The sequence below is a fragment of the Lynx rufus genome, unplaced genomic scaffold, assembly GCF_022079265.1.
Source record: "Lynx rufus isolate CCGP_SWC_20201006 ecotype Redwood Valley unplaced genomic scaffold, mLynRuf1.p SCAF_6, whole genome shotgun sequence".
Lineage (NCBI taxonomy): Eukaryota > Metazoa > Chordata > Mammalia > Carnivora > Felidae > Lynx > Lynx rufus.
This window is the reverse complement of record NW_025814878.1, coordinates 4,411,979-4,988,694: the sequence shown is the minus strand read 5'-3', so window position 1 is coordinate 4,988,694 and position 576,716 is coordinate 4,411,979. Positions and strand designations below refer to the sequence as shown.

The 576,716-nt window shown below is 43.0% G+C and overlaps 2 protein-coding genes, 1 non-coding gene and 1 pseudogene across 11 annotated transcripts; 3 read left to right on the top strand and 1 right to left on the bottom strand.

Moving 5' to 3' along the window:
* Positions 1-103,418: 103,418 nt before the first annotated feature.
* On the top strand, positions 103,419-554,216 carry ARID1B (AT-rich interaction domain 1B). Of its 9 annotated transcripts, none has more exons than XM_047102154.1 (22): positions 103,419-105,260; positions 154,929-155,123; positions 238,332-238,481; positions 269,197-269,307; positions 373,081-373,122; positions 425,024-425,267; positions 459,363-459,452; positions 478,927-479,106; positions 493,172-493,499; positions 495,263-495,391; positions 510,400-510,545; positions 518,050-518,141; positions 518,873-519,031; positions 524,638-524,847; positions 527,606-527,810; positions 533,310-533,448; positions 533,699-533,871; positions 540,059-540,206; positions 542,643-542,739; positions 544,196-544,979; positions 547,227-547,357; positions 549,515-554,216. In XM_047102154.1, the coding sequence occupies exons 1-22, from the start codon at positions 103,434-103,436 to the stop codon at positions 551,249-551,251; spliced, it is 7,317 nt and encodes a 2,438-aa protein (XP_046958110.1). In that variant the 5' UTR covers positions 103,419-103,433; the 3' UTR covers positions 551,252-554,216. The 9 variants fall into 9 exon arrangements, with proteins under 9 accessions (XP_046958110.1, XP_046958109.1, XP_046958113.1 ...); XM_047102153.1 differs by having other exon boundaries at positions 518,032-518,141; XM_047102157.1 differs by lacking the exon at positions 269,197-269,307 and having other exon boundaries at positions 518,032-518,141.
* TRNAK-CUU (transfer RNA lysine (anticodon CUU)) lies at positions 139,556-139,628 on the top strand. Its single transcript has one exon. It is a non-coding gene; the product is annotated as a tRNA-Lys (tRNA).
* On the bottom strand, positions 191,223-191,741 carry LOC124528522 (60S ribosomal protein L21-like; annotated as a pseudogene).
* Positions 419,452-420,708, top strand: LOC124528523 (MICOS complex subunit MIC10-like). The gene has a single exon (XM_047102163.1). The coding sequence runs from the start codon at positions 420,207-420,209 to the stop codon at positions 420,477-420,479; it is 273 nt and encodes a 90-aa protein (XP_046958119.1). The 5' UTR covers positions 419,452-420,206; the 3' UTR covers positions 420,480-420,708.
* Positions 554,217-576,716: the final 22,500 nt, after the last annotated feature.

Genomic DNA, 576,716 nt, shown 5'->3' with positions numbered 1-576,716 from the left:
GTCGTCAACCCCCATGCCCTCACTGCAAAGGGAACAGGCCCCCTTCCACCTGCCTTTACTCATTCTCTCCCCGATCTCTCATGCATTCATTCGTCCAACACACAATTCCGGTGATTCACACAGGCACTGTTGTAGGCCCCGGGGATGCAGTACTGAACAGAAGCGGACCAAAAAAAAAAAAAAAAAGGGCAGGAGAACTGGGTAGGGACGATGGGACAAGCTGGGAGAAGCAGCCAGGGTTAAGCTAAAGTAACAGAAAGGCCTCACTGATGAGGCGCGACCTGAGCGGTGCCATTATTTCGCGTGAGGGAAAAAAAAAAAAAAATCTTCGAGATGGAGGAAAAAGGCAGAAATAAGGCTACGGGGCTAGAGGAAGTGGCGTTACCTGTAATACAACGCATGCCCCTGGGCAGCACCCGCCAGGGCCCCCCCACCCCCACCCCTCATGACTACTTAAAGCCCATGCCAGTCATGCCCCCGACGCGCTGTGCTCCCCACACCGGCAGCGCTCCCTCCCAACTCCCTTCGCCTCCAGAAATGTGGCCAAATCCACTTATAGAGCAGAGTTTTCCAAGGTGCAGTGTTTTTCTGTAGTGAACCTGCCTGCCCCTTGGCTTCTCTCTCAAAGAAGACAGAGACAGCAACCATCCCTTCAAATGAGCAGTGACTTTAGCATGAAACTGAAATCTACCACTGTCTTTCGAAGCTCTGTTAAGCCACGCCCTCTCGGATAAGCACAAAATCACTCACTCCTTCGGTGGGCATCAGAGCTACAGAGTAAACGACAAACCGCGACTCAATAGAAAATGGGAATTTTTTTAAGTGCCCTTCTCTCTTGAAAGATTCTTTGACTTCAACACCACGTAAGGTTCATATCAGCGCCGAGTCTGACTGCCTACTTCCGGCCTAGCTTGTTTGGGAAGAAATAGTCTGATTTTTTTTTTTTGTTTTTCATTTTCCAAGTAAAAAGTACCATGATATTGACAGTGCTTTTCCAAAACGACACAGGGTCCTATATGAGGTGTTACCAGGAGAAGGCAAAGCTGTATTTTAAACTATGATGACCTAAGAGCTAAACGATGCCAAAAACACAGCAGTTTCTGGAATGAGCGCACAGCTTGGAACCAGGCACCATGTTTTTTAATTCAGGTAATAGGGACCGCTTTGCCAAGCCTGCGTGATTTGACTCTACAATCACGAGCTCTGAAGCCTCAACCTAATTCTCAAGATTAGTGAGATCTTAGGGCTCGTCCTCAGTACCATCGGGGACCAGAGTGGAAGGCAGATGAATGGAAACCAAGTACATGCGTGGAGCCTTAAAAGAGAAAAGGTTTATGTGTCTGCAGTCTCCAGAGGTTTATATTGGAGCCTCAGTAATAGCCTGGCTGGGAAAGAGGCAGGGGCCTGTCGCTTCCTCCCCCGGAGGCAGAAATCATGACAGTGTCGACTAGTGGGAAAAATTAAAAATTGAAAATGTTACCAACAAGAATGTTGGACTGAATGGCAGACTGCGTTATACTCTGTTGTCCTTTGGATTCAACGATAATATGCCTGACGGTGATTGTTCTCTGAGCCTTAGCGTGTGGCTTAAATACCGACGGGGAAACTCCAGTCTTTTCCACGCTCTCGAAATTGTTCCATGATTTGCTGCAGCCTTGTCACTATTTGTTGCTCTGCCGCTTAGAGTCACGGTGAACCTGAAGCCTTTACTCCGAGGGGAAGGAGTTCATGCTTTCCTGCCCACAGCGAGGTGATCGGCTCATGGCTGTGTTTTAAAAGAAGTCGATGCTACAAAGGATAGCTGAGGAGCCATCTTGCTGTAGGGGGGACATTCCTTCCCCCAAAAACCTAGGGAACAGGGAAGCATGCAATGGCGGTCAGAGACATTGACTAGAGAACACAGACCAAGCCTCCAGTCTCACGGCTTCAGAGAAGAGAGTCACGTCAACCACAGTTGCCATTTACCAAGCACCTATACCAGGGCTTTCCATTCCCTACTTGATTTAACCTTCACACCAACCATGCCACAAAAGGATTATAATCTTCATTTCCAGATGAGGACACTGATGTCCAGAAGAATCAAGTTATATCAAGTTATTTGTCAAGGGTCAAAAAGTTAATAGAGAGGACCTCTGGTTTCCCGTCCAGCATAGAAGGAGCTGAAAGGAGTCGTTCTGTCCTAATAAGTAACAAGCTGAAAAAAAACTGAAAAATCGACAATTCTTCTCGGGTCCATCAAAGAAGTGCCCCCAAACTACTGCCCCCAAAATTGGAGAGACGGATGAGCAGATGCGGGGAAACACAACGTGCCACACCAGACCCCAAAGAGCAGAAGCCAACACAGAAACCAGAGCCAGGGCAGAAGAACCTGAATGATAATGACAAATTGCTAGAGCCTGGGTGTGGGCAAATCTCAAAGTTAAAAACGCCAGGGGGACCCGACCATAAGGGGGAACCCACACTTTTGTGAGTCTCACCTCCAAGAGCTCAGCTGGATCCTCATAGTAAGTACCAGAGAAAAACCCCCCCATGCTTCTGGCAGGAAGAGGGGAAAGGAACCATTTGGAAATAGGTCACAGCATTCTATTCTTTTTAACAAGGCCTGCCCTCAGGACAACCTATTGTATCAGAGCATAACCCCCTTAGGGGAAGGAGATGGCCAAGTCTAGCCTTCTCCAGCCATCCTATCCCGCTTAAGGGGGGAGAAAACGGAAACACACCGGTGAAGTTCACAGTCCAGGGGACCAGGCTCACCAAAAACCTGAGACCTAATCATAGGACTACAGAATGCTTCCCCTCCCCCCACGCCTTCCCACCACATTACTAAAGCCCTACTTCCTGTTCCTTTCACCCAGTACATCACGCCCACCTTTCAATAAAAAATTACAAGGCATACTAAAAGGCAAAAAACAAAAACAAAACAAAACAAAACAAAAACCCACAGATTGAAGAGCCTGAACAAGCATCAGAACTAGTCAGGTATTATAGAAATGCTGCAATTATCAGACCAGGAGTTTTCGAAACTGTGATTAATATGCTAAGGGATTTGACAGAAAATGTAGACAACATGATAGGATGGATGGATAGTATAAACAGGAAAAAAAAACGGTAATTCTAAGAAAGAATTGAAAAGAAATGATAGAGGGACTCCTGCGTGGCCCAGTCAGCTAAGTGTCTGACTCTTGATTTCAACTCAGGTCATGATCCCAGAGTCACGGGATGGAGTACCCAGTGCAAGCCCACTTAAGATTCTCTCTCTCCCTCTCCCTCTCCTCCGCTTGTGCCCTTGTGTATGCATGTATGTGCTCTCTCTCTCTCTCTCAAAACAAAAGAAAAAAGAAATGTACACTATTCAGGGAAAAAAGCCAGTGTGAAAAGGCTACACACTATATGATTCCAACTACATGACATTCTGGAAAATGCAAAACTATGGGGTCAGTAAAAAGAAACTAGCGGTTGCCAAAGGAGGGGTTGGGGTGGGGGAAGGATAAATAGGCAGAGCACAAAGGATTTTTAGGGCAGCAAAACTATAATATAACGTACCTGTACCACACTGTAATGGTGGACATATGTCATTATACATTTGTCAAAACCCATAGAATGTGCAACCCCAAGAGCAAATCTTAATATAAACTACAGGCTTTGGGTGATCACGTGTGTCAAAAGTAGGTTTATCGATGGTAACAAAGGTACCACTGTGTTGCCGAGTGGGGATGGTGGGGGAGCCTGTGCGTGTGTGGGGTTAGGGAGCGTATGGGAAATCTCAGTACTTTACGCTAAAACCTAAAAATGCTCTAACAAATAAAGTCTATTAATTAAAAAAACAATAAGTTTTAGAGCTCAGATTTGACCTCGGGTAAATTTAACTGTAAAACCTTTGCTTAACTTGGCAATGCAACAACATCGTAAGATTAAAGCAGCAGTTCCCAAGCCACTGAGTTGGGCCCTGTAGCACTCTCTGTTTCTTTGGCCCCTTCTCTTAAGGCTTCCCAATTCTACCTTCCAACAGCCAAGCGGATCATAGCGTCACCCAAGCCACGCAGTGAGGAGCTGTATGACCATAGGCAGGCAAAATCATTAAGGAAACACTTCAGTCTCATCAATCAGCACTAAATTCTACTTTATCAGTTACATATTGCTAACAAACAAACCACCGCCAAACCTAGGGGCTCAAAACAAGTTTTCTATTTCCCATGATACCATGCGTTAGCCAGGCAGGTCCTCTGCTGCTGTCACTTCAGCCAACTCATACAAGCATGTTCAGTGGTAAACCAGCTGGGGCCTGTGCTCAGCTCAGATGGCTGAGATAGCTGAGTCTCTCTCTCTGTCTCTCTGTCTCTCTGTCTCTCTCTCTGTCTTTTGTGCTGGGCTTTTTCACAGCTTGGTCATCTCAGATGTTCAAGACAACCAAAGCAGAGGCTCTAAGCCCTCTTTAGCCCTAGCCTCCAAAGTTGTACCTTGTTGTTTCAAGCTATTTCCATTGGTCAGAGCCCGTTACAAGACCAGCCCTTATTCACAGAGTGAGGAAACAGACCCACCTCCTGATGGGAGAAGCAGGAAAGTCACATTGCAAAGAAGCACAGACACAAGAAGGCGCGATTCACTGGGGGCCATTATTTTACATATTATTGTACCACAGTCTTCCCTTTGGCCTTGGTGATTGACATGCAAAATTCCCAAGGTCTCATCCAATTCCAGCATCAGACTCAGAGCCCATGAGCTCATGTAGGTCAAGTCCAAATAGAAAGAAAGGAATAAGATAACTGCAATAGACGCTTCCATTTAAAAAGGAGAAAGAGAGGGGCGCCTGGGTGGCGCAGTCGGTTAAGCGTCCGACTTCAGCCAGGTCACGATCTCGCGGTCCGTGAGTTCGAGCCCCGCGTCGGGCTCTGGGCTGATGGCTCAGAGCCTGGAGCCTGTTTCCGATTCTGTGTCTCCCTCTCTCTCTGCCCCTCCCCCGTTCATGCTCTGTCTCTCTCTGTCCCAAAAATAAATAAATGTTGAAAAAAAAAAAATTTAAAAAAAAAAAAAAAAAGGAGAAAGAGAGGCACAGAACTGTTACTGGTCCATAACAATTCTGAAATCTGGCCGGGTGCATGTTTCAAGCTTCCTCTCTAGAGAATGGGGAATGTTCCTTTATTGGGAACCAGTTGTGTTACTAGGAGTGGACCCCTCAACTACTCGTCTCCCCAGCTTTGTCCTCTGCCCCAGACTCGTGGCTTTACCTTCTGAGACACCTGCCTTTATCACAAAAAAATGGCCCCAAGTTTGTAGCTAAGCTTTCTTAGTCATTTTCCTGTCCATGGAAAGTTGGGAGCCCAGAGACCTTGTTTTCATTTTGAAGTGTCCCTTTCAGTCCAAGCTGGCAGTGTTCTCTTACATACAATACTCTCAAAACTTCTGTGGGTTTCCCGTGAATTGTATAGTGTTTGCCTCCGTGTCCCAAAGATGCACATCCATCATTCCTTTTAAGACATCCCTGTCTCAATGTTAGACATGTCGAATTGCTGTGAGATATGCCCTTAGAGTTCTTAGAAAACAATGTGTCTGGCTGAGAGGGTCACTTAGGCACCTCCTTAAATTTTTCAGAAGTCTGAACAAAGATCCTACGGCCACACCCTTGATTCAATGTTTACCTTGAGTCCGTTTCTTATTTTGAGAATCTTTTGCTGACTGGAGACACTAGAAATGTAAAATCTGTTTATTTTCTAAACAAAAATGTCCTGGCTTGTCTATATTTCTGGTAAATTCTAATTTCAAACTAATATTTCCTTCTTCAGTTCATTTCTCTCTTCCCAAGTTAAAAAAAAAAAAAAAAAAAACAACCAACAGACACTTTCAACATTTTGCCTTGGCCAAGTGCACAAGGTCACCGAGCACATTTTCCACACCCCTCATCCCCGTGGCATCGGCTTGCTCACGACACAACGTGGGTCACTCCCTTCCAGCCTCCAGCAGCATTTCTCTCACTGCCCCTCCAGCCTCTGCTGTAAAACCCCATGCTATCCTTTGAGCCTCCACTGACTCAGTCCCAAAGCCAAGGCCACAAGTCTTGGGGTTTTGCTTCAATTACACCCACTGCCAGATACCAATTTCTGTATCTGTTACTTATTATTGTACAACAAAACACTCCAAAATTTAGTGGTTTCAAACAACCACAGTGTATTCCATCTCATTATTCTGTGGACTGGCTGGGGAGTTCTTCTGCTGGTCTTTTCCTGGGCTGCAATCAACTGGCAGGTTGGGTTCACCTGGGCCTTGCTCTCCAGCAAGCCTTCCAGGCTGAGCCTATAAACACACAAGCATGGTAGTCTTGGGACTATGAGAAAGCAAAGCCTCTAGAATCCAAAGCCTCTAGCTTAGCCTCAGAGGTCACCCGGTGTCACTTTCGCCTTATCCTGTTGGTCAGATCAAGTCACCAGGCCAGCCCATAGTCAAAGGATGGAAAGACATACTCCACATCCTGACTGAAGGGACAGCAAAAGACGTGCATTACAGGGAAATGTAATTCATTAGGGGCTAGTATTATAATAACCTACCACATGATATATATTTTTATGTGTAGAAATATGTGAAAAAATCTGCACAACATGATAGTGTTACATCTGAGTTTGGAATGAAGATATTTGCTTTACTGGTTTATTTAGATAAATATAGTTGAGTCATAATACTTTACGATAGTCAGCTAGTGAATGGCCCGTAGTATATTTGGCAAAAGTAATGAATTCTTAGTGATTTGAGATTTTCCGAGGGCTCCTGGCTATAAAATGTTTCCTGTGAAGTAAAATGATATTGCTGAGGAATTTGGGTGGAAATTATAGGGTTTATGGATTAGCAAAGTGAGAATTAATGAGGTTCCTCTGTCTTTACTGCCACCTAAGAACTGAAATTCCTATAAAGAAATTAGTTCTAAGAGTGAAGGCCTTTTTCAAATCATTCTGGCAAAAATGGCATCATATTGAAAGCAAAAAGCTGTAAAAGCCTAAATTTTGCCATTATAGACATCATTTTTATTGCAATGCATAATTTTCATTAATTAAATTTTCACATGGATAACTTAGCAATAAAGTTATTTTTTTAGCAATGAAATCATTTATAATCTAAGTGTACGTCTATAATCTTACCCTGTAATATATTTTTCACAAAGGCTTAGGACAATATAAGCTGTGTTTCCTATCTTTATTTCTCAGAGTCGCTTTTACTATTTAAATCAAGAAACTTTTATCCATTAAAGTATAACGTCTTATTTCTCAGATATTTGTGAGTGAAATAAAGTGTTGTTTTTACTATCTTCAGAAATGTGTAAAATGAGCGATTATAAAAATACGCCACAATAGCATTCATCGTCTTTCATACGTTAAGGGAGCTAACAACAAAGTTGTGCTAAGGAATGTTTAATAAAATTGTTTTCGCTGGAAGACACTCTACATATGGAGGGAAGATCCAATCAAATGAAATGAGATAGGATCTCATGACTTAATTTATAGTATTATTAGGCCATCCTAATTGTGCAAATAGTCTTTATCAGGCTAAAAGTTTTGACCCCATGGAGAGTAACTTGAAACACGTTGATACGGCCAGCTTCAGAAGAAATTACATATTCACGGAAAATTAAAAATCTGTGTGCAGAACACTTAAATGTATTAAAATTTTCAGTAATTCATCTTGTAAAATCTTTCTCCAGCTCCCCTTCGAGTCTGACAGCCATTCCGCCAAAAAGCTTAAAATGTAAAATGATTCCATGAGGTACCTAGAGGAGTCAAATCCATGACAAAAGAGAATGGGAGTTTCCTGAGCATGGAAGAAGGGAAGGAGGGGGAGTTCTTAGGGGCGGATGGTGGTGATCATTGCATAACAAATATGAATGCACTTGATGCCACTGAACTACACTCTTAAAAGTGGTTAAAATGGTAAATTTTATTTAAATACATATTTCCCCGCAATTTTAAAAATGTAAAATGCAATCAAAATACCGTAACTACGAAATAAGTGCAAATCAGAACGGTTGTGGGCCCAAAAGAAAACATCTGAGGCTATGGAACAGAATCAACATCGACAAGGACACGAGGGCATAACAGTCAAAAAGTAGAAGAAGAAAACTGCTTTCTCAAAATGGCAGCGCCTACCCACTAATTCCGATGAAACCCTGTTTAAAAGGGTGAGTCACCTACAGGAGAAGCCTTCACTGTGAGGGCGTCCGTGAAAGTGGGCACATTCAGGTCTGAAAAACAGCTCATAGGCTAGGTGACCGAATGATGATGTCTTACATTGGTCACTGTTTACATTTTCTTTAATATCAGGGCTCGCTTAAGCATCTGTCTGTTGGGAGGGAAGCCATGATGAGCCACCATGGAGACACGGCAAAACCAGCCCAAGACAGCAGCAAGGGGTGGGATGCAATTTCGGCCAGTACTTTATAAGAAGGCATTGCGCTTTGCCACTGGCGCATGCCAGAAAGCAATTTCTGTTCCAGCAGGTTACTGTTAACTATCTCATTCAGAATACAATTCTTGAAGAATCTGTGAAGGGCTGTGAAGAGGGAGAGCTGACCCATTTGCTCCTGGCAAAAAAAAAGTGTTTTCAACCAAGCTCATTACGTGCATATGTACACAAATATGTCAACCAGATCAAAAAAAGCTTATTTTTAAAAATCTGTCTAAATATTTTATGGTAAATGTAAGAAATAACACAAACACATTGTAAGTACAAATTAAGCTGTACTTTACTCATTTGGGAGCCTCAGTTGATTTCCTGCCCATGCCTCCCAGTCCCTCTTACCCTGCTTGGGTAGAGCTACTCGTGATGGAAGAGATGTCTGGTGACCTCCGTAGCCCTGGGAAATGAAGCACCTGGTAGATGGAGCAGGTTTCAGAGGAAAGAGGGTCATGCCCAACTATTCCTTCTACATACAAACCACTGTTTACTCTCGACCAAAGACGAAGGGGCACTGACCATATTACACACAGGAGGTATATATTCCCAAGATGATCACTCGTTATTATAAATGCTAGAATGAAGAAAAGAAGATACTAGATCTGCCCTTTTTGGTGGCTCCCAAACTGGTGGAAGTGTGTCCTCCTAACGTCTCACATTTCGAAAATCCCAGGAAAGGTAGGACTACATCAGAAAGAAGCAGAAGGAAAGAAATTCCTATGAGCAAAGGCCAGCTCAAACCCTGGAGAGCCTCCCCCCCACCCCAACACACAAGCACATGTTATAGAAAATAAACAATATTTTCACTTAACAACAGATGGTTCAACACTCATTGCTATGCCAGGACCTAGCAGTGAATAAATGGCTTCTCTTTCTTGGAATAAGCATTTTCTCTTCCCAGTTGGACTCTAAGCCTGGGAGGAAAGGGTTTACAAAATTCTGTGTCTCGTGTTGCCAGCATCCAGCCTAATAGCCTTCAGGAATAAAGGCTACCGTGGTATTGGGGGTGGTGAACGATAACCCAGGGACGGGATGAAAGGGGCAAGTAAGATACCACCAAGCAACTAGGGTATTTTATTTATGTTTATTCAACAAACCGGTGTAGTACGTACTGTAAAATTAAGGTATTGGTGAAATCTAGCATTCGCTCATTTTATATAGTCATCATTTATTATTCCTCACGGTTCTACGAGTTAATTGAGCTCAGCTGGGCACTTCTTGCTTGGGGTCTTTCACGCAATTACAGGTAGACAGCAGCTGGGGCTGGAGTCATCGGAAGGTTCAATGGAACTGCACGTCCAAGATGGCAAACTCACTGGTGGGCAGTTGATGTTAATCTGTCGGCTGGGAATGCATTGCTGGGAGTAACTGCATGCTATCAAGCTGCACACGACAGGCAACCTGGCCTCCACATGCTTCTTGAGGAATGCAGCTGGGTCCTGAGAGGGAGTGTCCCAAGAAGGAACATTCAAAGAGACCCAGGGTAGAGAGGCAGCGAGATTCTTTAGGATCTATCCTTGAAAGTCATAGAGTGTCACTTGAGCTGCAGCCCAGATTCAAGGGGCTACACAGGAGTGTGAATAAAGGAGGCATGGCTCCTGGGTGGGAGCAACTTTGGAGAAGGGGGAAAAAAACTGTATGTATATTTCCAGACATTACACAATGTGCTTTACATACATTATTTCATTCACAAAAGACCTAGTAGGTAGGTAGAAGCACCCCTAATCTTACAGATGAGGAACCTGAAGCTAAGAGAAGCCAAGTTACTCGTCTGATGCCACATAGCAAGAATTCTCCTCTGTGAATGGATTCAGGGTGTGGTCAATGTGTGATCACTATTAACCTGAAATACCCTTCCTTATCCAGAGCTCTCTAGAGTGCAAGGCTTTGTTCTCAGGAGCACCGTTGGAAATAGGAAGGAGAAAGGAGTGAAATCCCCTTCTCCCAAATATTTTATAACACAGGGGAGCTCGAAAATATTGAATTTATCCTTGCTGCTGAACAAGGAAATCTCAATTTTGACAGATCCTGCTCTATCCAAACTACCGAAGTGAAATCAGGGGAATATCCGAGGGAAATTGCCCTGAAAACTCTCCTTGCTCCTTGTTGTGTTCTTCAGAGAGAAATAAGGGGAGAATAAGGAAAATGGGCTAATGGGCAAGCCCCGAGAATGCAGGAACCCACAGAGGCACCAAGAGACTATCCACCATTGCTAGCTGGATTCCCTCAAAACAAGGAAGGAATTCTGTTAAATGCGTCAACATTTAAATGCTATTGATTCCTCTCCAAGAGGCCATGCAGACAGGGTGTATACTTGGGTTTTTGTGGTAAAGAGTGGGTTTAAAAGGCTTTTTTCCCTTTCCCACTCTACTAGGTAAATAGCCAGATAACCCTCAACCGTTTTTATCACCCGACTGATTACTTTCTCCACCTACAGGACAACAATTTTCCACTCTGCAACCCAGTCAATAGGCTTTCACCTCCCCACCCTACCTACCCTTCTCCTCACACACAGATATCAGAGTTTCTTTAATATGTTACAACTTTTTTTTTAAAGTTTCAGAGTGAAGGCTGTGACATCTTTCAAAGCTATTAGTTTAGTTTTTGATGAGGAAACACACACACACACACACACACACAAGCAAGTGCATACGTTCTTGCTCTCAACTGTTAAAAGCCTGAGAGTTTAGTTTTAAGAACTTGAGTCACAGTACACCTTATTTGTCCCCTTGTGTCTCTCTACTGCAGCCCTAGGTGTTTTGTATAATGCATGAGTGAACCCCGCTTAGAAATAGAAATGCATTTTCAATAAGTATTTATTATGTTGTTCTGAGCATACAGCTTTAAATTTGCCCGCTGTAGCTTGAAGCATTACACAAACTGTTGGTCTGCTGACTGCCTCTCTGGCAGCAACACACACAGAAAATAGATTGCTAAGGGGTTTTTCCCCCCCTCCTCCCCCTCTCCTCTCTCTCTCTCTCCTGTTTCTTTCTTTCTTTCCTTTTTTTTTTTTTTTTAAACCAGTCGTGAACATTTTTTAATCTTGTGGCATTTTTAATCAACACGTATTTCCTTCCAGGACCTATGATCCTCTATTGATTCCCATTAAAATGCTTTTCTTTTCTTTGCCCCCTCTGCTGATCGAATTTCAGATCAGCCACAGGATATGCAACTAACCTTCCGGCACTACTGAACCCAACCGAGCGAGGGTGATCAAAAGGCTTGATGCATTCATTAAACATTCCCATCGCCCGGGCTGGAGCTCTAATGGAAGCTATCTCTTTGCATTGCAATTTTTTTTTCCTTTTTGTCTTTTCCCCCCACCTCCAAAAAAATGTTTTTTCGCCTTTGATCGCAAGGGGGGAGGTGGGGGAAGAACACGAGAACAAAAGAGACCTATCTTTTTCCCCGGGGCTGACGTCAGTTTGATTTTACTGACAACTATTCGAGCGTGTGTAGCAGTTGGAAGCTGCCCCTAGCCCGCCCCCCGCCCCCCACACCTTCCACTTTGGGGAGAAAACAAGACTTTTAGCGGCTCCGGAGACGCGCCCTGAAAATGGCCCGCTCGGGCCCTGCGCTCGATGCCCTCCCACCCGCTCGGCAAAGGGCATGCCGGGCTTATTTGTGTGGCACGATCTTTACTGGGGCGGAAAACACGCGGCGGGGGAGGAGCGGGGACAGGCGCTGGCCGGGCGGGGAGAGCCCGGAATGTTCCTCCCCGCCGCGGGGAGAGGACGCGGGCGGGGAAAGTAGTCCCAGCCGGCGCGGGCCGCGAGGGGTCCGGGGCCGAGGCGGCTCCGGGCGGCTGCGGGCGGGGCGGCGGCGCGAGGGTTCCGGGAGCGCGGGGCCCGGGCGCGGGGACCCGTCGCCCCCGCGGGCGCGCGTGCGCGGCGCGGCCCCCCACGCCCCGGCCGCGGCGGCCTCGGCGGCGCCAGCTCCCTGCTCGGCGAGCGCGGCGGCGGGCGGGCCGCAAAACCCGGGCCGGAGCCGGCGCGGACGGGGTCGGGGCGGCGCGGCGGGCCCGGGGAGTCGGGGAGGCGGCGCGGCGGCCGCGAGCCGAGCCGGAGAAGCCCCGCCGGCCCCGAGGGCGCGCGCCGCGCCGAGCGGACCCCCTCCGCGAGCCCGCACCGGGTGTGGGGCCCGCGAGGCCCGCGCCAAGTCCCCGTCGGGCCTCGGGGAGATGCGTCCCCTCGGGGCGCAGCCCGTCTCCAGTCGCCGGGAGCCCGAAGATCTATAACCGACCGAAACCATTTCTGGAAAAGTCCTACTTTCCAGGCTTTCGTGAAACAGTCATTACTTCTAGTCTAAATCCGGCGGGAGACGCGCATCCATTTCAGGGCAGAGAGAAACATGTGAAAAGTAGACCGATTCTGGGAAACGTGGGTAATGGGGTTGGACCTGTGCCTGCCGTCCACCCGCCGGTCCCTTCCCCCCAGCACACCTGAGCCGGCCGTCCTTTAAGATCAAGAAGCGCGGTGGGTGCCTGCTGTCGACTAAGTACTGCGGCACATTCGGCCGGGACCAAGAGGTGGATTTGAAAATGGATCCCACCCCTCAGGATCTTGAATAATTTTATTAAGGAAAACATGCCTCAAATAAAAGTGACCCACTGTTGGCTGGGGCCCTGCTATTCCGGTGGCGCGTGGCCCCTACCTGCCTTTCACTACCTACCCGCCTGGATGGAAATTATGTGTTCACTTACCTGTCTCCCCAGAGGCTGAAGATTCCCAGAGAGGGGGTAGCAAGCCTGGTTCTTTGCATCTGTCCCCACACTTCGGAGCACCCCATTATTAGTGCTTGAGTACATGTTTTTCTAAACAAGTGCGTACTGGAGGTGATAGGAAAATGCTGCGAAGCACAGAGGCAAGAACGCTTAATTTCGGTTAAGGCGAGGGGTCAGAGAAGGCTTCCTAGAGGAGCAGACATTTGGGCGGCACTCTGAAGACCAGCCATTGATGGCAGGCCATTCCAGATTGAGACCACGTGAGTGAAAGAGAGAGTGCGCAGTGGATGCAAATGCGGCGGATGTGAGCAGGGGGGAGGTGGGGGCATAGAAAAAGGAGCCAGAAGAGCGCCTGGGTGGCTCCGTCGGGTGAGGTCCGACTCCTGATTTGGGCTCAGGTCACGATCCCAGGGTTGTGGGATGGAGTCCTGTGTTAGGCTCCGCACTGAGCGTGAAGCCTACTTAAGATTCTCTTGCTCTCGCTCTCGCTCTCTCTCTCGGCCTCCCCGTCTGCCCCTTTTCCCCTCTTCCCTGCTCACTCTCTCTCTAAGATAAAAACAAAGAAAATACAAAAGGAAGCAAGAAGGCTGGAGCTGAAGGCAGTGAATGCCTTGCCATAGTGGCAACAGCCAGGAAACTCACAAAAGATCTCGTTTAACGATTCTAGAAGATGGACATGCAAATATGAAATATAAAAAAGAGGATGGATATATTTTTTGAAAAAGAAGAAAAGAAAGAGAAAAGTCAAAAGAAGAAAAAAAAGAACATTTTAGGGGGGAATTTCAGAAAAATTATATGAAACCAAAAAGAAATGCCTAGGAAAATCCCTCACTTGGGCCTCTGAGAAACAAAACAATAGCATTTGGGGGGGAGGGGTCTGCATGGAAGAGGGAGAGAAGAAAGGTAACATTACATAGTCTCTTATTGATGAAGGCATGTATTGTTTAAAAAAAAAAAAAGAAGATATTAGACATCACTATTAAGAAGGAAATGGAACTCGAAACAAGAGAACAGCAATACATTGAAACAAGATAAATGTCCATCATTAAGGAATTCTAACGAAATTGTGGCACAGTCAATAGACTATTATGCAGCCATTAAAAATGAAGTGTATTTTGGGGCACCTGGGTGGGTCAGTGGGTTAAGTGTCCGACTTCGGCTCAGGTCGTGATCTCAGGGTTAGTGAGTTAGAGCCCTGTGTGGGGCTCTGTGCTGACAGCTCAGAGCCTGGAGCCTGCTTGGGATTCTGTGCCTCCTTCTCTCTCTGCCCCACCCCTGCTCACACCCTCTGTCTCTCTCTCAAAAATAAAAACATTGGGGGCGCCTGGGTGGCGCATTCGGTTAAGCGTCCGACTTCAGCCAGGTCACGATCTCGCGGTCCATGAGTTCGAGCCCCGCGTCGGGCTCTGGGCTGATGGCTCAGAGCCTGGAGCCTGTTTCCGATTCTGTGTCTCCCTCTCTCTCTGCCCCTCCCCCGTTCATGCTCTGTCTCTCTCTGTCCCAAAAATAAATAAACGTTGAAAAAAAATTTTTGAAAAATAAAAAAATAAAAAAAAAATAAAAACATTAAAAAAATTTTTAAATGAAGTGTATTTATTGGAGAAATATTCACAATATATTGTTATGTAAAGAAGCAACGTTACAAGTCAGAATGTCTGGAAGGACATAACTAAAATGTTAGCAATGGTTCTCTCTAAATGTTACGATTATTAGTCATTTTTCACTTTCTCCTTCAAACCTGTATTGTCTGAATTTTAACACTGAGCAGTTATTACCTTTTGATTAGAAAACAAACACATGGGGCGCCTGGGTGGCTCTGTTGGTTGGGCATCTGACTCTTGGTTTCGGCTCAGGACGCGATATCCTGGTTCGCGCCCTGCGCTCAGCTCCATGCAGAGCCTGTTTGGGATTCTCTCTCCCTCTCTGTCTGCCTCTCCCCTGCCATGTGCTCTCTTGCTCTCGCTCTCTCTCTCTCTCTCTCTCAAAATAAATAATCATTAAGAAAATTTTAATACGAGAAAAAGAAAACAAACACATGATTAAATAAAGTTTTAGTTTTTTTCAACTGTAGTTCTTATGAAACCCAAGTGATGTTAGTGACATTGGAAATCCCTGTCAAGTGGAAAGAAGACGACTATGGAGGCAGGTTGACCTGAGAGCTGCACAGGATGCCATTTTTTTTACTCCCTGTGCCGTTTGGCTCAAGATACTTCAAGACCTGTCTGGATGCAATAACTTTGCCTGTAAAATGAAGATAGTAATAGTGCCTGCCTAACAGGGTTGTTGTGAACACTGGCTATAATATCTGTAAAAGGCTTTGCACCGTGTGCGCCTGGCTCCTGAGAGGTGGTCTGTGAGCGGAAGCTTTCATGGAGGAGAAAGAGCACAGGCTTTAGAAAACACCTGTCTTAGCGGATTACCCCCTCTGCTGCCGTGGTAGCCATTAGAGCCGCCTATAAATATTCCCTCTCTACCCCTCAGACGGTGAGATTGTACTTCCTCACCTATTTGACGTTAGGAGTGGCCACGTGACAGGCCCTCGCCAACACAACGAACGGAAGGAACATGTGTTACCAGTTAGCGTTTTGCCATGTTCTCTTTATCCATCTGCGTGACAACCAGCCATTTCCAGGCAGTGGCTGCTCTGTCTGCCCAAATCCAGATTGAGGAGAAGCAGAAACCAGTGCCTCTCCAAAACATGTAGCCCGAGTGAGGAGTAAACCTTTGTTGTTGGAAGCAACTACGGCTTGGGGGCTGTTTGTCACAAAGCCCAATGTAACTCATGCTGACTGACACTTCCTCGTTCTGTGACCTTGGCAAAGCTACTTAACCTCTCCAAGTTTCCACTTCCTCCCCGGTGAAATGTAGATGTTGATATTCCCATTCCATAGGTGGGTGGGAAAAACAAATTAATGTCTAAAGTGCTCAGCCCTGTACCTGGCGCCTGGTGGGTACCTGTGAAACAATAGGGATTATGACCTCACCATAGGGGCTCTTCCCCATCTGTCAAATGGGAAGGGGCGTCTAGACTGAGGGGATCCAATGATGCTTGCCACCTGTCTTTCTACCATAGCAACCATATAAAGATACTTACACATGAATAAGAGATGGTCAACGTAGGTAAGAAAAGTCACTCAAATATTATTGATCATCTCCTTTTTGTCCTTGAAGAAAGGCCTCACGACTAGTAGAGTTAGCAGTCACATAGCCAGTAGGTCACATCTCTACCATGACAGCCAAGGTAGGGTGAGGGGGTTGGAACACAGGAAGGTCCTAGTGATCCTCAGAGTCATGGATAGAGTCATTCATGTGAGTGTGATTGAGAGAGTTGGCTAGAAGGACACTGACCACCAATTTCTTCTAGTACAAAACCATCTTCTGTCATCTCAGAGTCTTAACAAACACAGTGGTCTATAACATAAGAGAGAGAAAGAGTTGTGTTTCTGGGTTGTTCCGATGTTCTGTGTGCTTCACTGTGTAGACTGTGGAGTGAAGAGATCACGTGGCCATAAAAAAATCTGATTTTCAGGGCATAGAAAGGCTTTGTTTCTGTTGCTACATAATCAGGAAGTCTCGCGGTTCTGACAGAAAATGAACAGTCCTCTGAGGATGTTTGGGCACGAGGCCAGACACCTCAAAGAATCCAGAAGGAGTGGGAAAAGTGGCTCTTCTCCCCAGTGGGGCTCGGCAGGGGGTATCACAACACCTTCCCAATTTGAGAAGGGAGGCGAACCCGACAAAATTCTCAGGCGACACACAATGGAGCCTCTATTACCTGGATTTCAGTTACGCAAGGCTAATGTTAAATGAGGCACTCAGAAAACCTCTTCACGAGCTCTAAGAAAGAGTCGCACGCAACAATAAGAGTAATGAGCAATGAATAGTCATATCTTTACATTCTCAGGGTACTTTACAGTTAACCAAGAGTTTTCCCATACATTTAGTCCTTTCATCCTTACGGTGAAAGGATCAGCCAAGCTACAGAGAGATGTTGCTTCTACTGTGCCTCTACTTGACTGACTGAAAAGCATAGTCGTTCAAGACTAAGTATTCCACCAATACGGAAGGCAGCAGCAGAAGTGGAGGAAAGGCAGAAAGTTGGCTCTGGGACTTGACAGCCCATCTGAAATAAATATCATCAAGCAGTTGTCCCACAAGTTAACCATAATACAGGCAAGCGATTTCTATTTCCATCACAGGCAACAAGAGGCCACCTCTCCGTTTCCAAAACCACTCCACCGAGCCACTCATTAATGACCACATCCTCGGATGGCTTCCTACCTCCTGCTTCTGCACATGCCCTCCCATCTTCCGTGCTGATGCCCGACTAAGCATCACTTTCACGTCACTTGCTCACGTAAAAATCTCTGGTGCCTACGTACAAGTTCCTAGGCCCATGGTGCAGGTCCCCTGTGGGCTCGCTGGTCTACCACCTCTTAGTCAGACGTCCATTCCCAAGTTGTTTCCACCCTGGCTGGAAGGCCCCTCCTTCCCCTTGCCACAAATCAAAATTCTACATACAAGGCCAAGAGATGTCATAGACTCCATGAAGATGTCACGACACCTCCAGCTGACAAAAGCTTTGCCACATCCCCGGATTACAGTAGGTTTTCTACCTTTTAGAACAATCATCTTCAAAGCAGATACACCTATTCCTCTAGGGATTGCTAAGGCTTTCCAGAAGGGTACACTGTCAAGGATATTTGGAGGGAAAGCAACATGCAGATCTTCAAATTCAATACCTGCCTTTTATCGCACACCCCTTGCCCCCCTTTCCCGACAGCTCTCCCCTCACTTTACAAAAGAAAGGTGTCCCCCTCTCTCATATTCCCAAGCCTACTGGAGTGGGTTGCTCTGGGGTTTAAAAAACCCACCCGGGCGCCAAGTCAAGGAAAAACGGAAAATATTGGTGTAGGTGGTGGGGAGGTGAATGGCTGTGAGGACTGTGTATTAGTTTGCTAAGGCCGCAGTAACTAAGTACCATGAACAAATAGCTTCAAAAAAGAGGTTTATTGCTTCACAGTTCTAGAGGCTAGAACTCCAAGGTCAAAGTAGGGACAGAGTTGGTTCCTTCTCAGAGCTAAGAGGAAAGGATCTGTTCCGGGCTCCTTGGCTGGTAGATGGCCGTCTCCTCCCTGTGTCTTCACATCCTCTTCTCTCTGTGCATGTCTGTCTGTGTGTCCAAATTTTCCCTTTTTATGAAGTCGCCAGTCATAGTGGCCTAGAGCCCACCCTAATGGCCTCATCTTAACTAATTATATCTGCAACATCTTCAAATAAGATCATATTTTGAGGCATTGGGAGGTGGGACTTCAACATATAAATTTGGGAGGGACACAGCTGGACCCATCACAGACTGGGTATAACAAACCCTTTGCAAGCCAGGTGGTTTTCAATATCCTGCTTTCAACAAAATGGAAGGAGAAAATAGTGAAATTGTCAGCTGACAGATCAGTGACACTAATATTTGATAATGGGTTACCCTTTGATTGGGACAAGTAAGTCAGAAGGCATTCCAAACATTTAAGGATGTTTTTCTAAAAACAAAATTCTTTCAATTCCCATTCCCTTATTTATAAGAACAAGGGTTTTTCATCTCTAAAAAATGAAAACTAGACATAGAATGAATGCTAAACACAGTCATTCTAGCAATAAAGTAAGACGTATCCATAACATCTATAATGTTTAAAAAAGGACGGTATCATCTATCTTATTAAGAAATGCAAACTTCCAATAAAACTTTACTTTCAGTGTTAACATTTATCAAAATTTTCTACTCATTTAGGCTGTTTTGATCGATTGTGTAATACTAATAATTATAATGGTAACTTAATCCAGAAAATACTTACAGCCTATGGTCACCGGAATTTAGAAGTGTATAAATTTCAATTTTTATGCAAATGTTTGATAGATAACAATATGATGGAGACTCAGTGAAAGATGTACAATCATAAATATATTAGCATAAAATTCTGAAGGGGAAGTAAAACGTAAATAAAATTTCAAAGAGAAAACAGCACAATATGCAATTTTTGCTTGCTAAAGATGAGCTTGTTTGTGTATTTCTTAAATGGATGATGGCAAGTAAACTGTAATGAGATGGGGATTCCACGGGGATGCATTTAAAACAGTGATGTAACTGTGTCATTTAAAAATGTCAATATTTATGATATTCCAGAAATGATACTCTTTGCAACAATTTAAATTTAAAATAAAATTATGAATATCAATTAAAAAAATTTTAAGTGTTTATTTTTGAGAGAGAGAGAGAGAGAGAGAGAGAGACAGAGTGCAAGCAAGGGAGGGGCAGAGAGAGAGGCGACACAGAATCTGAAGCAGACTCGAGGCTCTGAGCTGTCAGCACAGAGCCCGACACGGGACTCGAACTCACCGACCACGAGATCATGACCTAAGCCGAAGTCGGACACTTAACCAACTGAGCCACCAGGCACCCCATAAATATCAATTTTTAAATGTGCGAAGAAAAGCATAGTTTTCTAAACAATTTTAGGGTCTTTGAGCAAAGCCTTTAAAGATTGATTCCATATACAGCACCAAATTTTGAATTGTCTTGTAGGTGTCTGAGTGTCTTAGGGAATATACAGAATATGGTTTTTGATAGCTCATTGTCAATCCAAAGAGACTAACTGAATTTAGGTCTTGACCTGGGGTTGTCATAATTTCTGCCCACAGATGGAATGGTGGAATCGGATACATGCGGCAATCTTTGATCCCTTTCTGAAAGACAGCATGGCGGCATGAAAAGTGCGTGGTCTTAAACCACAATGAGATACCACATCACATCCATTAGGATGCCTATTATCAGGAAAAGAAGAAGGAAGGAAAAAGAGAAGAGGAGGAAGGGGGCAGGAGAAAAGAAAGAAAGTGTTGGTGAGGATGTGGAACCTTCGAGCACTGCTGGTGGGAATGTAGATTGGTGCAGACACTGGAAAACAGGATGGTGTTCCTCAAAAAATTAAAGATAGAATTACCGTGTGATCCAACAATTCCACTTCTGGGTATATACGCAAAAGAACTGAGAGCAGGGATTCAAGCAGATATTTGTACACCAGTGTTCATAGCATTATTCACAAGAGCCAAAGGGGAGAAGCAAGCCATACGCCCATCAACAGAAGAACAGACAAAACATGGTACGTACACAAAATGGACCATTATTCAGCCTTTAAAAAGAAGGTAACTCTGACACCTGCTGCAACATGGATGAACCCGGAGGCCATTATGCTAAGTGAAATAAGTCGGGCACAAAAGGACATTATTGTATGATTCCACTTACATAAGGTACCCAGAGCTGTCAAATTCATAGAGACAAAGTAGAAGGATGGTTTCCAGGGGCTGGAGGGAGAAAGGGATGGGGAGTTGTGTTTAATATCAATGTTATTGTTATGTTATCGTTTAATGGGTACAGAGATTCAGTTCTGCAAGATCAAAGAAGCTCTTAGAGATGGACGGTGGCGATGGCTGATCAACAGTGTGAATGTACTTGTTGCTGAGCTGTTCACTTAAAGATAGCGAAAATGATGAGTTGTGCGGTGTGCGTCTTTTACCAGTTTTTTTTTTTAAGTACCTGGTCTTTGGACTCAGACCTAAGTTCATATCCAACGTCTGGTAGGTATGTGACCTTCAACAGGTTGCTCTCTCAGTCTCCAAGACGAAATAAGAATGCTTAAGTTGGGGGCGCCTGGGTGGCTCAGTCAGTTGGGCATCCAACTTCGGCTCAGGTCATGATCTCACGGTTCGAGGATTCGAGCCCCGCGTCGGGCTCTGTGCTGATGGCTCAGAGCCTGGGGCCCGCTTCGGATTCTGTGTCTCCCTCTCTCGCTGCCCCTCCCCTGCTCTCTTCTCTCTCTCTCAAAAATAAATAAACATTAAAAAAAAATGCTTAGCTTGGAGGGGTGTTGAGAGAATTAAAACATTAAAACATGAAGGGATCTATAGAGGGTGCTGGGGATGTGCCACCCAGGTATGCTTTTGGGGACTGCGGTGTCACGGCCCCAGTGGCTGAGGTGTTGGCGGCCAGTGGCCCAGAGTGGCAAACCTCTCAGGTGTCAGCCCTGAAGGGGGCTGCCTTGCCCGGATTTGAAACCCCTGTCAGGAGACATTAATTGGTTGAGGCCAGCTTACAAGGTCCAGCCCTTTGCCGCAATCTGGGAAAACTCTGAAGGGTCATTCCAACCTTAGAGCCTCCGGCGGGTCAGCTGAGATTTTGTGATCTCCCCTGTCCTGCTTCTCTCACGTGCTCACAACCAGGAGAGAACTGCTCCTGTGGGTGGATCTGCAGCTCAGAGTCCCTTTCCAGAGAACTCTCCCCAGCTCCTGATTTCCGGAGAGCTTCCCATTGTCCTCAGAATGAAATCTGAAAAGCTGATCTTTTCCCTTCAAGGCCCTACATGGTTCACACCGGCCTGTCTCTCTTGCCGTTCTCTCTGCCTGGGAGCACTCCTCCTCTGGTAGTTGCGTACCTCGTGGGTCCCCTCTCCATCCTTCTGGAGAGGCCTGCCCTAAAATGTCCCCTACAGGGGCCCCTGGCCGGCTCAGTGGTAGGCACGTGACTCTTGAGCTTGGTCTTACGAGTTTGCGACCCACATTCAGTGTAGAGACTATCTAGAAATACAATTTTAAAGAGGAGCCGGGGTGGTTCAGTTGGTTAAGCGTCTGACTGCGGCGCAGGTCATGATCTCACGGGTCGTGAATTCCAGCCCCGCGTCGGGCTCTCTGCTGTCAGCGCAGAGCCTGCTTGAGATCCTCTGTCTCCTCTCTCTCTCTGCCCCTCCCCCACTCACGTTCTCTTGCTCTCTCCCTCTCTCTCTCAAAAATAAATAAACCTTTTTTTTAACTATTAAAAAATTAAATAAAATGCCCCCCCCCACACACACCAGAATCCTGCTTTGTGTCTTTACCCTGCTCTACTGTTCCTCATAACACTTACCATCACCCGAAATGATACTATATACTCACTTGCTTGTAACCACAAGAATGTGGTTCCCCAAAGGCAGAGACTTCCTCTTCCCGGTGACCTGTGGTATTCCCAGCAACTAGAAAGCCTGGCACATAAGGCACTCAAGAAACATTTGTGGAAAGGAGTCATGAATTAGAGATAACGTACCCTGAGCATGTAACTCAATGCATGGCACAAGTCAGGGGCTCAACAGATGGTAACTATTATTTTTTTTAGCATGTTTCATACCTGTCCAATTCAGATGGCGAACGTCATATGCCTTTTTATAGTGCGAGGCTCCAAATCCCTCAAGAAAGAAATACTTTCCAACTGGACTTGATTCGTTCTAAAGCCAGCGGTGAGGGAGAACTGAGATGATTTTCGTCCAAGCTGGCCAGCTGGCTCTGCTTCATTTGAATGGCCAAGATTCTATCGCATCACGATAGGTCTCTATTAAAATTAATTATGATCAGACCCCATCCATCGCTTCCCCGGGAGAGAAGACAGAGGCTTCCGGCAAAAAGTCGTCCTGGCCACTCTCAGAGACAGAGGGCTTCTCGGAGGTCCTACGTGACATTTCTTCACTGTAATCACCAAATACAGCTAATATTATTCAATAATCTTCTAGAAACTATAAAAAGGGAGGTAATAGATGTGAACTCTGCCCCCAAATCATTTAAAATCCAAACTTGTCAGAGCAGAAGAGAGAAGAGAGTTCCCATTATTTTTCTCCTGTTCCCTCCACCCCCAGCAAATTCCCCTTTCTCCTGAGCTCTGTTCCCTCCAGGTCTGACAGGAGCGTACAGCCTGGCATTGCTATCTGTTTGACATCCCACGTTCTTGGCTGCAAAGTGACAGTGCATTTTATGAATTCTATGGCACACAGTATTTCCTGCTTTGCCATATTCGGGGAGCGGCGAATACAAATGTGCGATTTAAATGCTGTTCCCTACTCTACAGTCACCATGAAACCAGCCTTTAGATTGCGGTGTGGAACTTGCTGATAATTCTTAGCTCTCCTCCTCTTCTTTTGCAGATCCAAGAAAACCTAAGAGAGGGAAGCCCTGTCCTCACCACAAGGAGCACACACTAAGGAAGGGGCAGGTGGCAACAGCCAGGAGACAGGTACCGTGCTTGGGAAATTCACCTGCATTTTGTAATTTCATCCACACCACAGCACTTTGAGGTAGGTATTATTATTGTCAATTTACAGATGAGGTAAGAGGTTAGAAAGATTAAGTAATATACGTTGGGTCACCCAGGTGGCAAGTAATAAATTGAGATCTGAATTAAGCTTTCTCTGATCCCAAAGACTCTTCTAAGACTTTGCTACGTTGCCATGCACTCCTTAGGCTGATTCCTTACTTCATTGGGCCCAAACGTGGGTTTCCTCCTTTAGAGTGCCCACTCTAGAAGTGCCTGGGTGGCTCAGTCAGTTAAGCGTTGGACTCTTGGCTTTGGCTCAGGTCATGATCTCATAGTTCATGGGTTCAAGCCCTGCATCAGCACAGAGCCTGCTTGGGATCCTCTCTCTCCTTCTCTCTGCCCCACCCCTCCTCTCTCTCCCTGTCTCTCTCTCAAAATAAATAAATGAATAAACTATAAAAAAAAAAAAACTCCCACTCTACACTGGATCCTATTTGAAAAACCAACAAACCCATAAAAAAAAGTTGCACTACCATATTAAAAATATTGGAAAGCCATGATAATTAAAACAGAATGGCAATTGGGGTGCCTGGGTGGCTTGGTCGGTTAAGCGTCCGACTTCGGGACTTTGGATCAGGTCATGATCTCACGGTCCGTGAGTTCGAGCCCCGCGTCGGGCTCTGTGCTGACCGCTCAGAGCCTGCAGCCTGTTTCAGATTCTGTGTCTCCCTCTGTCTCTGCCCCTCCCCTGTTCATGCTCTGTCTCTCTCTGTCTCAAAAATAAACGTTGAAAAAAAAATTTTTTTTTAATAAACAAACAAATAAATAAATAAATAAAAAACAGAATGGCAAGCAGTATAACAGTAGAGTTCAGAAATAAACTCAGGTATATGATAAAGGGAGCATTTCAAATCATTTCAAAAGGAAGAAAAAATGAATTATTCTAAAATGGTCCTGGGAAATTGGTTAGTAAAACAATCATTAGGTGCCCAAAAAGCATCGGTAATAACCAATGTACCTGGTACAATTAGATGAGATGACGTGTGCCGTCCAGCCCTCTCGGGGACTGCTGAGAAAAGAGATTCAGAATACCTTTTTGAGTTCTGGGCTTTTTAAATCTCTGGTCTATATAGCACTCTGTTCTTAGTTCCTCACACAATCTCCAACGATACTTTGAATTTACAAAGTGTTTTCACTACCCTGTTAGTACAGAACAGGTGTTATTATTCCCACTGTCTATATAAGGACACTGAGGCTCAGAGAGGCCAAGTTCACAGCGGGCAGGTGTGTAAAACTTCAGCACCCGGCTTCCTGATTCCCGTGTCGCGGGCGGACTATCCCCCTCTATACAAGTCTCTCCCCACCCTGCCCTCATTTTCACACGCACACGATTTAAACAGTGGAAAACAAATATCCCCACATCAACGTTCACACGAGAACTATGTTAACTTCTCAGTATTCCTGTTCAGCCTTTGTCCAGAGCACACATATTTTTTTTTAATTTTTTTTTCAACGTTTATTTATTTTTGGGACAGAGAGAGACCGAGCATGAACGGGCGAGGGGCAGAGAGAGAGGGAGACACAGAATCGGAAACAGGCTCCAGGCTCTGAGCCATCAGCCCAGAGCCCGACGCGGGGCTCGAACTCACGCACCACGAGATCGTGACCTGGCTGAAGTCGGACGCTTAACCGACTGCGCCACCCAGGCGCCCCAGAGCACACATATTTTTACCTAATTGCAATCCTAGTTTAATCATAATTTAGTGGCCCCTCTTTCCCCTTAACATCGTACCCGAAGTCCCCAGTGCTGTTTACGGTTTTGTAGCAAATGACTGATGTTCACCTTCACTGTCTCTTACATGCTCCTCTCCTTTAAAGTCGTCCACGTAAATCTCCATCTCTAATCCAATTGCTCTTAAATGAATTTCTTTCACATGACGAGTGCTGGCCATTGTGTTCCTCTTTTCAGGCATCCATTTGTCTCCTTTCCCTCAATGAGGACTCCTGTTTCTTTTCCCAAGCTATGGGTAACTTCACATAGTGTGCTTGGAAGCCTCCGCTTTCAGAATCTCTCTCCCGTGGGTGTACATCCCAGAGCTCTTGCCCGGGTGGGGCGGGGGGGAAGCGGCAGAAGGGGGCGTCTGTTGCCTGCTGGGAGTTTATGACCGCTGCATTCCTGTTAAGGATTCACTCCCCACTCCTTTTTTAACCTGTGGCTTCTCAATTTAGCTTGCTTAGGACAGTCATCACTAAAAGTATGATTCACCCCCATGGTTTCCTCCCTGGCCAGGGAGAAATTTCAAACTGAACATTTTCATCACCGTTATGTGTACAGTATGATTCATGGAGAACAGACTCTGCTTAGAGTATTAAATAAGTCATTGTTTTCAATCATCTCCACCGTGTGTTAAAAAAGAGAGACAGTTTGCATATGTAATGTTCTATTTCCCTCCATTTCAGCAGATAAAAATGGCCTCATGGAAACATACCCTGACTTGACTGGTCTCTGTTTGGAAACAAGCAGATATAGGCAGGACATGGAAATACAAGGAGAGACATGGAAAAGATACATTTTTGGTCAGTGTCTGTCCTAAGTGCTCCATAAGGTCAAGTTCAATCTACTTAAAATAAAAGTGTTATGAGACCTTAAGAAGGCAGTGCCCTTGTTGGGATGAGTACCGAGTGTTGTATGTAAGCCAATTTGACAATAAATTTTATTAAAAAAAAAAAAGAAGAAGAAGAAGAAGAAGGCAGCGCCCAAGAAGGTTGTCAATAAACACCTACCCGGGGCACCTGGGTGGCTCTGTTGATTAAGCATCTGATTCTCGGTTTCAGCTCAGGTTTGATCTCACAGTTCATGAGTTCGAGCCCCAAGTTGGGCTCCATACTGACAGTGCAAAGCCTGCTTGGGATTCTCTCTCTCCCTCTCTCTCTGCCCCACCCCTGGTTGTGCTCTCAGTCTGTCTGTCTGTCTCTCTCTCTCTTTCTCTGTCTCTCTCTCCCCCTGTCTCTCTCTTAAAATAAACAAACTTTTTTAAAAAATTTAAAAATAAAAAAAGTAAACAAACACCTTCTGAATGTCTACACACAACTCTATTGGCTCTCGCAAGGAAGTTCACTGTCCCCGCTCTGAAGAAATTGGTTCTCTACACTGAGTTGTCTGGCTGACAAACACACTGGGAAACTGCCGAAAGAGGGTGATATAATAAGAGGGCTGTAAAGTTTTTGCAAAAGGCTGGTTTTGATCAGGCTTCTAACCGTGAAGTGCTTTTACTTAATTAAAATGGAGATAATAAAGCTACAGAATAATAGCAACGGCAATAATAATAACAGAGAGATGCTATTATAACTCGGTTTTGCTTTCAGAAAATGTTTTGCTTGCAAAACAGTTGTGCAAGAGGAAGAATAAGAATGAGTTTGTTTCTAAGAACAAATGCAACTATTTTCTCTGCTGGCCGTTAAGGAAACTTTCCTGGGGAAGGAAAAGTCCTAATTCCATTTTGGGACGAAATTAGGGGAATTTATGATTTAGTACGTCCCAGATTGATTGTAACTTTTCATGACCGGGCTAAGATGGGCTCGGAATGGCCAAACACGTTTGGATGTTACGTTTCAGTGAGGCCCGGACATTGCCAACAGTTGATAGTTACGGTAGCTGTGATTCAGTTGGGGGAACAGCAGCCTCGACCTGAGAAAAATGTAGTGCTATAGTAACAAGTCAAATTGTTGGCATTGTCAGTAGCTGTGATTTCACTTTATTGATTGTCTCCTGTGAAACATGAGGCTCTTTATTTGGATCATTTGTATAGGTGTCATATTGGGTTAATTGCAAAGCAATTGGATTTAATAATAATATAACGGTGTATCCATGTACATCGATTGCTAGAATTGTGAGATGTGAATTGCACTTGATCGTGAGGTTGTGCTTCCAGTGCTATGATGAGCAAGTCCCAGGCTAATCGTGTAAATGTAAGCTGCCCAGGGTGAGCTGTAACATATATGCCAGTCGAGCTTGTAATTGCAAATACTTTACAGGGCTGGAACATGATTGGATGCCCTTGAACTTGAATTGTTTTAAAAAGCACAGCTTTATGTTGAGTTAACAGCGAGCCGTTAAGATCAGTACCAATGTAAACACAGAAAATGAAGGCTTTCTGTTGGCCACGCTTTCCTGCAGATTTTCATAGTTGCTGAAATTATTTTGCTCTTAGCTAAGCTGTTTTGTCTTTGTTGGTCCTTTCAGTAAGGAATGCAAGAAAGATGGTTCTCAAAGTGAACAGAAATTCCCAAAAAAAGCAAGGACACATACAGAATAAAGCAACAACCAAGTCCATTATTTCACAACAACTAAGGAAACAACACAGTCATATATTTGCATAATTATTTTCACATTTAAAACTCGTGGATATTTTTCAGTTCTCCAGTTGAAGAATGTTCCTTTCCAAGAGGGAGGAAGCAGGGGAAAAAATAGACTTTCTGGGAAATTTTCACATCCATATGATGAAGAAAAACTAAAGAAAAAATTCAAGTCAAATCTGAGTAGGAAAATTTCAGAGGTGTCAGAGAAAGAAGAAAAAGGAGGATGAGGAGGTGTTATCAAATGAGAAGGTTAACTCAGTACATATAGTCTGGTATGCTATAGACACTCAATAAACGTCTCTGAATCAATAACTCGATTAACCAAGCTTAAAAAAAGTTGTGAAGTTGGTAATGCATCAAAACATATTGCCCGGATTGCAGTCTATCATGCAGCTAAAAAGGAATAACAAACGTTCTTTATTAGGCCTTTATGAGGCCATTCTTTATTAGGCTATGTGAATTCACCTTAACATGTCTTCATGTTAGATTTACGTCGTCCACCATTTTCTCCAGCATCATTGCTATAACATCTTCTTAGTATCATTTGACTCCCTGGTCAAATTGGAGAGGTCACTGGGAGAATCACTGCCTTCTAGAATTCAACCAAACCCAGCAAGTAAAATCATCCACCTACCCGCAAATTCTTCCCGTTTCCCAACCATCTGGAGAAGCTGACTGTCTCGCCAATTCGAAGACAACTTTGGAGGGTACTAAATCCAAAACAAAACTAGATACATTGAATGAGCGTATTTATCTATTAACACATTAGCTATGTTTATTAGTCCCCTACAGGGTGATCTCTTTATGAACACAGAGCCATGCTACAAGCTGGTTTTTAACTGTCTTCCAGAAACGTCCGAACGAACGCGCTAAAGACTGAGCTGCAGGTGCTGTCTACACGCTAATGAGTTCCATGACCACGTGCTCCGAGTAATGCGTCTATGACCACGTGCTCCGAGCTGCTCTGGGGCACAGATGACAGCTGAATCAACTGAAAGGAACTGCGGTAAAAGGGGACAAGAAAGGAAGCTACCTTTATCTTGCATGGATCTTTATTCTAATTGAGTGTGGATGTAGTGATAATCTTGCAGACTTAGAAGGAATGCAGGAACCTAGGAAATTGTAAATGGGAGGCCTAAGTGAGATGAGACACTAGCAAGGGGAAAACTTTATTTATTTATTTATTTTGTTTAACGTTTATTTTTATTTTTGAGAGACAGCACGAGCCGAGGAGGTCCAGAGAGACCAGGGGACAGAGGATCTGGCGGGCTCCAGGCTGACAGCAGAGACCCCGATGCGGGGCTCCAATTCATGAACTGTGAGAGCGTGACCTGAGCCGAAGTCGGATGCTCAACCGACCGAGCCACCCAGGCGCCCCCAAAACTTCATATTTCTGACAAAAGGTGAGTGCACGGCATTTCCCAGTGTGATGAGGTAACAGGAAGCAGAACCTCTGCTGTGCTTACAGTCCTGTCTCCTGGGCCTTTTGATTTCACCACATAGATGCCAGACACTGGATTTTCTTAATTACGACAAGACTCCTATTAAGTAAAAAGAAAAGAGTAAGAATCAGCCAAAGAAGGAAAACAACATGAAAACAACGAATCTTGGGGCTCCTGAGTGGCTCAGTCAGTTGAGAATCCGACTTCAGCTCAGGTCATGATCTCGCGGTTTGTGAGTTCGAGCCCCACGTCGGGCTCTGTGCTGACGGCTCAGAGCCTGGACCCTGCTTTGGATTCTGTGTCTCCTTCTTTCTCTGCTCCTCCCCCACTACACCTCTGTCTCTCTCTCTCTCTCTCTGTCAAAAATAAACATTTAAAAAAAATTTTTGACTAAAGAATGAATCTTGCCTGACTATTCAATTTTTTATGGAGTTGCTCATGAAGACTCCTGTTGTATAAAAAGTACAGCAATTTTTTTAAAAATGTTGTTTAATGTTTACTTATTGTTGAGAGAGAGAGAGAGAGAGAGGCAGACCATGGGCAGGGGAGGGGCAGAGAGAGAGAGAGACTCGGAATCCGAAGCAGGCTCCAGGCCCTGAGCTGTCAGCACAGAGCCTGACGTGGGGATCAAACCCACGAACCGTGAGATCATGACCTGAGCCGAAGTCAGACGCTTAAATGACAGAGCCACCCAGGCACCCCAAAAGTATAGCAATTTTTAACTGTTAGGATGACCCTTGGACCCAAGACCCAAGAAAAGTAAAAACCATGAAGTGCTTTTCTTATCCTAGGAGATTCTTCCTCTGAATGAACTAATGTTAGTTACATTTTACATATTCTATGGGCACTTTTTTCTTTGTTCATAAGCGTTTTATTCATAGCCTGGAAAACACAAAAATTAAAAATCCTATTTGCTTTTGGCTCTATCTACTCTTGAGTCCTATCCTCCCTTTTCTACCTTATTTCTAAGGCCTCTCCATTGTAACAGCAAAGAAAACCCAGAAGCCTACGGTGTCTGAGCAAAATCTCACCAAAACGCTCCACCCTCCAACACCTGTGCCCTGTGCCCCACGGGCAAATACCTACTAAAAAATGGGGCTGGGAAGGGAGACCAGAGAGGGGGGAGGAGAAGGAGGAGGGACAACTGGGTTGAAAAATGTAACCTGGTAGCATACTGTGGGAAACCTGTGCTCACGATCTATTTCTCTTCAGCTTGAGTTTCTACCTTATGAAAGATTTGCAGTCTTTATCCTGTCACGGAACAAATAGAACCATGACTATTGTTTCACAATCTATGAGGCCAATTGCACGGACTGATTGCATGTTTCTTCTTCTATCACATTTCCAACAGTTGCAAATATTTCTCCCGCTGGGAAGTCAGGATGTCACCTTGGTTTACTATGGGAGGCGGGCATTCGAACTGGAAAGACGGCCAGTGATTGGCTCTTGGGGGCGGAGCACAGTTGGTGATCCACCCACCCCCATCCTGTGCTCCGATTACGCACTGATCACTGGACTCATTGCTTCACCAACACCTATTTCGTTTCCAGGCACTTGTTCATGTCCACACCGACCATATTACAGTCCCCAAAGCAGGGCCCCTGCTCTAGCATTTATGGCCATACTTGCCGGACTATCATTATATTTGAAATCAAACTGTCTCAGAAGATGGAGAATACGAGGTGGTCATATTCACTGTATTTTTTCCTGTCCGTTCATCTATTACAATCTATCCCATTTTTTTAGGAACTTCTCTAAACGCTCCCCCTTCAAGAAAACTCTTAACTATTCCACTGTATGACTCTCTTTCTGAACTAATAGTTTGAAAAATGTTGTCTTATATTAATTATGTTGATTTACATCTACTGAACGTATTATTACAATGTTATATTATAATCTCATCCATGCTATTGTTTTTTACCATGTGAAATAAACCCTGCCTCTGTTACTTTCATAAAAATGTAGGGGTGCCTGGGTGGCTCAGTCAGTTAAGTGTCTGACTTCATCTCAGGTCATGATCTCATGGTTCATGAGTTCGAGCCCTGCATCAGACTCTGAGCTGTCAGTCTGCTTCAGATACCGTGTCTCCCTCTCTCTCTCTGCCCCTCTCCCGCTCATGCTCTTTCTCTCTCTCTCAAAAATAAATAAACGTTAAATTTTTTTTTAATTTTTTTTTAACGTTTATTCATTTTTGAGACAGAGACAGAGCATGAACGGGGGAGGGGCAGGGAGAGAGGGAGACACAGAATCGGAAGCAGGCTCCAGGCTCCGAGCCATCAGCCCAGAGCCTGACGCGGGGCTCGAACTCACGGACTGCGAGATCGTGACCTGAGCCGAAGTCGGACGCTCAACCGACTGAGCCACCCAGGCGCCCCATAAATTTTTAAAAAAAAAATGCAGAAGAGGGGAGTTTCTTCTTGTCAAGTATACTACGTGTATGACACATATATATTGGAGTTTATTCACTACATATATATGTTGGGAGTTTTTAGCTTCCTAAGGCTGTTTGTGTTTAAAAACTACTTTGCCTGCACCCTCGGCCCTCTAAAAGAGACACATATATAATCAATTTATTTAAGCAATTATAGATGAAGGCACACACTGGGGATCATCTAACCAAAGATCCTTCGTGACAAGCCTTAAAAATCTCATGCCAAGATAGGAAGAGCAGTAGGGAACCTATTCCTATGGGCTGTGCCAGTCTAGAGACACAATGACATCACCTCATAATTATGCCTTGTATTTTCTTGTTTCCTTATTTACTGTCTCTGAGTTTTTAAATAAAATGTTAGAACTATTGGAGTCTGAAGGGCTCAGATATATGCCTCTCTCCCACCACCAATACTACTTAGAATGTCCACTGACATTTTCTATACCTGGTCATCCGCTCTTTGCTTGAACAAACGCAGCGGACATAACATTTCTAATATTGACGTTCACCTTATCAGGAAGCTCATTCTTATAGTGACCTGAAATTTGATTCATTACCTCTAACTTCTAAACTTTGGTCCCAGATACGCTCTCTGAAGGAATAAAGATCAATCTACCCACTTTTCCTAGGAAGCCCTCTTTTTGCGTGCAATGTTTCAGCTTGTTCCGCGTGAGTGTTCTCTTCTCCAAATCAAGTCTACTCCATTCTTCCCGTGGTCCTTCTGGGCGTCTCAGCTTCCTTCTGCTTCATTCACTGATTCGCTTTTACTGAAGATCTACTAAGTTTAAAGTGTTGTGCTGCCTACGGTCTGTATAATGATGGGCAAAAGCGGACATTGTTCTGGTTCTCCTGGAACTCAGAGTCAAGGCAGAGAAGACAGACATTCGTCATCCAGTCACACTAATGGGCTGATAATTAAAAGCTCAGCTAAGTGCTCTGAGAGGAAAGAGTGGCATTCCGTACAAGCAGATGACGGCAGAACCTGATCTGGTCAGGGATCCAGGGAAGGTTTCTCCAAGAAAGTGGTGATTGAGCTGAGGCTTCAACAAACAGTGGAACAAAGGGTGAAGAGAAGGACAGACAAAAGAAGAGACAGAGGGATCGGCATGTTCGGGGATCCCGAAAGAGAGAGCACAGGGTCAAAGAAGGAAAGAATAGTATGGTGGAGTACAGAGAATGAGGGATAAAGAGGTAACTGTTAAAACTGGGGAGTCCAGGACAGAGAACATCACCAGGAGTCTTGCAGGCCTGGTAAAGGTTTGGGATTTCATCCTCAAAACAATAGGAAGCCACTGAAGGGTGTGGTGGATTGTGGCAAGTTCCCGGTCGCCAAATATTCTGGCTTTACTTCCTCCCGTGTTCCGTCCTGTGGGAAGACCGTGCATCCCTCCCTACTGAACTCAGGGGAGACTTTGTGTCCTGCTTTGGCCAATGAAATGTGGGCAGAAGTGGTGTGTGTCCCTTCTAGGCAGAAGCTTTAAGAGCCAGCATGTGGATCACACTTTCTCTTCAGTCATGTCATTGCTGGCCTTTCTGTCCAATTCCTCTTGATAAGAGTAAGTTTGTCCCCAGATGTTAAATTTTGGAGCTTCTAACCATTTAATCTTAGGGGTACCTGGGCGACTCAGTCAGTTAAGCATCTGACTCTTGATCTCAATGTCTGACTCTTTTAAAATTTTTTTTTTCAATGGTTTTTATTTATTTTTGGGACAGAGAGAGACAGAGCATGAACGGGGGAGGGGCAGAGAGAGAGGGAGACACAGAATCGGAAACAGGCTCCAGGCTCCGAGCCATCAGCCCAGAGCCCGACGCGGGGCTCGAACTCACGGACCGCGAGATCGTGACCTGGCTGAAGTCGGACGCTTAACCGACTGCGCCACCCAGGCGCCCCTCAATGTCTGACTCTTGATCTCAATGGTCATTGCAGTCATGACCAGCAATGTTCCATACAGAGGCTGCTCCATCAGTGTGAATTCCAAAGTGAAATTTTCATGGAGCAAAGCCACAGACGTGCTGTGAATGAGCAGTAACCTGCTGTTGGTGAAAGCTAATGAGATTCCTGGGGCTGTTTGTTACGACAGTATGCCCTAACTCATTCTGACAGATACAAAGGATTTTACAGGGCATGACCAAATTTGTGTTTTGAAAAGATGAGTAACTACTGTTAAGAAACCAGACTAGAAGGAAACCAAAGTAGATTCTGGAAAACAAGTTAAGTCATTATTACATTGATCCAAGTAAAGGATGATAATAAAGTGGACATTGGTGAACACAGAAATACAAAGATGTAGGTATAGCCAAAGCTATTTAGGAGATAAAATTTTCAGAGCTTAGTGATAGATTTGGATCCTTGGTGGGAGAGGGGGATGGAGAAACAGAGGTATCAGAGATGATGTCTCAATTTCTGGCTAGGTTTCAGATCGACACGGATGGCTCATAAAGAAACGGGTAAAAGAAGAGGAGAACAATACTTAAAAGATCATGAGGTTAGTTTAGAACACACTGAACCTGAGGCGCCTGGGTGGCTCAGTGGGTTAAGCGTCCAACTCCGGCTCAGGTCACGATCTCGCGGTTCGTGAGTTCGAGCCCCGTGTCAGGCTCCGTGCTGACAGCTCAGAGCCTGGAGCCTGCTTTGGATTCTATGTCTCCCTCTCTCTCTGCTCCTCCCCTGCTGGCACTCTGTCTCTCACATTGTCTCAGAAATAAATAAACATTAAAACACACACACACACTGAACCTGAAGTACCTTTGAGGCAGACAAGTGTTCAGTGGGCTACTGGCCACAGGTCTAGAACCCAAAGGTCAGGTTAAAGAGACAAACTTAGGAATCACTGTATATGGATGGTAACCATGAGCAGCAGTGAGTTTGCTAGGTACAGAGTAAATAGTAAAAAAGATTTAGATAGATAGATAGATAGATAGATGATAGATAGATAGATAGACTGATTTTAGGATTAAAGGTTTGACTTTTTTTTAAGTTTATTTATTTATTTTGAGAGAGACAGAAAGTAGGGAAAGGGCAGAGATAGAGGGAGATAGAGAATCCCAAGCAGGCTCTGCACTGTCAGCACAGAGCCTGAATCGGAGCTCGATCCCACAAACCATGAGATCATGACCTGAGCCGAAATCAAGACTCGGACGCTTAACCAACTGAGCCACCCAGATGTCCCTAACTTCATTTTATTATCATTATTATTTTAAGTAGCCTCCACACCCAGCATGGAGCCCAATGTGGGTTGAATTCATGACACTGAGATCAAGAGTCAGATGCTTAACTGACTGAGTCGCCCAGGTACCCCTAAGATTAAATGGTTAGAAGCTCCAAAATTTAACATCTGGGGACAAACTTACTCTTATCAAGAAGAATTGGCCAGAAAGGAGGAAGGAGAATCAGGAGAATATGATGTCTCCAAAGCCATAAGAAAAGACTTTTTCAAAAAAGATGAAGTGATTAAGTGTCCAGGCTGCTCAGAACTCCAGAAAACCACCATTGGATTGGGACTCCTGGGTGGCTCGCTGGGTTAAGCCACTGACTTCAGCTCAGGTCATGATCTCATAGTTTATGGGTTCGAGCCCCACATCAGGCTCTGTGCTGACAGCTCAGAGCCTGGAGCCTGCTTTGGGTTCTGTGTCTCCCTCTCTCCCTCTGTCCCTCCCCTGCTCACACTCTCTATCTCTCTCTCTCTCTCTCAAAAATAAATAAACATCAAAACAAATCAAAAAGAAAAGAAAAGAAAATCACCATTGGGTTTAGCAACATGAAGGTCACCAGAGGCCTTTGCCAAAGCTAGTTATTACCAGAACGATGAGGCGGAAGTCTGGCTGGTGTGGGGCCACACACAGCTCTCCGTGTCCCTGCTGGCTATAGCACAAGGACAAGAGTGAAGCAAAGTCTGGGTGCTGCCGGAAGACATGTGCACAAGAGGATCGAGCTCTTATTTGCGAGTCCTTCTGCCAGGAGCTCACCGACAACCACGAACACGCTCCCTGCGTACACACGGTAACACGTCCTGCCCACTTTCTCCACCCTCTGCAGAAGTTACACAAAAAATTATAGCTCTGAACCATGATAAAACCATTATTTAACATCACTTTGTGGGTATTTAGGAAAACAGAATTAACTACAGATGCCTCAATATTCAGTTATAAAACTAAACAGACTCTCAAAAACTTTAGGCACATTAATTTAATCTAATTAAGAGAAAGTACCAAAAGCCACAGTCAAAATGCACGCACGTGCGCGCACGCACACACACACACACACACACAAACACACACCTTTCTATTGATAGTGTATATATCTATATTTATGTATATTCTTACTTTTAAATTAGAGTGGGTTTTGGGGGGTTAGGGGAAGGTAGGAATGAAGAAAATTCTCCCTTATTTTTCTTCATTTCTGGTTCCAACTGCTCTTACAAATACTTTGACCATGTATCTCTAGCTTATTCACTTATAAAATAATCTGATTCTTCTGCCTTTTCACAAAATTCTTTGTTGTATGAATCCCTCTTTTGAATTGTTCCAGACCTGGCCTTTTCTTACCCACCCACTTCTTTGCCCCTCTCCAATCTATTTTGCATGAGCACCTGCCTGACAGAATCCTATTTCTAAAATCCTAGTTTAATTATTTCCTTGCCCTTTCAAGAACTTACAATGGCTCCCTATTTCCCATCACATGAAATGCAGAGTTGTCTACTTAGAACACAAGACTCGCCACAATCTCTCCCTATTTGACTCATTCCAGTGTTCTAACTACTGCCCGAAGTACGACTGCTGCTCGCCTTAAGGCCACGTCAGAACTGGCTCCCACACTCCTATTTGCCCTTCCTCTATGCTTTGGTACCCACCTCTCTGACACGCCCTCTGCTACTCTCTTCACATAACCAAATCTCACCCATCTTTCAACGCCCTGTAGGAAAAATCTACATGCAGAAATTACTTACCTTCTATAAGAAATTTGCCAATAAAAAAACCAATTCTCTGGGGTGCTAGGGAGGTTTAATCAGTTGAGCATCGGACTCTTGACTTTGGCTCAGGTCATGATCCCAGGGTCATGGGATGGAGCCCTGTGTCAGGCTCCACTCTGAGAGTGGAACCTGCTTGAGATTCTCTCTCTCTCTCTCTCTCTGCCCCTATCCCCTGCTCGAGTGCACTCTTTCTGTTAAAAAAAAAAAAATACTAATTCTCTGGAGATTTTACTATGCCACTCTCTTTTTTTTTTAACTAAAAAAAATTTTTTTTAAGTTTATTTATTTATTTTGGGAGAGACAGAGACAGCACAAGCGGGGGAGGGGCAGAGGGAGAGGGAGACAGAGGATCCCAAGCAGGCTCCGCACCATCAGCACAGAGGAGCCTGATGGGGGGACTCGAACGGAGGGAACCACGAGATCGTGACCTGAGCTGAAACCAGGAGTCTGACGCTTAACCGACTGAGCCACCAGGTACTCCTATGCCACACTCTTTACATGAATCATCTCATCGAATGCTCAGCGTAGCCCTCGGAGGTAGGCAATAGCTTGAAGATGATCCAAGGAAGGATTAAGTCTTCCTATGGAAAGGACCCAGCACAGTGCCTACCCATAATAAGGATTCGATAAACGCCGACGGTCATTATGCCAGCTACAGAGATGTTGTAACCCTCCCAGGTCACACGGCAGCCAAGTGGAAAGAGCGAAAATTCAACCTCCTGCTTCGGAGCCCACCCTCTTACCTCGCGAAGAGCCCAATGCTCTGTCACGTCGCCAAGCTTCTCAGCTATGACAGTCAGCTATGATTTCTGCTCTCTGACTTCCTTAGCAGCTGGAGTGTCTGTACTCCTCTGCTTTACACTTGATGGCTATCTTAGTCAGACTCACTTTTTCTTCAGTGTCTGTCTCATCTCAAGCTGCCCAAGAGTGAAGACTACGGGTGTGCTGATAAATGGCTAACAACCGGCTCTCAAGGAGGAGAGGGAGCTGGTTCATAGTGTCCATCCACAGTGTTTGCTGCCTTCAGCGGTATAAACACTCCTACGATGATCTCTTTCGAGATACCAAAGCAAAGTCAACCAACCTGTAAAATTCCTAAAATTTTAACAATCCGTCTTGCGAGTCGGTGCAAGCTGGCTACAGTACAGGCCTGGTACAAAGAACTAGATGTTACGCTGGATTCTCTTGTCTTTGCTAGTGCCAAGCTTATTACCGAGCAAATAGGATACATGACCACATATCGGGAACTTCTGGTTCAAGGTTGCAAGTTACACGTAAACATTTACTTAGCCTACTTCCCCAAATCCCATTGAAATGATGATACACAAAAACTAATGCTCCCATAATAATGCTTAAACAAGAAAGGGTGCCAACAGCCAATTAGAAAACTTTACAAATTCATTAAAGACAAGAAAGCAGATGGGCTCCTATTGATGGATAAGCCAAAGGAAACCACAGATTGAAACCGGCACCAGTGACGGCCGCCGTGGAAATGGCAGCCGTTCCTCCCAGAGAGACCCTCAGCAGGTATGGAGAGCTTACACGGACAGTGGAGCGAATAATCAGGGTAATTAATTAAAGGCTAAAAATTAGCTGGGCCAGTTTGTGCCCTCCCTCTCCTATGTGTTTTGAGCATTGTGTCCCCGGCTACAGGTCTCAGAATTGCTTTCCAAACCAAGGGCAACAGTTCTCTGGGAAGGAACCCCGGTGTGGATATTGGAGGCTGGAGAAAGAGAGAAGAGACTGTACTCTCTGGACTTCCAACTGGACCCAGAGGGGGAAAGTGGGTATAACTCCGGCAGCCCCACTAAAGTCAAATCTGTCCCCCACCTCAGGTACTCAGTATCTGTTCAGTGGATGAATGAACGAATCCTATAGCTTGTAGACAGACGAGGGACTCCTTAGGCAACCCAACAGCCTAAGTAAATGCATACAAATTCTGGATTTAAAACCAATAAAAACGGGTTTTAGCAGCCACGTTGAAGAAGAGGGGGAACCTCCAAGGAACACAAATGAAGAGAAACATGGAAGGCAAGTGTCCTGCATACACCGCACAGCCTACCTCCCACGCGGCTCTGGGTGACCACGTGATACAGTTCTAGCCAACAGGATGTAAGCAGGCGCAGGCAAGGGATTTCTGGGAAAGCTTGTTTTTCCTGATCTACAGATCATCCCTTCCTCCTTGTTTCTTCTCCCTTTCCCCCCCAGGACCATGGGTGTGAGGCGGGAAATGGAGAAGCCCACTTGCCACCAAGAGATAAGCAGAAGCATAAAAGCCACTCCTTGAGGGTGGAGGGACCCGAAGACACAGGGCGCTTGAGGGCGAAGAGCCGGCTGAAAGTATTTCTTCCCTTCTCTATTTCCAGCCTTCCTGCTCTGTTAGAAAAACAAAACTCTCCCCACTTAGGCTGCTGTAGCAGGGTTTGGTTGCATCCATAAATGACATATTGTATGTCTGGAAACTTGAATGGAAGAAAAACACCCGTGAAAAATGGAAATTCTAGGCCTGAGATAAGTGTGTACAGGGGGTCTGAATGTATACTCCTTGCTTGACCCAGGAATCCTAAACTGAGAAATTAAGTTAAGTAAAAAATTAAATTAGGGTGGGGCACTTGGGTGGCTCAGTTAAGGCTCGAACTTCGGCTCAGGTCACGATCTCACAGTTTGAAGGTTCGAACCCCACATCAGGCTCTGTGCTGACAGCTCGGAGCCCGGAGCCTGCTTCAGATTCTGTGTCTCCATCTCTCTCTGCTCCTCCCTCACTCGCACTCTGTCTCTCTCCCTCTCTCTCTCTCAAAAATGAGTAAACAGTAAAAAAAAAAAAAAAAAAAGGAAGACAGATTTGAGGAAATTTCTCAGAATGTAGGACAGAGAGACTATGAAGTTATAGCTAAGAGCCACTGAAAACAGATCAAGAGGTTTCATATATATCAAATAGAAATGCCAGACAGAACAAAGGGCAGAAGAAGGGGAGAAGAGTTGATATTTAAGAAAATAACACCCGAGAATTTGCCAGAACTCAGTAAAACATAAATGAGTCTTCAAATTTCAGAAACATACAAGCACCTTACCACTGCAATTTTTTAAATTCACAATTTAATACACATGGTGAAATTTCAGAATGTCAATGATAAGAAAAAAAAATCATTAAAAAGCAAACGCTCTCATTATTCGATTAGAACGTCATGCAATTTGTCATCAGCCACCGTAGATCTCTGTGGGAACAGAACTGCATCCTGCCGCTGCACAGGGACAATAACTCTCATCCTAAAATTCTATACCCAGCTAAACTTTTATTCCAGGCTGACAGTGAAATAGACATTTCAAACCAACAAAGTTTGAGACTTTATCTCACAATCACCATAAAAGAAATACTTTTTTTAAAAAGATCTACTATAGGGTTTACTTCAGTAACAAAAACAATTGAATCCGGAAGGAAGAAGTCAAGGACCAAACTTAAGGGTGAATTAAAAAACTGGTAAACATATTGTCAAAATTAAATAATGATTCACTCTAAATAAAAAATACTGAGGATCAGTTTGAGAGAACTTTAAAAATAAAGTAACACTGGTGGGGCGCCTGGGTGGCTCAGTCGATTAAGCATCCGATGCTTGGTTTCAGTTCAGATCATCATTTCACAGTCTGTGAGATCGAGCCCCATGCTGGGGTCTACACTGTCAGTGTGGAGCCTGCTTGGCATTCTCTCTGTGTGTCCCTTTTCTGCTCGCACACGTGAGCACTCTCTCTCTGTCAAAATAGATAAGTAAACATTAAAATAAAAAAAAGAACTTGATGATTCAATAAAAAGCAGGAAAGGAGGGAGGGGATGGGGGTGAAAAAAACCCAGAAATACAAATTTAAATAAATTCTAAACAGAAAATCGAAAAACATAACGTTGAGTAAACATACATACATTATATAAGTGTAAATAGATATTTTAAAACAAAAACATGGATCAATATAAAATATTGTTAATGGGCAGATATATGCACAAAAATATAACAACAAGGATAGGAAAGATGGTCACCAATTTCAGAATAATGGCTACCTCCAGAGGGGATGGAGATTGGAACTGAAAACAAGTATAAAGGGGCTTCAATATATCTTCCTGTGGTTTTTTTTTTTTCTGTACTGTGAAAGAAACCAAAAATAAAAAAAAGAAAGAAAGAAAAAAGGGAAGGGAAGGAGAGAAGGAAGAAAAAGGAAGAAAAGGAAGGAAGGAGCTATTCAATGCAAGAGTAATTCTACATAAGCAGTACAAGAAAGTGTCCCCTTGGGGAGCTTGGCTGGCTAAGTCAGAAGAGCATGTAACTCTTGATATCAGGGTCTTGAGTTCGAGCCCCACACTGGGTGTAGAGATTACTTAAATAAATATAAAACTTTAAAGAAAAATATTGCCCCCTCAACAAATTAAGAAGTACAGAGAAACAGATATGGCACGAATGAGCAGGAAATAAGACCTGTGAAGGATGATTTGATAATAGTGTGTCCTCAGTTACTACTATCGTTGTTAACATTCTAACTGCAGAAATCTGCTGGGAGACAAAATGGGTTTAACTTGTGCGGGGAAAAGACTGATAGGAGGTGAAGGAAGGGTCACATGACTCTAAGAATTTTTTTAAATATTTGATAGAGGTGAGTAGGCATATTTTGGAAGATCCTGTTTCCTCACAATATTTACAAATAAGGATAATCTGACCAATAAAATCTCTTTCCGAAGGCAAAACGGTCCACCATGCGACTAGTTCTCCAACGTGCTGGTATGCAAACATCCGGGTGAAAACCTGCAAGGAGTAAAAAGCCCCTTGGGACGTTTCCAATTCAAAAAGTCTCAAGTTCAGAAGGCTCCTCCACTCATTGCCCTTTGCCTTAACTCGGGGTGGGGGGCTCAGAGAAAGGAGGAGAAGGGGGATATGAGGTATAAACCTGCGTAAACCCCCCATTTACTTTACCCACACGTTCCGTTTCTCGGGAAGGCGAAGAATCGGTTGCAAAAAAAGCTGGAATCAATTTCAGCTTTCTACCTTTCCTCTCCCCACAATTTTCCAGAGAGTTGGCCACCCTCGCCTAGGCCAGACAACAAGGGAAAGTGGGATATAATTCTCTCTCTCTCTCAATGCAGGCCGGCCACGGGGACAGTATCAGCAGGAAAAGTTGCTCACAGGCTGTGTTGTTAGTTAGGTTTGTGGCGACTAAAATACAGCCCCTGCTCTCCTGTCCCTTTCCAGAGATGACAAAGATTTTCACCCAGACACCAAGACCACCGGACATGACATCTTGGGGCAGTCCAGCGCCGACCCTGGGAGGGTCCCATGAATCCTTCGAGACCACCAGACATCACGACCTCTGCCACTCCGGTCAAAAGAGGGATTCTGAAATGTCACTTCCCCCCAGTTCTCTTTTTTTGTTGAGGTGTATTTTACATATTACAAAACATGCATGTTTTGCATATACAATTCTAAATGTACAATTATAATTATACAAACATAAATATACAATTTTAGATATACAAAATACACAAATCATGTTGGTGGAACGATACATCCATCCCAGTCGTGGTTCAATATAAAGTGGCCCTTTAAGGAAATTTATTATCTGAATAGATCCAATGGCAGTGAAACATGATAGCTTTTATTTCCAAATATCTTGCATTTGCAATCTTAGAACTAGCATCCGAGACGTGAAGATAATGAGATACAGGGTAGTAAATAGTATATTTTACCCCATCTATAAGAATAGTTCCACTTTCCATAGTCATTTAGATAAGAAACAGAAAATGCTATAAATCACTGTAAAGTGATTTGTACTTTAAAGCACAAATCTTAACAATTTGTATGCTGAAAAGTGATTAATCATACTTTATTTTCTTTTCAAATTTTCTTATACTGCCTCATGAATAAGCCAATACACCTTATCTTCTGTCCGATCTGAAAAATCTGGATGAACAGCCTAGGCCGAATTCCATTGTAGCAACAGGGGTACAGAGCTACAAATAATTCTCTTGAAGTCAAAGGAAAATAACAACAAATACAGGAACACCTTCCTCTGAAGTTCCTTTATTTTGGTTTAAACCTCTCTTAACAGGCTCTTTTCAAGTCTTTGGAGCATTATTAAACGATCCTACTATTGATTTTCCGCGCTCAGTACTGGTGAAATGGAGTGATTTGAGGACTAATGACTGAAGTCCACTCACTGTCTAAAGGACAGGTACAAAGGCAGACGTACTTGGAACTCATTCCTCCAACCATCCTCGTAACTTAGACTTCGGCGCCTGGAAATAGGACAGGTGGGAAATAGGACACGGAACTCAACTCATCTCTCTTACTTAAATATAGCACTGCTTCTATTTCTGTGACTTATCTTGGGAAATTTCATAAGTATTGGTATATTTTGCTATTCAGCATGGAGCCGTATGCTTCATTTCTACCTCTGAAATCCAAATTTCCAAGCAATCGCTTTTAGGAGAGCATTCCTCTATTTTCAGCTTCATTCTCCATGGGCCATTTATTTGTGATGCTGAGCCATTGAGTAACTAGAGGTTACAGAAAGAATTTGTCATGCCAGATTCCATTTTAAAAAGAAAAGCTTTTAAGACAAACAAACCAATTTTTTAAATGAGTAAAAGAAATGAGTAGGCATTTCACGTAAGGGGGAGGGGAAGAATGGTCTCTTAAGTTCAACCTCATAAATAATCAGGAAAATGCGCATTAAAACCACAATAAGACACCATTTCACACCCCATCAGATTAGCAAAAATTTGTAGTCTTACAATACCAAGTGTTGATGAGAATGTAGAAGTACAGAAATGCTCATACAAATTGGTAAGGGGGGGAGGTGTCTTTAGGGGTGGTATGTCAGGATGTCTACAACTTTAAAATGGTTCAGCAAAAAAAAAAAATGGGAAGGAGAAAAGAAAAAGCAAATATGATAAGATGTGTTTTCGAAAGTAGGGGGCAGGCTCTATCTAGGGGCAGAGGCTGCAAATTTGAATCATAGTTCTGATACTCATTAATGGTAATCTGGCTAATTTATTTAAGCTCTCTTTATGTCAGTTTCACTATCTGTGAAATGGTGTACTTGACAGAACTGTGATAAATGCGGTAATTTACATCAAGTACTTAAAGTAGCCTCTGCCTCATCACAAGCCTTCAATAAATGTTAGTTATTACCTCAATTGGCTCCATTTTGCAGATGATGTAAGTTGAGACTCGGAAGGGTGACGTAACTTGTCCGGTCACATCGCTGGTTATTGGTGGCTGAGGCTAGAGAAGCTGGGGCTGCAGGCAAGCTCTCCCACTAATCAGCAGAGACAGCCACACAGCAGCCCCAGAACAGCAAACACCGGAAACAACACAAATGCCCATCCGTTGTAGAACGGACCACTGAATATTGTTACATTTCCATACCAGGATGCTATACAGCCAGGGAAAGGAACAAGACAGATTCACATGCAGAGCATCCAAAAAACTTAAAATGCATGGAAGGCTTTTATTTTATCCTTTAAGGACGTTAGCCGGTGCAACAACAAGAAGACTGACTGAGCCACTAAAACTACCATAAAAGAAGAATTAAAAAATATGTTGGTTTACAATCACTTGGTATTTCATCACAGCACTTTTTGTTAAGAGCAAGAAAGTACAGATCAAGTCCCACATCGGGCTCTGCACTGACAGTGCGGAGCCTGCTTGGCTTTCCCTGTCTCCCTCTGTCTCTCCGCCCCTTCCCACCCTCAAAAGAAATAAATAAACCAAAAAAAATAAATAAATAAACATTTAACAGGTAAACAGTACAAAACCAAAGAATTCCTCCTACAATGAACTAATTTACAGCTACTAAAATCATGTTTTTACATGAATATTTAGCGACATAGTGAAATGCTCACTATATAAACTTTAAAAATATAGGATTCCCAAACTTTAAATATATACAAACATATATATTTGCATGCATACATGTATATGTATATACATATATGTATATATGATACAAGATATTTGTGTATATACATATATTATATTTAAATAATATACATGACAGAATAAACCTGAAAGTTATACATCAAAAAAAAAACTTTAAATTTTTTTTAAAAAAATTTTTTAACATTTATTTACTTTTGAAAGAGAGAGAGAGAGAGAGACAGAGCATGAGCGGGGGAGGAGCAGAGAGAGAGGGAGACACAGAATCCGAAGCAGGCTCCAGGCTCTGAGCCATCAGCACAGAGCCCGACGAGGGGCTCGAACTCACGAACCGCGAGATCATGACCTGAGCCAAAGTCGGACGCTCAACGAACTGAGCCACCCAGGCACCCCAAAACTTTTTCTTTTTTAAAGGTTTTATTTTATTTTTTTTAAGTAGGCTCCACACCCAAAGTGGGGACCAAACTCACAACCCTGAGGATCAGGAATCACATGCTCTACCAACTGAACCAGCCAGGTGCCCCTTGAAGGTATTATTTTAAAGTAATGAATACACCCAACGTGGGGTTTGAATTCACAGCCCCAAGATCAAGAGTCGCGTGCTCCACCCATTGAGCCAGTCAGGTGCCCCTAAAAAAACCTTTTTTTAAAACTTAAAAGTGGTTTTCTTTGAATGGAGAGATGGAAAATGATTTTCCCTTTTTTTCCTTATCTCTAATCTAGATTTCCCACAGTGAAAATGTAAAACTGGTGACTCTGGAGAGCAATGAGGCAGCCTCTAATAAAGGTGTGGACTGCACACTTACAATCTGGAAACATTTCCACTCCTGGGTGAAAGTCCTCACCTGTGCTCAAGGAGACGTGTACCAGAAAGTTCAGAGCAACACTGTCATGATAGAGAAAAAGCAGAAACAACCTACATCCACCTATGCTTCTATCCAGAAGTATAGATATTAGACGGATATCTAGGCAGCAATTAAAAGGAAGGAAACAGAGGCACCACAAGCAAGGTGGGCATATCACAAAAAAATATAATGTGGAGTGATATATATCTGAAAAGGGCAGAAATGTAGGTGGACTATGCTACTGTTTATACAAAGATTAAAAACAAGCAAAATAAAACTATATGTGTATCTGTATTGTTTATGTATATATGCATATGTAGGAAAAGTATTTTTAGTACACGGGAATGATAAACACCAAATGCAAGGCAAAGGTTATCTGTGGAATGTGAGGAAGGGAATAGAGATGGGGGGGAGAGGAATGGAACACATGGATGGGGGTGTGGGGGGCAGGCAGGGACTGCCAGGATACCTGTAACGCTTGATCTCTTGGACTAGTAGTAGAGTACAGGTGTTTGTTGTTATATAATTCTCTGTGGGGGGTGTGTGTGTGTGTGTGTGTGTGTGTGTGCGCGTGTCTGAAATGTCTCACAATAAAATAGTACTCATATAATGAAAGAAAAATTTTAAATTAAGTTTACCTCTAGCCATGGAATTAATGGGGGGGGGGGGGCTGGATGGCCTCGTCAGATGTTAAGCATATGACTCGTGATTTTGGCTCAGCTCATGATCTCACGGTTGGTGAGATGGAGCCCCGGTCTGGGGCTGTCAGCACAGAGCCTACTAGCCGTTATCTCCCTCTCTCTCTGCCCCTCCCCTGCTCTCTCTCTCTCAAAAATGAATAAACATTAAGAAAAAAGAAATGTAATTCATCGGAGGTGCAATCATGGACATTTGGACTGATTACGTGTGGGGGGGCACTGATTGGGGTGAGGGGTGGGGAATCCAACTGGACTAATTTTTAAAACTATTTTTACATCTTTATTTTGGCAAAACAAGATTTCCAAACCAGAACATTTTAATTCCTGCAGAAACAGAAACGATTTTCAATGAGAATATCTGATTATAATTATTATCCAATTTTGTTTAAAACCCAAATTATCTCTATTGGGAGAAAAATTAAAACCTATGCACCCCCCCCCTCCCTAAAACATCCACATTTAAAGAAGGGGGTGAAGAAAGGCTGAATCTGTAAAGAGTTATAGGCATTTTATTCTCTCAGCATATTCTGGATTCAGGGGAAATTCTGTGGCTCAGAGCAGGCCCTGGATGACTAAACCCCGCTTCCAGCCTTGCCGAGGCCGATCATCCAAGCCCTGGCCGACTTTGTCACAGGGCAGAATGACACATTTGCACATGGTTAAACAGTTTCGTCAGTGAAATAGATTTCAACTCGCTTTAAAAGAAGGACAAGGAAACATTCGGCGCATTCCACATTTTCCCTTAAGTATACCGTACCTTCCAGTTATGCTGCATTCTCTGTGCCTCAGAGCTCCGAAGCACTATGTAAATTGTGCACATAAATCATTTCATCCCCGGTGAAATATAGTCGTCTCCTCGCGGAGAAGGAAGTGGTCACCTGTCCCAAGTGGCTACACCCTGGGGTGAGGACCCGCCTCGGCCACAATCAAAAGGCAGGTAAATCGAACGGACCCACATTCCGTCTTGGAGGCTCAAAGTCTGGAGAAGTTCTCATCTTTTCACCCACAACCTTTGGGTTAAAGGCTCTCGTTTTTAAAACTGGGAAATTCTACCTCCTGCCCACAGGATCTCAGCAGTTCCAGCGGGTGGGAAATGTTGGGTTACGAGAGCGGAAAGGATCATCAAAAAAGAAGGCTGAAGAAAGAAACTCAGGGAGAAGCTGGAAAAGGTTACACAACCCAGACATTAACAGATAGAAGTGGGGGTGGGTAAGCGCGTTCCCAGCAAAGACTTTCCTTCCACCAAAGACTCCACCGTGAGGTTCCTGTAACTCGCAGACGCGGCTTGACTGACAACAATTTTGTTTACACACCACACACCCTTGGGGAGAGCAGTCCTGCGTTCGCAAGCCACTGCCCGCGTTCTAGACGCTTCCCCGGGAAGGGAGCCGGCCTGCGAGGGGGCGGGGCTGCCGGGCGCGGGGAGGCCCCGCCCACGGCTGCACCTCAGCCCCGCCCACCCCGTCACGGGGCTCTCCCGGCCCGAGCGGGTGCAGGGGAGGAGTGAAACCGGTTCTCGGGTCAGCCCACCCCGGGATCTGGCAGAGGAGGGCAGGCCGATACTCGGGTGAGCCTGTGAAAACAGCCGGCATCTGCCCGGCGCGTCCGAGGGCCTCCAAATATGTGCACTCTGTCTGCATTGCTAATCAGGACCTCTGAGGAACCTAGGTAATTTCCAAACTCAAACCCAAACCCTGCCCCCCCAACACACACACACACACACACACACTCGCACCCCGGGTCTGTAGGAATTGCGCACACACACTCTCGCACCCCGGCTTTGTAGGAATAACACACGCTCTCACACCCTGGATTTGTAAGAATTGCACGCGCACACACACACACTCGCACCCCGGTTCTGTTGGAATTGCACACACACACACACACACACACACACACACACTTTCGCACCCCAGGTCTGTAGAAATTGTACACACACACATACTCTTGCACCCTGGGTTTGTAAGAATTGTGCACACACACATACACACACACTCACACTCCGGATCGGTAGGGATTGTGGACACACACACACACTCTCTCACCCCGGATTTGTAGGAATAATACACTCTCTCGCACCCTGGGTTTGTAAGAATTGCGCGCGCTCACACACACAAACACACGCACCCCGGTTCTGTTGGAATTTCACACACACACACACACACACACACACACACACACACACACACACTGGCACCCTGGGTCTGTTGGAATTGCTAATAGGTGCCCCTCCTGTCTGAGGACGTGCTCAGCAGCTGAATTCAGCAGAAAGGATGATCTGAAGGCAGTCTGTGCTCCAGGCCTCCCCCAGGGAGACGAGAGAGAGAGGTCAGCCTCTAGAACTGCCTGGAAGCTTAGACTTTCTTTTGGCAAAGGAGAGAAGTCCACCTCACCTGAGGCTAGGCCAAAAATCACTCTTTCCTGAGGGCCTGGCTTTCCCTGTAACTCAAAGGGCTACCTCTAGCGTAATATTTTTCTCAGTTTCACTAAATTGCTTTCTGTTGAATGATGGTGGGATCTTCGTTTCACAATTAAATCCATCTCCTACCATGACAGCGCCCCAGACTGGGCACGTCCACAAAGATTAGCTCCTGTGTCCTCACACAGCCCAACTGGGGCTGCTATTAACATCTGCTGGGGGAGGAAGGCGACAGAAAGGCCTTCCTAGGCTGTGCTGTTGATGTGAAGTCACACAGACTCGTTCCTTGCTGGGCCAGCTATTTAAACTCCCAGCTTGCTATACTAGGTCAATGGAAACGACTTCACCCTTGACTTCGTTTTCTCTGCAACCACTTCTCAGAAGCTATTTTCATTTCCTTCTTTCCCTATTTCTCTCCCTCTTCCTTTCTCTCCCTTCTCCGCAGGGTCACTTCTTTCTAGACTCTGGGAAGTCTGGAGAGGAGGGAGGATTAAAGAGAAATGAAGGGGAGGGAGATGCTATCCATCAGGAAAGGACAAGGGCAGAGCTGGGACTTAATGCTCCTCCTGCCAAATTAATATGGTCAGAGAACCAGCTGGGTCGGGTCTGGACACGCTTTTCTGTTCTGCAGCTCGAAGGTTTTGTGTCTCTTCAGCTTCGGTGATCTTTGGTGCCCCTGAAGGCAAGTGGTACACCTGAATCATAAAGCTTCAGATGAGTTGAGTTCAAAGTTTTATTTTCTACTTTTAAAGCCCACAATAAATTAGGGCAAAGGTAGTTGGAATCCGGCCTCCTGCCCCAGCGTTCCTCGGAGATGATTAAGGTTGGCTTAAGCAATATGCTCTTGAGAAATCAGGTGTAATGAGACCTGGGTGGAGGGAACCGGGGGTTGTTTGTGGAACTTCTTCTTCTCCTCTGAGGCATGTGCCAGTCTTTCTGGAGCAGTCCCGCAACTTTGCCACTAGAGCCACGTGGTGTCAACCTGCCTTCGCTCCGAAAGTCGAGGAACACAAGGCTTCCCAGCTGAGTACCGGGCTGGCCCGTGAATAAGGAGGAAAGTGGTCACTGTGAAGTGTGGGCCGCAGGCTTAGGACACCTCTTCACTCCCTCCACCGCTCTACCTCCACCCCCAGCATCTTCAGAAGCCTCGCTAGCTAATGTTCAGAGAGAAGTAATGCTTCAGAGCTCTGTCACCAATCGGAATGGAGTCTTTAGGATTAACGTGACAGGATACAGTCAAAACAAACATTCTGCACAGATCTAAGTTGATCCTAAAGAAAGCAATTAATTCTCACTGTTCTGTTGCCCTTATCTTTATGGGGAATCATATTTTGTCCCAACTCTCTAATGTTTTCACATTTCCAGAAGAATAGTCGTTTCTTTCTAAGACTCATAAAAATTACGGTGTTGGGGACAGTCAGCAGCTCCTGGTTTTTTTCCTCCGAGCCTGTCGATTTGCAGATCTCTGGCCGCTGTAGCAAATAACATGCCTTGGAAACCTGGCCGCAGAGGTGCCGTTGGTATGATTTTCCAGGTTGTGCCGGACTGTTTTCCCAGGGCCAACTCAGAGCCCCCAGGCCTCAGATGTATGTAGAGACAGGATGGGGAGTCAGAGCAACAGAAGGATGGGGACTTAAGGTGGCTTCGTTCCAAAGCCCCGGGATGGCCCCCCAGTCACACCAAATCCTGTCCTGGAAAATCTGTCTGCCCTCTCAAATCAGGCTCCCATAATAACAAAGACAAAGCTGGAAGTATCAGCTCCCTGTAGCATGAGCTTGTTGGTGTTTATTAATGCCTGCCTGGTGAATAGACGGGGACCTAGAAAGACCAGGAAGAGAACAAAAGGAGATAAGCGAACCACCTTTCAAAGATAAAGGAAATCTTTCCCACTCCGCTTTGTACGGCGATCTAGACCCACGGGAAGTCCAAGGCACCTGGGTGGCTCAGTCGGTTAAGCGTCCGACTTCAGCTCAGGCCATGATCGCATGGTTGGTGAGTTCTAGCCCCGCGTCGGGCTCTGTGCCGACAGCTCAGAGCCTGGAGCTCGCTTTGGATTCTGTGTCTCCCTCCCTCTCTGCCCCTCCCCCACTCACACTTAACTCTCTCTCTCTCAAAAGTAAAGAAACATTAAAAGAAAATTCAAATGTACTGGAAGTCAGACCCCGAAGACACACAAGCCCAAATTGATGCGCACATCATGCTGTCAGCTCCATGGGGTTTGCAAACAGCTGAGAAATGACTCCGTCCCTCGCAATTCTCCAAGACATTGTCCAGTGGACTTCGTGGACACCAGCTGCCTCTAACCCCCCCTGTTATTTACTGGAGGGTGCTCTGTAAAGAGGAAAGCACCTTGTTTTTTACTTTATTCCACAATTGTGGTCATTTTTATATCACAGTGGTTCCCAAAGCACTTTACAGAGGAATCTGAATTCATCTATTATTATGGGAAAAATACAGAATTTCAGGGAACCGAAATGAGAAAATCCTTTGGCTGAAATTATTTATTTTTTATAAAGTCTCTCAGTAACAAAGAACCTATCTGGGTGGTAAGTAGATTCAAAACCATGGGGAAATGACCCAAAGATTGCATTTTGTTTTTACTCTTTTGTTAATGCTCTCTGGGTCAGTTAGACAAATGAGAAAAGTCAATCATATTCAGAGTGGGGTAGTCTTTTACTTAGGGCTTGGACAACTATTTTGCTGGAAATATAAAAACATTAGAGAATTGAGACAAAATGTGATTCCACATAAAGATAAGGGAAACAGAGAACAGTAAGAATTCATTGCCCTCTTTAGAATCAGCTTAGATTTGTGCCGAATGTTGGTTTTGACTTTATTGCTTTAATCCTAAGGGCACCCTTACAAATCAACATTGACATGTGTCCTTAAAAAATAATGGGTACCCAACTCTTAATTACTTAAATCATAGTGCAGAAAGAATTTTCTAGAACCAGCAGACCAAGGGACCATTCATAGAAGGAGAGCAGGATGAACTGGACCTAGGGGGTGGGGAGGAAGCTATCTAAGTTCCTGATTGTTCCTTTTCTCAAAATTCTTTCTGGCAAAGATTTAATTGCACCAAATATCTATCAATTTTATGATGGTAAGACTATCAAACTTGTTTCATTAAACATTCTCTCTTCTCCTACAACTCTCTAAACAGGATTTTCCCATTTAGCACCCTATCAATCCAGAGTTCTGGTTGTACCATAACTTCAAAGATCCCTTGTATCAAATATTAATATTTGTATAGTTGTTAAAGTATTTAATGATGTGTACAGGGACTCTAAAATTAAATATAGCATGTCATTTATAGTCTTTTATAAAACTATAAATGAAAAATTATTTTCTCGCCTTCAGTTTTTGCTAGTAACTTATATTTTAAGTGGTATGTATAATTGTGAAACACTTTAAATTTTTTTTTAATTTTTTAAATTTAATTTTTTTATTGTTTGAGAGAGAGACAGAGTGTGAGTGGGGGAGGGGCAGAGAGAGAGAGAGGGAAATACAGAATCTGAAGCAGGCTCCAAGCTCTGAGTTGTCAGCACAGAGCGCGACGCAGGGCCCGAACCCACAGACGGTGGGATTATGACCTGAGCCGAAGTCAGATGCTTAACCGGCTGAGCCACCCAGGAGCCCCAACAATTTTTTTTCTTAAAGAGAGAGCACAAGCAGGAGAGAGGGACTGAGAGCGAGAAACATAAAATCTTAAGCAGGCTCCACGTTCAACTTGGAGCCTGACATGGGGCTTGATCCCATGACCCTGGGATCATGACCTGAGCCGAAACTAAGAGTCAGATGCCGAACTGACTGAGCCACCAAGGTGCCCCATGAAACACTTTTTAAAAAGTACGGCACTTAGGCAAAATCTTTTACATCATATAGTGTGGTGGTTTTCAAATGACGTTTTTCTAAATACTCTTTTCCAAACAAAATATTAAGAAGACAAATAAATAAAACAGAAAAACAGAGGTGTTGAGGGGGCAATGGAGGAACAGGTTTTAGGCCTTTCAGCCCTCGTAAGGGCCACAAAAGCACCTTTGAGAAACATTAGGGCATGAGGGAGTGTGAAAGCCAGGGTAGTGTTGTAAGACTCGTCAAAAAGAAAATAAATAAAAGCCCTGTTAGATGACACAGCTCTTCCTTGCACCTGTATGTAAGTATGTATATTTTGTGTGCAGGTGTGTGTGTGAATTGTCATTCAACTGATACGTAGTTCGTGTCTTTATCATTCTTACTCCCAAACTGCAACTTTGGCGGCATTTTATGATGGTGCAAATGGTTCTGTGTCTGTAAGTTTCACATTCTGAGTTTTTTCATCCTGGCAGCTCAGAAAAGGCCAGAAGGCATGTTGGGCCACAATACGTGTGCCCTCGATGAAGTTGTTTAGATACATAGCTCTATTTTGTAAGATAACAGAGGCATCACAAGAAACGATTGTCAGGTTATGATTAGAACTTTAGAGGCTGTTTCATCCCATAATGGTGATCTGTCTTCAGTTGAGAATACTGAGGTCCTGGAAGTTGAGGGAGATCACCAAGGTTATAGGGGTGCATTCCAGGCCCCAGCACAAGTCTCTGGACCCCAAGTCACATGCTTTTTTTCCACTACCGTGGGTCATGCACTGTATAAACTAATACGAAATTTTTGCACCTTGAAAATAACAAAATGTAACTATTGACAGAAATCCATTATCTGTGCATTTGTTTAGACTAATCCAGTCCGGTTCACGATTTAAGTCATAGTCAAGACGCACAGCTTGTGTTTGATCGCAGATCGTGGAAACATCCTTAAGCAACACGTGTCACGGGGAAAGGATTTCAGGAGGTCACAAGGGAAGACAAAGAACACCACGGTTCCCAAGCACTCATGCGTTCTTTGGAAAGTGGGGGTTTGCACAACACACACTGAAATTGCAAATGTGAGGCGGAGATGGGAAAGCTGAAACTTTGGTGTAAATGAGCCTGATGCTTTTCCACACTGAGAGGTCCTTTCACACTTAACTCCTTGAGTAGCAAGTGGGGAGAGGCCATCCCAGAGGCTGACGCTCTCCGACAGCTTTAATGTTTCTCTGGATGCAAAGGACGACTCCTTTGGCCTGTGTTGCATACGGATCGCCCAAATAAGAGAGCTTCATGTGGGTTTTAACTTGTCAAGCATATTTGTGCAAACGCCACATACATCTTCAAATTACATAATTGGACGTTTTATTTATAAGGCGCATTTCTTAAACATGCTATTCTCTGCTTCAGGCGAAGTTGGATTTGTTTGTTTTCGTTCTCTCAGAGCTTTTAAGAGAAATACTAAAGAAGGATTTGCTGTGAACCAAATCAATGCGCTAGTTTCCATTTGTGATTTTTTTGGCAGCTTCTGCTACTGCCGGGGAATATTAGCTCCTGTAATGTTAGTCGTTGTGTGCCTAATTGTATATACAATTAGGTTACATGCATTTCAATATTTGTAGATGCAAATGCTTCAGCGGGAACAAACACAGCAGGCTTCCGGGAGGTGGCTGGACGAGGGGGCGGGGCAAGTCTGTCCACAGCCCGTGATGAGTCTCCAGGCGGAGGCTTCGCTGTTGTTCCATGTAGTTTGGCAAATGGAAGATACTTGTCTTTGTAAAAGCATCTGGGGGTCCTTGGGACAACGATCATGGCGGTTATCTGGTTTATTCAGACTATGTTATGTTCAGGATGGCCTTGATTTGTAAATGATATCTAATTGATACAGTATTTGAGGTTTCCTCAGAACAAAACTAAAAGGAAAAAGAGAAGTGCTTATTGTAGATCGGATAATACTTGCTCACCGCGCCTCGCAGGATTGGTGTGAATAAATAAATTTGAAAATTGTAAGGGACATTGCAAACCGTGAGGAACTCTTCCCGTTCGTTCGTACAGATATGTATTTGTGTTACATTTCAGCGTGGAAGCAGAGATGAACAATTCAGGTGACCGTTTCTATCCACTCCACACGAAAACACGGGACGCTTACGGGTTTTTTTCTTTGATAGCTGTACTGAAGTACAATTTACATGCCATAAAATCCAATCATTGTAAGTACACAGAGATTATTTTTTAGTAAACACATATAGTCCTGCAGCCATCACTAGAACCCAGTTTTAGAGCATTTCCATGACCCCGGGAAGTTCCCGTATGCCCATTTGCAGTTAATTCCTTTTCCCACCCCAGCCCCACAAAATCACTGATGTGCTTACTGTCTCCATAAATTTCCCTTTTCTGGACATTTCATAGAAGTGGAGTCTTATGAACCTGGTGTCTTTCATTTAGCTTATGTTTTTGAAATTCATCTGTGTTGTAAGATACGTCAGTACTCGGTTCCTTGTTATTGCTGAATAGTATTCCATTGTGTGGGTATGCCACATTTTGTCCATCAGCTGAAAGACATTGGAGTTGTTTCGAGTGTCCGGCTATTATGAAAAATCCTGCCATGAACATTCACATATGTGTCTTTGTTTGGACATTTTTTTTTTTTTTTCATTTCTCTTGGGTAGATTCCTAGGAGTGAATTGTTGGGTTTTATGGAAAGTTTATGTTTACTGTTTTAAGGAACTGCCAATCTGTTATCCAAAGTGGCTCTGTCCTTTTATATTTCCATCAGCAGTGTGTGGGGGTTCCAATTTCTCCATATCCTTGCCAACACTTGACATTGTCTCTTTGATGATAGCCAGGCTGGTGGGTGTGTGGTGATAATGGCAATTTGGATTTGCGTTTCCCTAATGACTAATCGCATTGAGCGTCTTTTCGTGTGCTTATTTGTCATTCATATATCTTAGTTTTTAAATCTCTAGTCAAATGTGCCTATTTTTAAAAACTGGGTTGATTGCTTGTCACTGAGCTAGACCCTGCTTGTCTTTTGCCATTAATTACCACTTCCCCCTCCACTGACATGCGGTCTCTCCTCTTCTGCTACCTTCCAACGTTACTATACTTCGGTACCGCTCTTTGATTTTTCAGTACGAACACATTTTTTTCCTCCAAACTTGATTTTTAAACTTCCTCAAGAAGAAAAGCACTTTCACCTTATTTAGTTTTTTATAAGCCAGACCTGAATAGTAAAAATATTCTGAAAATAGTATATCCCCAATGAATATTTGTCACATAAATGATAGAAACTCATCATCTGTATGTAAATATCATCAGCACGCCTGGTATCATAATTTAGTAAGTCGCATTTAATTTTCTTGCATTATTACTCATTTTGTGTTGAAACCAGTTTTTTTTCTTTTTTTTTAAATGTGTTTATTTATTTTTGAGAGAGACAGAGACACAGCGCGAGTGGGGCAGGTGCAGAGAGCGAAGAAAACACAGAATCCAAAGCAGGCTCCAGGCTCTGAGCTGTCAGCACAGAGCCCGACACGGGGCTCAAACTCACCAACCGTGAGATCATGACCTGAGCCGAAGTCAGACGCTTAACCGACTGAGCCACCCAGGTGCCCCTGAAAACCGTTTTTGAAAGGAAGGAGTGCTTCAGACAGTAAACCTAAATTTAATTATCAGAGAAAGATTAAAAAGAGGTTCTGAGGAAACATTAATATTTTGTGGTAGTTAACATGTTAAAATAAATTCAAATTTTTAGGGACTATTTTTTTTTCTGCAAATGTCTCTGAGTGTCTTAACAAAAATAGCACGAGACGTAATTATCAACATAGGCAACTCGCTCAAGTGTGCTCATGAGAAAGTTGAAAGCAAAGCAGGTGCTTCACCCACCACCCGCACTCTGGATCCCAAAGAAAAGACTTCTAATTATAAATATAAACTTACTTATGTATATGCCTGAATATAAAACAAAAACAACTTTCCCCATAACTAGTAAATAACAGGGGAAAAAAAAAAAAACTTTTGAGTCTTGCCTGGAAGGATGCCAAAGATACACACTTGAGAATATTTTAAGGTAATTAGCATTTTTGTCTCTGTGTCAGTAAAAATAGGCTTTTGCCTGCTACTAATTTTCTTTGGGTTAGTGAGACCATTGTATGAGTGAAGGGCTGTTAAAGGCCATTTATATTGTACAAACAGAGGCACAAATTAGAGAGGGCATGTTAATAAGGAGAGGGGGCTTATGAGTGCTCAATTATGAGCCCAGAACCTGCTTCTATTTTAGGGGGATAGAAAACACATCAATCTTGCTTTTAGAATATTTTCAATTAAAATGAACAGCACATGGCACACTAAACCAGCAAAGGCTGCGGCCATGTGGATTTTGAATAATTCTTACGTACCATCTTAGTATAAAAACTGATATACGTATAATGGGCTGAAATATAATTTGAGATCCCAGAAGACCTAGGTCCCTGAGCTGCATAAGAAATTCTAAAGGAGAAGAAATATAAAACTGGACCATCTGTTTCACTTTTCAGCATGCAACCTTTCGAGTCGACTATTGGGAGGAGGATGCTGTTTAAACCTGAATAGGGATGAAATATAGTACATAAACTCACAACATATCATTAACTTCCTCTCTCCTAAGCACAATCAATAGCGTCTGCAAGCCCAGTTCTGCATGTTAAAGACAAAGCACAATGTTAGCTGCGCGGAGCATTCACTTCTCCCCACACTGAAACAATAGTGAGCAGATTACTCTCCGGCCCTAGGCAGTGCCTCCTGCCTAATTGGGGTGAGCAAATGCAGGCACCCACTCTGCACGGGCAAGTGTTTGGGGAATTTAATTATAGTTTGCATATGCAACCATATGCATATAAGCCCAGTGTGCACTTTCTTTAGCCACTACTCTCCGTGGCTTCCTAGCATGTTTTTTTATATGTATTTAGGAAAACCTTTCAAGATATCGTCCCCCAAGTTACCTTTCCCCTTATGCAGAGTATCTATTTTAGAATTATAGCTAACCAGGCAGTCACTGTTCACATAATGCTCAGAGAGTGGAAACAGCAGTAAATAAAGCACTGAAGGGTGGCAAGAATGAACGCCTTTGGTCTCAAGGTACCCCCCAACGCTCCTCAAGAAGCCCGATGCCCAACTCCTGCAAACCACAATTGCACTGGATTTTTTGGCCTTTCTTTTTCAGGTGGTGCCAGTCCTCTCTCTTGAAACCTTTGCAACTATTAAGGCTGAAGTGCCATTTAAGGAAAAAGGAAGGCAAAGAAATGAGCTATAGGAAGTCGTGGTGAGTCATTTGTCAATGAATCCTTTCTTGAGCTCATTGGGAAAGCTGGTTTCAGGGTGATGGGATCATAGGCTTTACTTTGAATTTGTCCGTTATAACCTTAAAGCTTTCTTCAAGGGAGATACATAGGGTTCATGTCTGATACACAATGTCTGTTGCTATGGAAAGGTTTGTACTTAACCATATTACAGTGTTCTGTTAGGAGCAGGAAGACCGGAATATCAGTTCATCCCTTTTTTAAACTGTGTTTTATGGCCTAAAACAAAACAAAACCGTACAGCACATACTTGTGACATTAGAAAACATTTTAAAGGCCTTTCTTCCATTGTATGTGTCAAGAAACTGTTATGCATTTAAAGATGCACGGTAGCCTCTTACTATGGAATTTGGTAATAACGTTATAGATGTCAATGACGGTTGATTACCTAAGCTCCTCTGATATGTATACCTCTAAATTCATCTCCGTGTTGCATTTCTGAATTCTGCCTGAATGTCTACTGTTGGTGCCACAAGAGAGCTATCATTTTGGCATGTTACCTGGTACCGTGTTCTTGGTGAACAGGTTCAACACAAGGTAGTGCTATGAACACTGCTGTTCGTGAGTCTTCGGTTCAAAATGGAAAGGCAAAGCCCCCCACTAACATTCAAAGTTTGGCTTTCCTGGGACGCGTGAGTGGTTCAGTCGGTCAAGCGTCTGACTCTTGATTTCAGCTCATTCAGGATCCTAGGGTCGTGGGATCAAGCCCTGCACTGTGTAGAGCCTGTTTAAGATTCAGTTGCTCAAACACAGTCTATACACGTTCAGCTTTCACATTTTTCTTTGTGTCAATTATTGCAAAGTATTGTTTGTTTCATCTTAAAAGAGTAATGTAGGCGTGCCTGGCTAGCTCAGTTTGAAGAGCGTGCAACTCTTGGTCTTAAGGTCGCGAGTTTGAGCCCCGCATGGGGTGTGGAGATTACTTAAATATTTAAAGTAAAAGCAGTGTGTATTGTACGGAGCTAACTCCTGCATTTGTTGGAAAATGTGTCGATTCCCAGCATGGACCCTAGAGTCAGGCTACCAGAGTGGGAGTCCCAATATGCATTTGTAGCCTGTGTAAACTTGGGCGAGCTTCTTAGCCTCTGTGTGTCTGTTTCAACATCTGTAAGACTGGAATAATAATAGCATCTATTTCTTAGAGCTGAAGAGGGGATTAAGGAGATAGTTCTGATGAAGCACTGTAAACAGTGCCTGGCACATAGTAGGTATGCACTAAGTGTTGGTTTACTACATCGTTGCATGTTTTTATCATCCTACAATGTTTAACCTTGCCTTTTTGTATGAATATGGAGCCATTTCCCTTTACTCAGAAGCATTTAAAACGGTAGAATTTGGGGCATCGTGGTGGGATGTTTGAAAAATATGTGGGATTGGGGGACTTTCCTGTGTCCCACAAATACTACTAAGAACATAATTGACAGTTTCCCTGTGACTGTAGGGAAATTTTGGCCTTTAGATCTATAGTAAGTAGGATTCCCTCTTTGCCCATTGTCCTGCTGAAAGCTCTTTTTTTGGTTTTAGGTAATGCAGATGTAAAAGCAGTTTATGTAGATGTATATGTGTTACATAGGTCCTTCAATTGTTTACATCGATGCTTTATTAATAATCCTGATAATATTCTTAAATGTAGAAAGAGGTTTAAAATAATTTTGATGATTCACTCCACTAGGCAAAGCTTTGCCAGTGTCCCAAGTATAGTAAATGGAGAAAAAGAGAGACCTTATTTTGCACATATCCAAACTGATGCCTGAAGTTTCAGCCCAGACCTAGAATTGATTGTTATAGTTGACATTTATTCACAAGCAGTAGAACCACTATCGGTAGGCCTGTTTTCTGTACTCAGAATATAATTTGGTATTGTGAAGTTAATCTGGCTATAATTGAATGGAATTTTTTGTTCTTTAAAGGTTTTTTTTTTTCCTTCACATTTCATTCATGTACTATCTCTAGTGAGGTCAAATTCCCCTGTAAATATTATCTGATTTATTCTCACAACATCTCTAAGAGATAGGGTGCATTTGTCTATATTATTAACATCTGGTGTTAGAAGATCCACATTTACTTTGTTGGGAGTCACTGAGAATAAATCTCATGCAGACACTAATGGAAAATATAATAGGAGATAAATACAGGTATGCCTGCAAATGAAGATATTTTCCCACCTTTGAAATCTGTTGACTAAAAAGATAAAAAGTAGAACAACTTATGATGATTGAATAGTAATAAAAAGCAGCATTTAATCTAAATCTCTCCTTCCTGTGATTACAGCATGCTAAATATTACTCAATACCAGCGAGGCTGCTGATGAGCTATGTAAATGTTTTCCAATAAAATTAAATAGATTAGATTTGGAAAGAGAATGTTAATGTTTCTAAGGCTTTTAAAGAGTCTTCTTTATTTTTTTTGGAAGAGCCTTCTCTACAAACTTTTCTGAAAAAGACAGTTTCAGACCACGTCACGGTGTCCTGAGTCGTAGCTGACTGAGCGCCCTTATTTCCACGTGGCCAGAACGGACGGAGGCAACCGTCGTGGGTGAGAAGTTCTTGTCATTTGTGATCCTTTATTGTTAATTCTCTTCGTGTATTTGGCCTGCCGCTTTGTTTTGGTTGTCAGAGTTTGTTACTGAGACAAGAGTCCGATCAGCCTGTTTCGACAGCCGCAGATTGAGTTGGCATGAAACACCATGAGGTGAGTCTAATTGCTGTTAATATTGGGAGGATGAATAATCCTATTAAAAAGGAGAACAGTTATAACAAAATAAATAAGTGGAGGCAAGTCTACATTACATGAAAGAAGGACAGCTTGATGAGGGGAAACCCATTAACCCGAAAGGAAACAGTTCTTTGCCTCCAATTTAGCAGTGGTGAGCAAGACCACATTCATACTGAATCAAAATGGAAATGATTTTTCTGAGTCATTTATAGACTTAAATATTAGGTTTTCTTATATATGGAAAGAGAGACCCTACTGTGATTCCTAATTGTTAATAGAATATCAAAATGCCATGTTAGGTAGGTTTCTAGGGGATCTTTCATTCTGTTCCGTAGGTATTATTAACGAGTCAAAAAAGGGAACTTTATGTTAGGTGGAGAGAACGATACTCTAAACCAGTGCTCCGCAAACTCAAGTGTCCATATCCATCCTCCTGGGATCTGGATAAATTGTGGATCCTGATTCAGTAGCTCCTAGGTGGGGCCTGAGTTGCTGCATTGGAGAAGCCCCCAGGAGATGCCCAGGCTGCTGATTCAGGACCCCTCTTGGAGAAGGCAGGCTGCAGGGAACTACTTTACAAAGAAATCCACACAATTATGGTGTAACTTGCTTTGTCGCCATTTCTGGGAGTTGAGTGGCATTGGGATAACAAAACCAAACCTCTTGCTTTGCAAATGGAAGTGGAGAAAATGAGTCCATTTAAAGCTTCAAGGACTCCTTTACGTTTTTTTTTAATTTTTTTAATGTTTGTTATTTATTTTTTGAGAGAGAGAGAGAGACCACAGCAGGGGAGGGGCAGCGAGAGAGGGAGACACAGAATCTGAAGCAGGCTCCAGGCTCTCAGCTGTCAGCACAGAGCCCTACGTGGGGCTCGAACTCACGAACCACGAGATCATGACCTGGGCCGAAGTCAGACGCTTAACTGACTGAGCCCCCCAGGCGCCCTCCCTTTATGACTTTTTAAAAGTAATCTCCATACCCAGTGTGGGGCTCGAACTTATGACCCTGAGATCAAAAGCTGCATGCTCTACCAACTGAGCCAGCCAGGCGCCCCAAAGACACCTTGAAGGACAACTGGGATTACTGTTAAGGGGGAAGCTGTCATGGAACAGGCAGACAGGAAGAAAGTCTCCTGGTTCCTTCTGGAGCTTCATGCATAGCCTCCTTCAATACCTCTCTTCCTGTGGTCATAGTTATCAGATGGCTACAGGAAACATGGACACATTCTGTTCACACGATAGACTCCACGACCCGATTTCATGATGCCTGAGTAAGAGAGAGCACTGTGCTTCTCCTTCATCGTCCCACAAACTAAGTTGTGAAGAGAACGCTTAACGCTGCAAGCACCTCGCAGCATGTACGTTTCACCCGTTCGGCCTCTGCCCAGCACATGCTGTTTATTGGTGGCTGCATAGTGGTAAGATCATCCGACAGCCCTCAGCATAAAGTCTGGTGTTGTGGGCTCTCGAATGCATTAATCTTAATCAAACCGCGGATAGCTGAATAAGAGGGAGAACTTTGAATGATTACGGAGGCATTGGAGTCAGAAGAGCTTTAAATGGGGGAAATGGGTTTTGGACCCTTGAGTGCATGTTAAATATTCTGAATTTGGGGTAATCACAGACTCTCATTTATTACTTATCAGGTTAGTATGTAGGGACAGCATAAGGAGATGGTAGGAAAGGGCATTCCAACTTTATGGACAGTATGTGGGTGCATTAGTCTGCTCTGGTTGCCATAACATAACACCGTGGCCTTGGTGGCTTAAACGACAGACATTGATTTCTCAGTTCTGGAGGCTGGGAACTCCAAGACCCAGGTGCCAGCTGATTCAGTTCCTGGTAAGGAAGGGCCCCTTCCCTGGTTTGCAGGCAGGCTTCCCCTTGTGCCTTCGAGTGGCTGAGAGAGAGAGAGAGAGAGAGAGCCATCTCTCTGTCTTCCTCTTCTTATAAAGCTACTGATTTCATTCTGAGGGTCTTAACCTCATGATGCCCTACCTCATCTAGCCCTAAGCATCTTCCTAATGCCCCATCTCCAAATACCATCACATCGGGATAGGGCTTCAACATGTGAATTTGGGGGGGCCACCATTCAGTTAATAGCAGTGCAATAAAGGCTGATGAGACGGTGGTGACTTTGTAATTATAATACAAGCACAAAGATGAATACTGTTTTCTTGCTTGTCACCTTATTATATGCTTTTTATATTTGTTGTCTCTAAAACCACAAGTATAAGTGTATACATCATACTGATGTCAAGTCTGGAAATAAGGTCCCTGATGTTAGAGTCATCACATTATTGAAGGCTGCTCGTTCTAAAATTAATTTATTCCCCTACCCACAGTATAACCTTTTAAAAAATTGTTATCATGTATTTATTGGCTAACTCCCATAATCTTAACTCTACAAAGACAAATTTAGTCCTACTTCACAAAGACAAATTTACATGTTAGAAAAAATATCTACACTTTCTAGTACACACTAGAAAGCCAACATAGCAGACAAATGTGACGTAGAAAGATTCGCTTGCTGGGGAGCCTGGGTGGCTCAGTAGGTTGAATGTCCGGCTCTTGGTTTCGGCTCAGGCCATGATCTCAGGGTTTCGTGAGTTCTAGCCCCATGTCGGGCTCTGCACTGGCAGCGTGGAGCCTGCTTGAGATTCTCTCTCTCCCTCTCTCTCTGCCCCTCCCCCACTCACACTGTCTCTATCTCTCTCAAAATAAATAAACTTAAAAGATTTTTAAAAAAAGAAAGACTCACTTACTGGTACAAGTTCATGGAAGTGATGGAGAAAATGGAACAACAAACTGCCCAGATGTCATGAAGCAAGAAACCAAAGTTAAAGCAAAAAGCACAAGACCTCTGGGGGTTTTGGCCCTGGGTAAAGGCCGTTGGGGATGAGGAGGGACTGGGGAGGAGGAAGAGCTAGGGACAGGAGATGAGGCCTTAGACTCATTGGGCAGGGAGGCTGAAGCCAGTCTCCTGCAGAAAACCTGGAGACTGAGCAGAGCTAGTAGAACTCCACTCATCGGTCAATGGAAGGAGCCAGAGGTTTGCTGTTATTGAGGCTGAGAGTGGGCACAGGCCAGGGAAGGGACATCATCTGAGAGAAACTGATACCAGCCCTGGGCCTCTTCCTAAGAGGCCTGAATTTATACTGTTTGCTTAGAAAGCTAACTGTAAGTCCATTTCCTTAGAATGCACTCTCTCAGCCAATCAATTAACATAAAAATACACCCAGAGCCTTGAGACCCCTAGGAATCTGACAGAAGCAGAGCATTCTATGAGATCACTTTCACAACCTGTGGGTCAGAAGCTGGTTAGTCCGCTAGGGCTATCCTAACAAAGTGCCACAGACTGGGTCGCTTAAGCAACAGAATTTCCTCCCATTCGTGGAGGCTGGAAGTCCAAGATGAAGACTTTAGCGGGTTTGCTTTCTCCTGAGGCCTCTCTGCTTCGCTTGCCTTCCTGCTGTGTCTTCACGTGGCCTTTCCTGTGTGTGCACGCATCCGTGGCGTCTCTTCCACTTCTCAAAAGGCCATCATTGGTCATCTCGGATTACCCTTATGACCTTGTTTAATGTTAATCACTTCTTTAAAGGTCATATGTCTAAATACAGCCACGTGGGGGTTTAGGGCTACAATGTATGAGTTTAGGTGGGAAACACAGTTTAGTTCCTAACAGAAGCCTCTCAGAAAAGCAACTGAACCCGCTGAAGATGAATTCACAACCGTCACAACAAAATGTTACAACGTACACAAGGAGTGCCACCTTATAGGAGAGTCATCAGAGAGTTATCAAGAGACTCAGCACCAAAACAACTGCAGATGGCAGAACAAAAATCAGACACTCTGAAACACATAGAATGAGCAAGCAAAAAGTTCTTAAAAAAGAGTCGAAAACATAACGACACAACAGGATGCCTAAAGGGTAGGCAAATTTGGAAAGAAACAAATGGAATGTCTAGCAATGGAAATTACACTCATTACAATCTCATCGGATCAGGTAAATTAGCGTATTAGACACATCTAAAGAGAAAATTAGCCAATTGGAAGATATATTTGAGGAAACCACCTTGAGTGAAAGAGGAGATGACGGAGTGATGGTAGATGTGCAAGACGGAATGAGAAGGTCCAACATACACCTACTATGTCTCAGGGAGACACAGGGAGAGAGGAGAAAATGGGAGGCAAACAATAGTCAAACAGAAAGTTAATGAAAATGTTCTATAGTGAAATATTAGAATCTAAAAATTGAAGAAACATACTGATTCCCAAGTAGGAAAAACAAGTGTACATCTAGTTTGAGAAAAATCCAACAATTCCAACATTTCCCACAAAAGACATCTCAATAAATAGCAAAAAATTGGTTTCCTATAAAACATATCCTTTGATCATAAGGCCGTGAAATAAGAAATTAATAACCAACAATAGCTGCTAGGAAAATGAAAAATGACCATCATGTCAATAAAAAGGGTCTGAATGGCACAAACCGTATCAACAGATGCGTTGAATCTTTTAAAGTTATATCAATATATACAAGAAAGTGCATCTTTACGGTATGTGGTACCTCATTATTTATAATTCCGGTTTCGTAAATACATCCTTTTCCTTTGCCTCAAGGCTGTTTCTGAGACTGTTTTGTTAGCTGTGTCTGGCTGTGATACTAGAGAACCATATTTTGTTGGTACTTTACAAAGAGCTTTCACATACATTCTGTCATCGTCTAATTTCTCCCTCTTGGTGATATAAATCGGAGAGGCATTTGCGACATCCTTGACTAGCGTGCAAATCTCTTACCAATATGTGCAAGATAAGTACTGCTGGAGTCAGAAATTTCTTGCCAACCAATTTTGCTTTCTTCCACAGCATATAGAGACTTCCTCTGTGCTTTCCCAGTGAGCACAGCCTTACAGAGGAAAGTTACTGACCTTAAGGACTGAGGAGCTTGAGGACGGTATTCTCTCACCAGTATTAAGTGTTAGATACATGTATTAATGGATTCATCGTTAAAATGATTAGAAGAGAATGGCCTGAAATATGTGATGATGGGGCAGAGACTGCATCGATAGAAAACTTATTTTTCCCTTAAAATCTGACTATGAAAATTAAATAGACTTTTAAGAATTTATAATGTGTTTTGCAAAAGAAAAAAAATGTCTCGATTGACTTTAAAAAACATGATAACGTTGCCTTTGGGCTCCCTTAAGACTTAAAATTCTGTTGAGGATTACGTGCATGTAAATTCTTTAATAAACCACCCATAGAGGTCTGCTTTGGAAAGATTTAATCCCTGAATGTGTTTCTAGAGAATTCTGGTTGCTATTCCAAATAGGGCCAAATAGGGGCAGGCAGGCCAATGTGCCTTGGGGAGTGTTGCATGGGCCCAGTAGCAACTCCAGGCACAACCAAGTGGCAAAGCATTTGACATATAATTCTCCCTTTTTTTATTTTTAGTTTTTGGTATATGTCACTGAGGTGTCTCCTCTCCTTTTCATTTCTATTTCTTTGTTTTTACCTGGAGCCAATCTTGACATCAACTCTCTATATTCACTGGCTTCTACAAGAAACACAGTCAGTCCAGGGACCCTTGGGTGGCTCAATCAGTTGAGCGTCCAGCTCTTGATTCCGGCTCAGGTCATGATCTCTCGGTTCGTAGGATCGAGCCCTGAGTTGGGGTCTGTGCTGACAGCACAGAGCCTGCTTGAATTCTCTCTCTCCCTCTCTCTCGGCCCCTCCTCTCGTTCTCTGTAAGTAAATAAACATTGAAAAAAAAGAAAGAAATACAATCAATCCAAAATCCTTAACGAAGACTTGTGGTGGCATCCTAAAAGGCTGTGTCCCACACTTTGCAAAGTTCCACCCCACAATCCCATTCAACATCTCTTACATCACCCTTGCTCCCCAGTTCCCAGCTATCAGGAGTCACCTATAAGGATGCCCTCTGTAACACAGCCTCAGCTGGAGACTCCGTTGATACACCTTCCCCCAGGATGTTCCCTAAAGTAATCCTGTTTGCCACCCACCTTGCCTATCGCGCAGGGTAATTCAGTCACCAAGCCCAAGTTCCCTAGCTTATGCCAGCACCCTGTAAACTGGTAGCTCTCCAGCTGCAAGAATTTATCCTCAGAGAGCAAAGCGGGTTACAATCAATAATAATTCTCTTACGTATAAAAGTAAATGCTTTATTAAACTAGCAGTACTGATATTTTTCCCCCAAAACCACCTTTGTCTTATGAATAAATTAAAATGTCAGGGCGCCTGGGTGGCTCAGTCAGTTGAGTGTCCAATTCTTGATTTCAGCTCAGGTTACCACCTGACAGTTTCTGAATTTGAGCCCCAAGTTGGGCTCTGTGCTAACAGTGCTGAGCTTGCTTGGGATTCTCTCTCTCCCTTTCTGTCTCTGCCCCTCCCCTGCTCGTACGCCCTCTGCCTCTCAAAAAAAAATTAATAAACGTTTAAAAATTTTTTTAAAAAAGTTAGCCTCCAGCATATTGTTTTCTCTACCTCCCTTTAATTTTATCGGATTTTAATTTAGTCACTTCATTACAATGGTTGCAATTGAACAGACTGTTTTGTCCAAGGAATCATTTATTTCTTAAAGTTAGTCAATTGACTGAAAAACAAACAACTGAGCGCCAAAAAGTATTTGGAACTTTGTGGTTTGTACACATAGGTAAATAGTTATCTCCGTATAAAATCCTAGAATCATTAGTTTGTAGAAATTAGGGGTTCAATCAGAGAGTGATATGATTCTCAGAAATTGAGAAAAATTAGAGAATTTCATTTTACATAAATTAGCCTTTAGTGTTTAGACTGCTTCATCCAGCATCATTATACCAAAATTTCTAGAGATAATGCTTTGATGAGAGTTAGTTAAGTCAAGTAAGGTGAAAACACTGCTGCTGATAAACTGCATGGCTGGTTATCCACGTCTTGGAAATGACCTTCCTGTAAAATTGTGTATGGAATCTAACAGTGATTACATGTATGTGTGTGTGTGTGTGTGTGTATATATATATATATAATTTTTATATATAGTATGTATATATTTTATTTATATATTACATGTATGTAATACATTACATTTAGTATGTATATATTACATGTATATATATTATTTTTTATATATAGTATGTATATATTTTATTTATATATATATATTTTTAAGTTTATTTATTTTGAGAAAGAGCACATGTGCACACGTGTGCAAGCAGGGGAGGGGCAGAAAGATATATATATATATAAATGTTTATTAAAAGAGAGACGGGAGGGGAGGGGCAGAAAGAGAGGGGGACAGAGGATCCAAAGCAAGTTCTGTGCTGACACCAGAGAGCTGGATGTGGGGATAGAACTCACGAACTGTGAGATCATGACCTGAGCCTAAGTCAGATGCTCAACTGACTGAGCCACCCAGGCACCCCCTAACAGTGATTAACTTTTAAGTCAGGCCTTATTTCCCTCAAAAAATATAACATTCCTGAGGATATGTGTGACAATTTGGAAAGAGAGGAGGCACAGATAAAGAGCAATTCTGGAATACATCTTCCAAACAGAATTGCAATAGAATGATACGGAAAAACTTTGGCAAAGTAAGTAAGGACAGGGTTCCCAGCAAGGCCTGAAATCCTTATGAATGTTCTATGCCTTATATTCTTTTTGTTTTTTAAATGTTTTATTCATTTTTGAGAGAGTGCAGTGAGGGGAGGGGCAGAGAAAGCAGAGCAGAGGATCTGAAGCAGGCTCTCCGCCTACAGCAGTGAGCCCTGTGTGGGGCTTGAACTCACAAACCAGGAGATCATGACCGGAGCCAAGGTCAGATACTCAACCGCCCGAGCCACCCAGATGCCCCTATGCCTTATGTTCCTAATTTCCTTTATCTAAAGATTTCATGAGACATGAAGATGATCGTCTTTATTCTTTGACTTTCCATTGTTCTTTCCTAATTTTTGCTTCTTTCTGAAACATAAATCTATCTTTGAGGTAATGGCTACGTATTAGAGTTACATTGGACAACTATTTTAAGATTAAATCAAATAGGAGAATGCACTTTGGAAAAATTGATTAAATCCAGGTTCCCTAGTGGGAGAGTAAAACAGAAATAATGTTAAATCACCTTCTCCCTGGATAAGGGATCTGCTTGTAAAACCTGGAATATCCTTTTAAAGTAGAATGTTTATAGGGCACCTGGGTGGCTCAGTCAGTTAAGCGTCTGAGTTCGGCTCAGGTCATGATCTCACAGTTCATGGGTTTGAGCCCCACGTCAGGCTTTGTGCTGACAGCTCGGAGCCTGGAGCCTGCTTCGGGTTCTATGTCTCCCTCTCTGTCTGCCCCTCCCCGCTCTCTCTCTCTCTCTCTCTCTCTCAAAACATAAATAATTTTAAAAAGTTTAAAGTAGAATGTTTATTACATAGTCTGGGAAAAACATTTTAGTACATTTGACAAGGTGTTAATTGCCCTAATGTTCAATGTTCTTACATATCAATACAAAGGTAAATAAGTCAATTTAATAAAAAAAAAAAGTTTATTTGCAGTGAAAAAACTGATTGAGAAATATATACAAAGTTCAAGCTCAATTATAATTGAAGAAATAAAAACTTCTAAAACTGAGAAGTGAATTTTTTTCTTTCTTATTGCCAAAGATGAAAATATTTGTTTTGGGCGTGGGAAATTTGTTCTCCCAGGTACCATCAGTAGGAATGTAAATTGATACAGCCTTTTTCGAGAGTGATTTGTCAGGATGTATTAAATTTTAACGTGTAAATTTTAACCTTTTTTGAATGTTAATTTATTTATTTTGAGAGAGAGAGAGAAAGAATCCCAGACTCGATCGATCGATGCGGGACTTGATCCCACCACTGCGCGATCACGACCTGAGCCCATATCAAGAGTCAGAGGCTCAACTGAATGAGCCCCGCCGGGCATCCTTGTAAGTTTCACTTTTTTTTTAATGTAAATAACACACCTTTTGATTTTCCAACTCCATTTAGACATTTATAGTGTTTTACATGTGAAACAGAATAAACATTGCCATATTATTTGTAAATAGCCAAAAACCCGCTGAAGAGCCATCTATAAGAATCTGGTTCTTTTATATGTTAGGGCACAATTTGTGCCCACATGCAAATGTTCATAGGAAGGAAACAGCTATATATGCTACTGGAAAAAAATCCAAGATAAACTGTTTTGTGCAAGAAAAAAAGCAAGTTAGAGAACATCTATGTCATAATCCCATTTGTCTAAAATAAATAAATATTTTATGTGTATGCTTTGGAAAAACCACAGGGAAGTGGCAAAGTAGAAGTACTTTTTATTGGTACATTATTCTGTCCCGTACCATTTCTTGGCTTTTCTTTCTCTTTGGTTTTGGTTTTGCTCAGTTTTGTTTATTTTTTTGTTTGTTTGGTTGTTGCCATGAGCATTTATTGTTTATATAAAAATATGTAGCTAATGGTGAAAATAATTTTTTAGGGTTTTTTTAAAATTTATTTTTGAGAGAGAGAGAGCGCAAGCCGGGAGGGGCAGAGAGAGGGAGACACAGAATCCGAAGCAGGCTGCAGGCTGTGAGGAGTCAGCACAGAGCCCGATGCGGGGCTCAAACCCACAAGCTGTGAGATCATGACCTGAGCCGAAGTCGGACGCTTAACCGACTGAGCCACCTAGGCTCCCCAAGGTGAAAATAATTTTTACTTTCATTAAATATTTTGTTTCAATGTTCCTAAATCTTCTGGGAACCACAGCAGATGGGCTCTTTCCAAGAACAGGAACACCATTAGGACTATCATCAGTCCCTTTTTCTCTCTTCTCCCCCATGGCATTCCTAGTACCGAGATTCTTCTTTAGTCGTGGACTAGAGAGACACAGGTGCTCTGAGGTCAGAAGAAGATGGTCAGGGACATGGGCACACCCAGTCTGAGGGGTAAGTGGGCCTTAAAAACAAAAGTTAACTGTGTTTTCATGAAAACACCCTATACTTCCATGCAGCACTTTTTCATCTTTTCTCATACCGTCTTGCTTAGCTGCTGTTAATTAAGATTTAAGTGGACAGGAATGGAAGGCACGAGATGAAGCAAATATTCTGAAGCTCTCTGGTAGGATGGATCCGATTCCAGATAACTTTTCCAGTTGTAAAGAGCAGTGACAACAAGAACCAGAAGTATTGTGCTTCGCATCATGTAGATGTCAGTTACATGATGAGAAAAAAATTAAATATTCATGCTACGGGAAAGTGGCTTTTGCAGACTGGAGAGCAACTGGGATGCACTCAGAAAGGCTTATTTCAGGGAGATTTTCTGCTGTTGGACTCAAAGCACTGAAAGAAAAAACAAAACAGAAGAGAAATAGGTTGTCCTGAAAGCTGTTTTATTTAGTCCTCTTACATTCCTATCAAATTTTCTTGCAAACTCCCTTGGAGGTTAAAGTTTATTTTAGGAGGCAGTACCTTGGTTGAAGCTGCTTTTCAATAAGGAGGAGGCTGAAGTCAACTGCCCCCACCCTAATTGCTTTGTGAAGCTTTCTCTTCTCCCTAATCTCACTGTAGTTTCTTAAGAAATGAGGCACTTACATATCCCAAGGGGTTAAATGGAGATTTCTGCTGCAGCGGGGAAAGTAGGGAGTTTGCTGCATTAATCATTGAATAACATCAATCACACATCCACTTGGGCAGTTAAATTTCTGTTGAACAGAGTACAGAAATACCTGGGGAATGTCTCCCTCTTCGTTTGTGGTGGTATTAGACATCTGTCATGAAGACCTTGTAAAAATAGATGTTGGGATGCAAACAAAGTCATTTTAATGCTAACGCAATGCTAGGCACATAATGAGTAAGACTCTATAAAAATTGTTGAGTATATAAATGAAATTCCCAAATAAATTATTGCACCAATTCCCTTAACAGTCTATTAATCGCCACCTTACTGCACACTCGTGTGTTCATTGCAGCAAGCATGATCTTTCTTAGGCACCATTTTGATTTTTCAGCCTCATTTTCAGGAACTATAATAAGTCAAAAATTTTGCTCCTTGGGTTCCTGGGTGGCTCAGTCTAAGCGTCTGATATCAGCTCAGGTCATGATCTCACCGTTCATGAGTTCGAGCCCCGCATCAGGCTCTGTCAGCTCAGAGCCTGGAGCCTGCTTCAGATTGTTTCCTTTTCCCATTCACGCTCTGTCTCTCTCTCTCAAAAATAAACATTAAACATTTTTTTTTATTTTTTTTCCCTCCTGTAAAATCCATATTGCTGATCCATGTTGAAAGGTTTTCTAACAATTGGTCCCTTCTCCCTAATTTCCCTCTTTAAATTTTTTTTTTCAACGTTTATTTATTTTTGGGACAGAGAGAGAGACTGAGCATGAACGGGGGAGGGCCAGAGAGAGAGGGAGACACAGAATGGGAAACAGGCTCCAGGCTCTGAGCCATCAGCCCAGAGCCTGACGCGGGGCTCGAACTCACGGACTGCGAGATCGTGACCTGGCTGAAGTCGGACGCTTAACCGACTGCGCCACCCAGGCGCCCCCCTAATTTCCCTCTTTAAAAGTTATTGCACATTCGTATTATCTTTGCTCCCCTAGAACACATGGGAATCTGCCTCATAATCTGCCTTGCCCAGTCCAAATGGGACTTTTGCCACCTGCAATGCTTTCACCCTCTGCTTTCCTACCATTCCAGATCAGTCTCACTCTGCTCTTCATCTCATTTGTTATTCTAGCCAGCCTTGCGGGGTAGAAGGACGGAGCAGTGTACTTATAATAATAAAGTTATGGAGAGTTTTAGTTCTGTTTTACATGACTTCATGTCAATTCAATGCAAGCTTAATGATCTTTAGTGGAATATTAGCACATTGGAGGTAAAGGCTACTTTTACAATTTTCTTACTCTCACCAAAATGTTGACTACATACAGGAACCTTCGTGACCTAGTTAATTTCAAGGGCCTGGTAACCTCTCAGAAAAAAGATCAACGTGACTTCCTTTGAAAATTAAAAAAACATCATATGGTTTGGTCCTATCAATATCATATTGACGAGTCAATAGTGAAAAAGGGTCAAATATTTGTAAGTCAATCTAAAACTGTAATGATATTCAAATATAAGTCCCAATTTTAGTGTTTGTTTTTTGTTGTTTCGCTGGAACATTAAAAAAAGCGTAGGGATGCGTGGCTGGCTTAGTCTTAGAGTATGCGACTCTTGATCTCGAGTTGTGAGTTCAAGCCCCACGTTGGGTGTAGAGATTAATTTTTTAAAAATTTTAAGGAGTAAAAATCACTTTGAGAATTTTTTAAAAATATATTAAGGAGGATATACCATACCAATTATTAGACAAATACTTAAAAGCTAGAATAATTAAAGTATGGCACTGGTAAAGAAATAGATATACAGATTAATAGAACATAACTGAAAGCTCAAAACTGATCCTTGTACGTAAGGAGAATTGAGTTGTTCCCAGAAATGGCATTTTGTATCAGGGGATAAAGTAGGACTTATTGAACAAAGGTTGAAATCTTTGGTTGATCACTTGGGAAAATTAAAATTTGGATACCTACAATATAACAACATAAATACCACATAGATTAACAATTCCTAAGTAAGTCAAATAAAAACAAAACAATACATAAAAGTGTTAGTGGATATCATAATTAAGTATTCCTATAGTCTGTAAGAAGAGAGAACTTTCTAAAAATGATACCAAAGGGGCGCCTGGGTGGCTCAGTCGGTTAGGCGTCGGACTTCGGCTCAGGTCATGATCTCACGGTCCGTGGGTTCGAGCCCCGCGTCGGGCTCTGTGCTGACAGCTCAGAGCCTGGAGCCTGCTTCAGATTCTGTGTCTCCCTCTCTCTCTGCCCCTCCCCTGTTCATGCTCTGTCTCTCTCTGTCTCAAAAATAAATAAATGTTAAAAAAAATTTTTTAAATAAAATAAAATAAAATAAAAAATAAAAATGATACCAAAGACAGAAATTAAAAAGGAAGGCAAGTCCTGATAAACCTTAAAAGTTCTACATAAAAAAATCATAACCAATGTTTAATAACAATGAACTGACTGAAAAAAATATTTATAGTATATAAGACAAAGGGTTAAATAATCTATAGTCTTCTAAAATCAGTCAGAAAAAGAATGTCTTGATAGAAAAATGAGCAAGAAACTTAAAAAAGTGACATATAAAAGAATAAACACAAACGGCAAATAATTTTGTAAAAATGTTCAACGATCCTAGTAATCCAAAAAGTGCAATCAGATTGTGACCCATCTGATCGGCAGAGTGCAAATGAGAGAAATTTGGCAACCCCTCCTAAAAGACTTTAAAAGGATCTATCCCATGACTTCTACCTTCCATTAGTAGAAGTAGGGAAACATATGCATAAAGAAATGCTTATAGCCACTGATCATTACAGCAAAATATTTGGGAAAAGGTGGGATGGTATTCAGGCAAATCCCAAAAGCTTAAATAAGTTAGAAATGTACTTTCTGGCCATGTAAATGAAATCTTGAGATAAGCAATCCATAGTTGATATTGCAACTCCATGATTAACAGTGACGCAGGTTTATTCTGTCTTGTGCCTACAATCCCATTAACATGAGGATTCTACCTCGTGGTCCAAGATAGCTACTCGATCTCCAGACATCTCATCCATTTACACAGGAAGTAGTGTATGAAGATACGTTGGGAAGATACAAAGTTAGAAAGGCACAGGTCTTCTCTTTAAAGATACGTCCTGGGAGATGAACATATGGCCACACCTAACTGCAAGGCAAACTGGGAAATAAGCCTTAATTCCAGACAGCACCTGGCAGCTAAAAACTGGAGTCATGTTACTAAGGAAGAAGAGAAGATGGGGCATTAGGGGACAATCTATAGTCTCTGCCACATAACCAAAATGTTGGCTCATAAATGGTTCAACAACAGATAAGCTCTGGTTCATTCAGACAGTGAAATACTATGTTATTGTTAAAATGATGTTAAGGATCTATTGTTATTAACATGGAAAGAGATGCCCAATGTATTATTAAATGACAAAAGCAGTTCATGAAAGTTTTTTTTAAGTTTATTTATATTTTGAGAGAGGGAGAGAGAGCTCGAGCTGACTGGGGGCGGGGCAGAAAGGGGGGGGAGAGAGAGAGAGAGAAAGAGAGAGAGAGAGAGAGAGAGAGAGAGAGAGAGAATCCCAAGTAGGCTCCATGCCATCAGCATGGAGCCTGACACAGGACTTGAACCCACCAAATGTGACATCATGACCTGAGCCAAAACTCAAAAGTCAGATGCTCAACCAACTGAGCCACCCAGGCGCCCCATCAAACTGTTTTGATGGTATAGTTTTTAGAGTATCATTTCTTATCTAGTTGCCTTTTCCTCTATTTTGTCTATTGATTGATCAATCTATCTTAAAGTGCTTTTTAGTTTTTAAAATGATAGAATTTCTAAACCACTTTGTTGGGTTTTAAATTTCTGACTATACTGCATTGTGATATGAAATGTGCTATGTATGAAATGAATACTTTGGTATTTGTTGTGACTGGATTGTGTCACTCTCTAGTAATTATCTGTTTTCCCTAATTATTGGGGGCAGGATTCTGTATACATTCATTAGAGCAAGCTTATTAATTGTGTTGTTCAAGACACTTTATATTTCCTAATTATTTGTAAGGCTTTCTATATCAGTTTCTGAGAGATGTGTGGTAAAAATACCTACCATGATGAAGGCATTTAATCATTTCTTTAATATATATACCATTATTTACCTTTAAAAAAAGTTTTTTAACATTTTTATTCATTTTTTGAGAGACAGAGAAAGACAGCATGAGTGGGGGAGGGGCAGAGAGAGAGGGAGACACAGAATCTGAAACAGGTTCCAGGCTCTGAGCCATCAGCACAGAGCCTGACTTGGGGCTTGAACTCGCAGACCGTGAGATCATGACCTGAGCTGAAATCGGCCGCTTAACCGAATGAGCCACCCAGGCACCCCTCATTATTTACCTTTATATATATTTTAAGGCTATATTTTTGGGTGCATGCAAGTTCAGGATTATTATAGGGTTTTTTGGTAATTGTTTCTATTGCTGTTAAATGATAGCCCCCCCCCTTTTTCTTTTAAGTAGGCTCCATTCCCAACAGGGGGCTTGAACTCACAACCCTGAGATCAAGAGTTGTATGCTCTCCTGACTGACTGAGCCAGCCAGGGCCCCTATTGCCTTAAATTCTATTTTATCTGGTTAATACTGCTTTTCTACCTCCATTTGTTTAATATTTACATGGCATGTTTTTTCCATAATTTTACTTCAAATTTTGTTGTCTTTTATGCTTGCAAAAGGCATACAGATAGAATTTGTGTCTCAATTCAGCTAATTTCTGCTTCTTAACAGGTGAATTTAATGTTTGTATTTATTAGGATTGCTGATAGTTGGATTTATATCAACCATCTTATGTGTTTACCATTTTTTTCTTAGTATTTGGTGTTTTTTTTTTTCTGATTCCTATTGGATTGATTTTATTCCCTTTTTCCTTCTTCAATGTTTTGGAAGATCTATATTCTATTTCTTTTAGAGGTTTCCCTTAAATTCTGAATATACGGCCATCGACTTAAGAAAGCCAACATTTAAACAATTGTTCTGTTCTCTCTTCTCTGGTGTTATTGTTGTCTAGTTTGTTAGTTTCACCTGTTTTTAAAAGTGTCCCTAAATTAACCTTTACTATTAGGGTTGTAGGGTATGCTATGCATAGCACTTCTCTTCCTCTCTGAAATTCAGAACCAATATGGAGAAAGAAGAGGGGGACAAAGGCAGGAATTAGAGGTGGAGAATCAAAATACAATATTAGCTTTATTTCAGGTAAAGCTGATGGGAGAAAGTGATTTTAGATCTGTGGCCAGATGGGCCTGCTGATACTTTATTCCTGAATTACATGGACTTAGCCCCCGATGGCACAGTGAGACAACAGCAGGTCTCCCTAATAAGGCTGGTTATTCACCACCTGGACCCAGGCAGACCAGAATGTTCCTTCTGTGGAGGCAGGCGGATCGGGAGGAGAGAGAATAGCAGGGCCGAGCCAAGCATGTTGAGGTGTTCCTCCTAAACATTCCCATTCTCCTGCCTTTGGGTGGGATGGTTAAGGATGCAGAACAAAGCTATGAGTGTTTTTATATTATCATTTGCATGGGTTCGTAGAACTTCTCTCCTTTCGATGGATATAGGAGTGGGAAGCAATTGTTCCTCTGACGATTATTACTATCATTGCTGTTCTTGGTAGTATTATTTTCTGTAGCTCCTGCTACATGCTGATTTACCGTGGAGCTGAGATTTTAGCTTCAGCATCCTCAACTTGACGGACCCTCCCCAGACTCTGAAACCAGGAGGAAGCAGCACCCTACGATAGTTGGGGGAATGGAGTCCTGCTGGCCCGGAGGTCATTTTTCTCACCCTGGTGGTGGCCTTGGAGCTTCAGGACAGGGGGTGGGCACTGGGCAACAGTCCCCTGCACCCCATGGATTCCATGGAGCGTCAGCATCTTCCTCAAAGAGAAGAATCTGACTGAGACACTGCTCCGCTCTTAGCTCAAGGGCCATGTGACTTGGCACGCCCCACTGCTGAGAACTGCCCTGGCAAGGTAGGGGTGCGAGGGATACTACTCCTACGAGGTGTGGTGAAATCCAGCAGACCAGAACAGGTTGCTGGCACAGTGAGATCAAAGGGCTGGAGTCATCTGAAGCCTCCCTCCACTACCAGTGGTGAACGTAAAGCTACAATAAATTTTTCTAAACAATGAATGGTTCATTTTCAACTGTATGCCCAAATTTTGACCCACTGTGTGAGAGGACTGATGCATCATTCTACTTCTTTTATAGGACAATATTTGGAAGTCGTCATCACATTAAGAGATGAGCAAAGAGTATGCACTCAGAAAATGTAGGGACTAAAAATGTATTCTAGAGGAGGTGAGGTTATAAAAATAATTAAAGATTGTATTACATTCTGAGATTTTGTAGCATTTAGCTGCAATTTATTATTTAGTTAGTTTCAAGTTTTTATTTAAATTCCAGTTCGTTAATATACAGTGTAATGTTTTGGGCATAGAATTTAGTGATTCATCACTTACATTGACACCCAGTGCTCATCACAAGTGCCCTCCTTCACACCCATCCCCCCCCCCACCTCCTCTCCAGCAAGCCTCAGTTTGTTCTCTATAGTCAAGAGTCTGTTTTATGGTTTGCCTCTCTTGTTTTTCGCCTATGTTCTGCTATTTAAACTTTTATTTGTTGTGATTTCTGTTCTCATTCTAAGTAAATGTAAACTTGTAAAAAAAAATACTTTATCTTAAGTAAACTGTACGCCCAAAGTGGGGCTGGAACTCAGAATCCTGAGATGAAGTGTCTGTCACATGATCTACTCACGGAGCCAGCGAGGCGTCCAGAAATCTAAACTTTTGTACCTAATTTTCTATTAATACTTTAGCATATTATTTTTTTAAGTTATCTATTTATTTTGAGAGAGAGAGAGAGAGGGAGGGAGGGGGGCGAGAGAATCCCAAGCAGGCTCCATGCTGTTGGCACAGAGCCTGACTCAGGGACTGATCCCACGAACCGTGAGATCATGAACCGAGCCAAAATCAAGAGCCAGACGGTTAACTGACTGGGCCACCCAAGTGTCTCTATTTATACTGTCTAATAAGAGCTGATCTCAGTTTCTCAAAATACACCCCAGAGGGAAGTCTTTGGGGATGGAGGTGGAAATTCCATCAGTTGACTCCTATGAAGGGAGTCTCTCAATATGCTGTTACCGCCTCCTGGCTGGCTGGCCAAAAAAGATGTTGCCTGGTGGACTGGGGAGACCCGGGCCCAGACGCCTCCACCCAGCCCATTCTAAAGATGTCCCTGGAGACTCTTGGTCTCATTGCAAGAAAGAATTCAAGACACGATGGATGAGCAGTGGAAGCAGGGAAATGTATTAAAGTGAAAGTACGCTCTGGAGATGTGAGAGCGGCCTGCTCAAGAGAGAGTGGCCGCAGCTCGTATTTTTTTCTTAAAATGGGATCCCCCTGGGGGGCCTGGGTGGCGCAGTCGGTTAAGCGTCCGACTTCAGCCAGGTCATGATCTCGCGGTCCGTGAGTTCGAGCCCCGCGTCGGGCTCTGGGCTGACGGCTCAGAGCCTGGAGCCTGTTTCCGATTCTGTGTCTCCCTCTCTCTCTGCCCCTCCCCCGTTCATGCTCTGTCTCTCTCTGTCCCAAAAATAAATAAACGTTGAAAATGGGGTCCCCAAATTATGCAGGCTCTAGGCCCCACAAAACACAGATCCACCTCTGTTTGTTTTGGGTTTGTTTAGCTTTACAAAAAGGTTGGCCAGTTTCTCTGCTTACCTCTCTTCCTCGTTTCTCACATCTTGTCCAAGTCCATCTTTTAGTTATTCTTCTGGTGGAGATCTGTCGCTGACCCTACTTACTTTCTCTCCCTTTAGAGGCCACTATTATCCTACCTTGACTATGTATTATTTCTTTGTAGCTTAACAAGAAAAAATGTGTTGTTACACATGTCTTAAATTTTTTATATCAGCGGACTAACGGTGTATATGTTTGTCAACCTGTTTTTTCCACTCAAAATTATGTTCCTGAGGTGCCTGGATGGCTCAGTCGGTTGAGTGTCCAACTCTTGATTTTGGCTCAGATCATGATCCCAGGGTTGTGGGAGCGAGCTCCAAGTCGGGCTCTGCAATGAGCATGGAGCCTGCATGAGATTCTCTCTCTCTGCCCCCCACCCCTGCCGGCACCCTCTGTCTTTCTCTCTCAAATTAGAAAAAAAAAAATTATGTTCCTGAGAGTCTACTGTGTTGTTGAGTACAGCTGTAACTTATTCCTAATCACTACCGTATCGGATTCCATCACCCATGTTTTATCCATTTTACTGTAAATCGACATTGGCTTATTTCTAGTTTTTTACCAGTAGTAGGTATAGTGCTACTTTAAGCCTTTTCATAAATGCCTCCTGGAAATGGATGGTTTCCCTAGAGTTTATACTTAGGAGTGGGATTTCTAGGTCAAAGAGTACGGACATCTTCATAAAGCAAAACTGGTTCCCAAAATCATTGTTCTAATTTACATTCCCACCAGTACCATATGACAAATTGCCTTGCTCTCCACATTGCTGCCAATGCCTGGTAGTTTTAGGCTTGAATATTTGCCAATTTTGTGGATATGTAATGGTTCTTCATTATAGAATTAATTTTGTATTTTTCTGATTGGTAATGAAACCAAGGGACATATTATATGTTTATTGGCCATTTATATTTTTTATAAAATACTTCTGTAAACCTTTGGGCCTTATTAAAGAAATTGATTTATCTTTTTCTTATTGATTTATAAGAATTCTTTACATATTCAGGACACTAATCCCTTGACAATTACATATTTAGCAAGTATATATTACATATAAAAATATATTCAGTAAATCTCCTTCCAGTCTGGCCAATCACTTCATTCTCATGATAGCTTTTGATAAAATGGATATTGTTATTTTTAATTTAGCCTTGTCAATTTTTCTCTGTGGTTTTCAGTTTTAGTTTCTTGTTTGAAAAAATGTGTCCCTGAGATCATAAAAGTATTCTCCCATATTGACTTCTAAATTTTTAAAAATATTATATTTTATATATAGTCCATTAATTCATCTAGAGTTGATTTTTGTATATGATATGATGAAGGGGATATATTGTGGGAAACAGGAAAATGGTACTCTGAGAAAATACTTAAAGATTGAAAACTAAGCAGCTATGTTTCCAAGTTTGAAACTTAAAGAAAGAATAACAGAAAAAAACAAAACCCACAAAGGAAGTAGAATAAAAAACACTATTCTACTAAGAGCAGAAACCAATTAAATAATCATCATATAAATGATAGATCAATTAAACAGTAATTGTATTAAATAATAGGCTCAAGGAAGCCAAAATTTTGTTCTTTAAAAAGATTAACAAAATAGATAAACTCTGGTGTGACTACTCAAGAAAAAAGGGAAAAGGCACAGATAAACATCATTAAATTGATAAAGGTGTCATAAGTTTAGGTGCAACAGAGGTAACAAAAAGATAAGCAGATACTTTTAATTAACTTTATGCTGATTAAATTGAAATGTACAGGGCGCCTGGGTGGCTCAGTCGGTTGAGCGTCCGACTTCGGCTCAGGTCATGATCTCACGGCTTGTGAGTTCGAGCCCCGCGTCGGACTCTGTGCTGACAGCTCGGAGCCTGGAGCCTGCTTCAGATTCTGTGCCTCCCTCTCTCTCTGCCCCAACCCACTGACAATCTGTCTCTGTCTCTCTCAAAAATAAATAAACATTAAAAAAATTTATATAAAAAATTGAAATGTAAAAGAAAACATGCAAATATCCAGAAAAATTTGTATTGATTTTGCATTTATATTGCTAAACTCTCTCCTCAATGCTAATAATTTCTGTGTGGATAATTTTGGGTTCTCTACATAAAAAAAAAAAAACATACAACATGCAGATTGTAACAGTATTTTTCTTCTGCCATTATCTTTTTGAATGTCTCTACAAATTTCTTTCTGGAATGTGGCTTAGAAGTATGAGAACTTGTTAGGAAATGACAGATGTTGGTGAGGATGTGGAGAAAGGGGAACCCTCTTACACCGTTGGTGGGAATGCAAACTGGTGCAGCCACTCTGGAAAACAGTATGGAGATTCCTCAAAAATTTAAAAATAGAACTACCCTGTGACTCTGCAATTGTACTCCTGGGTATTTAACCAAAGAACACAAAAATAGGGATTTGAAGGGGTACATGCATCCCAATGTTTATGGCAGCAGCATCAACAATAGCCAAACTATGGAAAGAGCCCAAATGTCCACTGACTGATAAATAGATAAAGAAGATGGGGTGTGTGTGTGACACAGATACAAATACTCACACGATGGAATATTACTCAGCCATCAAGAAGAATGAAATCTTGCCATTTGCAATGACATGGATGGAGCTAGAGTGTATTATGCTAAGCCAAATAAGTCAGTCAGAGAAAGACAAATACCATATGATTTCACTCATATGGGGAATTTAAGAAACAAAACAGATGAACATAAGGGAAAGGGGGAAAAAAGAGAGAGGGGAAACAAACCACAAGAGACTCTTTAACGTTAGAGAACAAACTGAGGGTTGATGGAGGGATGTGGGTGGGGGACAGGCTAGATGGGTGATGGGTATTAAGGAGGGCACTTGTTGGGATGAGCATTGGGTGTTATATGTAAGTGACGAATCACTAAACGCTCCTCCTGAAATGTCACACTATATGTTAATTAACTAGAATTTAAATAACATTTTGACAAAAAAAGAAGTATATATTAGTACTTCTCATTCTGTCTTCCACATCTCATAAATTCTCTTTTATATTTTCATCTCATTATCTCTGTGCTGCATTACAGGTGGTTTGTTCAGATCTGTTTTTCAGTTGACCATTTTACGTGATGATTTATTCACTGAGTTTTTAATGTGAAGAAATAAATCTTTCATTTCCAGGGGTACACTTTGGTCCTGGTTCAAATCTGCTGATTCTCTGTTCATATTGTCCTTTTGTTCCATTACTTCAATTCCTTCTTTTACCTCTTTAATCATTTTACCTTTTAAAAAATGTTTGTTTATTTATTTTGAGAGAGAGCATGAGCAGGGGAGAGACAGAAAGAGAAGGAGAGGGAAAGAATCCAAAGCAGGCTCCACACTGTTAATGCAGAGTCCGACTCTGGGGCTTGAACTCAGGAATCGTGAGCTCATGACCTGAACTGAAATCGAGTCGGAGGTTCAACCAACTGAACCACCCAGGTGCCCCACCTCTTTAATCATTTTAAACATAGTAATGTTTATAGTCCCTTTCAGAGTGTTCAATTATCTATAGTTCTATGAGTACTAATTTTGTGGATTATTGAGCCTTTTTTTTTTTTTTTTTAGAGAGAGAGAGAGTGAGAGGGAGTGCGTACACCTGCAGGGAAAGGGCAGAGGGAGAGAGACAGAGAGAGAATGCAGAGCCTGACTCAGGGCTCAATCCCATGACCCTGAGATCATGATCTGAGCCAAAATCAAGAGTTGATGCTTAATAGACTTAGCCAGGTGCCCTGATTGTTGAGTCTTTTGATTCATTTTCATTTCCTCACATGGTTTGTAATTTTTTATTGTGAGCTCATCTTAAGCAGTGATGGTCTTTTCTGTGGGAGTCCTGGGTACCCTAGATTAAGGATTTGCCCCCATGATATGGATTTATTTTTGATTATGCAAGAATCCCAGAGTTTTCACAGGCCTTGAGCAAATTTTTTTTCTTGCCCAACATTTTGTTAGCATGTCAGTTGAGAATTCTTGTTCTATAAAACTAGTACAAAATTCAATCCTATTTAAAAAAAAAAAAAAAAGGTGGGGATGCATGGGTGGCTCAGTCGGTTAAGTGTCCAACTTCGGCTCAGGTCATGATCTCACACGATCTTGAGTTCGAGCCCCGCATCGGGCTCTCTGCTGTCAGCACAGAGCACACTTTGGATCCTTGGTCCCTCCTCTCTCTCTCTCTGCCTCTCTCTCTCTCAAAAATAAATAAATGTTAAAAAAAATTCGATCCTACACTCAGGCTTGGTTTAATTTCTTGGAAGAGATGTTTCTTTTTCCTTCACACCCAATGCCTTGAGGATTACAAGATGCTGTGCTCTTTTTCTTGTTGGAGATCTTGTTAGTGCCATTTTTGTGGACTAAGCAACTTTGCAGGAGCTTTTCCTTAATTCGATATCTTAATTCCAGATATTCATCTGGAGTGGACCCAAGGCCATGCATTTTGTCTCCATGTGAGGTTTGCTCCACAACCCCCATTCTCTAGGTGCTGGTTCTTCCTGCCCAACCTTATAACTCCAGCTACCAGAAGATTTCCCTTTCTTCCCTGTTGGCTCAGTTATCTACTTTTATTACAGTTTTTCTCATGTTTATTTTTGAGAGAGAGGGAGAGGGAGAGAGTCAGCGTGAGTAGGGGGAGGGGCAGAGATACAGAGACACAGAATCCGAAGCAGGCTCCAGGTTCTGAGTCATCAGCATGCAGCCCGATGCGGGGCTCGAACTCACGAACCGTGAGATCATGACCTGAACCAAAGTTGGACGCTTAACTGACTGAGCCACCCCTCAGTTATCTGCTTTTAAAAACACACAAATTATTTGTGTGGCAGTAATTTATTGTGTTTGTTATATTTTATCCAAAATACCTATGTGTTTATTGCAAGAGAGTGTCACATCAGCCCTTCATGTTGCCAGAACCAGAAGTAGTAGAAGTTGTGATCTACCCAAGTTTACATCCACATTTAAATAAATACTCTCCATGGAGTGGGATTACGGGTGATTTTGATTTTCTAGTAAAGCCTTACTTTTTTTTGCCTAGACCTCATTCAATGACTATGCAATACATTTAATATCTGAAAATATTATAAAATATATTTTTTTATTTTTTTTGTATTCATTTTTGAGAGAGAGAGAGACAGAGTATGAGCTGGAGAGGGGCAGAGAGAGGGGGAGACACAGAACCCAAAGAAGGCTTCAGGCTCTGAGCTGTCAGCACAGAGCCTGACGCGGGGCTCGAACTCACGAACTGTGAGATCGTGACCTGAGCCGAAGTCAGACACTTAACCCACTGAGCCACCCAGGCGCCCCTACTATAAAATAATGTTAATTTTGAAATGAAAAGTAGGTTGTGGTATCATATTACCATACAGTTCAAAAATAATTTTACTCTTAACTATCTATGTTAACCAGGTGGAGAGGTCACACAAAGCTCTAAAATTATTTTAGGGGTGCCTGAGTGGCTCAGTTGATTGGGCATCCAACTTTGGCTTGGGTCATGATCTCACCATTCATGGGTTTGAGCCCTGCATCAGGCTCTGTGCTGACAGCTCAGAGCCTGGAGCCTGCTTTAGATTCTGTCTCCCTCTCTCTCTGCCCCTCTCCTGCCCGTGCTCTTTCTCTGTCTGTCAAAAATGAATAAATGTTAAAAAAAAATTTAATTATTTTACATTTGACTTTAGCATGCATTACAATAAAACATCACCAATTCAGATTAAATGAGGAAAATGAATCTAAATTAGTCTAAAGCTTGCATATTTTTAAAATGATTTCATTTGTGGGGCGCCTGGGTGGCGCAGTCGGTTGAGCGTCCGACTTCAGCCAGGTCACGATCTCGCGGTCTGTGAGTTCGAGCCCCGCGTCAGGCTCTGGGCTGATGGCTCAGAGCCTGGAGCCTGTTTCCGATTCTGTGTCTCCCTCTCTCTCTGCCCCTCCCCCGTTCATGCTCTGTCTCTCTCTGTCCCAAAAATAAATAAAAAAAAAACGTTGAGAAAAAAAAAAAAAAAAAAAACTTAAAATGATTTCATTTGTAACTAAACTCTACATTCAGCATGGGGCTTGAACTCACAACCCCGAGATCAAGAGTCACGTGTTCTCCTGACTGAGTCAGCCAGGTGCCCCTAACGCTAGAATATTTTTAATGCTGTTTTATTTCTTCAAGTAAATGCAATAAATGGAACAACAGATGGTGTCAGGAAAGGTCCTGTGTTCTATAATAAATAAATACTAGTTATTTTATGCTTCTGAATAGGAAGATATTTCCCACTCCTGTCTCTACTCCTCAATCCTTGTATTTAATAGTTACTGTTAAGTTCAGGTATCCTTGAGATTGTTGGACTGATAATTTTTTAAATGTCTACGGTTTCAATTTCCTAATGATATTTATGTATGTCTGTTTCTGGGTATAACTGGGGGTGTGGGATGTGTCTTGGGGCGTGAGGGTGCGTATGTGTATTTGAGGGACACTGGTGGGGGCGTGATGTGTCTGTGTCTGATGCTTTTTGGTTCTTTTTCACTCTTTTACTGAATACATTTACTTTTAATCTCGTTCCTATTCAAATGATAATTAATTTTAAATTATTGAGGCTTAAATAATGTTTTTCTCTAAATGATTTGCCAATACTAATGTACTGAAATCTTTTTAATTTGAGGGTTTTTAAAAATCTAAATTATTCTCCACAAATGTCACATAAAAAATCACCCAGTATATTATCTGAACATTTTCCTCATGGCCCCTTCTTTCTTCAGAAAGCCTTTCCAGTAAATTTTATTGAAGCAAATTCTGGGGATGCCTGGCCGGCTCAGTTGGTAGAGCATACGACTCTTGATCTCGGGGTTGTGGGTTCGAGCCCCACGTTGGGTGTAGAGATTACTTAACAATAAAACCTTTTATTAAACAATAAAAATAAAAATAAAAATAAATAAAAATAATTCTGCATAGAAGATTGCCAGTGGAACAAAACGTGTAAGACAATTTCTCCAAATGGACTTTCAATGGAATATAAACATCTTTTATTTATTTATTATTATTTTTTAATTTTTTTTCAACGTTTTTTTTATTTATTTTTGGGACAGAGAGAGACAGAGCATGAACGGGGGAGGGGCAGAGAGAGAGGGAGACACAGAATCGGAAACAGGCTCCAGGCTCTGAGCCGTCAGCCCAGAGCCTGACGCGGGGCTCGAACTCACGGACCGCGAGATCCTGACCTGGCTGAAGTCGGACGCTTAACCGACTGCACCACCCAGGCGCCGCATAAACATCTTTTATAAATGTTACAACTTTCCAAAGACGTTAGAAATGTTTTTTAAAGGGCTCCTGGGTGGCTCAGCTGATTAAGCGTCTGACTCTAGATTTCAGCTCAGCTCATGATCTCACAATCTGTGCTGACAGTGCAGAGCCTCCTTGGAATCCTCACTCTCAACACCCCCTCCCCCCCGCCCCTACCCCTCTTGTACTCTCTCTCTCTCAAAATAAATAACTTAAAAAAATTATTTTTAAAAAGAGAAATGTTTTTAAAGTTTTACTTATAAAATGAAAGAAGAACAAAAGAAGAACGAAAGAAATGGAGAAAAAAAAAAAGAACCTAATAAAGTCTAACCAAATACAAATAATGTTGTTTTTTTTTTGTTTTTTTTTTTATAAGCCTGGCATTTCCCCTTCCAAATTATTGGTAGTCCTGTGCTGGGAGAAGGAAGGAAATGGCTCCGTCGTTATGGCTTAGGTATGCATGGAAGGGCTAACTGCAGCGAACTAGAACAGCCCGGCCGTGTCCAGCCCTGGAATTTGACCCATCTGTTGAGTTGGGCAGAAGCTACAGAACCCAATTCAGCCTGGGAAACCAGGAGAGGTGCGGCACATCTGGTTCCACACAGGCTCTGGAGAGCATGGCCACCGGTCACGGGCCTTCCCTCACACGTGGACCAGCTAGAGACTTTGGATTTTTACAGTCACTCTACTACTGCTGGTGGGTGCGAGGTGCTAGGTGTCGGGGGTGTTCAGTAAGAAGGGAGCTCACATTTGGCAACCCGAACAGGCAGGCAACATCAAATACCAGTGGATACCAAGGCCAGAGCAGTCAGCCAAGAGTTGTGGGACCAGACCCCAGGGCCAAGCGAGGGTGAAGGATAAAACTGAGCACATCGGAGCCCCCAACTCAGAAGGATAGAATAATAGGCGGGATTCAGCGGCCGAGACCCAATCCCAGGAAAACAAGATGAGCATGTGGTGGGCAAAATGCCGACTGATCTCAGCTCCAAGGCCCAACATCGACCTGGAGGACCAGCAGCAAGGGGGAATTGATGGCCAGTCTAAAGCACCGGGCTGTAGCTCTTCGAGTCTACCGTACCCACCGACCCCACCCCCGTGAGCTGATGACTGGTCCTTGAGCCAGAGGGAGCCATGCCCGATGAGGAAGAGTAATGCAATTTTTTCAGCTTTAGCTTTACTTATTTTTCTTTAGGTTGTTTTTGTTTTTGTTTTTCATGACAGAGAGTGACAGAGGAAGCATGTGTGAGCAGGGGAGGGGCAGAGAGAAGGAGAGAGAGAATCCCAAACAGGCTCCTTGCTGTCAGCGCAGAGCCCAACACGGGGCTCCATCGCACAAACCATGAGATCGTGACCTGAGCCAATATCAAGAGTCAGACACTTAATAAGTAGGAGCCACCCAAATGCCCCTACTTATTTTTGGAAGTACATTTTTGATTCAAAAATCAAAACCATATGGACAGGTATACACAGGAATTCTTGTTTCCACATCATCTCCGTTCTTCTTCTTCTGCCCCCTACAGATGACCACCCCTTACAGACAGGTATCCTTTCAGTGTTTGTTTTCACAAATAGAAACAACTATGTATACATATTCTTACTTGGTTGCTCTAACCCTGCTTGTTATACAGAAGAAAGCACACAAAAGAAAGTATACACACACCCATATATAGTTTTCTTAACTTCACAATATGTCTTGTAGATTTCTCTACCCCAAAAGATGGAAATCATTGCCCTTTTTTTAAAAAGTTTTTTTAAAAATCTTTATTTTTGAGAGACAGAGAGAGACAGAGAGCAGGGGAGGAACAGAGAGAGAGGGAGACACAGAATCCGAAGCAGGCTCCAGGCTCCCAGCTGTCAGCACAGAGCCCAACGTGGGGCTCGAACCCACGAACCGTGAGATCATGACCTGAGCTGAAGTTGGATGCTTAACCGAATGAGCCACCCAGGCACCCCTCGTTGTCCTCTTTTATGGCCGCATGGTACTCTGCTGTGTGGATGCACCGAGTTACTTTGAACAAAGGCCCTATTAGTGCTGAACATTCGGGTTGTTTCTAATCGTTTGCTCTTGGAAACTATGTCACAAGGCCTGATCCTGGACAGATGTGGCCTGTACTTTTACAAGGCATCGATAGCATAGACGCTGAGGAGTGCGGTGGCTGGTCAAAGGGTAAGTTCACTGATGATTTTGTTCATTATCGTCAAATCTTTCCAAAAAAACTTCCATTTTTTGCGAACACTAGCGAATATCTGAGAATTCCTGTTCCCCCTCAGCCTCACCAGCAGAGCATGTTGTCAGACTTTTCGATTGTTATCAAGCTGGCAGGGAGGTTATAATTTTGAAGTCGAACGAAAGGTGAATTGTACGTGGTAATGCTTTATTATCTGGAATGTTCCTTCTTCCTTCCTTCTTTTTTCCGTTAAACACCATAGGTCCAAATGTTTCATGTTTAGTTATATAGGCTTATATATATATATATATATATAAGTTATGGATTCCAAAACCTTAGTTTTGGATTCCAAAACCTGGATCATTCTGGATATAATGGATCCCACCGGCCAGGGTAGGTAAGATGAAGAATTTGGAATCCTGACATCCAGTCTCCAGAGCCCCCTCCAGATTCTGCACACCAACGTGTGCCGGTCTCCGCCTGACATCAGGTTGACCTCCTGGCCTTGACTCAACATCTCCCTGCCCACTCCCTGCCCTCCATTATTACCTGAGGCACGTGGGATGCCACGGAAAGAACTTGAAGGACTTGCATGAAGTACAGCCAATGGACTAAGAAAAGGAGTAGCCGTGACGCTGTTACCCAGAGGCCCCAGCCAGAGTGCCTCAGGTCGGTGGGAGCGGCTCAGTTGTTTTCAGTAAGTTTTGTTTTCATTAAGTGTTGATAGAGAGGGACACATCTTTTTCATGGGTACTCGGGTCATGAAAAATGGCTTTGAGTAAGCCACTGGAGAAGCGTGAAGTGTTTCTGTGAACACAGAGGACATTCTTGGTGCTCACGACTGTAAGAGATGACAGCACTGTCCTGGGTGCCCGGGCCTCCCGTCTCTGTGCTGGAGAGAGTGTTCCTCTTCCCTGCAAGGTTCCTGCTGCTCAACTTTTAGCTGCTTTCACTGTAGAATTTTCAAATGGAGGTTGCCAGAAGCCAAAGGGACACATTTCTGAGAAGATGAAATGCATCTATTCCAAAATTTTTAACTTTAAAACTTTTCAAAACAAAGACATTAAATTAGATGCTGACAGAATCATACAAGAGTATTACCGCGCACCACGTAATAGCAACTTATTCTTGAGTGAAAAAAATTGAGAGGTTAAAGCAAAGTATCTGGAAAATACATCTCAACTCAGCTATGGTTAGCCTAGTTTTGTGTCAGTCATGCTAATTTTTTTGTTTGTAGTACAAAGGAATAGTGAGTAACTGTATCTTAATAATCTCAAGTTCTTTGAAAGTATATAGTAAGAAAGATTTTGCAACAGTATATTAAAAAAATTTTTTTAATGTTTATTCATTTTTGAGAGACAGAGACAGAGCACAAGTGGGGGAGGGGCAGAGAGAGGGAAACCCAGAATCCGAAGCAGGCTCCAGGCTCCCAGCTGTCAGCACAGAGCCCGACGCGGGGCTCAAACCCACGAACCGCGAGATCATGACCTGAGCCGAAGTCGGACGCTCAACCGACTGAGCCACCCAGGCGCCCCTAGCCTTATGATCTTTTTAAAGATGCTATAACAAAAATATACTGTTGAGCGTATCAGTCGGTTAAGCATCCAACTTAGGCTCAGGTCATGATCTCGCGGTTCGTGAGTTTGAGCCCCATGTCGGGCTCTGTGCTGACAGCTGGGAGCCTGGAGCCTGCTTCGGATTCTGGGTCTCCCTTTCTCTTTGCCCCTCCCCTGCTTGAGCTCTGTCTCTCAAAAATAAATAAATATTGAAAAAAAAATTAAAAAATCCGAAGTCTATAGGATGGCCACAAAATCTTTTTTCATGCTAGTTTACAATCATATGTATATTCCTCTCCAAAAAAATAATATTTTCCCCCATGCCATTCCAGACATCCCAACACCGATAGCTGAAAATCACTGAAGCATCCATGATGGCTGTTGCCAAGTCTCTGAGTCTTGTTATCGGAGCGGAGAACTTTTGTAACATCTGGAGACAAAATTCCCCATTTGTTAAGTAGGGACCCTGAGGAGGTCATGCTGAGGGGATGGTGTCTTGGCGCCAAGAGCAGCACGTTGATGCTCTGTCTCGTTACAGGAGGGAGGCTGTCTCACTTCCTCATTTCTGTACGAACCATCACGAAGGGCATTCAGATGAGCAGAGTGGCTCATCTCAGTGGTTCTCTCAGGCGACCTTCCGAAATTGCTGCCTGTGTCCTACCATGAGAAGGATTCTGCTTGATTTCCTCGGAATACTAAGGATACTTCCTTGATTACTCATGCACAGGGACCGTGTGGCAGTTCAGGGAGCGTCAGCAAAGCTCGAATGTATCAGTCTTCTTGGGGAAGGGGACGTTGCCCTATTGTCACTCTGACTGGTGGCAGAGGTCATTCATTCATTCGAGGAACGCTAATTCAGGACCAGGTCTTATGTCATGCCCTGGATATACGAAACCGTGGGGTGCCCTCCTGGAGCACTCAGTCTAGGTGTGCAGACGTGAACGTTCACAAATATTTACAACCTGACAAGGGCTGAAGACGTGAGGTCCACGAGTCGATTTCATAGCCCAGAGGTGACTATTCCAGGGTGTATTCCAGTACCAAAACTCGGGTCAGGAAGGCTTCGCAAAGGGAGTGACATCGAGCTGCAGTTTGAAAGACCGTAGCTTTTGACGAAGTAGCGGGGGAAAAGCACAGAAAGTAGCAAATGCAAAGGCAGAGAGGAAGGAGACAGCCTGGTGGGGCGGGGAATTAGAAATGGAGGGCCAGACGCTGGAGGAAATGGCTCAGCATTGAAGGAATGGTCACACAAAGGCACAGCGCGGGGGACCAGCGAAAGTGGGTCAGGGCAGAGAGGACACCATTGTGACCAGGCAGGCTGTCCCTAGGGTCACCATGATGAGCTGGCTGGCCACAAGAAGTGGGCCCTGAAAACGAGCAGGACCATCCTGGGTGGAGGGTGGGGGGTGGCTGTTGGTGAGGAGGGAGAAAAACTGGTGAAGGAAAAAGAACATGGAAGAGCTTTGGGCTAGGATGGTCTTAGGGCAGAGGAAGAGAGAGCTCATTTCGAGACCTGAAGAGCCATCAGAGTAGCCACCAACTAAGTGGTTCACTTGTCTCCTTTTGTAGAGAAGGAAGTTGAAGTCTCTGCCCGCATGTGCTGCTTGGGGGGTCAAAGACTCTGTCATGTGTCCGTGAAACTCCCATCCCGCCCCACACCCCTGAGGGCCTTTCATTCCTGCTTGGTACTCAGAAGAGTTTAGATGATCTACATAGGCCTCTCACCCTGGCTTTAATAAATAGGCGTAGAATGAAAATCACAGAACACCATGCTTCAGATTTCTTGGTGAAATTATTTCCAAAAGACTGAAGCAGAGGAAAGCCAAGAAAAAAAACTCATGGGTTTTCCTAGAAGAAAAAAGGTCATCAGAGATCATAGGTGAACTTTTCCAGTGGCCAGGTGACATTAGAAATCAGAATATAGGGGCGCCTGGGTGGCTCGGTCGGTGAAGCGTCCGACTTCGGCTCAGGTCATGATCTCATGGTTTGTGAGTTCCAGCCCCATGTCGGGCTCCGTGCTGACAGCTTGGAGCCTGCTTCGGATTCTGTGTCTTCCCCTCTCTCTGCCCCTCCCCAAGTCGTGCAATGTCTCTCTCTCAAAAATAAAATAAATGTTTTTAAAAAATTAAAAAAAAAAGAAATGAGAATATGGCAGGAATTATGAAATACAGTGGAGGCAGGTGGATCAAGTGTCCAGGGGGTTTGTCCATAGAAAGTCAGCGAGGAAGACTGTTCTCAAGTGTTAACCTTGAACCTAAAATTTTTATGAATCTTCCTTCCATGAATTATCTCATGTTAGTAAGATGGTCTAGCCTAGTTAATGATAAATGTGTCAGAGGATGAATTATAATTTGCAACATTGTTTTTTCCAGACCCAGTGAGGTTTCTAGTAACAGTGTGTCTGGCTGTCTCTAGAAGTTTCCCTACTGTTCTCATCCCTCTTTCCCTTCTGCCACAGTTTCTTTCTTCTTTGTCTTCTCCTCCCCTGCAACCACCCTGGATGGTTGGTTCTCTACCCTGCCTATCCCCCATTCCTTGTTGTTGCAACCAAAGGTTCCCATGGGCCCCACATGCAGGGGGTGCTGGAGGCCAGCAGCCCCCTTCACTTCTCCCCTCCCTCCAGCCTTAGTACCAACATTCTTCTTAGCTGGTGGAGAGGTTCGCTGTGCTTCCTTATCACCTCCAAAGTAAAAATGCTTCGCGCCATCCACTGCCCTATCTGGCCACAGAATCATGGAATGACTGGGCTGAAAAAGCACCCCCAGCCTGCATGCCCCTCCCCCTCCCCCTCCCAGTCCCCGTCTAGCTTCATCTACTAAAGATCAACTGTAACAGGTTAGCAATGGCAAATCCCGGGGTTCCAGCATTTAGGAAGCGGGTTGAGGACCCACAGGCCTGAACGGTCAGGATAGAAAGACAACCTCTTCAACGTGTAGGTGTGTTTTCCTTTCCACACTTTCAGCTGGGGAATAGGTGGGGCTGTTTATGAGTGCAGTGAACAGAATTTATCCCCAGCATCGCAGTGCCCCTATCCACTGCACTCCGTCGGGCTTCATTGCATCCTCTCTGGTCCTGCAGCCTCTTTCTCCTCTTCTGCATCCAAGCAGGCCTTCAGGAATGGATCCGACATATATTCATAATAAGGTGTGAGTGACTGATAAAAGCTTAAGGTATTACTCAGTAGAAGCACGTTGGTATTTTGATAGGGCTCAGAGCCTTTAAAGAAAGGAACAAATCCATCTGTCTTTAATGGAGAAATTTTAATTAGGTAGCAGGAGAAATGTTTGGGATTGAGTGGAGTATACCTGGTTTTCCTGAAATCACATGACAGATGTTTATTCTACTTAGAAATTAAATGCACACCCGTGCACACCCCCGCCTACACCCTACTTATCTATTTAATTCCAGGCAATATGTTAAATACTTTACATATATATGTTTTTCATTTAATTTTTACTCCAACCACCCCTTCCCCCCCAAAAAAATAGGCAAGGTATTCAGTGTTTCATGTACATTCTGCTACGCAAAAAGTTAAGTAAATTGCCCAAACTTGCACAGCCCATAAATGTGGAACTAGGATGTGAATCCAACTTCTTTCTACAGATCGGGAAGCCGCCAGAGGTAACACTCTTCATGTGGTGGGAAGCAGTTTTCTTGCTTGCCTCCTGGGCTGCTTAGTTAAGGAACATACAGAGCTTTAAAAACCTCTTAAGTCATCTTAAAAAGTCCTCTTAATTGTCTGTGTTTTTTCTCTGAACTTCCCAGTTTGTGTATGTCATTCTCGTAACGATGTGCCCCAAATGAAGCATACTGGCCTGGTCTATTTTCATTTTTCAGCCTATGCAGGATATAAAAAATGAACAGCATATGGTGAAAAGTTAATGAGATTAAAAAAGAAGTTCCCTTAAAATAATCCATGGGCTTTTCTACATGTGTTCTTGGTCTCGTTTCAAACACCACAGGAGTTAAGGGGCACCCGGGTGGCTCAGGCGGTTAAGCGTGCCATTCTTGGTTTCGGCTCAGGTTATGTCTCAATTTCAGGAGTTCAAGCCCCACGTCTGGCTCTGTGCTGACAGCATGGAGCCTCCTTGGGATTCTCTCTCTCTGACTCTTTCCTGCTCACGTGCGGTCTCTGTCTCTCTCGATATAAATAAATAAACTTAAAAAAACACAGAACTTTTACTATGCTTTAAAAATGGGGGGAATATTTGCCTTGTTTCTTTTTTAAAATTTTTTAAATGTTTATTTTGTGTGTGTGTGTGTGTGTGTGTGTGACAGAGAGAGAGAGAGAGAGAGAGAGCGCGTGCGCGCGCGTGAGTGGGGGAGGGGTAGAGAAAGAGGGAGACACAGAATCTGAAGCAGGCTCCAGGATGCGGGGCTCGAACACACTAAACGTGAGATCATGACCTGAGCCGAAGTCGGACGCTTAACCAACTGAGCCAGCCGAGGGCCCCTATTTGCACTGTTTCTGTTGAGGTCAGTGGGCAACCAATCTCATAGAATCAGCACGAATAATCACGTTGTTTATAAACAAGTGCCATGCTAACCTAGTACAGACTGAGACTTAACTGCGATGGGGTTGAGCATTAAACGTATTCAAAGCCACCCTCTCCAGTTACAGATCTCATGCTCACACGACACTCCTTTAGCCTGCGAAGATAATGAGATCTTACCTGGAGAGGAGGGTGGGAAATCAGTTTCTCAGAGTGGTAGTTCTCTGAATAGAGGTAACAACCTACAGCAACATAGGAGGTTGAGCTGACCTTTTAAGAAAAATTTCTTACACCTTTGAAGCAAATAAAAAACAAGTTAGGAGTCCTGTCGTTATTGTATCTATTTATATTAAAGTTTATTTATTTATTTTGAGAGAGACAGTGAGGAGGGGATGGCGGTGGGGGGGGGGTGGCGTTGGTGGCAGAGAGAATCCCAAGAGGCCACACGATGTCGGCACAGAGCCCCACGCAGGTGGAGAGACATAAGGGGCTTAATAAAATAAAGAGTAACGTCACACCCTTCCCTTGTGCCAGGCGCTGTGCTCAGGGCTTTGCAGGGATTATTTGATTTAACCCTCAGAAGCCCAGTGAAGTAGATACTATTGGTTTCTCTGTTTTCTTGGACAAAATCAAGGCTCCTGTGGTTTACTGACCTCTGGAAGTGTTGTGAGAATGATATGAGAAATCATGTGCACTATATCAGCTTTAGATTTTGTTTCTTACTAACAAACAAAGAAGAAGAAGAAGAGGAAAAACCCAAACCAAGCAAAAAATATCAGTTTTTTGAACAAGATAGAAGTTTGTTTTTTCCCACTCATAAACCAGGTCTGCAGGCAGGTAGTAACTGAGCCAGGGCCTTGGCGCCCCTTAAGCACATCGACACGCTTATCTCCAAGGGATCTGGGAAATGTAGACTCTTTTTTTTTTTTTTTTTAAATAGGTGGTCATGTGCCCAGTTAAAAATTGGGGCTTCAACTATTAAGGGGAACCAGAACCAACGTTGGGTTAGGTAACTTGCTTCTCTGCCATATATATGTGAAGTTTGGGGCACAGGATAGACCCAATAAATGTTCAGTAATAATAGCTATAAAACTCAAAGCAGCCTAGGGACACCTGCGTGGCTCAGTTGGCTAAGCATCTGACCAGTTCACATCACGATCTTGCGGTGAGTTCGAGCCCCCCATTGGGCTCTGCATTGGTGGTGGTAAGCCTGATTGGGACTCTCTATCTCCCTTTCTCTCTCTCTCTGCCTCTTCCCCACTTGCATTTTCTCTCTCTCTCCCTCCCTCAAAATAAATAAACTTAAAAAAAAAAACCCCTCAAAGCAACCTAGAAATGGCCTGGTTTGTTGATTTAAATACAACTATTTCTGCCTGAAGTTTTCCCTTTTCTAGATCGACGCCCTGTCTCTAGACAGGGGTGTGAGTGAGCAGGGAAGGCATACTAGGTGTTCCAAACGCTGCCCTGACCCCAGGGCTTGCCTCTCCTTTCCTCCTCCGGATATGCGAGGTGGTTTGCCCCAAGGTTGGCAGCTGTCGAAAGGTGGCAGAAAGCCAAATCACAAAACAAGGATGGTGCCTGGGCCATGGCATTTCCTAAATTAGGATTCTCCTTTCTTCCTATGTCCCCTTTCAGAGACTACAAATGCCAGCCCTGGCCTTTGGCAGATGGGGAGGGATCAGGAGAGCCACACTGCATAATTCCAGGGGACAGGCAGTCATACTGCAGAGAGGCATCCTTTAAATCAATGACACCGAGCGTGGTACCCCCCTGATGCTGTGCAAACAGGGGGCCTGGGGAAGCGGGGCTGATGTCTTGACTCACTTCGTTCATTTGTTTCAAAGAGTTTTCCATGGATCATCTCGATCTCACAAATTCCTAGATATGAGAGAAGGCTCTGAGGTCACAAAATGTTTGCCCAGGATGGATCTGAGGAGCTTCTTAAAACCTCTCAGCTGTCTTTAGGTCTGAGAGTCTATGACGAGCAAAGTAGTAGGGGGCCAGGGAACCAGTATAGACAAAGCTTGGTAGGATAGATGGACAGGTGGGGTGGACTGGATGGTGGGGATTCGAGCTGGAGTTTCCAGCTGCTTCATACATTGGGCCAGGAAGGGGTGGGGGAGGAAAAATAAGCGAGAGGTAAGGCCTGATCATCCATTGCTTCATGTGCGTATATCTCGTCCATTACCAAGTCTTCTCGTGCCATCTTCTCACCATCTGCCCCATGGAGGGCCCCTGCAAGCATGCACTAGGCTTCGTGTAAATTGGAAAAAGACATGCATCCTCCAGTGGACTCAGTCCCGTGCCAGGGCTCAATGAGCGGTAAGTAAGGCTCTGGCTGGATGGCAGCCCCCACTCATCTCCCTGGCTGGTTGCCCTTGAGCAGTGAACAATCCACACATTCTTAAGTGCGGGACTCTTCGGGGTCAGTTCACTTATCTCCATCCCCATGATGCCTCTTGCCCCCATCCAACTTTACCAACTCTCCTCACTTGGATGATGCTTCATCATAACAGGTAATCCAGGGAGCCATTTACAGTCTCTGACTTAGCCTCTAGTGTCGTCAGCAAGTAAGGGTATGCATTTGGTCCCAGAGATACAGTGACTAGATGAAAAGATTTTCAGCATATTGTTTTTTTTTTTTTTTTCAACGTTTTTTTATTTATTTTTGGGACAGAGAGAGACAGAGCATGAACCGGGGAGGGGCAGAGAGAGAGGGAGACACAGAATCGGAAACAGGCTCCAGGCTCTGAGCCATCAGCCCAGAGCCCGACTCGGGGCTCGAACTCCCGGACCGCGAGATCGTGACCTGGCTGAAGTCGGACGCTTAACCGACTGCGCCACCCAGGCGCCCCAAGCATATTGTTTTTAAACTTGTGATCTATTACAGACCACACATCTGTAGGGCACTATGAATTAATTAAAAAGAAGTCCTAGACTTCTTCTAAGTGTGAAAAGCACACCTAGATTGCATCGTATTTTTGAGGCTGAACATATTACATTAAAAAAAAAAAAAAAGTAAGCATTGAGGCACCTGGGTGACTCAGTCTGTTAGGCATCCAACTTTGGCTCAGGTCACGATCTCACGGTTCGGACACTCGAGCCCTGTATCAGGCTCTCTGTTGTCGGCACAGAGTCTGCTTCGGATCCTCTGCCCCACCCCCCACCCCCATCTGTCCTTCCCCCACTCGTTCTCTCTCCAAAAAAATAAACTTAAAAAAAAAGGTAAGCATTAATATAAACTAAGTTTTAATGGTCCTCTTAGTATTTCTTGGTACCATAATTCAGTGGGAGCCTCCATAACTGAAGGTGGTCAGGTCTCCCTGGCCTGTGAGATGAGCCTGGACCCCAGGGACAGTCCCCCGTTCTACCTCCCATCTGCTCTGGCTCCAGCTCTATCCCAGCAGCCAGTGGGCTGTGTGACAGACAACCCAGATGCGATCGTGTCAGCCCCCTGCTTACAAGCTGCAGCTAGGTAGCATTGCTCTTGGAGTATAAGCCCTGATCGAATTGGGCTCCTGGAACCAGCCTGGAGGCTCCCACCTCTGCTCCCACCCCTGGCAGGCCTGCCCCACTCTCCCCTCCACCCCCCTGGCCTCCTGCTGTCTGGGAGGCCCTTTCCCTTCTCTGGGTGATTTATCCCACTTCGCAGCTCTCAGCCCAAGCCACCCTCCCCTGCCGATGTCAGTTTCTTCATTTATTGCCCTCCCAGAACCCTGTATTCTTCCTTCAGAGCATGTTGTCTCTGCACAATTATACGTTCATTAGTGTGATCATCGGATTGTCTGGCAGGTGCACTCCCAGTGGTAAATCCCGCCTCCTGTCCCCGCGCCCTACCCCATTACCACGGCTGCAGAGTCTAGCACTGGGCCCGTGCAGAGTAGTCGGTCAGCGGTTATTTGCTGAAGGAATGGGGCTGAGCCAAGAGGCCACCTTCCCAGCTGCTCCTTGTGGGCTATGCTTTGGGAGGGAAAACTTTTAACACACACACACGGTCCTTGAGAAAGCAGGTCACCAGCGCCAGAGAGAAGGGGCAGCTTGAGAAGAGACATCTGAGGGTCAGAGAAGATGCCAGGGTTAGCCCACTGCGTTTTAAGGCCTATATAGTGACATACCACAATGTGGAAATTTCCTTAAAGTTAGGTAGAGGGGGGGAAAAGAAAAGATTTATGTTTAACAACTTGGATGCTTTTAGAGGGATGCATTGACAAGCAAATTTGTCAACGAAATTTTCATTTTGTGTAAAAAAGTAGATCACCGAATCCTGTCACTTACCAGAACAATCAGGCAACTGTCAATAATTTACCTTTAAAGGTGCCCACCCAGTCTCTTGACGGATTAGGGACAAAGCGATTGAATTTAAGCAGGGCGAAATAGAAATCACACATGCACTACAGTAATGCACATGAGTTGTTTGGAATTTATTGTACGTGAGGAGTAGTTTCATTTTAGAAGTTTATGTGTACTTTGAAGTAATTAATCACATACAAAGAAGACCCAGAAGGCCCTCAGATAAGTCACTAAAATCTTTCCAGAAAATTGAAGTGATTACCCCTCCAAATGAGTTACCTTTGTATTCTTGATTATTATACATGACCTCAAGTATGTTTACTTCCCAGTTTTTACTTAGGAGGAACTAGAGTGGTGTTATTGTAGTGCCTTTATCCACACAGCAGATTATCAGTGATAGAAGTCATATAGATGATTATATGCCATGATATAATCATAGAAGGAGAGAATATTGAAATGCGCTGGTAAGTGCCCAATAAGATTTTGATGACAGCAACATGAATGAGGACAATACTGGGCATAAAAATGAAAGAAATGCCACCAAACACACATTTGTCTAAAGAAAAGTTACAGAAAATTTCTAAAGTAGGCTGCAGTGAAAAATGTTTGTGACACACCATTCAAAATGTGGATAATCAAGTAAAAGATAAAAAGTACAATGTTCTACAATGTAATCAGGTGTTTCTTCCTAGATTTCAGTGATGTTACTATGTTTCTAGGGACCTGGGCGGGGGGTGGGGGGGGGGGAGGGAATCGTAGGCGCCCAAAGGTAAATTTGACTTAAGGTTCTGGAAGTCTAGCCCCAACAGTGGCGGGTTCCCAGCGTCAGGTCCAAGCTGTGCCTGATTGACGATTAGGGTGAGGGGCTTTGGCTGATGGCCGCCAGCAAGCACAGCTGCAGGGAAGGCTGTTGGGTGGGGAAGTCTGAGCTTGCTTCCTTATTGGCCGAATCCTGTATGACGTTTCAGGGCATGTTTTAAGGTAATTGTTTATCTCCCCTATTGAGGACAGAACCAAGATAATGTTTCTCTTTTTAGTCTCAAAGCAAGCTTGAGATACATTTGTTGGATAAATAAGTGTAGTTTATCCCCACCCGGGTTTATTATCCATGCGATAATATTCTTACTAAGTACAATACTGCTCCTGTTTGTCAGAGTCCCCAGATTTCTTTAAATTATTTTTGCCTAGACTTTTTCAAATCCTACCTAGTCGGTTGCCTCCTAAACTTACGGACCACTGTTAATTTGCATAGTTGTTTCAAATGCTATATCCCGTATCTTGCATTTACTCAAGTTATTCATTGCTAACGTCTAAATCAGAGAAGTGAAAAGGACAATTGTTTAGTGCTTTTTAAAGTCCCTGCCCAAGATCAGTAGGGAAATCCCATTAGCTCCATTCATCGCATTTCTCATAAATCTAAAAGGAAAGCAAGTATCCAAAGCCTTATTCTTTAATAGTTCTTATTTGTAAAACCTTGACAGGGCTTTATTCTAAATTGCTTCCAAATTACATAAAGAATGCTGAGAAATATGATGGTTAGTGAATCGTGATAGTTTCAGTTATTGAATAAATAACCAGAATGGTAAAAGGGGACTAATCTGAAAGCAAACAGAATGATGGGCTGCGATGAGGCAAAAAGAACAGAGCTGTGGCATTCTTCAACTACCATCTGGCTCAATCCTCTTTAAGTGGGCAAATTGAAGAGTCTTTTATTCAGCGCCTAAAACTTATTCAAAAGGAGCAATATTTTCATATAGTAAAAACAAAAACAAAAAAACCACCCCACCCCCAACAACAACAACAAAAAACCCCAAACTTTTTTGTAGCGCAAAAGGAATGTTTAAAAAAAACGATGGGTAATCTTCTGGCTCAACAGGAGGGCACAGGGCGACCTGTGGGTGGGAAGTTCATTGCAGGTACACTGTGGCCACCCGGCAGCTTTCGGGCCGTCACCCCCGGAGCCTTCTGTGGTTCGAGTAACTTATTAAAGTTGTCACTATTGTTTGAAATTGGGCAAGAGGTGTACAAAAATCAGGACTTCATTAGGAAAAATGTACCTGGTGATTTCTAGTACCTTTTTTTCACCAAAAGGAAACAATAATGTGGGGGTGCCATACGGGGTGATTGAGGCAAGTGGTATGATGGGTTACCATCTATAGTTCCAACTGTGCGTTTGTGAAATGTGAACCTGTTTCATCGCTTCCTTACAGACCCCTGACAATTGCTGTTTTATCTCTTAAGTCATGGATTTTTAAATGAAACTCTAAGAGGCTTTTGTTTTGTTTTCTTGACAAGGTGGGTTTCAAAACTAGAAGTTGAATGGATTAGGAGCCCACCATCATCTTCAGCAAGAATGCTTTAAAAAGGTATTTTAGCATTCTCTGTGGTTTAAAAGACAAAACCAAGTCCTGCTGGCTTTGTGTTGTGCTTCTCTTACAGACTGCAGTGCCTTCTGTCTGCTTCAGGGTGTGGCATCTGCCGTCGGGGAGGAGAAACTGGCATGTGTCGCCTTTTATAGCAGGCTGATTTCATTGTGCTCTATTTCATAGCCTCTTGGTTGCAATCTTCTAGTTGGCTTGCTGAAACAAATAGAATTAAAAGAGATCTTGAATTACATACCATACATTATTATTATTTTTTTTAGTTCCGTGATTTTTCTATATGAAAAAATATTTTAGGAAAAGGGCCAGAGCTGAACTTGGTGACTCATTTTCCCTTTTAGGATTAGTTGTGAAAATAAGCCACAAAACATAGTTACGCTTGTTGACATGGACTTTGACATATTTTATCAGTTTGAAAAATGCACTTTTATGATTACATGTATGTATTTAGTTTGAGTCTCAATGTCTAAGAGCATAAATATGTACTTGATTGTAGAATATATGTATATATGCACACAAAACAGACATACTATTTATATTTGTATATGAAAAACTTTAAAAATTCAGCTTTTGTGGTGTATTGTGTATATTTAGTATGTATTTGAATATATAAAGGGAGAAAATCCAGGAGAAAATGTCAAAAAGGCCCACTAACAAAGATGTAGTATTCTCTTGGCAAAAACTGATGAATGATTTGGCATGAATTCATCTTACAGTTCTGTTATTCTCTCTTACACACAATGATACAACCCCTGTTTTCCAGTTGTTTGCATAGAATTGCAATTTGTTGTTTGTACACTCTATAATGACCTTGGGTGTGCACCTGATTCCCCCCCCCCCATTAGTCACCAGTTTTTCCCACCTATCCTTTTCTACTTAGTCATTAACATATTTGCACTTGCTCAAGCAAATAAAATAACTACTGCAGTTGAAATAAACTAAAATAATCTTTGTAAAAAGCTGAAGAATGAAATGATTTTAGAAAACTATGTTCTACCAAAATCATATACACTATTGCAGCTAGTGTGACCTCTTCAAAGTTCCACTCTCAAATGCTTTCTCTCCATGAAAACGAGGTCCACACTAGTATAAGGGAGGCATGGCTTCAGTTAAGAAGAACTGCCTGAAGATATTCAAAAGGTTACTAAGTGATAAATTAACAAAAATGAAAACATTTAAAACATCATAAAGGGATAAGAGTATTTTAAAAAAAATGAAGTCTGAAACACTTCTGTTCTAGGATTAGGTCTGGCCAACTCATATTTATTAAATATATGTTAATTAATTAAATATATGATCTTATATTTATTAAATATAATATGCATTTATTTCAGTTTTGTTTCACATTGCTTAGAAATATATTGAAGGTTAACTGTGCACCTTAACCTCTGAAATATGATGAGAGGCGTCATATAGATTTATGAAGATACGAGCTAAACTTGAGCTGTCACTATTATGGCACCAATAGTTAAATTTCCATGTGCACGTTGGAGCATAACACACCAGTGTACCTATTTGAAGACTTTCCCTTTAGAGAGAGGACAGCCAAGTGCATTACAAGAAAAATGCCCCTTTGGGAATACTTTGAGTTTTCACTGATAAGCCTACATGCATATATATATATATGTATATATATATATATGTGTGTGTGTGTGTGTGCATATATATATATATATACACACATACATATATATATGTCTGTATGTATATATACATATAGTGCCTTAAAAAATAGTTATATAAACATTATCTTCGGGGCAGGTGCAGTCAGTCTCAGCACTTATTGAGTACTTGCTGTGTACAGGGCACAGCGCTCCTTGAATGCGGCCAACCTTCCCTTAAACTCTTCCCTAATTTCGCAGCTTGAAGAAGTTGGTGGGAATTACGCTGATGGCCCCAAATCAAGGCAGCGAGGCTAACGTTCTGAAAAATTACATAACTCCTGGGAGAGGCAGTGCTTTTGCACAGATTGCACAAGTATTTTCTTGCTCCGTCGGCTCCTCCAAACCTTGGAGGCCAACAGACAACTTTGTTCCCCAGCCCTTCTCCCTCTTTTGTCTGCTCGTCAGACTCGTTTTCCACCTTTGTATCGTTCCTTTTAGACGTGAAAACAAACACGCGAACGGCCGGTTGGCAAGGAGACGAGGCACGAGGGGAAAGTGCAGCCTCGCGTCGCCCCACGCCGCCGCGCTCCGGGCGCCTGCGGAGCCGGCCCGAGCCCCGGGCCCGGGGCCGCCGGGTGCCCGCGAGGCTGCGCCCCGGCGGGCGGGCGAGCAGCGGCGGCGGCGGGCGCAGGGACCGGCGGGCGGCGGCGGCCCGCGCAGAGTCCAGTCCGCGTTTTGCGAGTGCACACGAGTAATCAGAGAGAAGTGGATAATAGTTGCTCGGGCTCGCTCGGCTCCCTCTCATGCCATGCTGGGCCCGATAGGCTCAGTCAGTCGTGTATTTACCCATATCCGGGTTAGAGAGGAAAAGAGAAAAGTTTCATTTAAACCTGAACTAAAAACTTTCACCATGAAATCACACAGCGGGAACAGGCCCAGACCGTAAGGCGTGACTCCCGGTTCGGCTCCGGCGGGGCCTGTGGAGGGGGAGGGGGCTCGCTCGATTCCCGTCGGGGCGTGTGGATGCGCACAGGAGGGGCCGCTGACTAAAAAGTGGGTTTTATTGTCTCCCCCCGCCCCCCGCCCGGCCTCGCCACGCCGCGGCGATCATGGCCGCGCGGGCAGCAGCGGCGGCGGCGGCGGCGGCGCGGGCGCGGGCGGGCAGCGGCGAGCGGCGGGCGCCCCCCGGGCCGCGGCCGGCGCCCGGGGCCCGGGACCTGGAGGCGGGGGCGCGCGGCGCGGCGGCGGCGGCACCGGGACCCATGCTGGGGGGCGGCGGCGACGGCGGCGGCCTGAATAATGTGCACCACCACCCCCTGCACCCCCGTCACGAACTGAACATGGCCCATAACGCGAGCACGGCGGCCGCCGCCGCCAGCACTAACAGCGCCAAGAGCGGCGGCTCCGAGGCGGCTCTCAAGGAGGGTGGAAGCGCCGCCGCGCTGTCCTCCTCCTCCTCCGCGGCGGCGGCGGCGGCGGCGGCGTCCTCCTCTTCCTCCTCGTCGGGCCCGGGCTCGGCCATGGAGACGGGGCTGCTCCCCAACCACAAACTGAAAACCGTTGGCGAAGCCCCCGCCGCACCGCCCCACCAGCAGCACCACCACCACCACCATGCCCACCACCACCACCACCATGCCCACCACCTCCACCACCACCACCACGCACTACAGCAGCAGCTAAACCAGTTCCAGCAGCAGCAGCAGCAGCAGCAGCAACAGCAACAGCAGCAGCAGCAGCAGCAGCAACATCCCATTTCCAACAACAGCCTCGGCGGCGCGGGCGGCGGCGCCGCTCAGCCCGGTCCCGACATGGAGCAGCCGCAACATGGAGGCGCCAAGGACAGTGCCGCGGGCAGCCAGGCCGACCCCCCGGGCCAGCCTCTGCTGAGCAAGCCGGGCGACGAGGACGACGCACCGCCCAAGATGGGGGAGCCGGCGGGCGGCCGGTTCGAGCACCCTGGCCTGGGCGCCCTGGGCGCGCAGCAGCCGCCGGTCGCCGTGCCCGGGGGCGGCGGCGGCGGTGGCGGCGGCGGCGGCCCGGCGGCCGTCTCGGAGTTTAATAATTACTATGGCAGCGCTGCCCCTGCTAGCGGCGGCCCCGGCGGCCGCACTGGGCCTTGCTTTGATCAACATGGCGGACAACAAAGCCCCGGGATGGGGATGATGCACTCCGCCTCAGCCGCCGCCGGAGCCCCCAACAGCATGGACCCCCTGCAGAACTCCCACGAAGGGTACCCCAACAGCCAGTACAACCATTATCCGGGCTACAGCCGGCCCAGCGCGGGCGGCGGCGGCGGCGGCGGCGGCGGTGGAGGAGGAGGAGGAGGAGGAGGAGGAGGAGGAGGAGGAGGCGGCGGCAGCGGAGGAGGAGGAGGAGGAGGAGGAGCAGGAGCGGGAGCTGTGGCGGCGGCGGCCGCGGCGGCGGCGGCAGCAGCAGGAGGCGGCGGCGGCGGCTATGGGGGCTCGTCCTCGGGGTACGGGGTGCTGAGCTCCCCCCGGCAGCAGGGCGGCGGCATGATGATGGGCCCCGGGGGCGGCGGGGCCGCGAGCCTCAGCAAGGCGGCCGCCGGCGCGGCGGCGGGGGGCTTCCAGCGCTTCGCCGGGCAGAACCAGCACCCGTCGGGGGCCACCCCGACCCTCAACCAGCTGCTCACCTCGCCCAGCCCCATGATGAGGAGCTACGGCGGCAGCTACCCCGACTACAGCAGCCCCAGCGCGCCGCCGCCGCCGCCGCCGTCGCAGCCCCAGTCCCAGGCGGCGGCGGCGGCGGCGGCGGGGGCGGCGGCGGGCGGCCAGCAGGCGGCCGCGGGCATGGGCTTGGGCAAGGACATGGGCGCCCAGTACGCCGCTGCCAGCCCGGCCTGGGCGGCCGCGCAACAAAGGAGCCACCCGGCGATGAGCCCCGGCACCCCCGGCCCGACCATGGGCAGATCCCAGGTAACCCCCGCGCCGGCCGGGCCTGCTTCCGCCGCGGCGGCCTCGCCGCGCGCCTCGAGCCCTAGTTTCTTTCTCTCCGCGTACTTTTTCTGCGTCTTCTGCCGGGGGGGAGGCGGGGGCGAGGCGCCCAAAGCCATTTTAACTCGCGGCTGCCTCCCTCGGAGGCTGGGGAGCGCGCGGCGCCCGACTGCGCGGCCCGGGCCCCGGGGGCCTGGGGGAAGAGGGTCTCGCCGAGGGCCGGGACGCGCGCTGCGATGGCCGGCCGCCGAGCACCCCCGCCTCGCCACCCCACCCCGGGCGCGGAGCCGCGCGTCCGGAGCCGGGGACCGCGCGGCGAGGCAGCGGCGTGGGCGCCGGGGACGGCTCGGGCGGCTTTTGTAACAAAATAGGCGCTCCCGGTCGGTACGGTGCGGGGAGGAATATTGACCCCGTCTTCTCGGTTAGCGCCAACAATAAGCTTTAACTGGGAAAAGAATGAGGAACTTTGTCCTACCTCCAGCCACACCGCGTTCCCTCTTAGCCTGCAAGGTGAAGGCAGGAAAAATAGGTTAGCTTTGTGGCAAACCCAGTGTGTTTTTCGTAGTTCTGCCCGGCCATTCAGAGATACTCGATGCGAGCTTTGAGTTTGGATGTTTCGTAGCAAAAAGAATGCCCCAATTTACAACGACGTGGAGGTAAAATATTCTAAAATAAATCGATTCCTTCCTGAGAATAGCCAGGAAATCCATTATTTGGCTTATAGGCTGCTGGAAAGGAGTCACCTTCAACAGATAGGCTACGTTAAAGGGACACATCCCGGTTAAGTTGAACTTATTTTGATCATGGAACAGGCATACATTTTATTCAGCAAGTCCAGGAAAATAGCAGGCCAGTGAAAATTGATCCTTTTGGATCAGATTTATTTGGATTTTCTTTAATTTGCTGTCCCCCAAGTCCTACGGCGTTATTAGGAAGTGTCCTGCACTCTTGCTGTTTCTTGCTCGTAGGCTGAGCCTAAAGACTGACTTGATCTCCTTTGCAAGGTTTGGAATTTGAATTGTGGAGGTAAACTGGCTGTAATAGTCTCCAGACAGCTGCCTCTGAGTTGACATCTAATCTGCCATCTGATTGGCTCCCCTCTCACCATTGGGCATTTAGCACTGCTGATGTAAATAGAAGTGCTGAGCAGTACAGTCACAAAAATTCTTGCCACAAATAATAACTGAGCTCTATTACAAGCAGATGTAAGGTTGAATATTATTTAAAGCTTAAGTTATTATGAATCATAGTTATTAATAAGAGGATTAAATCCTGAAAACATTATGCTGGTGTCCAGTATTGGGCATTTACAAAAATCAGATCTTTGACAGTCTTAATGTGGACACTGCATATATCACGGACTTGAATTGTAGTATGAAGATGTGGCAATTGAAATGTAATGAAGCCAAAAATTTTAGCAATTTCTGGATTTGCAAAGCGTTTATTGAAGTGCCCTTTCCAGATTAAACTGTGGGGGAAAAAATGTGAATTGTCAGCACACGTAGTTTAGTGTAAAATTAAAAATGATAACATTTCAAGATCCTGATATGCAGCGGTCTCTTTTAGGGATATTGAATTAGCTTTATAACAAGATTAAAGCTGTATTTCTAGTAATTTATGTTGTAACGGTGCTGATCATTTAAAATGTGGATAAGGAGTTTCAATTGAATTGACATAAGCATGAAGTGAGGAAACTATAATTTTGTACACAAGAATTAATCAAAGGGGAAACATGGATAATCTTGTGAAATACTGAAAATTATTTCATTATTTTCTTCTTGATTATTTTGTTGGGTTCGGTGGTGTGACCCTTATTTGAAGTGCTTACACATGTATTAGGGAAACTATCTCATGCAAGCTGTTCTGGGTGTGTTTCTTCCAAATAATCTTTCTTTTGTAGACATCTTAAATGCTGTGAAAGTTTTTAAAATCCTCATTTGTTAGGAAGGAATAACAGCGGTTGTAATCTACTTAGCTTATTTATTTTAGGAAGGCGTATTTTAATAACAGTCATATCTTAGGGGAGAGACTCGTCAGAGTGAACACAGGACTGAATTTAACAGATAATCCTGTGAATCCCTGGCCGAGGACATTAGTGTCCACTGGCTTTCAAATCTTTGGTTACTGGAGTTTAACTTTTAATGAGAATGTATTTTCCTGCTCTTGATAGAAAATTTGTGATTATCAATTTTCATTTTTGATGCACACAAGTGAAAACACAGAGGAGGCTCGTGTAACTAAACCCACGTAATTAATTTTAAAAAGATTTGCTTTGTCAGCTTGCTTTTAAAGGGATAGTTTAAAATTCCCATCTTGGTGAACTAGAACGGAGAGATGATAGAGGCAGATGTAGGTCCTTGTTACTTTAAAGTATTATTTCTTAATGGTACCAATCATTTTAAGTATTTTGTTTTCTTGGAATGAGAGTGAATCCATTATGTCCTCGGTGTGACCCTTGGGAATAGCTTTTTTATTTTTGAGGGGCAAGGAAACTGCTGGGCATATGACCTAGATTCACAGATTTCTCTTAGGTACTTTGCCGTATAATGTGTGGAATGTGTCTTTTTTATGTATTTTCTTTTTGGGAAGCTAGTATTTATTTAGTATTTGTTGTGATCATTATATTAAGGCATAGTTATTTGTCCAAAATATTGAATCACTATGCCACTATAGGCCATAAAGTACTATTAAATCACGTTGTTAAGTGATGAAATTTTCTTGTGGCTTTAGCACATTTAGTTTCATTTTTGATTTTAGGAATTGTTTATATTGGGCAGCAAATGTTTTTATAATTGGGAACAAAATATGTCTGTATATTGTATTGGGAAGGTCTTTTTAAAAAGTGAAATAAGCCATTTTATGATACAGTTTGTTGCTGGGTTTTTTTGTGAGATAGAGCAGTTCAAAAGGAGTACTGAGGTCTGCTCCTGTAAGTAATATTGTATAATGTCCACATCTGTGCCAAATTCCATTAATGCTATTTTCACTTCAGTTTAACAGAATATAACACAACGTAATAAAAAGAGCCTTATTTATCATTCAAAGAAGTGACTAGCTGGCTTACAAAGCAGGAAGTTACAGACTGGTTCCTGATGACCTTAAAATTTGTATAAGATACATTATAGCATAACATCATTCCCCGCTTCCCCTCCCAGTGATGTTTTACCCTATCTGATGTTTTAAACCTTGTAAAGAAATTGTTGTGCCCTGAATTAATATATTTGCTGAGATATGGCTGGCTGGCTGGCTGCTGTGTCGTCAGAGAATGTGGAATTGGCAGCTGTGGTTCATAGAAAAGGCCTAGCATTTAAAAAACCGCAACAAAATACATAGAAAATATTTACAGTTTTCTGTTTTCCTAGGTTACCTGGGAGGAAAGGGTGTGTGGTTTAAAATTGTTTTCTTTGGGTATCCTGATTTCTGTGTGCTTAGTTTTGACCATTTTATTTTGATGATAACTACTCTTTAAGGCAGCTGTCACTTAAATTTACGTTTATATTAACATAAAATTGATAAGTGTGTTCTAGGGAGCATCGTATTCTTGTCTTGGCTCTATAATGAGAAGCCTCAACTCCCTTTTTTACTTTGGTTGTGCTTTTTATCTGTATTTCGGAATCAATCTTTGGCAGGGCTTTTTCTGCTTGTTCCATTTTCCCCGGCATCATATTGTATCAGAATATCACAAGCGTGTTGTAGAGATGGAAATAATCCACGTCACTCTCAGACACTTAAACTAATGTACCTTCCCTCTAAATATCATGTGATTCCATTAGAATTGAGAGAATAACATCTTCATGCTGGTATAAAAATAGTATTAATTCTGGTTTGAGGACCAATTTTGAAAATGTAAGACAGTGTAGAGGAAGGCTCATAAATTCATTTGGTAGTTTTATTAGACACACGTTTTAAAGAAAACAGGTGTAAGAGAATGAGGTTGAGTTTTCAGTTCTATTTCTTATTAATGGACTTTGTTACTTTATATTTTGGGGCAGAGTACATCTAAAAAAAAAAAATGGCTTCTCATGTAATAGGAACTTACTGACTTCCATAGGATAAATACCTATATGACAGGCAAACTGAAAAGATGATCATTTCACTTATTTAACTCTTGTTCTCTCCTAGGATGAGAGTGGTTCGATTTAAAATTTGTTGGGGTCTCTGAAATTTTGCTACTTATTTTGAAGACTGATTTGGACATGTAAATTTTGGATGTATTGCACTGGGGACTGACTATATTAGCTTTTTGCCCAGCGTCCTAAATTTAGAGGTTTTTCTCACTATGCTAGACTGACACTGCTCAGTTAATGGATCTGTGTACTTTGATCCATCATTGAGGAAAAGGAACTAATAACTCACTTGTGTCACTTTCATTTTGGCCTGTGTGTAGTTTTGGAAGTTTGAAGCTTATATTTACATTTGAAAGAACTGTCATGTATCACTTAAACCAACAGATTTATGGAGGCTCAAAAGGAATGTTAATAAAACTCAAATTCCTTTAATTTTTTCCTTGCAATAATTAGATTTTCAAAGTGGGTGTTACAAAATTTTTATGACATTTTATAATGCTGTTTATGCTTACGGGCCACTTGCACATCCTAGGCCTTTTTAGAATCGGATACTTGTTGGTCACAGGGTTTTCCTGAGGTGCCCTTTCTTCATCAGGATATTTGTGCAGATTCTCTGTGGATATGTGAAGGAGCACACCTGGCTGTGTATGTGTGTGGGAGGCTGAGGGTTCTCTATTTGACTTCTCCGTGTGTGTGTGTGTGTGTGTGTGTGTGTGTGTGTGTGTGTGTATAGGGAGGGGGAGAAGTACCGGGCACAACTGCTTACCCACTGAGGATGCGCATATATCACAGATGTACAACTATGAAACGATACTGCTTTTACAGTTCGGAGGCTATTTATACAAGATTAAGTGGCTCTTTTTGGTTTAATTGGATGATTGAATGATAACTTTGATCTAAAAACTTGGTATACGTTGGTGACTTTTTCCCCTGAGAATTTTGGTGAAAAGAAAATGATAGAGGTATCGGTACCCAGGTGTCATTAAGTACACGCTTATTTTCCCTTACGCTAACACTGGAATGAAGGGAGTTGTTGCTACATGCATACTGTGGTTTTAACTTAACAATTCACACTAATTGAGTGAGCGAGTGGATTTATCAAACTAAAATGTGTGTCTCCGCAGTAAGTTTTCAGCAAACATGTTCTATTTTCAAAGGCTTTAACTTGGAATAATTCTGAGAAAACTATTTCCTTAGATTTACGTATTTGAATAGGATCCAATAGACAGTTTTCAAAAGCCCACTTCTGAATGGATCAGTGCCAAGAATACTAGAAGGCCACTGAGTTTGACAGATGAACTAATGATGAAATTAATTTGTTTCTTGGATGATGCTTATTGGTAGGAAAGAGACCAGAGCTCTAAGATCTTCAGCATATCCGGTTTACCAATGGACACTCTTATTTTAGGTAGGTGGCAGTAGAATCTGGAACAGATCTGTCATAGCAAGACCGACCTTTTGAATTGAAGTAGATTTGGCCTCTGCTCACCATCTTTTGTAGGATGCACTTCTCAGGGTCTCATTTGGGCCTTGATGAAAGATGAAACTTGAGACTCAGACAAGTCGTTACTTATTAGGTGACTCTGGAAGGGAAGCCATATTTGATGAAAACCGGAAGAAAATCCTGGACCACGCTTTGAAAACTATGGGTTGCTAAAAAAATTATATCTATGTATTTTTTTATTGCGGTAAAATAACACAGAACATAAAATTTACCGTTTCACTCATTTTTAGGTGTGCAGTTCAGTGACATTAAGTATGTTCACATTGTTGTGGACCACCATCTGATTTCCAGAACTTTTCGTCTTCCCAAACAGAAATAAAAAAGTACATTTTTTCCTTCCCTTCCTTCATGTCAGACTTTCAAATGGTTAGTTATAATGTGTATTATAAGGAAAATAATCTTTTCATGGCCATTAATCTTGCTGCTTTGTAGTTGATTAGTAAATCCTTCCTCACATGTTCCCTAGCAGTGCTCATGGGGTGTGTGTGTGTGTGTGTGTGTGTGTGTGTGTGTGTGTATGTATGTGTGTGTTCGTTCCACTACTACTGCCCAGCTCTGACTTTGGGGTGATCTTCCCAGGTTTTGTCTGTTCCGAAGTGTGTAAGTGTGTCCTATGTGGGTTCGTTGTTTCATTGTCAGGTCATTAAAAGTTTAAAAGCAGCTTTTTGAAGCCTTTCTGTTGAAAGGTTTGGGATACTTTGTTGAGAGAAGCCTCGTACTTGGTTAGATGATAGGATGTGGAAACGAACTGTTAGCATGATCATTTTTCCCTTTACTTCTCTTATCTTTTGCATGTTTAGCTTTTTTTTAAAAATTACTTGTTATATCCTTCTATCGGTGAAAGTCATTTACAATGGTCATTTTTTTTTCCAGTTGTGTTTTAGGTTTTGGGCCATCCCAGTCCCCCCTGCCCCTAGCCTGAGCAAACAGCCAGTCCGTGTGATGCTGGGTCTTTTTTCATAGTGTTCTGTGCCCCCAAGTTTGTGCTTCCCCCCTTATGTTTTTAATTTGTAGTCCTTTGTAAAGCTGCAGAAATTCTTTGTATGTGGAAAAATTCCTAAATTAAGATGATTGGTCTTTTAATTAAATTTAGAGGCAGCTGCAAAGGGTTGCTTCTTGAATCCTGGTTAGTCTTCAGAAGAGGCTTTTTTGTGTGTAAAATTTGGAATTGTATTTTCGCTGCCATTGATGCTGATATGTAGTCGCATCTTTAGCCGATCAGTTGTGTATATTAACCATGGATTCCACAGAGGACATAGAGAGTGAACTGTGATTTAAGAGTGTGTGCTTGGAAGCAACAATGATTTTTTAAGGTGTAAACACTTAGCATTTGTGCATGCTGTGACGTGTGTGGTGGACAAGTATCTACTCCAGATGATCGGTTGGCAAATATTTATTAAGCACCCATTTTCCTAATCAGCCCAGTGCCGGACGGTAGCTAGGGTCTGGGGATGGCTGTTGCTTCTGTGTGCAGTTCAGAGAGACAGCGTGCCAAGCCTCTCCCCACTGAACCTGGGCATGGCATTTTTGGCATCGTTGACTTAGAACTGGCTCATTTAAACAGAATGCAAATAGCAACCATGTGGGTCAGCAGTCTGTTGGCCAGCTTTTTTTGGGTGGGGGAGTGGATTTTGGCAAAACAAATAATTGTAGATTGTTGTGATATAGTTGATGTGAGCTAGTGACTCTTTTCCATTTCTACCAATCAATTACTGGCTTTGTGCCGGAACAAAATAAAGATCCCGCTACAAAGAATAATAACTAAGAGAAGGAAAATATAATCAGTTCAAAATTTATATAGAATGGTCCTTTTTCTTTTTCTCAGTTTTCTACATTACATAGGCTCTTGGAAAAAAGTTAAAACAGTCTGCTCAGATTTAGGAAGATACTTGGATTGCTGGAGTATTTTTGGTAACTGTTTAGATAATGTATGCTGGCTGAGGAGTAAATTCAGCTACTGCTTCTGGGTCCTGAAATAAACCTTTCAGAAAGCGAGGCATTGATGATTAGTGGAGGCTGTTCCAGAATTCTTAGTATCTCCTGTTTCTTTTTGTGATGAGCATCTTAGAAGTTAAACCACTCACCGCGCTTCGTAACCTTATTTTGAAATGACTGGTAATTTTAAAATTTGTCTAGAGTTTGGCATCTAATTTATGAAAACTTAAGAAGCAAATTTGAAGTTTCCGTGACCATATATTTATATATATCAAGCTGTAACCCCATTCTAATATCCTTTAAATTTTCTGCTTTCAGCTCATATTTTTTTATAATAAATTCACTTTACCCAATGAATTATAAATGACCTTGGAAATAGAAACGTAAAACATTGCTACTGCTGAGCAAGAGTCTGTCTGAAGAAGCAGACATATTTCTAAGGGAACTGGTATGTTTGTTGTATATTAGTTTATTTCTGTCATTATGAGGATTTATGAGAGAATGCGAATATATTACGAGGCATCCTGATGTAATGGAAAGATCTTGGGCTTGGAGTTGGTCAGACTTTGATTCATTTGTAGGCTTGAGTGCCCATTTTCTCTGAGATATGGCAGAGGCTCAGTTTCCTGATCTGGAATGTTGGCTGCTGGGCGGGGCCGCCGCTGAGGTCATCTCTGTAAATCGGTGGCATTGTTCCGTGGTGTCTCTTTTCTTCCCACCTGCCTTCCCACTGTGTAGTGAGCCCTGAGTTCTTGTTCTCTGCCTGGCCCTGATGCGGTTCAGGGGTGTGGTCGCAGATAAGCCCCTGCCTCCATCAATTAGGTGACCCCAGTCCCTCCCAGCTGCAAAATTCTGTGCTGCTCTGAATTTTAAAAAATATGGTGCCTAATCAGCAATGCACCACTGAACATCTTATTAAACTATACTGGGTCCCAGACATGTTCAGTGAATATAAACTGAGGTCTATGCAAATATACAGATTTTGTGAATACCACGGCAATTTCCCTCACAAAATGTAGTTTTGTACTGATTGGGACTCTTGTGAACAATTGGATGAATTGGTTTTGGTTGATCAATAGAACTGTGATGGATTGGCGTCATTGGATCTCAGGTGCTGCCTCACGGTATTCCGTCGTTAATGTTAATTAGTAGATTCTGAGAATTATTCCTATCTTCTAGGTCTTTGTCCTTTCCGCTTTCATGATCTATGAAATTGACTAGCTTTTTTAGGGGAAGTGCTTTCTGCAAAGGAACAAAGTTTCAAAAAATTAAAACTAGGCTTTTTTGCAATTCTGAATGGTGGACTTTGGTCTCTGATTCATGCTTAAGTAACTTACTTCTGTATCTGTTTCAATTTTACTGACTCTGTGGTTCACATTTGGTCCTTAGCAAGATTATCATTTACTCTGCGTATCACCAAGGGTGGTGCTGCTCTCAAATAGTCAAAGTAGGGAATGTCAAAGCTGAGAATGAATGCCAAGGGCCTGCCTCGGATATGTAGAGAGGAATGGTTTCTTTCTTTCTTTCTTTCTTTCTTTCTTTCTTTCTTTCTTTCTTTCTTTCTTTCTTTCTTTCTTTCTCTTTCTTTTCTTTCTTTCTTTCTTTCTCTTTCTTTCTTTCTTTCTTTCTTTCTTTCTTTCTTTCTGTTAATGCTGAGATTTATAAAAGTATCAGGGACAAACTTTAATTCTATTATGAACAAATCTTACTGAGCACCACTTGGTGCTTAAGATACAAAGAGTAAATATAACGTATAAGCCATAATTTTCCCTGGTGAATTGTCATGGACTCCTGGTGTTTTACAAAGTGGAAATTAAAATGAATGGCTACATTATTCTTCTGCAGAACGACTATATCCCTCAAAGTGCATCATCTAAGAACTATTTGAATAGTTGATAATGTATCCAAACTGAAAATTTCCTGATGCGTGTATTATACATTTCCAACATCCGTTGCAAGAAAATCTGTTCAGTTACCACTTCAAGGTTTTATGTGGAGGGTCAGTATACTTGGAGTTTGTTCTTAGGTGCTGTGATAATTGATGAGAAAGCGATCTTAATTTGGGTTTTTGTTTGGGCATCATAAGGTGAATTTTCAGCTAAAGAGATGACTTTATAGTGTCATTAGCATGAAGGATTTAGAATTCAGTTCATTTACCTTCACCGTATTGAACAATCTCCTGTGTGTCGTCAGGGCTTTGGGACTAGAGATTTGTGTCATCATAGCAAGAGCCAGGGTATCGGGCAGATGTTTGTGGACGACCTAGTATGTGTGCCTGTACTGTACTGGATGGTGGACCTTGGTAAAATGACAACGCAGGGCCTAAGGACCAGTAACCGTGCTACACAATACAGTGTAAATAGTTTGGTGGGAGAAGTCTTGATGTTAGTGTCTCATCTCACACAGACTGGACTGGGGTCGGGGTAGGGGTAAGAAGGCGCTGCGCTAAATAAAGTCTAATAAGCTCAGAGCTGGTCAGCGAGAAGTTACATTAGTGAAGAGGCTTGGGAATGGAAGCAGGAGGGGCGAGGGCAAGAGCCAAAGGTGTGCAGGTTAGAGAACCTGCAAGATTGGACATTGACCACCTGCGTGACCTTGGGCTAGCCTCTTTACTCCCTGGCATTTGAAGTTCCCTCTGGTCTAAGGAGATGGGAAGGAAGACTTAACCCATGGAATTGTTTTAAGAAGGACACTTGATAAAGTTCTGGTACACTGCCTGGCAAGCAAGGGGATGCTTTCAAAAAGTAACAAAGGATTGTATTTTCTCATGGATAAGGAATTAAAATGAGTTAGCTGTGGTTCGGTATTAGTTAATTTGACAAGTTAATTTAACAGCCTGTTAGTCTTTCCTCTCGGAACAAGTAGGTTAGCATTTGAAGCCTATTTCTAATCCAGACAGTTCGTTTTTTATTGCCTCATGTGTCTGTCCCTTGCCATGTGTTTGGGAAGAGTGAGTGCTGGGGCAGTCGATCACATTTCCAAAATGTCTGCTGTAGTTTTCCAGTCTTTTCTTACAGTCCTGGTTTTTGAACTGGTAAGGAAAAATAAATTCAGAAGATCGATAATTGGAGCATTTAATTTCACCATCATCAACAAATATTTAGTGGCCTTGGCGTCGGGACACTGTACCAGATGAAAAGATATCCGGGGAATATTGAAAAATTGTTAAACATCGTGGTGTTCGTTGGTTAGCGTAGAAGAACATGCGTAGGATATCCTTAGGTTATAAAGTGAATATTGGTGATTAAAATAAAGAAGACGGTTTGTGGAATGTTTTCATCTTACTTCCTATCCCATGTAATTAGAATATGGATTGAATAACTCAGGCCTCGTAAGCAGTGTAAATTTTGAATGGAAGGAAATTGGTGGTAGGCAGACAGCTTGCAGATTGGTGAGATGGATCTTTTGCTTTTAATTAATTTTCTCCATGTGCTAAAGAAACAGTTTATTATTGTTAACTGTTGAAAAGTTTAAAAAATTATAGTTCCATTTGTTATGATTTTGCTGGGTTTGAAAGTCTTCCCTTTCCCGACTGTTGGTGCCAGCTCCCTTTCAGTTTCATTTGGCTGAGTAGAGAGAACACTCCAGAAGGTGCCATGCTACAGCAGGCAGAGGCGTGCCTTGTGAAGGTCTTGGTTTCTCCCCTGCTGTCCATTATGTGGGGCGAGACTTTGTTTTTCCTCCTCCATTGAGACGTTTGTCAGAAGTATGAACACTTTAAAACAGTAATGGTTTACTTTTATTCAGCAATTAATTAGTGAAGATAGGACGTGAAAAGCAATTTTGTGTTTTGTCTTTTATTGTGCATTAAGTTCCTGTAGTTTTCCATATTGCTGTATTATTAATGAGGAGGGAGAGAAGAATGGAGGGAGAAGGTGAATTTTATTTAAGACAGTTATATTCGGGTAACTCAAAGGAATGTGCTTTTTTAGTCTAACTACCCTTTCCTGGTGTTTCATGGTTCTTTGAAAAACTAATGTAAAGAAGTTGTAATCGGCTCTTAAGATTATTTGCGCCAACTGGTTGTTAATATGTGGACGTTTTATTCTTGGTGCGTCTAGAAACTTCATATGAATGTATTTTATGAAGAGGAAGGTGTACTAGCATGGCTAAACTGGGGAGGCGGAAATCTGGGTTTGATTTGCACGCGTGGTATTTTTTAGGGACGCGCAAAGTTTCACACATGAAATAAACTAGGTAGTGTGTGCGGCATCACATGATCAAAATATTTTTCCCCTTACCGCTGCCAGAAGCTATCTATTGCTTTTCAACAATCTTACTTGTTGGGCATCATGCCAAGATGTTTAAGACAACCCCTTACGTGAGCTGTTCCATTCTTAACCTCTTTGACTGAAGTGCCGTGACCTTCACATATGTAGATTAGCCATGTGCTCTGTGAATTGAAACTTGCTGCCTCAGGAAGAAAGGGTTTTTCTTTTTATTCCACTGGGAATTTGACAGCCATTCATCCCTGACCTGGGCAGAGGTAATGCAAGGAAATTGGATTCAAATGGAACGCGGACAGATAACACAGGGAGGCAGACAAGCTTTCTACCTTGTCAAGGATGAAAATATCCCGCGGTATAGATAATGTGCTGATGCGAAGGATCTGAAAAGCAACAGATACAGAGGGAGATAGATAAATGTAGGCACTTTGGAACAATGGCCTTTAAAAAGGAAATTGCCATTATGGGCCTTTCTAATTAGTTTTGACTCTACTCTTTCTCTTCCTTTCTAACCTAAGTTTTTGAAGTCTTTTTCGAATTTGTAAAAATTTCTAAACCCTACTTGAGAATTAAATAATACTAATATCGGGGGCGAGCGTGGGCTTAAATATGTTGAAGCTAGATGAGTCTTTCAAAAGTGGAAGTCGTTAGAAAGTTGGAGAGATGAATGTGTCACCTGTATCTAGAAGAATCGGCCTGTTTCTTTGTCTCTACGCTCTAAAATTTTGAAATGATACTTAAAGAGATAGTTTTACTCACGTGAGAGTTCTTACTGAGTTTCGTCATGATTAATAAAAATAATGAACAAAAATAACTAAAGAATTTTTGTATTTTTATTAGACAACCAGTTTTAAAGAATGTTCACCTTTGCTTTGTTAGTAAACATACTTGAAATTAAAGTAAAATTCAGTATCAATAATAGTCATGACACTTGATTAGGTTGATATGACAGAGGATTGCGAAGGAAAGTTCTCATTATAAGAATAATGGGTCTGAAGTGGTACTCCAACTGGTTTCTTAGCAAAAGGAGGGGATGATTAGGGCAGTCTGAAATTTATGAGTGCTTTGGTATGGCTTTCAGAGCCGAGCCTTCCCTGGGTACGTTAGGGCTTGTGAAATATTATGGGTCAGAGGCTCGCTTGCTGGCTCTGGGGGAGGTGTTGTTGATATCCAGCCCGTTCTATGGGGTGCAGAAAAGGACGTCTGTATGGGTAATGTGCTTACTGGATACAGTGGACGAAGAGGAACACACAGTTATCCCTTGACCTGAAGAAGACTGGTTTCTTTCCATACGAGGACTATTGAGAAAAATAGGGACACGTATCTGGTCGTGATCCTTTAGAGCACGGGGTCTTCCGTGGACTTCTGCTAACATGCAGGCACGAGAGCGATGGTCCACAGATGGCAGGACTCGGGGCTTAACCAGCTTGTTTCTGTGCAGCTGCGAAGATGGTGCAGCGGGGACGATGAATGCCAGGATGGGGTCGTGGGGGGGGGGCGGGGGGCCCCACTGAGAACACAGAAACCGTGGGGACAGGTGCCGAGTGACCCTCCCAGGAGAGCGGGCGCCTGGGTGTGGATGGGACGAGCAGAAAAGATGGTAGTGAGTCAGCAGCCACTCCTTGAGGGGTTTTTCTTGTTTCCTTGTAAACAGTGGCCTGTATGAGACTTTTAGGTGGGGACACGGGAAATCTGTCTCTCCTTCTAGTCAGGTGTCATTGGTAAAACTATTACAAACACACTGCTTTCTGTTCTTCTCAAAGAAATGCAGGTTCAGAGAAAAAGTTTTAGAAGAGCCCTGAGTAATAGTGATACAAGAAAGCGGCAACAGTAATAATAGCTCCTGTTACTGAATACTTACCTGTGTAAGTATACTTACACACATTGCACATGTTGATTGTAGACTTTTCAACAGTCTTGCAAGGCAGTCTCCCCATTTGTGAACAAGTAAACTCGTAGAATTAAGAAATTTGTTCAGTCTCCAGGGATGTCCGGTGCTACAGCCTGTATATTCTCTCCACTAAAGGAGTGGTTCTGAAACCTGGCTGTGCATCCGAATCCCCCAGGGAGGCAGACAGGCGTCTAAGTTCTTCCTCCAGCAGTTCTGGTGTTCTCGGGTTGTGGAATGGCCCGCATGCCCACCCTTCTCTTCCCGCAGAGGTTATGGATGGAATTTATTTATTGGTAGAATTTAAGTAGGCTTTTTTTTTTTATTGTTGTTAAGACTTGTGGCATTACATTCTTATAATTGAGCTTTGAATGTATTTTGGCCCCGTAGTCCTACCGGGCAAAGAGAAGAAAGAATGTGTGCTTCAAGGCTGTGAAGGTGGCTATTGGATTTTTTTCTGATAATATTACTGGACATTAATGTACATCCAACTGTGAGAAGAAACTCTATGCTAGGATCTGGGTCATTGCTATGAGTTATCAAGGGAGGCTATGATATAGTCTGTTGATGTTTAAAGAGGAGCACAGGTTCTGTTGTGAGTTATTTACACGTGGCTGTGACTGAAGTTTCTGGGGTGGGGAGGCCATGGACCAGCCTCTAGAACAGTTTTGGATGGGAGAATGGATGAATGGGCTGGACAGCGTCTCAGGGTCACAAGTTAGGCGTGTTTATGAGGCCAGAGATCTTAAATCCAAGAATGTATGAAGGGAGAATGACTATGGGAATGACCATGGAGGGCAGGTGACAGTCAGGGACCAGAAGATTGGAGAGAAGGGAGAATACAGGCAGCTGGAAAAGAGAATTTTAGAGTGAAAAACCAACACACAAATTTAATGCCCTGAGTGAACTACTTAGTGGTGAAATTTGCAGGACCCCCCCCCCCAACAAATTGGCGATCTTAAAATAATCAAGACGCTGATGCATAGTTACAAGAACAAATATAAGGCAGAAAAATCCTCCCAGTTCTTTGGTGAGGTCATTTCATGCCATGCAGTCCTGAGTATTTATGTCTTTGCTGTTGCCACATGGCCATTCTGGAACCAGAGTCCGTGATATTGGGAGAATAGTAAAAGCACTCCATCAATGGACCCAGTCGAATCCCTGTTTCCTTTGTTACTTACTGGCGAACTTCTAGGCTGGCCAGGCCAAAGGGTATTGAGATGTGTCCTGAGACTCTTTCAGTCTTTCTCTCCCTAATTATGTCTAATAGGATGATATAATAGTGGGAAGTTTCCCCTGTACGTCCCCAACTATTCCTCTCTTTTGAAACTTGTCAAAAAAAATTAAATCTCACAGCTTTAAAGAAAATGAGTTTGGCCCATAACCTTGTCTTAGACAGCGGTGGAAGTGACATTCCATTTAACCAGTACTCTGCTCAAACATCTGTGCAGCGGGAGAGACCGCGGGACTGGCTGTGTTCAGGTTTCCTGGGTCTTCAGCTCGTGTTTTCCTCACCTCCCGATTGCTGCTCAATTTGAGGTTGAGAATATTCTTGAATGACGTGCCTCCAAAGTGCTCTTTTTAGCTTAAAATGAAATGAAGGCTTTCCTGTCTCTTGTTCCCTATTTTCTAATAACGTGATTTTGTTTCATTATTTGCGGTAATATATGGCTACTAGAGTAATCATGGATGCATAGTGTCTGAAGTTAATGCTGAGGACACCTAAGCCATCTCAAGCAAATGAATTAACAGTCTGTCTTTAAGAACCCGCAGGAAGAAAGCAACCCAAACAAACTGGTAACCTGTGTTTTATTTAGGCCGTTGCTGTTTGTCACTGGCATGTCCTTTTCTCGGAGACCGGACCTTTCATTTTGTTTGTCTCTTCCAGCTTATGCAGGGAATGAGCATCTTCAGTGTGTTAGTCACGTTTCAGTCTCATTTGTTACGATGAGAGATACCTGTCTTTTGCCTAGAAAGCGAACACGTGTCTGCCTGCGTTCGAACTTTCGGGACATGCCTGTAGTGATGTATCATGCGTCCAGTGCTGTGGTTTCCATCAGTGCAATCTTAGCGTTCTGAAACAGCTGAGACAGCCCTAAGAAAATAGCTGTCACAAGGCTCCCGAACCCGACTCCACCAGACAAGAATAAAGCCATTCCCTCCCTCCCTCTTCAGGCATAGATGATAGTTATTTGGTTCTCCATGGTGACTTCCTTTTTTGCCACATTATCAGTACAGAGTGGAGGAGTTAGGTGAGCAGCTGTGGGCAGCAGGTTAGAAGTGGGGGGCACGTGGAAGCAGGCGCAGGAGATGTGGCAAGTTCTGCCGACCGCAGGGAGGAAACCAGCCGTGCTAGCTTGTGCCTCGTGACCTTCCCAGGGAATCAGGTGAGAAGCAGGGCAAGCCTCACACACCTGGCTGTCTTTGAGAGCCTTGGACACCCGTCCGGTAGGGAAAACACTGAGTGAAAAACCATTTGGGGGGGGGGAGGCATTTTGAGGGATATCTTCCATACCCCAAAAAACCTTGGGAAAGCAGAACGGGGAGCCGGGGTTGAGGGTCGGTGGGAGACTTCTGAGTCGACGGCCAGATACTGTGCTACTTCGTGTGCATTCTTGACTCACTCAAGAAATAGCTCTTGGGGTCTAGTCTGTTCACCTGCTGTGTGGCAGGTCGTGCTCTAGGTGCTGGGGCCACGGCAGTGAATGAAACGCAGGCCCTGCTTTCATAAGGCTCACCTTCCGGTGAAATGTAATCCTAGAGATTGCAGAAGCACCTGTCCGCATGCGGGTGGCGGCCTTGAGAGTGGGAACGAATAGCAGCACAGGGGGATTCAAGAGAATTGAACACTTTCAAAAACTGCTTATTGATTAATGAGGCAATATAGGAATATGTCACAAAAACCAACTCGCGAAGGAACTGTCAGGGTTCTCTTTCCGTAGTCCCAGAGATGCTCAGCGCGCACCTCTCGTGTCAGAGGACAGCGAGGAAACGTAGCATTTTTACTGGCAGTGGTTGAAATGGCAGACGGCAGCCCAGCACCACCTTCGTTTTCTCCAGGCCGGGGCAGGAGTGGTGTAAACACAGAGCGCTCGATCTGACTCCCTAGAGAGAAATCAGATGGTATTGTAACTCATTGAAGGCGTCCACTTCAGAATCATCCTGTGTTTAGTGAGCAGGTGCGGTTTTGGACATGTTGGGTTTGAGATGTGTTCCAAAGAGCTGACTGGACATGCCCCTAGACAGACAGTGCGGGAGGGTGACTTGGGCCCAGTATATCCATGTGGGCTTTTAGCGCGGTGTGCTGCTGAAATGGGGTTCACCGGATTGCCCAGGGGAGTGTGGGTGCGGAGAAGAGAGGGGTGCTGAAGGGGTTTAGGGAGCGCTGACATTGAAGGAATGGAAAGGGAGGCAGCCAGAGAGCCAGAAAAGGAGACGGAAAGCATGGGGAGAGCTCCACAGAAGCCATGGAGGAACGAGGGTTTTGGAGAGAAGACACGCAAAGCTGTGGCGGGCTCTGAGGAATGGTCGGGTAAGAGTAGGTAGCCAACATCTTGCCATTGGGTCACGGAAGACCTTTGGGAGAATAGTCAGGAGGAGCTGAGCTGCAACAGGCTGCACGGCGAATAGGAAATGAGAAAGAAGCTTCCAGACAGCAGGAGGAGGAGTGGGGTGTTTCTTTGTTTTTGTTTTTAAATTTTTTTTTTTTTTTAATGTTTAGAGAGAGAGGGAGAGACAGAGTGTGAGCAGGGGAGGGGCAGAGAGAGAGGGAGACACAGAATCCGAAGCAGGCTCCAGGCTCTGAGCTGTCAGCACAGAGCCCCATGCGGGGCTTGAACCCACAAACTGTGAGATCATGACCTGAGTCGAAGTCGGATGCTTAAGCCACTGAGCCACCCACGTGCGCCTAGAGTCACATTTTATAAAGCTTGTTTAGAAATGTTTCCAGAAAATAAAAATAAGTTTTGTAATATATCAATATGTTTTGGGTGCTTTCGATACCTTTAGTCAACTGGATTGTAAACATGAAGTAGTGAGTCGGCTGGTCTCATAAAGACATCTGTGCGTGTCTGGAGAGACTTCTTGAAGCAGAGATGATTGCATTCGGGGAATTACCTTTGGTTATTGCCACTTCTGTGCCAGTAATCTTAGGCTAAGCTAGTGGTCAGTAGGAGTACAAGTTGTTGTTACACATTTTTGCATTATCCTCTCTGAAAACTTCGGTTTGGGAGCTGGTATTCAGAATTAGCCACTAAAAGTTCTGAAACTGTTTGCTCTGTGTGTAAGGTATTCTTTGGTGGTAAACTTGTTAGACATGTATGTATGAAACCCTTTTTTCTTTTTAAAAATTTTTTCATTTTTCATTTTTTTAAATTTAAATCCAAGTTAGTTAACATGTAGTGTAATAATGATTTCAGGAATAGAATTTAGTGATTCATCACTTACATACAACACCCAGGGCTCATCCCACCAAGTGCCTTCCTTAATACCCATCACGCATTTAGCCCATCCCCCCATCCAACACCCCACCAGCAACCCTCAGTTTGTTTTCTGTGTTTAAGAGTCTCTTATGGTTTGTCTCCCTCTCTGTTTTTATATTTTTGTTTCTGTTCCCTTATGTTCATCTGTTTTGTATCTTAAATTCCACAGATGAGTGAAATCATAGATTTGTCTCTCTGACTTATTTTGCTGAGCATAATACATTCTAGTTCTATCCACGTTGTTGCATATGGCAAGATTTCATTCTTTTTTGATCTCCAAGTAATATTCCATCCATTTTGTGTGTGTGTGTGTGTGTGTGTGTGTGCGTGTGTGTGCGTGTGTCCATTTATCTGTCGATGGATACTTGGGCTCTTTCCATACCTTGGCTATTGTCGGTAGCACTTCTGTAAACATTGGGGTGCATGTGCCCCTTTGAATCAGTGCTCTTGTATCCTTTGGATAAATACCTGGTAGTGCAATTGCTGGGTCACAGGGTAGTTCTCTTTGTAATTTTTTAAGGAACCTCCATACTGTTTTCCAGAGTGACTGCACCAGTTTGCATTCCCACCAACAGTGCAAAAGGGTTCCTCCTTCTCCGCTTCCTCGCCAAAATCTGTTGTTGCCCGAGTTGTTCATGTTAGCCATTCTGACAGGTGTGAGGTGGTATCTCACTGTGGTTTTGATTTGTATTTCCCTGATGAGGAGGGATGTGGAGCATTTTTTCCTGTGTCATGAAACCATTCTTTAATGACAGCTTGCTACATGTACCTCGAAGGAAAATCACCTGTTTTTCCACTGTACTGAAATACTAAGTTTTTAGTAATGAGAAGTTTTGAATAATTTATTGAACAGTTACTAGGTGTCAAGCAGTGCTAAGAACCATATAACATTACCTATGAAGTAGGTACTGTGATTATACCCATTTTACAGATGAGTGAATGAAGGCACAGCCTCGATAAGCCCGAGCGACAGAGCTAGGAAGTGGCATAGACTGTGTGTGCACCCAGGCGTTCTGACTCCCCTGCCGTCTCCGATATTACGCTGTATTTCCTCTCAACAGTGCCCGGTGTGAGCGGAGTTAGATGAGTGGTCTGCCTTTCCTTTGTGGAAGCTGTCATTGTAATAATGTTGTGTTTTGTTTTTTCTTGCTTGCTTCCATTCACATCATTTGATGTTCTGTGAGGACCTTGGAAACGTTGCTGAAGAAAGATGTCCCCTTCCCGTGGCCGGGTTATCATTTGGTTAGACACGGAAGATAGAATCTTCCAAGAAGCCACACACTGTGTGTACACCCGTCAGCCTCAGGTGAGCGGGAGGAAGCGTCCTTTCCTTCTCCTGTCTGTCCTAGGAGATGTGGCCCTAAGGCGAGCACCGGGACTCCCCTTCTCCTCAGGACGCACGTCTGTTACACGTGTCCCTTCTGCCCCACCTGTTAGGAAGCCGATTTGAATGAGATGCGTTTCTTTTTCGATGGGAACGTGAAGGGGATCTTTTTAGTACTTTCGGTTTACTTTTTATTACTGTTCCACTTTCCTAAAGGGGAAGCTCAGCATCCTGATACATAACGTGACCGAAGAATGTTTTCCCAGCAGAAAGCTTTTTTAGCGTTAAATGACCCTCCGCCCCCGCTCTAGCCAGTGTGGTAGCCGTTCGCCACATGTGGCTAGTTAAGATGAATTACAGTTAGATAAAATGAAAGACGCACTCGGGCCGTGTACTGGCCACATGTTAAGTGCCCGAAAGCACACATGCGGCCCAGGATGGAACGTTCCACGGCTGCGGAAAGCGTTAGTGGGCAGCGCTGCTCTCGGCACTGGGCGCATCGTGTGGTGTTTAGCACGACTGAGACACAGGATTACTGGGCGCTGCCCTCAGCGAGCGCACGGCGGGAGCTGCTCGCGAGTTCGGGTGGCCGCACACAGGACACGACCTCGATCTGGAAAGTAGTCCGCGTTAGCCGCAGGACAGAGGTGTGCCGTACCGATCCCAGATGAAAAATGCACGGCCAAAGCCAGTAACGGCCTGTCGCGAGAAAGGATTTCTTTCTCCGTTTTGGAGTGTTCTGTCCAGGCTCTTCTGCCGTTGTCACCTGAGGATTGTAGGAGCGGAGGGGGCAGCCGTGTGGCCGGCTGGTTTTCGTAGGCGGGAACCGAGCATGTGGAAGGCTGTCTTCCTTGCTTTTGTCTCATGTCCACCGGAAACGATCGCCTGACTGGGTAGTGGGGGCTTTTTTGTTTTTGTTTTTGTTTGTCCTTCTGAAACGTTTGAAGGCAAGTCCTGGATTGCTATCTGTGCCACAGTTTGAACTTTAACCAGTGGCTTGGTAGCTGGAATAGGTTATGCATTTTGCCGTGGAAAAAAATCGAACTGCTTTCTGAAGGTTGACTAAAATGTTTTAACTCTTCCTAGCAAATGAGGCGTGAAAGAAATTGTCAAAAGGATGGAGACAAAATTATTGCAGCACTGAATGTTTAACTGGCTGGTGATGTTCTACCGAAGGTGTGAGCCGAGCAGATAAATGTGTAAACGGCACCTTTCTCCTTTTCTCCTACCCGATTTTTCACAGCTTGTCTTCACCGGAGGACCTAAATCCATGTCAGAAAAATCGCAGCCCTTCTGAAAGTGTTAGATTATAGTGTCGCTATGAGGAATAATTAAGAAGTACTATAGGCAATGGATTAGGAGAAATAAACTTCCTGTTTGCAAACATCTTACTGCACATCATCATTAGATGAAGCAAAAATAAATTTTTAGTGTTTCTGGAAGCTTGATTATGTGTAAAGTATGTCAGTGGTTCTTTATGCCCACACACTTCTCTGTTCATTTGCTGTGCATCGTTCTACTCAGAGTAATAACCTTTTTAGGATTTAGGATTTCAGGGTTTAGTTGTTTGAATGATAATGGCTTGAACTGAAAGATAATGAAGTGTTTAAATCATGGGCTTTTTACTTCTGAAATAGCAAATGTTAATTGAAGGACCAGCTAGAGATGTACGAGGTGGCACTTTATATTTTGGGCGACTCCTCCTTCACTTTCATTTTGAGGCTTCTCTTTAGGTTCTTAGCATTTAAGATACAGCAAATAGAAGGTTATAGCTCTCCCAGCCCACTGGGGCTTTTAATTTCAAGCATAGATCATAGAATGGGCAAAAAAGATGTTCCGTAGAGAATGTGAGGGGAGAAGTATTGAATAAATAAAGAGAAGGATGATGCATGGGCCTTGGTTTTCTGTGGCTAAGTAGAAGTTATTTTTTACATTTGTGAGTATTTTTAGCATCTTATAAGCGAAGGGGTATATGAATACATGTGTATGTGTGTTTATGAGTATGTGTCTCCTGTATATGTGTGTGTACGTATTTAATACAAGGGCAAGTATGGAAAACAGAGAGAAGCATCATCCTGGCCCACTGATACAGCTGGTAGTACCTTTGCATCTCTCTTTCTCCTTGTTACTTCCAATGGGTATGTATGTGATTAGGACCACTTCTTTCATCCTTATTTTACTTACTACTGTAGTGATAGGTGTATGCACGTAGTACAATAAATTGATTATACAGCTTCCAAGCAACCATGTATTTTATTGGACTGACTCCAGTATGCAGAGATGATTGAGGGTGTGTGTGTGTGTGAGGTTTTTGTACATTTATTTAAGCCTTTCAATGAAGATTTAAGAGCCAGCATTTTATTTATGGAATGCAGACTACATTTGTAAATTTATGCAATAGAAATGCATGTATATTTCCTGTGAGTTTTCACATATAGAGAGGTAATGGGTCTTGCAAAGATTGTAGTAGATGCCACTTGCCTTTTTAAGAGGGAACCTAAGTATTTTCCTTTCCCCTTCTTTCGATTGGCTCTGATCTTAGAGCCATCTGTCCTGTGTCTGTCTTCCAGCATCTGTTATCTTCATTCCTCTGTGTGCATCTCTGACTCAGACTTACCTAGACTTTGCTTTTGTTTTTGCATTTCTTCATGATTCCCCGCCCCCCCCCCCCTCAAATGAATTCTCCTTTTGTTTTCATGGTGTAGTTTTTGCTTCCTTTTGTCTTTTTATTCCTTTTCTTTTTCTTGATCCAGTTCTTTCTGTCCCTCCTCAGCTGCTCACATACAGCGGATCAGTTTAAGCTTCAGCCTCCACATCCTGCCCTTCGTGGGCCATTCAGACAAATTTTTTCTTGCGTGTCTTCATTACCTTTTGCCAGTATGTTTCAAAAATTTGGCCTTCATGTCCTGTTTTTTTCTCTTCCTAGAACTGTAAATTTTAAAGATGAGGCAGGATTACTAATTGCCGGTGTTTGTAAAGAGACACGAAATTAGAGCAGGAGTTTAACAAATGCAAACATCTTGCTAAAGTTCTGTCCTTTCCTCACTGACCTTTGCCTGTTTCACTAATACTTGCTGATCATAAGTATGTATTTGTTTGCTTATATTGCTTAGGCTGGAAGAAACCTCCCGCAGCTTACCCTGAGTCTAGATGCTTATTCTGGAGTCTGGTCTTGGCTCCTTGGATTTGAATTGTAAGGCAAATTTAGCATAAACACTTAACTTTCACCTGCCTCTTGCTGGGCAGTATGCTAAGTGAGGGAAAGAGTAGACAGAATAATCCAGTGAGTAAGCTAGTCCGTTTGAATCCCCACCTCTGCCACTTACTATTTGTGAGGTGGCGATAATTAAAGTAACGAAGTGCCAGGTTGTTTTGGGGATTAAATGAGAGAGTACACGTAAAGCCCATAGAAAGTGTTTTCTAAGTGTTGACTGCTCTATTACCATTACCGTTATTGAGGAGACAAGGTTTCCACTTTATTCAAACACAGGTAGGTGTTGGTTTGCCTAGAGGAATACTCTGCTCTTCGAGCTCCTACTAGAAAAAAAATGGTTTTTTCATTCAGAGACCAACTTCGCTTTTATTTTCTTCCTTTTCCGCATGTGGATGGAAGAAAAAAGTAGGAAGAGTTACGTACAAACTTTGAGACCTTGTGATGTGCTTGTTTTCCAGTGAGAAGGCTCATTTCTAATTTATATTATGGTCACTTTGCCTCTGCAACGTTCTCTAAATTAGGTTTAATGCTGGGCCCGAATATCTTAACCACAAACCTTGTTGAGTTTCTACGTCCTTACCAGTAGAATGGGGATTAAGTGGACTGTCATGAGGATATACTGCCTAGGTCTTCAATAAATGTTAAACTTACGTACAGTGCAGCTAAACAGGCCTTGAAAGCATTAAAAAAAAAAAAAAGGGCATATTGTTTTCAAAAAGTGCTTTTAGTTTCTGAAGTTGGGACCCTGTGCCTTAATGTATCAGTCAGCCAGTTGAAGAACGGGTTCTGGCTTTGACTTTCATAATGTCATCTGCGCTGGCTTGTGGGTGTCCCTGCTCTCTGTTCTTCTAAGAGCACATTTTACAGAAAAATACATTTCACAGGCTTTTTTGCAACCAGAGTTTAAATGTGGATCATTTGATTTTACTTAGTAATAATAACTTTGCAGATCATTTCATAATTTCCGAAGTGCCTTTCTTACCTGGTTCTCTCCATCTTGCGAGATTTGGTTAATGTCCTGGTTTCGTACCTGCAGAAGCTGAAGCATGGTTCCTCGGTGAAGGGCGCAGCTTGAAATCAAACTGGGTTTTGTTCTCCAAGTCTGAGCGTTTGCACGGCACACCGTCTCTCCGGTGTGTTACGGTAATTCTTCAATTTACAGGCATTTTAATTTAAGCATTTAGCTCAGGGATTGGCAGAGTTTTCCTATGAAGGGCCAGGTAGTGTTTTCTGCTTCATGGCCATTGTCTTAGTTTCAGGATCTGGACGCTGCTGGTGTGGCATGATAGGAGCCATGGGTGGTGCGTGAAGAAAGGGGGAGGCGGTGTGTGCCCAGAACACCACGGATGTCAACATTTGAATTTCATGTAATTTTTGTATGTTGTGAAATACCTTCTTCTTTTGATTTTTGCCCTTGACTGTTTAAAAATGTAAAGAGCATTCTTAGCACACTGGTCCTCCAGAAACAGGTGGTGGACTGGATTTGGCCTGTAGGCCGTAGTGGGCCTCCCTCCGGTGTAGATCTTGGTACGGGCGGCGCGGACCTTTCTCGTTTCAGGTTCTATCCACATCGTCCACTGTCCCCCCAGTTGGCCGTCTTTATTTACACAGCTCTGTCCTCTGGGATCTTGGTCAAGCAGCAGCCCTTAGCACGGAGCTGGGAGGATTTCGGCCTTTTAAACGAGACTGGGGTCCTCATCCCTTGGGGGTGAATGGATCGCCCAAGGTTGGCAACCCCATTAGCAAGAGCATGCGCGCGTGAAAGCAGGCCTCTGATTCTCTGGTCAGTAGTCTATCTTGTTTGAACTGTTTCTGGCTATGATTTCATTGCGTTTTTTCATGTTCCGGGCAATCTATTTAATTTCCTTATTCCCCTCCCCCCCCAGTTTTGAGTTTTATTCTGAAAAAAATTTTTTTAAATTACAGAAGTGTAGTACATGAATATGTTCTATAAAAAAATGCAAACACTGGCCAAAACATGTATATTGAATATTTAAATTTCTCTTACTGCTTCCACTTCCCAAAAGTATATACTCTTATGTTAAATGTATTTTTTCTAACCTACTTTTCCTTTATTTATTTATTTTTTAACTTTTTTTTTTTAACATTTATTTATTTTTGAGACGGAGAGAGACAGAGCATGAACGGGGGACGGTCAGAGAGAGAGAGGCAGACACTGAATCCAAAGCAGGCTCCAGGCTTTGAGCTGTCAGCACAGAGCCCGTCATGGGGCTCGAACTCATGAACTGTGACATCATGACCCGAGCCAAAGTTGGAGGCTCAACCGACTGAGCCACCCAGGCGCCCCATAACCTACCTTTCCTTTAAAAATAGTGCATATGGCGCGCCTGGGTGGCTTAGTCGGTTAAGCATCCAACTTCAGCTCAGGTCATGATCTCGTGGTCTGTGAGTTCGAGCCCTGCGTCAGGCTCTATGCTGACAGCTCAGAACCTGGAGCCTGCTTTGGGTTCTGTCTCCCTCTCTCTCTACCTCTCTCCTGCTCTCTCTCTCTCTCTCAAAAATAAGCAAAAAAATTTAAAAAAATACACTGCATACGAACACATAAAACTACATAAACGTAAATAATCCATGTATAAGATCATATTATATACATTCAATTGGCCCTTTTACCCCACTGAAGCCTCTTTTGGACATACCCCATTGGTCCTGCTTTTTAACTTGGGGTAATTTTGTGTATGTGGTGGCAGAGACATTCTCTTATTATTGTCTAAGGAGTCACTGAACAATTGAAAAAACCTCACATTGTCATTTCTACGGTGCTCTGCTGAATCGTTTTTGGAATGTCATTGTCTTCTGAGGCAGTTGGCCAAGAGAGTTTGCCTGGAAGGATCATGAGCCCTGCATCACCCCTTTTTCTGACCCCAACAGATACAGTCCTTTGCCTTTTGTGTCCTTGTTTACCTGTGTGCTGTTCATAAAGTTTCTTAAAAGGAGTGTGATATAAAAAGGCTGCCTCTTTGCCAAGATGTGTTACCTTCGAAGCTTTAACCCTGTTGTATCCCAAAGCTGAAGCAGAGGGAGACATTTCAAAGTAATTGAATTCAGTAATTGAAATTTCAGAAGTAACTGAGAGAAGATGAGAGCATTTCTTATTTGGAAGGCATCTGCTGGATTTTTTCCCTTAAGTTATTTCCATTGTATGTAGTTAGTGTCAGAAATAAGAATGAAGAGAACAGAAAGGAGAACACGCAGTGGGATAATGTAGATTTTTAAATACTTCAGAATTCTCTGGGGTGCCTGGGTGGCTTAGTCGGTTAAGCGTCCGACTTCGGCTCAGGTCACGATCTCGCGGTTCGTGGGTTTGAGCCCCGCATCGGGCTCTGTGCTGACAGCTCGGAGCCTGGAGCTTGCTTCTGATTCTGTGTCTCGCTCTCTATCTCTCGCAGTCTGTCTCTCTCTCTCTCTCAAAAATAAATAAAGAATAAAAAAAAAATTAAATACTTCAGAATTCTCATTTCTTTTTAGGTATATTACTAAATAGATATCCTTGTCAGAGGGAGGCCATAACTTTGTAATTAAAATCTCTGAGAAAAATGGAACCTTCATCGTGTCTTTTGGCAATCTGTCATGTGGTGGTCTTGTGAGTGTGGACTCTAGCCAAAATTGACCTTGAACCAGAATGGCCCTGGTGCTGAAGTCAATCATTGTAGTTCTCTTATAGTCCCCATGGTGCAGATTTTCTTAGAGTCATTACCTTTTTCCCTTTCATTCTCTTTTATACTTATGTTTCTTTTTCAGTTCAGCCAAAAATTAAAAAAAAAAAAACAACTGCTTTAGGTACATGAAGTCTTCATAAACAACTTTTTCTAATCTCTGCAAATATGGAAATTGACAATAAAAACATCTGTATTGTTTGTAAGAAGGCTTTATTCATTAGTTGGACAAATTCTTTATTTGCTGATCTGGTTTTAAAATATAAATGATTATCCTGCCCTCTTTTGCTCCTGTTTTTGTTTGATGAAAGGAAAGAAACTTAAAAAAAACCCACACATTTAGAGACACAGAAGTCTTTGATTAAAAACAGTTAAGTCGGTGCCTGGGTGGCTCAGTCGGTTAAGCCTCTGACTTCGACTCAGGTGATGATCTCGTGGTGAGTGAGTTGGAGCGCCCCCCCCCCCCCCCCCGCCCCCCCCATTAGGCTCTGCCCGGTCAGTGCTTGGGATTCTCTCTCTCCCTCTCTCTCTGCCCCTCCCCTGCTTGAGTGCTCTCTCCCTCCCCCCCCCCCTCTCTCTCTCAAAATAAATAAACTTCAAAAAAATGTTTTGAAAAAAAGGGGTTAAGGATTTTTGTTTCATCGACTTTGGAGAGAAATCTCTCAGAGTTGTACATAGGAGTTTTGTTTCATCTGTGTGACTCTAAAATTAATCAGAGTCACATGGCTGAGCAAATCTCTGAAATATTACTTTCTGGAGATTTTTATTGATTGTGTCTGATTTATTCAAGTGATATGCTGTTACTCTATTAAAAGTAAAACACCAGTAACCTAATCTAGTAAAGCGTTAACTGTCTTATTTTTGGCCTCCTTTACACCTCTTATTCTGCGTATCAAGTTTGCCCCTTAAAGGCTCAGTGTGTTTTGGCTGTGGACTGAACAGTGTCATGCTATGCGTGACCTCCTGATGTAAAGAAATGAGCACATGAGACCCACTGTGAGCCTCTGGTCTTTCTTTGCTTTATGTGCTTTGTGAAGGACGTGGTTGTTTTACACCCAGGGTGTTATGGTGGGGTATTGACGTTTTAGCGATCCAGAAAAAAACCTGTGTAAATTCGGCTGCCTCTCTTTTTCAAAAGAAACGTTATAGTTTTAATTTTGAAATCTAGATGAAACGTAATCCCTGGAGTGCCCTTGCACTGTTGCAGTATAATCTTTTCATACGCTACCTGATTTAGTTGGAAACAAATTAGTAACTATGCATGCTTAAAGGAAGCAATTTAATAAACAGGATTTTAGAGAAACCTAATCAGAATTGTAAAATGATACTAGCGAATCAATTGCATTATACAGAATTACTAGGTTAGATGTAGCCTCTAGATAAGTGTGAACAAATCTGAGGCTTCTGCGCCACCATTGCGAAGAGCATTTACAAATTTGCTTTTCTCACTAAAAAAAAATGGGGAAGGAAACTCCCTTCTCCCTGAAGTTCACTGGCTCATTCACCAGTGATTAGAAAACAGCCCTTTCCCAGCGCTTGGGCCGAAGCCAACCGGAGGAGAGCTGGCTGCAGCTGGGGACGTGGTCTCTCAACTGAGGTTCGGCTCGCTGGGCAAGGCCAGCTGTTTGGCGACGGGCATGTGGTCGGGTGGCATGAAAAAGGCGACGAGACGCAGCCCCACACTTGGGGGCTTAAGTGGTCTTCTGGGAGCCCCGTGTGGCTGGCAGCTGAGGAATGGGACTCAGGAGCGCGCCGAGGACCCCGTGTGACCCTGGCCCCATCTCCCAGGCCTCTGGCTGCCCTTCACGTGTGAGGCAGAGGCCCTGGGAAGTCAACAGCTTTCATTGTAAATGACTTTTATCCCACATGAGTGTACATGCGCTGTTAAACAGTGGCCATGAGTTTTAGTCACTGATTTCACTTCACAATTTTGTACACGTTTTCTTATATTGGTACCATTACTAGTAACTTTTTTCCTTTTTTTTGAGCCCAACTTTAGGTTGGCCTTATGAGCTGACGTTCACTGCCGTATTTATTCAGGGCACATGTATTGTGCGGAAGATGCTTGCCCGCTAGCAAGCAGCATACCGTCTTACGGGGAGGGAATCGAGGCCTAGGGAAGTCGAGAAGTCGCCTCATTTCAGGTCCTCTGGCTGGCGGACTACAGTTGGGACTCCTACTCCTGTTCTGTGTGTGCGATGACGCGAGGGGTGTTTTCTTTTATCTGTGTGCACTATCTTGTCGTTTAACTTGGCCTTTGCCTTTGAGGAGACAAACAGAAAATTGCTACCAGACTGCCTAAATAATATAATAAGAGTTTTCTTCAAAGGTCTCCGAGGCCACAGAAGAGACGGGTTTTATTCTGCCTGGGCTTTTCAAGACCAACTTGACAGGGAAGGTGATCCTTGAAGGATTAGGGGTGCCTAGGTGGCTCAGTTGGTTAAGCATCCGACTTCGGCTCGGGTCATGATTTCACAGTTCGTGAGTTTGAGCCCCGCATCGGGCTCTGTGCTGATGGCTCAGAGCCTGGAGCCTGCTTCGGATTCTGTGTCTCCCCCTCTTTCTGCCCCTCCCCCACTCGTGCTCTCTGTCTCTCTGTCTTAAAAATAAACAAACACTTTTTTAAAAACAATGAAGGATAAGTAGGACTTTGGTCAGAGGTGGGAAAAATAAGAGCTCCCAGTAACTTCTGGGACCGTACGTTGTAAGGTTTCCTGTCAGGGAAGATAGCAGAGCGCCAACACCAGTGTTTTTGAGCCGTAGCGGCTCCTGTGGGCGTGAGGAGGAGCCATGTGGGAAGTATTTTTCCTAAGCTGTGAAATAGTTTTTGTTTGTTTGCTCTTGCTGCATAACAACTTGAGTGGCTTATAAACCACACACATTATCTCAAGAGTTTCTGTGGGTCAGGAGTCCACGCATGACTTGCTGGATGCTTTCTGTTCAGGGCATCAGGAGGCTGTGACTAAGGAATCGGCAGGCTGCATTCTCAGCTGGAGGCTTGACCGGGGAAGGTGCCCTCAGACTGTTGGCAGAATTCACTTCCGTGTGGCTGTAGCTTCATCGCGGCTTGCTTCTTCAGTGCCACCAACAGAGAGAGAGTCTCTGCTGTTGGGAGTCTCTAACTTCTAGAGAGGCTGGACTCAAGAGCCCACATAATTATGTCAGGCCCATCTGGGATATTCTGTTTTCATGAACTCAAAGTCAACTGACTCGGAATCTCAATTACATTTGTAAAATCCCCTCACCTTCGCTATATTTTCTGGGTCGGGTGCAAGTCACTGTTCTTGCCCAGACGCGTGAGGGGATTGCACAAAGGTGTGGACACCAGGAGGCAGGACTCCAGGGAGCCCTCTTAGAACTCAGGTTGCATGTTATAAATCAGTAAAAATAAAAGTGGTGCATCTTAGTCTGCTCAGGATGTTGTAATAAAATACTGTAGACTGGGGTGGCTTTAACAACAGAAACATATTTCTTGCAATTCTGGAGTTCTGACAGGGTTCCAGCAAGGTAGGTTTCATTCTGAGGTCTCTTCCCTTGGCTTGCACACCTTGCTGTGTGCTCACATGACCTCTTCTTGTGTGTGTGTTGGCGGGGGTGGGGGGGGGGTGGGGGGGGAAGAATGTGAATGCCCTGGTTACTCATCTTATTATAAGGACATCAGTCTTGTGAGATGAGGGCCCTTACCCTATGACCTCATTTAACCTTTATTACCTGCGTATGGGTCCTGTCTCCAAATACACTCATGCTGGGGATTAGGGCTTCAACATACAGATTTTGGGGGGACACAGTTCAGGTTTACAGTTTGTTCATATCACCGGTTATTTATTTACTTTTAATTTTTTTAAGTTTATTTATTTTCAGAGAGACAGAGATAGCATGAGCAGGGGAGGAGCAGAGAGAGAGGGAGAAAGTGAGAACACCAAGAAGGCTCCTTACTGCCAGCACAGAGCCTGATGTGGGGCTTGAACTCATGAACCGTGAGATCATGACCTGAGCCGAAATCAAAAATCGGACTCTTAACCGACTGAGCCACCCAGGCACCCTCCATATCATGGGTTATTATTATTCTTTTAATGTATGTTTATTTTTGAGAGAGAGAGAGAGGGAGAGAGAGAGAATGAGCGTGGGAGGGGCATACAGAGAAGGAGACACAGAATCTGAAGCAGGCTCCAGGCACTGAGCTGCCAGCACAGAGCCCAACATGGGGCTCGAATTCATGAACCGCGAGATCACGACCTGAGCCGAAGTCGGTCGCTTAACTGACTGAGCCACCCAGGTACCCCCATATCACGGGTTATTAATTGGAGTGGCTTGGAGCAGGGCCTAATGGCTGTTAGAGACTTCTCCAAAGAGCACCAGCCAGACTTGGGGAAATCCTGATTCCATTCTGTTGTAGTGTGACTTTGGGCAGGTTCCCTAAACCTAGGAGATGATTTCCTTCAACTAAAAATAGTGGTGTGTAATATTAAGTACTTTGCAGCATTTTTGTTAGAATTCATCTCATGCCATTTGTAAAGCACCTAGCATAGGGCTTGGCTCGCAGTAGGCACTCATTAAATGGTGGCTGTTATTATATTTGTGTCTTGATATTTCTGTATATCTTCTTCATCTCTTAGTTTACCCCTTAAATGACATAAATTCCTCATTAATCCTTGCGTTTCTTGCAGCTAGAAGTTATTACCCACCCTTAGCTGAGCACTCATGGGACTTTATTTTCTCTGTCCTGTGGTGTTTACAAGCTTATTTATACCTTGTATTATTTACATACATCTCTTATTTTCTCTGTTATAGTGTACATTCCTTAAAATCAAGGGCCATCTTATACATTTAGTATCTTTCATGGTGCTTTGCACCTTGATATTTGTTCAGTTTATTATTAAAAATATTTTAAAAATTAAAAATTTTTTTTAGATATTTATTTTTTAGAGAGAGAGAGAGAGAGAGACAGAGACAGAACACAAGCAGAGAAGGGGCAGAGAGAGAGAGAGGGAGACACAGAATCCGAAGCAGGCTCCAGGCTCTGAGCTGTCAGCACTGAGCTTGATATGGTGGCTCGAACCCAGAAACCACGAGATCATGACCTGAGCCGAAGTCAGATGCTTAACCGACTGAGCCACCCAAACGTCCTTGAATCTTTGTTTCTTAACCTTTTCTAATTCATCCCTCCTTTTGATAAACATAAATTTTTTCATACGTCTTCCCCAGCTTTCAGATATATTATCCCAAAAGACTAAGTCCCTACTTCCTCACCTCCCTTGAGATGACAGAAGCTAGATTTTGTCTTTAAAACCTCAACAATTGATATTATTTTATCAAGCTGTTTTTAACATGGTATGTTGTAAAAATGATACTTCCTTCCCCCTTTTCCCCAAATAGAAAATTATAACCCAGAATATACATTTTCAACTGCACCGTCATGCCTGCCCCCATTCCTGTTTCTATAGCATTCATCCATTTTCACCTCTTAGAATCCAGATGCTCTGAGCCGTTTCTGCCATAGTGTAGAATCCTGTCCTAGGTGGTGGTGATGCAGGCATTCAGTGTTCATGTAAAATCTTCACTCCCTTTGCACCTGGAGAAGAGATTTCTCTGCCTTCCTTTTTTCGGCTCTTTTGTAATGAAAGGTGTTAAATTGATATGCATTTGAATTAGTGAACTCTCTTTGCTGAAACAATTGTGTGTGTAGCTTAAGAAGTGGTCCTAAGCATCTATTATGCTTTTATAAAGCCTTTTTCCACCCCCCAGAACTTAAAGCACTTTGCAGACATTACCTTATCAACACTTAGCACATCCCTGTGAGCCAAGTGAAAATTAGAGACCATTGCTCTTACTCTGCAGGGGAGTAAAATGTAGTTGAGAGGTCCAGGAGGGGGCTTGCCCTTGTAAGCCGCAGGTGTTTGGGCTGGGGAGACTTGGCCTTTCTGTTCTCTAACCGTAAATTTGTCATGTTAGCCTGCATCGTGGGAGCGGAGGAGTGGGTACAATGTCCCAGTTAGCTCTCTTTACCAAGCCAGCAAACAAACACCTTTGGTCACAGAATAACAGAGCAAATTTATGAAGTGATCTTTCTTTTTAAAGGAAATTTGTGGCTGAACCTATGAATCAAAATTCACTGTACTGAAAAGAAGGTGAATTACGTCTGGTCTCCCGAGGAGGACTCTTTTAAATTCAAAGTGACCCCTTTAAAGAGGCCTTATTTGGAATTGGGTTGCATTGCACGGGGATTGTTTTAAATGAGCCCCCTCTGTACTATGAAAGTGATTTTGCACATTTGAAAGTATCTGAAAACAACTTGGCTTTGTGCAGTCTACCTTGCCTTTTTGGTATGTTGAGATGGTGGAAATGCAACTGGGGGCTGGGAGGAGGCAAGATTTTAGGGGCTTTTGTAGAATTGGGTGTCCTTTCTGAAAAGGCAAATTCATGGTAAAGAGAAATTGAATCTTTGGCTGGCTTGATGCTTTTGCAGGTTAGTTTGAAAATACGATATTGGTAATGCGATCTTACTTTTAATGATATTCAATAACTTTAAAAAAGTTCCCTCTTTCCTCCCCGTTCTGTACTCGTCTTACCCTTTTCTTTTCCATGAAAAGTAATTTTTAGTCTAATTTTTATTAATTGATTGTGGTGACCGATTTTCAGGTGAAGACCCATCAGTTACCAATAGACTGGTAAATAGTGAGCGATAAACTATAAAAAGTGTGTGTATCTAACAGTAATAGACATCGATGTTTCGGGAAGCCTGAGTGAGTGTGCGCTTCTCTGTGATTTGGACTTCCTTAAAATGGATGGATATTTGTCGTAAGCTAAGATTTCTGGTCAAGCTTTTTATTTTTATTTATTTATTTATTTTTTTATTAGAAAGTGTAGGAAAGGCAGAGTGTTTGTATACCAAGATATGTATTTTGTAACACAGGTTAGAATTTACCTCTGGTGCTTTTACATTCTAGTTGTTATTTTCCGGTATAAAAATCTTCTATGCCTCAAACCCTAGATTTGTACAGTAGTTAATTTAGCAGATAGGTATTGGTAGAGAGCGTAATTACCATGAAACACTTTCAGGTTTCTCCCAGGCTGAAGGGGGTAATGTGACTTCTTTGGTTTTCTTCCTTTATCCCTTTCTCCCCTCCCCCATTTTTAAAATAGCAGTGCTTTTCATAGTCAGAATTTCATGTTGTGACACCCTACTCAGAAGTTATGACAGCAGGGTAATGACAGCAACTGCCTCCAGAGAATCAATCAGGCAATTAATTTTGTAAATGAAATGCTGATTATACAAAGCTTCACATGAGAGGCCCAGTGATTAAAATCAATTTAACAAATTGTTTCAGGTGGGACTTGATTAATAATTTGCCATAAATGCTGAGGATGTATGACCAGCATACCTTGTTGTTACTCCTGCTATCCAGCTATATATAAAAATACCTTGTTGTCACTCTTACTACCCAGCTCTCTGTAAAAATCCACAGGTAAGCTAAGCACTTTGTCATCCTGCGACACTAACGGGGATAGAAGCCATGTGCACACACACACACACACACACACACACACACACTAACTCACATATTTACTCTTTGTGTGTTTGTCTACCTAGATAGACCTAGCTAACAATGAAAATGGAATGCATTATTGCCATTCTGGTTTATGTTTTTCTGTGTTCTACTTAAAAACCAAAAACTTGCCCAGACAGGTTTGAGTACGACCAAGTTTAACAGGTCTTTTTTTCTATGTAGGATGTTTTAGACTTTTATTATGCTAACATATATTCTGAATCTTAAAGAGTGGCATCTGCTTTATAGACATTTTCCATTCTTTTTTTTATAATAGTCATGAAACTTTATGCTCCTAACAACATAGCTTCAAAGTATATAAAGCAAAACTGATTTAAAAAAAAATAGGAAAAAATAGCAAACCCACAATCAAAGTAGATTTTATATACCTCTATCAGGAATGAACAGAATAGGGGCGCCTGGCTGGCTCAGTTGGTAGAGCGTGCGACTCTTGATCTCGGGGTTCTGAGTTTGAGCCCCAGGCTGGGCATAGAGACTACTTTGTCCCCACGAGGCTGCTGTGTCCCTGGAGGTGTAGGGTCCTGGGTCAGACCCATCTCTGATTCCCCATTCTTAATTACAGGAACAGCTATATAAACATAGTTTGGGAAATGGTGTTGTAAGAATATTAGAAATAGTAACATTGGAGGCTGGAAATAAAAAATGCCAATACGTGGGGCATTATAATCTGAATCCTGGAGAAGTCATACTTGGAATAGGAGACACAGCTGGATGTCCTTCTCATGTTCATACACTAAGCATTCGTTAAGTGCCTGTTAGAAGCCAGACTTGAGATCCGGTGTCATAGTGTTCATTATTTAGAGCTGACGCGTCTAGAAGGCGGTCCAGTATTATTTAGGAGAAGGTGGCCCAGGGAGGGAAGGGTTAAGGTGCACTTGAGTTTCTTTAGTTTTGATTTTTTATTAATGAAGTAACAGGAACAGTGATTGTTCACTGTGTATGAGAAGGTGGGGGCTATGAGGAGAGTTAGGATGAGGAAGACCCCATTTCTGCCCCTAAGGTGCTTGCTGACGAGAGGCTTGCTGACGAGAGAGCATAGTTACAAGTGGTTGTGATAGCCGTTTAGTATCTGTTAAATGAGATAGTGGCAGCATATGGTGGGAGCCCTGAGAATGCAGAATACCTTATCTGGTAGTACTTTTTGGGGTTAGAAAGGGTTTCTAAAGTTTACAGCTGCCAAAGGCGTGTGGGGTGCAAGGGCATTCTAGAAAAGGGTGTGCCTTAGTGCATTGGCACAGAGGTGTGTAGAGGGGCTTCATTGTCGAATGAAGGTTCATTGAAGGTTCAGTGTAGGTTCGTTGTTGAAGACTTGGCAGACGGCAGGTGTGGCACCCTAAGGTGAGCCTTGATTGTTTGGGTGTTGAACTTCTGGGTTTTGAGTTCTTTAGACCTCTTTATAGCCCTTTCCCTGCCTTTTTGACTTGTAGAGCAGTTTATTGATAAGATTTCTAGTCAGTGAATGAGGCAGAAAGGAGAAATATGTCTAACTGTCCACATTCCTTTTGATTCTCACCATGACAGTTGGAAGTTCTGGCAGGGAGGAGGGATGATTCTAGGATTACAGAATGCTAGAATGGAAGGGGCTGTAAGGGCTCATCTTGCAATCCCTCACTTCACGTGAGGAGTTGTAAGGCTCACAGGGGTGGAATTGCCCAGGAGTAACAAGCTCTCACGCTTAATTGAGTAGTTAGTATGCGCCAGGCACTGTGTTTGGGTCTGCTGTGTTCTTTCATACTTACAAGCGTACTACGAGGTGGCTGTATTATGCTCACTTTTCAGAGGAGGAAGCTTAAGTGCAGAGAATTTGGACAATTTGCCTGAGATCACACAGTAAATGGGGACCTGCCATGCAGGCCAGGCAGCCTTAGTTCCAGACTCTGTATTTGACCCCACTCTGCTGTACCAAAGAAGGCCTGATGGCTGGAGAGCTACAGAGTTAGGCTCCACCTAGCACAGCACGCACTTCAACCGTTAATTAGGTGGCGGTCTCTGAACCCTCTCCTTCCTCCAACGGAAGCTTTGTCAACCACAGTTTGGGGATAGTTCACTTTTTGTATTTGTACTGAGATTTAAAAAACTGGCAATGTTTTCATTTGGATAGTTGCTTTCCTTATTTTAAAGGAGACAATTTGATGGGGAGGGGGGTGGCCCTGCCCCGCCCCGCCCCGCCCTGCCCTGCCCTAGGAGGCACTGCTAGAGGACCAGGTCTGTTTACATCCTTTGAGCGGGGAGCAGGGTCCCATGGGGAAGGTGGGGTCTTATGAAAGCACATTTTGAAAGTTACGGAAACAAATAAGGGAGGTTTTCTGGTTAAAGATGGTACATTTACATCTTTAAAGCTGGTTGGAGATCTTTTAAAAAGCATAGTAAGAAACCTGAGGAAGGAGAAAAGCCTTTATTACATCTTGAAGGTTGAGGCTGCTAACTTGGAAATGTAATTTGTGGGGAAGGGTCTCTAGCAGAGCAGGGTTTTAACCTGGAAGGTCTTTCTTTCTTTCTTTCTTTTTTTTTTTAATTAATTGTGTGTGTGTGTGTGTGTGTGTGTGTGTGTGTGTGTGTGTGTGTGTAAGCTTCCTAGGATCATTTTTTTTTTTTTTAAACCTCCCTTTTTAAGGGGCGCCTGGGCGGCTCAGTTGGTTAAGCCTCCGACTTCAGCTCGGGTCATGATCTCACAGTCTGTGAGTTCGAGCCCCGCGTCGGGCTCTGTGCTGATAGCTCAGAGCCTGGAGCCCGCTTCGGATTCTGTGTGTCCCTCTCTCTCTGACCCTCCCCTGTTCATGCTCTGTATCTCTGTCTCAAAAATAAATAAACATTAAAAAATTAAAAAAAAAATAAAAACCTCCTTTTAAAAAAAAACTTTATTATTATTATTTTTTTAGTAATCACTGCACCCCACGTGGGGCTTGAACGTAACTACCGCAAGATCAAGAGGTGAGTGCTTTTCCGACTGAGCCAGCCAGGCGCTCCTTCCTAGGATTATTTTTTAACAAGTATTTAAAATATATAGTCAGGGGGCTCAGTTGGTTAAGCATTTGACTCTTGATCTCAGCTCAGGTTTTGATCTTGGGGTTGTGAGTTTGGCCCTGTGTTGCTGTCTGTGCTGGGCATGAAGCCTACTTAAAAAAAAGTTAAAATATTATGTGTTTTGCCAGTTTTAGTACATTTAGGGAAAGTACTGCAGCCCCATACTCCTCCCCAGTTATATCTCACCACGTACCCTTCTTTTATTCTGTGTGCACGCTTCTGGTGTTTTGACTCTTTTGGTTCTCTATGTTTCTTTTCCCCAACTTTCCTCCTCACAGGGCCCCCTCCCCAGTGGTGCCAGAGGCCCCAGTGACACCGTGTGGTCATTGAGGGCCCTACTTGTAGATAAAAGATACAGTGATTATTCTGGTTTTTCAGTTTCTTTTTGCTCCCTTCTTTTAGCTTTATTCTGAAATAATTTCAAATTTACAGGACAGTCTCAAGAATAGTGCAGAGAGGTCCCGTATACTTTTTACTTTGATACATCAGTTTTGAACATTTTGCTACATTTACTTTTACCCACCCACCGATCTACCTACAATGCATTTTCTCAGGAGCTTTTGAGAATAGGTTGCATGTGTCTGCCCCTTTACTCCTTAATAGTGCCAGTGATTTTCCTGGAGTGCATTTCCTGGGACGAGGTGGTTCTTTTACATACCCCACGGCCGTTAGCACCGTTGGGATATTTAACTTGGGTGCAGTACTTGAACTACCGTCCCTATTCTGATTTTGTCCGCTGTCCAAATAGCATCTCTATAGCAATCTTCTTTCCTTCAGTGTGGGATCCTGCCTAGGAATTATTATATATGCATTTAATTGCCCTTTTTCAGTGTATACTAAACAAGGGTCATTTATGTGTGGATTTTTTTTTTTTTTGATAAATCCAGTACGGTACTGTAAATGTATTTTTTCCTTATGGTTTTTCTTAAGTTTATTTATTTTGAGAGAGAAAGAAAGCATCAGCGTGAGTGGGGATGGGGCAGAAGGAGAGGGAAAGAAGGAATCCCAAGCAGGAGCTGGAATTGGGGCCCGATCCCACAAACCATGAGATCATGACCTGAGCTGAAATCAAGAGTCGGATGCTCGACTGACTGACCCTTCCCCAGGTGCCCTTCCTTATGATTTTCTTCAAAACATTTTCTTTGGTTTACTTTATTGTAAGAATACAGCGTATATATGTAGAGCATACAATACATATACGAATACATGTTAATAGACTAAGATATTGGCAAGGCCTCTGGTCCACGGTAGGCTAATAGTAGTTAAGTTTTTGGAGAGTCCAGAGTTACATGTGGATTTTTGACTCTGTGTGGGGTCAGTGCCCAAACTCCGATGATGTACAGGGGTCAACTGTGTATTAGTCATATTAACTTTTTTTTTCTTTGAACAGTCGCATTACACTACAACCAGTATATGCTTTCACTTAATCATGGCTCTGATAAAGTGGGTCTTTTGTGGGGTCGTGCCTCCGGAAAGCATGTTTACACGGGGGGCTGGCGGTCTGTGTAGGCAGGCACTCTTTGTCTAGAGATTGGTAAGTCAGTTGTTAACCTTCAAATATTTCTGCTGGTATTTTCTTTAATGCAATTTTGAAGTCGTTAATTTTAAAACGTTAATGAAATCGTTTCAAAGAGGCAAGATGGCAACCACGGCGATTGCTGGGGAAGCCAGGAACTTCTCGGTCTGTCTTTAGGTGCTGCTCTGGCATGTCTTTGGAATTATTTGTGGATGCAAATCACACGCCAGACATCTTTAGAACGGGAGGTATTATCTTCACTCGAAAGATGGGAAAACTGTGGCGCAGAGCACTGGAAGCATTTACCCGACATTTCGTGGCCAGTCGGCAGCAGGAGAGGATTATGAACCCAGGTCTACCCAATGTCAAACGTTATGCTTTTCCCGTTGCGGTAGACACAGCATGTTAGTTTCTGCTTGTTTGCAGAATCTGATAATTGGTAGTGGCTCCCTGCAGCTGTGCAGGGTGGAAGATTCTGAGGCTCACTGGACTTCGGGAGAATGAATGCTAGGATTGATTAGCAGCGTTTCTCTCGCCTGCACATTAGTGGAGGGGTGGAGGGTATCCGTGCCTCTTGGTGATTATTCTGACGTTACACTTCCACCTAATAATGATGATAATAAAATCTATCCCTATTAAAAGCCTGTTTTGTGCCAAGGACTTAACTATAGGATCTCCAGTTCTGTAACTCTACAGTGAGAGTGGCAGTGTTCTTGGTGTTTAGATGTGTTAACTGAGATGCAGAGAGGTGAAGTGTGACTTTCTTCAGCATTACACAGCTAAAAGTGATGAAGTCGAAATTTAACATTCTCTTACAAAAGCTTCCTTTCTTGATTTAAATCTATATTTATATGGGAAATATACTATATGATTTTTCTTTCTTAAATAAGCCTGCTACTAAGTTGTCAGTTGTGACACAATGAATATGAATGATAGTGCATACTTAGAGATGTAAATTTTAGAAATTGTCAAAGCCATGGTAATAGCTGTACAGTTTTTTTTTTTTTTTGGGTGCTGAGAATAACAAATCTGCAGGAAAATAGAAATATATACCGTTACTATTTTGATATTCCCTTTAGATCTAATCTAATTTTGAAATAAAAAATACATATATATATGTGTGTGTGTGTATGTATGTATAGATACACATATATATTTATACACACACACATATACATACATACTTGGGTTCATACAATTATTACATTTGCTAAATTAAATTTAAAAGTATGGTGCAGACAGTAATTTACTCACTGAATTGACTTAAGAAGTTGCTGAGCTTGGGGGATTAGGCAAATAATAGGTTTTCCCAGGTTATAAAAATCTGCCCCAAAGTGGGGAACGAAAGCAGTCTTATTTTCTGGACTTGATTCTGTGGAATCTAGATGATCGCTCTAAATGGGTTTAATATTTTTCTTCTCACTTCATCATTCCTGTTCCTGTGGGACAGTCTAGCTGGGGAGACAGACATGTATCAAATAGTCACTCAAATAGATGTTCTTGCAGGCTTTCCTGAGGGCCATGAAGGAAAAGCACAGTGTTTTCTGAGGGGAGTCCTGCCTCACTCTGGTGTTCAGGGAGGGTTTCTCTGAGGACAGGACAGTAGGGCCGAGTTCTCCAGGAGCATAGAGCTCCTTCGTGGAGGGGACAGTACAGTCAAAGGCCCAGTGGTGGGAAAGTAGGTGGTTTTTTAGAGCCCCATGGAGGCCATTCTGGTCGGGGGGGGCGATTCTCTTTGGCAGCAGTGATGGGTCCAGCTGTGGTGGGACTTGGTGAGGGATGTCTATGGTGGGACAGGAAGGAGTCAGGATGCATCCTGGGATCCTAACCAGTACATCTGAATGGGGAGTGTCTTTCCCTGAGATCAGAAACGGGTGGGGAGGGTACTAGGCATCCGGGCAGGAATGTTGGGTGGCAGTTGGGTGTAGAGCTCTGGGGCTCAGGGAATCAGCCAAGGGAGACACGTTTGGGGGACACAGACATGAGGAAGTAATGGAAGCTGTGGCTTTATCTGAACTTGTGAAAAGTGAAGCTTTGTGTGCAATGATGCTTGATTCTTTACCTCTTGTACTATTGACCGTCAAGAAGCCTTCACTCCAGTTAGAGTCCTATTTAACTGGCGATGCGGTGTTGAGAAAGTCATTGCTTCTGTTCAACACATGTTAACTATGCCAGGCATTGTGCTCAGTGCTAGGTATACAAAGATGAATAAAACAAAATTTTTCCCTTTAATTAACAGTGTGCTGGGAGACAAAAAAATAAATAAATTACTGAGTGATTTCACTCTGACTTCCATTTGCTAATTTGTTAAGAGGAAGAGAAAGAAGATTTAGGAAGCTATTGCTATGTGATAAATCCTGTGGTACTTCATTTAATCCCCCAGCAACACAAGAGGTGAACATGACCTACTGTTAGACGGGAACCTAAGTTACACAGCTAGTAAGTTGTATAGGTAGGACTCACACACCAGGTCTGTCGGACTCTAAACTCCCTGCCATTCCCTTATACCTTTTTTGTCTAGAATTCTAAGGGTTTTTTTTTTTTTTAAACCATGGACTGTTTATTTTATATGAAAAAGATGGAGGGATTTGAAACAGGGAAGAGGTGGTCACTCAAGGCAGGTGTTTGTGCTTGCATAGTAAGCACTGTAAGTGAATCAGCAGAGTTCTGTGCATCATTGCAAAGGATTTTCCTAAGGTTTATAATGAGGACCTTCCTCCAAGAATGCTGATGCCTGGCTTTATGTCAGTCTTTAAAAATGGCACTGGTGGTTAGCTGAAGGCTCTGTCTGCTTCCTTGACCTCTTCAATAATTTTGTCAGTGACAGTGGCAAAGACATGGAAATGGCATGCTGATTTAATTGGTGGTTGATGTCAAGATAGGAAATACAGTTAATATGTTAGACGTCAGGCTGGAATGGTGACCAGAAATAAGCAAAATGAAAATAAGCAGAGATACAGACAAACTTGTACCACTAGAGTCAACTAACCAACTTTATAATAGAAGAAGGGAGAAGTGAGGTTTCATTACATCTGATGGGATGGATCATGAGTGTGATGGGGGAGCCCTCCGGGTGGCTCAGTCGGTTAAACATCGGACTCTTGATTTCAATCAGGTCACGATCTTGCATTCATGAGATCGAGCCCCAAGTTGGGTTCCATGCTGGAATTGGAGCCTGCTTAAGATTCTCTCTCTCCCTCTCTCTTTCTGTCCCTCCCCCCTGCCCCCACCCCCCGTCTCTCAAAAAAATTTAAAAAAAATTAAAAAAAAAAAAAAAAGGTGTGATGGGGCCGCCAAACAAGCACAGAGATCCAAGCCCACATTAGTACCAGGATAGGCTCTGGGAAAAAGGAGCAAGTCCCTTTTGTATTAAGGGGACCAAGGTTTGGCATATTTTGCTCAGAAAAAGGAAATAGATATAGCTGTCTTCAAATATTCTGCAAAAGGATCTAAGTAAAACCAATGGATGTAAATCACAAGGAACAGATTTTTGTTATAGAGAAGAAAGGAATTAATAACATTCATGGTTTTAGACACTTAGGGGGTTCATACATACATCACCTATGAACCAATGAGGTTCTTTTCTGTTCTCAGATGCTTTGTTTCATTGCTGAATCCTTTATCCAGAGTATCTTAAGAATTGTGATCAAGTGATGAATGTGTATTAAAGTACTTTGTAAGTGCATGGTAGATGTTGGTCATTATTTGATAATGGAGGTCAGGAGGATCTTTGGATAGGTTTTTCGAGGATATTTCATTGACCTCTGACATTATAGGCTATATTTGGGATAGACATACATCATAGATGCATTTTTTTAAAGTATCCCTAAGTTAAGATTCAGCTTCTTCTGCATGGTACTTTTTTTTGAATGTTACTTTTTATTGGTAGTTTATGGAGTTACTTTATATATATGTAATAGCATATTAATATTTTATGGCTAATCTTAATTCTGGAAAGTGAAAATCCAGTGGTATTTTAAATGTAGGATATAATTAGGAAAAAATATTGTGTCTTCTGCTCCTGTCCTGTGTAATGATAATGTATATGTGACAAACTTCTTTATTTAAAATTACACATCAAAACATGTTTCTTTCAGATAAAAACTGCACAAATAAAAATTTCCTACAGTCCTATTTTTACATTTTTTTCCCTTCATCCCCTTACCCTCTCTCTTCTTTCAAGTTTCACTCTGTGGTTCCACACATATGTATGTTCTATGTAACTTGCCTGAAGGAAACTCAAACCAAAAATACTGACCGTGGTTGTCTCTCCAAGTCCGTATATGACTATTTTGGTGTGTCCCTGCCCCTCTTCCCACATTACAGATGGCATCATGGTTAGAGGGCACCATGATTCTTGGAGCCAACAACAAAACAGCCTCTTCTTTTTCTTTTTTTGAGTCTATTTACTTATTTTGAGAGAGACAGATAGAATGAGTGACCAGGAGAGGGGCAGAGAGGGAGGGAGAGAGAGAATCCCAAGCAGGTTCCACACTGTCAGCACAGAGCCTGATGCGGGACTTGAACCCTTGAACTGTGGGATCATGACCTGAGCCAAAATCAAATTAGATGCCTAACTGCCGGAGCCAACCAGGCACCCCACAACAGCCTTTTCTGCCATGACTAATGTCTTAGAATTCCACTTCTTGGTCCTTCCCTTACCATTGTAGAACATAGCAAACATTCCTGTATCGACAAGGAGAACTTCCAGTGTGTCGATACTCAGATTCGAAGTTCCAGGTTTTGATTCAGGTCCTCATACACGTTATTGTCTTGTCATTATTAGTATAAGTAAAAGCACAATGGTGTTAGATGCTGGGTGCATTTTTCCCTGCTTCAGTCTCATGGCTTGTGTGGATGCATGCTGCAGGGGAGGGGACTGTGGGCCTGAGTCAGGACGCTTCTCTCCTGGTCTCCGCTCTGCACGAGTTCCACAGCCCCGGGCAGGTCCCCACAACTTCCGGCCCCCATGATGTCATCTGGGATGGAGAGTTTTCTGGGCAGTGGGATCCTGTGGTGGTGGTGGCAGTGGAAACTGAGGGTCTTGGGGTTTTCTGACCTGAGGAGGAATATGTACATAAATAGGTACATTTATGAGATGAAGGAAAGTCTTTAGTGCCTGGCTCCTCTGTGTTTGATTTAAACTGATGTTAATGCCATTAGAAGAGCTTGAGCAAGAATGTTGCACTGTAAATCATCATTGGCTTCTTACATGTCTTCTGCTTATGTGTACAGAATCAAGGTAGAAATTGGCCAGGGAGTTTGTTGCACTTTATTTTCGAGAACGTTTTACTTTATGCCATCAGCCTTCATTCCGTGGAGCTCCTGAGTCAGCACAATCTAGGTCATTTGTGCGGTGTGCTAAGTGAGACACACATACAGAGCTGCGGAGCATGGGCATTGCCATTCTAGACTACTTGGGAGGTAAGAAGGAACACCTGAGAAATGAAAAACTCGTACACGAGTTCCATAACAACACGAGGCAACTCAGAAGTCTGTTACCAGCGGCGTAGGAGAGATTTCGGGGTCCGTCCCATAGACAGTGTTTCTGGGGTGTGGTGAAGGGGGACGCTCTGCTGTCCTGAACCAGGACTTGAGTGAGCCTGGGGCTACACAGAGAGGAGAGCAGGGGCACCCCCCAAATGAGGACCAGCAGCCGTTCCCTGCTGGTGAGTGCCGTGAATGGGAGTGTGGGTGCCGGGACGGGGGAGGGCGAATGCGGATCAGCTGTGTCTCCCACCCACCCCCGCCCTGTGGCAAACCATAGTCATGTTTGCAGCACGCCTGGGGGGGGAAAAAAGCATTTTAGAGTTATATTTAGACATTATCACAGAAAAGTAAACATAGATTGCTTCATGATATGACAGCCACTACTTACAGGTCACTGTGGCTGGCTCTGATCCTTATCAGCCGAGTTTTCACATGGCTGTAATTCATGCACATCGCTCTTAAACACTTGACATTGTTTCATATGTCCTTTTCCGTGTCTCTGTTCCACGGTGCTCATTTGTTGTGGCTCGTTCCCACATCCTAGGATCGTCGTTCGAGTTTTCTTCTTCGGACAGTTGGTGTAAGTGGTTCTGAGAACTGTTACTGGTCTTTCACGTTAATTGTGAGCTTGGTTTTATTTCTTCCATTTAGTGAGTAGAAGACCAAGCAATAAGCAACATATATATTCAGGGTTCTACAGTGGTGGTAATTGGGGGGGGGATAAGGGTGAGGGTCTGCTTGGCAGCTAAGCCCACCCTCTCTTCCCTGGACCGTGCCGTGTCCCGTCAGTATGAGGAATCTTGTCTCTGGGACGGATTTGGATAAGTAGCACCCCGCCCCACTTGAGAGAGAGTATTAGAGTTGGAGCAAGACACAGTGTTGAAAGCTCTTGGTTAAAGCTTATTGTCATATGATCTCTCAGAAAGAGTAGTGGTAACAAACCTGTTAGTGGGTACGAAACCTACCAGTACAAACACTCATTTACTCCAATTGGGTTTCATTTTATAAGTAATGGAATGTTACTTCGAAGTTTTCTTAAGTTGCTGGTAATTTAGAACATTTTCCCAAATAATGGTTGAAACGGGAAGAGTTTCTTTCTCTAAGCTGTTACTTAATCCAGATACATAGATACAATTGTAGATCAAAAAAATGCGGATAGTTCTTTTGGTGGGTTTTGCCGTGCCTTTCTTCAATTTGTGAAATATTATATTCAGAAAGAAACTACTAATAAACCATCTCCTTAACTGGATATCCAGTAGTAAACAAATTACATAGATATCTTTATTGTAAATATATATGTAGGAGTACTCTGGAAGGGGGTAATGAAGGAGTAAGAGTAAAAAGCACCAAGTGTATCTAAAGTATCCCAAAGGTATAGAAGTGAGTTGTTCTTTAACTTGGGTAATCTTTAAAAGGGTAGTTGGATTCTCAGGACGGCCTCTGCAAACCTCTCTAACCTAGAATACAGCCTAACCATGCCACCTGGATTGTCTAGAATTTATATCAACTATATATTTAAAAAATATACACTGTACTCTTGTGTCGTCGTCCTAGGAATGGAGAACCTTCTGAGGATTTTGGAGGGTGTAGGTAGTTGTGACGGCTTCCCAGAAGATTTAGGAGAGTGTGTGCACGTGTGTGCATGTATGGTAAATAACTCATACATACGTATATTTACAAAAACTTATTTGAACAAAGGAGGGGTTATGAGAAAGTCTTATCAAGAAACAAAATTGCATGAGATGTTGAGTTACCAAACCTACACTAGTTGTGTTGAGCTCTTTGAAAGTGGGCAGTACTTACCATAGGCTTCAAAGCTCTTGTCTTAATTTACAGAATCGAAGTTCAGGAACCAGCAGTTGTGGAATGGTATCTGGAGAGGGAAAACCCGTTTGGAGTAACATATTTAGAAAAGTATTTGAGGACTTTTTAAATGTGGATGATGTCTCTGTTACAGCAGATGTCTTATATGAGAAATGAAAATACTGATACTCAGGAATAGATCATCTCAAGTGTAGATGATAAAAATGTAAAATTGTTTTGGGTTAGAACTGAATATGAGAAGTGACCTGGCCTTTATGTTTTTTTGGAAAAGACTTAGATTTGATTTGGTCTTTGGTTTCTTTAAGGAGATAGTAGTAAAAAGCAGGGGTTGAAATATCCCGTTATTTATTTAATGTTAAAAATAGCAAGAATACACAGCAGGATGAATTTGGGGTGTGGATGTGTACTTAACACAAGGCCATAAGGCGAGAAGGTTAAAATTAAATAATTTGCACTGTATAAGTATCTGTTTTCATATCTGAAGTCTCACTGAAAGGTATTAGATGCATTTTGAGAGGTACAGATAATGTGTGTATTTCATGCTTTAGATTTTCAGAAATCTCAGGGTTAAGCTAACATTTTTGACATGGGTGCAAATTAGCTGAATTTTAAGTAGGACTGTGAGAGTTTATGGCAGTGATGAGATAGATATTACGAAACAGTTTTAGTCACTGATAAGATGAATTTCCTGCACTGTTATCTGTAGCATTAAAATATAGACATTCCAATCATTTTTCCATTTTAAATTTCTGCTTTAATTAAGCCAGTTTGGGTCGTGCACTATTTAAAGTGAAATAAGTAGACCTTTCCTCTGCCCTGGCTAATCCAGATTGAATGTGGAGATAGGGCTGCCTCAGGGCCCCGTATTAGAAATTTAGCCTGAAATCTGATTTACTCAGCCTCTCTGTTGGCCATTCATTTGCTGTGCGGATTCTGAAATCACCAGCTCAGCCTTGATTTTCACACTTCCATAGAAAGTTTTATTTTATCTTTTCAAAGAAAGTGTGGGAAAGAATTACATTTTGCTTTTTTTAGGCACCCATTTTAATTTATATGATTCTGGGAAAACTTAATTCTCAACACTCAATTTTAGTTTTGTTACAGTGTGCCAACATACATGTTTGTGTGTTGAATTGTGAAGTCAGCACAGGTGGTGTAACATCAGTGTATTGTTTGAGAAACTTCTGTCATCGTAAGTACAAAATTTCCTTGACGGGTGAGAGTAACACATTTACAAGCCCATGAAATTGTGAATTTCGAGCCGAGCTGTTTGGCCTCCCCACGTTTTCGTTCAGGTGAGATCAGTTCCTGGCAGAGTCCTACGAATCCCTCAGACCTGAGCTTCCCTACAGGAAGGCTTTGTGACAGCCCATCACAGACCCGCTGAGGATCCGCTGCACGGTCCGCTTAGGGCGTCCACTGGGGGCATTGCAGTCTCTATTCAGCCCGTCTGCTTCAGTGGATCGCTCATTTCCCCAGGACAGCTCCTGATGCGTGTGCATTTTCTCCAGGGCCTGGCCCGCTGCACACAGCAGACGTGCAGGAAGGAGGGGAAAGATTGCTTGCGGCCTTGGGCTGGGGTGCGGGTGGGAGGGAAGACCGGCTGTCACGGAGCTTCCCCAGCTTGGGTTTTGGGTCTATGCTCCCGGCTCACCTCTCTCACCTCCCGTTCCTGGCTTAGTTCCTTGTCTTTTGGTTACTGCCCTCACCTCTGTGATGAGGCTGCCCTGGCCAGACTCGGCAGTTACCTTCGAGTCGTCGGGTACAGAGCAGGGTTTTGCCCTCACCTGTTGGACACCTGGGCTGCATCTGGCATGCCTGTCGTGTTTCGAGGCACGACTCCCTTCTTTTCCATGACACCGTACTCTAGAGCCTGTATTTTCCGACTGTTCTTTTGGCCTCTTTGTGGGCTCCTTCTTTCCCTTAAATGGTGATATTCTCTAGAGTTTTGTCCTCTATGCATTGTTCTTTTGTTCATCTACTCTTCCTAGATAAAGTTCTTGAGGTTTTATATGCTTCCTGTTGATTAACTCATCCAGTAGTCACTGAACATTTTGCTGTGTGCCAGGTGTACTGTTTGACTTACGTCCTGGAGATACAGTGGTGAGTAAAACAGAAAAATCACCACCTTTCCAGGAGCATATATCCTCTATATGCTGGCTTTCCCCCATTTGTTATTGTAGCTCAGCCCTTACTCCCCAAGCTACAAATGTATTGTGTCCCTTCCTTCTGGATGTTTTCCACTGATTTCCTGTAGGAAGCTCAGATTTCATACGTAGCATACTGAAGGCTCCCTCTGGCATGGGGGAGACGGTTGATCTGCCCGTGCCTCCGCACGTTCCATCTCAGTTGGTGTCTTATCGATTAAGCCACCCTGGACTCCTGTCTTCTCCCGTCACTCACTCAGTCTCCAAGTGGTGCCGCATCCCCATCCTGTCACTGGAATCCGGGCTCGCTTTCTCCCACCACTGCTAGCTACCAGTTTAGGACCTCAGCTCGCCTGCCCGCTGCGGCAGCCCACCCTGGTTCCAGCCAGTTGCCTGAGAGCAGTCCTTCCGAAAGCTGGATCCGATTATCATTCTCTCTGTTGAAAGCACCCGGTGGTTCATCCCCCGGATGCAGTCCGAAGCTGACTTGTAAGGCTCACCCTCGTACTGGCTTCCACCTGCTTCAGCTTCTTTGCAAATTCCTGCTTCATCTGGATCTGAACTGCTTATGTTTCCTTGTCCACACCAGGAAGCTCGGCTCCGTTGAGCCTGTGGTTTCTGCTGCGGCTTCTGCCTTATGGCACTCTACGCCCTGTCCCTCCCCACCTTGAGCCTGGCACTTCTTCATTCATTTATTCTGCTAATCTTTGAGCCTTCTGGAGAGTTTTCATATATATTACAGAGTCTGGCATGCAGTAGGAATCAATACATGGTTTTGGAAGGAAGGAAGGAAGGAAGGAAGGAAGGAAGGAAGGAAGGAAGGAAGGAAGGCAGGCAGGCAGGCAGGAAGGCCGGCGGCAGGCGAGAAGGATGGTTGGATGAATGCTGCAGGCCTTTTTAGCCCCTTGGGGAGGGACTTCCCCCACCACTGCATTGCTCCTTTGAAGCACCCAGGGCAAGAAAGCCCCAGCTGAGGCTCTAGTTCTGGCTCTGCTGAATGGCCTTGGTCCTGAGGCTCATGGGCTGACTCACTAAACCAAAAATAAAACTTAGAGTCTAGTTTTGAACTAGTTATGTTTGGTTAAGATACTGACATAGGGAAGGTGGCTTGTGACTCATAGTCTGGGAGCCTATTCATGCACACTAGTAGTCTTTGAAACTTTTTACCCTAGACATTCTGTATTATCTAAAATCTACCCTTTCACTTTCTCATGAGCACTCAGATGCATTAATGTTTGATCAGGAGTTCCAGACTCAGCTCCAAAACAAAGTCGTTGTTCTAAGAATACTTTGAAGTCAGAAAGCCTTGCGAACCACTCACTATACTTAAAGCTAACAGGAGTTGGGTGAGATTAACTGATCATGCTCATTCCTATATGTATAGCAGGATTTTAGATGCAAATGTTTTCTTTCTGCAGACTCTTTCCTTCTCTGGTTTACACCAGATCCCTCTTAATTGTTAAAATCTCCCTAAAAGTAAAAAAAAAAAAAAATGTCTTGTAGCCATCTAGGTATTTTTCTTAAATGTTCTTCTGGCTTTTTATTTGCCAGGTTATTATTACTTTTTTTTAATGCAATAATTGACCTACAGCATATTCATCTCAGGTGTTACATACAACATAATGATATGATACTTGTGTGTATTGTATGTTTTTAATATTTTCAAAAGTAAGGATAGTTGTGTTTTTAACATATATGTGAGTGTAACACAGTTTCTGCCTTTGTAATAAATCATGACTTAAATCTGTGTCTGTTTCTTTCTTCACAGGGCAGCCCAATGGATCCTATGGTGATGAAGAGGCCGCAGTTATACGGGATGGGCAGTAACCCTCATTCTCAGCCTCAGCAGAGCAGCCCTTACCCCGGAGGCTCCTACGGTCCCCCAGGGCCACAGCGCTATCCAATCAGCATCCAGGGTCGGACCCCAGGGGCCATGGGAGGAATGCAGTACCCACAGCAGCAGGTTTGTGCTGGTTTTTACCCCACCCCTCTCCGAATGGGTGATCCTCTGGTCTTTGTCTTTTACCGACTACCTAAGATTGGTACTGAGAGAGTTAGGGGGCATTTCACTGATTTTCTGCTCTCTTTTAATTATCATCATTTCTTCAAGTAATCATGGGTGCAGTTTCCTTTTTTTTTTTCTTTTCAAGAAGGAAAAGTGAGGTGCTTAGAACAAAGTGGACAGAACATCTGTTTGGTAGAGGGCTGTTACTGTGTTACTGGCTGTATTGGAAAGATAGGCAGTGTCATCATTTTGCAGCAAATTATATAGATCTACCCCCTGTCGTGAACTTGGCTTTCTAACATTTCTGATGGCAGACTGGCAGATTCTGAACTGTGAATAGATTTTTAAAGGTGACATTTTAACTTAAAGAATAAATAACCATGAAAATGGCATCATCTTTGAGAAAAGTTTTGGATTCTCCCAAAAAGTTATTTTGCATTTATTCAATAACATATGAATTTCATATAAGAGGATTTGGTATATATCTGTTTTCTTAGCCTTTGATGGGTTTTGTGTTTTTGCTTAAAACAAAAAAGACTTCCTTCCTTTTATCGACTCAGTATTTTTCTCTAGAATCAAATAGTTTGGAGTTACCTTAAATACCCATCTACTTTCCAGCAGTAGTAAACCTATAGTCTCTTGGATACTGAGAGTGTATCCTTGTAATGTTGGCCTGAGGAAGCATGATATTAGGAAAAGACTAAATTCAGACTCGTTAGGGTGTTTAATTACTAGAAACCCCAGAGAGCCTTATTTATAAATTCCCACACCATGTCTTTAATGGGGGGGGGTGTTGGGGTGGGGGGGGTGCATTAGGAGGATCCATGTGCGTTTTACTGAATTCCCACACCGTGCCTTTAATCGGGGACGGGGCGGGGGGGAGGTGCATTGGGTGAACCCGTGTGCATTTTACCGCCTCCAGGTAGGTGACTCCACAGTGTTGCCAGTAGCCTCTTCCAGGGTTTCATACACTTCCTCTCTGCAGATCCTTCCCTGTGTTTAACCAAAAATGATCTGTGGGGGAAAAAAATTGGCTCAGACTTCTGCTCTCTGTAAAGTGGATGTGGAGAACGATACACTTTTACGTGCTCCAGAGCTGTGTCCGTTAAGTTGCATGTGAGCCTTTTCCTTTATAGACTGAATATTGTTTTTCCTTTTCATCTTTGCCCCTCCTTCAGTGATATTTTTATTTTACAGTGGTTAGAGGGCAGCTTAGAAGTAGCTCAGCCTTTGAGTCCTAGCTGTTGGTTCCTTAAACAGCCTTTGTTACTGTCACTAGTTCGTACTGTCCTTTATTAAATTGGCTGCCCGGAATTCTCTCCGTCACTTGCACACTTAATTGCTCTGTTAATTTTTTTCAACATGACTTCTTTTTCCAGCAATATTTTGCTGCCTAGAGTAAAACATCTTTAGCTGAGGTCGCTAATGGTAAGGGGGAAATAATTTGTACATGATTGAAAAGTAAGATGTGATTTTCTCTTCCTTCTTCGAATTTTAACCTAGTTTGCCTTTAGTTGAAGGCAAGAAGGCCCAGGCAGCTAGCTGCCAAAAATCCTAATTCTCCTTCGTAGATGACTTCACGTGGGGGCTGATAGTTCTGTAGGAAAACTCTGGCCACGGGCAAGAGTAGAGGCAGAAGGGAAGAAGTGACCGACCTGGCGAGAAGAAGTGGATACTAACCACTCCTTGTTTTTCTGCATTCTCTTTTTTTAAAAAAAAATTTAAGTTCATTTATTCTCTCTGAGAGAGAGAGCGCAAGTTGGGGAGGGGCAGAGAGAGAGAGAGGGAGAATCCCAAGCAGGCTCTGCACATCAGCACAAAGCCCGATGTGGGGCTTGAACTCACCAACCATGGGATCATGACCAGACCTTAACCGACTGAGCCACCCAGGCTCTTCTTTCTACCGTATTTTCCTCACGTCAGATTGGAAAGTCATTTCGAAAGGCGGTGTTCATGGCAAGCTCCTGGATGTTCCTTTATCTTTTTCTCTGAGTGAGTTCAAGTCTTATCACAGGCTTTCGACATTGGCACGGTGTGCAGTCCCAAAGTGGAAATCCCAACAAATGGAAAGGGTGTGTAAAGAACGATTACCTACGATTTTTTTTTTCATTATTTTCTAACCCCACATGTGTAAGGCTACAAGTAGAGGACATATGCTAATACATACAGTAACTTTACTTTTGTCAGCTTTTTGGGGTTTTTTAAATCCCTGTGGCTTTTACGTAGATTTGAAATACAGGAACTCTTGGGTTTATTTGAAGGGACAAGTTGATGAAGATAACTCACCGAGTATTTCAGCAAATTTTTAATTAAGATTTTAGATTAGGTATTTTTACTGCAGACCAGAAGAAACATCTAATTCTGATTAAGGACAGATCTTCCTGATAATGAAAGGAAAGTAGTGTATCTGGTAGGAAACTGACTGCCCTGCTGTAGAATGTCAAACTTCCATACTGAGTTCATCATCATCAAAGGTTCTAAGAAATCTGTACTGTTTTTTCACCCTTTCGTTTAGTGATAATATAGCCTTGAAATATAGTATCTTGTTTTGATAACTGGAAGGCTAAAAATAGCTATGAATGCATTTTTGAATGTGTGTAACATTTTCAAGGAGACACAGCTTTTTAATACCAAGTTTAAGCGATCAGGTGTAGGCTAATTAATAGCTTTGAAGTGGAAAAAAAGAGTTAAGGTATTGGCTAAAGGTTATTAGAGCACATTTATTTTGTTAGGTTTAGCCTGTGTTCTTTGGTGAGGAATTCTCATTGAGTTGCATTGTTTGTGAATTTTGGATAATTACAATTTGTCCATGGACAAGGTCCTGGCACAGTGATTGGCTGCTGGTGCTGTTTTCTCCTAGTATTAATGTAACTGGCTCAGCGTTTTTGTAGTCATGGCTGCTCATGTTTTTCAGGGAAAAAGTTGAAAGATAATGATGACATTGAGTTTTTATTGAGTGGACATCACCACCTAGGCATGACTTTGCTTTGGAGAGCCTCCAAAGCTTTCTGTGTTTGGTTTGTGAACCTCTAATGAGCTGAATCCAGTTCATTTAATATTGCTCGTATATTTCTGCAAAGGATTAAAATGCAGGAATTCAAGTTTGTAAATTGAGTTGCCCACTTACCAGCTGAGTGGTAAGTTGTCTTTGGCTCAGGGGTCACAGTATGATTCCTGGCTAGCATTCCACTCTTGTGATAGGAATTTTAAATGAGAATTCTGTTAGAAAGAACGGCCATGCTTGTATGAAACTGAACATGGGTGGTATCAGTGCTTGCTTTTTGTTTCTGAGATTAAGGAGGTACTGGCCACTGAGTGTTTGATTTTAGTGTTAACCTGCTGATTCGATATGATAATAGTACATCATTTTGGTATTTATTAACTGGAACTAGATTTGTGGTCTTTCACGTGCTGATTCTCCCACATCATCAGGCAAATACATAGCTAAACAGATTAGTTTTGCACAGTGCCCTAAAAACTAGTCTGTTTGAGTTTTTATTGAGCTGAGAGGGGAAATGAATTTTCTATGCCTCTGTGGAGAATGTTCTGCCTCTAGGCTCCTGGAATTCAAACCTGGAGATGGTTAACAGAAGTATACCGGTTGATTTCATCTAACGCAGAGGAAGTATAATCTTTAAGGTTACTAGAATCTGATGCTGAGTTTTTCAGATGTTGTAAAAAACTTAGATACCAAGGTACCCTTTGCTGGATCAGGGATGTGGGTGAGCAAATGTTTTGTTTTACTTCTCTTGTCCTTTGTGATCATAAATGTATACATAGGTCTGTGCCAACTTGCTTTAAAAAAGATTTTCATATAAAAGAAATAGCACCCAGGAAAAATAGGCCACAGAAGTGCGGGTATATTTATTTACGTCAAGCACATTTCACTTACGGCATGTAGTCTGAGATTTTTCCTGAGTTATCAAAGGTTAGTGGGTTGATATTTTAACTCTCCTTATCTTGTTGCAGAAGTTTGTATAATCTAATGCCGGTTGGCATTATAAAACCAGGAAAAGGGAAAGAGGGCAAAGTGAGAGATTTATGTTTATGAGCGCTTTTATAATGGAAAACGACAACTTTTTTAGTTTTAAAAACACATCTGTGTTGCGAAAACCTTTACAACAATAAGAACATGGAATTGTTTTGAAAGATATTCTGGCAAAATTAAATAGAGATTAGTGATCCATCTGATCTTATCACTTTAAATCTAAATAAAAACCTAATTAAAATTGAGTTTCTTTTGAAAAAGGTGTTAGAAATCAATAGGCATTCTCATTTGTGTCTTCAGTTTATCTTCTGCAGTCCTTGGATGTCTATTTTGCTGTGTGTTTTTTGAGTAAAATATTTATTTCAGAACATAAGCATTTTATTTGGTACCATCTTAACAGCCAAAAACACTTCTTCCAATGCAAATGTTTATTTTGGCAGCAGATGTTTCTAAAAGGAGACAAACATTACAATTGTTTGGCTAAAATAAATGTTTTCTTTGGGGTTATTGAGGCAGCCAAGCAAGTTCTAGGATTCCCACCTGTGTTACTTTGTATTGTCGGTATCTTCTGGTAAAAAAGATTTACTTTCAAAAATACAGTTAAAATTATGTTTTGAGGGGCGCTTGGGTGGCTCAGTCCGTTGAGCATCTGACTCTTGATTTCAGCTCAGGTCATGGTCTTGTGGTTTGTGAGTTTGAGCCCCCCATTGGGCTCTGCGCTGACTGCGTGGAGCCTGCTTGAGACTCTCTCTTCGTCTCTCTCTGCCTCTACCCTGCTTAGGTACGCATTCCTCACCCCCCACCTCCTTTCTCTTTCTATCAATAAATAAACTTAAAAAAATTTTTTTTAAATTATGTTTGGTTCCGGTTTGAACAATGTCTCTAAAAAGTTGGGATTAATGGGGTGGGGAGGCTTGGTTAAAGACGTAACAATTCTGGAGTTTTTTTGACATGAAATGTTTGCTTGGACTCAGTCTCTGAATCCTAAATGTGAATCCAGTGACCAGGGCTTAATTTTGGGTTTGCCTAAAAAGAGCTGAGAGTTCCTATTTTTTATTTTTTTATTTTTTTTATTTTTATTTTTTTAATTTTTTTTTTTTCAACGCTTATTTATTTTTGGGACAGAGAGAGACAGAGCATGAACGGGGGAGGGGCAGAGAGAGAGGGAGACACAGAATCGGAAACAGGCTCCAGGCTCTGAGCCATCAGCCCAGAGCCTGACGCGGGGCTCGAACTCACGGACCGTGAGATCATGACCTGGCTGAAGTCGGACGCTTAACCGACTGCGCCACCCAGGCGCCCTGAGAGTTCCTATTTTTAAGGAGCATAATGGGGTGTGATAGGATAAGAAAGGAAGGCTTGACTTAACATAATGGAGAAGAATGGGTCCTAGTGGCTGTTTTACCCTTAATTTTTTGATAGTTTGCACTCACTCAAAGACACCCCCACCTGCACCTGTGTGTGCACGGGCTTGCTTGCACACACATAGAACAGAACGTCTGTGTGACAGTGGGATCTCAGTGCAACGAAATGTATCTGTGTATGCATATTCAGTATATTAAACATGTATTTTATGTGCACACAGATATACGTACGTATATGAGCAAACAGGTGCGTAAAGTGAAGGTAAACGTTTTGGCCAGTAAAACAGTGAATGCAGAGAGATCCCTTTCACAGTGCTGTTTGCAGCATTTGTGAATAGCGTGTTCTGTGCTAAAAGACTTGGAGCCTAGCTGCACCTGCTCGTACGCCTGAAACGTGTGGAGTCCTTTCAGCAGCTTGCAGATTTGTATCAATAATGGCCTTTTGTTGGCCACATTCTGTCTTGATTTCCTCAGTTCTTCATCAGTGAACATGAAGGTATTTAAGGTTTACCGACAAAATACATTTACACCTCCTATTTCTGCTTCCAAGTAGATAGCAGATGCTACTATCTTTGATGCCAAAGTTCCCTGTAGATGGATGTTTGTACCAAGAGGATATTTTTGAAAAGATTTGTAGGTACGGTAATTTTTATTTGCTCCTTAAAATGTAAATGTCTGGAATACGTAACTGGTTCTATTTACTTTTTATATTGTCCTTGAATTTAAGCATATTTTGAAGCATTCAGTGTGACATTCTTAGAGGAGGAGGATTAGAAGAGATCACATTTCAAGTTAAATCGAAATTTTAGGATTCTTAGCCTTTTTCCCTAAAAATGAGCAAAGACCAGCTTTTATACTTGAATGTGTGATGAAAAAATGAGATGATTTATTTTAGTTAGGATAGCTACTTTTATATTAGAAAGTCTATGCTGATATATTTTTTTTATCTGAACATTCACATCGTTCTAGATATTCTAAAGATTATATGTGGTGTATTGTGCCTGTTCTCTGCTTGTAGCTTATACTGTTTTCTCACATCTGAATTCTAGGTATTTTACATTCATGGACTTGCAACTAAAATATCTCTTAAGCTTCTCTGTTACGTTTTCATTTTTGAGATGTGAATTTTAAGCATATGTTTAGGTAACATTAGAATTGCTCGAGTATTTTTAAATAAATTTGGTTTATTTGTTTTTTACCAAAGAAACATTGAATGTGATATTTATGTTAAAATTGTCTTTTAAGTTTTATGTATTTAAGTAATCTCCACACCTGACTTGGGGCTCGAACTTCTGACTCTGAGGTCAAGAGTCACCTGCTCCTTCGACTGAGCCAGCCAGGCGCCCTGATATTTATGTTAAAATTTAAACAATTCAAATAAAGTTAACGGTTGATACCAGTAAAATCAACCAATCACATTACTTCAGTGCTCCTTGAGACACAAGCAGCCACGGAAGTCGCTAATTACAATGACTAAGTGGCATAAGTGGCATATTTTAGGCCAGTAGTTCTCAAGCTTTGCTGAATGTTAGAGTCTTGGAGGGTCCTTTAAATTTTTTTTTTTCAACGTTTATTTATTTTTGTGACAGAGAGAGACAGAGCATGAACGGGGGAGGGGCAGAGAGAGAGGGAGACACAGAATCGGAAACAGGCTCCAGGCTCTGAGCCATCAGCCCAGAGCCTGACGCGGGGCTCGAACTCCCGGACCGCGAGATCGTGACCTGGCTGAAGTCGGACACTTAACCGACTGCGCCACCCAGGCGCCCCTCAGAGGGTCCTTTAAAAACAGCAGGTTTGGGGGCCCCTAGGTGGCTCAGTTTGGCATCTGACTCTTGATTTTGCCTCAAGTCATGATCTCACAGTTTATGGGATTGAGCCCCACGTCGGGCGCCTTGCTGAGCATGGAACCTACTTAGGATTCTCCCTCTGTGTCTGCCCCTTCCCTGCTTGTGCACACACACACACTCACTCACAATACGTAAATGTTTAAAAAACAAAACAACTCCAGGCTTGGAAGCTTATATCAAAGACTTCCAAGTGTTAAGGCCTCCCTCTTTTTTGAGTGTGCCACACGTGCTCCCTTGTGTGGCTGGCATTAACAGGTGTCAGAGATAGACTAGTAAGTAAGGGCCCCAGAGCAGGTTTGGGGCCAGTGGCATTGCCCCGCTTTGGGCGCTTGTTCTCGGGCCCTGCCCAGTGAGTCGGGAGTTGACCACTACCATAAAGGGATGAAATGTGCCCAGATTCAGGAGTTGGGACAGTGTAGTCCTTTCTGATTAATGCTTAATCTGTGTGTGGTATCGGGAAAACTGACCTGACTGTGCCCATCCACCAAATGAGGGAGTTTGACCGCAAGATTTCCCAGCTTGGATATTCCTTTTAAAATAATAGTAGATTAATGTCTTTTCATTTTAGTTTTGGATTTTAGGGTCTTGTCATTTCCAGTACAGTCTTCTGAAATATATGGGTTGATGCTTGATGGGTTGTATTAATATAACTACTAACCCTCTTTAAAATTCTTTCTAAAGAGGAAAGAGCTGTTTCTTCCTCAGAGGTTAGCAGATTGTTGCAATCAGTGCAATAAGGTATTTTCTTTAAATTTTCTTTGCAAAGTGAAAATTTTCTCTGATAACTTCTCCCTCCTGGATACTAGTTGTGTACTAGGTATGTAGAATGTTGTCTGTCCTGTGTAATGTAGAAAATCATAAGATTGAGTTGCTAACTTTATTTGGGCTCACAAAAGGAAGCAGAGAGAGACCCAGTAATTACTCATTTAATACATTATTACTTTCTAAGTAGTTCTGAAAATAAGCATATACTGGACACAATTAGGATAAACTGTGTACAGTGAATTCAGAATAGAAATAAGAACTTTTCACATATTCTGTTCTGTTGCTTTCACCCTTGTCTAAATCCCATGAAGAGCGATTAGGTGTCTATATTTTTCTACCTTAAAAAGTGTTTTTTCCACAGTAAAAGAAGTTTTTTCTTTCATGTTAGCTAAAAGTTCAATTTTTAAAATTAAAAAAAAATTTTTTTTAAATGTACATTTATTTTTGAGAAAGAGAGAGAGAGACTGAGGGTGAGCAGGGCAGGGGAGGGCAGGCTCCAGGCTCTGAGCTGTCAGCACAGAGCTTGATGCAGGGCTCGAACTCAAAAGCTGTGAGATCATGACCTGAGCCAAAGTTGGATGCTTAACTGACTGAGCCACCCAGGCACCCCTAAATTTTTTTAACGTTTATTTATTTTTGAGAGAGAGAGACAGAGCGTGAGTGTGGGAGGGGTAGAGAGGGGTAGACACAGAATCTAAAACAAAGCAGGCCCCAAGCTCTGAGCTGTCAGCACAGAGCCCGACTTGGGGCTGGAACTCATGAACTGCGAGATCACGATCTGAGCCGAAGTCTGACGCTCAACAGACTGAGCCACCCAGGTGCACCTATATGTTCATATCTTTATGGTAAAAAGTTTTTTATGACAGTCTGGTTTTTTTTGTATGCAGTAAATTTATGAAGATCATTTGCCCATTTCATTTTGGAAAATAACTTTGAAACTTAAGTCTGTAGTTGTGAATGAAATCGCTTCTCTCAGAGTGGCTGTGCGGATGCCTCCCAATGCTGGGGAGCTGACTCGGTCCAGGTTTCGCAGGCTCAGGAGGGACTCCCCATGTGGGATCAGGTGTTAGAAATTTCCTGGAAATTCTGGAGCTGAGACCTGCGTGTGGTCAGAGTGTATGTATAAGGCGAATATCCCTGCCCTGCTAACATAGCCCCAGACCAAAACTTAGCAACTGTCTGTGACAGCAGGAGTTATGCAGCTTCCCATTTCCTGTGAAGAAGTGTGTTTAACTGAGAAAATGGACTGTATTCCAAAGAAGTCACCAAATTAGTCTCTCTTTATTGGTATTGAATCGTTAAGAGCATACTTTTTTTTTTTTTTCCCTTTTTAATAACTACCAAACACACCAGTGGAATTGGCCCTTCAGGGTTAGTCAAAGGCAAGGATCCAGGTCAATTTCTATAAAACATCAAACACTCAGGAACAAAGAGTGGGCCTAATATATATAGCAAAAACTGAAAGTATTGAATTAAGATGCAAAAAGACCATTGCTGAGATCATTAAATTTCACTTGTGGATTTCACTTCGTGGATTCCACTTGGTGGACTGAGATTTCACTTCACTTCTCCAGACTGAGAAAAACCAGCTTTCCCAGGTAGTTGTAGATGGGCCCACAGAGGGCTAGGAAGAAATGTCTGATGGGAAGGGAACTCCAATCTGAGATGAACCACAGAAAAGACAGCCAAGCGGGGACAGTTTCCTAATATGGCACATAAGGATTATGTGTCCCTTTATAATTGATGTCATCGTTATCATTATTTGCAGGGAAAGTTGGGGAAGAGGAAAGTGTCAGAATAATTGTTGGCCGATGGGCCGTATGACCTCAGAATACTTCTTTAAAAAAGTCAGCCAAAAAAGGAGACTTCCTTTCATTTAACTAGTCTATTACCTTGAAATTTCTAAGATTTTTGTGAGAGCCCAATAATCTAGATATTTTATGCATTTTACGTCCTCGCAGGTTTTCCTCAGTGTTTTGGGCTTCTGGAGAAGGAAAATCTTCTCTGCTTCCTACTTGTGGGTCCTATGTCCTTAATCAGAGGTCTTGGAGATGAGAAGATTTTATTCCCAGGTAGTTGGCCAAAGTTTGATACCTGGGAGGGGGGAAAGTTCCTTTCAAGCCCACTGGGCTGCCAGGGAGAGCCCTCTTCCTTCTTCGTTGGGTTTCTCTGGCTGAGTTCTTCCCTATTCTTCCTTGGTAGTTTCAAAACTAAAGGGTAGAAAGAGTGATAACCTGGTGATATCATTGGCCCTAAGTCTTCATGTGTCAAGGCAAGCTTGGAGCAATCCCCCGGAGGGCAGTTCGGCGATTTACCACATGCACGCGCGAAGTCATGAGAGCCGTAAAGTACGGAACAGAGAGTGAGGCACAGGGTTCCGGGAAGGACTCCAGTTCTCACCAGAAATTGGCATTAAGCAACATGCCGTGTGCTGACTTCGACACCAGAGTCAGCTGTGGTTGGTGTGCCTGAAAGAATTTAAGTCATCTGACTGCATGGGAAGCTACGAACTTGAGTTCTGAATTCTCAGTTGGGGGAGGCAGAGTGTTTTGGATACGCAGTCTTTGTAGAGAACGCAGTTACTCCTGAAGGAGTTTGTCTTGGGTAAAAATTTCCCTCCTCAGTCCTCCTGCTCCAGTAAATGGCAGCTCCATCCTTCCGCTTGCCCAGGTCAGCACCTCCTCTTTCTCACAACCTTTCAGTCTGCTCAAGAGTCCCGTTGCTTCTTCCTTTACAATATATCGGAAACAGCATACTTCTCACCACCTCAGTGGCTACCACCCTGGGCTTAAGCCTCACCATCTCCCACGTGAACTCCTGGCTTCTGCTGCCCCACAGTCCGTTCTTAGCAGAGCAACCAGAATGATCCTTTTATTTTTTTTATTTTTATTATTATTAGTTTTTAAGTAGAGAGAGAGAGGGAGACACAGAAATCTGAAGCAGGCTCCAGCCTGCTCCAGACGGTCCAGAGCCCAATGCAGGGCTCGAACTCGCGAACTGTGAGGTCACGACCCAAACTGGAGTTGGACGCTTAACCGACTGAGCCCCCCGGGCGCCCCCAGGATGGTGTGAGGCAAGCTGTGACACTGCTCCTGTGACTCCTCACTTCCCTCAGAGTCCCCGAGGCTCCCCCTAGGCCTACCCCTTCCTCTGTGCCTTTGTATTTCCTCTTCCTTCTGCCTGGAAGGCTCTTGGCCAGGTCTTTGTAGGGCTTGCCTTCTTACTTCTCTTAAGTTTCTGCTCAAATGTTTATTTGACTTGCTCAGACTTACTTGAGTAAAATTGCACACTCCTCCTGTCCCTTGCCCCGTCTTACTTCCTTCGTGTCACTTACCACCTGAGGCGCGTTGTTGGCGTGCTACGGTTCCAGTTAGGACATAAGCTGTAGACAGCAGGGACTTGGTTTAGGCCTGCCGTGGCCCCTCGTCTGCAGCAGTCCACGGCACCGCACAGCAAGCGAAGGCAAGAATTTGCAGACCTGTAGACTCCAGCCAGGGAAAGCCGGGAGGCCCGACACTGAAAGGTCTCCTCCATGGCTTGCTTTGTTTCCGGCTGAACTCTTAGTGCTCAGTTCCGTGCTGACAGTACTGGGCCGTGCTTGTGGCCCTGCCGTTACATCGCGAGGAATCTCCGGTACCCGAGAAGTCGGTGCAGCACAGTGGTTCTCTGAGGTTGCCTACTTCAGTGTGTGTGGTGTTAGGGGCCCGTAGTCCTCGCGCTGGTACTAACCCCACTGGGCAAATTGGAGACAGCTGCTCCTTTACGTCATGGCTGGTATCGTTCTTCTGAATTCTCTTGTGTGGAGTGTAATACTTAGTAGCAGGGGGAGGCGAGCAAAGATTTCCAGATCGCAGCCGAATCGGATTTGGTGTAAGTGTGATAACAGGCTCAAATCTTGGTCCTGACACTGGTCATTTGACAGTGCTTATGGAGGAAAAGCCCCTAAATAGTTAGGATGCCGTTTATGGAAAACAGACATTTTTCCCGCAGGGATTTACTGCTGGAGGAAAAGAATTCCTTCCCCGTGGAGGCAGAGCTGTGCCATGAATGGTGGGAATGTGGAGGCTGCCAGGGGGGCATCCGTCGCGGGGGGAGCAGTTTACATCCAAGCTCGTACTGGAATTGTATAAAAACCAGTGATTTATGGGGAAAAGACTTTTAATGTGATGCTGCAGTTCTCCATAAGTGTCACTGGTCAGTTGAACCCGCTACTCTTGGCAGACATTGTTTTCACGTGCTTGATGGAGTCAGAGCACTTCTGTAAAGCTCAGCTTTTAGAAAAGGTATGTTACACAAAAATAAATTCAAAAAGGATGAGAGACCTCAATGTGAGACAGGAAGCCATCAAAATCCTAGAGGACACCACAGGCAGCAACCTCTTTGACCTCGGCCGGAGCAACTTCTTATTAGACACGTCGCCGGAGGCAAGGGAGACCAAAGCAAACATGAACTATTGGGACCTCATCAAGATAAAAAGCTTCTGCACAGCAAAGGAAACAATCAACAAAACCAAAAGGCAGCCTACGGAATGGGAGAAGATACTTACAAATGACATAACTGATAAAGGGTTAGTGTCCAAAATGTGTAAAGAACCTGTCAAACTCTCAACACCCAAAAACCAAATATTCCAGTTAAGATATGGGCAGAAGACATGACTAGATATTTTTCCAAGGAAGACATACAGATGGCTAACAGGCACGTGAAAAATTGCTCAACATCACTCATCATCAGGGAAATACAAATCAAAACCATGATGAGATACGACCTCACACCTGTCAGAATGGCTAACATTAACAACCCAGGAAACAACAGATGTTGGCGAGGATGTGGAGAAAGGGGAACCCTTTTGTGCTGCTGGTGGGAATGCAAACATCCACTCTGGAAAACGTTTTGGAAGATCCTCAAAAAATTACAAATAGAACTACCCTACGATCTAGCAATTGCACTATAAGGTATTTACCCAAAGGATACAAAAATACAGATTCTAAGGGGTACCTGCACCCTGATGTTTATAGCAGAATTATCGACAATAGCCAAACTATGGAAAGAGCTCAAATGTTCATCAACTCATGAATGGATAAAGAAGATGTGGGTGTGTGTGTGTGTGTGTGTGTGTGTGTGTGTGTGTGTGTAATGGAATATTACTCAGCTGTCAAAAAGAATGAAATCTTAAAAAAACAAAACAAAACAAAAAAAAAGAATGAAATCTTGCCATTTGCAACTAAGTAAAATAAGTCAGTCAAGAGAAAGACAAATACTTTATGACTTTTCTCATATGTGGAATTTAAGAAACACAGCAGATGAACATATGGGAAGGGGGGAAAAGAAATAGGGGAAACAAACCGTAAGAGACTCTTAACTATGAAGAACAAACGGAGGGTTGATAGAGGGACCTGGGAGCAGGGGATGGGCTAAATGGGTGATTTAGGAGTGTTATGGAGGGCACTTGTGTTGAGCACTGGGTGTTGTATGTAAGTGATGAATCATTAAATTTTACTCCTGAAACCATTATTACACTATGTTAACTAACTAGAATTTAAATAAAGATTTCAAAAGAAAAAGACAAAGGAAAGGTGTGGTATAGACCAAGATTTGGAACTGTTGCCTTATGCCTGCCTACATTGCACTGTTGCTTGTTTCCAGAAGCAGAGGTCATGACCACCCCTAGAATGAAAGTTACACCTACCAGTAAAGAAACGTAATTTAGATTGAATTTTTAAAAATTATCCCTGTGTGCTTTATTTCAGTTGATGATGTAGGATAAATAATTCACTCTTAAGGAAGTACAGGGATTTAGTGCCTCAGTATAGATACGGTCTCATTGTCCCCTTCCTCCTCATCATGATCATCATTATCTTCCTGGGCTCGGTTTTCTATTTGTAACATACGAGAGATTGTCACCAGATGCCGAAAATACCAGCGGTCGCCATGCCTGGTGATCACACTAGGTACATTTACATGGATGCTCTCATGTGATACTTGCCATGTTTGTTTATCTCCGCTTCATGAATAATAATAAGGGCTAACGTTCATTAAGGGCTTACTCTGTGTCAGGCACTGTTTTACTGCTTTACGTGGATTAACATAGTCCTCATGATGGCCTCCTGGGGCAGGTGTTATAATCTTCAGTTTATAGATGAGGAAACTGAGGCAGGGAGGTTAATTAGGTTGTTCGAATTTATGTGCTCACTCAGTGGCAAAGTGAGAATTTCAGATCCTTGACATTTTGGGGCCATGCTAGCATAAATTTTATGATTCTGGCAAAACTGGAATGCTTCTCATCACTGAGACTAGAATTCATTTGGATTTTTGAATAGTTAAGATTTACTGTAGTGAAGGTAGCCTAATTTTGACATTGAACATTAGTTTCATGGAAAGTCCTTTGTGACTTTTACCAAGTTGAAAATGGAATGTTACCTACTATGTCTATCACACACAGAGTCAGGAAGTTTTTCATTTTTTAATTTTTTGAAGTAGGCTTCATGCCCAGTGCAGAGCCCAGTGCTGGGCTGGGACTCAACCATCATGAGATCAAGACCTGAGCTGACATCAAAAGTCAGATGCTTAACCAACTGAGCCACCCACATGCCCCAGGGATTTTCTTTATTGAGGTGAAATTCATATAGCAGAAAGTTAACCATTTTAACGTGTTCAGTTCAGTGGCATTTACTACATTTCACAGAATTGTGCAATCACCATTTTTATCTAGTTCGACAACATCATCTTCACCCCCACGTGATGCTCTGGTCCCTGTTAAACACCCATTTCCTGTTTCCTCCTCCTCTAACCTCTGCCAATCACTAGTTTGCTTTGCGTCTCTATGTATTTACCTATTTTGGATATTTCATATAAACTGAATCCTATAATATGTGACCTCCTGTGTCTAGCTTCTCTTACTTCCTCTCTGTGGTAGCATATGTCAGTGCTTCATTCCTTTTTACGACTGTACATTATTTCGTTGTATGGATATAGCGTATTTTATTTCTCCATCTGTTGATGGACATGTGGATTTCCACTCGTGAGCTACTGTGAATGGTGCTATTTTCCTTTCTTTTTTTAAAGTTTATTTATTTTGAGAGACAGAGCGAGAACGAGAGAGCACAACTGGGGGAGGGGCAGAGAGAAGGAGGCAGAATCCCAAGCAGGCTCTGCACCATCAGCGCAGAGCCTGATGCGGGGCTCAGAGCCACCAACTGTGAGACTGTGACCTGAGATCAGGAGTCGGACGCTTAACCCACTGAGCTACCCAGGTGCCCCTGAATAGTGCTACTTCCCACATTTGTGTACAAGTATGTATTTGAATACCTTTTTTAACTGCTTTTGGGTGCGTACCTAGAAGTAGAATCGCTAAGTTGTGTGGTAATTCTATGTTTAACTCTTTAAGGAACTGCCGAGTGTAGAGGCTGTACCATCTTACGTTAGAATAATAGGATTTTAACGTTGGTCTGGTGTTGATTGGAACCGTCCTGAGTGCCCGGGCATCTGACCAAACAAACGCTTTGTGCATATCACCTCGTAGCATCCTTACCAAAGCTGTCAGGTAGGTAGCTGCTTGGCCAGTGTGGAGACGCAGTGCGTGGGTAGCTTGCCTGAGGTCATAGTGCAGCCTTAAAGACCATCGAGCCCAGGGCTTTTCGGCGGATGCCGCATGTTCCACTGATGTTACACAAGATCATTTGGGATGGCACGGAGACACAGAACTACGGAGCACTGAATCATCTAGGAGAAAAGTTATTTTCTTACACATGTTGTCTTTCTTAGGAATGGAAGTCTGCACTAATTCCATTCTAGCCCTTCACAGCCCCTCCTACCATCTTTGCATTTTCTGAAGATCAGGCCTCAGTCTAGGAGCCTCGGGCGGGCATCAGCATCCAGTTAGAATGTAATCGTATCGTGTTGTGTTCAGAGCATGCATTTTGTGGTTATCTTCTATTTGTGGCAGGTAATTTGTGGCAGTTTTCTGTTTATGGTAGTAAATTGAAAGTTTTCTTTAAAGTGAAATGATTTGCATTAAAAAGGTGATTCCCTTCAAAGAAAAACAGCTCATATTGTACGTGGGGTTTACTCCCTTCCACTTTAACCCAGCACGCATGCGCTGAGCGTGTACTGTGTGTTCTATATCGTACACGCGCTGGGGAACGTAAAAATGGTGATAACCAGGTCTTTGCCCCCTGGATGCTTCGCACAGAAAGAAGTTGAGCCGTATGTAGTGAGTTCGAGTATCCATGCGCGTTCAGGTATCCATGCCTGGTGCTGTGGCATCACAGAGCTGGGCCGTGGGGGGGTGGGGTGGGGGGAGTCGGGGGGATGGGGGGGCGGGGCAGGCACTCCCCTGGGTGGAGCTAGGAAGGGAGAGAGTGTTAGACTATCTGTCTGGATACAGACTGATTCTAATTATACCAGCTCCCTAATGAATTTTGAAAGTTGATCTTTTGGGTTCAGATTAAAATGATCATCTCCTGCATCCATTTGGCTTGCTGTTATTTTTGTTTTATTGAATTAAGAGAATATTATTAAGGTCTTCAGTGGCTTGTTCACCTAATTGTCATGAGACATTTGTTGATATCTGTAGAGGAGCTCCGAGTGCACTCATGGAAGGACACGGATGTAGGTCTTTAGCAGGCCCTGTGCCGAGTGCTGTAGTTCAGATTTGGAGATCATGCACCTTGCGCTGGGCACATCTGAAGCTGCATGGAATGGGTGACCTAAGACCTCGATTTTCGAGTAGGAGTTTGCTGGGTTTGGGAGGGGAATGTGGGGGGTGCTTTTCAGTTCGAATAGGGTTTAAAGGGGTCTTTGTGAATGTGACAGATTTTTTTACATTTTAAGTTTGCACAAGCGGAGGATCTAACTTTTCTTCTTCTGGTGCCTTCAATTTTTCCTTTCATCTTTGCCCATATTAGTGCTTTGATGGATCTGTTCAGAAAGCAACAGGGTTCCTGTTTGAAGACTGACTGGATCTTGTTTGATTTCTTTTTTTTTTTAAGCTATACTTAGGCTTCCAGAATGGAGACAATTACTAATCTATTCATGTATCAAGAGGGAGCAGAAATGTGACGTGTGTATAAACCTTGTTTTAATAAGTAGGCCTTTTAAAAATGGCCGGGGCGCCTGGGTGGCTCAGTCGGTTGAGCGTCCGACTCAGGCTCAGGTTGTGATCTCACAGCTTCTGAGTTCGAGCCCCGTGTCGGACTCTGTGCTGACAGCTTGGAGCCTGGAGCCCGCTTCGGATTCTGTGCCTTCCTCTCTCTCTGTCCCGACCCACTCGCGTTCTGTCTCTGTCCCTCTCAAAAATAAATAAACATTAAAAAAAAGTAAAAATAAAAATGGCCTACGATTCTGTTAATGTTGTTTTCTTTTACCTCAGAGGTTATGCAAAACTGTGCCTGCATCATAGAATTACAACGCCTCTGTGGCAGTCAAGTTTATACCCGTTGGATCTTATTGTCCGTAGTGCTCATGAATTCTGCTTAGAGAAATAGGAACCTGCCGAAACTCCAGAGTAATATTTAGACAGTACAGTCAATACTGGGAACATTTATTCTAGTGTGTTTAACTAGGGTGAATGATGATATGGAAATATATAAAGAAGCTAAGTTCTGAATAAAATCTTAAACATTGTGTATTTTTCCCCTTAACTGAGCTTACTAGTTGACTTTTACGTTTCAGTCTCCGACCTCTGCTTTTATGAACAGGAATGCAAAAAAATGCACCTTTCCTCGGTTTTTCTGAAAATTGCCAGTTTGATTTGTTATTATTGGCCCTGATAACTTATCTTAGGGCATCTTTCTTTTCTTGTAATACAAAGTTTTATACATTTACTGTACATCTTTTCATATTAAGAAGGAAAAGGTAATAGAATGCTTGTTCATTTCTGTCAATCAGATCTATATAATTCACTATAATGAATAAGATTTTTATTCCTTTATCAAGTTTTTCCCCTTCCGTTATTTTTTTAAAAGTGTTTAGAGAGCGTGAGCAGGGGAGGGGCAGAGAGAGAGAGAGAGGGGGAGAGAGAATTCTAAGCAGCCTGATGCAGGGCTCAATCTCATGATTGTGAGATCACGACCTGGGCCGGTATAAAGGGTCAGACATTCAGCCGACTGAGTCACCCACGCGCCCCTCCATTATTTTTTTGAAGCATTTTTACTTATTACATTGTTCTTACATTAATGGCAAGATGTAAGACTTGCATTATATGATTATTAAAAATTAGTCACTTGGAAGTCCAGAGCCACACATGACTTGAGTCAAATGGTTTCTTTTAAAGGTAAAGACATGGGGCGCCAGGGTGGCTCAGTCAGTTAAGCACTGACTCTGTGTCACCATCTTAGGGTTTGTGAGTTCGAGCTCTGCGTTGTGCTCAGTGCTGGCAGTGTGGAGCCTGCCTGAGATTCTCTTTCTCTCCCTCGCTCTCTGCCCCTCCCCAACTTGGGCTGTCTGTCTCTCTCAAAATAAATAAATAAAGCTTTAAGGAAAAAAAAAAAGAAATCCTTAAAAAAAAAAGGGTAAAGAGGGTGAGGGACGGCTTGTTTTATGTTGATTACCTTATCCTAATTCTAATATGAGAAAGGAAGATGATAAATCCTAGTGGCCCTAGTGGCTCACCTGCCATTTGGAAAACTGAATTTGACTTACATTTTGATTGTTTTGTTAAATATGCCTCCTTTAAACACCCCTACAGACTGTGGTTGTAATATCCAGCAGATGAATTATAATGATTATATTAGAAAGGACATCATTGAGGCTCCTGGGTGGCTCAGTGGCTTAAGCGTCCGACTTCGGCTCAGGTCATGATCTCACAGTTTGTGGGTTCGAGCCCCGCATCGGGCTCTGTGCTGACAGCTCAGAGCCTAGAGCCTGCTTCAGATTCTGTGTCTCCCTCTCTCTGCCCCTTCCCTGCTCATGCTCTGTCTCTCTCTGTCTCTCAAAAATGAATAAGAGTTAAAAATTGTTTTTTAAAAAGAAAGGACATCATTGTCAGCATTAGCAAGTTATCCCTTGTTGGCATTGCTCTTATATTTGCTTGCTTTGGTTTTTGTGCCTGGACCATAGGTTCAGCCTGATTGGGTGTGGAATGCAGCAGCTGAACCAAACAGTTTCTTGGAAGTGAATTGTTATCTGCTCTGAAGGATTTGTCCTCTTTCTATTTAAAAAAGAGGATATACTGTAAGAAGTAATATCACATGGTGTTTAACGTTAGTTGAACATTTAGCCACAGATGACCCATGTTAAGGAGGGTCTGTGGTATGTCCCTCATTATAAAGGACATGCCATTGAGAGGCTCACAGTCTAGTGGAGGAAACACATTGAAAAGTTCTTTTAAAAGTTTCCTTAATAACATGTATATCCAGTTTAAAAAATAGTATTACAAGGTTTCTTGTGAAAAACATCAGTTCCCATTCCATCACTCCTTGCCCACGACTTCTAGTCCCTGGAGACTTCCATTTTCAACTCTTAATGGTTTATTCTGGTATTTAAGCCCATATTTCTAAATGACATGATTATGTTGCTATTTTTCCATTTTTCATATTTAGACTGTATCTATTAACTCCACTATGTAAAAGTTAACTCTTTGATACTGCCCTGCCTTATAATTCATTTTCCCTCTCTCGTCTCATTATATCTTAAGTGAAAGTTAAATCAACATTCACTGTTTACGTTAATAGGACTATATAACTGTCTGTATTTGAGACATGAACTGTTAATATATTTTCTTAATATGCAACTTTTGGTTATCCGGGAGTTGATAATTGCCTCATTGTTTTACTTTTTTGGGACAGAGAGAGACAGAGCATGAATGGGGGAGGGGCAGAGAGAGAGGGAGACACAGAATCAGAAACAGGCTCCAGGCTCTGAGCCATCAGCCCAGAGCCCGACGCGGGGCTCGAACTCACGGACCGCGAGATCGTGACCTGGCTGAAGTCGGACGCTTAACCGACTGCGCCACCCAGGCGCCCCTGTTTTACTTTTAAAAATGTATATATCAACAATTTTTCTTTATCCTCTGATAGAACTATATAGTTCCTCTCAGTAAGGTGGAACCCAACACTTAATCAATTCTAGTGAATGTTTTTCATGTTTATGGATGGATGCTCATCATCTTTTGAATAGCCTTTCTGGGTTTGGTGAAATGCTTACATTTAAAAGGTCTGCTCCCACAATTCAGAATTCAGAACTCAAATCCTTAGCCTCTCTTGCAGCTAGGAAGCAGTCAGATGACTTAAATTCTTTCATTCAGACTGATCAGAGCAGATTTTGATCTGGAATGAAACATGTTGCTTGTTTCAAATTTCTGTGGTATGGCAGTAGAGTTGAGTCCCTGGTCATAACTGGAATCCCTCTGACTTGTTCTCTATTCTGTACGTCATTACTCTCATGACTTGCTTGCGCACATGTAGTAAAACTTCCTTGAACCATCATTCTTGGAATTACTTTGGTCTCAAACTCAACTTTCTGAATCCATGTCTTCTGTCTTTATGGGTTTTTTTTGTTTTTTGTTTTTTTTTGTTTTTTTTGTTTATTTGTTTATTTGTTTTCTTGTTTTTTTTTTTTTTTTTTTTTTGTTTTTTTTGGTGGTACACATTCTCCAGTAGCTTTTTAGGAAGGTGCAGGAGAGGTAAGTCTTCCTGGATATCAAAAAGGTGCTATTTCTATCATCACAATTGATTGGTGGTTTTGACTGAGTATAGAATTCTGGATTGAAAATAATTTTCCCTCAAAAGCTATTGTTCTGTCATCCTGTAAGCTTCCAGTATTTCTGTTAAGTCCAGTAAATCATCCTTCATATGTCATCTATTTTTTTCATGCCTGGTGACTTTAGAAACTTTTTATTTTTCTGATTTCTAAAATATATTTAAAAAAATTTTTTTAATGTTTTTATTTATTTTTGAAGGAGAGAGAGAGAGAGAGAGAGAGCGTGTGAGCGTGAGCATGAGCGGGGGAGCAGCAGAGAGAGAGGGAGACACAGAATTCGAAGCAGGCTTTAGGCTCTGAGCTGTCTGCACAGAGCCCGATGTGGGGCTCGAACTCATGAACTGTGAGCCGAAGTCAGACGCTTAACCGACTGAGCCGCCCAGGCACCCTCTCATTTCTAAAATATTGACAAGTCTTGGAGTTGGTATTTTTCTGTTAATCTTGCTGGACCCATCCAGTGTGAAACTCGATTTTGGAAATTTTTTGGTAATTTCCTTATTTTGATTTCTCTGCTCTTACTATTTGGAAATCTTAGTAGTTGGATGACAGAAATCCTGGATTAATCCTTTATTTTTTAAACCATTTCCTTTGTCCTGTTTCATGTTTTTTGTTTTAATTGGTAATTTGTTCTAATTGGTAATTCCTGGTAGATAGTCTAAATTTGTTTTCCAGCTGTTCTGGTGAATCTTTTATTTCTGTTTTCTTAGTCTCACTTTCTGTGAACTTGTTTTTTGTTCACTAAATTTTCTTTTTTTATACCATCTTATTCTTATTTCATGGATGCAATAGTTTATTTCACTGAAGATCATTTTAGGATCTTTGGTTTTGAAGACTTGCTTTGTAGTTTCTTTTGAGACTTAGTCTTCACTCTCTTTCCTGTTGGATGTTCTTGAAATGTTTGGTGATCATTGGCTTTCTGTTCATATGTCACTGTTAGATGCAGAACAACAGAAAGCTAAGAACCAGCAGAAAGCTTTGTGCACTTGAACAGGTGTGTCCACTGGTGGCCCTAGATGATGGGTGGTGGGGATCAAGCCATGTTGTTTGAGGACCTTCATTCAGTGTTCTCTCTCTTGTTATTCCTCGCGCCCTCCCCCCCCCTCCCCCCCCCCCACTAATCCAGAGAGGAAATCAGGACATCTGGAGTTGAGTGTGTGTGTGTGTGTGTGTGTGTGTGTGTGTGTGTGTGTGTGTTATACATACACACTTCCATTTAATCCTTTCTTTTGCACGGACTCCTGTCTATTGCCAACCTCTCCAGATGGTAATCCTCTTGACTTCTGACAGGATTGGGGTGAAGATTAGGAAGGAGGGTGCCCTGAACTACTCATTACAGACATTTCACCCAGCCTGCTGCCACCCTCTGATTCGTGAGTCATTGGGGTTCTGAGTTTTAATTAGCTTGCTTCTTGTCCTCTCACCTAGAACAAATTAAAACTTTAATTATCACTTGTCTATCTGCTTTTCTTCTTCCAAAATTTTTTTGACCTCTTATCTGCTATCATCTTAAGTTTTCCTTGTCCTTGTGGGTTTTTGTTTTAATGGGGTTCTGGGAGGGAGTAGAGATGAACGTATTTAGTCTGACATGTTTACTAGAACTTTCTACAAAGACATTTTTAATCAGTTTTTTTCTTACCAACCTGTTGTCCACTTACGAGGTTCTCACAGCGTGTGCTCCCGGGTAGTATGCTAGGACTTTTCAGTGGCACAAGGCATTTGTACACTAAGAATAAACCTACGAATAAATGAATTGAACAGCTCAACTGGAGTGTCCTCTCCTTGGCTGGGAGCCTGGCCTGAGGAGGCTGTGTGAGGCGGGGGTGGTGGCCTTTGTTTAGATGAGCCGGAAAAGCCTCATGGAACTCAGGAAGTGCTGCTCAGGGGAAAATGATCTCCCCAGCTGTGTTTAGGACAGAGCGAAGGGGAGGTCGGAAGTAGGAAAGCCAGTCAGGCTCTCTTACCATCCAGAGGAGAAATCAGTGCCCCTGTCTGGATAAAAATTCCCTAGCGAAGGGGAACTAAGAGGAGGGTCTAGTGGAAAGAGATAATATGAAGGGGAAAAACATTTGGAGGTGAATTGTACGTGAGAGCAGACATTTAAAAAAAATTTTTTTTTAACATTTATTTATTTTTGAGACAGAGAGAGACAGAGCATGAACAGGGGAGGGTCAGAGAGAGAGGGAGACATAGAATCTGAAACAGGCTCCAGGCTCTGAGCTGTCAGCACAGAGCCCGACGCGGGGCTCGAACCCACGGACCGTGAGATCGTGACCTGAGCTGAAGTTGGACGCTTAACCGACTGAGCCACCCAGGCGCCCCTGAGAGCAGACATTTTAATGACACTTAGGTCAAGATGATTCTGGTGTTTTACATTTTAAGGACACACCGAATGTAGTGGATACATTCTGTAATAAAATTATTAAAGCAAGTCTACAAGTAGGTAACATTTTTCTGGTTGCCCTTTGCTTAATTTAGGGGGTAAAAAGGGACAAATTAAGTAAAACACTTTAAGGTTATGTTTAGTCAGAAAAATTTCTGACCGTAGACCTGGGTTTAGAAAAATTGTATCCTCAGGATCCGGAAAGTCCAAGGGCAAGTCTAACGGCAAGTGCAACGGTAAGTCCAACAGAGAAGCAGCGGCGCCCGAAGCCCCACCTGCCTGCCTCCACCTGTCCTGTCAAATGTCCTGACGATTCCCTTTTCAAAACTGATCATAAGAATCATGACAAAGACTTTGGAGAACCTTCAGTACTCCTAGAAAGTGGAAATGGCGTTCATTTAAGGCAGGAGACTTTACTCTCATGTCTGTGTTATGTGTAATTTTTAACAAGGGGTGAAACTAAAAGTGCTTTCTATTAATATTTCGCTACCCAGAAAATGACATTAAGCGTAGTAGTGCGACCCTCAAGCACTTAAGCGTTCAGCTGCGATCTTGCTGTATTGGAGTGTTAACTGAGGGAATAGCTTCCTGGTATCTGTGTGTGTGGCCCAGTGCCAAGACCAGTGTGAAGCTAAGAGCAACAACAGCAAACTGTTGGAGTAATTATAACAAAAGTCAAGTGTGTAAGTCTTATGTGTCAGGAATAAAAAGTAAGAGTCCAATTTATTTGGCCAGTGTTTTGTGCTCACATTGCTGTTTATGTCGTGATACATATGGTCTTTGAAAGCGATCCTGCGCTCTCGCTATCAAGTATCTGCCCGCTTCTATCAGCGTCCACAAATGTTACCGTTTTTATGTCTCCATCACCATTAAAACACCGATTGGTAATTAAGATACCTCAGGAAGGGATCTCACGTGTAGTCCACCATCCTGGCCAGAGGTTGTTTTTCTTCCCTGGGCATTCTGGTGCCCTGGTGTTGGCCTCCTCCTCCTCAAGCCCCCTTCAGTTAAAAATACCCGGTGTGTGGTCTTGCCAGCTGGCCAGAGGCCAGGATTTTTATAGCCTCGTCTGGCCTGGGAATGGAGCTTAGCACCAGGGGGAGGTGCAGGAGTGGCCCGGGGTGGGGTGGGGGGGGTAGGGTCTTCTCTGGCTTGGGAGGCCCTGCCCCCATCGTGTCTTAGCTCTGTCCTCATAGACCAAATAGAAGAGTAATCTGATGCCAACCGCCTCTCTGATATCTTTGGGTAACGTGTTTGTTAAACCAACTAAGGAGATAACTTGAAATACATTTTCCCGTTATTTTTAAAGCCTGTTGTACCATCTGCTAGGGAGAAACTTCACTGCCTGAGCACATATACTTTAACTAATTAATTGAGCACCAGCTTCCTAGAGAAACATGTTTATTAAATGTCAACAAATTTGGGACATTGAGTCTTCATTTCTGGTCTTCTGTGTCCAGTGGCATTTTTCCTAAATTATGTCCGGAATTTCCTTGGGGTTATGCGTGCTATTTTTTATTCAAATTGTTGCGTAGCTTCTTCTGAAGGTTTCATTTGTTTTTATAGTTCTTCCCGAACAGTACCTAGAAAATAATTTTTATCTCCTTTTCTCTCTATTGTCTTTCCTGGATACTGTTTCGTACTCTAAAACCGTAGGGTTGGGGAGTCTGGATGGCTCAGTCAGTTAAGCGTCTGACTTCAGCTCGGGTCATGATCTCGAGGTTTGTGGGTTCGAGCCCCACCTCGGGCTGTGTGCTGACAGCGCTGAGCCTGGAGCCTGCTTTGTTTGGATTCTGTGTCTCCCTCTCTCTCTGCCCCTCCCCTACTCATTCTCTCTCTCTCTCTCTCTCTCTCTCTCTGTCTCTCTCAAAAATAAATAAACTTTGAAAAAAACCCTGTAGGGTTAAAGTAATAAATGTCATTGACACATTGCTTTGTTTTATTATTAAACACTGGTAAGGAATTTGGTGAATTGAGGAATAACGTTATAGAATTTTCATTAAAAATAATTTTCAGGGGCACCTGAGTGGCTCAGTTGGTTGGGCTGTGGACTTCGGTTCAGGTCATGATCTCACGGTCCGTGAGTTTGAGCCCCGTGTCCGGCTCTGGGCTGACAGCTTGGGGCCTGGAGCCTGCTTCAGATTCTGTGTCTCCCTCGCTCTCTGCCCCTCTCCTGATCGCACTCTCTCTCTCTCTCTCTCTCTTTCTCTCACTCACTCAAAAATAAACAAACATTAAAAAAAATAAAATAAAAAAATAAAAAAAAACAATTTTCAGGTCATACCCTTCAGTCAGTTATAATGTGTGATCTTGTGCGAAGACTTAAAAATATTAAATAGCAGAATGTTAACTTATAGAAGCTTCTGCATATACGCAGTTCCGAAGAGTCAAAATTTAAACACTGCTTTGTGTGAACTCTTAACTGTCTTTGTATGTTTTTCTGACCTGAGGAGCAGACAGTCACATTAATTTTTTCCTTCCTCTCTTATTACTTGATGGAAGGGGAAAGAGAAGAAAAAGACAAATGTCTGTGTGGGTTAGGGAGGGGAGGTGTTCCGTTTTGTTTTGTTTTGTTAAAGCCTTTAAGGAGCGTGTAGATGGTAAGCCAATTGTAACAGTTCCTGTGGACCCCGAGGAAGGCAGGGAAGCCGTGTCATTGGCCCTGACACTGATGATTGAAGGACAATTGCTGGCTTTCTCTGGCGAATTAAAAATGCACGAGGGCACCTTTTTGACACCGGGTTTGCTGAAACGTCACTGCTGTCCTTTTTGTGACACTCCTGTGGCTGTTTCTGGCCAAAGTGTCACAACTCGAAGTATCCTTGCACGGCTGTCTTTGAGCAGGTGGTGCTGGACCAGTTCTAGCACACAGCTCCTCAACACAGGGCTGCCGATCCCCGGGAGAGAACGTTTTACCTACGTGCATCAAAGATGGTGTGCAAGGAAGGACCTGTGCCAGTCTATGTGCCAGTCTACATGCCGCACTGTGCGTAACTACCACCCTCCCACTTCGAAGCCTCACTTTTTCTGAAAATAGAGAAGGTGGGGACACAGTGCTGGGAAGTCTTGGGGGTGCTGGAGAAGTTTATGGTTAGATTGGAGACCCTCTGTTGCTGGCCAGTATGAACTTCCGTATTGTTATCGTGGCAGCTCGGGTGATCCCGGACCCTAGCATTCTTACTAAGGACGGAATTCTCAAGAGAAACCGCGTGCATAGTTTTCTCTCGGAGGAACTGTCTCTAACACGTAAGTGGCTTTTGTAAATTCATATTGTGGATTCCTTAGTTTGTAGGCCAGGAAATCCATAGAAACAATCCCGTTTTTAATGTCTTTTATATTTGTAACTTCAAGGGGGTTAGGAGGCTGAACGAGCAGGGACCGCTTCCAAATCTTGTCGCACGTGGTGTTTTTTAATAAATTAGGTGCACACAACTACAAGTGTTTCTGCTGTGTTTCCAGGAAACTGCTGAACGTCACATTTTGGGGGGAAGGAGGGGAATAAGTTCTATTGTCTCTCCACCCCGCCCCCCATCATAAAGTACTACTTGTCAGAGATTAAACACTTTCTGGAAATGCTTAATGCAGAAATTATAAAAGGCTAAAAATTCTCTGAAATCTCTCTTCAGAGATAGTAAGTCTTTTGTATGTACTTCTAAATAAAGTTTTAAAACGGTATAATGTTACACATATTCTCCTTTAACCTGCTTTCCGCACTTAATGTATCTCAGATGCGTTCTTTTGTGTTTGCGCTGTCCCTATCTAGAGAATGTCGCACCGTATTCCTTTGTGTGGCTATATCGTCATTTATTTAACCAGATTTCCGACTGAGGGATATTTGGGCTGATGCCAGTATTTTACTGTGACATATGATGTTGCAAAGAGTGCTCTCTTACCGTGAATCCTTGTGAAAGTATTTCTTCAAGATAAATTTCCTAGAAGTGAAAGGGGAGGGTCAGAGGGTCAGGGTTTATTTTCCTGTAACAGGAGGAAGACATTCAAAACCCCAGAACTCAACTTAGCCTGGTTTTCTGCTTTTTAAAAAGTATCCTTTTACTGTATTAGCAAATATAAGACTCTAGGTAAACTGCAGTTTGGAGGGGTAGGGGGAGAATCTTTCAGGATTTGTTTTTGTTTGGCAATGGATGTTTTCGTCATTTGACTTTCTCATTTGGTTTCTAATCTGCAGTTGAAAAGCTTTACCTGAAATAGGTTTTAAAATTTAAAACTTTTGCTTGTATTTTATAATAGCTGATTAATAAATGGAGAAATATGGTCTGTTTAGTGTGAACATTAGTTCCTTCCGTATGGTGATCTGTACTGTACCCTATAATGTTAGGAAACTTCTTTGAGTTTGTTCTTTGCTTTTGAGTTCTTTTTGATGTTGTAGTCCAACAATAGCTAAATTAAAGTCTAGAAAGTGGACAGTGCCCATTGGTCAGTAATCTGGTGAACACTATTCTGTGTAAAGGGCTCCACAAAGTATGACTGAGTTTCTGACCCTAGGTAGTTGGGGATTTGATTGGCATTCTAAGCCCTAAGTGCCTGCAAGTGTGCAAAATCATGTGAGGTAGAGTAGGGTGAACGGAAGAACTGTTAACAATCCCTCACCCTAAACGTAAAGTCTAGTCATTTTTAATAATCACAGAGTAGCTTCTCGTTGTAATTAGTACAGTTCCGCAAATACATATCTAACCAGAACTTAAAGTATTTTTTTCTTCCTGAAAATTAAAGCTATACCTAATATTTCAGAATTTCTGCTGAGTAAAAACTGTTCGTTTTTTAAGTTTATGTCTTTGAGAGAGAGAGAGAGAGAGAGAGAGAGAGAGAGAGAGAGGCAGGGAGAGAGAATCCCAAGCAGGCTCCACACTTTTCAGCACAGAGTCCAGCGTGGAGCTTGGTCCCCTGAACTGTGAGATCATGACCTGAGCCAAGATCAAAAGTCAGATGTTTAACCAACTGAGCCACCCAGGCGCCCCAAGTAGAAAGAATTGCATACTCACTGTTATTCATTTAAGGCACGTGTCTGTCCAGTAACTGGTTCTGCTGTGGTCATTACAACTGTTCTGTGGTTTTTTTGTTTTGTTCCGTTTTATTTTTTGTTTGTTTGGTGTTTTTTTTTTTTTTTTTTTTGTGAGTGGTCTGGGGCTCAGAGGGCATATTTGAAAGAACGCCACTGACCTGGTTGAAGATGCTAAACTTATCCCTTCTTTAAAGCCACATTGAATTAAAAAATGGAAAAAAGGAAAATCGGCTTAATTTTTTTTTTTTTCCTGACAGGAGAAGTGATTGGTGTTTTCTGTAAAGTATCCAGATAATGTAACAAGTATAGACATAAAAACCCCTCCATAATCCTTCTACCCAGATATTAAAAACTGGCTAACAGGGTTTTGTATGAATCTCTAGAACTTTGCATACACGTTTAACAAATTTTTATTAACAGCCCAGGGCACTGTTTAGCACACATTCTGTGTGGGTATGTTATTATTACCATGTTGCAATGCATGAGCTCTGGTTCCTTGAGTGTTCCTATTACATACGGAAAGAATCAGATACTTGGCTTCTCTGTGTATACCAGAGCCCCCTCCAGCAGCAGGGACTGTTCCTCGGTCTTCAGAAGCCTGGCATGGGGACCCAGAACTTCTGACTTTGAAGAGGAAACATACACCCTCTTTGTTCTCCAAACACCATCCGACCATTAAGGGTTCGGCTCGTTCCTTGTTATTTTGCAGCTTCTGTTTTCTGGTTTGCTTTTGACGTTCCCATATTTAATTGTATACTTAAGAAGTAAAAATAAAGAGTGTATTTTTTAAAGAAGAGTGTTCTTTGGAAAGGATTTTTTTCTCTCTTTGCGACAGTGGATTAGACTTCTGAAGGCTGTGGGTCTAGGTTATTGCAGGGTTTGCTTTCTGTAAGCTGGAACTGTCCAACTGTTATGCTATTTCCGACCTGGCCTGTCTTTCCCTTTCAGGCTCCAGAGATAATTTATAGCTGTAGGGTGTCAGGAGTGGGTTTGAATTGGACCTGTACAATGTAACATGGAATTTTGCAAAGATTGTTAGTTGAAATTACTACTTCATTCGCATGACTAAGTGCAGTAAACTTCTTACCCAGTTAATTTATTTGAATATTTATCGATTGAGTCCTTCATGTAGAATACTGAAATAATGAAAAAGCCCAGCACATGTTCAGAGCTGATTTGTCTTTTCAGAAAATCTGAGGCTTAAATGTAGTTAGCTAAATGACTTTAGCCAGATTGGCAGGAAATGCTTCTTCTCTAGGTATTACAGAGGCGTTGTTACCTTGAATTGTTGCATTTAAGTTGGGTTAGTCTAGAAAAGAGACACTTCCAGTTGTGTAAATACTTGCTATTTACATATTTTCTTCCAAATTGGAGGAAGTTCTGTTTCTACTCTTTATCTCAGCATTAGCATGGGGGGACTTTGAGAGAGAATGTTTCATTTGTTCAGTTTGCAGTAGCCTTCATAAATTTAGTTTGTTTCTTTTTTTTTTAATGTTGATTTATATTTGAGAGAGAGAGAGAGAGAGAGAGCAAGCGAGTGAGCACGCAAGTGGTGGAGTGGCAGAGAGAGAGGGAGACCCAGAATCCGAAGCAGGATCCAGGCTCCGAGCTGTCGGCACAGAGCCCGACGCGGGGCTCAAACCCACAAACCGCGAGATCATGAGCTGTGCCAAAGTCAGATGCTTAACCAACTGAGCCACCCAGGCACCTCACATTTAGTTTGTTTCTGTGTTTAAGTCTCTCTTCACTTAAAAAACTTAGGAGCCAGTGATTGGACTTCATTGATACAATGTTTTTATTAAAATTAGACCCCTAAGCCTATGGTTCTTTTCTAGCTAGAAGGATGTCATTTTTTTCTCTCTGAACCAAACATCGTACCATTAGCAGTTGTTTTTCCAAAACTGACCACAAGGAAACATGTCAAGACTAAATCAGAATTACGCAGAAGGTTAAACTGTGATTTAATTATAACAATTGACTCTCTGGCTCTATTAATAGCTAATGACTTATATTTTCCTCTGCCTGTGAGCCATGCTTTACTGTGTTTTAGAGCTTTCAGATATAATCATTAGTGTTCCCAGAGACAAGACTTTCCTGGAGACTAGATTCTCGCTTTTCATTTATAGTTTAGTTTTTATACTCCCTGTTTCCTCCTCCCCCACATAATTGGGAGAACAGAGGAAGAGAGGGTTACCAAACAGATTTAGGCTTGAAAACTGAAACGTTCCTTATGCCTTTCTGAGCTTGCTGTAAGATGCAGGAGGATCTTGTTACAATGCCGATAGGAGGGGTAATGCCTAGAAACGTTTACTGTTACTTTGAGGGATGTGCTGTATGCATCATTTGCACATAGGCAGTCTGTTTGACTGATGGAGTAAGCAGGACCATGGCATAGGGTGGTACTTTATAATCTTCTAGAGCTCGAGGACTGGATTAGAGATTAGAACTTCAGAATTCCAGGTTTAGATCCTAACACATTGGAATTATAGCCCTTCAGTCAGCCTGTATCCTAATGTGTTGTGAGACTAGATCAAAGTCTATATGAGAGTGATTTGAAATACTTTGATATATTCTTTAAGACGGTCTTGACGCTTTTTTCAGAGTCCCAACATCGTCCTAAGGATGACTTTTCTTTCCACTCAGGGCATGATAATGAGTCCTAATGGTGGATCCCAAAGTTGGTCATTTTGGGGCCCGCTGTTCCTTTCCAAGGAGGCCTTGGTTTTACCTTCAGGTCACCCTGTGGGTTGGGATAGGGTGCAGCTGGAGCCTGTTGGAAACCTGCTGCTTTCTTCTTCCACGGAGGCATTTTGTGGTAGGACAAAGGTCTGGTTTCTTTCGACTTGCTGGGACAGTTGCTCTTGTCTTATCTCGTGTCAGCCTCATGACACAGGCACTTCTTGTTTGCTTTTGAGCTCTCAAGCTCAGTCTTGACCTGAGAGATGGTTCCTCCTTCTGTGAGATGAGTTTGATATTTATTATTGCCTGCCTCCATAGGTTTTTTGAGGGTTAAATGAGGTGATAGTTGTAAAGAATTTACCAGTAGAACTCACTGGAAACCACCCCCCCCCCCACACACACACATTTGTGTGTGTGTGTGTGTGTGTGTGAAAATGTTATTATGAATGTTTTCACAAAACATACGGTTCTTCAGCGAGTTGTGAATTATGGCATTAGCAGTTTACTTTGTGAACCAGAGCTAGTTAGCTAACTAGTACCCCCTTTCCCAGTTTTCTTTTCTTTTCTTTTCTTTTCTTTTCTTTTCTTTTCTTTTCTTTTCTTTTCTCTTTTCTCTTTTCTTTTCTTTTCTTTTCCTTTCTTTTTTCTTTTCCTTTCCTTTTCTTTTCTTTTCTTTTCTTTTCCTTTCTTTTTTCTTTTCTTTTCTTTTCCTTTCCTTTCCTTTTCCTTTCCTTTCCTTTCCTTTCCTTTCCTTTCCTTTCCTTTCCTTTCCTTTCCTTTCCTTTCCTTTCCTTTCTCTCCTTTCTTTTCTTTCGTTAACAATTGAACACAATTGCCATGATGAGCTAGAATGAACTTGAAATGGCTATTTTCTTTGGGCTTGAGTGAGTGTTAATTTTTATTTGTGGATTTTCTGTGGAAATCCTTACCACCCATACCTGAGGCAGTTTAGAGACACTTTGTTGGGGGGGGGGGCGGTGGGAGGCAGGGGTTAGGGATGATGGGAGTAGCAGACCCTGCTGAAGTTTTGAGTGGTTCATTTTTTCAGGCTTATTAAGTAGCCTCTTCAGACCCAAGGCAGACGGTGTGGGTAGATCTCAGAATTGACAGAATTGTTTCAGGACTGAGGAAATCTAGACTGTTCTATTCCCTGTGCTTTGGATCTTACTGATGTAAATGATTGAGAACTCAACTCCCCTCTCCACCCTCCAAATGATCCCGTTAAGGTAGAATTGGTTAAGACTCTGGAAGTCAACTAACACCATGTCATCTAGTTGTTGTGTTTGAGTGTGTTGGACGCAGATGAAACAGTGAAAGATTTGGGAAGGTTTTATGATATTGAGAGTTCATTTCTTTTGCGAAAATGTTACAGCACATTAACTGCCATAATTACCACAAATAATTAAAACAAAAACAGGATCATCAGAATAAATTAGCAAAATGTGTTTGGTGGTAACATTGGCTTTTGTTTCTTTCATACTAGACACTTTTTTTGTCATGTGCCATTTGACAAGGCTTTTATTGATAAACTACTAGCTCAGGGCTGTTGGGAGTGGGATAGGTGCTTCTCCTATGGAATGGAACATGTGTGAAAGGTAAAATCCAAGCTATGATAACATTTTCAGGGTCAGCTCACTTTAACATGGAGGGATAAATGAACATGGGTCAGGGTGATTAAAGAATAATATCTAGTTTTGGAAAGAATAATACCTAAATTATTATTCAGAATTAGCAGTAAGCTTTCAGGAAGTGTGGATGGCACTTTAAAAAGTTAATAAGCAAATTGCTCTTTCATTTTCAAAAGCTGGGAATTTAAGCCTGAATTGACATTGCGAGTGAACTTCGGCTACAAAAATATTGCTATATACAAGTGCATACAGGTTTCCATTCTGTAGAATACAAGCTGTTTCATTTGTGGAACACGTATGTTAAAATAGAAGCGTGTGATTACGGTAAACAGTACACAGACCTGTTTCTTTTGTGCGTTTCACGTGTTGCCCTGGTTTAACTGGTATTTATTTCACCAATGAGTAGTCGCTTGGTTAAACTGTATGGTTATTTTTATTTTTAGTTCTCTGTTTTGACAAAATATCACCTATTGTAGGCAGTGTTTCTGATAAAAGTTGTAAAATAGTCATTTTATAATTCCTGTTAAGGTGAAGTGTTAATAATCAAGTCAAGCACTAAGTTAGCTATATGAGTATTGGTTAAAACCATGAAACCTTAAGTTCATCAAAAGAGTCTATCCTTTCAAATGGAGCCCTAAATCTGATATGTGAGTGTGCATGAGTGTATTTATCTGTTTGAAATCCGACAGTTGGAAATGGGAATATATAATCCATTGATTTATATCTGAGCAGTTGGCTTTGGAATATAGGAACCAGCTGGCTACTCTCTCTTGGATCCTTAGAGATGCTATGATATTTTTATAAACAAGACAATTTGTGAAAATAATATGAAAATAAAGACTACAATGGTTTTCTTACCAGATTTATAGGGAAAAAATTTGGTTATATAATCTGTGTTCATGTATTGTGATTGTAACTGTGGCCATGTAGACTGATTATAGATAGTGAGTAAGATAGTGGGTCTGGGGTCTTTCTGGAGCTTAGTCTCTTTGCTGGCTTATTATGAGGATTAATCGTGTTCATATGTATTGACCTCCTAGAACAGTGCCCGGCACAGAGCAAACACTCAGCTTATGTTGCTTATTGTTAACCTAAATGAATTTATTGCAGATTCCACATGGAAAGATGTGTGTATGCTTACACAAGTACATTCAGCTATGTGAATGTGTAGAACACATCATATATGTGTATATGATGATCATATGATCTACACTTTTCAGGACGCACTAAATGACGGTATAAACACAACACCCCACTGTGTGCCACATGCCTGTTTTAGTATTTTGCATATATTAACTCATTCAACCTCACAGCGGTTCCTTGAGGTATATACTGCTATCTCATTATATACAGATGATGAAACTAAGGCACAGAGAGATTAAGTAACATTGCCCAGTACTCGCAGTGAATAAGGTGGAATTGAATTCAATTAGTGCTGCGTCAGACTCTTGGCCGGTTTGTCAAGCCATCTCCCCAGCATTACACGTTGGGTCCTGTTCTTAAGACGATGCTCCTGGTTGGCTTTCTTATAGCCATATATATAGCCCATTTATTGCATTGTAGGTGTGTGTATATGTGTATATTCTCATGATGTCAAGCAAATGATGTCAGCTTTTAAAATGCTTAGATCTAGGGACCCCTATTGCTTAAAAAAAACTCATTGGTTTGCTTCATAAAATGTGTCAGTCATATTTTGTTGAAACTGTAGCATAAAATGTAAGGGGAAGAAACTTGGGGGGGCATTAGAAAAAATGATTGATGCAGTTATCTAAACTGAATAGCCAAGAGATAGAAATTTGGGGTCTCTAACTTCTAATTTACTCCAAAGTTGTAATGGCCCAGAAAAGCCAATGGTTGAATCTGTGGGAGTCCTGCGGAGGGCCACTGTGATAGAGGGAAACTTCTGTTTCCTGCCCTGGGCTTGCTTGAAGTATGAGAACAACTAGAAGGTCGCCTTAGTAAGATTAGTGCCATTTGCTAAGGGCTTTTACATCTGTAATCTCACTTGAACCTCGTCACAGGCCTGCTGCATAGTGCCGGGGGTATTCCTGTTTTCCAGATGAGGAGGTTGAGGTATAGGTTAAGTAACATTCCCAAGGTTATACAGTTCCGAAGTGTCAAAAGCTGAACCTGGGTTTTCTGACCACAAACCCAGCTGCTCTCTTTCCATCCCCCACGATTTCAGGAGTGTTTAGAACCCTAGTCTCCTCCCCATGTAGAGGCAGTATGTAACTCCTGGGAAGCTTAAATGCCAGGCATAAGCCACTTGAAATTAAAGGACAGGTGGCCCAGTGGGTAGAAGCAGAGGCCCTGGTGTGGCCTTGGCCTGGGTCCAAACTTCTGGTGTGGGGGTTCCGCCAGGCCCTCCTGCTCACGAGCGTTGTTACTTGTTTGCCTCCCTAGGCTGTCGTGCGAAGGAGGGCTTTTTTCCTGAACTTTCTCTTTGAACTGGAAATTCAAGGTGGAGCTAGAGTTGGGAGAGGGGCCCTAACAAAGGTGCTGGTCACCTGTTCTGGAACTGCTTTCATTTTCTTTCTTAGTGTGGTTTGAAGAGAAGAAGAGGCAGAGAGCTTTCTGTCCCTTAACCAGTACAGGAGTCAGTCTTGCATTTGTAATGAAAATGAATAAAAAATGTGTAATTTATTTCTTTTCTGTTATCCTTTAAACTTTTGGCCTTAAACCTGATGTGCCATCATGCTGGAGAGCAGTACTGGTATTGATGCCAATGGCATTGTCACCCATTGCCTTGGTTTTTGGCCATGATGAGACTGAGAGCAGGGAAGAGTGAGTATGCCTTGTTTAGTGACTTATATAATATTTAGATTTGACTTTCGGGTGCCCCCCCCCACCTTAAACATTCCAGTATTTACTGGCACACTATAGTGCAAATGTGAAAAGGAAACTGTTAAAAATTTATTTTGTAATTTATACACCAGCATTTTTTATATGGAACTGTGCGTATGGCAGCTTTTCCGTTTGTGTGAACCGATTCTAAAGCTTTTCTAGATTAAAAACTGTAGGTTGCAAAACATGTGGGTTCCCCCCCCCGCCCCCCTTCCCCTTTGCAGTTACTTCTTTATCACTGAGTTGTCCTTCCAAGCCTGGTCTAAATGTGCTTGAAAATTACCATCTGCTCCCTGCAGTTTGGAGAGGGCACGGCAAGACTAAGGTGGAAAGCTGTCACTTCGAATATTTTCATTCAAACTTTCACACCCTTCTTGTCTAGTTACATAACTGCATACAGCAGGACTGGTTTCAGCCATTTGGTCTTATCCTAATTTTTAAAGGGGGGGCATAGGGAGAGATTGTTTAATTTTAAGAGCTGGGGCACAGTACTGCTGCAAATTTGAGAATCTGATAAACCGTGAAAGCATTCAGCATTTAACCTTCCTGCTCATTAAGTCTCTAGCCACGTCTATGGCATAAGTGAGATGAATGAATAAAAACACTCATACTTATGGATACATTTTCTTATGCAGAATTTGCTTTTTTACAAGTTTTTAATGCTATATTCACAAATTTCATTTTCTGAAGTTGGTATAGCATAGGTTTAATGATTTCATACTTCTTTATAATCTTATTTGATGTTCAAAATTTATTATAGATCATATCGGAAGGATTTTGGATTGCTTGTGTAATTTATATTTTTTTCTGTCTTTTTTTTTTTTTTTAACAGTCTTGAAGTCTTTTATTTTTTTTACATTTATCATGCCATGAATTCATAGGGAATGGGTTCCAACAGCTCAGGCTCCTTTCCAGTGGTTCTCACAAAGTGTGCTTCTCTGGGTGGGGCAGGCTGGCGCTTCGGTTGAACCCAAGTACCTTTCTCCTTGGCTTCCTTCTTTTCTGATCACTTTCCTTCACACGCTTCAGGAAGCTATCTCAGCTCTTGGAGTGCTTAATGTGCTCAATACGTACATTAGTTCTCTTAGCAAGAATCTTGCCCTTCACTTGTTTGTTTACGACAATGCCAATAGCATGATGGGTAACACTGTAGACTCTTCCAGTTTTGCCACGGTGACATTTGTGGGGCATTCCTTTTTGAACAGTGCCCATTCCCTTGATGTCCACAATATCACCTTTCTTGTAGATTCGCATGTATGTTGCCAAAGGAACAACTCCATGTTTTCTAAAAGGCCCAGAGAACATATAGCAAGTACCTCTCCTCTTTCCCTTTGTGTTGGTCATTTTGGCGAATTACTGGAAGATGGTGGTTCCGGCCGAAAGGAAGTGTAATTTATATTTTTAATGTCCCTCCTTTTTTAATCTCAAAAATTGATCTATTTTGGTTTTGATTGGAATGAACAGCCACAGTAGGATTTGGAGATGAAACATGACGGACGCCTGTTAGTGTAAACTGCCCATAATTTCTAATAGGAACAAGAAGACCATTAGAAAATGGGACTTATGCCAATAAAAAGGTAGTAAGATAAAATGATAGTCTTCCTGTAGTCCACGGCTGTAAATTTTGATTTTCCTGCAAGTTTATTATCTACCGTCCATCCCAAGCTGAAGACCATAGTTTCTACCCTTTTATTTACTTGGGGATGACTGTAAGAGAAGTAAAGAATTTCAGTCTTCAGTTGGAAAAATTCTGGTTCTGACTTCCATTTAATGGAGTATTCAGTAATTCCCACAAAAGATGGTTAGTTAACTTGTCAGTGATTGATTTTTTGAGGAACAGCATTCTCTGCTCTTCATAATTAAAACAGTGGGCTGAAAGCAGATATTTTCTCTTTCTCTCTCTCTTTGGTATTTCCTAGCCTGTGATAATCTGTCTCTTCAGAAAAAAGCCTTGTCTGTCGGAGCGCCCTGTCTGTGCCAGGGTATTTGCCTGTGGTTCAGCCACATTTTATAATTTCTCTAATGTCACAAAAACTTGCTTTGGAAAAAAGACGTATGTTCTAGGCCTCTGAGAACAAATGGAGAGCCAGAGAGCAGCTGTGTCAATAATCTTACATGGTGTGGTCATGAGTGTGATAGAGGTTTATATATAGAAGAGCCGAGGGGGGGATATAGGGATTTTATGGAGGCCGAAGTGGGTAGGCCTGACAGGAAGGTAGGTCACATTTAAACTGACTTTTAGTGAGAGAATAATAGGAGTGTGTGTCTGTGTGCGCGCGAGTGTATCATACTCTTTTTTTTTTTTTAAAGTTTATTTATGTATTTGATATATAGAGAGAACGAGCAGGAGAGGAACAGAGGGGGGGGAGAGAGAGAAAATCGCGAGCAGGCTCCGTCCGCACTGTCAGCGTGGAGCCCGTGTGGGGCTCGAACTCCCGAACCCTTGAGGTCATGACCTGAACTGAAATCAAGTGTCGGACGCTTCACCGACCGAGCCACCCAGACACCCCTGTGTGGGTCACACTCTCCACAGTGGAAACAGTATATCTGGTGTTTTATGATCCGACACTTATATGCTGTGTTGAAGAGCAGTGTGATTCTCCTAGGGCTAAAGACGTTGGAGAAGGTGATACAAGTTTGGATTGGGAAGGAAGAGGAGAGAAAGATGGTGAATGGTAATGGTCTTATGTACCGTTCCAAGGAATTGGAACTTCGCCCTATCTAAATAGGAGCTCTTTGTGGGGCACCTGGGTGTCTCAGCCTGTTGAGCGTTCAGCTCTTGATTTTGGCTCAGGTCGTGATCCTGGGGTCGTGGGATCCAGCCCCGCATCGGGCTCCACACTGAGCATGGAGCCTGCTTGAGATTCTCTCTCCCTGCCCCTCTCTGCTGCATGCGCACTCTCTCTCTTGCTCCCTGTCTCAATTTAAAATAAATAACAGCACTTTCTGTTATTGTGGGAAGTTTTAAGCTGGGAAGGAATGAGGAGATCTGTATGTCAGAAGGAGACCCATAAGTCAGAAGATGTGGAAGGTGGAAGAAGGGGGAATGATAAGTGCGACCCTACTAGAGCTGGAGGGGTAGCGCTTGGTCCAGGGTGTGTTTAATAGGTTGAATACACGGATCTTAGTTACCAGTATCAGGCAAGGCAAGGGAGGGCCTTGGGGCACCTGGTGAGATGTCGCTACAGAGATGCAGGAATCCAGGAGGGGCAGCAGATCTGAGAGAAAGTAGTGACTTTGGTTTTATGGTGGGAGCCTGCAGGAAGCCGAAGTGGTCAATGGGCAGGTGGAAAGAGGGTCAGGGGAGTTGTGGATGCTGAGAGAGAAATGTGAGGTTCCGTTCTGGGGTTGCTGTGTGGCTCAGTGGTTCTAGGCCTGGCATCTCTTCAGAATCCATTGGGAAACTTTAACATAAAGTGTACATGGTGAGCCCATCCCCAGCAGGTTTATTTTACTTTGTCTTGGGTGGGTCCTTGACCCTGTGTAACCTGGGGTTGAGAATCACGATGGTGGGTTTATAGTAGAAGCCCCAGGAAAGGATGTGCATTGCCTAAGGAGAATAAAAGAGGAGGGACGAACCTTGTTACCCAGGTACTTAAGGGGTGAATGGCAAAACAGGACATAGTGAGCAAGCCTGGTAAAGAAGGCAGAGCAATGGGACGAACACCGGAGAGTTGTGCCGTGAGAGAGATGGGGGTGGGGCCGGTACAGAGGAGTGTAGATGGCCAGCGACGTCCAGTGCCGTGGAACGGTCAAGAAGAAAGAAGGATTAAGAAGTGGCCAGAGATTTTTTTGGTTTTTTTGGCTGTGATTTGATAGAGCTAAATCACAGTGGTTTGAGGAGTGAACGAAGAAAGGCAAGGAGGCGGTGAATGTAGACTGTTCGTTGAGTCTGCACGTCTTGTCCCGTGAGGTCCTGGTTGCTTCTGCGTTGTCGAATGCCTGCTCTGTGCTCACCTGGGTGCTGGGGCCCAGCAGTTTCAGTTTTGACTAAGCGACTTCCTTACCCCGGGAGGTTTATGGTCTTGTGAGGAGGCAGGTGAAGAGGGGACGACTTAGTTCAAGATGATGAGTTGAGTTTCATAAGATGAATACGTCACTTAAAAGGTGGGCCTTGTGTCTCAAAAGGTGGGCCTTGTGTCTCAGGTGGAAAGGGTAGCACCAGGGGGCAGGGTCGGGGGGCCAGGCAGTCTTGCTTGTTGCATGCAAGTAGCTCACTTGAGGTGATACTGGAAGATGGGCTTGGGTCCCAGAGAACTCCGAATGCCAAGCTGGGAGGCCTGACTTGATCCTGTAAGCAATATGGAGCCTTTCGAGTTCAAGGGGGGAGGAGGGGTGAACCTTGAAATTAGCATTTTAGGTAGATCATTTTCTGCCCACTGCCTGATGAGGAAGAAGGACAGAAATGGAGAGAACCTGGAGATGGGGAACAACCTGTTCCGAGCAGAGTAAAGTAGGACCCCAGTGGATTTGTATGGTAGGGACAATAAGGGGTGAGACTGAATATTTGTGTCCCCACAAAATTCATATGTTGGATCCTAAACCCCAGTGTGGTGGTATTAGGAGGAGGGGTCTTGGGGTGTGGTCCTGAGGACACAGCCCTCGAGAATGGGATTAGTGTTCTGTAGAGCTGCCCAGAGAGCTCCCTGGCCCCTTCTACCATGCGACGACACCATGAGAAGGTGGCTGCCTATGCACCAGACACTGAATCTGCTGGTGACTTGATTTTGGACTTTCCAGCCTCCAGAACTGTGAGAAAGAAATTTCTGTTGTTTATAAGCCACTGGATTTATGAGAATTCTGTTATAGTCTGAAGGGGCCAAGACAGGTTGCTGTAAATCTGTGTAGAAGGGAGACCGGGCGGGAGGCACAGAGGCTGATCGTATTGGGGTAAGAAGGTGCAGGGTGCTAGGGGACGAGTGTCGGATGACTCCACATTCCCGCTTTGGTCGGGAGAGAAGAGTTTGGCTCCAAGCCAAGAGCCTGAATACAAAAGGAGAGGCAAATTTTGTGGGTGATGGTGATGACTGATGATGGATTTGAGTTTGGAAATACTGAGTTTGACTTGGTTGCAGTTAGTTGTGTATCAGAGGATACTGGAGAGAGTATTTTGTATCCTTTTTTCCCTTTAAGAATCTTAAAGAAACGTATCTGCTCCGTTCTCCTAAACCTCCCTGTGAGATAGATACAGGGTAGTCGTTTTCTTTATTTTACAGATGGGGGAGCTGAAGCAACTAAAATACTAAGTGACTGACCAAAAGTGTGAACAGCAAATGGAATGTAGGTTAATGAATACCCACCCCAGTTCTGTATTCGTATAGTGTGGACAGTTCTGTGTGCATATAGTAATTGCCAAAAATGTGTTTTCAGTTGTTGAATGGATGACAAGTGAACTGTCGTGACCTCCGTGATGCTGCACACGGCTCCTGGGCGTTTTGGTTGGGCACGGCACCTCTCTGAGCCTCCGGTTCTTCATCTGCAAAATTGGGTGCGTGGGGCCTGCAGAAGGGAGAAGGAAGAGACCCTTCCTGGTTTGAACATTCCGTGTTTCTAGACTTTCAGTGCCATCATCTTGAGATTGTTCTCTAAAGTAACTAAAAAATAACGTGCAACCCCTAACAGATGATTTATCTTCTACCCTTTTTTTCTTCAAGTAGAGAATGGAAAAATTATGTCTGTAGAACACAGTGAGCTAGAAATGGCTTGTGAGAACTAGTTCTGTATTTTCTTAAAATTAATCTTCTCCCTCATAGCAAAGCCTCATGTACTTAAAGTAATTGAATGGGCTGCAGGGTATACTGGGAATTGTAGTTTTCCACTTCTTTGTGTTCTGAAGATTAATAATCTTGCAACCCTCTGAGGGAGATAAGGAGAGGACGCTCTCTGACAAATTGTTATCTTGTCTTTCAGAAGTGTGCTTTGAGCAGTGAATATACCCTCAATGCCTCCCTTGGGCTTTTAGCTCGATTCTAAGTAATGGTAATATATAAAGTATGGCTTTAAAATTTTTTTTTGGCTTATGATACTGTACTTTTCTAGTGGTGTCTTTAATCTTTTCTTTTGGCCTAGTTTTAAGAAAGTTTTTATTTGTATCAAGGTTACAGATGTAAATGGTTTACGAAGACCGTGGTTTTACAAGACCTACTGTAGAAAAACAGTAGTCCCCCCCTCCTTCCCCCATTTCACTTCCCCAGAGGCAACCACTTTGAACTCTTTTAGTTAGTGGATTTTTCGAGGATGCCTCCATATTTTTCAATAACGCTTACTTGTGTTGCTGCCTTCAGTGTCTCACTCTGTCCTCGTCATAAGCATGGATCCTTCATGCCCGCTCGTTCTCCCTGTGTAGCTTTTTCGTGACTTTGGTTTGCTCACTGTGTATTGACATTATTGAGACTGGGGAAACTTATTCAGAAATGAGCCATATAGTAAACTTTTCTCCTTTCCTGCTCAGCTCTTTGTTTTTCTCTGAGTTAAGAGTTGGTTTTTGCTTACTTTTCTACATGTACTTACCACTCACTCCACTTAGGATTTTTAATTAGTTACAACCGCCCGCCTTTTGTTGTAAGATGTTCAGTTCCAACAGGTACGTTATCAGTTTCATCTTGTAGAGGCGTCTCTGGTGGGTTCTCTGGCTGGCTGGGCCCTCCCTGGGTTACCTCTGTGTCAAGTGCACACTTCCGGGGATCTCCCCTTACTTACTTTCATCTTGGAATTTCCTTCCACCTCTCTTCCTGTGTTGCATCTCTGGTTTCCTGGATTCTGTGTGTTTCTTCTTTTGGTGCAGCCCATCCTCCAGTAGCTTTCTCAGGAATGTTGTGGGGAAGTAAAATGTTCAGATCTTGCATGTCTGAAGATGTCTTCATTTTACCCTCATACGTGACTTACCGCTTGACTGGGAATAGGGGTTTGGAAATGATTTTCCTTTAGAATTTGGAAGCAGTTGCTTGACTGTCATTTAGCCCCTGGTGTTGCCGTTAGGAGACCTGAAGCTGTTCATCTTGCTTCCTGGTTCTTTGCGTGGGGCCTTTCTAGATGCTGCCTGTCCGCACTGCCTGACCGATGTAGCACCTCCTTTTCCCCAGTGTCCTTCAGTTTCACCTAGATCCCTTTTTACCCACTGCCCTGTGTACTCTTTCAGCCTTGGGGTCATGTCTTGAATTACTTCTTTTATCTCCCTTACTCCTTAATTTTCCCTCTTCTCTCATTCTAGGACTTTTGTCACCTGATACTGGACTTACCAGACTTTCTACTATTTTGTATGTCTTTTTATTCCCGGTTCTGGAAGGATTCCTTGTGCTATTGCATTTTTAATTTGCAAGGCTCTTTCTAGGCCTCTCCGAGCCCCTCCCCCACCCCTGCCCTCCTTCTTCCCTGCTTCTCCTCCCTCTTTTTTCCTTTTCTTAGTTCTTTTTTATTTTGTTTTAATAGAATCCTATTCTTGTTTCACGATAATTTTTTATATTATGGAGACGTTAATGATTGTAGTGTGTTTTGCATCATTTCATTGCCTTCTAATTTGCCTCCCTCCCCGCCCCCCCCCCCCCCCAGCCTCCCGGTTTATTTTGGTCTCTGTTTTCCTGTTGAAGGCTTTCCTCAGCCACCAATGATTCTTGCTTGTCCAAATGCCATAGGAGGGCTTGCTGACCATAAGATCTACTGGTGAGGTACCTGGGTGGGCTGTTGAGGGGAATTTAGGACGCCCCCACTCCTATTCCGTATATATTTAGAGTTTTCCTGTTGGACTGGCCTCAGATTGACCATGGGAAGAGGGCAGTTGGTAGGGTTGTATGAAGGTATCTCCGTATTCAGTAGATATTGATCAACCACAGCACTCCTATAGCAGTGGTTCTGCAGAACCGCTGTGTTTCCCCTCCTCTGGGAATGAATCTCTGGGTTTCTGCCAGGTTGAGGGAGATGCTGAGCTTAGTGGGAGAGACACCCCACCCCCACCTCCCCAGCAACCCACTCTGTGCCCAGAGGTATCTGGTACCACCGATTTCCGAGCCTTTCGAAGATTCTCCCTCATCAACTGTGTTGGCTGAGTTAGTTCCTAATTGTCCATCTGTTTCTTGCATCCAAAATTTTGTTGCCGTTGTTGTTCCTGTTCTTGTGGGAAGCAAACAAACAAACAAAATGAATGAAAAGGCAAACCGTACTGTCATTTTTGTTTGGGGGAGGGAATGATAACTAGATGTAAGTGTTGAATCTGCGATGTTTATCCAGCGTCTTTCTAGGTTATAAATAGTACATTTACATTTGTGGGTCTGACCTGTGTGTGCTACTTTATAAATTCCTTTGTAATTTATGTGACTATGTACTTAACTGTGAGTTACAGTCTGTCCAATACATAAACAGAATTGTCACAGACATTAAAATGTAATTAACAGCTCAAGAACTGTCTACACTCTGTGATCTCTTTTGAGTGGCTTATACTGTTCACAAGTTGAAAACGTGGTTGATTTTGCAAGCATCATGGAAATTATTTCATTTAAATGTGCCTTAGTGCATCTTATTTTCTGTGTAGACATCTGAAAATGACTTGTGACCACAGTCTTTCCCTGTACATGAATACCCCGTGCAGCATGGCTTAGTGCAGTGCTGACTTGTTAAAATGGTATTTGTTTCAGAAATTTTATTTCCCGTTGAAGACACATATGTACACACGCCAGTGTGGGTGCGTGCACATGCGAATAATCCGTCATGGCACTCTTGCCGTGTCTTCCGTGCTTCAAGGGTATGGCATGCTCTCGGCCTGGGAGTGGGAGCGTGTCAGGCTGCATTCTCAGCCAGCAGGCCCCCCCACACCGTCCTGCAAATGCTCTCAGCCACCTTGCGATGACATGGTCCGCGGCTTGCACGCTAGAGTCTTCTGGGGCCTCTCTTTCTGCCCCTTATTACACCCTCTGATGGACAGCTTTGGTCTCTGATGACCAACAGAAGGTGTACAAATGACATTTCTGGACCTACTAAAGAGGAACAAAGGAGATTATCTTGCTGGATATTAAAATACAAGTTTGGGGGCGCCTGGGTGGCGCAGTCGGTTAAGCGTCCGACTTCAGCCAGGTCACGATCTCGCGGTCCGTGAGTTCGAGCCCCGCGTCGGGCTCTGGGCTGATGGCTCAGAGCCTGGAGCCTGTTTCTGATTCTGTGTCTCCCTCTCTCTCTGCCCCTCCCCCGTTCATGCTCTGTCTCTCTCTGTCCCAAAAATAAATAAACGTTGAAAAAAAAATTAAAAAAAAAAATTAAATAAAATACAAGTTTGATGGCAGTGTGAGGCGCCTTCGTGGAAAAATTTGTGGACGTCCAGTTAGAGCCTGGTGGAAGTCCTTGGCCACGCCAGCAAGCTCTGGTGTCCTGGGGGCTTGGCCAGCAGATGCAGGAAAGCCAGCTGGAAGCAAAGAGCTGCAGAGGCCTCACTGCTTGAGGGGACCGGAAGAGTATGGAAGACTGTTTGCTGGCCTCCTTTTCCATGGGCATAGCTGCTAAGAACAGAAGTTTCCCCACCTCGATGGTGTAAGAGGTATGAACAAACCGCTTCCTGGGGAAAGCTGATGTAGCGATTATTGGAATATTTGGTTCTTCAACCGAATGTGCTAAAGAGCTCCTGGATGGTGTCGTTATCAGAAATACTTTTATATACTGGGGCACCTGGGTGGTGCCTGACTCTTGATCTCAGCTCAGATCTTTAAAAAAAATTTTTTTTTTTTTAACATTTATTCATTTTTTGAGAGAGAAAGAGCACAAGCAGGGGAAGGGCAGAGAGAGGGGGAAGACACAGAATCTGAAGCAGGCTCCAGGCTCTGAGCTGTCAGCACGGAGCCCGATGCGGGGCTTCAAGTCATTAAACGCGAGATCCTGACCTGAGCCGAAGTCAGACACTCAACCGACTGAGCCACCCAGGCGCGCCTCAGCTCAGATCTTAATCTCGGGATTGTGGGTTCAAGCCCGTGTTAGGCTCCGCTCCGGGTGTGAAGCCTATTTAAAAAAAAAAAAATAAGTACAATATAGTATAATATAATATAATGTAATATAATGTAATATAACGTAATATAATATAATATGAATATTATATTATATAATAATATATAATATATATAATTTTTTTCACTTTGGTTATATGTGAAAAGTATCTGAACATATTATTTTGAAGTTTTAAAATAATGCTTTGGAATACTTTTTTTTTTCATTTAGGCTTTCTAAATGTCTGTCTTTACAGATTAAGAATACGAATGAGAATCTACTTGCAATGTGACTTTTTAAAAATAGTATTTCATTTCAGAAGTGGAGCAGCAGGTCTCGAACTGTTCTCTTCACACGCCCTCCCCTTAAATCTCACTCCGCGCATTTGGGTGCAAAATACAAGTGCTCTATGGACAAAATAATCTTTCATAAAAAGACAGATGGAAAACCCCCCACAGACGTTTGTTTCAGGAATTAACTGAACATTCGGGATGGGTTGCTGTGCTGTTAGTGATCGGGTCTTCTTCGTCTTCTTCACTTTATCTTCTCGCTCCTGCTGCACTTGCCACTCCTCCCGGCGCTCTGCACACATTCCCGCCCTTCCTGCGGGTCCGTCCATGCTGAGCAGCCGCTTCATCCTGCATCTCTGAGGCAGGAAACTCGTAGCAAGCTGCCAGATGAATGCTTGTGTCAGTGCCGAACCAGGAATGGATATCTGATTTGTTCCTTTGGATCAGTCTTCCTCGTGGCCCTTACTATTTGTTGGGTGGTTCGGAGAAAGTGTAACTTTTTTTTTTTAATGTTTATTTATATTTGAGAGAGAAAGAGAGAGGGACAGAGCATGGGTAGGGGAGGGGCAGGGAGAGAGAGAGAGAGGGAGAGAGAGAGAAAGATGCATAGAATCCGAAGCAGGCTCCAGACTCCGAGCTGTCAGCACAGAGCCCCACGTGGGGCTGGAACCCACGAACCGTGAGATCATGACCTGAGCTGAAGTCAGACAGTTAAGTGACTGAGCCACCCAGGAGCCCTCAGTGTAACTTTTCAAAAAATGAGCTCAGTTACTTCTAATCTTCCTTCCTAGAGAAAATGGTGTTTCTTTAGTTTTTGTGACTGACGGACTTAGATGCCCCATCGTTATCATTGCAACATTACAATAAATATTAATGATCTAAACAAAATATGGTGAAGAACTGACCTTAGAAAATAAAAATTCTGAAAGGCTTTCAGACCAAACACAACCAAATAACATATTCAGTATTCAAACACAAAACTGTTCAGGACAGTAGATGATGCTACTTAGAAACAGGATTTAGAAGGGGTTTTTTAATTGTCCCTTTTTAAATATGGTATTTTTTATCAATGTGAAATTGAAAGATTTTGAAGAGGAATTCATCAAAATTATTACAAAATAGAAGAGGTGACAGACTAGTGAAGAATAGTGGTTATTGGGGTATCTAATTTTAAGTGATTGAAGAAAGAGGCACTGGATGGTTTATAAAGCTTTTCTGATTAAAAAAATGAATTTAGTTTTTCTCTTCAGTGCATTAAATCTGTCTTATCAGTTGAGTCTTTCTATTTAATTTTAAAGGTGTACTGTATATATGTTTTTCAAAAAGAATTTGAAAATCTGGAAATCTGTATTCAAATTTGTGTCAGAAGTGGCTAAATTCTCAGATTGAGTAATTCTAGCTGTTTTTCCTAATGGTAATTCTTACAAAGAGACTAAACAAAAACTTTCTGTATCTCTCTCAGATCATTTTTTTTTTTAATAGTTCATTCATCTTCCACTGGCTCAGCATCTGGCTGTAAAAAGTGAATAATAGTATTTATTTGATAGAAATTCATTTTACATTTTTGGATGAAAAGTATCATTTGAAGATAAACATTGAAGATTACAGCCATCTTATAAATATTGACTAAATTTATGCTCAAATTAATGAATTTTTAAGCTGCTAGTCTGCATAAATTTGATTTATCTGAAAATAGAACTAAAGAAGAAGAGTGTCAGTGATGTATATTAATTACTCTGAGGGGTTGGGACAGATAAAGACTTCATCTTATGCTGTTTTTTTTGGTCACGCCGATTTAGTAGGCTTATAGGCGTGCGTGTGGAAGCCACCAAGAGTTAATATGCGTGTCAGGTAACAGTGAAGGAATGGATTTGTCCAAAGTGAGCTGTAAAGTGAATTTCCTTACATCAGATTTCATGTGCCCATTGAGATTCCTTAAAGAAGTAAGAAATACTAAATAAAGTGATGCGTTCCTATGGGGGGAAATTGGTTTTGAAAACCAGTAGTGAAATCACACTCAACTTCAGACATCTGTTGAAGATGCCTATTTAAATATCTTTTCCAATAATGTTCTAATACTCATAGTAACAAGACAGAGTAGTTGATAATTACAGATACTACTGATTGCCCTGGTGAATGTTCCCTACCCATCAGGGAGCGAGGGGAGTCGGACAGGGGGAGGGCAGCCAGTCCGGATGTTGTCTGCCTTTTCCAGGACCGTCTTCACCCTGAGGACTGCTTGGGTCAGACTCTGCTTCTGTCGTCATTCCTACTTGTCCTTTTCATTCCAGAGGGTCCCAGCTCTGTAACACCCTGGATCACGGGGTCTTTGAAGAAGTTGGAAAGCCAGTGGCTGAAATACCCACTCCCTAGCCTCTCCTTGTTAATGGACATGATCATGCTGCATTCTGTTGGGTGACAGTGGGAGAGGCTGGAGAGAGCTCCCTGTTTCACTGGGAATTTCCATCAATCTCCCTTCTTTCTCCCAGCTAGATGCATATATGGTAGGGTAGCAAGTCCCAGTTCTGAGGCCCAGTCCTGGCTTGTGCTAAGCGATGGGACTCTGGCAGGGAGCTCCAGCCTACATTCTGATGGCTGTTTATAGCTAGACCCTGCCTGACCCTGAGTACAGTGCATCCCGCCTGGTGCCCAAGGCCAAGGACACGTGGAAGTGTCCTAACTTCAGGGCTCAGGATAACATGGAGCAGATCTATTTGCCATCTAACAGATTCACTAGGTTGGTTTCATTCATTGTCCTTTACACATCTGTAGTTTCAAAAGCGTCTTTTGCTTTGGTGGCTATGTATTGAGGACCTTGCTTTGAAGTAGGTCCCGTCAGAGACTGAGTCTGTGTGGTAGCTTAGAACTACTGGTGGAAAAACGTGGATTCTGGATTTTGCTGGGAGAATAAAAATACGTTAAGCAGTACTTGAAATGGTAGTGTATATCCCCATACATAGGAAAAAGAACCGCTAGGTATATTGTATTTGAACGTTACGTGTATGTTTAAAGTTCCAAAAAATTGTATGACATTGGACTCTTGACCTATAGCTAATATTTTGTTAAACCTATCTGTAACAGTATTTAGCGATGAGTCTGTATTCAAAAATTCTCTAATAACATCTAACAGACAACAGTCATCATGTCTGAACCAATTTCATATTTGTGATTTTCATTCTTGTTCTGTGATTCTAGAATTTTTGGATTTCCTAGTATTATGCTTGAGGGGGCTTTAGTGTGTATCTCAGTAAGTTTTGTAACTAGAATTGAAGGTTTTTTTTTCTCCCTTGTCAATAATATGGAAAAGGAAAGACTACCCATTGATGGCGATATACAAACAAGTTAGAAACTATGACGACTTTCACAGTTTCTTCTTTATCGCACAGCCTGTGTTCCTTATGTGTACCCATATGAACTACAGTCTGTGGGATAGAAAAGTCAAACTTCTGGAGAGCAGGGCTTATTCATGTCTTATGTGCAGGCACCTCGCTGGCCTAGTTCCTGACAAGTAGGGGGTGCTAAATAATTTGTTAAATGAAGGTAGTAACAGAACATTGAGGGAAGCCCACTGAATGGTCTTGTTGACTTATGCAACGGACAGTGGAAAAAAGGTCTTTGATAGAATGAAGATCTTTCCTCTAGATGCTCTCACTTGCTCATAGTCTTTGGGACTGTGTGACTGCAGGGACAGCCTGCATGTCCTTGTTGCGCCGCCTCTGTGATCTGTGACATGGTTACGGGAGCATCACCATGCAGGTGTAGTGTTGTATATGTATGTATGTCCTGTGTCCTAGAATGCTAGTACCTTCCAGGGCCAGTTGGTACTTGGCTCGTTAGGAGTTACAGAAGCTGTTACTTCTTTTTTTCTTTCTTTAAAAAAAAAATTTTTTTTTAACGTTTATTTATTTTTGAGACAGAGAGAGACAGAGCGTGAGTGGGGGAGGGTCAGAGAGAGAGAGGGAGACACAGAATCTGAAACAGGCTCCAGGCTCTGTACTGTCAGCACAGAGCCCGACGCGGGGCTCGAACTCACGGACCATGAGATCATGACCTGAGCCGAATTCAGACGCTTTACTGACTGAGCCACCAGGTACCCCTTCTTTTTTTCTTTCTTGAGGAACAACAATGTGCTTTTTTTCTGATGGCTTATTGGTGTTAGAATGGCTTATGTATACTTGAACACTTAAATTTTTGCTTTCTGTTTTTCTCCATGTTCTTAGATTCAAAAAATAATAAATATATGCTTATATAATGTGGCATGAAGACAAACGATATATGACCTTGAAGTACCATATGACAGGGAGGGTGGAGTAGAGTCTATGCTGACTAGAATAGACGTGGATATAAGCATCAGCTGCTTCTTAAGGTGAGTGATCTTGAGGAAGCTGCTTAACCAGTCTATATTACAATTTCCTCCTTATTAAAAGATAGCTGTAATTACTAAATGAGATCTCATGTGTGGAAGCAGGTAGCCTAGGACCTGGCATTAAATGCTTAGTAAAGGCTCTTTCCCCTCATTTCATCCTTTCTTGGAATCCTGGCTGATCTCATTAGCCCATCAGTTCCTTGTCTGTCTTGTTTTAGGACTTGATAAACATTTATCGATAGTTTCCATTCAGCAAGACAGAGCCTTCTAGGGACAGGTTAAGGGGGAGGTAGGCATTTCGGAAATAATAAGACCACACAAACTTCTCTCCCCAGCTGCTCCTGCCACGCTGTTGATGTTCCACAAACCTGCTGGTGTGGTTATCCTTACGCTTTCTGTTTTTTGGCTCCTTGTTTTTCTACAAGCTCTTTCTTGCCTAGAGCTCCCAGGCATCTACCCATCCATATGGTACAATGGCCAGGCTCCTCCTTCCGGGACTCTCCCTTTCTCCTTCCACCACTCTTTGCATCACTGTATGCTCAGCTCCAGTGAGGCAGTGATCACACTGGACAGTTAATGTTTCTTTTTTCCCCCCTCTCTCTGTAGTACGTTATTACTCCCCCCCCCCAAGTTTATTGAGGAATAATTGACAAATATAATTGCATATATTTAAAGTGTTCCATGTAGTGGTTTGGTATACACACACACACACACACACACACACACACACACATTGTGGAATGATTCCCAAATTCAAGATAATTCACACATCCATCACCTCATCTGGTTAACTCGTGTGTGTGTGTGTGTGTGTGTGTGTGTGTGTGTGTGTGTGTGGTGAGAATGATTAAGATCTACTCTTAGCAACGTTCAACTGTACTATATTGTATTATTAAGTATAGTCACCATGCTGTACATTAGGTGCTCAGAACTACTACTTATAACTGAAAATTTACACCCTTGGTACGTTTCCTCCTTCCCCAGCCTCTGGTAATCACCATTCTATTCTCTGTTTCTATGAAATTGGCTTTTCTTTGTTCTTTTTCTTTAGATACCACATATAAGTGACACTCTACAGTTTTTATCTTACTCTGTCTTGGCCTGTTTCACTTCCACATTAATTCATGTTGTTGCGAATTGCAGGATTTTTTTTTAATGGCTGAATAATATTCCATTGTATGTGTATCATTTTCTGTATCCATTCATCCGTCAATGGATATTTAGGCTGTTGCCATATCTTGGTCATTGTGAATAAAGCTATAGTAAACACGGGGGGTGCAGGTATGCTTTTCACATCCTGCTTTTGTTTCCTCTGGATATGTACCCAGGAGTGGGATTGCAGGATCATAATGGTAGTTCTGTTTTTAATTTTTTGAGGAACTGCCACACTGTTTTCCACAGTGGCTGCACCAATTTACATTCCCACCAACAGCGCACAGGGGTTCCCTTTTCTTCACATCCTCGCCAATGCTGTTATTTCCTATCTTTCTGATAATGACCATTCTAACAGGTGTAGGGTGATGTCTCATTGTGGTTTTGGTTTGCATTTCCCTGATTCTTAGTAATGTTGAGCACTTTTTCATTTATCTGTTGGCCATTTTTATGTCTTTGGAAAAATGTCTATTCAGGTCCTTTGCCCATTTTTTATTGGATAATTTGGGGGTTTTTTTGCTATTGAGTTGTAGGAGTTCTTTATAATATTTTGGATATTAACCCCTTATCAGATACACGGTTTGCAAATGTTTTCTCCCACTGTGTAGGTTGCCTTTTCAATTTATTATTTCCGTTGCTGAGCAGATGTAGTCCCACCTGTTTACTTTTGCTTTGTTGCCTTTGCTTTTGGTCTCTTATCTAAGAAATAATTGCCAAGACCAATGCCAACGGGCCTTTTCCCTGTATTTTCTTCTAGGAGTTTTATGGGATCAAGTCTTAACATGTAAGTCTTCAGTCTTTCTCTAGTTAATTTTTGTGCATGGTGTGTATGCGTTCACTTTTATTCTTTTGCCTGTGGATATTCAGTTTCCCCAACACCATTTACTGACGAGGCTATCTTCTCCCCATTGTGTGTTCTTGATGCCCTTGTCAAAAATTGAGGGTCTGTGTGTACATTTATTTCAGGGCTGTGTATTAGGTTCCGTTGGTCTGTGTGCCTGTTTTTATTCCAGTTACCATTCTGTTTTGATTACTGTAGCTTTGTACTATAGTTTGAAATCAGGAAGTGTGATGCCCCAGCTTTGTTCTTCTTTCTCAAGGTTGGTTTGACTAGTTCTGGCCTTTTTTGGTTTCGTGCAGATTTTAGGATAGATTTTTCTATTTCTCTGAAAAATGCCATTGGAATTTTCTTCACCTGTTGGACTCTGAGTGAATTGGCAGCCAGGGATCATGGATTTTCAAATCTTTGTTCCTGACACCCCATGCAATGCCTGACACATAGGACGCCCCTAGGGAACATGTGTTGAATAAATGGGACCTGGGCACAAATTTTGGTATCCATGTAAGACCAACCTATAGGTTTAACAGTTGGAAAATTCTGAGTTGGGCCACTTGTGTAGAATTTCCTGTCACTCTGATTGCACAGTAATTCAGTTTAAGTTACAGATATATTTTGTAAGTAAGTAGTTTTTTGTTTTTTGTTTTTTTAATTTTTAAATGTTTATTTCTTTCTTTATCTAGAGAGAGAGAGAGACAGAGAGACAGAGTGTGAGTTGAGGAGGAGCAGAGAGAGAGGGAGACACAGAATTCTAAGCAGACTCCAGTCTCCCAGCTGTCAGCACAGAGCCCAACGCGGGGCTCTAACTCATGAACCGCAAGATCATGACCTGAACCTAAGTCCGAGGCCTAACTGACTGAGCCACCCAGGTGCCCCTGTAGTTTCTTTTTTCTTAGAAAACATCCTTCTAGTGAAGCAGTGATCATACTCTGAGTAGAGGACAACTCATACTAATGTATTTTTCTTACTGTAACCTTAAAAAAAATTTAGACAAGAATATTTTTGTGAACTCTGGTATAAAAATTAGAGACTGATCGTTTTGAAAGGGAGAAAGAGTGATTTCCGAGAGAAATGAAAATATGAATATATGTCCGTGAAGACCCACAGCAGTACATTTGCTGTCTGCAAACTGTGTGCCATTTTCCGCTGCCTCGCAAAGAGTTTCTCAGGCCTCCTCAGAAACAGCGACTCTTCCATCTGCTCTCCTGTCTCTCCTCCCAAAGCTGTGGTGTCCTCAGCCTCATGGGGCCATGCCAAAGAGTCATGTTTGAGGTTGCCTTGGTTTCAGTATTGGTTAACTTCTCGGGTTTAGTTTATTTTAGGGTAGGAGCCCCGGCTTCAGGTGTACCAGATTTCCCGTCTGACATTTTATTAGGCGTGTGATGTGGCTAGTACTCACCTGCCCGGCCGTGGGCGCCTCATCTATGAAGTGAGAGGATGATGTCCTCTACCTTACCAGGTTGGCAGGAGAGTGAAACACCACGGCACAAGGCCTAGCGTATAGGTCTAGTGCCCGTCGTATAGTAGACCTGAGGACTGGAATGCCACCTCCCCCTCCCGTCTCTGGATAGATGATTCTCCGAGGCCTTGGGTACCATTTTCAGTGCCTTCTCTTCTTGCACAGGACCTCTCTATGCTGGCCTGCCCCTCCCCTCCTTCTGCCCTTGTCTCTAGTTCCTCCTCTTAGACAAAATCTGCCTTCTTAAATATATCCTGCATTTTTGTGCTGCTGTTTTTGATTTGGAAGTCCTGTTCTCTTTACTTACTTATCTCTGTCTGCCGGGGTCTCTCCTCAAAGCTCAACTCCATTTCCTTCATGGAGCTTGTCTGTGTCTCCAGAATGTGCCTAAGTGTATTTCATCTCGGTCACAGTGTGTTGGGTAATTTGAGTACTGGTCCTTTGATCCTTGAGGGTCCTTGAGAGCAGGAGCCATATCTTGACTTCATTGTTGTGGCATCCAGCAGAGTAGCCTGCCGTAGTAACTGATCGGTTAAAGATTTGACTTTAGTTGGCATATAATATCTCCTTTTTTACCTGCTAAAATTTACAGTGTACTTTGAAAGATCGTCTTTAACTTGCCACTTTGAGTACAGCCATACTTTGTTTTATCTCACTTTGCTTTATGGCACTTCACAGATACTGTATTTTTTTTTTTTTTTTAACAAATTAAAGGTTTGTGGCAACCCTGCGATTAACAAGTTTGTCGGTGCCGTTTTTTCCGACAGCATTTGCTCACTGCACGTCTCTGCCTCATTTTGCTAAATCTTGCAGATTTCAAACTTTTTCATTATTAGTATCATCATTTGTTAAGGTGACCTATGATCAGTGATCACAGCTCACCGAATGCCCAGTTGATGATTAGCATTTTTTTTAACAATGAAGAATTTGTAAATTAAGGTGCGTACGTTGGTTTTTAGACCTACCGCTGTTGCGCACTTACTAGACTGTGTAAGTGTGAACGTAACTTTTACGTGCACGGCGACACCGTAGGGTTGCAGTCTTCACTTTATTGTACTAATAGGGAACCGCATCACAGTGTCTCTGACGTGTGCCTGTATACAGCTCAAGAGTGGTACCTAGATGAACATTTGAGACTGATAACCACTTATTCATTGTTCCCTCATTCCTTCATTAAATTGACCTTAAGTGCCATTGTATCGTAGTGTGTGATATAGCAGAAAACCCATTAGTTAGAAGTAAAGAATTCTTCAGTCTCATAGGAAATGATTGTATGGACTAGAAGATCAGATTTCAGAGCTTTACAAATTGTTGAGAACCATAAGCTTTCTTCATATCTGTGTTCATCTTTCAATTCAGTTAGTGAAATCTGTATTTTATTCTCTAGGAAAGTATAGAGTCATTTGCCATTTATGTAAATTAATTGCATTTATAATACTCCATGGTGAAAGTTGAGTGAGGTGAAAAAGAGATATAAGGCAAGCTGAATTATATTCTGGAATAATGTTTTTGTTATTTTCATTCCATACTTTGCATTTCGGCGTGAGAATAATAGAACCTTGAAATTACTATAGTCTTTCTCCTGCCAGCTCACCCTCACAAAGTAAAGATGCCAGACTCGGCCCAAATTTAAAAGTATCATGTTTTTGCCAGTGTGCTATTGTTGAAAATGAATTCTTTAGGGGAAAAAAGTCACAAAGAAAGCTGTACTTATGGAGAATGTTTTCTTTGTTTTCTTTTTCTTAATAGAAGGATGGCTTACTGCCATGTTTTGTTGTTGTTTAATATTATAGAGGTTTTATTGCGGCTCTGTTGGTGATTACAAGAGTGCTGCATTTTGGCTACAAACGTAGTAAATGTGATGAAAATCCCCTATGTTGTACATTGTCTGAATAACATGTTTATATAACACGCTAAATACTTCTGTTGGAAGAATTGCTTTCTTGAAAGGAGGTTGGAAGTTCCTTCTCAATTTTTAGTGTTACTGGAGTATATTTTGTTGAATATTCCAAATTACATGGGTATTTTAAAAACATCCTTAAAAATTTTTATTTGCCCACACAATCATTTTTGAAGTCAGAGTTCTGAAAAGATTGAGAATTGTATCTCTGGATAGTACTGTTGATTTTCTTGTAACCTACTGGCCAGTGAACGGAGTTATTTAAAGAAATGTGTCCAGGGTCTGTATTTTTTTTAGAGTAGATCACACTCATGTCACATGCACAGACTAGTCCATTTGTATTTCTGTTTATAAAATGATATTGTGGTTATGTATGTCCTGACCCTGAACCCATGGCCGTGGTAGCCTCGTCTCTTTCCGGCCTGTGGACTCATGTTGAGTCCTGGCTTCCCTTTGTGATCTTGGCCTAGCTCTTGTCTTCTAGACCCTGTCATGTCTAGCTGTCTCCTGTAGCCTCTGCTCTTCCGTGTTGGTCCAATGATTCTGCCCAGTGCTATAGCTTATTCAGTTTGAGATTCCAGTTTCTAATTGTTAGAGGGGCCTCTCCACCTGTGTGTGTCTCTCACAGCTCAGTTCTGAGTATCTCATTGGCTTCTTCTTCTTTTCTTTTTTTTTTTTTATTTTTTTTTATGCTTATTTATTATTGAGAAACAGAGACAGAGCATGAGCAGGGGAGGGGCAGAAAGAAGGGGAGACACAGAATCTGAAGCCAGCTCCAGGCTCTGAGCTGTCAGTGCAGAACCTGATATGGGGCTTGAACTCACAAACCACAAGATCATGACCTGAGCCGCAGTCGGACACTTAACCAACTGAGCCACCCAGGTGCCCTTTTTTTTTTTAATGTTCATTTTTGAGAGGGAGAGAGAGAGAGCGTGAGCAGGGGAGGGGCAGAGAGGGAGGGAGACACAGAATCCAAAGCAGGCTCCAGGCTCTGAGCTGTCAGCACAGAGCCCGATGTGGGGCTTGAACTCACGAACCGCGAGATCATGACCCGAGCCTCAGTCGGACGCTTAACCGACTGAGCCACCCAGGCGCCCTTATGTCATTGGCTTCTTACCCGGGTCCGTCACTAGCCCCATAAAGTCCTGGCACTGCCCAGTCACTGGAGTCAGCCACCTGCAAACCCTGCCTGGTGATCCCCTCACTGCCCACATCCCGCTAATGGCTAATTTCCTGCAGATTTTTTCAGACCTCTTCTGTCTCCCCCTGCCCCCCCAGCTCCGCACCCCCTTCTCTGTAAGTTGAGTTCTTTGCCATCACTGGTGTGGGCAGTTGTTTTAGCTTTCCAAACAGTGACTTTGTCTCTTTCCTGCTTCTAGATCATTATTATTTTGAGGTCCACGGACCCCAGATTGTTCATAGATGGACTGCAGGAAGCTGTGAACCATTGGGAGCTAAATATTAAAATTTTCTGTATGTGAGTGGGTGCATTTTTCTGGCCATGATGTTTGCAAAGCATCTATGAATCTCAGGTGGTTGAGAACCAGGTTTTGTTTAGTTCTTCCTTCATACGGAGTCATCACAGTAATCTTGCTCAGATGTACATCTGATGTGTTAGTCTCCTGCTTGCATTTCTTTAGTGAATTCCTGTTAACAGTAAAATCCAAACTTGTCAACCTGGTGGCATGGCCCTTATGATCTGATGCCTGTCTTGCTTTGCAGTCTTAGCTCCTACTGGCCCCTTCCCCTAGACTTTGGATCAGTTTCCTGAAATACCTGCAGTTGGAGATTACACCATGTATGGTTTCATCTGTGCTTTGTTCCACCCTTCCCTCCGTCGGAGAGGATCTGTACCTTCTTCCCCTTCTCTCCTTGCTTCTCATGTCTCTCTCTCTGTGAGATCTCCCTTGTCCACTGGCCCCCACTTTAGTGATACTTCTCTGTGTTGAAATTCCTGGTTGGTATTTGGAGGTGTCTGCTTCTGAACTTGTGATCTTCACTTAACACATTAGAACTGCCTGTCCCTGGAGTACCTGGGTGGCTCAGTCAGTTAAGCGTCCGACTTGAGCTCAGGTCATGATCTCACAGCTCGTGGGTTCTAGCCCCACGTCGGGCTCTGTGCTGACAGCTCAGATCCTGGAGCCTGCTTTGGAGTCTGTGTCTCCCTCCCTCTCTGGCCCTCCCTAGCTCATTCTCCTTCATTCTCTCTCTCTCTCTCTCAAAACAAAGAGGAACTGTCTGTCCCTCAAGTCTCATTGCCAGTTACCTGTGGGCCTTCTCACATAACTCTATTAATTCTTGACTTTTGATTAGTTGCCTCTTCAAATATTTTGAAGAGCTTGGTTCTTTTCTTGCTCCTGCCCTATGGTCTTGATCAAGCAGCTGCCCTTTGTCATTTGTATCATGACAGCTAGGTATCACGTTCTGCCTTCTGTTTTTGCTGTGCAGTGCTACTCATTTGGAAGTGCTCGTGTGGTCTCTCTATTTATCTTTCCTACCATTTCAGGAACGGCTTGTATCAGCCAGCATCCTTAGTTGTAAGCAGTGAACACTGAGGCTGGCCATTCCAAGCAGGAAAGGAAGTGTAGACTGGTTACTGGGAAGCCTACAGAATCGCCAGGAAGGCTGAAGAACTGGGCCAGCAGGAAGTGCGGGCACAAGGGAGACTGATGCTAAAACTAGGACACAAGGGCAGAAGTATCCACTGTCACTTAGCATGATGCCTAACATCATGACCCACAGTTTGTCCATCATCGCCCTTACTGGTGTCCTGGTGACACTTGTGACACACAGTCTGAAGTTGTGTGCTGCTGGGTGTACTGCCAGGAAGAATGCTTCCTGACTTTGTTTCATTGTGTTACCGGCTGAGTTAAAGATCAGGGCATGTGCATCTGATTGGCCGATCTGGGTCACGTGCCAATACCCAGCTGCCGGGGAGTTTGGGAAAGTAAGTGTGTACTTTCTTCGGCCTCTCTTTTGGGAGGCCGAGTCAGCCTCTACAATTCCGCCACCAGTTGCAATGTGGTTTTCTCCCCACTTGCCACCAAGTAATTCTCAGACACCATTTGGGTGTCTTGCAATTTAACTCATTTCTGACACCACCTACCCGGAGAAAGCATCAGATCCCGCAGGTTAAGGGCTCAGTCCTGCAAGTCAGGTCTCCCACCCCAACTTCAGGTGATACTGTCTCTTTGTCACCTGTGCTCCTGACAGACTGGTTATAGATCCAGAGGTTCCAGTGACTCCCTGCTTGAGCTTAATTAACTTCTAGAGCGGCTCACAGAACTCGGAGAAGCATTTTTACTTGCTGTACTTCTGGTTGATAGTAAAATAGTGGAACTCAGGAGCAGCCAGATGGGAGAGACGCATGGGGCAAGGTGCATAGGAAGGGTCGTGGAGCCGCCGTGCCCTCCGGACACAGCGCTCTTCCTGAATGTCCACGTGTTCACCAACCTGGAAGTTCGCTGGAACCCGTCCTCTGGGTTATTACGTAGGTATGATGGGTAAATCAGTGGCCGTGGGTGATTGATTTCATCCTCCACCCGCTCCCCTCCCTTCCCAGGAAGTCAGGGGGTGGGCCCTCTAGTCACGTGGTGGTTCTCCTGGCAACCAGTCCCCACCCTCAGATGAGTTTTGTCTGCCGCCTCATTAACGTAACAAAAGGCGCCTTTTATGGCTCTCATCACTTAGGAAATTTCCAAGAGTTTTAGGAGCTTGGTGCCAGAAATGGGAATGAAGACCAAATATGTATTTCTTATTACAAATCACCGTATCACGGCCTCCTGTCAGACCCGTGAGGTGAGAAATTGTCCACCATGTCTTCCACGTGAAGAGCGCGCATGGCCCGGGCGGTCGAGGGGACAAGCAGGTGGTCACCACACTGCAGCTCTGCCACGTGGATGGGCTAGGCTTTAGGAAGTTGGGTTTCTTTTTTTTAATGTTTATTTATTTTTGAGAGAGCGAGAGAGACAGAGCGTGAGTGGGGGAGGGGCAGAGAGAGAGAGAACGGGAGAGAAACACACAGAATCCGAGGCAGGCTCTGAGCTTGTCCGCACAGAGCCTGACCCCCTGGGCTGGAACCCACAGACCTTGAGATCATGACCTGAGCCGAAGTCGGAAGCTTAACTGACTGAGCCGCCCAGGCGCCCCAGGAAGTTTTTATTATGAGACCAGTGTTATTACTTACATAGTAGTTGATCATTTAGCAAGTTTTCACATCGGCATCTCATTCAGTGAGACGCAGGGAGGATTTTAATGCCATTTTTTAAGGAGGGAGTTAGGGAAACTGGTGGGCAAAGAGGCAGTGCAGTCTAGCGTAGGATGTGGAACCGGTAAGGGCGGAACCGGAGCTTGCCCCCTTGCTTCTGGCCCCAGGGCCCATACGGGCTGTTCCTGTTGTACTGGCTGGCAAGACACTGTGCCCAGATGCGCGGCCGTGAGGGCTCAGAGCGCTGTGGCCACAAAATATACACTCACACGCAGCCTCTTCCAAGTTCAGAGATGTGCGCTAGCCTATCTGGTTCTGCGAGGCCTAATTTGGCATTTTGTATTCTTGTTCGGTCCGCTTGTGTTGTTTAGTGTTGTAACATCTCTCTGGTTGACTGAAGCCATATGTCATTCAAATGGAACCTGTACTTTGGCATTGGCCTGACGGTCACTCAGCTGTGTAGTACAGCAATAAAAATTATGAAAACTGTATCTGTTCATTAGGCCACTGGAGTTCACAGGCGCTTTTGCAGCCGTGTCCCACAACTCTGCACTCCGGCGAATGGGAATGCAGTAGATTAAGCCTTGGTAGTGTTTCCCTCTGTGAATTAATTGTATGTTGTTTCACAGTTTGCGGACTGTGAGCGGAGCCACTCGGACGAGCACTTTAAAAGATTATGACAATAGGGAATGTGTCTGGGGAATGAACTGTCCCAAAACAAGTGGCATAAGAGGTGTTCTGGATTTTTTTTTTCCACGTCACATTAAAACTTCTGCAAACTCTTAAGAATTTTAAGGGTGTGAAGTAGTTTTTCTGTCATAGGGACAGAGAGTTTCTATCTTACTATTTTTATAAACTATCACATAGTTCTTATTGTGAATCAAGATAAACGTGAAGGAGGCATGCATATACACGCAGAGTGGTGTGTGAGTGCGTGTGTGAAGCTCAGCGTCCCCGTGTTTCAGAGTAGTGAGCTCTCACATCTCACTGGAAAACTGAGAGTCAACTCTTCCATAATGGTAGGAGGAAAAGAAAGCAAAAAACAGCAGGAGCAAAAATCTCACACTCTCTCTGTAGCAGCAGATGGCACACTGTCACCGGAGGAGGAGACCCCTTCCACGTTAGATTTTGTTTTATTTTATTTTATTACTTTTAAGTACACTTCACGCCCAACGTGGGGCTCGAACTCATGACTCCTACATCAAGAGTCATATGCTCTCTACTGACTGAGCCAGCCAGGCACCCTGGGTTAAAAGATTTTAGAAGTCCCTTCTGCAGGAGGTGTAGGGCTGGGGAGAGCCCGGATGCCCCGGATGGTGCATTGAACTGGGAGGTGGGGGTTCAAATGTCCTGGAGAGGACAGGGCTGGGAGTTACGAGAGACACGGAAGGAGATGTGTTTTGAGGGAAGGGAGACATCAGAGTGAAGAGTGACCCTGTTACAAGTAGAGAGTCAGAGGGAAAGAGGAGAATGAGAGTCCTAGGGGGAATGTGGTAGAATTGTGTGAGAGACAGGCTCACTCCAGAGTATTCTGTAAGGTAGTTGATAAGTTGGTGTAGTGTTTAAAGTGTCAAACATAATGCTTTATATCGGTTAAGAAATTTGCATAATGATTTAAAAGGGTAAGAAAGTGTTAAGTGTCTCTTTGAAAAGCATACTGTGTATTTGTACAAGAAAAAAAATTGATGGATTTTGGTGGATGGTAGTTACTAACGTTTATTATTTTAGAAAATACTTGATAATTTTGTATAACAGACAAATTTTACATTGACAACAGTTTGTGTGTCATTTTCTCCTATTTCTAATGTAGAGAAAAGGGCTAAAGAGGGGTTTGGGAGCTGTACTGTCTTGTGGCTTGATGGAGGTTAGAAGGGATTTAAAATGCCCATTGTCTCTGTGGCCACAGTGTCACCCTGGATTGCCTTGAGCCTGCAGGACTTTGCACGGCTCTGCCAGGCGACTTGTGACTTGGCCTGAGTCAGCTGACCCCCAGCCAGCCCACCCCACCTGTGGGGTCTGGAACAGCCTCTCTGTGGTCCTCGCTTCTCCCCTCAGCAGGCTGATGTCTGTTATTTGACCAGGACAGCCTTCCCATTGCTTACCTGGACCCAGACTGAGGTCTAGTATGTGCTATTTGAAAGTTTGGATACACCAGATTTGAAATTCCAACATAGTGCACCAGAAGAAATTGGAAGAAATTGGATAATTTCAGTACCAAGTTTTGTTTTTCAAAGAAGCACATATGTGTGCACACATATGCACACACACACACACACACACGCATGTGTGCATAATATACAAACTGTCACCCGCAACATAGTCAGGTTCTTAATGCCTGCACGTGTGGTGTATTGTCTTCTGTTCTGCGTCGCTCCCTTTTAGGGAGCCTGAGGTCTGACTGCCTGGGTTCTGTCCCTCAGTCCTTGAGGTACTTTTGTCACCATTGTTGGAATTTAGTCTCAGTGGTACACATTGGGGTATGTTGATTAAAGAAGAGAAATTATAGCAATAATTCTAAACGGTAGGTATTCCTTAAGAATTACTGCATGGTTTTGGAATGCAATACTTGATTTCAGAGCGCAGAAAACTTACTTCCGTCCAATGATGACATATTTGGGTTAATAGGAAGAAGATACGTTCCTCTCTGGCACTGTAAGGAGACATCCTGAAGGTGTGTGTGGTAAGGGGGAAAGCCCTAATGGACCGAAAGTTTTTCCCTGGACAATCCACAGTGGACATTTAAGGATTCATCATAACTCATTCACTTGGGGTGGTAACTCATATGTTTGTGTTTTAAAATAAAATGTACTAATTTATTACAGAGTCAGCTCTTCATACAGCCAGTATGTTTTTTTTAAGCATCTGCTGTATGCATAGCGTGGCCTTGGGAATTAATCAAAATTCTTCCCTATCATTACCTCATACTGTACCGAGCTATTTATTCCTCCGTCCTTAATGTGTTCCTGTCTTCCCCAACTGGGTTTCTGTTACTCAACAGAGATTCCTCGTCTTCTGTTTTCTGCCAGTTGAAAGTTGAGTCCTCCCTCCAGGCCTAGGTCTGGTCTGAACGGCATTTCCTAGTGTTCTAGCCCTAGTATCCCCAGCTTTCCCAGTGGAAATTGCCTGCTCCCTTCTCTGCCTTCCTGCTCTATTACTGCTCAGAATCTCCCTGTTGGGGCGCCTGGGTGGCTTGGTCTCAAGGTTAAGTAAGCATCTGACTTTGGCTCAGGCCATGATCTCGTGGTTCGTGGGTTCGAGCCCCGCGTCGGGCTCTGTGCCCACAGCTTGGAGCCCGGAGCCTGCTTTGGATTCTGTGTCTCCCTCTCTCTCTGCCCCTGCCCTGCTCACACTCTGTCTCTCTCTCTCTGTCTCTCTCTCTCAAAAATAAACACAAATTAAAAAAGAAAATAAAGAATCTCCCTGCTTATTCTGAGTTGTAAACATGTATCATGTCTCTCTGCTTGCAGGCTGCTTTCGTGCAGGGGTTTTGTCGTCTTCCTGTTTGTATCTTCTATGGGGCCTAGGACCATGCTGTTGACACTTTTATTGCTTATAGAATACTGGATCGATACGTGTGATACAATGGACAATATGGAGAAGTTTGAAACGCATTTGGGACAACAAAGCATAGCTGCAGCGCTGTCTGCAAGGAGCCGTGCTGTTGCTTCGTCCTTCAGTGCCGCGGTCTGGCTGGATCAGGAGCCCAGAAATCTAGCGCTGCTCCTGCCGCCAGTCAGCCACATGCTCTTAGACATTTTAAGGTTCTTCTCTGTGAAAGGAGACTAATTCTTACCCGTTCCCCATTTCAACAGTATTCATGGATCCTCTTGAAGGAAATCTTCTATGTGAAAGCAGTTTTAAAAGTTTAAAAGCATGGTGTAAATATGATGCATTTGTGTTGTCGTAAATACCGTCAGTGAAAAAACATTTTTCTGAGAGAGAGCAAGCTGAGTGGGGGGGGGGGGGGGGAGAGAGAGAGAGAGAGAGAGAGAGAGAGAATGAGAATGAGAATGAGAATGAGAATGAATGAATCCCAGGCAGGCTCCAGGCCCAGCATGGAGCCCGACTCAGGGCTTGATCTCACAACCGACTGTGAGATCACGATCTGAGCCAAAATCAAGAGTCGGTCGGTTAACCGACTGAGCCACCCAGGGGCCCCTCGATGAAGAAATTTTATGATGAGGTCTGTCTCCTAGCTACTACAGTCAGTTGTTTTGGAGAGAAGAGTCCGGGCTGATTTGTGCTCTGGGCGCTGTCACACTGAGGCCCCAGGGTAGGGCACAAAGTCAGGCTACCATAAAGGAATACGAGGGGAACCTGAGCAGAGGGGAGAGTTCAGCAGCTTAATTTCTGTATTTTCTAAGGGTGTAAACTCAATTAGCAGAACTGCCTTTAGTTTTTCCTGTCCCCTTGTGTTGTTGGTCAGGGAGCGTGTGACAGGAGCCTCAGGCTCTCCGTCCCTGCAGCAGCTTACCCAGCACCCCTCTGGCTGCTTCATTCTTTCTCCTAAGTGTTAATGTGTGCACTGTTTTTATTCTTAGTCGCATTATTGCAAGTTTCAGGTAGTAGTTGTAATAATTTTTTGCCAAGTATTTCTCCCAGAGAGAGGATTAGCCTGAATATTAATACAAACCTGGCAAAGAGCTCACTGTTAGGGAACTTGAGAATTACCCCGGGGACATGGTGATCAGGATTCCACCCTGAGGGTCCCCCATGCCCCCCCCCCCCCCCCGGGTAAACAGATGACCTTATTCCCGGGCTGCTTTACTTCTTCTGTGACCTGTGTAGAAAGCCAAAAGAAGTCCCAGCCCTTCCTCCTTCATTCTATTTTATTTTAAAATTTACTCCCATCTCGTCTGCCTTGCTTTGCCTCCTCTGGAACTCAGTTCATTCCATAGTCTCAAATTCATTTCTTTTTCTCGCCTGTAAGTTTGATGCACACCGTCTCTGACGCTTGCTCCTTGCTCCACAGCATGACCTCATTCTCCTGATTCTCCACTCAGAAGCGTTACCTGGCTGACCCCAGCTTTGACTGTGGTCTTCACTCTTGCTTTGATTCCTGATCGCTTCCAGGAGTTACTGTCTCCCTTCCGTCTGAGTCACCCTGCTCTGTGGCCGGTGGCCGTTGGCCGGCTCTCCGGTTCGCCAGTTGTGTCCTGTTGAACTGCTCTAGCCGTTTACCCTGTGCACACCAGCAGTGGTCTGTGTCTGTCCAGCAGTGGCGTGGTATGTCAGCAGCAGCTGTAGGTCTGGGGACAGGAAATGCAGGGGCCAGTATTTGTGGACGCAGATTTCTTGCAGTATCACGTGCAACGGTTTTCCCAGAGATTTTCTGAAAATATCATCCTCAAAAGCAGTCTTTTTTAAAGCTGCTCATTGTGATCCATTTATGGGAACATGAAAGCAATGTATTAGGCTGCAACTAGAAATTTTTTTTTTAAGGGGAAGAATTGGAATATAAACAGTAGAAGACATGAATGTATCACGTGTAGTAAGGGTAGCATATATATCCATGGTTGTGATATCAAACATATTTCCCCTTTTGAGTTGGACTTAAAACGTTTGAAATCCATTGTTCTGGTTAACCTTCGATATTTTAAAGCTCCTTTGGTTCCCCAACCCCTTCTCCTTTAATGGAGATTTAAGAAAATGTTTTATTTATTTGTTTGTTTGTGGTTGGGATTAAGTAGAATTGGAATATGGTTTATTTGCGGGGCAACCCAGAGGAAAGTCACACTCGCGGTGAAGTGGTTTACTTGTTGCACAGCAGGTGTCCTACATTCCTTCAGGGCATGGCCGCCCTAGAAGCTCTGGATCTAAGGCTCCAGAAGGAGCCTACAACAAGAGTAGCCAGCTGGATGGAGATTCCTCTGTAGATGGGGAGTTCTCTGTAGGGGCATTAGCACCTGTAAAGGTGGGCCACCCCAACCCCAGCAGTTGATTTGTCCTGGACGAATGAGGTGATCACAGGCTGCTAAGGTGATAGCGGGGATTTCTGGGTTGATTAGGCTACCGCAGGTACAGGGAGCGGAGTATACTGGAAAGAGGTCCTGAGTTTCAGGAACCACCAACTGACCAGATAGTAGAGTTGCTGATTGTTTTCTATGGCAGTAAGAAATAACTATGTTTTAAGTGATTGTGAGTGCTTATTGAACATAGCATCTCTGCTTAGAAAATATGACCATTCTACACTAATTCCACACACCTTACCTCGAATCAGAGTCTGACCTTGGCGTTGCCTCGTCTTACTGCCTTCCGTCGGTCCCATAAGCAACATTCTTGAAAGGCGATGGAATACCTCAAATGAATAGTTGGATTTCCCCCACATTGTATCTATGGTGCATCTTTTAAATTTAAAGATTTATTAAGGTAAAATTGTGGTGGGACACTGTTTAAAGCCTAGCCTTTTCCTCCTAATGGTAATGGAAGAAAGATTTTTCTTAATTAAAATAAAGTGGAATTAGAATATGGTTTAATTTTAGGAGTAATAAGGAATTTTTTGGCCCAGTTATCCTTATTTGTCATTGGACTGGGGGGCTATGTCTTAAGATAATTATTTTATACCCCTTAATGTTTTAGTCAAACAGTTAAATGGCTTCTGTGTTTCCCTAAAGTCTACTGATTTACCTGCAGAGGTGCTTAGAATGGACAATCTGGGATTGTGTCTGTGTTGAGATATAGTTTTGAGGGAGATAATTATGATTTTATGATTATTTATTGATTTTCAGAATGAATAGGTGAGACTAATTTTAATGATCTGTTAATATACACAGAGGAGGTAGTAGAAAGAAGCAAAACATTTAATTTGTTGAAAATTCTATATTGAGTAAATCCTCCTCCATCCGCCCACAGGTGTCTTTCTGTTAATGATTTTAAAATGTCAGCATCCTCTTTTTTTATTTTATTTTATTTTATTTTTATTTTTATTTTTATTTTATTTTTATTTTTATTTTTTTATTTTTATTTTATTTTTTTTGTGACCAGTCTTTGGAGAATATTTGGCACATGTTGTTCCAGCTGATGAAATAAAAAAAATTGCAGATCTTCTTTCTCAGGGGAAATAATTATATTATTTTCTTTTTATATAAACATTTGCTTTGAAATGTATTTATGTTTCAAGAGTTTTGGTATTTTTATCCAAAGCATCATTTCCTCCTACTGCCTCAACGTCAGAATGGAACTCCTCTTTAAACTATTACCCAACATCACAGGGTTGTCACATAAGTTATGTTTATGTGCTAAATGACTCAAAAAGAAGAGCCCCTGCCCCCTCCCCACTTTGTCTTGAGTGCATGCTGTCTGTGTTCGTAGAAATTTTATATCCCAGTACCTTCTGAATTCATCTAAACCACCCAGATTTTTTAAAATTCAGTTTTTAAAACTTAAAATTGTGCATTTCTCATTTGTGGCCATTGTCCTTTTACTTACCTGTCTCTTTTTTCCACGATCTCTTCCCATTTGTATGTTCTTTGGGTATGCTGGTACTCCTGTCTGTTCACACTACCCTCTTCAAGAATAGAGCGAGGTCTCCCAAATGTCCTGTGCTCTTCCTGTTTGAGCCCGAGTGACCGTTTACAGCTTGTCCTCCATATTTCACTTGCATGTTATTCCCCAGTCTGCTGTTCCATGATTGAGGGTCATGGGAGAGTGACACAAGCATGGAGGGTGGCAGTGGCTGGGTGGGCGCGGGGAGAGAGAGTTGAGTTCTATTTGTTACTCCATTTAGGTGAAATTGTGCAGGTTTCCTAATCCTTGATCTAGCTTCTTGACCTAGCTTCATTGACCTTGACCTAGGAGAGGGTTGAACCAGTGATCTCTGAAATCTCTATCCGTTCTGATAGTGCATGATAAAGTAATTCACAATAAAATGTCATTAGGCTTAGCCTTCTGAGAATGGGGGAACGCACGTGTATTTTTAGTTTAAAACAATAGCTTATTGGTCCAGATATGTGTGCTGTGTGTTGGATATGTTTTCGAGCATCTTCCGCTCCCTTCTCTCCCCACCCCCAGCTCAGACTATGATCCAGTGAATAAAATGCATGAAGTCAGTTTTTCAGCCACTGATGTGCATACTGTTTCCTTTAGTCTCACCTTTGTCTATGGGGTTCAGGGAAAAAAATCACTGCTTTATGAGAGAGGGTCGGTTAGTAGTAGAGAAACATCTTCTAATGCAAAAAGACTCTTCTATTGGGGCGCCTGGGTGGCTCAGTTGGTAACGCATCCAACTCTTGATTTCATCTCAGGTCATGATCTCACAGTTTCGTGAGTTCAAGCCCCACCTCGGCTCTGTGCTGACCCCGCAGAGCCTGCTTGGGATTCATTCTCTCTCTCTCTCTCTCTCTCTCTCTCTCTCTCTCTCCCCCTCTCTCTCTCTCCCCCTCTCCCTCTCCCTCCCTCCCTCCCTCCCTCCCTTCCCCTCCCGTGCTCAACTTCTGTCTCTCTCAAAATAAATTAATAAACTTAATAAAAAAAAAAAAGAGAGTCCTTTATAAACTCACTCCTCTTTATTTGTTATGGGTTCATTCTGAAAGTTGGGACCAAAAGTGAAATGACTGAGGGGCGCCTGGGTGACTCAGTCTAGGTTAAGCGTCCAACTCTTGGTTTTGGCTGAGATCGTGCTTTCACGGTTTGTGAGTTTGAGCCCTGTGTCAGGCTCTGTGCAGAGAGCACAGAGCCTGCTTGGGATTCTCTCTCTTCCTCTCTCTCTGGCCCTCTGCTACTCTCTCTCTGTCTCTGTCTAAATAAATAAAGTTAAAAAAAATAAAACGACCGGCTAGTTCTGCTCATTGGGAGCCTGTTCTGTCCCTGGGAAGCACAGGACAAAGCCTACAACCTTGCTACCCTCTGAGTCAGTGTCAGTGCCTCCACTCCGGGAGGATGCCAGTGATGGTCCCCACACTCCGTCTTCCCTTGGGACTTCCTATTCTTAGATTCTGCAGCCTACTGAATTCTCAGAGTCTCAGAGGAAGACTTTAATAACCAGATTTGGGTCTTGGCCATGGTATGTAGGGAAGGCTGACCCTTTTGCATTACCAGTGCTGTTATTTTTCTCCATTCATACATTTTTCACCATATGTGTCATTTGAAGTTTGGGATAGATAGATTAATGAGTACATGTTTCTCCCTTAAAAAAAAATCTCATGGAACAGTTAGTTAGACTGTATGTTTTTTTTAAATTTTTTTTTTAACCTTTATTTTTGAGAGACAGAGAGAGAGAGCATGAGTGTATGTGGGGGAACAGAGACAGAGGGAGACACAGAACCCAAAGCAGGCCTCAGGCTCTGAGCTGTCAGCACAGAGCCTGATGCGGGGCTCAAACCCATGGACTGTGAGATCATGACCTGAGCCGAAGTCGGATGCTCAACTGACTGAGCCACCCAGATGCCCCTAGACTGTATATTTAAAAAAAATTTTTTTTAATGTTTATTTATTTTTGAGAGAGAAAGAGAGCACATTAGAGCGAGCAGGGGAGGGGCAGAGAAAGAGGGAGACAGAATCCGAGCAGGCTCCAGGCTCTGAGCTGTCAGCATAGAGCCCGATGCAGGGCTCGAACTCACGAGCTGTGAGATCATGATCTGAGCCGAAGGCAGACACTTAACCGACTGAACCACCCGGGCACCCCTAGATTGTATATTTTTAAAGGATCATGTTTTAATACAATATAGTTTTTAAAATTCTTTTTTTTTCTTTGGCAGGATAGGAAAACAGATATAGAAAGGCTATAGAAGCAGCTAGCACCCTAGTGCTAGTTAGTAACAGTATAATCACATAGCATTCCACCCATCTTTCATTTAAAGCAGAAATTCGGGGGGGTGCTTGGGTGGCTCAGTCGGTTGAGCGTCCGACTTCGGCTCGGGTCATGATCTCGTGGTCTGTGAGTTTGAGCCCCGCGTCGGGCTCTGTGCTGACAGCTCAGAGCCTGGAGCCTGCTTCGGATTCTGTGTCTCCGTCTCTCTCTGGCTCTCCCCCGTTCATGCTCTGTCTCTCTCTGTCTCAAAAATAAATAAACGTTAAAAAAAAAAAAAAACAAATTAGGAAAAACTTAAAAGTTGTATTAAAAAAAACCGCGCGCGCGCGCACACACACACACACACACACACACACCCCCAAGTCATTTATACACATGGTGTGAAATCTCCAAGCTAGAAAGAGTCTGCAGTGCACAGTTTTCTCCTCCTGTCCCTCCACCGTTGACTTCTCCTCCACAGAAGATACCAGTTACTTGTCTCTCCGTTGGCTGTTTGAACATTCCAGTCGTGCTGTGGTGAAGGCCTGTTGTCCCTGTTTCCCCCTCTCCGTGGTTCTCTCGCGCAGACCAGTCTTCGCAATCTGGCATTCTCTGCACATGTTCCAGCCATGCGGTTCCAAAGTTGACATTGCAGCCTCGGCAAAGGTCATCTCTTTAAAATTCTCTGAAATTCCCCTTTGGCACATCCGTGTTGGCAGCTGGGTTTATATAGGAAAGTGGTAAAGCTCTTGGCTCCTCTTTTTGTGCTTTACAAAAATAGAAATCTCTGGCCAGCAGGGCAGCTGGGCAAGCAGCTCCTTGGTCAGTTCCCATCAGCTGCCCTCGCTGAGTGTTTTCCCCCTTACCTGCTGGCGGTGGTGACCTCACCCGGACACGGGGCCCGAGTGGGTGGGTTTTAAAAACATGAGCAGACTGTAGCCCGACACATATTTTAAAGTCTTATTAGAAAACCCTGCTGTTCTGACATGTGTGAGAGGTACCGTTGTACTGTTTTGACTTCTGATCCTGTCATCATCTTGTATTTTTGAACGACTCGAAGATGATATTCACTGATCCAAAACTACCTGTTGCCTTTTGGGCAGTAGTATAACAAGAAAGATGGAAACTCCGAATGGCTTTCCAGTGAGGTGAATTCCTTACGAACTAAATGACATAACGCGCCTGTTTTCTTGGGAACGTGCTGCTCTCTTGGATGGAGACGACTGACTCCCTGTGAGGCAGCACAAGCCTTTTTCTTTTCAAGTAGCTTTTTCTAGGAAAATGTTGCTTCTCTTAGCCGAATTGACCTATTTATGACTATAGATTGCCTTCAGAGCCCTTCACTGCTCTCTGTGTGCACCGTGGCCTCCCCAGAAGTAGAGCTGTGTGCTAGTCACCCCAGCGTATTTCCAGTTGTGATTCTCTAATTTAAAAATGACTGCATATGTTGGGTGTGGAAAATACGTATTTTTGATTTTGTGTTAAATGCAAACTCTGGAAACCTCGATGTCTCAGGCTTCCGTGTTAGAAACGAGCATTGTCCTTTTATTGTTAATTTTTTTGCTGCTTGTATTATTGAAATAAGATATGTAGACTCCTAGATGGATTTTTCTCCCCTGTGATAGTTTATGGAAGATTTTAGACCACTTGTTTTTGTGCGTTGCTTCTGTTTTCTTCAAGAAGAGATGTTGTGTAGTATGTCTTTTGCTCTTAGCACACCCTTCCTTTCCCTCCCCCAATACCAAGTTTATGTACATTGGAAATATGCTATCTTTTTCAGCCCAAAGTTTTGGAATGAGATTTATCATGTTGTGCATTACACGCAGACTTTTTCTCTGAAGCTGCAATTTTTTTCCCGTTATGCTTGTTTTATCAAAAAGCATACTGTAGCCTTTATAGATCTGTGATATCGAATGCCCTCGATGGATCCTTGGGAAGAAAGTGTTTTAAAGTGCATAATTAGGGTACTTGAGCATAAAACTACAATTATACACTTGTGTGTTAATTTTGTGTACAGTAAGACTTTAGTTCAACACTGGTTGTAAATGAGAGAGGAAGCATTTTACTGCCAGTGAATGCCTGCATTTTATGAATACTTAAAATCTCCTCTAATTGGCTGACCTGGAAGAAAAGGTGAAAACATCTGTAGTTAGGAGGTAGAGGAGAGAATACAAAATGTGTAAAAAAAAAAAAAAAAAAAAAAAGTAACCAGAAAAGTAATCTTAACTCTTGTGTGAGCCATACTCACTGTGCCTTTGGAAGCATTCATGCTATTTTAGTTGCTATTCCACAATAAAGACTAGCTGACTTACAAGCATTTTGATGAGCCAGCGAAATTAATCAAGGGACAGAGTGGGAGAGATAGTTGACAAGGAATCTTTGATCTGATAGAATAAAGGCTTCAGCTTGCACTGGTCGACCACACGTTTGTTACTCAGATTCTGCGTGCAAGCATTAGGGGGCACTCCTTGAAGCTCGGAGTTAATTTTATGAAAAAGGATGTACCACTTTATGAAATGGATAATAATGTTCCAGAAGTAGTTACCCTCAAGAGGTAGCATGGGCTAGAAATATAAATTAATTTAAGAAGGGTATAAATAAATTCATGGATAATAGAATGATAATGATTATAAAGCGGAAATAAAGGCTGTTCAGGACATATCCCTGACTTTTGGAAATTGAGGTCATGAGAGGCACTACCATTTAGTTCCCACAGCCATACAGAATATTCACTCTGCAGAACATTGTCTGACCTAGTATTCGCTGAAGCTGTGATTTGCTAAATATAGAGCAGTTAGACTTAGAATTAAGCAGTGAAATTTTGTACGCAATTAATAATTGTAAAAAAGTCTAAGGGAGGTTGTATGTATATTATTTTCACTGTGCTTATGTTTATAACCTTAATATTGTATGTGTACCTGTCAAGAGGTTTTAGAAAACACATTTTTCATGTAAAAAGACTTCTACACTGGCAACCAATGAGAACTTTCCAGCTTTGTGACATGAATCAAAAAGCAATTTGTTCTCCACTGTAGAGTACAAACTAAACTGATGGTTACCTGAGGGGAGTTGGGGGTGGTGGTGAGTGAAATAGGGGAGGGGATTAAGAGGATACTTGTGATGAACACTGAGAATGTATAGAATTGTTGACTCACTGTACTGTGCATGTGAAACTAATACTGTGTGTTAACTTCACTGGAATTAAAATACAAGAAAAAAAGAAAATGTGGAAAACCCAAAAAGCTCAGAATAGAAAGTGAAAAATCACCATATTCTATTCATCCAAAGAAATCCGCTGTTAGTAATTGTCACAAGTTTCGGGTCACTGTTGACAAATAATGCTACATATCGATCAGCTTGAAAGTCTCAGTAGTTTATAACAACAGATGTTTATTTTTCCCTCATGGGTCTGTGGGTTGGTTGGGCCGATTTTGAGGTGGACTCCGCCGGGTCCAGGCAAGACATCTGGGTTGGGTTCCCTGCATGCGATTTATTTTGGGTTCCCAGATGGGACCGAAGAGCTGCAGGGTGCTAAAATTTTCCAGTGAGATGATATGATGGGATAGATGCTGGGCTGGGGAACAGTGGGTGGGGCTGTAGATGAAATAGCATTGGTCTTAACTTGGTAATTGCTTAAACTGTGGGTTTTAATACTGTTCTTTCCACTCTTGGATGTGTTTAAAATTTTATATAGTGAGTTAAATTGGTGAAAAAAAAAAAAGTATCTTTTGATAGTTTAAAAATAAGCTAAAGGAGAGGGTTAAATCAGCCTAGATAATGTTGGTTATTTTTCAGGCCATAAAACAGCAGTGTTTGCGGCCTGGAAGTTATCTGTTAGGAACAAGGGCATAGACAAAAACGGAAGTGTGCTCCATAGCAACGTGAACTGTGTAACTGGCTTGTTTGTGTGGTTGGTCATCAAGCCTGTTCTGGTGTTTAAGACACTGCTTGACCCCTGAATGCTTTGCCAACTCCTTCTTCAAATCTGGGTACTCTTTTTTTTTTTTTTTTTTTTTCTTAAGGGAAGCTGGACAGAATTTGAAGGAACTTAGCTTGAGTGTACTATGCATACAGTAAGCACTCAGTACACATTCGTTGATTGTTTCTTGTTTTTCAAGCATGAAGGAGTAATTTCAGGAAATTGTGGAGGTATGTTGTTTCGTCTCTTTTTCTTAAGACAAGCCTAAGAACAAGATTTATTTTTCTTTTTAAAATAAAGTAAGAAAAAAAAGGGACCTAAATTGTTTAGAAGTCTCAGTTGGGGACTTAGCTTAAGGGATTGTAGATTATGGGGCAGTGGTAGAATCTTGACCTTGTAAACTTTATTTATTACCTTCTAGCACATTCTTTTTGACTGGACATGTTGACATAATAAAATTTCCTCATGCAATTGGTTCAACCACACATCGGCTTAACATCTGAATTCCTTGCTGTAGGGAATTTTCAGTCTGACTCTTATGCATGAAAAACATTGTTTGATCTTTCTGTGAAATCAGAAGCCGGCAGAATTTGCCACAGTAATGACTAAAAAATGTAACTGTCGTGCACTTATGATTTGTCCTGTGCCTTTTCCCTTCCCATTTTGTGGAATTTACCTGGAGGGTCTCAAGCCTATGATGGAAAACAAACAAAAATTAAGGAGCTTTCTGCTGTTAAAGGCAAATTGTTATAAGACACTCTTCTGATAACTCTTAAATAGACCACAATAAATAATCCCAAATCAATTAATTGCATTTTGTTCTAGATTTGTGAAAAACACGGAGTTCGTTTAAGAAATGGTAGATAACATTTTGGCATTTATTCCTTTAAGCTACAAATTCTTTACTCAGAAAACCACACACACACACAGATTTTTCATATTACAGGATAGCATTTTGTTACATATACTATTTTGTATCCTGCTATCCCTTAAATCCCACCTTAATAATCATTCTTGCTATTAAATACATATTATCTCCAGTGAGGTTCATTAATAAGCTGATATGTTCTGGGTACCTGGGTGGTTCAGTTGGTTAAGCATTGACTTCAGCTCAGGTCATGATCTAATGGCTCATGGGTTCCAGCCCTGTGTCGGGCTCTGTGCTGACAGTTCAGAGCCTGGAGCCTGCTTTGGATTGTGTGTCTCCCTCTCTCTCTGCCCCTTCCCTGCTCATGTTTTCATGTTTTCTCTCTCTGTCTCTCTCTCTCTCTCTCTCTTTAGCAAAAATAAAAAAACATTAAAAAATATTATGGGGCGCCTGGGTGGCTCGGTTGAGCGTCTGACTTTGGCTCAGGTCATGGTCTCACAGTTTGTGAGTTCGAGCCCCGCGTTGGGCTCTGGGCTGACAGCTCGGAGCCTGGAGCCTGCTTAGGATTCTGTGTCTCTCCATCTCTCAGCCCATCCCCTGCTCATGCTCTATGTCTCTCTGTCTCTCAATAATAAATAAACGTTAAAAAAATTTAAAAAATATGGGGTGCCTGGGTGGCTCAGTCAGTTAAACATCTGACTTCAGCTCAAGTCACCATCTCACAGTTCATGAGTTTGAGCCCCATGTCGGGCTCTGTGCTGACAGCTCAGAGCCTGGAGCCTGCTTTAGATTCTATGTCTCCCCCTCTCTGCCCCTCCCCTTCTTTCTCTCTCTCTGTCTCTCTCTGTCTCTCTCTGTCTCTCTCTCTCTTTCTCTCAAAAATAAAAACAAACATTTAAAAAAATTTAAAAAAATCGGATATGTTCTTGAATCCTGCCCCCACCCCAACCAATCCCTGTTGATGGACATTTAGACATTTAGGCTATTTACATATTTTCAGTGGCAATGCTATCATGGGGGTGCAGTGAGCTTGCTACACATATCTTTGCATACTTGTTTCACATTTTTTCTCAAGGTATATTCTTAAAAGTAGAATTGTTTCTGTACATATTGTAACTTGCCCTAGATGTTTGAATTTACATACGCACCATGATTATTTCAGTATACCTAATTGCTGTGTACTATTTTGGATTACATAAAGTGAAAATATGAAAACTCCTTGTTAAGTATCTAGGAACAGTCATTGTCAAGTAGGAAATTTACATGTAGGCATAAATAAGGCAGTGATGGTTTAACATAAATATGCTATAAAACATGTGAAGTCAAAACTTTAGATACATTAGTTGTTAAGTATGTATACATGTTCTGCTAGTGGTTTTTAAAGGTATAACTTAACATACACTAAAATGCTCAGATCTTAAGTGTACCATTTGATGAATTTTGACACATAGGTACATCCATTAAACTACCAACCCAGTTAAGATGCAGAATATTTTTGTCACTCCCACAAATTCCTTCATGCCTGATTTTAGCCATTCTCCATATTTCACAACCAATGTTAAGATCTATTCTATTACCATATATTAAGTTTGTGTGATTTTGAATTTCACATAAACAGGTAATACTGTGTTTTGAATGTGTCTACACTTAATATAGTTCTGGAGGGAACTGTAGATACCAAACCAGACTATACTTTTTAGAACAAAAGGATCTGAGGCTGATGTGAAAATTATATTAAGAACAGTAGGTCTTTCAAAAGAATGAAGTTAGACCCTTAACTTACACTATGTACAAAAAATTAACTCAAAATGGATTCACAGACCTAAACATAAGAGCTAAAATCTATAGAACCCTTTTTTCCCCCTTAAAGTTTATTTATTTATTTTGAGAGACAGAGAATCCCAAGCAGGCCCTGTACTGTCAGCACAGAGCCCGACATGAGGTTCCATCTCATGAACCGTGAGATCCTGACCTGAGCCAAAATCAGGAGTTGGATGCCTGACTAAGCCACCCAGGTGCCCCAGAATCTATAGCACTCTTAGAAGAGGGGTGCCTAGGCTGGCTTAGTCGGTGGAGTGTGTGACTCTTGATCTTGGGATTTTGAGTTCAAGCCCCACGTTGGACACATAGAGATTACTTAAGTATATATATATATATATATATATATATATACACACACACACACACACATACATATATACACACACACATACACACACACACACACACACACACACACATATATATATACATATATACACACACATATACATACATACTTATATACAAACATATACACACATTTAGGTAATATACATATGTAATATACACCTATATACATATGTAAAAGTATATACATATATAAAAGTATATACATATATATAAATATATACATATATATATTTAAGAAATAAAGTTCTTAGAAGAAAACATAGGGGAAAGCTTCATGACATTAGATATAGCAGTAATTTCTTGAATGTGAAGCCATTGCACAGGCAACAAAGGAAAAGATAGGTAAATTGGACTACATCAAAATTAAAAACTTTGTGCACCAAAGGACACTAATCAAGAGAATGGGGGCACCTGGGTGGCTCAGTCAGTAAAGGGTCTGACTTCGGCTCAGGTCATGATCTCAACAGTTCGTGAGTTTGAGCCCTGCATCTAGCTCTGCTCTGGCAGTGTGGAGCCTGGACCAGAGATTCTCTCTCTTTCTCTCCCTCTCTCTCTACCCCTCTCCCACTTGCATGTGTGCCCTCTTTCTTTCTCCTTCTCTCTTTCAAAATAAATTTAAAAAAAGACAATGCAAAGGCAACTAATACAATGGAATATTTGCAAATCCTATCCAAAATATTTAATGCACTCCTACAATTCAACAACAGAAAACAATCCAATTAATAAATGGGCAAAGGAGATAAATACATTTTTCCAAGTAAGATAAACAAATGGCCGGTAAGCATGTAGAAGGTGCTCAACACCACTGATCATTAGGGAAATGAAAGTCAGACACACAAGGAGTATGATACCACTTCATACCCAGTAGGATGGCTATTACAAAACAAACAAACAAGCAGAAAGCAGCAAGTGCTGTCAAGGATGTGGAGAAATTGGAACACTTGTGCACTGCTGGTGGGAATATAAAATGGTACAGCCACCGTGAAAACAGTATGGCGGTTCCTCACAGAATTAAGCATAGAACTACCATGTGATCCAGCAATTCCACTACTGGGTGTTTATCCGTAAATACTTGAACAGATGTTCGTGTGTCCTTTTTCATGGCAGCATTGCTTGTAATGACCCCAAAATAGAAACAACCCAAGTGTCCATTATGGATGACTAGATAAGATGATTTCCCTATATTAACGTGTCTGTGATAAATTTAGGACGATGTAAAGTATTTCTTTTGATCTTAAATTGTTTCCCTCTAAAAGGAAGGACAAAACTGATAATGTAAATAGATTCAGATAATCCAGAGGTGACAGATCTGTAATAGAAACCGAAGTGTATTTTAGTAACATAACTTCCTAATCAAGGAGGATTATAATATCTGTTCCCAATGTTTTTGTAAGCTGTTGTGGAGATAGAACATTGGACGGGACGATTGTGTAGCCCAAGGCAGAAAGCTCTTACATTTATATGTCGGTGGTGTGTGATTCATAGTATGTGTTTTATATACCTATTCCAGGAGGCTCAGTCAACAAATACTAATTGAGCTCTTACTGCGGGCCAGGCCTTGTGAGTGCAGTGATGAACTAAACTGCCAAGACCCCATTTTCTATGGGATTTACATTCCAGTGGGTGTGATAATATGCTTGTAGTCAGGTACATTTGAGAAATCCCAGATTTAAAGGTGGATGTGTTTCCTAACTTCTTTTAATATACTTAACACACCTTTTAATATACTTATACGTTATGTTTTATATTTTTATGTTTACTTCTCAAATTTTTTCGATTATAGGATTCATTTCTGTGAATTAACTTGCCAGATTAGTGCCCCTTGTAGGTGCCATTAGGTTTCGCTGGCGTAAAGTCCTTCCTGTCAGGGATTTATCAATCTTCAGGAAAGGTAGGAGACCCTCGTGAAGTCTTTGGCTTCATCTTGCCCGTTGTGAAAGGCAAGAGATTAGGGGACCTGACTTAGCAGTCAGGGATGGGTCTCTGGAGCAAAGATCTAGCTGGGCCTCTTTAAATAAAGCAGCTGACCAAGGCATTTTCCTCTCCAGCCCCTTCATGGGGCCTGGCTCCTGCTTTGTGTGCATGCTGGGGTGACGTCTATGCCTCTGCCTTTTTGGGGGAGGGGAGATGTGGGATGGGGGGAGGTGAGCTCTTTATTTCAGAATTTTAAATTATGAAACAATTTACGCATACAGAAAAGTACGGAAACAAATATAACAGACAGTTGTGTAACTACACCAAAATGGTTGGGTGTTAACATTTTGCCACATCTCCATATCTCCGTCTTTTTATAAAGGGAAAAATGCAGGACTGAGAGCCATCCCTTCTCTTCCCCTCTCCCCCTCCAGAGAGTGTCATCTGTTCCCTTTTCAATGCATGGTTTTCAGTGAATACTTTAACTATATATATATATATATATATATATATATATATATATATAATAACTATATATATATAAACCCCCAAACAGTATTTTTTGTGTGTATTAAAAATTCAGACAAATGCTATTATACTGCATTCTTTTGTTGCTTTTAAAAAAAATTCAGCATTATATTGTTTAGATTTGAGCCATTTTGATCTGTGGGCCTTACTACATCATTTTTTTTTTTTTGTAATTGTATAGAATTCCATTGTATGGCTATAGCAAAATATGTTTTCTTTCCTTTTATCTACTTGTCAGAGTTCGATTGTGTCCTCTTTCTGGCTTTGTAAATACTATTGCATCGAGTATCCTTCTTGGGACACCTGTGAGTGTTTTCGTGTGCATATATTTATAAGGGGAATTGCTGGATTATGGGGTCAGTGCACCTTTAAACTTGGTGAGGAAACTGTTTTCTAAAACTTCTTTAGGACAAAAACTGGAGAGAAGATAAACCTTGATTATTTCTTCAATTTTGAAATATGAGCAAAGGGTTCAGGATAAGGTATACTGAAAGACGGGGCCCAGAATTTCTGTACATCTAACATGATACAGAGATGTGAAAGTTGATACTCCCAGTTTTTATCAGAGTGGTTTCCTAAAATAAATACTTAAAGTAAATGGATCATTTTTAGCTATACTTTTTCCCTCTTCAGTAATATAGGAAAGTATTCATATCTCTTTGAAAATTGGAATAAATTTTTTGTTATTATGTGTGCTCGTGCTCCGCGTAAGATCTTCTTTATTTAGAAATGAGTGAAATAAATTCTTGTTTTTAAAAAACAGAAAAGCTCTGCTCTCAGGCATTTTCTGGAGATTTCCATTTGGTTTAGCTTAGTGATATTTTTATTCAAACTGTGATAAAGGTCCAGAGCGTTGGCTGAGTATATAATGGCCTAGAGGGTAAGCGGTTAATAGCCGAGCACTGTGCCACTGTTAGCGTGAAGTTCACTGGTCTGCCTGTTAGATGAAGCTGAATGTAGGCGTCTCAAAGAGTTGGGTGGTACAAGTGATTTCAGTTTTATAAGATGTTCCTTCGTTAATTTAATTCTTTATATACTAACCTGATTCAGGAATCCACTGAACAACATCCATTCATTCAGCAAACATTTATTGACTGGCAGGCCCTCTCCCCAGAGACATTCCATGAATGTGGGAGCTTAATGTCTAGTGATGAGGACAAACAGTAAACACAACACCCAATTAAGGGGTTTACTGACTCAGTCAGACCATCTCTGCCGTGTGAAATGGAGTTGGAACTGGCATGAGAAAGACGGTTGGGGCTGTGCTTGTGTAGTTAGGCTGGCCAGGGGAGGGTGGATCTGAGCTACAAGTGCTTCGTGACCCCAGCTCCTGGCGCTTGGTCCCCGGTCCTCAGTGAAGTCTTGGTTGCATTTCCCTTGCACCCAACATTCTGGGGATGTCACTTCTCCTGAAGGTGTTTGAGAACCAAGACGTACGCAAGAAGACCCTCAGCGGCCAAAATGGATTTTACAGGATTCGAGGCGGTAACGGCTCCCACGCTCCCCTCATGGACGAGTCCCCTGGGCCTTCGTGTTTTTAACCAGTGTCACGGGCTCCTCAGTCCTCAGCAGATTCCGTTGAGGATGGAGGTCAGTGGTGAGCGATGGCCGGGTGCCCTGGGTGGCACGTAAGGCAGGCGGCAGAGCGAGACCATAGTTACCCAGTGGGGTTTGTGCAGACGGTTTTCGGCAGGAGGCTCTGGGGCCTTTAGTGTATCCTGGCTCAACCTGCTGATTTATGTTTTATGATGGTGATTGTTTGGCTTAAGATTTTAGAAAAGTATATGATAGATCTTCGAAAGCCATGCCTCTGAATTGATTAAAGCAAGAGCAGTGTTGATGATTAAAGAACGTAGACTTGAGTTCCAGACAACTGAGGCGTTAGATTTAGAAATTGAGTTTTGAAAGAAAAACTTAGGAAATACTTAATATTTTAGAGAGAGCACTGCAACTTGTAGTTTAAGAAGTAATGGCATCTGTGTAGAGTTCCAGGTAGGATTATTATATTGCTGGTTATAATAGGAACATGAGTTAATAGAGAGAGTAGGCCCTATCTTGTAGATAGGGGTGTGAGACAGATACGGTTACGTGACTGACCATGTTCACACAAGTGAGGCACAGTAGGACTCGGATTTGGACTTGACACGTTTCTAACCCAAAGACTCTTCAGCTAAACAGAGTTCAGGGATCTCTGCTTCAACGTGGCTGCCATGGAAGGACAGGGGATGGGGTTCAGTCGATGGGCACCAGGACCCAGGTCTCACTGACAGACTGATTGTCCCGTGTTATCAATCACCTCACCCCCGGCTCTCAGAGGGGGAGCTGCCTGTTAGGTCAGTACCAGGTGAATTAGGCCCATGTATCTAAAAGGAGAGCAAATAGGTTTAATGGTGGAAGACCGCTGTAAAATTTCCCAAGCAGAAGTTTTTGATGGTTTCTCCTCCGAAGTTGGCCGTGTTCTGCGGACTGTGGCCGTGGCTCCATTGAACGTTTGCTTGTAGTCCCAGCAGCCTACCTGGGCTCCCCTGCACCCTGACTTGCCCCCCGCCGCCTTTGGAGAGCTCGAATAGACCGTGAGGGTCTAACATGTGCATGGCTGCTCCAGTGTTAGTCGCTGCCTACGACACGCTCTGTTGTTGTCCTTCTTAGAAAGTAGAGCCCCGCTCCCCAAACGGCACATTCATACTGTGTGTAAGGGTTTCTGTAAACCAGAAAGTCAACATATTAAAGTGCAATTCCCAGGGGAGTCGCCGGCTGTGTTGATTGAGCTTTACAGTAGTTTTAACACTGGCAAAAGTGTTATCCTAACTGCTTCAAATCAAACTGCAAAGATGCTTGTGTGAAATCTAGTATTAGATATCAAATCAACATATGGGTGCTGAACGGAAGGATATGTGTTGTGGTAGTATACGATATTCTAGCATGTGGAGTTGTATTTTATGGAAATTCTTTGGCTTGGCTTATGGCAGGGACATACATTCATTATGAGATATCAAGCTGTAAAATAAATAAAAGCAAAGAATTCAACTGTGCAGTTAAATGGTTTTCAGCACAAACTTGTCTGCTCTACTAACGTAGGGTCTGCGTGATGAGGCATTTGTGAGCCATTGTGGCCAAACGCTCGTGATTGTTGTCGACAGGCCTTGACGATAATCTAGATCAGGTCAGAAAGAAAATGAACTTTAGTTTTTGGCATTTTTCTCCTTTTTCTTCATTGTATGTCTTAACAAATTACCGTGCTAATTGGTGTTAGAGGCAAAGCGTTGAATATTTTTCTCCCTTTACCATTCCTTCTTTTTCCTCATTTGGTATTTTATAGCGATTGCGTTTGTGTCTGAATCCTTGAGTACGTGGGCTCATGGGCTTCTAGTTCTGGGGGTTTTCAGGTGGACCATGTTGTTATTAAAAGTGCCTTGGGGGGCGCCTGGGTGGCGCAGTCGGTTAAGCGTCCGACTTCAGCCAGGTCACGATCTCGCGGTCCGGGAGTTCGAGCCCCGCGTCAGGCTCTGGGCTGATGGCTCAGAGCCTGGAGCCTGTTTCCGATTCTGTGTCTCCCTCTCTCTCTGCCCCTCCCCCGTTCATGCTCTGTCTCTCTCTGTCCCAAAAATAAATAAACGTTGAAGAGTGCCTTGGTCATCCTCGTCTCTGGAGTGCTTTTTGCTATCCTGATCCCGTTTTCCTTTTCCTCTGTTGTTCTCTCTTCCAATTAGAGGGGAAAAATAAGGCAATAGAGTTTTCATTTGAAAAAAAATTTAAAAGTATCATCCGTGGTGTATTACATGAGCAAAGATTATAAGGATGTTTAGGTTCGTGCAAATTAGAGATGGGGGAGGGAAGACTCATCTAGAACATTTTTGCCTGTGTCTGGCATTTGCAGGGTAGTGCACTCTGCTTTACACCATTACGTGTTTCATCAAGTAGGAAAATACTATCTCACTATTAGATACGAATCCTTCCGTCAAGAACTCATGTTGTTGGTTATATTGTGTTACATGCATAGTACTGTCTTTTAAAAGGGTTTTATTTGATTGTAAAGTGATGTAGTTTCTTTTTAGCAAAAACAGTAAATAGAATTGCTGATGTAACTGGTGTAGTATCTGCTGCTATGTAGTTGGGGCTTTTTGACCTTCGTTGAAACAAAAATATGCCCTATACAGGTACCCAAGCCTTAAGCATCCTACAAAATAGTAGTAAGTGCGCTTGGACTGTTGGAGTTCATTTTCATTTTGAGCTTGGTACGAGAATGGATTAACATAATGCTCTTTTGACTTTCTTAGAGGCTAATTGTTTTTTTTTCTTAACATAACAGCATTTGATTAGTTTCACGTGTACAGTCTACACCTCGCCAACTCAGCAGAGGCCGACGTGTTTTAATGTCAGTATTAGGAAATGCCCCCCCCCCGCTGGGTTTTTATGAGGTTATCAATATTTGATATCTGTTGAAATACTATTTTTTAAAACAAATTTTCTTTTTACTTCGTTGACAATATGTGTCCAGAAGACACGATTTATGTAATGGAGGGAAGATTAAAAATACTGAATTCAATTGCTTAGCCGAGAGTCCCCCGCACGTTGCTGAATCGAAACCGTATTTGACCGCCCTGGATTGCACATTTTGACTTTTCTCGCTTGTGTTTTGCTCGTCTTGTCGACAGATGCCGCCTCAGTATGGACAGCAAGGCGTGAGTGGTTACTGCCAGCAGGGCCAGCAGCCTTACTACAACCAGCAGCCGCAGCCCCCGCACCTCACCCCGCAGGCGCAGTATCTGCCGCCCCAGCCCCAGCAGCGGTACCAGCCCCAGCAGGTGAGCGCAGCCGCTGGGCCCCGCCCCTGGCCCGGCCCTCCAGGTCTGTGTCCCAAGGCCAGACTGGGCTCTGACGCGTATTCCCGTCCCGCCTGGAAGAGTCTGTTTTCAGTGGTGGTGGTGGTGGTGGGGGGGTGCAATATTGAGAAAATGCCGAAGTACATCAGATCTGAACTGCTCGTTTGTTTACGGATGGATGTTCGAAATTGTAGAGTGGGAAGAGTACGCTTATTCGGAAAAAATGGTTTTATCGACCATTTCATCTTGCTAGTTGGCACCTACGTGGTATTCCCATGTTGAGCTTTTTGGGGGTTTTTGTTTTAATGGTAAGTGCTACTCTGTCAAACACCGTTGCCTGTGCAACGTTACTCTTCTTAAGCTACCTCATGAACTGATAATCGCTTCAAAATACTAGAGGGAATCATGTACTTTAAGGATATTGAGCAGTGTGTAGTTTAAATTAGCCTCATTAAATACTCTTTTATGTTATCGGGCTGTGTATTTCAGCTCCCGTGATCGGTAGAAAAATCGTACATACGCACGTGGTGAAGTGATTCAGTCTCCTCTTGTTTTTTAGAGGTTGACACGGAGTGATAGGAAAGGGCCCTGTGAGCTCGGGACTCTTACTCTGAATCCAGATACACGTTTAATAGCACTTCCAGTGATAAGCGTCAAAATGTAACTTTCCATTTCATATTTTCCTTCTTTCTCTTTTCATGGGGTGGAGAAGGAAGGCAGTGACGTTGATGATTCAGTTTTCAAAGTGCTTGCACATGTTGAAGAGATTGTTGATGCTAAACAGGGTGAAAAAAAATATATGAAGTTTGGGGTGCCTGGGTGGCTCAGTCGTTAAGCGGCCAACTCTTGGTTTCGGCTCAGGTCATGATCTCACGCTTTGTGATGTTGGGCCCCCGAGTTTGGCTCTGCGCTGACAGCACGGAGCCTGTGTGGGATTCTCTGTCTCTCCCCCTTCCCCTCTTGAGCTCTCATGTTCTCTCTTTCTCTAAAAATAAAATAAAGTTAAAAAAATAAATATGTGAAGCTTAATTTATTTTAATTTATTTTTATTTTTTTAAGTTTATTTTGTTTATTTTGAGAGAGAGCACGTGTTGCATGTGCTCAGGGGAGGGGCAGAGAGAGGGTGAGAGAGAATCCCAAGCAGGCTTCGTGTCAGCCAGCGAGGGACTGGAACTCACGAACCTTGAGATCATAACCTAAGCCTAAGTCAAGAGTCAGATGCTTAATTGACTGAGCCACCCATGCGCCCTTGAAGCTTAATTTTAATTCAGCTGATTTCTTAAGTATTTTCTTGGGTTCTTTGGAATCTTTTCCCCTGTGACTTCTATTTAAGAGTTTTAAAGAGTTTATGACTTTAAACAAAACATGTTAAAACAGCAGAGATTGAAATCCTGTAGAATCTTGTGGGGTTTTTTTGTAAATGTTTTCAAAATTCTGATACTAGATGAAGGAATTTATGGAGGTAGGAATGTATATTTCAGTTATATGGTCTAGTCTTGTATTAAGATGTGGGAGAATTAAATAATCTTCCAATATCGTTTTTTTAAGTGAGAGAAACTAGTGTCTGAGTTTATGATATAGAAAGTTCTAGGCTTTTTCAAGGGCTTTCAGCACCTGATTGAACTTCTTGGTAGACACAGGACGTTTTCTCATGCCATCAAAATTTAAGAAGGACTGAATAGAGAGATTACGTTAGTATTTTACTTTGGTGTGCTAAAATAAATCTCTGATTGTAAAACCAATCTGATTAAGGATTCTGAGCGCCTGGCATTTCCTTGGAGACCAAGCTCAAATTTACTTCCTTTATGAAGCATTCACTGATGTCTTCTATCACGTGGCAATTAGTTATTTAATAGCCTTCACATTTAAATATTTAAAGCATACTTCAGGTGAAATCTTATTTTAATGAATACTATTTTAATGTGCTTGGTTTAGGACTATTTTATGCTTTGCTACTACCATTATTTTATTGATTTGAGTGTGGCAGATTATATGGTAGGAAATACTATATGTAGAACCATGGCTCTCTAATGTAATTATTGTCATTCCTGTATGTTCTGAGGGAGACAAAACATTTTTTGAACTCTATGAGAAAGGTTTTCTTGTTTTCATACTCCCCACCTGTAGAATGTTTTTTAACTTTCGGTAAGTTCATTATGGGACAAAGAGGTGGAGATCAGAGACATTTATGTGGCTGAATCAGAGGGTCTTGTTTGACAGGAAGAACTTTGGTATTTAGGGAGTTAGACGTTCAGATAGATTTGGGAAGTTTGCCTAGGAAATTAGAGTTAGCATTTTGGATATGGTTAGCACCTCCCAAAACAACGTAACAATGACCAACAGGATATTTTCAAAATCAAGCTGAATTTTACTAAGAATGTGTAATTCTGAATTCACATACATTTAAAACCCACAGGAAGCTCAACTGTATTTAATGTAGTGAGCCAGTATTTCCTAACAGACAAAACATTCTTTTCTGTACACTTTCTTGTTTCCAAACAGCATAACGTGGTCTATTGATTTTTATATTAGGGAATCAGTCAGCAAATAATACTTTGTGTCTTTTGTTAATAGGATTGATACAAAAAGTGATTTTCGGGTTCCATGAAGACACCTCACTCTGTGTCTTTAACATTTGTCAACGTGTTATGTTTTGAATAATCAATACATTCATATATTTCAAAAAATATGAGGAAAGGATACAGATAAGCTTCCCACCTCACCCAGATAACCACGTGAGTAGGCTATCTTGCATCTTTCTGGAGTATGTTTATACAGAAGAGCAAGATACTGTATTTTAGTATTAAATTATTAAATGTTTGTTTAGTTTTGAGATAGAGGACATGTGTGTGTGCAAGCAGAGGAGGTACAGAAAGAGAGGGAGGGAGAGAGAGAATCCCAGGCAGGCTCCATGCTGTCAGCACAGAGCCTGACACGATCCACAAACCACAGGATCGTGACCAAAACCCAGAGTCAGATGCTTAACTGACTGAACCACCCAGGTGCCAAGATTCCATATTTAAATTTTTACTCCACTTTCCCACAAATGGTGGCATACTGTAACATGCACACTTTTCTGTTCTTTGTTGTCCTCCTCTCCCACCCACTTAAGGGTAGTTTCTGTCGAACTTGCCAAAGGAGCACGTTAAAGTAACCCTTCATTCTTTTTCATAGCTTCCTTTCATTTTATGGACACACCGCGATATATTTAACCAGTTCCTTTTTGATGGTCATTTAGATTAGTTTAAATTATTTGCACTTCAAACGAGACTGCCAAGATAAACTTTGTATACGTATCATTTTGTAAATGTGCGAGTCTATCTGTAGGATAAATTTTCGGAAGTGGGACTAGTGTGTCAATGGGTGTATGCAGTTACAGTTTTGGTAAATATTGCCAGATCGTTCCTTTGAGGGGTCGTACCAATGTATCAGTGTGTGAGAGTACCGGTTTCCCTACACTCGTGCCAGTAGCATGGTTTTTACTAAGCTTCTGGATTTTTGCCAGTCTGATAATGTAATTTTAATTTGCATTTATCTTGTTTTGAGTTCTGTTGAATGTTTTTTATACTTAAAAGCGTTTGCATTTCTTTTTTTTTTATTGTGAATTCACACCTTTTTATCTTGAATTTTTCTGTTCAATTGTTGGTCTTTTAAAAGTTGATTTAATAAAAACCTATATATATTAGGAAGACTGGGTCTTTGCCTGTGATATGAGTTACCAACCACCCTCCCTCACCTTGTCATTCATCTTTTGACATTAATTATGGTTTATTTGTTTGTTTGATCTTGCAGAGGGACTTTTTAAATTTTAAAAGGTATGTATGTAGTCAAAATTATCACTCTTTTAAGATCTCTGGATTTTTTTTTTTTTTTTTAAGTGTGACTTTGAGCCTTCCACACTCCACAGAGTTTACAAAGGAACTCTCCCATGTTATTTTGGGAGTGTTTTCATGGATTCAGTTTCACATTTCACTTACCCTAATCCAGCTTAACTGTTTTTTTGTTTTGTTTTGTTTTTTTTGTTTTTGCCAGATCTTTAAGTGCCTTCTCTTGTGTAAGCTATTGTGTTAGGGCTCTACAGAGAAACAGAATGTGTGTGTGTGTGTGTGTGTGTGTGTGCGTGTGTGTGTGTGTGCGCGTGTGCGTGCGCGCATATTCACATATCCTATTTGGTTAGGATAAAGAGATTTGTTGTAAGGAGTTGGCTTATACAATTATGGAAGCTGGCAAGTCCAGAACCTGCATTGTGAGCCAGCAGGTGGAGATTCAGGAGAGCTGATGGTGGTGATGAAGTCTGAAGGCAGTCTGCTGGACTGCAATTCCAAGTAATTCCTGGAATTACTTGGAGAGGTTGGTCTTTTTGCTCTATTCATGCTTCAACTGATGGCCTACCCACCTTACCCAAAGTCACTGATTTAAATGTTAATTTCATCCAAAAGCACTTTCCAAGTTGACCCATAGAATTAACCATTACAGTTACCTTTCCCCAATTGATTGGAGATGCCCCTTTTATTATTTGCTTGGATTCCCCTAGGTATAATGTTTGGGGTTATTCTGGGGTTTTTGCTCTTTTTCATGGGTCCCTTTTTAAAAAAGTTTATTTAGTTTTGGAGAAAGAGAGTGAGAGAGTGCACACATGGGGACGGGCAGAGAGAAAGGGAGAGAGAGAGAGAATCCCAAGCAGGCTCTGTGCCATCAGTGCAGAGCCCGATGTGAGGCTTGAACTAACGAACCATGAGATCAATCATGAATGACCTGAGCTGAAATTAAGAGTTGGAGACTTAATAGACTGAGCCACCTAGGTGCCCCTCTTTGGTCCTTCTATTCATGTACTCCAGTTCTTCATTGTTTTTAGGTGTTTTGAATTTCCTTTCGAACATTCTTTCAAAAAGAACAGTCGTACTTCTTTGTTAGAATTAGTTGTCTATATTTTATATTTTTGTTGCCACTGTAAATTGTGTCCTTTTCAAAATTCATTTTCTCACTGTTATCAGTGTATATAAATCTAGTGCAATTTATAGGTTAAATTTTTTTTTTTTTGTTTAGCAGCTCTTTAAATTCTTGTTAATTCTAACAACATGTAGGTTCTCTCAGGTTTTCTTAATTTTTAAAACAAAACTGCTTTTTTTTTTTTAGAAGAAATCACCCCATTCTCCTTCGTCTTATCTTTTTGCAGACTAGCTTCCCCAAAGCATTGTTGGAGAGGGCTATCCATTCTTGTATTCTCAGACTTTAAAAGAAGGCTTTCAGCATTTATCATTAAGTATAATGTTTGTTTACTTGTTTAATTTAGTGACTGCCCACTACTAGGTAGCGAAGTACCTTTCTTTTTCTAGTTTGTGAAGGGATTTTATCATGAATGAATGCCAAAATTTATCTTATGTGTTATTTTAATAACTATTGAGATGAACACTTTGTTTTTCTCCTGTAATCCATCGTTGGGGGTATGTTATGTGTGTCTTTTTGTTTTAAAGTATTAAACCAAACATGCTTTCTGGAATCATCCCAGCTACATGATGTATTAATCTTTTTATACATCACTGAACTCAGTTTGTGGATCTCTCTTTAGGTTTCTTGACAGTGTTCGTGAATGAGATTGACTTGTAATTATCCTTGTAAGGTTTTGGTGTCTGTATTAGGGAATTTTATAAAATGAATTGGAGACTAGTCCCTTTGTAAATCTCCTGGAAGAGTTTATGTTAAAGTTTGGAATTATCTGTTTTTTGAATGGTAGAAGTTATCTGTAAAACCATAAAGGAATGTATACCTCTTGATTATTAGCTTTTGTCCCTTTCCTGACTTTTGACTTTTGATCTTATTTCCTTTGTGAATATAGGTGTATTCACGTAATCAATTTCTTCTTGAGTCAGCTTTCTGCCTTTATATATACATAGATTATATTTATATATGTGTATATACGTATACACAACACTTTGTATATCCCTACATATTAGGAATTTATTTCATCCAGTTTTTCAAATTTATTAAGAAGGTTGTTCATATAATAGTCATCATTAATTTCTATGACATTCAGAGTTAAAGGCATTTAATCCATAACATTTTCCTTTTTTTATATTCTTTTCTTTCAAGTTTACTTATCTTGTGTGTGTGAAGAGAGAGCATGTGCACGCATAGGAGAGGCAGAGAGAGAGAGAGAGAGAGAGAGAGAGAGAGGATATGAATATCCCAAGCAGGCTTCCTGTTGTCAGCGCAAAACCTGACATGGGGTTCAATCCCACAAATAGGAGATCACGACCGGAGCCGAAATCAAGAGTCCAACGCTTCATGGACTGAGTCACCCAGGCGCCCCTGTCCTGCTTTACATTTTACTGATGTTTATTTTGCTGTTCTTTCTTCAAGCAAGTGAATGCTTAGCTTATTCAAAACATGTTTGTCTGATGAAGCAAAAAAGAAGACCAAAAAATTTCTTTTTAAGTATTGCTTTGGCTGGATGTCTCCAATTTTGATGTGCATTATTTTTGTTTTCTTTTGGTTCTAAGAATTTTCTTATTTCCCTTCATTTTTTGTTTTTTGGAAGACAGTTTTATCGAGTCCCTGGGTTTATATTCTGTTCCCTAGGAAAGAACGATGTATGTTTTTGCCAGTTGCCTGTGGACGCGAGTCATCTGGAACCACATTTTGAGTCTTACTGTACAAAAATTCTTACTGGGCTGATAAACAGAATGATACAGTGGGGGTCTATGTGCCACCGTAATTCCTCGCACTTACTAGCCTAGTCATGTTCAGATATCCCCAGTTGTTGTCAGAATGCCTTTATAGTATTTTGGGTTTGTTTTTTTTTTCCCCAAGCAGAATTCAGAAAGACATGTAATCCATTGATTTGGTCCTTAAGTCTTTTTATCTGGAACGGTTTCTTCTTCCCCATCCCCATTAGAGCCTTTGGCACCTCGGAAAACTGAGTCAACTGCCTTGTGAAATGGGTTGGCTTGGAGTTTTCTCTTGCTGCGGCTTAATGTGTTCACCTAGCCCCTCTAATCCTGTAAGGTCAACGATTTTTTGTGCGTGTGGTTGTGGTAAATCATGTCCCCAAAATGTAGGGCATTGTTTCTGTTCAAATGAGGGGTGTACGACCCTCTCTGTGAGTAAGGAAGCCTCCGAGTGGTTCTAGCCCTGTTTGTCCAATGAACGAGACCAGCCTTCGCCTTTACACCTGGGTCAGATTCCTTACTGACAAAATTTGTGAGCATAGAACATGCCGGTGGCTTTTTAGGTCACCAAGTTTCAGGCAGTTTGTTACCCATCATTACTGACTAACGTGGTTTGAGTACCTCATAGGTGATGCGGTGAGTGTATCACATCAGGATAAACATCAATGTTTTGTCGTCCCACAGTAGTGGTGTTCAGATTGATCAGTGGGTTCAGGTGGTGATGGCCTTTGGGACCACTTTACATAGAATTATCTTCTTGAGGTTTTTGCAGACCACACCATTAAGTGTTAATTTTGACCAGAAACCCTGATGAAGGTTAGCCTGTGGTTGCTAATTCTCAGTGGAGCCATTTTTAATTCCTCCTACCTCTGAGTATCAAGTTCAAGACAGGTATTTTTCTGTTCTCTTTTAGTGGGTTTTCATATTCTCCAATAATGGGCATAGCCCCTCTTAGTCCCTGATTTATTTGAGATGTATGGTCTCATATTTTACGCCCTTTTGGCAGGCCGTAGACTTTTCCTTTTCTCTGTTCCCTGTATAGTCCAGAAATGGAAAGTTAAAATCTATATCAAGCCAGCTTCTACTGTACCGCTCTTACTTTCTGTGTTCTTGGTTTACTTTCTGTTTGTTTTTGGTTTTAATCGCATTCATGCCAAGTCTGTGATCCGTTTAAAAGGCATTTTTTTAGTATTTTAGATATTTAAATCAATAGACATTTAGAATATCTAATCTGCCATATGGCTGGAACTGGTCCTCTTCCATTTTTCTAGTTCTTTTTTGGATATCCTTAACACAGTTTGAAATGATAATAAGCATGTAATATAGTAGTTTATAACATACAGAGAGTACATTCCCATTTTGTAATGAAATTTTTCTAACGTCTCCTTTATTCTTTGGAAATTTCATAGTTAATATGTTAGCTACATAAAATTTGTAGATAATACGTTACCTACACAAAATTTGAAGCAAGGCAGAATGATGTACTAACTATGTGAATAAACTATCATATTAATTAAATGCTTAGGCATGATTACACATAGGCACTTACATGTGTCTGTGGGTCACTGAACTTGGCAGCTACGAGAATGTTGCATTAGCAGCTCTGATGTCTTTTTTTTAAATATATATATAATTTTTTTTTTTTTGAGAGAAAGCAAGCATGTCAGTGAGCACAAGTGGAGGAGGGGCAGAGGGAGAGAGAGAGAACTTAAGCAGGCTCCACTCTCAGTGTGGAGCCGGACAAAGGGCTTGATCTCACAACTCTGAGATCATGACCTAAGCTGAAATCAAGAGTCCGATTCTGACCACCAGGCATCCTGGCAGCTCCAATATCTTCAGCAGGGTTGTCAGCGGTGATTCATCTTTTAAGATGGCGAGCAACTCTTGGTCAAAATCTGAACAAAACAAAGTATAATCTTCCCTTAATATATAGAGTAGTTTTAGTCTTGGAAATTTCAGTATGTAATAAAATTATTATTTTTTAATGATTATTTATTTTAGAGAGAGAGCGTGTGTGTGTGCACGCTAAGTTGGCGGGGGGGCAGAGAGAGGGGCACAGAGAATCCCAGGTAGGCTCCGCGTTGTCAACACAGAGCCCAACGCAGGGCTCGAACCCACGAACTGTGAGATCATGACCTGAGCTGAAATTGAAGTCAGATGTTTAACCACCGGAGCCACGCAAGTGCCCTGTAATAAAATTATTTTAAGAATAGTTTGTTTTTATATGTAAAATGGAGTTCAGTTTTAAGCTCCAACAAATAATTAGCTTTTTGTGTGATTTTGTTAATCTAGATGAAAGGCGGACTTTTGAAAGTAGTGTGGAACATCTTGTCATGTTGTAGGATAACCTCACATTCCTGCCCTCCACCCACTACATTTCACTGGAGTTTCTTAAACTTGTGACAACTGTCTTGAAATCTTGTCAACACATATAACTCCTATGCTTCCTTATTTTTTCTGAAATAAAATTCATATGTAATATGAGGTGCCTCTTAATAAAATCTCAGACATCAGTCTGATGTCCCAAATGTAATGGGAAGGGTGGAGAGTAGTTCATAGTAAACTACTGTGTTTCCTAAGTAAACACACAGACATGTCCATGTGAGCAGACTTGTGTAACAGTCAGAGGCCAGCACCTGTGTGTATAGTAACCGTCCGTGAACTCTGCTGAGCAAATGAGGCCTTACAGGTACATTGCATGGACAACTCGAAATCATGAGCAGGGTTCAAATCCATGAGATTTATTACCACACAACAGCAATTATATAAAATGAAAGTATAGAACATTTTAGTAACATGTTCACAGAGCTGTTTGATAAAAAGGGAAGTTACCGCCAAGTGAGGCAACGTATCCTAAACTTGAAAATGAAGTACACATACACAGTGCAAATCAGTAAGAATGCTATCTATGCCGTTGAAGCTTTTCTTTTGACCCTATGTGTATCTTTTAAGTGATCTACAGTAAACCTGCAATGTGTATAATATTTTAAAATATTGCGTAAAAGATGCTACATTAATGACAAAATAAAAGGAATTACCAGTTTCAGCCGTGGAGCAGATTAGATACTCTGAGTGTCTCTAGGGTGGCTCAGCTTGGTGAGACACACAGTCAGTTGCTCTTTCGTTTTCACTGTTTCCCACAGCTCTTGTGCCATCCTCCTTGCCCAGCAAAAATTCCAAGTCTGTCACCGTCCTTACTCTTTTGTGTCTACTCTTAATTACATTATGCTGTCCCCTCCCTTCCCGGTCTTACAAACCTGCTTAAGCAACCCTGGTGAAACCCATCTCCTTGCCTCCTCCAGGGGCATGGGGTAGGGAAGGACACAGGGAAGACTCTTACTGCTTTAAGTTCATGACTGCTGATGTCAGCTAATACGTGTCCTGTATCTCCACTTGCCCCAGGGCTGTTGCACGTTCCCCTCGGTCTTCAGCTCTCCGCGTTTTGAGCTGGTGATGTTGTTTCCTTCTTCGTTGAAGAAATACAAGCAATCAGGAGAACTTAATGTACCAACCAACCTGTGTCTGCACATACCCTGTGCCTTCTGGTGTATTCTGGTTGAAATCTCACGTTCTGTGTGCATAGCTTTCCCATGTCCCTTCTCTAACACCACCATCACTTTCCCTTTCGGTCACTCCCATCAGAATTCAACCATGCCATGCACGCGTTCAGCCTTGCGTGGTTGAACACCTATAATAGGACTGACCAAAAAAACCCACCTTTCTTGACCCGAACCAATAACAGTTCTCTCTTCAGTCACCGTTGCCATTTACTGCTTATCCTTTGAATTGACTCCGGACAGGCTTTTATTTTAACCACTCTGCTGACACAGCTCTTTTCAAAGCTGCCCATGTTTTTACCTTTTGTGCAGTCCAGCCGGCAATTGTCTTGCTTCCCGATGTCACCTGTCAGGAGCATTTGATGCAGGTGATGGCATTTTCCTTCTTGGAGCACCTTTCTTGCTTGTTTCCTGGAATGCCACTCTCTCCTGCCTTTCCTTTTACCTTGCTGGCCACTCTGTGCTCTCCTTTGCTGGCTTTTCTTTGTCTCCCTGACCTTCAAATGTTGGCCTGTGGTCAGGGCTCAGTGTTGGAGCCTCTTCTCTTTTGTCTTTACACACCTTACCTGTGTGATCTCATTTAGCCTTCTGGCTTTGGAGTGCCGTCTAGAGGCTATGATTTTTAAATCTATTTCTGCAACTTGGACCTCTCTCCTCCATTCTGTAACTGTGTGCCCAGCTCCTACTTGGCATCTCCAAATGAATGTCTTCTGAAACTCTGAAACAGGCTTCTGAAACTCGTATATCCAAAGCAATACTCAGGACTCTTACTTCTTCCTCCACAAACATGCTCTTCTGTATTTTCCCTCTATCTCAGATTTTCTGTAACACTTTGGACAGAAACTTTGAACTCCTTAATCTCTTTCTTTCTTTCTTTTTAAGATTTTTTAAAAATGTTTATTTATTTTGAGAGAGACAGAGCATGAGTGGAGGAGGGGGCAGAGAGAGAGGGAGACACAGACTACAAAGCAGGCTCTAGGCTCTGAGTTGTCAGCACAGAGCCCCATGTGGGGCTCGAACTCACAAGATGTAAGATCATGACCTGAGCCGAAGTCAGATGCATAACCAACTGAGCCCCCTGGGCGCCTCATAATTTCTTTCTTTCAAACCCATTCTACCTCCAAAATATAGTCAGTATCTAAGTAGTTCTCACTGGTTTTATTGCTACCATATTGGGCCGAGGCATCATGATGTCTTTACTTGAAGTGTTCCAGTAGCTCCTAACTGGTCCCCACCTTCTAGTGCCCTTATTCACTCTAGAATACAGCAGCCAGATAGATGCTTTATGGTGCCTGGTGCCACCGGGTTGTGCACCCTCCCCATCCCCTCCTGGCCATCTTGCTGCGCTCATCTCAAGGCATTTTTACTTATTGTTCACTCTGTCTGGAAGGCTCTTCTTCCAGAAGGCCACAGGGCTTTTCCTTGGAAGTCTTCCAAGGAAGACTTACTTCTTCCAGGCCTTTGCTCAGATGATAGCTCATCAGGCAAGCCTCCTTCCCTGACCACTGTGTGTACAACAAAGCAACCCTCTTTCTCCTTTTCACTTGACCATGCTTTCCTTTTCTCCATGGCCCCGATCACTATGTGGCATATTACATACTTCCCCTGTTTTCTTCTGTGGTTCCCCCATTAGAATATAAGCTTTATGAGGGAAAGGACTTTGTTTTGTCCTCACTGTGTCCCCAGTACTGAGCACAAAGTAGAAACACAGGATTTACATGTTGACCTAATCATTCAGTTTATTTGCTTATTTTTTTTGAGAGAGAGAAAGAGATGGAGAGAGAGAAAGAGAGCGAGCATGAGCGGGGAAGGGCAGAGAGAGAGAGAGAGAGAGAGAGAGGGAGGGAGGGAGGGAGAGGGAGACACAGAATCTGAAGCAGGCTCCAGGCTCTGAGCTGTCAGCACAGAGCCCGATGCGGGACTCCAACCCATGAGCTGTGAGATCACAACCTGAGCGAGCCAAAGTCAGATGTCCAACCGATTGAGCCACTCAGGCATCCTTTGACTTAATTGTTCAAAAATACATACTTTTTTAAATTTACTAGTACATAGTAAGTGGACTTTACAGTGTTGAAGAAGATAAACATTTACTGCCAACTATTTAGACCTGGAAAATTCTTTTGATATTGCAGACAGTGCTTTATTGGACATTTTTATAGGTGATTCCATTATGCCCTGTGTGTGCATGTATGTGTGTGCCCACATGCATATATTTTTACCTCCTGTAAACCTCCCCAGTGGTATTTCTGGGTAAAAGAACATTTTAAAGACATGGTGTTTTACCAAATTCCTCTCCAGAAGTTTTTAAGAAATGATATCCCCAGCCAGCTCACTTATATACATTTTAATATTTATTTTTCCAATAATACTTACATTATTTTTAGTAAGGATTCTACATAGTTGTTTTTTGAGCCCCAGCAGTGTTAAAGAGACTCCAAAGAATTTTGAACTAGATATAGAACCTGCCTGATGTGTTATTGTGGCCATAGACTGAATAGATAATAGAAATTTGATTGCATCAACAAGAAGTACACAGCTGGACACGTATAATTTTTTGATTTACCTTCAACTCAGAGGCTCCTAAATTATCCCAGATTCTTATTGTTTGCTTCCATTACCATTTGTTTCTTTTCCTCTGCTCATTTTAGGGGGGCAGAACTAGAACTACAATGTAAGAATAGGCCTGCTTGATTCTTCCTGTCATAGACTGAGGGAATAACTAGTGAACAGTGAAGTGGACTCTTCATTTGGCAAACTTTGTATTTACTCAACCCTCTGACATTCCCTTCTCTTTTTAAAAAATTTTTTTTTAAACTATTTTTTTTTTTTAACGTTTATTTATTTTGGGACAGAGAGAGACAGAGCATGAACGGGGGAGGGGCAGAGAGAGAGGGAGACACAGAATCCGAAACAGGCTCCAGGCTCTGAGCCATCAGCCCAGAGCCTGATGCGGGGCTCGAACTCCCGGACCGCGAGATCGTGACCTGGCTGAAGTCGGACGCTTAACCGACTGCGCCACCCAGGCGCCCCAGAAAAAAATTTTTTAATATTTATTATTTTGGAGAGAGAGAGAGAGAGACAGAATGTGAGTGGGGGAGGGGCAGAGAGCGAGGGAGACACAGAATCCGAAACAGGATCCAGGCTCCAAGCTGTCAGCACAGAGCCTAACGAGGGGCTCGAAGCCATGAACTGTGAGATCATGACCTGAGCCAAAGTCGGATGCTCAATCAACTGAGCCGCCCAGGGCATCCCTCTGACATTTCCTTCTTAAAGGCTATTCATTTTTAAGGCTTTTTTTTTTTTTTTTTTAAAGAATAGCTATTTGACAAAGTTGCTTCCATTTTAAAGTGTTTTTGCATCCTTGCTTACTTCCTCAAACTGCTTTAGCTAAGATCTGATATTGTTGTATAGGAGGGAGAACCTCCTTTAATGCCAAAAGTTCTTACTTTTTGTTTTGTTTTGTTTTAAAGTTTCCACTTGCCTTCCATTTCATCAATTTCGGGTCATGAAGTATTATGTCCCGGTTTATTTCCTGGTTCGCTGTCCCCTCCTGGCAAACTCTCATCACCTTTCTCTCTCCTCCTTGTACCTGTAGACTCATAATCTTTTCCTTTTTATCTCGAATTCCTCTTCCCCTCAACTCCAGTGTCGAGAGATGCTAGAGAAGAAAGCGGTCCTGCTTTCTCTTGTGGCACCAGCTTCTCGGGGGCCTTTCACCCAGTGGCTCCTACTGGATGCACCTGTTAGGTGTCAGAGGCGGTGTTCCAAGAATCCTGTAACCTGCAGGGAGCCACGTGGTGCAGAAACCAGCCTGACCGTCCACCCCCTTTCCTTCGACAGTGGTCTTCTGTTGATTCAGCTCCATCCCTAGGACTGTGACGTTTGGCAGCCAGAACCTTTTCTCTATTTTCGTGGCTCTGAACTACAATGTTGTTTTCATAGCCAGAACAATCTTTTCTTTCCTTAGAGAAGATTTGTAGGAAGTAACTCCATTCAGATAAGTTCCAGTTTATTTAAAGAGAATGTATCAGGATGAATCTTTTTGAAAACCCAAGTATAAAGCAGTGAGAGAATTTCGCACTTTGCCTTTTTAGGTATAGTTTTTCTTCTAGCTGATAGAGCTGTCTGACTCTTGAAAAATACCGAGTATTAGGAATGCATACAAGGTACAACTTTATCTTTTTAATTTTTTTCCCTTTTCTACCTCTGGTTTATTGGGAAAATTGAAGAAGACAAAAAGTAGAACATAAACCATTTACCGAAGGCCTTTGTGACTGAGAATGTTTTATATGTTGGGAATTCAGCGATTAATCACGTATCTCATCTGAGGGAGCTGCTGGTTGAAGGAAGGGTCGGCATGGCCAGAAAATGACAGTACGGTGGGAGACGTGCGTTTTCAAGCTGTGACTGGATGTTGGTAAAGGTGTCTCAGAGGAAGTTTTGAAGGATGAGTAAGAGTTTTCTGGTGAGAGAAGAAATGATCTTGGGGCAGGACCAACTCTTTGTTAGTGAGAAGAGAGGTAACGTCCAACCATGAATGGAACTGAATTAGCCTGGAAGTCTGCTTAAAATAGTCAAGGTCGTTTAGAAGGAACGTGTTAATTGTGCCTGGAACTGGTGACTTAGGCCGCTTTTCCTCACTGATTAAAAATGAAGTAAAAGGTGGGGGGGCGCCTGGGTGGCTCAGTCGGTTAAGCGACCGACTTTGGCTCAGGTCATGATCTCGCAATTTGTGAGTTTGAGCCCCGCGTCGGGCTCCATGCTGACAGCTCAGAGCCTGGAGCCTGCTTCCGATTCTGTGTCTCCCCCTCTCTCTACCCCTCCCCTGCTCATGCTCTTTGTCTCTTGGTCTCTCAATAATAAATAAGCATTAAAAAAATTTTTTTAATGAAATAAAAGGTTATTCAATAATTTCTTTAAACAGAAAATAGTACAAACTGAGCAGTTAACTTTTAACACTGGATTACCAAATATCGAACCACGTGGAACTCTAAGTCTACTTTGGTACTAGCATTTCGATTGTATTTTCTAAAATACCGCTTTATTTAGACATCTTCATGGTCAGCAGTTTTCAAAAGGAGTTATGGTAAACTTGAAAGTATTTGGCAAATGCGCATCATTTTGAAAAGAAGATAGCATTTAAGCATGAGTGTAAAATAGTTTAGAATTAATAACTTGCCACTCAAGTCACTTTTTAAAAGGAGTTCCGAGGTTTCATTACGAATAGTGGCAGTGATCCACTGTGGCACAAATATCTCTTTATTATTATTGTTATTTAATTATTTAACCTATGTTTCTTCCTACTCCTGTGACACAATGTTAATTTATAAGCTGCTCCTTTTTCAGCTTTTGGGGGGAAATTGCTCGTACGAGCCCTGTGTCAAGTCGCTCTAGTGCTCACCTCATTTGTGGGATTTTGTTACGAAAAAGCAAAGAGAAGGACATCTATAGTTTGTTGCCATTAATTGCCTAGCATTTAGATAGATATTAACACAGGAGTCTATTAATTAACTTGATAATAAAAACTATTGGAATGTAGGTTGATACAAATTATTCTGTTTTAAAGGAGAATACTAGTGCAGCCTTGGGTTATGTTTGAATTTTGAATCTCCTCCTTTGGTCTTGCTTACCCTCTCTGCAGTTGTCTTAGGCTTTGAACCATTGCTAGGGGGGATTTCCTTTTAAGTTTAAAGAGCTCGTGAGCACCTAAGGAGAAAACTTTCAAGTTGCTTTGAGGTCTGAGCAAGGCCCAGTCCTAGACTGATTTCTTTATTTTTAAATTTTTTTATTTTTTATGTTTATTTATTTCTGAGACAGAGACAGAGCATGAGTGGGGGAGGGGCAGAGAGAGAGGGAGACAGAATCAGAAGCAGGCTCCAGGCTCCGGGCTGTCAGCACAGAGCTTGATGCGGGACTTGAACTCATGAACCGTGAGATCATGACCTGAGCCGAAGTCGGGTGCTTAACCAACAGCCACCCAGGTGCCCCTAAAAATATTTTTAAAATATTTTTTTCTTTCAATTACCAGAATCAAAGGAAAATAAAACTGGGACATTAGGGATTATATAGTAGTAACAGTATTTTTTAGAAAGATGTTTATTTATTTTGAGAGAGAAAGAGAGCGGCAGAGAGAGAATCCCTTGCTGTTGGCGTGGAGCCCAAAGCGAGGCTCCATCTCATGAACCGCAAGATCGTGACCTGAGCTTGAGCCACCCAGGTGCCCCAATAATAACAATATTTTTAATACTCACCTTACCTTAGAAAGGTGATGGAAGGTTCCTCCTGAGAAGAACAACCCAGAAAGCAGTTGGCTTGGAATGTGGGGGTAGCCTGGTCCTGGTTTCAGGCTCATTCATATGCTGTCGGGCATCTCCTTACCAGACCATGGGGCATGTTTAGAAATGTGCGGAAGATCGAATCAGATGGCCGTGACCGTCTGCAGTACTGAGAGAAGAGGAAAATACTACGTCGCTTAAGAGACATTGTATTAAAAGCTGAAGAAAAACTTCAAACACATTAAGAGCAGGATTTAGTCTAAATATCAGGTAATTCCATGCCCTTTCCTGTGTTTCTAACTCATGAGCTTTCCAAGTTCCTTTCCTCCCCTTCCTTTCTTTTCCTTCTGTCCTTATCTCCATCAGTTCCTCTAATGGACACGGAGTTACGGGATTGAACTAGATGTCCTGGCCCTTGGCTGCACTGGGGACGTGGTCTCTGGTTCTCTGCCCCAGTCACGCGTTCTCAGCTGGTGGAGGAGGAAGCCTGTCCCTTCATAGACTGGGACATTGTGTAGACCTCTCACATGCACCTGCGTGAGGCCCTTCCCCTTCCTTTCCGATACCCCTCCTCTGTCGGGAGTCAGGGATGAGGTTGAGGATAGAAAAGGATGTGCAACTAAAGTGTTGTCAAGGCTCATTCTATTTTTTACACAGTCATCTTTCCTTGAATTTAATTCTGACATGAGGGAGACTGGGGAATTTTTCTTTCTTGGGTCTTTTCTCTTCTTTTTCTTTTCTTCTTCTTTTTTTTTTTTGCTACTCTCAGCTGCCTTTTTGTCTATCAGTGCTCATTTCGATTTGTTAAAGTACAGAGAATAAACTACAACATAACTTCTATATGGCATTAAAGTTCTTCCTTCATTAATTTCTTTGATTTAACAAATCTTAGAGTAATAGGCTCTCTGTATATTGTGTTCCAGAAGATGAGTATCTGCAGATGTTTGAAATGATAGGGTTACTTTTACAATTTACTACTATGGGCAACAACCGTTGCCTTTGTACAGCCACGGTTTTCTACAGTGAAAAACAGGGGATTATCTGCATCAGAATCACCTGGTGGGGCACCTGGGTGGCTCACTCGGTTGAGTGTCTGACTTCGGCTCAGGTCAGGATCTCACAGTTTGTGGGTTCAAGCCCCACACTGGGCTGTTGCTGTCAGCGCACAGCCGACTTTCGATCCTCTGTCCCCCCCACTCTCTCTCTGCCCCTCCCCTGCTCTCACGCTCTTGCTCGCTCGCTCTCAAAAATAAGTAAACATTAAAAAAAGTCACCTGGTGTATTTGCTCAGTTCTCTCTTTAAAACTGTTCTCGGGGTGCATGGGTGGGTCAGTTGATTAAGTGTCCGACTTCAGCTTGGGTCACGATCTCAGTTCATGGGTTCCAGCCCCATGTCGGGCTCTGTGCTGACAGCTCAGAGCCCGGAGCCTGCTTCAGATTCTGTGTCTCCCTCTCTCTCTGCCCCTCCCCTACTTGAGCTCTCTTTTGCTCAATAATGAATAAACATTTTAAAAAACCTGTTGTCTTTGGGGAACCTAGGAATCTGCATTTAACTTTATATAGCCTATTCTGATGCATCCTAATGTTTGAGCACCATTGGAGAGCAGAAATACCAGCCACTGCTTTCCAATCTTTTATTTTTGCATGGCCCACGGATATTATTTCATTTTTTATTAACAACCCTGAGAGATCATATAGCAAGCAAGTTTTCCCTGAATGTGGTAGGGCTTGGGTTTGATCTCAATTCGACTTTAATCTAAGGGCTCACTATCTCCTTTACTACTGTTGATATATAATAGAGCTACATTTTGCTCCCCAGGTAGGCTGATATTCATGCCTTAAGGCCATAGGTGTGGGGCTTTCCATTTGTTAACCCAGTGTTTTTCAAGTGCATTGTGCATTGCAATGCCCTGGAAGGCTTGTTAAAACACAGGTTGTTGAACCCTACTCCCAGAGTTTCTGCTTCTTCAGTCTGGAGTGTGGCCTGATAATTTTCATTTCTGACAAGTTCCCACATGATGCTTCTGTTGCTACTGACCCAGGGACCGTCCTCGGAGAACCACTGTGTAAACTCAGTAGTTCAGAGTTGTTCGGGAATAGTCCCCGGGCCCAGCACATTCAGAGGGTCCTCCCTCTCTTTACTGGGACCCAAGGATTCTCCAGCTCTGTGGTTAATATCCTGCACAGCAGGGGACTCCAAGACCCTGGCCCCCACCATTTTACCACTTGGCAAGTATTTGGAATATCATCTTTGCTTTAGAGCAGTGGTTCTCAACCTTCGCTTCCTCTGTAGAAAGGCAGTGGGAGGATTATCCTCAGAATGTCCTTGGGAATTCGAGGTGTTTGTTTTATTTCATTTTTTTAAGATTTTATTTATTTAAGTAATCTCCACGCCCAACATGGAGCTTGAACTTAAAACTCTTGAGATCAAGAGTGGTGTGCTCTTCCAACAGAGCCAGCTGAGTGCCCCAAGGTTTGCTTTAATGTAAATGGCTTAAGAAATAAATTTTGCGGGGCGCCTGGGTGGCGCAGTCGGTTAAGCGTCCGACTTCAGCCAGGTCACGATCTCACGGTCTGTGAGTTCGAGCCCCGCGTCAGGCTCTGGGCTGATGGCTCAGAGCCTGGAGCCTGTTTCCGATTCTGTGTCTCCCTCTCTCTCTGCCCCTCCCCCGTTCATGCTCTGTCTCTCTCTGTCCCAAAAATAAATAAACGTTGAAAAAAAAAAATTAAAAAAAAAAAAGAAATAAATTTTGCTTTAATAAATTTTACTATAATTTCAATGTAATTGATGGTAATCCTAAATTTCTGCTGTTTTCTTTTTCCTCTTTTTTTCAAAAGAGAAATTTAGTTGGCTCTTTAAAGGTAAAATTTTTCCTATAGTCACTAACAATACTTACCTGGAATATATATTTTTAAAATTATCAGGGAACCTCTGAAAAATTCAGATGATTTTGTTATTTCTTAGAGAAGGAGCGTCTGAATTCTGTTTACTTTTCATTGAAGATTAGTAAAGGTGATAGGAAGGGGACTCTACAAATGACAACTGGAATGGGGAAAGAGAATTAAGTTCATAGACCAAATGAATGATCCATTTTACTTCTTTTTAAAGGTTATTAAAATAATACGTGCTCATGGTAAAAAAAATTCAACAGAATCCTTTTTGCTTCTTGAGTTTTCAAAGTGTTACCTGTACAATGCAAAACAACAGCCACAAAGTCCTCTAGAGCTGGCTCTTGTTGTCTTTTGTTATGTTTTTTCTGTTACTTTTTCTTTTTTTTTTTTTTTTTTTAATATGTATTTATTTATTTTTGAGGGAGAGAGATACGGAGGGGCAGAGAGAGAAGCCCAAGCGGGCTCTGCGTGGTCAGCACAGAACCTGACACAGGGTTTCACCTCAGGAACCATGAGATCATGACCTGAGCTGAAGTCAGGAGTCGGATGCTTAGTTGACTGAGCCACCCAGGCACCCCACTTTTTGTTTGTTTTCTAGCCTTCTTTCTTTTTTGCCCTTTGGTAGTTTTAGCTTTTAGTCCAAAGGCATTTCAGGGAGAACTTTTTAAAGGTGATTCCCTGTACAGCTTTAGGGATGAGCTGGCAACAGAGGCATGAGGCAGGATCTTTCTGGCACCTTCCTTCGCTCTTTGGCGAAAACAAACTCTACCTGTTTATACAGCATATGGGTTTCATAAATTCTGTTTCAGCAGGTTGTGATCATGCCGTTTGCGTCCCTCATGCTACTCCTTTAATTAAAGCCTGTGTCTAGCAATGCAAGGTGTCCTGATCAGAGAACTTTTTAGATTAGAGGCAACCTAAGGTTTATTGCATATACAATTTGGACACAAACTGTATTTGGGAGTTTTTAGTAATTATGCTTTTATTTCAGTTACTTAGATAAAGATTGTAGCTACTCTGGTTTTAAATCTTTATGAAATTATGTTCTCATTACTGGCGAGTCCCATTTTTGATATTATTATCCCTCTTAGTTTTTTAGGCTTTAGCTTTTTGGAGGGTCCTTGAGAATCTGGTGAAAGCTAGGGATCCTCTTCCCAGAAAAATACATACACCACACAAAATCCGTCTTAGGGGAGTTTTCAAATCCCTTTCCCTCCAGCTTGAGAACTCGGGCCCTAAATGTGAGTTGCAGCCCCGAACGTCCAGGTCTCTGGCTCGTGTGCCTGGAGCGGTCAGCTCTCTGGTCCAGGGAGGAAGGGGTTTGGGATTTGGCAGTAAGAGTCAGCGGTCAGAGAGGATGTGAGGCCCGTGCCAACTCTGCTTCCTTCCAAAGTGGATGGTGACCTTTTTGAGCTGCTCCTGTGGTCACAGTAGTAGGACCATTCCTGACAGCAGGGTAGGTAAGGGCTGGATAGACTCATGTTCTACCTATTTTCCAACCATCAAGGCATGGTAAACCAGCTCTTGTTAATGACACAGCAAAAGTTTCCACCAAGGATACTGCTAAGTGATGGCATAATACTCTAAAACCCACAATGTAGCAATTTCTTAATTATCAAGCTTTAATGAAAATACTACATTGTCTTTAGTCAACAGTTCTTACTTTGCAAGCTAATTTGGGCAGTGCATTAAAAATGCAGATTCCTGAACCCCAGCCTCAGGTTGAGAACTAGCAGCTATGGGGTGGCGTCCAGAAAATAGCCCTCGTGGGAGGAGCAGAGTGGGAGCGCAGTTAAATGTGAGGACTCTGGGGAAGGAATATGTTGGTTCCCAACCCACTTCTACCGCTTGCTAACTGATTGACCGTAGGCATGTTCCTCAAGCTCTGTGCCTCAGTTTCTTCCTCTCTAAAATAGTACTTCTTTCATGAGGTTCATGTCAGACGGAAAGACCCTTTTTTTCGATGAATGAAGCACTTAGTGTCTGGCAAATAGTAAATCTCGAATAATTGTTACTGCTGTTGTCCTCCTCACCATCAGTGCGATTGTCACAAGGTAAAGCCCCCGCGGTTCCATGAAAACTTTGCTTCTCCTTCTTCAGTGTGGTTTTAAAGAATATAAATAACGATGGCTAACGTTTATTGAGCCTTAAATGTACCAGGCACAGTGCTAATTGCTTAAAGGTAGCCTCTCCTTTAATTGTTAATACAGCTCTTGGAGGTAAGTCCTCATGTCTTGGTTTTGTGGATAAGGAAGGTAATTCTTTAGGTAATAAGTTAAAGAGCTCGAGTTCTCTTTTAATCCGTGCGTGCGCGTGTGTGTGTGTAACAAAAAGCATGACTGGACGTTCACTGTGTCTCCTTTGGCTTTGTGATTTTTTAAAATATATTAGTCTATTAAAAGTCTTAATTATTTTAGTCCTTAGCTGTTGAGTATCTTCCTATTTCTCTTTGGTATTTTAGGAAATGCCATTTTAGCCACGTTTCCCTTTGCATTCTGGGTCCCCTGTTAGTTTAGAAAGAAGTTCTGGCGAAAACCGAGAGAAGGCCAGAAGCCCTCCCAAAGTCTTCCATGCCAGAGGACATGGCCTCCAGGATTCCGGCGTAAGTAGAGTAGGGGAGGCAGCTGCTCTTAGTGGCCATGTTCCCTCTCTTCTCCAGTCCATTCAGAGCTCCCCTTTCCTGCAAGCCCAGGGGCTGCCCCAGCCTCAGGTACACGGGGTTCCTGTGCCAGGGCGGCGTCCTCCTCAACAGCAGGCTACAACGGTGGTGTTGATGCTGCTGTCAGTGATGATGAGACACATCAGTAAGAAAATATAAAGTCACTTGTATAGGCCTGTCCTTTTCCCAGAATGGTTTAAAGTTTCGGAAATAATTATGCCTTTGAATTGGTAGAAACGCGTAGCATTCTGAATCTAGCCGGATCTATACTCAATCAGTGTGTGTGGCACATTCCAGGTTGTGTGGCTTTACTTACCTGAAGTTGAGAATCTGCCTATGGAATCAGTAGCAGTCAAAAACCATGTGAGCTTTTGGTCATGTGATTTTTAAATCTGCTATCAAAGATTTTTGGAGCAAGGGTTAAAGGTTGATGCAGGGGAAAGTACTGGTATGGACTTAAGAGAATTAACGTGACTTACCAGTATCCTAAACAGATACTAATTGTCATGGGTGTGAAACGTCCTCTCAGCCCTTAGTCCCAGAGCACTGCACAGCTCGTGTACATGAGCCCTGGGTGTCAAGGGCACGTTGTACCCTTAGCCTTCCCAGGTTAGCTGAATCCAATATTGATGTTTCTAGAGTGGGAAACTGAACCGAAAAATTTGTTCAGGGTCACACAGCTAGTGAATAGTCTAGAAGTTGGAATTTGATCTTGGGTTTCTTTGACTTGAAGGTTCATGATCTTTGGAGGGGTTTGTGGCTGGAAAAGTCGTGTTGGAGGCTGGACCAAAATAAGGGTCAGAGTGTCAGTTTGGGGCCAGGGGTGCAGCTGGAGCTGAGATCAGGACAGCTTGATCAAGGGATGAAACTGAGAAAGGCTCACCAAGTCAGCAATCTGGGCAGGTTTGACCTTGGAGAGCTAGGGAAGAGGAAACTGGCGAGGTTAATTTGGTTAAGATTATGGAGGGATTAAAAGACAGCTAAGGGTTAGGATTAAGTGGTACAGCAAACAGGTTAAAATGGAGGGGGGTTAAGAAAGAGTAAATGATCTATGTTTGATGGGTTTTCTTGGGAGAAGTTCTTGTAGTCTTGAAGGTGGATGCCCCACAGATGGTCTTTAATGCCATTCACTCTATTTTCATTTAAATGGAAAATATAAACATAAACAGGAGTAGACAGGAGCCCTGTGCACCCATTGCTCAGGTTTTAAGAGTTGTACGTCCAGTCTCTTTGTACCTATACTCTCTTCCCTCACCTCCCAACCCCCACCCTCAGTGTTATTTTGAAGTAAGTCCCAGATAGTGTGTTGTTTAATCTGTAAGTATTTCAGTATGTATCTCTGAAAGATAAAGGCCTTTAAAAAGGAAACATCAACATAATACAGTTATCACATTTAAAATGCAAATTTTCATACCAATTATCCAGTTTTCCTGTAGCCTCACAAATGGAATAAAGGTTTAATTTACGCTGTAGGATAGTTTGAATAAAGATCTAAGGTCCAGTCTTAGAGTTGGTTGATACAGTCTCATCTCTAGGATTTTCCTCCGTCTCCATCTCTCTTCCCCTCTCTCCTTGTAACTATTGCAACTCATTTGTTGAAGAAAGTAGGTCATATGTCTAGTAGAGGTTCCTACAGTTTGAGATTTGCTGATTGATTCGCTATGGTTTAGCATGTTCTTTGGTCCTTTTTATTTCCTATAAATTGGTGGTTAGATAGGCTTTATCAAACTCATTATCATTTTTTTTTTTTGGCAAGAATATTTCATTACTGGTTTGTTCATTAAGGAAGTATAGAATGTCTTGATTTTTCTTTCTTTTTTGATGGCACCACTGATGCTTACCATAGTCTTTTTCCTCTCTCTCAATTGTTATTATTATTATTTTTTTTACTGCATTCAAGACTGCCAGTGACAAACAACAAAATGTGTTTTGTAGCACATTCTACCAGGCAGTGTAGCTGTTACCATGATAAATATTCTTGGTCATGAGCCCAAGTTTTGTTTGGTTTTAGGTATTTGTCCTCCTACATTTATTTTTGTATTGCTGTGTCTAATTCTAAGTGTAAGCTTTTCAGAGCCGTTCAGTCAATCATTCATTCACCAGCCCCTTCCTGAGTACCTGTCTGCACTTGGCACTGGGAACCCAGGAGGAAGTAAGAGGGCAGTTCACGAGATACACAAACAAATAGTTAAAATACAGCATTGTAAATTCTTCAGGAGGAGTACATCTGAAGAGGGTCGTTGTTTGGGGGCATGCTGGAGTTCATTTTTAGCAGGCTCTTGAGGACAGCCAGATGCTTTGCAGATCCAGAAAGAAAGGCACCCCTCCGGGACCAGGACGGACTGAAGAGCTGCACGTGCAGACACGTGGCATCCTGAGAGCTCGGGAACAGTCGAGGGGGTGAGGGGGTGAGGTGCGGGCTTGCCGGGGGAAGACCCAGCTGAAGCTGGGTGCCAGCTGGAGGGTGTTTGCTGAACTCTCCTGTGCCAGACCAAAGACCGCGGGCTTCGTTCTGTAGGCACTGAGGCCTTTTCCAAGCAATAGGGTGCCACGACCATTTGAATTTTAGCCAAGTCAGTTCTGGTGGCGTAGTCGGCCACAGGCCATAATATAAAGCGGCTCAAGTACAGGGCCTGGCAGTCGGTGGGGGAAGACGAAGACTGTGGCCTTGACAGTGACTCGATGGGTCAGAAGCTTGCGGATAGTGAAAGATATGAAAAGGTGTGTGGGATGGCTCTGAGAAGTCCCCTGTAGATGGGGCGGTGACCAGACAGAGGACCATCAGGATGGAGGACGAAGAGGAGAGTCCTTTTCCGACGTGATGTGTGGAAGGGACTTTACCCTCAAGTAGAGATATTCATAGTGCAGTTAAAATATGTGGGACTTGAAGTAGAGGAATTGTCACCCCAAGGGATCAGCGTGGAGTCTCTGGGGTAAAGATCCGAGCGATGCCAGTTTTCGGAAGAGCCGAACTGGCCGAGGAGCTTTACGCGAACATAATGTGAGAAGGCAGCGCAGGTCTCTTTCTGTCTTTCCTGTCAACCTGTGGACTTTATTCCATGGTCATGGTAGAGACAGTAAGTAGTCTTAGATTCAAATTTGCGGAAGTTTTAAATTTTAATATTTATTCACAGTATTGTAACTGAGTATTTTGGAAGTATCCCACATTTAAAATTTGCAAGGTTCATAATTTTTGAAAGGGGAGTTTAGGAGAATATATGGAATACCTTAAAAAAGTTAAAATTATATTAAATAGTATGTAATAGTGTGTGAGGTTTCCAGTGGCCTCTGGAGGACGCTTAGGAAAGAAATGATTTGTCCATCACATAGAGACACTATCCAGTGCTTAGATGTCAGCTGTGCAAGTCACTTAAGGTTTTGTTTCCTAATGGTAAAAACAAGATGGTGGAAGGGACTATCTCGGGGGTTTATTGTAAAGGTGGACAGCACACAGAACCTGTCACAGAGCCCTGCCTGCAAATGTCAGCTGTCTTTGTATTTCCTTCAGCGTGTTCCTGGGTTGGCGGAGGGGGTGATTGTGAACACCCATTATGAAGTGGGTGTTTTATAGCCTTCTATTGCTTTCTTTTGGGAAAGGATATGTTAAATTTTTTTACCTATACGCTAACACTTAGGGAGGTCAATGGCATGCTAAGTTTCTTGATCCGAGTCGTGATTTCGTGTGACTGGTAACCCTGTGTGGCTATCAGGCCTGCACCCTGTGGAGGAGCCCCAGTCCTTCTTCCCTCCCACGACAGTGTCTTATATGCCATTTCTTTTCCCCGTTAGCAGTTGGAATTGATGGTGGCAGTTCCAAAAGCAGGGAGAAAAAAGGAGCAGGAAACTTATTCTGACCTGGATGTTGCAGGACGTTACGATACCATTCAAATCCTGTCATCTCACTCTGGATTATTGCAGTGGTAGTAAGTGGCCATCTTTGTTCTTGGTAACACACCTGGACTTCATGCGATTATTGGAGAAATCTTTCTTAAGTCACCCAAAAGTCACCATGGTTTCTAGACCGGTTTCCACTGGCTCCTGGCCTCATCCTCCCCCACCCTGTATACCATTTGCTGGTGTGTGTAGGACCCTTCACCCCGTCTACTTCTCCATCTTCCTTTGGTTTCTTTTTTTTTTTTTTTAATTTTTTTTTTTCAACGTTTATTTATTTTTGGGACAGAGAGAGACAGAGCATGAACGGGGGAGGGGCAGAGAGAGAGGGAGACACAGAATCGGAAGCAGGCTCCAGGCTCTGAGCCATCAGCCCAGAGCCCGACGCGGGGCTCGAACTCACGGACCGTGAGATCGTGACCTGGCTGAAGTCGGACGCTTAACCGACTGCGCCACCCAGGCGCCCCTTCCTTTGGTTTCTATTCTACATGCTCTTGAGTTTTTGTTCTCTTTTGTGTTACTGTCTACTAGTCCTCCTACCACTCCCCCTGCCCCTGCTCTCCTGCTTTTTATAATGGCTTTAGGCATATCGAGAGTTAAGATCAACATTTTTAGTGAAGCTTCATTCTGTTCCAAAACGATGGCCTTGAATGTAGACCGAGAGTCCCTTTGTTAAGAGCACTTTGTTAGATTCTGTCAAAAATTTAAAGGTACCAACCGTCTGGCAGAAATGCTCCTCGTGCAGATTTATGCCACAGAAATACTTCACACGAAGATGAACGCACATGGATTTTATCATTGTGTTGTATGAGGTGGGGAAAGATTGGGAGCAACCTAACTGTCCATCAGTAGGGGACTGCTTAAATAAGTCACAGTTCTGACAAATAATGCGGTACTCTGTAGCAGGACACAAAGAATAGACATTTAGGTGCAGATATGGAATGAGCTGTATGGTCTATTGTTAAGGGACCAAAAACATGCTGTGTATAGGAGAAACAAAGGAGAAAGGATTTAAATTCACATTTACACTTGGTAATGCATTGAGTGGTTGTGGAAGGATAACCTTGTGGAGGGCATCCTGTGGCGGAGACAGTCATTCTTTTCATTGTTTATCACCTTGTATCTTTTGAACTCATACCATGGGAATATTTTCCCTTTTTTATTTTTTTAAAGAGTCCTTGACATTTTATTCTACATTTTCTTTCAAGTCTTGTGTTGCCATTAGTACTTAATTCATTTCATCATAAAAGAAGACAGGAGCACTTGGGCTCTTGGCCTCTACGGGACACCCACGTGATAGTTGTGATCTTATCCTTCCTTACAATGTAAGTGGGACACGAGTGTTTTGTACCTGCTCGTGCTTCACACTGTAAGATGTTAAGTACCCAGCAAAAGAAGTGTTCTCTCCTGGGCATTCAGCAGACGCCTACCACGTCTGTTAAATACCTAGGTGAACACTTGTGGAACAGATGCGTGCGTGCCCCTACCTGCAAGCTCTTTTCACAAACCTTAGTTGTTTCCTGAGTCAGTCTCCTTCTTACCTTCGACTCTTTGACTCATAACATAAAGAGGGTTAAAACCAGAATCCATCAATGGGTAAAAGTTTGTGGGTGTGACGAAGAAAAATAATATTGATAAAGAACTCTGAAAGGGTAAACCACATTCCGCACGTGTGGTTCTTTTGCATTGCAGAATTATTAGAGTGAGATAACTCTTTTAAATGGCCATGGCCTTGCATATGCACGGCAGATGAATGCAGAATAATATGTGTGTAAACTAGCGTGCACACTAGTGTGCACGGGTTCAGATTTGTAAATAACCAGAGATGGCAGTGATGTGTTAAAAATGTGGGGCACCTGGGTGGCTCAGTCGGTTAAGTGTCCGACTTCTGCCCAGGTCACGATCTCACAGTCTGTGGGTTCGAGCCCCTCATCTAGTTCTGTGCTGACAGCTCAGAGCTTGGAGCCTCCTTCGGATTCTGTGTCTCCCTCTCTCTCTGCCCCTCCCCTGCTCGTGCTCTAGTCTCTCTCTCTCCAAAAAACTAAACATTAAAAAAAGTTTTTTTAAATGTAAGGTTGTATCTTGTCATTTGTTTATAAAATGTAATGCTGAACACATTATTTCCTGATACTGACATTGCCCTCTTATATTGTCTATTAAATTACTCATTACTACTACTCTTCTTGAGGTGAAAATAAGTACATACTAGAAAATAAATATAGCTCTGAAGGGGAAAAAGCTCAGGTTTGTTATGGAATATAGCCTTTCTATCTTTATTAAAGCTGCCAAATGTAGACTTTATAGTCCCAGGCTGATTTATATACAGATGATGATTGTTTTAGGTTAAACCTTGGTACCTTTTCTGGATGTTTCCTCAGTTAAATTAATCCTTCTGTTTCAACACAAATTGAGGCGGAACAAGTTCCCGTTTCAGCCATTCTCACTAAATTTTGTTTCAGTTTTATTTCCAACTGAATTTAATAATTGAAAGCCTCTTGTGGTTAGGAATAGTGTTTGAGACTTTGGTGGGATCTAATTATTTTGAACTTTTAAAGCCTTAAAAAGTGAAATGCAAGGCCATAGTAAAATTTTCTGATAGCTTTCCTAGTCTATTAGTTCAGTGCTGCTTATTTTAGAGGGGACAGTATCGAAATTGAAATGTGTATTCATTACCGCTGTAATGGTCTCTTTCAACTCTTTTAAAAATCAGTTCATTTAGCTACAAAGAGAAAATAAAAAAAATTTAAAAGGCTAATAAGCATAGGGCATGTGAGCCTGTTCCTGTTTCTTAACTGAAGTTTACTAAAAAAAAAGAAAAAAGTGTCTGAGCACTGCCCATAAAGTGTGTGTGCGCACACGCGTGTATTTGAGGAACTGAGGGGGGGGGTCTGCTCATTTGTTTGCCCATTGTGAGGCTGTCCAGCACCTTTGTGGGGTTTTTTGTAACAGGGTGAAGGCCCTGAATGGAGGCCTTGTGCCCCACTTGATTTGAAATCCTTGCTGTTCATCTAAAGGCGCCTGCAGGGCACCCAGCGGGATGTCTGTGTGACAAGTGGAGGTCTGGGGTCCGGAAGAGCCGGTGCTGGGGGCAGGGGGTGGGCAGCGAGAGCGGTAATAATCTTTCAGCCTTGGCTTTTGTCCCCCACAGCCCAATTGTTCCCCTCTGCTGGCAGCCAGATTGAAGAGACCCTTTTGGGTATCCTGGATGGCATGTGCTCACTGAGGCCTCACCTCACTGTTACCAGATTAAAACCTGGACAACTGGGATTTAACTCTCTTACAAAAGCATAGTACTGACTGGGCATAATGCATTCCTTTTAGAGGTTAGATATTTTGATTAATTGTGTGTGTGTGCGCGCGTGCGTGCGTGTGTGTGTGTGCGTGCGTGCGTGTGTGTGTGTGTGTGTGTGTGTGTAGATTTATTTAAAGGACAGAAGGGTTGCTTGGGAAATGCTGTATTGTAGGCATGCTCTTACCACAGAGCCTGTTTAAAGCCAGTGCTTGGCTACTTAAATCTGGTTTGTACAGTTTGTATACTTTGTAGTACTAGCTATTGGTCCAAAGTTTCTTGGCTTAAGAAACCATGTAATTTTAAGCGTATACTGTGTGAGAAAGGGGTGGGGCAGCAGAAGCTTTTTATAGGGTTTCAACTAATAAACATTAATTTTTAAAGTGGTATTTTGAGGATTTAACAGGAGAAGTAGAAGTTGTATATAACGTTTCTTTAATACAAACACTGACAGGGAAAGGGAGAGAATTTTACTTTTAAGTGGTGTTTTCCATTCTTTTTTCCCTGTCCCATCAGAAACTGGTTTTTCAGCTTTCAGCGCCAATTAAGACATGCTGTAATAAGTATTTTACATTCTGTGCTGCTGTTTGACTTTGGGTGCAAATGGTGGTAGAATGTTTAGTAGCTGAGCATGCATAGTTAAACAGCTCGAGATTGGGTATACAGTGAGTTTGGTGTGGTGTGGTATTTGGTTTCTATAATAGTATTTCAGTATAACACTGAAACCATGCTGAATACCTCCTGGAAAAGTGTTCAACAGGATGCCAGAAAGGCCATGTTAATGATAAGTTTCTCAGACCTCAGCAGGTTTTCTGGGTGTGTTTTGTTTCCCTACTGCTGTTTTATTCTTGATTGTGCTTCTCTGGAAACTATGCCACGTGAACATATGGAATTCTGCACACGAGCGTTTATTGGTTTTGTAGAAACCCCAGGATACCGTGAGCTTAATAATGATGTTGTTTTGTGGGTTATCGAGAGGACGTACTAAAAGTCAGTTGATAATAAAGTTTTCATTAATTATGTTAACATTTTCAAGGTAACGCTAAAGGCAGCTCAGCTCAAATCAGAATTAAACAATAACATGAACTTTTGGTTTGCTCTGGTTTAAGGAGAGTTTGGTCGTAGCTTACCTCCTTCTCCATCTTTTACTGACTGTTACCTTCCTGCAAAACTCAAATATGGCGTTTAGTTTGTATGGTCATGATAAATTTAGTTGTGTGTGTATATATACATATATGTATACACACGTATATGTATACATATGTGTATATAATGTTTTTTGCTCTTGACGATTCACTGCTTTGTCATTTGCTTCTACTTTTGATAAAGTTACATGATAGCTAGAACATATTTCTATGTCTGCTTAAATGTAATGTAAATTGATAGTTTGTGATAAGCCTTTGCTTCATTTTGGTTACAACTTCATTGAGATATTTATGAAGTGCTTTATATTTGTGTTTGTTTAGGACATGTCTCAGGAAGGCTATGGAACTAGGTCTCAACCTCCTTTGGCTCCTGGAAAACCTAACCACGAAGACTTGAACTTAATACAACAAGAAAGACCATCAAGTTTACCAGTAAGACATTAATGTGCTGATTTAGAAATGTAATGAGTTAAAGATTTTTAAAAAGACCTGTTACTTTTGCTTGTTCTACTTTATATTAAGACTCAGGGGAGAACTTTCTAGATGTCAGATGTATTTGTGGTTTATTAATTTTTTAGGGCTTTATTCTGGATAGGTCTCTTTCATCTGGAAGTATCTCTGGGTCCATTTGCAAGGTTTATTACTCAGCTGACGGGTTTTGTGGCAGAAAGGTGTTTCTCTTGTACAGTTGTGCTTTGCCTAGCCTGTTGCTTTCTGTAGTGATACAGAACAGAGGTGTCTGTACAAGAGTTAAACGTGAAGAAATTCCCACTTGGCAAATGATCACAGCTGATGAACGAGATAAAGCATCCGGTGGTAGCATCCCAGCTTCTGGGGCTAGATGTAATGAGAAATCACCCAATCCTTTTCTACCCAAAAGAAAGCATTTTAGTTTAAATTTGGAAAAGGCAGACTTTATATTCACCAGCAAATACAGTATGGGGATGGAGATATATATTGATTAGGGTAGTGGCCAGATTATAGGGAATCGTGTTGATGCCTGTAAAGAACTTGTTTTTTTGTTTTGTTTTGTTTTATTTTTAATGGACAATAGCCTAATTCAAATGAGGTTTTCCTTATAAACTAAAAGAGTACATCTGTGCAAATCAGTTTTTATATTTCTTTTTTATTAAAATATTTTGATTTGAAGAATTATTATTGCTTCATTTTTGTTAAGTTGCATTTAAGATGGGAGTTCAGGCTAGCCAGGATTTTAATTTGAATTTCCAATGTTTTACATTAAGTAATATTATATTACTTGTAAGCGTTCAAGGACTAGCATTTGTAATCAGCGTTCTACATGACATTTGCCATGCATGCTCTACCCGTCTTTAAGTCATGTGCAGCCTTAGAGAAGAAGGTAAGTGCTGGCCACAGGGTGTAGAGTATCTCTGAAGCCGATGAACATGTTTTTGACGTAATGTTTTAGCTTTTACATCCATGATGGGAGGTGGGTGAAATCGGTTGTGGTCATCTTCTAGTCGACGCCGGGGTGCTCACTGTCTAGTTACTCGGTTTTCGAAAGAAGGAGAGGCGATGGGTTCTGCGTCTTGCGTTGTAAGCTTTTCTTCTTTAGCGGACGCCTGAGCTTGGTGAGCGTGTACGCGTGTGTACGCATGCAGGGGAGCAGCGCTGACAAACGTAACGTTTGCTGGATATTTGGAAATTAGCTTGCGGTTTTTGGAAATTTCAGTGGACTCACGGGAAGCAGATGGACAACGAATTCCACTTTTTTCCCTCCCCCAGCTTTTTACTGTTTTTAGAGAAGCCCAGCTTCGTAGGGGTGCCCCTGGCTGGTGATGTGATGTGTGCTGTGCTGTAGGTTGGAAAGGCTGCTATAGATCGATACAGATTTTTTTTACGTAGTCAGAAGAACAGTTGGTGGCGTGCTGCTTTCTTTGTATCCACTGGAACTTCGGAGTCGTTCACTAGGCTCTGCTGCTTTTCATGGCTCTGCACGGAAAGGGGGTGTCGACGTTCAGCTGGCTCTGCAGCACCGTTAGGGAGGGAATGAAATGCGGAAACGCCCAGAAAACCCGATGGAAGAGTCGGGCTCTGGGACGGTGCTTTTTAAGCTGGGTGTTGAAAAGGGGGCCGACAGCATTTCGGGAAGTGAACCGATCTGTTCATCAGTAGTTCCAAGTTTTTCTGAATTGTTCTATTTGAATACTTTTAATGACTTGCTTTCTTCCTCCATCTTTTCCGTGTCTAATTTGTAAGAGGATTTACAGTTAGTTGTTTATGACACAAATTTTCTTACGTGCTAACAAAAAAAAAAAAAAAAAGAGAGAGAGAGAGAGAGAGAAAGAAATGCCCCGTTTGGTATTTTCTTTCAGTTTTTGTAACTAACTCACAGGTAAATAAGATGCTGATTGATGCAATAACATTTCACTAAGCCTTTTTTTTAGAGAACAAACTTTCCTGGTTTTGTGGCGAGTATATGGAAGTGTCAGTTACTGAATGAAGGACAAACCATAGATCAGCTGGTGTACCTAGCCACCACCGTCCCTAACCTGCTGCCAACCTGTCAAAACGAAAATTGGCTCTATTTAAATGGATTTTAGCATGCCACTTTTCTTTTAACAGGCATCGTTTGTGTAGAAAGTTTGCGTACAGGCTTGACTAACGCGTGTTTAGCTATGTTATACACGATTAAGGTCATCACAGTTTGGGGGCAAGATTTGTTGGTATTCTCCATGGCTCTAATATCATGTATTTTTAGTATTACCTCTTTTAAGTAGTTTAGTTCTCCCACTTGGCTAAGTTGATACTGTAGGTACCATGAAACTATATTGTGATTATATCTGAATTTGCTGTTGGGTAATTTGTAGATTTATGCTGCATTTTTGATTCATGTGTCAGTGATACAAATCTTGTCTTTTAAAGGCAACCCATTGTATGTGTAACCTGTAGCTTATGATTTGGAACTAAGTTGTGGGTCTTCCCTTTACATTTTAAAAAATGTGGTATAGGATTCTACCGTATGATTGTTCAGTCTTCGATTATTATATATGTGACTATTAAGAAGGAACTTCTCCAGTAGTCCTTTCTTAATCTTTCTGATTATATTGGGATAGATTTTGTAATATTTTCTGTACGTGTGATCTTTTCTTTAGCATGTGTGTTATGCAGTTCAGTTTCCATTATGACAAACCAAGGTATTTCCAGTATCCTTATGCTAGATCTGTAATTTGATATCTCAGTAAGTTGTCCTCCCACCGTTGTTTGAACTGGTATCTGTCTGTATTTGCATGTCATTAAATTCTTGGTGATCTTCAGGAGCTAACGCAGTTATGTTTTCCAGCTGACTTAGATCCTGAGATCATCCACGGTAAAGCAAATACCTCATAAATTAATACTTGTCCTCTTGTTGTCTTGGGGCCATGACCAGTGATATTTACTTATCACTTAATTCCCTCAGACCTAAGCTCAGAACAAATCTTTCTTAATAATGTCCACTCACTGCTCTCCCTCTTAATCAACAGCCTTTCCCCATTGAGTTGCATTAGCTTCCATACCTTGATATTACCATTATTAACAATTCTAACATTAACATTCTTAGCACCTTGATATTACCATTATTAACAATTCTAAGATTAACATTCTTAGCATCTAGTCGATAGTAAAAGTAGCTTGCAGAACTCTCTCTCCTTGGAATATTATCACTTAAAATTTGAGCACATTGGGTAGTTTTTCCACCTCTAATATTGATATGAAAGGAAGCCAGCATTTAAGCAGAATACACAGTGGAAGGCCAGAAAAATGCTACAACTTACTAACGCTTTATTTTATAAACATTGAGTAGATCTCAATGTCTATTTTAAGATAACCCCTCCAAATATTATTTAATACACTTTTTTTTGTTGTCTTTTGTTACATTTTCATTGCTTGTGCCATTTACTGTTTATCTTTTTATTACACTTATTTTTATAGCTGTCTTGGCTCCCCTGTTAGAATAGGATCTTTTCAGAGTATTTATGATGTTTATTCAGTAGTATTTTCCTAATAAGATTTTAGGTAAAAACTTCCAACCACGTTCTTCCTCCAGTTTCAGAATTTTGTTTTCATTGCTTAAGGGACTTTTTCCAAGGTATCAAATTGATATCAGTAGAGCCTATGTTCTCTGATGCTCCTGAGACTAAAGGATTATAATGAGGTATCTGTATTAGCAGGGTGGGTTTTTCCTTAAAACTGTTTTATTATAAAATGACATTTGACTTGAACCTGGTAGCCTTAAGCTTCTAGAGAAGAAGTGGGCACTTTTGGATAATTGAGCTAAAAATAGTGTGAAAACATTCTTTTCTTAGTAATACAGGTTTTTTAATTGTAAAAATAAATAAATTGACGGGAATGATAATAATTTCAGTAAGTGCGGCACAGATATGTTGTTAATAAAATGTGTATAAACATGGATACAGGGAAGTAAACAAACAAAAGGTTTGATTTTCTCCTTCCAAGTAAACAGCGTTTTCCCCTCCAGGGATCTGAAGAGCTGTCCTTCTCCTTAGGTTGGCAGTCAGTGATCTGGTTTCTTCTTCGCAGAGGCCTCCCACCAGTTTGTGTTTCAGATAGTAGGCCCATTATTCGGTTTGCCTCAGATGCAGAATAAGATCAGCCCCATTCTAACAGACTTTGAGAAGGCCCATCAGGTCATTAAAAATCTCCTTCTGACCCTTTCTTCTTTAAATAGGAAATATCTAAAGAGGTCGACCTAAAAAGGGATTTTTGTATCTTTCAGAGTTTAGTAAAAAACCCTAAATGTCGCGTGAAACATTGCTTATGGCACCTTTGTTGAAGTTTGCAATTAGAAGGGAATATCGAGGTTTAGATAAAACATATGTCTTTTGGCCCTTTGTGAAAGGAAGGAGGTAGTAAATGCCGGTTTTTCTTTGAAATAGAGGGTGTTAAACAGGATATTGGAAGCCAGAAAGGGGATGGTTGGAAAACTGTTATTACCAAGAATATTCTTTGGGGGTTAGGTATTAGCAACAGAGCCTACAATGATCTGCCTTCCCTGAAAAAGAATACTCTGTGTGTGTTTGTTTTTTAAATCTTTAATGGCACTTACGTTGGATAGTGGTAAAAGGTCGTGTACTTTGGCAGCATATATGAATATTGATGATATGTTAATAGGGACATTTTAAGTGTTGTAGATTTGATAACACAGTTCCTGTGAACAATCGGGAACTGTTAGAAAAAGCTAGGTGAAGCGTTTTTTAACTGGGTTTTGCTTTTCACTAAGTTTTCAACCCAATTGAAAACACAAATTGTTAAAGTGTTCTTAACCTGTTAGGTGGCAGGTTTTTGCAAAAGTTGAAATCTACCAGGTTAGAATTAGATGTTTGGCTGCTGAATGAACTCTTCCCAAACTTTTTTTACTTGTATCTTGAACTTGATTTAAATGGGTTTCAGTAAAAGGTTAAGAGGATAGCTGTCTTCCGTTGATTGATCCTTCTCAAATCATTCTGAACATATAAAAAATTGTAAGTTGTTGTCACTTTATTTCAGTATTGAAGCACTGATAATTCCTGTGTGTAGCTGGCGACATCAGCTGTTTGTGAGTGTTTCTAAATGTTAGTAGAGTCCGTGGAGTTGGGGAGTTAAGGAAGAGGTGACCGGTGAGCAATCATGGAAGGGAGCAGGAAGTTCTGTGATGGATGGAGCCTTGTCAGGTAGAGTATCTGAAGATACCCCTTCATCAGTGGCATAGTTTCCAAACTGAAGGTACAGACACATTTTGATATCTTGGCAAAGTTTTAAGTGGAACACACAATAGTTGGAATTCTTACGTAGGATTTACCATCTTCTCAAACGTAATTTTAGTAACTGGTCTATTCCATATGGAGACCTTAAAATTCTTTTTGGATTAAGGTTGAGAGAAACACGTGAAGACCTTACTTGAAAGTTCGAATTTAGGAAAAGTGGTAGTGACTTTGACAAACGTTGTTTTCCAACATGGCTCATTTCTTTAAGATGTGATGTTCTATAATTTTATCCCTTAGACTACATTTGTGATATTGGCAGTCATTTTGAAAATAGAGGATAATACTTGAACAAGGCAAGAAGTAGTAGGAAGCGGGAAAGTAGGTTTCTCCTTCTTTCAAAACAATCTTCCACTTAAATGTTTGTTCTGTAAATGAATACCCAATAAAACCTCACCAGTTTGGATTTCTTCCAGGTAAAAGCAGGTTAAATATATGGAAAGTTTGAATAAATTAATATTTAAAAAGAACTAGAGTTTGCTTTTAAATAACTGAAGTGTTTGTGTGCAAAGTGTTTCTAAATTGAGATCTTCAACCCTGTTGAAATAAGTGGATAATTCTAAATTTATTATAGCTGAGATAATTTGCTTAGTGGCAATATGTTATTTTAAAAGATTCGTTTAATTTTTAAAAACACTGTAAGCATACCCCCTGCAAACTTGTTCACATAACATTCTAAAGGTTTCCATTTAAAGTATGGGGGAAATGAATTTCAACCCATTTTATGGGACTGTCAGTTCTAAAAAAATTAATGAAAGAGTACTATAAAAAATAGACACTGGACAAAATTGGAGATGAAGAGAGACTGAAACATAACTGATTTGCAGGATATTGGTTTTGATAATAGAAAGATAACTATGATCTATAGTTGATAAATGAGGCTCATTAAGTAAGGGATGAAAAATGCAGATGTTCCTGGCTGATAGAAAAGTCAGCATACAGGATTTGCCCTAACAAATTGGCGACGGGAAGGTTTTGAGCCAGCTTGCTGCTCTTCAGATGACCTGGGGGAGGCTGTGGAGCCTTCTCTGTGGCCCCACAGGCTGGGCGCATACAACTCCCAGGTGTGTCCACAAAGAGCCACCGAACCACACCTGGACACATGAGCCTCTCCGACAGATGAGCTGTCTCTGCGCACAAGGGGGAGAACAGTCGTGTTTGTCTTCAGTACAAAGCACAGAAAAACGGCGTGTGGGAAATTCTTGCATGGGGGCTTGGGTAGGACAGGTGGTCAAGCCACGCCGCACAACAACTTCGGGTTTTAATTTTAGTTTTTATGCCAGGACTGACGTGCAAAGGTACCTTTTCTCATTCGAGCCTGCCGAAGGCAGGCGTGTTGAACTAGAAAGCCTCCTTCCTCCTTTCTTCAGGGTGCTGGTACCCAGAGGGGTCAGTGGGCTTCCCCCAGTTCTGCAGCCATGGCCAGGGTAAGGGGTTGAATGCGTTTTACTTTGTGCTAGCCAAGTTAGGTGGGAAATAGATTTTAATTTACAAATTTCCTCTTTGTAGGTAACTGAAGGCATACATGTAGGTTATATAATAAGAGCTCTATAACCAGCAGGAGCTCATAGTAGCGTTTGTGGACTGGTTAATTGCTTTTATTTTTCTTTTCGAATGGAAGTAACTATTTTTGATATTAACCATCAGCTTGGGAGAGGAAATAAATACATGTAGAGAGCAAAATTTTTTATTCTTCCCTCACAATGTAGGGTTTTAGAAGTGTCTCTCTCTTCCTCATCTTTTTCTTTTGCCTTCTTTCTCTAAATCGTTGTAAAATAACTGAATGGTCTTGTTTTCTTTTGTTTGGGTCAAGAAATTTTAGCTGAAAATTGTTACTGTGTGAAAGAAGATTATTGACTCAACAAGCCTTCAATTTTCCGTGAATAACACTCCCACCCCCTAGCTTCAGGAACACGCCGTGCATGCATTCTATTTTAAAATACAGACTGTAATTTAAAACAGGCAGTTTGATGCCCCACTGAACTTTGTTTAAGCCTGGAATAAAAGAGGGGGAAAAAAAGCTTTAAGCTACAAAAAAATGACTAAGCTTTCTCAACCACTTTTCTTCATAATGCATTCTATTTAAGAAAAAAAAAAGCTGTCAGGTACTATTGTTGTCTCCTTCTACAGGACCTAAATTTTATCCAATGTTAAATTGTGGTGTGTGTGCCTTTTCACTTTATTTCATTATCAAGCTATCGTTTGAATTTTTTAAGTGTTCAGAGCAGTGGTCCTGTGCAGTGGAATCTGCGTGCATACATTTGTGCATTTTGTCCCTGTTCAGTGCATGTGAGAACATTAATTCAAAAATTAAATATATAATTTTTAGCATTCAGTTATTGATAGCTAATTTCCTAGAGTTCTCAGATTTATATAGCACCTGATTATTAGACCAGAAAGATAGTAAATAATATTATGGCTAAATATTTAGATCAGATTATTATAAAAATGATTAGCTGGGAGTCGTTTAAATCATTTGCCCTTTTTTTTCCCTCCCAGAAACAAAATGAGCAGCTTATGATGACTCATATGGTAGGAATGATGACTTTATTGTGATAAAGTAATATATTTTGGCCTGGATACCTGTTCTAATGATGATGGTGAATGGCAAACAGGACTAAATCTTTGTCAAAGTTCTGGCTCGCGTATGCCCTTCAGTAATGACGTCTCCAGCAATGGTTTCCCTCCCATTTTTGGGTGCAATTTGCTTTTTTTTTTTTTTTTTTTAATGTTTATTCATTTTTTGAGAGAGAGAGACAGACAGACAGACAGAGCTTGAGTGGGGGAGGGGCAGAGAGAGAGAGGGAGACATAGAATCTGAAGCAGGCTCCAGGCTCTTGAGCTGTCAGCGCAGATCCCAACGCGGGGCTCGAACTCAGGAACCATGAGATCATGACCCAGCCAAAGCTGGACACTTAACCAATTGAGCCACCCCGGTGCCCTGGGTGCCATTTGCTTTTGAACATACTAAGGGATTTGGAGTTGCCTGATTGAGTCCATAGCTTTATTATGCAGGTTATGGGAGAGCCACAGGTCTTCTTGTGGAGTCTGTCTCTAACTTCTCCGAGATTGCAGAGGGCTCCCTCTCCCTGCTGTGGGATCAGTTTGGTACTTTGACATATTTGAGTGTAGGGAAGTTTTGGGAGAAGGAGAAAGGTTTATCTTGAAAAGTTGAGAAGTACATATACCGGGTATCTTTATGACCACCTGGTATAAAGTGGGAGGTAGGAAAAAGAAACAAAAAGGAAGCCGCAGGACAATGAAATCTTGTCTTTGTAATGCAAAGTCTAATGCCTTTCCCCACTGGATCAATGGGAACCCAGTGGAGACCATTGTCTGAACCAAAACAATCAGCAGTTGGTTTTAATTTCATGCTGGTGTAAGGACGACCCTGATGGCCTGTATCTGAGGACTCCAGTCACTTCTGACACTCCAGGTTTACATCTGTGTACTAAAAAGTAACTGAGTAAGCACCCTGTGCTTTTTAAACTGAGATTTATCACTAATGGAAATATTAGCAACCCAGGGACATGAAAACCACCATTTGTTCTTGATGAACCCAAGTCAGTTTAATGAAAAATGTCCTCTGCATTTTGTGCCCCCTCATCCCTTCCCTCTCTCCTTCCCTCCCTGTCTCCCTCCTTTCTCTCTGGAGCTCCCTGGTTTGATCTGGGCAGAGTGGTATGTCACAAGTCTTCCTTTTACTTGGTATTTTATTACTATCTTTGTCAAAGCAGAGTGGTGTCCCCTGAGACAATGGTACATAAGCTGTGCCTGGTCTACAGGTAAATGTCTTCTCTTAAAGTCCAGAATGAGCGAGCACAGCAGTATCCTGCCCCCATCTTACACTTGTATGCTGATACTGATAATTTTTTTTTCAAAAATTTCTCATGTAAGGTAGGGATCTTTCATCAGTTTTTATTTTCACCATGGGTGTGGGTGGTTGAGAAGTACAGTGATTTAGTTAACACCTTCTAATGACCCCAAAAGTATGTGATTGGTCTTTTGTAATTATCTGTATCTGGAGAAAATTTGGCTTCAAAATAATAATAATTATGTGTAACAATTTATTGAGCACCATTTTTAAAAGTCTTGGTTTACATAAATAAAACTTTCAGTTAACTAACACTGGAAACTGCTAGTAAAAGAATAGCTATGCCCAGAGTCTGGGGTCTTAGTGAATGTCGTAGGCGTGAGTTACGTGTGAGTTACATGAACTTTAAAGACATGCCCTTCTTGACATGTATTTTGTCTTCTCAAAGCCAGATCCCACCCCATCTTCTATTTTTGAAAGTCTGGTACTTTCAGGTTACCTAGACAAGTGAATTGTTCCCTGCCTTTTATTTATGCAAAGCCTTTATTTTCAAAATGCCTTCATTACCACTGGAGGCAGGGAGACGACTTAAGAGGTTAGTGTATTATCTCGCTAATGAGGTTGAGTCAGATTATTAAAAAGTGATGGCAGTGAGAATGCAGAGGAGAAAATTGTTGAAATAAAGGGAGGGATGAATGATAGATGCTTTTAAGGGTTTTAAGCTGAGTGGCCAGGAGATGACAAACACAGGGGTGACGTGGTGGTGGGAGTTGGTTTAGGGAGAAAAGAATAACCCAGAGATTTTATGAGATTTTATGAATAAATCTGCCGGAATTCTAAAACTCCTAAAAGAAAACATTTCTTCTTTGTTACCAAAAACCTTATTTTTTGTATAGGTCTTTTATATAAGAGTTAAAATGTCATAAATAGATACTGATGTTGAAAGAATGGTAGTGGTGGCTATAACTGTACATTTCACTAAAATTCTCGGAGATGATTTGAAGAGTATTGGAGCAGAGTTTGTGTAAACAACTCAGCAGATTGTACCAGAGCGTTGCTAGCTCTAACATGGAGTAAGACAGAGTGCCATCACAAAAATAGATGAAACTATATATAATTCAGTTAGGACTCATGGCTGGTCCCATTGCCTTTGTTTTTAGGAGAATCCAGTAAGTTTATATCCTAATATGCTCCTTGGGTGGGGCCAGGTGACTTTATTTGGCTTTGTTTGGCTTACTTTGGAATGATTTAGACTTTGTTCTGGTTGCATTTCATTCTGGAGGGGGCATCCCTTAGTTTCATGTATCTCGTTATGATTTCTCCTCTTCTGAAACTTATTTTGAGTATGTGCATTTATGAGTCTACTATACAAATTTCACGTTTTTACTTGTTTGTTTTTCTTTTTTGAGGCTATGCGACTGTGCGAGGGGGCGGGGGAACCTGGTTTTTCACATGCTATTTTTGAAAGCTGTTCTTTTTTATTGTGTAGTAGCGGTTACTCCTTTGAATACCTTGAGTTTCTGTGATACATTTAAATCCCAGCAGAGGAAATAGGGCCTTAGGGAGATTACCATGAACTCTGAGCAGATTTCTCTTGGTGTTTTAAAATTAAACCCCTCCCTCCCTTTTTTTCTCCCAGTGTTTAAAGCACTGTCATTTCACTTCCTGCATAAAGAGCAAAGGTTTAATATTAATAAGTTATTAAAATGTGTGTAGTTTTACGTATTTTGCTTCAGATTTTTTTAAAGCTCTACTTCCCAGATGTGAAAATAAAGACTCCACAATGGCAGGAAACGGGACTCAAAGTCCCGGCAGTGGTGGAGTCCCAGTGAACCCATAGTTCATCCCTTTACAGCAGCTGCCTGCGTGCACCTGTCCTAGAACACACCTGAGTGCCCTTCAACTTTAGTTTTCAAACCTAAGACCTTGTCTCTTTTGAAACACTGTTTTGCCAATTTAGATTAAAATTATGAGTGTCCTTGAATAAATATGAATATGTTCAGATTTTCCCAAGTGGTTTTGCTTTTTTGTAGTTACTCTATTTGTCTTTTTTCAGCTAGTGTGCCTAAATGTTGACATCCTAGATTAATGCAGGTTTCACTTTACCCAGAAAAACTCAATTACGTTTAACAGTCATTTATTGATTGCCTCCCGTGTTTAAGATTTTATGTAAGGTGTAGGAATAACATAAAAATAAAATTTGGATTAGCTTATTAGTGTTCTTTCCTGTAACACACTCAGCAATAAGAAATCCACAAGAAAACAGACCTATATTCAGAATGCCTGTTATTGAAAAGACTGTCTTCTCTTTTTATCTTCAGAGAACCATCTATAAAATCTGCAAAATTCATACTTTTAGCAAGTGTAATATCACAGAGATGTTTTGCCATTGTGGAAGTTTGGGATATTTGAAAAGGTAAGAGCAGTGACAGCTATATCAAAATGAAGTTAGCCTTTTCTGCAAGGATGGCATTTAGTCCCATATTAGAAATGCTTGTTATTTTAGGGGAAGAACATTACTGCCACACACTTTTGTCAACATTTGGTGTGGTAAAGTAATGATTCTGCTGGCTTTCTTGAGGGATTTCATGAGGGATCTTATTATTTCTTCTACTTTTCTCCCCTGACTTAACATTCATTTTTCTGACTTAATTTCTACTTTTATAGGGATGAAAACAAGATATTAAAGTTCTGGCCACCTTTGATATAACTGTGGCCCTTTCTGGGGGTATCAGATTTTAAAAAGTGTATCTAAATAGGCACATTATGGTTCACAAAGCACATTCACGTGTACGCTCAGTGTAGTTTTATTGCCTAGACGCTTCACCTTTACCCCTGTGGATTACATGTGATAGAACGTATATAAAACTTCTTGTGTGGTACTTGCCTTATGTGTCAGCACTCGTAAACGTCACTTTCTTACATTTGTTTGCCCCTCCTCTTTTGAAACTTACTTAGCTGTCCATGCCTGATAGGGTTGCCAGTCTACCAGACTTCCCCGAGATTCAGTATTCCCTTCCTCCGGATGAGGAAACCCGGAACAGAGACTTGGTAGAGTCCCGGTGATTGTGGCAGCTGACTGATGACTAAAACTTTATCTCCTTGACTCCTCGCCCGTTAGACTCCGTTATTGGACCTCCCCGTATGTGGACCTCTTCGGATAGAGTGTGTTGGTGTGAATACCACTGGGATTCTTCCTCATTCATTTGGATTCTGTGTTGTTCATTTTTATTTACCACATAACAGAAGAACGTGTATATGTGAAAACTACATTAAATACTTTGTAATTCAAAACAATGCTAAGGGGCTCTCCCAGCATTATGGTTAGAGTCGTGTAGGTAACTAAATGGCTTTTCCTTGCTCTTTCCAACTTGTGATATTATCAGGGAGTGGTAGAATCACCTAAAAGAAGATAAAGAAAAGAAAAGGCGTGAGAAAAGGCATGGATAGAAATCTACTCTGGTTTTAGTGAAGTTGGCCTTAGATAGACTCCTTAGATTTTGCAAAAGGTTTTCGGGTTTCTGAGGCAGATAACCATAGGAACCCTAGTGGTTGTCCAGGAATCACCAGCTGTGACTGATAAACACACCTTTAGTGGGAGACTGAAGGTGGGGAATTAGGTAAAACAACTTAAGATATCCTCCTAAGTCAAATATGTTTCCCTCCCTCTCTATCCCTAATACACATACAGAGAGGAAAGGAGGGGCATCAAGGGGGCATAAGTAATTTTATTAATATAGAAAACACACCTTTTGGAATTCTCTGCCTTTTTTCATCCCAGTTTAGATGGCATTCAGTAAGTATGTCGTTTTGAGTCAGGTGGTGTTTTGCAAGGGGAACATCCTGGAAGTATCTTACTTTGGATTTTTAGTCCTGCTCTTTGAGACCATGGTATTTATTGATGTTTAAATTTTTTTTCAATGTTTTTATTTACTTTTGAAGGAGAGAGAGACAGCATGAGCGGGGGAGGAGCAGAGAGAGAGGGAGACATAGAATTTGAAGCAGGCTCCAGGCTCTAAGCCGTCAGCACAGAGCCTGATGTGGGGCCCTAACCCACAAACTGTGAGATCATGCCCTGAGCTGAAGTCAGACGCTCAACCGACCTAGCCACCCAGGTGCCCCTATTGATGTTTAAACTGTGCATCCCTTGGGATGCCTCAGGCGGCTCAGTCAGGGAAGCCTCCAACTTTAGCTCAGGTCATGATCTCCCCAGTCAGAGTTCAAGCCCCGCGTCAGGCTCTGTGCTGACAGCTCAGAGCCTGGAGCCTGTTTCGGCTTCTGTGTCTCCCTCTCTCTCTCTGCCCCTCCCCTGCTTGTGCTGTTTTCCTCTCTCTCTCTCTCTCTCAAAAATAAGTCAACATTAACAAAAATTAAAAAAAATAAATTGTACATCCCAAATAGGGAACGTTTGCCGATGCTTATTTAATAAATCCAATATATTTAGCCAGCAGTAGTAGCTAGTGAAAACGTACCTGGACAAATTGTAGAGGAAAGGAATGTTACTTTATAGTGATAAATAGGTCAATATATTTTACTTTTCCCTACATATTTTATGAATTATCTTACCATATCCCTTGTGTGTGATACTCACCATCACCAATTTTACTTTTGAATATATTCATAAACCCAGTTTCTCATCAATACAACAAAATTATATGAAGTTTAATATAATTCATTTTTTAGCCTCTCTGAAGTTTTTATACTCTGGTATTCTAATATAAAAAGTATGACCCAGGGGCGCCTGGGTGGCTCAGTCGGTTAAGCGGCCGACCGACTTCGGCTCGGGTCATGATCTCCTGGTCCGTGAGTTTGAGCCCCGCGTCGGGCTCTGTGCTGACAGCTCAGAGCCTGGAGCCTGTTTCGGATTCTGTGTCTCCCTCTCTCTGACCCTCCCCTGTTCATGCTCTGTCTCTCCCTGTCTCAAAAATAAATAAAACGTTAAAAAAAAAAATTAAAAAAAAAAAGTATGACCCAGACACTATATAACTTAACGATTGAAATTTAAGATTATAGATTTCTTCATCTACAAAAGTGTTTAAAAACACCTTGGAAGACTCTGTCAAAAATAAGTAAACTTAAAAAATTCTCTCTCTCAAAAATAAATAAACATTTAAAAAAAAAGAAAAAAGGAGGGGTGCCTGGGTGGCTCAGTTGGTTAAGCGTCCGGCTTCGGCTCAGGTCGTGATCTCGCCCTTTGTGAGTTTGAGCCCCACGTTCGGACTGTGTCCTGACATGACAGCTCGGAGCCTGGCGCCCGCTTCGGACTCTGTGTGTGTCTCCCTCTCTCTCTCTCTGCCCTTCCCCTCCTCACATACTTGTCTCTCTCAAAAATAAATGAACAGTAAAAAAAATGAAAAAAAGCAGCTTGGAAGAGGTATTCTTCTAACATGTGTCCCTATGAATGTGTAAATAAATTTGTTTATTTTTAAATAAACCAGTGGCCACTTTTAACTGAAAGAGTCCTGTTGTGACAGAACATTTTCATTTCCTATGATGTTTTTACATAGAATTTATAACCCATGTGTTTCTAAATAGGAATTGAGCTGACCTGCACTAAAGCATTTCTATAAACTGAGGCTACTCAAAGTGGAATACAAATTTAAAAAAATGGTTAAAAATGGAGAAGTAAACAAACCATGATAATACAGTTACCACGAATCACTATTAAATTCAAGGCTGTGGGGTGCCTGGCTGGCTCAGTCCATGGAGCCTGTGACTCTTGATCTCAGGGTTGTGAGTTCGAGCCCCACATTGAGTGTAGAAATCACTTAAAAATAAAACCTTAAAAAAAAGAAACTTAAGGCTGCATTCCTGACTAGGTAGAAGGGGGAAAAAGTAAGGTTGCGTGATTATTAACATAAACCGAAGGCATCATTTCTTGAAGTGGAATATCACCTTTATACTTTTGTAAGATAGTAAAATCTTTTATTTTGTGAAAGGAAATAGTCTGTAAAGGAACACATAAATATTCCTGTGAAAATAGTGAATAACGATGCCAAAATACGGGTTTTCTATTTTTTTTATAGCGTTAAGTTTTTTCATTTTATTTGGGATAATTGTCTAGAACTTAAGTTTGGCATCTTGTTACATAAATAAGTGAACGAATGATTGGCTGTTTCTTCTAGAACTTGGTTAACTGTCACAATTACAAATCCAGCAATTCTGTCCAAAGGAGTAGCTTACTGAACCCATTTTCATTTCAGAGTTTTTTTGAAGACAATAATTTTGTAAGCATAAAATATGTAGCAGGATGAAAAGTCATTTAATAAATAAGTACTTCAGTTGTGAAGTAAACTTTTCTTTGTTTTGACACATGGGTGACAATTTGTAAGTTGGCATTTTTCTGTTGTATGTCTTTATGGGAGAAGATTGTTCATCTCTGAGTTACAAGATTTGGGCTCACGATTAATTGGTTATTCTGGCGAGGGTCTAAATTTTACCATGCAAACATTCCACTAGTGACTTAATAGTTATAACCGTTGCAATATTTATCTTCTGGCAAAGCTTTGGGATTTTTTTTTTTTTTTTTTTTTTTTGTACCTGTTGACCTGAGTACATCATAAAATTGGAGATGTGTTCCTCAGGACAAAAAGGTGAATCCATAAACTGTCTAGCTCCTTCAGAGTTTTAGTGGAAGGAGTGTGATGCTCATGTGATTCCTCCACTTCTCCCCCCTAGGACTGGGCCTGGAAGAATCTTTGGTCCAACCATGTGTCGGTTGCTATGCTTTATACTTCAGAAGGAATGGACGTGGACAGCAAGCAAGCCAGTGACCCACCCAGTAGGGGACAAGGATCTTGACTCCAGTCTTGATTTGAATCCACAACTATCTTTGGCTCTTGGCCATTCGTCAATCTTTAGGGGGAAGGAGAACAGGGGTCTGTCTGTTGGTTGTTAGAAAGGGGCAGCTGTATCGTGCTCCTGTTATTGTGAAGGAATTAGATTTTTTTTGAGACCCCAACCATGTGACAGAACTCAACAAGAAGATAATTTAACATCCTTTTATTCTTAAAAAATAGTAACAGTATATATAGGAAAACTACCTCTGTTCATTTGTAGGCCAGTCTTGTTGTTTATAACTCCCTTTAAGTGAAAAAGCTCAAGTATGGTCAATTCCTCCTTATGGAGACTTCAGGAACGTTAATTCTCTCGTATTTCATTACCTCTAGGAAAATTACCTGCTCAAGATTTTGGGCTTCCACTTTTAAAAATTGTACAGCTACAAAATCATGAAATAGCACTGTCAATGTCAGCTTTATTTATTTATGTGGTTATTTTTTTAAAGACACAAAAAACCCCTGTAAATTGGAAAATTGTTTCCCTTCAGAGGGCTTAAAAAATATCTTGAGTTTGTTGGGATTAGATTGGGTGGCAGTCAGGGTAGCTGCTCTTGTGTAGCTGAAGTGCACAAATCGATTTTGCTCCCTTAGCTGCCTGCTTGTGCCTAAAACAATTTTTGACAAATGCCAGAGTTTCACAAATGTAGGAGTAGCAGTTATAGAGGTGGTTTTGCGAGTCCCTTGGAACAGCCATGCACATCTTCAGTCACTCTTAATTTGAATGAGAAAGGGGATGGGAGAAGCTATTTTTATTTTCTCCTGGGAGCAAGAGAAAAGGAGGCGGAACTCTGTACCATGTAATTTTAAAAAAGAAAAAAATCAGAGTCCATTGAGATCCTTTCTTGTTTACTTTTTGTTTTACTCTTGCTGTCTCCCAGTGTGTTTGACTAATATAAGTCTTCCCCCAGGAATATGAGAATATGTGGTACAGTCCGCCTCATAACCTTCCTGGATATTTTTATAATTTATCATCAGCTGACACCGCCTGGGTAGAATATTCTTACCACTCCCTCTGGCTGCTGGAAGTCTGAAATTACATCTTTGTCTTTGAAGTCAGGCATACTGTTAGCGTTGCTATGGTGACAGGGTGGGTAATGGCGTCCGCAGACTGGAGATTGGTATTTAGCGTTTAGACACTGCTGTACACAAGGCCCTGATTTTTAGAGTGGTTACTGGACCATTCCCTTTGAGTAAATGTTTAAAAACTACACTTTTACATGGTCTTACTAGATTAATAGTCATGGTTTATTTCATTTTAACTGCAAGGATAAAAGCATTATTCCATTAAATGGGTAGTTTTTTTTCTCTCTTGGTTTATGCATTATTAACACAGGCTTTCCTGTTTTGCTTGTAACATTTTATAGGCTTTTTCAAACATGCAGTCAGATTTGCTCGGTCGCTCTTTTAGTTTTTGGTCTTAACCCATTATCTGCTTGGTCTTGTGTGATTTCAGAGGAGACAAAGTTCTAAGGAACTAAGCTTTTAAAATATTAAAAATGAAGAGAGAGAGAGAGAGAGAGAGAGAGAACACTCACGTGTGTGTGTGTGTGTGTGTGTGTGTGTGTGTGTGTATGAGTTACTCTGTATATGGCATTGTTGATTGACCAGTCTTTGCCCGTGAATTGCAGCAGTAACTTTCTTTTTAAATGGTTTTGTTTCAGGTTTCTCTCTAGCCCCTCTCCTGTGCTATACCCTCACAAAGGAGGTCAAAGGAAAGATTGTGTATGGTTTGGGGAACTGCAGGACATTTTGAAAAGGTTTTAGTTAATGTAACTTTTAAAGTAATAGTCTCCCAAGTCTGTTTGGTCTGAGACCAGTTACTTATATTACATATGATTTGTTGATTCTTAATTATTTTGTCGTTAGAATAATGGTGGCTCTTAAAAGTTCACATAGTATATGCTTCTAAAATACCATTTTGAATGCCTCAACATTTGGAGCTTACCGCGTCATAAGATAATTTATTTCTGGTAATTTAAATTGTTAGGAAATTCTTGAATTTGGGTTTGCTTCTGTCCTCTTGAACCACATGAGAGAAATCTAAATCCCTTGTCTCAGTCATGGCTGTTCGCATATTTGAAGGTAGTTTTCATTTTACCTGGGTTTTCACTAGGCTAATTAGTTCCTTTATTTTCTGCCTTGTGTGGCTCCAAATCTGTCACCCTACTCTGAATTCTTCGGTAAACTTCATTTTGTGTAAGTGCCTCCAAATAGGAATCCACAGCCAGGCTGAATACTCCAAAAGTATGGCTGGTGTGGAGCCAGCCTGCCACCAGCTTTGTCCTGGACTGTCATGAGGCTGGGGGCTGGCTTTCTTAGCGGCCACATCCCACTCTGGCCCTGGGATGGGAAGTGCTTGTACTTGAACCTAAGTACAGCCTTCGCGTTTACCCTTACTGAGTGCTGTCTTAGCTGCTTTGGGCCATTGGTCTAGCCTGCTAAGATGTATTTAGATCCTGAATCTAGTATCTGTTGTATTTAATATAATTTCTACGTTTGTGTCATGTGTAAATTTATCTCTCACTACAACACAATATAAAAAATAAAATAGACTGAATGCAGAACTTTTTGACATTTTGGTTGTTGCCATTCACCCAGGAATAATAAATCTAGAACGTCTGTGTGTTCTAGGCCATACCTTACATATCCGTAACACCGTCCTAAGAAGACTTAGAAGCGGGGTGGGAATCCAGAACGTTTGGGACTATAGTCCTGTTATACATATAAAGGCTCTGTAATATTGAAAGTTACATATAATTTGTTAATGAGATAATTTTGTCTTCATCAAACCTGTCTTCTGCATGATAGAAGAAAGTTGACTTTGTAAGCCAGGTCTGTTGCCACACCAAGTGACACATGCTGGCTTCTTCCCTGTAACCGGGAGGAATAGGCAAGATGGACATCAAGAGAAGGTAGAAGAGCCTGTGTCCGTCCCCAGAGGGGCCCTAGAAACAGAGCCTGAATGTCATGGGGCCACGGCAGATCATACTTCCCCCTGGTCTTGGGATCTTTGAAATGAAGGCGTCCCATTTGAGGGGCCTAAAATTTCAGTGAATGAGACTGTTGGTCACATGAGCCCATGGCTTATCCCTTCAGGATGGTTAGTGCAGACAGAAGGTAGTGTGTGTCTGGGGGCGGGGGGTGGGGTCTCCTTTATTTCTGCCTTATTTCTCTGTATTCATCCACGTATCTGACACATGCCCCCGCTTTCCTTTGCATTACAAACCATCCAGGACTGAGGGGGCACCGGATACTAGGGAAGTTAAATGGGTGTAGTCTTTTCTAGGGACAGGCTAGTTCCCCCGGGGGGAAGACGTGCACTGAGTGCCTGGTATCCGGGAAGAGAGCAGGCCACCTGCTTCTGCAGAACGTGGTGTCTTTGCCTCCTTGCCCACCACTGCCTGCCGGGGAGGAGGGAAGGGTGAGCCTAGTGAGTCATTCAGACAAAAAGACATCCTTTTTTGACTGGGTCCCAGGTCTTTTCATGTAGGCGAGGAGAGTAGGCACACAGGTTTTGCTACAATAAGCTCCTCCTTCCCCCCCTCCCCCGACCTTGCTCCCACCCCTACATCTCTGTCTGCAGAATCCAGGGCTCCGTTTCTGGGCATAGGTACTTGGGAGATGGGCACTTACAGATTAAGAATTTGACAATGAGTTTTAGAGATTGGAAAAAGAATGCTTTAGAGCAGTGTGGTTCGAGGAGTGACAGGTGGGAAAGACTCCTCTAGAGACTCTCTCTAGGGACAGTATTCCTTTCCTTCCTCATTTGTAGGCCCTGTATGACTGATGGCCATGTAAGCTTCTGCAGTTGGCAGCAGTTTTGGCTTGAATTGGGGTGAGGGATGGGCATGCTCTCACTCGACTGAAACTCTTAATGAGTTTCAGTGACTTCTGCATCTCCCCACAAAAAGACAAATACATGAGTGAATTTGGCTGCTGAATCTTGCCCTGTTGATTCTATATCTATGTCATTTAATATGTTAGCCACTTGCCATATGTTGCTATATAGCACTTGAAATATGACTAGTGTAAGGAACTGAATATTGAATTTGAATTAAGTTTAAAATAGCCACATGAGGCTAATGGCTTCCATTTTGGACAGTGCATTTCTAGCTTATGGATCCCATGTAGGCTTGTTTTTACTACAGAGTGAATTTTGGTAGAATAACAGTGTGCTCGCTCACGTTCAGGCTTTCAGTGCATTCTGAACTAGCATTTAAACCTAATCCATTCATACGTGTGTACAGGAGATGGCAGGCACAAAAATAATTTAGGTGTAGAGTTTATCTTTTACGGGCTTTTGGTGCATAGATTGAAAAGCAAGATTTCAGGAGTGAGGGTAATTGCACCTTCAGTGGATGATTGCTGTGTGCTCGAGTGCTGTTTCAAAAGTTAGAAAGCTGAAGTACTTCCCTGTCTCTCTACTTGCCTGTTTATCTGTGCTTTCAATTATCTCTATTTACTGGAAATAGTGATTACAGGGGTGGTTACCTTAAGGATGTCTTCTGGATACACCCATCTCCCTTCCACGTGCATGCCAATATCAAGGTCAGGTTCTGCTGCGAGGTCCAAGCCCCTGGGCCCAGACTGTAGGTCAGTCAACAGTGTGACCCATGGGGAGCAGAGCGTATCTCGTGGAGCTCCGGATTCTGCTCCCCTGTGCCGCTGCGCAGGGTTAAGCTGCCGCCTTTGGATGTGAAGCGTAAAGTGTCGTAAGGTCTGTGGTTTGGCATCTTTCTCAGAACTCAGGTGTCACATCTGAGAAGCAGCCTGGGGTTCAGCCGATGGTGTTGAAAATAGTTTCCCGTGAATGTGTCCAGATGATGTCTGCTGATATTTAGGATGTTTTTCCTTCTGTCTAATTGTAAAGGGCATCAGGACGTGTGTTCTCTTACAAGCCTCAGATAGGTGGCAATTTCAGGGCAGCGTAGGAACTTTCCAACTCTGACTCTTTTTAGGGCTGAGGTCCTCATTTGCCGGGTGAGGAGGGGTCTCGGTGATGGAGCGTGAGGATGGAGGGGTCCCCTGGTATGGAGTCCGTCCTGCTGCCCACCATGTCCCCGTGTCTCCCGGACAACTAGATTTCTGTGTTGCGTCAGGGGATCTGTATGTGGCCCTGCCTTCCCCTTAGATTTAAGAGTGGTGGCCACTTCTCTATTTTAGTGCTCTGCGTGTTTAGAATTTTCATAAGAACTATATTTTACACTTAAAATAATGTAGTTGGTACTTTGAATAATGTGTTCCAGGATTTTTTTTAAGTGAAAGTCACTTTTTAAAAATAAATGTATTTTAGAGAAAACATGAGCGGGGGAGAGGGGGCAGAGGAAGAGAGAGAGAGAGTCTTAAGCAGCCTCCACGTTCAGCGTGGAGCCTGACACAGGGCCGGAGCCCGACAGGGGGCTTGATCCCACGACCCTGGGATCATGACCTGAGCTGAAATCAAGAGTCGGATGTTCTACTGACTGGGCCACCCGGGCACCCCGACGTCCCAGGATTTCTGATTCCTTTGTCACCCCCTTCAAAACTCAGCTTTTGCTTGTTGTCTGCATTCACGTCCCTGAACACTACACTTAACAGCCGAGGTAAGAGGTACAGCTCGTGTGTGAGATCTGTTTCCTGATAGCAAACGGTTAAAGACCGACTCTTTTTTCAGGGTCATTATCCCACACCTAGGAACATGTTTGAGATTTTAAACCCCACCCCACGGCACTTAAAGAGGAGGAAAAACACCAGGAATGAGTAATAATGATTTTCTCGATATTTGTTTGATCCGATGGCAGTAACGTACACTTCAGCATCAAAAGTAGACGGATGGGCTGTTGTCGCCCGCTGCTCCTGCTTATTCAGTCTATAAACCTAATTTGTCTTATTTATGATGGGAGAAGGGGAATATATGAATTCATCTTACTAAGCAGTTCTTGAGTTCGTGTAGGGTGCTGTTATGACGGATACGTTCTTGGTTTGAGGAAAGAGGAAGAAATACAGAATCCCTGGGATTATGAAGCGCTTTTCAGCAGATATATTTTGTCGCGGTATGTATTTACCCATCTTGTTGGGGGATATTTAAATACTCTCCAAAGGTCTAAAGTATTTCTTTTGAATAATAATTGTTTTTAATTCAAGTCTGGATTTCTCTTTCTTCTTTTGGGAAACAATAGTCCTCCCTCCCTGTCCCTCTTTTGGGAAAAGTCAGTAATCTGGGTAATTTCTATTAAAAAAGCTCTATTAAAACCGAGAAGTGATTGTAGTCCACTTAATGAAGCAAAGCACAAAAGATGATGAGGACAGGAGTGAGAGAGAGGTAGTTCACTAATGAAGCCACTTACTTTTAAAAGGTAAGGAAAAATAAAGCAGCCCTCTTCCCTTGCTTCCAACCTGGTTGTTATCTGGAATTTTCAGTTAAGTAGAATCGTTAACTCCTTATATGTGCTTCAGACTAAACACAAAACCCCAAAGACTATTTAATTATCACACTTTTGTTAATAAGATTATGGGACTTGCATAGAAAAGATACTGTGCAAAATGGAATTCTCTCTTGCGTTGGTGAAAATACTTGGTGTTCTGTTTAACGGTTGGCTCTAATATTCTGCTTTTTAGTCAATGAAGGGTGAAAGCAAGAAAACGAGCATCATTTCGTGCTCTTGGAAAGGTCTTGCCTAATTTGAATTGTTTGTTGTTACAGCATATGGGGTTTTGTTCTTAAAACCTCTTAAAAAGATGGATGTAATGTCTTATTTTTCAGGATATTTTCAATAAAATTTTAGCAGTTTACTAAAGTTTTACGAGAAGTCTTTAGAAAAAAAGTGTAACAGTTGCCGAGTTGAGTCGACTCCGTTCCTTCTTTTGAAATATATCCTCTGTTTAAAAAATACAAATTCACCGCTCTCACCCCCACCCCCTGGTAAATAAATAAATAATATTTAAAGCTTTAGATTTCTCCCGCTAGAGTTTTCTTTGTGTATGGTTTAGTGGGTGATGTCTGCAGGAGCAGTGTTAAAAGTGGGAAGTGATTTAACACACCTTTGAGGCATTTGGCCATAAAGATTTTGTTTCTGCTGAGAAAGCACCTACCTATGAACTTGCTGTTGGGGGGGGGGGGGTGGGCTGGGGGCGGCGTGAGCACCAGTCTCCGCTCTGCTCCCAGTAGTTCTTTGTTCGGTCACTTTGGGTTGTTCTCAGATCAGGACGGGAAGAGTCTACTTTCCGAATGAGTGAAGTCGAAGTGACTTTCCTGCCCCACTCCCCCCATGCCCTTCATCAGTCCATTTCTGGCAGTTGTCAGGTTTGCACATCATGTGTCTTTCTCTGGTTTGCTCTGTGGCTGCCCAAGTTCACTGCTTACATTTTCATTCAGGATTGTCTTTGAAGATCGTCCATGTCTTGATTTAAGTGAGAACATTATGTTCATCCCAAACTGCTTTTGTGATTTTTTTTTTTAAAGCAGTATTTCATTTTCCTTTACAATCCCTAAATCTCTTTGCTTAAAAAATAAAAAAAAGGACATTTCTGTTTTCTGATGGGGAATTGGGCTTTGTACATGTGTGATGTGGCATCTGTTTGCATGACAGATGTCCTTTATTGACTCATAGTAAGTTCCCCTGTGTATTAATATAATGGAATTATTGTTCTTAAAATAATTTATCCTAATTTATAGTAAACTAAAATTATATTTTCATTTTGTAATTATATTAGTGCAACCAGTAAGAAATAATGTGCATAAACTTTGTTTTATTGACAAAGTATTGCCCTTAAAAGTACTATTTTTGTTTATGAGCAAATGTATTTCGTTTATATGGGTTTGGGTGTGCTTTCCTTCAAGCTTGTTTCCATAGTGCAGCTATTTACTATGGCCTGAAAAATTAAAGCAACAATTTCACTTCTCGTCTCTGCATTTATTACAGGGCAGTTGTCAAATGGGGGTGAAACTAAATTATGCTCTCAGAGGGGAAAAAAAAATTAGCCTGGTAAACTAGAATAGGATTTGGATTTCCCAAAGTTACAGGGTTTTAGACTCATAGGCTCACAACAGTTTCCTGTATTTTTTAAGGCTTGAATTTATAGAGGGGATTTTGTCCAGTGAAGAAGCAGAATTATTCCCTAAACACTGTATGAAACCAAGCGCCAGGGTAGAGAGCAGAGCTCACGGGATTTACCTGGGTAGTTCAGGGGGCCACTTTGAAAAACACCATTGCACAATGGGCAGCCTTTTGTTGTTGTTGAAAAGGAACAAATAATTGTAAAATGGAACGTTGGTTTCTGAATTTGAAGTTTTATATGTTCTTGAGGAAAAGGAAAGAAATCACTCCTAGAAAACAGAGACAGAAAGAAACTCCAAACTTCTCAGCTCTTGCCAACACCTCTCTTGCTCCATACTAAGAGGTCGGAGCCCCTTGTGCTTGAAACGGGCAGAATGTGCGTGCTCTGTGGCCCAGTGCCTGCTGTGTGGGGCTCCTGAGTAGAAACCAAGTACTAAGGTAGTTTTTACATTCAATCAACTGTCTGTCACTGTCACATTCCAAGCCAAAAACTACATTGAAAAATGTGGCGCTGTTCATACAACCTAAGGGGCGTATATTGGAGAGTGGAATGGAAGAAATCACTGGCGAGGACCTTGGGGGGCGTGGGGGGCGAAATGCTGACTTAAACAGAATTGTGACCTTGGCCCTTCCGTGTGTTCTCAGAGCTGAGGTGACTTCCTGTGCACGGCATTGGGCCCCGCCTTCCGCTGCTTGCTGGCCGATGCCCATGGGCAATTACTGCCCCTCAGAGCCTCTGCCCACGTGTGGCTCGCCCTGGGTGACGGGGCGTGGAGCTGTCCCATCGGCACACGCGCCTTGCCCTGCACCTGCTCTTGGTCCATATCTCAGGGTGACCACTTAAGTGACCTCTTGATAGAAGCCTGGTGGTGATCAGCAGCGTTACTGGGAATACCTGAAATTCGGGACGAAGGGCATGATCATGCATAACTTTTGTCTCCTGTTGAACGTGAAGTTGATACACGGGTAGTATTGGCTGGGGTTTCTTGAACTGGAACTACATGGCCCCACGAGGCTAAGGAACAACTCTATCTGATCTTATAGGAGTGAGATTGTGTTTTCTGAGGAATGTATTTCTGAAAAGAAAAATATTCCTTACTAAAGTAAGAAATACCATGTGGTGGGAGCAGCCTGCCAGTTCTTCCTTCTTATAAAAATAAGTCAACTCCACTATGCCGCTCACCCTGTTTTTACTAGAAAGGATGGATATACTGATTTATTTCATAGATAATTTTGTATGTAATGTATATAGTTTCACATACACCTACATTCTTTAAAAATACTCTAAAAGGGTAAATGACATTCAGTAAATTCGGATTTCCTTTTTTGCCTTGTCTTCAAGCAGTTATTTTAAAATTTCAAAATAAAATGAGAGTGAAATGCATCTCAGCGCTTCTCAGTTTTGTTTTTTAGTTTTTAGTTTTAGAAAGCTTTACAGAAATGCGTACCTATGTCCGTTGCTTTAGAAGCATTATGTAGTGGGGCACCTGGGTGGCTCAGTCGGTTAAGTGTCTGACTTATCCTGACGGCTCAGGTCATGATCTCACAGTCCGTGAGTTCAAGCCCTGCATCAGGTTCTGTGCCGACAGCTCAGAGCCTGGAGCCTGTTTCAGATTCTGTGTCTCCCTCTCTCTACCTCCCCCCTACTTGCACTCTGCCTCTCTCTCTCTCAAAAATGAAATAAAAACATAAAAAAAAATTAAAAAAAAAAGAAGCATTATGTAGTTACCATAACTCATTTGGCCAGGTTCTGGTTTTTTAGTGGCTTTACTTTATTGAACTGTGTTGTATTCTTGCATCAGGTAAGGAATGTAGAGTTAGATTGGAAAGAAAAGAAAGAGACTTAGTGCTTCTTGTTCTCTGTTTAGAGAGAGCTTCACTGGTTATTACAACCACACAGGGTAATATGTTTTCATTATGAAGTTGAGTTGTTATTTTTTGTATCTTAGATTTTCCTTCTCCATATATTCATAGATAATTCATTTCTTTTAGAAAATCAGAGTCCTATCTCTGTACTGTTTTATACTCTGCTTAGAAAACTTAATGTAATTTCTTGTCGGAGATCGTTGTATACCGTCATTTTAACTGATTGCACGGATCCATATGGAATGAGCCTGTTTAAGAAAGTATTAAACCTCGGGGCGCCTGGGTGGCGCAGTCGGTTAAGCGTCCGACTTCAGCCAGGTCACGATCTCGCGGTCCGTGAGTTCGAGCCCCGCGTCGGGCTCTGTGCTGACGGCTCAGAGCCTGGAGCCTGCTTCAGATTCTGTGTCTCCCTCTTTCTGTGCCCCTCCCCGTTCACACTGTCTCTCTCAAAAATAAACATTTAGGGGCGCCTGGGTGGCGCAGTCGGTTAAGCGTCCGACTTCAGCCAGGTCACGAGCCCCGCGACGGGCTCTGGGCTGATGGCTCAGAGCCTGGAGCCTGTTTCCGATTCTGTGTCTCCCTCTCTCTCTGCCCCTCCCCCGTTCATGCTCTGTCTCTCTCTGTCCCAAAAATAAATAAACGTTGAAAAAAAAAAAATTAAAAAAAAAAAAAAAAGAAAGTATTAAACCTCAATATACCGTGCAATTAAGTATTGTGGTTTTGAGTTGTCTTCTCTGTTATAATGAGCTTTGGGGTTCAAAATGATACCGAGACCAAAAACAAAACAAAACAAAACACCTCTTCATATTTACTAAGAACCATCAAATGCTACTTTAAGTCAGAACCATAGAAGAGTTTGTTTTATAAACAAACAAAACTCCTCAACACAAACTTTTCCTCTTGGTGTATTTATGTAAGATTCTCCCTGTTTACAGAAATTGCATCATGTTTATTTTGAAAATTGAAATTTTTAATGTGCTGATGAGGTAGCGGTCTGAGAGGGGTGACAGATTATCTATAGAGTGAACTAGGCATGACATAAATCTGGGTTCTGAAACAGTTTTCCTTGTGTTTCTTTAGAATAAATCCATGCTTGCCAAGTATGGAGAGAAGCTCCTTCAGAACGCTTGAATGAGAGACCCTTGCACACCACTCTTTTGTTTCAGTGTCTGAATCTCTGTCACTCTTGGAAGCAGTCACTAAGATTCTGCATTTTGACTCTCACGGTGATGGGGAGTGTTGTCCTCAGCAGCTCTTCTCCTCCAAACCAAAAAAAAAAACCCCAAAAAACAAAAACAAAAAGCCTGGCCTTGTCATAGACTCAGATGTATGCCTTATTAACTCATCTTGTGACCTTTGGCTCTTGAGGACTGTGAGCTGTCACAGCTCTCTGTGACATCAGTAGTATGTGACTTGAATGGATATACTGCATGTGCTGAATCAGCTTTTTTCATTCCCTTCCACATGAAAAAAGCAGGTGCTACGTCTCATTTTGAGAATTTATTGCTATCTGTTGGTGACACTTTAGAGACCACTCTGCTTATTTGACTAATAGCCAAATGGAAGCTAATAGTCTGTTTTGGCCATTGAAGCCTAAAAATCCCCCTAGTTTCTTCCCTGGCCAAAAAAAAAAAATCTCTTCGTGTTGCTGTGTTGGGACTACACACAGGCAAATAGGGAAGGGAAAATTAGGATAGGATTATTTGAGAGAGTTGTGGTTTTAAATTCTTTTATGGTAGCATAGTGTTATGTGTATATCCAGGTCATAGGAAGTTGTATATATGTGTTTGTGTGTGTGTGTGTAAAATTGTAAATTTGGAGTTACTGATTTTGGGGGAAAAAAAAAAGCTCCTTTTTAAACAGCTTAACCTCAATTGAAGTATGGATTCTGTTACCTGAAAAGGTTTCTTTTTCGTGAATATTTTAGGAAAATTTACTGAAGTTGTATTCATATCTTTTGTATGTGGTCTGTGAAGGTTTTGTTTTAGATATTTGGGGAGAATGATTCTTTGGTTATTTTTATTTTAGTTTGTAGGAAATGAAAAATATCTCAACAGTCCAAATAACGTAGATGAGGTGTTAAATAAATTGTAATAAAGCACCAGAGGACATAGAATGTGTTAATCTTAAAGCTGCATGATGATTTTTGTGTTGTGAAAGGTTAGCTTTTCAGTTGCAAGACTTAATTACTTTTCAAATGAATATTTCATAAGTTGTTTTTTCATTGAATATACATCTACGTACGTACTAGAGTCCCCGTGCGGGAGACATCGGTTGGCAGCGGTTTTGAAACTCAGCTGTCTCCCTCCTGCCCTACCTTTGCATCAGGTAGTGTAATCGAGAGTTTCTCATTTTTAAAATGTTGTTTAAAGGTCCAAAGTAATAACACAATCCAGCAGTGCTTTCCCTGCCATTACTTTGTTGATTCTTTTCTTGCACGTGATGGCACAGTTATTTCTCAATTTTATCCAGGCTTGCCCCTGTTAAGAGTGTGAGGTTGGTGTTTTCCACCTTCACGGAGATACTCTGTTCCTCTAGGTGAGGCTTGTTTTTCTGCAGTAGCTACCTTTCTTGCTCAGTCTTCCTTCTTTATATCTTAACAGTTTGGAAAGGGTGTGTCGTTTAAGAAAAATTACTGTTGATTATTCTCTGGCTGTTTTGCCCAGCATAGCAGGGGTTAATGGAATAAATGAAATTTGCTCTTCAATTCATGAATATGTATTAATCATGGTTGAACGCTTAGAATAAACTTTTATTAAGTTTAAAATAAAAACTTAGTTTCAATTTAGGGGAAAAGTTATTGTAATACAAATATATAGATAACTTCTAATAGCCTCTTTTTCCAACTGTTTTATATCAGGTAAAGTTAAAAAATGTTGGAGCCTAAGTTAGAGGTATAGTTTGCTAATTCTCTTTGGAGGGAGTTTGTAAACAGTAAAATTATTTTTTGTTAGCTTGGTTATCCAAACGTCATAATTAAATATACATTTCGAGTATTGCGTATCATGCAAAAATGCAGTAATCTTGACTAAGTTCTGAAACTTTCCAGATTACGTACTTTTTTGTGTCTTTAAGATACAGGTGAGATATGCTTTTTTTGTTTTAATTACTGGGATGTATCCTTTGTATATTAACATGCTTTGCTTTTTTTTTTTTTTTCCTGCTTTGTTTTTATTTTGTTTACTGTTGATGTGGTACAAGCAGAACTGGATGGTACCTAGCCTCAACACAGGTGCCACGACTTAAAGTATCTCTAAGATATTTACGATATGCTGCCCATTTTCTTTCCGGTAAATGGGATGAATCTCCGTGTGTTTGTACTGTTAATTTATCATTCAACAAGACAGACCTTCAGCCAAACAAATGGTAGTTAACCATTTCTTGCTTAACTTGAAAGTCACATTTAGACTTTAGAGTGGGCAAACACTGCTTTACGGGTATATTGCTGTTCATAGCATACCAAGATTTTAAAAGAAGAGAGGCAACCCGCAAAATGGACTCTTAACTGTAGAGAACATGCTGAGGGTTGCTGGTGGGAGAGGTGGGCAGGGGTGGGTGGATGGGGTGAATGGGTGATGGGGATTAAGGAGGGCACTTGCGATGAGCACCTGGTGTCGAGTGATAGTAAATGCTACACCTACTATTACACTGTTGGTTAACTGGAATTTAAGTAAGACCTTGAAACCTAAAGCAAAACAAAACAAAACAAAACAAAACAAAAAGTGGCATATTTGAAAATCTTGTTCATCTTCTTATTTTGATGGTGAAAATGCTTAGAAAGAGTGGTTTCCATTTGGGGAAAAAGTTATCACAATATAACACTGATAACTTTTAATAGCCTCTTTTTCTAGCTCTTTTAATATCTTAGTCTGTTTCCTTTTCTCTGTCTTTACTATTTGCTAGTGTTGATAATATTGTCTTTTTAATTGCCTTGATTAGAGGCTTCATCTCAACCATCATTAGAGAGATACAAACCTAGTCTTTTGAGGGACTTTGAAAGGGTCGCAGCATTCTGTTTTTCAAAATATACCTTTATTTGAACATGTGAAGATATGTTACTGAATACAAATTAGTTTTATACATGCATATGTACACACACATATATGCTCTTCAGATAAGAATATTAACAGTACTAAGACAAGAATCACTATAGGAAATGTCATTAAATAGGTATGAAAAAGTCATGAAGATAAATCAGCTGTCAGCCATCAGGTTAATGATTAATTAGGAAATGAGATTTTTTTTTCCTCCTGGTGCTTCCCTCTTTTGACTGATTTGCACTGCTCGGAATGATGAGTAAGAAAGAGAAATAGAGGGAGAAGAGAGAAAATGTGTGTATATCTGTCCATAAAATTTGTTTCAGTGCTTTAAAAATATAGTAATATGAATTTACTTTATTATGTCATTTGAAATAGAAATTTCCAATCCGCTCTTATGAGTTAAAGCATATGTCCTATTCATTATTGTTAGTGTAGTAAAAATGTAAGCTTCAGGGGCGCCTGGGTGGCGCAGTCGGTTAAGCGTCCGACTTCAGCCAGGTCACGATCTCGCGGTCTGTGAGTTCGAGCCCCGCGTCGGGCTCTGGGCTGATGGCTCAGAGCCTGGAGCCTGTTTCCGATTCTGTGTCTCCTTCTCTCTCTGCCCCTCCCCCGTTCATGCTCTGTCTCTCTCTGTCCCAAAAATAAATAAACGTTGAAAAAAAAAAAAAAATTTAAAAAAAAAAAAAATGTAAGCTTTAGACTTTTTAGTGTATTTAGTATTGTTTGAATTGATCAGTGAGCTGAAATGATCCTGTCTTACAACATCAACTTACAACTATATTTGAAATATAAATACTGTATGAATGTGATTGGGGGGAGGGTCTTGTGGCTATTTTGGTAGTGGGGGAAATAAGATTCATGAAGAACTGTGATTTATCCCATAGGAAGCTCAGTTTCATAATTTATTTTTCTTTTCAGTTAAGTCAATCTTTGTAGTAGATGTATGCAAAGTTCAGAATCATGTTGAGTTTCGGGCGCTGAACTTGTTTCCTGTTCTTTATGTCCTGGGAAAGGACCGTCCCTGTTTTCACCTTTGGTCACAAAGACCTTTCCCAGTCCCTGTCTGTTCCCAGTCGCTGGGACAGACAGAGTGCAGGAGGCTGGTATGCCACAAGGCCGTGCTTTCGCACGTTGTTAGCCAGACAGCGTCTTTCTGGATGTTACTCATTACCTGGAAACAAGTTAGTTAGTTATTTACTTATTTTTTTACAAGATTTTATTTTCAGGTAATCTCTACATCCAACAGGGGCACAAACTCATGACCATGACCAAGAGTCATATGCTCTACGGACTGAGCCAGTCGGGCACCCCTGGAAATGATTATTTCAAGCCGCTGTTCCTGGTAATGCTACTTGGTAGCCAGTATTTTAGTTTTAGTACTAAGTGTAAGTTGGCGTGAGCAGTTGAATATTTTGCTCATATTGCCCTCATTTACAAAAATGAGGGCAAAACTGAGAATTTTTTTTTTTTTTTTTTTTTTTTTTTTTTTAAGTAAGCTCTCCACCCAATGTGGGGCTTGAACTCAAGACTCTGAGATCAGGACTCGCGTGCTCTACCCACTGAGCCAGCCAGGTGCTCCAAAGTGGGAAGTTGTGAGTGAGCACATTAGTGCTGAGAAATAATGTCTGAAAAATGTAATACAAAGATGTGAAACATTTGGAGAAGATGAACGTAGAAACTCTTTGTCTTAACTGATTATTCACTGTCCCTTACTAAGAAAATAAATCCTCATGGGAGGTTATGTTTTAGGAGGCAGAGTGCAAATTAAGCCTTTCTTCTCCTCCTCCATCATTCTCATCCACATCCTCATGTCTCATGCGGAACCCGTTTTGTGATTAGCTTTTGCTCTTTGGTTTTCTGCGTGTTTTTAGAAATACCCTCTGTGAATGGAGGGCTACCTGTGATCTCAACATTCTTAACACTTCCCGTGTTGTCAGGTAGAGTTGTAAGAATGGGGTTGGTTGGATCTGAGTTTGGATCTCTGCACCAGCACTTCTGGCTTGTGACCTGAGCGGTTCGGTCGATGCATCTTTTCACCTGCTTGTTTTGCTGAAAACGGGAGTAAAAGTTCCTACTTTATGGGTTATTGCCGGGATTGCTTGAGATCATGCACACTGCGCAGCATCCTAGTGAGGGGTAGCTCGTTCTTGTTGTGCCTGGTTGTTCTGGCTTGCGGCTCTGTGCCGGCCGCTTGGAGTGAGGGGATGGGAGCATCTTGGGACCACATCTCTTACCACGTGTGAGGAGAGTCCCCACACCTGGAGAGCGGGCCCTCAGTGTGAAGCTGGTGACCTTCGCTCTAGGGGAAGCACTGCTGTAAAGAATAGTCAGCTTCCGGCATCACTGAATGTGTTTATAGGCTGGGAAATGTAATTTCAGTTTAGTATCCTTCTGGAAAATGGACGTCAGGTTCCAAACAACTTGACTTTAGAGATGAACTTGATTAATATAAGTTAGTTGTAAATTATTTAAAGAATGGATGGTGAGTGAAATCATACCCCACTGTTAATATCTCAGTTGGTTTTATTTGTGTGTTTGTGTGTTAACCGAATTATCCAGAAGATATTTAATATGAATGCAACTCTCTGTTTAGAATAAGTTTGTCGGTCTTGACTAAAATCACATCCCTTTCCAGCCCAAGAGTGGGTGGTGTTGGAACTATACTGTAGACTGTCCCCGTGAGTGCTGGTACATGTTTTAAGATAACCACCTGGAGAAAGGAATGTAGTCTGAATGAGCTTGGTTTAAGCTGCTGAATTCACATGGTGGGCATGGTGACTTTCCTGCATTTATTGAAAAGAGGTGTCAGGAAGAAAAATGTAAGGCCTCATAAATAATACAATTACTTTATATATAGTAGTTACCCAAAAGCCACGTTGATGAACCCTATTCAGCTTTATTCCACTGACACTAGTTTTATAACTATTAGTCTGTCTTTAGATGCGTGACTTAACGTATGTGAGCTTTATGTGGCCGGGGGAACTTACTCTCTGGAACATTTATTGGAATAGGAGTCTGAAAGCATACTTCAGAGTTATATCCTTGTTTTCTAAAGAAAAGACAATATCCGATAAGTTAGAAGGCTCAGTAATTTCAATTTCGTTTTCTTCTGTCTTGCTCATTTTTTTTCCGTAATTCCTTTCTTTGTAGACTGGTATCAGACAAACCAATTCTACGTTAAAGCAATTCAAACTTTGTGAAGAAAATTAATGTTTGCCTTCTCGGTGTCGATTAGCAAACTACACAGAATGTAGACATTCTATAGAATTTTGTATTTAATTACTAGGAATAAAAGCTTTACGTTTTTAGAACATTACTTTTGGTTTAAAAAATGTCTTACATTTTATTCTATAACACATGAAATACACTTTACTATTTCAATCAAGATTGCTTGGTAAGTCTGCTAAGATATTTTAAGTTTTGGAATATTAACAATATGTTCTAAACTATTTTAATCATATTTCATTAATAGTGCCAAATTTTGGGCATTAGTCACCAACATTAGCTTCCTTGATGGATTTTGCTTTTGTCCCCGTGTCGTGTGACATACTTATGTCTTGCTTAAGCTGATTGGTTCTCTCTCAGCCTTGTTTTGACCACCGGCTTGCCTACTTCAGAAACTCTAGTGGAATAAAATAATTTTGCCCCCATTTGTATTTGTATTTTGTGTGAAGGTGTAGATCTCTAATTTTCTCTGGGTCTTGATTTTTCACTCTGCTGCTGGTTTCCTTAGACAGTGGAGCTCTGATGCTTGTCATATAAATGACAGAGTTTACTGATGTATTAGCATCTGTCTTCACACATGCTTAAATTCACTGTTGATGAACTTTAGAAATTTATTTCTTTTTTTTTAATTTAAACAATTTTTGATGGGGTCGGGGAGGGGCAGGGGAAGGGAGGGAGGGAGAGGGGGGGAGGGAGGGAGGGGGAGAGAGAGAGAGAGAGAGAGAGAGAGAGAGAGAGAAAGAATCTTAAGTGCCCCACACCCAGTGTGGAGCCCCAGGAGGAGCTCAGTCTCACTACCATGAGATCATGACCTGAGTCAAAATCAAAAGATGCTTAACCAACTGAGCCACCCAGTACCCCTAGATATTTATTTCTAATTAAGAGTAATCATCAGAGAATAAGAACTGAAAGTTGTTGGAATTTTTGAGCTTCAGAATTAAATAGACCCAAATTCAAACATTTCTGTTTCTGCTTTTTTACTTTGTCATCTTGGAAAAATTACGACTTCTTAGGATTTGCTATGTCATCAAATATATATATATATACACATACACACACATATATATGTATATATATATGCACACACACATATATATTATAGTATATATCTGTAGTACTATATATAGTGTATATGTATATCTGTATCTATATCTATATATAGTACTATAGATGATTACATGAGCTAATTAATGCAGAGAGCTAATTCATGCCTTACCATGACCTTACCATAGTCATTTTTTTCCCATGTCATTTAGCTTCAAGTTCCTTATCTTTAAAATGGAGAAATGGAGATAATAAAAAATAATAAAATAAAATGGGGATAATAATGTATCAGCACGATGTAACAGAGTTGTTGAGAGAACTGTGTCAGTGTCTATGTGTGTTTGTATGTGTGTATCCAGAGGAAATTTCTGAATGAGATACATCAAATAGGAGACCGTGGATGAGCTTGGGAATATGTTAGTTTTCTGTTGCTATGTAATAAATTATAACTAACATAGAGGCTTAAAACAGTCCTCATTTATTATTTCATGGAGCCCGTAGGTCAGAATCTAAGCACAGCATAGCTGAGTCTTCTGCTCTGCCTCTCCTAAGATTGATGACAGGTGGCAGTTGAGGCTGGGACCTCATATGAGGCCTGGGACTCATCCGGTTGTTGGCAGAGTTTATTTCCTTGCAGCCCTAGAACTCCTGTCAGCTTATTCTTCAAGGCCAGCTGGAGAGAGTCTCTCTGACCCTTTATTTATTTATTTATTTATTTAATGTTTGTTTATTTTTGAGAGAGAGAGAGAGCGTGAGTGGGGAAGGAGCAGAGAGAGTGAGAGAGAGAGAGACAGGATCTGAAGTAGACTCTGTGCTGACAGCAGAGAGCCCGATGCAGGGCTGGAAGCCACAAATGAGGAGATTATCACCTGAGTTGAAGTTGGATGCTCAAGGGACCAAGCCACCCAGGCGCTTCTCTCTGGCAGGCACTCTCTAAGTAGGCCTCCACTGATTAGATCAGGCCCACCCAGGATAATCACACTTTTGATTAACTCAAAGTAAGCCAGTTAGGGACCTTTGTTTTATCTGCAAAGTCCCTGACCTTAGCCACATAATGTAACTTAATCATGAATGTAATATCCCAACATATTCAAAGGCCCTCTCTGCATCATGGGGAGAGGATTACACAGGATATGCACACCACAAGCTGGGAATCTTGGGTGTCATCTTAGAATTCTACCCAGAGTGGGCTTGGGTTAGGAAAGATTTACATTCCTTGGTTCATACAGTTCTGAAGTTTAAAATTGTTTTAATAGTACCTAAAACGCCTAAAACAATCCTCTTTATTTACTTGATGGGAAAGTTTCTCTCAAATTCCTAAATGAAAATTGTAAGATTTAAATTCTAGAAGGAATGTTAGCTTAGTATCTGTGTAGTTGACAACAGCAGTTCTCAAATGTTTGTTAAAACACGTATGGTGTCTCGGGGACTGACAATCAGAAATAAGAAGTAAATGGGCTAGGCTGGTAGCTTTATTTTGTAGATGGTGGGACAAAGGGTGGGGCGGCCAGAGGGCCAGGGGAGCCCAGGGTCCGCTCAGTGTTACAGCACCAGTGAATGAGGGAGGGCTACCCACTTCACATGGTGCCCTCATGTTTGCCTCTGAGTATAAAATTGTGCAAGTCTACTTTATTAAGAATATTTATTTTGATGATATCATGTAACCTTGATGAAGAATTTTTCCTTAGCTGCCAGTGGAAGATTAACATTATTAATGTTATTCACATTAACATAAACTTGGGCAGCACATTTTGAAATCAGAACTCTAAATGGACATGCTTCTCTTACCCGTTAGTGTTTATTAAAATAGGAGGCTGTCTTTGTTCTGCCTTTCCTGTTGGACACTCGCTCTCTCCTTGGATTCAGGTGAGTTCTTGAATTACAGAGTCAAGTCACATTCAGTTGGCTCTCAGCCCAAGGAACCTATAGAAATTAGGAATGGAATTGGTTACAATTCAGAGATGCTTCTCTTAAAGACAGATGCTCTTCCAACAAAGTAGCCACCAAAAAGGTTAGCCTAGGAATTCTGGTAAAAAATTCCATTAAAAGGGGCGCCTGGGTGGCTCAGGTGGTTGAGCATCTGACTTCGGCTCAGGTCACGATTTCGTGATTGACGAGTTCAAACCCCGCGTCGGGCTCTGTGTGGACAGCTCAGAGCTTGGAGCCTGCTTCAGTTTCTGTGTCCCCCTCTCTGTGCTCCTCCCCTGCTCATGCTCTGTTTCTCTCTCAAAAATAAATAAATATAAAAAAAAATTCCATTGAAAAAAAAGGCACTTGAAACTTTCAGGATTTTTAAAAATATTTTGGTTCTTTTAAAGAGACTAAATAGAAAACCATAGAAATAAGTGATACTTTATTTCACGGGCATCCATTACAATTGCATGTTGTAACAGTCTCCCATTCTCTCTTGCAAGTGAAAAGTTCAGTCTCCCTTGATGCTGTGCAGGGTAGTAGCCAGCTGGTCCCCGTGGCTCTGAGCTCTGGGAGTGGGGTAGTGTGACTGAGGAGCTGAAGTTTACATTTTACCTAATTTTGATGGATTTAAATTTAAGTAGCTACATGTGGTTGGTGGCAGTCTTACTGGACAGCACAGAATATAGACCCTTCTCTTGACCCATCAGGGGCTTTTGAACAGTGCTGGGAAAAGTAAATGTAGTTTGTAAGTTAACGTAATAAAGAGCCAACTAAATGTGCTTTAATATCCTTTCTGGTTCTCAAATTCTGTGCTTTATTGTTTCCTATAAATTATTTTAAAATGAATTTTAATAGGATATGTAAGTTTATTAGTGAATATCTAAGTTGCTCATCTAACTGCATGTGTATTTTTATTTTTATGCAGGGAAACCAATTTTTTTATGGTTGATTTAAAAGGAACTCCGTTTTTTAAGCATTGCAAAATTCCCATATTAAATAGAAGCTAGAGGCACATGAAATTAATAAAGAATGTTCCATTTAGTTTACATTTTTTTAATGTTTATTTTTTTGTGAGAGAGAGAAAGAGTGAGTTGGGGAAGGCAGAGAGAGAGGGAGCCACAGAATCTGAAGCAGGCTCCAGGCTCTGAGCTGTCACTACAGAGCCCAATGCGGGGCTTGAACCCACGAACAGTGAGGTCATGACCTGAGCCGAAGTCGGATGCTTAACCGACTGAGCCACCCAGGTGCCCCATTTAGTTCACATTTTTAACTCTTCAGAATCATTCTACTTGTTTGTCTTGAATGAATGCCCCCCCCCCCCCCGTCCATTTATTTTTGGCTCAGTTTGATTTACTAGTTTATATCAGTACTTAAAACATGATATTTTATTTATTTGTTTGTTTTTAAGGTTTATTTATTTATTTTGAGAGAGAGAGAGAGAGAGAGAGCGCAGGAGTGGGAGAGGGGCAGAGAGAGAGGGAGAGAGGGAATCAATCCCATGTGTAGAGTGCAGAGCCCCACATGGGGGCTCAGTCTCACGAAGCATGAGATCATGACCTGAGCTGAAAATCAAGAGTGGAACGCAGAATGGATTGAGCCACTCAGGTGCCCCCATCGTATCTATTTTCAGATTCCCATAGCCACTTAGTGATGTATTTTACCCTTATTACATATAGAAAAGCAGAGGGAATATGTATTTGTGGTTATGATGAAAAGTGTGATGTGGTCTCTGTCTTTTTGTTGTTTTTCCAACCCCCGGATTTCTTCACTGTCCTGGTTAGTTCTTTTTTGACCAGAACAGAGATTCTGTCTGTATCTCAAAAGTTTTTCCTCATGGAACATTTTTCTACAACATTTGGCTGGGCTAATTTAGATGTGATTTCCCAAAGGGCGCCTGACTTGAAAAAATTATTTTATCCATTCAGGGTTTGACAATGCCCAGGGTTTTAGAAGAACAAAAAGCCCAGAACATGGGGAGGAGTGAAGTAAAAAGTGCAGCGGAGTTCTGAGTTTTGAGCTTTTACTGTGGATATATTCTAGTAACATCTGTGTACGTTTTATTTTCTAATCTGAATAAAGATGTGCAGTCTAAATCAGTTCAGATTGACGACAGTTCGGGATTTTAAATCCTGTCAACTCTTCTGGGAGTTTTAGCCTTATAAACCTTGTAATAACAAAGCCATATGAGTTCTAGAATCATTACTCATACTTCTCAGTTTCTCACAAGGGAAGCATTATTGACTCTTTTTTTGCAGCATACCACATTTTAAAGCACACTGAGTTACGGTTATCAAAGAGTTTTCTAGTAAATAATCTTGTTTGGTTACTGTACATGAAAAGCTAATTGTGTGGAGGTGGAGAGGAAAGTGTTGTAATTGTGCTGAAGATCAGAAAGGATAAAGGTTAAATCGTTCTTCGGAAACCTCACAACACTGAAAAAAAAACAACCCCAAATACTTTTTTCTGCCATCTTCTTCACACAAGACATAATGTTACTATGTCAGTGAAATTCACGTGGTTAAAAAGCCAAGTGAAAGCACATAGAAAAATCTCTTTGAGCTTACCCTCTGTTAGATACTGGCCAGTATGTTTTATTTTATTTTATTTTTATTTTTATTAAAAAAATTTTTTTTCTAACGTTTATTTATTTTTGAGACAGAGAGAGACAGAGCATGAACAGGGGAGGGGCAGAGAGAGAGGGAGACACAGAATCCAAAGCAGGCTCCAGGCTCTGAGCTGTCAGCACAGAGCCCAACGCGGGGCTCAAACTCACGGACCGCGAGATCATGAACTGAGCCGAAGCGGACGCTTAACCGACTGAGCCACCCATGCGCCCCAGGGTCTTGGCCAGTATGTTTTAACTGAGAGAGTGACGTCCCCTGGAACAGTGGCATTTTTTAGTGGCATTTATTAGTATTGGTTGTTGTGTTGTTTTAGGGTTTCAGATCCACATCTCTCCCTTATCACAGCCTGCCTTCAGCTTCCTCTTCTCCCCTCCGGGCCTCTTTGCTGTTGTCATAGGTTTAATTACCCGCTATACATTTGATTTATCTACCACTTGATGGACATTTGGGTTGTTTCACCTTTTGGTTATTATGACTAGTTCTGCCAGGAATTGTCATTTGTTAGTCTTTCTGTAGTCCTATGTTTCCATTTCTTGGTGTTTTTTGTTTTGTTTTTTAAGGTTTTATTTTTAAGTAATCTCCACACCCAGCATGGGGCTCGAACTCACAACTCTGAGATCAAGGGTTGCACACTCCACCCACCGAGCCCAGCCAGGCACCCAATTCATTTCTTTTGAGTAGTCACCTACTAGTGGAATTTTGCTAGGACATGTGGTACATTTCTTTCTAACAGTTTAAGGACCTGCCGGTTGATTTCCAAAGTGGCTGCACCATTTTACTTTCCTGCCAGAGGTGTTCCTCTCTGCTTCCTCACATCTTCCCGTGTCTTCCGTCCCTTCGTTGTCGCCACCCTTATGGATGTGACTGGGGTTTCAGTTTGCATTTCCCTAAAAGCGGATGACAGGGAGCTTGCTTTCATGTGTACATCGCCCGTTTGTATACCTTCTTGGGTGAGAAGTCCATTCAGATCTTCCGCTCAGTTTAAAATTGGGCGGTTCTGTCTTCTAACTGAATTTTAAGAGTTGTTTTTACATCCTAGATACACGTCTTTGGCAGATATTTTCTCACAGTTTGTAGCTTATCTTTTCCCTTTCTTTACGGTGTCTTCCGAAAGAAACAAAAAAATTCTTTAATTTTGAAGTTCGGTTTACCATTTTTTAAATCACTTGGGCTCTTTAATGTGAAATGTATGATAACTTCATTTTTTAAAGATGTTTTCGGTGAATGTACAACTTTAGTTTGACAGTATTTTTTCTTTCAGTGCTTTTTAAAGATACTGCTCCACTGTCTTCTGGTTTTCAGTGTTTCTGACAAGAAGTCATTCTTATCTCATTGTTCTTTCTGTAATAGTGGTTTTTTTCTGGTTCCTCTTAAGATTTTCTCTATCACTGGTTTTAGGCAATTTAATTACAGTATGACTGTAGTCATATGTATGGCTGTAGTTTTCTCTGTGTGGCTTTTGCTTGGAGTTTGTTGGCCACTTTGGATCTGTGGATTTATAGTTCATCGGATTTGGAAAATTTTCAGCCTTTGCTTCTTCACATGTTTTTTCTGCCCCTCCACCCTCTCCCCTTTTGCAGCATTTGAGTCCGTATATATTCGATCTCCTGATGGCTTGTTTCTCTGTGTTTTTTTTTCTTTTCCTTTTTTTTTTTTTTTATGTTTATTTTATTTTTGAGAGAGAGAGGGCACCAGCAGGGGTGGGGCAGAGAGAGAGGGAGACAGGCTCTGAAGTGGGCCCTGCACTGACAGCAGAGCCCAACACGGGGCTCGAACTCACGAAGCTCGAGATCACAACCTGAGCCGAAGTCGGAAGCTTAACCAGCTGAGCCACCCAGGCGCCCTTCTTTGTTTGTTCTCTCTGTGTCATGTCTTCAATTTTAGATTTCTAGTCTTCTGTATTGTTTTAATCTACCATTAAATACATCCAATGTATTTTTGGCATCAGACATTGTAATTTTCATCTCTAGAAGTTCAGTTTGATTATTTCACATAGTTTTCATGTCCATATCTCTACCTAAGATGTACATTTTTTTCGACCTTTTTAAACAGTTGGAATACATTTATAACTGCCCAAATATTCTACCAATTCCATCATCTTTGTCATTTTTATGTGTATTTCAGTTGTTCTTGTTTTTTTTTCCTTTTATTTTGGGTCACTATTCCTGCTTCTTTTCATTTCTGGTAATTTTCAATTAGGTGCCAGACATCGTAAGCTTTCCGTTGTTGAGTGTTGGGTGTGCGTACATGTATATTTGTATAAACATCCATGAGCTCTGATGCTGGACCAAGTTATGTTACTTGGAAACAGCCTCATCCTTTTGGGCCTTACTTTTAAGCTTTGGTTGTGGGACCCAGGCGTTGGTTAGCACTAGTTTTTGTTCCACTTTTGAGGCACATTTCTTCCAAGTGTTACATGCAGTTTTCCCCCTCTGACTGGTTTGAATAGCAGATCTTCTGTGTGAGCTCTGAGAATTATTCCTTCCAGTTCTTTTGTTCCTTCTCCATCTTTAGATTGTTCTTTCACTCACTTGGGGTGAACATTACTCTGCCCAGTGCCCGAGGAGAGACCGCTAGTATCCCGAGCCCTTACTGTGAAGCTTTCTTCTTATCCTTCCCTGAGAACACCACCCTCTTAGCCTCTGTGGACCCCCAGCTCCATTTCCTCAACTTAGGGACAGATGTCCAGACTCTGCCTGCTTTTCTTCACCTGGCACAGTGGCCTGGAAACTCACTCTAGGTAGTAGACTCTGCAGGCACAGGGTTCCCCTTGTTTTTGTCTCTCAGGGACCACTGTCCTTTTTGCCTGGTGTTCAGTGTCTTGAAATTGTGGCGTTACGTGCTTTGTCCACGTTTTCTTGTTTTTTGTTTTTTGTTTGTTTTGTTTTGTTTTAAGCGGAAAGTAAATGCAGTACCTGTGAAAGGAATGAACTTGTAACAATAGGCTCGATAGGGATCAATTCTAGGGATCTAGGGATCAAGATAGGGAAAATACAGATTTCTTCACAGCTGGTGTTTCTTCCATAAATTTTACTGCCTTTGAGTTTTACTGTATAAACATTTCCTAGACATCATTTTAGGGTAGTCTTTAAATAAAGTAACATGGAAGTCCCAGTATATGGTATAGAATCCATCTCAACACCAGGAAAACACTTTGTTTTCCTGCGATAAAAACTGTTAGAAACTGTTGTGTGTCGTCATGAAAAAGGGATTTTCGCCGTGCTGTTTTGTTACGTGGACCTTTACTTAAAATCCTACTTAATGCCATGGTAGGGGCATCTTTGTTAGTAGAATTCAAAACAGAACGTAATTTTTGGGCTTTGTTAGTCTAAAAGAGAACCATTTCCTTTCCCGAATCACAAGTTCTACCTTCCAGTAGGATATATTTAAATGTGATATATTACTTTCTCTAGCTACATATTTTCTTGGGCTTCCTTGTAATAGAATCAAACTGTTATTCTGTTTGTTCCACATTTCTCCCCATTTTCCCTCCAGATGGCAGCTGACTCAAGTGTACGTGGTAGTACATTTACATTTTTTAGGTTACAAGCAAGATACTCTTTTTTAATGCTGTTGAATTGCTTAATGAATGAAAGAAGATTTAAATGTCTTCAGTGCTTAAATCTCAGTTTGTAAAGCAAGTGATCCTGAAGGTACTGGTGGTGTTGATGTTACCTGATTATTACTTAAGAGTTTTGCTTTTCTGTTTTGTAGTTCTGTTTCCATATTTGTCTGCTTTACCGAGTCATGTGAAAATTCTCAGCTGACGGGAACCCCAACTTTGCAAAGACAATTCTATCTTGTTATCACATTGTAATAAAAGACCTATCTACAGTAACTGCCGAAATGCCGATTTGGAAACTTTTATGCTTTCTGGGTCAGGTTCCCTCGAATCCTGTTCCCGTTATCCAGAATGTGCTGTGAGGCACACTGACCCCGCTGTAAACTCTCCGTATCCTGCCACGGGTAGAAACGACGTACCCCGGTGACAGGTGTGGGAGGTGGGGAGGACAGGGTGGCGCTGCTCACTTTCTTTGCTGCGGAGGGTATTGGAAATTGCTACTTGCTCCACCTGAATTTCAGCTTGGCAACGGTCCAGGAGCATTAGCGATTTGCATGAAGTACAAACATGGATTATTTTTAGTCGGTTGGTTCTTCCTTTTAAACGTTGATTGCAGTGTGGCCTTTGTTTTCTACCACCTCGGTTACAAAAGAGTCTAAAGAAAATGCCTGTAAAAGTTGAGTGTTTCTCATCAAACCCTCATCAGAATTTCTTACCGTGCTTAGATCCATAATTATGGCATTGTTGTAATTTGATCAGTATATCTGGAAGAGAATTACTGAGATTCTTTGCCAGGCAGGGTGCTGGTTATTATCGGAGATGCGGCGAAGAAATTCACGGAGCTTTCCCCTGAGGAGGAGGAGTCTGGTTGAGGGGTAAAGGTCCTCCACGAAACGGTGCCATGTGACACATTCTGCGCTGTTAGCCGAGGCCCCGTGGGCGACCCAGTGAGCATTGGAGGCAAGGGAGGGCCTTCCGGACGCTAGAGACGCCATCACCTGACGCAGGGCCAGCAGGTGGAGAAGGGGCGGTGGCTTTCAGTGTACCAGGAGCTGAGGTTTTCGCTTGAGACAACAATGAGCGCTCATGATAGAGAGGAATGGTTGGTTGATGCTTTTAGAGAAAACCTCTTTCATTGGTTTAGGGAGGATCTCAAAATTTAAATCGTTTTCATTCCCTGGAAGGAACAACTTCATGGTAAATCTATTCAGTATTTATTTCGATACTTCTATTTCAGTGTAGATCTCTGTCATCCTGGCAGTTGAGTGAAACCACTGTTGTGTTTGCTCAGTTAATGACCTAGCAGAAACCTGAAAGGTTCTAATGGGCGTCGTCCCTCGTTAATCCTGTGTGTGACGCCAGTGCTGTCCTGACTGTTGGAGAGCGCCATTAGTCTCTAAGATCGCCCACAGATTCACATTAGCGGGGCCTGGACAGGGCAGGTGGTTTGTTTTCTGAGGGGCGGTGTAAAGTGAGGAATGGAGGTAATTAATGGCCAGTTAATTGAAATCAAGCAATGAAGAGTCCCTGCCCTTCTTCATGCCAAGTATAGAGAATCAAGCATTAGGAAACAAAAATGAGGTATAGGCACCATATATGTCCCTCTCTCCTAGGATAAATTATAACCCAGGTAGTCTAAGGTTTCAAAAACAGACCAAATCTAGAAATGTGTAACTATAGGTGATGTCGCAAAATCAAATGAAAAGTTCTTGTAATATCTGTATTTCTTTTAAGAATGTATAGGTACGTTTATATAATCACCAATATATACTATCTTCTAAATTCTTCAATTTGGAATTATTTAATGACTTGAGTAGATGAGGACGATAGCTGTTGTAAACCGTCTCATTCCTGCTCTTCCCCATTCTCCATGGGTAAACATATTTAACTTTCTGTTAAGACCAGATTGCTGTTTTCACTATTACTTCTTTTTAAGTATTGTTCACTACTAAGATAAGTATTGTACTATACAATAATTATATTTCCTTTCTTAGATAACTTTTAGTTTTGCCTGGAGTTCAAGTTTGCCTCATTTTTTTCTCGTGGTTTTGTTTTATTGTTTTTACTATCTATCTATCTTAGGTCTTTCTAGGGTTGTACCCTCCAGCAGCAAAGCTATAACATAGTTTTTCATACTTTCACACCTGCCAGATAATTTTCTTCAATTGTACTTTTTTTCCTAAGAGACATATTTTCTGGATTTTTCAGAGCCTCTTACCCCATTTGGAGTGATTGTTACCTTAGATGTATATAGCTATCTCCTGGAATGCTCATTCATTATTTTTCTGGCTCTTTGCATTATACATATGGATATTCTGTTTTCTTTTTTAAATTAAAAAAATTTTTTTAACGTTTTACTTATTTTTGAGACAGAGAGAGACAGAGCATGAGCAGGGGAGGGTCAGAGAGAGAGGGAGACACAGAATCCGAAACAGGCTCCAGGCTCTGAGCTGTCAGCCCAGAGCCCGATGCGGGGCTTGAACTCACGGACCACGAGATCATGACCTGAGCCAAAGTTGGATGCCCAACCGACTGAGCCACCCAGGCACCCCAGATGTTTTTTTCATTTTTGAGAGACAGAGATAGAGTGGGAGTGGGGTAGAGGCGGTGGGGGGGTGTGGGGTGGGACACAGAATCCGAAGCAGGCTCCCAGCTCTGGGCTGTCAGCACAGAGCCCAACACAGGGCTCAAACCCATGAACCGTGAGATCATGACGTGAGCTGAAGTCGGATGGATGCTCAACCGACAGCACCGACGCACCCTTGTTTTTTAATCACTTGTCATTTGATTGTGCACATCCTTCAGTAGCATCATGAGAAAGTGTGCTTGGGATGTAAATTTTTTCGATCTTACAGTTTCAAAAATAGCTTTACTATAGCCTCACATTTAAATAGTTTGATGAGACTAGACAGAGTTATCTAGGATGGAAATCATTTTCTCTAAGAGTTAAAAAATAAATGAAACCTAACTTCTAATATTCCTGCATTTAAATGCTTCATGTAGCTGTTGAGAAATAAGATACCATTTTGATGAGTGGCCCTTCTTTTCTATGTGACCTGCTCCCCCTTATTCCCTGGGAGCTATAAGGATTTTCACCCACGTTCTAAAATAATACCATGTGTTTCTGTGGGTCTTCTTCTGTTCATCATTCTGGGCACTAAGTTTGTACTGTTCTTAATTTCTGGGCAATTATCTTGTAATATTTATTTGATAATTCCTTTCTTTCCATTTATTTTTTTTTCTTAATATTTATTTTTCAGAGAGAGAGAGAGAGCAAGCAGGGGTGGGGCAGAGAGAGAAGGGGCCAGAGGATCCGAAGTAGAGTCTGTGCTGACAGCAGCAAGCCGGTCATGGGGCTCGAACTCAGGAGCCGTGAGATCATGACCTGAGCCAAAGTTGGACGCTTAACCAGCTGAGCCTCCTAGTTAGTTGCCCGTCCCTTTATCCTAATCTCAAAACTCCTCTGTCAGTTGGATTTGGATACGGGATTGATTCTTTTCTGTCCTCCACTAATTTTTCCATTCCTTTATTGTTTTCCAAGAGGTAACTTGGGCTTTACCTTCCAACCTCTTATTATTTTATTTTTCTCTTCATTTTTTATTTCAAACTGGGCCTTTTTGGTACCTTGTTCCTTTTTTTTATAACATTCTTTATTTCATGGATGTAACACCTTTTTTTCCTGCTCTGAAAGTGTTAGTTAACATTTTCTTTCCTATTTCTTGCATTATCTCAGTTTCTTGCATTATCTGTTTCTTCTAAATTACTCTTTTTACCTTTTGTAATCTCTCTTATGCCAGAAGCACTTCTTGTTCCTCAGAAGTGTTCAAAGGGTAAAACACTGCAGTGCTGATTGGAAGCTCTCCTTGTGAGCTGGGCTTGTGGACTGGTAGGCACCTCCTTAGGGTCATCATATTTCCAGCCAGCTTTCTCACTGGGGACTTCCTGGGGTCCCTATCTGAAAGTCTTTTCTCTAGGGGTGCCTGAGTGGCTCAGTCAGTTGAGCATCCGTCCGGCCCTTGACTTGGGATCAGGTCATGATCTCACAGTTCGTGAGTTTGAGCCCCAGGTCGGGCTCTGTGCTGACAGTGAGGAGACTGCTTGGGATTCTCTGTCTCCCTCTGTCTCTCTGTCTCTGTCTCAAAATAAACAAACAAACAAACAAACAAACAAACAAACAAAGTAAAAAAAAAAAAAGAACAGAAAAGACAAGCGAATCTTTTCTCTAGAGTAGTTTATTTTTTCCAGAGAAAGTGCCTGTAGTCTTCTGCTTGCAGAATTGGCGGGTGGTGTTTAATTCTGGCTGCTGAGGTAGTGGAACTGAATTAAAGAAGGAGGCTTAAGGAGTCAGTGTTCAGTACTTACTCTCATGGCGTGTTGCCATCACACGCCCTCCCCACCCTGTGAGCCCTGAGCACTTGAGTTAATTCTGTCAATTTGTCTAGTGATCCCAATTCTTGAGCTTTCCAGGCTATCTTGGTTTGTTCCTTACTGATACCCTATTTCCTATGCCCCTCAGACATTTAGCATAAGCTTTTCTTGTCTCCCTAAGTGTTTTTCATCCACCATGGGCTTTGCCATCTGCATACATTGTTAGTAATATTGTTTCTATAACAAACCGCTTAAAACTTCATTTAATTAAAACACTTATTTTATGAGCTCTGCCATTTCTTGTAGGTCAGGAATTTGGGAGGGGTAAAGTTTTGCTAGGCATTTCTCACATGGTTGCAGACAAGACACAGGCTGGAGTTGGGAGGAGGGCTCAGGGCAACTGGGGATTAGCCGGTCATCTCTTCATGTATCAGGGCAGAAGCTTAGAGACAGGAAAAGGGATAGCATGGTTGTACCTCAAAAGTAGTATGACCAACCCTCGGAAGTAGGAGTAAGTCATGATAGGCACTATCAGCTTGAGAGTCATTGAAACAAATTCTCTTTCCAACTTCCCCAGGTCTTTTCAAATTTCTCCTTAATTCTCTTTTCAAAATAGAATTCTCAGATCCTTTCTTTTGTTCCACGGTGCTCTTTTAAGGTACTTGAACATCACTCTGTAAGAAAAAACATGCTGGGTGAATGGGAAATGCTCCAAAGTGGTTATTTTCCAAATTGGGGTTTGGATCTCCTTGGACCTGTTAGGTGTGTACTTGCTTTTTAGGAAATTTTTTTGGGGTGGGGCGTGTACTGGAATGACTCCATGTTAACGGGAAACAAGAGTCGAGTGAGGAGAAGCACCTCCCTTGTGAGTGCTTGGGGGGAAGTGGCGGGGCGTGAATGGGTGGGTGGTGCAGGTAGAGGCAGTTGTGGTGAGGCTTCATTGTAGAACTAGAAGGAAATCAGAAAATTTAGCTCAGGCTAAACTGAGTGTATTTCAGGAAGAGACTGGTTTTTTTGTGACTGAAGACTTTTCATTTTCAATAATGGGAGGTTATTATTAAACATTGCTCTGTATTTAAAGTTCTTCTGGAAAGAAATATTCTGTATATTTTAAACATTTTGAAAAATTTTCAGACTGTGGCTCATAAGAGCAGCCCATAGCATATGTTTTATTGATAGTCCTTGAAGAAAAGAGAAGCAAAGAGCAGTGAGAATACGGTGTTGTGGTTTTGTAAAAATTACCCAGATGATTTGAAATGGATAATACTTGTTGGATTGTCTTATTTCTAAATTGAGTGGAATACCATACCTGCTCGGATAAACTTAATTGGCAAAGTCTTATTTATAGTGTTTGTTTATAGAGTGTAAAGCATCAGAGAAAATGCTCATGTTTGAAAAGACTATATATGAATCTGCAAGAAGTGAAAGAAACCTTTAAACTCGAATTGCAAGGCTGTCTGCTTGTATTTAATTGACACATGTTTAAACATTGGTTGTAATGGATCATTTGCCATTTAACCGACACTCACGGCCTCAGTTAACTCATGTGTTTATATTAACATTGGCTCTTTACTTTTTGTAAATTTACTTCAGTATTCAGCTTCCTATACCTTAAAAGTTTTCCTTTTTATAGCTGTACAAAACTACCATGTCTTGAGTTGCTCTTCTTCTATTATTAAAACTTTTACACACATATTGTGTTTAATTGCATTTACTTTTTGTAGCCTGAACACATGAACCATATTGATAATAAAAGTTAAACGTCTGCACATTGTTGCAAAACTTCATTCTGCAAGAGAACTCATACTTAAACGTCATGATAGTGTCCAAATCATCGCAGAAATGTGATCGTGTCCTCACATTTCGCTTTGGATCAGCCGGTGGGAACTGATAACACTTACTAAAGCAAAGCCAAAACAGAACGTTTCTGACTTTGATTTTGAGATGAGCTGTCCCATTGCACTGAGTAATTTTCTGATATTAGTATTCTTACCTCCTATGATTTTTTTCTGTCAGTTTTTATCATTTTCTGCCAAATTTCCTTTACTAGGAAGGCTTTGTCTTTGATCTAGTCAAGACTCACACTGGTAGGGAAGAGACCAAGGGGGGCTTTCTTGCCCTTACTTCCAGAGTTACACAATTTTCATTTGAATGACGCATCTACCCTAGGAGGTCATGGATTTAGGGTGGGTTTTATCAGTCACCCTGACCCTCCTCTCACCCCCTTACCTAGTTGTGTTTGTAACACCTCTGTGGGGTGGTACTGCAGTGTTTTAAATATTTATTTATTTTTGAGAGACAGAGACAGAGCACAAGTGGGGGAGGGGCAGAGACAGAATGAGACACAGAATCCAAGCAGGTTCCAGGCTCTGAGCTGTCAGCACAGAGCCCGACGCAGGGCTCGAACTCACAAACCCTGAGATCATGACTTGAGCCAAAGTTGGACTCTTAACCGACTGAGCCACCCAGGTGCCCCTGCAATCAACATTTTTCTAAAGGCCAGAGCTACCATTTTCGAAGGGAACAACTCGGCATAACAGTAGAAAAAATGATGATACATGATTAAAACACTGGCTTCCATTCCACAGAGAAAATTACAGCTAATATTTTTATCTATTTCCTCCTTGCCCACTCTAGAAAAGTCTGATCTGTGGAAAATTCAGATTTGTAGAACATGTACTGGGCTGAAGGTAGAGGGATTACTGCCCCAAGCTTTAGCTGTACATCCACTCGTTACAGACTGGCGACCTGGAAGTGAGAAGGGAGCTTGAGGGAACAGAGTAAAAAACTAACCAGTAACGTCTCAACTACTGTGAACTGTCAGGCCAGTGACTTAATTTGCACGTGCCCAGATTGTGGGGTACCTCACAGGTACCTCTGTTGCACTGAGGACCTCACATCTTGTACTACCTTTGTCCGTTCCCGTAGGGCGCTTGTGATGTGCACGCTGTTTGCTCTGCACTCCGCTTATCTTGGGGTTCTCTGGCAATAGCCGTGATGGGGAGGGGAGGAATGGCCAGAGCACCCGTGGCGTCTCCCTGGGTGTCTCCCGGCCACTCGTTCCCTAGTTTAAATGGGGGCAGCACGTTGTCTTATCTCCAGCAAAAGTGAACGGTTGCATCAGTGAGTAGCCAGGGACTACTAGAGAAGCTTTCTCATCCTCCACTGGGGTGGTTTCATCCCGGGTGTGTCCCCATGCATTTGCAAGCTTAGTGCCTTGTTAATTGCCGCATCCCCTTCACTGGGTTGTCTTTGTTTCTGTAGAATGCCGAAGAGTGCTGTACTCATTTTTAACACACTTCATCTGAGCCATCTAATAGTGAGATGGAGTTTCACTGCTTTATTTCTATGCATTTGGAGCTGGCGTTATCCTTGAGTGACCAGTTCCAGAGCTATAACCCGTGACACCGCCCCCATTAGAGGATGGTGGCCATTTTTAACGACAGGTAGACGTGTACATTATTATAGATTCTTACAGTCAGAGAAGTGTATCACAGAGGTGGGGAGAATGTCTCTTTTGCTTATGTATATTCTGTTCCAGTAGCTTGGCCCCATGGTCACAGAAGGACCGTGTTGTCACAGTAATCTGACATACCTCTGCTGGCTTTTATTGTCCCCTCTCCCTGCCTCCTTTCTCCTATTAGGACATGGAGACCTCTGATTGTGGCAGTGTTGCCCAATTCTTTTAGCTCCCTTTTGGATTTCGCTTCTTGGCCATTGGCTATCATACTTGATCATCATTACTCTTGTTTCTCTCAGCCCTTACCTGTCTATCCCATTCATTCTGCAAAACCCGTCCCAACTAGGTCAGCCCTGCTGTTCCTTTGCCCCTATGGGTTTTCTTAGCACTGCTGCAGGCACAATTGTACACTTATGGCCATTGGTGTTTCTGCTACAGAGACTCATCCTGCATTCAAGGTGAAGTAAAGATTATGTCTTTTTATGGTTATGAAGATCCCAAGCAAGAGAAAAGATAATGATGTATTTTGACAGTCACAAGATCTAATGCATGTTAATCTTTGGTGGTTGGAAGTTGGGAAGCTATCCTGCTGTACTACACAAAGCCAGGGCATAAATTGAAGAGATTTTTTTATTTTTAATGTTTATTTCTTTTTGAGAGAGAGAGAGAGAGAGACACAGAGACAGAGTGTGAGCAGGGGAGGGGCAGAGAGAGAGGGACACACAGAACCGGAAGCAGGCTCCAGGCTCTGAGCCGTCTGTACACAGCCCGACGTGGGGCTTGAACTCATGAACCGTGAGATCGTGACCTGAACCAAAGTCGGACGCTTAACTCACTGAGCCACCCAGGCACCCCAAATTGAAGAGATTTTCGAGTTTTACTCATAACATACTGCCATTTAGTAAGGACTCTGAGGTCACATATTTGGGTTTTAAACACAGTTGGCCCTCTTGATAGCTGTGTGAGACTACGGCCAATTTACTTAACATCTCCTAACCTCCGTTTCCCCATCTGTAAAATGGAGGTGTTAATTAACCACGTCACGGGGCTGCTCTGAGGAGTCAGGGAGGTGGTGTTTGCCATTCACTTATCACGGCACACGCAGAAAAACGCTCAGTCGAGAAGGGTGGTGGTCGTAGCTGTAAAGTAGGAGTGTTGGTGTTTTTATTTCCCATGTGATGGAGACTTGCTGCCTTGTGGGGGAGTGATAAGAAATAGTGATCTAATATTTCATCAGAGACACCTGAGCATGTAGTTCATTCCTTTGGTAGAATTCTTGTCCGTTAATTTGATCTTTGACTTTATAGCGAGTAGTTTAAAATTTCTTGTACAGAAACTATTGAACTCTGAATCAGTCACTGCTCGAGCAACTGCTGTCTTACGAGGCGCTGGGCTTACTGTCTTGGGAGCAGAGACATGAGCAGGATGCGGCCTTGGTGCTTTGAGAACTTCGAGGCTACCAGATCGTAGAGTCAGTGGGCTGGATAGAGAGCAGATTTCCTTAACTTCCTGTTTTATTTTATGCTTTTGCTCTCACTAACCATAATTGCATATCATAAATGGCTTTTCATGGCTAATCATATTTCAAAGCCATGATGATTAATAATTATAACTATAATGGTAACAACAACTAACACTGATTGAGGGTTTACTTATGAGCCAGGCACTTTTGTGTGAGCGTTTTACATGTATTAACTCATTGCATTTTCGCAGCGTTCCTGTGAGGACTGTCATTAGCCCTATTCTGTCTGTAGGCTCTGAGGAGCAGTAGCTTGGTCACACTCGCACAGATGGCACTGTTGGCAGGGACGGACTCCGAGCCCTGGCGGCGTGGCCCCCAGAACCTACGACGCTGACCTGTCATGATACTCGTTAGAAAATGGGGAGCCATAGGGGCGCCTGGGTGGCTCAGTCGGGTAAGCGTCCGACTTCGGCTCGGGTCATGATCTCGCGGTTCGTGGGTTCGAGCCTTGCGTCCAGCTCAGAGCCTGGAGCCTGTTTCAGATTCTGTGTCTCCCTCTCTTTCTGTTCCTCCCCTGCTCATGCTCTGTCTCTGTCTCTGTCTCTCTCTCTCTCTCTCTCTCTCTCTCTTTCAAAAATAAAGACTAAAAAAAATTTTTTTAAAGAAAATGGGGAGCCGTCTGTACATTCATCTGGCATTGCCCGTGATAGCACACACACCAGTTGAGAAGTAAGAAATGTTTCAGGGGCAAGGTTCATATATATATATATATATATATATATATACGTATATATATATATGTGTATATATATATATATATATATATATTATAATACCCACCTTGAATTTCCAGAATTTCAAGAGCATTTTCATGAATATGTTGTCAGGATACTGACTTTTAATTTATTTTGATGAAGAATAATTGTAACTTACGTTTTCATACACATAAACAGTAATTGTTCTAAATGTCCAGATTTCCACCCCCCCCCTTAACGTTTTTGGTACCTCAAAGGTTCTGTTGGAACTAAATATCCAGTATTTGTAAACTGCTCTTATTTTCTACCTCAATTTGCTTCTCAAACACGTTTGTTCAAGTATAGATTTTTAAATTCTTAATATTGAAAACTGTCCAAAGGTGCATAACAAAGTTGTAATCCTAATTTAATAACAAATCAGTAGTTTAAAACAACAAAGTTACAAAGTTCTCTCTCCTGTTGTGAATAGTAACCTTGAGCATAGATGCTTAATTTTAACTTTCATTCCACAATAGAAATATTTCCTGTATATATAGTATATATACTATATGTAATGATGTGTATAACATATGATAATAACAACCTTGCAAGATACCACGTAAATGGAAATTGCACTAAGCTTACATTTTAGTTTTTGGGTTTCTGATTTCTGCTGTGAAAAGTTTGAATAGTTTCAGATGTGTGGGCACACCCGTGCAAGTGTGTTTGTGTAGTCGTGTGTGTGTGTGCGCGTGCCCACGTGCGTGTGCGAGCACGCCTTCATTCGGGAAAGCTCTTTGGTAGGATGGCGCTTGCTGTTGCTTCTTTCCAAGTTCATAGGCTCAAGGGGAAAAAACAGACAAAAGGAAAGTGTTATATATGTTATATATTAACATCTCACCATGATTTCAATGTCCCTTCCAACTTGTTCATAACCATAATAACAAATGAAAAGCCAATTACTTTTGTGTTATTTTCATAAACTTTGATTAGAGAAGATCATTAGTTTGTTTTCAGTGATTCTCCAGCTTTGTTCCAAATACGTGTTTTTGATTCTGGCGTCTGTGTCTGTGAGTCCCCTGTGTGTTTTCCTTATTGGAAAAGGAGTCCAGTGAGCAGAAGGACAGAAGACCGGCACCAGGGTCTTGCCTTCTGGAGTGCGAGAGGTCTTCAGAATGGGATCCCGTCTGTGGGACCTGTTCAATGATAAGACCTGCAGCGGCGGCCGTGGCCTCCAGACCACGCGTGGCCTGGTACTCCTCAGAGGCCACGGGACCTCGGACAGTCGGCCCCGCTGTGGAGGAGCCTGTGCCCGCGGGCCCACAGGCACCAGGGGGGATGCAGTGCCACAGACGTTAGCAGTCAGGTGGGGGACCTTAGTGAGCCACCAGCCATAAGGATTGTGGAGGGCAGGGACAAAGTGGCAGCCTTAAGGTGGCTAAATTTATGTTTGGGATTAAAAAAAATTAAGCAGGATTCAGAAAAGAGTATTCATTGAATTCAAAGACCTTATTCATAGGTCTGAAATCAAATGCCTTGTACAGAGGGTCGAATCTTTACCCTTTAGGTTAGCCATTTGAGGTCACAGGTGGTGTTATAAGATCTACTCAGTGGTAGGTATTCGAATTGTAACAAAAGATAGGGGCAGGTTTCTTTTTTATCCACAGGTTTTTAGCAGAATTACTTTTAGATACAGTGTGGTGATTCTGGCACAGAAACATTCCCTATTTTGGGAGATGTTTGTCTTCATTTATATAAATTTGCCGATAGACATGTTGCTTGGATATAACGTATTTTAGACATATATTCTTCAGAGTGGCCACGATAACGTCCTATATCGAAAGACAGTGCCAAACTTAGTACAGCCATCTCAACTTTAAAAATTTTCTGAATGCAGTAGAAATAATATTTATTCCATCGACAAGCATAGGTGGGAGCCATTGCTTTCTTATAAAGGCTGGAAACAATTGTCTTTTTTCCCCCTTAAATAATTACTGACTTTCAAATTTCTGTTGGTAAACACATGAACAATATATTCTAAAATTTCTAAAATCAAATGCAAATTCCTAAAGAGCTCTCTTTATAAAATATGTCCTGTATCAAATATTTACTGAATAGCTAATATAATTGTTGATATTTATTCAAATTATAAAATCAATATTTATCGAATGTCCTAGGCTGACAAAAGGCCACTGTACCATGACAACAGGGATTATGTAGGAACATGAAGTTTACCTGGTGTATAGAAATTAAGATGCACATTCTCACTTTGGGTCTGTTTTTTTGTTTTTTTTTTTCCCATGGATTTCTGTGTTTGCTTTTTCCAAAGTATTATTTGAGAATATTTGACACAGTGACAGTGGAAGTAGTGAGTTATTCAAATTATTTTTTTTCCTTCATGAGTCAATTGACTTAAAGGGATTCATCTGCCCTTTTGTTTATAGAAATGTCAATATGGAACTCTGTTCATCATGTATGTTCGTCCACATTCCCTTTTACGAGCAGATCTGACTGTATACAGAGGGGTCAGGTTGTCTTCACGCAGAATGCTCCAGTGGGTTTTAAACCTATGATGTCAGCAAAACATATGATATTAGAGGTTTAGACTCCAAAGAATGCCATTTGCTTGTTTGCAGATCTGCACAGAAGAGTTGCTGAGGTACCTTGGTTGCTTTACTCCCTGCAAAGGAGGAAATCATATTTAATGAACAATGCATTTCCCGAGTAAAAACCCCGTCCCCATACTTGGATAATCAAAAGCAGCTTTTTATTTATGTGTTTTGTTGTATTTGAAAAAAGTGATGAAGGCCACATGCCCAGGATTTGTAACAGCTCTTAATCATTGTTACCTGCCTTGCACCACCTGTGCTCTATCTGGGATCCTCAGACCAGGATGTCAGACTTCAGTGCAGTTTGGTAACCTGCCCAAGACCACACAGCTAGTGGGAGGCAGAAGGCTGCTTCAGGCCAGGGCTGCCTGGGTTTGCTCACCGTTTCCTCTTGTAACAACAAGATATTGTCCTCTCCCCTCTGTGTCCCGGAGTTTCCTCTCTTTCTCTGTAGTGCTTGCAGACGTTCTTTCCCCCTAAGCCCCAACCCCCCTCCTTGCCCAGCTGTGCCTGGGTGAACCGGGGGCGGAGAAGTCCGAGCAGAAGGGCTTTGCACGGAGCCCTCCCTGCGACACCCCTCTGCTGGGTAGGATCGTGAGCAGGCGAGGCTGCTGAACTTCTCAGTGGACTCCCTCGCCCCAGAGAACCCCAGGACCGGAGGAGGTGGGCTGTGCCCTGTTCGAGCAGGCTTAGTGGCCCCAGGGGTGCCTTTGACTAATGGGGTGGTAGGAAGCCCCCGTGTCTCCCTACCCACCGTGTCACCCTCCCTGAGGGTGAGCTCAGGTGGTTTACAGACAAGTCCCTGCAGAACTCCTTTTATTTGCCTTTCTCCCTTACGTCCCCAAAAGAACGCTGATTGCCCCTAAGGTACATAAAGGGCCAAGAAAAAAGAAGAAGTTGTAAATAGCTAACCTGTCCCCTATGTTACAAATTGACCTGTACCGTGTGCTGACTTGGGAACCAGTTGACGAGATGCGTTATGGCCAGAGATTGTCAGAAACGAGCAGCAGACTGCTAGTAACTCTTCCCAATGGGCTACCCTACGAGGATTAAGCACATGTTGGTGAGTAATGCATGGTGGTATAGTGTGCCGTGTCTGCTTTGTGGTAAGCCCAGGGCGCTGTGCTAGGGACCGAACAACTTGGGACTTGGTCCTCCAACCTGCCAATTCACTAATCGTTCTGAGCGTCAGTTTTCACTTCTGCGGCTATTACAAAGTTCTTGTGAAGATGTGCTCAGTGACAGGGCAGCGGAGGATTAAATTATTGTAAATGCTCTACTAGCTACTATTAAGCTGTCACCAGATTCATTGGAGAATCTGCCTGCAACCTGGGAATGTGTTACTGTGTCACTGATGTAGAAGTAAGGTTGCCAGACAAAATATAGGGCACCCAGTGAAATTTGAATTTCAGATAAGCAGTGAATAATTTTGGGGGGTAAGTATGTCCCATATATTGCATGGGACACATTACACAGAATATATTACTAAATCTGGCAACCCTGTTTGGAAGGATCCGCTTTGGCAATGAGAAGAGGCTTCTCCCCCCGTAAGTTGCTGAAAACCTCAGGACCCCACATCAGTTGGAACTCTTCATTCTTAGCTCTTCAAAAGCCAGGACTGTGGGGCGCCTGGGTGGCTCAGTCGGTTGAGCGTCCGACTTCGGCTCAGGTCACGATCTCGCGGTCTGTGAGTTCGAGCCCCGCGTCGAGCTCTGTGCTGACAGCTCAGAGCCTGGAGCCTGCTTCGGATTCTGTGTCTCCCTCTCTCTCTGATCCTCCTCCGTTCATGCTCTGTCTCTCTCTGTCTCAAAAAAATAAAATAAACGTTAAAAAATAAATACATAAATAAACAAAAGTTGGGACTAAATCCTTTATCCCTGCATCAAATTCAAGGACTGTGTGAATATCTTCTACCCAGACGTCCTAATTGTTTTTGATTTTGTTCAGAAGCTTGGATGACAATGAGGAGGAGTGTGAGCCACAGTCTGGATGCCATCAAGTGTTCCCTGCGAGTGCAACAGAACACCCATCAGGATAATCTCTGCGGGGCCGAGCTCTGTCCTGGGTGTGAATTTCTGCCCCTGCATTGACAGGGTCTAGATGAGACTCTTGGGTGAGAGTCCCCAGAGGGGGCTGGCATTCTAAGATTTCCTGAGAGCCTCAGAAAGGGAACCTTACAAGCCCCTCACCCATAGCCCCCCACCACCACGGTAAAATGAACGAGGGCCGAACTTAAGGAGCCAAAGCCTGAAGCCTCGCTGTGAGAGCTGACCTAATGAATGGTTCACTGCTGGGTCTCAGTTTGTTCTCTGTAAAATGGGGATAATATCTGCCCTCAAAGGATTGATTGAGGAATCAGAAGTAAATAATAAATCAAAATATAATATTAAAACTGTTTTGTAAATTGTGGTGTGTTTAGAGATAGAAGGTATTAAGGCTGAGTGTTAGGCTGCATGTTGGGTTCTTGGGAAGTTTTATCAAAGAGATTTATTTTTTTCTAGCAGTTGTGAATTTTAAGCCTTATCTGTGCTGCACATTGAACTAGATTTTCGCTGCATGATTGTTAATAAATTTTGTGAATTGTAATTGTAATTTCACAATGGCATTAATGTCCAAATCAAATCAGCCTCCTCATTGATTGTTTCTATTTTTAATCTACACTTGTGCCTAAAGTGACCATATTATAGATAACCCTGATAATTTATTACAATAACTTAAAAACCACAGTGAAAATAGGACATATGATGTTGGGAGGGGGAAAAACATGTAATTAGTAGACATTAACTTAATTGCAGACGGTTAAGTCAACCCAGTAGACATGATTATTAGTGTTACTTAACACAGATAAATTTTCAATAATCTCACTGTCCAGGGAATTACTTTTGACCGTTGTTTTCACAAACATATGTGAATCGTTGTAGTCCCTGGGAAACAGCAAGATAGGTGTAAAATTGATGTTCTCTAAAGTTGTCATTGACCATGCACATTACACTAGTCATTTGTATAAACATGATTTTTCCCCTCTTTGACAAAATTTAGGGGTTGAATACAAGGAGCACCTCAAAACCCTGGAAATTTATCTTTGTACTACAGATGCGTCTCATGTTCTAAGAAGCCTACAGTCCGTTACAATGCTCTATTTCCTATTCTGTATTGCAATTAGACATTTGACGTGCCTTCCACTTGAAGACCGAGATACAATTCTCTATCGTCGTCACCAGTTTTTACCCTTGCGTAGCGTTTTCTAGTTTTCAGGATGTTTTTCCTTACTTTCTTATGAAATATTTACAATTACCAAGAGGTAAACACGGCGGCAGGCTTTTTCTATATAAGACATAACAGATGTAGGAAATTCTTACTTATAAAGTTCAGATGGCAGTTGTACAGCTGAGATTTAAACACATGTATTTTCACTTCTTTTTTACAGTTATTTCTGTTGTACCACGCCGCTCTCTGCAAGAATCTCCCTCCCCCCCCATGATTCCTAGAACTTAACATTTAGGTTTACATAAAGTGATGCATTTTAATATCTAAGCATTTTTGATTGAAAATTGATATGAAGGGAGGCTGGGTGGCTTAGTCGGTTAAGCGTCCAACTCTTGATCTCAGCTCAGGTCTTGATCTCAGGGTTGAGTTCAAGCCCCATGTTGAGCTAAAAAAAGAAAATTGATAGGAAGTTATTTCACTCCAAGTATAGTACTATTCCTAAATGTATTAGAAACCTCAAAGTATGCAACATAAATGCTAAGCGTAAAGATATCATTATGCCAGGAAATCATTTATCTGAAAATGTGAACACTGGCAATGTTTTCATAAATTTTAGTATAATGGGTGTGAATAAATTGATACGAGAAAATATTTGGGGTTATATTCCTACTTTTTTCCCTTTAATGCTTAAAGCAACCCTGTCACTTTGTAGAGTGTCACTTGGGTAATCCTGTTGGTCACAGAACACTAGAGAGTGGATTATAGGTCCATGCAGTGTGGTAATTCTTCAGACTTTGCTTGTGGGTGGGTGTAGACAGAAAACAGCCTTGAGTATGCTTGTGATGTGACGGGGTTTACCTGGATCCAACCTGCTCTCTGTTCACTCCCTCTCCTGATGGCTGTTTCTTTTGCAAGACGTTGAGAAAAGTTCAAGGAAGTGGAGGGAGGATGGGAATGATGGGGTGCCAAGCCGGCCAGACCCCAGAGTCCGTGCTTCACCCCGGATGCCACCTCACCCTGACAATAGTCGTGAGGAAAGCAACATTGCACCTGGGAGTTTGGTGCATTTAACAGTGGCCAGGTGAAAAATCAACCAGTGTGTTTCCTCTCTCTGGTCCTCTGTGATAAAATAGTACCTCCAGGTTGTAGTTACTCTGCCTGAAAAGGAGGAAGCATTTCAACTGTCGTGGAAATACGGCTCTTCAGGAAAGACTGCCGTGCAATCTTAGCTAGCTCGAGTGGTAGGAGAATATGTCTCAAGTTATTCGGCAGAGCTGTGGGAAGAAATCGGGGGTGGGAGAAGGACAAATTTTGCTGTGTCCTCTCTTCAGCAGTCCTATGAGCCTCGTGTGGCAGGGCCGCGGAGTTTCTGGGCCAGTAACTTCACAGACAGCAGGCCGTGAAAGCAGTGCAAGGGGCCCAAAAGCATGCACTTGTGTGCAAACCAAAGGCATGGTGAACCCTGGGCTCACACGTACTGTGTGCTGTTCACATGTAGGAAGCCACCGTAATGATTAGGACTTTAGGACTGCGTTTAAAAGCTTCATCTTCTCCATCTGTCCTTGGGATATGGTAGTTAAGAGCAGGAAATTTGGGGGCGCCTGGGTGGCTCAGTCGGTTGAGCGTCCGACTTCAGCTCAGGTCATGATCTCACACTCCGTGAGTTCGAGCCCTGGGTCAGGCTCTGTGCTGACAACTTGGAGCCTGCTTCTGATTCTGTGTCTCCCTCTCTCTCTGCCCCTCCTCTGTTCATGCTCTGTCTCTCTCTGTCTCAAAGATAAATAAAAACATTAAAAAAAAATTAAAAAAAGAACAGGAAATTTGGAGTCAGGTAAAGCCCAACCATGCAACCAACTAGTTATATGACATTGGAGAGGATTCTTGATTTTTCTAAGTGATAATTTACTCCTCTCTGAAACACAAGTGACCAGGTGTGTGTTTAACAGTGCTTCCGTAAAAGTCCGAGGAGCCCGTGTCAGAGCCTGGCATACGGGAGCCCAGTAGTTTTGTTACCTGTTGTTCTCCACGTTACTGTTGCCTTGGTCAGCAAATACTAGAGTTGTTCTCCTGTGGGGGGCGGGGGGCGGGGGGAAGGTTCAGGACACTGTCATTCTGTCTTTCATTCCTGCCATTGGCTTCATGCTGATTCTGGAATTGAAGAGCCAAAGGAACCCGCATACACTGGGATATTTGGCTGTGATGTTGGGGTGCTGGCGTGCTTGTGTTTTCTGGGTTTGTGAGCAGATGAGGACCCCCGGGGCGCATCAGAGGCCTGTCTCTTCAGCAGATGTTGAGGACCTGCTTTCAAGCATGGCTCCAGGAACACGGTCATGAAAAGACGGGCACAGCGGCTGCTCTCAGAGGACTTGTGCTCTGGGGGAAGAAGATGGTTCGCTCAACAAACGAGAAAATGTCAGAAAGTGATGATTGCCATGGATGGGATTAGATACAGCTGTATGAGAGTGAGCGAGCAGGTGGCCAGTTGATGCTGTATGTTCAGGAAGGATCTCTCTGAGGAAATAAGCCTTGAAACTGAGCATCCAAAGATCCAAAGGGCCACATTCCAGGAGAGGAAGTGGCTAAGGAAGATGCCCCAACACTGGAGTAGGTGGGGCGTCAAGAGCCAGGTCTTGGGGGGGGCCTGGGGGGAGAGAGAGAGAGAGAGAAAGGGGGGAGGGGGAGAGGGAAGAGAGAAGAGAAGAGAAGAGGAGAGAGAGAAGGAAGAGAAGAGGTGGGGTGGGGAGGGGGAGAGGGAGAGATAGAAAGAGAAGGGGGTAGGGGAGAGGGAGAGAAGAGGAGAGGAGAGGAGAGAGAGAAGGAAGAGAAGAGGTGGGGTGGGGGAGGGGGAGAGGGAGAGATTGAGAGAAGGGGGTAGGGGAGAGGGAGAGAAGAGGAGAGGAGAGGAGAGAGAGAAGGAAGAGAAGAGGTGGGGTGGGGGAGGGGGAGAGGGAGAGATTGAGAGAGAGAAGGGGGAGGGGAGAGGGAGAGGAGAGGAGAGGAGAGAGAGAAGGAAGAGAAGAGGTGGGGTGGGGGAGGGGGAGAGGGAGAGATTGAGAGAGAGAAGGGGGAGGGGAGAGGGAGAGAAGAGAAGAGGAGAGGAGAGAGAGAAGGAAGAGAAGAGGTGGGGTGGGGGAGGGGGAGAGGGAGAGATAGAAGGGGGAGGGGAGAGGGAGAGAAGAGAGGAGAGGAGAGGAGAGAGAGAGAGAGAGAGAGAGAGAGAGAGAGAGAGAGAGAGCGAGCCAGAATGTTGTTCTTCAGCTAGTTTTTCTAGAGTGAGTCGCAGTGTGGGGAGTTTCTGTGTTATGTTTCTGAATAGGACTCCAGAAAAATCATTGTGAACCAGATGGAAATGTTGGGCTGCTTTGCCTCTGGGAACTTTTCGTAATTATCGAACGGAGATCTGTTTTGTATCTGTCTGTAATGGGGTTATGAGGATCCTCAAAGTATATGAAAAAGACTCTGCATACTGTGAACCAGAGACACACTGAAAATGCTATTCAGTGTTATGTTTTTGAGTAATAAGATAATGTTCGACTTTTTTTTGCTGCTAGTTTTGCTTTTGTATATTATTATTTGCTTGTTATTTATGCATTCTGTGTAGACGAGGAGTGATGTTCTTATGTTTTCCCACCATTGTAAGGCCTATTTTGGAGGGGTGGTTTCTCCAGCAATTATGATGGATTTACACTCTTTCCAAGCACCTATTTCTAATAAGGCATGCCCAGGTCAGGAATGACTGCTATGGGACCATTTCATAGCATTTTAAGTAATGAAGAACACATTTTTATAGCTCTCTTTATGGTCCTTCAGAACTTGATACACATTTAATCTCTAAGGCTATTTTCTTAATGCCATACAATAAGGAAATGGAGGGTGGGGGTTAAAAAACTTGGCTGAGCACTTACTAACTCCAGGTTCTTTTTTAAAGGTCTCATTGGAAAACCCAGCAAAACAGGTGGTTTTCTCTTTTTTACAGGTGAAGAAACTGCTGGTCAGAGGCTAAGGGCCCCTTAGATAGTCCAGGGTAGCAGAGGCAGAATTTGGATCAGAGCTCAGGGTCCCTCCCGGTCTACGCGGAAAATGATAGATGCTCTGGGTTTCATCTGAACCATTTTAAACCAACTGCAGATGAAGAAGGTTCTGGATTGTTTTGCACGTGTTATCCAAGGTTTCCTATTCCTCCCTGGAAACAAGAAGTCATCTGTAGTGGGGAGAGCAGCCTAAGAACTCACTGTGAGAACCAGCTACTGCATGATCTCTGTTTTAAGGTTTTGAAGGCTCAGGAAGAAGGTTACTGAAATTTGTATTCTTGAGTATTTAACAATTTAATAATCTTGAATGTTAAACAAAGCCAGGAAGCCTTATCTGATATTTTATGCAGTACTGCATCTAAACTATTTGAGTTTTGGGGGCACTTGGGTGGCTCAGTTGGTTGAGTGTCTGACTCTTGATTTTGGTTCAGGTCATGATCCCAGGGTCGTGGGATCAAGCTCTGCATCACGCTCCTCACTGAGCAGTGGAGCCTACTTAAGATTGACTCTCTCTCTCTCTCTCTCTCTCTCTCTCTCTCTCTCTCTCTCTCTCTCTTTCTCCTGCCTCTCCCCTGCTCAATCGTGCTCTCTCTCTCTCTCAAAACAAAACAAACCCCAGAAGTATATTTGAGTTCTTATTTAGGTACACACACACACACACACACACACACACACACACACACACACACGGAGAGCAGAGGTATTTGTGTCCTGGGTTTATGAGTCCATGCAGTGCCAGCTGTGAGCAGGGCACTCTCTCTGTCTGTCCTTGTCCAGTTGACCCATTACATTAGCTCTTCTGTTCTCACGGGGTGGAGCCTGAGAAAGGTGGTGATGACCAGGGGAGAGGAGTCCTGGCTCCCCAGGTCCCTCAGGAATTCTCCTGGGGGAGGGGGGTGGATTTTTTTGACAGTCTGTCAAGCAGGCTTTACCAGCCGAAGGCAAGCGTCTATCTCTTTGACTATGAGGATGGGGAGGGCGTCTCCACGTCTCTACGTATTTGTGGGGCATTCTCTTGAATGAAAACATGTGCACAGAGCCCCCACGCCGCCAGACCAGGCTGTTGGCTTGCCTGTCTGTTTCAGAGCGCTTTGTAAATTATGAAGTACTCTGAAATGCTAGCTTTCATTTAGTAACTACAACTCAGAAAAGCTCCGCTTTAGTTTCTTGATGGCCGAGGCAGAAGGAGAAATAGATTTTATAACTGTGACATGCTTAATACCTTGAGGTAAATGTTTAACTTGGAAGGGCTAAACATGTGACTTTTTGAAATTTTAGCATTTTATGTTCATTTTGCATATTTTTATACCTTCAGTTTTGAAAAGAACTTCAGCCAAAGGCATCTCTGTTTTTTTGTTCCTTCTACTTATTTTTTTATGTTTAGAGGCCCTTCCTTTAGGCTTAGATTCTAAAAACCCCCTACTAATCTCTAGGAAAGCTAAAAAATCCCATGTGTAATATTTATAGTACAAAGTTGGCTCTTCGAATACACAAACGTGCTCTGCATTTGTAGGAAGGACACAGATGTGACTCAATCCACCGCATTGCCGTCGAACCAGAAGCATTTGCTAGTTCTTGAGATCTTCTCATTCTGGATACTTTTCATGATTGGCTTACGTTTGTCTTTTGGAAGTGCCTTGAGAAACATGAAACGAATGGTTAGGATTGTGAAATAGTGCTGGAGGTTTTAATGTGGCCTGAATGAGCTCTTTCCCTGGACATTTCATCCAGCCCGCTTCAGTTGCTCGTTTGCCGCACGTTGAGAAGCCCCACTGATGAACAGGAAACAGACCTGCCCTCAAGTTACTGTGTAATTTAGTGGGTGAGAACATTTTGCAGGGAAAATACAAATTGGTCAAACGTTGCATTGGGAATAAATATGGGATTACATGAAAGAGAGTATAAATCTTGAGTCCGAGAAGGCATCTAAGGAAGGTGAGACCTGAGGATAAGCAGCCAGGTGGCAGGATGAGAAGAGGACTCGAGGCAGAGGGAAGAGCAGAGACCAGAGACAGGAACTCGGGATAATCCAGGAAGCGCAGGTCAGACAGCGTCCTCTGGGGAAGGAAGTGGGTGTGGAACCCTAGAATAGGTATAAGGGCTGGGGAGATAAGCTAGGGCAACCTCAACAAGGGGCTTTAAAATTTTTTTTTTAATTTAATTTTTTAAAATTTACATCCAAATTAGCCTATAGTGCAACAGTGATTTCAGGAGTAGCTTCCTTATTGCCCCTTTCCCATTTAGTCCATCCTCCCTCCCACACCCCCTCCAGGAACCCTCTGTTTGTTCTCCATATTTATGAGTCTCTTCTGTTTTGTCCCCCTCCCTGTTTTTATACTATTTTTGTTTCCCTTCCCTTACGTTCATCGGTTTTGTCTCTTAAAGTCCTCATATGAGTGAAGTCATCCGATTTTTGTCTTTCTCTGACTAATTTCACTTAGCATAATACCCTCCAGTTCCATCCACGTAGTTGCAAATGGCAAGATTTCATTCTTTTTGATTGCCGAGTAATACTCCATCGTATATATATCCCACATCTTCTTTATCCATTCATCCATCGATGGACATTTGGGCTCTTTCCATACTTTGGCTATTGTTGGTAGTGCTGCTATAAACATGGGGGTGCCTGTGTCCCCTCGAAACAGCACACCTGTATCCCGTGGATAAATGCCTAGTAGTGCAATTGCTGGGTCGTAGGGTAGTTCTATTTTTAGTTTTTTGAGGAACCTCCATACTGTTTTCCAGAGTGGCTGCACCAGCTTGCATTCCCAGCTTTTAAATTTTTGTGAAGAGTTTAGCCTTGATCTTTAGATCAATGGTAAGCCACTGATGAGAGATTTTATTTTACTCTGCTATATGACCTGCATACACTTGAATTTCAGAAGGATCTTCCCGACTGCAATGTGCAGAATGGATTGGAGGAGACAGTCTTGGCGGGACTTCTGGGTATGGCCGTCATGTCCATGCAGGTTTTGTAGTGTTGCAGTTTATTTATTTTTAAAATTTATTTTATTGTTATTATTTATTATTTATTTATTTATTTATTTACTTATTTACTTATTTATTTAATGTTATTTATTTATTTATTTTTGGCGGTGTTGCAGTTTAGTGAGCATTGCATTAACGTTCCTCCAGTTCATAGTGCACAACCCGGACAACGTTACATGACGGCTCTGCCAGAGGAGAAGTTGGAGGAAGTCAAAATTGAGACGAGACTCTAGCGGTCTAGACTCTAGCAGCTGTGGAGTTGGAGAAAAACAAAGTCCAAATGGTTGAGGAAGAAAAGCCACAGGCGTTAGGATGGGCTGGCTGTAAAGGTGAAGGAGGGGGAGGAGTTCGGAAGGTAACTAGCCTTCAGACTTGGCCAATTGAGAGGATAAGGGGACATGGGAAAAGGCGCAAGTCCATTTATTGTCCCTCCCCCTTTTGACAAAGGAATGGAGTATCCTGTGGTAAAGTGAAAGTGGCCGCTACATGAAGTGGCCTTATGGCTTCTCCTTCGACTCGACTCTGCCTGTCACCAGGACCACATCTAGCGAAGGGATATTGGTTAACATTAGGGCACGTCGTATGACGTTTTCCATGGAAATGTCTCAAATTTTGGAAACTGAGTGTATACCAAAAAACAGCTTGAACTCTAAATTGCCTCAAAAGTTATATGTTTGCTTAAAAAAAAAAAAAGTTATATGTTTGCTAAGTGTTCAGCAGATGTAATCATTTTACGGCTCCTCACGTGTCAGGTGAAGCCATTGTGTGTCTCCTGTGAACAAGTATTAGACACAGAGATCTAAGTCCCAAAATACCATAATTTTGCTTGATTTTATGAAGTGTAATTTCTTGACAATAAAGGGTCAAAGGAACACTGATGACAAGTAAGGAGATTATATGTTTATGTCATCTCAGACTTTGAAACTTGAAAATGTAAGTTGTAATTTAAAAGATAAAATGGTCTCTTTTATAAGCCCACAGAAAAATGATACTTACCTTAAATTTAGAAATGTATTCAGCTGTGGAATACACGGAGCCTTGTTAGAGGGATTCTGTATGGTTGAGTACGGAGTGGTCTTTGAGAAAGCACACCCGTTGTACTACGTTGTTTTACTAATTTTGTTAATCTTCAGCGGCCACTAGAAAGAATCTAATTGTTTCTCAGAGTAGGAGAGAAATATCTGTAGTACAGTAAAATCTATCCTTACCTATGTTTTCTGTATGTTTAAAGAATTCATTGGCATTTCTGACACAAAAGATCCATTTTCACAAAAACAGCAATTGAGAAACACTTGATTCACAAGGAGGTCCATTTATGAGTTTCCAGGAACAATCAATAATTAGTTAACTTAAGCTTTCACTGAAGATGAAATCCCAACACCCTATATTTTATGAGCAGATGAAATTTTTTTAAAGTTTATTTATCTTGAGAGAGAGAGAGAGAGAGAGAGAGAGAGAGCGAGCGCGCACACACACAAGCGGGGAAGGGGTAGAAAGACAGAGGGAGAAAATCCCATGCTGTCAGCACGGGAGCCCGACATGGGGCTCAGTCTCACAAACCCGTGAGATCAGGACCTGAGCCAAAATCAAGAGTCTGATGCTTAAAGGGCTGAGCTACCCAGGCGCCCCACAGATGAATTTAACATAATGTATGTTAAGTTAATAAACTAACAAAATAACTTGAGATCTTTTAAAAACGCCTTTTTAAAATATGGCCTGCCTTTCAACTTTCTTTCCAAATTCTCTCTCCTCTGCTACCTCCTAATCTCAGAACTGAGCTCTGGGCTTGTTGTACATTACCAGTTTTAACTTTGCTTTTTATGCCTTGGAAGTGTGCGCAAAAGCCATGCTGTTATTTTAAGAGGCTTGCTTATTAAAGTGCTTCCCCTCTAGTCTTCTCCATCCTGTCTTTCCTCCCTCTTGCTTCTGTTCTCCCTGCCCCTTCTGCCTCACCCCTTTCCTCCCCACTCCCGCCTTGCCCTCTCTTTTCCCCTTTAAGAGATCCAAGCTGGGGCACCCGAGTGGCTCAGTCGGTTAAGTGTCTGACTCTTGATTTCGGCTCATTCTTGAGTTCGAGCCCCGAGTTGGGCTCCGCTCTGACAACCTAGAGCCTGCTTGGGATTCTCTCTTCCTCTCCCTCTGCCCCTCCCCTGCTTGCTGTGGGACGTGCTTCTGTGCTCTCAGAAAACAAAAAAACAAAACAAACAAAAACCTTAAAAAAATAAAAGATCAAATAAAACTAAATCCTTTGCCTTTGGTATTTTAGAGCACTTACTAGTTCAAAAAAGATTCTTACTGCAGAGACCTCCTTTACAGGCCATTGGGAACCATCTCTGGGTCCTGTCACTGATACCAGCTTTACACTGTCAGTTTGCTAATGATGCTGTTCTGACAGAACCTCCGTGTACGGCACATCGTTTTATGAAGATAAATGCTGGTGGAGACAGTCACTTGATGTGATGCGGCTGATGTGGAGTATTGTCTAGTATCCCCTCCTCCGCCCACCCCCAGAATTAAAGTTGCCATTCTGAAGAGAAAAAAATGTAAAGAATTGTAGCAGAAGGTCACATTATTTTATTAAGATATTATTGTAGTTAGAGATATTATGTAATTGGAAAGTAGTGCAAATTTCAGTTCTGATCAAGCAGCCGTCCTTTGGATGTGCTTAGGAGAATAACTAAGCTAAGTTACCAATAAATACACTCTTAAAAAGTTCGGTTATTGTTAGGAAACATCTTCAATTTTTTTAACATTGGAAAGATATCAACAAAAAATGTGTAATGAGAATGAAAAATACCTTACCACGTTCAGAATACTCAGGGTAACAGGTAATATTTTTAAGACACAAAAGAGTGGCCTGTGCTTTTACCTCTTCCGTGGAGAGGCTTTTAACACAGAGCTGCCATTTCTAGACTGAATGTTTTTATTTCAGAATGGAACACAGACTTGATCCATAAGACAGTCTGCTTACCAGAAGTGAGTGGGTTTTTTTTAAGTCTTTTTTTATATTTAAATCCTAAATTATTATTGCATTAAAAGAAACGTTATCACTTATCTAAAGAACGACACTGTGAATTCAGGGGCATGTGTATATACAACTTACACAGATGCACCAGAGAAATGGTCTTGTCCTTTAGCCTTGTGGTCCCTCTTGTGAGAATCTGTCCTGAAGAAATAATGCAGAATGTTGGGCCCAGGGAGTGCCCTGTGCATAAAGACACGTTTCCTGCTATCCTATTTAGACTAGTGAAAAATGGGAAACAATCTAAAGAGCTCATAGAAGGGGACTTAATTTCATGAATTGCACACACTCCCTCAAATGGAAATCTTACGTGATTAAAGATAATGGTTATTAAAACTTTGAAGAAGTTGGAAAATGTACTTTGGTTTCAAGTTTGAGGCTACAGTAATTTTCCCTAGTTTTCTAAATCTCTGTAGTTGCCCTTATATTACCACTTTCATAATGAAAAAATAATTTCAAAGTATGTTGTTTCTGTTCTTAGATTTTTTTTTTTAAATATAAATATTGGAGTTTGCTGCCAGACTGCAGCCAACAATTTTAGGGACCCCAAAGCTTGACTTTTCCTTTAAACACATTAATGGTTTCGGTATATTCTGAAAGTGTGCTTAATTTAAAATGTACCATTTAGTTTCTGTTTAGATTGGTTTTAGAATTAAATGTATATATTTAATTCTAGAGAGGAGCCCTGGAGTTTGGAGTATAAAATAAGAAAGAGAATTTTAAGAAATGAGTAAAAGGGTTATTTTAGAAAGAGAATTACAAAGAAGAATTTCTGGAACATCAATATATTAGAAGTTCCAAGGGACCTTTTGCAGCAATAGTTAAAGGAGGACCCAAGTTGAGAAGTTTTTAAACGTTTAAACCTCACAAAGAACTCATCTAAACATTTCAATTTGGGAAATAAGTGTTATTAACAAGAGACGCGTTAGTTTCATTTCTTTTCTTCCTCCCTCCCTTCCCCATTTCCTTTCCCACTGACTTTCCTACTCTTTCTTTTTTTATTGTGGTAAAATACACATAACAGAAAATTGACCAGTTTCACCATTTAAAAGTGTTCTGTGGCATTCTGTGTGTTCCATTGTCCTGCAGCCATCACCACCATCCATCTTCGTAGCTGTTTTCATTTGTCTGAACTGAGTAGGGTACGATTCAAGCCAGTCGCCCCCGTCCCCCTGCCCCTGCCCGTGGCAGCCATGTTGTATCTTGTAGCTGCAGGTACCTTTATCCATACTATCTCTCCTTTCTTTTTAACCGAGGTGCTAGAAAGGATACCCAGATTCGTTCACTCATCCCACAGTTACTGCCTCTCTGCTGTGCTCGGAGGCTCCGGTGTGGCATACCAATATGAAAAGCAAGGAACCTGTTTAATTTGCAAACTACTTAGTATAAACAAGTCCAGCCCTACACAGGTAGCCACAGTAAGGGATGATAAGCGTTGTTTACAAGGGCAAAATAAAGAATTGTGGTACTTGAGGTACAGGAGTCACCGTCTGGACTAGTGCAGGCAACAGGGAGAAAGTAGCATCCCCTCACCCTGGTGAGATTTGTAGGCCTCAGGAAGATGCCACAGCCCCTGTGTCTCGGTGGGTGGGGGTGGGTGTCACATTTTATTAAGTTTTTGTGGTGGTTATGTGCTTGCTTGCTGTCATTTGATTTTGTCTTCTGAGTTTTTGGTTTTGGTTTTTTGGTAGCAGTTGATAGGTTGGGCTTAGTCCTCTCTTTCCCGATCTGGTAATAAATGCCTTGCTGGCCCTGGGCTGTGGTACAGTTGAGTGGTTGAGGAACACAGCAAATACCCGTGAATCTAGGAGAGCAATCTGGCCTGTTGACTGCTTCAGAGGTTAAAAAGCCTTTGGGCAAACCTGGATTTATAACTTGATCTATTCAACTTAACTGAGAGAAACTTTTCCCGATACAGACACCTAGTGCCCGGGATAGTGGTTTTGATGACTACATTTCCTGTCCTCAGCTGTAAGGATTTTAGGCAACCATGTTCCTTTTGAGCTGGGTGGGAGATTGAGAGGCCTTTCCCAGCATGGCTCACTTAGCAGTGTTGATGCCCGTTGCTCTGTGTCCTGCCAGCCTCTCCAAGATGGCAACCACTGTGTGTGTCAATCACTGTTCGTTCTTCCAGTGGCTTGCCTAAGGTCTCCCAGTTTGTAAATGGGTGAGGGACGGGGCAGGGTGGGGGTACTGGGAGCTGACAGGGTTCAGTTTGATTTAGGTACCTCTGTTCCTCCTGAATACTCTTCACACTGCCTCCCATATTAAGATGTTTGGGCTTCCTTTGTTGGGTTTAAGAATAGTTGAGTTGTAGTCTGTCTTGAAGGTCAGTAATTCACTGACTAGTATCCCAATGAGATAAAGTTTATTTAGCTTTTAGCCTGATAGGTGAATGCCAGCCACGCTTTTGTACTTTGCCTTGGAGTTAATCTTTGTGCAGGGTTGGTGGGCAGAAAGACCTGCCTGCCATTGAACTCAAGGGGCCATTACGTGCAGAAGCAGTGGTGTTCACGAGCGTTGGATGTTTACAGGAAACCGTGCAAGATTTTGTTGGAAAACCTCGTGGTTCTGTGAAGACTAGAGGGTACAGCAGGGGGCGTAAGATGCAGGTAAAGGAATAGGTCAAACAGGCGGTGGGGTGCCACTGGGCGTTAGAACAGGTAACACGCGCTGTTACCGAGGCCTGTTAGGTATTAGGACTTCTTGTAATAGAAGCAGAATGGGTGATGAGGGGCAAGGAGGCCAGTCAGGAAAAAGATGGAATAGCTAAAAAATTGGCCCTAAACTAGGCGTGGAATATGGAAAGTGGGTCTCTCTTGGTGAAAGGACTAATTAGAGACCATCATTTCTGGCGTGTTCTATCTGTATGGCTTCATTCAGCAAGTTTTTATTGTGTGTCACTACCTTAGATACAGAAGCTTTATCTGATCAGCACCAAAAATCTCACAGACGTCATTGTTGTTTGCAATGAGGTCCAGTGCTCATCACTTCAGACATGTCATTGTTGACTTGCTACCAGTATTAATATTAGTTAACATACTTTTCTAAGTGCCTCACGTGCAGTAATTTGTTAGTCCCTCACAACAGCCCTATGATATAGTTCTTTCTATTGCACCAGTTTGCAGAGGGGTAACCCTTCACTCAGTCCCTGTGGTGTCAGAATTTGAACACAGGCCATCAGCCTACATGGCCTGTGTTTTGGTCCACATCTTGAGCAGAGAATATGATGTAATATGGCCAACCTGTTGATCATAGTTCTACAAAAGATTGTGAGAGGCTATTCTCTGATCATTTATGAGGCAGTCTTTTAGGAATTCTAATCCCTTCTCATAACAAGGATGTTCCCGAATGCCAAAATCCCAGAATAAGAATTTTTTTTTAATCTTTTTTAAAGTTTATTTATTTTGAGAGAGAGTGCGAGTGAGCAGGGAAGGGGCCGAGAGAGAGAGAGAGAGAGAGAGAGAGAGAGAGAGAGAATCCCAAGCAGACTCCTCACTGCCAGCACAGAGCCCAGTGTGAGGCTCAAACTCACAAACCGTGAGATCATGACCTGAGCTGAAACCAGGAGTTGGGTGCTTAACCAACTGAGCTACCCAGGTGCCGCTCGGAATAAGCATTTCTAAAATGAAGTATAGTGAAATGTTTGGACCTACAGTTATTACATGCACACTGCTAATTCACTGGTTTTAACTCAGAGATTTTCAGTCTCTCTCCCTCCCTCTCTGTCCCCCACCCTCCATCTTCAGGTAACTTTTAATAGACACAGCCATTCTTGGGGCGCCTGGGTGGCTCAGTCGGTTAAGCGTCCGACTTCCGCTCAGGTCATGATCTCGAGGTCTGTGAGTTTGAGCCCCGCGTCCAGCTCAGAGCCTGGAGCCTGCTTCCGATTCTGTGTCTCCCTCTCTCTCTGACCCTCCCCCATTCATGCTCTGTCTCTCTCTGTCTCAAAAATAAATAAACGTTTAAAAAAAATTAAGAAATAGACGCAGCCATTCCTTACTATCGATCAGTGTAGGTTCTAGACTGCTGTCTAGTTCTGTAAACATTCACGAGCTCATTGCCTGTAAAAATAACCGTATTCTAATGCAGCAAGGTTTTCTATCAGTTTAGGTGAAACATCTTGTGTAAATTTATCTAAATGGAGGTTGTGCGTGTTTGGAAGTGAAAAATCTTTTCCCAAGAGTGGTTACCTTGTCACTATAAGGAAGTAGATGTGACCTCTTTTGTTTGTCACTGTGAAATTGCTACTTCATTCTTTTTGCTTGTGTGGGAAATTGGTAGATTATGATAAGTGAAACCACCCACCTAGAGAATGTAATGGTTTAACGTTTTAACAAAGAAAAAGAAAGAGCGTGTGCACGTTTAATTACACCTATTTAGCAACAGCCTGAAGATCCAAAGGCCAGAATATCTCTCAGAGTGTCCTTCTTATCCCTCCCCACCATGATGTGTGTTGTTGGTTTTTAAAACTATTGCTTTGTGGGAGAGGTAGGGAATGGACAAAAGTGAACAGGGAAACCATTCTCAATTTCATTTTTTTTAACTTTTTCATTTCCTTTTGTTTTTAGTGCAGGTACAATAAACTTTCGGTGCCTTAACAAGAATTTTTGTATTCTTCTCATTGAGTACGTGGAGTATTGATATTTAAAGAATTGGAAAAATGAACATAATTGTAAGATCGTTAGGTTGATAATTTGAGCATTTTGTAATTCCTTTGAGCTCTCATGGTGGAAAAAGTATTGTAGTTCTATCATAAACTCCCTTCCATGCAAATTCTCTACCTCTAGTCAGTAGAGACAAGAAGAAGTTATGTAGTAGTTGTGGTTTGATTAGTTAAAATGAACTAAGTGGAAAACTGGAAAAGGAAGCTTAATAGGTGTGAAGTGTTGTATTAGTTTATGCTGTGTATGAGGTAGTATAAAATGAAAAGAATATAAATATGCTTTGAAATCTTTGAGGAAAGTACTCTCTGTCGTCACAGAGTTGTTTTTTATGAACTATGGTCCGTCCGTGAAAAACCGTATCTCAATAGACATAGTCGTCCATAGTTAAATTGTAGATGTGTTGCTATTTATTTTTGTGAGATGTTAATATGGATGTTATCGGAGGATTCGTCTTCTATTATAAGTGAACTTAAATGCCTAAGTACCATAACATTTATTATCATTATCTTTCTAGGAATCCACAGATCTAGGAATCATAGTGCATTCCAAGTTTAAATCAGAAATTTATGTCTACGCTTTATCTTAACTGTAAACTATAAAAGACAAATCTTGAAAGCAGCCAGAGAAAAGGAGCATGTCACCTGTTAAAAAATGGTGAGAATCTTAACAAATTTCTGTAGTACTGTAGAATCCAGAAGAAGTAGGAAAAATATCGGCAGGGTGCAAATGTAGCACAATTATTTTAAGTACTATTCAAGCATTATGATAAAATGGAAACAGCTGAGAGAGTTGATCCCTGCAAGATCTCTGCTTTTCCTCTAGAGGAACTTCTGTAGGATGTAATTCAAGGGAAAGAAAACTTATCCTGGAAGGAATGCCTGAGATGGAGGACAGGATAGTAAGCAGGTGGAAGGCACAATCATAGGTAAAGCCCAACAAACACGGTATAAAAATTGTGTCTATGGGGCGCCTGGATGGCTCAGTCAGTTGAGCGTCCAACTTTGGCTCAGGTCAGGATCTCGCAGTTCAGGAGTTCGAGCCCCATATAGGGCTCTGTGCTGACAGCTCAGAGCCTGGAGCCTGCTTCAGATTCTGTGTCTCCCTCTTTCCCTCCCTCCCTTTCTCAATCTCTCTCTCTCTCTCTCTGCCCCTCCCCCACTCATGCTCTGTCTCTCTCAAAAATAAATAAAACCATTAAAAAAAATTTTTTTAATTGTGTCTAAGCAGTGGAATTAAAAAAGTAAAAGAACCACAATGTTGTTCAGTAAGAGAATGTGAGCCTGAAAGAGGGGGTGGCAGCTAAAGTCCTTTCACTGTCCCAAAAGGGAAATTTTTGTTGAGTTAAATATGTATGGTAAAATTTAAGGGAAATCACTGAAAGAATAAAAGAGCAAAAAGAAATTATAAACCAGAAAACGAGAGGCGAAAAGACAATAGGGTCCAACTGGTCCGACAGTGACCTTAAAACAAAACAAAACAAAAATTAATTGTTCTCAATGAGAGCATCTCAGGGTTTTTTAAAAACTCATTAGACCTATTCCTGATTAGGAAAGTCTATGAACAATGCACTCAAGTTTCTAACCTTAAGTAGCTCACATTCTCTTCATTTGTTTACAGTATTGATCAGCTTAGGAAACCTTTATATCAGAGCTCACTCCAAATTCACAGAGGCTGAAGTTACTGAGGCTTTCCTGCTCTCTGTGAGATTTATGACTCCTGAAAGGATTACTGACATTGACGGGATTTGTAGGTGCCTGTATTATGAAATGGGATGGGTATTTAGATGAAAACAGGAACACAAGTAGCTTACATAGCATGGTAGTGTTTAGTAACAGGTGTCACTGCAGATGCGGCTTATGTTTTTTTGTTTGCTTAATCTCTCTGTTCTTGACTTTGAATATTTAATAATCATTCTCATTTATGGGGCACTAGGCTGGGCATTTTGCTGGTTGTTTTACTTATTTATTATTCATAGCCCTCACAGCAACTCTGCAGACAAAGGTATTATTTTGCACATTTCACACCCTGGAAACCACGTGTCGCAGGAGGCTACGGTGTCCGGGGCTCCGCAGCTGGCCGGTGGCAGAGGGGGGTCCACACCAGCGCTCGCTTCGCTTCTACACTTGGGTTTCCCCTCAGCTCTTCAAGTATTCTTTATGAAAAGACCAGTAATACTTTCTTTTTGGTGCTTTTTGTTCATCAGAGAGGCGGTTCCTTCGTCAAACAGTGCAGTAGGGGAGGACTGCCTGGAGAGATGGTTAGAGCACACGCATGGGTGCTTATGGTGAAGCCGGATGCCCAGAGCCTGTATTTCACGGCACGAACTCTTCTGGCAGCCGAAGAGTCTGAGAGCTCTGCTCCAGAGCTGGGGAGGCCCTGGCTGGCGGAACCGATGGCAGTTAGGTTCCCCTGCAGTAGAGAAAGGTGACCCAGGTACCTTTCAGTTACCGGCACTCGTATTCAGATTCGAAGCATCCGTGAGATGCACTCTCACCTCTGTGTATAGAAAGAAAAGAACCTTGAAGCTGTAGCCTCAGTGCCCGCGTGGGCTGCTGCTGACTGGTCCCCCATCCGAGGCACGGAAACATTGGGGATCTATTTGAAGGAGGATGCTGTTCGGGAGGAAACTGGTCCTCAGAGAGGTGGAATTCAGGGTTGGGGGGAGGCAGCGGCATCTAGAAATTCCTATTATCCAAATCTGCTAACTCTGAGGACAGTGCGGTGTAAGATCCCCAGAGCCTCAAGAGGCTCTTGGTTGACCTCAGAGCTGGTCCCACACTCAGAATGAACTACTTTCTGTACCCAGAGGTTTCTCTTCGTTGCTTTGCATAACAGTGCAAAGGTTTGATTTTGTAAAAGCTCCCAGTCATCATAGGTCTGGTGATACCACATGGGTATGAAAAAATGAATGTAAAATATCTCATTAATATATTGTTTATATTGATTACATGTTGAAAAGATGTTATGTATCTATTGATTCAAACAAAATTTATTATTAAAGTTAATTAAAAGATTCTTCTTAATATGGCTACTAGAAAATTTTAAATTATTCACGTGGAACATGTTTGTGGCTTATATTTCTGTTGAATTGTGCAGATCGAGACCATTCCCCAGCCACGTTTCTTTACCCTTGGCAGTGATTTTCAACCTTAGTTGAGAAATTGGCAGGACCTGGGAGCTTTTAAACTCCTCATACCCAGCTCACATTCCAGATCAGTTATAGCAGAATATCTGGAAATGAGATCCAGACATCCGTAAAGTACATCGTATGACTTTTTAAGGCTTCTGTAAATCTAGGACCACCCCCCTTTAGCTCTTTTAGTTAAATTCATTAATTGAACAACCCTTGCTATTCTTCTCATATTTAACCTGTTTTTCTTGTGTTACAGTTTAACCTCACTTCTTCTTGTTGGAGTATTCTATAGAGTTGATGTGTTTGGAAGAGATAAAGAATTTAATTCTAAGACATGAAAGCTGAGAGAGATGAGGGTTTCAAATTATTCTGCATAAAGTAGGTTACAGGGGAAAAGGTCACAAGAGCTGACTGGGCTGGGCTGGAAAGTGGCTAGTTAATTTAGTTTAGAGCTGGCCTCCAAGAACTGTGTCCAGAGGTAAAAGCTTTCAAGAAAGTGGGGGATTCTGTGTTGAGAGGAGGTGTGTACCAGCACCATCTAGGTAGGACTTGTCCTGGTCATCGGCTGGTGGGGACATCTTGATGCCCGGAGAGAGTTGGGACAGGCATTTGTGGGAATACTGGAGTGGCAGGGGAAAGCAGATGATGTGGGCTCCAGTCTTAGCAGACAAGTGGAGTAGAAAGTGGGAACAAAGTCTCTTCGCTTGAGACTACACCTAGGGATGTGGGCTCTGCTGTGGTCGATGGAAAGATACATTGAAGGCTAGTGAAGGGCACCCTGTATGGACAGGCTGCTGATGCACGACTGGCCATGGTGGTCATTGGTTGGCTCTACTCTAAAGATTCCTCAGGTTGTAGCTAGTTCTCGACAGATGTAGAGACAGGACATCATTGGAACGGGTACCGTATAGGACAGAGAGCACTGACCTAGGGTCAGGGGATGTGAGTTTTAGTCGGATTTTCTCAAATAACTATGTTTGTGGCCTTAGACAACTCATCTAACCTACTGAGCTTCCATTTTTCCTCATCTACGAAATAAGAAGTGTTGTCTTAATGTCCAGTACCATTCCTTCCATGTCTATGAATATCGCTGTAGAATACCAACAAGAACAACAAGTGTGCCCAAGTAATATGTACAGTAGAAAACCTTAAAAGTCTGTGTTTTTAAATGGGGTGTGAAGTTGTTGAGCTGCTCTTCTCACTGCTCTAACATTGCCTGAGGCACACTGTAATCTCCAAGGGGCGCCCCCAAAGCTCGATCTTAGTTTAAGCCATTTGTCTTCTGAGATGATCCCAGGAGCTAGCAACAGGGTGCCCTAATGTTTAGAGCCCATAACGTTCTGAAGGATACTGACTCAGCATTTCTCATTTTATACAGAGTGTGATGGCAAGAAGAGAGTTCAGTATCAGAACTGCTGTCCCCTGAATGTTCGGGGGTCTCAGTTGAGCCCCATGATACAAATAAATGTCAGGAGCACTGTACTGCTTTACAGCTACTCCATCTGTTTGGTCAGAAGGCATTTATTTGCCAGATTATGTAACTATTGCTGAAGATAGGATCTGTCATGAGCTGAGAATTTCAGTGTGTTTTTTGCTCTGAGTCTGGTGTCCAACGCTCATATTAAACACGTACCAAGGTTTGGTTGAGAGTGTACTGAAGGTTGATGGGTGCTTGCACACAATCTCATGAACTTATTTTTTTTCTGTACTGACTAGAAACTGATCACACTGTAGCCAAAGGAGATGTCAGCACAAAGGGAATTCCGCGACGTCCCTGGACAGAATAGAAGTGACAAGCGAAAATCAGTGAAAGGAGCCAGCCACACGGGTATATGCATTACACAGGCCAGCACTGTAGGAATCTTATACTCACTGCCTGGCTTGAGATCCGTGCTTTGACTTTGTGTATTGCTAACGCACACACAAATCCTTTGTTCATCATATTTTTGGTGATGGTATTGAATATTTTTTGGATATTTCTGTTTGTTTGGGATGGCTCAGCATGTAACCTGTTTTCTTTTTGGGGAGGGGGCAGTCCACCCCCTTGCCCCCCAAAGATGAGACTTGGGGAAAAACAACTTTCTAGAATCCAAAGCCGTAGAGATTGGTTGATGAATGGGCACATGACTGAGATGCCAGCAGATATTTGATGGAGGCTTCTGGGAAAGTATCTTCATTATACTCTTGTTTTCATGGAAATTAGATAGGCCTATAAACTCCACAGCTACTGCTGCCATTTTGTAACTACAAGGAATGCAAATTTAGGCTTAAGCAGACACCACACTAGAAGGCAAGAGAAGTTTGGAAGAAAGTAGGTCTTGGGTGACATTGCTGAGCCACTGGCTTCAGACACTATGCCTCTAGGCACAGAGAACTTGAGCAGAGAGGGCAAAGGGTTATCTGTAGGTAGCAAGCCACTCCAAAACTTAGTGGCTTGAAAGAATGGTCATTTATTTTGGTGAGATTCAGGAGGGGTAATATAACCCTTCTTTGCGTGGTATCGACTGGGCTGGAGGCGTCACCTCCAAGATGCACTTAGATGACTAGCAAGCTGGTGCTGGCTGTCAGCTGGGGGCTTTGATTTCTCGCCATGGTGCTGCCTTAATGTTCATGTTAGCTCATACTCGGGCTTCCTTATGTTATGAAGGCTTCCATCCGAAAGGAATTATTACAAAAGACAGGAAGTGGAAGCTGCTAATTTCTTAAGACCTAGACTTGGACCCTGAAACAATGTTACCTCTCTGCTAATCTATTGGTCAAATTGGTTACAGCACCTGCCCAAATCAGAAGGGAGGGGAAATAAATCCCACCCATCAGCAGAAATGACAAAGTGTTTGTGGCCATCTGTATAACAAGGATATATAGGATATAGTCTTTTTATCATAAGGACATCAGGCTTAAAGGGTAAACAGACATGAAGTAGTTAAGGGCTCCGTTAAAGATAGATAGTGTTATGGAATCAATGGCTTTCCCCAAACCTCATGTGTTTGAGCCCTGACCCCTGACGTGACTATATTTGGAGATAGGCTCTTTAGGGAGGTAACTGAAATTAAGTGAGGCCATAAAGATGGGGTTCTAATTGGATAGGGCATGCATCTTTATAAGAGAAGGGAACACCAGAGATCTGTTTCTTAGCACGAGCACAGAGAAGAGGACGTGTGAGGACAGAGGCAGAAGGCAGCCATCTACAAGCTAGGAAGAGAGAATTTAAAGATCTAGAAGCTCTTGAGGGAGCACGTGGCTAAGGATTGGCCAGCCCTAAGCTCTTGCTTGAGAAAACCATATGGAAGTCGGGAGTCTAGCACATACAGGAAAGCATTGTGTGCCAATTATTAGAAGGGCTGAGGGTGACATTCTGAGCAAATTATTTCTTTTTACTCATCTCACTTGTTTCTTCTTTTGCAATCCTGGGTCCTCCACAACCAACTCTGAGCTAATCTAATATTCTTTCATGAAATTCCCTCCCAGGCAGGATAAGTTAGCTATATTCAGTTTCTAGTCTTTCTAAGAACTCTGATGCTATAGTTCATAAATTAGCTACCCTGTGACTTGTAAACTAAGGGGAGGTATGCTCTGAGTCACTGGTAACTTGGATCCTATGAGATTAAGTGACGTAACAGATGGTCTTTCTAAATTTACCAAGGATTAACACTTATTTGTAATTACATCGCCATGGGAGTAAACTTTTTTTTCATTACACCTGTATAGCTACTAAGCTTTATCAATGTAAAAACTTCACATGAAAATTTCTGGATTTCTGATGGTTACTTTGTGCAATACAGTGTGGGGACAATGTTATTAACTCCATTGAATTAAATAGCGCTTTGATAGAAGGATGATCATCTGAACTCTAAATTTGAAAAGAGTAGTTTTTACTTAAATATAAACCTTAGATAGCATCACAAGTGGGATAGGTAAGCTTCCTTTGTAAATTGAAGCCTGATGCATATTTTATTTATTCAACGGTTTAGTGATTACCTCCTGTACGCTAAATACTGTGCTATTACACCAGGATAAGAAGATGAATAGCCAAGCATGTCCTTCTCTGCCTTCTAGGAACTTGCAGGCTACCGTAGAAAACAAAGAGTCAGAACATTAAAATTCAGTATTTTGAGGAGTTGGCTAACCTGAGATATCAGATTGGGAAAGAGGAGGTAACATTAATTACCACATGCACCTTTAATATCCAGCATATTTCACACAGTGCTTGACACACAGTAGGTACTTAGAAAACATTTGTGGAATGGAGTTTGAGCTGTACGATGAAGAACGAAGGGTTGACAAGAACCTAAATTAAAAAATATTTTTTTTTTAATGTTTTACTTACTTTTGAGAGACAGACAGAGACTGAGCCCAAGCAGGAGAGGGGCAGAGAGAGGGAGACACAGAAATTGAAGCAGGCTCCAGGCTCCGAGCTGTCAGCACAGAGCCCGTCGCGGGGCTGGAACTCGTAACCGTGAGATCATGACCTGAGCCGAAGTCGGACGCTTAACCGACCGAGCCACCCAGGCGCCCCACAAGAGCCTAGGTTAAAGTAGAAATGCTGGAGGTACAGAGAAAGACGGCGGTATGGTTTCCGATTGGAACAGTATCAGGAGGCGTGGATGCATTCCAAAGTTTCGAGCTCAGGCAGACGGATGGTTTGTCATTAACTGACACGGAAGTTGGTTTGAGATCAGGGGAGTGAAAGTTATTTTAGGTTTTGACTTGCTGAGTTCAAGGTTTTTGAGGGAATGTCATTATGAGATTGTTCAGTATGCATTCAGAGAAATCTGGTCAGTCCTGGAGCTCAAGTAGAGGGAATGAAGGTAAAAATTTAGAATTCATGGAAATATTGGACATCCGAAGCCATGGGAGTGAGTGGGATTGCTCAAGAAAAGTGTTAAGAACGTCCATGATAGCTCCACGAAGAAAGTAATGTTAAACTGATGTTTCTGGAGCTGAGGAGATTTATTTCAGAGGCAACCCACTCGGTAGGACCAAGCCCCTCAACAGCCTGTTTGTCTGGAAGCAGGGAGGTGTCCTGTTTACAGTTTCGCTAGTAGCGACTCTCACCCGGCATCTGCTGTCATTCTGTCTTCCCTTCGCTGCTTTCCTCGCTGCCATAAGAGCACAGTTGTAGGAAGGGGCTCTATTGTCGTTGTGCCTGTCACCGCCTTCGTCCTGCCCAATCACTACATACCGCCCGCCCTCCTCAGAAAGAAAGGCAAAGTTCCAGCGGGACTGCTGCTTCTTCCCTGCCTCTGAGATAGCAAAAATTATCTCCGAATGATCAGGGCCTCTTGCTATAGCTGTAAGGGACTGTCACCAGAGACTTCTCACAAATGCTAACAATCGCCCGTGTGGCCCAGGGAAGGGTCTGTAGAAATGGTTCTTGCACTTCTGTCTCTCAGAAGACGTTTGACTAATTCGTGTGCTTCAGCAGTTGGCTGCAACCTTTTGCATTATGAGAACCATTACAGTGTTAGTCTTCGTGGATCTTCTTTAAATGCTTTGTACTTTACTTTCGTATCAATAATCACTGATACCCTTTATGCAGTGATATCTTTATTTTTTTTTAACTTTATTTATTTTTGAGAGAGAGACAGAGTGAGCATGGAGGGGCAGAGAGAGAGGGAGAGAAAGAAGGTGAAGCAGGCTCCGTGCTGTCAGCACAGAGCCCGATGCGGGGCTCGAACTCACAAACCAGGATGAAATCGTGACCTGAGCCGAAACCAAGAGTCGGACATTTAACCGACTGAGCCACTCAGGCGCCCCTACGCAATGATATCTTTAATTTAAAAGTCCTCCTCAGTATAAATGTGAACTACGTCACCCAGTCTCCACCTAGGGTATCTTGAGCTCTCTGACAAGGCTGTCGAGCACCTGAACTGTGCTTAGTCCGAATTTGAGATGTTTTGCAACTATAAAACACACGCTGGATTTTGAAGACACAGCATGAAAAGAGTAAAGTATCGCATTGATTTTTATATTAAGTACATGTTGAAATGATAATATTTTGGGTGTATCAGGTCTGAGAAAATATATTGTTAAATTCACGATTTCTCTTTTGCTTTTCTTAATGTAGCTCCTAGAAAATTTTAAATTACATATGTGGTTGCATTATGTTTCCGACAGCATTGCTGTAGACTAAGCTACAGCAAATACAACCCCGTCCTCCCCACATAGCCCGGATGAGTTGCCCCTGCTTGTGGATTTGTTCCTGATTGATTGCTCTTGTTTCTAATGTCACTGCCCAGTGCTGAAGCTTAGGGGCTGGCAACCGTTCTGGTGAGTTTTAAAGCCATCTTTGTTGGTTACAGAGAATTTTGCAAAGGGCAGATTGGAGAAATAATTCACATTTGTTGAGCTACTCAAAAGTAATTTTTTTTTTAATGTTTATTTGAAAGAGGAAAAAAAAACCCCACATGAGCAGGGGAGGGGCAGAGAGAGAAAAGGGGACAGAGAATCTGAAGCAGGCTCAGTGCTGACAGCAGAGAGCCCGATGCAGGGCTCAAACCCACAAAACCTGAGATCATGACCTGAGCCGAAGTCGGATGCTTAACCAACAGGGCCACCCAGGCACCCCCAAAAGCAATTCTTGAAACCAGTAAAACATCTATGGGGGACCATGGCAAGATGTTCTTTGTTTGGTTTGGCTATAATTTCCCAAAAAATGACTATTGGATTTTATAAAATACATTTTTACTTCTACCTTGTTCCAAAATGGATTTCAAGCAGCCAATTTAATAAAGTAATTAATTGGTCAGCCCCTTTTTAGGAATCCACCAATAGAAAGATGGTATCTGTTATTTTAGGAAATGAGCTTGTCAAAATTCCAGTAAAATAAAAATTCACGTTCCTCTAGATGATTGCTTTTTCTCCTTTCTTTGGTCTCTCTCCTGAGACCAGACCTCATTCATCTGAAAACAAAGCTGTATCAGTCTGACCAGGACAATCTGTGAGTAAAGAGGCTCTCACATTTAGAATGCTGCACCTTCTCAGATTGTGCTTTGAAGTTAAAAGTGAACAGAGCCCCGGCTTTGTGTGGTACAAATGTCTAGAGCCTCAACGTCTTCTAACATGGAAACCTACCATTTTAGGAAAAAAATGTTCAAAAATAAGTTGTAAATTTAAATAATAACTGCTCACCTCCTTTTGGTGATGATAAAGAAAATTCTCCACTTCCTGGAGATATTTATTCAAATGATTCCCTGTATACATATTTAATGGTTCCCTATATACATATGAGAAAATGATTCCCTATGTACATATGAGAAAGAGATTCAGGTCTCTGCTTTATTCCTACTTATTAATCTGAAGATTTGTATTGCTGGAGTGTGAAGAGTGTTGGATTTCCAGCGTTTCTCTTTTTAAATTTCTACAATTTAATACTTATTATGTGAAGCACACTTTCTAGGGGTTTATGTGTGGGATAATACACATGAATACACAATGGATGGACCTTGCCTTCACTGATCTAAGAAGAAAATAGATGTGTATATGGTTACCTATAAAATGGTTATATCAATACAGTACTGTACAAAGTGCAGTAAATTCTATTGAAGGGAGGTGATCAAGAAAGTCTTGTTGGAAGAAGCATGGCGATTTCAGAAGGGCAAAATTATAGGGAAAGTGAAGGGCTCAATGTGAATAAGACCTGGGGGAAAAAAAAAGTAGGTTCAGCACAAGTCGCCAAAGAGGGTGATTGAAGTGATGAGTGCAGGGAGGTGAAACCCCAAGGCAGATTAGAAACCTAGTCCCCAGGGCCCTTTACTCCTGGGGCCCTTTACCCCAAGGTAGGGAGTGTGCACCCCGTTCTCTTGATATTCTGAAGGAGTTTGAGCAGAGTACTCAAATCTGTGCTGAAGACAGAGACAAGCACTTTGAAAGATAATGGGTGGGAGAGAGCCAGGTGTCAGGGAAACCAGTTTCACAGAATTCTAGGTTTTAAAAGAAGAGCTAAGGCAGTGGTAACAGGAATAAAGGCTAGAATGGATCTGAAAAACCGGATTTGGTGAGTGATTGGATGATGACGAAAGCAAACCTCAAAAAATTTTTTTAAGTTTATTTATTTATTTTGAGAGGGTGGGGGGAGGGAGAAGCAGAGAGAGAATGCCAAGCAGGGTCTGTACCATCAGCACAGAGCCCTACGTGGGGCTCAATCCCATGCACCCTGGGATCATGACCTGAGCCGAAATCAAGAGTTGGATGCTCAACTGACTGAGCCACCCAGGCGCTCGGAAAGCGAACTTTTAGTCATTGCTGTTTAACTCTCTTAACAACCACCTGCTGTCATTACCATCCTCGCTTCATCCCTGAGGAACCTGAGGCACGGGGATGTAAGAAACTTGTCCGAGAATACAGAGCCGTTGCTTGGAGGAGCTAAATTCAGTGCCAGGTAGTCTTGCCTGGTACAAGCTCTTAATTTCTGTTTTCTCCCTGGATATGGAGGAAAAGCGGTTCCGAAGTCCTGACATTTCTAGCCTAGTTGGCTATTGCTTCCATCAAAGTAAAGAGGAACTTTGTCCTTTACATCTCAGTGTGCTCACTGAAGGTTCTGTGTGCGGGTTTATGCTCATCTCATTCTATATGCTTTTCTATAAAAAGTTCAGGCATCCACTCCAAAGAACTCAACTGTCGTCCTCTCCTTGCCTGGGACTCCACGTTCTGTAGTCTTCAGTACAGGTTCCCCAACCTGGACTTCCTCCTGCCAGCATGGGTATGCCACGAGCATGTCAAAGTAAACAGCCCCAGATCGAACTTACTACTTGCTAGTTGATGACATAACCGTGCCGTTCTGCAGCCCGAGTTGAAAAGTGGCGTCTCCTCCTGACTACTCTCACATACAGCCATTATCTTACTTGAACTAGAACCATCTCAAAATCTCATTAGGTCCCGTAAGTGATTCCCACCCCCCCCCCTGCCTTTTTCTCCTGATGTGAATGCACACATGCATACACACCTACCAACCAAGCAGCTGGCATAATTTGGAGGACTACAAAGCAGCAAAAGACCAGAAAATAGCTGCAAGAGGGACGGGAGGGGGAAGAAAGTACCTAATTTCAGGAAAGAGGGGACAGTGCATATATAACACATTTGCTCTTAAATAACTATTTGAGGTTTTAAAAAGCTTTGGAATAAAATTGAAAACTGTTCAGCAAACTATATTGTTAACCAAATTAGTAATATTCAGGAAATAAATTGGATGAATCTAAACAAATTTTGAACTTTTCGTCACTGACGAATTGACCTAACACGGACGTGAGTAGTTTTCTCTAATCTTGCTTGTTAACCTTCTAAGTAGTATCGTTTTATATACATTTACTCTTTTATAGCCTCGTACTAGTGCAGCAGTTCATAAGAGAGACAATTTAAAAAATAAAGGGTACAGGGGCAAACCTTTTTATTGAGAAATTGTTGTAGGAGCATGTAGTTGTAAATTGGTACCTAAAAAATAAGATGTTTAAGATAAAGGTGATAGGCATCTTTTTGTATCAACCCAGACTTTAAAATTTGAATAAGGGTTTGTAAATGCTTGGATTCTTAGTGTATGTGCCACCGTGTTTTTCTGTTACTGATATCGTTGGTACTATAAATAGTAGGTGGGGTTGAATGAGAAATGGTATCATACAACCAACAGTGAAGCCTAATTTTAGCCACTTCTTACTCAACTTGAGATTCAAAATATGACCCAGTAGTGATTTAAAACTTTTAACAATTTCACAATTTCCCTAAAATTGTTTTTGTCTAATTTTTTTTTTAAGTTTTCCTCAAACTGTTAGCTTCTTCCACATAACTTTTGTTGATAACTCAAGAAATTATTTTCTGGGCGCCTGGGTGGTGCAGTCCGTTAAGCAGGGGACTCTCCGGTCATGATCTCGCTCGCTGAGTCGGAGCCCCAGGTGGGGCTCCTCAGTGACAGCACTCAGCCTGTTTCGGATTCTTTCTCTTCCTCTCTCTCTCTGCCCCTCCCCCTGCTAGCTCTGCCTCTCTCTCTCTCTCAAAAGAAATAAACATTAAAAACTTTATTTTCTCAAATTAGTGTATGTGCATTTACACCGTATGTGCCTTCTTTTAGGGAATGACTTGATTCCTTTATTTTCTCCAAAATGGCATGTGTGGCTATAAATTATCTATAACCTTAATGGGTGACAGAATGTTGCTTGTTTGTTGACTTTGGTCATTAAATTAGGTACTTGTTGGAAAACCAAAACTTTAAATGTCTGCCCCCCAAGACATGCGAACCAGGATCTTTCAGGAGCAGCCAACCTCTGGCTAGTGCTGGGCTTAGTCCCTTCCCTGCATGGCGGCCCCTGGCCTGAGCCCGGTTCTTCTCCCATGACTGTCCTTGGCTCAGGCTCTAGCTTGCTCTCCTACTTCTCTTGCCTTCCCGGTCCGCCTGTTCAGCTTCTCATAGTTTATTAATTACCATCCTCATAGTTTATCTATTTTTATTTGTTGCCACAGACTGGCTTTGTAGAGTAGCGAATGTCTGAAGGACAGAGGACCCCTTTGTAGCCACCAGCCCTAAAATTACTTTTTCTTTTTCTGTCCTAATACCACCTTTTCCCCCCATACGTTAAAAAGTGTTCCGCATCTGCTTCTTTCCAAGCTCTGTCCAACAGACTGCACATCCAGGGATTTGATTAGGCACTCAATCAGGAAGAGACAGATGGTTAGGAAGAGAGTATAAAGAAACCTGAAAGGTGAGGGGGAGGGGGGCGGACGCATCAAGCGAGTTCGGAAATTCCCGGTGCCTTGAACCCCGGGAATCAGGAAGGAGCTGCTGCCCCGCGCCTCCTCGGTGGAAGAGCGGCCCGGGCGGCGCGGGGCGAGGTTGTGCAACAAAGCTCTGGCGAGGCGAGCTCCCAGCAGGCACCGCTCCGCGCCGCCCTCCGCCCGCGCTCCAGGTTTCCCGGCAGGCAGCCCTCGCCCCGCCCCCGGCCCGGTTCCTCCCCTTCTCCCTCCCCCGCACGTAGGCTGGCGGCAGGGGGCGGGGTGCCGTGGGGGTGGGGGGTCTTCCAGCTCGCCGGGCCAGCCGGCCCTTGCGTCCGGAGCCGCTGCCGCGCGCCTGGGCCCCCGTGGCCATTTTCCCGCAACTGCAAGGCTCCTGGGCCCTTTCTCTCCGGCCCTTGGTGGGGGTCGGGGAGGAGCGCGGGCAGCCGCCTGGGCAGCCTTCTGCAAGCCAGAAAACGGGCACCTAGGCAGGCGGTGCCAAATGTACTGTCAAACGTGGTTTTGTAAAGTTTCTGCTGACACAGCCTAACGTTTAAATGAAACGCCCCGGCTGGATTGACGAAGGCAAAGAACGTCTTTCCTGTGCCCTTTCTGGCCACGGTTCTATCCCACATTGCTTCCTTTGCCCCCTAACCTCCCGTTTGGCTTGCCAAAATCTGCGTGTTTTTATTTCCCTACTTCCTTTAGCGCATCGCTCTTTTCAGTCCTCTTCCCCTGCCCCCAAAGAAATACCACCACCCAACTTCCAGGGCCGGATGAAGCTGCAACTCTTTTTGCGCAATTACAACAAGTGTCTGGTGGTGGAAAAGCACAGAATGAGCTGGGCAGGAAGGACGCTGGGTCGGAGCAGAGCCCAGGCCTCTAAGCCTTGGGTGGGGCCCTTGCTTGTGGGCGAGGGGCGGGGCCGTAGAGCCCGGGCGAGGCCAGGCAAGCAGGGGAGGGGTGGGAGCTCAGAGGCCAGGCCACCAAACGGAGTGTGTCACGTGCCAGCTGGTGGGGGGCGGGCCCTGCGGGTGGGGGCGGTGTCGGAGCGGAGCCCAGGCCGAAAACACAGGGTGGGACCCGCGCCTCTAGGCGGGGGGCGGGGCTCGCTGGTCCGGGCGAGGCCCGAGTTCAGAACCCAGTTGACAAAAACAGGGCGGGGCCAGCGAGTGAGAGGCGGGGTTGGAGGGCAGGGGTGGGGTCAGCTCAAAGCCCAGGCTTCAAATTCGGAGCCGGGCGCCACTGGAGAGCGAAGGGTGGGGCCGGCGGGCAGGTGGAGCCTGAGGCCGAGGCCGAGGCCTGCTAGAACTCCGCTGGGCCGTAGGGTCGGGATCACAGGCTGCCAGGAGCCAGGCGGACCAAGGCTGGGGCTGCTTAGACAGGCGTGTGTGTAATAATCTGGAGCCAAGTACATGCTCATCAGCCTTCTTTGGCGGGAAAACCTGCTCACAGCACTGCCTCTCTGCTTTTCAGCCTTTCTGTGTCCTGAACACTCAGGGATCATTCATTGGTTATTCTCATTGAAGTTTCAAGTCGAATGTTACAATCTAGATATCTTTGACGACATTCTCAGCTATGCTAGATGATACATAAAACTGTAGTAGATTAATTAAGACGTGTGTAATCTGACTAGTAGTAATCCATTATGAGCACTTAGTTTGTAAACTTCTTTTATTCCACTCAGTGGAGTATATAATTCCTAAGGTCTGTTTACTCTGTTGATAGCACTTACAAAAGTAGCTTACTACTTGGTAGTGGGGTTCTGCTTATTCTAGATCACACTCAAAATAACTGAAAATTAATGAAAGGGAGCCTCCTTTAACATGGGATCCAGAGGCTAGTGAGGGAGCTCTCATGCCGCACTACTCCTGATCAACTGCAGACCCGATGAGAAGAAACGTACCTGGCAAAGCCATCCTGCTTTGGCTACTACTTCACTATCCCAGTTTGAGGAAGAAGGATTTTCTCCTCCCACAGCAACAGCTCAGCCAATGAGAGACTGTTCCTAGCTCAGTGAAAAGCCCTATATACTTCCAGCAGTTTCCTGCATGAGTTTTGTTTATAACAGCCCTCCCAGCTTCCTGCTTTCCTTTGTAAAAGAATGTTCCTCTCCTTTGTTCTTGGGACTTGGCTGTGGTTTCGCCATAGCTTGCTTGTCCTGAGTTGCAATTCTCTGCTATTCCAGTTAATTTTTGCTGTAAAATAACTGGCAAGTTTTATTTATTTATTTTGTAATGTTTCTGAATGTTTATTTTTGAGAGAGAGAGAGAGACAGAGTATGAGCAGGATGGGGCAGAGAGAGAGAGAGGGAGACAGAGAACTGGACGCAGGCCCCAGGCTCTGAGCTGTCAGCACAGAGCCCGACGCAGGGCTCGAACTTATGACCTGTGAGATCATGACCTGAGCCGAAGTCGGACGCTCAACCGACTGAGCCACCCAGGTGCCCCTGGCAAGTTTTATTTTTAAGGCTAACACAACTTAATTTTGGAACTCTTGAATTTTAGGTTGATGATTTATTATAAGAATATAATTCTGAGTTATATTTTTCCTCTACATCAATATTGATAAACTAAGAAATAAGTCAGAAGAGTATAAGAGAAATGGCTTTGAATAGTTCTGAATATTAATGTTCTTCTATTTGCCTTTGTGTCTTATAAAGTTATAATGTTTATAGTACAGATGGGTAAGCGTAGTATTTTCACCTGTGGATGCAAACAAGATTTAATTCAAAAATAGATTGTATCAGGGACATTTCTGACTTTGATCAAGTTGGCGCTCACTTATGACACATGCCAGTTCTGTTTTAAGTTACATTAAATCCAAAATTCTTTGAGTGTTTTGTTAAAAAGAGGTGAGTCACATACAAGGGTATACTATTGTAATCCCCAGTCACCCTCACATTATAGGAAGTGGGAAGAGCAAATGTAATGTTATGGGACACCCTGATGGGTATCCACCAATAAATAGGCTAAGAATAACAGCTCTTTTTAGGTTTTGAGCTACAATCTTGTGTAATAGTGGTTAAATTGATTTAGGTCTGTGAGTTTGGAGTTGACAACTTTTACCTTCTTAGTTTTGTGAGTATTGAATTAATGGAAAGGCTTAAGTTTTTGTGTATCTCAGAGATGCTATGTGTAATTGGGAAAAGAAAACAGGGCAAACTCTTTCACATAATAAGCTGGTGGAATTTGAAAACAGTAGTACAGTTACTTGAATCAAAAACAATTTCACCTGTCATCCTCCCATGTATTAATTCATTCTACAGTTAGTCAGCACCCTCTTACACACACATTTCATTGGTGACAATGCATCTGAAATTATAGGTACATCAAGCTTTGCTTAGGAGTTATGTTTCTAATGTTACCTGGAATGTCTTGGATTTTAAAAATCCTAACCCAAATAAATGTTAGCACAAAAGACATACTTAATTTGGATAGTCATTTATGCCCGTTCTCCCCAAGAGCAGTTTCTGTTTGCTCTAGGCATCCTGTTTACAGCAAAATTCTAAAGCTTTTCCCACCTACTATCCTGGTGAGTATGAGATTCCTGTACCCACACTCCCCAGGGTTCTCAAAGAGACTCTTGAAAGTAAATAATTTAAGTGAGATTTCAAGCAAATGTCTGATTGGACTGATTTTGCATTCAGATTGTAGATAGAGCTAAAATACACACATGCAAACATGCCCATGCATGCTTATACACACATGTTAACAGGAGTTATCTCAGAGGTTATTACTTTTGACTTTCACCCATTTCCTCTTTTTTTAAATAGTGAATGTGTATTGACCATAATTGGTAACAACTCTCTCATTTAAAAAAAAGTAAAATATGGCATTGAACTCACATTTTATTTGAGTAGTTTTATTTGCCTGAACTTGAGGGTTCAGTTGTCACGGAAGTTGAGAGCTTCTTCCTGGAGGAAACATTTGTTTTACAGCATTTTATTTAAGCACTACTTTGCCGTGTGGACCCTTGTTTCTGTAGCCCTTCTACGGTGGACACAGTGATGAGGCAGTTTAACTAACTGTTTCAACACTTGACATAACTTTCAGCCCAGCACTGTTAGTATTCCTGTTAATGAAAAGATTTGAGTAAGGATCTTTCTGTTCTTAGGCTTTTGAATTATCGGTAGCTGGGATTTTCCATGTCTAGACCAGGGTTTCTCAACCTTGGTACTATTGACATTTGGGGCCTGATCATTCATGGTTGTAAAGAGGCTATTCTGTGCATTGTAGTATCTTTTTTAAAGTTTATTTATTTATTTGGAGAGAGACAGTGTGAGTGGGGGAGGGGCAGAAAGGGAGAGAGAGAATTCCAAGCAGGCTTTGTGCTATCAGCACAGAGCCCCAAGCTCACAGTTTGAATTCTGGAACTGTGACATCACCACCTGAGCCGGAATCAAGAGTCAGACACTCAACCAACTAAGCCACTGGGCGCATTGTACCCCGTGCATTGTAGAATTTTTACCCACTAGACAGCTGGAGTAACCCCTCCGCTCCCCCAACCCCAGTTGTGATGGCCAAAAACGTCTCTGGATATTGTGAAATGTCCCCTAGATTGGGGCAGGAGGGGGCACACAAAATTGTTTCTGGTTGAGAACCTTTGGTCTGGACAAAACTTGATTGGAAATCTTTGGCCAAAATTGTTCATAAACTTTTGATAAAACAAGACACAGATGAATGAAATGTGACAAATGAAACAAGTAGCTAGTTTCTTTTCAAGTTTGGTGTACGTTGTTTATTTCGAAAGCCTCATTAAAAAAAAAAGCAGTAAAGAATTTGTATGAACAAAACTCAGTCTCTTTAATAAAAAATAGTAAAAGGACCTACGGAGAATAGACATTTCAAACATTAAAAATCAAGCTTTTCTACCTTGAGGACATATTTGAAGCTTTTGGTACTTTTTTAAGTAGAAAGAAATTTCACGGTAGAAGTTCAGTAACTGGATTTTCTCCTACGTCTTCTAGACTTATTGGGGCTGACTTACCAACTATAAATATGTGGTCCTTTAAGAGTTTTCCAAGATCTGAATTTTAAAAATTGAACTTCAAGATCTCTGAGCTAAGACTGAAAGGATTGTTATGAAGAGGGAAGTATCGTGCTTCACATCTGAAGGTCGTGCAATGTTTTCTTGTCTGAACTTGGACATACGTTAGCTGTAGTGTTGGCTGTGGCTTTGACTCAAAGCTTACATAATGTTTTCATGTCTGAACCTGTACATACTACTTTAGCTTTCGTGTTGACTGTAGTTTTGATTTTAAGTTAATTAGCTAGTTTTCATGTGGGAGTTCAAATTATAAGCGATTGTAGTAAATAACCAAATACTTTTATTAGGCACATGATTCCTTTCTAGCTTCAAAAAACAACCTGTAGTTGTTTCTGCCTGATTAAAAAATTTCAAATACCTCAAACTCCTCCCCTGCCCCCCGCACACACACACCCTGAAGAAGAATCTGGCAATTCTGAAATTAGGCAGGAATCTGTAGACATTATCAACTCAAAATTTCAATTCTGTGACCTAAAACACTTTATCAAAACAGAGCAAAACAAACAAACAAAGTATACTATGCAATGAAAATCAAAGGCATTTTGAGGATGAGAAACTATGGAATATTACTTTAGTTCTTGCCTGTTTGGAAAAGTAACATCTTCTGAGTACCATGAACACCTACAATGTGAAATGCAAAACAAGATAATAAGTAAGAATAGGATTCTCATAGGATCTGTGAGCAGCTGAATAGGACGTTTTGTTACCCTAAAAAGTTTCCTTTTTCCCTTTTTACTTGGGCCGTTTCTCCTTCTTACCCAACAACTCCAGGCAATCATTGGTCTCTTTTCTTTCCCTTTAGATTTGCCCTTCCTAAGATGTTCCAGAAATGAAAGTATACAGTAGGTAACCTTTTGAATCTAACGTCTTTTACTTAGCATAGCATATTTGAGATTCATTCATGTTCGGTTAATTTCTTTTTTGTTGGTGAGTAGTTTTCCATTATGTGGATATGTTCCGTAGTTTTGTTTATCCATTCACTGATTGATAGACATCTGGATTGCTTGCACTTTTTGACAATTATGAATAAATCCTCAACAGATATTCTCATACAGGCTTTCATGTGAACATGTTTCCATTTCTCTTGGGTAAAGACCTAGAAGTGGGATTTCCGGATCACGTGGCAACATTACTTTTACCTTATCAGAAATTGCCAAACTCTTTTCCAAAGTGGCCCTGTTATTTTGCCGCAATTAGATGATTTTTGGGAGTCAGTTCTCATAGCTGAATCCCATGTTTCTACACAAATTACTTTTTTTTTTTTTTTTTGCCATAAAACACTGCTATCTACGGTACAATCAAAGGATTCTTCCTCAGTAATTTATTCTTCAGGGGAGCATTGCAATCATATCACTAGTATTTTAGAAGGTGACTTTACTGTGTCATGTCAAGACATGCATCTTGATGGGAGGTCGTTACAGATGAGCGTCACAAGTGTGCCACGCTTCCTCTTCAGGCCAGTCTTGCCTCCACAGCTGTGCCCATTCAGGTTTCTGTGGCCGCTTCCAGTCCGACCTTAGTCCCTCGTGTCCTCAGACACCAGGTCTCAAGTGAGCAGATGAGTGTTTGTAATTATCTCCCTGACTTTTCTTCTCTTCTAAAGTGTCCATCTCCTGAATTATCAATATTTTCTGACTGTCGAAGACTCTAGATTCTTTAGAGAGGAGTCCTTTAGGTTTTTTCTCGAAGATTAATATCGAACCAGTTTGAACTCAAAAAAAGCACTCCCGTGAACTCCGTGGCAAAACTTTTTCACACAACCAGTACCAGTTTTTTGAAGGCTTCCTCTTTTTCTCGTGCAATTTTTTTTTTTTTTTTTTTAGAAGATGTATTTGTTACGGAGAGAGGAAGAGGGGGCTGAGTCCAATAGCGGTATGCTGACAGTTACTTGCCTTGAAAACTTCAGCTCTTTTTTTCTTCGTTTGCCTCTTCCAGAACTTCCAGCACTAGCCTCAGTTTTCTTCACAGACTTAGGCTCTTGGCTTGAAAGTTTTGTTAATGTTGCCCTTGGCAGATAAGACTGTCTTAAACTGCTCCTGCTCAGGAACAAAGGAGGTGACATGATTGGGGGGGTGGGGGGTGCCAGTTTAGGTTAGCTTTTTTTGGTTGAATACCACTTAACAGGAACTGTGAAAAGAATTGAAAAGTGGCTGGCTTCCCTAGAGACTTCTTTCTTAGTTTTGCAGTCGCTAATTTACCTAATTACATCTGTAGATTCTTCAAAATATGTCCCATCTAAAACAAGAATAAGTTGTAAGGTAAAAGGTAAAAAAAAAAAAAAAAAAAATTAAGTTAAATTAAAGGTAAAAGGTAAAAAAAAAAAATTGAGTTAAATTTAAGTATAACTAACCTTATGTTCTTTTTTGTCTCTTTTACTGAGTTGTCTTTCTGTTCCAGCTTGATAATCAAGAGGGCCCTAACGATTTAATTTAAATTTTGAAAGGCCTTAAAGATGCATGGCAATAAAAGTGTGAGTTTAAGCCCTATTCCAGTATTTTAAAAACCAACGTGTATTTTGGTAGAAGTATTTTAGGATAAAAAAGAAGTTTCTTACCTGTCATTTTTCTTACACGCAGACCTTGGTGACCGAGTTCGGGGGGGTGGGGGGAGGGGGTGGCAGGGACATGTGGACAGGGGGAGAGGGCAGCAGAAAAAAGAAACCAGTGATCCGTAATCAAATTAGTAATGTACAAACAGCTATTTGGGGGCAGTCATGGAAATTTAATTTGTTAATCTAAAAATATTTTTGTTTTTAAAACACCTTAAGTCCTCTTTGTTGCACCCCTTCCCCTTAGACACGCTGACACTTGCACATGGCCTTTCCTGTGGGTCCCCACAGCCTGTCCTCAGGACCTCTTCCACATACTGATTTTATAACAACTTTCAACTTGCTTTTCTGAGATGATCTTAACAGTGGGTAGGACTGAGATAGGGGGTTACCTATGGCCAAATACTACGTTCGCCAAATTCCCAATTTTATTACCTTAGTAGGTTTATCTGGTTGTTTTCAAAATATAAAACTTTCCTCTTTATGAAAGGTAAATAAAATTAGAAAAAAAGAATTTGTGTTTTTGGCTTATGGTTTTAGAGCACTTGAATGCATCAAATTGTATCGTAGTATAAGTACAGTATAGTAAATTTGATAAATTTTTTGTATCAATTTATATATGAATGAGTATATACTTGGGTAAACAGGGAAGTGTTGCTTAAAATGGCATTGAATATGACAGTTCACAATGAATGTGATACAATGGGAGACGAGATAATAGTACTATCTCAGTTTTTATAAAGTTTAGATAAACTACCACTTGTTCAAAAGTTCTTAACATCTGAACTGCCTGGACACCTGTAGCTTTTGTATTTTCCTTCATCAACCCTCCTAGAAGTTATGAACAAATATGGGAAATCTTACTAAGAAGTAGGTGTTAACTTGAAGTATACAGATAAGGCAAGCACATAGAAATGATAACTTAATGAGTAGTTAACATTTTACTGTACATGTATTTTCTACTTTAATAAAATATGATTTACAGAGAGATCTAAAGGTGAATATGAAAGCACTGCTTTTATTAAAAGTATGATCATTTTCAAAAGTTTTGTGTACAAATGTGCATTATTTGTATACATGTGTGTTGTATTAGGAAAGCCAGATGAAGTCTTGAATACATACCTATGCATTGATTAAGATGTTCATGACTCCATAGCCCGCATTTCTTGATAAACACTGGGAGTATAGAATTGATTAGCTTTATACACGTGATGTTTTTAGGTATAGCTTTCCGAGTGCCCCCAAATCTACAAATATGTTGGTCATATAACCAATGTTACACTTGCACTTTGTGTGAAAGAGTCCTCTCTGGAGTAGGGGTAGTGCTGTGACCAGTGAAACCTGCCAAGTGCCAGTATCCGTCAGTAGAATTGGCACCTGGCGGTCTTCTTCACAGTATGACCTGCACTGTGGGTAGAACATTCTTAACCGTCTGCTGTGATTGTGGTCAACCAGCCTAAATGCAAAGCCAAAATTTACTTTTAAAAATTAAACTTGGAAAGTTTGTGAACTGTATGCATTCTTTGTAAAATATTTACTATCGTCATTTCTTAGCCCAGTACAATTCTAAGAGAATCATTATGTTTTAAGTCACGAATAGGGAGAAAAGAGGCTTATCTTTGAGCGACAGCCTTCATTGCCATCAATTTTAAAAAACGGATTTTTAAAAGGAATTTAAAATTTGCTATCGGCTGGAGAGACAAATGCATCAAAGAAATGCATATGTATCATCATCAAATATAGTAAAACTGGGTATTTAAAATTTTTTTAAAAATTTATTTATAAGAGAGAGAGCACAAGCAGGGGAGGAGCAGAGAGAGAGGGAGACACAGAATCCGAAGCGGGCTCCAGGCTCTGAGCCGTCAGCACAGACCCCAATGCGGGGTTCAAACCCACGGACTGCGAGGTCATGACCTGAGCCGAAGTCAGACGCTCAACTTACTGAGCCACCCAGGTGCCCCAGTGTTGTTACAGTTTTTTTAAAAAAAATAAATGCTTAAATATTTTTTTAAGTTTATTTATATATTTTGGGAGACAGAAAGCAGGAGCAGGGGAGGGGCAGAGAGAGGGAGAGAGAGAATCCTAAGCAGGCGCCACACTATCGGTGCAGAGCCAGACACGGGGGCTCGAACTCGTGAAGCTGTGAGATCATGACCTGAGCTGAAATCAAGAGTCAGACACTGACCAGATAGAGCCACCCAGGCGCCCCCTTGTGGCGTTCTAGTTTTCAAACCATTCATGTTTATTTACTGGGGAAAAGAAACAGCAGTACTTCTTGAGCTTCTACTCTGTGCCAGGCACTCTCTAGGTAGGAAACATACAGCGGTGAATGAGACAGGACGTCCCTGCTTTTGTGACGTTTACATTAGTAAAGGGATGGGCAATCAAATTGCAGGTGGTAACGCAGGAGAGGAAGAGAGGCTATCTAAGGATGTGACCTTTGAACCAAAGTGGGAGTGTTATGCCTGGGACCAGAGATGGGAAGATCTGAAAAGGAGTGTTCCAGGAGGAGGGAGCAGCAAGTACAGAGGCCCCGATGTAAGAAAGGGTCATTCTTAGGAACAGAAAGGCAGCTGGTGTCGCTGAAACATTGTGCCTGGAGGGACAGAGGTGGGATTGGAGCTCAGTGAGACAAAGCCGGAGCCCTACTGCTCAGGAAAGAATTCAGAGCAAATTTTATGGTCTTGGACAGTTTCAAATTGGGAGTGGAGACGGAGGCGGACGTAGCTACATAGATACGTAACAGCTCTCAGAATTGCCTTTACTGTCGTAGCGTTCTTGCCGGGAACTCTGCCAGCAGATGTAGGACACCTAGAGCTCCGTGGTGTAGAGTCCTACAGTGCGCTAGGTAGCTTTTCCTGTGCAACAGACCAACCCCTAACTCAGTGCTTGGAAAGGCCCCCATTTATTTAGCTCACTATCCTACAGTTTGACAAATTGGTCTGAGCCTGAATTGTCCTGGTTTCTGCTGAGCTCGCTCTCCCTTCTTAAGTCAGCTCCTGATCAGCTAAGTGGCTCTGCTCCTTGGAGATGACTGGCTCTTGGCTAGGGTGATGTGGTAACAGAACCATTGTGTCCTCCAACAAACTAGTCTGAGCTTGTTCTCATGGTAGCTGGTTGACTTTCAAGAGAGTGATTATAAGTATGCTTTGCCTTTTGAGTCTTAGACTTGGAAGTGGTACAGTATGATTCTGTAGCCACGTTCTGTCGATCCAAGCAAATCACATGCCCAGCCCCGCTTAAAGGAGTGGAGAAATCGATCCCACCTTTCGGTGGAAGGGCCTGTAAGGTCACATTGCATAGTGGTGGCTATTTGTACACACTCTGTTCCACACTCAAGGTCTTTTTCTCTCTGAGCCATTCATGAGTTTGTGATTGCTTTGCAAATCTTAAGTGAAGGTATCCTCACTCAGAGAACCTAATTAGAAAGAGGAGTGTGACCATAATGGTGACAACTTTGGTTTAAATTTAATAGCCTAGGATACGAAGACACAGCTAACACCCCAGTAGAGAAGATAATGTGAGCATAGCACTTGTAGTCAAAAGCATAATTATATCCAATCCATTGTTTGTCTTGAGATCGTATTACGCTATATTGGGTATAACAGAAATGCTCTTTGGCTGCCCAGATGAAATTTAGCATCGCTATTAATATTTACTGGTTCCCTAACCAGAGATAGGTTTTTAGTTAATTTTGAATACATTCGGAGAATGGTGCTTCTACTCAGCAGCACTGAGCAGTAGAAGGCGTCACTGTGCGTTCTCTTACCAGCTAACCAAACACTGAGCGGTTTCAGCAAGCCGTGTCCTTGAGCTGTCATGTGGCCTGCACATGCTAATAAGGAGAATGAGGAGAATTAATAAGAGGAGAAGGCTGGCAAGGTTTTGCGTGTTTTTTTTTAAGTGTTCGTTTTTTTCAATGGATTACAAAAAGGTAAGATAATAGTGAAAGTAAAAGTAGGAATAACAAGCAATAATAATAAAGAAAGAAAAAGACAAAAACACCTTCTTTGCTTGCCAAAATAAAAACTTTGCAACCCAGTGTTAGCTGCTATGTATCTGTGAATGTGACGGACAGAGGCGAGGCGGAGGGAGGGGCTTGTCCCGTACTTGCAGTGGTCATCAGTCTGGGGACATGGTTTTGGAGGGCAGTTTATTTGTTAATGTCTGCTTCTCCTTAATGGTATGTTGCTCTTTCTGGCCCAACCGAAGCAGGCACACCATTCTAGGCAAACATTATTTTTTTCAAGAGCATCTGAATTCTTAATGAATTACTTGTGGACAGATACTGTGACTGCAAATTCGATCACGTTCTTGTTGATTATTACCATTCTCCTCCCCTCAACTCCCATCTCCCTTTAGGTTGAATACCTCACAGGTAATTTTGCTCTTCCCATCCCTACCTGGAACCAGAGGCAAAATTTATATCATTTTAGTGTTTAATTATGGTAAAGATATGGTATCTCTGATCACTAGAGAACATAATGGATTATTCTGCACCATAGTTATTCAAATGGAAAATTAAAACTGAGTCACCTCTTCCCCTTGTTATTTCAAAATAAATTATAGATGGATCAAATATTTAAATGTAAAAAATGAAAGTCAAACATATTAAAAGAAAACATGAATGAATATGTAAAAAATCCTGGGGTGGGGAAGACCTTTTCCAGCACGGGCACACATTCTAGAAAGCATGAAGAAAACAAATGGATAGACTTGGATATTTATAATGTCAAATTTCTGTTTTTAATCCTACTTTTAAAAGTTAACGTGTTGTAAGTGTTCTCTTATGTTATAAAATACTTCATGAAAAGTGAGTTTTTTATGAGTATGTAACGGTCTGTCGTATGAAATACCCCACTTCATTTAACCACCATCCCATATTTTTGTACATTTTCCCCTAATTTCTCATTTTTTTCAAATAATGGCATAGTACACATACTTTATAACATTTGATCACACATGAGACCATAAAGATAGGTTCTCTAGCAAATAGATTATGACATTTACTTACATTTCTGTGATTATTATGGACATTGGACAGTTTTTATGTTATGGGCTTATTCTGTTAACTACTTTTAATTAAACAAGGAACACATGCACGTGGCAAAAAGAATTCTTAACATTGTAAGACAAACTACAGCGAAAAATGAGGTCTCTCCCTTGAGGTAATCACTGATGTGTTTCTTACATATCCAGAAGGGGTCTAAGTGAATCAAGTGTATAACCCACCCCACTTAAAAAAAAAAATACAGATGTTAGCATACTGTGCACACGGTTCTGGTTCTTTTCACTTAATGTGTAATATCATAGAGATCTTACCTGCACACATAGATGTACCTCCTTTTTAATAGCAGTATAGCATTCCATTGCTTGGCAGTGTGATAATTTCAGCTTTTTACTGTTGCAAACAACTCAGATAAACCATTTGGTAAATATTTTTGCACTTGAGTATCAGAATTATTGGTTTAACACTTAATCACATGCATACACATTTTGATGGATACTGTTAAAATGCACTTTATTCCAACATATGTTCTCATAATCAGTGCAAGGCTATGATGTGATTTCCCACACCTTTGTCAGTATTGTAATTAACCAACCTTTTTAATCTTGGTAATCTTTAGTGAGAAAAATGGAATAACGTTAGGAGTTTGGATTTGCATCCTTTTGATTATGAATAAGATTCTTTATATACAATGAAAGCATCACTGTCTCTTCTTTTTGTGACAGCGTGATCCTGACTTTAGGGAAAAAAGTTTTTATTAAAACGGGACATACGTTTTGCATAGTTTTATTTTAATGGAAACACTGCTGGATTTTTGTATTCTCTGCTTTAGAGGTGAAAGTAGAAGGGACTTCAGAAGTGGTTCAAGAAAGAAAAGTGCAACCTGTTTCACTTCCGAATTCATAAATTCACGTTTTCCTGATTTTCTTTATTGAATGACTGGAAACTCAAGTGGTTTGTTTTAATTTTGGTGGAGGTAGGGGGCGCCTGGGTGGCTCAGTCGGTTGAGAGTCCGGCTTTGGCTCAGGTCATGATCTCGCAGTCTGTGAGTTCGAGCCCCGCGTCAGGCTCTGTACTGATGGCTCAGAGCCTGGAGCCTGTTTCAGATTCTGTGTCTCCCTGTCTCTCTGACCCTCCCCCTCTCATGCTGTGTCTCTCTCTGTCTCAAAAATAAATAAACGTTAAAAAAAATTTAATTTTGGTGGAGGTAGGGTTCAGTAGGCTACTTGGGAGAGAGAAGCCACTGGAAGGTTTTTTTGTGCAGAGTGCTGCAGAGGCATCGCCCTGCTGCCGGTTTCCTGGTGATTTTCAAAGTTCCCTACGGACGGAACCGTTTTAGCCACTGGTGTTAAAAAGAGTTGATTGTAGCATCATTGCAAATAGCATGATTTACTGGAAAGGGCCTTGTCTGGGACTTAGGAAGCCTCTGCTCTGCTAGCTTGCTCCCAGCCTGTCACACCTGGGAGCTCCGGACCCCCTGACAAGTTCTGTGCCCTGGGATGCCAGCTGTGCTTCTCAGCAGGGTCCTCTGTCTTTGCACTTGTTACAGCGTCTGTGCAGAGAAGGAGAACATTGGGGGAATATGTCCTAATTTTACAGTGGGCAAAACCTGTGACCTTTCTTCTGGGCGGTTTTTATAATACTGCCCGTTTAAATTCCCCTCGCCCGGCCCAGACTGAAGTTTAAAAAGAGAAGTGACACCACGGATAATTCCATTTGGTCCTTTCTGTATATGAATTTAGTTTTTAAATGAATGTTTCAATACGTTTCATTCAGGCATTAGGACCAGAGTAAAATTCGTCCCTTTTTCTCTTTTACAGTAGCACTAAGCACCATGCCTTGCATGCAGCAAATATCCAGAAAGTCTTTGTTAAAGAGTCAGGTGGATGTAAACTGTCAGCACTCTCTCTTCCCAGTACATGATTAAGTCTTTCCACTGAGATGTACTAATTTTTTCTAGTTGTACATTCCTGTTTTAACCTCAAATTGTGACTACTTTATAGCCACATTAAATTTGGTGATAAAGGTTGGTTAGTAATTAAAATCCCATCAGATAAACACATATCTACTTCTAGTATATGTATAGGAATTATAGGTGTTTGAGGCTTGTGAAATATAAAATACTTATTTTCTGTTTTGAAAAGATTTAAACTGACGAAAGGATAAAACTCAGCAGATCTCTGCTGAAAGTGAAGTTGAATGACTACTACCTGAAAATTGTTTGTAAAGGTTGAAATACTCCCTTACTCCCACTAGAGGGGGATTCCTTCCAACTTAGGTAAAAATGCTCTTAGATCCAACAGGAAAACCTTTGTATGACATTGATCTTTCTCTTTTATTAAATGGAAGTTAATTTCATGGCTTTTAAATCAGCTGTTTTTGTGTTGGTATTGAAATATAAAGCCTCTCAGAAACAGAAACAAAATATAAAGGAAAATCTAAAGTACAGCTCAGGAGAGCTGGAGTGCATACGTATTTAAACCACAGTGCTTTTGAATAAAACAAAATACACTTTTTGAGTCGGTTTAATTAAATTGGTCAATACTTAGGAATTGCGAACCTCTTCAGCCCTCCTGGAGACAGAATCTGGGGTGGAGGAGGGGGCTGACCTTTTGAGATCCACCTCCTGGCTCCATACTCCAAGTTCTGTCTGTGTCTCTGTCTACCAACAGAGCCACACGGACTGTTCCTAAATTCCACTTGAAAGCTTTGCTTTGCTGATATCTCAAGTTGTCAAATACATTGAAGCCATAGCTTTAAATAGATTTCTATTTGCTATTGAATTTTCTTGCTACTTTGGCTTTTTATAATATGTTAAGCAAATGCAGAACTCACTTGGGGATTTTTTTTTTTTTGTAGATTTAAACTTCTAATACATTTTGAAAGTAATTGTATGTATATTAAAATATCACATCGAGGGTGAATATACCTAACATTAATGTATGCAGCTATGATCTATGTATATAATTTAAGAGCAAATGTCATATAATAGCCTTTACAGTAGTTAAGATTCAGCAAATGCGTTATTTGTCCTTTGCCTTTAACAAAAGTCTTCACTGTTGATTAGAAGTTTTAATGTAAAAATATTTGAGGTTAGTCATCTCCTGTTGTGAAAGACAGGACTTAGGAAATTCAAACATACGTAAATTGCCAGTAAATTGCCAATAGCCGTTGCTCCCCCCTGCCCCCCATGCCCTTAAACAAAGTCTATAATAAGATCTTGCTTCTAAATCTAACAATCAGCTTTGGAAATCAGAGCGTAAACAGACATGCTGTCAGTGAGTCTTATAATGATTTTGTACTATAGTTGATCCAACATTTCACATTTGGTATCGGCAACATATGGTTTTCATCGAAACGAGTCTGGTCACCTTCTCACTTCGTCACCGTGTGTTTCTCTTGCTTTGTGCCCCCCCCCCCCCCATCTCTGTCAGGTGCCAGGTGGTGGGAGAGCCTCACTTTCAGCGAAGCAGTTGGAGAATACAATTTGTTCCTCATTTCTTTTTCGACCCCCCTAATGGATGACAATCTTCTCGAAGTGGTCTTCCTCTCTCTCTTTCCTTGCCCTCGAGGGACGAATCCAATTTTGTTTGATACAAGAGCCATTGGATAGGCCTGTGTGCCTTCCACTTCAACACCTACCACAAAGGCCTGATTTTAAAGGGTTTAGAACACACAGCCAACCTGCCAGTCTGGTGCCACCGCTCCCCCCCCCCACTGTCTCCCGAAGACACGTAAAAACATTTGTATCGCCTTCCTTCCTTGCTCTTTTCCATCATATATTGGTACTTTGTAGTAGTCAAAGTTAAAAGCTTTACACACCAGACTGAATAATTATGTTTAAAAAACAGTAATTATCAATACACGTCTTGTTCCATGCGGCTTTTTAAATTCATGTTAATGAGCTCTGTCTTCTCATGCACAAGACTGACAGGCAATTTTGAAGTTTTGCCATCATTTCACAACTTGTTGCTTAGACCCGGCCTGCCTTTTCCCGAGTATTGCTCTCGGCAGCCTTGCTCTGCAGCATTCCACAGACTCAGGACTGCCCACTCCGCTGTGAGCAGAGCGAGAAATCACTAGCAGCTTCACAAGCATGATGAGGTTGCACTACGAAGCATAACTTTCCCCTCACTGTCCATAAGAGATCAAAAAGTATATGCAACATCTTGTGATTGAACTGGGAAAGGTGATTCTCCTAACTTCCCCAGATCATTTTGAGAAACTCCTACCACCACGTCAACACGATGGCAAACAGATTAATTTAATAGGAGCTCACCCTGTTACAAAACTGGAGCCCAGGGCAGTGACCTGGATTTCGACCCATCCAACTCTTGAAGAGAATCCCAGATCCGTCTTTCTTGACTCCGGGCGTACATTGAACCCCAGTTTTCTCCAAACTCTTGGTTCCAGGCCACGCCCGTGCTCTGGTGTCTGGCTAGACTCAAAGAACGTTTTTCAGAGTGCCTAAATTATGTTTTCCTTATGATTTCAGGTTGAAGTCTTGACCTCGGAGGATACCGCCTTTGGACTCAAGGTGTGTAGTCTGACGTAGCTCACTGTATAGGTCCCGTCAGCTCCCCTAAGCGCATAGGAAGGCTGAACGGATAGGACTTGCTTTTATTATCAAATGCGGAGTTTCTAAACTCTCCCACAGTTTAAGAGTTGCCCTCACTTGTGATTACGATTAGACTGTGGTAGTATTTTCTTTACCTTCTTTCTTTGTGGTCTAGAGTATAAGAAATAGTACAGGAAACCACGTGTTTCCATTAGTAGCAGTTGACTTTGAAGTTTGAATTCGCCATGGAACAGGATTTACTGAATGGCCCCCAGGTTGGGAGTGCCACCACCACGACCGAAGGTTCTCTGAGTACTGTTTTGGTTTACCACTCTACTTTCATTAATCCATTTATTCATTTTCCCTGCTTCAAATACTTACTGAACCCCTGTGTTCCAGTCGCAATTAAATCCCCGTTCCTGCCCTTAAGTGGCTCACAGTCAGTTGGTAGGCTTAGGCCTGTAAACAGATCCGTTGTCCTGCGGTGTCCTTGTCTCCCTGCTAGAAGTGTTGGGGGGTGGGGGTTGTTGCGGGAGTGGGCGAGGCCGAGTGGGAAGGCATTCTAGGAGTCTGAGCCCTTGAGAGTGGATTATATTTATAGGCAAAGGAGGAGGACAAGAGAAACGAGAACTATTTTCAGGTCAGGACAACCATGAAAAAAACCAGAGGGAACTGAAAGTAGTTAAATTCTGCCTGGGTAGCAAGACCAGAGGTTGAAGAGGTTAAAGATTTGAATTTTATCCTATAGAAAAGGCAAAGCTGTTAAAAGATTTCAAGCCAAGGAGTGGTTAGATTTGCAGTTTAGATGAATTTGGCCACTTTGTGGAGGATGGACTTGCCAGAGACCAGTGAAGGGCAGTTGAGTGGACCAGGTGAAAGACCGTGTGGACTGAGCTAGCCTAGTGAAAGAGTAAAACTAATCCTTCAGTCTCGGGGACTGGTGATCCTTGGGATATGCAGGGTGAGGAAGGCAGAGGAGCTGAGAATAAGGTAAAGAAAGAGGTGGTGTGTAACAGTGAGAGGGCAGACACAGGAGGGGCGGAAGAATTACAGTCTTCCAGGCCTGTAGTGTTTTCTCAGGTTGACTTGCCTTTTGGACGTGTATTGGCTAGGAATTCCTTTTTTTTTTTTTTTTAATTTGTTTTTTAACGTTCATTTATTTTTTTGAGACAGAGACAGAGCATGAGCGGGGGAGGGTCAGAGAGAGAGGGAGACACAGAATCCGAAACAGGCTCCAGGCTCTGAGCTGTCAGCACAGAGCCCGACGCGGGGCTCGAACTCACAGACTGCGAGATCACAACCTGAGCCGGAGGCGGACGCTTAACCGACTGAGCTACCCAGGAGCCCCTCTTTTTTTTTTTTTTTTTTTTTTAATTTGTTAGTAATTCTTAAACCATATAAATAAATCGGCAAGAGGCATTATTAGGGGAGTCTGACTTCATTTTCACATAGAGATACAGAAGTACACCACCAATTACTTTGGAAGTTGGAAGTTTAGGAGAATAGTTGGTGGAAACTTTAGAGCAAAGAGAACGGGTAACTACTCTTACCTGACTCCTGTATGTGCTACATCTTTGGCTTAAAACTAAAAATTAGTTACTTGTATTTTTTCCAAATTTTTCTCTACTTAACATTCTGGATGCTTGGCATTTTATTAGTACAGTTTAATAGTCGGGCTGCAGTTGTTGGCGGATGACGTTGTAACACTGCCAAAATCACGGCCGTTCTGAGGTTATAAGCTGAGCGAGGTTTATGTCATAAATGAATACAAATTAAAAGTGAAAAGATAAGTTAAGACTTTATAAATATTTAAATATTCGGTAAACTGACTCAAGTTTACCTCAACGTGTTTTTTCTAGCTCTGTATCTGCCAAAAATTACTAAAGAAAAATTTAATTATCAAGAGAGCCAATTCAGTGCTATTTGCAGTATGTAACATATCGTCATCGTTTGAATTTTTCATTTTTTCTTTAATGCCCAGCATGCATGGCAGAATATTCATTGCATGTTTAATAAACCTGTAGGGTCAGTTCTTGTAAACTCATCTCCATAACCCTTCATCCTCACTGTGTAGGCGGCGGTACTGTGGGACGGTTTTACACCAGCAGCTCACCCGGTCTGCCCCGCTGTGTAAGGCTTTGCGTTTGTTTTCCGGCGAAACTAGCAGCTTGCTTTTGTAGTCTTAATTCAATTTGTAGAAACCATAGTTGGAAATTGTTCCCCGGTAATTCAGTGATTTTTCAAAGAATTCGAAGCTTTTCACTTTTGCATGTCTGTACCAAAAAGTGTTTATCCATCTAACTAAAATATGAGAAATTTGATTTTTTTTTTTTTTACCACTTCATTATCTGCCAGTCAGCAAATACATTTTTATCTTGTTTCTTAAAATGTCTCGGTGTTCAGTATTGGTCAAGTTTCTGAACACTTATTCACAATTGGCCTTTTTTTCCTGTTTTTATGCACTGGGAAAAATAACTCCGATATCTGACTCCCTGCTAGTACATTGTTGGCATCATCTTGGCAAATGAGTAGGATGCCAGAATGTGTGTCTACCCCCATGGAGGTCTCTGATCCTTTTGGTGCTGCTCTTTAATAAGAACCTTTGCTCTTTCTTCACCTCTTTTTTTTTTTTTTTAAGTTTATTTATTTTTGAGAGAGAGAGAGAGAACCAGCGTAGCAGGGGCAGAGAGAGAGAGGGACAGAGGATACGAAGCAGGCTCCACCCTGACACCCTGACAACAGAGAGAGCCTCGTGCAGGGCTTGAACCCACGAACTGCAAGATCACGACCTGAGCTGGAGTTGGGCGCTTAACCGAGCCACCCAGGCACCCTGTTTTTTGTTTTTGTCTCGCCACTATCTATTTGATCACTTCTTGGATGCTTCTTCTTCTAAGTCCAGCTGAAACCTGCAAGCTTCATATTTACTTAACGATTGAAGCCTGCATTTGTCAGTCTCACTGGAAAATAACTTAAACACGCTGGGACCCAGCAGTACAAGCAGCCTATTTTTGGGTGTGATTGTTCCTGCAGCCCAGGAAAACCAACTTTGCATTCATTTCAAACTATCATGACTGTTGGTGCTGTTTTGAGATTAATTTTTTCCAAGCTAATCTAAGGAGAGAGAGCTGTGCTCTTCCTTACACTTCTCAAATCTTAATTTCTCAAATCCTGATTCGTCGTTTTATTAGGCTTATCTCAGTCAAAAGTAACTTAGAATTTGAAATGCTAATAACTATATCTCAGTATACACTTCAGCTGTTTTCCAGTGGTTCTAATTTTTTCCTCTGAATTAAGGCAACTTTGATTTTCTGGAGTTTGTTTCTATGTTTAATTAATTTAAAATCCTGTGCACTTATAAAAACAATTGCAGTGAATAGAAGAGGTGCCTCAAAATAAAAAAATGAGAGAATATATTAGGAAAGGAAAGTTCTACAAACTGTAGACCACTGATCTTGACTTTGGTTCTGATCAAGACTTGAACATATTAAGAAATGTATAATTCTGTAGAATAATAAATCAGGAGTTGCAGGCACAAGCCAACACGGGTTAGTTCTTTTTTACAAGATAAGCGTGCCTTCTGTGTCGTCAATGGACTAAGTAAAGCTGTTAGTAATAATGAGATGATAAATCAGCTAAGGAAATATATATAAAATTATACTATTAAACATAGAAAAGGCTAAAAATTTGCTGCTGCTGAGTTCTACAGAGAAATTTATGGTAGAGAAGTAAAAAAGGGGAGTGAGTAAAATATTCCTGGGTCATTAAAAAGATTAAAAAGGAAGACTAGATAATCATAACTTTTCCATGAATTTCTTAAGAGATCTTCTCAAAATCTAAATAAATGACTTTAAAATTTCACAGTCATGAATATCTCTCGCCTTCTCGTTTGTTGTGGACAGCTAAGTCAAGAATCCTAAAGAAGCAAGATTGTTATTTAATCCACTCCCTGTGGGTCAGGGACTGTTGTTATTCTCAGTATTGGGGGAGGAAATAGAAATTGACACGGATAATGAATACCAGAAGTGGGATTGGAAGCTGGGAGATCAGCCCCAAGGCCCGTCCTCTTCCTTGAATGTCCTAAGAACCAGTGAGGTCTCTGCTCCCCTACCTGCCTCCTCGCTGCCCCTCTCCTCTCATCTGTCCCACCTCTGTCCCCACACTGCCCCTCTTGCTAAGGTCCCCATCGGTCCTCTCGCTTTATTTGCCTCTTTGTGGCAGCTGCCTCAGTTGGCCTCTTCTTCCTTCTTTGGCCCTCTTCCTGTGGTTTCCCCAGAGGCGCTCTGCTGACCCTCCTCCTGTGAGCGGGGCTGCGGTTTCCCTTCTTTCTCCTCCTCCACAGCCGCACGCGTCGCACTCCGCCAGACTTCTGTCCTTGGTTCTCCTCCTTGGAATGTGTAGTGACCACCTCTCCATCCTGCTCCAGGGCTGCTGCCTAAACATCCCGTGGAGTGAATGGATATGCAGAAAGCCAAGACAAAGATTTAAAAATACCTCCCTTGTTCGGTACAACTTTTCCTGGGGTCAATTCTCAGGGCTTACTTGTTTGGCTGTAATAGCATTTGGTTACCAAAATCATGTTTAGCTTTGTTTAACTTTTACTTCCGAAAGGTGGGTGGACAGAAGTGCATAGTATACATTATCAGTTCATGTGGTTTACAGTTCTAAGGAGGCATTAGAGTGCCACAAATCCAAAGATCCGTGGATACACCCCGTTGGCTGGCATGTTCTTTGGAAAAAAAACAAAGCCTGCCTTTAGTGCCCTTTTTTCCCTAGTTTTCGATAGAAACTCTGACCAAAAAAAACAGGTATGGGGGAGGTCATTTTAAAACGAATGGTAAGGAAAATCCAGGGGGAGCACATGTGTTCTGTAACAGAATGGGAAGAAGAAAAATGTAGACTGTAGGTCATCAGAGGAGCGCACCAGTGGCAGAGCCCTCCACTCTGGGTACCCTTCAAGCTGCCACTGTTCTGGGGAGAAGCACACCGACCTGTTCCCTCCGCCCCCACCTTTTAAACCAAACCCTAAGAGAGGTGTAGACAACTCAGGAAGGCCTTTTCTCCAAAAGCCTATTACAGGACCCGTTCTTCATTTCGTCTCCTCCTTTCTGCATTTTCCCTCTATCTTTTCCTGGAGCTCTATTGTGCTAGAGTCCCAATATTTTATCCCTGCTGGAGATCCTCCAGATCCTCTGGTCTAGCCTTCCTCCATGTTAGAGACGGGGAGTCAACGGCCAAAGGACCTCTTGTTCCCAGGGTCCTAGCTCAGTACTGGTGAAGGTGAGAGAGAGTAGAATGAAGGACTTCAGTAATCTCGTAATTTTTCCTAATACTTAAATAAAAATTTTTAGTATTTCCTCTTCATACTTAGTATTCCTCACCTTTTAATCCTAGTTTGGCAATATTTTTTTAGTATTTGTTTTAGGCACCGAAAATGTATTACCACTCTAGAGAAAAGTCTACAAGCTTAAAATACCTACAAATCAGATTTAAAAATAAATACTAAATTTGTTTGTTTGCTCTGGTATATTACTTTTTATCCATCTGTTGATTGATTAAACAGCTTAGAGAAAAAAGACATCAAAGTTCAAACTGGTCTACTAACCCCCAATAACAGAGCCTCATAACTGTATTGAGCTCTTAACTTCCTTCCCTTTGAACCTAACCTTACACCTTGCCTTCCCTTCAAATGAAATCCCGTCCTCATGTTGCATTTCAAATTTCTCCTACCTTCCAGTCTCAGTTCACACCCTTCCTCCTCTGTGATGTCTTCCCTCAGTATTGCAGCCTTCTGAGCTCTCAGGCTTGGAGCTTACACAGCGCTCACTGCCTTTGTAGTTTGCCCTTGAACAACACGGGCTTGAATTGTGTGGGTCCACTTAACACGCGATTCTTTTCCACAAATACAGTGCTGTAAATGTATTTATGGAAATGCTATGGTTTTCTTAATAGGATATTCTTTTCCCTAGCTTACTTCATTGTAAGAATACAATATATAATACACCTACAAAATACGTGTTAATCGACAGTGTGTTTTTGGTAAGGCTTCCGGTCAACAGTAGCCTCTTTAGTAGTTAAGTTTTGGGGGAGTCAGAAGTTATACACAGATTTTTGAGTGTGTAGTTCTAACCCCCGTGTTATTCCAGGGGCAACTGTATTTGGAATTTCTCTTTTGCCAACTTGGTTTTGATCTGTATGTGGGAAACAGCGTGGTATGGCCTGGCCCAGATCCATTATGTGGCATTTTTTTTCCAGCAAGATTGCAAGCTTAGAGACTTCATTTTGCTCATCTTCTTATATCCATATTGACTTGCACTTGGCTCACGGTACATAGGTGTTGCTGATTATTTAGAGCTCTATTGATGGTTTAACAGTTGTGATTGTTAAGAGCAGAAAACCTGTGATGTTAAATTAATATTACTACTGCCTTTTTTCTGTTCTGAGGTTTTCTCTCTGATTCTCCCATTATCTGGGTTAACGTATTAGCTTGTCATTTCATATTGTAGAGCCCAACTGAAAGCAGATTTTGTTCATTGCCAGTGTTCGTTGAAGCTGTTGAGTGGTTCTGGTTGACACTGAAAACCAGTGGGTTCCAATGTATCTCACTATTAACTTAAATATATGTGTTAATCCAAGTTTTGTGGTTAGGTTCACTGATTCCATTCAAACAAATACCTGTGGCTTATACGTGTTATGTGCGGGGACTGCCATAATAACGATAAACCCCTGCTTCCGTGGACCTTACATTCTTGACACAATTTTGGGAACCATCTTATGCTGGGAAGAAATTCTAGAAAAGAAGCAAGTTTATTCTCCTTTTGGATATAATTGTATGCTACCCTGTAGTACCATTGCTTTAATTGAGTGTATTTGTTGTATTCCAAAAACTGGAGTAGAATTCCAGTGTGACTTATAAAACTTACAAATAACAAAGGGATTCGTCATCTCCAAAAATAATTTCAAGTGAAATAAATGTGAAACTTATTTGTGTTTTTAAAACTAAGGTACTTTTAATTATGGAAGATTGTATAGCTGGGGGAGCATATCGGGGAGTGACTTCAGTCACTTTTGGACTTATTCCTGTATTTTGACATCTCACCATGATGAAAATCGTCTATATTTCCCTCCTTTCCTTCTTCATATAAAAGTAAAATGTTAAATAATGCAATTTGTCATAATTATTTGTTATAATGGCTAAGGAGGAATTAGAATAAACCACTGGTAGCCTATCTCAGAATGTGCTCCTTTGGGTAAATAACCAAAGACATGACCTTGGAGAAAAGTGGGAGGATGTTCACCTGAGTTTGCTTTCTTTTCTGACTGGTTCATCTCACAGGTCTGCAGCTTGATCAGGTCTCATTACTTATTTGCTCATCTGGAACTACGCTGTCTGGTTTGGTAGTTACTAGCCATGTGTAGTTATTTAAATTTAGATTAATTAAAATTAAATTAAAAATGCATTTCTTTAGTTGCACTGGCCACATTGCAATAGCTGTGTGTTTTGTTAATGGCTACCATATTGGCACAGTGCATATGTAGAATATTTCCATCTTTGAAGAAAGTTCATTGGCTGGAGCCAACAAAACTTCCAAGTATTCATATGAACAAGACATTTTAAGGGAACACATTTTACAATAAGAATAACCATTTTTTAATTGATAAACCCCCAAGGATTAGAGCACGTAAGTAGAAAACAGAAGGAATTTGATGTCTTAGTAAAGTAACATAGAGGGGATGTTCTGTTCAGTTAAAATAATGATAATGATGATGATAATAATAATAATAATAATAATAATAATAATAATAGTGTTGGTATGTCCCGTTGGATTTTTCACATAGAAATCTTTTAAACAGGATTATGAAATAAGGCATTCTTTTGGTGACTCTTGCAATGGGCCATTCATTGATATGCTCGGGGTTATGTCTGGGGGCTATTATAGTATTCTAGATATAGAATGTTTAGCTTCACATAATAAGAGATTGCCATCTGTTAAAATGTCCTTCCTTTTATTAATGTCACCACATGAAAGCTGCATTAATCTTCTGTTTAAAAACACATCTAGTTTTTCCTTGTAAAGCTACAGTGACTCAGGTGTTTCTTAGTCGTTTGCATCTCCATACCAGGGTATATGTTTTCTAGTGAATTTACTTGGCTAACTAGCTTCTGTGGGTGTGACTGTAACTCGGGTAAAAATCTATTGAAGGTGAACAGTGTCATTGAGATGAAACCAGCAGAGATTTACTTTTTGAGGTTTATAATCTTCTTAACACATATTACTTTTCAGCAGATAAAGGATTTGTTTTTTTAACTTCAATTTTTTTATTTATTGAAAATCTACTAGAAATATTTAGAGAAGTAGAGGGCCAAGTTTATTCTTTACTGCGTCAGTCATCGAATCTGAATCAAAATGATAGAATATATGTTGATGAAGCAAGAGAATTTCCTGTGTCTCCGTGAGAGAAAAGACTGGAGAAGGAAAAAAAAACCCATAGCGGTTCTCAAGTCGTGATTTGGGAATCCATGTTGAGTTGCTTGCTCCCTTCTTTTGTTAGAGAATTTCCCAGCCTCTCCTTCTGCCATCTGCTGGTGGTTCATACACTTACATGTTTGATTTTAAAAACAAATCTGCTTTATTCTTATTTAAGAAAGATTTGGGGGAAAACGTTCCATTTATATTCACCTCTACTATTTTGGTGTCGTTTTGCTTGTCATGTTTAATTATCTTTGTAAAGGCTGTTTTAGCTTCTTTTTCAACTCTGCCTCTAGAGGAACGCATGAATATAAAATTGAGAAAAGACTGAAGGCCAAAGCGTATGCCATTAACAAATAGAGAGTCACAGGTCTTCCTGGTTACAGGAATTCAGGGCCGTAAGGGCTTATTTGAGAGTTGTTGAGGTCTTCCCTGATTTCTGAATTTGGATTAAGTACGGAATAGCATTTCTGTCCTGCTTTTTTTGTAATTAAGATTCCTTAACTGGAAGTGAGCAGACCTATGTTCTATGTGAAGTCTTAGTAACAGGTTGGAAAATTGATTACTTGATCAGGTTGTTTTCAGCCCTGAAAACAATACGAGGTCTCCTTGTATTCACGAAGTCAGACCTTCAACTCTGTCCTCATTTGTTATTCTTCTGTTTCTCCCCTCTACTGTTTACAGCCTAAGCTGTTCCCATCATCTTGGGAAAAACATCAGTATTTTTTGTCTACAAACAAATCCTTCCAGGAAATAAAACTAGGCAAAGGTTTTTTTGTTTTGTTTTTTTTTTTGTTGTTGTTTTTAAGAGAAAGTATAGGAATTTTATTTCCTGTCACCTTTAATCTCCTCTTCTAATCTTCAGAGCCGCCTTGACTAATTCTAGAACCTTAGATTCCTGGGTCAGTTATTGGTTCATCATTTCTGCAAAGAGGAAAAGTAACCCCAAATATTAATCTCAATTTTCGTCCATAGGGAACAAGGCCGAGGAAGGTAAAGTGACATATTTGAGGGCCTGTTTAGTGGCAAAGTAGAACAGAAATCTAAGTTTCTGCCTCGCAGGCAAGTGCCCTTTATACAGAATTACAGCAATACTGGGATTCGTCCTTCCAGTACTGGAACTGGATATGAGATTGAATGTTACAGGAATGTCATTTTTACAGCTCGAAAAGAGTCTAATGTTGGCGATTTCATATGGTTCAATTCAGTGTACTAAGGCTCTCCCATATCATTTTAGATCTATATTCAACAATAAAAACACTATTTTTCTTTAAAAGCTGTTTATCCCAATTGGAATGTGTAGGTGCACACTGTCTGAAGTATTAGATGATCACAAGATGTTTGTAGAGTTTAATCGGCATCAAAGTACCCACTAAGCCACATAACTCAATAATGTGTGAAGTTTCCATAATATGCTTTGACATCAGATAAAAAATAAAATACTGTATCATGACCCAGTGTGTTCTTAGTGTGGTAGGACTTCCATGTCTTCTAGACCAGATACTCTGTCAGGTGATGGCAGAGGGCAGACTTGTTAGATGGATCTCCTGACTGCGTGGCATGGGTCGCCAGATCGAGTAAGTACATTTGCGCAGAAACGTTCACTCTGATGGTGGTGAATATAGGAAGATGAGCGAAGGGGAGCATAATGCAATACAATTCGTACCTACTTTTGTCAGACTTACTTTGGTGTTTGTTTGTGTGTTTTTGTTTTTTTAAAGATGTTAGAAATTAAACATGGCCCCGGGTACTGTGGATTTCAAAAGTGACCTGCTTAAGGCAGGAAGGGGTTAGGCTTGAAAGAAAGCTTATTTACTTATATATTCTGGAGTTTGATTGACTCCATTTTTCTCTGGGGACATTATTTTGGCACTATTTTTTGAGAACTTAATTTTCAAGTAATAATAAAAATGCATTTATTCTCCTCATCCCCACCCTCAAACACCTGTTCATTTGGGACGTGCACAAATAATTAGAGGCGCGTTTCTGGGCTTGCCTATAAAATTCCTTAGCATCGAGTTACTGTGACGATACTGATAATCATCAAGCTGCTTATGATTTTGTTGGGAAGAAACAAAGAAATTATTCCAGGGGAAATGAGGGATGCTTTTGATTGCGTGTGTTTTAAGGTTCTCTCCGATGCCAAATTTTAAAGCCAGTTTTGTTTCTTCAGATGGTGAACACCCTCCTCCTCCCCTCTTCCTGCCTTAAATCTGGCTTTTACCCAAGGCATGTCAATTTTTGCAAGTCAGTTGAGAATGTCAAAGTGACTGGTGTTGAAAGAGCCAATATGTTGGGAGATGCTCAAAGCCAAGTAGAACATTTATGTGAATTAAAGAATATATTAGGAGATGATTTTCAAAAATCAGATTTGGGGGGGGGGGAAAACCTGTTGAATTAATACTTGCATACCAGATGTATCACTGATAAATACGTGTAACAGATACTCCCCAATAAGCACTAAAATTACCATTTTACAACTGAAGTAATGTATCCTGTGGGTACATTTGCAAAGATATGCCAACAAAAATACATGCAGAGCTCTTGAAGTAATAATGCAAATAAAACATTTCATATTATAATTTTAAAATAACACGACTGGAAAGCAAGAAAAAGTCTGGGAGACTATTTGTTGTGTCTCAATTCTGCTTTTACTCTGGTCTTTTGACAGTTGGCTTTTGGATACTGGATAATTGTTTTAGTGCCTGTATATGTGTTGAAGGACCGGATTGTCTGACGGAGTCGAGGCTGGAAGTCTCATAAATTCTCGATACTCGAAGTAATAAGTATATCTTGTTTGTTTCGTAGCAAGAGCGGCTCCTTCTCCTACTTTGCTCAATTCTTGTGTCGTGGTTACTCCTGAATCACCGAGCAGGGAGTTTCGCCATGTGTAACGTATCCATTCGTGCACAGCCAGAGCACCCGTGCAGCGCGCAGTGGTTGTGTGCCCCGTGTGTGTGTGCGCGCCCCGGCACCAAGCCTTGCTGCCGGTATTCAGTGGCCACTTTGCGCAGTGAGTCTGCTCCACTGGTGACGCTGGCCTCTGGCTGATGTGTCAAGCAGGGGGCGGGGGGCGGGGGGAATACCTTCTCTCCAGACCAGAGCACACCTCAAGGGTGGGTTTCCTTTGGTCTTAGGTGGCCTTGTGGAAAGACGTGAGGAATGTGAGAAAGCAAAAAAGAGTAGAGGGAGCCATAGGACTCATGCACCCTGTGATTGAGACAGAGTAAATTAAATCCTGCAGAAAATTTCATTTTCTTCTAGCTACGCATGGCACTTTAAAGCCCTTAATTGGCTGCTTCCTAAGGAGCCACGTACGTTTTTATAAGAAATTCCTCTTAACCTCCCTCCACTCTTCCCAAATTAAATTTTCATTTCAGAATGACTTTTTTGTATCTCATCGAGGAGGGGAGGAGATGAAGAATGAAAGCGAATGAATACATATTATTTAAAATGAGAATTGGATATAGGCCTAAATTGCATATTGCACATTAAATATCAGAGGAAAATTAATAAACTTACAAAAGTATCCTAAAAATATATTCAATATTTTCCCAACATTTCTCGGAATTAAAAAAAAAGTATTTATTGTCTCTTACATTTGTAATTCTAAATTTCTCACGTTATAGTCTTATTTTTGTCTCACTTAATTTCTGGTCCCTTATAAATATGTAAGCTTATTTTTTTTCAATCGTCTTAATGTGTTAAATTATAGTTAATATCATAATTTTTAGAAAATTATATGCTATTGTAGTATAAGGATAACAATAGATGTTCAATTAAAAATTCTTTCCTGTGATAAATGACTAATTTATAAAGAAGCTGGGGAATCCTGATTTTTTTAGAGATGGAAAATACCTTCACCATGGAGACATTTGAAGGGCTTCAGTTTTGACAATAAATAAGTAATCTCTATGAAAAATTTAAGATTTTGTTTTATCTTCATTTGAGCCCCAAATGGAACGTCTAATGACATCATATTCCTGACATGACTTTGTTTACTGATGGACAGAAATTGCCATTATGTGCTATTTAACAGTATGTGCAAACATCTAGAATCACAAGTATTAAGCACATGCATGTGCAAGATGTAAACGGTCCCCACTTGTGTACATGGATGTACACATTCTTTCCTTTTACGTGGGACCTATGGAGAAGCTGACCTCCCCAAAGGAGAAGTTTGAAAGGGAAGGAAATGGAGATCTGCCAGGCTTGTTGGCTAGAGTCATGGACAAGAGCAAGGCCTGTCTGAACTGCCACTCAGTTTTTATTCTGCGAGTTTGCAGGGTTGGTGATTAGAGTGGCTTTCGCCCAATTATGCTGTGATTATTCTGCTGCACTGTAATTGACTGGGGAGATATGCTAATACCTGTCATTTGGGATGATAAAAGATGAGCGGGGGACGCAATGCATTATTTAGCTGGCTGTGTGATAGATGAGGGATGCGCAGAGTGCTTTAATTGCTGAGAAGAGAGGTTAAGCTGAACGAACGGATGAATTAGAAATGAGTTTTTTTATGGCTTGTGGAAAAGTGAAATAAAGGAAAATGTGCCTTAGACTAAAGCGGCAGATAGAAATGAGCACAGCGAAACCAGATCCAGGCAGCTTGCATTATCAATTTAAATATTAACAAAAAAATGTGGTTTAGAGTTCAGTAAATAATAATCGGAAGGAGAGTATACAATAGATTCTCCTATTAAGCAAAAGAAGAATTGCAAAGGAATTGTTTTTATTTGAGATGGCAGTATTTGTGATTTGTAACCTCTCAACTTCATACTGTGTTTTAGATTATGCTAAGATGTAATACGCAACAATTCTGAATTTCATGCTTTGTATCTTCTGACTGTTCGCTTAGAGGTATCTAGATTTCTTGTGCCTGTGTATCTTTCAGTAAATGCAGGCAGAGGAAGTCAAGGAAAAAATGAATATTTATAACACTAGGAGAATGTAATAATATAATTAGTGAGAGAGTGTACAACTAATTCTCGAGGGGCAGGATCTAAGGCAGTCAGTGGTACAGTCTTCATATGCTACGCATTTAGGTATTGGTATTTCTAGGGGAAAATGTAAGGAAAGAGTGGTATTTTCCCTTTCATATGGTTTCCTTTTGTCACACCCATATATAATCTTATGTCTGCTTTTCACAAAAGTACTTAAAAGTACTCCGTCGTAATCTGCTCGGTTATTTATTTGATTTGGCCTTTGTGTTTCGCTTTATTTTAGTTTTGTGCATTTAATAGATAATTATTTTGAATATGTCGTCAGAAGAGCAATTTGCGGAAACAGACTGTTACAAACTGAAGGTTGAGGCCTTGCACACATTGTCGGCTTTCAAGCACACCATACTTTACCGGATAATGATGTAGGAAAGCGTCGTCCCCAACTGTGCTGTTTTGTCTTGTAGATAAAGCAATGGAAATACAGGTTGAATAGCAGAAGTTGTATTTTTTGTAAAATGAAGGAAGTGACCCTCATATATTGTAGAATTATCTCCAGACAGTCCGGCTTCTCAGAGCCTGTGTGACTCCTCCAGCATAGCAGAATTTATCAGGGAACGGTTTTCAACCGGGTTATTGAGTGGTAATGGATCTGTCTAGAACAAAGCATGCCTGTTGGAATGGATGTCAACTGTAGACAGATGCTACTCTCTGCTACTCGAATAAGTTTTGTTGGAGCTGAGCACTTCCCTCCAATATAATTGGCACCTCTTTTGCACTTTCCTCCCAAAACAAAGTGGAGTTTCCTTGTGGCTGTTTTGAATCGCTGTCCTTCTTGGAATGCCCGAGTAGACTGTTGTAGCTCCCTTATGCTCTCAGATAGATATGATCTAAAAGGGTGCTTCTGTAGAGCATCCTGGAAGGCACAGTAGGAGTTATAAAGGAAAAGATGCAGTTGGTCTCAAAGAACTTGAACTTAAACGGACAGAGGTAGGGCAAATACAGCAACCTGTAAGCAAACAGCAGTACCTAACAAGAGTTTTTACAAACGTCAGTTACACCGCTCTAAACTGTCACGTGTCAGTTAATATCCCATTAAGCTAACCCCGTAATGGAAGATGGTGGCAGCATTACAGAGACATGATGTCTTGAATTTTTTTCTCATCAAGTATAAAAAGAGTAGTCTACAAACCTCTTTGATTTTGTACATATTTTCTCCTTTTTAATTTTTTTTTTTTAACATCTATTCGTTTGTGAGAGACAGAGAGAAACAGAGTGTGAGTGGAGAAGGGGAAGAGAGAGGGAGACACAGACTCTGAAGCAGGCTCCAGGCTCTGAGCTGTCAGCACAGAGCCCGACGCGGGGCTCGAACTCACGAACTGCGAGATCATGACCTGAGCGGGATTTGGACGCTTAACTGACTGAGCCACCCAGGCGCCCCAGTGCATCTTTTTTTCTTAATATGAGTAGCTTATTATTTTTCCTTCCTGCTAGGCATTTATTCAGTCCTGAGACATTGTGCCTAGATCTTGGCTATAAGGATCATCACTTGAATGTAAAAATGGTTCTTTCTTTAAGGTCCTTAGTTTGAAAGGTTTGCTTTGTTTAATATGATCTGAAAGAAAATCATGTTTGTGGCTTTTTGTTGTTTCCTTGACGTACCTGTCTTGCTGTAGATGTCATGTGCGATAGTGTGAAGTCATCCTGTTGTACAGTTGGATGCCTGAGAACTATGACGTCACCATTCCTTACCTTGGATGAAGTTCTTCCCCTTGGAAATGCCTTAAAACTGAGGGTTATAATAAGAGGCAGCAGATAACTTTTTTTTTAATGTTTATTTATTTTTGAGAGAGAGAGAGAGAGAGAGAGAGTGTGAGTGAGAGAGCACACAAGTTGGGAGGGGCAGAGAGGGAGACACAGAACCCGAAGCAGGTTCCAGGCTCTGACCTGTCAGCACAGAGCCCTTTGTGGAACTTGAATTCCCGAACCTTGAGATCATGACCTGAAGTCCAACACTCAACCGACTGAGCCACCCAGGAGCCCTAGAACTAACTTCTTAAATCTCCTTAGCCTCTTTATAATATCCCTACTGGCCAGTTGAAGGTTTTTTTTTTGTTTTTTTTTTTTTTTAATGGTGATGAATTAATCACATTTTTCAAATAATGTGGTTATATTATTTTAAAATAAAATTTTAAATACGATTATAGAATTATTGCCAAAGGGGACATGGGAAACAGTGTGATCCTTCTCCCTCATGTCCAGGGTAGGAAGTGAGGCTCACGAGAAGACAGCTGTTCCGAATCTGGGGCTGTTTCCTTCTGCCCCGGGAGGTGGTTCTTATTCAGTGAGCAGGGCCCTGTGGAAGGTGGTTGTGCACCTGACCTGGACGAGGGCCGAGAAGCCCAGCGGAAGCCTGCTTACTGGCTGTCACTAGTACAAGTGTGAGCGCTCAAGTTGATTCAAACAGAAATCATTAAAAAATGACATACACGTTACACATTGTATTTCAGCACAGAACACGGAAATGTGCTGCATGTGTCCCGCCTCTGTGTCTGTCCTTTACAGCAGTCTCAGCCCTACCTAATTGTGCAGTGCTGTTTGAGCCACTCATTCGTCTTCAGCAGAGTCGGGGTTTTTCCCCTTTTCACACTGGCTCGTCACTTGCTTCCATATTTTATTCAGGTTTATAACCAAGGGAACGCGTAGCACAAACGTGCCAAGGAGGAAGAACAGCCAACTCTTGGGAGACGAGTACCTCAGCTGGCAGGAGCGGAGAAGTAGAAGGGTTTTCTAGGGAGTGGCCTCCTGCACGCAGCCTTGAGCAGGTGTCTGGAAGGACGGAGGGCTTCCGGGGGGCAGAGGACACCCGGCAGGTGCTTCAGACGAAGGTCGCGGTTTCCACTGTGTGCACCTGCAGGCATGCTCCCTTGCTTTCCCTTTGCTGTCTTCTTTCAGAACTAGTTCATTTTCCTAAGAAATCCCAAGTAATGACTTTTCCTTTTGCATCAAGCCAGGGCCTCAATATTGTGCCACTGGAAAAGATACGGGTCATTAATCAGTTACTAGAGAATAATGATTAGTTTACCTATCTCATTTTGTGGTTTTGATTTTCTTGTTGCCAGTAAGGCACTGCTTTTTTTGTGTGTGTTTGTCACGTAAATTAACCCATAGAACTTGCACGGAGTACCCTTGGGAATAACTGCTTGCAATTTTTGCTTTAAAAAGAAAATGTAAATATAAATAGTTAAATTTCAAGCCCTTACTACTCACTGTAGTATCTTTTCGCAAACTTTTCTTCCTTAAATTCAATTGTAACACTCGATAAAGATAGAAAAGTAACTTTTAAAAAAGGAAAATTTAAAAATTCGTACAGGGGCCTTCTGGTTAGATTTGAAAAGAAAGGAAAGTGGCTAATATATTAAATTTCTACTGTTGGGTAACCAGTTACTACAGATTTGGCAACTTGGAACCACACCCATTAATTACCTCACAGTTTCCATGAGTTAGCACTTAGGTACTGGGTCTTCTGTTCAGGGTCTCACAAGATGGAGAATGGAGTTACTGTTGGGGTTTTGGTTTCGTCTGAGGTTCTGGCCCTCTTCCAGGCTCATTGGTTGTTGACAGAATTCACTTCCTTGTGGCTGCAGTTCTGAGGTCCCAACTCTCCTGCTGGATATCAGCCGTGAGCCACACCCTGTCATGGGGCCCTCTCCATAACGCTGTGCTGGCAGGAGAGTTGCTTCACATCTCTCCCACCCGTCTTAAGGGATCACCTGATTAGGTGAGACCCACCCAGGGTAATCTCCTTTTAGTAATTCCGGGTCGGCTGCTTAGGGACGGTATTTACAGCTGCAGAATCCCTTCGGCCCCATAGTGAGGCATAATCCCGGAAGTATTGGCCGGTATTTGGTCTTACACTCCAGGGAGGGAACGGAGCAGGGTATGTGCAGCAGCAGCTGGGCATCTTGGGGATCATCTTAGAATTCTGCCTCCCACAGTTAGTGATTCACATTTGCTGTCAGATTTCAGGGATGAAAACCTTTCTCTCCATGTACTCAAAAGTTCCCTTAACTCAAATTTTTACAAAGTGCAGTTCTGGAAAAATGAAAGTGGCATATAATAGGACATATTTGAGTGACAACATTGAAAATAAATGATAAGCACCTTTAACAGAGCTATCCATCATAGCAGCAGTTTTATTTCTTGTGTTGTTAGCTCCCGAGGCTTTGCTCCAGAGCAAGAGAAGTAATCTCTACCTGTAGGCTCTGACTGTGCAGTTGATGTACTTCTGGGGAAGGTGGAGAACGGTCTGCATTTCTGTTCCCAGTGCTTCTGTTGAAAGGTTTTGATGATCTCAATTTCTACTTCCAGTAGAAATGTTTGGTCATGATCTCGGGAATCTTCACAGGCACGCCAATTATAGAACATGAAGTCTGGTGATACTGGTTAGTTTTATAGACTTGAGATGCTAAGAAAAAAACATTTTCTCTTAATATTTTACAGAGTCACCATTTTGACATTCAGATTTGACTAATCATTTTTGGAGTATATAAGGAGAAATTTGGCTTATGAAATTCAGTTTGGTTTTAATTTTTAAAGAATTAGATATTTATCTACGCAATCCATACAAATTCTATGGATTAGGCCCAGATAAAATATAATGAATAAAAAACCCAAACTATCTTTTGTCTTTTTAAAAAATCAATCTTATCTTTTTACAGTTATGTACCTACATAAAGATATTTTGAATGTCTTTGCTAATACCTGAGTCCTTTCAGAATTACTTCAGAGGAAAAGTAATAGGTTTTAAATAGGATTTTTACGTACTTCATTTGAATTCTTTTGGTGGAGGAATTCTATTGGCCAAAAGTCTAAGCGGTCAGATGTGAAGCAGATCTAATGATTCGCCTTTAAAGTTAACCTGGATTTTGAAAATGTGACAAATACTTTAGTTTAAAAAAGTGATAACTATAGAGGCACCTGGGTGGCTCAGTCCAGTAAGCGTCCGACTCTTGATTTGGTCTCAAGTCATGACCTCGGTGCAGAGCCTGCTTGGGATTCTCTCTCCTTCTGTCTCTGCCCCTCCCCGACTTGTGCTCTCTCTGTCTCAAATAAATAAATACATTTTTTTAAAAAAGTAATAACTATATACTGCACTTAAATCTAGACTCGTTTAGAAGGATTAATTTTAGATCAAGTTGATGTTACCAACAGTCTACTACAGAACTAGAATGGGATTATTTCCTTTTTTTTTAATGTTCAATTTTGAGAGAGAGACTGTGTGTGTGCATGCATGTGAATGGGGGAGGGGCAGAGGAAGAGGGAGACAGAATCTGAAGCAGGCTCCAGACTCCGAGCTGTCGGCCCAGAGCCCAGTGTGGGGTTCAAACTCATGAACTGCGAGATCATGGCCTGAGCTGGAATCAAGAGTCAGAGGCTTAACTGACTGAGCCACCCAGGCGCCCCAAGAATGGGATGATTTTCTTTCTTTTTTTTTTTTTTTTTTAATTTTTTTTTTCAACGTTTATTTTTATTTTTGGGACAGAGAGAGACAGAGCATGAACGGGGGAGGGGCAGAGAGAGAGGGAGACACAGAATCGGAAACAGGCTCCAGGCTCTGAGCCATCAGCCCAGGGCCTGACGCGGGGCTCGAACTCACGGACCGCGAGATCCTGACCTGGCTGAAGTCGGACGCTTAACCGACTGCGCCACCCAGGCGCCCCGGGATGATTTTTCAATATGACAGAGGAATTACTAATGTTGCCTTGAAAAGTACTAATTAATTTTGTTTCTTTTGCAGACCTTTATAAGTTTTAATGTAGTATTTTATGGATTCGTACTTTGGGGGAGTATGTGTGACTATAAGATGAACGAACTGTAAAAAATTTTTTTTTAATGTTTTCATTTATTTTTGAAGTAGAGAGAGAGACAGAGCACGAACCAGGGGAGGAGCAGAGAGAGACGGAGACACAGAATTCGAAGCAGGCTTCAGGCTCCAAGATGTCAGCACAGAGCCCGATGCGGGGCTCAAACTCACAAACTGTGAGATCATGACCTGAGCCGAAGTCGGACGCTCAACCGACTCAGCCACCCAGGCGCCCCTAAGATGAACAAACTGTATAGCATTTAAGAAAAGCAGCGGCCATAGTATGATAAGACAAATACCTACTTATATAGGAGCTCAAGTAGCAAAGTCACTGTTCCATCTGACCCCCTGGCTTCCTCTACCCCAGCACCTTCCCCTTGCCTCTGATAGGGTTAGGAAGTTCAGGTACGCTTCAACACCTACCTGAACGACACCAGGCTTTTCTCCAAAGTCTTTTTTTGCAACTGTTTCTCGAACTCCCTTATGCTGGTCCCTGGGCTTGGTTATTTATTTCCCGCCATTCTGAAGGCCACCCGTTTTTGAAGGCATGGTGTTTAATAGGAGCAGGGCTTGTATTGGCCTCTAGCTGTTGAGCAGAATCTTACCCATTCACCCTGCACCAGGTACTCAGGAAACGAGGATGAGTGCATCATGGTTTCAACTCTCGTTGAGTTTGTAGCGCGGTTAGAGAAAAGGAGCCGTGAAGCACGTGACAGGTGCTGAATGGTCATGATGCAGGCGGGCTCCGTCAGGGGAGAAGTGTAATGTGATCTGGGGTGATGTGGCTTTGAATGGCATCTGACTTGGTCGCATTGGAGAGTAGCATCACAGACAGGCAGGAATGTAGGGATGAATTTGGCTGGAGCTAATGTGTTCAGGTTGGAGGGCCTTGAAACACCTTGCCTGGACACAAACGAAGGTGCTACAGCTTGGATGTGGGTTTTTGTTTAAAAAAAGAGATTCCTTTGTCAACAGTTGTCTCTTGACATAAGAAAGACTGGATTTGGAGAGGATATATTGATCAGTGGAGTATCTTAATCCGTTTAGAATGGAATGAGAAAAATGTGAAAGTGCCTAGAAAATAGGAAATTGTTGGATAAATTAAAGTTTTCGTTATCATTTGGAGCGGTTTGTTGTGTAATAGGTTTATGTGGTATCGGGAATAAAAGCAACTGGCAAAATTACTCCATTAGTTAGAAAATGTTTTAGATAAAATAATCAGCCAAACTAAATCATAGCATTTTCAAGGGACAATTTAAAACTTACACGTTTGTTTTTTGCTCTCCTGCCTGGATCCTTCATTGTGTAATGAATTTGTTTGTAAGTATTCGTTAGTATACTGTAAAATTTGAGGTTTATTGAAGATGCGGTTTGGCTAATTTAATGGAAATTGGTCACTTGGTAAGTGAAAGAGGTTTATTCTTGTATTTGACAAAAAGTTTTCTGAGATCAGAGTGCTGACAGATTCTGAGACTAGTTCGTTCACCCCTTATTAATCACTTTCCCTGGGCTGGGCCTGTGGAAAGCCTGGGAGATACCGATTAGGACCATCCAAGTGACCTGAATTCCTCGCACCTCGACTCTGCCGCGTGGCTGGACCTGGTGGCCTCGAAGACCCCTTCCCAGCCTGGAGAGATTTTGTAGAGAGCGAGCAACCTTTTTGGGGATTAGTGATTCTTCTGTCGCCTACGTGTTTGAGAATTCTCAGAGTGCTTTGCGGGAGCTTAAATGAGATACAGTGCATTTGGTTTTAGGGAGAACAATGAGGGGAGAAATTTATTTCAGTGCTTGTTGCTTAATCAACATCTACATGCCACTTCACATCAGTGTCTGTCCTTTCCAAGTGAATTAGGTCTGGTGGGCAGCACGTCAAGAGGACGTGTATTGTTCCTGGCAGGGCACTTGAATTTCTAATTACCAGATTCCTGACTTAATTGCAATTACCTGGACACCCAGGCAGAGTGAATTTTTGGAAAAGAATGTAATTAGTGAAACAGGAACTTTGCTGCCAACTCCTTGTCTAGATACTAAGGCTGAACAGAACATTGATAAGTTCACATCTGTAAAGACAACCCATCAGTTGATAAAAACAGTCCTTAAAGTTAATTATGTATCCTACATCTCAGCTTTAGATTCAGGAATATGTGATGTTAAAGCAGAGAACGTTGGCTTTTTGCTCCATAGTCGTGTAGAGTTGTATGCATATCGTATGTCTTTTAAGATTCGGTAATTACCTGGAGTAAAAAGAATTATTTGCCACATACTGTCTTTCTGTATGAACATGTGCACCGCACCCTTGGTTTGATAAATGTACGATCCCAAGGTCTGTGGTCGTGGGAAGAAAAAGGTCATTTCCCATATTCAGTTGCTTCAGTAGTAATTTTTCTTTCTTTTTTTTTTATTTTTTTTATTTTTTTTTTTTAAATTTTTTTTTCAAAGTTTATTTATTTTTTGGGACAGAGAGAGACAGAGCATGAACGGGGGAGGGACAGAGAGAGGGAGACACAGAATTGGAAACAGGCTCCAGGCTCTGAGCCATCAGCCCAGAGCCCGACGCGGGGCTCGAACCCACGGACCGCGAGATCGTGACCTGGCTGAAGTCGGACGCTTAACCGACTGCGCCACCCAGGCGCCCCTTTCTTTTTTTTTTAAACATTTATTTATTTTTGAGAGAGAGAGAGACAGCGAGAGAGCGCATGAGTGGGGGAGGGGCAGAGAGAGAGGGAGACAAAGAATCCAAAGCAGGCTTCAGGCTCCGAGCTGTCGGCACAGAGCCCGATGTGGGGCTTGAACCCACGAACCGCGAGATCATGACCTGAGCCCAAGTCGGACGCTCCGCTGACTGAGCCACCCAGGCGCCCCAAATAGTAATTTTTCTTAAACAGTACTTTTCATTAAAAACAAATTCACACACAACCAAAAAGTTTCAACCTGGTTATAAATACAGGACCAAACTTAACTTTCAAAGCATTTTAATATCCTTAGGGCGCAATCTGAAATACGTATTTTTCTATTTCTCTCATTTTCTCATCACATCCAGTGTCCCTAGCACATATTCACAATCCTGAGATGGTAATAAATATCTACTTAGAGCTTATTTTACAAATTTTGATTCAGTCCTTAACCCCCTGCTAATTTGCGCTTCTCAGCTGCACTGAGCTCTGTCCTTCCTTTCCATCTCAACAAATCCCTTGTCCACACCAAGGTTAATTTTGTCCATCTATGGTTAGTTAACTCATAAATGATCTTTTACAGCTTCTTCCCTGTGGAGCCGCTGGTCTTTTTCATTTTCAGCCTTCTTAAAAAATGTTCCCCAGCCCCACTCTGAGGAAGCCTCCAGACAGCAGAGGGGTAGGCTTTGTCTCCTCCTTGAAGCTCTTCACTCAGGCTCTCCCCCAACGGAGATCATCTCATTTATCCTGACCATCGTTCAATTTCTTCTAATTCTTTTAACAGTATTAAGAACATCTCCTACTTGTGTATCTTTTTACATACATGTTATCATATTTTTATTTTATGACGGTAACTTGAGAGCATAGACTCTGGTGCCTGGCTGCATTCGAATTGATGTTGTTAACTGTTTGAATAATGAGTAATAGTAACATTTCAAATGAGAACGAGAAGAGCCAACACCTACCAATTGTGAAGACGGACTGGGACCTCGCACATCTATGTGCTATTTGTTTGTTGCTGCCGCCACTGTATTACTTGAGCCCCATATCCACCGTGCCCGGTAGCTATGGCGGTATCGTCCCCAATTCATAGAGAGAAACACACAAGTACCAAGGGGATAAATCGCCTGCTTGGCATCTCAGAACTGGTGGTAGACCTGGGCATTGAACTCAGGTATTTTAACTCCTACTTATTATGTTTTTCCATTCATCTGTCTGAGGGTTTCCAGATTCAGGGGGGAAAACAATCAGATCACCCAGTTAAGTTTGAATTTCAAAGAAACAGTGAATAAAATTTTAGGATAAGTACATCCCCAGGATTGCATGGCACGTACTTAATGCCAGCAGATTTGTTTATCTGAAATACACATTTAACTAGGTTCCTGTATCTTATCTGATAACTCTAATCCATCCATGCAGAGTGTCTCCTCTGTGCCAATCTTTTTTTTTTTTTTTTTTTACATTTATTTATTTTTGAGAGACAGAGAGCACAGGTGGAGGGGCAGAGAGAGAAGGAGACACAGAATCCAAAGCAGGCTCCAGGCTCCGAGCCGTCAGCACAGAGCCCGACGCGGGGCTCGAACTCACAGACTGTGAGATCATGACCTGAGCCAAAGTCGGACGCTCAACCGACTGAGCCACCCAGGCCCCCCTACTCTGTGCCAATCTTTAAATAGTAGTCCAAAAATTAAAGATAGCTGCTTAAACCGTCTGCGTTTTTTTACAATGTATAAAACCCCTTTTTGTTTTTCAGACAACCCAATTAAGGACCATTAAAGTGAAGTGTCTGTGCTAGAGACTTCCCAAGCTCATAACATATTGTAGGTGGAAAAATATTTTTATGAGAGAGACACCATAGTAAATTTTTCCAGCAGCTAATAAACACTGAGTTTGCAGTGGCAAAAGTGAGATGGTAAATATGAAAGGGGCTAAAGATAGCCCATGTGTCCTGTCATTTCTGGGAGATATCCAAATGATTGACAGAGCAGTCACGATAAGCTGGATCTCTTTTTTCCAAATACATCCCTACAACCTGCAGTTCTTTCACTTTCTGTTGCCGTTGTTTTCCTCCATTCCTGTTTTTCTGTCTGTTAATTGTCGTAAGCTGCTGGAGACATGAGTTTGGTTTTAAAGCTCTCTCTGGTGTATTCACAGAAAGGACCTGAAGGGTCCATGAGGAACTGATAACAGTGGTCTGATCAGAACTCTCTCTCATCTTACTGTTTTCTGTGATGGTCATTGTGTTGCGTTTTTTTTTTTTTTGTTTTTTTTTTTAAAGTTCATATATTTTGGGGCGTCTGGGTGGCTCAGTTGGTTGAGTGTCCGACTTCGGCTCAGGTCATGATCTCATGGCTCGTGAGTTCGAGCGCCGTGTCGGGCTCTGTGCTGACAGCTCAGAGCCTGGAGCCTGATTTGGATTCTGTGTCTCCCTCTCTCTCTGCCCCTAACCCACTCGTGCTCTGTCTTTCTCTCAAAAATAAATAAACATTTTTAAAAAATTAAAAAAAAATCATAACCACATAAAGTTCATTTATTTATTTTGAGAGAGAGTGAGCGCAAGTCAGGTAGGGGCGGGCGTGGGGGTGGGGAGAGAATCCCAAGTAGCCGGATGTGGGGCTCGAACTCCTGAGCCGTGAGATGATGACCTGAGCTGAAATCAAGAGTAGGATGTTAACCTACTGAGCCACCCAGGTGCCCCTGTTCGTTGTTTTATACAAAGCATCTGCTAATCTGATAATGTTTCAAAGAAATAAGCTTCATTTCAGAATGAGGATGAATGGGTCCAGTTGGACCATCCTCATTCTGGGGTTTAAAGAATATAGAGAGTGTTTCATATGGCAGCTCGTCCTTTTCTTCACAAAATATTTTTGAACCTTAACAATCACAAGTGGCCCGGGACAGAAGATCGCCCAGTCCAGGAATGAGCCCTCAATCATCTCTTCAGTTCCAGAATGGAATATTGGGTAAGGATGGAGAATGGGATCTACTTAGTCAAGTATTTCTCCTGTGCTTTGTCTTTTAAAACAACATTACGTTAAGAGGCAGGTGGTATAGGGGCGCCTGGGTGGCGCAGTCGGTTAAGCGTCCGACCTCAGCCAGGTCACGATCTCGCGGTCCGTGAGTTCGAGCCCCGCGTCGGGCTCTGGGCTGATGGCTCGGAGCCTGGAGCCTGTTTCCGATGCTGTGTCTCCCTCTCTCTCTGCCCCTCCCCCGTTCATGCTCTGTCTCTCTCTGTCCCAAAAATAAATAAACGTTGAAAAAAAAAAAAGTTTAAAAAAAAAAAAAAAGAGGCAGGTGGTATAATTCCCTTTTACAAACGAAGGGACAGGCTCAGAGGTCAGGTAGCTGATACTAGAGGACATGTGGCCAGTAACAAAAAGCCAGTGCTTTTTCCACTCTGCCAAGATACTTCTCATCGGGGCCATTTTGTTCCCTGTGAGAGATTTTTTTTTAGATGGTTGTGCTATTTTATTAGTGATCAGTCTGGACAAAGTGAGTTTAATTCTGCATTGCTGTGAGAATTGAGTCTATGATAGAACAGTATATTAATTTATGAGAAATTAGTGACTTAACAAAATGTGTATAAACTGTAAAACTCTTAGCAAATGTACCTCTAATAAGCCAGAGTTCCCAGTTGTGTTTATAATGGTTGTTTATGTATGAAATTAATGCCGGTGGGGAGACCTAATAATCTCTTCCTTATAGAACTTCCCAGTGGCTGGGACGCTGGGGGGGCTCAGTCAGTTGAGCGTCCGGCTTCGGCTCAGGTCATGATCTCATGGCCCATGAGTTCAAGCCCCCTGTGAGGCTCACTGCTGTCAGCACAGAGCCCGCTTTCGATCCTCTGCCTCCCTCTCTCTCTGCCCCTCCCCCACTGGCACTCTCTCTGTCTTTCTCTCAAAAATAAACATTAAAAAAAAAAAAGAAGAAGAAGAACTTACAAATGGCCTACATACCACGAAGGGGAATTTTAGTTCTTCCTGATTCACCACAGGGTGACTATACTTGTCCAGGGTTTGAGTCTCTATTCTGTGAGGTTCGGACAGCAATTTTGCCAGGAAGATACCAAGAGATGGATGGACCGTCTCTGTGGAAAAGACTCACTGACCACCCTGATTGACAAGGCAGTGGTCTTCCTGGTGGCAGACCAACCCAGGAACAGGTCGCTTTGGGAGTATGGCATATGTGGGATAGTTCAGTGATTTGAAGGTTTCGCAGTCTTGGGCTGGGATAGCCAGACACCTTCGTTTCCACAGCCCGCGTTCCATGCTGGTTTTTCCAGGCGTTAGCATTATGCCGTCACCTGAGATGTTCATTTTTTCCTTCTGCCATTGTTAGTTTTGTCTTGTAGAACCTCTGTGATTCTTTTTCTTTACTTCTAACGCTGACCAGCCCCTCGTTTGAGTAAATTTTTCTGGCGATAGATCAGTACAACTGGTCTGATTATAGAGAGGCATTGCTAGCCTAGGAGTCGACCGTGCTCTTTAAGGTAATTTTACATACACCTACTGGGCAGTAGTAATTGTTTTCCATGAATTTGTAAACGGTGAGAATCTAGAGCCCATTTCTCCAGAAAGCTCGCTTAGCTGTGTCCATGTGTAATACCAGGGAGCAAAAGCAAACATTGAGAAGCTATCTTCTGTTTTTCTAATGACATAGACACTTTCTTCATAGCATTTCTTTTGTGTTTTGAATATAGCGTTGCTCACAGAGAAGACTTTTATTTGTTTTAATTTTCATTCTTCCAGACCTTCTCATTCATGAGTACTTGTAACCCAATCCAGAGTTTAGTCAAGTGGGAAATGTACATTGCTGGCTGGATTCACAGAAAAGGCTTCCAAATGCTTCCTCAGATGCTGTTTGCCTGAAGAGTCCTGCTGCCCCCGCCTCCTAACTACGAAGTCTGAGTGAAAGGCCATGTGGAGGGGGGACCCGGCATAACCGGGGCATAACCAGCATCACCGAATCCCGCCTCCCGCCTCCCACCCATAAGGCCTCATCTTTCACAGCAGCTGTCTTTCTGCTCTCCCCTCTCCTCTTCCACCCTGAGCTCTCCCTTTCCCTCCCTCTCTTCCCTTTTTTTTTCTTTTGGCGTCTTCTCCCTTCACTCCTTTTCTGTGCAAATAAACAGTAGAGGGAATTACATACCTTTTGTTCTTTTGTTAAGAACTGAATTTCAGGGGCGCCTGGGTGGCGCGGTCGGTTAAGCGTCCGACTTCAGCCAGGTCACGATCTCGCGGTCTGTGAGTTCGAGCCCCGCGTCAGGCTCTGGGCTGATGGCTCAGAGCCTGGAGCCTGTTTCCGATTCTGTGTCTCCTTCTCTCTCTGCCCCTCCCCCGTTCATGCTCTGTCTCTCTCTGTCCCAAAAATAAATAAACGTTGAAAAAAAAAAATTTTTTTTTAAAAAAAAGAACTGAATTTAATTCTAAACAAATGACTCCACCTTCAAGTTCACATAGAGCTTGCGCACCAACTTGAATCTATATTCTACTACGGCATTTTGTTTAAACTAAGAAAGACGTCATTATTTGCAAGTAGTTTTAGTTACGAATGTGAGAGGAGTAAAGTCGTGCTTCAGCACAAAGATCACTAGAGCATCAGGTTCTCCTATTCGGGGAGGATTCACCTCTCTGAGTCCCCATCTAACCCATCATAACCATGGTATTCAAAGTCCTGAGGAATAGAAGTTAAAAGAAGTTCAGGTTAATGACAACTTAAAGGTGAATCTGTGAGACAAATGGAAAATGCTCTCCAGTACAATACGACTAAAGATAATAAAGTTGTCCCTTTACTAGTACCTAAAACCAGTACTACTTGGGCTTTGGATATTATTGGTTCTGTACTCTGGTCGGGGTGGATTACTCTATATGTGTCTGCCTGTGACTTTGTCAGAATGAATGATGACAATCTTGTGGTTTATGCTTCCTTTTATTTTAATTCCGAAACCATCTCTAATTGATGAAATGTGCCTTTATGGTACAGTTATTTTCAAATACATCAAGCACTGCTTTTGTCGACCCTTGGCTTCATGGGCATGTTGGTCTTTGACCCAGAACTGGTAAATGAACCCTGCAGGGAAATCATTAGAGAATTGGAACAATTGTGGTAGCGGGATCAGGGGTCAAACCATTACCTACCCATAGGAACTTCCGTTTCAATTGGACTCTTGCTTTTCTGAAAGCAGGTCATATATTCAGGGAGACTGCTGAAGGAAGAGTGGAGCACGTGTTAGTGCTAATCTCTCAGGATGACAGAAGGCTGTAAAGATCCCAGAGATGTCTGGTTTGTTTTCCTTCATTTCCTTTTTTCTCCCATGTCGTGACAAATGACTGTGGGGTTATTGTGTAGAAGTCAGTTTCCTTCAATATAAGTGTTGTGGAAGTGTCCCATAAGTATAAGGGAAGTGTGTGAATTGTAAGTGTGCCGCTTAGTACATTTCCTCCGGCAAGCGCACCTGTGTCATCAGTTCCCAGTTCAGAAAGCACTACCTGGACCTTGGAAGCCTTCTCACGCCGTCTTTGCATCATTACTCCGTCCATCCACTCCTCAACCCCCACCAAGGGGAACCACTGTCCTGAGTAAAAGTCAGTGATATGTCAGAGTCAGTAGGTACTACCAGTAAGCCATTCTTTATTTGGGCTTTCTGCAGGAAACCATCTTCTTAAAAATGTTAAAAAGTTTTGTGCAGAGAAAACACAAACCTTATTCGAGGAGTTTATATCAGCTTCAATTTTCACCGCCATGTAGCTATTAAAAGAAACTTTAGAAATGAGGAATGTCACAGAAGAGAGTGTTCTTTTCCTTTGCATTGGGAATCAGTTACTCAGAAGTTACCTTTTAAGACTTACAGAAATGAAGGGAAGTTAGAGTTCAGTTCTTTTCCATTGTGTTTATAGTAGTGCTTCTTATATAATTACTTTTTTTTTTTAAGATTGATTTATGTTTGAGAGAGAGAAAGAGAACACAAGTGGGGGAGGGGCAGAGAGCGAGGGGGACTGAGGAGCCAAAGCTGGCTCCAAGCTGACAGCAGTGAGCCTGATGCAGGGCTCAAACTCACGAACCCTGGGATCGTGACCTAAGCCAAAGTCAGACGCTCAACCGACTGAGCCACCCAGGTGCCCCCAATTACTATTTTCTGAGGAGGGTATGTAATCTCAAAATTTTAAATTTGTCCTGACAAATAATGCGTGTTAGTTTTTTTTTTTTAATTAATTTATTTATTTTGAGAGAGAGAGAGTGTGTGTGTGCACGCACGAGCAGGCGAGGGTCAGAGAGAGGAAGAGAGAGAATCCCAATTAGGGTCCATGCTGTCAGCACAGAGCCTGATTCGGGGCTCCATCTCATGAACTGTGAGTTCGTGACCTGAGCCAAAATCAGGAGTCAGATACTTAACTGACTGGGCCACCCAGGCGCCCCAATGCATGGTAGTTTTAAAATATCTTCCATTAGATATTTAAATGAAGGAATTCTTAATTCTAGTGACATTTTTGGGCCAAAACACTATGCTGCTTGCATGATGTTATCATGGTCTTTAACAGGTAGCTTATATCTGGAATCAGGATTATGTTTTTGTCCAAAGAATAGATCACATTTAGTCCTCTTGTCGTAACACTGGTGGTGGTGGTGGTGGTGGTGTTTTGCTACTTTCTGTTCCAGAGGAAGATGTGGAAGCTAATTGCAGTGGGGAAGATTTTCAGTTTTCATCAAAGCCAAACTAAGAATTTTTTTGCGAGGAGAGGAAGAAGATTCACTTGGATTGTTAAATGATTTTCATTCCAGAAAAAGAGTGAACCTTCTGGAAATACTGAGAGAGTACTGTTATTTCTTTTACTCTGGCTTTTTTCTTGCCTTTTCCTTTGTTTGGCATGGGAATAGAAACAAGGAGGAGAAAAAACATGGATCAGAGTAGTGGATATACCAGGCTTTAAATTCCGAGTACCACTGGCATCAATCAGCCTGCCCACCTCACCCTCTGAACCTTTTTCCTATACTTTTTATTTATAAAATGTGGTTGGTTGACCCTACCTAATAAGACTGCTGTCAGGAGTAAATGACAAAATCATTTGAGTAAAAAGATAAAATAATAGTAGCTGTCATCTATTATCCTCTCACTATTTGCCAAGCACTATTCCCAGGGCTTTCTTCTATATCAAAATAAACATCAGTTTAACAATACCTGTACCAGTTTGTCAGTGGAGAAATTCAGGCCCCAGAGAGTCTAAGTAATGTGTCTAAGGCTGAGCGGCTAGTAATTAGCAGAAGAAAGGAGCGAACGAAGTTCGGACCACAAAGGCCACGCTTCTAATCCTGGCTGTCACAAGCTCCCCATTTCCTAGGTAAATAGTGGCCCTCCGTGGTGCCAGGAGGGGGTCACTATGACCGTGCAGCTCATACTCCCTGATGGCAGGAACAGATGGGGTTGAAACTCTGCGTAAGGTGCCCTTAGCCAAGAAAGGGTGCCGTTTTCTACAGAAAAGCACCGTGGTTCTGTGGGGCTGTGTCTACCCAGAAGGCCACTTTTCTTCTGCTTCTTACAAAGGTGCTTGCTGGCCTAAATACAGGTGTAGCATTCTCCACACTATTTAGCTTAGGAGTGAAAGGTTAAAATCTTTAATGATATTTGTCACATCTGCCAAAAGTTCTGTCTACTTTCCTGGCTGCATTTCCCACATGCGGTCATTGATCCTTTCATTCATCAGAAACCGTTTTAACTTGTGCATATTATATGGCGCTCATATTCTTCTGTCTTGTCTTACTGTCTCCCATTTTCTTTGTCTCTCCTTATTCCGAAGCTTTTCCTTCCTGCCTTTGTGTCCTGCTCTGGACCATTGTGTATTCCACACGACCAGCTCTTCCATAGGTACAGTTAATTCCTCTGTTCACCGGAATTTAAATTCAGGTTGGGCTGTATCCCATATGTTTAAGACCTAAAACAATTACAGATACTTCAGAACTCAGAACTCTATGAAATAAACTATTTATCATATCAGATTGCACGAGGGAGCCATTGCAGGTTGAGAACTGGGCTAGGTCACAGATGGTATATTTCATGGGTTATGATTTCACAAAACAGTCTGTCTTCACGATTTGCTTCTCTTATATTTCCCTCTTGTGACTCCTGTGGGTCGTCATCAGACAGAATGAAAAAATCCGACGCTTTATCAGTTTAAGTGGTAAAATACATTTACCTTGTTTGCTGTTTGGATTCCCTCTGAATCTAATCATGAATTCCTTTGCTGTGTTGGAGGTGGGCGTTCTGCCCAGATCGGGTCACAAGGTAAGCGGATGTGGATTCCGTCTGTGGCTGTGGGAGTCGGCTGTCCTCTGGTGTGCCACGTTAGGGTCTCTTGTTTATGGGCCTGTGCATGACAGCTGTTGTGACTCACCCACGAGGAGATGGCGTGAACACGTTTATAAGTTCAGGAAATAGAACTAGAGAACACATTGTGTGAGACACAGCAAAGGCTAGAAATTAAAAAATAAAAGGTCCGCTTTAAATCACCAAAAGATCTGTTCAGCTGTATCCTGCTATTACACAAACTGGGACGTCTCAGCCACGTGGTTTTTGCGTGTTCTTCCTTTTATCCCTTACAAAGTCATATTCTTATTTACTAAATGAAATGAGACTTTGAGAGAGTCACGTACCTATAGCGTGAAATAGTAACTGTTAGAAAATGTGCTTAAGTAGGTATAGGGTGCTCTCGTGACCAGCACACGAGCATGCGCACATTCCCTCTCTGTCCCTCTCCCCACCACCACCACTCCCCCACCCCCCCACTCCCCACCCCTGCTTCTACTCCCCACCTCTTCCTCTCCCTCTCTTCCTCCCACCTTGCTTCCGCTCCCCTTCTTCCTCCCTCTTCTCTTTCTCTCTCTCATTTACTCATTCTCTCTCTGTCCTTTCAGCTTCTTGGGCTAGCCTGTCAATATCAGTGGTAATGTCGTTGATAAACATACCTAGAAAACTGCGTGCTAATGTAGTCTTTGTCTGTAGAACCTGGGCATAGTTTTGATGTAAATAACTTAGCCTCTCTTTGGACCTCAGTTTCACATTCTAAAAACAAAGGACTGGAGTAAGTGTTTATGTGGCTTTTGTTTTAGTTCTGAAAACTCTGTATGATTCCTAACAGTTCCCCTAAGTGCTTCTCTTCTGAGGGAGTCAAACTTTACTTTCCCCGTGTTGTTACACACACACACACACACACACACACACACACACACACACGTATATACACATACATATATAAACAAAAATACTGCTATATTTAGATATAATTGATTTATAACATATTCGTTTCAGATATATAGCATAATAATTCAATATTTTTACATATTTTGAAATGATCACAATAAATCTAATATCCATCAGTGTACATTGTTACAAAATTATATTTCTTGTACCAAAAACTTTAGATTTACTCTCTTAGCAACTTTGAAATATATAGTACAGCACTATTGACCATAGTATATAATGTAGTCACCGTGTTGTACATTACATCTCAATGACTTATTTTATTGCTCTCCCTGTGTTTTAATACTTCTAGCATGTTTCTACCTGAAATACTGTGTGTGAGCCCCATTAACATCTGCTAAACAACTCTAAGAATTGAAGTATAGTTTGGTTACTGCTAGCGTGTATTTGCTGTCGGAGACTAAAAATAGTCTAAACGTTTTATTTTTGATATGTTACTCGTGATCTACGTATATCAGGTTTAGGAACCTTGTGTTCATTAATTATTTCTGTTGACAGAATATTCAATAGTAAGTTCCTGAGGATATTTATGGCCTAACATTGTCAACCTTGGACTGCCTAATTATAAAGCTGCTAGCCAAAAAACTGTGATATGGCGTTTGCATATTTAACTGCATGGAGATTTAACTCCATGGATTTCTTGTATAGGCTACAGTCCATGCACTTACTTACCGTTTCAGATATGTTCTCTAGAAAAACCTACTTTTCCCCAGCAATGTAAAAGGAGGCCTGTCTGGGTCTCTTACCATTCTTGGATATTTAGACTCCCTTCTTTTCAGCCTTTAGTCATGTTCCTTGTACCAGTAATGTTAGGTTATTCAAGGGCAATCCTGTTTGAATGCTGAGCATATAGACCAATTGCCAGTATCTAAAGCAAACATGGAGAATTTTCTCTGGGAAGAATTCAACATCAGCTTGACACTCATAATCGTGAGTGGTGGGTAATGAGAGGCTGCAAGCCAGTGAAAAGTAATTCTGCAAACATACCTTTCTTTGTAACCCATCAGCACTTAATAGCCCAGCTTCCGTGACCAAGTAACCACACAAAACGGTATTCCAGCATCCTGGCCTATGAGAGCAACATTGTTCTCTTGCTGACTTTAATCGTTCTCTTAAAGGAGATGATGTGGAACCCTCAGGTTAATTTTTCAACTTTACAGTTACGTTAAAAAGACGCACAAATTATAAAACTGAGAATCATCTGTGAGACAAAATGTTCACTTTCTTGACAGAGGATGCCAAGTAGGTCAGTAGGTACCTCAGTTGTTACTGCGTGCATATCAAGCTTACCTTGCTGTACTCGATAGGAAAGACTGGAAGGAAATATGGCAAAATGTTAGAATTCGGTTAGCTCTGTGTAGTGCTACTGAGGATTTTTATTTTGTTTTGTTTTCTGATGAAACGGTTTCTCGTCTGTTTTTAAGAATAATGAGCTGTATTACTAATTTTGTCTCTCTTTTTTAATAGAAAGTAGATGACACTATAAAATATATCTTTCTTGTTGAGGAAGAAGATATTTTCGTGTTGAGTTATTAGTAAATGGAATCAAATTTATCAGCTCATTTCTCCTTTGAATTAATATCTGTGTTGGGATAATTGGAAGTTTGTTGTTCTCTGATCTTCTTGGATTACAAGGACAAAAATTGGGAAAGAATTGATGATTGCATCTTAGTTTTTAAATATTACAGAACTAAATCTCCTATTCTGTTACGAGGAATTGCTGAGAGCTCAAAGACATAGGTTTGGTTCGTGTAAAAGGTAACGTCTACCCCTTTAAAGACCAAGCAGTACGCTCCTGTTTTGTTTTGTTTTTTTTAATTGCAAAAAATCAGCATCCCTTCCTATCGTTAATAGACTCGCCCCTCCTTTTTTTGTTACTAGGTACAAACTTCAGCAAAATAAAGTTAACACTAAATGTCACTTCATAATTGCAGTAATGATCACACAGCTGTGCTTTCCTCAGTTTATAACACATGTCAGCATCAGTTTAGGGGCTGAGCTTCATTTCCTGCCCAGATAGCATCCTGCAGACTGTTTTTGTGGTGGGAACGCAGAGCATCCTGTCGGTCACTGCTGGGGTGCTGAGGCCAGGAGTCGAGGTACCCCAGCTCTCGGAAATGCAGGCTGAGCTCTGCCGTTCACCGTGACTCGGTCCTTTATTTATTTACCTGCTTGCGGATTTTCTTACTTACTTCCCAGTTATTTTTGTTTGCTAGATTAAGAACCATTTTATTTATGAGTTTGTGAATTTTCAAGGAAGAACTCTTACACTTAAATGAACCTGTAAGAAGCCCACAGAAAAGCAAGTGCCTGCAGCGCTAATAATGAGAACTGACAAGGCAGTCCTGCTGGGTTTATTTATGACCTTCTGCCTTTGTTAGCTCTTGTGAGAAATTCCTCTCTAACCATAACAATATTGTTGGAGTTTGGCACTATACAGAGAAATCCTACCGAGCCCCGAGGCCCACAAACTGGCACTCATTCAGCTCATAACAGATTGCTGGGCTTGTTGGAGTTGTGCATTTTCCTTCATTCCTCTTTTATTTAATTCATCAGTAGTCTTCACCAGTTTTTATATACACGGCTTTAAAAAGAAAATATGTATATGCATATACATATATATATTGCTTTTATTCTCAGAGCCCAAATCCCCTTTTTCCGTAATACAATGTCATACCTGCTTAAGTGCTAAGGAAAATTCGGAAGAGGACAGGGTCCTGGAAGGCAAGAAGAGACAGGTCTGTTCTGTACAAGGACAAATCATGGGACGTCACATCACATGCTCCACACTGACGGACTGTTATGGCGCTCCTACCAATCTCATGTGGTTACTCGCTCTCAGAGTTAAAGTGAACTCAGTAGAACAAATAGACCTCAGGTTATGATTTTATAATACTCTGCTTATTATTTCTACTCCTTTTGGGTACTTTAAGAACCCGTTTATTCCAGCTTGTTTGCTTTCTTCTACAATTTCCAAGTGAAATAGGAAATTTAAAAGCATCAATTCACAGAGAGAATTGTGTTAAAAATTGTAATTTTCTTTGCAAGTAAAGAAAATCGATAATGTTGAACTTGTACCTCTTAAAATGAGATCCTTGACAGGAGTTTTCTGTATGGAGTTATTTAGACCATAGGAGATACACAAAACCTGAAGCAGTATTATTCAGTATTTCTAATAATTGGCCCTGTTTTCTTCGGTGTTGCCAACAATGACAAAATAGCTATTCATATTCTATTTAAAGTATTGATAGACACATGACTTCTATTTCTTCCGAGAATCTGCAGGTTCAAGATGGCACTTTTGGGGGCAATAAGCTGTGGAGGACCCATTTAACTAGAAGTACCAGTGTCTACATTTGCTGTGTTGATCCCTTTGAGGGAGTGGGTTGTTAGGCCAGGCCACGCTATTGAAATCAGTATCGAGAGTTTTGCTTCATTCTACTTACCTCTTATCTGATTTTTAGTTTTCCTCAGCCATCTTACTCATGTACAAACAGACTTGCTAATGGAAACCGTGAGGAAAATTGTATTAAAAATCTTAGCCTGGAGGGGTGCCTGGGTGGCGCAGTCGGTTGAGCGTCCGACTTCAGCTCAGGTCACGATCTCGCGGTCCCTGAATTCGAGCCCCGCGTCGGGCTCTGGGCTGATGGCTCGGAGCCTGGAGCCTGCTTCCGATTCTGTGTCTCCCTCTCTCTCTGCCCCTCCCCCGTTCATGCTCTGTCTCTCTCTGTCCCAAAAATAAATAAACGTTGAAAAAAAAATTTTTTTTTTAAATCTTAGCCTGGAGGTGCGTGGGGGGCTCAGTCGCTTAAGCCGTCTGACTCTTGATTTTGGGTCAGGTCATGATCTCACGGTTCGTGAGATGGAGCCCCACATAAGACCCCACGCTTTCTCTGTGCTACTTGGGATTCTCTCTCTCTCTCTCTCTCTCTCTCTCTCTGCCCCTCCCCCTGCCTTGCGCACATGCTCTCTTTCTCAAAATAAATAAACTTAAAAAAAATCGAAGCCTGGTAAAATGTGAAAACTATGCATATGAGCATAACTTATTTGTCCATCTTTGTCTTTTATTTTCTTACCGTATATGTTTGCATTGTTTTCACATCTATTCTGAAAATACTAATATGATTTCATGCTACTATGATTCAACTGCTACCCGTTTTTTGAATGGGCTTTTTTTTTCAAAAATTCTTTTTTCATGTTTATTTTTGAGAAAGAGAGAGTGAGAGAGCACAAATGGGGGCGGGGCAGAGAGAGAGGGAGACACAGAAGCTGAAGCAGGCTCCAGGCTCCGCGAGCTGTCAGCACAGAGTCTGACATGGGGTTTGAACCCACGAACCGTGAGATCATGACCTCAGCTAAAGTCGGACCCTTAACGAACTGAGCCACCCAGGCGCCCCTTAACGGATATTTTTTAAAGTCATTTGTCGTTTGCCTTAGAGTGGGTACAAATTAATACTCTGTTCGTGAAATTGCGCTATGGCTATGTGTTAAAGACTGTTCAAATCTCCAGGGTCCCCTTTTGTTTTGTTACTTTTGCAAAGAAGCTCCAGCACTTATTAAAATGCTATCTGAGGACACCTGGGTGTCTCAGTCAGTTAAGTGCCTGAGTCTTGGTTTCAGCTCAGGTCATGATCTCATGGTTCTTGAGTTCAAGCCCCGCATCTGGCTCTGCAGGACAGCATGGAGCCTGCTTGGGATTCTCTCTCCTTTTCTCTCTGCCCCTCCCCCCCTCATGTGCTCACGTGTGAACTCTCTCTCTCTGTCAAAAATAAACTTTAAAAAAAAGTAAAATTATGCCTGCTCAAGTACAAAGAAGAAATAAAAAATTCTCTCAAATCTAATCCCTTAAAATAACCACTGTTAACATTTTAATACCTCTTAGGCGTTAAAAAAGGCACAGGTATATTTTATATGTACATATAAATGCGTATATATTCATATAATATTTTATATATTTTACATCAACTAGGTCATGTTTTCTGCTGTTAACCTGATTTTCACTCAAGCTTTTCAATAAAAATTACATTTTTAATGTATATTTTGAATAAATATTACATATTTTTACATTTGAAAGAGAGAACACACACACGGTGGGGAGCAGAGGCAGAGGGGAAAGAGAGAGAGAGAGACAGACAGACAGGGACACAGGGACAAGGCATCGTACGTCGGCTCCATTCCCCGCACAGAGCTGGATGCAGGGTTCGATGTCACAACCCGAGATCATGACCTGAGCCAAAATCAAGAGTCAGACCCTCAACCAACTGAGCCACCCAGGTGGCCCAAATAATTATTGTATATTTAAATAACCCACTACTAAGTTGACATTTAGGTGGCTTCTCACTTTTTTGCCACTTTAACATCTAGCTTTCTATCTTTGTTGTTATTCTTTGTTTTAAATGTATTTCTACACTATGTGTTATAATAAAGATCGTGGTGGCTAATATTTATTAAATAGATTCTCTGTTAAGCTAAATTCTCTCCACATCTTTGGGACAGAGATCCACTTTATAGGTGAAGAAACTGTAGCGCAGAGATGTTAATTCACTTGCCTGGTTTATACCACTAGGAAGTGATAGAGGGAAGATTTGAACAGAGGCTTTTTACCGCTGGGGCTGATTACCTTTTCCATTCCCTCTTTGTTGTGCAGTGTTTGTCATTGGTAACACTGCATTTTAAAGTGCCAAAAGCTATTTACTTAATAGAATATTGATTGTTAACATAACTATTTGCCTGACACATAATTATCTGGTAAATATTTGTTAAAGAATGGAAGGATGCATTCATGCCTCTATTTACTCATCCTATTTTATAAGTGAGATGATATTCTAGAAGTCATTTGCAAATTCTTTATGCTGTATTCAAAATGTAATTTCGATTACAAAGAGTGTTAAACAAACCGTGTGTCTGAAATGCGTGTATGTTTATATGTGTATGTAGGCATTTATATACAAAGCAACTGTTTATTGAGCACATGCTTAATAGTTCTTGTTCATAATTATATCTAATCCTCACTATATAGCATAAGTGATAGTTTCCCTATTTTTTGGGTGGTGAATCTGAGGCTCAGTGAGGTTAAGTAACTTGCCCAAGATTGGGTGAAGAAATTACAGATCCCGGACTTGATTTCAAACTGCTCTTACTCCCGAATTCGTGATTTTTACCTCTCCATTATTACTGTAAACCCACGTTCCAGTAAATATTTAGTGAGCGCTTTACCTGGTGCCATGCTTGGTGCTGTGGTACTTTATGTACAGCAACTCATTTAACTCTCTCATCAACACTGTGAGGTCATTACTTTTACTGTCCCCTACTAAGTACAGATGAGGGGTGGAGGCTTGTGGGGCTCTGTCATTGCCCACGTCCTTGGAATTTGCAAAAGAGGAGCTGGGTTGGGGTCAGCTGTGTGGTTCTAGAGCCCAGATTCTTTGTAACCACCATGGCCTGCATCCAAAAAGATCACTGTTTGCTACAATACAAAGGTTTAAAAAAAAAAAAAAACAGCTAACATCTAATGGATGCTTTTAAAAAGCAAGTTTCATTAGAGGAGAGGAATATGATGCAGAAGAAGACTTTCTGACCCTTGCTAGGGATTTACAGATTGATGACTAGAGTTTTAAGTCCAATTTTATTTCAAAACTTATAATTTACTGGCATAAAAGAAGAATTAGGCAATGTGATAGGCTTGCGAGTCTGCTTACTGAGGTCCCTTCTCTGTTCAGAGGTTTTAGAAGGCAAAGGGAGTGTGAATTTTATCCTTTCACCATTCAGAATCCTATATCTGAATTTGTTTATGTTGTCTTTGGGACTGCTTATAGCGGACTACAGTGCCCATCAGAGAAACTCTTCATTCTCCTAGTGGGCCCTGAAATGTGTTCCAGATGACAAGGTAATTACTTGTAAGTGTGAGGCTCAGTAACACCATTGCACGGCACATCAGTGGCTCTGTTGACAGGTAGTGTGTTTGAGTGTGAAACATGCTGGCCTTCCAGACCTAATTTGGGCCCTTACTGATGATGATATTATTATTATTACTATTATTATTATAATAATCCTCATCACCCTCATCATTATTGGTATTTACAGGTTTCTGTCTGAAACCCTGAACAGGTTTATGACCACCTCTTCTTGAGAAGGAGTTTTTTAAGTTATAAAATGGTTATATGCTCTTAGGAAAAATTACGATGTAAAATTGCACTTGAGTGCTAGCCCTTGAGGTGTTAAGTGACTGGCTGCCCCCTACATAGACAGAAAATGACTCATTTTGGAAAACTCTTATCTAAGTGAATCTTAGATAACGTAAAATAAGAAAAACTCATGTTTTTAAGTTTGACTTTTGGGGGATGTACTGAATGTGTCATATTTCATTTTAAAATATAAAAATAGTCTTCACAAAACATTTCCATCTGTAATGTAGTCAGGCTAATCATGTAAAAAATTTTCTGGATTCTCTACTTTTTTCCTAAAGAACTCAGAAGTCTTAAAAATAATTTCTGTGAAAATATAAAAATTTCAGCTTTCTTTTATATTGAAGCCATTAAACTATTTCTTTCTATTTTTAATGAGATAATTTTAATCTGTCTTTAAATACTGAAGAAATGGAATAACTTGTTTGTAGATATTTTTGATTATTGTTAGAAGAGGAGATAGTCATTCAAAGAAAGAAATTGGAATTTAAGCTGCTGTGGCCTTAGTATTTATTGCATCGTTAATTCTATTTTTAAAAAAATTTGTTTAATGTTTATTTTTGAGAGAGAGACTGCATGAGTGGGGTAGGGGCGGAGAGAGAGAGGGAGACACAGAATCTGAAGCAGGCTCCAGGCTCCGAGCTGTCAGCACAGAGCCCGACGCAGGGCCCGAACTCACGAACCGTGAGATCATGACCTGAGCCGAAGTCTGATTCTTAACCAACCGAGCCACCGAGCCCCCCGTTAATTCTATTTTTAACTTCTCCTTCAGAACATGAGTAATTTGAGTGCTGTGTCTAATACATAACTTAGTACCAGGAAATCATCTTCTCTTTTGAAAGTGATGCCCTTCACAGTTCCTTCTCGTTTGCTCTGTTCGTTACATTGATCCATTGGCAAAATAAACATGATGATCCCCACTTTACAGGTAAACAGAGGATTAGGTTGCCTTGCCACGACCCATCCTTCACGCCACCCAGCTTCAGAAGCCTCTTACATCCAGCGCTTTTCTACTGCGGCACGGCGGTCTCTCCATGCTAACATTTTGTTATTGACAGAAACGTGGTAAAGAGAGTGCCCTGTCCTACTCATTAAAGCGCTTATGAATGAGTGACCCAGCAGGGCCACCTGCAGAACGAAAGGACTACCTCCTCCGTGGAGAATTTCCCTTCTCTTTTGGCTGCTCCTGTTTGGGTTTGTTTTCAAACCCAGTTCCCACCTCTTAGTGGATATGGTTGTAGGACCTGCAGGGCCCTTGTCACTACCCACTGCGATCGGGAAAGTGGGGGACGACTGCCCTCCCTCCTCTTCTTCACCCTTTCAGCCCTTCCCCGCCACCTCCCTGCTCCCTCACACTTACCCCTTACCCACAGCTCGGTCTCTCTATCCCACGGCCTCTCCCTCTGCTTCACGATCATTACAGCTCACACCTAACTCAGATTGTACCGCACCCATCCTTTCAACTTACTATTTCTCATTTAATTCTCGCAGCAACTGTCTTCGGCAGGTACTGACATTTCCCCCAGTTTCCAGATGAGCGAAGCAAAGCGCAGAAAGGTTAAATATGTCGCCCGGTCACGTAATAAGCGGCAAAGCCAGGGTGTGAATCTATGTGGTCTTACTCCTAGAGCTTCCACTGTGGAACATGCTGACCTCTAATTAAAACCCAGCCTCAGAAGCCGTGCGGTAGACAGACGCGGCTTGGCATCACCGGGGAAGCCGCTGTGCAGCTCGCACGTTCTGGTGTCGGTGGCACAGAGCGGCTCACCGAGATGTGAGCGGATGGCTCTTGGAGGGAAGTAGGGCCTCCCCGCGCGAGCCGTGCGGAGGTTCGTTTCGGGCTAGACCAGGCTGCTCAGGCTTTAGGTGCCATCCGTGGTGTCCCGTGTCGGCTGTCGTGAGGGGAGGGAGGACCATGACATGATTCTTCCCTGTCTCTTTCCTCTCCCCGTTTCCCTGCTGACCCAGCAGTGCCAATGGCCAGTTCTCATGGGCTCCTCCGGTCTGCGCATTGCGCTGCTGTCCCGGACTTTGTGCATTTCCACTACTGTGCTGATGGGTCACTTCTCTGTTGCCTCCTCTCCTATATTGATGATGTGTCACTGCTTTGGGTTTGGGGGGTTGTTTTCTATCGACATTGTTTTGTGAGAGTCATATGAATATTTTTAACTGTAGCTCATTCAGTTTCACCGCTGTAGAGTGTCCCATTTTCTGAATACATCTCTATTTTATATTGCTGGAAAATTAGACTGTCTCCAACTTTTGTTGTTAGGGTCCTGAAACAGTTTTTCGGCGCCTGGATGTGTCTCCTTATGTACCTGTGCCAGAGAGCACACTTAGGCATGGACTTCCTGGTTCGTAAGATAAAACGCACCTTCAGCTTTACAGTGTGATTACGGATTTTTGCCCAAAGTGATCATACTAATTTATACTCCCACTAGCCATGTCTGGAAAAGCATAAAGTGCATATTTTCTCTCTCCAGTGTTTTTAAATTATGAAACCTCCGTTGGAAGTATTACTTCATTTATTGTTGTTAAGAGTATCAACCGATCATCTTATAAAGGAACTTTGGCTACACCAAAAGGCACATAAGAGAATTAACTTCTTGACCATGTAAAAATTAATGGAGACAGGGCAGCCTTTCCTTACATAAGAATTCCAAATAATAAATGTAGAAGGAACAAAGGAAATAGAAAAGCAACATTAGGGCACCAGAGTTGTGCTGCAGGCAAGGCCCACTGATAAATGCCAACTAAAATTGTGGGCAAAACTAAAGGAGAAACCGTATACTTGCATTGCTTCAAATATATCCCCCCCAAATATTTACTTACTCTGTTTGCTTTTAACCTACACCCACAAATTCTTTGATGCTCATCCAGGAAGTGGAGCATAATTTCCCTCCTTTGGGTGTGGGCTGGACTTAGTGACCCCCTTCTCATGAATGGGATACAGAAAGGGAAAAAGTCATTTGACTGTGGAGAAACCTGGGAGACACCACCTTAACCACGTGATGACAGTACCATCAGCTCTCCTAAGTCGTGTTTCTATCACACCCCGATACAATGCCTTGTAAAGGACCCTGCACGTCTGTGCTATTCTTTCCCCAAATCTATAACCTCAGCGTAGTCCCGGGAAAACACCAAACACAGATTGAAGGATAAATGTGCCACGGTTACATAAAACGTTAACTTGAGGGAGCCTGGGTGAAGGGTGCGTAAGAACACTCACTAAGTACTCTTTGCCGCTTTGTATAAGTCTAAAGTCATTTCAAAATAAAAATTTTTTAAAAATCCAGTGAAGGATTAGAACAAGCATGTATGTTCATATGGTTCATGTGAATAGGGAAATGTCAAAATAACTAAGTTTTAGTACTGTTGTAGAAGTAAAACTTCCCTCTATTCCATGTAGACTCAGTACAATTTGTGTGTTTCTGGTTTTTTTTTTTTAAGTTGCTAATTTATTTGTGGTTCCTATAGGTCTTACTGTTTTAAAGTATTTCATTGCTGTATGCTGAAGAAATAAATGTCTCCTGAGGGTTCATGCCTTTTTGTTTTTAAGTTTTATTTTCAGAATTTCTACGTGCTAAGCATTACACTTCTAAGATAAACAGTAGTTTTTCACCATTGGAGACGCAAAAAGGTGGTGTTGATTGCTTTTCTGTTATAAAGATTTATGACACGCTTTCAGCAATAAAAACTGGTATCAGTAGAAAAACTCTAAATCTTACATATTTACAGATCTTGTTAGTTTGTCAATTTGCTTTCAAAGCACATGGGTCATTCATACCTTAGAGTTTCATACCTGACGTTGATATTTGTAAAACACAAGCCCATAAACCCATATCCCTCTTCCTGCGTGTAACAAGCTGATCCTTCCCCCTTTATAACTGCACGTCTCAGGAGTCGTCACCAACGGTTTGGGGGTGGGGTATATAAAGAACATAATCCGTTAAAGCCAAGTGTTCCTCATAATTAGTTTTTATTCACTGCTGTGCTATTTTAAGGGTGAGGTGTATATATTTCAGCTCACTTACCCATTCAGTGATTCTTACATATAACTGAAATGAGCAGGGTGGCTGCAGTCCGGAAAACATGTCACCGTTTAACCTGGACTGTAGTTATTGAGGTCCTTGCTGTTGTTCCTTTGTGTGTTCAATTTTATGTAACGCTAAAATACATAGCTCTTTATAAAATGTTTTACAGATTTATTCTGAAGCGGTACCTATAATTGTAACCGTGTTCTTAAGGCATTCTTCGTTCCTAAACACTTGAAAACATGATTGTTTTCCTTTAAAGTGTTTAACATTTCTTTCTCGGCATTCCTCTGCATTCCTTTTCCTTCTCTGGTGACATTAGAAGCATCTCGGAGCCGTCCGTCGGCTCCCTGGCTCCTAAGAGTGGAAGCCCACGCGGCCTGCTGTGGGCAGAGAGAGGCGGTTCACGGCCACGCCCACCCCTCTCGCCCAGTCTCTTTCCTGGCTTCCCAGTGAACTTCCCCTCACCGCTCCTGGAAGAGGCATCCGGCCCACAGCTCTTGCCTTTCCACATTGTTCTGTCTGCCTCCAGGCTCCTGCACACCACTCGTCCAGGGGGCACGCCTTGGCTCCTGGTGTGGACCTACCGCAGACCGCAGCCCCCGGGCCTGCGTGCACCGGCCGAGGACGCACTGTTGTGTCTTCCACACCGCTTACGAATCCGCCCCTCCATCACAGAATTTCTTCCTTAAGAATTTATCTGGCTAGCTGTTTGTCTCTCTTCATTGACACTCTGCGAAAGTGGGCATTTGAGTGTGCAGGATCAACAGTGCAGGCCAACTTAAATATAAAATGTCATTCACGTGTTTTTCCACCTCCTTTTCCATCACCTCTCTCCCCCGCCCACAGCTTCACCTGCAAACCTTAGAGAGGGCATGCCTGCCTGAGGGTTGACACGCAGTACAGACACCTCTCCCCAAATTATTCATTGTTCTCACTTTATTATGTAGTTGTAACCTCACAGGTGGTCTGTCATTTCTATTAATAAGTGCATTCTTTTTAATTTTTTTAACGTTTTTATTTATTTTTGAGACAGAGAGAGACAGAGCATGAACGGGGGAGGGTCAGAGAGAGAGGGAGACACAGAATCTGAAACAGGCTCCAGGCTCTGAGCGGTCAGCACAGAGCCTGCTGCGGGGCTCGAAGTCACGGACCGCGAGATCATGACCTGAGCGGAAGTTGGACGCTCAACCGACTGAGCCACCCAGGCGCCCCCAATAAGTGCATTCTTTAAGATGCTGTTGCTCTTAGAATAATAACGGACCAGCAACTGTTCACACATGAGTCTTTTTTAATGTTTTCAGCACTGGCTTGGGCTTCGACTCAAGGTTAGGAAGGGTCTGGAGGCTCTTGGCTGTGTTGGACAATGAAATCAGTTAAGAAACATTTGGGTAGGAACAATAGATTGGGGCTAATAAGATGCTATAGTTTCGTCATATAAGAAAATGTACACAATGTCTCTGGTACATAGAAGGTGCTGAATCAATGGTAGTAAGAGTTGTTGCTAAAAAATCATCATTATTATGTTCATTATCATTATCACTTGTGAGCACAGTCCTAGGAGTGTAACCAAGCAGGGTAATGTTATTTCCAAGTGAAAGTTAATCCCAAATTCCATACAATGTAAAAAAAAACAAAAAACAAAAAACTGTAAGTAAATATTCTTACCAAATAATTTTTAAGTTCAGGGCTGCCCATACTGTTGTAAAGGGTCTGTTTGTTGTTCTTCCTACCCTACATGACATCTTGAGACTGTTGTTAATAGTGGAAGAACAGAGAATCTCCCTGGGCAGAGTTCAAAAACTGAGAATAATTTAGGATCCCCCTGAGGCTCGTGCAATGGAAAAAAATTCCCTTACATGATGCATATTTCATACTTATATTGTTTACCACGTCTACATTTAGAACACAGCACATTTCGTATCAGGAGTTCTAACCCAAGGACCTTTGAGGCCAGCTTCTATTTTAGGTGCTGATTTTTCAAAATCAACGGAAATACAACCATTTTAACAATTTTTGCTTATGATAGTGTGCGTGACTCTGAATCCTGCTTCTGTAAAGTATCGGTTTAGTTGATTATCCTACAAATGTCCCTTTGAAATGAGAGTTACCCATAATGGAATCTTGGCTGGAGAAAAAGAAAAAGAAAGTGGTTCTCATTACAATGAATTTTGACTCATGAATTTTCTTTGCATTTATCCTTGGCTTTGGCTAAGGGTTTGTCATTTGTGGCGCTTGTGACTATGTTTAAATTAACATCAAACTTTTTTTTCCAGTTGGCCTCATACATCTTAAGGCTACATGTTATATATATTGTCACATATAATGAAGAGATAAATATTTATTATTTGGACATGTTTAAATAGAAAGTGATATATATAACTTGGAAAGAAGATGCTTTTAGAGCCTAAAAATTAGTGCTTTGGAGGATTTTTTTTTTTTTCACGGATTCTGTCTTACTGTGCCTTTGCATTTTTTTATTCGTTTAGACAGGAAGCCTAAGCTTTTAACTCATTTGCTGTCTAGACAAACGAAAACAACAGGGACTTGGGTGGGCTGCATGGAGAAGAAACCTACCAATATCATAGAGATTAAACAGAGTCACCGTGAGGTTTTTCCTTTGTGTATATATGGCAGTCAAATTATTGACTCACTTCTAATATCAGTTTCAAGGTGTGTTTGTATCACATGTCCAAAATGATACTTCTGAAATAAGGTTGGAAGGTACGAAGCGATTTTACAGTGTGCGAAGTATCAGTTTCTAAAGAGCTAAGCATCTGATGAGGCTGGGGGTGGTTAGCCTCAGGGATGTTAATTGGAAACAGAGGGCTGAGAATTCATTGCTAAATCTTAATAGCGAAGTCAGTAGTTTTCACTAGAGCATTTATGGTAAATATTTAGAAAGATTTGCATGTGCTGGCTTACTCTATATGGTCTTTGCAGCTGTATTTTACCATAGAGCATATAAATTCAGCGACAGTCACCAGTGACCAGTCAAACCCTTCCTCTCATTAGCACCACACTTGGCACAAGGAGTCACTGCTCTTAAGAAAGTTAGGGTCCAGTTAGAGAAAAAGAAAAAATGCGTGTCTGAATTTTATACTTAAAATTCTAAAAAGGAGAAGAGACACTATTCCTGCTTTTGAAGATAATGGAGAGACTTTTTAAAAAGACCATTGAACTGGCATTTTAACCTGTGCGTCAAACCCATGGGAAGTCACAGTGAGAAATCATTAACTGTATCCTATTAAAATCCTTAAACAAGAGACCTGAACTAGTCTCATTGATTGAAATATCTTCTCTGTTTCTAATTCAGTGTTTATCCTCGTGCTCTCTTGGGGCACTTCTGAGCAAGAGAAGACCAAATGTGTGTCTGTTCTGCAGTTCTCTATCAGAGACTGATCTAATACTATCAACTAATTGTATTGAGGGCCACAGCTTAGAGTATGTTGGAGTCGATTTGCTTTTGTAAAAACCCACTTATTTAATTAAACAAGGGAGTAAGATTTTCTAACTTATTCCCAGGTCTTGGAAGAGACGGTAAGGTGTCCCCAGCATTACCTGAATTTATCCTTTAGGAAGCTAACTTACTAGATACATTGAATACCATCAAAACCAAAGATGCCTCTGGATGTAGTAAGTCATAATAAATGAAAAATATTTTTAGGGAGCTGGGGGTGGGGAACATGTTGGACTCCGAGCTCGGCAGGAAGTGGGACCAGTGCATGGCGGATGCGGTCGTGAAGATAGGTGTCGGTTTTGGATTAAGACTGGTTTTCTCACTTACCTTCTTTAAAAGAAGAATGTGGCCATTAGTCTTTGGTTCTGGCACGGGATTGGGAATGGCCGACTCCAACTGTCAGCATGATTTCCAGGCTCCATATCTTCTACACGAAAAATATGTCCAAGAGCAGGAGCAGTGACTTCCACCTGAGAACATCCCAGTGGGAGGAAAAGAGAAATCATGTCTATTCCTCAGGAATACTGAAGTGCCCTGGAGTCAGCTGACATTCTTCTGTAGCAATGTCATCAGTAATGCTTTCAACTCCAGCACACTGTTTATGTATTTGAAACCAAGTCTGTTTCTTGTTTTGCATTTTCTCTCTGGAAATTGCAAGGAGGTGGTCTTAAAAGAAGTAAATTAAAAGTAGGCAGCCCCCGCCCCGTAAATTAAAAGTAGGGTGGATCATCTGTAATATGCAGACATGAGAGAATTTGTATGTCTGTTATGTGTATGTGTAGATCTCTAAAAATTCTTCCTATGCTCCTCCTTCGTGGCATGTTCCCATACACACCCCTCTGTCACTGCCCTTCCCCACCCTGTCCCATCGTATTGAATCAGGGACATATCTGCGCTCTGTGTTAAGTCATAAGTGTTTCTCTTGTCAGAGTCTGCTAGCATTGTTATTGCTCCCCGGTGGCATTTCCTGCTCCGTGCAGTGAAATCTCCAGTACCTGTCGCTCGAATCAGAATGAAAATTTTACATGGGCGGAGAGACGATGGTTACGGAGGCAAAGCCTTTGCAGGGAACTTCCATTTAAATTAAATTAAAGTAAAACAAGCTTTTCTTTTCTAAGGCACTGATTTTCAAAAAATAATTTAACCATTGGCGGCAGAGGTTACATTATTTTGGGGGCGCTGGAAAGTATTCAGTATTCTGAGTGATGTCACATACTGAAAACCCAACTCGAGAGCTAGATTTTGCCAACTCCGCTTGTCCGGGCAGAATACCGAATTTACTGTGTATGAGCCCATGCAGTCATTGCCTCACCCATCACTCCACACAGCAAAGATGCAAAGGGAATGCTGTGGGGCAGGGGGACTCTAGCCCCTTAAAAGAGTCCTCTCTGCAATTACCTTACCTGCCAGCCTTCCAGCAAGATAAATGGAAGCACTGTAGCTTGAAGGTGCCTTGGTCCGAATGAGATGCAGTAAGGTCTCTCTGTTCTTTACAGGCATCATAGATCTGATAGTACTTATAAAAGAAGAATAGAGTTGGTGCCCTGCTGACTAAATTGTCCTCTAGAGGAGTATTAGTTACAGAGCTTCTTTGTTAACTAGGCTGAATGTTTAAACCACTGTTGAACTTCTTTTATTAACATGTTTTAAGATAGCTATACATATGGATACCCTGAGTGTCTGCAGGGCGGGAATATTTCTCTATAATTTACATATAAAAGTTACGTGTATGTATAATAGTAATATAGAAATTATATCTTTTTATTACTCTTCTGTTGCACTGAGGTCTAGTCAGCACTGAAATTCTGATGATATGTTGAACACTAAGAAAGCCACCGTTTTTATATTTTTCTCTTGGTATTTCCTTGATCAGCTTGTTGGATAACAGAAATGTTTTTCATGCTTTTGCAGCTTGAATGAAGCTTTCTTAACACCCATCCGTGTCACCTGTTCGGCCGTAACTTGGAATTTTAAGGGAGGACAGGGAAGGAATTTACAGGTCGCGCAGAGAATGTTACAGATTTCCAAGTAACAATTTGTTTGTTTGGGTTTCTTATGAAGAAAGATTTGCATAAGAGTATTTAACTTCAGATGATGATGGTTAAAAAAAAATTGAATCTATGTCAAAGCCTTTTCTATGTTTAAACTCATAAGTAGTGTAATAAAAGATAATAGTTTTATCTCTAGTTATCTATTAAAAATTTGTTTTTCCTGCAACAAAGCATGAAAAGCCCACTTCTCCCCCCTCCCCGACTGTTTCTTGCCCGACGGACCCCTTGTTTATTGACGACGGATACTTGTTAGGTGTTAGAGAGTGCGTGCACACAGAGCCCGCCAGCCATCGTCACGGGGGCTTCCCAGCTTCCTCCACTCCTACAAAGAGAACGCGGCTCTGTCTGGCTCCCATTCAGTATTTTCCGGGTGGATGTAGATGTGGAGTCGGTCCCTGTTCTTGGCGAAGCTCCTAGGATTCCTGACACACAGGGTGTCACCACGTGGTTCGACTGAGGCCTGGCGCTCTCTCATTTCCCCCGAGGAAGAGGCAGAGGCAGTAGACCCCGTGCTAGAAATACTTCAGCTCTGAGTCAGGGGTTAGCAGACTTTTTCTGGAAGGGCCCGACAGTAGATATTTTGGGCTTTGCAGGCCACGGGGTCTCCATCAGAGTCTCCATCCTAGCCCCGAAGTGGCCGTGGTCGGTACCTAGAGGGATGGCGGTGACAGCGTTCGATGAAACGTTAACAGATACTGAAATTCGAATTTCAAGTATTTTTCACGTATCACATAGTATTACGCTTGACTTTTTTTTTCCTCTCAGTCATTTAACAACATTTGGTTCGCGGGCAGAGCGAAAACGGGCAGCGTCCAGCTGGAGCGCCCAGGCCAGAGCTGACAACACCTGCTTTGACGAGCCCCGCCCGTGTGTCCCTTTGCAGTTCTGTGAATTGGTTACATCCAGTCAGGAGGGGGCTGCATTGGGAGCAAGTTCTTAAACCCCAACCCCTCTTCCACCCCCCGCACCCATCCTCGCTCTGAGCCTGTGCCATGAGGAGTCCGCAGAGAGCCGGGGGTGGGGGGAGGGACGGCTGGAACTGGCCCTGTTTGCTCTCTCAGCAGATCGACATGAGTGCACGAGTACACTTCTAATTTCGGTCTTGTTTCTAGAGAGTCAGAGAAGTGCCTTGATTTCTGAAGGGTGAATACTTTCTACGTTGTATACAGCGTGTCCCTTGCTTAATAACCTTTCTCCCTTTCTGACCCTGCTTCGCAAAAGTTGTGCTCAGTTCCGAAAGTCTGCATGGAACTGTTGTTGAACCCGGTAATCCAGTTAAATACAGTGTTTTACCAGCTGAATATGTGCAAAGTCATGCAACTTGTGGGCGCTGAGTAGAAACGTTTATAGATTTTATCCTCTGAATTTTGAAAATACGATTCAGTTTTCCTCATTTTATTTTGGAGATTCGATGATACTTTCTCCAGTGGTGATACGTTCAATCTACCCTGATACTGTTATATTTGTTATTATGTTTGTTACTCTAAACCTAGATGCGATTCTTAGATGTTACTCTCCTTAGCATAAGAAATTTTTGTTTTTCTGTACCATTCTTTTTTGTGAGGTTCTTGTAGCTATTTGAGAATGTTATTTTTTAATTGTTGGCACTTTCGCTGTTAAGAAAGAGAAGCTCGTTATATGATTTAACAGATGGTTAACAGAGAAACTTTCCAGGAGACTGGGATCCTCATCCTGAGTTTGCTTTGTGACATTTGGGGGTACCCTGAAGACCCATAACCAGCTATGCTTTACCTGGTCCCTTTGGTATTTCTTGGTCTAGATTCAGTCTACCTCCACCAGTTTTCAAAGCCCTAGTTTTAGAAGTCCCACTAGTAGTAAGCAGTGAGATAAGCTGAATGAGTAGAGGGTGTAAGTTAAAATTAAATATGCGTTGTAGACAGTAACAGAACCTGGCATTTCTGATCCCATTCTGCAGCATTTAGTCCTAGATCATCAAGGCAAATAATTTTATACTGCAGCCCAGCCTTTAGAACTCAGCCAGCTCTAGCTCTGGGCCCCACCTGGATCTCCAGACTCTCAGCGACCTGGGAGTGCCTGCTGGTGGGTGACCCATTCTGGACCCTGGCACCACAGCAGTGAGGAAGGCCGAACTCCAGCCTCTTCCTTTCATTCTGACCAGGTTGCAGAAGACTCCTCTCTCAACTCTCTTCATCCTCTTGAGTGGATGGTTCTGTCCTCAGTGCTGTAACCTTCGACAGTAACTAACTGAGCTGCAGTTTCTGTGCCTGTCAAATGGTGATGTTAATAACTGCCTTACGGGGTGTTAGGAACAAATCAGAGTTGGCATTAAAAATTGTTTGTTTAGCTTAAAGTTGTTATAAAAAGTAAGGTATAACATGAGGACCCATTTCTGCCAACATAACCTCAAGGGGATTTATTTTCACAGGATCCTACAAAAGTATGCACATAACTATTTTATCATAATGGCACTTACAGTTACTTAAGATGTAAGCATTTCTTACCACAAGGTTTAATTAAAATTCTGCTGTTCCATTAGAACGTAATCGTTTGAAATTCACATAGTCCTTCAACGTTGACTCCAAATAGAAGGATCCGGAGCTATAGTTTTCGGTTTATGGAAATCATCATTTCTTTCAGATGGTAAAGTCACCATCAGAAGTGCTGTTTCCTGTAACTCTTGGAACAGGTTTGGGGGACAAGTGCTGGCAGCTTAAAGGAAAGCTGTCAGGTGGTTTTATGGAAGAGAGGTGTACAGCTTTCTTCACTCGTTAGGGCTGGGCCAGATCTTAGGGTTCAACTCATGAGAGACCTCCTGAAAGTCTTCTAAGAACGAGTGGCCATGCTCTGAATTTTGGGTATTATCTAGAAGAACTTTGTCTCCGAAAGGGGCATTGTTGCAGTTTTGAAATACTTTTTTGATCCGGCGTGGATCTAGGAGTGTTACTTTATAAACCTATCGGTGTTTCTTTCTCAGGACCTGTCTGGCTCCATTGATGACCTCCCCACGGGAACGGAAGCCACTCTGAGCTCAGCAGTCAGTGCGTCCGGATCCACGAGCAGCCAAGGGGATCAGAGCAACCCTGCTCAGTCGCCTTTCTCTCCACACGCATCCCCCCATCTCTCCAGCATCCCCGGGGGCCCGTCGCCTTCTCCCGTCGGCTCTCCCGTGGGAAGCAACCAGTCACGATCTGGCCCAATTTCTCCCGCAAGTATTCCAGGTATTCATTTCTTAGTATTTATTATTCCACTCGGTGGTAAAGACAGACCTAGTGTCCATAAATGGCAACATACATTCCATGGTTTGTTTTACTATTCAAAAACGTGGTGATGAAACCACATGGTAATGGAACCATGTGTTAGAAGCATAACTTTGAGAGCCCCGATTCCCAAAGATATTCAACTAATGAATAAACAATAAACACTCAGTTACTAAAATCGCCCGCTAGTTTGATGTTTTTGGTTTGGACATTGACCTTCACGCCAGAAATTTGTTTATTCTCAGTGTCTGTTTTGTAATGATTCTATGCATAAGATTCTCTGTTGATGAGTGCCACTGAGGTAAAATTGTGGACAAGTATCGGCCTCAGTTTTTAGGGTTCTATTTAATTTATTCCATGGCAGTCAGCTTCTAACGTGTAGTGTGTGTCCCTGCCGGTGTTTTCCTGGGCCAGCACACATTCACGTCCTCGTCACTGATGGAGACTCGCCTCCTGGTTTTGACGAAAGGAGTTCACGCGCCAGGGAACTCAGCAGCCACACTTCGTCTGTGTCTTTTACCCCCTTTATTGTGTATGTGGGGGTGTTTGTCTGTCTTTCTGTTGCATCATACTCCTCCAGCTTTCTTCTGTCAACATCATCCCTTTCTTTTATCAGCAGATTACTAAATGTAATTTATTTCCACGTAGCTTTTGCTAACATGATCTAGGTGGCTGCCGGAAAGTGCCTTTTACTAATGTATTAGAACGAATATTAAATTGTGGATAAATCTTCTGATAGTTTATTCTGTTCTCTTGAAAGCATGGGTGGTAGTTTTACCCCTTCTTACATTTTACTGCTTTTGTATTTAAAAAATGCTTATTATGGGATGTTTTATATATAAGTCTATATATATGTTTATATTTATATAGATATCTATATCTATATAGATAGATATCTAATAAATCTATATTTATATAGATAAACATGTATATATAGATATAGATAAACATATATATCTATATATATATAGAGAGAGATAGATAGATAAACATATATATATGTATATATGTGAACACATACAACATGCCAATGATGAGACATAGCTATCAAATGAATACTCGTGAACCCACCGTCCTGTTTAAGAATTGGAGTATTACCAGTTTTGCTGTATCTACCTGTGTGTTCCTTTCTTGTCTTTAGTCCCGTCCCTCTTCCCTGCCTCAAATACTCTGTGAATAGTTTTTTTTAATTGTTCTTTTTGGGTGTTTTGTTTTGTTTTGTGGAAGAATTTTATTATAAAAATTCATAGAAAATATTAGTTTTATTGAGTTTTGAGATTTATAGAAACGTATGTAGAGTGACTATATAATTTATCAACCAAGCTGAGACACTTTTGGGGGCATGGAAGTGTTGCTATTAATAATCAGGGGGCAATAGGCATAAACTAGGAAGATTCTTGTCAAAACAGAAAATGTGGTTATCCATTCATGCTGTAAATGGTCTCCCACAATATGCTTTTTTGACTAAATGTTCTGTTTCTAAGGTTCATCCATATTTTAGATACAGCTATAATATAGCACATTTTGATTTAGGCATTCGGATGTTAACCTTTCTTTCAGAAATATGTTTGTCCTTACAGAGATTGTAATTAAACCTGGATTTACCCACCTTCAACATTTTTAAAGCTCCGAATACTTTATATTCCAGAAATCCTTAGGCAGTTTTTGGTATTGAGATGATTTTTGAAGCATCAACTACCTAAACATTAGAAGTCATATGTAAAGTATTGTACTTGTTGAGCAAGAACTCCTTTCGAAAATTGGATCAAAAGGACTTTTCTTAGTAATAGTAACTTCAATGAAAACTCCTCACAGGGATAAAGATATTGTAGCTTTTTATTTAAAATCCCTGACATGGGTAATTCACAATCTGGTGATTTTCACACATATGTTTATCATTCCAGTGGGGATTTTGAAACTCCTTTTTCACTGTTTGGATTTTGATGTGGTGTAGAACACATGCCCAACAAAAGGGCTCACTTTGGACACATGGTACCACATACTGTGGAGGAAGTAGCTCGGCCGGTGAACTGGCTTCAGAGTCTGGTGCTTAGCTCTGTGTTGTGCAGCATAGAGTTGGTCAGCGGATTACGCTTCTGATGACCCCCCAGCCCCATCTCAAACGAGGCCTGTTGTTTGTAGTCGCTGCGGGTAAGGACCTGAATAGGAATCTGTCTGCCAGCTTCTTGGGAAAGTAAGTCTGTAGTAGAATGCTTTCAGGTTTCTTGGAAACGTTGTTTAAAGCACACAGCGTGTTTTTAAGCTTGGGTCCGAAATGCTAACCGCCCAGGGCCTACGTTTTCATTTCACCATACTAGTCCAGGTCAGCTCCTTGCATCCCTGTGGCACAGGGAAAAAATGACACAGCGGAAGTTCCACTTTTGGTGGGGAGGAACGCCCTTCAAGTAGATCCGTAACCATGTTTGCTGAGTGTGAAGGTACCGAGTAACGGGACTGTGCAAAACATGGCAGAGAGAACGTTTCTTTAAGGTTCGTGTTATTCTAAGAGGAGTGACCTCCTGGAAAAGCTGGTCGGCAGTTTCGACACCTGTTCACTTTTCTCCTGGGTGGAACCACAACACTGCAACTGGATGGACTTTCATGTAATTAGCTGATCTCACCTCATTTTATCGCCACCTACTAGTTTTATAACCTCGGACAGGCCTCTGAGCCTCTCTGTGCCTCAGTTTCTGCATTTGTAAAGATAATAACCACACCTCCTAGGGTTCCTGTAAAGATTAAATGTTGATGCACATAAAGGAGACACATGGTAAACACTCAGTGCGTGTTCCCTGTCGCTGTGGTTCTGGTTATCGTTAACCGAGACCCGGAGGCTTGCCCTGTGCTGTCCAGAGCAGCACAGGTGGTTTTGGCAAGTCTTCTGATTGGGAATCCAGTGGCGTTCTTGTGCATTTCAGAAGACATGAATGCCAAGTTTCCAGTGACGATTTGCTGTGCTTACTGAGGTCACTCAGTAGGACCTGCTCAGAGCCAGCCATGGAAGCATAATGTATTGTTACAAAGTTGAATCTATGTTTCTTCTAACTTGGGGGAAAAAAAGATGGTAGGTTAGTGGTTGATCTTCTTGGGGATCAGGTCTGAGAAAGTCCAGAGGAGGGGGAACAAGCATCTGCACCCTTGCTTCACTTAGATCACAGGCAAATTGGTGATTGTGTGGTACGATGAGCAGGCAGTCTAACGTAAAATTTAACAACGGATGCAGTTTAAAATCCGGGGTGATTCCCCATACTTTTTGTATGTATTGAGACCACATCAACTTAACTGATCAGTACCACCCTCTCAGTGGCATTAGCCATGGCTGCCACATGCAGTTGAGCAGGTTCCTCACTGGACAAGGACATGGGCCAGAGGGGTAAATGGGAGTGAAATTCAGGCTGTTCTGTGGGAAGGGGCACCCTTTTTTAATTCATGCAGGGGACTCACACATTTGTCCACATGCTGGCCCTGTACCTCCTGGTGGCCGTCCTCCATGGCTTGAGTCCAGATGCTACCTGTTTCTCCACTCTGTTCCCAAAGCTGAGCCTAGGGACATTACGACATCCGTTTTTGAGAGATGCTCATCGTAAATCTTATGTGCTGTTATTTTAAGGGGATTTGTTAGAAATCATGCATATTTTTGTTGAAAAAGAATTTGGTCTTCTCTTTCCCTCCACCTAGCCTATATGCCCTTGTTTTTTTCCTTTTTTTTTTTTTTAAATGTATTTGTGTAAACTTGTCATAGGTAATAAAACCACATTTTAGGGATGGTCATAACGTTGCTTGTTCTTTTGTTTTAAATTTAACCAAATGCAAAGACACTTTTCCCTTAGAGAACAATCAGGCCCATTTAGTAATCTCACCTTCTCTTTCCCATCCTTAGTCCTTATGTTTAAATTTTGTTAATCCACGTTAGATCCTAAGATAATGTACAGCCTCCCGCCCTTGGCCTCTGAGTCTGTACTGGTGAAGTAAAACCACCAGGTAGTGATCACATGGTTTCCCACCCAGGGCAGGATACTCAGACTGCTGCTTTGGGAACATCTGTTTGGAATTTCCCCATTTTTATTTTTTCTGTCTGTAGTCTTGTGCTTTCTTTTCTCCCCCTTCCTCTCATTCCCAGCACTAACTTGTTTTTTCTGACCTCACTTCTCTCCCATCACCTCCTACTCGACTTGCTACTGCCTCTCCCTGTGTCAGATTGACTCTTTCAATCATTGTCTCTCCAGCAAGTCATTGTTCAAATGCACAGCTGTCGTGTGGCTGATAGCCTAGATGCTGTAAAGCCAGAATGTTGTGGGGGCTTCTTCCTAGTGCTGCTTCCCAGGGTTTGTTGAAAAAAGAGCAGTCATTTTTCTCCATCTCTGTCCTGGAGAATGAAATTGACAGCTAATGAGAACTATCACAGAGGTAGATAAACAAAAGCCCAGTAAAGCATCCCGAATGGCTGAATCTGTTTCTTGCCTGTTAAACCGTTTCTCCACCCACTGCAAATTTGCCCTCCTATCATGCTGCCTCACGAACATTGTGAGTGTCATGGGAACAACTACTGTGATACATTCTGGCACCACATCGGCCCTGGCACATCCCTAACTCAGTGGGGCTTTTCCTTCCTGCGTTCTTTTGAAAAGCAGGATGGAGATTTTTCGTGGTAAGTAGCCACATGGATTCTCCCTTTGTTTGCACATAACTCCAGCACTGCAGCAATCTATGGTTAGAAGTTAAAGAATTTCAGCCCTGGTTGTTTAATCTAAATGAGCATTTGAGGACCCAAATGTATACGTTACTGCATCCCCCCGTGCCATGATAAATTTTCTTGGTTTTTGCTGATTGTTTTCATTTCTCTCTCCTCTTTACGTTGATGTATTTATACTTAGAGACGGAAATGAAATATCTTCATCTCTCTAATTGGCAGTGTGCATGTATATACACATTTAAATCGGGCAAATCTAACATCGGGTGCAGTTGATTCTGCGAGGTCTGATATTAGGCATCTGGTTTCCCTTCTAATAAATGATCCCATCCCACTGTACTTTGGCTGCTTACTGGCTTACATCCGAGAGTTGTTTGCCTCGGTTTTAGGGAAATAAACTCTTGGATCTTGAATGTATCGTGCGGGTCTTACACTGGGCCTCGTTCGTCCTAGCACGCAGTGAGGCTGACACAGCACAGCATCAGAAAGCATTGCCGTTGCCAGCAGATTTAGTGGATGTTAATTTCACTTGTCTTGCCTCCAGAGCCAACCATTCCAGTTTACTAACAAAGCAAAAATGTAAATAAGCCCAACTTTTTTTATTTTTATTTTATTGGCTAAAGGCTTTTGTCAGCTTTTTCCTCCGTGTGCTGTAAGCAGCCACAGTGTTTAAATATTAAGAAGGGTGAGCGTACAGCGGGGAATGGTGATAGGCAGGCAGAAATTAACACTTCACAGCCTGAGAAACATTTTTGTTTACAAAAACTTTAACTGTTCAGACTGCTAGGAGCAGTTCATCGGTTGCGTTAACAAAGACCTAAGGATGGTAACTGTAAATCTCCGAGTAGATTTCCCTCGTCTCTTTTTTTTTTTTTTTTTTTTTAAGAACCGGCATCTGTGCCAAGAGTCCAATTTTAAGTCCCTTTCATCTGACAGGAGAAGGGCTACAGATTAGAACAGCCTGGGACCAAAGATACACAACTAGGTTTTCATGTTAGTGTCCTGATGAATACATGTTTGTTTTCGTGGCCATTCCTTCTGGCTTAGTCGTAGGTATCTATTTTAAGACTAATCAAAGATCCTATCTTCCTGGCCATCACAGGCAGAGAGAAAATAGAGTTGCATCAGATATGAAAGTAGAACTCTCCATTTTTCAGTTTTATGTGCCTTGCTGTTTGAAGTCTCACCTCCCACATCGCCCCTCCCCAGCTCCACTGCTGGCCGAAGGAGACTGGGCGGCCCTGGGTCAGGGTGGTTTAAGAGCTGAGAGACCGTGAGGGAGGAGGGCGACGTGGAGAGGAGTCTTTCATTAATCTTTCAAGAGCTGTCCTCATCACTCCCATCTTTTGCTATCCGTGCCTCCCTCCTCTGGAAGCCCTCCTTTCCCTACCTCTGCAGTGGGCTGGAGCATTCCCCAGGGCGCACGTCTGCAGGCAGCCTCCAGGACTGAATGGCTTCCCGGGAGCCCCCCTGGACGCAGAGCGCCCGGCCGTCTGTGCCCCTTTACCTGTGCAGACTCAGACCTGGCAGATGACTTTCGTTGCGTCCTGTGAAAAGGACCACAGGTTTTAAGAGCCTGTAGAATGGATTTGCCAGAGATCGCCCCTCCACTCTCATAAAGCACCAGTTACCTTATAGTTAAGCCTGATTCTCTGAAGCGTTATCGTGTCAGTTCCTGGATGGTGAGTGATGCATCCCGCCTACCAGCTGGTCATCATGAAATTGCACCCCTCGGGAAAATCTGAGAGATGCTAAAAGAATGAACTCCCAAAAGGGTAGCACATATCTTATTAACTATGGAAAATGTAAACTCTTTGGGCAGCACCGTGGTATATTCAGAGCTCTCCTGTGGAAGTGCTCACCTGGTTCTCCCCTCCGCTTAGCAAGTGAGAGCTGAGATTTCCGTGGGAGCCGATAGAGCCGCACAGACAAACAAGAAGATATTCTGGTCAAAAAACTCATTTTCTTGCTTAATCTGACATTCAGACAAGCAGATTCTGGAAGGATGCTATAATGGGAAAGAGAAAAATGAATTGCATTTAGGAGTTAGTCATAGGCTGGAGTGAACAGGAAGGATTTTAGTGAGAGGAAATGATAGTTCCTGGTCTAATTTGTCAAGATTAGTACCTATAAAATGAACACCGGAGGGTGCAAGCCAGTATCTCTCGCTTTTTTAATCCATTCCTGTCGGATTTTTAGAACTCTAAGGGCTGAAGCCTAACGCATCCTAAATAAATAAATTTTCCACTCTTCAGTTTATCTTTGCTTAAAACTCAGGGTAAAATTATGAGTTTATTTCACTCTGTGTAAGTGGTTCTAAACCGGTTTCCTGTCATGATCACATCAGTAGCGTCTCTGAAATGGCACTGCACGTAATGACACATTTTTTACTTGAAAGTCTGCACAGTCACCCTACCTGGTAATCTTATTTTAAAACATCTATCAAGTGTTCCTTTTTGGCTTCTCTCGAAGTAGAAATCCTGCAACAGCTTGTTGCAAGGAAAATGCATGCTGCTTATTGGCAAGCTGAGCAGGAAGAAAAAAAAAATTCTTAAACACAAAATGCCATTGATATATCCGTGTTTTTAATCTGTGGCAGCCTGGAAAACATCAATTCAGCAGTTCTACAAACCGTGGAGAACTTCAGCCAGTATTTTTTTCCCCCTTACAAAGTAAACTATTTGTATGTTACACAAAACAGTAATTTCAGATCCATTCCAAATGATGCTTAGCAACACTTAAGAAAGGCAACTATATATTTTGTCTTTGTGAGAGATGTGATTGCATCTCCGTGTGCCGTAGTTCTTAGATACGAGAGCCTCCCCCTTTAGGGTACTAATTTAACATTCCGACCAGGAGCCTGGTTATGGAGACTCAGCACTTTGGTCATGGATATGTTCCTGCTGTTTCTCGAGGGCAGGTCCCCCACTGCTGACCTGCGGCCAGACCCTTGCGTTTAAAGCAGGTGCCCCAGGGCTCCGAGCTACCCTTTGCTTAGGAGGCCCCTCCGGACCCAAGTCAGGTATGTTGATAATTGGGGAGTGAGTATTTCTTCTTTTTGTCAAAAGCAGAAATATTTTCAGTTCTTCCATTCCACTGGATTTCCAACTAAACCTTTTCCACTTCTTCCTTCACATTCAGAAAGAAGAGAACATTAACACACATCAAAATACGCATTCCCAGTCGGTTTTGGCTCCCCCTCTCAGTTAAAATTAAGTTACGCAGTTCAGTTTAAACTCTCCTCTCATTTTCCATTCCCTTTCTTCGGTCTTCTGTGTCTGAACATACAGGGAAGGCCATGTCACCAGGGTAGTGTTTTGGTGTCGTTCTCGCTCTGTCAGGTTAGCAGCGGCTAATGTGTTTCCCTGGCTGATCCAGCCGTCCACGCCCACTTTTCCATTATTTTTTTACACTGTTCACTGTAGGAGCACTTCATTCGCCTTGTTTACCGTTTGATTTCATTTCTCCAGCTGAGTAGACTGTCACCCCCTCTAAACTTGTGCTTAACTGAGTAATGCTGCTTCTTGAATCAGCAGAGTACTGCTGCAGTTGAAATGCTATTGGCATTGACCTGCTGTGTTTTCTGTCCTCCGTGGGAGGCGAGGAATTGGAATGGAGGGGTACCAAAGCTTTTGGGCACTAATTTTAGCCCAGAAGTAAAAGTCTCCCAAATCATCTGACTTCTCATTTAGGAAAGTGGTGATAAAATGAGTGGTCCTTAGAGTCAAGATGTCCCTAAAGCTGACTTCACAAACTTGTGGTCTGTGTTTCTGTATTTTCTAAAGGGAATAAATAGCAGTTGTGAAGTGAACAAGCGGGTGTTACGGCTATTTCCCTGTCTTCTGATAGCCCTGGAGCCAGGATTATTATGATGTGTTGATTGATTATAGCCGTTAAGTCTCTTACTAATCAGTTTCATCACTTACTCTCAACTCACACACTTGCACCTTTGATTTCTCTTCCATAACAGGGTGATACGGGTTGTCATTGACTAATGAAGAACAGAATTGGTTTCGGCATGAGACAAACGGAATGCCGACACCAATCCTAAAATGCATTAATCTTTAATAATTCACATCTGCATGTTTATAAATGATATAACCAGGGATTGTTAATGTTGATGTTCTCCCTTCCAAACAGAAAGTGACATAGGAGTTTGTACTTGCAAACTACACTAAATGCATATAGCTGAATGCCAAGAATGTGACCTTGCTGAGGATGCCAAATGTATTAATTCACTGGATGGTTTTTTTGAAAAGTAGCACGTTGTACTTTTGCTGTTGGATAAATCAGGTGATGTCCTGAGAAAGGCCAACAGGCCCAACTGCTCCTTTTCCTTCCACCCTTGTTTATCATTCTCTTCTTTTCATTCATTGATTCAGCCAAGTCCCGAATACATCTTATGCTGCAGGCGTGTTTTTGGAAACTGGGGACAATGCACTGAACATAAATGACAAAGGACCCTGTCCTCATGAAACTTAAATCCTAGCGGGAAAGATGGGAAATGTAGTTTATTACCAGGTATGGTTAGGGGGAAAAAATCAGGTTGCTTCTTTCAGACAGCAGTGATTGGGATAGGTGTCTCTTAGAAATTAATATTCGAACAAGGGACTCAGTGAACAAAGGCAAAAGCGTTCACTCAGTGAGTATCTGGGAGACAGGGACCCCCGCAGAGAGTCAGCAAGCACACGGGCCCTGGATCAGTACTGCGTTTGGTGTGCTGGGCAAGGAAGTCATTGGGGCTGGAGCACAGTAAGGAGGGGGAGATGGGGACAGCGTGGGTAGGCAGTTAGATCAGAGGGTAACCAAGGGCCAGCTTACATGGGGCTTTGTAAATTACTATTGGGATTTAAGAACTTATTTTAAGTATAATCGGAAGCCACTTGGCAGGAAGAGAAGGCAGAGAATGGGGTGATCCAATATATGCTTTAAAAGGATCATCCAGGTTGCTAAGTGGGCTACAGGGGTCAAGGTTGGAAGTGGGGAGACTGATTAGGAGGCTACTTCAGTAGCCTAGGGGAGGTTGGTCACGGCGGGATGTGTAAGTAGCAGAAATGGGGGCGGAAGAGTTTTGACCCCTAGGTTTGGTAGATGGTGGTTCTGTACACTGGAAGACAAAGAAAAGAGCAAGTTTTTGAAGAGGGAATCAAGAGTTTGGTTTTGAACTTGTTACATTTGAGATGCATATTAGGCATCCAGAGGGAGATTTTGAATTGGCAGCTGGTTCTAAGAAGAATCTGGATTCGGAGCAGAGATCTAGGCTAGAGAAGTACGTTTGTGAGTCATCAGCATTCTCGACGAGATTACCTAAGGCACCTAGCCTGCATCATAATCACCTGGAGGGCTTGGGAGAGCAGGTGACTGGGCTTCATACCCAGTTTCTGACTCAGTAGGTTTGGGGTAGAGCTGGAGAATCTGCATTTCCAGCATGTTCCTAGTTGGTGCTGAAGCTGCTGGTCTGGGAACTGGTGACCTGGGAAACGAGCAAAAGTCAGTCGTTCCCAACCCTGGCTGCACAGAGCATCCTGGGAGAGGATGGGTGCGAGGCCCAGCCCCCAGAGGTGCCGAATTAGTGGGTCCGGCTGCAGTCCTCCACCAGCACTTTTTAAAAAGCTCTCCAGGTGATTATTTTGTATAGCCAAGGTTGAGAAATACTGAGAGAAGCATCCTGAGGACTGAACCCTAGGGCACTGAGACGTGTAGAGACTGTGTACAGGGAAGGCAACAATAGCCAGTGGTAAAAGTGGAAAACCAGGGAGAGCTGGGGTTCTGGAAGCCACCCAAGAAAGTGTTTCTAGAATATGGAGAGACCACTTCCCCTCCCTCCCAGTACAGCTTAGCACTTCTCTAGAAGTGTCCTGAGGGCATGTTTTAAAGGGAGCCAGGGTTCCCACTTACCATCATGTATGTATTAGAGGAATTTTATGGATAAATACCTCATGTTTTTAGGGCAGCATGTTGCCGTCTTTTGACCTTGCTATAAATAGGTTGTGATTCAATTGAAATTATAATGTCACAGGAAGAAAATTCTTGTGATAAAATAATTGCTATATTCTTAGGTCTAACTCCCAATATTAACAGAACCCCTAGTTTCACAATTGTTCCTTGAAGTCTGTTTCACACAAAATCCAAGAATCATGTCATTTAAATTCTACTTGAAAAAGGACGAAAACCTGTATTTTTTTGAGAGCTGAACCTCGGTGTATATACTCTCTCTTTTTTTTTTTATGTTGCATCAGTGCCTAATATTGGAAGTTGACGGCGGGAACTAGTTCAGTATTCCATGTGTTCATACCTACTGATTGTGACTTTATGTCAGCAGCTTGCTCCTAGAGCTGAATTCCTTTTGCCCAGAGTATCCATCCCGCCCCTCGCTAGCCTGGAAAACTACTTATTCTCGATGATCCAAGTCCAGCGTCCTTCCCTTTGCAAAGGCCTACGGCTCCCTCCGTGCCAAGGAGAGTCCACCTGTCTCTCGGTGGTTCTCCAGCTGGCCCAGGGGCCTGTTGAGGGCAGTGAGCACTGCTTTTTTTTTTTTTTTTAAATCCCTGGTGCCAAGCATAATGCCTGGCAAGTCAGAGCATACTCAGTAAATGCTGACCAAATTAAAGAGTTTACAGTTCGCTTAGAATAAGTAGGAACTCAAGAAAAGAAAGTTGTAAAGTTGATTACTTCTATGACCTGTCCTCCTGTGGGCTGGGAGCCATCTTTCTACCTTTGTATTTCACAGTTCATGGGATCATTCTATTTCCCTTTCTCCTGGAAGAGATTCCACTATGACAGATGATTTTACTTTCTTTTCCCTTAAAAATAAAACCTGAAATAGTAGTCGTAAGATTTGTCAGTCTAAACCAGACTTCTGCAGTGTAGGCCCTGCCTGATTTTAATCCATAATACACAAAAATTGTGCCATATAAAAATTGTAGCAGGGGCACCTGGGTGGCTCCGTGGTTTGAGCATCCGACTTCAGGTCAGGTCAGGATCTCATGGTTTGTGGGTTTGAGCCTGCATTGGGCTCTGTGCAGACAGCTTGGAGCCTGGAGCCTGCTTTGGATTCTGTGTCTCCTTCCGTCTCTGCCCCTCCCTTGCTCATGTTCTCTGTCTCTCTCTCTGTCTCTGTCTCTCTGTCTCTCTCAAAAATAAACATTAAAAAAGATTTTTTTTTTGATCATAGCATAATTCTGGAATTGTCCAATATCCAACTTTTTTCGTTGTCTCATTATTTTAAATAAATTATCTCTTACTAATAACTAACCCTATTTTCAAAGAAAATGGCCAGTTAAGAACAGATTGGTTATGGGGAGTATTGTCATAATCCAGATGATATTCCCATCCCCCAACTAAGTGGCATCCGTGTTGGCTAGATAAACATGGGGTGGTGAGCAAGGGCTAGCAAGACTGGAATCTGGGCTTCAGCAACACATGAATCCTACGCTTGAGATGCTTGAAAGTGACAAGTGGAAGATAAAAATGGCTGTTTGTGAAAAACATACATTTCAAAAGCATACTTGCCGAACACTGACTTAAAGTCTGAAATTAAAGAATTGATAAAAAACACACGAGCATATGGTCCAGAATGCCTTCCTTCCTGTCCGTGTTGCCTTAGTCTGTCTCCTGTGCTCTCAGAACGACTCCCATACCAGAGGCCCCGGTGACCTGGGCTCAGTCCCCCAGGCCCCTCTGCAGTCAGCTCTGAGAGTGTCACATTGCCCATGGCCAGGCCCTGTTCCAGACCCTGCTTTGGTCCTAAGTGGCCCCTGAGAGCACTGCTGTTCCTCTCCCCACGCAGCCGCCCCCGGTGCTGCTAACGGTTGGCTGCACCTCTTGGAACATAGAGATTTCCATCAGAAGTTTTGGATTTCCTTAAGTTTTTCAGCATGATGCAATGCTTTAGCTTTCTGTCAATTTTAAAAGTAGTTTTAGGGGCACCTGGGTGTCTGCAGTCGGTTGAGCATCTGACTCTTGGTTTTGGCTCGGGTCATGATCTCAGTGTCATGGGATCAAGCCCTGCATTGGGCTCCATGCTGAGTGTGGAACCTGCTTGGGATTCTTTCTCTCTCCCCCCCTCCACCCACTCCCCGACTTGCTTGCTCACTCTCTCTCTCCCTCAAAAGAAAAAGAATAAAATAAAATAAGATAAAATAAAATAAAATAAAATAAAATAAAATAAAATAAAATAAAATAAAAGTAGTTTTATACCAAGAATTTAGAAGGCTTAAGTTTTATCACAAAAATAAGCACTCATTATTTAGTGTAGTTACAGATATAATGAATTTTTAAAACCTTTAGAGAATAGTATTTTAGTACATAAGTTGACAATCCGATACCTTTTTTTTTCTAAGATTTTTTTTCATGGTTTTTTTTTTTTTTTTTTTTTTTTTTTTTGAGAGAGGGAGAGAGAGCACGGGCAAGGGAGGGGCAGAGAGAGCAGGAGACAGAGAATCCCAAACAGGCTTCATGCTGTCAGTGTACAGCCCGATGCGTGGCTCGATCTCACCAACCATGAGATCATGACCTAAGCCAAGACCAAGAGTCAGATGTTTAACCAACTGAGCCACCCAGGCACCCTAACGATTCCATTTCTAAATAGAAAATATGTAGAAACCACGTTGCCTGTAATACCAGTAATTTGGTCCGTTGGTCCCAGGTTTATATATACTGTGCTATTTTCCTCAAATTCTAATATTTAATTGCCAAAGTATCTATCTTTTCCTGTGTTATCATATATTCGAAAGCAGCATTTCTAGGCCTAGGAAACTGACCATGTGCACCGCCCTGGGTCTGCAAATCAAGGGAGTCCTCCCTGCGGGGTGTGTGAGCACTCCTTTGTGGATTTCTGGTGTGGATGCCGGGGGACTCCAGTGAGTAAGCATCAGCGTGTGGCACTTTTCACAGCTACTCATGTTTGCAGTTGAGAGTTGTCATGACATGTGGGGACCCAGAATGAGAAATCTGTGACAAGAGAGGATGGAGGCAAAGGAAACTTTTGTTAAAGGAAAGAAAGTGCCTTGGCGTTAAAAAGGCCTGTCTCTATCAGGCAGCACAGAGCAGCGATCAAGTGGAAAAAAGGGAGCAGGCAGGCGCCTCATCTAATCTTTCTCCTGGGGGCCCAGGTGGACAAATTGGCAACCCTGTTCACAGCTTTTTTTTCCTCTCCCCTTTGTACCATAAGAACTGCTAATCGGATCCATGCTGCTGCAACTGTGGTTAGTTATTAACAGAATAAAAGCAGATTTCTTCAAAAGAACGGGTGGGGGAAACGACTGTACAAAATTGCAAGGTTGTTAGAATCTTAAATGCACAGCAGTCGATTTTTCCCTTATTCTGAATTATACGATGAATGCAAGTCTTTCATCTGTCACTATACCCATTTCTTCAGAAGGCAGCCAAATATTAAGCTTCTCAAACAAAAAAAGAATCTTAGAAAGAGGAAAAATATTGAGGAGGAATAAGAATGGGTAAGAGCGGGGGGAAATTAGGTTTTGTCTTTATTAATTGGTCCTAGTGAGAAGAGATATAAACTGCATGCTCGATCTGGTTTCCCCTCCCCCGCCTCTTACCTTACATCAAAGCAGGGATTCGAGCAGGCTTAGCTGGTAGCTGTTCTGCGTTCTGTGTCTGGAGATCATGCACGAGGCAAGTTCAGAACCCGCCACTTCCTTACACGCGACAGAGCGCTGTGGAGCCGCACCCCCTGGGGGGAGCTGTGTGCCACCCAAGCGCACCTAGGCTTCCCCCACCCCTAGGGGTTTCGCTCTGCACCCCAGAGACCTCCAGATTGGACGCCTGAGCTTTAAAGCTGTTGAGAAGAGTGTGTGTCCGTGAGAACACTGAGTATAGACAGGAATAGTCCAGACCAAGGACGGTTGTGTAGGAATTTCGGTGCATCTCTGATATGCGGAAGAGAGACCTCGTGACCTGTCCAAGGTGCCCAAAGGCGGAAGTGACTCCTGCTTTCAACCAGATCACATCTTTAGTCGTATTACCTATTTCCTTTTCATGTCGTCACACCGAAAGTTAACTTGATAAACTTTCCCTGAAGTTTTGTCTTCTGTTTACTGGCCGCCTTTCTTTTCTTTTTCCACGACCACAGTTTTAGTCACTTCGCCTGAGTAATTGCGGGAGCAAAGACTGTGTGAGCTGAATGGCTCTGGGAGGAGCATGGCCAGCCAGGTTGAGCCACGTTGCTCAGGCCCAGCAGCAGCTATAGGTCCACATTGAAAATCAAGCTGCCGTAAAACCAGAAGCCACCTTTCTCCCGCTCCTTCCGGGTCACTTGGGAATAGTCCAGACCAAGGACCTTTTTAAAAAATTAATTAATTAATTTTTAAATGTTTATTTTTGAGAGAGAGACCGAGCGTGAGCGGGGGAGGGGCAGAGAGAGGGAGACACAGAATCTGAAGCGGGCTCCAGGCTTCGAGCTGTCCGCACAGAGCCCGACACGGGGCTCAAACTCACAAACCACAAGATCATGACCTGAGCCGCAGTGGGACACTTTACCGACTGAGCCACCAAGGCGCCCCAGAATGTTCTGTCTTAAAGCTGAGAATCTCTGGTACATCGGTGTTTCAGGATTCTAGTTTATCTTTAACCAAAGCCTGTAGTGACCTGAAGAGTAAAGTCGAGAAATCTGTGTTGTCTGTGTTCTCTGCAAGAGCCTTTTCAGTTCTTGTCTCAAGTTCTCTGTAAAAAAGCATCCACCCCAAAGGCCTGTAATGAGTTTCAGATAATCAGACTATTAAACTGACTTCCATGTGAAAGACATTACATAACTTTGGTATATTAATAAAAGAGAGCAACTGGAAAAATTCAGTTTGAATCCAGTGGGCTAGATGAAATATGTGTTACACCAAGTTGGTCTTTGTAATGAAAGCGAACAAACGAAACCCCAAAGCACTTGTGGTACAACCACTCTGAAGGCGTAGTTCTCACATAGAATGCACCATATTTGCTGGTCTTTTATTTGTCAGCTGCTAGGCCTCGGAGGCTCTCCTCTCCAGGACTCTAGCAGGGAGTTAGAAAAGAGGCTCTAAATCCTCAGACTGCAGTTGGGCCAATACTTGAAAAGCTGAATCCAGCAGGTGATTGTTCAGTTAGAATGAAGATATGTGGTCCCTCTATGGGTTCTGTCCCATTTGGGGCATCTTGGGAATTTCCTCATTCCTTCAATGACTCAGAAGTACACAGGGCAGGTACACCTCCACTGTACTGACTTATCTGTATATTTGTATAGGACCTGACGGCACATCAATAGTTGGCATTATCTTGGGTGAAGATTTAGGGAAATCTAATTCTACTTTGGAAGAACATTTGAGCCATAGGACGTGGAAGGATTTGTCTTTCCAGATTCAGGCTAAGTCTTTAAAGTTGGGGGACCAGGGGCACCTGAGTGGCTCAGTTGGTTAAGTGTCCGATTTCGGCTCAGGTCATGATCTCATGTTTCATGGGTTCGAGCCCCGTGAAGGGCTCTGTGCTGACAGCTCGGAGCTTGGAGCCTGCTTCGGATTCTGTGTCTCCCTGTCTCTCTGCCTCTCCCCTGCTCGTGCTCTCTCTCTCTCTCTCTCTCTACCTCCCTCTCTCTCTCAAAAATGAATAAAAACATTAAAAAATTAAAAAAATAGAGTTGGGGCACCAGACCGCTATGGTTGTATTTCCGCTGGAGGGTACAGCTAGGGGAGAGTGTTGTTACTTCATGTATTATACTGCTTTTATTTGAGGTGGATTTTGTTCACAATTAAGAATTGTGTTGGCAGTCTGTTCCCAGCTGCTCTCCCACCCTCCAAACCCCAATGCAGCACCTCCTGGAAAGAGCAGACCTATTTAAATCACCAAATAATATTAAGTACTATATGTCCACATTCAGACACTTCAGGTAAACTCTTAACTATAACCAGTAAGCTGGAAACTGAGCAGATTGTGTATTTGAAATGTCTGCTTTGGAGTATATTAAAGTTTCCATTCTTGAAGCAAATGAACTAGAAGACACTGACAAAAAGATAACCGTGCTCAAAGTAATTTGTGGATTTTCTGACTCATTTAAATACATGCCTACGACTAAGACATTCCAAGAATTTATGGATTATTGAAAACTCATTTTTCACCCACGTTATTACCATTAGGCATTATGCAGGTGTTTAAAGTTCACTAAAAAAAAATAAAATAAAATGACTAGTGAAACCTTGGCTGCTTGGATTGCAGAACTGCTCTGTGTTACCACACACTGGTTTGGACACCATCTTAGATAAGATGTTCTAAGATTACCTCAGACGTGGAGTCCAACCATGCAACCCACCAGTGCCATCTCATAACAAAATCGTATTTGTCATTTATCATGGCAGAAGAAAAGATCCTAACTGGTACTTCATGCTTTAGAAAGTAAAGAAATAACTTCTGTGAATATAGCCCATAGTAAGAAGTTACAGTGCTCTGACCAGCAGGATCGGCCGAATGTAAGAAATACGTCTTCCAGAAGACCTATAAAGTCAGACTGTGGCAGGTAAAACCCATATTTTGCTCTAAAGATTTAAGAGAGAGCTGATTTCCATAACATGAAGAAAGTATGAGGATATATTAGAATAAAACATCCCAATATCTTAGTTTTGAATATAGCAGAATTGAATAATGCAGAGACGTGCAAGACGAAAGTCGATCTTGGTCATGACGTATTGCTAATTGGTAGCAATAATTTCTACAGCGTTTTTTTAACTTCTCACTAAAGTTAATGTTGCTTCCAAAAATTCCTGAAGAGTAGAAGAATAATAACTCAATTGCTAATTGCTAAAAACTATGAGATATATATTGATTTTGTAGCAGCATTTCGGGAAAGAACTTGATCATAGTAGAGGTATTCGTAAAGTGACCGGAAGTACTTCTTATTTCTTCTCAAAATTCGATGGCAACCACAGTTTTAGCAATTCAATTCACATGAATTCACAGACCCTACTGGTTTTCTAACAATAAACCTTTCTGACCCTTGGTAATTTCAAGGAATTTATGAATAGGACCCAAGTCTTTGTTATCAAACACCCCATGATTCCCCACATACCCTAAGTGTCCTTATTGAGGAAGATTGGACAGCAAAATTGCCTGGGTTTCTATGGTGTTTCATGTTAATTTTAAGAAGCCAGTCTCCTTGGATTACTAACAAAGACATATCATGTAGGACATTGTCTTCTACGTAGTAAGTTCTCAGTGGGTTTTTATTTTTTACTTTATTGTTTACACTCAAGTAAAACCATCTCCTATTTACTTAAGAACTTGTGAGGCAAACACGCATTCCAGATGTTATTCTCCCTTTATCCACTTTTGCCCAAAAGTCAGCTAATGAGGTAAAATGGAAGGGGTGAATGCATTCCTGGCAAAATCGACATCAGGTTGTGTCTGTCATTCACACTCCAGTTTTGCCATGTTGATTAATTATATCACTGTTCCATCTTCGATCACTAAAACCTTTCTAGTTTTGTTGATTTTTTAAAAAAATTTTTTTAGCTGCAAATGTATGAACGGAAGAAATGTTTTTTCTTTGCCCACTACAACTTTTGAAAAATGGAATTTCTGGGTATTTCTTTGCCTATTAGTATTTTATATTAAGATAGCACCGTATTACTTTTAGAAGGATGAATGATTTGTTTGCCAGAGGCTGTGGTACTTCAGTTAGCGTTTTTGTTCTTATTGAATTTCTGTAGTTGTGTGTTGTAGTAATTTAGGAAGGAATTAAGCCAGGAAGTTTTAGCCTTAATAAAGGATTAATGTGGAAATGCTATTCATCCCATGTTTATTCTCTGCTCCCCCAACACAACAGTGATTGAGTGTAACTTACATAATTGCATCTCATCAGTAGTTCTGATCTTTTTGTTTATTCTGATATGGCCAAAAAAGTTGGGGAAATAAAACTACAAATCATCACTTACCTAACAATTTACCTGCTAAATGCACTTGCAATTTTAATCTTAGAACCTCGCTTGCATTAAGTACTGAGGAAGCCAGTGCGTCCTACACTAGATCTGACTTAATAAGGACATAAACCAGATTCTCTTACTGACATTTATTTATGTAGTCCTCTTTGTTACATATGAGTACGTCAGGTTTATATGTCACTGCTATTGTTAATAAATACCGTTTGATGTTTATTGACTTATTGAGCAAGTGTGCCTGAAATGTTTCTTTTTTACTGATACTATCATTTAAACTAGGAATTAGCAAACTACCACCTTTGGGCCAAATCCAGCTCACCACCTGTCTTTGTAAATAAAGTTTTATTTATGCTATTTTGTTTATATATTGTCTTTGGTGCTTTTGCACTACAACAGCTGAGTTGAATAGTTGTGACAGAGAACATATGGCCTGCAAAGCCTGAAATATTTACTTTCTGGCAATTTACAGAAAAACTTTGTCTATCTCTGATCTAGAATAATAAGGTAGAGCTACATGATTATTGATAACTAAAGGTTTAATTAACTATTAACCTGGGTTTGGAGTAATCTGTCACACCTCTTTTTTTTTTTAAGTTTTTTTTTATTTTGAGAGAGAGAGAGTGGGGGAGTAGCGAAGAGAGAGGGAGTGACAGAAATCCCAAGCAGGCTCTACACTGTCAGCACAGAGCCCGATGTGGGGCTCGAACGCATGAACTGTGAGATCATGACCTGAGCCAAAACCAAGAGTCAGATGCTTAGCCACCTGAGCCACCCAGGTGCTCCTGTCACACCTTTATTTATTCAGTAAATATTTATTGAGGGCTTACTGTATGTGTGGTTCAGCAGACATAGGGAACAAAAGAGGCAATTCTCTATACCCATGGAACTTACATTTTAGTGAGACGAGAGAAACAGTAAACAAAGAAGTAAAACAAGAATTTAGGTGAGCGCTAGAACTCTGTCACCTGTAAGAAACATAGAATTTAGCACTTTTTGTACTGACTACCCCACCATCTTACTCTGTGCACTACACCAAGCTATGATATATTCGTGTTTCAGTCTAAACACTGTTAAGTTATACATTACTGGATGTGTGCTGATTTAGAAGACATATGCATATTAGCCTCTTTTCTCCTGATTCTGTGAAATCCCAGTGTTTTGTTACTAAAAGTGTTTAGTTTGATGGTTATCTGGGTCTAGTTCTTAAAAGCTCTTTTTAATTAGAAAAATTTCACTCAAAGCCTATTCTAGTGTAAAAATCCCAAGGAACATATTAGCAAACAAAACTCAACAGTACCATTAAGGAAATAATGCACCATGACTAAGTGAAATTTATTCCAGGAATTCAAGGTTGGTTTAATATTAACAATGGTTTTCATAATTATATACAGTGTAAATAAACTTGCAGAAAAGTATCTCCTTTAATAACATTCAATACCCAATCATAATAAAAATACTCAAGGAAATAGCAGTTGAGAGGTACTTTCTCAAACTGGTAAAATGTGTATGCTTTAGTTTATAAACCAGTATCTTAGGTAGTGAGGAATCATTGGAGACATTTCCAATAAATACAAGCAAGACAAGGATGAGCATTGTCTCCACTACTACTCAGCAATGTTCTCAGAGATGTTGGCCAGCACAGTTAGACAAGAGAACCCCCAGGCATAAAAATGGTTACATAACAAAGAAAACTATCTCCATCTACAGATGATAAAATAGTAAACCTGGAAGACCTCAGAGAATCAATGATAAATGAACTCAAACTATGGAAGGATTCAGTTTTGTAGCAAGATACAAAATTCACCTACAAAAAAACAATAGCCTGTTACTTGATGTGTCAACTATACTTCAATTGTATAAAACCAAGTCAGCTGGGAAGATGGCGGAGTAGGAGGACCCTAAGCTCACGTTACAACTAGATAACATTCATATCAGCATAAATGACCCAGGAAACAACCCAAAGACTGGCAGAATAGACTCCACAACTAAAGGCAGGGAAGAGGCCGTATCGAAGAAGGTAGGAAGAGTGAAGATGCTGTCTGGGAGCAAAGTGGACCATGGTCTTCCTCAGTTTGGAGGGAGTCTGCAGCGTGGAGAAGAGCAGAATACAGACTTTCACACCGGGATGCTCACAAACATGGAGGACAGATCTTCATCATATTTGCCTTTGAAAAAGAGAAGGACCAAATTTTGTGAGTTCTGAAAAACAGAAGGACTTAAAGACCTGGAATTTTCAAAGTCAGCTAGCTTAGCTCTGGGAAAGCCCTGGGGCCATGAGGTAAGAGGAGACCCCACCTTTAAAGAGACAGCAAAACAAACAGCCCATGCAGGTACAGCACAGAACCAGCAGTTTGAAACTGGGGGCAAACAGGAGGCAGAGTGATTTGCTCATCTCAGAGTGTGGCCCAGAGTGACAAGGATAACAGGGAGATGGCTCCAGGAACAAAGGCGGTGTCACACACCATTTCACTCCCCTGCCCCCCAGCATAAACAGTGGCCACCTGCAGGAACCAGCCCAACACTAACACTTTCTACCTAATTTGCTGGCACCAAGCCCCACCATGCTTCCATGGATACACCCTTCCCAGTTATGCTCCCCTGAGTCCCCTAGCTGCAGGCCCCTCCCCCTAGAAGACCAGTGCAAGCTCTGCCAACAGCACATCTCCTGATCTGTGCTCTTTTACAGGACCTCAGTTCCAGCAAGGGCAGGTGTCATTTTACAGGCAGACCACCGCACACCTTGCTGCCCACAATTGGTGAAGATAGCCTCTGCAGACAACTGGATTGAAGGAAAAAGAGACCAAGTCTCAATAGCGGAGCACACACAACAAACATAGGAGACACTCCCTGGAGTGCCAGACCCTGGGGAATAGGGGACACTTCACTGCAGGGTGCTACAGGACCTCTTCTTCATATGGCTGTTATTGGGAAGAATAAGAGAAGTAGCTAACTTTCCTAATACAGAAACAGAGACAGAAAGTAAGAAAAAATGAAAACACAGAGAAACCTCTCCCAAGTGAAAAATGGGACCAAAGCACAGCAAGACACTAAAGCAAAACAGATAGAAGTAATATGCCTGCTAGAGAATTTAAAGCAACTATCATAAAGATACTCACTGGACTGGACATAAAAGTGGAGGGCATCAGTGAGACCCTTAACACAAAGATAAAAAAGAACCCATTGAAATGAACACAATAAGTGAAATTTAAAATACACTTGATGAAATAAATAGCAGGCTAGATGAAGCAGATGAACGAATTAATGACCTGGAAGACAGAGTAATGGAAAGTACACTGAGTAAAGGAGAAGAAAGAAAATTACACAAATTGAGAATAGTCTTAGGCAACTCAATGACTCCAAGTGTAATAACATCTGCATTATAGGGATTTCAAGAAGAGAAAGATAAGGGGGCAGAAAATTTATTTGAAGAAATAATAGCTGAAAACTTTCCTAATCTAGGTAAGGAAATAGAGATCCAGATCCAGGAGGCAGAGATCCTCCCAAAAATCCATCCCAAAGAGGTCCACACCAAGACACATAGTAATTAAAATGGCAAAAAGCAGCAATAAAGGGAAAAAAAAGCAACAAGAGAAAAGAAGATGGTTCCATACAAAGGAAACCCCATCTGCAGATTTTTCAGCAGAAACACTGCAGTCCAGAAGGGAATGGCATGATATTTTCAAAGTGCTGAAAGGGAAAAATCTGCAGCCACGAATGCTCAATCTATCAAGACTATCATTCAGAAAAAGAGAGATACAGAGTTTCTCAGACAAATGAAAACTAAAGGAGTTTATGACCACTAAACTAGGCCCTATTAAAGGTTACTATTTGAGTGGAAAGGAAGACCATAAGTATAAGAAAGTGAAAAACACAAAGGAAGTAAGAATAAGTGTTACTGTAAAAATTAGTCAAGGGATTCATAAAAGAAAAGGAGGTAATATGACACCATACACCTAAAATTTGGGGGGGGGAGTAAAGAATGAGTTCAAACTTAAGTAACCATTAATTTAATATAGATTGCTATATGCAGAAGATATTATTATATACAAACCTAATGTAACTACAAATCAAAAACCAGTAATAGATATGCAAAAACTAAAGACAAAAAATTCCAAGTATAGCAGCCTAGAAAGCCAACAAACCATGGAAGAGAGCAAGAGAAGAAAGGGTCAGAGAAAATCTATAGAAACAACCACAAGTAACAAAATGGCAATAAGTGTATATCTGTCAAAATTACTTTGAATATAATGGACTAAATGCTCCAAACAAAAGACAAAGGGTGACAGAGTGGATAAAAACAAAACCCATCTATATGTTGCCTATAAGAGACTCCTTTCAGACCAGAAAACACCTGCAAATTAAAAGTGAGGGGATGGAGAAACATTTGTCATGCAAATGAATGCCAAAAGAAAGCCAGTGTAGCAGTGCTTATATCAGACAAAACACACTTGAAAACAAAGACCCTAACAAGAGACAAAGAAGGATGTATATAATAATAAAGGGGACAGTTCAACAAGAGCATATAACAATTATAAACATTTTTGCACCCAACATGGAAGCACCCATATATGTAAAACAGTTAATAACAATCATAAAAGAAATAATCAGTAGTAATACAATAGTAGTAAGGGACTTTAATACCCCACTCACATAGACGGACACATCATCCAGACAGAAAATCAACAAGAAAATAGTGGTTATGAATGACACACTGGACCAGATGGATTTAATAGACATAATTCAGAACATTCCATCCTGAAACAGCAGAATACACATTGTTTATTCTTTTCAAGTGCACACAGAACATTTTCCAGAATAAACCACATATTAGGCAACAAAACAAGTGTCAAAAATTTTTTTTTAAAACTCGAAGTCATACTGTATGTTTTCTGACCACAGCTCTATGAAACTAGAATTCAACCATAAGAAAAAATCTGGAAAGGGCACAAATACATGGAGTTTAAATAACATGCTATTAAACAATGGGTCAACCAAAAAAATCAGAGAAGAAATAAAAAAAATATTACATGGAAGCAAATGAAAATGAAAACACAATGATAGAAAATCTTTGGGATGCAGCAAAAGAGGTTGTAAGAGGGAAACTTACAGCAACACAGGTCTCCTTCAAAAAGCAAGAAATATCTCAAACAACCTAACCTTACACCTTAAGAAGCCAGAAGGAAAAAAAAGAAAAAAGAAAAAAAGAGAATGAACAAAACCCAAACTGGAAAAAAATAAAACTAAGAACAGAACAATGAAACCAGGAGCTGTTTTTTTGAAAAGACCAACAAAATTATAAACCTGTAGCAAGACTCATTGGGAAAAAAAAAGAGGACCCAAATAAACAAAATTACTAATGAAAGAGGAGAAATAAGAACCAACACCACAAAAATACAAACAATTGTAACAGAATATTATGAAAACCTATATGCCAACAATTTGGACAACTTAGAAGAAATGGATAAATTCCTAGAAACATATAAACTACCAAAACTAAAGCAGGAAGAAATAGAAAATTTGAACAGACCAATCACCGGCCATGAAACTGAATCGGTAATCAAAAAAACTCCCAGCAAATGAAAGTCCAGAACCAGATGGCTTCACAGCTGAATTCTACCAAACATTTAAAGAAGAGTTAATACCCAGTCTTCTTAAGCTACTCCAAAAATACAAGAGGAAGGAAAACTTCCAAATTCATTCTATGAAGCCATTATCACCCTGATACCACACCCGGGTAAAGAACACCACAGCAAAAGAGAACTACAGACCAATATCTCTCATGAACATAGATGCAAAAATCCTCAACAAAATAATAGCAAAACAAACCCAACCCAACAATACATTTAAAAAATCACGCACCACAACCAACTGGGTTTAATACTTGCAAAACAATCGATGTGGTACATCACGTTGAACCATATGATCAGTTCAATAGAAGTAGTAAAAGCATGTAACAAAGTACAACATCCATTTTGATAAAAACTCTCAACAAAGTAGATTTCGAGTAGTAGTAAAGTCCTTATGAAAAACCCACAGGCAACATCATACTTAATGGGGCTTTTCCCCTAAGATCAGGAACAAGACAAGGATGTCCACTCTCACCATTTTTATTCAACATAACACTGGAATTCATAGCCACCACAATTAGACAACATAAAGAAATAAAAGGCCTGCAGAAGATGTAAAACTTGTACTATTTGCAGATGCCATGATACTAGATATAGAAGACACTAAAGACTTCACCAAAGAACTGATAGATGAATATAAAATCTGTGTACAGAAGTCTGTTGCATTCTTATACACTAATAATAAAGCAGCAGAAAGTGAAACTAAGAAAACAATCCCATTTACAATCACACCAAAAACAATAAAAGATCTCAAAATAAACTTAACCAAAGTCGTGAAAGACCTGTACTCTGAAAATTATAAAACACTGATGAAGAAAATTAAGGACAATGCAAAGAAATAGAAAGACAGTCCATGCTCATGGGTTGGAGGAACAAATATTGTTAAAATGTCTATAGTATCCAAAGCAATCTAAAACGTTAATGTAATCCCTATCAAAATACCAACAGCGGTTTTGACAGAACTAGAATAAACAATCCTAAAATTTGCATGGAATGACAGAAGACCTTGAATGGCCAAAGCAATTTTGAAAAAGAAAACAAAACTGGTAGTATCACAATTCTAAGTTTCAAGTTATATTACAAAGCAGTAGTAAGTAAGACAGTATGGTACTGGCGTAAAAATAGATACACAGATTAATGGAACAGAAGAGAAAACCCAGAGGGGCACCTTGGTGGCTCAGTCACTTAAGTGTTCAACTCTTGATTTTGGCTCAGGTCATGATCTCACGGTTCATGAGATCAAGCCCTGCATTGGGCTCTGGGCTGACAGTGCAGAGCCTGCTTTAGATTCTCTCCCTCCCTCTCTCTCTGCCTCCCCCCACCCCAAACCTCTCTCAAAATAAATAAATAAACTTAGAAAAAAATAAAATCTTGAAAAAAGAAAAAAGAATAGAAAACCCAGAAATAAACCCATAATTACATGGTCAATTAATCTTTGACAAAGGAGGAATGAATATACAATGGGAAAAAAGTATTTTCAACAAATGGTGCTGGGAAAACTGGACAGCCCCATGCAAAAGAACGAAGCTGGACCACTTTCTTACACCATACACAAAAATAAACTTAAAATGGATTAAAGGCGTAAATGTAAGATCCAAAACCATAAAAATCCTTGAAGGGGGGCGCCTGGGTGGCTCATTCGGTTCAGCATCGACTTTGGCTTAGGTCGTGATCTCGTGGTTCATGAGTTTGAGCCCCACATTGGGCTTGCTGCTGTCAGCGCAGAGCCCGTTTCAGATCCTCTGTTCCCCTCTCTTTCTGCCCGTCCCCAACTCATGCTCATGCTCTGTCTCTCTCAAAAAATATTTAAAAAAAAACAATTTTTTTAATCCTTGAAGAGAACACAAACAGTAATCTCTGACATTGGCCATAGCAACATTTTTCTAGATGTGTCTCCTGAGACAAGGGAAATAAAGGCAAAAATAAACTGTTGGGACTACATTAAAATAAAAACTTTCTGCACAGCAAAGGAAATAATCAACAAAACTAAAAGGCAACCTACTAAATGGGAGAAGATATTTGCAAATGATATCCAGTAAAGGTTAGCATCCAGATATATAAAGAACTGGTACAACTCAATACCCAAAAACCAATCTAATTAAAAATGGGAAGAAGACATGAAAACACATTTCTCCCAAGAAAATATCCAGATGGCCAACAGACACATGAAAAGATGCTCAACATCATTCATCATCAGGGAAATGCAAATCAAAACTACAATGAGATATCATCTCACAGTTGTCAGAATGGCCAAAATTAAAAACACAGGAAATCACAGGTTGGCAAGGACTTGGAGAAACAGAAACTCTTGGGCACTGTTGATGGGAATGCAAACTAGTGTAGCCACTGTGGAAAACAATATGAAGGTTCCTCAAAAAATTAAAAATAGAACTACCTTAAATCAAGGAATCACACTACTGGGTATTTCCCCCCAAAATATAAAAACACTAGTTCAAAGGAGTATATGCACCCCTATGTTCATAGCAGCATGTTTTTTTACAATAGCCAAAGTATGGAAGCAGCCCAAGTATCTATTAATAGATGAATGGATAAACGTGGTGTATATACATACGATGGAAATCTTATTTAACCATAAATAGCATGAAATCTTGCCATTTAGCACAACATGGATACAGGTAGAGAGTGTATGCAGAACGAAATAAGTCAGTCAGAGAAAGAGCCATGTGATCTCACTTATGTGGAATTGAAGAAACAAATGAGCAAAGGGAAAAAAAAGGCAAACCAAGAAACAGACTCTTAACTATAAAGAAAAAACTGATGGTTAGCAGACGGGAGGTCGATAGAGGGACAGGGGAAATAGATGATGGAGATTAAAGAGTACCCTTATGATGGAAAAAATGAAATGAATAAAAAGAAAAAGCAATAGCCTTCCTCTACACAAGCAATAAGCAGTTGAAAGACATACCCCTGGAGAAAATCCCATGTGTCATAGCAACAAAAAAGATTAAATGCTGAGGAATAAATTTAACATAAAATGTACAAAACATTTACTTGCTTATAAGAAACTAAAGAAGATATGAACAATGAAAGATGCCTTCTGTTCTTGAACAGGATGAACTCGATAGTCATCCGTTTTCCTTAAGTTAATTTATAATATCATTGTAATCCCGGTAAAACTGTTAATAAGCTATTTTATATAGGCACATTGATACTAAAGCTCATATAGAAAAATAAATATGGTAGAAAACATTGAAAAAGAAAAATAGTTTGAGGAGTTAGGGAACTACAGGAGTAGATCTTAAAAGCTCTTAACACAAAAGATAAAATTTGATCTTTATCTCAGGTCATACACAAAAATAAACTCGAGTAAATTAAGATGAGACCATACATGTACTTAACAAAACCTGGGGTGAATTCCTCTTTAACCGCGGTGCAGAGAACAGCTTTCTAACTAGGACACAAAATCTAGAGGCAATAAAAATAAAGATCGATGAATTTGGCTCCTTAAAAGAAAAAGTTCCATTACAAAAGATATCATAAAATCCAAAGACGGTTGACAAAGTAGGAGAAAATATTCACAACTTATACCACAGAGAAAGAGCTAACATCCCTAATATATAAAGAATTCTTAATAATTTCAAGACAAGAGGCACCTGGATGGCTCAGTCAGTTGAGTGTCGGGTTCTTGATCTCAGCTCAGGTCATGATTTCACAGTCATGAGATCAAGCCCCAAGTTGGGCTCTGCGCTGACAGCATGGAGCCTGCTTGGGATTCTCTCTCTCCCTCTCTCTGTGCCCCTCTTCCACTTGTTCTTGTGCGCTCTCTCTCACTCTCTCAAAAATAAGCAGTGTTAAAAAATTTTTTTTCAAGACAAAAGTACTAAAAATCCAGATTGAAAAATGTGGGAAACACATGAACAAGCAATTAACCAGAAGAGCTATAAAAATAGACCTCAAAATAAAAAAGTGGTCAAACTCACTCCGAATCGGGCATGTAAATTCAAAAATACCAGATATTTTTTCTCACATATAAGATTGACAAACGTATTTTAAATGAGCACATATTCTTGTAGGTTTTGGAGAGGCAGCCCCTTCAAACATTGCTGGTGAGAATGTAAATTGTTTCACAGCTTCATACAGGGAAATTTGCATATTTTTTTGCCCCATCAATCCCACTTCAAGGAATTTACCCTAACGATGGATCTCAAACAATACAAAAATACATATGCAAGAGATTGGAAATCATCTAAATGCCCATACACAGGAGAATGATTGAATATAAACTATGGAACATTCAGACAAAGGAGTACCATATACCTGTTTTTCAAGTGAAAGATGTTATAAACTTATAGGAAGTACTTTTCAGGACCTGCTGTTAAGTGAAAAAACAAAGTGCAAAAGAGACCTAGGATATTGCTACCCTTCAAGTAAGGAGTAAAATAAGAGCATATACAGGTACCTTTTCATTTATGCAAAATATATATAGCAAAGATAAACCAAAAACTAAAGAGATTTATTATAGGGGCAGCTGGGAAAGAAGTGGAAAGAAAGAGAAATGGGAATAGGGTAGCAGAGTTGGAGGGACTGACTTCTTCAAGTATCTTTTTGTATAACTGTGACTTACAGAACCATTGAAGTATTTCACATACCCCCCAAATACCAAAACAATTAAAGCCAATCAAGGTGTGAAGGGGATGCAAAATGGAATACAAGTCCTAACAAGTGGCTCTGTGTTTCTCACAGTGGTGTAGATTAGTAATTCTGAAATTACTTTGTGTATATGATAGAATTGAACAAATCAGTGAATTGATTTAGATAATGAGGACTGGGTTTCTTGCTGCTGTAGAAAGAAGTTATAATAAGGAAAGATGGAAGGCTAAGATATACCCGCCCAATTCTGGATTGGAATTGGAGGTATTTGCATAAACTCATGGTTACACACACAAATACCAAAATATAGACTTGCTTATACCATATGCGAATGGATTAGTGTACCTACATACAATTCCTACTTCAGTTCACTGAGACAGCCTGGAAGCAGTAACACCCCAGAAATAAGGAGCAGACCTAGTACCCAGATCCTAGTCTGTGAACATTATCTTCCAATAAAAATTAGCAGCGCTCCGAGGAGAAGCAGTTGATTACAGGGCTGGGTCAGGAAAAATGCAAAATGAGCCACAGTGTTTTATGATTCCAAACACTAAGAATTTGAAGGAGCTTCTGATGGCCAAATCTGGAACAATTTGAGTGAAATAATGTCAATGTTGGATTTTAATCCATGGAATAAAATAAGTATCTATGAGTGTATTAGTTTTCTGTTGTTTCAACAAATCATCACACACTTAGCAGCTTAAAACAACACACATGTCACAGTTTCCATGGCCGGGCATCCAGGCACAGGCTAGTTACGTCCTCTGCTCAGGTTCTCACAAGGCTGCAAAGTGTTTGATGATCCGTCTTCTCACCTGGAGCCTCAATGAGGAAGAATCTGCCTCCAAACTCATTCAGATGTTGGAGAAATTAATTTCCCCTGGTTATAAAAGTGAGGCTCTCAAGTTCTGGAGGCTGCCTGTCCTTGTCATGTGGCTCAGTTCACATCACGGAAGCTTTCTTCTTCATGGCCATTAGAAGCATCTTTGCACAGAGAAGCCTAGGTCCTCTTTTAAAGTCATTTCTACACAGCATCATCTTCCTTCTGATTATCTCAAAGCCAGCCTATTAGGGACTTTAATGATATCTGCAAAACGCCTTTAACTTTGCCATGTAATGTAATTTTAGGAGTGATGTTTCATCACTTTTGTTGTATTCTTTGATTAGAGGCCAAGTCACGGGTTCTGCCCTCAATCAAGAGGTGGGGGTTATGCAAGCATGTGACTCACTAGAAGCTGTGGTGTAGTCGTCCACAATGAGTTTATATAGATAGAAATAAGTAGTCGTAGAAATATATAAACAAATGGGGAAGAGGAGATAGTTCTTCTTCATAATAGATTTCCATTAATAAATGTAGAAGAAAAGAGGGAAATAAAGAACCGTCATTACAAACACTACCGTGATAAATGTTACAGCCAGGATTCTGTAATGGATGCTAAGACAGTGCATGCAAGTTTGAGAAGACACAGGATATGCATAGTCTCAAATGGCTTCCCCGAGATACTCATAACTACAGAGGGCAAAATAATAACTTTATATTGGAGGAATTTGGTAGACATCCAACTTTACCAAGTAATCAGGGTAAACAGCACCAGAAATGAAACATCGGTGTCATGAACAGCACTTTCCAAAGGCATCAAGGTCATAAAACATAAGGAAAGAAAACTGAAGTTCCTTTATAGGCTGAGGGAGACTGAGGAGAAATCACAACTAAATGCACTGTGAAATCCTAGAATGGAAGAAAGAAAAACAATGGTGAAATTCAAAGAAGATCTTTAGTTAATAGAGTGGTACCATGTTAGGTGCCTCTTGGTAATTCTGTTATGGTTATTTCTTGGTTATAACCATCTATGGTTATGGTAATTCTGTTATGGTTATTTAAGATGTGAATACTAGAGGAGGTGGGCTAGGGGATATATAGGAGCTCAGTGTACTCATCTTGTAACTTTTCTTTAAGTGTAAAATTAATGAAAAGTTTGTTGGGGCGCCTGGGTGGCTTGGTCGGTTAAGCGTCCGACTTCAGCTCAGGTCATGATCTCGCGGTCCGTGAGTTCGAGCCCCGCGTCAGGCTCTGTGCTGACCGCTCAGAGCCTGGAGCCTGTTTCAGATTCTGTGTCTCCCTCTCTCTCTACCCCTCCCTTGTTCATGCTCTGTCCCTCTCTGTCTCAAAAATAAATAAACGTTAAATGTTTAAAAAAAAAAAAAAAGAAAAGTTTGTTAATAAAAATCACAATATAGACTTCTGGGAGTTTTAAGTTAGCAACAATAGAAATTCAGGTGACTTTATTGATGCTTCATTTTTGTTTTGTTGCACCAAGATTTTGCACAATATTGTACACATGGTCACTGGAGAATAAACACATAGCTATAAAGTGGTGGGATTTATCCTAACTCAGCATAGTTTTTTCCAGTTGTAATGTTTTCTCCACTGTGCTTGTACCATTATAGACATAGACAAGAGGAAAGCAGGGCTTTCTTTAGAAACTCCGTTTCAATGTTAAAGCCTACTCATAAAGTTTGTTCACTCTGCATGGCAATATTCTCTTAAAATAATTACCAAATTTTGTTTGAAAGGTTTTACTTACGAGAGCCATATGTGCTATAAAAATCTATAGTTTTGAGGGTGTTTACATAATTCATCTGGTTCAAGGGGCTCTGAATTGTCTTCTTCATATGAACCATGGACATTGTATTTCTCAAACATATTTTCAAGCGTACTTTCTGATTCATCATCTGCCATGACTATGCTTCTACCTGTGCTTGTGAAGGATGAAGTTCTTCCCTAGTAGCTATGAAACTGTTGGTGGAAAGATAAGGGGACAGAAGCACGTGGAGAATTTAAAGCCGTTGGCTCAAATCTGTCTTTACCATGAAAAGGCTCTTGTTTATTTCTTTAAAGAATGGATTTAATAATAAATTTTCTCATTGCCGTGAAGAGTTATCTGTCTTAGAATTGCACCAGACCGGCGGTAGCGCTGCTTGAAAGTATTTTTTGAATTCATGAGATGGGTTTCTTATAAAGCCTCTTTTATTCTTACTTGAAATATCGTACATGAGAGCAGTGCCTTGGGCGTGCATAGTGTCAGTAGCGGTGGCCTGTATTAACGTAGAATTACTGTTTGTTTTGCTGTCATGAGTCCATGAATTCGGTCTGTCCTACAGAAACAATCATTGTAATGTAAGCACTTACTGTCTTAGTGCAGCTGATTCCCCAGTGACATTTTAAAAAGTCAGGATTTGGCTGCAGCATGCTTTCAATTTCTAAATGGGCTGCACATTGTGGGCCTGAGGGTGTTTCATAGGAAACACATGACCCTGAGTGGACACAGCAACTTTTGTGTGTCTGCAGCGGAGTTGATGACCAGCGTTTACCCTTGAAATTGTTTTCATCCAGAATGTTGTCTTTTCTACTTTACGTTTAATTATTTGGCGCTAACTGAATAGATGCTGTACTGTGTGTGTGTAGGATTTTTATGCACTAGGTGTGGCTGTAACCTAAGAGCTTACTCTTAGGGGTTTCACAGCGCAAGGTTTCTCAACGTCCGTGAATTCGGGTCTTGGTTTTCATTTCATCTGAGAATGAGAATGGCATTTGAACCCAGGAGCACTCAGATATACATTCATAGGTTTTACATTCTTTTCTAAAAAGTGAGAAGCCTAAACTCCCGAAAACAATGTCAGGATTTTTCTTGTAGTTATATTTTAACGACTATATGTACGTATTATCTAAATGGAAAATCACCTTCCTGCCTCTCTGGCTGTCACAGATACAACCATTATTAGAATTAGTAATGAGTGACAGTCCTGAGAGACCCTGGGGATCATGCTCTTTCTGGTCTGCAGTCAGGCTGCCTGGCCTAACAGAGATGCCATTGGTTAGAAATACGAGAGGGCGGATGTTCAGCGTCAAACGCCAGACTCTGCGGCATGACCTTCACCGGGTGAATTGGTGGTAATCTTCGATACGTTAATTTCCTTCTCTACTCCGTTGTGATTCTCTTAGCAATACACAAAACTGTAGAAAAGTAGGTCCCGTGATGTCAAAGCAGTTAGCTTGACCTAGCATAATCATAGACTCTAGTACCTGAGGGTTATGTGGGGGAAATCTGTGTATGCCTGCATGTGTGTATTGTGTAGGTATGTATACCTGTATATTTCAGTCTTTCAGTTTATTCTAGCAAAGGGAGAAGTGAGAAGAGAAAATAGCAGGGTCTTCATGCCATGAGAGCTAGCACCTAGAAGAGTGTGTTAAATGCAACTGCCTTCTTTATTCGCTAACATTTTTAGTTGAAGTGTTTCTAAACCTCTGAACCAGAAAGTGAGTTGAGATCTCAAGTACCTCTGACGATTCTTAAATTTCAAAATCCTGTCTCCTTGCGCCTCACATGATTCATTGCCTCTCTTTAATTGATAAAAATAGTAAGTTTTTTTCCCTTTAATGCGTATTCTCAGATTAAGGACCATTAAATAACAAAGATTTATTAATATTTGCTATGGTAATGCAGGGATTAAGGGAGTAAAAGGCATGATTCCTGTCTCAAGGAGCTTCCATTATAGTTTGAAAAGACAAACTGAGCACCCATTAAATAAATGGAAGTCAAATACATGTTAACTAGATGCTGTTGCTTTATTAGCAATAAAGATCAAAAGAGGTGCAGAATAATATTTTCTTCTTTAGTGCTAATTTATGCTACATTCTATAGTAGTATGTTTTATGTTTTTGAATGGACATCTCCTATGTTTATGTTAAATCTCTGATTAATTACAAAGATATTTTAAGAAATTGGTTGGTAGTTTTACTTCGAATAAATATTACCAACAAAAAATTGTTGGCCGCTATGCATGCCTCACCACTTACAGACTAGTTTAAACTCAAGAGGCTGAGTTTAGTTCATGAGTCTTGGATTTCATGAAATGCATTACGTAGGTATATGTCAGATTTTGACTACTAATGTATTTGTGAGGTTGGGAACTCATTCAGTAGGAAATTAAACTTCTCAAGAGATTGTCTGGTAAATATGATCATCCATGTTTCTTCTCCGTTTTACCAGAAAAGGGCAAAATAGCACACTTTTTTGAGCCATGTCTTTTTCTCTGCGGGGCCACGCCTTTTGTGATCATTAAGATGAAAGAAATGTACTTGTCTTGGTTTTGCGCAATTGCAGCATTAATGTAGAGGGCTCCCCGTCCCCACTCCCCTTCCTGTGTTTTGCAGGCAGTCAGATGCCTCCTCAGCCACCTGGGAGCCAGTCAGAATCCAGTTCCCATCCTGCCTTGAGCCAGTCACCAATGCCACAGGAAAGAGGTTAGTCTTCAGTTCATGTCTTATGTATCTTTGTGTTTGGAGTATATGAGGCTTATATGAATTTGGTCATCTGTGCATTTCCTTATGAGTGATTTTTAAAGGATGTTATGTTTCCTCCTCTGATGAACGAAATAACATACATGTAACAACAAAGAAGGATGCTTTCTTGCAGATTAGGTGAAGTTTTACCCAGCACAGTTCAAGACCCAAAGGCTATATATGCCCACACAGTATCGTGAAGCATAGTTTATACGTGACTCTCGCCTGACAGTTGATCTAGCTGTGTAAAGGGGACTGTTACTGATGCAATTTGGGTATCGGTCCTGATGAAGTATAATGTTAGAGTGTGTGTCCGTTTAGCTGTTTTGATCAGTATTTGTCCCCGATACTTCAACAATAAAAATGTATACACCTGGTAAGACCTTATAGTATAAAATTGTAGGATCTTAGTACTAGAGCCAACCTGAGAGACTGTAGAGTCCGGTCACCTCAGTTTACAAACAAAGAAACTGAGGACCCGAGAGGTTCCGTAGGAATTCCTCATTCTCAGAGGCTCATTAGTGCCGGAACCAGAAAAAAGACCACGGGCTTTTCCCAAAGCCCTGAACTTTTCAGGTTGTCCCCCATCCGCGAACTCTTTGACCTTTCGCTCACTTATGCATGCTGACCCCATCTACTATTGACTGGGTTGAGGCCTTTGGTCTTCGTGTGTGTATCTTCATCTGCTTTCCCTCCTTCTGTAGTAAAGCTACTTTTGGTGGTGGTGATCTTAATCCAGATTAGTGTAGACCACAGTCTACAAGCCCATAGCACCATCTGGCGCCCTGCCAGGTCCCTTCCACTGCCTGTGAGTCCAGGCTTGCCCATCTGGCCCGTGGAGAGCCGCCACTTTCGTTCTCTCCCCTCCTCCCTCACGCTCACCCGGAAGACAAAAGTTGCGAGCTTGGTAGCGGCTATTTAAAGGTTCCTGACCCCACATGTTTATAATTATTTCTATATGAGCTGTACAGATGATGATTTGCTTCTAATTGGAATTGTAAGGTTTTAGTTACTTTACATGTTTAATAACTTAGCACCCCATTATTTAGAAAGTAATGCCCATGAAAAGATGGATTAGCCTCAGCTACACATCATTTGTGTTGAAACGAATATTTAGTAGGAATAAAGTGAAATTTTATTTTCTAATGTCTCGACATAGTTAACTTTATTATAATTTAATGTATAACTAATACTTAATTCCCTTATGAAGACACTACAGTCTACCTTAATAATGGAATAGTTAATGGTTTTCAAACTTTAGGGTGTATGAAAATTACCTGGGGAACTGCTTAAAACAGATAACCCGGCCACACCCCCAGATTGCTGATTTCGTAGGCTTGAGGGGGGCCACCTCAGATCTGCCTTTTGGACAAATGCCCAGCTGTTGCCAGCATTGCCGATCTAAAGACCGTACTTTGAGAACCACTGCCTTGTAATGATACTATGATATGTTTTAACAGTGAAGTGGTGTGTGCATTTGTTTCTCTAAACTTTCCACTGTAACTTCCTACAAACAAGTCCTATACCTCACATCCTTTTTCTGCATTAACGCCTCATGTCTCTGGTCATCTGGAAGACCGTTCAAAGTTCGTGGACAGCATACTAGCACCATGCAAGGGGGAATTCTCTCCAAACTCCTTTACTTGGCCTTGGGTTACATCTGTGTTGCATTGCCGAGTCAGGGAAATGGAGGGGAAAAAAGGATGAAAGAAATTACCCTGCACTGAAAACCTGCTCAGGCCAGACCCAGAGCCCAGATGAAGGATTTGTTATTTCATTTAATCCTCACATAACCCTGTAACATCATTCCCACTGGGAGAATTCTGCTGCTTCAGCAAGCATTAGAGGGTAATTTGGAAGCCCTACAATCCCAACCTTTATTGCTAAGAACTAAAAGAGAAACCCTCCTAGATCCTCCACCAATATGTTCCCCACCCTCTTCCAACTGATATGTGTTCAAGACATTTGAAAATGTAGAGAAGCAAATGTGAACAACGATAGAATGAGGAAATGCAGCTAAATTAAACTTTTAACTTAAATACGTTGGCAAGCAAAATCTAGAGTTTTCTTCTGGTGTCACTATATAAAAACCACTATTTTAGGTATGTTTGTTATTTTTTCCTTCCTGATTATCTTCATTATATGCAGTGTGGTTTTGGTAACTGATAATGGATACATACAATCTGGGTTGTTATAATGACCATTTCCTTCAAATAGCAAATATAAATTTTATAGTTTGTATATTGTTATGAACACGTTCCCCAGACTTTCTCTGAAAGATGTTATGTGTGTCCCTGGTGTGCCTTCTGTTGGTCGGACAGCCCCCTAACCAGGAAACCCTTATATTTCCAAATGACTGATAAATGATCTTTTGCCATGCATGAGTTCAATTTCCTCCAAAACTGGATAGCAAGGATTGGTTTTTTAAGCCTCTGTTATTTGTTAAAATCTAGGAAGAAATGTTAGCTTTTAATGACATTTGGTCAGGTGTTTTAATGGCAAATGACAGTCATTGTAATGCTTTGATATAATAATATTTTCCTTGTCTGTTTTATCATCTTTGGGGGCGTGTACCAACAGTATATGCAGTGCAAAGTAGATCTGAGAAAACACTTGCTAGAAAATTACCCGGTGTTGATTCCCATGTACTGAAAAGTAATTTAACTTCATTTATACTTTTACAATTGATATATCCTCCCCTACCCCCATTCAGGGAAGTGATGAAAGAAGCAGAGAGGAGAAAAGTATTTTGGTGAGTTAGCGTCCTATTAAAAAAATGTGTCCTCTCTGAGAACCCGTGGACCTTGATAGAGACAAGAACATAGTGTCTATACTGCTGAGTACTAAAATAACCAAGCTGAGCAATTCCTATTACACTTTTACTTTGTTCTAATAAGTTAAGATAAGAGAGTAAGATTCCAGTTACACACACCTTCTTTAATTTACCCACAGGAGATAGATTTTCTTTCATGCAAAGAATCTAGAAACATACTTGCCTGGAGACAATTGCACAAAACAGGAACTGCAGCCTGCTTCTATTTGGAGGTGTGGTTTTCTGGGTATTCCCCAGAGTCCTCATCATGAAGGACAGCAGTACTGACATTCTACCCTGGAGCCTGCCTCCCTCCAGGCTTGGGAAGCTGAACCCTTGCCCGGCCCTCATTCCTTCCTCCTCGGTCCTTCGATTCCTGTTCAGGAAGAACATTTATCAATATATATATGCTCTTGTTGAGGAAAATTTTGCTGACAACCTGAGGCTGTCCTGGGATCTGAATAACACTGGCGTCTGCAATTCGATGTCCTCTTCCCAAAGTTGGGTTCAGAGTCAGTATGCTGCCCGGAGGCCCAGCACGGTGGTCCCATGGCCCTATAGTGCCCTACCCCCACCTCCAGTTCCGTGCCCTCTGACCTGGGGCTGCTGGTGTTAAGTTTGTCTAAGGACAACAGTCACAAATCCATTTCCCCACATTATATGTAGGCAAACATGCCTGGGTTTCCACAGTTTTATATTTTCTATCTGTAAAAGGTGTATAGAAAACACCAAGAAAACACGGACATGGCCATTGTCAGGTACAAAAAGGAGGGAGACGTTTTACATATTTTTTGGCCTCTTTACTCTCCTGCGGTACTGTCTCCTGCACATTCTTAGCTGCTCTCTTCTACAGCACTTGGCTCAGCACTCTCCTGTTTGCACTCTGTGTGGTGCTAGAACTTCCCACTAACCGAATAAAGAAAATTAGTTCCAATTCTTTGGTCTTAACTTCTTCATTGTTGACAGAAATTTAAAAGAAGAAAGGTCAAAACTTCAGTTTAGTATTCCGTAACACGTTTGCCGCTGGTTTTTATCTTAAATCAAATCTTCTCTCTGTAGTTCTCCTTTAACAACATACAGAATTGCTATTAAAGCACTTCACCCCCCCCCCAAAAAAAATCAAGCAGTATAAATTATAGTACCTAAGGCATTGGAGGAAGAGTTCAGATAACACTAAAATACTAAAATAAATGTTACGAGAAAATTGTAGCTGACAAGTTTAGATTAGTTTCATCCTCATTGTATAATCTTTAACTTGTAGATCTTAAAATTTGAAAAGAGCAACAGGAAATCTTCATATGTTGCCCTGTTTTCCAAGAGGGCTTGGAGGGAATATCTACTCAGTCATCTGAGTAGATAAATAAGTATAATTATTATTAACATTAAAATGATTGCATTTTTAACCCCCGTAAAATGTTAAGCTTAATGAAACTAGCAAATGCCCTTCTAGTTATTGGATTAGCAATTAGGTGAAAACGTTTCAAGAAGGCTTATTTATTTGGACAGATGTAGAGAGGTCAGAATTAATTTTTTGAAAACCTTTTAATTGAATTCCCTTTTAATTTTCACAGTGGTGTCTAATTAAATATTCATGTTAATGCTGGTGGTTTTCTGAAGGTCTGCACCAGATCCGGGTTCTCCGAATCAACGTACATTATTTAACCCTTTTCATCTGGCGCGCCAGCAGGGACTTCCTCAGTGTAATCCCATAGTATTTGAATAATTAGAAGGTAGTAATGAGGATTTAATTAGTCCTTGCGATGTGCTGAAAGCAGAACCACTACATACTTTCCCTTTTGGACGTGAATTACAAGCAGAGTTGATGCTTCGGCAGGACTGTGATGTGCTAGCAAATGTATTCTGTCACTGGAGGCGGTTCTTTGGCACCGTCCTGTGACCGTCAGATCTGCATGGAAGGTATCCTGGGTGAAATCTTCCAGAATTATTGAATAGCAGCGCCCCCTCACCCCGCCTTCTTTCTTGTCCACCCACACGACAACCTTTTCTCTCTCTCTCTCCCCACTGATTAAGCAGAGTTGTCGTCCGAATGTACCAGCTGACTGTACGTGATGGAGAATTGGCTCTTACTCTTACCAGCAACAGCAGATGAGAGCAGCTAGGCCAGATGCGGGTTCACCCTGCAGTTGCAGGACGAGGAGAAAATAGCAAAACTTTGCCGTTTTGGCCCCGCTTTTGGAATCACAAGATTCACAAAATTCCCCGCCTTTGGAGTCTGATATTCACAGTGATATTTGCCATTAGCTCCATTCTTATAAATAGAAGCATAAATATAAACAGTGCCATTATCTAGAGAAAGCGTGTAGCAAACAGGCAAGATTGGACATTTAGATGTTCTTGTGCGCCTACCCTGAAAAGGTGAATCAGAATTTGTATACTTCCGAAGTATGAAGTTTCAAACTTAACCTATTTTCTCTAGATTGAATAGAATATGTCTTCATTAGTCTCATATTTTTTCTTCTGTTATTAATCCCAAGTGTTAATTGCCTTGTATAATTTTATTCTCACTCTTTCGTGATGTATTTTAGCTTCTTTTTAAAGTCCTAATAGAATCCCTCATCGAATTTCTAGGCACATTCTATTTGCTTAGGGCAAATCTTTCTTTTACTTTTAAATGCCAAGGGCAAAAAAAGAGATCTCTTAAAATAAATCGAGTGTCTTACTATAAATTAAACTGAGCTCTTGAGGGGCCAGGACTGAATCTTGTTCACACTCTGATTCCCTATGTCTGTGACAGAGCTTCATGTATAATAGATGTTTAACAAAGATCGAGCCGGACAGCAGAAAATAATTCAGCCGTCACACCAATTCCGAAGTTTCAAATTGTTTCAGAGCACAGAACAACCAAAGAACAAAATATAACATGTTCTTAAATTAAGAAAGCTTGCCATATTAATAAGTCTTCTCTCAATTTTACCATTAAAGGTCATCTGCTACGGCGTAGGCTATTTCTCGGTCTTGAAACATAGTGGGCATTTAGATCTTGCACCAGATTAAAGCTACTGCTTCTGCTCCCCCATCCTTCCTGGACATATTTCTATGACAGTCCAGACAGGACTTCAGGCCAAGCTGAAATCCTCACACCTGGAGTCTGGTGTGAAATGAGTTGCCCAGAAGCCACCCCCACCCTACCCCAACCAGTCTCTTTATACCTTAGGAGTATTTAGATGGAAATAAGTAAAAATTTTGAGAAGTTTTTAATGCTACTAGCTGATTTCATGGTGATATTTATATGGCAGGTAGTTTTCAAATTTTTTAATGGTTTTGAATATCTTAATTGATCCACCTTCTTAACTGTCAGGAACAGATTAACAAGTTAGCTCAAAAATGGAGACCACCAAGATACCCGTTAAGGAGTTGGAAATAGGATTGGAGATTTTTTTTTTTCTGGTTTTGTGACTACAGAAACTATTTTGTTCCTCTTCCTATTGGATTCTCAGTTCTAAATATGACAGTAAATCTGCACATTCTGAAATGTTTCATAGGGTGGTGTTGGTAGTCAGAAAATGTTCTCTTACTCCACCTTTCCAATTACCCTTGTATATAAAGGTGTTCTTACCATTTGTGAGCACGCTAAACATAAAATGATGCTGGCTTTCAACATGAGGTTATTAGCAAAAAGAGAAGAAAGTAGATCACTTTCCAGATGTATTGCTGTGTAAGTATAGCAGCTCAACGTGTTAAAGCATTAGTGATAACCTGCCCCCACCACCAGATGCAGTGAATTCAGACTCCGCTCTTAATTGAGGACCCTTTTTTTTGTAATCCGTGACAGACGAAAATAAAGTCAAATGGGAAGTCAGATACAAGAGGGAATATCTAGGAAGCTGTTTATAATTTCCTCAGCCTCAGAGCTCTGCCTCTGGGCTGAATTGTGGTCCAAACCAAAGCTTAGTCTAGTGCAGGAAATAACAACATAGGACTTGTATTAGGGTTATTGTTACATTGCTATTAAGTCCGCTCTCCAGAGGTTTGTTCACCAAAAAACTGAGAAAACAAATATCACATATAATAAAAGTCTATTATTATTGACTGAGGAATCAGTCTAAATTTTAGAATATTTTTAAAGATGCATAGTTTTGTCACTTTTGGTTTATGCAGTAATTTTTTTTGAATTGCCAAGTGAAGCTTGCTTTTAATAGTCAACCCTCATTTGTAATTGGCTCATTATTCTTCACGGGAAGTATCTGAGAATACCTGGATCTTAGGTAAATTCAACATTGTGTATTGCATGCACTTATTTATAGTAACGTGATTTCTCCTGTGCCTTAGGGGTCCGTACCTCGGGGAAAGACCCCTGTCTGCCTAGTTTCCCAAACCAGAAAGCTGGAAGGCATCCTTGATGGCTTTTTCTCTCCCATCTGGCCTGTGCTAGTCATCATGTTCCGTGAACTCTACCCCTGCGGTGTTAGCCACGCATCCCCTTTTCTTGGTATCCACTGTCGCTAATGGGGTCCTGGCTACCCAGGAACTTTTAACTTCACCTTCACCAGCCTCGCAGATGTCTTTCCTGTCTCAGCTGCGTTCCCAGTCCCCTTTCCGTGATGAATCCAGAATGGTCTTTCCAGGGGTCTGGTTAGATTAATCCTGCCCTTCATAAGAGCCCGAGATCCCCGCTTTGCCTCAGAGGGAGGCTGTGCTGAGGTGCGTGGTTACGGGGCCACTTACCCCGCACCAGCCTCCCTTTCTGGCCTTACCCCTCATCACCCCGCTGCCTCTCATCCCCAGCCAGCTGAACCTCATTCAGGATCTTGATATAATCTCTTCTCATTGTCACTTTTGCCACTCACATCTGAACCCCAACCCCACCTCAACATGGGGCCCCCTTGGCCGTCTTTACTGACCCATCAGGTCCTCCAGAGCCTGGCAGCTGGTAGGTCTTTGAGGCCAGATTTGCTACGTGAACAAATGAACGAAGCATCACCTGTCACAGCGGCGTCCCCACAGCCAGGCACCCTCCTAGTGCAGCCTGGCCGTGCTCGGGACCCAGTGCCAGGTCATCAGTGGAATCTCCCCAGCCAGAGCTCTGTGCCTGTGCAGACCGCGTGGCCTTGTTCAGTCTCCTCACTCCAGTGCTTAGGTAGTATGTGCTTTTCCTCAGTTTAATCTTCAGGGAGTTTGGAACCGAAAAACCTGAGTTTGGGCGCAGGGTTTACCACTAACTACTTTTGTGACCTGCGACAATTAATTAAATCTCTGCTTCCTCCTATGTGAAGCGAGGATCAGAGTGTCCTGTGGGTTTGTCGCATGGATCAGACGCAGCCTTGTATCTGAAGGTTATAAATTGCGAAGCCCTGTGCAAATACTAATAATAAGCATAAGCATCAGGCACAAATGACTCAGGGGAGACCTGGCCTGAAGTTGAAAGCCTTAAAAAGTGGCTCCTCTGCTCCTTCCAGCGCATAGTAACACACATAAAATTGTCTCTGCTCTCAGCACCGAAGCGGACTTTTGCAGCTAACACCGGGAAGATTTGTGTAAGGAAAGGCCAGATATTTTGCCCCCACCTACCATCTGGGTAATCAGTCTGATGCTTCCCCGGACTCTCATTTGCCCGGTGATAGATGGTGTCAGTAGGCGAGAGGGTTCTGTGGGGGCGGACGGGGAGAACTTAGATGCTCGCGTCTGTGCCTCTGAATATAGGGCGCCGCGGTGCAGGGAAGGCAGAGGGACCGACCCTGCCGGTTAACCTGAGAGCACAGCGGGGACGGCACCGGGGGGCCTGGGTTCCCGCCTCGAACGGGTCATTAGTTTCTGTCTTCCTCAGAGCAGTTCACGTCGTGCCCAGGAACGGGCAGGCGAATGAACACTGGAGATGTTAAAATGTAACAAGAATATTCTTTAAAATCTATTTTTCTCTCCAAATGGGACTCCGACACCTATTTGCGATGAGACATCGCCCTGTCTGCCTTTATAGGCGGGAGACTCTCCGCTGAGGGGGTGCAGCGTGTGCCCATTATTTCACACATGTGGGGAAACATCTTATATCGAACTGGCTTGAAGAAACGAGGCAGTTCTGTGAATTTTTAACAGATGCCAACATGAAAACAAATTGTCCATGTGCCAGAGGAAAAACGTGCCTCGCTTTTTGGTGGCTCATGGAACCTCGGTGTCCCGCTGGTGTCCTGACGGTGCTAGAGCTTTCTGCCAGCGAAAGAGGCACCTCTGAGGAAGAAGTCGCGTTGTCGTGTAATTGGTTCCGTGCTCCCTTGCTGTCCCGCATTAGCCTGGACACGCTCGCTCTGCCCTCGCCGTTTTCCTCTTTCGTGGCTCGGATGAGCCATGGTTTGAGCTTTGTGTCTGACTCAGTTTCCCGGCAGGATTTAAAGTCTCTGACGCTCAGTGTTGCAGAATTTGTCGGGCTGCGTGAAGAGGAAAAGGACGGACTCTTGGAGGCTGAGATCCATGCTAAAGTGCCTCCCAATTTAATATCCTGAAATTTCCCATTTTTGCTTGACTATTTCTTTGGCTTTGTTTCTGAATCAATTTTGTACACTCTTCAGCTTAGGCGTGTGTTTTCGTCAGAAGGTACTTTAGCTCATCGGTGACTGTTTCAGAGTGGTGACGACCCACCGTGGCCCGTTTGGATTCATGGAGCTCTCTGCTCCAGTTCCCTCTGTATCATCTTCCCTACACGTGCCTTGTGGCCAGTTTATTTTTTAAATGAAATAGAATTCCGTCCTACTTTTGAGAACTTTTGAAGTCCTTCTAAAGATAAGCTTTATCTCCGTCTTGCCCAACCAAGAGTTTTTCCTTACTCCTACCACATAAACAATATTCTGTGTTCATCTCATGTCCAATATGGAAAATGTGACTTGTTTAGAATGGTGGTGTGGATCAGTTTCTTTCCATTTTTTTGATACACAAAGGTTTAGATAGTAACGCTGGATCTTTCCTGTAAGACAATTTCTTTTTTACAAATTAGACAATTCTATAACATGCTGTCTGTAAAACCAAGAAAAATATCCACTTAATAAACCACAGATAGTACAATGCTGAAGAAAAAATTCGAAAGGTCCTGAAAACTCACTTAACCTAATAATAATACAAAGAAACATTTTAGAAATGCTAATTCTCTATTAGACCCATTTTCTAAGGTAGCATTGAGGGGATTTTTTTTTTTTTTTTTTAATGGAGAAGGGAAAAACAACTCTCTGGCTTCGTCTCTAATATTGGTCTCTATAATATAGAGACCAGCAGCATTTTTCCCTAGACTTAACATTACTTACGTTGCCATGTAACAAGAATAGATTGTCTTGGAATTTTCCATTGATACTAATATAAATATAGAAGAATGGCCCTAAAGAAAACAATCCTTAACATGCAGACTAAGTGACTCCAGGTAAGATTCTGGCAACCCTACCTCCATTCCCATCTGTAGCTATTGGATACATAGAATATGACATTCAAAAAATTACCAAATTGTAATTAGATACCTAAATTAATGCAAATGTGCCTTTGGAATAAACGCTCCATCTTACTAGGTGGTGGGAACGAGCCCGGCTAAGATCAGGCTTTTCTCACACGAGCTTCAGGGCTCTTGGATAGGCTCCCACCAGAAGAGCAAGTTGTACTCCCCCTGGCCAGAAGTCCTGGGTGCTCTTCCTTGTAAGTAGCAAGAGAATTGTCATCTTCTTTTACCACCCGCCCCCCCCCACACACACACAAAACCTAATGGTTTGCACAGATGTTTATCAAGTTAGTCATTGGTCATAGGTGCTTCTAATCCAGTGGTAAACAAGTCAAGATCCTGGCCCTTTACCTTGAGAATCAATTCAGGCACTTGACAGGAATCTTGATATTTCAGTCCATTTCTCTGTATCTTTTCACCCATCTCTCCGTCTCCCTCCCTTCCTCTCTCTCTCTCTCTCTCTCTCTCTCTCTCTCTCTCTCCGTCTCTCTCGTTTAAAAGGCACACTCTAGGGAATCTGCCAGATCAGGAAGGATGTACGCTGAGTCTAATGGCACTCAGAGCTAATCAGTACTGTAGCTCTCTGTTGAGTGGCCTGAAACTGACAAGCGTAGCTTTTCTGAGCCAAATAACATGGCTGGCCAATTATTTCTGGAACTAGCTCTCTGGAAAAGGGCAATGCTTTCTGGATAGTCAACTGGGTGAGGAAAGCAACCCATCAGCTCTAACTGGCTTTGTTGGAGAAGGCATAGAGCAAGCAGGCCCAGCACAACAACACAGAGCTGATGCTGCCTGGGGAGGGGCATCAGGCTGTTTGCCGGGAGGCTCACAGGGTATGGCACTTGTCACCTCGGTGAATTAACCACGGTCCAGGGACTTGCAGCACTCTTTGGCTCCACCGTGATGAATGGTTTTTAGGGGAGCCTGGCAAAGGGAAGCTAGTTTGGAAACCTGGAGGCATTCAGACAGGAAATAAATTGTGGGTTGTATTAAAAATAATACGAACAATAATAACCATCACATTGTTGAGCCTCTGTGCTGTGTGAAGGCACTAGCTGCTTGCTACACAAAACATTGTCTCATCTCACCTTAGAGTGTAGGCTCACCTGTCATCCACACGTCTCAGAAATGGAAACTGAGGCTCAGCTTCTCACTAACTGCTGGCCTAAAGGCACCTAACCATATGTGGCAAAACCAGTTTGACTTTGCAGTGACACTGGAGATGGAGAGGGTGGGTGCATTTGTCAGGTTTTTAGGTGGGAGAAAACCAGGCTTTCTGCCTGTTGGGCTTTCAGCTGTCTGTAACTCCTTCCTGGAAGAGCTGACTTCCTTCCCCTGGAAACAATTCTGCAAATATACTATGAATTAAGGAGCCAGACCGTAACATTTATTAAGCTCTTTCTTGTAAAGTAAAAGTAAACAGGGCTCTGAATGAAGATGTTTTCTTATTCATTAAAAAACATGTATTTGGTTCCGATTCTGTGCCAGGCACCTCGTGTGGTGCTGAGGAGACAGATGCGAAGAGAGTGTGTTTTAAAGCCGCAGTACATAGTCTGGGGGAGAAACAGGCACTCCAGCCAGTAGCAATGGCACCGTGGTAACCGCTCTACCTTGGCTGACATGAATGGTGCTTTCTGGAAGGCCAAGGAATGCCGTCAAAGGTAGCAGGAGGCGGGGCCAGGAAGGACTAGAGTCTGTTACATGGAGGTGAATGGCCTTGTGGGCACGCTGTGAAAACAGCATATTCAGTAGAGGACACAGTCGAGCATCTTGTTTTCACACGGTGCCTCCCATTTAGTGAGTTGTTTTTTTTTTAACTGAAATAAATGTTTTAAATATCAGAGTGCATTTCACATAAGAAGGGTAGAAATTGTTTTGTGAAATGGTATGTGTGTGAACCTGCTTGTGAATATATAGACACATGTTCACATACACACATCGGATCATGATATAAAATGTATTTCTTGGGGCGCCTGGGTGGCCCAGTCGGTTGAGCGTCCGACTTCAGCTCAGGTCATGATCTTGCCATTTGTGAGTTCAAGCCCCGCGTCGGGCTCTGTGCTGACAGCTCAGAGCCTGGAGTCTGCTTCAGATTCTGTGTCTGCCTCTCTGACCCTCCCCTGTTCACACTCTGTCTCTCAATAATAAATAAACGTTAAAAATTTTTTTCGAAAAAAAGTATTTCTTAAGTGTGGATTGTGGTTAAGAATGTTTTAATTCATGAATTAAACTTTGTAAGCCTCAGTGTCTCCATAGTTGTTTTGAAGTTTAAATGAGCTAATGAAGAACAAAGCTATTAGCACGTAATATATGTTCATTAAATGTCAACGGTTACTGACAGTGAATGGCACATCGTCTGGAACATGAGAGGTAGTCAATAAATATTTGTTAAGTGAATGAACATGCCAGGACTTGGCAGGTCTCGAGCAACCTGATGCCTACAGGGAGGAAAAGGTATCTGAATGATCAAAACCAAGTGGGGACACCGTGATGACCGTGTAGACGTGATGAGGCTGGAGAAATAGGTCAGGCCAAATTTGGAAAGACTCATGTGCTGACCTAATAAGTTTGGACTTCATTCTGTTAAGCAATCAAGAGTCAGGGTCTAGTTTCTGAACAAACACGATTGACAGATCCCTGAAGAAATGAGGAAGGATGGGATTCAGAGCATAAGAGAAGGCGCTGGCCTCACGTATGAGTGAAAGATCTCTTTCTTCTGAAGGGAAGAAAACGCAGAAGGACACAGCGTGGACATGGGTGTTGATGGCCGAGGGGGCTGGACGTCGTGAGAGGTGGTGCTGCCCTTTCCTGTGTGCTGGTCACTTGCTGGCAGTTACGAGGTGGGCCAGGAAGGACTTCGAGCAAGGGGTAAAATGTTTAACCAGGGAAAAGGACTAACCGGGTGAAGGTGCCCCAGTGTCCGTAGGAGTCCGCTGAATGCAGGCACCGTGGCTTCTAAGGACGTATGTTGTGATGCCCGCTTTGCTGGTCACGCCTGTTTCTGTGTTGGGTGTCAGGTGGTCAGTCCTGCCCATCGTTGAGGCCTCCACCTGAATAGGACTTTTTCAAGGAAACTCTCCTGCTCCCCAGTCTGAACTGGGTCCTCCTCTTCTACCCTCATAGCACCCGGACTTCTCTTTTTCTTGGGTTCTTCATTTGCCCAGTCGTTTGTTGCATGTCCGTCTCCCACTGGCCTGTGAGCCTCACGGGGGCAGACTCTGTCTCCTCCTTGCCTGCACCCCAGCGCCTTGCACGTGGCCGAGCACCTGCCCCAGTGGCTTTGGAAGCTCACTTGATGATTGTTCCCTGCTGATAGGTTTTATTTGCTCCTCAACCAAATTTGAAGTTTTTTCCAGGACAGGGATCCCATCTTGTACTTTCTTTCAATGCTCTCTCACCCTTACCACCTTCCGCGAGCGCCAGAGTAACATTGGAGCTCGCTGGGAGAAGGTTTGTGTAGCGCTGTTGCGGTTGAGGGGCCAGTGTGATCGCTGAGAACAGTTCACACAGTGAAGGAAGGGCTCGCGGCATCCCTGGAAAGAATAGTCATGCCTTCGTATAGCGTTTTTGGGGTGGTTTAGAGTGTGTGTGTGTGTGTGTGTGTGTGTGTGTGTGTGTGTGTGTGTGTGTTTCCTATTACACTGCATTTCTCTGAGAGTATAGCTTTTACTCTCTCTCTTTTGCTTGCTTTCTTTCCCTCCCTCCCTTCCTTCCTTCTTTCCTTCCTTCCTTCCTTTCTTTCTTTCCCGAAAGGGCACCTCTGAGTTTTCATGTGAGAAGTATGTCTCTTTTCATTTGGAATGTGGTGGTACCAGTGTGTGTGACTATATACACATGTGATGAAGGACTCAGAAAGACTAAATTCATTTATATAAACCTATGGGTATATTGTATGGATAAAATGTACAAGTTATATTTTCATGTGTAGTTTCTGTGATTTCTCAATAAGTAATTTATATAATGTAAATAATAATCTCATCCAGTACTTTTTTTCTAAAGTTTGTGTTTCCCCACATTACATACTTACCTGGGACATCCAATTCCATAGTATATCTAATAATAAAATATATTTTGATAATATATAGGAAATGCATTTTATCCTTTCCAAATTTCCCTTACTAGAAAGTTTGGTTTTCTAAATTCAGATGGCTTCTAACTAGAAAAACTTCACACCTTTTTTAAAAACCAGCTTTATTCTCTCAGCTGTCAGTTTTTCTATTCACAAACCACATTGCAAGCTGCCGTTTTGTAATAACTTGCTAAAAGAAGCAAAAATACAATCAAATATGTCACCATAAATAGGTAGACAGTCCTTGGTTGGAATTTGATTTTTTGGAAACATTTTACCATTTCTTTCATCCAAAATAAAGGTTAAAATCAAAACAAAGCAAGAAATATCCCAAAGAAACGTACATGGAAATTACAAACTTGATTAGATTTTTCCTAGAGGGGAAAAAAAAAAATGCTTTCAGCCAGAATTGAGAACCAGAACTAGAAGCATCCCCTGTAAGTCTTATGCTTCTCCTCCTCCGCAGTTAACAGGTGAGAAAACTGAGGCCAGAAAGGTTAAGTTAGTTGCCGTATTCTGCCCAGCAGACCTGAAAGACCAGGACTGCCACTAGCTCAGTATCCTTGCTGCCTCGCATGCTGCCTGTCTTGATCCCCTTCTGTGGATGTGTGATAATAGCAACAGCTAGTAATCACCGAGAGCCCACGATTCTGGGCACCCGTGGTAAGTTTTTCACACGTATTATCTCATTTAATCCCCACAGCATCTCTATGCAGTGGACACAATTGTCCCTAATTTGCAGTTGAGGAAACAAATAGTAGACACACAGAGTTTCTATCTTTAGGATGAAAGGAAGAAATTCTTCGTTTTCAGCTAACTTTTGTCCTCAAATTTTTCATCAGTTTGTTTAGATGACGGTGATACTTTTGAAAATACAGTTCTGTGCACAGTGGAAGCCTTTCCGGTAGGACTGCTGCGGGCATTTAATTGTGATTCTCTGTTATGGGTCACTTTGCCTGCCTCGTCACTGGCCTCCGGGCTTCTGTTCTAGCCTCTCTGCCCTGCAGCCCTTTCTTCATGCTGCAGGTTCTAGCACAGTCGCCTCTAGAAATGCAAGTCTGACGATCGTCTCGCTCTCCTGCTGAGACAGTCTGTGGTCTAATGTCAGCGGAGGCCCCGTCTCCCCTGGATTGCGGGTGCAAGAGCTTCGGTGAGCCACACAACTGTTTCGTAATAGGAGCTGTATCCACAAGATGAAATACTCCATAGTCAGGACAGAGTGACTAACAGAAAGGTGGGCGAATGATATAAATAGTTCTAGAAAAGGAACTAAAAACAGCTATTAAACAAAATGTTCACCTTTCCTCACGGCAAGAGAAATACAGAATCAAACACAAATTATAAAACACCTCCGAAAGCATACATTAAAAACCATTTGCACTTGGCAAGGGGAACTCAGCGGTAAGAGATGGGGATACGGAACTCCCCCCCCCCCACCTCTCATCAGTGGTTTTGCTTTGCCCGGGTCTCAGCTGCCTGCAGTCAGCCACACTCCAGAAGCGGATGGTCCTCCTTCTGATGACCAGAAGGTCGGTGGCAGCCTAACGCCATGTCACGACACCTGCGTCGTTCACCTCCCTTCGTCTCCTAGTGTAGGTACAGTGTCACCTGACATCATCCCAAGAAGGAGCAGCATGGGTGCCGTGCGGTATTTTAAGAGACAGGCCATGTTCACATAGGTTTTATCACAGTGTATTGTTAAAATTGTTCTATTTTATATTAGTTATTGCTGTTAATCTCTTACTGTGCCCAGTTTACAAATTAAACTTTATCATAGGTATGTTTGTATAGGAAAAAACATCGTATACATAGGATTCGGCACTATCCACAGCTTCAGGCGTCCCCTGGGGGGTCTGGGAACGTAAGCCCGCAGGTAAAGGGAGACAACTGTATACCGTCTTAAAATTTCCTATCGTATTTGGAGTTTGTAAAGTTACGCAAGTACTGGAGTAACATAGATTCCACACATTTAAATAAAAAACAAATGTGTAAAAACGAGCTTGTTCATTCTAGCTAGAAAGGACATCTGCGTATATGAGGTGTTCAGGAGTTAAAAGATATTTGTGGCACTTTATAAACCAGAAAAGTATCATCAGATCCCTTGTCTGTATCGCATTTCACAGTACAGAACATTTTCACACGCTGTCCCAGTTGATCCTACAGCAGCCCCTTCTTCATTTTAAGATGAGACTTGGATAAATTAGGATTTGCTGAAGGTCACAAAGCTCGTTCGATCAGTATACGCTTGTAAATGTGTTTATTTACGTATCCGTCTCTCCTAGTAGAGTCTGAGCTAGTGACGCAAACCATACCGTAGTCTCAGCCTCGTGTTCCCAGTTGAGTGCCATTAGATGACCACAGCTAAGAAGGGAGACACGCAAGTGGTGTCACCTTCTTCTGTCATCTTGGGGAACACGTGGAAAGAGAGGAGTCTCTCCGAAAACCTCAAATAAGATTTCAGGACGCTTTTGTAAGTGGTGCCATTGCAAATCATCCACAGAAAGAAATAGATTTCCAATTTTAATTTCTGTGGAAGGAGGTGGATTCCATACCCCTAGGACCTCGTGTCTGCATTGTGGAACTTGATGTCGTGACACGATCTGCTCGAACTTGTTTTAGTGTTCCTCGTCTCTTGGAATCTTTTCGCAAACTTGATTTTCTGCAAAATGCCAGTGATGAGTGAGGGAATTCAAGTGGAATGTGGCATCTATATTTTTAAGGACTGAGTAAACAGTCAGAAATAAAGAAATAACTTGCCCGGGTAAGAATTCTTAGAACTCATTTGAACAAACCTTAAGCCTATTAAGTGTCCCAGAGGCAGCAATAACCTGAGGATGTACTATATTATCAGAGGTCCTAAATCCTTCAGCATGGACACTTTCATGGTTGAAGTGAAATTTAATGCCCCAGAAAAGGACCTGTGTTATTTTCTTGAACTAATGAAGAAGACAGCGGCCATTCTCTGAAAGAAAGAAAAACCCACACAATCTGTATGGAATTTAAACACATTTTTTATTAAACAGGACTCTATATGAAACTCTCGAGAATTTTATAGTAAAGCTTAGATAAATATTTCATGAAACATCTTAAGATGCAATCATTTATAGTAATTTTAGTGCTCTGATTTCTGTTTGTTTTCAGATTTGAAAAAGCAAACATTTTCTATGATGATTTATATCTAGGAGCTGCCAGTTGAGCCGAATTTCATAAGACTTATCTTTATAAATAAATGGAATAGCTCTTCTTACTTGTATTCTGTCTCTTAAGATGAAGCAATGTTGAAAGATCTTTTTTTTTTTCCTAGCTGAAATATAAACCATGACCTCAGTAAATGTCCTGCCTCATTTATCCCCCCAAGTTTATGCTGGTGTTGGATCGGGGCATCGTCTTCCCTCCAGCTGCCTCAGTAGACTCTCTCTAGAAGCTACTGTCCTGGGTTCTTCCCGTGCCTCCCCCCAACCCCCCACCCCACTCCCGCCTGCGCACTCTGCAGGAAACTAGAGCCTTGTCCTGACACATGAGACCTCTGACTAACCCAAGCTCCTGGGTTCCTGGAGCTGTTATTCAGACAGCCCTTTGTTAGTATGTTAGTTTGACGGTATTAGCTTTTTTTTAGATACATGTCTTGATTGGGCTACTCTGTCCAAATGAGTCTTTCACAGTTCATTCTACGTGCTTGTTTATATTTGCCCGAATTGCTGATGACTGGATGTACCTTGACGTTATGGTCCTGCATAATTTAAAGTTGTATTTTCTTTATCTGTTTGGATAGCTACCTGCTAAGCACCTACTCTGTTGTGCTCTGCACTCTGTTGGGCGCATGAGGAATTTAATAATCACCCATTCAATAAATAGTTCCCCACCATGTGCCAGACTCTGCTGGCACTTTGGATGCAGCACTGAGACAGACATGATCCTTGCCCTCATGGAGCCGATTTTTAGCGGGGGGAGAGAGGCTAAGTGAGTTGAAAATACGGGGAAACGATTGCAGGTTATGAGAAGTGCTGTGAAGAAACACGAGTGAGAAATGGCCAGGGTGGTTCCGCGTCAGGGTGGGCCGCTGGGGAAGAGCCCTGGAGAGAAGGTATCGGCAGGTGGGAGAACATTCTCGGGAGCCATGCTTTGTAGCTGCCCAGAGCCATAGGAAATGGGGTTGGAGTGAGACCCGAACGAACGCCTGACCACAGAGGAGCCCGCAGGCCATAGTCAGAGGTTTGCATTTGGTTCCTGGGCTCACGGGAAAGCCTTGAGGGCTTTCATGCAGGAAAGATATGCTCTAATTTCTTTTTTTATTCCTGAGAGATGGTTCTGGCAGCTTTGTGAAAGTGAGGCGAAAGGAACAAAGCAGGGGTGGGTGGCGCAGAGGCTTGGAGATGAGTGTTGGGGGAGGGGGATATGAGCGCTGGCCAAGCTTCTGGAGAAATGGAGGGGAGCGGAGGCAACAGGATGGGCGCACACCTAGGAAACGGGTGGGGGGCTGGCGCCTGGCGGGGACAGTGGGTGAGTGCCGTTGCCATTGGTAGGTTTACGGGAGGAAGTCAGGGTTCTGAAACGGCAGGATCCACTTCAGACCCGCCCGTTGTTCACAGCGGACCTGTAAGCGGTGGTCTGAATCAGGGTTCAGGTCTGCAGCGCTTAGGAGTCAAGGTGAACAGTGGCTACTCAGGAGACCAGGGGGACAGAACAGTTCCGTGCAGAGGAGAGAAAGGTACTGGCCTGGCCTTGAGAAGAAGGGCAGGATGTTTGGGTGGCGGGAGACATGCATCCCGGAGATCAGCCTGGCAGGAATGGAAGGCTCTCGGGATAAGAGGGTCCTGGGTGTTCCTGTGGCTTTTGGTAGAGGCCTCATCTCCAAGAGAGGTTAAGCTTGCTCGCCCTTCCTCCCTCTTCTCCTTTCCCTAGTTCACGATCCACTGGGTCCCCGGGAACTCTACTGGGCCTTCCGAGTTAGGTCTAGGGGAGCCCCAGGGGACCCTTCCAGATCCCCCACTTTGGGTGTGAAATACCTTTAGATGTTTCTTTAGGGGAGTCTCACAGTGCCAGTCTTCTTCGTGTCCACCTTCCACACAATCCCATGTCCGTTTTGTCACCTACACTTACATATTTCCATTTATTTCCCACCTAGGTTTTATGGCAGGCACACAAAGAAACCCTCAGATGTCTCAATATGGACCTCAACAGACAGGACCATCCATGTCGCCTCATCCTTCTCCTGGAGGCCAGATGCATCCTGGAATCAGTAGCTTTCAGCAGAGTAACTCAAGTGGGACTTATGGTCCGCAGATGAGCCAGTATGGACCACAAGGTAAACGACGTTTCTCAAAAATGCATCGCAGTAGGCTGTAGAGGTTTTGTTAATATGTTAGTCCTTCGAGGTCTTCATATTATAAACATCTTGTAAGATCCCATTATTTGTTACCCGGCAGGTTGGTGAGGTTAATGCAAACCCACAGTCCTTCAGTTGCCCATCATGATGGGAAGAATAATTATAGCAAGTGTTCATTAAGCATTCATGCATCAGACACTGTGGTAAATGCTCTTAATATGTGTGTTATTAATGAAGGAGTAAATCTTAGTTTCTGTGATGTAGTTTGAAATGCTCGTTGAGAAATAGACACAGGCCTTGTCCTCAAAAAGTTTCTGATTTAAAACTTGGGTTTCATTACGTTGAATTCTGATTGTGCCCCCTTAACAATGTGCTCACAGCTCAGAAGGATGTCGTCCCATTACACCTGCTCCCAGTTTGTCTCCAAAGTGCTGTATCTGATAAATAGTAGTTCTCATTTTTTCAGTCATTACTGGTCTTACTCTTAGAAGATAGAACAAAGCCTGAAATGGGCATGTCTTTCAAAAAGGAAGATAAGGGGGCACCCGGCTGGCTCAGTCCGTGGAGCATGCAGCTCTTGATCTTGGGGTTGTGAGTTTAGCCCCACGTTGGGTGTAGAGATTACTTAAAAGTAAAGTCTTTTAAAAAGGGGGAGGGGAGATAAGACGAGTGGAAAAATAAATGAGACTATGCCAAGATGCACTGTTTACATCTGCCTTCCTGGAAATTGATGTATGTTTTTTCATGTACATGTAGAATCCTTTTATCAAGGTTTTTAACCTGATACATATTTTTTCTAAGTCACTTTTGGCAATAAGGCATTTGAATTTAGCACCTTCTTTATGTTTTGTTTATTTAACTTAGACATTAATGGATAATTTAGAGAGAATGAGATAATCTGGCACAATTCCCAGAGTTTCCTCACTTCTGAAAATATCAGGAATTTTCCAAGTGGAGATGATGAATGCCCACTAGGAGGTTCTAGTAAAACAACAACAAAGTCAGGTCTCCTCCTGTTAAATAAAGTTTTATTTTCTGAAGACATTTGTGTCTGTTTAGCAAACCATTGAGCTCTGTTGGGGTTCGTTGAGCCTCTCTAGCCATTGAGTGTGTGCCTAACAAAGCTAGATGATTCTATGAGGCCTTAGTACCTTCTTGGCTTTTCACCTGGTGTTTCTCACCTGGTTTTTCTCAGAAAAACGCTTTCTTTCTGTTTATAGTATTTCACGGTTTGAAAATTGAGTTATCAACATACTATCTTATCTTGGAAGATCTCTTTCTGAAAGATGATAATATTCAGTATTCAATATTCCCAGTATAACATTGCTTCCTTGCCTTACATTGCTTTGTTATTTTACATTCCAACTATCTCTGTTGTTAGGGAAACTATGTTAGAACACCCAAAACAAGGGCGCCTGGCTGGCTCAGTCGGTTAAGCATCCGACTCTTGATTTCGGCTCAGGTCATGATCTCACAGTCCTGGGATCGAACCCCACATTGGGCTCAGCACAGATCCTGAAGCCTACTTGGGATTCTCTCTCTCCCTCTCTCTCTGCCCCTGTCCTGCTTGTTCTCTCTCTCTCAAAATAAATAAACTTAAAAAAAAAAAAAAAAAACGTTTTATTTGGCCCCTTCCGGCCTTTGTCAATACATGCATGTAGTCAGGGTGGATATAGACTTTGTGTTTTGCTTGATTCCCTTCACACCATATCATTAATGGTTTTCCAAGATCTTAATTTCAGTAGGCCCTAGGAGTTCAGGTCCCAGTTGACAGTAAGTCTGCCCTGTTCCCTGTCAGCCCCAGGAAGCTGCGGCACGAAGAAGTTTGTTGCTGACCTAAGGCAGGTCAGTGAGTCACCCGGTTGTGAGAGAGCACACCCGCTCACCAACTCCGCTCAGCGGGCGTGTTCAAGGCTTCCTTGGCTGTTGTGAAAAGAAGGAAACTTTAGTGAAAGTTAGAAAAGTAGTCTGTAAGTTGTGATATACACAGAAAATGTGGACTTGTGCTCAGCATGTAACCGGAGACAGGTCAGGCTTGTGCTCCCAGAATTGGGAGTGGCTAAAGGTCTGGGACTTGACCGCTAACACTCACAAGGGCTTCTTGTAATCTTGAAAATTGGTCTGTCTTCTCTTAAATAATTCACTCTTGCAACCTCATCCTCTACTGTTCTCATAATAAGGGAAGATGGAACCTTGACTGTCTGAGGAGTCTTTTGTGAAGAGCTAAGAAAGTGTTTATGCTATTGGAGTTAATAGCAGGAAAGGCAATTTCTATAGAATGGATTTCTTCTCCGAGTAAAACCCTCAGTTTTCCGGAATAAATGAACATTAAGATTCATAATTTAAGAACACTGAACCTGTGAGGGTTCTCATCCAAACTGCTGAGTGTCCTTGGAAAATTGCTTACTCTTTGGGAATTACCTTTCCTCTAGAAAATGAGAAAATTAGATCGTGTTACTTTAGAATTTGCTTCCAATTCTAATAATCTACAAGAGTAAATCTTGCTTCTTGTCTGAAGCCTTTTATATCCATGCGGCCCACTGGACCCACCACATCACATTTTGGTTATATAGTCAAGAAGGGATTTATTTTCAGGCATAAATACTGAGTTCAGGTTGATATTAGAAACCATTTAGAATATGGAAGATCATTTCCATACTCAACACTTCTTCATTTTGAAAACAGGTGCCCTCAGATTTGTCCTCTCTGTCATTCCTTCTCCTGAGTGATAGCTTGCTCGTGTCCACCCCGAGCTGTGCCTCCTCCTGGGTTCCTTGACTGGCTCCAAATGCCGTGTGCTGAAAATCAGTGTCCTGGGACTCTGCCTTCAGCTCCGAATTGTTTGCCTTTCCTTATTGTATTCTCCTTTCCCCAGCAAGCACTAAATGACAGGAAATTAGCACTTGTAACACAATTACTCAATTCAGTAAGTGTCCTTACCTTTGCATTTCTCTCTTTGTTGATCTTTCTAAACTTGATCTTTTTAAACTGGACCCAAAATAAGTATTTTATTCTACCTTGTCTTAATTAGCTACTCAAATTAGTCATCAGACATTCAGCTTGCATTTTCATGCTACGTGTTTTAACATCTCTGAAAAGAATCACTTGTGTGTGAGCCACAGAGGCCATTATTTTCATCTTCTGTTTCTGTTCCTAACTGGATGAGTGTCTTCTCTGTTAGTTTTGTTTTGAAGAGATCTCAGAGGAAAATATCTTACGATCTTTTTTTAAGTCTTCTTACCGTCAGAAACGACTTCTGCAAAATTGTTATTTAGTAGTAGCAACCGACATCCATTACTGTGCCCTGGGTCCTGTTTGAAGTGTGTTCCATAGATTAACTCACTTCATCCTCACAGCATACTACAGGACGGGTACCATTTACCCCTGGACAGATGGAGAAACAGAGCTTCACCAGGATACGCCACGGTCATGCCAGGACTCAAATTTGGGCAGACTCACCCATTTGCTTAATTAATGGGAAGCTCTCACATTGTCCCCATTTGCAAATGAGCAGGTTAAGTAATTGACTCACGATCTCACAGCTAGTAGGTGGCAGAGCCTGGGTTCAAACCAAGGGAGATTTCAGAGGCCACTTACATAGTCACTGGGGTGTTATTTCCCACGCCATAGATGTACCCTCCTTGCTGGTTTATTCATTCAGAAAGCCACTGGGGAAACCAAAAGACAAACTACTTGCCTTCAAGGAACAAGGAGCATTTGGGGAATTCAGGCTTGGAAACACATCAAAGATACTAGAGATTAAGAAAAAAGTTTCTATGAAGTGAAGAAGGAAATTTTTTAGAAATGTATATTACTAAAGTCTGCATTATTACATATGCAAATGGAATGAGTCCAATCTAAATGTGTGAAAATGTCTAATTGCAGTGTATTTTATGAAATAGCACTTTTCTACCTTCAGGCAAGCACATATAATAACTACCCTTACGAGGTGTTTGCGAGTAGGGCCATGAGACTTGCTTTAATAAATAGAATGGAATTATGTAATTGACACGTTAATTATTAATAAATGAATTTGGGGGAAAGATTGCTGAAACAGATTTCGCCTTCATGTTTCTTAAGAACAAAGACTGTCTTGTTTTTGTGTTCTCTAAAACAGTGTTGGCGCGCCTGGGTGGCTCAGTCGGTTAAGCGGCCGACTTCGGCTCAGGTCATGATCTCGCGGTCCATGAGTTCGAGCCCCGCTTTGGGCTCTGTGCTGACAGCTCAGAGCCTGGAGCCTTTTCAGATTCTGTGTCTCCCTCTCTCTGACCCTCCCCCGTTCATGCTCTGTCTCTGTCTCAAAAATAAATAAACGTTAAAAAAAAAAAATTAAAAAAAAAAAATAAAACAGTGTCTGTCACACGGACTGTCCCCAAATACTTTGTGCACATTTGTCACTGTGGGCAGTGGGGGTCTAGCCTTAATTTTGCTCTAAATAGCAGTATTTCCTTGGGCAACTAAATAATTCTGAGCTGAGATTCCCCTCAGTTATTCACTCACTTGTATGACAGGGTCTGCACCACCACATACAGCTTTTTCCCAGGTTTGTACCCTGAAGCAGGCCTGGGTTTATGCCTTAATTTGTATAGTGTGTGTCTTAGGAAGCAGGGAACTTTCAATCAGATGAGTCTGGTGGGCCTTTTGTTTCTAAATTACTTGATAAAAGGTATTTATTCTGGGGCACCGGGTGGCTCAGTTGGTTGAGTGTCCAACTTCGGCTCAGGTCATGATCTCCTGGTTCATGAGTTCAAGGCCCGCGTCGGGCTCTGTGCTGACGGCTCGGAGCCTGGGGCCTGCTTCGGATTCTGTGTCTCCCTCTCTCTCTGCCCCTCCTCCGCTCGTGCTCTGATCTCTGTCTCTTAAAAATAAATAAACATCAAAAAAAATTTTTTAAGGTATTTTTTCCAAAGAAGTTAAAGGGTTTTTTTTTTTCTAAAATAGATGCCATTTGAAATATTCCTTCTCCTTTCATTAACATATGTTTCTCAATGAATTCAGAAAACTCCAAATCATACCTAGTTGAAATGAATGCAGTTCCAAACTAGCAAATTACACACTGATCATCTTACAACTGTTTCAGCTGCAGAGGAAGAATGCATGTTAGTAGGGAGCAGTCCACTCAGTACCTGTAGTAGCGACCTTAGTGTCACCATGACCCAGGATGTCGGTCTCCGCTCTTGCAAGTCCAGAATCGCAGTCTTATTATTGAATTAAGCTGAAGTCAGCCTCTCTCCCACAGAGGTGAAATGTGTCTGCCACATGGGTTCACACGTCCCCCAGGACAGTGCTGCAGACTGACGACATCCTCTTCTCTGGCTTTCGGAAGGCTCGTCTCTGTGCAGATCCCTCCGTTTGGTTAACTTGGTTTCTTTTCCCCTGGAATCCGGTTGTGCTGCGTGTGCAAGTTTACTACCGTAACCTTATTTTATGGTTAAATCTGCAGTGCCCAGCACGTGTTCAGTTCCGTATTCCATATTGTTTTGTTGTGAAAGAAATATTCCAAATCTTCATCTCACCAAGACCGGGGAAGAAAACAGAAATTGAAGTAGGTCATTTATAGCAAAAGACCGTTAACGCCCTCTTCTTTCCATGCTCAAATTCAGCTTTCGCATTACAAGGTTTATGCATGAATTTTTCTCAACGGACTGATGATCGTCACAATTTTATCAAAACCTGGGAATTTAAACCACTTAAAATTTAAAAAAGGAAAAATTAAAAAAAGAAAAGAAAAACACAAAGCAGCTGTAATTTGGACTGGTGTGAAACTATTTTACCTTGCCAGTTAAAATCAACAGCACTCAGGAGTGCTGCGAGGCACTGCCCTTGCTGAGTAAGCTCGTCTCATCCCGGTGGGCTGGCCCTCCACTACAGGTCCTGGTCACGACAGCCATGGACAGCACTGTAGAGACACAGGATGTGCACATTCAGCTTTACTTTACATCTTAGCCTTTTCCCAGGGCTCACAGCTCTGCCCTTTTTTCAAACGTCTGAAAAGAAATGGCCTTATTGAATCACAGGTGACAGATCTGAGTCCCTCAGCCATCAGGGGAAGCAGGTAAGCGCTCTCCCTCCAGGGGGCGCTGTTCGATGCTTGTGAGCCCAGGGCACAAGGACTCTGGAGCCCAGGGGAGGACAGAGGTGCGTTTGCAATGTGTGACAGCGGTGACTCTGACACTTTTTCATTTCTTACCAGAGAGATTTCACTGTTTTATACTAAATTTGGCTACTGAGTTGAGGTCATACCTTTTTACATTTTTAATGTGCTTTTTCTTATACTCGGTTTGAGAAATAAATTTGAATATCTGTGCATCGTGAAAATAAAATTACACATATGATGCATACATAAAAAGATAATTTCACTGATTAAAAACCTATTAATATTGGAATAGTTTCTCTGTGTTCCTTGAAAGATTCTATTTATGGACTGTCCTTGTCCAACAGTAGTTAGTTATTATCATTTTCCCCCCACAGCAACCACGTAAGATAGCTGATCCTGTATTATACCCTTTTTACAGATGAGAAAACTGACCTTGGGAGTAACAAGTGGCTTTCTGAAGGTCACACGTAGCAGACAGTTGTACCCGTACTGTTTGAGGGCCTATGCCTTCTCCTTCACTCACTGCCCTGGAGCCCGATACTGACATCTGACTGTGCCCGTATGTCTTCTGGGCCTGTGTGTGATGTCAGCCTCAGTGATCGTTGTTTCTCTGAGGATCCACTTTTCCTTGCTGAGAGGCCACCAATACATGCACAACTCCTTTCCCGGGAGTGGCTCTCCTCAGTCGCCTTCCCACGGACACCTCCCTCACCACGCTGTATAAATCTCCCTTTATCTTTCTTCATAGCACTTAGAGCCATACGACGTCTTCTAGGATTGCTCCTTTGCCTGTGTTGTGCCACCAGAATGTAGGCTTTTTGCCTTCATTCGCTGCTGAATCCCCAGCCATTAGCACAGAGCTAGCACATAAGAGGCCCTTAAGAACTATTTAGGGGGCGCGCCTGGGTGGCTCGGTTGGTTAAGCGTCTGACTTCAGCTCAGGTCATGATCTCACAGTTCCTGAGTTCAAGCCCCATGTCGGGCTTTGTGCTGACACCTCAGAGCCTGGAACCTGCATCACATTCTGTGTCTCCCTCTCTTTCTACCCCTCCCCCTCTTGTGTTCTGTCTCTCTCTCTCTCTTTCTCTCTTTTTATTATTTTTTTTAATGTTTATTTTATTTTTGAGAGAGAGAGCACCAGCGGGGAGGGGCAGAGAGAGAGGAAGACACAGAATCCAAAGCAGGTTCCAGGCTCTGAGCAGTCAGCACAGAGCCCAACGTGAGGCTCGAACTCGTGGGCTGCGAGATCATGATCTGAGGCAGTCAGACACTCAACCGACTGAGCCACCCAGGCACCCCGTGTCTCTCTCTCTCTCTCTCTTAAAAATAAATAAACGTTAAAAATTTTTTTAAAAAATCAGTAAAAAAAAAAAAATTACCTTTGGGAGGTGAAACGAAGGATCACCTTTGTCTGTTTCTCTCTCTGCTCTTGTACTCACTGTACTGAACTTGCATTATTGTATAATTAAATTTTTGAAGGGGTCCATTTTTGTAACATATGGAGAAAAAACTACCAAAAGTGAAACTCTGAACCCAAACTGTAAGGTAGTAGGCCTTTCCCCCTCTGTTCCAAGCTTTGTGCAATATGGTCACTTCTCTTACATGGTGAAGACTTGAAAATGCATGTTGACTTAGGGAAAAAATATGGTACCCATACGTATCGATTCCAAAAACAAATTATTCATTCCCACCAGTGGTAGGATTTAATGCAACTGGGGGTAAGTCAGCTTTCATTTTGAACCTGCATTTGTGGTCTTCCTATCTACTCGGTCAGTTTTTCTCCAAGGTGGTACCCAAAAAGCAGCATTGTGTGATCAGCCTGTGTAAAAAGGTGGGGTTGAAAGGTTTTTGAAATAGAACTTTTTTTTTTTTAAACACAGAAAGGATCTTATGAAATACGGTAACCAGCAAATAAGCATGTGAAAAATGCTCAAAATCATTCTATTTCTTAACGTCTATTTCTGAGAGAGAGAGAGAGAACAGGGGAGGGGCAGAACAAGGAAGGGACAGAGGATCCGAAGCAGGCTCTGCGCTGACAGCAGAGAGCCCGATGCGGACCCTGAACTCGCAAACCATGAGATCATGACCTGAGCCGAAACCAAGAGTCGGATGCTTAACCGGCTGAGCCACCCAGGCGCCCCGCTAATTTTTTTTTTTCATTGGCAATATCAACAATGTGGAACAATTAGAACTCCTACATTTTTTTTTTTTTGAACTTACACATTTTGTGGTAGGGTTTCTTCAAAAGCCCGACATGCACTTAGCCTTCAACCTGGCACTCTCTCATCCCTAGGGTTCTGCCAAGAGAAATGAAACCTATGTCCACACAAAGACCTGTGTGCAAATGTTAGCGGCTTTGTTCGTATCGCCCAAAACTGGAAACAACTCAAATGTCCACAGAATTGAATGCTCCTCAGCAACAAAAGGGAACAAGCCACTGATGTGTGCAATAATGTGGATGAATTTCAAAAGCGTGGTGCTTTGGGAAAGGAGCCAGGCACAAAAAGACCACATGCTGTATGATTCTATATGACATCGTGGAGAAGGCAAAACTGGAGGAACAGAAATCAGATCAGTGGTTCCCACGAGGGGGAGGGAGAGAGAATGACCACAAAATGGCAGGGTTTTTTCGTCATGGCAGAAATAACCCACATCGTGGTGGTTATGGAACTACACAGGATTGTTATTGTGTGTAAATTCTATCTCTAGACATGACCTAAAATCATATTATATAGTAGATAGCCGCAAAAAGTAGCGAACGTTATTAACTAAACAACGAGGTAAATGCGTATTTAGCCCTCATTCACAAACATGTTTATCATAATACATCGCTAATTATCATTTTATTTTCTCCTGCTCGGGGTAAAGTGTCGGTTCTGTGACTTGGGCACCATTGTATCCTCCACAGCATGGGGGAATAATGGAGAGCCTTGCCTGTAAAAGTTACTCATAAATAATTTGTTGAATGGTGAAACGGAGAAGCAAAACTTCATATGTGAGTGGAAACACTTAATAGTTCAATAAAAGCGCTAAGCTTGGAATATTGATTGTAAGTAGCAAATTTAAATATTCCAGAGTCAGGTACAGAATTATCTGCACTTCCCCTGAAATAATCATGGTGACTTGAATAGAGTCTAGCTCCCGCTTCCTCTCTCTGGCGCTTGACTATAACTCCCGGTAGGTTGAAATCTGAATTTATTTGGTGACCGATTTTCCAAAGCTGGTGTGCCAAGATGAACCCACTTGAAAACTGTGAGCTCTCGGACTTGGCTGCCAGACCCGTCCAGCTGAGGTGGGCTGGACCAGCATCTGCTGCCTTCATTGTGCTTAATGCTGGATCCATCTGTTTTCTGTCAAAGCCAGTGCCAACAAATTACTAATCTATTAGAGAAACATGGAAATAAGATTGCACTTCTCATTCCTGGCTTTTCCTCTCATATTTTGCTTGGCTTACGTGTTTGGTTTTTATTTATTTGGAGGAGAAAGATACGTTATCGAGTGGGCAAGGCGGGGGCATTGATCATTTTTTCACTCCTTCCACGCATTTTTAAAAGATTATGGGGACAAGATCATCAGTGATCAGTGGCTGTTGAGGGTGTTACGAGCGTCGATGATGATGGCGGTAGTAACAACTGTCGTTTATTAGGGGACTCCGTGCTCGGCGCTGTCCTAGTCCCTCCATACCTACTCCCCATTACTGTCGTTACTTTACAGATGGCAAAACTGATGTGCAGACAGGTTAAGTAACTTGTCCAAGGTCAGGCCGCTATTCAGACCCAAATTCTAGAGCCTGCGCTTTGTCCATCGCTGCCTCTTAAGCCATTTAAAGCCTTTAGAAAGCATTTTTATCCAGGCATGTGAGTTTAATGAGGAAAGTCTTTAGAGTTTCAAGGAGAAGAAAAGGGGACTTTGTATTTCTTCCACCAAGTAGAGGCCTCTATAATTAGAACATATTCCCTTGACGTGTGCTTTTGAGTGCCGATTCATGGAATCAACCCAACTGATTGAGGAAAATTAGATTGGGAGCCCGGTACTCGACGGGCCTTTCTAAGCACAAGTGCTTTTGCGTGCATGTCTGGGTGTGCCTGGTGGTTGTGGTCCAGCGCGTCCACCGCCCGATGGCAGGACGCCGCCTGGCTGCTGAATTGAGCAAAGCCACGGAAACACAGCTCTTTTTCACACACGCCACGAATGAGACAGATGAGGTCGGGTCCAGGGTAACCGAACGTCGCCATCCTTTCTTTCCTTTGGGATCATTAAAGTACAGCTCCTGCCTGCCAGTTAAACCCCAAGTACGGAACCCAGTGTGACGGCATTTCTCTGTTCCCCCCATAAGCAGAGTTCAACAAAATCAGGAACCTTCTTCTCTAATAAAACCGCACTGTGGGTATAGTCTGAGATAAGCATGTCTAAATGCTTGTTTTCTAAAACAAGATTAAAGTGTTATTTCATTTCCTTCGAAAGCAAAGGGTACATATGTTTTCACTGAGTAAGGTTTCTTACCAAATGAGTCACTTACCAAGTGTTGGGGGAGGGTGGGAACTGGTAATCGAATGAGTATGTGAATTAATTTCATTTGCATTCGAGCTGTGAATGAGTTGATTTATTTTTAATAAAAGCAAGAGCCAAAAAAGAGCCCTGTCTTCACTGATGTTATCGGGCTGTCTGGAAGTGAGGGCGTGTGAGGTCAGTGAGGGCGGAGAGGAGAAATCTTAATTCTGCCCCCAGAGACGCGCTCTGAGGACTGTGCTCTGAGAAGGCGTGGGAAGAGACAGGACGGCAGCCTGCCCACCGCGCCGTGTCCCTCACAAGCCGGGGAGGCATAAGGTGCCCTTTCCACCAAGATGCTGTGACGGGAAGACAGACGGGGACCTTATGTGGGGTCCTGTGGGGTGGGAGACTCTGAAACAAGAACTTTTTATAAAGAACTTTGAAATTGATAAACAGTGAATGTTTTACCTTTTACTTGGAAACAGCATATGTTTGTTTCTGCAAAGGCAGAGTGTCGTCTTACGAGAAGGCAGTTTAAATTTGAGGAGCTGGCCATAAAAGACCCACCCGCATGTAACTCGGTGGTCCTGAAGTAATTTACATCAAACCTTTCCTGTTCCCTCTATTCTCTTTTGTTTTTCTCTCCATTTTCCAGTTCCTTCAACTGCTAGTGCCTTCCTCTGTTATTCCTCTTTAGGCTTTCTTTAGCCTTCGAGAGGATATCCGGGGTCAAAGAAATGCTGGCTTTAACAAGTCGCTTTCCGTGCTGGTGGAGCACTTCATTAGTTTGTCCCAAGATTGGTCTATAGCAGGGGCCAGCAGATTATGGCCCACTTTGGCCCACCACCTGTGTCTGTAAATAAAGTTTTATTGGAACACAGGCACTTCCATTTGTGGAGACAGCGCCTCTGGCCACGTCGGAGCCACAGAGGCAGTTGAGTTGAGACTGTCTTGCCCCATACAGTCTAAACTATTTACTGCCCAACCCTTTACAGAGAGTGTGGCGGCCCATGGTCCTTGTGAATGGTGGCTTCCGTACCATCTGCAATAAATAACACTCTTCACGACACCCAAATAAGAAAGCTCATGTGATGCACCTAACAGAGAGCAAGTACCCAGTCAGTGTTGAAAGTCCACGGATCTCTTGTGGATTTGTAGGTCATGCTGCTTTACATGTGTGGGCTTAAGAAAACCTGGTTTTCCTGTCGTGATGATACGTTACGTAAGTGTGGTTTTTCCTTAAGCATCTGAGAGGCTGCACGGCAGTGTGATGTGCCTGGACTCTGAACTGCACACACAGACCACCTGAGTGCAAACCGTGGCTCCTCTGCCTGTCGGGCACATGACCTCGAGACAAGCTCCCCAATGTCCCGTGCCTCAGGTCCCTCATCTCTAAAATGAGCAGTGTAATAATAGGGGCCTCTTGGGCCTGACACAAGGATCAAGTGAGTTAATGCAAAGAATTTGGAACTGAGCTTAGCACATAGTAAATATTAAGTATTTGCTTTTGATATTTTTACTAGTCAAATCCAGTTTCTGCTGGAAAACCTGGGGAAGCTCCTCCTTATCTTCCAAATAAACCCTACACTTGGCGGCCTGGAACACGAGACCATGCAGGTCTGACCTCTTCCCCCGGGGCCCCGTCACAGCCACACAGAGCTCCTCCGTGACTTATCTGGAGATCGTTTGCTCTCTGGCTGGCTGTGCCGTGTGCACGCTGTCCTCTCTTCTGCCTTACTCGCCACTCAGGTATCTAACCCCTACCATTTTGACTCTGTGTTTGCAATACTTTACATACTATATGCCCTTGAACCCTAGCAACCACTCCTCAAGCAGACCATATTAGAGGTGATAATCTTTGCTTTGTGGAGAAGAGGATGGGAAAAGAAAGAGGAGAATGAGCTGAGGTCTGGTAGTTAGTATGTGTGGAGCCTTCACTCAGCACCAGTGCTCCCAGGTCCCAGGGCCTGCCCCCCACGGGTTCCTGAGGCCACAGCCCAGCGAAGAAATCTTCGCTGAACTACACTATCACGCTGACCCCCTCCCCCCTCAAGCAGACTTGCTCTCCATTCTCTTGCACTTTTAACGGTACGTTATCTTTCTGGTTTTGTGTTCATACATTTTCTTGTCTTATCACTGCTGCTACACCTCACACATGCGCGCGCACGCACACACACACACACACACACACGGTGAGCAGCTTGAGTGTAGGAATTGAATTGTATTTAATTTTATATCCCCTGTGCCTAAAACAGTTATGTTATTTTGACAAGGAGTCTCTTCCAGAAAGCAGTAAGGATCAATTGAGAAACGCTTATCCATATTCCGCAAATGCTTTTTACATTTGTTTCAATAATCATTTGTGGGAAAGCAGCATATCGTACTGGTTAATTACATGGGTCCTAGAACCTATTTTTGCTGGAGCTTGAATCCTAACCTACTAGCTGTTGATTTTCTTCATTTGTAAATGGAATCATGGTCATTTATATATGTATTTCATACGGTTATTGGAGAAGCGAATGAAACCATTGATGTAAAGCACTTAACCCAGCATGTCAAACACAGTACGGTTCAGCAGTTACTCTCTGCAATTGTTATTATTGGAACGACATTACTTATGCCTTTAATGTATGTACACTCGGTCAAAGTAAAAGGTATGGAAGGAGAGAGAAAACTTTTGAAATAATTGGGGTCCTTGAGGCTGCTGCTCTCCTTGCGAGCGCATGCGCCAGTGTGAATGGGGGCTCGGGGGGTCTGTCTGCCCCCCCCCGGATGCCACCACCCCTTCACCGCGTTGACTGTCATGCTAGTACGTGAAACCATATTTCCGAGGACATGGCACCAAGCACAAGTGAGCTGCTTTATCTGATGCTCAAGGCGGAAACAAAACAAAACGAAAACCCTGCTCCCAACACCAGAGAAAAACTGGTTGCTTTGCTGGACCAATGCTGAGTTTCCATGTGACCCCTCCTGTGGGGTTTTGGAGGATAATCTTGACCAGATGTACATTTTGTCTTACATGCCGTCTTTCTGGCCCTTTGTCATGACTGCCTCATGCAGTAGTGGGGTAGTCATGCAGTCTCGGTGGTACGTTCCTAAGGACTAGGGGTTGAAATAATTCTCTGGGGTAAAACGTAGAAATGTGAATGTTGGGTGTATTGAAGCAACAACACTCACTGCTAGCATCCCTTGCCTGTGCATAGGTTGTTTTAATGATCAGCTGATTGTCTCCTCCCTCTCTCAGCGGGCCTGTGTGGCTCTTTGCCTTGGAATGTGCCGAGATAGCTTATTTTGCCACAGCCAGCCTCGTCGGTGCCAGCAGGGGAAGGGTTAATAAGGGTCATGGCTGATATTCTGTGTTGATCACACTGTTGGACAAGAAGTCTTTCTAGTGGCCGTCCTCACAAGTACAGATACTAAGTAAAAGGCTTCAATTTGTGTTTACTTTTTGTTTAGGTAACTACTCCAGACCCCCAACGTATAGTGGGGTGCCCAGTGCGAGCTACAGCGGCCCAGGGCCCGGCATGGGCATCAATGCCAACAACCAGATGCACGGACAAGGGCCAAGCCAGCCGTGTGGTGCTATGCCCCTGGGACGAATGCCATCAGCTGGGATGCAGAACAGGCCGTTTCCTGGAAATATGAGCAGCATGACCCCCAGCTCTCCCGGCATGTCCCAGCAGGGAGGGCCAGGAATGGGGCCACCGATGCCAACCGTGAACCGTAAGGCACAGGAGGCAGCTGCCGCAGTGATGCAGGCCGCTGCAAACTCGGCACAAAGCAGGTATGCCGTCGGGGCAGGTGGTCTGGGTGCGGACGTGTGAGCACGTGCTGAGCACAGAGCTACATCGTCACCCGGGTCACCCGGGGCGGGGGGTGGGGGGGGAGCAGCGGAGTGCGATTTTGCTCGGCCGTTCCTTTGGTGTTAATGTTTTCTGTACCGTAAAGTACAGACAGGTGAACGACAGAACACGTTCCGGGAGACATCGAGGAAGGAATCTGAGTTGTGGGAGGTTCTTTGAAATGACTGCGAGGAGTCCTTATAACCAGCCCAGAGCAGTGGCATATCTCATGGTTCCGTTTAGAACAGCTAGGTTTAGGCAGGCAAGTGTGAAGCCTGAAGAACTAGGCTTTTAAGATCGAAAACACTGAAAAAGAACCACCTTCTTTTTTTCTTTTTTTTTTTTTTTTTACCCCACCATAAAAATCTTTATGAAATAGAAACCTCGTCTATGCACATATTTGTATCGTGTGTGTTTGTCTAAATGTATACGTGTGAGATTTATAGATGTCATCTTATATTTTATTTTTCTGGGCATACCTCTCTGTCCAAACCAAAATGTGGTTAATAAAGCAAAGATAATATTTCATAAAGTTTAAGCTGATAGAGCAAGGCTTTAGCCTCAATCACTTGTTTTTAATCTTGATTTCTAAAATGATTGAAGCAAATATTGAACCTATATAAAAATAACGTACTTAATTAAAAATTTATGACCGAAGTGACTAGTTTTAAAGGAAGCACTTATGAATATGTTTTAAATTACGTTTAACATATGTTAAAATATGTTTTAAAACAAAGCACGTTGACAGCTATGTCTGAAGTTACGGTATCTTCAGAAGAAAAGATAGAGGAATCGGATTTTTGTCAAAGGGAAAGAAAAATGTGCGTGTGTGTACGTGTGTGTGTTTAAATGTGTCCTTTGTTACTTTTCCTCTGAAGCTGCTATTTGGGGAATGTTAGGGACCCCTTCAGTCTCCCTGTTTGCTCCAAATAAAAATAAATTTCCCTTGAGGAATCAAAAGGAAAATCAATCATCCTCTCTCTCTCTCATCCACATTATAATTACTTAAAATTTCCTGAACCCCAGATACTAACCCGAACCTCACAGACTTTAGGGAATGTTTTAATAAACCTGTCCGTGAAAACTGGTTTGCCTGGTCCAATTGAAGCTCTAATTTAGGGTTAATTGTCCATTGTTGCACCTCCTGAAGCACAAGTTATTTTCAAGTAGAAAGTACCTGACTGCATTGGACGATGAGGCCTCGGATCGCGGCCCGGGGAGAAGATAACCACAGATATTAAGACATAATTGCTTGATAAAGAAGTCTTGCTATGCTCCCTTCCTGAATCAGTTTATATATCATTTTGTATAAATTAACGTATAAATCCACATCCATGCATTTTCCTTTTCTGTTTCTGACCAGGAGGCAGTTCCAAAGCCCTGCCTTCACACACTGCCCGTTTTCAGCGAGGGCCCGTGTATTTTTTGGCTTGTACCGAAGTCAAAGCTCCACTTCAGCAGCGTAAACTGAGATTACATCTGAGAATCTCACTTTTCTCTCTCCTCTGCCCTGTCCTTCACCCCGCCCCCCCCTTTTTAAGGAATGTTCTCCAGCTCCCCTCCCAGGCAGCTGCACGGTACAGAGTATTATGCCACATTCTGTAGCCCCCCCCGCACCTATGTGTGGAGGTGACATGATGGACAGGGGGATTCGTACTTGTCTACAGAACAAATCCAAAGAAGTTGTTCTTCTGTTCTGCTTTAGGCCACCATACATTAGGTCGCCTGCTTATCCCAGCCAGTCTGGGGCTGGCGGACGCCCCATGTTTTCTTCCCAGCACCCCAACTATGGCAACTCTCAGGCTCCCATGATGCACCAGCCTGACCAGTACGGGTAGGTAGCAACATACCCTGACTTGCTGCGGGACCTGGGCATTTTTTTTTTTTTGAAACTGTTAATGAACGTGCCATCTGGCTGCGAAAGGAACACCCAGAACAAGAAAGTGAAAGACCTAAGAGGAGATCCATCCCAGAGGGGGTTGTCTTTTCGTTCCTTTTTGTTTGTTTCGGGGGTTTGGTTCGTTTTGTTCTGTTTTGTTCTTCACTCTTCTGAACGGTACTGTGGTAGTGCGGTGGGAGCGTGCATGCTGTCCCCCAGATCCTGTCTCTGCATGGCTTTTGGCATGGCTTGTTCCCTTCATGCCTGAGAGGGAAAGAAAAACTTGTATCTCCGTAAAAGTAATGAAGCCACCCGCTCTGGCGTGATCTCCCCCATTGTCGTCCCTCTGTTGTCTGGGAACTTGTGTTGTGTAGCACCGTGATCATGACTGTGTTATTGTCATCTCTGCCACGACAGTGACCCGCTCCACACACGCACACACACCCCTGAATTCAGAGAGCAGCGGCCGCGTTTGACAAGAGACCCACTGCAGGAGACAGGACTTAGGTTATTAATAGGACTTAGGAGGGGATTCTTTCCAGCCTCCCTGAGCAGATTTCTATTCTTTCCTTCTCCCAAGGAGTTTTAGGATATTGAAGTCACCAGAAAAACGCAACCAAATAATCCAACGCAGAATTTTCTTTCGAAACATGGTGTTGCCATATTATTATCCATTTCGACACAGGAATTACATACAGCAACAAAAAGTAGCTTTCTTTTTTCCTACTGCAAAGCTATATAGCAACAGGCTGTCACCATCTTTAGGTTCATAAGTGCTCTTAAAGCATATCGTTATTGAGCGATTTACTTAGCAGAAATATTATTATTGATACTGTTTTGCATGTTGCAATGGTAAGATTATCCTACGTAGACTGAATGCTGTTCAGCAGTTTCAGTAGAAACACACCACATTTTTGGTTCAAATAAAACAGAGAACAGTCAGCTGGCTTTGTTTAAAGACTAAACTTCTAGAACTATGCTTTTACTGCTTGTTATGAATACGTAACAGAGAGCCTGTCACTAGTTTTGTATTCGGTATACATTTATTTAGACAGCGAGAGCAAACGATAATTTTGCAGGCGAGAGTTCTAAATCCTGTAAACACGGTCCTAAATGTGGGCCAACAAATATAGAATTTTGTAAACATAATCCTAAAAATGAAATAACAAATATAATTAGGTAAGCAGACTTCTTTTGGGAAGATGTCTTTTCCTCTTTTTTCCCTTCTTGTGGTACCTTCAAGGTCACTTCATGAGTCAGTAGGAAGATAACAGTAGGGGGAGAACAGCATTCCTCATCAGCTGCTAATCCATAGGATCTGTCCTTTACCAACTCTGGAGTCCTATTTAGACCCACAAAGCTAGTTTGGCTGTGCCTTGCCAAGCCACATTAAGCAGCTGTGTAAAATGAATTTAAATGGCATGCATCAGAGTAAAATCTCTTCCACTGGGGCAGAAAATCAATGTTAGCTAACCAGCACGAGGAGATCAAATCTGCGTTTCAGCCAGCAGCATCCAGATAGCTTCCTTAGAAAACAACACCTCCTCTTTAATTAAAAATAAGAAAAAGATAGATGTTGGAGTTACTCTTTGTAAATCTTATAAAGCGCACTTGGCGAAGGCTCATCTCTGTGGCCCCATCCCTGTTGGCTCTGATTTTTGCCTTTCATGTCTACAGCATTCTTTCTAAAAAGGAAAGAAAAGAAAGTTTTATTTCTATTTTAAATCTTCCTTCCTTTTCACTTTGCAAGTACATGTAACCTGTTGTGCCTTTTTTTTTTTTTTTTTTAAGCAGAAGCTTGAATGTGAGAAAACATGTAGAGTACATGTTTTAGCACTGTGGGTTAAGAAATTTGGTTTTCAACATGCTTTTGCTTTACTTAACAGCTCGTGGCAGCGAACTCATGTTTTTGCTTCTGTTGTCGTTTTCGTCCCCCGTTGGTGGCTCTGTCGGGTGGAAGTCAGGTCGGCAGTTTGAAAAACCGGTTCACTAAATGTCAGTGTCTCTTTGGGGGAAGAAGTGGCTCCAGCCTTTCAGAAACACAGCATTCGCAGAGTTTGTTAAAATGACTTCTTTCCCAAGTCAGAATCCCTCAGGGCCAGGAGCTTCTGAAGGAACCTGAAAAAAGACAGATTAGCGACAAGTGTAGCGCGTGAGTGTGTGTGCACGCGTGTGCTATTAGAACCCGAAAGCTCTCCGTGAGAAATGACGGATTATGGCAGTTATGCTCCAGGCTTTCTCAGCTCGTTGCGTGTGAGACGGGACAGAGGAAAACACACAGGCGTGACTGATTGGAAGCCATCTTCTTACTTTGTTTTTTAAGGGTAAAACCCACCTGCTGCACTGAGTAAGTGAAGAAACAGAGAGAATCGGGTTTTTTTCATTTCGACCTTTCGAGTGAAGGAATTCCTTTTGATTATCAGAGGATTTACGGTAGAATACGGTGACTCTTACTGCTCGGGTACTAGACCAGCCGAGTGATCTCATCTAATCATTTGGAATTAATAAGTTACATGTAATATTTTTGCAAGACGCCCTGCCCGCCATACACAGAGAGACTTTATTCAGAAAATGCATTGCCGTGTTTAGTTTTAAAGCATTTCTTTTTTTTTTCAAGTTTATTTATTTTGAGAGAGAGAGAGAGAGAGAGCACGCACACAAGCAGGGGAGGGGCAAAGACAGGGAGAGGGAGGGAGAATCCCAAGCTGACTCTGCACTGTCAGCACAGAGCCCGATGTGGGGTGTGAACTCACAGACCGTGAGATCATGACCTGAGCAGAAACCAAGAGCCAGTTGCTTAACTGACTGAGCCACCCAGGTGCCCCTAGTTTTAAAGCATTTCTAGTAGGTAGTATTCTTTTGAAGCCATGAGAGAGAGGTGGCAATATTCAGTGACCTTATGAAAAGCCGAGTTCAGGGACGGCAGGTGACTTTCCCCCTCAGTCTGGCTCTGTAGACCATGCTGGACAGACTTGAGACGTTGTCTGTAGAGGGGAGCCAAAGTTGGCCAGAAGTTTAGGAGAGACTTTGGCCTGTTGCTTCCTAAAGAAGCATTACCACGAACCCCAGGCCACACACACACACACACACACACACACACACACACACACACGAAAATCTCCCTCAGCCATGGATGTGTGTTTTGCATCCATTCATCCATTCCCAGTGGCACCTGCTAGTGTCCCAACAGCTGACCGCTCTGCCAAATACAGCCGATGTGTGGATCGGGATATATCAGTTATCCAGATTGTTTTCTTGGGAATGAGCTCCAAGGGAAATGCACGACTTCAGTGAACTTACAGAAGGCCTTGACAAGCCCTAGACCTTTAGGCCCGGGTACAGCCCGGTTCCCTGAAGTCTGCCACCCCCAGCACCCCCCGTATATCAACTTGAATCGAGTCTTCGGTGACTTGAGATGACCAGCGTCAGAGTTCTGGCACGGATCTTGATGACGGTATCTTCCTCAGAAGGGAAGTGTTCCGTTCTCCCTTCCCAGAGGATGTACTTTCGGTGACAGAGCAGTAGCATCTTGGAGCTAGAAGGGTTTGAGGTGTCATCAGGCCTCTCCCTCTTGATTTTGTGGTGGAGGAGACGAGTGTCTTCGAGTTACCGGCTCAGGACCCTTTCGTCAGCTACAGGCCAGGCATCGGCTCTGTCTCCCGGTCTCAACCGCTCTTCCTTCATTTAGTGCTGTCTCAATAGATTTTTCCCTTTAAAAGGAAAACGTCTTAATTTCGGTTCTCTGTCAGGTCTAAAGGCAATTGTACCGTTAGAAACCAGCGATCAGCCAGTGTCTTGGTGGAGATCCTACTTCTTACTTGAGGCCTGGACTTTGGCTCCCTGGCCGGCCCCGTGCTTCCCCCGATGGGCCACGTGTGTTTGGCACGTCCCCCTGGAGATCCACCGCGCAGCCTGAGTCCTTGCTTCCGCAACCACCCACCTTGTGGGATGCGGTGACAGCTTGCCTGATGGGTGGGTTTGAATCCCTGTCCTTTTCACCCTTCGCCTGCCCCCCGAGAACGATTCCACATCTTGCGTTCTTGTGACTGGTGCGGAGCCGTTAGAGTAAGGATCCTGAGCCGGCCCTTTTATCCCACAGCGCATACACCTGCTGAGGCTGGTACAGGCGACGTGCGTCTTCCTTCTGCTGTCCCCGAAAGACACCCCCGTGGACTGACTGAACATCAGAAGGAGGAAAACTCTGGGACTTCTTAGTTTTAAGGGGAAAAAAGTATGAGCAAAAATGAGTCCGTTTGGAAAGTCTTATGATTGTTGCCTGGAATGGCATCTTTCTGCTCTCGCAACCATGAATCTGGAGACCTACGTTTTAATACTTACATCGTACCAAATACTAGGGTGGCCAAAATCACTTTTGTTAGAATGTTTCTAGTAAAAGAGGAGTTTGGGAATTCTCACTGACATCATTTTTTAACCTTTGCCACCCATTCACTGCCACGAAACGTTAGCCACAAGGTGGCTTGATCCGTAGTAGCACCTCACCTGTGTTGATGCTGAAGCGGCCGAATGTCTCGGAAGAGAGTTTGACCGGTGGTCTTCCTCTGCTTGGGACTAGCTGGCTCCACTTACAAGCCACTGGATCAGTCTGTCCTCTTGGGTATACACAGGCTGCTGGTGTCTGTGTCTCATGTGCACACCGCATACACACACGTCTGCCGGCAGCTGTTCTTTAGGGAGGTGTATTTATAATTCATTTTCCCCGTTGCTGTTTGCCAGCAAGGCACTTTTTCTGTATTATTTTCCTTCAAGCCAGTATGACGCAATTCTGCTGATGGGCAGGGAGCCACCGATGTGGAAATACATTAATGGAGATAGTGCATTAAAATGTCAAAGGGAAGGAGCAAAAAACTTCTAAATGCGTCAAGCCCCAGTTACAGTGGGGTCCGTGAGCCTGAAGGGCTGTGAGTGATTTGTATTAACAAAGAATTTAGCCCCTTGGATTTTAGACTCTTAGGTTTTAGAATAATAGCTATGATTGGAAAAGTCACGTTATTGGAAGACAAAGAAAAGATTTCTGAGACTTAAGTAGAGTTTTATTTCTGCAATTAAATGTAAGCCTTTGCATTGTCATCCAAATACTGTGCTTAATTTTTAGCCCCCCCTTTCCCCTTCAAAATTTAGAATTGAGGATTATTATGTTGGTATTTTAAGATTACGATTTCAGTCAAATCTTTCAGAGTTTCAGAACTATCACGGTAACTACAAAGTATATTTATTAGTCTTCAAATCAAAAATTAGTAAAGCACTACTTTTTAAAAGACCAGAGAGTTTTTTTTTTTTCTTTTTTAAGTTGAATGAGATCCAAGGAATCAGAGTGTGAAATGTGCAGCAAACCTTTAATGGACTAGAGTCTGTGACGTTCCCTAAACAAGTGGTTATTACCAGGCAAGCGTTTTAACCACGTACACACGCTCGCCGCAGCCACAGGCAGGGGAGGGTCTGGAGCCTGCGTCTTTCATAGCCCCGTGGGGACCCTGCTGTGGAACGCTGGCTGAGGGTTGACCTTTGGGATTCCTGCTACTGAAGAAAAGGGAGTGGGAAGTGTAGACTCGGATGCCTGTGTTTGAACCTGGTGGATACTGAAGGAGGAGCACGCTGGACGGGAGCCTCGGTCACTGGATAGCGTTCCGAGGAACCAATGGTTGTGCGGGCCAGAAACCAGAACTCGGGCTTTGGCAGTCTCTCGACTCATGGCAAAGGTGGTCTCCCCGAGTCCCTCTGACTGTCTGCTTTTCGTCCTCGTCTCAGACATCAGTGTGCTCCTCATATTCTGGAACATTCCCAGTTTCCCACCGTATCTAGACCTGCCTCCCTCATTCAGAGTATCTCCTATCCAGTGCCAGTCTGAACCCCTCCCAGCGGGGTGCGTCCTCACCATCTCAGGTGACCCACGATGACGCGTGCATTGGGTCGGGGCTCTTGCCATCGAGGTGAGCCTTGCGTCGGTTGTCTGCTCCCTTGTCTGAGCCACCTGGCCTGACCTGGGGTCCTACTAGCACCTCCGCCCCACAGTTGACACAGCCCCCCAGGCCAGCTGGGAGGGTCGTCTCCAGAATCGGCTCTATAGTCCACCCGTCCCCAGAGACGGTCAGCAACACAGCCCAGCCAGTCCGGGCTCTTCAGGGTTAAAGGGCAGGGTCCCCGGAGTCACACACATCACAGGTGGTAGCATTCGGCCACATGGCCGACACCAGAAGGGTCTGAAACCTCGTCGCCTCCACGGTGTTTGGGGCTGAGGGCAGCCGGAAGAGTTTAAAAGTGGTAAAGGGCATCTGGTCTGTGTCTTAGTCTGTCTCCGTCTGGGGTTTGGGAAGCATCCCGCGTGACCTGTGAAGACCACGGGCAAGGGGCTGGGCTCTCTGGTCGCTCACGGAACCCCTTCGCTGGCGGCGTGAAGGACGTGGGGGCACCTCCCAAAGGCCCTTCTTACTCTTGACCTTCATTCTTATTCCGAACTCCACTTCCATTAAGAGAGTGAAAAAAAACAAAGCAAACAAAAAACCCGCAGCTTCAGAACCTGAAGGCTTTGTCCCGTGCTTTGCCAGTTAACTCTTGCTGGATGGCCTTTGAGTGTTTAATGCCGGGTAAGAGCTTGCCAGTCTCCGCCTTCCTATTTTTCAGGCTCTTCCTGCAACATTCTACCCTAATTCTGAACAGCGTTTGCTTAAATAAATTGAGTAACTGTGTGGCCCAGGGCTGCCCTTAGCTCAGGAAATCTGTAAGAATTTTACGAAGATTTTTTTTTTTTAAGTTAGAAAGGACCGTATTGATATATTTCCTGGCATCACAGCCCTGGACAAGAGTATTGTTTGTTGGAGGATTTTACAGACCATTGCTGTGGCAAGGATATGAGATGGAGATCTTGGGACCTAGATTCTTTCTTTTTTTCAGTCAACAGACCGGTCCACTTAGGTACAAGAAGTCTGTGAATGCGTGAGATCTGTGCGTTCTTAATGACCTCCTTCCTAAAACATCACTCAGCTTCGTTCTTGGGTAGTTGCTGCTTAGTCCTCAGCGTGTGTCAAGCTGATACGCGCCCTGCGTCTGAGGTGCTGGTAACTCTAAGGAGACCTTCCCTCGTCACTCTCTCTTGTACCTTGTGCCCAGGAAGGGGATGTCCTTGTATAAAGGGCGGGTACTCCCATCACTGAAAAGGAACAGCCCCCCTCACAAATTACTCACGATCATTTCTTAATGGTTTTATGATCCCAGATAAACCTTTTTTTTTTTTTTTTTTATGTAAAGAACTTTGACTTAACACAGGGAAGAGCACTGTTTTCTTTCTGTGGGTGACATCAATGGCAACTAGTTTTTCCTTCAAGAGGTACAACAGAGGGCGCCTGGGGGGCTCAGTCGGTTGAGCGTCCGACTTCAGCTCAGGTCATGATCTCACGGTCTGTGGGTTTGAGCCCCGCGTCGGGCTCTGTGCTGACAGCTCAGAGCCTGGAGCCTGCTTCAGATTCTGTGTCTCCCTCTCTCTCTCTCTCTGCCCCTTCCCCGTCCATGCTCTGTGTCTCAGAAATGAATAAATGTTAATAAATAAATAAATAAATAAATAAGAGGTACAGCGGATGTCATTTTCACCAGACCAGGGGGCCTATGCTCTTTGCGTCCTTATCAGAAGCCAGTGGGAAGCTACGTGTACCAGAGCCTACAGAGCTCTGGGGTTTACCCCTCAGAGGGAAGAGACAGGTTTGGGGACCCACTCCTGCCCCCTGTGGCTTTTGTCTCCACCCTGCACCTGAGGCAGCCGGTGTGCTGGGGATCAACAGGGTCTAACACCAGAACCTCTGAGTGAAGCATCTTCAGAAGGGAGACCTGCGTTCGTTTGCGTGCGATTGCCAGTAAACGGTTCTTAATAACAGAACAATGGGCTCAACAAACCAAAATCAACTTGGACATGCACAGAACCTTCTTCGTTATCAATTACCAAAATTCAAGCAGCCAGTTTCTGCATTTTCTTCACACCCTGACAAGGAAGTCCCTTGCTTCAAAACCCTTGAGCTCTACTTGTTCTCCTGTTTGAGAAAGGAGGGGAAGATCAGTCCGCTGCTTTCAGAACAACTGAAACGGGTGACCTGCACTGAGGCAAAAAAGCAGCACTTAATCTTGAAATTGCACAACAGGTGCATTTTAGCAGGGATGCCAGGAGCAGAACTGATAACAGGTTGGAACCCTCTGAGAAGTCTGCGTGAAGTAGTTAACAAAAAGGGAAGAAACGTTTCTGATGTTCCATCCTTTTAGGAAATCAGGGTGGAATATGCAGTATTCCTCGGCGCTTGGTGGAAATCATTTCGCCAGGATGCAGGGGTGAAAATACGGCTCTTTGAAGAAAGGTGAGGACGACCGGGAGGTCCTGTGGGCCGCCCACGTGATCTGGGCCATGGCAAAGACATGCCGGGGAGAACTTGGACTCTGCGGAGTTAGCCACTAAATATATATCCACGCAAAAGACCCTTCTCGAGAACAGCTCACAAAGTGATCACTACCCTTCCGTTGAAAGCGTCTTTTTCATGGAGCTCTTGAAAAGTACCTTTCCTTTTTGCCCATTCTCAAAGGAAAAAATAAAACCTAAACGTATCAATTGCCAAAGGGTTTGGGGCGTTACTAATTTACAGCTGGAAAATGATCATGACTCTTAGCTTTGTGGCTGATGTCATACACACTTCAGCCTTCTTTAAGGGGACGGGCTGCCCCAGAAGAGATCACGTTCACGAGGGAGAATCTTAGACAAAAAGACTCAAGAAGGATCGGAAGAGAGCAGGGAGCAAAGATGAGTTCTAGGACCCTCCCTCTGCTTCCCAGACCTGAGCCTCCAGCTGCCCGCATGACATTTGCCTCTCGGGAACTCAGGGCCACATCAGATGCCACGTGTCCAAAGCCAGAGCCCTGATCTCTCTGTGACTGCCCCGTTTGTGCATCCTCTTGTGTAAGCCAGACACCTCGGAGACCTCTCGGTGTGCCTCTTCCTTCCCCACGGCATCTAATTCATCACCAGGTCCCTCCCAGTTTACCTCCAAGGTACCGTTCAGCTCCGTATCTTACCTGGACTTTTACAGTAGCTCAGCCCCACAGCCGTTCCCCCCCACCTCCAGTGTGTCCTCCCTCCCACAGTCCGAGGACGGCATCTTCCGATCACACGTCTTCTTAACGAGTTGCTCCTGCTTAAAACCCCCGGTCTCTCTGTTTCTTCTAACAGACACAGCCCTACGGAACCAAAGCCCTGGGTGACGTGGCCCTTCCCTCCCTCCCCACTTTCATTCCCTGCTAGTCAGCCTGCTGTCCCCTGCTCCCAGACACCTGAAGGCCCTCTCCCCTCCCCTCCCCTTCCCCTCCATTCCCCTCCATTCCCCTCTCCTCCCCGCCTTCATTCCCCTCCACTCCCCTGTGTGGCTGTGTGTTTTTCCAGGCATCTACTGTTTCTAAGTCATTGACGCTTCTATCTGTTGTCTTTGGGTTAAGGATATACATGCCACTTCACCTCCCCAGGACTGATTCCCAGCTAGGGCGAGTGGCTTGTTGAAACTGTAGCGTTACTTTGCCCCCCGAGTTGCTGATGTGTGTGCCCTTGCATGTGGGCTGATGCACTGGTCACACCACAAATGGGCTGGGGCTTGGACGGCTTTCTTTTCTGTCTTGATCATGTTGTTTGGGGGACATAGGCAGTGTTTCTCCCTCTTCAGATACTAGATTTAAACCAGTTTCAACCAAATTTGTCCTTCTTGGTGAGGCTTTGAGAAAGATACTGTGTAACTCAGGTTGAAAGCGTTCTGCCAGTGACTCTGGACATGGGTGTGAAAACAGTGTCTGTTGAGAACACATTTAAAATAGGGCATCCTGTGTAATGTTATGCATGCAGTTAGAGCTCTCTAAAAATAAACGCTGCTGGAACTGGGCTTTTCGAAGATGTGAGTTCCTGGTTCCGATCGCTGTTGAGTTTAAGTGAAAGAGTGCCCCAAATTTCACTGTTAGCCTAATTAATTTTGTCAGTAAGCAATCTTTCTGGCTACATAAACTACACCTACACTGACAGTCCATACAGAGGAGGGCGTGTGTACGTGGCAGTCATATACTTTCCAATTTTGAACATAACTCAGGAGTGATATTTTCAGTGGCTCAGTTAGAACCCTTGCATGGAGCTTCTCTCCAGGTGGCTTGCCCCTGGGACTGAAATGACATGGTTTCACTCGTGTGGTGCCTGTTTCCAGACTATTTCTTCTGTCTGTCCCGACCCTTCTCCAAAGAGCTGTATCGGGAATCCATTCATTTTCAAGATACACATTTCACACTTCCCCATCTGCCACTGTTGAGAAAAAATAGTGGTGATTGCTAAGACAGTATGGCCTAAATATTCTTTTAAAGCACCGAAACCATATACAGATCTTATTTTAAATTGTATTGTAGTTGACTTTAAAACAAGGTGTTTAGGAGTATGTGGTTACTCTTTATAGGATTTCATACTGGTATGTTTAACTGCTTTCTAGCTTCTCAGTGAACCACTGGAAACGGTCACTTTAAAGTTGGTGTTTGCTTCTGGGTTTGTTTTTTTTCTTCCCTAGAGCCAGCTCTTTGTTGGCAGATGAATGTGTAATGTTTGAGAAATTTCCAAAGTGAATAAAAGGAAAATCTATGATAATATATATAATATATAATAATATATATATATTACTTGTGTCCGTGTGAAGACTGAGAAGCAGGAGTGAGGAGTGCTTTCGGGAAATACCTCCGTAGGCTCCAGTTTTGAACTATCCTCATTATAATAACCTGGCCTTTGTCATAGGATGACAGATCTCAAACACTTCCATCCAGGCCCAACCAAAGACTGATCGATCTAAATAACGTTCCTCCGGTGATTGTGCGGGTCCCCGTGTTTAAATAACAGCGCCCCACCTCAGACTTTGACTTTGCAAAGGCGTAAGGGAACAGGGCCTTGTCACAGAAGACCAGGCCTGGGTAAGCGGTGGCCCCTTTGGTCAGCCCTGATCTGGACGCACCGCCTCCCACTCAGTGCGGCCCAGGCGCTACGCCCAGTAGCTACGTTAGCAGCACAACAGCAACTAAACATTACTTTCAAATGTTAGTCCAGTCTCCCCAACCCCTCGGGCCTTATTGGGCATTTATTGCCACAACCATCACAGGTTAGGAACGGGCCGCATCAGGGGACCGCGGTAATTTGGGAGGAAAACCACCTGAGCCTGTTGCCCCGTAATAGACAGCCCAGGAATTCACACACCCACAGGTCAAGGAAGGGCACTTTGCTCTTCCGGGCCCAGCTTACATCTTGGTAGGCTTTTACGTGGAAAATGTTTCCTTCGTTTCAGTTTGTATTTTCGCCTGTTTTTGTTTTGTTGTTCTTGATTCGTTTTGAAAAAGAGAATGTCTGGTGATTTACTTCTTGGCTCTCCTCATTCCATTTGGAGCATTGCAAGCGGTGCCGTGGTCAGAAAGGGATTTAGAAGCCGGTGAGTGCCACCTCTGGAAAGGGCCCAACTTCTTTGGAGGTCTTTGTGGTCCGAGTGACGGTAGTCAGCCCAACCAAATAAGCTTTTTGTCGCGAGCCCCCAGAAATCCTCTCATACTAGCAACACCGTGATAAGTTGGAGTGCTCGGCTCAGTCAGGCAGCCATGTTATGTTTTCTTCCACAAAACAAAATTGTCTCAATTTCCAAAAAGTCAGCAGAAAGCTCTTTTTAGTATTAAGCTCATCTTGCTCGTTGAAAATTACCAATAATCCTGGCAGTAGTTTCCAAAGCAGTGATGAATTGGATTTCTTCTATGATGATGAAAGACCGGCTTTCTCCCCCATTTAGACAGGTGGCCAGATGCCGCGCTCATGGCCGCGCATGCCCTGCATTGCTGGGAAGACTCGCATCTTTGTCGGCCACTTCCCTACTTGGATCCGTAAGAGGCGTGCAGCACTCTGGATAAACTCGTTCCTAGAAGCAGGTGTCCCGGAAACCTGGGGAAAAGCACCATTTTTATTTGTCAGCGTTCTATAACCACAGATGAATACAGTAGACAGGAAGGTATACAGTGGGCTCTGTATGCCTGTGTACTTTGCACTTGGAGAAAGAAATACAGGACACTGATCTGAAAGCAGGCCTGAGGAATTCTGTTTCTGACGCTTCCTAGCTGTGTGTCCTTAATCAGGTGATTTAATCTCTCTGATCCCTATTTTCTTCCTTTGTATGTGAGCATAATTCCACCTACCTTCCTCCAGGTAATTTAAAAAGTTAAATGTATAAAATGCCTAGAAATTGTGCCCGGCACATTTATAATTACCTAGTAAAGTATGAACATTATCATTGTTATTGGTCCCTCCATGGCCACATGCAAACACTGAGGCCCAGAGACTGAAGGAGTTTTGCTCCCAGATCCCAGTGACAGTGGAAGGTGTGACTGGTGGCAGAGTCAAGACCTGTGGCATTTTGACCAGACTTTTCAAACTGCAGGCATGATTTCATTGAGGACCATTATACACAGCAGCTGACATCCAACACACCGACCTCAAAATCCTTAATTTGTTTTGTTACTTTAAGGGTTTGTTTGTTTAACTTCTCCTGCACACCTTCATCATCTTATGGTGGCTGCAGATGGGCCGTGCAGACTTGGGAGAAATCCTAGATTAGGGTTACAAGGAGCCTCTGAGGTCATTACTTCATTTAACCACCTGCCTGGTGGGTTTCATATTCGGATTCTCTTTTGCACCTGAGTTATAAGCAGGTGTGCTTAAAGGACCATGTGTTTCATGCACATGTTAGTCACACCACATGTGAAACTGAATTTGGAAAAAGCCTGTTTACAATGGTAAAAATGTTCTCTCTCGGTTTATTTAACAAGTACTTTCTGCAGTAGCTGTCTGTTGCTCCTTTGCTCCTCTCAGAATTGCCTAGAAGAGCCCAGGCATGGACATAAATTGTTGCCATACACAAAAGAAAGTGCAGAGGGTTGTCAGAGGCAGAGTCTGGGGAAGGCAGAGCTCCCAGGTGGGGGAGACAGGGCAGCCTTCACAAAGGAGGCAGCCCCTGAAACGATCTTGATGGACGACGGATGGGTCACCATTGGCTGAGACTTGAAAGCTGTCTTCAGAAAACCCAACCTGTTCCTGAGTTAAGGATGCTCTTCAGGTGACTAACCTGCTAACAAATTGGGAGAGCAGTCCCAGCAGGTGCCACAGGGACATGAACGTGAGACTGTCTTTGTTTGAATGAAAACACCCCAGAAGGGAACCTCAGCTGTCTGAGTTAATGCCGGCAATCCACGCTGATGTTAAGACCCGAACCGTACAGGAATATGTTTATGGCTGCCGGGCAATGTATTTATGAGTATTTGACGACCTGGAGGTTAATCAGAAGCCATTGCATGATCTCAGAAACATTCTTAATGAACTGCAGTGGGTATTATCTTCCTGATTCAGCAGTCTGTAGTATTCGAAGTGGCACTTGAGTGAGCTCAGAATTCAAGGCTGAAGTAACATCCCTTTCTCCCAGAGCCACACTCACACCGTTAGTCTCTCAGCCCGCTAGAATGTTCTTTCCAAGCTATCATCGAGTGCCAGTTTAGAATAGTTTGTGTGATATTTAAAAGGAAGAAAAGCACTCAAACCTTTGATACTTTGAATTTTCAAGTGGACCATGTTTGAACTTTTTCTACAAGCCAGAAAGTTGAATCCACTGAAGACTGCTACACAAAAAGATTGTATATTGTGTTTTTCTGAAAATGACTTAGGTTAAGCTTTGAAAGGATCTCTTTAAACATATTTTACCATTACACACAAAAAGCCATCAAATGACGACTTAATGGAGGTGGAGGGGCTTAAAATCATAACTCACTTGGAGTAGATGAGCAAGTATGGATTTTTACGCCTCTTACTAGTTTTACTCCCTAGAGAAAACACCAGTAAATGAAAGTTTGAAAAGTTTTCTCCAGGTGAACTATTTACATAGGAGAAGCTTGGGTACACCAGTGGGTGGCGTCTTTCCCAGATTTTGCCACATCGCCATCACCTGTCTTGTCACCTTGTGGTTTCCCTGCGAGCATTAAACCACCACGCCATCCAAACCTCCCCTTCCCCAGGCCCGGGCCCAGCAGAGAAATACCCTTGCACCACAGTTGTCTCCTTCAGACGCAGAAATACCCTTGGCCTCTTGCAAGAGTGAGAAGTTTGTCTTTCATAGAGCGGACACACAAAACTAGTGAAACCAAGTCACCAAAACTTTAGGTTCGTGAGTCTGCATCGCAGTCAGGGAGGGGTGACCCGGAGCCTTTTAGGGACACTTTCAGCCAGTCTAAGCTCCCTTCCTTCCTGTCGCAAGAAATCCTACAAAAAGAAGTGGGAGTCTGAGGTTTACTGTGTGATGTCAATATGGGGAAATGGGTGTGTTTTTAATAGTACCTAATTTCAGAACCTTGAATAATCAGGTTGAAGCGTTTAGAAATGCTTTCTCCTATATTCATTATATCAGAAAACTTAGGTCAAAGGAAAAAAATTTAAGTAACATTCCCACACTGCCCATTTGATTTTCATCCCTTGACTCCTGGTTTTTGATACGAGGATACTAACTACTTAATGCCAATAAAGAGTCAAATCTTTTTTAAATGTTAGAAGTTAATTTTGCTTGCTTTTGTAATTCCTGTTCTTATTTCAAGTTCCCCCTTTCTTGCTTTATTCCTCTATGGAAATCATAACGTGGAACACTTGACATGACTTAAAATGTATAATTTACTTGTGGAATCTATATTATTTGGAATTTTTACACAGTGTTTTAAGTCATTACTTAGCAAGAGTTCAGCCTCTCTGTCCAGGAAATCAATTATTTTAAGCAAACACGGAAAACAGCAGCCCCACCCCTTGCATATGTGCATTATGAGAAATGACCCCCGGGATAGAGTGTTGCCCGCGTGCACGGTCAGTATATGTATACCTGTGCTCTCTCTTCACACAGGCAAGGCAGTTTCCCGGGCATGAACCAGAGTGGACTTATGGCTTCCAGCTCTCCCTACAGCCAGCCCGTCAACAACAGCTCTGGGCTCATGAACACCCAGGCACCCCCCTACAGCATGGCGCCCAATATGGTGAACAGCTCAACAGGTAACCGAGGCAGCTCTGTGCCCTGAGCGCTGCCCCCCCACCCCCAACCCTTTCCCTCTTTTCCTCTTAGGCCTGCACCGGTGAATGTACAGAGACAACAGCAATGGAATCATTGGGTGAAAAGGGGGGAAAAGTCCACTTTTCTGTGCCTGGAAACTTGCTCAACCTATGTAACTACTGTTAAGAGTTGAGGGTCACATTATGTTTTATGTAAATTCTTTTTCTGCGCTCTGTTTTTGCAACGTGTGAACGTATTCTTAAGTGTCGCTGGGGTTGCTTGCTCACTGCATACACTATGTTCTTTTTGTCTTTGGGTATCATTCAAAGCATTAAGAGATCCCAATGACAGAATGGATCCTCCATTCGGTAGTGATGGTGCTGAACACTTAAAAACCATATTTCAGGGGCAGAACAAGGGGGTTTGAAGTACTTTTTCACCTTGAAATGTGTATGTGGAAATAGTTGTTCCTTAAGTGCTATTTGCAGATTGTCTCCATTGAGGAATCGTATACAATTTTGTTTAATGCGCTGTTTTAAATTCTGTGTCACGTTTAATTGTTTCAACCCACTTTGTGATGCCAACAACTGCGTTCTTACCAAATCCCATCTGATTGGTGCAGTAAGAGTATTCTCTCAGTTTGTGGAAGTGTTGAAAATGTCTAAACCTGAGCAAATCGTCTGTGTCCTTGGATTGCTTAGACCCTGAATCACCTCCTCAAGCCCCAACTACCCAGCAGTGAGCGCTACTCTTTACATGAGGAAACGCTGTGGATCGCAATTGACCTGTTCCTTTCTAGCACCGATTAGAGTGGTGACCACTGTTCGGGTAGCATTCTCTCCTTTGGTCAACACAGAGCTTTGTGTAGCCAGTCATGTGTGTCCCGCACTGTTTTATGATGCATTCGAAAAGCACTGTGGAGTTAGAGGCTTGGCTTTCTCTTACGACCTTTTTTCATCTCCTCTGCCTTTTGCCACCTTGCTGACCTGTCCATCTTTGAAAGGCCACCCCAGGAGCTATTGTTTCTTTGTCCGGCCGAACAGACAGCTAGAGGCTGGGCTGGCATCCCGGCCAAGCTTCTGAGGGGTTGGCTTCTCAGGTCTAATTTAATAGGGCCATTCCCTGATTACGTCTCTTTAAAAGCATGTGGAAGAGGGGAAAAAAAGAGAAACTAGTGGAGAAAATGAAGGTTTTTAAATAAACAGAACAGCCCTTCCTGATATCAGTCATTCATCCCAGCGAGGGGGATGTTTTTACATTCGAGATGAAAGGGGAAGGCTCTTGAACAGTCTGTTAGCCAGAAGCTTCCCTTCCCTTCTCAGCACTGTCCCAGGTAACAGCGTATTTGGGTTATGACATTATGTGTTTTGTCTGGCTTGCTGAAATAAAATTACTTCAGAGCATTGAAACTACACAATAAATTTTCACCTACTATTAGCAATACTCATTTTTCCCCTTTTCCTTTGGACCCCAGAGCCACAAAAATAACCAACCACAAACAGATGGCACGGTGCCCTGCCTAAGAAGATTTATGTGTTCCTAAGGAATAACCAATTTAATGGAGATTCACAGAGAGGGTTTCTATTTATTATTATTATTATTCAGATAATTCAGAGAAAAACTGTTCGACAAAAGGCCGTTTATCCTCACACACTTTTGTATGGGCTAAGTAGTAGTTTTGTATCACATGGTATATTTGGAGATATTGAATTTTTAATAATTTAAGTATTTATCAAACTTTCCTCTACACATTTATGTGATTTTTTTTTTCCAGCTCGGTTAAGTGCAATGCAGCCTGATAGAAAGTAGTCATCTAGCACGTCCAAGGAATAGGGATGATTTAGCCTCTACTGCGTATCTGTTGATAGGCACACGTCAGTCCGCTCTCACTGTGTTACAATCTCTGAGGGAAACGGGAACGACAGGGGAACCCAGAACGTTACCGAGTGGCTCCTGACGGGTTTTGGTCGGAAGGTGGGCTCTTGACTTTTTCCTAGAGTTGGGCCAAAAAAAGGCTATGATCAGCATCACATCACTCTACTTGGTCTGGGCTCGTGCATATCAATTGCCGGTGATAACGGCAAAGCATTTCCTCTACCAAAGGACCCTTTCGGAGAAAGTGAAGATGACACCCACAGTGTCCAGGGCTGGGCGTGGGACTGGCTGAGCTTCCGTTAGCAGCTTATGCGGCAGACGTTCCAGCATCCTCTTTGCGGAGTTCGAGCCGTTGTGCTGTAGACAGTGTACGGGGCCAAAAACAGTCTCCCTGTGTAGTGACAAATTGTTACAGGCTTCAGTGAGCAAGTAATTATTCAAATGGAGTCAGTGTGAGTATGAATGTGACAACTATTTCTTCATTTTAAAATGCAGGGGAGGTGGGGTGGTAAGCAGTGGGGGGATTTGTTCCCTCTAAAGGAGCTTTAAAAAAAAAAAACTATTCACATTAAAAGATTAGAATTATGTAATGCTATGGGCAAAATTATAAATCACGTATAGCCTTGTTAAATACACCCTTTTATATGATACTTGCGTTACTGGTTATATGATACTTGTGTCTCATTTTATAATATTCATTAGTCATATACTTGTCTTTGTATAAGCCATCATCTTAAAGAAGACATCTAAATTCCAGAAAATGTATCTACCATCTGTCGTTCTAAGTTTGCCTCCCTGGAAGTCGCTCTGCAGAATGTAGGACATTTCCATCAGTATAACCTACAGATAGCAGATGAACAGCCACACACTGCTGTTATCAGGCCTTCCTATTGTACAAGAGCCCCGTCAGATTCCAGATCTTCCTGCCCACCTAGCGCTGCTCAGTACCAAATGCGATATCCTGTTGCCGTCCTACCGGGATGGGGCACACTAGCTCCGTTAGCCCTCCCAAGGAAAAAGAGGCGAGCTCACTAGCACGGTATCGACAGCCTCTTTCAGCGTTCCCAAAAGTCAGGAACCACCTATCACCTGGAATGTTTGTTAAAACTACAGATTACGGCAGCCCAACCGGAATTTCTGAGGATGGTCCGGGAGTCTGGATACCTAACAGACTCCGCAGGTGGTTTTCACATGTGCGTGCTAAAGCTTACAAGTCACCCATTTAGGGGTATTTTGCTCAGCAATCTCTCCGCTAAACTGCTGCCAGCTTTGTGTGGCATTGGCTGTTTACCAGATAATTTGCTGTTTTGAAATTTAAAAGAAAAATTATAAAACTCTGCCTGGAATATAAATCTACCAGATGGATAGGTGTTTTCTGTCTCGAGACGTTAGGGTCCTTCACTAAAGAAGTTTGGGGTATTTCACACCATTGCTGGCTGTCGATTGTCTAAGTAGTTTATAAAGATCGTCGGGTTTTTTGTTCGCTTGCTTGCACGAAGTTAGTGACTTTAGGTGAATTGCTGTCCTCCCTCCCCACCCCACCCCCAAAGATGTAAAAGGTATATTAAATTATGAAAACCATATCTCTTCGAGTGGGGAAAAAAATGCACCCCGGGATTATGCCGAGTACGTTGGTGGTTCTGGACTTCACATGCAGCTGGGGCTTTCTTGAGAGCATCGCTCTAGCTCACTGCAGACAGGAGCTGCTTTCCTTGAAGCAGTGCCGCGTAGCAAGCATACTTACTGGTTTTGCTCCGGTTGCGTGTTTCCTTGGGCTGGCTGGGATGGAGAGAGGCCGCAGATGGAAATGCTGGGGGTGTGCATCTCACATACACTGCCCCCGTGGAGGTACATCGGCATAGACGGGTGTCCGCAGATTTCCTCAAGGCCTCGCCGATCCAGTCAGAGAGAAGGGTTTCTCCTGAGCTTTTCTCACATCCTCTGTATGTGTTATGTTCACGGCGGTCTTTCTATATTAGCCACGTGTGAAAATGGTCCCGAATATCTGCAGACATACACACGCAGGTAGGCCCTTCAGTGCTTTCAGAAACAAGGAATAAAATATTTTGTGGGGCATGGTGTATTGTTTACCATGAAAAGAACAAGCCGTGTGTGTGTTTCTGGTCCCATTTCCCCATCTTCTGGGAGTGATTTTGTCGCCTTGTAGGGAGACTAAGTGAAGGAAGCTGAGAGAGTAAGAATGAATGTTTGAGTTCAGTTTTGCTCACACCATATGTTCTTCGTGTTCCTTTTGAATATATTAAATCCAGGGTGGAATGACTGCCTCAGGACCTTGACCCGCACTTACTTTAAGAAATCATTCTAGCTCTTAAATCTCGGTGGTGAAGCCAGAGGCTAGTGCTCGAAATGTATTTACGGTGCTCACACGGCTCTTCTGCGGTCACGGATCCTTTACTGCCCCTTTTTATGCCTGAACTTTCCATACTGGATCACTGATGTCAATGGGAGAAAGAACAGGGCCTTGATTTAACACATCCTTACAGTAGTGGTGGTCTTTCTCTTCTGGGAAAGGAGAAGAAAACAGTGCCCCTGGAGTGTCATCGCCCTGGGAGGCGTATAGCTCTTTGCAGTGATTCATTGAGAATTCTGGTAAGAAGTCAAAAAGTAAGCAATTCAACAAAAGGAACAGTAAAAGCCACAGTAAGGAAAGACCTTATGATCCATTTACTAAAATAAAATTTGCAATGTAAGGCAGGAGGACTAAATAAAACTGTTACTCTAAACCCTCTCCTTATTTGTCTCTCAAGATAATAACACAGTATAACTTTTGACAGTTTTTACATTTGCATACCCTAAATGCCCATTGAAGAATATATAACAGAGAATGAAGAAATTTAGGGAATTTCAAACCAACAGATATGCTTAAATTCATCTAAGTCTGATTGTTATTTTTTTAATATTTTTTTAAATATTTGTTTTTGAGAGAGAGAGCATGTGTGCACGTGCACGGGGGAGGGGCAGAGAGAGAGAAAAGGAATCCCAAGCAGGCTCCCCGCTGTTAAGCACAGAGCCCGAGGCAGGGCTTGATCCCACCAGCCAACCATGAGATCATGACCTGAGCTGAAATCAAGAGTCAGACGCTTGGGGCACCTGGGCAGGTCCGTCAGTTAAGTGGTTAAGCATGTGACTCAGGTCATGGTCTCATGGTCAGTGAATTCGAGCCCCACATCGGGCTCTGTGCTGACAGCTCAGAGCCCGGGGCCTGCTTCGGATTCTGTGTCTCCCTCTGTCTCTGCCCCTCCCCCGCTTGCGCTCTGTCTCTCTCCCAAAAGCAAATAAACATTAAAAAAATACATTAAAAACAAAAAGAGTCGGACGCTTAGCTGACCAAGCCACCCAGGCACCCCGAGTCTGATTTTTAAATCAGTGTTAATTACTATCATTAATTATGATAATACATATCGTCCCACTTCTTTAGGCTTAAAAAAATGTTTTGTGTATGTTAACACATTTCATGCACGAAGAAGAATATTACTGTTTTCTGTCTTTCAACAGTAATATTTAGGCATAATTTATTACAAATACTAACAGAACTATCCGTTAGAACCTTTGAAGATACAGGCCTTAACTGGAGCCGCGTGTCCGTGACTTTGCCACCTTCCCAGGATGGTGTGGCTGTCGTTCCTTGGAACCCACTCTGAATAAGTAGCAAGGACGTGTGGACTTTCAAAAGAAGCTCCTCTTTCCGCACGCCTCCTGCTCTTCCATTCTGTTCTTCTAAAAAGAGTGTTTCTTAATGTACAGATTTACTAATTCCTACAGCGCTAGACCCCAGAGAGAAAACTGCACGAAAGCAGCCCACAGCTCGGAGCAAGGCGGTCTGGTGTAATCTCTCTCAGCTGCTTTTCTGAGGTTTCACACATTCACAAAAATAACAGCATTTTTAGCTGATCCCAATAGATTTTTCTCTGCAGCTGCATCCCTTGAAAAAGCTTTTTGTTCCAGTTCTTAAAGTCTAAGTATTGAAAGTAATTTGGAAAAAAAAAAAAAAAAGGGAAAGAAAGAAAGAAAGAAAAACATCCCAATTATGATTTGTGTGTGTGGTGATGACTTCAAGGGCTGACTGGCTGCAAACGGGCTCGGGAGCACAAGCCAGTGTGCCCACGGAGAAGACGGGCGCTTCCCGGGGCATCCGTGGGCACGCCGCCGTGCTCACGGGCACGTGGCGGGGTCGGCTTTTTTGGCAGGACCTCTGGTCTCAACCTGCAGAGATGCTAACGATATTAGCAAATTAGCACCACAAAGCTTGCCAGCTAATTCGCCAGAGCCCTGCTCACTCTCTCTCTGCTGTAATTAAAACTAATTATTTTCTAAAACATAGTAATACATGAATATGTGCAATAATCATTTTGTAGTGGGCAATCTGTAGAGCCTTTTTTAACGCTTCTTTTTTTTTTTTTTTTTTTTTTTTTTTTTGGCACTTTATGCAACATGTGCACTGCCTTGGTTGAGCCAGCATTTTCGTTTGCAGAATGTAGAATGGGTCCTGTTCATAAAACCTCAGGTTTACTTTATTTTGAAATAGGAATGTTTTCTGGCTTTCACTCATTTACAAGGCTCATAATTCTCTCCACTCGCCCTTGTCTGTTTCCAACTCTCCTCACACATCTGTTTGTGTCGCACTCCCGGCCCAGTGTTGTGCAGATGGTTTTCACAGTGGGGTTCTGTAGAAATTCAGCTGTTATTCCCTGGACGTCTACACTGATTCCCTACTGTAGCCTTGTGCTTCCTTTAAAAAGAAATCTGAACCCATATTTTTAGCTTGAAAATGTCTATCCGTATGGGTAATAAATGCGTCTAAATCAGTTGTTCTTCGGAGAACCTTTCAATCTAAAGCCTGGATGAACTTGGTAGAATTTCTGAGCCTAGAGATGGAGAGTGAGTTTTGCCAGGGAGCGTAGAGTTGACTCTTGGGCTGCTGGGCGTTTGAGCTGCTGCTGGGGATTGATAAGTGCACGTACGGTCCCAGACTGAAAGGAAAGCAGCCCCACTGCAACCTAATTAGAAATCCTTTCCCTCGAAAAGAACTTTTGATTATTGTTTTTGAAGTCATTTGTTACGATTGTTTTCCATCGTTGCAGACCAGGCCACATGGAATAGATAAGATTTTCAAATGAAACCATATAAAATGTCAAATGAATTTGCCAACTATAGACTATGTAAACTTAGGAAATTAAGAAAGCACAACATCCTCTAGTCACCAGGTAGAAAATACACACATCCACTCTTTCCTTTCAACACCCGATGAGCAGTTTAAACATTGGACTTCTTTCCACTTGTCACCTACTCCATTAAATAACGCTGTAATCATTTTGAGAAGATAACGTTGATACGAGTTGACTTTCCGTGGTGGGGTGTTGAATAAATGATTGCATTTGTGTTTTTTCTTTTTAAGTTAAAAAAGGACCACCAGAATATCGTGCTGTCTAGATGTCAGAAACGAGTGTGCTCTGAGTTACGATTTCTTTTTTCTTTTCTTCCTTCAAGGGAAATGCAAGTGCCCCACGCATCACTCAGTAACTTGTGTTAGCAGGAGCCCAGCCTGACGAATCACATGTATAATCCTAAACTCTTTCTCCTGTTTTCGATTAGCATCTATGGGTCTTGCAGATATGATGTCTCCTGGCGAATCCAAATTGCCCCTGCCTCTCAAAGCAGACGGTAAAGAAGAAGGCACTCCACAGCCCGAGAGCAAGTCGAAGGTATTTCCTTTCTCCTCTGCACGCGGTGTGGGGTCTGCCTCGCTGAAGCTGCCATGTTGTTCTGTAGTCACAGTGTTGGCCTACACTTTCGTCGCCATTTTCTTCTCTTCTGCATGCCTCCATTTTGTGCACCACGTTTGTAGTTTTCTTTCCTTTCCCCACCCCCCCCTTCATGGTGTGGATCTGAAAGTTACTAGTTCTTACGGCATTTAACTCCTGGCTGTGGGAGAGGGGAGGAGGGACGAGACCCACCTGAGAGAAACGCTTCGGGGGTGGGGAGAAGTAAGGGGCCTTGCCTGGTTTTGACACTTGCAGCCATTTTCTCTGCCTTCAGTTTATAGCTTCCTGTTTTGGCCGCCTCAGCAACAGCAACATACTTAATATTTTGCTTTCCTGCCTTATTTGATAAATAAGGTGAACAGCTTTTTTTTTTTTTTCCTTTCTTTCTTTCATAAGGGGTAACCCATGCTTAGCATTCCGTGTCAGCTTGAAGTAAGCATGGTGGCTTAGTGGCCTTCTCCGGCATCCAGCGAACTGACCAAATTCTACTAATTAAGAATGTTGTTCTAATACCTTTATATGTGTGTGTCTTTGTGTGTCTGTTCGTACATGTCTTTATATATATCCATTATATATAAAAATCAGTCTGTTAAACTGGATGTGCTTTTTGTTATTTTAAATAAAGTTTGCCCTACCTTTGTCATTTTTTTTTTTTTATTCCTCTACCACAGGATAGCTACAGCTCTCAGGGTATATCTCAGCCCCCAACCCCCGGCAACCTGCCAGTCCCTTCCCCAATGTCCCCCAGCTCTGCTAGCATCTCCTCATTTCATGGAGATGAAAGCGATAGCATTAGCAGCCCAGGCTGGCCAAAGACTCCATCAAGCCCTGTAAGTGGCTCTGGTTTTTTGTGGTTTTCGTTTTTTTTTTGTTTTTGTTTTTGTTTTTTGGGGGTTTTTTGATAATTAAGTAATTCTACTTTAATGCTTGCTGATTGATTTGTTTTATAAGACTTTTTCTTCATAATTTATCCATGAAAGGGTTTGCTTTGTGATTGTAGCAGTAACAAAATGAGTAAAGTTTGTGCAAATCTGTAGAAGTTGATTTCTGATAATGAAACCGCTGTTATAAAGAAGCACCTCGATATGAAGCATGTGATTGTGTTACCGGGTCCAAACTCCTTCACCCAGTGACTTTGTTTAAATGTCTGATCCGTTGTGCACTTACAGAAGATCTTTAAAACGAGTTACTTCTCCATTTACATGGAAACTAATAGCAGCCAAGGAGTAAATGACAAGTTTGGCCTTTGGCCTAAATCTTTCATGGGCTGTTGTATCTGAAACATCTTATTTCAAAACTGCCTACCTGAAAATAGAGATGTGACACTCTGGGCAGGGGTCAACACAATATCAGCCCTACTTTGTTTCATTCCACCTGTCAGAAATTAACAGCAAAGCTGTAGAAATGTTCCTGTAAGTGAATATTTGGAAGGCTACTTTTAGAATAATATTATGTACCTGCATTAGAATGAGTGGAGATAGAAAAATTACATCCTGCACAAGACTGTTGATAATCTTGAAATTAAGTGTTGATTTCCTTATGATATAGAGAAAACAAAAATGGTGATGTGCATATAAGGGAATTTTTTAGTCTTAATGTTCTTCTCTCCATAGAGCTCGGTCTTTATTTTCCTACTGAAGAAATTAATTCTGTGCCATTAAAAAAAAAAAAAAGAATAAAATGGCACTGTAGTAACCTTTATTTTACATTCATATAGGGAATCAAAAGATCTGTTTAAAAAAAAAAAGCCTTAACATGCAATTACTTGCCAAGAAGGCTTAATTAACACGCTAATTTTTGTTAAGACGACGTATTGAAGAGTACAGCTCAGGAAAAGCGAGTTGGAGGGAAGAAGTCTCTATGTGCAGAATCTGGCAATCTAGTCAAAACCCCAAAAGGAGGCTGCTATTAATTATCCATTCACTGGTTTAAACAGATAGAACTGAAGGTTTGAAGGGTTGGTGGTTCCAGTAAATGTTTGTAAAATTCATGTGGAGCTCTAGTATAACCAGCATTTTCCTTTTCAGAGGAAGAAAGGGCAATATTCGCTGTTACCTTCTCTGTAGACATGTTTTGCTTTTGCAGCAACGGAGATGAAATGAAAAATGCTCTCGGGCGGGTTTGCAGAACTAACAGGAAGGGGGAGGGCAACTCCCGCATCTTGATGGCTTTGTGTCATTGGCTTTGAGTCTCAGAAGGCAGCCCACGTTCCGGGGGTTTTCCCCACAATCTCCCCTGGTGTTGTGTTGTGTTTTGTCTTCATCACAAGAAGAGCATTTTTGAATCAACATACTCTCAGGTTAGCAGGTAGAACTCAGATTAAAACTTTTCAAAAACATGTATTATGTTGGCTCGGAGGGAAACATTTTAGAGGCCGAAAATCATAATCGTTAAAACCTTAAGATAATAATCAAGAATAACAATTTGTGAAAAACAAAGACTACTGATAGATGATCTTATATATTATACATTTAAAATGCCACTTTACTGACTCTGGCTTATAAAGATGGAGTGAGATATTTATGATACTTTGACTAGTCAGGTGATCTCCATCCAATGAGTCCCAGAGGAAAGAAACTATTACCAAAACCGCACTTTCCACTTAAATATAAGAAAAAAGCAAACTGAAGTGTTGACTTCATGTCCTGAGTATAATATAATTCGACATAAGGTTGCATCCTCCTTTTTTCTAAACATTCCCACATCCGTTATCTCTTCCTGTACCATAACCATTGTATGTTTAAGAACGGGCAAGCAAATGTCCAGCTCCAGTGGTAGAGAAGGACCGGGAAAGCCGTGGTCCCAGGTAGAAGGATTCAGATGATGGCTCTGTATGGAAAAAATGGCGCCTGTCTTGGATGAGATGCTAATTTAAAGAAGGGAACCAAATGCAATCGGAAGGAATGACCAGAGAGTATCTGTGCTGTCAAATCACTGCTGATATATACGATTTAGGAATATTTAACTGTTCTTTCTGAGACACAACTTCAGTTTGCACTTAAAATTGCTCCTACCAGTGTCTCTAATAAAGCCTGTCTAATAGAAGGCCTGAAATGGACTGAATAATAAAGATGTTCAGTGCTTTGACAGTGTGCTATGGACCAACATTGTTTTGTTACAGAACATTCTAAAATAAAAATAAACATTTGCACATACACAGATTACCAGGCATATGGTAAAGACTGCTGAAATGTAAATCTGCCTTGGAGATTTGAGGAAAAATGTACTTATAGACTTAATTAAACTATATGCAAGGAAAACATTTGTGGCGCCATAATGTCTTACTGTAATTCTTCAGCAATCTCCGTTCCCTTCTCTTGCGCCCATGACAGTTACAGGCACTAGAATACCATTTTTACAACACAGAAGCAATGTGAGGTGCTCCTAGTGACCTGGAAGAGGTAACCCGTCTTTCTGCAGGGCTGGTGTGTTTGCCCAGTGTCCGTGGCTAGAGCGTGTGATGACACCCATCCGAAGGTTGCATCGAAGCTGGTGTCTGTGAACAGAAAAAGTACATGTTGAGCCTAATCGACGATAAAGTATATACTCTTTTATTTCCTAGCACTTATGTTTCCCTTTATGTCCTTTTCCTCTGTTCGGACACCCAAAGACTAACTTTGATAACTGGCCAGTAAACAGACCTTGAGGCTGGGAGTAGAGACGGAATGTGGCAGTCATGGGCACAACCCCTCCTCAGCTTTCAGTCTTGTTGGATTGTGTCCACGGTCACTCAGCACCCCGGCCTCTGAAATCCTGTTACAGATCCCTCCAGTGTGCAGTCGCTGTTGGGGATTCAAAATCGGCTCGAACCCTGCCTCGTGGAACATAAAGTCTAGTCAGGAGAACGCAGGGCAGACAGATGATCCCACGCAAAACACGGGCTTTTTATAGGCCGTGTAACCAAGGGCCGCCAAGGACAAATAGAGCGGGAGACAGTGATTCAGATGAGGGAGCCTGTGTGCCTGGGAGGCCTCTTCCAGGAACTGACGTGTCACCTGAGGCCTGACCACTTCTCCTCCAGATGCATTTTCCTACATTATGGTGCCATGAAAATCCTTAAGTCTGTTTTGAAGATTTAAAGCTATGAAAAATAAAATGATCCTATTAAAAACCACTGTCTTCATTAAGCTTTTCTAACTTTATGAGAACAAATTGAGACATACAAAAGTTAATTAAATTCAAGTTCATTTAACAAAGAAAGGTAAGGAAAGGTAAAATATGTATGGCCAAAGTAAGTACACTATTATTTGAGGCTTATCTCAGGTTAGGAGATACACTCATTTCACAAATGGGAACAGACATCTGCATAGCCCCACTGCTCGGGACCTGATGAACGGTCCTTCCGGACCCCTTCCCCAGTTTGGCATCAGAGAGGACCAGGCCAGAGATGGCCTGGATCTTAGATTCAGAACGCTGGTAGAGCCACTCAAGGTAATTTTAAATTGAAACGATCGCTTTTATTTCTCTTACCCTTAAATTGAATGTCAAACTTTTACCTCTCAATTTGTTACAAATAAAATGCAAGTGAGAGGGTTGGTGGGTTTTTTTTTCTTTTTTGATTGATTTTAGGTGATAAAATCTCATTTTTTAAAAAGACAGTGGGCCCATTTTGTATTGTGCCCCAAAAGGGGAAAAAAATTTTTTTAACTAGCATTTAGAAACTAACTACCCCCCTTAGTGATGACAGAGCTTCTGGAATGTGTAAAATGTGGTAGGACAATTTCTTTTCCCAGTCAAATATTCCTTGGGTATATGAATATGGAAAAGAAAATTTAAAAACATATTATTTGAATGTACAGTGTGTTCCAGATTCTGAGTGTATATATGGAGATATATATATATATATATATATATATATATATATATATGAATGTGTATATATTTTAAGCTCTAAAGTAATTTTTAAGTGACTTACTCTTGAGCCTCAGCATCAATGTAAATTCTAAAAGATCACACTTTTTTTTAATCCCACCACCCTAAATTTTTTATTTACATCAACTGTATTCACCCATTTTTTATGTATTTGATGTAAAGGTTTTATGCCTCAATAATTCTGAATCCGAAGGCTTAAAATTTCAGCGGAAATAGCCTGGGAGAGGTGCCTTCAATTAGAGGAATGTTGTTATTTTCATTCTCAAGCATCCTCTCTGAGGTCCTACTTTCACTGGGGATCATTTACTAACAAAGTAACATCAAACTTCAATGGCAGTCATGTTATTTGACCCCCCAAATTTCAGCAATGTGTTTAAAATGGTTAAGCCAAATACAATGGAAAAGAGTTAAGAGGAAGTCCCATCTAAAATGAGGACTATCCATTGCAAATGATAAGCTGGTAAAGACACATGAGGAAGTAAATTATTGTTCCAAGGAAATCTTGATTGAGAATTTAGAAGTGAATTTTTCACAGCAGCCCTGGAACTGCAGATATTAAAGCACACAAGTTATTGTTACAGACGTAAGAGGCATAAAAGAAAAATATACATTTGGGCTGTACCAAAAATGTTAGCTTCCCAGATCACATAATCCAGAAGGTGGGCTTCAGCTGTGCACAAACAGCAAATTTTGACATTTTACTATCACATAGAATTAGAAAACCGAAGATAAGAATTAGAGCTTCAGTATAAACCACACGAGCACATAAACCCATGTGTATAAAAGTAAACACATACATGTATCCATAGATCTGCAGGGAATATGAAATAGCCCATGTGTTTGTGATTAAAGCATGGTTGCCTGAGAAATCTGTTAAAACAATTCCTACAAGCGCCTTGCCTTGGCAGAGAAGTCCAAGAAACCTTACGTAGGGAAAGCTAGTCATCGTGAGTAAATGCCAAAACTTTAGCTGGCTTAGTTAATAAAGCTTACAAAGGAGCAGAAACCACACCACTGGTCCCTATGAATTGTGACCTACCTTCTGTGTTTCAGCATGTCCCATATCTGTTCTCCATAAGATTTAGCATTTTAATGAAGACACACATCATTGACTCTTATTTTAACAAGGAAAAACAAGAGTCCGTTTAGTTTTTTGGGCTCTATAATATTACATAAATGTGAAATTTTAAGTTCACTGTGATTCTTCTATGAACTCGCACCCTCTTATTTTTAAAAGTGACATGGGGCGTCCTTGGAAACTTGCCTTCTGGGATTCAACGCTTATATCAATCAAGTGAAAAAGGGTTTTGTTTTTTTGTTTTTTTTTAAGTATATAAAAGGGGGAGTTTGGGCCCTTTATTTAAAGTCAAAGTAAAGTCTTAATTAAGAAAATGTATAGTTTGTGCCTGAACTAGTAGCCTTCATTCCTGATTGTTGTGTGATAGCGGTAGTTTTTAAATTTCTTCTCTTCTTGTGTTTGGTAGCTCATTACTTTTTTCTCACCTTCTTCCCTTTCCCTCTGCCCACCCATTCCCCACTTCCAAATGCTCTTTCTGGGCGCTAGAAGTCCAGCTCATCCACCACCACTGGGGAAAAGATCACAAAGGTGTATGAGTTGGGGAATGAGCCGGAGAGAAAGCTGTGGGTCGACCGATACCTTACCTTCATGGAAGAGAGAGGCTCCCCCGTCTCCAGTCTGCCCGCGGTGGGCAAGAAGCCCTTGGACCTGTTCCGGCTCTACATCTGCGTCAAAGAGATCGGAGGTTTGGCACAGGTGAGAGTGCGAGTGAGTGAATGAGGAGACGTTGTGCGTAAGCTCCCAAAGGTTTCTTTGTACTTTTTTTTTTTTTTTTTTAAATAAAAAGCTAAGCCCATGGGATTCATGTCTGTGTGCTGTGCGGGGAGAGCACTGGGGTGGGGCCCTGGGCCTGGCACCAACTTGTAGTGTGACCTTGGCAGGTCACTTTTACATGGACCTCCATTCTCATCTACAAAATGAGACGGTCGGGCTGGATTTTTCTTTAGGTTCCCTGACAGCTCTAGAAATCTGTGGAATCTGCCAAGATTTCATAGTAAATGCTCCAGGAATGTTTTGCAAATGACCAAATTAATTGTCCGGATCAGTTCTAAATCCAAAGCAATTTATTAAGAAAACGAAGTCCTGTATCTCACAGCATGTCCACAGTGCCCGAGTGGTAAGAGGGGCATTTCTGCACAGAACTGGGGCTGGGGTGCAGGAGGGGTGGCATCAGGGTGTGGAATTTCAGAAGGCACTCTTCAGGCTCGTGCGGTGCCTCCCCTGCCCCTGCCTGACTCTCTGAACTAGTGCTCCCCTAAACTTGGTACCCTGGGGGCCAAACTTTCCTCCCCCTGGTCCTGGCTCTGCTGTGGTCTGGAGTCTAGCACATGAGTGCATGTCCTGCGAGAGGAGCAGGGAAGGGGTCCCAGGTAAGTGCTCACTGCGTGCTGGGCACCGTGCTTTCCGTTTGTTCCGGCATGGTCTTTCTGAATACCCGTTAAATGCAGGCGTCATCAGCCCCAAAGAGGAGAGGACACTGTAACAGAATGAAACACGGTTGGGTGGCCCAGGGACTCTCAGGGTAGCTGTAGGCCAGGTCTGTCAGATTCTAAGACACGTGCCCCCCCCCCATCTTCCTGTAGCTCTCAGGCTGGTTATCCGTTAGCATTACTTGGGGAGGGAAGAAGAATTACTTGGGGAGCTTTAAAAACCTGTCAGCACCTGGGCTCCCACCCGGATCACTGAAAGGAGCTGCTCTGGGCCCAGGTGGTCCAGTACACAGTGTGGGACCCTGCACTCTGCCCCAGTGCCGCAGGGTCGCTAACCATTCGGGACTGAGTCACCTAATCCACGGGTACCGCTGAGGGCCCGCCTTGCTCTCAGTGCCTCGCAGCTCTAGGGGAAGCAGGCCAGGCCTTTGTCCCTAGTCTTCCCGGAGGGGCCTCATCCCACCAGAGACCTTCGGTGTACGCCCGAAACCAACAGAGCTTGAGCCAAGGCTTTGCAGAGTCAGGTCGTACAGCGCAGACCAAGTGCATGAGTGGTGGTCAGTGGAGGGAGAGCTCAAGATACAAAACTCTCTCCTACACCTAGACCCCCTCACCTTTCCTCTCTGCACCTGCTCCCCCAACCTTTCCCCTCTACCCTAACCCCGTGGCATAGATTTTTTAGAATCCTCAGGACACTATACAGTTGGGTTTCACCCTCACAGAAGCATAGAGCTTGTCCAGACCCCTTACTTTTCCTCCGTCGACAGCGTGAATTACCTACCATGTTGGGTCTGTGGGTGAGGTTCATTGCCTACCTGGCTAACAAGGGCTGCTTGAGCGCAGCTGTGATGCACGATGGTGAGCCGCGTGGCCACGTTGCCCTTCACCCCGTCTTGGTTTCTACCTGGCCGCCCTGAGCTGCAGTCAGAGTGGGCACTGGCAGCCACATAGAGGTCGGTGCAGAGCCTTGCTTTTCAGGGCAGCCCAGGCAACACTCCTCTTATCCCTTCGGAAGCATTTCGCGAGCATTTTGTTTATCACACACCATTTAGTACTAAGTAAATGGACATAAAGAGCTTTGTGATAAAGTTTGAATCCGAAAATTGAACATTTCATTAAAAACCACTGTCGCCTTAACATTTAACCATGCTCCTTACTTAGCGCCAGGCGCGTCTAAAGGCAGAGTATTCCCCAAATATTCGCAGGTCTGTGTGCTTCCTTCGGATGTCCAACCTTGCTTAACTGTCCCAAGTGGAAACCGAAAGTTAATGCCTAAAGTCCTTTTGTAGCATCCCAGGATTTCTCTCCTTTTTTCTCTTCACGTTGCGGCTCTATTCTCTGCAGCCTGAGTGTCAGTGGGAACCCTGCGTGGCCCTGCCCCTTCCCCAGCTCGTAGGTGCCCACCACGTCGGCTCGCTCGTGGCTTCACAGAGCCACCCAGGGTGGATGGCTGGTGCTGGCTTCCAGTGAGGGGCCCTCTGCCCAACACCCTAAGAAAGTCTCCCGTGAGAGAAGAGATGCAGGCTAGAATTACAGGGAGCTCGGGCTGGTGGAAAGAAACACTGTTTTTCGTATCAGAGCTCAGCACTTAAATTGCAAAGTAGTTACTGCTTTTTAAGTTCTTTTTCGGGTGCCTTTTTTTTTTTTTTTTTTTTTTTAAGATGAGAGGTGGGCTGGGGATGAGCGCGGGTGAGAGTGTACATTTGCTCAAAAAAATCGCGGGCTCTGAGCAGCAACGGCCTGGAATGGTGCGACGCATTAGAAGGCACACCAAGCAGAAGAATCGCAAGGAGCAATGCTTTTTATGTAGCTATCAGCAGGTCCCTTAATGGTTTTATAACTGTAAATGCTGTCTATGCACTACTGAGTGGGAGTAATGAGCATTCGTTAAGAGAGGCAAATGAAAAAAAAAAAAAAGTAAACCAAGACATTAAGTGCTTTTTTTTTTTTTTTTGTCTCCTGGCTTTAAACAAGCCACTTTGCTGCAAACCAATGATCCTGCCTTTTTTTTTTTTTTTTGCTAGGTTAATAAAAACAAGAAGTGGCGTGAGCTGGCAACCAACCTAAATGTTGGCACTTCAAGCAGTGCAGCGAGCTCCCTGAAAAAGCAGTATATCCAGTACCTGTTTGCCTTTGAGTGCAAGATTGAGCGCGGGGAGGAGCCCCCGCCGGAAGTCTTCAGCACCGCGGACACCAAGAAGCAGCCGAAGCTCCAGCCGCCCTCTCCTGGTAAGCGGGAGTACTACACTTGTCGCCGGGGAAAGGCGAGGCACCTGCACCCCCACCCCCACCCCCACCCCAGGGCGCTGGAGGCCACCCGCCACTCATGTTCTGAGAAGGCCACTTCACAGTAAAGCAAACAGAACGCGGGATCTCTGAGGACAAGGGGCGTTTTGTTGTGTTCTGTTTAATTGAACCCCCCCCCCCCCCCGGGTCGGCAGTGCTTAAGGGAGGCGAGCATGCGGTTTGGGACGCTGCCCTCTGGGGCCAACATTTCCAAGGCTTTCTGTGGAATTCTGAGCTGTAGACCTTTATTCCTTATACAGGTATTTAAAAACATCCCGTCTAATTCTGTCAAAATAAGTATCCCCGGTAACCTTTTATTCCTTGTACAAGTATTTTTAAATATTCCATTTAACTCTGTCAAAATAAGTGTCCCCGGTAACCTGTGCTCATACTTTTGTGCTACTAGAAAATGCCACCCTATAGGTTTGACAGCCAGTTCCTACCAGCTGTGCCTGTGTCAGCGACACTCAGAGTTGTATGTTAGCAAAATGAAATTTGGACTTCTTTTTACTGTCCCCTGCTCAGCATGTTCTCACTTGTAGGGAATCTAGCAAACTGTCACGGTAAAGGTCCATGCAGCCCTATTTCTGAGACCGAATAGCCCATTAGCTCTGACCTAGAGGCCAGGAGTCTTAGGAATACTACCTAGGAATAACGCAGTTCACCTAAATCCTCATAAGCAAAACCAAGCGAATGCCTTCTCTCCTATGTCTCCACTCAACTGTTCGAGACCCTGCCATTCTCTCAGCTCTCCTGCTAGCCTTAGTTCTACCTGTTAGCGTTTCAAATTACTGACTCATTATATTCTAATAAATACAGTATTCAAGATAGGAAGAAATTTACATCCTCCTGAGTTCTGGGTGGTGACCTCACTCAAGTCCGATCCAACCGTGTTCTTGTCTTTCTGGCCACATCCAAGCCCTGTGATGGGGTCAGCACTTAGCCGTGCTGTCCCACGTACAAGGTGAGGCTGGCCGTACCTGCCACTGTCCATCACACAGGATTGCCCTGGGATCAAATGCCAGTATTTCTTAGGCACTTAAAGTGTGCCAGGCACCTCTCTAAGTGCTTTTGCATTCAATCGCATCCCCCCTATGATGCACAGATACTGTCCCAAAGTCCATGAGAAAACTAAGGCACATAAAATCTTGACTAACTGGCCCCATATCTCCTGCTAGTGAGTGCTATCCAGCCCTGGCATTATGCCTAGACCTACTGTATTCCTCTGTCCGTATTTGAAATAGCATTGTAACAGGGAAGCCTTTTGCACACACAAGAAGGTGTCTGTGAGCCAAAGAAAGAAATTGTTTTCTTTTTAATTATTTCCTCTTGCTGCTTTCTGGATGGCAGTGCTAGTACCTAAGGTCACGAATCAAGGGATCTCACATAGCTACTTCCGTGGGCCAAAGCGCACTTGCAGGGAATACACCTCGATATATATTTAGATCTGACAGTTCTGAACACAACTAGAAATCCTCTCCGGCCCCACCCTTAAGGATTCGAAGGCTTTGCAGTTACGGTGTACCTTAAAAACTGTGAAATCTAATTTTAAAAGTCTCACAACATTACATTCCGTTCACAGAGTAAAACAAGCCGCCTGTGAACGGCTCTGAAACTATTTTTCCTAAATAAAAACTCAGTGGGGTGTAGGGACCAAAGTGGCGATGTCTGCAAAGATGTAAAGGTATATTTTATTTGCCGGGGAAAAGCTTGTGTCACTGAATGGGCAGCACTTCTGTATGGAGAATGGCTCTCCCAGCGTGACCAGCTTCAGTACAAGAAATCCCGCTGAGGCATAGACCCTTCAGAAAGTGTAGGGCCTCTTCTCTCAACAGTCAGCTCTTTCCTTTTTCCCTTTTTTTTAAAACTACCGTTTTTGTGGCAACATTATCGTTTTAACTGCACAAAAGAGCTTGGATTGCAGATGCACTTCTGATAGCACATTCTTCTCAGTGGTCCACATGGTCCAAAGGCTTGTGAAACAGGAAGCAGGGGAAGGAGGGCGTCCTGAGCTGAGCCTCCCAGTCAGGGCGCGGCCCAGGCGGCCCCGTGCGGAGCACACGGGGCCAGCCTGCCTCCTCACCTGTTCTGTGTGCCGCTCGAGACGCTCCGCTCAGCCAGACAGAAGGACACGCTTGTCAGTAGGGTCCTGACCGACATCAGCCCCATAACCAAAAAGCCACGCTCCTGCCTGGCATCCGTTAAGGAAAACGACTCTGAAACATTTTTATCGTCAAAGAAGGAAAACAAATAATAATAATTGTTCCCAACCGTTAGCCATGTTAGGGTTTCGTATACTACAAAATTTTTAAAACCTAATCTTCAGCCAGAATTCGTGTTCTTAGAAGTCCGTCTTTCCCATAAGAAGGTAATTGTAGCTTCTTTCTTACCAGCACGTCCAGGCAAACTAGACTAAAAGATTCCTGAGAAACATGCCAGATTGCTCTTCACAGGGCCGCTCGGAAGCAACCCAAATCCCGGATCATTTGGTCCTGTTAGCATCGTGAGTCGTCCACCCGGCCCCCCTTTTTGAGGCGACGTGGCTGACGTGGCCTGAAATTCATTTCTGCCAGCCTCTGGGAGGTGTCACCCCTCAGCCCTTGGGGGCGCGCCACGATCCTCACTCGTGAGTGGCCGTGTGGCTTCTCACGCCCGAGACCCGTGTGGCTGTCTTCCAGTGACTAGAGCAAGTCCACGAGAGAAAGCTCCCGAACGAAAGCCGGGCAAGGCCTGGGGTATGGTTGCACCTCTGAGGCACCAGTGGGGCTCTCGCTATAACAAGCCCGTAAAAGTTTGTGGAGTTCTGCTGAACAGCTGCGGGAATCGGCCTCCCCAAGTGGCCCGCGCGGCCCGTAAGCTGGGTGGGGGGCCGGGGGGTGGGGGGAGCAAGGAAGCTGGCACATTCGATTAGTGAGTCTGTAACCAAAAACCCATCCATCTTTGCTGGCAGGTGGCTGACTGCATTTCTATTATTAGCTGACAGGTGATGTCACAAAACCTGTCATGGATCCAACTAGGGAATCCTCAGCGGAAGATAAATGAGAAAGGGGTTCAGGTTATAAACAAAGGTGCCCTCCGGGTGACCTCTAGTCGCTGTAGACCTGGGACATATCAGCTATTCTCCCTTCCCTCCTTCCCGCCACCCCAGCCAGAAGTAGGGCACCAGGTTCGTGCTGTGTAAATTATCTTCCCAGTTAGGAGTCTGGCTGTACAGTCTGAAGTGTGTGAATGTACTTAACCTTCCATAACCTTTCCATTGTTTACTTTCGAGTATACATTTGTAGCTTCTGGCAAAAGGTAGGGATATCCTAGAGAGTTGTGCCAGCCTCATCTATTAACGGAGCTTCAAGAGGTTGCATTCATTTTTTTTTTTTTTTTCCTGAAAGGAGCAGAAAAAACACTGGCAAGAGGGAAGAATTTTTCCATTTTTTTTTTTATTAGCTGTAAATGTGAATACTTGTAAATAAGGGTCATTCTGAAATCACAGCCTGTGAACCGTTTTTCCAAAGAAGCCGTATAGGCTTACTGTGGAGCCTGTTCTGTGATTGAAGAAGCACGTTAATTTCCGGGCGCCCGGGTGACTCAGTCGGTTGAGCGGCCGATTTCGGCTCAAGTCATGATCTCCCAGCTCGTGGGTTCGAGCCCCACGTCGGGCTCTGTGCTGACAGCTTGGAGCCTGGAGCCTGCTTCGGATTCTGTGTTTTCCGCTCTCTCTGCCCCTCCCCCACTCATGCTCACTCTCTCTCTCCTCTAAAAAATAAATCAACAACAACAACAAAAGATTTAGAAAAAAACCCAGAAGCACGTTGTTTCTCCTGCCAGCTCTGTGGGGCAGTCACGTCAGTAGGATTATCCTTACATATTAATAGAAGACTGCTTTTTTCTTTTATTACCATCTACCTTTTTAATGTGTATTTCCAGGGTTTCACCAAAGTTTGGTTTATAAGCATGCGTTCCTAAGCTTTTCTCTTGAGATATTGGCATGAAAAAGATTGTCTACTTTTAAAGTTAGTCCTCCCGGCATCTCTGGGAACTTCCCTGAGTCCCTCTGGACCCAGGCACCCTCTGGTCCCAGGCACCCACAGGACACCTCATACAGAAGGCAGGGCCCTGGCGGCCGGGGTCGGGATTCATCCCCCAGCCGGCCAGGCCCGGGCTGACCTGAGCTCATTGGAGACCTCTGTGTTCAGCCAAGGCTTTTTGAGTAGAAGTGCTGGGCTCGTTTCTATCTCTGACTCCTTCCCAGTGCACTCTGTCGTCTCCAGGGATTTGCGGAACCCCGTTTACTCTGCAGTCAAATGTGGCTGGTGGTGATTGTAGGGAGTCTTGGACAGCTTGTAAGAAAGGGACTATAGCTAATAACTTGTACGGTATCATCACTTACAAGCACTAGTAATTCTGCCATGTGTAATGGCTCTGAAAGCATTTATTATAAACCGCATGAAGGCAGGAATTTGTGTCTTTTTTGTCAGTTTTGGACACTGGCGTGCCAGGGGTAGAAATAAAGCTTGCAGTATAGTAAGCGTGTTATTTATCCAGTTAAGTATTTGTTTCATTAATAGATGAAACCAATGTCTGTTGAGCATCTAACCTGCAGAGGCCTATGATAAAGCGAGAACCCTTAAAATACTAGGTTTTCCGATAAGATGAGTTGAAATTTTGAGAAGATCTGCTCAATTCTGAGTTCTGTTATTATAATGTAATTATAGTTAAAGCCGAATCTTGGGACTCTGATAATGACATTAAAGAACTCCAAAGAGCATGACTTCAGTTTTTGTAATAACAAATCTGATTCCATAGCTCTAAAAATGACTCTGTTAATGACAGAGCATAGACATATCCAGACATCGAGGAGGCATTGAAGTGACATAAGGCTCATTACTAATTTGTGTCATTGCATTTGAACTTAAACATTTCTCATTGCCTAAGACCTGGTACTCATTTTTCTAATTTTTTCCCCTAAAATAGCACAATAGTCCATCAAATTGGTGTACCAAATTTTTCATCCTGTTTTTTTTCTTACTCTCAGACATTTAGATTATCTCCATTATAAACAACACTGAAATAAACATTTTTCTGCCTAAAGCCTTTTTTTATATTAGATTATTTTCTTTGAGATAAATACCCAGGAAAGCAATTACCCAGTCAAGAGGTATAAATATGTTTTATGGCTCACAAATGAAGTATGTTGCCAAATAGATTAGTAAAAAAAAAAAAAAAAAAAAAAAAGAAAACAAAAAAACCTTTTACTAATTTTCCCTATAAAGAATCTAAGAGCAACTAATTTTACTACGTCGTTACCAGTAATGGATATTGTTACTATTTCTAATAAGATGGTGTCTTGTTTTCCTTCCTTTTTTTTTTTTTTTTTAAATAAGTAGGGAGGATGAGCTTACTCGATAACCCCTAGTGTCTTCCTTACTTTCTTATTCCTCATCCCAGCGAACTCAGGGTCCTTGCAAGGTCCTCAGACCCCCCAGTCAACCAGCAGCAACTCGATGGCAGACGTACAAGGCGACCTGAAGCCACCTACCCCAGCGTCTACCCCGCATGGACAGATGACCCCAATGCAAGGTGGAAGGTGTGTACGGTAGGAGATCTCCGCGAGCCCCACAACATCGCATTTATCGATCTCGTAATGTCCGGGAACAGACTGTAAAAGGGCTGTTATTGCCTCACGAGCTTCCAAGTGTCGACCAAGAAATTACATCCATGTAATTTTTCGGATGGTTTTTACGTGAAAAACTTTCAAGTTAGGCGCGTTTCCTGATCGGGCATTTGGTGGCAACTCCTGATATTTCGTTGCGCTTTCCTTGTCCTCATCTCTTCAGAAGCGGTACGGTCAGCGTGCACGACCCGTTCTCAGACGCCAGTGACTCATCGTTCCCAAAACGGAACTCCATGACCCCGAGCGCCCCGTACCAGCAGAGCATGAGCATGCCTGACGTGATGGGCAGGATGCCCTATGAACCCAACAAGGACCCCTTCGGTGGAATGAGAAAAGGTAAATGCGGAGGGAGCAGACTAGGCCCAGAGGGCATTTTCCTCTCTGCCACCACGCAGCCAACCCACTTACCCATTAGAGACGTGTCTGAGCCACAGCTCCCCAACCTACTAGATTTCTGGCCTCGGGAAAAGTACTCAGTAGCTCTGTGCCTCAGTTTCCTCATCTAGGAATTAGGGCAATAACAAGACCTGCCTAAAGGATGTGACGAGGATTGAGTTCATGTACAAAAAGCCCACTGAAGGGGCGCCTGGGTGGCGCAGTCGGTTAAGTGTCCGACTTCAGCCAGGTCACGATCTCGCGGCCGTGAGTTCGAGCCCCGCGTCGGGCTCTGGGCTGATGGCTCAGAGCCTGGAGCCTGTTTCCAATTCTGTGTCTCCCTCTCTCTCTGCCCCTCCCCCGTTCATGCTCTGTCTCTCTCTGTCCCAAAAATAAATAAACGTTGAAAAAAAAAAAAAAAATTTAAAAAAAAACAAAAAGCCCACTGAAGAAATGACTGGCGCACGCAGTAGGCACGTGTGCTCCTGGCGCTCCCTCGCGCTGCACGCCTTGTTGTATACCATGGGCTGGGCAGGGGCTAGGTGCTAGGTAGTGTGATAAGTCAGACGTAGTTCCTCCCGGAGTTGACGGTGTCTTAGGGGGAACAAACAAAAAGTAAGCGAAACCACAAATACGTAATTAAATATGGTGGCTGATGGAAGGAAGGGCACCAAGTGCGGCGATGCGGGTTAAGGGTCATGGAAGGGAAGGACATATGAGAAGGGATGGTCGGGAGGGGAGGGCTTTGAGGAGATGTCGGTTATCTGCTGAGACCTGAGGAATGAGGAGTAGAGAAGTGCAGGGGAGGGGGAAGGCCGGAGGCAGGAGTGGGCTTGGCGTGTTTGAGGAGGTGGAAGGCCTCTGGGGATAATGGGCAGGGGGGAGGCTGAGTGCACCGAAGCCATCAGGGCCACTGGGCCAGAACTTTCAGCCTCCCCGGGCTTGGGGATGAGTCTGGGTTTGTATCCTCGCCACAAGATGTTCTGTAGGAAGTGACGTGACTGGGTCTTTTGTTAAAAAACAAGTAACTGGGCATCTATGGAGAGTGTGTTGGCAGGACCACTGTGATGGTCCAGGGGAGAGATGACAGGGCAGAGTCAGATTCCAGCAGCCAAGAGAAAAGCAGAAGCACTCATCACGCGTTCTGGACTTAGAAAGAACAGGCCGGGCTTGCTGGATTGACCGTAGGGGTCAAGGTGAGACCTTACTGAGAGGGTGACGACCTTACTACTTTGGAGACGCCCGCCTGGGAAGGGGCCCGCTGGTAGCGCTCACTGTTAGCGCCTGCACTGTGGACAGCTGCGGGAGGAACGAGAGAGAAGTCCCGTGTTGACTTGGGGATGTGCTAAGGCGGTAGGTGGTGGAATGTCTGTCTGGAGCTGGGCAGAGCGTTGGAATTAGGAACCATTTCAGGGAACTCAGCAGAGGAGTGGGATGGAACATCATGGGATGGATGGGATCACCAAGAATTGGGAGAGTTCTGGCGGACGTTAGCAAACACCCAGCGTGGTTTTTCCCTTTATGCTCATCAATCCCCAGCGCTCACTTGGCTCTGAGAACGTAGCATCTAAGCCTCTGCCCTTTGAGCGCCTCCCGAGGCCCGCACACTCCGAGCTCTTTGGCACCCTTCCAGGTGCAGGCGCGCTGTGAAATTGAGGCATGATAGTGAATATCATTGGAAGAAATACAGAAAAAGAGCAAATACTGTTTTCACGGAATTGCTTCTCGGATCCCTTAAACAGTAGTACCTCTATTTAGATGTTTGGGGTATGTGAATTTCTCGATATGTTATCCTTAGTCGAGAGAAACGTAAAGCCCAAAGCCTTGGTTTTCACAACTATTATGGATCAGTGAGAGGCAAAAATGAATCATTTCAAAATTTTAAGTATTTATTTTTTACTTTTTTTAACATCTATTCATTTTTGAGAGACAGAGTGTGAGCAGGGGAGGGGCAGAGAGAGGGAGGCACAGAATCCGAAGCAGGCTCCAGGCCTGAGCCGTCATCACAGAGCCTGATGTGGGCCTCGAACCCACAGACCGTGAGATTATGACCTGAGCCGAAGTCGGATGCTCAACCGACTGAGCCCCTCAGGCGCCCCATTTCAACATTTTAAGTATTAGGCATGTATCGTTTAACTACCAAATGAGATTATGTTTCATGTGTATTTCTTAATAACATTTCAGGTATGTTCCACAGAGTAAAATAATCTAATTTTTCGTTTCAAAAAGTTTCAGAGCTGTCTGTTCCAAGTGAATATTCTACAGAACATGCAATAAATCTGTAAGCTCAGAAACTCAAAAGCCTTGTAAACGTTGGAGGTGGTTATTTTTCTTAGTGGTATGAGATATTAGAAAGAACATTTTGTTCTTGCTGATGGTGGTTGTATCACATTTTTAGGCTCTGAAAATATGACAGTAACATGGGGAAAATAATTAGTAGTGTTTGGAATCTGGCTTCAAAAGCTATGTGAACCGTTTCCATTAGCCCCACCTGTATGCTATATTAGACACTGAGAGTTGTATTTCTTTTGTTTCTGTGTGCCTACAGTTTTTCTTATTGTGAAAATAAATTGGGTGGAGGGGATGATTGTGGATTACCTTGTTAGGCACTAGCAAGCTGTATCATGTGTTTTCATCAACTGTGTAAGTGATACAGTGGCTGAGAGGGGACCCCCTTCTCACATTTCCCCGGGACATTTCAGCTCACCTGCTACCTTACCATGCTGGTGTAGTTAGCACCAAATTAAAGCAGATAAACAGAAAACCCACAGGAAACAAATTTTTTTCTCGCCCTGTCCCTGTTACAATAAGTTTCGCATTCCTCAGTTCACATTATTCTGTCGGTGAACTGGTGGTGCTCCGATTTCTTATGTAATGGCCAACATTAGGGGAAAGCCCGCTCTTCGTTGCTGCCGCTGGCCTACAGCGTGGTGTAGGGCAGAGACCAGAACCTGTCCCAGCCTCAGTGGCCCTAAGCGTCCTTGGCCCCACCCGCCCGCCCCCCACTTCTATAATTCATTACTGATTGAAGGATTGATTAATTGCTTATAAGTGAACAGTAAGTGAATATTTACATATTGTATATCTAAACAGTATATTTTGAATACCCGTTAATATCTTTATACATCATCCTTTTTCTTAATGCTCCAGTAGTGAACGTGTTGTTTCATCATGCTTTGCTCTTCTTAAACATGAAGCTGTGATTATTGACGTATAGCTGTTTTTTCACATGTGTAAGAGTGTGTCTGTGAAATAGATTCTTAAAAGAATAACCGAGGGGCACCTGGGTGGCTCAGTCGGTTGAGCGACTGACTTCGACTCAGGTCGTGATCTCGTGGTCCGTGAGTTCAAGCCCCGCGTCGGGCTCTGTGCTGGCAGCTCAGTCCCTGGAGCCCGCTTCGGATGCTGTGTCTCCCCCCTCTCTGCCCCTCCCCTGCTCATTCTCTCTCTCTCTCTCTCAATAATAAACATTAAAAAATTTAAAAAAAAAAGAATAACCGAATCAAGGGATGTGAACTTTTTTTTTTTTTTTTTTTTTTTTAGTTTACGGAGTATCTTTTACTCCGTAACAAACTGCCACTAAAAGCGGTTTTCAACAACAGCACTTGGGTATGTCTCACAGTCCTCTGGTGGGCGGGGTGGTTCTTCATTTCGAGTTGTCAGCCGGGACCCTGAGGCAGCCTCTGTCACCTGGAAGCCTGATTAGGGACTCTGCTGGAGCCGCGATCACTTGAATGGCCGGTGTCATCTGGAGGGTCTGTGGGGAACTCGTCTGAACCTGTCGGCTAGGGGGCCTCCCCCCGGGCCGTCCCACGGAGCTTCTGGGGCGCCTCGTGGCATGGTGGATGGGTCACAGACACTCCAAGTTAAAAGTTAAGTTAAAAGTTGCTTGTCAGTTTAATAGTCTTCACATGAACGTGGAACAGTGTGTGGCCCTCACTCCCTTACCAAGAATGATCATTATCAGTCCTTTTAATAGTTGCCAGTCAGATGGGGGGGGGGGGAGGAGTGGAGGGGACGGGAGGGCCTCATAGTTGTTTTGACTTGTATTTCTTTAATTACTAGTGAAACCAGACACCTTTTCATATATTGATGGGCCATTTGTTTTCTTTTTTTCTGAATGTCCATTTATGCGTTTACCCATTTTTTTAAAAATCTGGTTGTCTTTTTCCTTACCTATTTCTAAAGAATTTTTCTTGTATCAAGGAATTAAGCTATTTAACTTTAATTATCCCCCTTAATGTTTGCCTGTCTCTGTTCTTCCATTTATAAAACGGAAAGTAACATCAAAACTCATTCTACCACACGGGGACTTAAGGTGGACGATACAGTGTGAGATAGCTCACTTGCAAAGCACAGAGCCCCCCGCCCGTGTGAGACCCCATTATCTGCACCTCTGTTCTAGCAAATTCCATCAGCTCACAGACGTTTAATCAGCTTTTGCTTCGTGTCACATAAAAGTAACCTTCCTAGGATGAAGAAAGGTAGTAGCACTGTATACCAATTAAGATTTGCATTAAAATGTTTAATTTGCCTACAGGCTAGTTTTTGGGCTTGACCCAATTTCCTTCAGGCTCTGAGCTGATGCTAATTTGCATATTTGACCTAATTGCCACTCTACGCCCTGATAGAAATACTAGTATTTCATCCATTCTTGAGTTATTCTTAATCCCCTAGTGGTTTTCCTTTTCCTGGTTTTGGAGTGAGTCTGCTGATAGGTATTCGTGCTAAGCTTTTTTCTTTTTTCCCCCATAAGGAAAGGGAACTAACTTTACCCATACAGCTGACCCTTGAACAACACAGGTTTACACAGATTTTTTTCAATAAATAGATGTATGGTACTAGAAATGTTTTTCTTTTCTTTTTTTTTTTTTTTAAGTTTATGTGTTTTGAGAGAGAGAGAAAGAGAGCATGCTTTCAAGCCAGGGAGAGGGAGAGAGAATCCCAAGCAGGCTCCGACTTGTTAGCACGGATCCCAACACGGGGGTCGATCTCACAAACCAAGAGATCATGACCTGAGCTGAAATCAAGAGTCAGATACTTAATTGACTGAGCCAGCTAGGCGCCCCATAAATGTGTTTTCTCGTAAGATTTTCTTAACATTTTCTTTTCTTTTCTTTAGCTTTGTTGTAAGAATACAGTATATAGTACATATAATGTACAAAATATGTGTTAATTGACTATGTACGTTATTGGCAAGGCTTCTAGTCAACGGTGGCCTGCTAGTAGTTGATTTTAAGGGGGAGTCCAAAGTTGTACATGGATTTTCAACTTCGCGGGGCTGAGCACCTCTAACCCGCGCAAGAAGGGTCAACTGTATATGCGTTTCTTTCTCACAACCACTGCGTGAGGTGGTATTACCAACTTTACTTCATCGACAGGGAGTTGAACTCAGAAGTTTGATAACCTACCCAAGAAAGGGCCGATGTTCGCTCTCTACCTTCCTTCATAACAAATTACCACAAACTCAGCAGCCTAAAACAACATCAGTTTACGGTCCCATGTTCCCGCGGGCTCTCAGCTCAGGGCCTTACACGGCAGACATCAGCATGTCAGCCAGGACTCAGGGCCCTCTTCCGAGCTCGTTGAGGTTGTTGGCAGATTTGGTTCCTCGAAGTCGAAGGACTGAGGTCTCATTGTCTTGTTGGCTGTCGTCTGCCTTCACAGTCCTAGAAGCTGCCACCTTTGTGAATATGTGGCCTTCTCCACTGCATGGTGGTTGCCTCCTCAAGGGCGGCAGGCGGGTGTCTCTGACTTCTAGACACAGATTGAAAGGGCACGCCTGGATAATCTCCCTTTTAGTTGACTGCCAGTCAGCTGATGAGTCACTTTAGTTACATCTGTGAAATCCCTTTGGCCATCGAATGTAATGTAATCATGGGAGCCACGTTCCCATCATATTCATGGGTTCTACCGGTACTCCAGGTGGGGGCTCATTTCAGGCCCGTGCATGGGGTCAGGGATGGGGATCTTGGGGTCCTTCCTGAGTCCAGACCATATTAAGTCCAGACCATAATTGTCGGCCATATTAAGACTGAGACATCTACATCTGCCATATTGAGGTTAACAGAAATGACTAGAAGGGCTGTCTGGGCCCCTTGGGGGTCGAAAATGCTTAATTTTATATCCGTGATTTAAAATGTTGCAGTGCCTGGGAGCAGTGAGCCCTTTATGACTCAAGGACAGATGCCCACTAGCAGTGTGCAGGACGTGTATAACCAGAGTCCCTCCGGAGCGCTATCCGGTCTGGGCATGGGGCGGCAGCAGTTTCCCTACGGAGCCGGCTACGACCGAAGGTGAGTGTTTTCTAAGACGACACGGAGAGAGTGCTAGAAACTGCACTCTCCTCACACGTGCGTTTCCGAGCCCGGGGAGCCGACGACAGCACACAATACCTGCTTTCCCGCTAAGCATCGTGTGGGGTGGCTGCCTTCAGGACGGGGGAGGGGGACGCCTGAGAACCAGGTGGTCCTCTCAGCACCCGGATGCTTGGCCCCTGTCCCTGCACCGAGACCCCTACCTCCAGCTGCCCCGCGTGGCTCCTCCTGTGAACGGCCACAAAGTCAGGCGTGTAGCATCACCCGACCGCCTTCCCGCCTGCATTTCTTCCCTCGGGAAAGCCACCCAGGAAGCTCTCGAAAAAGTCTTCCAGGCCTTGTCTTCTCAGATGTTTCCATTCTTCCCTGAGAACGTGTGAAACGGAGAGAGAATACTCTGCTCCTTAAGAAACATCTCTGAGGAAAGCCACGGCAGGCTTTTTCTTCAGGGTGGCCTCTGGACACTGAAATGTTGGGCTTCAGCGCTCATCCAGATTAGTTTTAGTTAGATGGAAGGAAAGTCATTGAAGTGACTCTGAGAGGTCGCCGGAAACTGCTTCCTAAACTAGTGGCTTATGGGAGACTTCTTTTTGTGAAGCAGGCCCCTTACCTGTGCCCCTGACCTAAGTACTTACTACGAAAGCCCCTTCCCCTGGATGGGAGGTTCTTTACCTCACCGTCGCACAGGTGCTCAGAAACAAAGTCTTGAATGTAATATTTGTGATTTTGGAAGGAAACTGAGGCTCACTAGAGGACTCTGTTTGTAACTGTGGCCACAGGGGCATGGCTCGGGGTAGGGATGGCTGGTGTGGTGGTGTTCCTCACAGACTGCCCACCTGCTGGGCCGCGGGCAGTGGTGAAGTCTTGGGAAGGTTCCCTCCCTCCCCCCGCCCCACCCCGTAACACAAACAGGAAGGAAGGAAGTTTGAAAATCACTGTTTTTACCAAATAATATTTCTTTCTGGCACTTTCTGTGCACCTGGTCCTTGCGATTACATAGCCATCACAAGCTTAAAGTGATTTGGTACTTTCTAGTAGCGACTTAAGAACCTAGACTTCGGATTCTTACCCTGGCCATAAGTGTGGTGACTGTTTATTTGTGGTGTGTCCGTTAACCAGTTAACCATCATGCTTAGTGTGCCGGAGCAGGGGTTTGACTTAGATCCGTTTTTGAGGATCCAAGAGAAACTCTTTTTTCCTTTTCCTTCCTTCCTTCCTTCTCTCCTTCCTACCTTCCAATGAGATTAGGAGAACAACTCTCTTGGAACATATATTCGTAAATGAACCCAGGCAGATGCGCTGTTCTGTTTCTTCTAGAATGCTTTCTAGAACTGGTTTAGGTCATCTGGCTGTACCCCATTAGGGCTTATTTACCTTTGATAGATTTTCTAAAAAGTGTTACTTTGTTCAGCTTAAATTTTATCTATGTCAATTCTATTTCTTTCCTCAACTGTAAGCTTCCTTCTAGCTGTTAATGCCCTTCACAAACACGTCTCCTATGTCTGTTTTACCCGTGATCTTCTAAAAATTCATTTATTTTCTTTCTTATTTTCATTCCTTGCCCAGTTTAGGCATATATTCAATCCAAGTATTGTCTTTCTTACAGGATTCAATCGATACACTAAGTAAACCGGTTTATCCCTTTAAACTTCAAATCTATTGCTCTTTTAAGCGTGCTACTTTTATGGTATTTATAGCTGCTCAGTGTAATGGCAGTTGAAAAATAAGTGTATTAGTCATTCCCATTTTAAGATTTAGAAATGTAAAAAAGATTTAAACGTAGGAGTACGTTTAAATCAACCCCATCACTCTTGTAAGTCCTCTCTGTTACTCTTTTCTGTGGCCTTGTAGGGTCATGGGACTTCAAAATTTTGAGTAGGTCTATTTTTACAATTATTAGCTAACTCAGTATCATTTTGGATGAATCGCGAAGTACGCTTTTTAAGAGATTGAACACTTCCTATTCATAATGAGAAGATAAGTAGAGACAGTTTCCGTGGTTATACGTCTGTGTTCTGGCACTCCCAGAAATCCCGCTTTGATTCTTACGTTGCTTTTGTTATCTCCTGCTTTCATGAACACCTCACATCACCATGTTGTGACACTCCCCGGGGCCGCGTCAGTGGGTGGGCGGAGGCTCCTCTCAAAGGCAGAGGGTGCCAGCCTGTCCTGCCGGGACTCCTCACACACCTACTAGCCAGGAGATTGGCAGCGTTCCCAAAACGGGTGTGCCCATCCCTTTGGCTAAAAGTTCAAGTGCTGTTTCTGCTTGGCGTGCCTCTGTTGGAAGGTGTTGTGCAGTGAGGGAGAGACCAGACCACTCGGGGGTGCAGAATTCCCAGCAGTGAACTGTTCATTTCTCTCTCGGCCTGAGGTCTTTTGAAAATGAAGTTCTCTTTGAATGGCTCATTCTAGGCACGAACCTTACGGGCAGCAGTACCCAGGCCAAGGCCCTCCCTCAGGACAGCCGCCATATGGAGGACACCAGCCCGGCCTGTATCCACAGCAGCCGGTGAGTTGGCGGGCAGGAATGCATCTCTGTGCTTTCTGTTTAAAACTCAAATTTGCGTTACTTCTGAGAAGTTTTAGGAAGTATAACAAAAAACAGTGGTATTTATTGAACAATCAGGATATATTTGCTCGTGCTAGAAAATATTGTTAGGATTTTAAAGTCAGCACATTTTAAAAAGCTCTTGATATATGGGATCCCGAAACAAATATAACATGTTGTAGGAAGCAAAGGACGTTCGTCCTTGTAAATAACGCCCGGCCGGAGTAAAGGTTTTTTAAACGGGTGTCTGGTGTGTGTGTTGTCCTGTCAGGTGCCTGAACTGAAATTTGTCGATGTTTTAAAGAAGGTGTGTAGAAGAAAAAAAACAACTTCAAATATTATATACCAGTGTCAAAAGTTAAAAGTTAATTGGCTTTTTAAGAACAAGATCTTAAGGACCGCGTGTTTTGCTGACATGGGGGGGGGGGCGTCACGCTGGCCTTCGCGGCCGTGGGTCTTCAATTGTGTAAGATAACCTTGCAGATGTCGCTACTGATGCAGAGAATTGCCCACCATGCTGTGGCCGTTCAGACACAGGACTTTGCTGTCTCGAAACAACTTTTCAGGTGTAAGACCTCTGGTAACATGGAAGGGGTTTTAAGCATTGAATTCTACTGGAGCGTGTATGTACGTGACTTTTATTTTTACACCAGCTGGTCCTAAACAGCTTCTGGGTGAGGTGAAAGAACACGAACACATCCACATCTCTCTACGTCAGGAGGTTCCCACCTGATGGGGTGCTGACACCCGGATGTCCCCAGGAGGGGGACCTAGTAACGTGGGCTGCACCGGGCCTGCTGTCAGAGGCTGGGACCAGCGGGGCTTGCGGGGGAGACTCTGACCTGCACAGCTGGAAGTCGGGGTGGGGGCCGTAGACCGTAGGGTGTCCGTGCAGGCCCGGTCTGAGGAGCCAGATGCCGCGGGGAGACATTGCTAACGCAAAGCTAGGCCTGAGAAATCTGTCCAGGGGCTTTCAGGCTGGCCTTCAGGAAGCTCAGTCCACTCTGGTGAGAGTTTTCCTCTTCCTGCCGAGGCACCTTCGTGTAGTCCCGAGCCCCTGTCTGGCGTCGCCTGTGTGGGAGTCTCCAAAGCCACGTCCTCCTATATTGCAGCCCTGAGAAATCCCAAAAGGGAGGAGAGATACCTACCAGGAAAAAGAGAGAGGAAGCTTTCTTTTCCCCACAGAAAATTCCAAGCACACGAAAACAAACTTTGGAAACCCTCTTCGGAGTCCATGATGTGGTATCCTAATCCGGAAATAGAGTGCCTAAATTGTTAGTCCTTAGTTGTCACAGGAGCTTCCCATACCCATTTTGAAATGAACATTCCACCAGGTAATAACTGTTTTGCATAATTTAAGTGTGTGATTATACCTGTAAAAGCACATCAGTGTGATTTGTCTTTATATGAATTTCAGAATTACAAACGCCATATGGACGGCATGTATGGGCCTCCGGCCAAACGCCACGAGGGAGACATGTACAACATGCAGTTCGGCAGCCAGCAGCAAGAGATGTATAACCAGTACGGAAGTTCCTACTCCGGACCGGACAGGAGGCCCATCCAGGGGCAGTATCCGTACCCCTACAACAGAGAGAGGGTGCAGGGCCCCGGGCAGATGCAGCCGCACGGGATCCCGCCTCCCATGATGGGCGGCCCCATGCAGTCGTCCTCCAGCGAAGGGCCTCAGCAGAGCATGTGGGCGACGCGCAATGATATGCCTTACCCCTACCAGAACCGGCAGGGCCCCGGGGGCCCGGCCCAGGCCCCGCCGTATCCAGGCATGAACCGCACGGATGATATGCTGGTACCTGAGCAAAGGATCAATCACGAGAGCCAGTGGCCTTCCCACGTCAGCCAACGTCAGCCTTATATGTCCTCTCCCGCCTCCATGCAGCCCATCACGCGCCCGCCTCAGTCATCCTACCAGACGCCTCCATCACTGCCAAACCACATCTCCAGAGCCCCCAGCCCCGCGTCCTTCCAGCGCTCCCTGGAGAGCCGCATGTCTCCCAGCAAGTCTCCCTTTCTGCCCTCTCTGAAGATGCAGAAGGTCCTGCCCACCGTCCCCACGGCCCAGGTCACGGGCCCGCCCCCCCAGCCACCCCCGATCCGAAGGGAGATCACCTTCCCTCCTGGCTCAGTCGAGGCATCGCAGCCAGTCTTGAAACAAAGGCGAAAGATTACCTCAAAAGATATCGGTAAGCGTTCCGGGCTCGGTCCGGAAATGAAGCCCAGTTGTGTTCTAGAATTTTCGTGTTAGCTTAGATCTAGCTCCCGTTAATCTCAAAGGGATGAAGTTCTTAGGACGACAAGCTGTCAAGCGGTGGTTCTGCGCAGGGGCAATACTTGGAAGCTGCTGATCTGAGTTCAGAAACCGTGCCCGAGAGGAGCGTGAATTGACGTGGGATTTTTCCACAGGAGCGTTATCTGTGCGCGAGAGTAGAGCCCCAAGTGAGAGACCAGGGGATCCTCAGCGACTACCGCGTTCTGAGCTTAAAGCTTTGACCTTAACCAGGCACTTAATCTCTGCAGTGTGAGCCTAACAGCCGAGAGGCTAATGAAATGCTGAGGTGGCCTGAGAAAATACGAGCCACTCTGTAATTTTGGTAACAACATACAGACCGTGAGCTTCCCCGGGAAAAAGTAGAAGCCTGCATGTGATACGTAGATAAACATATAGTATATACGGAATTTGATATGCTTTGATGTATAGAATTGATGGTAACCCGGTGCTGGTAGATATGGGCCCAGAAGCTATTTCAGTCGGGTGCAAATCGTGTTTATTCATTCTGTTGGGATGTTCTGAATGCTAATTAGAGATCTGGAACATCTAGGAGTACGCACAGTTTTTCTGCATTATTTTTGAAGTCCTTTTAATACGGCAAAGGAAATTATAGATGTTGGTCATACAAAAAAGTTTTCAAAAATCTCAAAATCACTTGACTTGAAATCATTTACTACAGGGACTAGAAAATCAAAGATATTAGAGATGTTTTCAACCATCAGAATTAAGGACCTGTACAGAGAGAGGGAGAGAGAAGTAAGGAGTTTTATAGAGAGGGGTGCTGGAGACAAGGAGGAGATACAGACACCGAGCACCATTTTCTATATGGAAAGATACACGTAAAAATATGCACATGTGTCTGTGTGTTTATGCGTGTGCACATAAATAAACGTTATTTAAATTTTTATACGTGTCTTTGCACATGTTAGATCAGTGTTTGTCTTCAGCCTGGGGAAAGTTATGTTCCTTATTTAAAGAAAAAAATTTTCTAATGTTTATTTATTTTTGAGAGAGAGAAAGAGAGAGAGACAGAGCGTGAATGGGGGAGGGCAGAGAGCGAGGGAGACACAGAATCCGAAGCGGGCTCCAGGCTCCGAGCCATCAGCACAGAGCCCTATGCTCAAATCCACATAGGGCTCAAATCCACAAACTGCGAGATTGTGCCCTGAACCGAAGTGGGACGCTTAACCGGCTGAGCCACCCAGGCGCCCCTATGTTCCTTATTTTAAAAAGGAAGTTTGCCTTTTCTGTTAGAAAAGTTTTGTGTGCCTCATAGAAAATAGGAAACGTAGATGAGATCAACCTAGAGGTGGAAACCCACGGCCCCCCCAGCACAGGAGATCACTGCTGATGTCTGGCATTGGCTGTGGCCCTGGTGACTTCTGACCGCACAGGCCTGCTCGCGCCTTGTGCTTCCGCCCGCTTCCCGAGACAGAAATTTCAGACCTATCGCGGGCCTCTTCTCCCAGCCCCATCTTACGGCAGATCCTGCAAACGTCTTCTCTAACCCCTCTCTCTTCTTCGGTAACAGGAAGGGGGGAAAGAAAAGCGCAGTCGCTCTGTTTCCCATCCCCTGGCTCAGACCAAGCTGTTGAAAAATCTGAACCATCAAAGTGCTAATAATTGTCAGCAGCATGTTCTGAGGGCAGGAGCTCGGATAGAAGAGGACAGCAAGGGAATATCAAGACTCTGTATCTGAGAATGTGCTGCCGCATACTCACCAGCCTTCCAGAGATCTGCCAGAGGGGCCTCCCTGAGACATTTGGGAATGGAGCGGGCCAAAGAAGACAACCAGTTTTTTTGCTGTGACTCCATTACTAACACTCTGCCGCATCATTACAGAGTCCGTTAGGGACTAAAGGAGATAAATCGGAGATGAGAAAGGGCCCTTGTGCTTGTTGGCACTCCCACCTCTAGAAGCACTTTGGGCTCATGTGTAACCAACAAGCCAAAGGATCTTAAACGACAGCAGTTTCTTAGTAAGCGGCCCCCTCCGTGTGAATTCTGGAAACGATCGCGTTTAACTGCGCCTCGGCACATTTGTTTGAAATCCGTACTCACTCAACACCCCGCTTCTTTCTTCTTATGCTTTCGTTATTTTCTGTTCTTTCGTGCGCAGAGTTAATATTCACCTCATCCTTGTCCTTTCCCCTGGTTTTAGTTACTCCTGAGGCCTGGCGTGTGATGATGTCCCTCAAGTCCGGTCTTTTGGCTGAAAGTACATGGGCTCTGGACACCATTAACATCCTCCTGTACGATGACAGCACTGTCGCCACCTTCAGTCTCTCCCAGGTACGCCAGCGCCCGTCCAGCCAGGGGCCGGGGTAGAACAAGAAAGTTCGGGAGCCCATGCTTGAACGCATGCCCAGAGTGGTGGGCACCCCGGGACGCAGGGCCGTCCTCGTGGCTGTTACACATGTAGAGCTGTCTGGGCGCTTAATCCGGGAATCATAATTCCTTCCAGGCTCCAGTATAATAAACACACGCGTACGTGTGCTTCTTCTGAGAGAACAGTCCCCTGTGCACACGTGTGTGTGTATGTGTGTGTGCGGCATAGATAACAGTGAAAGTAATTGTTCAGAATGAATATCAGCAGGCGGGTGGGAGGTAATCCAGACACGAAGCCGGCGCTGAAGTCAGGCTGAATACGCAAGAGCTTATAACGGGACATACTCTGCTTTCCGGTGAGACATAATCCCTTCCTTTTAATTAAAAAGAAATGTTATAGAAAATGTACGAGAGAGAGAGAGAGAGAGAGGCAGAGAGAACAGCTTGGTGAACCCCCGTATACCCATCATTCAGCTGAAATAGTTGTGAACTCACGGCCAAACTTGTTTCTTGGTCTCCTTCCTTCCTTTCTGCCTCTGTCCACCTTATTCTGAAGGAGTCATTGAAAAGCCTACTAATCTTAGTAAGCTTAACGCTGTCCTTTGTTCAGTGCTAGACTTAAGGTGTGGCTTCCAGCATTAATTGCTAGAAGAGAGAAGGGGAGCAGAGGGTTAGGGGAAATGGCCCAACTAAGCTACAGACTTGTAACGAAGTATGTAGAAACAAAAACAAGAAAAGGTAATTCTCCTTACTGAGTACGCACAATTCTCTGCTTTGGGGGGAGAAAACCAAAACATCTAATTACCTTGCTTCTGTCGAAATTAGACCAGAATCTTCCACTTGGTCTTTTCTTCTCACATTTCAGTCCTTCATGATAGCCCTGAAAGGCAATTTTTCACTTGATAGGAAGTGTATTAATAAGGTTATAAACATCGCTTGAAGTCCACTGTAACAGAAAATATTTAAAAATGTATACGCCTCCCTTAGAGTAATTGCCTTTCAGCCTTCTGTTGGGTGAACGACTGTTGATCACACATTTTAGTAACCAGAATTGCTTTGGTAACTTGCCCCTTCCCCTGCCCTGGGAAAAAAGTTCACTTTAAGTATGGTGGGGGCGGGGGGGAGATAAACGCCCAAACCTTCACTTGCAAAATTGTGTGCCTTCATCCCCTAAAAGTGAGTACTTTGTGGTTAGTACCTCAGTTTCCCCTTTCTTCTTAATAATTGTTTCAACCCCACTTTCAGGAAACTGATAGCAGGATATGAAAGTATGGTTGATTTCCAAAACACCTATCATTAAAGACTCCTGCCTTCCTTATTAATCCTTTATCATCCCTAAACGCGGTGGCGCGGGTGCTGGGGGCGGGGAGCTGGGGCAGTTGCTAATCATGGAGCGTGTTGATTTTCTTGATGCACACATTCGCTTAAAGGAAACAAAACTGGTTCTCATAGTTGCTTTTGTCTTTCAGTTAGAGTTGTGATAACTGAAATGTAAAATTGCATTCGATGAAACATTCTAATTCATTTATCAGGGACTAAATTGATTTGTTTTTAATTTTCTGTGTTTATGAGCTACTACATTGCTGAAATTATCTTCTCCCAAAGATATATGGAGAATGTAAATTAGAGTAACCTATGGCACCTGAGACAAAAATAACCATAAAATCCTAAGAATAATAACCATAAAAATCCAGGCAAGCAAGTCTCAGATAAATAGCAGAAGAGAACAGACTCACTTTGGGTGAATGAGTCTATAAAATCCACGTTCCCACTCTTCTGATATGGAGTGTGTTGTACCTAAATCAGAAGAAAAGACAAAGAGCACAAAGCAGTCCGTCACTGATACTATTAAAGGTAAGAAAATAACACGGAAGTTTCCGTACTGATAGAGTAGGAAAGTAAGCAGCAAATAAAAAACATGTGGTTTCGTCAACAATGTAAAATTCAGGAGATGGTTCCCACCCATCTATGGTTTCTCTTTCTTGGCCCAGACAAAAAGGAAATGAATCGTGTGAAAATCACCCTAAAAATGTATTGATAGTTATTAGGATTGTTACCCTTCTCAGTCCCCGTGTGAGGTTATGACGTTGTCCCCGTTCTTGTTCTTGTCCTCCTCTCTAGCTGTCCGGATTTCTGGAACTTTTAGTAGAGTACTTTAGAAAATGCCTAATTGACATTTTTGGAATTCTTACGGAATATGAGGTGGGAGACCCCAGCCAAAAAGCACTTGATCACAATGCGGGGAAGAGAGCTGACGGCCAGTCCTTGGCCGACGAGTCTGGGAAAGAGGAGGAGGGCACCGAGTGTGTGGACGAGGAGGACGACGAGGAGGACGACGAGGAGGACGACGAGGAGGAGGACGACGGGAAGACGGAGACCGAGGAGAAGAGCAGCTCGACTCTGGCCTCTCCCAACGCCACTGCGGATCCGAAGGAGAAGCCCAGGCAAGCTAGCAAGTTCGACAAGCTCCCGATAAAGATAGTCAAAAAGAACAACCTGTTTGTGGTCGACCGATCTGACAAGCTGGGTCGTGTTCAGGAGTTCAACAGCGGACTTCTGCACTGGCAGCTTGGTGGGGGGGACACCACCGAGCACATCCAGACTCACTTTGAGAGCAAGATGGAAATTCCTCCTCGCAGGCGTCCACCTCCCCCTCTGAGCTCCACCGGGAGGAAGAAAGAGCAGGAAGGAAAAGGCGATTCTGACGAGCAGCAAGAGAAGAGCATCATCGCAACCATCGACGACGTCCTCTGTGCTCGGCCGGGGGCGCTGCCCGAAGACGCAAACCCTGGTACCCAGACCGAGAGCGGGAAGTTTCCCTTTGGGATACATCAAGCCAAGAGTCACCGGAACATCAAGCTGCTGGAGGACGAGCCCAGGAGCCGAGACGAGACTCCTCTCTGCACCGTCGCGCACTGGCAGGATTCCCTGGCCAAGCGCTGCATCTGTGTGTCGAATATTGTCCGTAGCTTGTCTTTTGTGCCTGGCAATGACGCCGAAATGTCCAAACATCCAGGCTTGGTGCTGATCCTGGGGAAGCTGATTCTCCTTCACCACGAGCATCCAGAGAGGAAGCGAGCGCCGCAGACCTACGAGAAAGAGGAAGACGAGGACAAAGGGGTGGCCTGCAGCAAAGACGAGTGGTGGTGGGACTGCCTGGAGGTCCTAAGGGACAACACGCTGGTCACGTTGGCCAACATTTCCGGGCAGCTAGACTTGTCTGCGTACACAGAAAGCATCTGCCTGCCGATTCTGGACGGCTTGCTGCACTGGATGGTGTGCCCGTCGGCAGAGGCACAAGACCCCTTTCCAACCGTGGGACCCAACTCTGTCCTGTCGCCTCAGAGACTTGTGCTGGAGACCCTCTGCAAACTCAGTATCCAGGACAACAACGTGGACCTGATCTTGGCCACGCCTCCATTTAGTCGCCAGGAGAAATTCTACGCCACGTTAGTTAGGTACGTTGGGGATCGCAAAAACCCAGTCTGTCGAGAAATGTCCATGGCGCTCTTATCGAACCTTGCCCAAGGGGACGCGCTGGCAGCAAGGGCAATAGCTGTGCAGAAGGGAAGCATCGGAAACTTGATAAGCTTCCTAGAGGACGGGGTCACCATGGCCCAGTATCAGCAGAGCCAGCATAACCTCATGCACATGCAGCCGCCGCCTCTAGAACCACCTAGCGTGGACATGATGTGCAGGGCGGCCAAGGCTCTGCTGGCCATGGCCAGGGTGGACGAGAACCGCTCGGAATTCCTTCTGCACGAGGGTCGATTGCTGGATATCTCGATATCAGCCGTCCTGAACTCTCTGGTTGCGTCTGTCATCTGTGATGTACTGTTTCAGATTGGGCAGTTATGACATCAGTGAGAAGGCAGCATGTGTGAGTGAAAACTAGAGGCTCCCGTATAACTGGCTGTTTTCTGTTCTTGTTTATCCAGCGTAGGAAGAAGGAAAAGAAAATCTTTGCTCCTCTGCCCCATTCACTATTTACCAATTGGGAATTAAAGAAATAATTAATTCGAACAGTTATGAAATTAATATTTGCTGTCTGTGTGTATAAGTACATCCTTTTGGGGTTTTTTATTTTGTTTTTGTTTTTGTTTTTTTTTTAACCAAAGTTGCTGTCTAGTGCATTCAAAGGTCACTTGTTGTTTTTCACAGATTTTCTTTTGAATGTTCTTTTCCATGTTGTATTGCATTTTTGGGGAAGCAAATTGACTTTAATGAAACAAATTGCGGCGAAAGATGCTAAGATGGGAAAATTTCACCACACTGAGGCAAAAAAGGTGAAAAAGTGATCAACTTCCTAGGCATGTCATTCTTCAGATAATGAAAAAAACAAAACAAAACAAAACTGTATCCCATCACCCAAAGCTCTGTGCAATAGAAACTACTTCTAGAGATGTAGGAATAGGGGCTCAAGGAGGTGTGTCAGTCAGTAGTCAAACTATGAAGTGATACTGGTTTCTCCACAGGAAAATGGTTCCATTAGGCTAGGAGCAAAAACAATGTCGTTTGAAGTTAAGAGTGAAAACACATACCTGACAACGATCAACGGAAATTGCTTCCTCACCACTACCGTCAGTCATGTCTGCCGTCTGTCGTTGGACCTTCCACGTGACAGTTCTTCACAATTCCTTTAATCATTTTTTAAATATTTTTTTTTTTTTTTACTGCCTATGGGCTGTGATGTATATAGAAGTTGTACATTAAACACACCCTCATTTTTTCTTTTCTCTTTTCTTTTTTTCTGTTTTTTTTTTTTTTTAGTACAAAGTTTTTAGTTTCTTTTTCATGATGTGGTAACTACGAAGCGATGGTAGAGTTAAATAATTTTTTATTTTTATTTTATATATTTTTTCATTAGGGCCATATCTCCAAAAAAAGAAAAAAAAGAAAAAATACAAAAAACAAAAACAAACAAAAAAAAACAAACAAAAAAAAGAGGGTAATGTACAAGTTTCTGTATGTATAAAGTCATGCTCTATTTCGGGAGAGCAGCTGATCACAATTTGCTTCATGAATCAAGGTGTGGAAATGGTTGCATATGGATTGATTTAGAAAATGGTTACCAGTACAGACAAAAAAGAAAAAAATACAACTAAAAGGAAGAAACACAACTTCAAAGATTTTTCAGTGACGAGAATCCACATTTGTATTTCAAGATAATGTAGTTTAAAAAAAAAAAAAAGAAAAAAACTTGATGTAAATTCCTCCTTTTCCTCTGGCTTAATGAATATCATTTATTCAGTATAAAATCTTTATATGTTCCACATGTTAAGAATAAATGTACATTAAATCTTGTTAAGCACTGTGATGGGTGTTCTTGAATACTGTTCTAGTTTCCTTACAGTGGTTTCATAGTAACCAAGTTATCCACAAGAAATAGGGGAAATACAGCCGCGGACTAACAGAGTCCCTGTCACGAAACCCTGAGGTCGGGAGGGACCTGTAGGGTTGACCTGCTTTAGAGTGGGGGGGGGGGGCAACAGTTCGATTTTTCTCCAATTATTTAGCTAATGAGTCTTTGTTTGAAGCGATCGACGCGAACGACATTGAGGTCTGAGAATCTTCAGTATCTATGGGAGGTGGCTGCCGGCCCAGGAGCTCACAGGCCTGACAGCAGAACATTCTGCCTTTCACTAACCCCGTCTTGATTTTAATCAGAGTTCAGTCTAGTCCACGTTTCTTCTGTGTGCCTCAGAGGTATTTTGCATTTAGTTTACTCCACCGTGTATAATATTTATATTGTGCAATGTTAAAAAGAATATGTTATATTGTATGTGGTGTACATAGTGCAAAGTGATTATTTCTATTTCAGGGCATATTAATATTCTCATATTCCTTCCTACCTGGTGCACAGTAGCTTTTTAATACTGGTCACTTCTAATTTAAACCTTTTCTTTCCGGGTCCTTGACTGTTATCGCGTAACAATCGATCTCTTTGAAACTGCTGCAGAATCCAGCTGTTAGCGGACAGACACCCTCTGACTCTACCTCTTTACCACCCTCCCAGTCACGACACAGAAACCCCAAGTCCTTTCGCCAGACCCGTTGTCCGGGGTTGCACCTGGAAGAGTTAGACAAGAGCACGCAGCCACGACCAGCGTGTGAAACGTGACGCTAGTGTCACGAGAAACAGATTTTTCTGCGAGCAGTGTCCTCATCTGTCAGCCCCCACATTACTTAGTCACACAACCTTCGTACCTAACGAGGCAGCCAAATACATGTTGAATTAAAAGCCCATTTATAATTCTACTTTAAGTACATCTGCTTGCTGAGAACAGATTGTAGTGCTCTGAGCTTCAACTACCGAAGATTTGTAAGAGGGAATCGATAGGAGTCCAGTCGCTCTCTTACAGAGCACGAACACAAGGTGTGCAGAGACTCTGAAGCCATCCACTACCCCAATTTCTTTTGTCAACCGAAAGCATAAAATCATTACAAAAGACTGTTGTTTTCATGGTTTGAGTTGTAATCAGTACCTAGAGTCTGACCATTGAGCAACAAGTTTTTACATACCGATATGCAACGTAACCTCTAGAATAATCCAGGAAGACGTTAGCATCCTTTCTACATTCTCACCCCAGAATCAAGACTGCAGAAGCCCATGAAGAACTTACAACCTGCCTGAGATCATCCCGCCTACAAACTGAGTTATTGCTTTGTCCTAAAACTTAGTTGGTTTTTTTTTTTCTATGAGGCTTTTCAGAAACTTACAGGATGCCCGTACTTTAAATGTGTACAAAAAAAAAAAAAAAAAAAGATAAAAATAAAGGTGCAAAGAAAGTTTAGTATTTTGGAATGGTGCTATAAAGTTGAATCTGTTGGTATTCGAGTGCATTTTTTTAATGTCACATAAGAGATATTGGGTGGCACGTGCTCAGAAATGACTATTCAGATGTTTTGTTTGAGGTCGAGAATGACAGAGAATCCGTTTTTATTGGTGAATGTGGCCTATTCAGAAACTAGCTACACTGCTTTTGCAAAGTGAGAATAGAGAATGGTTTTTTCAGGGGGGTGTGAGCAGTTGGCTGACCCAGCGTCAGCTGCTAAGTACCTTTCTCATGGAAGGAATATGGCCTTTGCCCTGAAATCCATCCATTTAAAAACTGTTGGAAATCTTTCATTTCCCGTCAAACCCCATGTACCGATTCCTATGATCTGTTCACCTGCAAGGAAGCAGAGAAGGTATTAAATGAGCCAAAAATGACAATCCAAACAACCCATCTTCTTCTTGCTGGGTTCACTTCTTTGTCTGGTGAGCTGGAGGCCCGGCCGCCCGACGGCCCCTGCCCTCCGCCCCTCCGTGGCACCGCAGAGAACTTCCTAGTCAGACGACCTTTCAAACATGCCTAGAAATCTTCTTGGTGATAGTCATAACCTACTAAGATGTCTCATTTTGCATTAATTCAGCAGAAATGTGTTGAGCACTCCCCGCCTCAGCCCTCGGCCCTGAGGAGTCCCTCCTGAATGAAGACTTGGGTCACGTTCTCGTCTTTTGGGTCAGACAGATTCCCGAGACAGTCTTCCAAATGCATTGTTTATGCACTGAGAACACTTAGCACGTTTTTGTTGACTACAAAATAAAGTAAGGCTCTATAGCACGTCAGTGTGTGGAGAAGAGCTCTGGACTGAAAAGCAAGGGGACTGAGTCGAGGCTCAGTGACAGCCTGACCTGCAGGTACTAGGACAGCATGGTCTCTGAGGCCCCTTCCGGCTCTAAAACGTGACTCGAGAGCCTCCGGTTCCTTTCCTGCTCACGCAGGAGGGCCTGTCTGGAGGGGACCAAACGATGGTAGCCTGGGACCGTGACGCCAGGCTGCTTGATGGGCCCTGGGAAATTTAGGAATTGATTGAGACTGTACGAGAAGACCGTATCAAGGCCTTTTTTTTTGATGTTTTATTTTTGACAAAGACAGAGTGTGAGCAGGGGAGGGGCAGAGAGAGAGGGAGACACAGAATCCGAAGCAGGCTCCAGGCTGAGCTGTGAGCACAGAGCCCGACGTGGGGCTCGAACTCACAAACCGTGAGATCATGACCTGAGCCAAAGTCAGGTGCTTAACCGACTGAGCCACCCAGGCCCCCCTTAAGGCCTTTTTTTTTTTTTTAAGTTTATTTATTTTTAGAGAGAGAAGGAGAGAACACGAAGGGGGGAGGGGCAGAGAGAAGGAGAGAAAATCCCAAGCAGGCTCCATGCTGTCGGCACAGAGCCCAATGCGGGGATCCATCTCACGAACCGTGAGATCGTGACCTGAGCTGACGTCAAGTCAGACACGTAACCAACTGAGCCATCCAGATGCCCCTCGAGGCCTTTTTTTTCTTAAGTCCCACGTACCCTCCCACGTGTCCATGCCTATCTTCCCATCGCCATGCCTCACGCTTCCGTCCCATTTTCCAGTCCTGCTTTTGTTTGATGATGCTCCAAGTCCTCTAAAATGCCACAAATTACCAAGTTAATTCACGTTGGGATTTAAACCTATGAAACCCCGAGGGGAAGCTGGGGTAAGACCATCAAATGTGTTCTTCCTGAGTCTGACTTCAGGGACGTGAAGTTTTACCCCAGCTTTTTCAAAGCATATGCCAAGAAATAGAAGAGATCTCAAAACAAAAGCAAAAACATCCCGAAACTCCTTATGTGTTCTCTTCTTGGCCATCTGTAATCCATGTTATCATATTAAAGACTGAGAAACCCTGCAGAAAAGAAGCCTGTTTATCCCAAGCATGTCCTGACTTAATTAACCTTGAAACCTTTTTTTTCCCTCTAAACGTGCTGCACAGCTTTGGTAGACTGCACACGTTAGCGGAAGATACTGCCTCACTTCTAAACCTCCGTGTACCCTGCTTGTCCAGAGTGCATTATTCCTTGCACTGAAATTGAGATGCCCCCATTGGAGGCGATTTCATGAAATCTCTTGCCGTCTCTGTGACCTTGAGCAAGGTACTTAAATTCTTTGAGCCTCAGTTTCCCATATACCCGTGCTATGGGAGTGATGCCTACCTCAGGATTGGTGAGGATAAAATGAGGCATTATATAAAGACCTGATATCCCGTGTGATCACTGTGTATGCACCCTGAACGTACACACACACACACACACACACACACACACACCCTTCTTCCTTGGGTGGGTGCCCTAAAGCATGTTCGTGCAAGTTTAAAATCTCACCTAAGAGAGTATCTTCCCATTGTCACAACCAGCCACACAGTTTGCGTGACTATTGGTTGGGGTTTTTCAGTAAAATCCATAAAGGGTTAGTCCATTGACTGCCTGTGGCTAGTGCATAAGGTGATCGTGCTTGATTGCTCTAACGAAGGTCAGTTTTGGGAGTTGGACATCCAGAGGGGGTGGAAGAACTAGGCTTTAACGTCGCAGGCCTCGGGAAGCCATGTCTGGACTACAGTCAGTCGTGCGGCAGACTTGCCCCTCCCCTGCCCTCCTAAAATAACACGGCGGCCAGGAACATTGTCCAGAGGTCAGCTCCGGCAGGTGGCTGACCGCAATGTTTTCCTTTGCTATTCCTTTTCATCTGGGGCACAGAGCAGAGAACTTTCCTGGAGAAAAGGAACTCTAGTCTTCATGCTTAGCTGGAGCTGGGCCATGTTTCTGTGGGCTACCGAAAAGGAATTCAGGATGTTCCTCATTTCTGTGTGAGCGTAATGTAAGGTCAGGAAAATAAATGAACCTTGAGCTTTGATCCTCTGCATAAATTTGTTATGTTGATGGCCCAGGACCTGTATGTTCTACACACTGTAGATTTTTCCAGGGACTTAAAGAACCTAAGCTTGGATTCAGCCCCTTGAAGATATCCTTGTCCGAACAAAAGCAGTTTCTTCAGCAAAACCCGGCAGCATTTATAACACCGCTTCCTGGTAAGTGGTGATCATTTCACATTTGGATGTTTTCTTGCACTTGAAGGAATTTCATGGCTGTTAGTTGTCTTTGCAGAAGTCTTGGTGTAGAGCATGATAACATCCATTCTCCAGAAACAGAAGCATAGGTTGACGCGCAAAGTAGCTGGAACCAAACTGAGATCTCCCCTTTCCAAGAACGGGTGCTTTGCCTGAGAAATGTTTTCAGCTCTGTGCAAACTCCAGAGGATCCAGGGACTTTTAAAACAGAAGCCGTATTATGCATTGGCCACAGATTAGAGGGAGGGGGGTCTTTTGTAAAACCTCATCATCAAGGCATAATGTCATATGCTCCTCTATTGAAACGAACATAAGTGCAAATTTAAAACAAAATCTGGAAAGTCTGGGCAGTGCTCTGTCATACGGCAGGTTCTTCCAAGAGTGTCTCCTTACTGCCGCCTTCATAATCCTTGGGAGCTTCATCTGTGTGTTTTGTGTCGAGATGCAGACGTAACTACCACCCACTCCAGCCCATGTTCCGGGTTTCTGTCCTCCGAGCCTTTCTTGGGCCTCCCTCCTCATCATACACCCAAGGCCGTGTGAATTCCTGTGGTCAATTCATGATGACGTCCCTACTGGACACCAGATACTCTACCAAAGACTAAGATTCCCAGAAGATGTCAGGCAGATTTTTCTGCCCTTCTGGGCCTTCAAATATACTGCGAAATTTGCATTGAACTTAAATTTCTTCCAAAAATTCCATTAGGCCCGCGGGCTTGCATAGACGATCGTTGATGAGAAGTTGGGGTCAACCCAGCCCCCGCTAGCGTTTAAAATTGAATTCCTGGTCATCTAGGGAATTGGCCTGTCCAGTAGGAATTGGCATGACCTTTGACCCTGTTATCTTAGGTGTTCTTGGAAGCTTCACTGGCTTGGAGGATATTCTGCCTAACAGATGACTTCTTCGGTGCCCCTGTCAGACATTTTGGATTTTAATTTCATAAGAGTTTCTTAGCTTTCCTGTTTCCCTTTTCATTCACCCATTGTGACTTGGAAGACACCTGAGGAATGAAAAGTGAAAAGGGACATATGGGGAGGACACCAGTTGCATACGTTTGGATGGTAGCTTTAAAGATGCTGGTCTAGCACCAGAGGCTATTTGTTCCCATGGGAAAATGATACGATACCTTCTACGCACTGAAGAGGAATACACTTTTAGCATGATAGAGAAAAAAATTACCCATAAGCGCAATGCTTGTTTTGTTGGTTCCATGTATTTTTTACCAAATGGTGTGAACATATGGCCACTGCTTCTCTTGGCCATAAGATCTGAAGGGAGAAGACTCCTGATGGCAAGAAGCCATCGTGATTTATCGAGGCGAGTTTCGATTCCAAAGGGATCTTCAAGTGAAGGCCTCTCTCAGCCAACTTTTCATGTGCAGTCCCCTCTCCCCACGTTTAACATTTGATGTCTGCTTTGGTGGGTAACAGTAGATTGGGATGCATCTGGGGGGAAAAGTCAGGTTTTGTTAATTAGTGGAATTTTATCTTGGTGGGCCTTGTTTTCAAAAATTACATTTGATCCTAGTTTGGGGGCTCAGCGCACTGAGAAGTCGGATCTTGATGTGAACTGGCACCTCTTCCCATCCACCCAGAATCTGTCTTCAAGGGCCGTCGTTAAATGGTGCGATTTGTAAGTGCCTGCAAATCGTTTTCACGGTCTCGTGCTCGTCTGGGGTATTGAACTTACATTTTTGGAGAACACGCCTCAGAGCCTCCTGTCTGGCTTCTCTTACGGAGGTGGGGGTGAGAAGTCTGTTGGTTTCTGTTTTCTCAAAAGCACACGGGAAACAGGTGGAGCCCTGATGGGAGAGGCCTGCATTCCTGACTCACAGCTGACGAGCCGCCACCCCTCCCCCCACTTCCACTCACGTCCAGGACAGCTTCGGACCCTCTCACCCCTGCAAGGGCACTGGGGTGGGCATGACCCAGCCTTTGAGGGGAGGAGAGTCCTGGTGTTCTCCCATGACCCCGTCGAGGCACCACAGCCCCTAGTTTGCACGCCTTCGTGCCTCGTGAGCAGAACAGAGTGGTCAAAGCCTGAGCGCAGTCTGCCATCCGGTAGGCGTTTAATAAACAGTGGCCGTCTCGCTTCCAGAACGTACTGAGCATCATCCCGTGCCTAAACGGGGCTGCACACTGTCAGCAGGTAAGCACCGGTCTGACGCCTGTTGCAGAGGCTACAGGAGAAGAACCCAGCCCACGTTGGAGGGGGCAATCTGGGAAGGCTTCCTGTAGGAGACTGCGTGAGGTGGAACGGAGCTAAGGAAAGAAGTCTTTCTTTCCCCGGCACGGCGCTCATCGTACAGAAGAGAGTTGTGAAAGCTCTCTGGGCATTCCGGGACCTAAAAGAAATCCAGGACGGTTCAGTTGCAGGTTTTGAAGTGGTCTGCAGGAGGGGGTGGGGAGAGGGTGCCCAGAGGAGGCTGGGAGTTGAGCGAGGACAAGAACACCAGAGCCCTGCGTCATCCCCGGGGGTGGCCGGCCTCGGTGGGTTACTGAAAGACCTGAGCGGTAACGAGATTCCCATTACAACTAGATGGGAATCTGAGGAGCGAAACCAGCGGGAAAACCATTAGGGCTTTGCAGTATCCAGGCAGGGGGTGCTGAGGGCCAAGCGAGAGCGGCAGCTGTCGGCCGAAGAGGGTGAGCAGCCTTCTAAACGGGACGGATCCTGGGGTGTTGGGGCGTGAGGCCTAGGGACCGTGTGGACGGAGGGGCTGGGAGGGAACGGCCGATGGCATGGGTCACCCTGGGTCCGCTTGCCGGCCGTTGAGGAGGCGATCTGAGGAAGGCACGGGTCCTGGGGACCAGCTGTAAACCTCAGGTACGCGACCTGGTCTCTAAACAAAGATGTGCCCTCCCCGCCCCCCCCCCGGGCTCCGGTGGGCTGCGGACACAGAGGAGTGAGCGTTGTTACCAGCTCACCCTGGGGTAAGGAGACAGTCCCAGATCAGCCGGGCGGGCCCAAGGTAAGTGCAAAGGTCTGTAAATGCAGAAGAGGGGAGCAAAAGGGGGCTTGGTGGGGTGCCACAGAGGGTGGTCCAGGAGGTGCTGGGATGCCGGCCTTGAAGGTGGAGGAAGGGGCCGTGAGCCCTGGGGTGTGGGCGGCCCCCGGAATCTGGAAAAGGCCAGGACGCTATCCCCAGAGCCTTCAGAAAGGAGCACGGCCCTGCGACACCTGGATTTCAGCCCGGGAGGGAGACCGTTGTCCCCTCCCGGCCCACGGGACCGTCAGATGGTGCATCTGTGTTGTTTGAAGCCACTAAGTTTGAGGCACTTGGTTCCTACAGCTGCTAAGGGAGATGAGCTCAGGGGCTTTTGGGGGTTTTGGTGCTTGTGGGACACGCGGGGGCCGCTGGTTAGAGGCAGTGGAGCACAGGGCTCTGGGATCCGGGGCTGGAGTGCAGATCGGGGGTCTGCGAGGTGGCGGTTAGCAGGATCCCCGAGAGAAGGCCTGAGGGCTCGGCCAGCGTTCACAGCCAGAGCGTGGAAGGGGACGCCTCAGAGACCAGAGGGGGCAGGATCCAGAGGCCAAGGGGGCCGAGGGCGGGGAGGACCGAGCCGTTGTCCCCAAGCAGTGGGCCTGTCAGGGGGAGACCGCGTCGTGTCCAGCTTGGCGAGGAGGAGGTCAAGGGCGCGGAGGGGGCGGTCTCGCTGCAGGGGCGAGGTGAGCTTCAGCCCCTGCAGACCTGCCACGAGAGACACCCCCCCCCCCGCCACCGAGACGCCAGCCCCTCAGAAGAGACCTGAGGGCCACACCTCAGCTTGCGGGTTGCGAGCGCGCGCGGCTCACGAGCGGTCCAGCGTGTTGTCTCTTGTCGTGCGGGCAGATGTCATTCTTTTGCTCCAAAAATCAGTGGACCCGGGAGACGACGCTGGCCAGTCTTCAGCCTCTTCACGTGGGAGTTCCCCTCTGGTGGCACGTCTGTGTCTGCCTCCCGGGCAGTGACGTGAGCTGCCGCGGATCCGCGAGCGTGGGGAGCTGGCGGGGGCTTTGAGCGGGAGAGTGAGGAGGGCACGAGGGTGTGGAGGCGCCCTGGCTGCCGGGAGAAGAATGGGCTTCTGTCTGTCAGGAGTCCGACGCGCAGCCGGAAACCAGGCCTTAAACCACAGGCCTCCGCCACGTGCCTTGGGTCAGGGGGAGACCCCTAGAACTTGGGGCTCCGGGCGGATCCACCCCGGCGCCAGGCACCTCCCCCGGGGGATTCTGGAAGGAAGACTGCGTCCCCGGCTGCGTTGGCGGGCGGCCAGTCCTTCGCCCGACGGGCCCCGGAGGCGGGAATCCCGACGGGAGCGGGAAGACCTCGCATCCCCTTCGGACGGTCTGCTTCCTCCTGAGGGCCCCACGTTTCTCCGGGAGTCTCTTCTGGCCACCAGTGACTCGAGACCAGCCCTTCCAAGCTCTCAGAACGGCCCAAGGTGAGCGCCTAGGTCCGCGGTGCCCCTCACTTCCTCCACGTGCCACGGCCACCCCGGGGAGAGGGGGCTCGTGAGTGGCCTGTGGACAATCCACAAAGAGGCCAAGGCAGGGGGGCTGGGGGCCCGTCTGCACCAGGCCAGAAAGAACGCCACAGTCGTCACCCCCCACGGCCCAGCGGCCCCGGGGCCTGCCTCACCGAGACTTCGTCCGAAGATGGACAAAACTGCCTGCCTTTTCCGAAGTCCCCCCCCCCCCCCCGCCCCCAGCCCCGATGCCCAAAGACGGCACTGGTGTGTGTGTGCCCGTTAAACCGGGGCCGGCTCAGCCCTCCCGTCTCTCGCCGTCTCCTCTCGCCGACCAGCGAGGCCCTTTCCTGAGCGCCCACCGCCTTCCCTTTCCCGTCGGGCCTCCCGACCCGCAGCTCCCAGCCTTTCCGTCCGTGGGCCCCGACCCCAGCTCGCCTCCCCTCGCCGGAGCTTTGCGGCTCGGATCCCGCATTCTGCTCGCTGCTCAGTGGTGAATTTCTGAGCCTGTCCTTCCGACCCCTGTCTCCAGTTCATCGTGTTCTTTATTTTCCTCCCTCTTCGTGGAAATCTTTCTTTTCATCTCTTTAATTTTGCGAACCACCTTCAGGTGAGCAGTTTTCTCGTCGGAACGTGTCTGCAGCGCCGATGGCTGGGTGGTCACGGATCGCTGCTCCTTAAAGGCCCCGCAGCGGCGATGTTCTGTTCCTTCCACCCGCAGGTGGTGTGGGGGGACTCTCTTTTAGTTTGAAAGTGTTTCGTTGTTTTTAACCCCCACAACCCCTCCCCCCTCCCGTTCTTCCCTTTGCTGTTGACCTCTGGTCTTATTGCGCCATTGTCATGGAATTCGTGTTCTCTAATTTCCGGATTGGATCGTTTCTCTGGCTTCTCCTCTGCTCCATCATTTCTTTCCGGAGTCCCTGTTGCACAGACACCCCCGGCGGCCGCTCTCTGTCTTCTTGCCTTTTTCTCCTCTCCCTCGTCATCCTTAGTGTCCCTCTTTACCCCTCCTTCTGAGTGCTCAGAGAATTTCTCAAGGTATGAGTTTGGCTCTCTGTACTGTCCTGCACACCGTTCACTGCTTCTGGGGAGCTAAGAAACAGGGTAGTGAATGTTTTGTTTCCAAAAACAATATTGTCAAAATTTCAGATGGTTCTCTTCACAGGCGCAATTTCCTCCCCAGACCCCAGCATCCCCCCAGCGCTGGGTGTGAGTCCGACTCGTCCCTCCCTCCCCAAGTGACCGGCTCAGGAGGCCCCCAGGTCCTTGCTCACAGACGACCTCAAGCCATCAGAGGCGTTTCAGTGATGGGAAACCCTATGGGGCTCCCGGGGCACTGGTCTCTTCTCCAGACGCCCCACGGCCCACTTACCAGCAGCCCTCGCGCTCAGGTGCCTGGGGCACGAGTCTGGCTCTAACAGTCCCGTGAGACCTTCCCTCCAGAGACCGTGGCCAACCAGTCCCAGCTTACCCAGACTCCTCCGTATTAGCGATCCCATGTTCCAGGCCCCCCGGGGTGGTGGCTCACCTCACCCCTGAACCAAGGACACCCACTCGCCCTATTTCTGCCCCAAAGTGGGGGCTGTCCCGTGCTGTCCCCTCACTAGGGAATTGGGCCCTCGCCCTCCACAAGAAGATCTATTGGCAACTTTAAGTGGCAGCTAGTTGCTCTTAAAAATGACTAAATCCTTCCCGCAGGGAAACCTCCCACTTCGTTCCCAGTCCTGCTCCCAGCTTGGGGTTGCCACAGCCCCGCTGGTGGCCGTCAGGCCTGTGTACCTTGCCGGTCCTGTCTGCATCGCAACTCCGAAAGCGAAGCCACGTTTCCAGCTCGTCGATGGCGTTCTTCCTCTGTTTTCCATTTATCCGCTCTCGGTTACATGGACTTCTGTGCGCTCACAGGGCTTCAGGGTGTGGGCTCTTCGGGTCCGAAACGCACTCACGGTCCATTGCAGCCTCGCTTACACGATGTGAGGTATTCTCCTGTCTGTGGCTTCAAACCCTCCTTCAGACAGTTTCTTCTCTGGACGGGTTTTCAGACCTCACAGCTGGAGGGGAGGGCCTCCCCGAGGCCCTGGGCCCTGTTGCTTGCTCAAGGTGATGCTCCCTCCTGCTGCTAGAGCGCCCGGCCCGTTCCCTTCCCCGGCACGAAGGAGAGGCAAGCACCGTGTGGGGTGTGCTCCAGCCGCACAGCAGAGCGGGCCGCCTGTCCCCAGACCCGGGCCTGAGGGCAGGAGCTGGGACTGGTCCACGCAGGGCCCAGCAGGAGTGTGCGCTCCGACCCCGGGAAGATCAGGGTCCACCCGGAGGGAAACACGAACGTCCTCCAAGGAAATTGTTGTCAAAAGGAATAGAGTTAAGCGATTGAGAGAACACCAGTTCATAGTTATAAGTATGTCTTCTCATTCTCTTTTGCTCATTTATTATTTACTATTACGGGGGGTGGGGGCGGTGGGGGCGGGTAATATTTCTCGTTTCCTCAGTGGCACCGTGTGGCCATCTGATCTGTGGCCAGAACTAAGGACCCTCCTTCCGGTCCCTGGAAGTGAGCAGGATCCGTCTGCTTGGGAGGGATGGTTCTCGGGCCCGGACTGCGGACGCGGTGGCTACGATGGCCGGGCCCTGCTCAGAGTAGACGGAAGTACAGATGGGCCACCGGGGTCGGGGCGGGGAGACCCCAGGGGAGAGCCCCGTGGAGGGAAGAGTGACACGGTGCGGATGGTCCGGAGCGAGCCCACGGTGATAAACAGCTCCCGCTCAGACCCAAACAGGCCCCACCGCCACGTGGAGGGGGGCTCGTGCAACCTCTGTGCCGGAGGTAAAGAGGCTCCGTGACTCGTGAGTCTTCGGTCACCGCAGCCAAGCTGGAGTGTCCACGTGACCCTCCTAGCCGTGAACCTGGAGCTCAGAAGTCCGCCCGGCCCCAGAGGGAGTGATGCGTGAGGTCAGCGATGCGACACTTGGCCCTTAGATACTCTGCCCAGCCTGCCAAGTGCCCCCCAGCCCGTGTTGACTCTGAACTCTGTCCTCTGGGATCCTGCGGCTGTCACTGTCCACGTGGCTCATGTGGTTCAGCGGGTGGCAAGGGGACACCTGGCTACGAGGTGGGCCAGAAGGAATTCTCTCCCTGGGGGGTTTCCAGTAGCTCCCAGGCTTAGTAAGTTTCCTGAGGGCTTCGCTGGGAGGGCAGAGCGGGTGCTGGGGCGGTTCAGGGGGTGCTCCTGGATGGGGTTCAAGACTCACGGTAGGTCAGACCATGTAGACGACAGAAAACAATGGGGTACCCTGGCAGGGAGAAAGCGAGGTGTGTGGGAAAGGACACGGGCGGGGGTCCTCCAGAATGGAAGAACTGTCACAGTGAGTGAGGACACCATCCGAAGGGCGTGCGGGGACACACAGGTGTTGCGGTGTCATGAGAGGAGGGCGATGTTGTTTCTGACAAAGCAAAGCAAACATGCAGGCAGTCATTGGAGCAAGTGACGAGCCTGTCACCGTGTTCCCTGACAGCTTTGCCAGCTTCTAATTTTCCTGCCCCTCCGATCACCTTTTGGGAGCAAGCCTGTCCTCCCGGCCGGGACTTTCCAGCCAGCAGAACCAAGTGAGGAAACGAGATCTCTGGTTTTCGGTGGGCCTCCCCAAGAGAAGTCGATGAAAGTGATGAGAAGTTTCTGGAACCGCCTGGAGAAGAGCACATCAGCCCTCAAGGATGAGGACGGAGGCGGGTGCTCTTTGATGAGGAGCCGGGATGGGAGGGAAAGGGCCACAATTCCGGCAGGATGAGGCAGAAACAAGCCCTCCCTGCCACTTCCCTGCAGGGGGTGGAGCTGTGGCCCCCCGGGGGCAGCCCACAGGGACAGGTGGCCCCGTGGGGTCCCGCATGCTCCCCGCCAGCCTGGGCAGCCCGGTCGCAGCCATCCAGGCCTCGCATCCCTGCGATTCGGAGCCTCTGCCGGGCCTGGCGCCCGGAGCCGGGCTGCAGCCAGCAGGGCGAGGAGGGAGGGGGCAGCGCCCACTCTGCCCCTGCGTGGGAGGGGTGCATTCCCCTCTTTCACAGAGCAGGGACGGATAAACCATACACATGAGATCAAAGCAAAGAGGAACCTGTTTTGGAGGCTGGGGAGAGAGCTCAGAGGAGAGGCCAAAGCCCTGAGCACTGGGGACATATGGCATTTGTCAATCAAACGCAGAGCAACCTTCAAAAAGCCATTAGAAGGCAGCCCCATGCCGTCTCGGCCATTTGTGCCGGCTGATGGCTCCCCTGTCCCGCAGGCCCTACAGACGCTCCGTTTCTGGGACTAATTAGCCTTCCAGAGGGCAATCAAGGGCCTCTGCTGGAACTTTCTTAGGAACTGAGCCGTTAGATGGCTTCAAAAGGACACCACTCGGAATGGGCAAAAGCAGCTCTCTTCCCGGCTGGGCCAGGCGGCTTCCTCTACCTGCGCGGCCTGGCAGCACCGGTGGGGGGGCTCCCTCTCCCACCGACCACACGCCTTTCCAAAGTTCACCCTTACTCTTCACCACGTCGTCCAACCCGGCGTTCGCATCAGTAAACATCGTCAGAGCCCCGCGAGGGCAAGAGCTGGTGTGCTTTGCTCACTGCCAGACCTTCCGAGGCGGGGAGTCACCGGGCACCGAGCACCTCGTTAATGTGGCCAAGTATATACATGAGTTTCATCCCAGCTGAACTGAGCCCGTGGGATTTCCTTCCAGGAACATACTTCTAACAGGGCAGATGTCTTTATTTTCTCTTGTTCGTAACGTGATGTAGATTGAGGGAGAATCTGGTCCCTGAATTTTCCTTCTGCAAATGTGTTCAGGGTGATCCGCATCCCCTTCCTAGGAGTGGCGTCAGATGGGGTCAAATGGAAGTGCCAGCTTCTGCCGAGGCTCAGGCTGCCTGTCTGTGCCCTTCCTGCCGCCTGTTTCCACCGACGGCCCAACCCCGTGCAGCCTTCTGGGGGGTCACCGTGACCTGCTCAGACAGAGGGGTGACGGTTCCCTGTCGCCTGGGCTTTATTCAGCTGCCTCCTCCCTGTCTCATGCCCGGTGAGCCCGATGCCCGACCCTTGCTCCTGGCCCAGCGCTCCTGCCATTTGGGCAAAGCAGACTCGGGGGACGGCCCCCAGAACCAAAAGCTGGCCTGTCAGGGTCAGGAAGGGAGGGCAAGTCTTACCGGGCACCAGGATGAAACAAAGGGGTGCCGAGTCCTTCCCAGCCACCTCTCGCTGGTGGGAACGGAGGACGGGAACACTGGGAAAACGAAACTGCAGACAGTCCCAGGACCGAGAATGTGTGGAAACCCCGGGCCAGGTGCAGGCAGGCCTTCCACACCATTGTCTTGCCCTGTCTTGACCCTTCCACAGGTGTCCAGCGGCACTGCGGGGCTCGGGGGCTGCCCAGCGGGACAGCTCTGGAGCTGCAGTTAGCAAATCGTCTCGCAAATACGTATTCCCTTCCCTCCTCGCACCCTTCCTTCCGTCATCCAAGCGCCCTTCTGTGTCCATTTCTTAAGATGAGAGTTGGGAAAGCGTCCCCTGTAGAAATGTTGAAAAGTACGGAAGCATAGAGATAAAAGTGAAAAATAAAAATTACCTGTAATTCTGGCATCCAGAAATATCTTTCAAAAAGGTTCAATTTTATAAGCAAATCTTAAAATGTGTTAGATCATGAGCCTTTTCGTGTCATTAATTTTTCTAAAATTTGAATCTTAGTGGCTGCCTAGGGCTCCATTTATTACACCAATCCCCTATTGTTGGACATTTATGTCTTTTCCAAATTTTTGCCATCGTAAAAAATGCTGCAGTGAACATCCTAGAAGGTAAATCTTTGTGACTATCTCTAATTAATTCATTAAGATAAATTCCTAGGATAAATTCCTGTAAAAACAATGTGTCAAGTGGGATGACTATATTTAAAGCTATTTGGACACATCCCCCAGGGACACTCGGGGGAAGTCCCATCACTGAAAATCCCAATGGAACCTTACCAAAGGGTCCAGCCCCTTGAACCCAGCCCGCACTGAGTACCCACTGCCCCCCTCAAATTTGATAGGCAAAAAAGACATTGTTTTGTTTTCATTCCTTTGACCTCAAGATTGGACTTTTTAAAAATATGTTCTTGACTCATCTCTATTTGGCGTTTTGGAAATTTTCTGTTTGTATCCTTTGTCAATGTTTTCCACCAGAATATTAACTTTTTACAAAAATTGAACCTGTAGGAGTTATATTCCTAAGCTACAAAACCCTTGTGTCACTTTTTCCCCTTTTTCTCCCTTAATTTGGTGTCTCCATCCTCAGTCTGTATCTGCAACGTGGGTCACTTGGACCAAATGACCTCTCGACCCCAAGGTCATTTCAAAACCCTCAGCCCTCCCTCTCTGTTGTAACCCCCCTTTCAGCCATGCCGGGGCTCCAAACTCATTAGTATGTCTCCTGGGACCTTGAGTTTGACTTGTCTGCCAAGGTGGACCTTCCACTTGAATAATCCAGGTAGGTCCCCTACATAGGCCCCCGGTGGGAGAGGAAGCCAGTTCCCCTGGCCCCAGGAAGGGGTCCTGGCTGGGGTCTCTGTGGCCATTATGAGGGCCAACCCCCCCCACAATTGGTTGAAGAAGTAATAAGTCCACACAATGGACTCAGATGTAGATGCAAATTTTGTGACATGGGAGAATTTATTTTTAAATAAGAAGAGTAGATTCCAGAGCAATAAAAGCCCTTACAGACACACACACACACACACACACACCCCGAGAACAAATGTGAATCGCCCGTCCCTGAGCAACTCCCCTCCATTTCCTGTCTCCCTTCAGATGTCGCCTCTAAACGCACTGCTCTGAGGCAGTTGCCCCTGAAGTCACGTCCCCGCTGCCAGCGTGTCATAGGCAGCTCTGGGTGGAACCTCATTACACCGTCTGCCGGGTCATGTCAGGCCTGTCGGCACTGGAAGGATGGTCTGCAGAGGCCTGGTTGCTGTACGTGGAATGGGGCTTCTTCAGGAAGAATTTTCTCCTGTTAGCCATTTTGTGGATCTCGGGGCCTGGGCTCAGAACTTCCTAAAACAGGGAGGGGTTCTCAAGGGCGTGGGGGCAGAATTCACTGCACTGCTGTTTTGTTTTTTTTTTTTTAATTTTTTTTTCAACGTTTATTTATTTTTGGGACAGAGAGAGACAGAGCATGAACAGGGGAGGGGCAGAGAGAGAGGGAGACACAGAATCGGAAACAGGCTCCAGGCTCCGAGCCATCAGCACAGAGCCTGACGCGGGGCTCGAAATCACGGACCGTGAGATCGTGACCTGGCTGAAGTCGGACGCTTAACCGACTGCGCCACCCAGGCGCCCCTGCACTGCTGTTTTAAACTACACTCCAGGGCCAACAGAAAAACAGTCTGGGGCGCCTGGGTGGCTCAGTGGGTTAAGCATCTGACTTCGGCTCAGGTTATGACCCCACGGCTCATGAGTTCAAACCCGGAGTCGGGCTTTGTGCTGACAGCTCAGAGCCTGGAGCCTGCTTCGGATTCTGTGTCTCCCTCTCTCCCTGCCCCTCCCCCACGCTCGCGCATGCGCTCTCTCTCTCTCTCTCGCTCTCTCTCTAAAACAAAACAAAACATGGTCTGGGAATTGAACACTTAACCTGCCCTAACACACTCACCAGCACACACACACACCCCTGCACACGCGTGTGCGTGTGCACACTTCTCGAAGATTAAGGCCACCGATCTCAGGCCTGGGGAACGTTTGCCGGCCCCTCCAGGCTGGTGTTTTCCGAGGACACGAGAACAGCTGTTTTGTTGTGACAGGTGAAGTCCAGGCTGCAGCCACGGTGTCTGTAGCCAAAGAGAAAAAGCCGGACGCTCCCGCCGCGGGGTCGAGTGTCTGCCACGCCCAGAACTGCAGACGTGAACCGGCTGGAAGGAGTCGGCGCTGTGTTGTTTTCAGCTGAAGATGTGGGGGCCGAGCTCCTCGGTAACTACATCCGTCCGGGCTCACAAACGTGAGCCACTCCTGGAGCCCGGGTCCTACCGCGGCAGCCTGGCCCTGGCAGACCGCCGGATGCGCCTCTTTAATGCGGGGCCGCGAGTCAGATGCTTCGTATCAGCCTGGGGGTCATAGCAGACCCCTTCCTCCTTCCGGATGCCTCCATCCTCCTTCCGGATGCCAAGAGGCCGTCCCCCAAATTTCAGAGTGTGGGAGGAAGTAGATCCTTCTAGAGAGCTGCAGCATAGGCTGGGGGAGCAGGGAGGGCCAGGGGCTCCGGGGAAGGGCCCGGAGCAGGGGTGTGGAAGGTGGAGCTGCTCCAGAATGACGACTCATCTTACAAACACACATTAGTATCAAGCTTCAGAATTGTCAGATCCCGGGGCTATTGGGATGGCTCTTTTTAAGAATTCCTTACATTTGGGGCGCCTGGGTGGCTCAGTCGGTTAAGCGCCCCACTTCGTTGGGGTCATGATCTCCTGGTTCGTGGGTTCAAGCCCCGTGTCGGGTTCTGTGCTGACAGCTTGGACTCTCTCTCAAGTAAGTAAACATTAAAAAAAAAAAAAAAAAAGCCCAGTTTTCCAGTTTCTCATGTGGATAAATGGGGGTGGGGTGCTTCGGAATCAGGAAGGCCTCATGCAAATTAAACTACCCCCCGCCCCCCACCACTGCACCAGGACTCTGGGCCGTGAATGGGAACTCTCATACAGGTCTCGGATTAAATGAAGTCATGCTCGTGAGCTTCACCACTCAGGGCCCAGAAAGGCAGGAGCTCAGTAACTACTCACTCCTTTTGCCTGGAACCAGGAACAGGGAAACACCAGGGGGCCCGGTGGGGAGGTCAGGTCAACAGGGCTGGACGAGCGCCCGCCAGGGCCCCCACCCCTCACCCCCGGCGGTGGACACACAGAGTGGAAGATCAGTTCCTGGGCTAGCAGGGGTGAATTCAATGAAGAGTAGGGCAGTTAGTCAAATAATTATTATCACGACAAGATATGATTAGAGACTGACAGGCAGAGTGATCTGGGAGGACAAGGAAGGAGTCAGTTGTTGATTATTTATATATTTATAGCATATATTTTACATGTTATATATTACGATTCATAGATGATAGATGATGATAGATGATAGATAGATGATAGATAGATGATAGATGATAGATAGATGTCTACTATGAACCAAGACCCATATTTATAGTGGGAATCAATCAACCTGATGTTGCTGCAGACAGACAATGAACAAGAAGACAAATGAAAAAAGGTTACAAATCGAATATGTATTATAAAGGGAAAAATCTCAGTCAACATAACAGAATAACAGGAGGTTTCCCATGTTGGTGTATCAGAGAGGGCTTCTCTGAGGAGGTGACATGGGCAGGTCACCATGGGAAGAGATGGGGCAGGAGTCAGAGGGAGGAGCCCGCTGGGAGGGACCGCAGGAGCCCAGGGAGAGGCCCTGGGGAAGGTGTGAGAAGGCTGAGAGGAGGATGGGCAGGGTCTGGAAGGAGTCCGTCGGGGTTGACTGGACTGAAGAGAGCTTCTTGAAGGACGCGGCACGGGGGAAGGCGTCCAAGGACAGGGCAGGATTCCCAGAGGAGGGCAGAGCATGTGAGCAGGTAAGCAGATGAGGGGCCTGGATGAGGCGGCAGGGTGGGGGCACTGAGCAGGGCTTTACCTTCAGGGAACCTGCCTGGACCCCAGTGTGGCCACAGGGCAGGTGCGGTGGGTCTCCCCACCAGGGCACCCTGACGGTTCGTCCCTGGCTGTGTGGTGGTGGTCGTGCTGGGCTGGGGGACTGGCGGGGATGGGCAGGGGAGAGTGGGGAGGGGAGCCTCCTGTGTCTGCTGTCCCTCGTGGCATTGCCCAGTGAGGCCCCGGGGGATTAACTCCCTGTTCCTGGCGTCTCCCTTTTGTTCTCTCGGCCCCCCACAGCCTACTTAAAATCCCCTCTCTCTGGCACCTTTTGGACACCCCCTGCTTTGCGGGTGGACCCAGGCACGTGGCAGGAAGGCGGCTGTGAGGTGAGGGGGTGCCACGCAGGCCGGGACGTTCAGCCCGGGGACCTGACCGCAGCCCCTCGTCATTCAGGCGCATTCTCCTCACGGGACAGTCCACTCTGGAAAAGAGGTCCCAGGGTCGGCTCTCCAACTCGGTGAGGTCACCAAGGCCCCAGGCCCCCTCCACCCTCCCACCCCGCCGTGCTTAGAGGGTTGGCTTTTGTCCTCAGGCTGCAAGATGGCTGCCGAAGCCCAGGCTCTATGTCCTTTGCTTCATCCACAGCAAGAAGGAGAAGGTAAGGAAGAGGGTTCTCTGCCTTGTCTGCTTTTGTCAAGGAGGACCTTGTTTCCCAGCCGCCTCCGGCTTCACCGTCTGGAAAAGGAGGGGATTGGCCCACGGGGGCCTCCACTACCTGGCACACAGAGCCAGGGGGCTCACCGGCCTGCCGTGGCTCCTGTGCCGCTGCCTCACAGGGACTTGAGGGGCAAACGGGACCAAGTCTAAGATGGGCTCAGGTTTGCCCGTGTGTCTGACGAGGCCCTCGGTCATCAGTCGTCAGGCTCGGCTCCCATCAGGCCCTAGCAGTGGGAGGCACCACAGGGCTGTGGCACTGGGGACTGTCCTCTCCCGGCGTCTGCCTCTGGGTGTGTGCCCAAGCACCCTAGGGTTTGTTCTGTGTGCCGGGAGACGCCGCCTCCTGAAGATCCAGCTCGGAGGCCCCCTGGCACGGATCTTGAGCCTGTCTTAGCTCCCCCATCCTTCCACATCACAGCTACCAGCCTCCGGGTTTGCAGCTCCGCTCCTTCCCTCACGGCACATCTGCTGTGGCCGTCCCGGCAGCTGTCTGCACCCCGAGTCTTCGTTCGGCAACGTTGCACGTACTTCACTCTCTGGCTCTCCTTGAACATTCGTCCCTACAGCCCCTTTATCTCTGCCTCCCTGGGCCGGCTCGCCCATTTGTCTGGTCTCCATGGCGACAAGCACCTCTAATGGATACACAGTTCCCATGAGGTCATGCCCGCTGCCTCTTGTCACCTCCCCGCCTGCTCACACACAGCCTCTTCTGCCCCCAAATCACCAACGCGTACCCATGGTCTAGTTTCACCTCCCAAGATTCATTTCCCCCCGTTTCTCTTGTTTTCTACGCAGTTTTACTTGGACCTGTGCCAACCCACTCTGGAATCTGGTCTCTTGACAGTGGGGATTGGGGATGGCCAGGGGTGTCGATCCCCTGCGTGGGTGCCATGGTCCAGCCAGGGACAGTGCTCTTTTGTGTACTGTCTGGAAGGGCATGGGCTGCAGCGTGGGCTTGTCTGGGTTGAAATCTCCACACGGCCACTTATTAGGTGTGTTTGGGAAGTAATTCCTGAGAGCCCACGGTGAGCCAGGCCCTGGGAATCCTACATTGTGGGACCATATAGTCCCTTTGTTCATGTAGCCTTTGGGCTGGTGGGAACGGGGTTGCCACATTTAGCAAGTAAATATACAGGATGCCCAGTTAGATTTGAATTTCAGATAAACGACAGTTTTTTTAGTGTAAGTATCGGTATTTGTTGTTTACCTGAAAATCAAATTTAACTGGGAATCCTATATTGCATCTGACAACCCTAAGTGGGAGAGAAAGAAAACAAATAAGAAAATATGAGGATAACATAATCCCAGGACTCCAGTGGGTGCTGAGAAGAAAAAGCCAGTGATCTCAAGGGCCGTCTGAGTGGCTCAGTCGGTTGAGCGTCTGACTCCTGATTTCAGCTCGGGTCACGATCTCGTGGTTCATGAGTTTGAGCCCTGTTGTCAGCACAGAGGCTGCGTGAGATTCTCTCCCTCTCTTTCTGCCTTCCCCCGCTTTCCCTCTCTCTCTCAAAATACATAAACTTAAAAAAAAAAAAAAAAGCCAGTGCTCTCGAGAGCATCCCAAGGTGCCAACTGGATGGTTAGGGATGGTCTCCTGGAGTCCTGGGGGGTGGGAAGAAGCCTCCACATGCAAAGTCCACTGGTGAGCATTCCAGGCAGACAGAATAGCATGTGCAAAGGTGCTGAGGTAGGAGAGTTTGCCGTGGTCCTCAGCCAAACAGGCCAGTATGACTGGATGGAGGGACCAGGAAGCAGGAGTGTACAACTGGAACTGATGACATAATAGACCTGGCCACCATGAGTAGGTGCTCAACAAATCTTAGCTATTTTATATTGTTATTAATAATTATGATTTTAAAATTCAGCCAACTCTGAGTTCCAGACACGGTATGAAACACTCCTTCAGTCACTAAACTGCCATATCTATCCTAACTTTCTATAAAGAGGCCATTTCGGCACCTGTGGTGCTGAATACAGGCCAGCCAGGCATAAGACGTTTGCCTGGACACCTAACAATTGTCTGAAGAGATTCAGATGCAGCATGTTGTCTGAAACTCCTGTTTTCCATCAGAAGACGTTAAAACATCAGCCAGGACCTCCCCACCCCCCAGTGTCAGTAGGAAAGTTGTGAAACGCACCTGTTGGTCAGCAGAGATGTTGGGCCTCCACTCACCCCTGATGCCTTATGTCTGCTGTGTGATTTGGCACATGTCACTCGACTTCTCTGAGCACTGGTTTGCTCCTCTGTAAAGCAGGGATAATAATTATTATAAGGGGTGCACGGTGCAGAGGGTCACCTGGAGGGTCCGGTGAAATAACGTCTAAGTGTCTGTCGGGCACTGAGGGCCGCACGGAGGAAGCATGGGCCGACGGCTGCCTCCCTCATAATCGTCTCAGTTACCACCTCCTTCGCCAGAAGGATAAGGAAAGGGAGACCCGGGGTCCTGAGCAGTAAGAAACGCCATCTTCCTGCCTTATTTTCCTGTGCAGGTGGCTTTCAGCCTGCCAAGGGGAGGAAAGATGATCTGACAAAGTTGCTCACGAGGACTGAAGTCAGATTTAGTGCAGGGACACGTGTCAGGCTAAATGTCAGCGGACAGTGTTGAAGGGAGCCGCGCCTCCTGCCTCACACGGGACCGTGACAGAGAGCGCGGGCCTTTTTTAGCAACTAAGCACAGGCTTGCGTCACAGTGGCCCAGCGATAGGGACGGGGTCTCTCTCCGGCAGAGCCTGCTCTCGGTGGGACGTGGTGCTCAGCGGCGGGGGGACCTCACGCGTTAACTCCATTGCCCATCAGCCACGTGAGTCTTGGCTTTCTCCTCGGCCACGAGGGGATGGCGGAAGAGCCGCCCACGTCTCGGCGAGCTGGTGTGGGTGCGGGAGATGGCATATGGCTAACCTGCTTGGCACGGTGTGTGGAACACAGAAACCTTGAGCGATAGCCCAGGGCAAGGCCAACACAACCTTCAAGGCCGTCTGCGTCACTGGGGCGGGGCCGGGCAGGATACCGGCATCACTGAGCACGTGAGTGTGAGTGCGTGTGTGCAGAGGGCCACAATCCCGCCCGCATATCTGAGCCACGCTACAGCAGGTGCACGGACCCACCGAGCCCCGAGGCCCCAGATCCTTTCCTTCCGAGTCGCAGATGTTCGACAGCCCGCGTCAGCCACTCAGCCCTCAGTCTGGGCTCCGTATTGTAATTCTGTCTTCGGTCTGGTGGATCTTGGCGTGGACCACTGATCCCGCGGGCTGGAGGCTGGGCCTCTGGAAGGCCGGGCTGCAGGTGGTGGAGGGCATCCACTGGGAATTCGAGGTACAGCCACTTCACGGGGGAGGTGGGTGCACCGGGGAGGAGTGTAACCTTATAATTTTGCTGCCCCTCGAAAGAAAACTTTACATTTTAAATTAACAGCGTGTCCACTGCCAGTATTTGTGGTTACTACCTGTAACGTAAATCTCTTTTAGAGATGTGTGAGAACAGCATACATAATGAAATATCAACATGTAACTTGATTTAAAGTGGCTTTTCATTAATATAACAAATGAAGTGTACCAAAATTTGGAAGTATATTCCTATGGGCCTAATTAAAACACTGAACAAAATACATGTATATGTATATTTTAAATGAAGACGTTCAGCAACCAGAATTAGCTACAGAAATTAATTCAACTTGAAAAGCGCACCGTGAGTACGTTGTTATTATTAACGTAGCCAATCCTCTTCCCTGAGATATCTCAAATAATGGGCATCTGATTTAGTGCCTGCAAGGGGTGACAAGTGGGCTTTGCTTTAAAAATACCGTAGTATTTTTAATACACGGTGGCTTATCCCACGGGTGTTTTAACTGTGCTGCCTTTTGGTCGGAGGAGAATTTTCTGGGCACCTGTGACGGCGTCAGAGAGCTGAGATGTCCTCCGACTGAGGAGAGCTTCCTTGGCCCAACTTCTGTGCACAAAGGGCAGTGGCCTCTGTCTTGGGAGGCTGTGGCCAGAGCTCAGGAAGCAACAGGCTCTCTTTCAATGGGCAATAGCCCTGACAGGCACCCAAGCTGGCATCCGGGAATGGGTCCCTGTGGCTGGCCTGAAGACACACAGAAAGGACTAGAGACTAACCATGAGAAGGCAGGAGCCGGGGATGAAGGAGAAGCAGAAGCAGAAAAGCAATGTGGTTCCACCGCTGAACCAAGGGCAGGGAGTGAATGCATTTGCCATGACCCTCATCCCCTACTCTTCGGCGGCAGCAAACTAAAGGTGCACCGGAAACCCAGCAGAGGGGCCCCAGGCTCAAGGTGGGGCTCCAGGGGTCGGCACTCCAGGCTTGGGCAGCGAGTGGCTCCCTGCCGACGATTTTGGCCGGTGACAGAAGATACCCCAGAGGTCGGGGGACCGACAGAGAAACCTCCTTGCCCATGCACGTGACCCCTCAGCCATCTGGGACAGCGCCTTGTTTCTAGGGCTACGGAGCAGGACTTCTTACCATGACCCTCTGGGACGTGGATGGGCCTTAGGCTTGGCAGGAAATCTCTCCAGGCCCAGCAAGGCCCCAAGGACCAGGAGATCCCATCTGGGGACCGGAGAAGTGTGTGTGTGTTAGCACACGTGTGTGAGGATGAAACTACAGAAAGATGGGCTTTCTCCAAAC

Bases quoted from the DNA above. Each gene is read 5' to 3' on its own strand.
- ARID1B (XM_047102153.1), top strand. From the start codon at position 103,434: ATGGCCGCGCGGGCAGCAGCGGCGGCGGCGGCGGCGGCGCGGGCGCGG. The intron at 425,268-459,362 runs GTATTCATTTCT...TGTGTTTTGCAG, and splicing joins TTCTCCCGCAAGTATTCCAG to GCAGTCAGATGCCTCCTCAG. The intron at 527,811-533,309 runs GTAAGCGGGAGT...TCCTCATCCCAG, and splicing joins GCTCCAGCCGCCCTCTCCTG to CGAACTCAGGGTCCTTGCAA.
- LOC124528523 (XM_047102163.1), top strand. From the start codon at position 420,207: ATGAAAAATATTTTTAGGGAGCTGGGGGTGGGGAACATGTTGGACTCC.